Raw genomic sequence first — 523,176 nt, 5'->3', positions numbered from 1 at the left:
AAAGAATTTCATATGGCACTGATGTTTTAACTTTGAGATTACTTGTGATTAGGTGTTTGTGAATTCTTTCTAACTGTCTCCATCCACATTTTGACATGCTGCCTCCCCAAACTTCACAACCATACAGAACAACCTATGTGACTAGCAAACCAAAAAGAGTTTTTTGGGTTTTCCAATCTCATAATTCAGCATTCATGCACCTATTTTGAAGTAGATGCGACGCTCTCCATCCTCCCTGGATCTTTTTTGCTCTGCAAGTCTCCCAACTAAGCTTATAGTGGAAGTCAATCCCCGGGTACTTGTATTCTTTCACAATTTTCAATGGATTGCCTTCAAAAAGAAAGGTAATTTATTTTTCTTTCCTCTTTAAAGAGAAAATCATGATCTTGGTTTTGGAAATGCTCACCTGCATCCCAACTTTCATGCAAAAATGCTCTAGAGCTATTAAGTGATCCATCAAACCATGAGTCGTCTTAGAAATTAGGATAAAATCATCAACATATAAAAGTAATTTCACCACATACCCTGCAAGATGAACCCCATCACCATCTGAATTGTTTAACCATGTTTCAAGTTTATCAATGTATAAACCAAATAAAGTGGGGGATAGAGGGCACCCTTGCTTGACACCAATGTCACTACCAAAGCACTCGGACATTCCCACCTTAGTTCTGATTTTTGCTCTGACTTTCTCATATAATCTATGGGCAACCGCTCTATATATGTAAGGTACACCCAAGTCTTCCATTCTATTCCATAACTTATCTCTAGGCACCGTGTCAAAGGCTTTTTTAAAGTCAACAAAACAACAATATGCCTCTTGCCCTTGATTGTCCCATATTTTCTCTATCAAATCTCGGAGAGTGGTGCAGTGATCGATGGTGGAATGTCTAGGCCTAAAACCAGTCTGACCTTTGGTCCTTATACCTTCACTTTCTACCCAACTGTTGATTCTACACTCTACCATGCTCCCAAAAAACTTGTTGAGAAGAGGATTGACCATAATAGTGCGATAATTAGATGGATTGTTGGTATCCCCACTCTTAAAGAGAGGGATAACCACACTAGTTGTCCAATCTGATGGGAAACCATCTTGAATGACATTATTGAATATACCCTTTATGTGAGGAGCGAGAAGCTCAGCTCCCCACTTTAGAAATTCAGCTTGAATCCCGTCAATATCACTTGCCTTACCATTTGCTAGACTCTTTATTCTCTTTTTGATATCTTCTACCGTGAATAGCTCCACTAAGGTGTTCACTATGGGAGGAGAGTGCTTCTCGTGAATCCGCTCGTAAAGAAGCTTTGCATAATCAAGCCATTGAGTATCAGTGATTCCGTTTTTAGTTTGTTTACTCCGCTACTGTAATTCCTTCCAAAAATCTTTGGGGTTGTTTCTACCAAGAGAGATTAACTCCTTCCTTCTCGCACATATTCTTCTTTTTTTGCTTGAATCAACTTTGTGTATTTCTTCTTGTTGTCTTTGCTTGGATCTTTCCCTTTCAAAAGTCTCTTAGTTGCCTCGCATTCTTCATCATAGCACAGGTTTACCGGGAAAGTATTCACAAGCCTCTTTCTACTGCAAGTCCTTTTGCAAGCACTCAAAGCTTTGTGTATAATAGGTATCAGTTGGTTGCTATGAACATGATCATCTTCTTTATTGATTCTTTCCCCTTTCATCATATTATTTAGTTCACAGAATTGTTGCTTAAGGATAGCCTTGAAGATGCCCCTATTTTCTTGATTTATGAGGACTTTCCCTTTAACACCTATTTTCTTTTGCATGTTAAGATCTTGATTAAATTGCGGGTTGCATGTAGCACAGTCCAATTTGACAAAAAGAGGCATATGGTCGAATTTCAATTCTATAGGGCAGTCACCAATGTCAAACTCCAACACTCTAGCTATAAGATTTTGACAGAAAATCAAGTAATCAACCACACTCTGACCATTGTACATTTTGCAAGTGATATTCCCTGAAGTCGGCCAACCCCTCATTCCGTTGCAGATAACCATACCAAACAAACTACACATCCCCAATAATTATGCCCTAAAGTGTGAGATATCCTCATTGTAATCTTGTGAAGTTCTTCCCCAAGATTGACCTTCACTTTCTTCCAGCCAAAGAGGATTATTTTCTCCTTTTTTACCACTACTCAGTTGAAAAAATTGGTTATTGGTTGTCCTTGCTTTAAAGTCACATATTAGCATTATTTCTCCTAAGGTGTTGAATAAGGAGATGTCTTTTTTTAATGACGTGTAAGGATCTTCATTGTATAAATTCCCTTTCTTGTAGAACTTAGAGTTTTTAGGAGCGAAATAACAAGCAACCAACCTGAAAATTGTCTCATTTACTGTTATTTGCAGCCAAATGTATTGTTTATTTGGGTCATCTTTCTCAACTTTAACAGTTCCATATTGTAAACGTATAAATCTGACCACTTTCTTAAATAAATATTTAATATTTATTTTAACCCCATCCCCCTATTAATTAAATTATATTTAATTAATTTCTTCATTTTCATTTATTTGATTAAATGAATTACTCAATTTATCTAATTAAAATCACCTAAACCTTTTCTAGCCTTTAATTAAATAAATCACTTTATTTAATTAATTCCCCTTTCTCCTTTTTTAATTAAATGTACATTTAATTAAATTGATCCTTGCAAATAAATAAACCTAATTTATTTATTAAATCCCCCCACTTGTATTTATGCAAGTTGCATCTATTTTGGTTGAAATAAAGTAATTTTATTTTAATTAAAATCATTTTTCTCCATCCACTTGCATTTTCCTACATCCTCCACTTGCCTCCTAAACCCCTTCTAGATTCTTCTAAACCCTTTCAATCAGCCTAATCAACTCCTAATCATGTCATTTCCCTGAATTTGAGGAGGTCACTTCTCAAATTTGGAAGAAAGTATTTTAAATGCATTAAAGGTTTTATGTCTTCAACAAGTTAACCCTCAAAGTCTTCCTAACCATTAATGGATAACTCAACCTTCTTGCATGGTTAGAGACTTTCTCTCTAACTTAACCCTCATTTAACCCAAGGCTCTCATCAAGCATTCATGGCTTTAACCTTGGTTATCCTATTAACCCTTTCACAAGAGTTTACCCCTTGGGTAAAAGCTTTATCCATTGGATAACCCTAACCTAACCTTAACCCTTGCCTCCTAGGGTAACCTTCATGTCTTCTCAAACATTTAATGCTTCTTGCATCTCCTCTCAAGCAACCCTTTGTTGACAATTGTCACCATTTCATTGGTGAGAATTGTAAACATGGATTGATTAACTTTCAATCCTAGCCCTTGTTAAGATTATTCAATCTTAACCATCCATTGCCCTATTTTCCCTATAAATAGAGCTCTCATTCCTCATTTTCATAATCAACAATCTTTTATGCATCTATATTATAGTCTAATTTACTAAGCATTTTAGCCTCTCTTTGTTAAATCATCATAATAACATTTAGAAGTATTTTTAATATCATAGAATATTCATGCTAGGATAGTATATCATGTTAGGACAATATGTTTATCTTTTATCATATAATCATCTTCATGCTAGCTTAATCATCATAGTTTCAATATCATGTATCTTAGAATGTATTCATGCATATAAATCAAACATCACCCATTCTTGGAGTTGTCATTCCTAAGTCACTTGCTCAATGATTTGAGAGCAAAACATTGACTTTAGGGATCCTGTGAGATAGAGAACAATGGGACACCCCTTGGGAAGTTGAACTAATTGGATCAATTCATATACTTGCACCAAGAGTCTCATTGGTGTGTGGGTCTTTAAGATTTGAGTTATTCATTTTCGTCACCGCATTTTTTCGCATACATTTTTGGTGCCCACCGTGGGGCACATCCCCATAAATAACATCATTTTTTGTGCAGGACAAGGATTACAAGCACGCTGGAATACCCTTTTAGCGCATCTAGAGTATACTTTAGCGCATCTATGGCAAACAGTGGCACATTAATCGCATTGTTTGGCGCATAGGACCCATCTTCTAGCGCTTTGGAGCTTATTTTTAGCACATAACATTTTATGTTTCTTTCTTGTGCATAGAAGTATCGATGTAGTGCATTCGAAAATCAGAGTAGCGCGTAGGAGTCATTCTTTAGCGCTTTTATACCTTTTTGTAGCACATCTGTGCAAAAGTTCAGCGCATAACTTTGATAGAGAAAAGGGGTAGTTTGTAATAGAGTCAAAAAATTAGGCTTGTGTAAGCCCGCCTAAGGTTTTAAATTTTTTCACTAACTTTCTTTTATTACAGGTTACTAATCATTTCTTGCAGATTGGAGGAGTTAGATTTAGGAATGTGATTGTTTTTTTTTTCCTCTAACTTTTCAAGTTGGTTTAAAAAGAATTAATTTCTCATTGGCTAAAAAGAACCTGATCATTTCTTTGGTGTTTAAAACAAGACCTTACTTTCTATTTTGCAAAAGGTTAAAAAGAACTACAAACAAACCTTTATTTTTGCAAAGTTAAAAAAAAAAATCTCACTTTCATTTTGGTGCAAACTAAAAAGAGTCTCATTAACGATTGGTTACATGATTTTCATTTTGTTGACCAACACACGATTTTATTTTGTTGACCAGGTTTATTTTCCGAAGTTTTGAAACACACAAATTGCTATGAAGGGCTAAAAAGAACCCCATGTTTGTTGGAGAAACATCTCCAAATAGATCTTAGCAAATCATTACCTTGAAAGTTAAAAAGAATATTGTTTGCCTTGTCTCTAAAGTGGAAGGTGTATGCGGGAAAAGTGGGTTGATAAAACTCAATATGTGAAAAATGTTCCAAAAGACTTGTCCACACACACACACAGGACTTCTTGGTGCAAGCTATGGAGTAATGAAGTGTTACTCAGCTTCAGAAGGTATATGCTCTCCCCTTAATTGGGTGACCAAAAAGTCAAACCACTCTTATGCTTTCTTTTACTTCAAGCAATTAAATCCTTTAGAAGGTCTGCCCTCCCAAGTTGCCCTTAGGGTGCCATTAATGGTCGGTGAGAGGGGAACGACCCAAGTGGGAAATGACTTTATCGCCAAGTGTTCCAACCCACTATAATCAAATGTGGAAGTTGACGAAAGTCCCCTTCAACGGTTTTGCTCAGTGATTAGTCTTCCCCCAGTATCCTTAAGATACGTAAAGCTTTTGTTATAAAGGTTGGGAAGCCTCCCGATGGAGTTTATCATTGAAGACCAAACGAAACCTGATTACGAACCTTAGCATTAGAAACTTTGAACCGATTCAGCCGCCAAATATTGGCAATATCATAGTGCAAGGGTGGGGAAGAATCTGCCCTCAAGATCACTCACCATATATCTTACAATATAACTACTCAATTGTGAAGCAATCCACTTTGGGTTAATTTCTGGCAAAAGGCAAAAAAATGGGCGCCCCTTAGGGGGTGACAAGGTTTTTTGAGCTGACGGAGTATCGATACTAGTGGGCTATGATATTGTTGATGACCTTTGAATAAAGAGTCTTCTTGATATGTCTTCTTTATAATCCAAATCAGTGAAAACATCGAGGATTTGAAAACATCCTCAAAAGAACATACACTATTTGTTTAGCATAGACAAATTGTTATCTCTTCTATATGTCGTGTTTTCAAACCATTTCAGAAAATCATCCATCAAATCACAAGTTTTATTTTTTAACATCACAGCAGAAACATCAAACAAAGAAATCAAGACAGTTAGCGCATAGGAGCAACAACCTAGCGCATCTCGAACATTGAGTAGCGCATTTGCACCAAAACTAAGCGTTTTTATCACTCAACTTACCGCATGACCAATATCATACTGGTAAAATTTCAAGTAGCGCTTATCAACCTCATTGTAGCGCATTCAAGCATCAACTTAGCGCGTTCAAGACATATTATAGCGCTTTCATATAAAAAATTAGCACGTAACATAGACATATTAGCGCATAACCTATCTAGCAAATTTATTATCAAACAGTCTGAAATAGTACCTGGGAAAGGCAACATAGCACATAATGAACATTCTGTAGCACTTTGAGAACTTTCTTTAGCGCATCAAGTCTTTGTCTTAATGCATGATCAATATTAGTGAAAACTAAGAGCAGATCAGTCACTTTGGAAATTTTTTATCAACAGTCTCAAATACCCTTTCATGTCCTTTAGCAAATCCAACAACAAAACTTCGAAAAAGATCATTAGTGAGAAAATTTCCAAATCCAACAAGGCACTCTTAGAATGAGTTTTTAAATCATTAACTAGCTTGAGATCAAACTTCATCCAACAAAATTAAGGAGTATCAAAATAGTGATCAAAGTTCCACCATCCAATGGATCCTATCAATACCTAGTTGGGTCCTCAAGTTGTCAAATCAAGTTTCCATATCGAGAGACTTTATCCATATCAATTGACACACTTTGTCGTGGAGGTGAATCAAACTAAACCTCTACTTGATAAAGTAAAACTTGAGTATTCAAACAAAGTATCTGAATCCAATATCAACATCAACGTCAAAATTTGATCATTTGTATATGACCACTCCTCATATTTTGAGAAGAACAAGTCTTCATCAAAAGACTAAGTTGAAGAAGAGACAACCTAGTTCTAAGACACTCGTTAAAAGGAATAAATTTCTCTATATCAATCGTCAACTCTTTGCATCCGTCATATGTGATTTTATATCTAAGGAAAAACAAACGAATTTGAAAAAGAGCCTTTGGGAAGTAGGGTTTACATTCAGAAAGCGGCATTCAACCAACACCTAAATAGTGGAGGAAGGATTAACCTCACTTTGTTCCCAAAGTTCCTTATCACTTATAACGAAGCTCGGCCTGAGCCACCAACTCCACCAAGAACCCAAATAGAAGAAGAAGAATTCATCACATTAGAGATATATTAATGTCCGTTGTCACTCGATCTCAGAGAAACAAAAAGACGGAATCACAACTAGAATCAAGTATGGGTCATAGATTGTCCAATCCTTTTGATGAGTATGCAAACATGGGAGAAACAAAGATCGTCGAAGAACTTCTCCAAGAATGTCAAGAAAACGCAGCTTTCCAAAAACTTGTAGAAAGATTTATAGAAGTAGATAAGGAAAAGTATCTACTCATGTTAACTAGCAAGGGAGTCAACATTCTTGAAGATTTTGATGCATAAAAGTTAAGGAATATAGAGGAGAGAATTTCAAGAACAAGGTCAAGAAACTATGCCTATCAAGAACAACGAAGAGAAGAAGAGACACATGATCCAGAAAACATACGCAACCAAGATCGCACCCATGAACAAGACAACACCCACAAACAAGACCATGCACGCAATCAGGACAATCTTAATGAATGAGGGGAAACTCCCCATCGAAGGGCAAATGCACCCATGGCTGCTCTTGAACAACAACTCCAAACACTACAAAGACAAATGCAGGACATGCAACAATGAACTACAGTATGATACTCCTTAATGGACGAAATTTGTCATTATCCTTTTGATAGGAGATTGAATATGGTACCTTTTCCCCGAATTCAGATATACCAAAGTATGACAAATATGATGGTAAAAGTGATCCCCATGATCATGTTCGAGAATTTTATACCATGAGCTTAGAGTTTGCTCATGATGACACTTAATGAGATTGTTCCCAAGAAGTTTGGGAGGACAAACAATGGAGTGGTTGTCTAAACTTACACCTCCCATCAAATCATTTGATGAATCGGTAAACAAATTCATAACACAATGCTCCCATAACATTCAACACGTAATCACCATGTTGGATGTGTGTAACACAAAACAAAAGAGAGATGAAACATTCATGGTGTTTCTACAATGGTGGAGGTACATGGTTTTGAGATATCCCTGAGATGTGCCTGAAAAGGAAAAGATGGAAATCTTCATCAACAATCTGAATAGTGAGATCAATTATCAACTCAAACTCCAATGCATACCATCTTTTGCAAAATTGATAGAAAACAATATCCAAGTAGAGGAAGCTTGCATCAAGAAAGGAACATTGAAGTTCTTTAAGGAAGGTGTTAATTCATCAAATACTAACACCTTTAACAATCAAAACAATAACAACACTTTGGATAAGGAGCACAAACATAGTTAATGATGTGGTAATTGATGCCAACAATGTGAAGTCTAAACAACCAGTGTTGACTTTATCGGGCAACCCACCATCCAATAAAGATAAAAAAAAGTGCCAATCAAGGCACTAACGCTTATCAATGAAATACCAATCAAGGAGCTTCAACATCAAACACCAACAAAAATCATCAAGGCAACAACAAGACTAACCAAGGAAACAACACTGACCAAGGAAACAACACAAACCAAAGAGGCAACACCAATACTTTTCCATATCGACGCATATACACGCCATTAGGACAAACCTTAGAATCAACGTTTTGGGAACTCTTGGCGAATAAGATCACCACATTGCCAGCCACAAGCAACTTTGAACCCCAGGTCAAACCACCTTGGTGGAATGACACATTATTGTAATTTTCATCAAAACAAAGGACATAACACAAATGATTGCATGAGGCTAAAGAACATAGTTCAGGACATGATAGATGGGAGCGATTTAACAATTGATGGTCACAAAACTAATGGTGACCATGAAGCCTTCAAAAATCCTCTTCAAAATTACGACAAGAGAGGAGCATCAACATCAAACAACACCAAAGGAGCTCGTATTAATCACCTATACGAGAACACCATCAATCACATATCGACATATGATAATCAAGTAAATGTCATAAAAATCAAGGACAAACAAGAACATGCGTCGATAAATGTGACAACCAAAGCGCAAAAATATGTCTTGAAAGGGAACACATCAACATCAACAACTCTCCCCAAGACTCAATATAACTTGGTTGACCAACTACGGAGAACTCCCGCTGAAATATCTATACTTGAGTTACTCAAACTCTCGCCAAAACACAAGGATATCTTGGAACAAGCAATTATTGTAACAAACGATCCAAATGATCTGGACATTGATCGATTCCAAGCCATGGTGGCCCATATGACGGGGCCGCATAACATATCTTTTTTCGAACATGATGATGTCTCCTTGAATCATCCACATAACATATATTTTTCCAAACACGATGATGTCTCCTTGAATCATCCACATAACACCTCGCTCCATATCGAAGTCTTAGTATATAAACATCGAGTAAAAAGAGTGTTAATAGATGGAGGAGCTGATCTTAATAGATGGAGGAGCTGATCTTAATATCTGTACTTTAAAGCTTATCCGTGCATTGGGATTCTCTAAGCAGTCTATTGATCTGAAAAATAAAATCACCATCAAAGCCTATGATGATGAAGAGAGGTCATCTGAAGGAACTGTAATACTACCCATTCAGGTAGGTCCTATACAAAAAGACACCATGTGCCAAGTCTTGGACATAGACTTGACATACAATATACTATTGGGTCATCCATGGATCCATGAAATCCGAGCGGTGCCTTCCACATACCATCAATGTATCAAGTTCCCTTACAATGGACAGGAAATTTCAATATCTGCAGATAATAACCCTTTTTAGTATTGCAACGCTATGGGGGCATCTCAAGATAGCTTGGTTCCACATAATAGGGAGGCCCAAGCCTCCTCAACATCCAATCATCAAGAAGAACTCAAGTCTCTATCCATAGACTTCAAGCAAAAGATGAAAATCAAGGACCAAGGCATGGGGGAGTACTCTTTTGAACCCTTATGTCTATCTAAATTACCAATGTCACCAAAATGTTATGGACAACCTTCTACATCAAGACATCAGGCAACACAACCCATCACCAAGTTTGATGGTAAATTTATCCAACTAGGCACACTGGTCGATGAATCAAAAGATAAAGACATCCTTAGTTGGCTATACAAGGATGAAGAAGTCAGAGCTGCTACCATAGAAGTGGTCGTACCAACAAAATAGTATGGAAACGGGTTTCAAATCATGCAACAAATGAGATACAATGGCAAAGGACATATTAGCAAGCGCCAAGAAGGCATTATAGAACCTCTGCAACTTCCTTCACAATTTGCAAGAGACAAAAGAGGACTTTGGTATGGACAACATGTACCGCCTATGCATAAGCAAAATAACCATCAAAAACCTCAGTGGAGAGCAAAGAAAAAATATAATGAAGACTCATGTCAAGAAGCACTACACCAAGCAGCAGAAACGACAAGGAAAGAGCAAAAGCATCAAGAAAATGAGAAACGACAAGAAGAACTAGCCATTCAAAAGGAAGAATCTTCTTATAAGAAAGTGCATCATGTGAAAGAACCTGATCAAACCAAGGTAAAACCACCTGAAGAAATTGCTACTCATAGAAGGGAAACAATGTATGAATAAATGCAAAGAGTATAAGCAAGCACCGACCCTGAATCAGAACAAGCTACTAAAATGGTGTCAATCATCAGTGATCTTTTCTTCCCATACAACATACCTATCAGGTACAACGAGGTAACCTGGTACAATGTTTCTGAAACCGATTCCAATGAATATGAGTGGGATAGTTTTTCTGATATCACTGAAGATATTGAGGTGGATATCATCCACGCCTACACACCCCTTTCTCCGAAGGGACGAGGCTCAGAATCTCGACGGCTTGAATTCAGACCATGACATATCTATGAGGCTAGTGAGAATGAGCAGTGACAATACGAACAAGGCAACATCGAAGATAATACCATCGAAGACCTCAAAAATATCATAGACCTCACCAGTGTCCCAAAAAACTATAACGATGACTCCATCATGACACTTACATCGGCTGATCTTAATGCACCAAATGACTCCTTACCACTCATATATCCTGATCTCATAGATTGGGAAGAACCCGAACATCATGATATGCCAATATTCCCAAATGATGAATCCATTGTCCAATACCTATGTTCAGTCAATCAGAAATGTGCTCTACAAGTGAACAAAATAATGATATCTGCAATCAGGAGAGTGCCAAGTCTCTCAGTCGCAAAAATAAAATAAACAAAGGATCTAATGGTGAAAACCAGTCAATGGCAGTATTCGATCACAAAAAAAGTAAAAATAAAGGATGCATTTGAGGGTGAAAACCTTTTTGAGGCACCTAAAGATGGGAGACTTGACACTCTTCCTGAACATTATCAAGAGAGGTCACCAATATTGATTGACCCAACTCAATCAATAAACATCGGTACTAAAGCAGCAGTGAAAACAATACATCTGGCAGAATCACTCACAGAAGAAGAACAACTAGATTTTATCAAATTCTTCAAAGAAAAGCAAATCAATTTTGCTTGGTCTTATGCTGACATTCGAGAAATAGACCTGAATCTAATCATGCATCATTTATCCATCACTCCAAGAGATAAACCTGTCAAGCAGAAATTAAGAAAGATGAATCCACATGTGGCGTTATTGGTAAAAGCAAAATTAAAAAAGTTATTAGACGTCGGATTCATCCGACCTATAGACTATGTTGAATGGATCTCAAATATTGTACCAGTTTCAAAACCCGACAAAAGTATTAGAATATGCACAGATTTTGGAGATGTCAAAAAAGTATGTTCGAAGGATGACTTTTCTTTGCCAAGCATTGACATAATTGTGGATCTAACAATAGGTCACGCAATGTTATCATTAATGGATGGCTTCTCTAGCTATAATCAAATCTGGATAGCCCTAAAGGATCAAGATAAAACTGCGTTCACCTATCCATGGGGAACGTATTATTGGAACGTCATGCCTTTCGGCTTGAAAAATGTTGGGGCAACTTATCAAAGAGCCATGACAACAATCTTCCACGATATGATGCATACCTTAATGGAGGACTATGTGGACGATTTACTGGCTAAATCATTCACCCGAGCAGAACACCTGGGCATACTAGATAAAATCTTTCAACGATTGGAGCAATTCAAGTTCAGACTAAACTCTAAGAAGTGTGTCTTTGGGGTCACTTTGGACAAACCGTTAGGCTACATTATATCAGAAAAGGGCATCAAAGTAGATCCAGCAAAGGTACAAGCTATCATGGAAATGCCACCTCCCAAGAACATTAGCCAACTCAGATCTCTTCAAGGACGATTGCAATCTATCAGATGATTTATAGCTTAGCTAGCAGACAAATGTCTCCCATTCAATCATTTGCTTCATAAGAATATACCTTTCAGATGGGAAGACAAGTGTGCGGAATCATTTCACCAACTCAAACAATATATGAGGAATCCGCCAGTTTTGGTATCTCCGATAGCGGGCAAGCCGCTCATTCTCTATATATCAACAACATAAGTATCATTGCGAGCACTGTTAGCACAAGAAGATCCAGTAGGCAAAGAACGGGCTATTTATTACATCAGCAGGACTTTAAACTGATATGAGCTAAATTATACATTCATTGAGAAGACTTGCTTAGCAGTGGCGTTTGCTTCTCAAAAGTTCTGCCACTATATGTTAGCCCACACAATCAAGCTGGTAGCAAAATTCAATCCTCTCAAGTATCTACTCAGCAAGGCAACTCTCACAAGATGATTAGCTAAATGGATCATGATTCTGAGTGAGTTTGATATCCAATACATAGAACGTCGGGCTATCAAAGGATAGGTAATTGCAGATCAACTGGAAAAAGCACCACTACCAGACCAACAACCACTACAGGTGGAGTTTCTAGACATGGATGTACTCACTATCACACACAAGTAATGGATCCTGTACTTTGATGGGTCCTATACACAACATGGATTGGGTGTTGGCATCTTTTTCGTTACTCCAGAGGGGCACACAATTCCAAGATCTTATTGACTGATGTTTCCATGCACCAACAACATTGTTGAATATGAAGTCCTGGTAATAGGAATCAAAATGGTTGTGGAATGGAGAATCACAAAATTAAGAGTCTATGGGGATTATCAATTAGTTATCAATCAGATCAATGATGACTATTTAGATAAAGGATGGTAAGTTAATGCCTTACAAGAGAATGGTGGATGATTTCAAATAGTACTTTGTGCACATCACCTTTGAGCAAATCCCAAGATTGGACAATAGAGTTGCTGATGCAATGGCCACTATCGCTTCACTATTGCAAATTCCAGATAAACAGAGTCATTACGAGTTCCTGGTAGAGCAATTTTTTTCCCCAACTTATGACAATTCTGCATCCCAAGTCATCTATGTCCTAACCAGTTTGGATTCACCTCTATATGGGACAATCTATGATTATCTCAAAAACAATACTCTCCCACCTGACCTATCTCGCAACCAAAAACACAGCTTTATCCGACAATTCGCCCGCTATACCTTAACCGCTGACACACTTTATCGTCGAGGTCTAGAAGGTACTATTCTTCAATGTCTTGGCCTTTCTGTCAATGGGGGCTTGATTTGATAGGGAAAATCCATCCTTCCTCTTCAAATGGGAATAAGGTCATTATCACCATAATGAAGTATTTCACCAAGTGGATTGAAGCAGTCCCAATGACCACTGTAATTGGAAAATAGATCTCATCATTCATCCTCAACTATCTCATTTGCAGATATGGCATTCCCAGTTCCATTGTCACAAATAATGGGCATCATTTCAAGAATCAAGATATGCAAGAGCTATGTGAACGATTCAAAATCCAACATCGCTTCTCCACACCATACTACCTGCAGGGGAATGGTCAAGTGGAAGCATCAAATAAAACAATCCTGAAAATCCTCAAGAAAACAGTAAATGATGCTAGTAAGGATTGGCATGTACAACTCAATCCGACACTTTGGGCCTACAGAACAAGAATCCGCACACCTACAGAGGCTACACCATATTCATTGGTGTATGGTTTAGAGGCAATTCTACCTCTTGAAGTACAAATCCCATCTCTTTGAGTATCTTTGAAAGGCCTCATACCAGATGAGGAATATCGAGTAAACAGGTTGCATGAATTGGAGCTTCTTGATGAAAAATGACAACATGCTTATGACCATCTCAAGGCATATCAACAACAAATGTGCAGAAGCTATAATCACAAATTCATCCCAAGATATTTCAAAGTCAGTGATCTCGTTGTTGGCATTTGGCATTATAACAGACAATGGGAGATTGTTGGCATTTCAATAAGGATATTGAGAAGGTTGTTGATGATTATGGATATAACTGATTAAGGATGTTTACTGTCTTGATATTATTATTTTGTCATTGATGTCAAGAAATTGATTTTCTAATTCAGTATGATGTTGCCATATCTTGAGAAGTATGATTTGAAGAGTATAAAGATGTCGGTAAAAGACACAGAAAGACTATGATGTATAAGGGGATGAATAAGATATTCAATGGGCAACTATTACCGAGCCAGACAATGATGAGATCATGATGTTTAGATTGTTTTAACATCATACATATGCTGTAATTGTAAGGTTAATACTATACTATGTTACCGAGTAAAGAACCTAGTCGGTAAACCCTGAGGTTATCGCTATCGGTTAATGAAGGCAGAATGTCTACCGAGTGAAGTTTAGTTGTTACTGAGTTGTTACCGAGTTGTAACCGAGCTATAATAGAATACATTAAATGGTTACATGCGTTATTTAATGAAGGAAGCTGATGAGCTGGAACTGATTAAATGATTGGTATGTCGTGCATGAAGTTTGTTAATGAATCTATGGCAAAGGAAAATCGGCATGAAGATCTAGAGCTCAGATTGAACCCCAATACCCTAGCACAAGTTCCAAGAAATGTATGCAAGTTCCAAGGCAGGGTAAAACGTTTCAGATCGAAGGATACATTGAACCTGGTCAAAGTTTGAAGATCTGATGGCTATGATTGATCATGGGAAATGTGATCAAGGAGATTAAGCGGTTAGCTAATTGTTTATAATTAGGGAACTATTGATAAACAATGGATGCGGGCAAATGTATGCACAGGGATTCTACATAGTGATTACCGAGCATAGAAGCTTGAAGACCTGTTTGAATAATAGAGTATAGAAGCCCAACAGATGGACAAGATTAGTTCTATGTCTAGATTGTATTGAGCAAATAAGAATCTGCTTTAGCATTTTAGATGTGAAGTTGCAGATAGATTTTTATTACTGTTATTTTGTGAAAGTGACAAAAAATCTCTTAACTGAGTGGACTTAACAGTCTTATTTGTAAAACCCTCTAGCAAGGTGACATTTTGATTGAGTGTTTGAAATCCTTTAACAAGGTCACTTCTAACAAGGTGAAGATCCTAACAAATCTGAGGGAAATCCCTTAATCGGGTCACATCTAGCAATGTGTTTGTAATCTTTAACAGGATTTGCTTTTAACCGAGCATACTCTAGAAGAGTATATTTCTTAGTGGGTCCGAAATCCCACAGTGGTTTTTCCCTATTTGGGTTTCCATATTAAATCTGGTGTTATGAGGTTTATGATGTTTATATGCTTTTGAGTTTGCATGTTTAGCAGTTTTGGTTATATTACTGAAGTATATGTTACCGAGGTTGAATCTGATGTTTTTATGGTAGATTAAGTTTGTATGATTCACCCCCCCTCTCATCTTGTTGGCTATTGGATCTGTACTTACATTAAGTATCAGAACTATCAATTGGTATCAGAGCTTTGGACTCCGAAAGAAAAGTTTAAAGCTACTTGAGGCAAAGATCCAAATATGTATAAGAGGGATGCACCGAAGCTGAACAAGTCAAGTTTCTCTACATGGCAGAAAAGGATGAAGCTGCACCTATCAGGAGTTGGAGAATATGTTGTATATTATCTAGAGAATGATTTCATCACACCGAGCACCTATCCATTGACAATGGAAGAGATAAAGGCAAAGCAAGAACATATCCAAGCAATGATTGAAATAACATCTGCATTGACTGACCCAGAGTTTAATGATCTAGAAGGCTGCAATGATGCAAAGGCTATGTGGGATAAGCTCATATCAGTATATGGAGGAGATGAACATGTTCAAAGAGCAAAAGTAGATAGTCTAAGAGGACAACTTGAATCTATGAGGATGAATGAAGGTGAGAACATAACCCAGTACAGTACAAGACTAAAGGAGATTGTCAATCAAATCAAAGGAGCAGGTGGAACTATTGAAGAAAAGGATATAACAAGTAAGTTGTTAAGAACCCTTCTACCGGCTTATGCAATCAGAGTCTCTGCAATCAATGAATTGAGGTCTGTACCTAATATGTCAGTTTCTTTAGATGCTACTATTGGTAAGCTACATGCATTTGAGTTAAGTAACTTTGATAATAGTGGATCTTCGATAAATAAAGTTGAATGTGCATTTAGTTCTTTTCATCTTGATGAATCTAATGATTACAATGAAAGAAAGTATAAGTACTCTGAAGGAGATCACAGTGAAGCAAGTGAAAGATTTCGTAAGAAGATGGAAGAAGTACACAAACTATATGAGGAAATCAGAAAGCAGGAAGAGTTTGAAGCACTATTAGCCAGAAGGTTACCGAGAGGCAAAGGTAAGTATAAAGGAAAACTACCTTTGAAATGTTTCAATTGTGATAAGATAGGACATATGGCTTCTAACTGTCCTGACAAAGATTCCACTTGATAAGAGAGATTACCGAGATGACAAAAAGAAAGACAATCATTACAGAGGACAGTGAGACTTCAGAAGAAGAGATGGAAAGACATGCTTAATAGTTGATGAGGAATTCAATGATGATAAATCAGATGAAACTGATACAAAGGAAGTAGTTTATGTGGCTATCAAAGATGGATCAGATGAAGAAAGGTATGAAGAAAAAGCCCTAATATCTCATGTAAATACTAATGATTCTTGGATCATAGATAGTGGATGCTCACATCATATGACAGTAGATAAACACAAGTTTGTTATGTTAGAAGATTATGATGGAGGTTGTGTAAGATTTGGTCATGATGCACTATGTCCAGTGAGAGGTAAAGGATCTATAACACTTCTTGACAATGCAAGATGCAATGATGTTTATTGGGTTGAAGGTTTGAAATACAATTTGTTGAGTGTAGCACAACTAAACAATACAGGTTACCGAATAGAATTTCAGAAGGGAATTGTCAAAGTTCATGACAAGATTGGAAAGCTAGCTGCTACCGGGACACAAACAAAAGGTAACACATTTCACCTTGACTCAACTCGGAACAAGTGTTTTTATGCAAAGATAAATGATACCTAGTTATGGCATAAAAGGTTTTGTCATGTAAATTTTGATAATCTGATCAAAATAAGTAAGAAGCACCGAGTAAGAGGTCTACCGAGTCTTGAAAAGCCTGAAAATGCTATGTGTCGAGGATGCCAGATGGGTAAGATGACAAGATCAAGCTTTACAAGTAAGTCTTACACTTCTAAGGGAATTTTAGATCTTGTGCACACTGATCTTTGTGGTCCTATGAAAGTTCAAAATTATTATGGTGATAAATATTTCATATTATTTGTGGATGACTATTCAAGGATGATGTCAGTAATGTTTTTAAAAGAAAAATCAGAAGATTTTCAAATGTTTAAATGGTACAAGGCAAGAGTTGAAAATGAAATAAGAAGACAACTGAAATGTCTTAGATTAGATAGAGGAGGAGAGTTCACATCTGATGAGTTCAACTTATTCTACACTGATCATGGTATTAAAAGACAAGTCTCTGCACTGAGAACTCCACAGCAGAATGGAATAGCTGAGAGAAGAAACAGATCTATTGTGGATTGTGCCAGAACACTGATGATTGAAAAGAAAGTGCCACAAACATTTTGGAGAGAAGCAATAAGCACAATAGTTTAAACCCTGAACCGAGTACAACTGAAGAAAGGTACTTTGAAGACACCATATGAAATCTGGTATGACAAGAAACCTAATGTAAGTTATTTTAAAATCTTTCGAAGTAAATGCTATGTACACAAAGATGATAGAAATGGCAAGTTTGATCTAAAAAGTGAAGAAGGAACATTTCTAGGTTATTCTTCTAGAAGCAAAGCATTTAAATGTCTAATCAAATCATCTAACAAAATAGTAGAAAGTGCAAATGTGAAAATTGATGAATTTGCAGAAAGAAATGATGAAGGAAATTCCAAAGAACCAGAAGATTATGATGAATTTGTCTATGTTCAACCGACAAGTTTTACCGAGAAAACTGTTGAAGAAAATATCCAGTTACCGAGTGCTGAAGAAGATCATACATAGCCTACTGAGCTTGTATTAGCCAAGTATGTCAAAAGACATCATGCACCAAGTCAGATTATAGGAGATGAGGATGATCCAGTGATGACAAGGAACAAACTGAGACAGAACACATGTCTAATATCTGAATTTGAACCGAGAATAGTGAAAGAGGCATTTAACAGTGAAGATTGGATAAATGCTATGACAAAAGAGATTGATCAAATCAAGAAGAATGACACATGGACACTAATCCCAAGACCAAAGGACAAAAATGTAATTGGTACAAAGTGGATTTTCATAAACAAGCTAAATGAAAAAGGAGAGGTCATTTGAAATAAAGCAAGACTAGTTTGCAAAGGTTATGCTCAAGAAGAAGGAATTGATTATGATGAAACTTTTGCACCTGTGGCTAGACTTGAAGGAGTAAGAACATTGTTGGCATATGCTACTTTCAAAAACTTCAAGGTATATCAAATGGATTTCAAATCTGTATTTCTGAATGGAATATTAGAAGAAGTTTTTATTGAACAACCTGAAGGATTTGTTGAAGACAATAATAAAGATCAGGTATGTAAATTGAACAAAGCATTATATGGTCTGAAACAAGCACCTAGAGCATGGTATGAAAGATTGCACTCTTATTTGATTAAGATTCGTTTTATAAGGACAAGTGAGAATAGCAATATGTACATGAAGAATGATGAAAATGGAATATTGATCTTAGCCATATTTGTTGATGATATTATATTTTGTGGAAATGACTCTCTTTGTAAGAACTTTGGAAATGAAATGAGAAAAGAATTTGAGATGTCATTAATTGGTGAGATAAAGTATTTTATAGGTTTACAAATACTGCAAATGAAAAATGAGATTTTCATTACTCAATCCAAGTACATAAAGGAAATCTTGAAGAAATTTGGAATGGAGGATTCAAAACCAGTAAGTAGTCCTATGACTACCAACTGTAAACTATCAAAGAATGATGAATCTGCATCTGTTGATGAGACACTTTACCGATCCATGATTGGAAAGCTACAATATGTTGTTCACAGCAGACCAGACATAGCACATGCAGTAGGTATAGTTGCAAGATTCTCTGCAGATCCTAAGGAAACACACATGACAACAATCAAAAGAATTTTTAGATACTTGAAAGGCACAGAGGATTATGGCTTAGTATATCAGAAAGGAAATGATTTTGATTTAAAAGTTTATACTGATGCTGATTGGGCAGACAACATTGATGACAGTAAAAGCACAAGTGGAGGAGCTTTATTTTTAGGAGAAAGACTAGTGAGTTGGCTTAGCAAGAAACAAGGATGTGTTTCCCAGTCAACAGCAGAAGCTGAATACGTTGCTGCAGCATTGAATTGTACCAACATTGCATGGATCAAACAACTGTTGGAAGGTATAAATGAGAAAGTTACCGAGCTAGTAACTATATTCTGTGACAATACTAGTACCATTAACATTTCAAAGAATCCTATTATGCACTCTAAGACAAAGCACATCTTTATCAAATATCATTATCTTAGAGAAGAAGCTCAAGAGAAGAAAGTGGTGTTGGAATATGTTAGCACAAAGGAACAAATAGCAAATATCTTCACCAAGCCACTACCAAGGGACACTTTTGAATATCTCAGAAGTAAGTTAGGGGTCCTACCCCTATCTTCTACTCATTGACCGAGTTTGGTGAAAGCATCAATTCAATGACTCTATCGAATATCTTTTTAGAGTTGATGTTGATTTACATACTTTAGGATGTTTTCTAAAGGTGTGCAGGAAACAATACAGGAAACAATACAAGAAACAATCCAAGAAACAATACAAGAAACAATATAGGATACAATACAGGGAACAAGAATTGAAGACAAAATGCTCTGACCGAGACTCAGTTGATACACATTACAGCAGGAATTCACTTCATACAGGAAGAAATTATGTTTTAGTTCTTTACTTTTTGGCATTGTTGTCAAAGGGGGAGAAGACTGATTGAAAAGACTGAAACTAAAGATTGATAAAAAAAGGGGAGAAGACTAGAGAAAAAAGGAGAAGTCTAATGTATGGGGGAGAATTCTGATGATAGGAAGAGAGCATTTTAGCATTTTAGAATCACAACAATCCGAATCTTTTTAAGGTCAAATCAATTGGTTTTGCCATCAATGCCAAAGGGGGAGATTGTTGGCATTTGGCATTATAACAGACAATGGGAGATTTTTGGCATTTCAATAAGGATATTGAGAAGGTTGTTGATGATTATGGATATAACTGATTAAGGATGTTTACTGTCTTGATATTATTATTTTGTCATTGATGTCAAGAAATTGATTTTCTAATTCAGTATGATGTTGCCATATCTTGAGAAGTATGATTTGAATAGTATAAAGATGTCGGTAAAAGACACAGAAAGAATATGATGAATAAGGGGATGAATAAGATATTCAATGAGCAACTATTACCAAGTTAGACAATGATGAGATCATGATGTTTAGATTGTTTTAACATCATACATATGTTGTAAATTGTAAGGTTAATACTATACTATGTTACCGAGTAAAGAACCTAGTCGGTAAACCCTAAGGTTATCGCTATCGGTTAATGAAGGCGGAATGTCTACTGAGTGAAGTTTAGTATTTATCGAGTTGTTACCGAATTGTAACCGAGCTATAACAGAATACATTAAATGGTTACATGCGTTATTTAACGAAGGAAGCTGATGAGCTGGAACTGATTAAATGATTGGTATGTTGTGCATGAAGTTTGTTAATGAGTCTATGGCAAAAGAAAATCGACATGAAGATCTACAACTTAGATTGAACCGCAATACCCTAGCACAAGTTCCAAGAAATGTATGCAAGTTCTAAGGTAGGGTAAAATGTTTTCAGATCAAAGGATACATTGAACCTGGTCAAAGTTTGAAGATCTGATGGCTATGATTGATCATGGGAAATGTGATCAAGGAGATTAAGTGGTTAGCTAATTGTTTATAAATAGGGAACTATTGATAAACAATGGATGCGGGCAAATATATGCACAGGGATGCTACATAGTGATTACCGAGCACAGAAGCTTGAAGACCTGTTTGAATAACAGAGTATAGAAGCCCAGCAGATGGACAAGATTAGTTCTATGTCTAGATTGTATTGAGCAAATAAGAATCTGCTTTAGCATTTTAGATGTGAAGTTGCAGATAGATTTTTATTATTGTTATTTTGTGAAAGTGACAAAAAATCTCTTAACCGAGTGGACTTAACAGTCTTATTTGTAAAACCCTCTAGCAAGGTGACATTCTGATTGAGTGTTTGAAATCCTTTAACAAGGTCACTTCTAACAAGGTGAAGATCCTAACAGATCTGAGGGAAATCCCTTAACCAGGTCACATCTAGCAATGTGTTTGTAATCTTTAACAGGATTTGCTTTTAATCGAGCATACTCTAGAAGAGTATATTTCTTAGTGGTTCTGAAATCCCACAATGGTTTTTCCCTATTTGGGTTTCCACGTTAAATCTGGTGTTATGAGGTTTATGATGTTTATATGCTTTTGAGTTTGCATGTTTAACAGTTTTGGTTATATTACTGAAGTATATGTTACCGAGTTTGAATCTGATGTTTTTATGGTAGATTAAGTTTGTATGATTCACCCCTCCCCCCCTCTCATCTTGTTGGCTATTAGATCTGTACTTACATTAAGTATCAAAACTATCACTCGTCCTAAAGGAAAATCCCAGAAATCAGCAAGATCAAGAAAAGAAGGGGAAGTTTGAACCTAACTGGTTGGGACCCTTTGTTATCATATCAACCTATGGATCAGGAGCATATCAGTTGTTGACTTTAGAAGGGGACATGATCGAAAAACCAACCAATAACATGCATCTGAAGAAGTTCTACACTTGAGTCGTCCAATGCATGGATCAAGCAAAAAGGCAAAAAGGCAAAAAAAAAATTAGAAAAATACAAAAACAAATTAAAAAAAATTCAAAAAGTGCAATAAAAACAAGTGGTGAAAACCTGGCAACAGGTGCTATTTATGAGAGAAAAAATCCTCTATCTATCAGTACTCATATCTTTGATCCATCTAGTCTCAACTAATGGCCATCGTTGAACACTTATACACACAACATTATCCCAGACACACTTAGCGTAGTCACTATCCTTGATTCTCTAAAAACTGTTATCCATACCATATCCCACCATGGCTTGGTAATCAACACATATATCCACATCGACAAATATCCATAAATGGGGGCAACATTCCTCTCATTCAGATAACAAACAAGGATAGCAACATACTAGGGAACCATTGTCCAAATTGCTCATCAAGCTAGAAAACAAGATCATTATCCAAATGCAACTTTAACACACACACGATGGATGATTTTCTGAATTATGATTTGTTTACATTTTAGCATGAATTTTTGACTATTTGTATCTTAATTTCTGAATCATTAGATCTTCTGAGCTACTCAAGGATGCACTGAGCTAGAGAGGCGACGAAGGAATCTGACATTTTCTTAGGTTTTCTATCTGTGTGATGATCATTCGTATGGTGCAAATTTGTCTTGAGACATGATTGGAAACATATCATTGAAGACATTTTCCTGTTAACTCTTGTTTGTTTTACACAAGCAACACTTAGGTCGTCTTGGTTCAATTATACCTCGATACTTGTGCCACCTTGCAATATCAAAAATCCATGTAAGTTATACTCTTGTCATTATGGTTCAACTATACCATGATGCTTGTATTAAACTTTCAACATATCAAAAGCTCAATGATGACAAAAAGAGCACAAACAAGTGACTAAATGAGAATGACAACAACATAATTAAAGTGATCATACAATTGCATTTAGTTGCATATCATCTTAATCTTGCATTTAGATGCATATCATTTTAAAATTGCATTTTAATCATTTGGTTGCATATCATTTTAAACTCGCATTTAGTTGCATATCATTTTAAAATTGCATATCCTTTTAATCTTGCATTAGATACATCTCACATTATTATCGTTATCATACATCTCATTTGCAAGATACATCTCATCATCATCATCTAGTCACATTCATCATTGGATCCATCACATGCATATCTATCGCATCATCATGGAATCTTTCTTCACTTTCATATCTTCATCATTCATCCAACTCTCATCTATCATGTCTTATACAAGATGTATCTTTCTTGAAACCAGACTTTCTCTCATCTATCATGTCTTATATAGGCTATATCTTTCCTGAAACCAGACGTCTTGATCATGTCTTATATAGGATATATCGTTCTTGAAACTAGACGCTTTGATCATATTTTTCTTATACAGGAGGTGTCATTCCTGAAACCAGACTTGATCCCAATCTTATCAATTCTATCTATCCTTTTCATCTGATTCATTCTATCATGTCTTATACAAGATGTATCTTTCCTAAAACCAGACATTTTTATCAGCTCTTATACATGATATATCACTCCTGAAACTAGACGTTTCGATCATATTTGTCTTATACAAGAGTTGTCATTCCTAAAACTAGATTTGACCTCAATCTTATCAATTCCAATCAATCATTCCAAGTTCCATATCGAAATCAATCAATCCAAGTTCCATATCTAAATCTATGAACCAAGTTCTATATAGAATCAGGACCCATATCGAAATCTATGAACCAAGTTCCATATCGAATCAAGACCCATATCGAATCAAGACCCATATCAAATCAGGACCCATATCGAATCAGGATTCATATCGACAATCATGATTCATACCACCGCGACCTCGGTGGACGTGCGGGGCATGTACGCGCTATACCCATATTAGTCTTCCTCATTTTACCTCAGTGGACGTGTGGGGCATGTATGCACTATGCCCACATTAGTCTTCCTCATTTCTTCAATATTCTTTTTAAAAATTTATCTACAGATAAATATCAAAAAAATAATTCAAATCATCCAACTTTTGAAAAATCGTCCTACATTGCGACACTTCCCTGGAAATAATAATTTTATCAATTTATCTCCCGAGGGGGCATATCGACATCAATTTCATATCAATCTCATATTGAATTTTCATATCATATCAATTCTTCACATCTGTAGCATCATATCGACAACTTTGGCACACAATATCATATCGATCAAACTTTGACAACATATCCGACAATTTTTTTTTGAATCAACATGTGCACACACTTCACTTCAAAGAGGGGCAAATTGTAGACGTATAAATCTGACCACTTTCTTAAATAAATATTTAATATTTATTTTAACTCCATTCCCCCTATTAATTAAATTCTATTTAATTAATTTCTTCATTTTCATCTATTTGATTAAATGAATTACTCAATTTATCTAATTATATTCAACTAAACCTTTTCTAGCCTTTAATTAAATAAATCACTTTATTTACTTAATTCCCCTTTCTCCCTTTTTAATTAAATTGATCCTTGCAAATAAATAAATCTAATTTATTTATTAAATCCCCTCACTTGTATTTATGCAAGTTGCATCTATTTTGGTTGAAATAAAGTAATTTTATTTTAATTAAAATCATTTTCCTCCATCCACTTGCATTTTCCTACATCCTCCACTTGCCTCTTAAACCCCTTCTAGATTCTTATAAACCCTTTCAATTACCCTAATCAACTCCTAATCATGTCCTTTCCCTAAATTTGAGGAGGTCACTTCTCAAATTTGGAAGAAAGTATTCTAAATGCATTAAAGGCATTATGTCTTCAACAAGTTAACCCTCAAAGTCTTCCTAACCATTAATGGTTAACTCAACCTTCTTGCATGGTTAGAGACTTTCTCTCTAACTTAACCCTCATCTAACCCAAGGGTCTCATCAAGCATTCATGGCTTTAACCTTGGTTATCCTATTAACCCTTTCACAAGAGTTTACCCCTTGGGTAAAAGCTTTATCCATTGGATAGCCCCAACCTAACCTTAACCCTTGCCTCCTAGGGTAACCTTCATGTCTTCCCAAGCATTTGGGTAAGTGCACAAAGATGGTGGTCAAAAAGGGGGGTATAAGTGGACACTCTTTTTTTTCTGAAATCAGGTGAACCTGAACTTAGAGGCAAAATTTGAAAGTCATCCACTCAAAATATGAAGATAATCAAATACCAAAAATTGTAGTACTCTGAATCTAGTTGCCGAACTACTAAACTTTTTCAAAATTGGATAAGATTAAGGGGGTCAAATCCTTCGCGCACGAAAAACTGACCCTGTTTTTTTTGTTTTTTTTCTCTGAAAAACATAACATAGTGTCTGACGTGCGCATCAAAAATGTCATAGTTAGATTTAGTATTTTGACAAATCCTTTTGCATAAAGATAGTTAAGAGTGAGCACTAGAAGATGTGTATTTTTTTGTAATTTTTTGTTGAGTATTTTTTTTTAATGATTTTTCCAATCGAGCACATCCTGAAAATTCGGTATCTGTTCGTGCGCGAAGCATAAGTTGCACTAAACAAATCGAAAATACAATTTTATTTTTTTTAAATTGTAAAGAATCAAGTGCACTACAATAATATTTTTTTTTTTTAAATTTCGATATGTATATCAAAATTTATTCAAAAAATAGTGCACCTATGTCGATGAGAACTATGGAGACACTAGTAAAAGAAATTCAATAACAATATGTTATTGTTGTTCAAATTGAAAAAAAATTATATGGTTAGAAAGCTTAGAAGATGGGTGAAAATATGGTGGCAATTTTAGAAATACCCACTTTATGAAGTGTAAACCTGATGATGACAAAGTCAATAAACCAAGTTGATAAAATAAAACACGTCAAAAATGAGAGAAATGGAGGGAAATCAAACTTCCAATCCGTAGCTTTGTCATCCAGGCCTATTTCCAAGCCTAAAAAGTCAAAAGTGCATACGGGGTACTTATGGTTTAAAAAGCGTACAGGGTATTTATAGTGTAAGAAGCGCGTACACGCGTGTTTCCCATTAAACAGCGCGTACGCGCTATTGTATAATATTATATTCTATGTATAATATGTGTATATTCATATAATATATGTAATATATAATATGTTTATATTCATATAATATATGTAATATGTAATATGTGTATAATATGACATTGTATATATAATATATTAAACAAATATATACACATGTAAGTATATCGTCTCAAATGCATACAAGGTCTCTCTCTCTCTCTCTCTCTCTCTCTCTCTCCATACCCCATCCCTCTTTCTCTTCTTCTCTCCCTCCATACCCCACTGCAACTGTGTCTGCACTTCTATAGAAGTAAGTGAATTTATTTCTTATCTGCAACTTCCTCTTTGATTTTTATCATGTATTCTCTCCCTCTCTCTACCTCTCCCTTCCCCCATGTTCTCCCTCTCTCTCCCTCTCTCTCCCTCTCCCTCTCTCCCTCTCTCCCTCTCTCTCTCTCTCTCTCTACCTTCCCTCCCCCTCTTCTCTCTACCTTCCCTCCCCTCCCTCTCTCCCTCTCTCTACCTTCCCTCCCTCCTCTCTCCTCCCTCTACCTCTCCCTTCCCCAAGTTCTCTCCCTCTCTCCCTCTCTCTCCCTCTTTCCCTCTCCTCTCCCTCTCTCTCCCTCTCCCTCTCTCTCCCTCTCCCTCTCCCCTCTCATCTCCTTCACCCTCTCTCTCCTCTCTCTCCTCTCCTCTCTCTCCTCTCTCTCTCTCTCTCTCTCTCTCGTCTCTCTCTCTCTCTCTCTCTACCTTCCCTCCCCCCTCTTCTCTCCCTCTCTCCCCTCCCTCTACCTCTCCCTTCCCCCCATGTTCTCTCCCTCTCTCGTCTCTCTCTCTCTCTCTCTCTCTCTCTCTCTCTCTCCTCTCTCTCCCCCTCTCTCTCTCTCTCTCTCCTCTCTCTCTCTCTCTCTCTCTCTCTCCTCTCCTCTCCTCTCTCCCCCTCTCTCTCTCTCTCTCTCTCTCTCTCTCTCTCTCTCTCTCTCTCTCTCTCTCTCTCTCTCTCTCTCTCCTCTCTCTCTCTCTCTCCCTCTCCCTCTCCCCTCTCCTCTCCCTCTCCCCTCTCTTCTCCCTCTCCCCTCTCCTCTCCCTCTCTCTCCCTCTCCCCTACCCCCTCTTCTCTCTCTCTCTCTCTCTCTCTCTCTCTCTCTCTCTCTCTCTCCTCTCTCTCTCTCTCTCTCTCTCTCTCTCTCTCTCTCTCTCTCCTCTCCCTCTCTCCCTCCCTCTACCTCTCCCTTCCCCCATGTTATCTCCTCCTCTCCCTCTCTCTCCCTCTCCCCCCTCTCCCTCTCTCTCTCCCTCTCCCCTCTCCCTCTCCCTCTCTCCTCTCTCTCCCTCTCCCTCTCCCACCCCCCTCTTCTCTCTCTCCCTCTCCCCACCCCCCTCTTCTTCCTCTCTCTCTCTCTCTCTCTCTCTCTCTCTCTCTCCTCTCCCTCTCTCCCTCTCTCTCTCTCTCTCTCCCCTCTCCTCTCCCTCTCTCCCTTCCCCCCCTCTTCTCTCCCTCTCTCCCTCTCCCTTCCTCCATACCCCTTCCATAACTTTTTTAAGGCTTACTAGTGCATACACGGTACTTATTACTCATAAGCGACACTATTCCCATTAGTAGCGTGTACGCGCTTACTTATCAGCCGAGAATACCGTTGGGCTTACCAACATTTTATGGCCTAGTAGTGCGTACGCAGTTTAGAGACATAGTTTTAGTTGCCCAAGAGCCTCAACAACCTCAAAAGAAGTTTTTGAGGTCGTTGAAGGCCCCACTTGAACTGTGTCTGCACTTCTATCACTGTTGTATACATAAAAGTAAGTGAATTTTTGTTTTTTTGCATGATTTTCAAATGATTGAATTGTTGTTTTTATTAGTTTTTTTGTTTTTGCATGGTTTCAAATGACTAAATTGTGATTGTTTAATAGTTTGATTCCAAAAAAATAGTGATAAGATGCATACTTATGGTTATTTTATTTATTTTTGAACTTTTCTTTACATATATATGTAATATGATTCTATTTAGGTCAACCGATCTCAACCATGGGAAAGAACAAGCGAGGAACAATGGAACAACGAGAGGCTCAAAAGGAAAGACAAAGGCAGCTTATGAAGAAAATTGTGTGACATAAGAACAATGGGAGAAGAATGTATGTCAACCTCAACATCTCAATTCGATTTACCAAACAAATATAATGCACCTAATGCAATTGAAGAAGAAACAATTGATAATTCACTGTTTGAACCTAATTCAATTGAAGAAGAAAAATTTGATAATTTACCATTTGAACCTAATGCAATTGAAGAAGATGCCGCATTGAATAATCAATTAAATGATGAACATATTATACCTTCTCTACTTGATGAATTGAATGTACATAATGCACCGATGTTAACACCTCCTAGAATCATTCATAGGAAACCAAAGTATCTAATTGACATTCATGAAAATATATTGAAGTCAATGCCCAATAAAATGAATGAACGAACTTGTAGGAGAATGGTTAAAAGAATATGGCAAAACTATTTTAAAAACTTAAATCAAACCGCAAGATGTCAATTAATTGTTCAAATGATTAAAAATTTGAATTTTAGAGAGACAGTGAAAATTTTAGGCCTAAGATCGTCCGAAAGTAATAGTGAAAGAACTATTGTCAGAAATCTATTTGATGCATATCAATCTATTGGTTCAAAATCACGTAGTAAAGATTCTAATGCTACTCGACCTGTCATTACATCAACCATAATGAGCAAGAAAATAAAAAAAGATCGTTTGATAAGCAAAATAAGTAAGTCATTGAACGTTAGTAGAACAACATTAAGTAAAGCATTAAAGAGGCGAGAACAAATAGAGGAACCTAACAATAATTCTCTTTGGGCATTCTCGGGTAGACTACCATGCAAAGACAAGGTTGTTGTAGATGCACTAAAAACATTCATTGAAACTTTTTGGCATGACAACACAAGAGTATCGCCCAACCAAAGAGATGTTGTTAGCAGGTGAATTGGGTCTAAAAATCGTGAGCCACATGCGAAACACTATTTGGATATGACTCAAACTAAATTTTATGAAAGATTCCTTCAAAAGTTTCCTTAAATAAAAATTTCTCAAAGATTTTTTGAAATGGAAAAACTTTTTTATATTAAGATTAATCATGTATGCACCACGTGTTGTTGTAGGATGCATACTGAATTTTCCATGCATTATGATATTTTTCATCATATTTGTTCTACTTTGCACACTAACGATGTTTTGTAGGAATGTAATATACAAGCACCTCTTAAGTCGGCAAGAGAATTTATTTCAAGTGTGTTATGTAATAGACATGATGGTTGCATTTATTATAAGATGCCTCGTTTGGAAGGTTCTTGTGCTATATGTGGTGGTTTGCAACGTTTACCAAGATGCATACATTTGGAGAGCACACATGAAATTGGTACGAAACTAGTTTCTTTTGGAAAATACAAGACAATCACATATGGAGTTAAAGATGGAAAAGATTTGAAGAGATGTGAGCTAGTGAAAAATGATATATGTGTAGCTCAATTTATGAAAATGTTTCAAGAGAAACTAGTTTATGAGTACATAATGCATACACATAGAGCTCGATAGTTAGATGAGAAATTCAAGTTGTGTAAGGACACATTTCCTCTTGGCACCATTGTCTCTATCATTCATTTCGCTGAAAATTATACACTACAACCTCAAAATGAAGTGCAATCCATGTATTATCACTCTACACAAGTTTCTATTTTTGTACACATAGCATTCATGCATGCAGATGATAACACAGAGGAGGATAGAAAGGTTGTAAGAGAGTATCACTTCTACATAAGTGATGATCGTACTCATTCATCAGAGTTTGTACAAGGATGCTTTAAATTTTTCTATGATAGTTTAAGGGAAAGGAACATACGATACAATTGACACTTAATATGGTCAAATAATTGCACCGCACAATTCAAGAATGCAAGGATGTTTTATTGGCTGACAAGGATGCATGTGACAAGCGGTGTACAACATTTTTGGAATTTCACTAAGGCTGGACATGGTAAGGGAGAGCACGATGGTGCAGGAGCGTGTGAAAAGAGCCCTAGCCAGGGAAGAATTGAAGTACGAAGGTGGTGCTGAGTTGGTAGATGCAGAACAAATTGTGCGATGGTGTAAGTCTACGATGGGTCCAGGTAATCCAGGTATGTCATTGGTTTGTAGATATTTTTGGTTGATTACTAAATCTAACATTGAAAACTATCTAGATTATTGTACAGTTGCAGGATCGAGTGACATGCACTCATTTATGAGTTCAAATTCAAGTTCACTGGTAATTTTTATGAGATAGATGGTATGTTTTTGCTCTTCATGCATGCATTGTTTGTGGGAAGAATGTGAATCAGAAGAGTGGGTTGACAAATGGTCTTGTAGACTGTTGGTTCCCATTGATTCATATCAAATTCCCAAAGCACTACAATTGAGCCAGATGGAGACATCGGTGGATTTTGACCATGTATCCGACCTAGTGGATTCAGGTGATTTTTTGAGTTAATTTTTTTGCTAGTATTCTTTTTGGTTCATTTTGTTGTACATCATACTTTATTTTTGGTATTAATTAACACTTTATAAAATGTAGGTCATGTGTATGCAGTTGTTGCAGAAGAGAACAATGAAGAAGGAACATATTACTATTTGTGTCGTTGTGTTGAGCCTAAAAGAAAATTGACAACCACAATCATTGACGGAGAGGGTATTGAGTACCCAATAGGGTCTGTTGTCGTGACAGGAACATGGCTTCGGAGATACCCTATCAAGAATTCTGATGTTTGGTTGGTCAAGGACTTTGAAACACACAGACATATTCTTCATTTCTCTAACCTTGTTGTTGCAACAAATATTCATTTGATGAAGTATCGTGGTAGACCTCATAACAAGATTTTATGGAAAGTTCGTGAATCTGACCATGAGGTAATACTTGACACAATACGGGTTAGAGCTGATCCTGAAGGCTCACTTGATAGGCCATTGTATAGGAGCTTCACGCGACCCCACGGGATCAAACAGATCGACCGTTTGTATCGTGGATTGGAAGAAACAGTCCGTCAAATTTTGACAATTTTTTGGACTTAGGGTACTTGAGAGATCTCACCGGTAGGGTATGACTCTCGATGGTCTGGTGCTTTGGGATGCATGATAGGGGCATGCCTAGCTTAAACATGCCCACCCGGACGCGCTCGTGACGTCAGTTTGTGCACATGAGAAACATAATCAATTCTAGCCAATGTTGCAACTTTTCCCTGCAAGCAACTGACGGTTTTTTGAGCAGGCAAAAAAATGCTACTAATTGAAAATGGCTTCAAGTCATCGAAAATAGAGATAGGCCATTGTAGAGGACCCTCACGCGACCCCACGAGATCAAACAGATCGACCTTATGTGTCGTGGATTGGAAGAAACAGTTCGTCAAATTTTGACAATTTTTTGGACTCAGGGCACTTGAGAGATCTCACCGGTAGGGTATGACTCTCGACGTTTTGGTGCTTTGGGATGCACAACAGGGGCATGCCTAGCGTAAACATGCCCACCTGAATACACTCGCGATGTCGGTTTGTGCACACAAGGAACAGAATCAATTCTAGCCAATCTTGCAACTTTTCCTTGCAAGCAACTGACGATTTTTTGAGCAGGCAAAAAAATGCTACTAATTGAAAATGGATTCGAGCCGTCAAAAACCGAGATAGGCCATTGTAGAGGACCCTCACGCGACCCCACGGGACAAATAGATCGACCGTATGTGTCATGGATTGGAATAAATAGTCTGTCAAATTTTTACAATTTTTTGGACTCAGGGCACTTGAGAGATCTCACCGGTAGGGTATGACTCTCGTTCTGGTGCTTTGGGATGCATGACAGGGGCATGCCTAGCGTAAACCTTCCCACCTGGACGTGCTCGCGATGTCGGTTTGTGCACATGAGGAACATAATTTGACCATTGCGAGCGTGAGGGTGCTCTCGCACCAAACACATTGTTGTTTAAATTCATATTGTCGATTTTTGTTGTTTATATTCATATTGTTAATTACATATGCAAATATTCATTTAAATTTATAAAAGGGAAGCCACCAAATACAAAAAATACACAATAATGAACTGAATAGAAGGAGTTTTGTAGGGTTAATTCAACATTTTAGAAATTTTATGTAATCATATTCCACGTTTGCAATGCTTTATATCATATATTTTTGTTGTTTATATTCATATTATTGATTACATATGCAAATATTCATTTAAATTTATAAAAGGACAACCACAAAATACGACGAATACAAAATAATGAACTCATTACACGTTTATTGGATCGAATATCGATATTTATATATATAAAAAAAGGCATGTCTGCCAAGTCAATACAAGTATTACAAAAATGTGGCATATGCCATGTCCAAATCGATATACAATAAAAATGTAGAATATATCTACATGTATTGGTCATTCTATGACCAAAACTAACACTATATGATCCTAAACTTTTGGTGGATCATCAAAATCAAACCTCTTTGGTGTAGTACGCGGCTCTGTAGATGGCTACAAAACCATAATTCAAAAGCCAAGTTAGAATTCTTTTGTAGAAAATAGTTCACAATTAACATCATAACTATGCATTTAACTTTAATTCCTTTGCAATTGAAATGTAGATTACCACATTGGCTAATCCAGAAGCTAATGTCTTCGCTCTCCTCTCCTTGTCACTCTTAGGAGTTTTCTTGAAGACATACTTAAATGGATCCACGTTATGACCATACCGCGAACGAGTCTATTGTAGATTAAATGTACAATTAATACAATGTACTAACATAAATATATCAAAAACACTTAAAAGCTATAATATATAGAACAATGATGTACCTATGCCTCAGATGCTTCTCCAATGGACTGAGGATGGCTCACCATCGATGTAGAAATAGTCGCTATTACCTATACAAAAAATGTACAAAGATTAAATACAATTAATATAATGATAAGTATTGAAGGTTGAAAACAATTAATTTTACATATCAAACAAAAGTGTACCGGATCCTGATATGCTTCTCCAGTGCAAGGAGGAGGGTTCGCCATTGACGAAATAAGTATGGATATTTCCTGTGTGAAAAAAATATAAGATTATAATATATCACAAGTTCACATGTACGCGTGCATATAATCATGAAATCAAGAAAATAAAGTAGAGATACATACCTCCGCCCTCTCTTGATCTGTGGGTGAATCAGGTGCATTCAACATATCCACAAAGCTCAATGGTTGTTGTACATGTAAAATAGACAAAAAACACTAATCAATCTACAAACCCCAACTAATACTTGATTTCAACATTTTCAAACAATTGTACAACTAAAAATGTGTTCAATTACCTTCTTCACACGTTTTGGCATCTTCGAGATATTCTTTTTCTTCGGACGAGCCCTAGACATGGAGGGGGTGCCCTAAAAATAGAAAATTAACATGAGATATTAGTACAAATAATAAATTAAACATAATTTTAAAAATCTAAAATGAAATGACTTGCATATTCCATCAAAACAATACATAAAAATAATTGTACAAAATATGATACCGTATCACCTTGTAGGCCAAAATCGATCGCCGATAGCGTGATGTCATCAATCTGGGACATTTCGTCCCCTGTCAACACCTACAAACCAAAAATTGTACCAAGCATTAAAGATAGTTAGTATATCTTGTATTTTTTTGAATTCAAAGTGTACTATTCTATTTTAACATGTTACAAAATTTATACCTCAGGCGTCGAAGTTGCAGCTGTGGTAACTGAGGGAGGTGTATGGGATACCGCTGCTGCATCCTAAAATGAATATTATTTGTCTCAATTTAAATCGATGTATAAATGAAAATTCATTTATGTAATTACAAAATTAAAGTGACTGATAAATAAAATGTTATGAATTCAAATCAACACACCTGTGTCTATGGCTCATGGGCAAACACCATGTCCATCAACTCATCTATCAACGCGACATCCTCAACTGTGTGAGCCTGACATCTACAACCGCAAATCATGCATAGATGATATGAGTATCCATCTGCACCGGCTGCATCATCTATCCCCGAGAAACTAACACACATATGCTTGATGGGCTCTCTGTCGCCCTCTAACGACTCATCATCCAATACAATAGGGTGTGATAATGATGTCCCATGTTGGATGATGGCACTAGTCAATGTTGTGGCCGCCTGAAGAGTCTATAGCTCCATCGACTCTTTCAGCTCTAATGGGACAACCTGATGCACCTTGGGTTTGGGTGCTAGGGGGCGACAACTCTCCGCGGCTAATCACCTACGGGCTCTAGGTCTATCTTGGGCAGAGCCACCACCTCTACCATGAAACTCTCTCATGTCAAAATAATTTGGGCGCACATTGAGCACAAACTCACAATATATTTTTCTCAAAAAATATAATGGCACCTCATAATTATTACAAGGTGGATCGTCAAAGACCATCAACCACCTCTGCCAAAAAAGATTCTTCATCTGCACATTGGTACACCAATGTATGGGAAACCTCTTTGCATTAGGAGGTAATGACTAACCACTTTTGGGGTCAACAAAAAGGGCACATATTTGTTGTTTAGAAATATTTTTGTTTTTAACTCCATCGTATGATAGCCCATTAGCATAGAATTGACGACACCTATCCCTAAAGCTTCCCCATTTGGTAATTTATGTGGAAACAACTATGGCACCACTAGCTAATGTTTCTAGGCTAGTGGCGAGGGATTGATGATGGTCAAGCTCAGAATTTTTCAATTTTACAATTAGTCTATTGATTTTGGATGTATTTTGCCCTAACTGATTAATTAATTCTTCCTGTGTTTCGGCTATGCGGTCAAAAGGAGGAATTGGGGGTTGTTCTTGTGCGTTTTCAGGAGGTGCATTTGGTTGTCCTTGTTCTGGATTATAAGAATCTGGTTTTTGAAACAAAAAATGAAAAAACCTAATCAAAATTAATGAAATTAAATTCAAAATGTAAAACAAATTGCATAAACCAGAAAGAAAGAGAAAAATAAACAAAAACTAACCTTCATCCATAGCTTGGAGGACAAATTTAGCACCTCGTTCGCGGTTTAGGTTAGAAAATGGGAAAAAAACAAACTAAAAAATGTGTTTTTCGGGTAAATGAGGACCCAGTTTTTTTTTTAAAACTTTTTTTATCAGGCACTGCGTACATGGTTTTACTAGGATTATTAGGGCGTACGCACTCATTTTCCTATAAGCAGCGCGTACGCACTAATTTTCCTAGCTGTAGCGTGTACGTGCTCAGTTTGCTAAACTCAGCGCGTACGCACTACCTTTTCTAGGCTTAGGAAGAACAAACCTAAGCACGTACGCGGGAATTTGAAATTTTAAAACCGCGTACGCGCTGCCTATTTTTCCAAGTTTTTTTTGGGTGGTGTCCACTTTTCTGATCACCATCTTTGTGCACACGCCCATTTAATGCTTCTTGCATCTCCTCTCAAGCAACCCTTTGTTGACAATTGTCACCATTTCATTGGTGAGAATTGTAAACATGGATTGATTAACTTTCAATCCTGGCCCTTGTTAAGATTATTCAATCTTAACCATCCATTGCCCTATTTTCCCTATAAATAGAGCTTCCTCATTTTCATAATCAACAACCTTTCATGCATCTATATTATAGTCTAATTTACTAAGAATTTTAGCCTCTCTTTGTTAAATCATCATAATAGCATTTAGAAGTATTTTTAATATCATAGAACATTCATGCTAGGATAGTATATCATGTTAGGATAATTTGTTTATCTTTTATCATATCATCATCTTCATGCTAGCTTAATCATCATAGTTTCAATATCATATATCTTAGAATGTATTCATGTATATAAATCAAACATCACTCGTTCTTGGAGTTGTCATTCCTAAGTCACTTGCTCAATGATCTGAGAGCAAAACATTGACTTTAGGGATCCTGTGAGACAGAGAACAATGGGACACCCCTTGGGAAGTTGAACTAATTGGATCAGTTCATATACTTGCACCAAGAGTCTCATTGGTGTGTGGGTCTTTTAGATTCGAGTTATTCATTTTCGTCACCACATTTTCCCGCATACCCATACCATTTCTCATTTATAAGCACCGTGACTCCCCCATGTCCTTTACCTATCCCATTCCCTTTGTTCCAAACTGAATTTTTTTTGTAGCCATCAAAATCCGGAACCTTACAACTATCATGCTCATGTGTTTCAACAAAGATGATAATATCCTCCCCTTCTGCTATGGACCCCACCTCGGGACCTCTTCTCCAAGGATAACCTCTGCAGTTCCAACTTACTACACTTAAGAAGTCTTGTGGGGCCCCTAATTCCTATTTCTTATTCGAGAAGCACTCCCTAATTTGCGCTTTCCCATTCTTCAGCCATGCCAACTTTCCTTCATTTCTTGTTGTCTTAACTTTATTCCACTCCTTCCTTTGTTCTTCCTGTTGCGCAAAAGTCAAATCTTCATCTAGATAGAATTGTGAACCTCTAAGTAGCCTTCTATTTCTGAGGATCGTGATTTTATCCTCTATGCTTCTCAAAGTAACTCTTATATGTCTATCTTGCTTCCTACCCTATTTGCTTGTTGAATACCCCTATCCATTCCAACTTATCTCTCAGAAAGTCTCTAACTAGAATGTCGGTTCTCTCCTTTTCTCTGAAGTCTTTGATTCCTTTGATAATGATATTTGTAGCCTTACCACGTTTGTCTTTTTCTTCCTTTATTTGTATTTTGATTTGTTGCTCAATGGTACCTTTTTGTTTGTTTGTTGATCCATTTACCACTTGTGACCAAGATTTAGCCTCTTCTATCTGCTCCTTTAATTTAGACTCTTTAGTTTCCAAGTCAACTAATGTTAACTGAATTTATTTCACTTGTGTCTTGTCCTCTCCCTCTACCATTTCAGATCCCCTATCCTTAATTAATTTTAATTATTCTAGTTCCCATTTTTTGGTTTCCAACTCTTGCTATCCAGTTTCCATTTTGGTCTACATGTTTGAGATTTGTTCTTTAAGGTTTTTGTTCTCTCTCTATTTTGCTTGTATACTCTATTACTTCGTATACTTTGTTCTCCTCTTCCTAATTCCTTGCTTCTAGAACCTCGAGCCTCTTTTTTACTTACATAAGCTCCTCCACATATAACTCAGATGATTATAATAATGGTGTTGAAGTTGGGCTATAAAAATTCTTTTTGCCTTGCCTATCTTCTATGTTGTCCTCTTTATTTGTTGTGTATATTTCTGCCTGAACCAAATTAGATTTGGAAATCTCATTAGCATCTGCTTGTTTTTTTAATCTTATCCTATTGTTTGCATTCCCTTCCTGCCCCTCATGTTCCATACTGGTTTGAAGAGTCTTGTCAGAAAAAATGTTCACCCTCAACCAAATCATTGCAAATCATTTCTTATGTGTTTTCTCTAACCTTCGAATTTGTCTACGTCTTAGTATACCTTTATATTGTTTTGCATTCACTAGTATCAATCTTTCATTTGTGTTGTATGCCTGTCCCTGGAGAAAATCTGCCATGCCAGACCCTCAGGATCTTGTTAAACCATCGAAATTAGCCATAGGTTGAGGAACCTCAGGTAGGGTTGTAGGAGGTTTCCAATGCTAGTCCCAACCGGTGCTGAGAGGGGAGGGGTGAATCAACACTTAATCAAAATTTCACAATTTAACTTTTATCTTAAATCTTCATTCATCTAAGATCCAACAATATACTTAATCACTGAAGTAAAATATGCAAGCATGAAAAGTTGACAATGACACTAAGGAGTTATCTCATGGAAACCCAATAGGGAGAAAACCACGGTGTGAGTAAGAACTCACAAAATTTGCATTCTTTTGGAGTACGCCCGGTTAAGAACCATCCTGTTAGGAGATTACAAAGACACTGTTAGGTGTCACTCGGTTAAGGGATTTAGATCAAGGTTAGTTAGTGCCTTTACCCTATTAAAGGTAGCTTGGTTAGAGGACTTAGAACATTAGCTAAGATGTTACTCGGTTAAGTGATTTTACAATAGGGACTTGTTAAAGTCACCCAGTTAAGGGATTTATGTTGCAATTGTTAGAAAGCAACATATGGATGATCTGTTGAATTAGCTACTGATAGATTGATCAGATCTCAATATGCATTCCACTCAATACACACTGATTGTGTTTGCACAACATCAGTTTCCTTCTTACACCTTCGTCTATTCACTTAGTCGATCACCTCTCCTTCTGCACTGCACTCTGTCAGTCCTCTGACCTTTGGTTCTACACTCTATCGGTCCATTATCGTTCGGCTTTGCCCTCACCTGACTCTTTGTCAATTGAATTTGCACTCAATCAGTTCTTTGTTCTTCATCTCTGCACTTAGCCGATTCTCTGTTCTTTGGCTCTGCACTTAGCCGGTCTACCTCACACACACACTCAAGTGTTCTAACACCTCTTAGCACTTCCTCTCACTTTGCTCTTCACCTTGGACCGCCTTCAACAAGATTTCCTTGTTCCAAATTTCACAATCAAACTTTCAGAAAGAGCCTTAAAACTCTTTATACATTTTCTGTCGACACCTACAGGCATATCCTCAATCAGATCAATCAAGGATTCCAGAAGATTTCAAATTCAAACTCTCTCGCTCTTTCTCTGCGCACCTTTCAGCAATTCTGCCAGGTGTTCAACCAATTCTGCCACCGCATCTCTCAAGGATAGAAACCTCCAAGTCATGTTCAGTCAAATAAATGTGAACCAAAGAATCTGCATGTAATCATGCTTGATTGCATGATAACTGAAAGTTAACTTTACCAACAAATGATTTGTTGTAAACACAAGCTTGCCAACTCATTCTTTGCCACTGCAACTAAATGGCCGATCACTGTTCTGAGATTTATGGTGATGCTTGTCTTCGTTCTGTCATACCGGTGTACTGGTATGTAACTGTACTTCTTACTTACCGGTTCATTCTTTGGCTGTCAGTTTGTTGTGCTAGCATCATGTCTCCCCTGTTTTCCAGTGAGTTACCGGTTGGTTGGAGCAAACAAGTTTCCTTGCCTAAGTCACCTTTTGTTCTTTCACCACCACTAGAGTGACCGATCTTCCTGAGTGATAGATCATTTAACTTACTTTATCTTTCCTTGAGATGAAGTAACCTTTGGTCATTCAATACTAATGTTGTTTCCATTCACTATTGCTTACTGAACAACAACACCACTCTACCTATACCACTTCACCGGTAAGTGTTGGACATCAATGACAAATCTTAGTACATATACCGGTTTTCTTGATTGACTAGTTTTGTCAATGCCAACAATCCAATAATCTCCCCCTTTGGCATTGATGGCAAACACTTCAAACTTTGGCTAATTAGATGCATGCTTATTCATCTTTGTAACAGTCCTGTCATTATGTCCTAAGTGAAGAATATCTCCCCTTGTCATTGATATCTGTCACTCTAAACATATCTCCCCCTTTGACAACAATGCCAAAGAGCCCATTTTGAACACTTACAAGACTTCTCCCCCTAACCGGAGTAGTCCACACTCACCAATCTAGTTGTTTGTAAAAAGAGAAAACTTTGAAAATCATACTAGATTGATGTATAACCCTATTTGCTTACTTTACTGAATGGCAGGGCATAGCCCCCAACTTACCTCTGAGATAGTCAAAGTTATCTTTCTCTAGTGGCTTGGTGAATATATCAGCCACCTGCTTTTTTGTTGGTATGTACTCCAACATCACTTCCTTTTCTTGAACTTGTTCCCTAAGATAGTGATATTTGATGGCTATATGCTTCGTTTTGGAGTGCATCACCGGGTTCTTAGATATGTCAATGGCACTGGTGTTATCACAATGAATCACTACCGGTCCAACCACCTTTTCTTTAATTCCTTCTTGCAGTTGCTTGATCCAAACTATCTGAGTGCAGTTAATTGTAGCAGCTACATACTCATCCTCAGCTATAGATTGAGATATGTAGTTTTGTTTCTTACTTGTCCAAGATACAATCCTTTCACCGAGAAAAAATGTTGCTCCACTGGTGCTCTTCCTGTCATCAATGTTTCCAGCCCAATCTGAATTAGTGAAGACACTTAAAATAAAGTCTCCTTTGTGTGTATACCAAAGACCATACTCATTAGTCCCCTTTAGGTATCTGAATATTCTTTTGACTGCCATCATGCGAGTTTCTTTCGGATTTGCAGAAAATCTGGCAACCAAGCCATCAACTTGTGCTATGTCCGGTCTGCTATGTACTGCATACTATAATTTACCAATCATGGACCGGTAAAGTATTTCATTCACTTCTTCAGCCTCATCATATTTAGATAACATGCAACCTGTAACCATTAGAGTTCCAATAGGTTTGCAATCTTCCATTCTGAAAGTCTTTAAGAATTTCTCTTATATATTTATTCTGACTGATAAAGATGCCTTTCTTTAATTGAGAGACTTGTAGGCCAATAAAGAACTTAATCTCACCAATCATGGACATCTCAAATTCTTGTTGCATTTGTCCTGCAAATCTTCTGCTCATCTCACCATCTCCCCCAAAGATGATGTCATCTACAAAGATCTCAGTAATTAGGTGTTTTCCTTAAGCTCCACTCTTCAGATATAGGTTACTATTATTACTGGTTCTTTTGAACCCAATGCTTAGCAAATATGAGTGTAACCTCTCATACCATGCTCTTGGTGCTTGTTTCAACTCATACAGAGAATTCTGCAACCTGCATACCATATTTCTCCCATCCTCATATGCAAACCCTTTTGGTTGCTCTATGTATACCTCTTCCTCTAAGACACCATTTAAGAATGCCCATTTGACATCCATTTGGTATAATTTAAACCTTTTATAAGCAGCATAGGCTAGCAAAATTATGACTCCTTCTAGTCTAGCTATCGGTACAAAGGTTTCCCCATAGTCCAAGCCCTCTTCTTGAGCATAGCCCTTACGGACCAATCTTGTCTTGTTTCTTATTACCTTGTCGGTTTCATCCATCTGATTTCTGAACACCCACTTGGTCCCTATTATATTTTTATTTTTTGATCTGGGTACCAGGGTCCATGTATCATTTTTCTCTATTTGTTCTGGTTCTTCTTCCATTGTTCTGACCCAGTCATCATCTTTCAGAGCCTCTTTTGCTGTTTTGGGCTTAAAAATGGAGAGAATACACTCATTCTCTCTTGCTCTTCTTTTGGTTAGAACTCTTGCATCCTTTTCACCGATGATGTCTTCTGCAGAGTGATTCTTTCTGACATACTTGGCCAATATTGGTTCATTCCTTGGAGCTTCTTCTACCGGTTGTGCAGGTTCTATTCCACCGGCTTCTTCATTGCCGCTTCAATAGGATCTTCTTATGTAGGTTCCACTGGTACATTGTACTTGAACCCTTTATAGTCTTCCGGTTCACTTTTACTGTCCTGTTCATTTTTCTTAGAGTACTCATCCACTCTGAAATTTGCACTTTCCACAATCTTATCGGTTATGTTGTTTAGACACCGGTATGCCTTGCTCTTTGTTGAGTAACCTAGGAAGATTCCCTCATCGCTCTTGGGTTCAAATTTTCCAGTGTACTCATCCCTTTTATATAGCACCTGCTTCCAAATACTTTAATAACAAACATTTGGTGAATAACCACTTCATAACTCATAAGGAGTTTTGTTTGTCCCCTTCTTTACCTGTATCTGGTTCAGAGTGTACACAGTTGTGCTTATGGCTTCTCTCCAGAAGGTATGTGGGATATCCTTCTGTATCATTAGAGTTCTAGCACAATCAATAAGAGTTATGTTTCTTCTTTCAACAACTCCATTCTGCTGAGGTGTTCTGGGTGCTAACATTTGTCTCATGATTCCTCGTTCCTCGCAATAGTTCATAAACTCTTGAGAAGTAAACTCTCCTCCCTTGTCTGATCTTAGGCACTTCAGATTTTTACCAATTCCTCTTTCTACTCTAACCTTAAACACCTTAAACATGTGAAAGGCTTCTGATTTTTCCTTTAAGAATACAACCCACATCATGCTTGAGAAGTCATCCACAAATAACATAAAATACTGGTCTCCATAAAAACTCTTGGTTCTCATGAGACCACACAGATCTGTGTGAACTAAGTCCAACAAACTTTCAGATGAGAAAGTTTTATTGTTGAAACTGGACCTGGTCAACTTTCCTAGTTGACACTCTTTGCACATAGCATTTTCAGGTTTTACAATGTCAGGCATACCTCTGATAGATTTTGCCTTACTGACTTTAGCTATGCTATCGAAATTAACATGACACAATATTTTGTGCCACAACCAGCTATCTTCTACCTTAGCCACTAGACAATTACCTATGGTGGTGTCTAGATGAAACAAATTGCATCTTGACTGTTTACCAGTGGCAATTAGACTTCCAGATTTGTCATTTATCTTACATATCCCTTCATTGAACTCTAACCGGTATCCTTTATTGTTAAGTTGTGCAACACTTAACAAGCTATACTTTAATCCTTCTATCCAAAAGACATCATCACAATTTGTCTTATCATTCAAGGCTATAGACCCCTTACCTCTTACTGCACATGGGGCATCATTTTCGAACCTCACTGTTCCTCCATTGCAATCCTCCATGCTGAGGAATTTGCTTCTATCACCGATCATATGATGAGTGCTGCCACTGTCAATCACCCATTCTCCACACCTATTTGTGCTAGAAATCAATGCCATATCTCCTTCCTCCATGTTGTCCTCTTTGACTACCACAAAAGCAATGCCATCTTCATCAGATTTCTCTGATTCTTCATCAGTGACTCCTTCTGCAAGATAACATTCCTTCTTGCTCTTGTCCCTGTAACTTCTGAAATTGTCCTTCCTGTCTCTGTCATTGTCAGGGCATCTTGAAGAAATATGACCTATGTTATTACAGGAGAAGCACTTTAAGGGTAATTTACCTTTGTACTTACCTTTACCTCTTGGTAATCTTCTTGCCAATAGAGCTTCAATTTCATCTTGCTCCTGCTCCTCAGAGAGAAGATTGTCACTCTCATGGGAATGACCGGTTCTAGTAGTAGAGCTACTACCGGTTTCTTTCCTTCTCCTTGTGGGTGCATGCGTCATGGATGCTTTGAAGGCAACATCAATCTTTGGTATGTTGTTATCATAATTGCTTAACCTAAAAGCGGTCAACTTACCAATCAGCGAGTCAAGAGTTACACTGACTATTCCCAAGGATCTAAGCTCCTAGATAGCAGAGACCCTTATGGCATATTGTGGTAGCAGAGTTCTCAGGATTTTACTAACCACATCATCCTCCTTGAGTTTTCCTCCTGCACTTTTAATGGAGTTTACTACATCCTTTATCCTCTTACTATACTGCTCTATGTTTTCACTTTCTTGCATTCTCATCTCATCATATTTTCCTCTCAAGCTGTCTACTTTGGCTTTTTGAACATGGGGATCTCCCCCATAGACATTCTTCAGCTTATTCCATATCTGGAAAGCTATTTTCAAATCTTGTACTTCAGCAAATTCATTATCTGAAAGAGTGCTAACAATCAGATCCATAGCAGCAGTATTATCTTGCCTTTCCTTTGTTTGGTCCAGAGTAAGAGTCCCTGAAGGTTCATTGTATTCTGTGATCACATGGTTCCAATAGTGTTCACCTAGGGATCTTAGATATAGTTTCATTCTTCCACACCATAAGGTATAGTTCTCCTTTGAGAACTTGGGGCCCTCCTTATGCATCATCTTGGATCTCTCCATGAGCTGGTTAAGCTTCTTCTGATTCTAGGGACCTGATGCTCTGATACCAATTTTTAGTCCCAACTGATGCTGAGAGGGGAGGGGTGAATCAACACTTAATCAAAATTTCAGAATTTAACTTTTATCTTAAATCTTCATTAATCTAAGATCCAACAATATACTTAATCACTAAAGTAAAATATGCAAGCATGAAAAGTTGACAGTGATGCCAAGGAGTTATCTCGTGGAAACCCAATAGGGAGAAAACCACAGTGTGAGTAGGAACTCACCAAGTTTGCAATCTTCTGGAGTACGCCCGGTTAAGAGCCATCCCTATTAGGAGATTACAATGACACTGTTAGGTGCCACCCGATTAAGGGATTTTGATCAAGGTCAGTTAGTGCCTTTACCTTGTTAAAGGTAGCCTGGTTAAAGGACTTAGGACATTAGCTAAGATTTTACCCAGTTAAGGGATTTTATAATAGGTACCTGTTAAAGTCCACCCAGTTAAGGGATTTATGTTGCAGTTGTTAGAAAGCAACAAATGGATGATCTGCTGAATTAGCTACTGATAACTTGATCAGATCTTATTATGCATTCCACTCAATACACACCAGTTGTGTCTTCTCTACACAACACCATTTTCCTTTTTACACCTTCGGTTATTCACTCAATCGGTCACCTCTCCTTCGACACTGCACTCTGTCGGTCCTCTAACCTTTGGTTCTGCACTCTACCGGTCCACTGTCCTTCAGCTATGCCCTCAACCGACTCTCTGTCCTTTAGCTTTGCACTCTTTCGATTCTCTGCTCTTTGACTGTGCACTTAGCCAATTCCCTGTTCTTTGGCTCTACACTTAGTCGGTCTACCTCACACACACACACACACACACACTCAACTGTGCTAACACCTCTTAGCACTTCCTCTCACTCTGCTCTTCACCTTGGGCCGCCTTCAACAAGATTTCTTTGTTCCAAATTTCATGATCAAAACTTTTAGAAAGAGCCTTATAACTCTTTATACATTTTCCGTCGACACCTACAAGCATATCCTCAATCAGATCAATCAAGGATTCCGGAAGATTTCAAATTCAAACTCTCCCGTGCTTTCTCTGCGTGCCTTTCAGCAATTCTGTTAGGTGTTCAACCAGTTCTACCACCTCATCTCTCAAGGATAGAAACCTCTGAGTCATGTTTAGTCAAATAAATGTGAACCAGATAATCCTCATGTAATCATGCTTGACTTCATGATAACTGAAAGTTAACTTTACCAACAAATGATTTATCGTAGACACAAGCTTGCCAACTCATTCTTTGCCACCACAATTAAATGGCCAATCACTGCTCTAAGATTTATGGTGATCGCCTATCTTCCTTCTGTCATACCGGTGTATAACTGCACTTCTTACTTTACCGGTTCATTCTTTGGCTACCGGTTTGTTGTGCTAGCATCATGTCTCTCCCCTGTTTGCCAGTGAGTTACCGGTTGGTTGGAGCAAACAAGTTTCCTTGCCTAAGTCACTTTTTGTTCTTTCACCACCACCAGAGTGACCGATCTTCTTGAGTGATAGATCGGTTAACTTAATTAATCTTTCCTTGAGCTGAAGTAACCTTTGGTCATTCAATACCAAGTTGTTTCCATTCACTATTGCTTACTGAACAACAACACCACTCTACCTACACCAATTCACCAGTTAGTGTCTTCACCGGTAAATGTTGGACATCAATGACAAACCTTAGCACATAAACTGGTTTTCTAGATTGACCAATTTTGTCAATGCCAACAATCCAACATCCAGTCCTCATGATAAAAATAGTTTAACATGAAGCTCATAATCTAAGCCTGTAGGTTACTATCTGCCCCCACCACAAACCCCGAATGATGCAAAAAATTATTTCCCACTGAAAAGTGGGACCCCTTCAAATTATCTTGCTGATAAACCACTATTAAATTTCCCTCTATTTCACCACGAAGGGGCCCCATGATGGTTAGATGTTTTATTGATTAAACCAAGTGAAGTTCGTGTATAGTTGTGTTATTGAAAACTAGTTTTGTTTTACTCCAAACAAAAGCAAAATGGAAAAGCCTATGGGACAATCAACCTTGCCATCATTGTCTTTTGCAATTCCTTTATTTCCTCTACAATCTGATAATGAGCTCCCCCAATTTCTCAACGGACCCTACATTAACTGAACCAAGAACCGACAATCAAAATATTTTCATAGTTTTTCCTAATGTCTAGGCATCACATTCCAAAATGAAGTGTCTTTTAGATTCAAACAAAAGATGCAGACCCTTTCTTCCCAAATTTCTTTTAGCTTCTTCCACCATCTTGTTTCACATTGAAGTTTATAAGAGTTGGTTCTCAATTGAACAATAAGGATTTTGGTCCTCCAAGGGATACAAGACTGTATGTATGCTTTCTGAGAAGGATCATATGTGGGATTGAACTCTTCAATATAATAGCTCTTTTTCTCCCTAACTCTTTACCACAAATATGCTTGTTAAACTTGTCTAGAACAAAAGCCTTAATCTCTTTTTTGCCTATGGGACACACATTTAAATAAAAATTCCATTTACTTAACCATTTGTTGTTTTGTCTCATCTATGTTTTTTTTCTTTTGCTCAAGTTGTCTCCCAAAACCATCTTCGGCCATCTACTTGCCTCCATTTTTTCGATTCTCTTTAAATATCCTATGAGATGCATCATAGCTATTGCTTCAATATGGATTGCCCCAACTTCAATTAACAAGATATCATAGTTAATTGAACTTTTAATTTAAAACTTTCTTGTGATCATGCACTTTTGAATTTTCTCAATTTGTTTCCACTTTGAAATAGATGTGTTGCTAGTCGATAACTCACACCCATATAACACAATTGGGATCACAAGAAGACCAAAAGACTTGAGTAGTTTTCCAATCCCAAAGTTCTGCCTCTCTACATCTATTTTGGGGAGCATATAATGCTTTCCAACCTCCTAAAGTTCTCTTATTTCTGCAACCTTCCCAAATTAGCTTGTTAAAGTCAAATCCAAGATATTTGTACTCCTTGACTTCTTCAAGAGTATTGCCTCCGAAGTAGAACTTATGCTGATTTGGCTTTCTTTTGTTAGATAAAATCATGATCTTAGTCTTGCTAATATTAACTTGCATCCCCACAACAATACAAAAGCGTTCAAGTGCAAATAAGTGTTCTTGCAACCCTTGAGCAGAATTTGTAATCAAAATAAGGTAATCAACATAAAGAAGAAGCCTTATCACAAACTCTCCTAAATGAACCCCATCGCCATCTTGAGAATTTAACCATTCCTCAAGCTTGTCAATATAGAGACCAAAAGGAGTAGGGGATAAGGGGTACCCTTGTTTAACACCTATGTCACTCTAAAAACTTTTTGAGATGCCAGTTGAAGTTCTGATTTTAACTTTAACCTCATCATAAAGCCTGTGGACTGCCCCCCTAAGATGCAAAGGAATTTTGAGTTCTTCCATTCCCTACCATAGTTTATCCCTAGGGACCATGTCAAATGACCTCTTGAAGTCCACAAAACAACAAAGGGCCTCTTCCTCATTCTCCCAAACCTTTTCAATTAAATGCCTCAAAGTGATGCCATGGTGCTTAGGCCTAAAGCCTGCTTGTCCTTTTGCCCGCTTATCATTTTCTTTAGCCCATGTGCATATTATTTTTTTCTATTATACTACCAAATAGTTTTACAAACAATGGGTTTATCATGATGGTTCAATGATTGGAAGGATTATTGATGTCTCCGCTCTTAAAAAGAGGTATTACTAAACTGGTTAACCATTCCTTAGGAAACCCATGTTGCATGATGTTGTTGAATATTCTCATTATGTAAGGTGCAAGACATCTCATCTCGATAATTATTGAGATTCTACCCGTGTCATATGGCACTGGCTATGCAAAATGGAGGATACCCCTAGCCTAAACCTCATCCCTACTGTACTGCATCTCAAGATTTGTGTGTGTGTCTTTATGTTGCCTTTATTGTGCATGGATAATGGTGCCGCCAGTTTTCAAAGGGGATTGTTGTCGATAATAGGGTGTTAGCGGGAGAAAGGAGGAGGGGGAGCCCCCTGCAGCCCCGCAGGCCGGGCCCTCCTCCCCAAATTCTTTGCGGGATAAAAACTTACCTGCAGGGAATTTGGGGAGGGGGGCCCTCCCCTTTTTTAAATAATTTATAAAAAATCAAAAGCCCTTTAATATAAAAATTAAAATAATATAATATAATAATTATAATTAATAAATAAAATGAAAATAATATAATATTATAATTAATAAAAATAAATAATATAATTATTCATTTTTAAATCATTTAAAATATTTATAAAACATGAATAAAATTAATAAAATAATATTAAATAATAAGATTAATATAATATTAATAACTCTAACAGATAAATATTAATTAAAAATTAGCTAGGAATATTTAATAATTTTAATTGTAAGATATTTATTTGATAAGTATCAAAAGTATACTAAAAGTAGTTTCATGGTATAAAGAGATTTTTTGAGTTTATATTGAAAAATAAAGATGTTTATGTTTAGATACATCTATAGTATATAATTTTTTTATTCAATTGTTTTTGTGATGAATAATATCCTATTCAATTATTTTTGTAAAAAATAATAATTAATAAAAATTTATATACATTTTATAGTTTTAATTTTAATAGTTATGTTTATGATAATATATTATGTTATATGTTTAGAGACATCTATTGTATATAAACAAAATATTTAGTTGTTTTTGTGATAAATAATTCTAGGCAATGGGCCTTTGGTCTACTGGTGAAGTTGAATGGCTCAAAATGAGCCCACCAGGGATCAAGTCTTGCTGAGTGCAAGGCTTTGACATCATAAGGGATGAGGTCGGGATCGTGCCCCAGGCGAATTTGGCGGAATGGATACCCCTCAGTCCTTGGCTCTTAGCCGAAGAGGTTCAGCCTATTGGCTCGTGCCCCCTATCAAGTGGCAAAAATACTTTGTGAAGGCCCTCGCTGGGCTGGCAGCTCGCGGGCTTCATGCCCTTAATGGGTTGTCGTGCTCGCAGATTTGAACCTCCATAATATATATTAATATATATATATATATATATATATATATATATATATATATATATATATATATATATATATAATTAGTTATATATTTTATAATTTAAATTGTAATACTTATCTTTTATTATATTATATTATAATTTTAATATCAAAAATTGTTTTGTGGATAATTAAATATACTTTATAAAATCTTAAGGATTGTGCTCTTACATAATGGTTATTTGATTTACTAAAATCTAGAATAATTATATTCATAGTCATATTAGAAATGGATGGGCTATTGTAAATGTTAGAATTTAATTAAGGTTAGATATAGAGGTCAATCAAGGTAGGGTTAGGATTATGATATTATTAGTGTAAGGTTTGAATTGGTATTATGATTTAATGAGAGTTAAGATTAGCATTTGAGCTTTAGGGTTAAAATTATTATTTTTTCAATATTAAGTTTAAGGTTTATAGTTACTATTTGTTTAAGGTTGATCTTCATTTAGGGTTAGGGTTACAATTAAATTAGGGATGATTTTGAGTTAGGGTTAAAGATAGATTAGATTAACATGACTAAGAATATCCTATAGAGAATATTTTTTCACACTCCCAATTTAACCATAAACATTATTAATGTATGGTTATTTATTTACAAAGAACAATATTTAATAGATAAGATTTGACACATATAAACTTGGCCTACACTTTTATGATAAAATAATGTAATAATAATATTAAACTGTAATAGAATCTTAATATAAAAATAATAATATAAGATAATAGAATAAATATGATTAAATAATTTAATAATAATAATAAAATATAATAAAAACATAACATAACTGAAGAAGTTGAGATCTACAACTTTAGAGATCCCAAGAACACCTGCAAGCAAAATACCCGTCACAAGAGAAGAATGGAGACAAAAAATCAATAATGGCTTTGAAGAAAAAGATCATTCAGAGAGGGAATTAAAAAGAAATACAATACAATCATTATAAAAGAAGCTTATGCAACCCTAAAGTTGTGCAACCCTAAATAAATTCTAAAGGGATAATGTGTATTTAATAATTAGAATAATTATTAAATACCTACAATGTTATTAAATGCCTAAGTTTAGCTTAAGTGTAGAGGATAATAGACTAATAATTAAATAAATAATTATTAGCTAATACATGATAACTTTAACACCCCCCCTTAAGATGAACTTAGGGAGTAGCTAAAAACATCTAAGGACTAAAAAAAATGCATGTAAACAAAATGCATGAAAGTAACAATGGGTCCTAGCAACTAGGCCTGATGAGGTACCCAAGTACAAAAGATCTCTCACAACTGGAGAAAAGGAGAAAACCTCATGGGAAAAACTCCCCTCCTAAAGAGAGAAATACAAATGAAGGACTAAAGAAGCCTCCAAACAAGAGAATGTCCCAGAAAAAAGGAACAAAGGATGAACATGAAGAACACCACTGAAGCATGAAGTTGTAAACATTGTCGAAGAATAGCTGTCGATCTGAAGAACCTCCACTGAAATAGAAGATGATCAAGTAGAGAAGAGTGTAATTTGCATGAGTGCTCAAATAAAACTACTCAAATCAGATGGCAAAGAAAGGCAAACAACTGAATTCGAAGATACAGATGGCAAAAACCACCAAAATCTGAAGAGTTGATCAATCGAAGATGGAAGGTTGCCTCAAAAAAAAGGAATGAAAGAGTGTCCATATGGTAAATGATCAATCTCACCGAAATGCATAGGTAACTAGCCACTGCATTCGCCTAGTACATAGGAATAAATATCGAATACATAGCTCACTCCAACGAACCAAAGAAGCATTAGAACCAACACCCAAAAGGATAAACCCCCCCATAATGCTGACAAGGGAGAGGTGACAGGTACACTAAAATTGAATGCCAAGAAAAACTACATGACGAAGAACTAGGAACATCGAGAGTGCAACAGAAAGTACAAACACATATAAAGGCTGGTGTCATGGAAGGAACACTCACTTGACACAGATCATGAGGCTAATGCCATGGAAGGAACACTCACATGACAAAGGTAGATGGTAAACAAAGGCAAACATCAAAACCCCCATGGCACTTTATGATGGGGTGTGAGTACAATAAGGCACAAGATGTGCAAGATCCCAAGCATGCAAAGCATAGTGGCAATTTATCTTAGTGCATTTACAAAAAAGAAAATGCTTACAAAATGATGTATACAATGCTCAAAGAAGACAAAAGGCTGGAAATACAGAAATAATAGCCAAAGATGAGTCATCCCACACAAACTAGTAGTTTCCACGAGCTCATATGTACAAGTAATTCACCAGAGTGTGAAAACATAAAAAAAATGAATAAAATGTACTTAGAGTAAAATCTGGAAAAAATGCATGGATGGTTGTGAAAAGCTCTAAAACATTGTGCCAACGCCGCTGGAATCGCGAAAAACGGAGAAACTGGCGAAAAGATATGAGCTCGAGATTGAAAACAACACCTATGAATTCAAATGTCTCTAGAATGTACCAGCAACAAAACCAGATGATGAAACCCACAAATCTGGAAAGTAGACGAAACCATCTTTCCAACGATATCTCGTTTGCCAAAAAATAATATCGTATGCCCAAGTTATGGCCAAAAGAAAAAACCCTCTTTTAAGGCACAAAGAGGGTCTAATGGGGCCATTGTGCAGTCTGTACTGCTGACATCATGCTCACGTCAGCAAAATATTCTTGGAATATTCCTTGTTTATTGGAAAAAAAAATCCATCGCCTGAAAATATAGCTGGAAAAAAAGTTGCTGGCTGGAAAAATTCCTCGGCATCGAAAAATTGGTTGGCTATCTGGTGGTGGGATGCTCGAAGCGATGGAGAGGGGATGCCGGTGAAAACGGACCGGTGGTGGAGAAAAAGCACAGGGGGCCGTCGAAAAATGGCACACTGCATGGGGGAAGGACAAGGTGGGTTGCAGGCGGGGGTGTTGCCACTGATGGCCGGGAGGCATCGAGGGTCGGTGGTGGTGGGGCGAAAGCCTATGGAGCCAACCTACTGCAGTCCAGATTGCAACAGGAGTACGTGCCCCTCCACCCCCCCCATTCACCAGAGTGTGAAAACATAAAAAAAATGAATAAAATGTACCTGGAGTAAAATCTGGAAAAAATGCATGGATGGTTGTGAATAGCTCTAAAACATTGTCCCAACGCCGCTGGAATCGCGAAAAACGGAGAAACTGGCGAAAAGATATGAGCTCGGGATTGAAAATAGCACCTATGACTTCAAATGGCTTAGAATGTACCAGCAACAAAAACAGGTGATGAAACCCACAAATATGGAAAGTAGACTAAACCATCTTTCCAACGATATTTGATTTGCCAAAAAACAACATCGTATGCCCAAGTTATGGCCAAAAGAAAAAAAACCCTCTTTAAGGGCACAAAGAGGGTCTAATGGGGCCATTGTGCAGTTTGTACTGCTGACATCATGCTCACGTCAGCAAAATATTCTTGAAATATTCCCTATCTATTGGAAAAAAAATTGTCGCCTGAAAATATAGCTGGAAAAAAAGTTGTTGGCTAGAAAAATTCCTCGGCGTCAAAAATTGGTTGGCTGTCTGGTGGAGGGATGCTCGAAGCGGTGGAGAGGGGATGCCGGTGAAAACGGATCGGCGGTGGAGAAAAAATACGGGGGGCCGTTGAAAAACGACGCAGTGCATGGGGAAGGACAAGGTGGGGCTGCAAGCGGGGGTGTTACCGCTAGTGGCCGGGAGGTGTCGGGGGTCAGTGGTGGTGGGGCAGAAGCCTGTGGAGCCAGCCTATTGCGGTCCGGATTGCAGCAGGAGTATGCCACCCCCCCCCCCCCCCCCCCCTTCTTTTTTGTTCATTTGTTTTAAAAATTTTTGAACATCATAGCGTTTGCTGGGACCGCATCGGCCTGGGCATGCCGTTAAACTGCCCAAAAAGAAATTGGTTTTTTTTTTTTGAAATTTCTCGAAATTCATGCCCAAAAAGGGCAAAAAAACCCCCCCAAAATTCTAGAGGCCAAAGTTGTCCAAATTGGACAAATTTTATATGAAAATGGAGGTTTTTTGGTGTTATGAGCTCAACGGTGAGGTCCGTTTGAGCCCAAAATGCCCAAAAACAAAAAAGCACCCCAGATCCAAATAAAAGGCTTTAAAAAACTTGAGACCCTCAAAGCTTCAGAAAATCTTCAAAAAAACAAGAACATGCAACAGGAAATTTGAGCTCTGATACCATGAAGAAGTTGAGAAATACAACTTCAGAGATCCCAAGAACACTTGCAAGCAAAATACCTGTCACAAGAGAAGAATGGAGACAAAAAAACAATAATGGCTCTAAAGAAAAAGATTATCATTCAGAAAGGGAATTAAAAAGAAATACAATACAATCCTTATAAAAAGAGATTATGCAACCCTAAAGAAACCCTAAAGGGATAATGTGTATTTAATAATTAGAATAATTATTAAATACCTACAATGTTATTAAATGCCTAAGTTTAGCTTAAGTGTAGAGGATAATATACTAATAATTAAATAAATAATTATTAGCTAATACATGATAACTCTAACAATAACAATAAGCTGATAGAATAACAATATGATGATAGAATAACAATATTGACTTCTATTTTATTGAAATTTATAGAAAGAATATTAATTATACATTTTTTCTTAATTTTAAAATTTTAGTAAATTAAAAGAAAACAAAAATATTTATTAGTTGAAAATTTATTCTATTTAAGATTGCAATTAAATTAAGGATGATTTTTAGTTTGGATTAAATATTGATTAGGCTAAGGAAATATATTAAAGAGAGCTATAACTTAAAGAATTCAAATGTTAATATGATAAAAGAATTATAAAAATAAATAAAGATCCCAAATCAAAAAACTTGAATTAAATTCACCTAAAGAAAATTTTTAAATTACTTTTCCTAACAATATGCTTGTGCAATTTTCATTCTAAAAGTTAAAAGCAAATGATGGTTCTTAACATCCATATTTTGATGTCATTATCCATCTACAGACCATTTCCCGAAAAAGAATCTTTAATGGAATCAAAAAAGTATTTAATGGAATATTATTATTTAATATTATTTTATTAATTTTATTCACGTTTTATAAATATTTTTATTGATTTAAAAATTTATTATATATTTAGTTTTATTAATTATAATATTATATTATTTCATTTTATTTATTAATTATAATTATTATATTTATTATTTTTATTTTAAAGTTTTGTTTTTTTTTTCGGTAAAAAGGCCTAAGTCATATTTTATTGATAGAAAATGTTACAATCTCTGCTCAGTGCGGGTGCCGGTAGGAAAGAGCGGAGAGGAGAAAACCTTTGGCCTTGCCCGGTACCATCGGTCCAGTTAAACTAACAACCTTTAAATTACAAATGACCTTTTATAGGTTCTACAATCAGGCTTGTAAAAAAGGCCTTCATATGGAGAAACTGTGCTTGGCATGGGATGGTGCGTTTCTGTCCAGCTTTCCCAATTCCCTTTTGTCATCATAGTCCCCTCTACTTCTCCTGCAAAACAAATTTTAAAACCTTCTCCTGCAAAACAAATGTTCAATACTTTCTTCTGCAAAACCACTATATTAACTGTTAGTTTCAAAAGAAGAATAAACCCAATACTATTTCAGTACCCTCTCCCCTGTTGTTATTCTAGACTAGGTTTCTTTCGAAATAGGTCAACAACAGAGATTGTTGTTCCTACTTTCAAAGATTACCTAGTTTACAATACTTCTTAGAAATGAAAGCACTGGACAACAAAGGATTGATACTACCACAACCTCACTAGTCTGAACTTTAGTAACTTATTATGGTAATCATGATTTCTGTCTCGTCTAAGTATAGTTTAACTAGCATTTGATATTGTCATACAATGAATACCTTACCCTTCGCTATGCATATTATGTCATGTAAATAAACAATGCACTATGTGTCTTGATATAACTATCGCTCCTATCTGTCTATGCTTAAGATTCATTAAAATAATAATATAAAAAAAAACTATGTAACTGGAACTTAATCCTCTTCCCTGTCATTTGTGGTTTTCATACCAGAGGCCTGTGCTTCAGTGGAGTTCTCTGCCTGGAACGGTGTCCATCCTTCTTCGACCATGTAACTCACCCACCATTCTCCTTTCGGTTCTTTGACCACTCCCAGCCATTGCTTAAGGAATGCAATGCTTCTGGTGATCTCTGTTTGTCTTTGGTTGCAAAGACTCTGGTCCTTATTACTGAGGATGGGCCTTTTGAATTCTACATTTAGCACCTCCCCCTTATCAATGGCTTTTGCCACTTTGGAGTAATCTTCCGGGTATGGTGTTAGCAAATTCTCATCCATGCATTTTATCGCCAATTCCAGGTTATTTAAGTATTCCTCTTTGAAAATCAACTTGCATAATGTAACTATTACTGCTTTTCCTTCACCCATTGTAAGTAAAATTGCTGCAAACCCTGATGGGATGCTACTATTGACTCTTTGTCTATGCTCTGAAAGGATTATCTCATCGCCCATAATCCTTTTGGTCGCATGTTTAACCAAATCATCCTCCGTTTTCAGGATGACCAACCATCTCTTATTAGATATTTCTCCTTTGAAGGACATTTCCCGCTTCTCAGAGCAGAGACAAATACCATAACCCATTTTTGGCAGAGTTTAGTGTTGAGTGCTTATTTGGATATATACTAGTTATGGCAACCGGTGCTATAATTAGTGACCCCGGTTGTATCAAGCAAGTCACATGAAGTTAACCTCTCTGTCATTCACTATGTTGTATGATTGCTTGTAGATAAATATGACATATTCCCTTCCCCAAATGTTTTGCTGAATGACTGCGGGAGTGATGATTATTGATTCATTTTACGCCTGACCTTGCTAGTGTATGATTGCTCTGATAATCGAGCAGTATATTATGATGACTTTTGGTTGTGTTTCATCATTTTTATATACTACATCGAGACATAGATATATGTCCACACACACACACACACACACACACACACACACACACAAGTGTGTGTGTGTGTGTGTGTGTACACATATATATACATATATCTATATATATACATACAGATATATACATCTATCTATATATATATATATATATATATATATATATATATATATATATATATATATATATATATATATATATATATATATATATATATATATAACAATTATATACTTACTTGCATATATATGCACAGATATACAGATAGTCAAGTATATATATAAAAATAGATGCGAACATGCATATATGTATATGTGCATATAAATGCATATACGTAAGCATAGCAACATAAATATAAATACATTAAGACATATAAATCATGCATACTCGAGCATGGACAAATTGGGAACAAACACATATATACATATATAGGAATATAGATATACTTGCCCATATATATATATATATATATATATATATATATACACACACATATATATATATATATATATGTATATATATGTATATGTATATATATGTACATATATAAACATATACATATATATACACACACACATATATATATATGTATATATATGTATATGTTTATATATGTATATATATATATATATATATATATATATATATATATATATATATATATATATATATATATATATATATATATATATATATATATATGGGCAAGTATATCTATATTCCTATGTATGTATATATGTGTTTGTTCCCAATTTGTCCATGCTCGAGTATGCATGATGTATATGTCTTAATGTATTTATATTTATGTTGCTATGCTTACGTATATGCATTTATATGCACATATACATATATGCATGTTCGCATCTATTTTTATATATATACTTGACTATCTGTATATCTGTGCATATATATGCAAGTAAGTATATAATTGTCCTGCTATATGTATGCAGGTTGTTGTATTTGTGTCCGTCAAATCTGTGATGGTGCCATCTCTGTCCTGTCGTGTTGAAACATTTTAGAACTTGGTGTTATGATCTAGTGTCATCATTTTGCTAAGGACTCAGGCCGCATATTGCATTTTGGCTCTGAGTATAAATAAGTATATTTATGAATATCTCTGTATGAGTGTGAGATTGTTTCTATGTGTGTGTGTGTTGTGTTCCAATTTGACATATTCTTGTCTGCCTTAAACTCTTGGTGCCTAGCACCATACCTAGATTATGTTTGTGCCTATAGAAGGGAATGGTCTTTGTTCTCAGGATACTTTGATGAGTATATATGTGCTTGCATGCACTTATAACTATACCTATGTCCGCATATACCTGTATATATATCTATATACGCATATGTGCATCTATATATGTCTTTGTTCATATATATGCACATGTACATATATAGTTGTATAGATACACCTGTATACGTACATATATATCTTTATTTGCGCATGAGCCTATGTATACCTTCCATTCTGCATAAATGTGTTGTGAATGTTTCTATGGTTCTGTCTCAATTTCTTTTTAAGTGTGGGTATCCAAATCTGACTGTCTGTATGTGGTTTTGTTAATTCCATCTGCCCCTATATTGGCTAAATTATCTGCCAATGTGTTTGCTTCTCTGCATATGTGATTGATTGTGTAGTTTGAGAAGCTTCCTAATAACAATAGGGCTCTGTCTAATAAGCTTCTGAGCTCCCAATTTGTCATTGTCCTGGTCCTTATTGCATTAACAATGATAGCCGACCCCCCCTCTGACCCTCCCCCCGAGGGTTTGTAAGGTTTCATGGAAACTATGGAGTGGCTCATCAATGGTTACACGAAAGCTATGGATGAAAATAAAAAACTCTGTAACAAAATCTTGATCCTGGAAACCATCAATACAGGGGAAGGGAAAACCATGGCCAACTTCATAGAGGACTTGAAAAGTACCATCGCCAAAGCTGAAGACATAAGAGATGCTTTCAACCCTAGGTTCGAAAAAATTGAGAAGGATTTGCTGGAAAGAAAGAATCTTGCTGACACTAACGACCACACCCTCACGGAAACTGTTGGCAAAATTGGTAAAATTGAGGAGTGCCTAAAGAACATTGTTGAACAAAGCCTTAGCATCTTGAAGATTTCAGCCAACAACACCAACACTCTCATCAGTAAGCTGGATGATGAAAAGGAAATCCTGGACATTGACCCGGAAACGGAAGGAACAGGGGAAGTTCAAGGCCCCAGAACCCGCACCAGAGGCAAAAAGAAGGATAAAAAACCCAATAAGGATCTGAAAGACCTTAAAGCTGTCGAGGATTCTTACGACGAGCTGGTGACAAAGGCGGAGGAGTTGTTGAAGAAAATTTCTCTGTAGCGCCTTCTCAGTTTATTAGTTGTTGTTAGTTTTGCTGTCCTTTCTATTCACTGGTTTTTTTTTTACCAGTATTTTTGTATGCGACTCTTAAGCTCTAATCCTTTTGGTGTCCTTTCTTAAAACTTATGTTAAAGTTTCGGGTCCTGAAAACCTATTTTTTTAATCAATCAGAACAATGATAGCCGAATCCCCTTCTATTTGTATTTTGGTTATATTTAAATATTTGCATAAAATTAGACCTTCTATTAGGCTCAACATTTCTGCCTTATTGTTTGTACCATGTCCTAAATATCGGGAGCTCGATCCAATACATATCCCTTCATGTGAGTTAATTATGCATCTTGGCCCTGCCTCCCCTGGGTTGCCTCTAGATGCTCCATCAAAATTGAGTTTACACCATCCAATCTTTGGGGGCACCCATTTGCATGCTTTTCTATCCTCATATTTATCTCTGTTCCCTTTCCCAACAAATGGGGGAATTTTGATCCCCTTCCACTGCTTCCTAATATAGTTATCCCACTTTGTAAACATCTTATCATATTGTGGTATGGTCATATTCCTATTATTGGAGGTTTCTGTGATGGAGGCCTCTATTTTTGCTATCAGTATTTCTTTCTTCATTTCTTTATCCTGAAAGATTCTCCTGTTTCTCTCCTTCCAAACCTCCTAGATTACTATTGTTGGACTGCAAATCCATAGGTTATGGAAGATGCTATTCTTTTTTATTAATGGTCAATTTCTAATCCAGTCCTTTAGGTTAGGGATGATGGATCCTAACCAGCCTAATTGTGCCATCAACCAATACCAGCATCTTTGTGTGCAGTTACAGGTTGTGAATAAGTGGTCATTTGTTTCCTCATCTTTCCTGCATAAGACACACATTGAGGGCCCTTCATAACCTCTGAGTTTAAATTGTTCCACAGTAAGAACTTTCCCCTGAAATGCTGCCAAAAAGCCAACTTTTGGGAGTCCAAATTTATTCCAACAAATTGTGTTAGGGGAGTAGTCTTTGATTATGTTTGCCTCCTCATAAATGGTTCTAAAGCCATCTTTGCAGTTGTATTTTCCATTCTTTGATTTTGACCATATAAGCTCATCCGACCCAGGTCTGAGAATTATTGTTCTGCCTTCTAGAATTTCCAGCAATACTTGGTCTTTGTTGTCCACTAATAACTAGGACATGTTCTTCCATGTCCATCCTGTTATTGATTCAGGTGCCAGTATCATGTAATCCCTTACATGGCTCCCCCATAAATATTTTATTTGATCTTTAATGTTATTTGTATCCATTAGACTGTTAATTGAGGGGTAACCACCCCAGGAATCCTCCCAGAACAAAGTTGTTCTGACATCATGAATATCCCAGGATAGGTGGTTCATAATGGGTGTCCGACTTTCTCTTATAAAGTTCCAGATTCTAGATCCCTTGGGAGGATGTACTTCCCTAAAAATAGCCTCTCTAATTTTGTGACATATATTTGCTCCTAAGGATTCTAGCCCATTTCGCTTCTGAGGATGCATATAATTTCCATGTTAATTTTGCCCCTAAAGCCATAATTTGCCATAGTAATTTTCTTATTCTCGTTCCTCCATCTCTCTTTTCTCAACATATCTTTTCCCATGAAATTAGTTTCATTTTTTTTTTTATCTTTTGCACCATTCCAGTAGAAATCTCTCATTATTTGAGTTAGTTTTTTATATGTCCCTGTTGGAAGAGGTATACAGGATAGAAGGTAGATATGCATTGCTGTTAATTAATTGAGGGGTAACCACCCCAGGAATCCTCCCAGAACAAAGTTGTTCTGACATCATGAATATCCCAGGATAGGTGGTTCATAATGGGTGTCCGACTTTCTCTTATAAAGTTCCAGATTCTAGATCCCTTGGGAGGATGTACTTCCCTAAAAATAGCCTCTCTAATTTTGTGACATATATTTGCTCCTAAGGATTCTAGCCCATTTCGCTTCTGAGGATGCATATAATTTCCATGTTAATTTTGCCCCTAAAGCCATAATTTGCCATAGTAATTTTCTTATTCTCGTTCCTCCATCTCTCTTTTCTCAACATATCTTTTCCCATGAAATTAGTTTCATTTTTTTTTTATCTTCTGCACCATTCCAGTAGAAATCTCTCATTATTTGAGTTAGTTTTTTATATGTCCCTGTTGGAAGAGGTATACAGGATAGAAGGTAGATATGCATTGCTGTTAATACTGTTTTTATGAGGGTTAATCTACCTGCCCCTGTCAGCCATAAGGCTTTCCATGATGCTAGCTTCTTCCTTACTTTTTCAATCAAGGAATCCCAAAGTTTATTTGATCTGATGCCTTTGTCTAGGGGCATCCCTAAATATGTTAGTGGTAGATGTCCTTTTTTGTATCCTAGATATGAGGCTATCCTGTGTTCCTCCTATGGATCCATTTTGAAGAAGAATATTTCAGACTTCTCTTTGTTTACCATCTCTCCTGAGGCCAGCCCATAGGACTGTAATATGTTTTAAATTTCCTTAGCTTCCTTTAGTTGTCCTTTTCCCAAAATTATTGTATCATCAGCAAACTGTTGATGGGTGCACAGGTCAACTCCACTCGTGATCTGAATTCCTGACAGTTTGTTGGACCTCTGTGCTCCCTCCAAATTCCTTCCCAGGGCTTTAGACATAATTATAAATAAGAATGGGGATAAAGGATCCCCTTGTCTGAGTCCTCTAGAGGTTTCAAAGAAGCCTTTCAGTTTCCCGTTTAGTAAGATAGAGAACCTAGGGTTTGATATACAAAAGTGAATCCAATTTATCCATTGCTTGTTAAATCCAAAGGCCTTCATGTAGCTGCATAAGAAGTACCAATCCACTTTGTCATAAGCCTTTTTAATGTCTAATTTTAGCAGCATATTGGGCCGCTCCTGGATTTGGTAGGAGTGGATGGCTTCCTAGACAATAATAATCCATCTAAAATAGATCTATTGGGTACAAATCCTATTTGTTCTTCTGATATTATGATAGGCATTAATTTTTTTAATCTATTGGCCATGACTTTAGCTAGTAACTTGTAGATCATGTTGCATAGAGAAATGGATCTAAACTCATCCCATTTTGAGGGGTTCTCCTTCTTTGGGATTAAGGCTGAAAAAGTGTTGTTAATTTCTTTTAGGAATCTTCCTGCATTGCAGGCGGATTCCAATGCATTAGTTACCTCCTCCCCTAAGATGTGCCAGCATTTCTGGAAGAAGCAAGCAGGGAAGCCATCCAGACTAGGGGCTTTGTCTCCATGAAATTGATCCAAAGTTGTTTTCACTTCTTCGTGTGTGATTTTGGAGTTTAACATTTTGTTGTCATCCTCTGTTATTAGTTTGGGTATGTTGTTTGTTAAAATTCTATTGTTGGTGAGTTTTGAGTGTTCTCAATTGTTGAAGATGTTTTTAAAATACATGATTGCATCTTTTGCAATCTGATCTTGATCCATTATGATCTGATCGTTGTTATTGGTGATTTGGGTAATTTTGTTTGCCGCTCTTTTAATTTTAACACTGTTGTGAATGAATTTGATGTTTCGATCTCCATTTTCTAACTAGGATTCTTGAGATTTCTGTTTCCAGTATATCTCTTCTCTTGCCAAGATGCTTTCATATTCACATAGGAGCCTCTTCTTAGCTTCATATGTCTCAGAAATCATCCCATTTTGCATCACATCAGTGTTTATTGTCTCCATTTCTTTCTCGATTCTTGCCTTTTCCTCAAAGATGTTTTTAAATTTCTCTTTGTTCTAGTCTAATAGCTTGTGCTTAATCTCTTTCATCTTAGATACCAGACAAAACAATTTTGATCGTACAACGGTGCTTTCCTTCCACCAATTTTGTATGTTGGGAAGGAAGTTTTCATGTGTAAGCCTCATTCTCTCAAACTTAAAGGGATATACCATCTTCTTTGTTTCCCCCATAAGTTCTAAGCATACTGGGAAGTGATCAGAGCCTGACAGAGGTAACACCGTAGTTTTTAGTTCTGTGTGGAACTCAGTTAGATCTCCCTTAAAGAAGAATCTGTCAAGTGTTTCTGCGATGTTAGTGAAATATTTTCTCCTATTATTCCATGTGTGGAAACCATTCTCTGTTACGATTTCGAATAAGTTATTGTTGTTTATCCAGTTAACGAAGTCTCTTTGTGATTTTTTCATGTTTGTTTTACCACCGCTTTTATCCGATGAGTATAAGATAGTATTGAAGTCACCATCTATGATGATGTGTTTTCCATCCTGCATCTTTAAGAATTGTTCAATTTCCTGCCACACTAATCTCTTCTTTTCTATTGGGATTGGGCCATAAACATTAATAATTATAAACTCAAGGTTAAAACTAAGGGTTCTAACTCTGCCAGCCATCCAATTTTGCATTTTAGATTGGCATGTGAATGCAACCGTACTTTTTTTCATTATACCTAGTCCTCTCGATGCCCCTGTAGATTCCACAACTTCCATTTGCCATTGGTTAAATTTTCTACTAAAATTATTTATATCAGTCTTACTTAGTTTTGTTTCTTGTATCAAAACTAGATCCATGGTAGATTTCAATATACTTCTCTTAATCAGTCTCTATTTGTTAGGGGCTTCCAAGCCCCTAACATTCCAGGTAAGTATGTTTATACCTTTGTTAAGGGGTGGGGAGATTTTCCTGGCCCCAACAATGTTGTTATTTTGGCCTGCCCCTCTGCATCCCCATCCATCTTTCTTTTGTCTAAAAAAGACTTCCTACCTCTTTTGTTGCTCATGCTTTTTCCACAGTCAAGAGTTGTTCTCTCACTTTCTGTCTGGAGAACACCTCTATTTGGTGGATTGGTTAGGCTACTATCTACTATTTTTTTATTGTCTGCTACCTGCATATTGATTAATTCCTTGATAATGAAATCTCTTTCCTCATTTGCATTCAACCCTTCCACAATAGGGGATTCCTCCAGATTGGTGTAGTTTGTAGTTATATCTTCTTGAGCCTCTTCATTAGGGTTGCCGATAGGTAAGGGTGTTCTATGGGTGGATTGAGCCTATTCTATACTGGAGATATTATCATTTTCTGCCAATTTTGCTGGGGTATCGATGAGTATTTCATCTACATATTCCTCAGCTAGTTTCCCCCATTAGGTTTTCTATAACCTCATTCAATTCATCTTGGATTTGCTCTTCATTATTATGGGCTTGAATTTCTAGGGTTTTGTTTTTACTGTTTCCCAAGACCGAGGAAGGAGGCAGATTTGGGGTAGTCTCAATCCTTTGTTGTCCAGTGTTTATAATAAAGCCACCCTTGTTCACATTATAGTGTATGTCTAATTTCCCATTTGATGCTACAATTTTATCCAAAAATGGCGCTTGCGACTTTTGAAAATTATGGTTTGACCTCTTACAGAAGGCTAAATCTTCTGCTACTGGCCCATTAAACCAAACCGGCTTTAGAGTATATATGCCATCGGTAGTTTCTAAAATTATATTTTTTAGATTTCCCCTAGCTTTGTTGAATTCTATTAGGATTTTTATGTCTGAGGTATCCGACCAATTTTTTTCGACCGCTATGAATTTGCCTAGGCTTTCCCCTATTTCTATAAGGATTTTAGCATGCATTAATTCTACAGGAACATTGTGGATTTTTATCCATTTTGGTTCCATTTCAAATTCAAAGCTTTTGACATCAAAATTCGGCTGCCAATCAATGAAATTAAAATTTATCCCTTTGTAAAAAACATAATCTTCATGCAGAAGCTTGGCCTTCATAGATTTAACATTGCATTCTATATATACATAGTTGTTTACTAGGGTTGTTATACTTACCTGGTCATGGAATTTTGTTTTCCACCATTCCACAATTTCTTTGATTGGTAGGTTGTTCCCTCCCCATCTTGCGAAGAGACCGTGCCCTCCGCATTACTCGCTTAGAGCTTTTGCTTCTATAGGGAAATTTATTTTGAATGGCTCTAGAACGAGATTTGATGTTGCTAGGGCATCCTTCTTTCTTACATCCTTGTGTGGCAAATTGTCCCGCTTCATGTCTAGGACCGTTTTGGCAAATTTAGGGCCATGTGATGGTATTGCCCTTCCTCCATTTTTCACGAGTCTAACATAACCCTCCATTCTACTGGTAAGTGGGCACGTTATTTGTTGCGGTTTACAAATGGAGCTTCCAGGGCTCGAGTTTGTTCTAGCACCCAATGGTATCCTATTTGCCTTGGTGGCGCAATTAGGAATTTGTGATGTGATTGGGATCACCCATATTTGTGGTTGATCTGTTGCCCTGAATTTCTTCCTCTCTACCCTAGCTTCTCTCCTTCCCACTACCACGGTCCTTGGTTGGATATGAGCTGAAACTTCCCTCGCATGTGAATGATTTCCAGCCAACTCCCGGATCCTGCCCTGGTTTTGACGTTTTTCGCTATGGTGTCAAAATGCATAGTCTTCGACTGCCCTCACAGCCCATCTCCTTTCTGCCCTGATGGTCTTCTTGCTTTTCACTGTTTCCTAGTGTTGTTCCTGCCAGAAGGGAACCCTACTAGATGTTGTGGCGACCCCATCGTGTATTATCCTCTCATTGACTGCTCTATTTTCCACGTATCTGCCAAGTTGTAGAGCCATATTTTTTTTATTTTTTATTTTTGTTAAAGGGCTTTTGATATTTAAAAATTTATTAAAAAGGGGGAGGTCCCTCACAGTCCCCTCCTCCTTTTTCCCATCGGTGTCCCATTATCCACGACAGACCCCTCTAAAACCGGTGGCACCATTATCCATGCACGACAAAGGCAACAAAAAGACACACACATAGGGGCACTTGGATGCTGAGGTGTCGTACAACAGGGTTGAGGTCTAGGTTAGGGGCATCCTCCATGCTGCATAGCCAGTGCCTTATCCACGACAGTCCCCTCTCAAACCGATGACACCATTATCCATGCATGATAGAGGCAACAAAAAGACACACATGTAGGGGGCACACAGATCCTAAAGTGTCGTACAATATGGGTAAGGTCTAGGCTAGGGGCATTCTCCATGCTGCATAGCCAGTGCCACGTCATATGAGCAAAAAATTGTAAGAATCATCTTTTTACTTTCTTCTCGACACTTCATCGTGGAGTGCATTTATAGGTTTTCGTCAATAGAATTATACACAAGAGTTGTTTTTAATTAATAATAGCAAATAATTTTTTTTAATTAACAAATATTTATTTTTTATAAAAAATTAGTTGTAAATTTAATAATAAATATATTTGAAAAATAATTACTATCTAAAATTTTAAGTAAGTTGGATTTTTCAAAATGATGGACATAAACATTATTGTTAATGATGAACATAAATATAATTGTTTAATATATTTTTTAGATATATTATTATTTTAACAACAATAGAGATTCTTTATTTTAATAATATATTTAATAACTAATATTCAAACAATATCATTTATTGTATTATATATATTTAATAACTTTAATTTGATATTAGATAATATAAATCTTATCAAAAGATCATCTAAAACTGAATTTTGATGGTGCTTCCAAGGGAAACCTAGACCGTCTAGAGCTGGTTTCATTGTGAGAAGCGACATTGGTGATCTAATAAAGGGAGGATTTGTTAAGCTTCCTGACAGCACCGACGATGATGTGGAATATGCAACCCTCTTTGGTGGACTAAGAATGTGCAAGGAGGGTGTTTCCTTAAATGCAATTTTAACTATAAGTTCCGGAGATGCTCCTAGTTGGAAATCTAGAATGTGGGTTAATAGTATACAAGCAATCGTGGAAGGAATGTATTTCTTGATAAAACATATATTTTGCGAAACAAACTAGGAATCAAATTTTCTTTCCAATTATGTCATCGATCAAGAAAACGATGCAATCATTTCAGATAACATAAACGATGCAATCATTTCAGATAACATAATGGCCCAGACTGGCCTTAGTCTCAGTGACGACATCCTTTCTGACATTGACTACAGAAGGTAACTCTACAAATACCTTCATTGGGATATGCAACTCGCATAGGTGGAACATGTAGAGATGTTCAAGGGATCCATCCATATCACCAAGCTGATTTGTTTGGGATTATCAGACGAAAATGACCTCCCGCATGGAAATTTTCAACTTCTCTCTCAGCTATAAAGCCGAGTATGCAAATGGATAACACAACAAAGAAAAGAGGTATGGAGGGGTTGAGACCGGAGAACTTTGACCCAATACCGATTCCCAAGTGCAAGTGTGATTACAAGCAGGCGTCGATGAATGTGTAACTGAGGGAAATATTTGCACTGGACGAGGATGAGGCGGAGGAAGCGGTGAAGAAGATCTTTGGAGACGCACACCTGGCCCATGGTTATGTTCATAGTACTGAGCTCCTTGAGAGCTTTGTCTATATTCTGGCTTGGACTACTAGGGACCATGAGGCAGTGGATAAGGCTATCAAATGCATGTTTGTCCCCCATCTTTAGGGCTCAATTATGAGGGCCCAAAAGAGGCTTAAGTCTGAAGCTTTTAGTGGTCTAATTATTGATGCTTTTGACATAGAAATAGTTTTGGAAAATAAGGATATGCATGATACTAATGTCTTTGAGAGATATCTTGAGTAGAAATAATCTTAAGACATATGAGTATATGATGAGTGTAAATGGGGATTTGTTCTCTTCTGAGTAGTTGAGAAGATATATATCAAAGGGTACATGAACGTTTAGTTTCAATGGCAAGGCACAAGAATAGAAAACCAAAGCAGGGTACAAATTATGTAAGAAAAGTTATCAATAGTGTGATTCACTCAATCGATACAAAGTACCTTTTAAGGGTTCCAATCGAAATACAACTCATTTACCAAATGAAGCGGTTTCTAATTTCACTTGTTCACCCCATGTTTCAGTCAGTGAGCCATTCACAGTCGAGTAAGTCAACCAGATACAACTCGTTATGGTTTCAATGGGTCCTATTCATTTTATTTTCCCAGGTTATTTTCCAGATGGAATGGGATCAATTCTTCTAGCCAATTGCTGGATGATAGGTAGGGAGGCCAAAATTACGACAATGTAGATCGATAGTGATAGAATTACGACACTCTAGGGACAATTTGGTATGGATCAAAAATACCTTCCAAGACCAAGACCTTACCTTCCAAGACCATATCTTCCCAAACTCTATGAGCTCTTTAAGGGAAAAATATGAGTAAATTCCTTACGCAAAAAACCTAATTTCAGACAGTTCAACGAGTGTGTTTTTCACATGATTTATCATTACTCATGTCAACATTCTCACTTCTGATATCTCCAGGTGTTGTCCCTTCTCCAATTTATAGAACGTCCTGCTACTGACACTTGGCATTCCTTCGTATATTTTAGGATTTGATCCCTCCACACTGGGAAATTAAGCCACTCTCCCCTATCTCACTCAAGTGAAATGGTCAAGAAAGCACCCCACCTGTGAGTGCTTTGGTGACTTTTATTTTCCACCCTTTTCAACTTTACCTCATAGTACTTGTACACTATCGGTCATTGAGGAAGGAGAGCTCACTAACCACTAGCAGCTTCCACTTTACTTCAATCAAATGAGCTAATTCTCTACCCCTCAACTTCTACATTTTGGTGCTTAGTAGATGGGAGCGATCAAAAAAGATATCTAAGATATTGGTATTTTGACCTGGATTGGGAATGAATAGAAGCATTCTCCTCTATCGGAGTTTTAACCATTTGACGAAAAATTATCTTAATCCACTTTTCCCACTTTTACCAGGACCTAGCTCTCATGTCATAGCATTAATGGTCATAGCATTAGTCATAGCACTGAGTTAAGACCTAGCTAGAGATTAGAACATTAATCCACCGACTTTAATCGATCGTTAGCGTGGATCTCAATATGATCATCATTTTAGTAGTTCAAGTAGAATTCGCCCTGTTATTCCATGCAATAAAACCTTTTTCAATCGCAACCAGTAGTCGGATTGATCATCTATCATAAACATGGCATGGGTCGGAACTCTTTCACATCACATTGATCATATATATAACAATAAGAGGGTAAATCTCTATTACCATATCCCATACTTTTTTCTTCAAAATTCGAGAGGATAATGTGGCGCTCTTTTCTAATTCAAATCTCGATCTTTGCCAAAATATAACAAATTTAAGTCGGCCTAATGATGATTTTAATTATGAAATCCTATATAAGGCATCCCTCTCAATTCATTTTCATCATGACATCTTATGCTTACATTATCATTAATTCCAGAGCAATTATTTTTCCTCAAGAGCATATCTGATTCAAAGAGTAGCAAGCTCCATCAAGGTATCTTAAGTTTATGTTTCATCTATGGTTTCATGATGGATTTCTTGTGATTTATCATGTTATTGCATCAACACATGGAGGACTTATCCTAAGAGCATTACATCACCTATTGAAGGTATAATCATCTACATTCAAGCATTTCAATTCCAAGTCTCGCCTTTGTCCTCAAATGGAATGCTTTCAATTCTATTTCTATTTCAATTAGGGTTAATTCCTAACCCTATTCGCAACCCCCTTTCTTTGCTCTTGTGTGCAACTACAGGTATCTGATAGAGCTGGAAGACTTTGGGAAACCTCAAGAAGCAGGCATAGGTCGTATGTAAAAAATTTAGCCTAGTTCTCAAGGACCAAGGTGCCTAGTGCCCTAGTCCTCTCACTTCAGCTTCAAATTTTAAGGTTGCTTTCCAGATTGTCTGTAGATCCAAATTCCCAAATTACAGCTTAGAAGACTAGGGTATCTAGAGCCCTAGTCCTATCAATTCAACTTCAGATTTCATCTACAGGTGCATAGTCAGACTCTCTATCCATTTTCGTACCTGTTGTGAAGTTTTTGTTTCATTAACGGTTAGCTTAATCAGTCCAAGTTGTTAGTCCATGCATGCACCTTCTTACCTTAGATTTGGCATTCAATTTACATCTTTTTCAAATACATTTTTAACTGAAAAAAAACTTAAATAGGACTCCAATCAGCATTCAACCATCTTCTTAATATAATTGAGGTTGGATCTATTCAGTTCATCCTCCTTTTTAATGCAATGCATGTAAATTTTAGGTCATTTCTTAGTTTATAAAGCATAACTTGTGAAACCCTAATTTTCTATCTAATACATTTTGGTGAACCCGAATCTTCTTACACTTGCATATTTCTGATTTTGAGTTTTAAATCTAATTTTCAGATTTAGATACATTCATTTCATAGCTTTATTTAAAAGAAAAATAGAAAAGAAAATAATGTTTTATGCACTTTGTGTGTTTGCATGCTTTATTACATTCGATCATTTGATTACAATAGTTATCATTTATTTTCAAAAATGACAAATTACTCTTTACAAGACTTTCATGCTTTTGATAATCCATTTGCTTATGATGACTATCCTTACAAAGAAGTTTATAGTGGAGAGGAACTTGAGGAGGCTCTTGATGGTTTCCTCTATCCTAAGTCCTCATCTTCTAAACCATCCTTTTGCCAAAGGTTAATTAACATAATGTGCATGCCATTTAGAAGTGATGACCTTGAGATGTTGGATGAAACTCTTAATGACATCACTATTACCTCAAAATAATCCTATAAATATCAAATAACTCACAAGGATATAATCATGTATGACAATTTTCTTTATGAACCTTTACCTTTTATCAATCCTATTTTGAAGCATCTTTTGTGATAAAAGAAGTTTATGTGGTTGACAATCTTCTTTATCAAGATTTACCTTCTAGAGATGAGGCCCTAATGAATCATGTTAATTCCTCTCATAAATCTTCTCTTGTTCATGAGGATAATTTGGTGCAAGAAGAGATTATTAACACTTCTTTTACAACTCTTCCTCTTAAGGATGAAATTTTGAAAATTGATGTTAATCTTTCCCCTAAAAATGGACTCTCACATGATAGTATGTTAGAGCAAGAGGATGATATCATAAACACCTTCCTTGATGTCACTTTACCTTTCATAAATGGTACCTCTCTGAGAGATGAAACATTGATGGGTAGTGTTAACCCTTCTCCCCAAATTTGTCCTACCCATAAAGATGTTCATGATGTTCCCTATTATGCATATGATGACAATTTAGCTAGCTATGATTTACCCTCTCCCCAATTTGGAGAAACCAATGAAGGCACATTGGCTCCATAAGAGGTTATGAGCACTTCTTTCAAATATATCCCTCCTAAGGAGGAATCTTTGAAGGATGATGTTCATCTTTCTCCTAAAATGTACCTCCCCATGAGGATCATTTAGGGAAATCAAATGATATTGTAGCTACCTTTACTAGTGATACCATACCCTCTTTTCATTTAAATTAATTTCCCATTAGAGATGAAGCATTAATGAGTTATGTTTCTCCTTCTCCTAAAGCTCAGCTTATCCATAAAGATAACTTGGAGGAAGAAGATGAAATCATTAGAAATTTTCTTGATGATTTCCCTTCTAAAGATGTATCCTTGGAGAACATCTGGAGATTAATCAAATCAATGTCATTCCTGTTTCTAATTATGAGAAGCCTAACCCAAATAAACCTTCCAATATCCTTAAAGTTACAAAACACACATGTGAAAGAGGTGACATGGAAAGACAACCGGAACAAAAATATGGTTCCAAAATATATCACATATTTAATGCTTGTGTTAGAAAGGAAGATCCCAATGTTATTCTCACATCCCTTCCTCACCCTCCTCATCCTAAGAAACATGTTGATAAGGAACCTAATCTTATTGAGAAAATCCATGATATCTTAGCTAAGATCTCCCTTTCTGATTTGATTCAAACTTCACCTTCATACCATAAGTTGATCCAAGAAACTTTGCATAAGGTGGTTCCTCATACTTCTTCTAAAATAAATGATATTATATTCTCACAAGATGAATCGCCTTCTATAGAGGTTAAAAATAGAGATGATCCCCTTATGATTACTCCTTGCATTTATGAACAAAACATAAGAGGAACTTTAATTGACAATGGGTCAACACTTAACATTTGTTGTGTTGACTTATTAGATAAGATAAATCGGGATCATTCTTCTATTCAATCCAACCCTTTTTGTGTTCATGGCTTTGATAATATTCCTAGAGAGTCACTTGTTATAGTCATATTACCTATCAAAGTAGGCCCCATGACTTTATCTACTCTTATTCATGTCATTCCCAACCATCTTAATTATAATCTACTTCTAGCTAGACCATGGATTAATTCTATCAAAGATGTTCCTTCTACTCTTCATCGTATAATAAAATTCATATACAATAATGAACTCCACACAATAAAGGTTGATCCTAACATGATGAAGTAGGATGCATTTCTCCCTTTAATACTATGATTCCTTTAACAACACAATATCCTATCAATAGTGTTCCCTTAGTAATTAATTGGGGTGCATTACACTTTACACCCTCCTTCAATTGGTATAAGATCCCTCAATCTAAGAATGAAGCTTTGAGGGAGCCTTCTATGTCATTTATCCAAACTTATTCTAAATCCATTTCCACTTCTCCTTCGAACACATGTCTTGATGATGATGGGGGCTCTTTAGACTTTGACACTATGAATGAACCCTTTCCTCTAGACATTTCAATACACATATCTGATTCTACACATGGATACAATGGACATGGTTTAGGATGCATACAAGAAAGTTTTGATGGCCAAGTGACGTCTACATCACACTTCCAAAGAAGGTCTAGGTTTCCAAAGTCCTCCTTTGTCAGCATCCTCTCCCCCATTGTATAATACATCTATGTCTTCTTACAACTTCTCATCACAACAAGAGAGTATTTTGCGTGAGATTCTTAAAGCCAACTTGATTACTCTCTCTTTAAAAAATCAAAGAAAGAATCCTAGGAAAAATTAACATAATCCTTTTTTTTGCAAGTATCATCAAATCCATGGGCATTCCACTAATGAATGTCATGATTTAATGGATAAAATTCAGCAACTTATTGTAACTGGTATCATTCAAATACTTGATGACAATAAGTTGGACTCTCATCATATTCCTTCTACATAACTTTTCAGTTCCTATTATGTTGTTCCTCACTATGTGACATTACTAGCTTAATCATTAAGGGGTCATTGTCATTCATGGTGGTACAATTTCAAGTGCAAACATACTTAGGTAGCAACATAATAGCATTTCTATTATTGTCTCCATACTTGGGGGCCAAGAATAGATTTTCAATCCTTCTCTTTCTTAAGGAGCTACTTTCCATTTATCGAGTAATATCTTTTATGATGATTTCTTCTATATTATGGACGTGCATGTCCCTAATGAGGATCTCATCCCTCTTGTAAGGAAAATGAATCCCTAATGAGAATATTTTTCTTTATTTTAAATGAGTGTTTCTTTTATAAGTTATATCTCTTTGGTGACCTTGTCTCTGTGCTTTGGGGGCAATAAGAGTATTTCAATTCTCTCTCTTTTTCCAAAGATTTAGTTTTCCTTTGTTGAGTTGAATATTTCATAATTTGATGTCATTTCTTAGAATTATCCTTCATGCAACTACGCCCGTGTTTCTTTTTTTAGGACCTATTCTTCCTTGAAATGATTTATCTTTTATGAACATTCTCTCCTTTGTGAAAGTGTGCAATAATTCACTAAGAATCCACTTTTTCCTAAATGTTGGAAAAGGTGTGTATTCTTAGTCCCTTTCTCATTTCCAAGATGTACCACATTTATTAAGGATCTCCTCTACTCTTAGAGGTAGGTATATTTATGCAAAGATATATTCCTTCTTTGTCAATCATGCATCGCTCAAAAGGATCCCTTTACATTTGTTGCAAGATATGTCTCTTACAATTATCTCTTCCTTGCTTAAAGAAATGAAGCCTATACATGCATCTTTCTTCCTAGCTTGGAATCCATGCATTGTTGCTTACAGGGTATCTCCTTGGTGTTGAAGGAGGGTACCCTTGTTTCTATCTACCTTAAGATATCAACATAGGACTATGTTGACATATTAAGGGGGGGCATATATTCGGTCTCCTAGTTACATTACAACTATTGATTATCAATTTGGGATTATTACATCCTCATGCTTAGTTCTCATCTTATCTATCATTTTTCAGACTGTTGGATCTTCACACCTCATCCTCATTTTATGCATCAATCGTCTTATATAGGGTGTACATTCTTGAAACCATACCTAACTCTTATATGAGATGTTTTCATTCTTGAAAATAGACACCTTTTTTTTCAATAGCATGTCTTATACAGGTTGTTGCATGCTCAAAACTAGACCTAAAGTCTTAGACAAGATTCTTAACTCTTGAAACCAAACAACTTTTTAGCAAGATGATTGGAACTAGCATAACACAAATTTCTATACTATTCTGAGTTTTCCTTTCTACATGGATCACACAACATAACACAACTTGCTAGCCTGTCGAATCCATGTTCCTTCTTTCTCTCCCTTGAATCCATAACATAACACTCTTTGATAGTGTTGGATCATGATTTATTATGCTTTCAATTGGTTTAATGTAGATATTTTTAATTACAATTGAGGTTGGAATACTAGCTCACAACTTAGGGATTTTCATCCACATTGAGCAACCCTTCATGGATTAGAAGCCATATTTAATTATCAACCTAGGGACGTGAACTTGAAATGGGTCCACCATGGGATTCTCCAAGCTATTATATTGATGTGTAGAATTAAAAAGATAACATTGCTGGAAATAAATATCATTTACATAGCAGTGGTTGCAAGTAAACTGGTTATTTGCAACAATAGTGGTTGCAGATAGACTGTTCTAAAACTAATGGAATCAAATATGCTAAAACAAAACCTATCTTAAATATACTCACTACCAATAGTAAATAATAATGAATAACAATATGACCTGCTACAAATCTAAACTACCATGGAGTCATAGTTCCTCAAGTAGCCCTTGCTTGAGTGGCTTCAATATTAGTCATTAGCATTCGACATCCAATCTACCATCAATCTGCAAGTTTCATTGCTCAAATCATCTTCTTATTGAAAATCAAAGATTAAATGGACATATATCAAACTTGTTGATTGAACATAGTGTGGTGGCGGGAAAAGCGAGACTAGGTGACTAGGACCTAATCCCACTTTTGCCAACAAATTGGGAATACAAATGAGCCTAGGGAGATAGATCACTTTGGATACTTCTTGTGGGAAAGAGAGAGCCAAGGCTTATCTCTTAGGGTTTATATTCCTCTTGTTGCAATTGATGAGAAAAACTAGGGTTTGAATGATCAACTAGATTAGGAGATAAAGAATGAAGCATAAATGAACTCAGAATTACACAAACTTGCAGATATGAAACTAAGATATTGAAAGCATGAAAGGGAGAGGATTCTAGATGTGTACCTGATGTTTCAAATTGACCAAAACTGACCTAGACCAGGGTGCCACGGCACTGACCTGTTTCTACAGATAGGAGGCTGCAATTGAGACACTACAAACTGGAGGTCCAGAGTCTACAACCTGTCAAAATTCACCTGAAAGAGGAGGGACCATGGCACCATGCCACTATCCTGGGCAGGACTAGGGCACCACGCCCTTGTCCTTGACAATTTTATGCACTTTGGAGACTTCTGAGTGGTTTTGATGCCTTTTCCTAATATGAAACTGCATCTGGGTACCTATTTCTGCACCTGCAACTGAAAAGGGAAGGTTTGGGTGGATATATAGGGTTTTGACTTAGTCAAACCCCTGTGTTGGTGATTTCCACCTCCACAAATAGCTGATAATGTACTAAAAATGTGTGTGCTAGAACCTTGTGTGTATGCAAGATCCTAAATGATAAGAAACTAGAGCTACCCTATGCATGAGAGTAAACCCTAAATGTAAATGTGAATGTAAATAACAATGCTTCAAACCAAATATGCTAAATGATCTAAAGGATGAATGTAAATATGCAAATTGATGTAAAGAAGATCATACAAAGACATGAAATCATACTAACCCCCAAGGGAGAGATATTGCCACTAGATATCCTATTATTCTTCACTGTCTTCAAGGCTCCTAATTGATGATGAATGCTTGCAAAATGCTTGATGAATGTTGTTGAATGTTGTTGAAGACTCCACATAGGCTTGTATTTCACTACTAGAAGGATCCTTATGCTCCAAAAACCTACTCTTAGATTCTTAGGAAGACCCATCCATCCCTTCAAATGAAGAAAGAGAGCTCTTATGTATGAAACCCTAGAACTTAATTTCAACTTAATTATGCCTTTAGGCTGACCTAGGAATTGAATTTCCCGCCAATCTTTTGGGGTAAGCATTATAATATCATAGAATTGTGCTCCCAAAATTTTAGGAAAAAAGTCAAGGACCATGTGCGCACCTGCCACTGTCCGATCAAATTTTCACCAAAATTTCAGGACCGTTAGATATGATGATATTAGAGCAAATCCCAAAGTTACAGCTGATTTCAAGGTGTTTTGATATGCAAAATCAGGCCTTAAAGGTAGAAATAAGACATAATTAGGGTTTATGATTAAATGATTTATTGGAGGAATAAAAAGGGGTACATTTAGGGTAAAGGGTCCAATTTTATGATGTGGGGAGTGATGAAATAGGACTTTAGATTTAATTAAATTAATTAATTAAATGCTTAAAGGGAAATAATAATGCAAGATGCAAACACACTAAGGCGGGTGCTAACACAAGTGAGAAATTTTACCACCCTAGAAAGGGTGTACAATTTACGACACTACACATAGACACCATGAACGATACTCAACACTATCTGGATACTCTCTCTACACAAATTCTCACAACTCAACAAGATCACATATTTATGCATGAGGCTTGAGAGTTGAATTAATTACAAACTCAAAAACTTATTATAAATGCCATTTATACCATAAAAAATAAGGATATGACTCATTCCATTCATGACTGATAATAAAGATCTAACTAAAATGAGTTGAGAGAGTTTTAATCCTCGTCAAACTCTTATAACATAACTGTGGCTGAAAATATGGAGAAACATTTTAAAATGTGAAGAAATGTTTTATGATTCATAATTTATTGTTTCCACATGTTTATCCATGATTTGTTTTCTTCAGTAACTCCCAAATACACAAGATAATCAAGAGGGAGAAGAGTCCAAGTTGAACTAGAACTCATTCCTTAACCGTTGCTTGAAAATTTGGTAGTTTGTCTCAATCAACTTCTGGTGAATGTTGCTCATTAAATATTTTGAATCCACTCAAACAATTTAATTTTTTTTATATATTCTTTTAATATTTTTCAAATAATTTTCAATATCTGAATTTTGTTACGAAACTAGTGAGATATACTCGTTTTACCTGAAACTAGTTTTTTGACTTTTTCAACACTTCTAGTCAACAACTACATTTGTCAATTACCAACGTGTTCCTTCTTCTTTCTAATTGCATGGATGACTTAAATAAATCACAAACAACATGTTAATCCTTCCAAAATACTTTAAATTCAACAATAACCATTTATTATAATATTTTACCATTATTTAGGATCAACTAGCCAGACATTCATATGCATATCAAACACCATTAATCCTAGTTAATGTTTCATGAAACCAAGGTAATATTTGAAAATATATTAGATTAGTTTGTAAAAATGAGATAAAATGCCATAAGTCATGGAATAATATGGACAATTTATAGGCTTATCATGTGCTTCTTCTTTCTATAAGTCCACTTGTGCTCTTCCAATAACATGCCAAGAACGATATTAACGATTGAGACATTTTGATTATCAAGATCTCTTCAACTAGTTGACTTGGAACTTCGTGTTTTAGTACTAATATTTTTTTCTTTTGTTTATACTTTAAGGTTATTTGCATGGATTGATAAGATTCTATGCTTGGTGCTTGGGCATCCCTCAACATTATCCTATCCCTAGTTTGTCTTGCTCTCAGATGCTCTACCTCTTCATTTCTACTTACCGAGAGTATGAGCATAAAATCATACTCTCCTAAAGTGGGGGATAAATGTAGCATCATAAATTATAAAATCATCTTCTTATTGAAAATCAAAGATAGCATGGACATATATCCGACATGAACGAGACTCAACACTAACTGGATACTCTTTCTACACAACTTCTCGCAACTCAACAAGATCATAGATTTATGCATGAGGGTTGAGAGTTGGATTAATTACAAACTCAAAAACTTATTATAAATGTCATTTATGCCATAAAAACAAGGATATGACTTATTCTATTCATGATTGATAATAAAGATCTAACGAAAATGAGTTGAGAGAGTTTTAATCCTCTTCAAACTCTTACAACATAATTGTGGCTAAAAATGTGGAGACACATTTTAAAATATGGAGAAACATTTAAAAATGTGGAGAAATGTGTCACAATGATTTATGATTCATAATTTATTGTTTCCACATGTTTATTCATGATTCCTTTTCTTCAGTAACTCCCAAATACACAAGATAATCAAGAGGTAGAAGAGTCCAAGTTGAACTAGAACTCATTCCTTAACTGTTTCCTGAAAATTTGGTAGTTTGTCTCAATCAACTTCTGGTGAATGTTGCTCATTAAATATTTTGAATCCACTCAAACAGTTTAATTTTTTTAGATATTATTTTAATATTTTCAAATAATTTTCAGTATCTGAATTTTGTTAAGAAACGAGTGAGATATGCTCGTTTGACTGAAACTAGTTTTTTGAGTTTTTCAACACTTCTAGTCAACAACTACATCTGTCAATTACCAACATGTTCCTTCTTCTTTCAAACTGCATGAATGAATCAAAGAACTCACAAACAACATGTTAATCCTTCCAAAATACTTTACATTCAACAATAACCATTTATTATAATATTTTACCATTGTTTAGGATCAACTAGCCAGACATTCATATGCATATCAAACACCATTAATCCTAGTTAATGTTTCATGAAATCAAGGTAATATTTGAAAATGTATTAGATTAGTATTGTAAACATGAGATAAAATACTATAAATCATAGAATAATATGGACAATTTATAAGCTTATCATGTCCTTGTTCTTTCTATAAGTCCACTTGTGCTCTTACAATAACATGCCAAGAATGATATTAACAATTGAGACATTTTGATTATCAAGGTCTCTTCAACTAGTTGACTTGGAACTTTGTGTTTTAGTACTAACATTGTTTTCTTTTGTTTATACTTGAAGTTTACTTGCATGGATTGATAAGATTCTATGCTTGGGGCTTGGGCATCCCTCAACGTTATCCTATCCCTAGTTTGTCTTGCTCTATCTCTTCATTTCTACTTACCGAGAGTATGGCCATAAAATCATATTCCCCTAAAGTAGGGGCTAAATGTAGCATCGTAAATTGTATAATAATCTTCTTATTAAAAATAAAAGATTACATGGACATATATCTGACTTGTTGATTGAACATAGACACCATGAACGTGACTCAACATTAACTTGATACTCTCTCTACACAACTTCTCACAACTCAACAAGATCACATATTTATGCATGAGGCTTGAGAGTTGGATTAATTACAAACTCAAAAACTTATTATAAATGTCATTTATGCCATAAAAAAAAGGATATAACTTATTCCATTCATGACTGACAATAAAGATCTAACTAAAATGAGTTGAGAGAGTTTTAATCCTCTTCAAACTCTTACAACATAACTGTGGCTAAAAATGTGGAGAAACATTTTAAAATATGGAGAAACATTTAAAAATGTGGAGAAATGTGTCACAATGATTAATGATTCATAATTTATTGTTTCCACATATTTATCCATGATTCCTTTTCTTCAGTAACTCCCAAATACACAAGATAACCAAGAGGTAGAAGAGTCCAAGTTGAACTAGAACTCATTCCTTAACCGTTGCCTGAAAATTTGGTAGTTTGTCTCAATCAACTTCTGGTGAATGTTGCTCATTAAATATTTTGAATCCACTCAAACAATTTAATTTTTTTTATATATTCTTTTAATATTTTCAAATAATTTTCAATATCTGAATTTTGTTAAGAAACGAGTGAGATATACTCGTTTTACCTGAAACTAGTTTTTTGACTTTTTCAGCACTTCTAGTCAACAACTACATCTGTCAATTACCAACGGGTTCCTTCTTCTTTCTAATTGCATGGATGACTTAAATAAATCACAAACATGTTAATCCTTCCAAAATACTTTACATTCAACAATAACCATTTATTATAATATTTTACCATTATTTAGGATCAACTAGCCAGACATTCATATGAATATCAAACATCATTAATCCTAGTTAATGTTTCATGAAACCAAGGTAATATTTGAAAATGTATTAGATTATTATTGTAAACATGAGATAAAATTCCATAAATCATGGAATAATATGGACAATTTATAGGCTTATCATGTCCTTGTTCTTTCTAGAAGTCCACTTGTGCTTTTACAATAACATGCCAAGAATGCTATTAACAGTTGAGGCATTTTGATTATCAAGGTCTCTTCAACTAGTTGACTTAGAACTTTGTGTTTTAGTACTAACATTGTTTTCTTTTGTTTATACTTGAAGGTTACTTGCATGGATTGATAGGATCCTATGCTTAGGGCTTGGACATCCCTCAATATTATCCTATCCCTAGTTTGTCTTGCTCTCAAATGCTTTATCTCTTCAATTCTACTTACCGAGAGTATGACCATTAAATCATACTCCCCTAAAGTGGGGGCTAAATGTAGCATCGTAAATTGTACACCTTTATTAGTGTGTCCAATTTCACACTCTCCTAGCAGCTATTTTAGTATTTCTCTTTCTTCTAGATGCATTATGAGACCTTTATTGATTTAAATTAATATCATGGTTCTTATTCCACTTCATTACATCATCACATTCATATTTGGGCCCTTAATTCTAGGTGTGTCCTTTATCATTTTACCTTGATTTATTCTTAATCCTACCCTAATTCCAACTCTCAAAGCATAATTTGCATACTTATGCATTATGGTTTGAGCCACCAAGATGGATTTAGCATTAGATCCATGTTATCTCGCATGCTTAGAAATTCAAAAAAAAGTTGATAGGACCTTGGTGAATCTCTGCTACCCGGTCCCACACTTTTTACCTCGAATTTCAGGAGGATAATTTAGCAGTCTTTTCTAATTCAAATCTCTCTTCATGTCAAAATATATCAAAACTAATTTGGCCTAATTGTGATTTTAATTATGAAATCCCTATCTAAGTCATCCCTCTCAATTCATTTTCATCATGACATCTTATGCTAACATTATCATTAATCCAAAAGCAATTCTTCTTCCTCAAGAGCAGATATGATTCAAACAGTAGTAAGCTACATCAATGCATATTCAATTTATGCTTTATCTATGATTTCATGATTGATTTTACGTGATTCATCATGTTATTGCATCAACACATAGATGAATTTTCCTAAGATCATTTCATCACCTATTGAAGATATAATCATCTACATTCAATCATTTTAATTCCAAGTCCCGCCTTTACCCTCAAAAGGCATGCTTTAAATTACATTTCTATTTAAATTAGGGTTAATTCCAAACTCAGGGTTTGACCTAACACAACCCCTATCAACAACCCCCTTTATTTCCTCTTGTGTGCAGTTACAGGTATCTGAAAGAACTAGAAGACTTCTAAAAACCTCAAGAAGTAGGCACAAGCCCTCTATCAAAAATTTAGCTTGGTTCTAAGGGACCAGGGTGCCTAGTGCCCCTATCCCAAGACTAGGACACCCAATGCCCTAATCCTCTCAATTCAACTCCAAATTTTAAGGTTGCCTTTTAGACTATCTCAAGATCTAGATTCCTAGATTATATATTAGAAGACCAAGGCGTCCAATGCCCCAGTCCTGTTAGTTTAGCTTAAAATTATATCTACAGGTGCACAATTGGATTTTCTATCCATTTTTGTACCTTTTGTGAAGTTTTTTATTTTATTATTAGTTATCTTAATTTTTCCAAGTTGTTAGTTCATACATGTACCTTCTTACCTTATATTTGACATTCAATTTACATCTTTTAAATTACATTTTCAACTCAAACAAAAAGTAAGTAGGACTCCAATCAATATTCAAACCTCTTATTAATAGAATCGAGGTTGGATCTATTGAGTTCATCCTCCTTTTTAATGTAATGCATGTGAAAGTTAGGTCATTCCCTAGTTTATAAATCACAACTTGTGAAACCCTAATTTTTTATTTAATACACATATTATATATACCAGTCAAACCTATAACCTATAGTATACAAACCACACAAGGCCATATACCATATAGCTACATAAAAACCACACAAGGTCTTTGTCAAAATGAAACTAGGGCAAAATTATACCAACATTATACCATTTTATATATACAAGATATCAACACTTTTATGGTAAAAATTTTAAACCCTACATTTTTTATGCCACATAGGATGTGTAAGGATCAATTGTTGTCATAAAAGACCAAAAAAAGGTACAAAATCTTGATTTTACCTATTTACAAAATAACATGTTTCCAACAATAAGTCGTAAGTTCTTGCTTTCATTGTATTGTTCATTGTTATTCGATGGAGGGTCAATTTTTGGTTGGTATTCATTGGATCTCACCACTTAAATTGTGAGATCCTCCCCATGATTAACATAAAATATCAACCCTTTCTAGAAGTCAAAGTCTCTTTCCAATGTTTTAGGTGGACACCTTTTATTATGTTTCTTTTGGAAATGCCAAATAAATTCTCATGAATGGTACATTATATGTGCAAGGAAAGAAGAGTGCAAAAATAGCCTTCCTAATGTATAATCTTATAGGAGAGTGAATTCAAAAAAAAATCTTTCAAACCAATAAATAGTTACAAATTTGGATGCTCAATGGAAGAGTAGTTTCAAAGCACATAAACACATAAAATCATTAACACACAAATTTACAACAAAAGAATAAATGAATTGTATTAAAACAATATAATGATTTTAAAATATAATAACAAAGTTGTGCTCTTGCAAGTGTAGTTACAACAAAAGAGATTCATGGAGAAATTTTAGTAGAATTTCAACATCACAATAAATAAATAATGTATCTAATTAAATACTCTAAGGAATTAAAATATTTGTAGAGCCTAATGCATGAAAGGTAGGTGCTCGTGGTTTTCAAAACCATCTCCCAAGACTAGGTAGACAACTGGTGTCCAAAAAAATTCTTATCACACGAGCTTGCAACCTTGTTGAGCTCTTAACCTAGCAACCTTGTGACACATGGGTTTCCCTCTCAGAATATGGGCTTTAATAGTAGAGGTTAACCTCCAAAGAAGGTTGGTTCCTTTCAATACTTCACCTAAACTACTCTTTACTAGGAAAAAGGAGAGACTTGTTGTTTTGATAATAATAACTACAACTAACAGGGATGCACCAAATAAATTTCCAGGACCTATATTGTTGTTTTTAACACATAACTAGCCAAATATACCATTGTCCTATGCATAACTTAGAAATTTACATGTCCATGCATTAGTAATTCACAAAGAGGTTGTGATATTCACTATCTTGGAAGGAGAATGCAACATTTATTTACAACTTTTGTTTGTAGATATCATTCACATAGACTATGACCTACACAAATCATTTATTCCCTCCCTAAAGGTGTTGATAATGAGACATATTTCTAAATATTTTCATATAAATCACAAATAAAATGCATTAATCATCTAATAACACATAATAAAATAGCTTCTTTGAAGGCCAAATATCTTATCTTTTATTTATTTGAGAAAGTGTACAAGAATATACAAATCTGAAATTTGAGTTACAATACATAGTCAAGTCATAAGAACCTTGTTTTAGGTTACAATGTATGGCCTAGACAACAAGAGCTAATTTAAAATTGAGCCTAAATATTCTCCTTCTAGTTATGCAACAACTTGTTACATTGTATAATATGTGGAGAAAAGGAACACAAATGTCTTGCCTTGTTGTTGGGTTAAAACTTCTTGGGCGTCTAAATAATTTGCTGCTACTTTTGAGGCCCTTAAATTGCTCCAAAATGATGGAAAGTGGATAAAATTCTCCTACTTTGACACATCCATTGATGATGTTCCTCAATCAACTCCTAGATTCTTGGTATTTCCTTGAATAAGGTGTCAAAACTACCCACTAAATCCATTCAACCACTTGGACAAGTCACTAAACTACCCTATATGATCTCCATGATGTCTCCACTGCATCCAACTTCTCAACCAACATACTAAACTTATAGGACATGTGGTTTTTATGCCCCATTTTTTGTTGTGAATGCCTTGGGTTAGATGAAAACAAAAAATGCCATTAAAGACCCTTTAAATTGCTTCAAATCTTGTCTTAAAGGGTTGAAACTACCCTTTGAATGTCTTCATACCCCTGGAGGTTCTTTACATAGGTCAAAATATCAATAAGGCAACCAAAATTTCAAGTCAGATCCTCTACAAGTTACTATCTTGGTTGCAATACTTCATAAGACTGCCTTATAGTTGTTCTGGTATCCCACTGGAACTCACATATTGTTATTTTGATGGTTTGTTCTTTAATGATTATCTTTTCTTGTCTCTTACCATATCATGCCGCATGACTACCATTAAAATCTTCATGATGTTTGTCTCTGTTTCCCCTAGTAATTATGGAGGATTGCAATTCATGGTCACCTTCATCAACAATTTAAAGCGTTACAATGTTTTCTTACGTTTCTTGTGAAATTCTCTTTATGTATTCCTAGCTGAATTGTTATGAAAGATTGTTATCTCTCATTGTGACTATTGTTTGCGGGATTGTGTATTATCAAATGAATTTTTTTGGGGACTATCAAAATAATTTCTATTATTTATTTTCTTTTTTTATTAATCTCAATATGATCTATAAATAGCTCTACCCTTTCTAATAATTTAGAGTCACTCTTTGAGTATAACGACACATATGTAGGTTAACTGGAAGACATTGTTGTTCATAATCCAAAGTTCTCCAGTATGTCTTGGTCATAAAGTGTACCCTTACTATAATTTTAATCTTTGTGTAACACTATAATGACTATAAACACATTGTTCAAAGTTCTCACTGCTTTGGATCCATTGGCAATGCTTGCTAACACTTAACTATGCATTTGTGAACAAGGTTTGCTATGGTTGGATGCAAAACATACCTTATTGACCTTGGAAAGCTTTAATAGCGCAACCACATCCTTTATTTATCTCTCACTATTTTATTCTCCTTACTAACTTTCCATTTGAGGATTGTCAAAGAAATTTTTTCTTGTGTAGCATTATTGAAGAATCCATTGTGCGAGATCATGTTTCATTTACTCTTCATAATATTCTCATGGTATCTCAAGATTTTGTGACATTGATATTTTCTTATAACTTATTCAATCCATCCATTTCCTCATAAGATTTTGACTAACATGGATTGTTATTTCTTTGTATGGGTTTGGTAGGGTAGCATGAGGATTGACTTTACGTGTCTAGGGCCTTCTTCATACCTTCATTTTATTGATGCATGCCTTGGATATTTGTCATGAACACACTATATTAGATATTTATCAATATGAATTTTCTTCTCTTCTATGATCACCCATCACTTGATCTTGGTCGCTATTCACTTGCATTTGTACCATAGAGATGCATTTTCTCCTTCTCTAATCATTATGTTTGTCAATGATCTAAACTTTATCTCCTTGAATACATGGCATGGTCCCAAAAGTTTTAATCATATCTTTTATTGATATTATTTAGTTGTTTCTTATCCATTTTAGAGATATTGTCCCCTTTTGATAGTGTTTTTCCCATTATGACTATTATTATTGTGCATAGGTTGGAACCCTATCTTGAAAAATATTGATACATGCCTCTTTCATATCCTTCTACAAATCATTTTCCTTCTTACCTACCTATTTTCCTCTACATATAAACATTTTCATATCAATATTAATTATTATAAGCCTTAATTATTGTCCACTAATGATACCTACATTTTAAAACATGATATCTAATCTTTCATACTTCAAGACTATTTTCCTTACAACCTTTGTTTCATCCCCTTCTTTGCTTACATTATAGTGCATGAAGAAATCTGTAGAAATAGTGAAAATGAAATCTTTTCTCCTATAGTATCTCAATAAGATATCCACCATAATGAAGTATTGAAGTTGTCTATTTTTTATATTACATGTTCTAGCAGCAATGAAGACATAATTTTTTATATATTGGCAATTCTATGAACACTAACAATAGGACAAGTATGGCAAATGAAACCTTTTGTATTGCATTGCATAATGTCTATTTTATTTTTTTTCCCAACATAAGCATATGACATTTACCTCTACTTCCATCATGAAGCTCTATCTTACTTCCACTTGATTGTAAATTATCATTTATTCCTATCATTGTTGGCTAACTTGTCCTTTAACGACAACCTTCTTCTTTTTAATTGACTATTTTCTTTGTTGTCCATTCTACTCTACCCTTCCTCTTGTCACTTTAAACTTATGAACTTCATTATTATTCTCTATATTATTCAGTTTTCATAAGTTTAGTTTTATACGTAGATGGTTGATAGCTATTGGACTATGAAAAGTTTCCCTCTCTTTTGATTGTACCCATTTTATATTATGCAATCCTCATATTATCTACCTTAAGACTAGTCTATCATGAACCTTCCATGATTTTCAACAAATAGGCTTCTCTTCTATTCACAGATGCATGCATCTCATAGGTATTTAAGTGTATGTGGATTGAGGAAAATTGATGTATCCTCAACAAAATAAACTTGTCCTCAATCTTCAAAAACTTAAACAACTACTCTTCCATCCTTTCTGTCTTTTTGTTTCTAATAATTTTTTTCTATATGACTATCACACTCCATTGTCATACATCTACATGGGGAATTTTGTCCTTTCATTATGAACTATTGTTAAAGATATGATTATCATACCTGTATTCTTCCTCTTTTATTAATTGTTCCCTTCACTTTTCTAGATTGTCTCAATCACACATTATTCTAAAAATATTATCATGAAATCTTGAAAATTGCCACATGTTCATACTATCACAATCTTTCGGACTCTCTTCTCTTGTCCACTTTGACACGTAACATGAGAAAGAAGAATGTATTCAAATATAACAAACTCATTTCTCATAATGCCCATTATAGTGCATAAATGTGCCTTTATGATAGGGAACAGTTCAACAAAGAAAACCACTTTGTAAATAATCATGCAAGAACCATTGATGATAGTGAACAAATACCCTATCAACAAATGATAACATTCTTATAAAATACTCTTCACAAATCCAAGAGTCTCTCTATAGTTAGCCAATTGAAACCTGATGCTTTAAATCTAATGGTTTCATGCCAAAAACCCTCTTAACAAAATGCAACAACACTTAAAGCTCCGACATTGTAGAACATACCTTGGATAAAAAGAGAGGAAAAAACATAGGAACATACCATTTTGCAAGAACCATTGAAGACATGAGTCACCATGAATAGATATATATTTAAAAATGGCCCATTATCAACTCATGAAACCTCTCTAACTTCAGTGCAATATGCTAGGCCATTATTCTCACTCTACAACATGGATAAGATTCATGAAACCTAAAATTTCTCCAAAGTTGCTACAAAGTGGATAGATATCTTCCCATACCTCTACAATGTGGTGGATTCATACCATAAATATGAAAAATGACAAGCAAGAGAAATGCAGGTCTTACACCATGAATGAAGGCTCTTTCATTATGCCACAAAACATAAAACCCTACTTCTCTTATGCTACATGGGAGAGCTTTTGGAGGATTAAAAAATAAAATTATCTCTTCCCCAATTCTTGACACCTAAGACTCAAAAATCCTATTAACTTATTAAGTAATATGACTTACAATAATTTTATCAAACCTCTTTAAAGTGTGTCCAAATTGCACATCTTGGCAAAAACTAGTTAAAAAAAAAAATGTTAACAACTTTCCATATTCCTGACATGCTGCAAATATAAATTTCTCAACCACTAGCACCTATCCTTCCAAAATGGTAACTTTCCTTATACAACAACACCCACATCACATAAACATGACAAATACATAACTGGGCATCCAAAATGCATAAAGCTACCTGCTATAAAGAACTCACCATAAACATAGAATGTTGCACATTAACTCCTCTTTACTTGCAAGTCTTGACTTAGCAGTTTCCATATCCTGCTAGAAGTTAACTCCTCACTAACATGCCACATGGTATCTAGGTGCTTCTCCTAAGGATTTTTCAAATCCCTTTGCCTATGATGAGTGTCATCTTGCCAAGTGTCTTAATTTTGTGCTCTCCACTTTACATGTGAGAAGGTATCTCTCCACCAAGTCCCACAATGTGATATGCAACATTAGAAACTTAACTCTTAGGAAATATTATATAAAATATGCACAATACAATTAAATAATTAAATAATTAATTCATGCTATGAATCTCAAAGGTTGAGACATCTTAATCCCAACATTCTCCCAATTGTTGAAGACCTGCAAAGAGTCACACTACATCTCTATGCAGGCCCTAATGGCCATTGAACCAATATACCATGTGAACTTCTCAATGCTCATTGGCTTCACCAATGCATCATCAACATTCACCAAAGTGTCAAACTTATCGAAATTCACTTTTTCATCATCCACCACATTAGGAACAAAATGAAATTGTATATCAATGTCTATTTTTCTACCATGGAAAGTAGGGTTCTTTGCCAAGCAAATGGCACTCTGGTTGTCACAACATATAGTAATCTATCCTACATCAAAACCAATATTCAGGAACAATCTCATAAGCCAAATGGCTTCTTTATAAGAATGAGTAGCTTCCATGTACTTTGCTTCTATAAGGGACAAAGCAACTACAACTTGGCACTTACTCAACTAGCTAATATCACCATTAGACATCATGAACACATCCACTAGTAGATCTTTTGTTGTCAATGTCACTTGCCCAATCCAATCCACATATCCACATATACTTGTCGAATGTCAAGGTCTAGTAGGATTACCATGAAAACATAAGAAATACTCAAAAGTACATCATAAATACTTAAACATCCTCTTCATTGCAACCCAATGCACACCCTTCCAAGATTAGCCATAAACTAATTAAGGAATCCCACTACATGGGCAATGTCTAGCCTCGTATAGACCATAACATATATCAAGCTTTTGATAATACTTGCATAAGAAACTATAGTCATGTCCTCTATCTTAGTAGGACATTTTGGAGAATCCTCCATAGAAAGTTGTGTCCCCTATAACACAAAAATAACTAATTGTATGCAAGTGGTCATCTTGAATATCTCCAACACAGTATTCAAATACTTACTTTGGTTGATCCAAATTCTATTAGCTCTATCTCTTCGGGTATCCATCCCTATAATATACATCATTGCACCTACATCCTTTATCTTGAACTGTGTTGACAACTGAGACTTCAAATATGAAATTATTATTTTACAATTCCCAATAAACAACATATTATCCACATATACGACTATGATGAAAATGTAACCATTTTCAGATTTATAAAAACCACAATGGTCAAATTTAGATCTCAAAAATCCCAAAGACAACATATAGGTGTCAAAATTTTGGTACCATATTCTAGGAGACTTCTATAAACTATATAGAGATTTCTTCAACTTACAAACAAGTTTTTCTTTACCTTTTTCAATGATATTATCCAATTATGACATATAGATCTCCTCCTCCAAATCACCATGAAAGAATGTTGTCTTCACATCCATTTGCTCGACTTCCAATTGATAGGATGATGCAAGTGATAGTGGAAAGAAAATGGATGTCAGCTTCACAACAAGAGAGAATATCTCCCTATAATCTATTCCATCCACCTAAGAATACCCCTTAACAACCAATCATGCATTGTGCTTCTCAACATTGCCATTTGGACCTATTTTCTTCTTGAACACCCATTTACAACCAATGGGTCTCCATCCTTCAAGCAAGGGTACCATATCCCATGTAGCATTCTTATTCAATGCAATCATCTCTTCATTCATGACTTCCATCTAGGAATCTACATAATGCATACTCATAGTCTGTCTAATAATCCTAGGGTAATCAATGTTAGTAATCAAAGAAAAAATGCAACTGGAATCCAACAACGAATAACCAAACCTTTCTGCCTATCATCTAACAGATGCAGATCTCCTCAAAGGTTGAGGTTGAGGATCTTATTCCTCTTCAAAACTCTTAGAGATGCTAGATCTATCCTCATTGTTTGGTTCAATAGGAGTATGTTGCTCATCTTTCCCTGGTGTGGGTAGAACTTGTTCTATCTCCTTTTTTGTTTCTCTTCCTTCTCTACCTACAGCTAAAAAATAGAACGTTTCATTTGAAGGAAGATCACGCTTCTACTATAGAGCACCTTCTCAACAACTAGATCCCAAAGCTTATAACCCTTCACACCGACACCATAGCCGATGAAGTTACACTTAACTACCTTGTTCTCCAATTTTGATCATTCTTCACTAAGCACATGCAAATATGCCTCACAACCAAAGGCTCTGAGATGTCTCCTTGAGGTCTTCTTACAAAACCAGACTTCCATGGGTGTCTTTTCAACAAGCGTCAAAGTAAGATATATTAATTAAATAACATATATTAGCTACAATTTCAACCTGAAACTTTTGTTCAAGACCAACACCACTCATCATACTCCTAGTGCTCCCCAACAACATTTTGTTCATCCTCTCTGCAACTCCATTTTATTGTGGGGTGTATTTATTTTTCTTGTATCTCTCAATCTCATGGTCATTATAGAACCTATCAATATCTTCAGAACAAAACTCAATGTTGTTATCCATCCTCAAACACTTAATTTTCCTACCAATGCTGTTTTAAACTAAGGATTTGAATTCCTTAAACCAAACTTTAGATTTACTTATGATAAAATACACAAATTTCCTTCTAGTATAATCATCTATGAAAGTTATAAAGTACATAGATCTAGATATTGAAGGAACATTAACAAGACCAAACACATAAGAATGAATATAGTCCAAAACCCCAAAAGACTTATGGGAACTAGAGTTAAAAGAAACACAACTTTGTTTTCCATATATACAACGTTCACAAAAGTCAAACTCAATATTACAACTATCAAGGCCTTCAACAAGGCTCTTATTTTTTAGGGCTCTAAGACCATTTTCACCAATGTGACCAAGTATTTAGTGTCACAACATTGTCTTCTCAACTAATAGCTTCATCTGCAAAGCATTAGCACCCTTAGGTACTTGGAAAGTACGACCATTAGATGTAGATACCACAATCTTCTTTTTTACATGATCTAATGGCGAGGATGAAGTTTCCAAAGCTTTTTTATTGAACTTCACATAAGTAATATTGCATTGAACTATGCATGCATCCATATTATACAAGTTTCCAATATGAACACCCTTAGTAAGCAGCATAGAAGCTCTAGTCATTTTGCATCCACCACTCAAGAAAACAACTGTAAGGAAACATGCAACCAACTTTATGATAATTTCCACATAACCCAATTTAGATTTCAACAAAATAATCACATAGAATCCACATGCAAAGAATAGACAACATACCCATCAAAGATAACACAAGATATACCCTAGGAAAACCCTCATGAGGGAAAAAATTAGCCTCCAAAAGAATCCATCACCATATATTATTCAGCAATGCAACATTACAATACAACTGTGAAAGCCTTCAAAACCCCAACCATCAACAAGCCATCAACAAACACTCCATGTGAAAAAGCACGTAACCACACATCCCATGCCATGCTTCCAACCTCCACAAATGCTAAACCTGGCTAACCTGGCTCTAACCCAAACAACTAGCCTTGTGGTTGCTTTTATAGACACAAGCTCCCACAAAACCACCATGTGGCATTACATCAAAACCATGTGCTACAAAACCATGCGCAAATACCATGGACTAACTATCCCATTGACCCAACATCTAATGTTGGGTACTATATTAAATTAATTTCCCCAATATTAAATAAATATGATATAATAATCTCAATGTTACAATACAAATCATCAAGTGGCCTCGAGAATATTCCCAAGGAATCTCTACATGCTACACATCCATGTGCAACATCAAATAAATAAATATTACACTACATGTCCATGTGAAACTCACATAATAAATAAGTATTACAATTAGAAACATTATTATGCAAGGTGTACACCCACTTCTTGTATACATTGCATAAGGGGCAATAAGTAACCACAAAATGAACAAGTTAACAATCCCTCTAGCATATATATCATCATGGAATCAAAGTGCTCCATGTGCTCCATCAAGATACCATCAACAAGAAACAAAGTGACCACCATCTCATACATGAATGCTCTTACCCTCCACCATGCCATTGCCACTAGACATGAAAAGGCCATCCAAAGAGAAATCCACACAACTTGTCCCAATGAGATATAAGCCCTGCCTCAACTGATATCCAAACACAAACACTCAATCCAAAGGTAACCAATGCAAAAGTATTTGTCAATAACCAATAACCATAGTTGAAATAATACCCACAACTAGTGATAATACATCCAAATATCCATACCTCCAAGGTATACATATCAAGTGAATCTCATATCATCAACATATACAACATGTAACATGCATTCATAAGCTCCAAGTGTAATACTTGTCACATATGTACACCTAGAAACTCCCACTACATAGGTAATGTCAAATCTGAAATGAATCCACTAACATCATCTCATGGAAAGTGTGACCATAACCATGTAGTATCAAGGAACATCCACATCAATAAGTATAACCTGTAAACCAATAACCTGCAAGTACAACTCTCACCACAAGTCTCCATAACTCTCCCATGTAATCCACACCCAACAAAATAAAGAGATAAAGGAACCTCCATGGCATCTCCCACATGACAACACATGAACACAAACTAGTAATCCAATGTAATGTGAAACCAAACATCCAAGAAGATAACCAAGACGAAAGAGAGAAACAATGCAAATAAAAACCTATAGCATATCCTTCTGCATACACCTCTAAATGCCAACTGTGCCAAGTATGATCTCCTCCATAAAACCCCAAATGAAAAGCCATAACAACACCCAAACCCGTACAGTCCCTTGGACCAAATAAATATATATATCATGTAATCAACATGGATGTAAGCCTCTCATAACCAAGAAGATCAAAATAATCTATCTCTCAAACTCAATATCAATGAATTCTAACATAATAATAACTCAAATGCACAAGGAGATAAAAAATGCCAAACATCTCTCAAACTTAATCCTCCAAAACTAACCATCTATCCATAGTTCAAGATCCATATCTATGAAAGATAAGCATAAACTTAATGCACCTAAAAGGAACAATGGGCAATACCTATCAAGTAGTAAAATCACCGAGTAGACCAAGAGTGGGGAATGAGAATGCTCATCAAGCTATCCAAGTCATCGTGACTAATCTAAGAACAATCTCCTCTCAAGTCTATACTAGGTGAATGCTCCTCGGACTTCCTGTTGAAACCATCAACCATCTCAGTACATATCTCTAGTCACACAAGATTATCAACATCACCTATGTTTTCATGTATCCATGAGTACTTGTAACCAATCAATCCATGCCTAACTCCAAATGCAACACATCACCATCATGCACTAATCAAGCAAATGATCGTGTACCCAATACAAAGAGAAGTACCAAGATGAATGTAAAATCTCTAACCATATAATTAGGAACATAAACATGACAACATGATCTAACCATCCCCATTGAGGAGATAACATGCTCCATATGAACATATCAAATAACCATATCATGCCATTTAACTCTAAGCTAGCCTTCAAGAGTATACCATGACATAATATCAACCATCCTATCAAACAAGGATAACATGTCACATGAAAGCATTAAACCACACCTCAACTAAGAACTCCATGAGTCCTCCAAGATGTCAACATCCTCAAATATCATGAAGATCACCATCTCCTACAAGTGTACCAGCAAATGTGAAAGACCCTTATGCAACAACATGATCTAAGGCATCTTCCAAACGTCTGCACACTAAGAAGATCATCCACCGTCCAATGGTGAATACACATCACTGCTAGAAGCTACCATTGAACCGTGATACCGAGCTCTCCATAGCATCATGATAACCATCTCGTAAATAAAGATAATCCAGTTCTACACACATATAACTAAAATGTGAATAACATTAAGTAAACCATGAACTCCAAGCCAAGAAGATACAAAACCACCAACAAACAATCAAGAACCAATCCTACACCACCACATCATCACTGTCAAAAGCACCCATTGAAAGTGTAACCAAGCTATCCATGGCATCATGATAAAACCATCATCTAACATGAGAATCAATCAAAGCCATGTAACAATCAAAGAACTCAAAGTGCACATCATGAGCTCCCCAAAGCTAAAGTAACCATGATCCTCAACCAAGAAGATACACTGCCATAGCCAATCAAAAATCAAATCAAATCACCATCAATAAGTGCACCTGCAAATCCAATCATTTCATGCCAAAGTCCCTAAACATAAGGAACACATATGACATCATGATCACCTCCACGAAACAAGCATCTAACTCTCAATGTGTCCAACATGTCAGCATCACATTGTCAACACCATAGGTCCTCCACCATGACTATACCTGGTAACAACATCTCTCCTCCTCAACATGACAACAAAATAAAAAAACCATGTAACTAAACCAAGGCACCAAGCTAAATATGCATCAACAATGAAATTTATATGGGCATAGACCACCCATATCCAAGCCATAAATGCAATCTTGTAAGTATAGACCACCTACAACACTGCACAACTTGTAGACCTAACAATACAACATACATACTCAAACCAAATACTAATAACCATGCCAACATGAGAGCAATTGAGTGTTGGCACTATACACTCAGATGAGAAGGGTGGATATTGTCATTGATGGCAACAAGGTTCCATGGGATCAACCGGCCATAGCCTTCACCTACTGGCACCGACAGATACAACAAGGCTTATTCACACCGGCATCTAGTTTACACCAGCAAAAGATTATACTGGCATTCCAAGCTGACTTCACAATTAATATTATTTATGCGAAATAAATTATAATGAAAATTATAATTGTATGGCCGACATGTTGTATTGTAAAGACTCATATATTTATGAGCTCTTGTATGTCAATTAAATAGAAGGAAGCAATGATATGAGATAAGATAGAGATATATATAGGATATGATAGTGAATAGTTGTATATGTATTTTGATGTGTATATTTTGGAGTGAATAAGAAGCAGAGTAGAGCGAAGACTATTCTGTATAAGCAGAATCATTTGACAACATACCAGCAAGGGTTTTTGGCAAAGGCAAAATCGGTATCAAACAGAGCACAACAGCGAATTCATCCAGCATTTTGATACAAGTTGTAAGAGTTCATTTTATGTTTACATCAATATGATGTTGTAGTCAGTGAGACTCCACTTTTGTTGTTGAGCAGTGAGCTCTAGGAAGTTGGCCTTCCTGCATGTGCAGGCCCCTTATGTACTAGTAATATTTATTCATATGGCTAGTGAGTAAATATTGTGGGTCACAAATCCCACCGAGGTTTTTCCCCTACTGGGTTTCCTCCCCAAAATATTTGTATTATGGTGTGCATTGATGCTAATTCCTTTATTTCTCTTTACTGCATTATTGTTTGCTTACCGACATATTAATCTCAGTTACATAATTGTAAATAAGTTTAAATCTTTCATTTATCGGTTATACACTGATTCACCCCCCCCCCCCCCCCCCTCAGTGTCTTTGGGATTAATCAATTATCTAACAATTGGTATCAGATCCTGGTCCTCTATTTGCATAAGCCTAATAGCTTGAGGAAGATTCTGAAACTGGTACCCATGGAAAAATTGAGACAACAATTGGAAGTGGCTCTTGAAGATTTTGATTCAGAAAAATTAAAAATATCAAAGTGGAAGAAGAACTTAGATTTGCTCAAGGATTCATCAAAGCACAAAATAAGAGAAAAAAATTGTGTGAGCAACTGCAAAAACAAGATGATGAAGAAAAATAAACTCTCAGAGATATTGTAGAGAAATTGAGAGAAGAGAATAGTAACATGAAGAATGAGATGCAAGATTTAGCCATGAGACTATCTAAGGATATTGAAGATAGCAAGAAGAATGAGGAAGATTTGGTTAGACAACTTAATGAAAGATCAGATGAATCTATAAGGCTTAGTCATGAAAATGATATGCTTAAAATAGATTTGATTCAGATGCAACATGACAAAGAGGAACTTATGAGACAAGTTGGCACTCTAGAAAGTGAGTTGGTCACTGTAAATGAACACAAAGACAAATTCAAAAAGAGCTTAACCAAGCTTGATGATATGTTGAAAAATCAAAGACCTGATGGAGATACAGTTGGACTTGGATTTGAACATGGAGAAAGTTATGGAACTACAAATAATCATGATCACAACAAACCAGTAAGGCAACCTAATGCTTGCAAATTCAATGGAAAATGTTTTAATTGCAACAAATTTGGTCATGGAGCAAATCAATGCAGATATAGGAATAATCAGAATACAAACTCATTTACCGGTCAATGTTTCAAATGCAATAAATATGATCATAAGTCAAATAATTGTAGAATGAATGTAAAAGGCCATGCTTGTGGTAGATTTGGACATCTATCTAATCAAAGCAGAACTCAAACCGGGCAAGGTTAAGGAAAAGCTATTCAAAGAAACAATGTAACTTGTTATGCATGCAACGAAATTTGGCATATTGCAAGATTTTGCAGAAGAAAGAATGTATCGGCAAACAACAGAGGATCTAATGACAAAGGCAAGGAAAAGGTGAGTGAAATCAAGCAAGAATTCTCTAAACAATGGGTCAAGAAGACTGATCAGAGAAATAATGAATCTGGCTCTGCACCGGCAAAACAAAGCAAACTTGCACTGGCAAGAAATTATTCATCTAACTAAGGAATAATCCTCAGGGGTAAGGCAAATAATTGAAGATCATGCATTTTTCCCCTCAGATGATGGTAAGAAAGTCACAATCCTTCTTTACCGGCACATATGTTGAGTTACAATGGAAATTCAGTAAACCGGCGAAGCATTTAATGCAGTTGTTAATTAACTTTTTGGCTATAAATCATTGAAATTTCTCATTTTGACTCACCAAGCATTCAATTATTTGAAGAGCACAAAAGTAGAGCACCAACATTCAAGAAGCGAAGTAGCAAAGATTTTCTAGGGCATCCAAGGTTTTCACTTGCATTCGACAAAAAAAATATTTATTTTGCGTCATGGCTTCTTCATCTTTCGTTTCTGAATTCATAGCAAACCCTACTATTGTGGAGAATATCAAACGTCCTAGGCCATTCTTTAAGATAATTCCTAAGATAGCTAAGGTGGACGACTCTGTTGGAGCATTTTCAAAAATTCTGAAGGGAGTCGCATTCGCAGAAGACCCTAGGGCATACATTCATTGTAATATTGAAGATTTAGGGTTTGAGGAGATGAAGAACATGTTTATGAAAGTCATCACAAACAACCAAGGTATAATAAAACCTAAACATAAGATTGTGGAAGATTTAGGGTTCGTAGACATCCTTTATGTGTCTGAATTTGAAGATGAAATTATCCGATATGTTCTAAGTAGAGTTCACGGTGAATTCTTATGGCTTGACTCTATCTTCAAAATCACAAGGGAAGCCATTCAAGCTATTACAGGTTTACCCTCTACCAGCACAAGGCTTGAGAAGAAGAAGAAAATTCCAAACAAAGATGTTATGGATCTAACCGACGCTACATATGATAAAAGATCACTTAGGGTAAGTGACATAAATGATGATAATGTTAAATATGGTACCATGGTTATTGGTTACAAGGTTGCACATACAAATAGGTTGAATTCTATTTCTAGTCTATGCATTCACGATGCTTATGAAATGGTAAAGAATAATGCAAAAAATGATCTTTGTGAATGGTTAAAAGATGAATTGATAGATAAATTGGACAAAATCAAGGGTGATAAAAAGTGAACATTCAAATTTGGGAATTTAATTGTCTGTTTGATGCTATACTTCTTGAAGGAGATTCCTAGCATAGGCCATAGAGACTTTGCCTTTGATATTTTTGTTGGAAAAGAGATTAAGGAGACAATTACCAGCATGGGTTCATAAATAAACAAGCAGGTATGGGGATACTTCAAAAACTTTCAAGCAAAAATGAAGCTAAGGGAAAGAATCCCTCAGAGTATTGTTGATAAGTATGACAAATTGATATGCTTTGTTATAAAGAGAGATAAAACATGGATGGAGGTTGTCACACCTAGAACTGTTTGGGTAACAGAAATGGGATATGAAGTGGACACCGACATTCTAGAAACTTACGCCAAGAGACTTCTAGATGCCCCACCGGAACCTACTGAGAGGTTCTTTGGCACTATTGAAACCATAGAGAAAGATGTTGCTATTCAGAAGCAAAGAAAGAAAAGGGATAAAAGATTGAAAGATGCTTCAAAATTTGTCGAAAATGTTACCAAGGGAATATTAAAACTTGAACAATTGAGTAATGTTGCTGCAAGCTTAAAAGAAAGAAAATCTTACTAGCAACCGGTAACACATGTTTCCCCTGTTGTTACCTCATCCAAGACTGATAGTGACAAAGCTGCGGAGTTTAAAACGGTGGATAGGAAGAAGAGAAAATATCCACCGACACCTGCTCCTACTCTGTCACCTAAGAAGACAAGGACACTTAGGAAGAAAGAATAGGTTGTGAAATAGCCTAGTGGTCCAAAGAAGAAGATTTCACATAAGGAACCAACACCAAAGATATCTAATACACTTTTCCCGGTAGAGCTCGTTAACGAAATAACTCAGGATGGTAATCTCAACAATGTTAGTAAGTTTTATCATTTTTTTGATGATTTGGATAAGAACACTATTGAAGAAAGCATAATCTTGTATTTAGATATATTTAAGAAAGTTCTTATTGAAGTCATTTATGTTCTCCCCAATGACTTATATCTAAGACTTGAGGCAAAAAGAATGTCCATCATGGAACTGGACAAGAAATTGAAGGTTGAAGCACTGTTGGTTGTTCATCCAGCTAAGTTTAGACAAGAAATAGATGAATTGATATCAGAGGCTAACAAAACTATTTTTGTAAGTGGTCACCGACAAGTAAGCCTCATGGTTGGCAGGAAAAAGGAAATCACAGATAAGACAACAGACAAATGGGATATTTTCTTTGTGGAGAAAGAGAAAAGAGAAGAAAAACAAAAACAAAAAGTTGATAAATATTTTTTTAAGGTATACCAAAAAGGTAATAAGGGGAAGAATAAAGTTGCTAGTGTCCCTAACTTAACGATAAAGGATAACTTACCACCATCAGCTTAGGACACCCTACCGACAGTAGTAGAGGCACAAGAAAAAGTGCAGAATTAGCCCATAGAAAAGACATCAGAGGAAGAAAAAGCAATAGATGTGGTTGACCCCGAGTCAAACGTTTTATTCACAATGAAGGTTGATACTCAGGACATCAACATTATAGTGGATGATACCTCTATTCCAGAAATTGGTAAGGACCAACCCACTGACACTCCTGTAAATATTAATATTGATAATATTGAAGAGGGGAAAACAGATTTGAAGGTCAAATGATCAAAACATAATGAAATAAACATGCATAATGCTAAAATATCATTAAAAGACCATTTCACCTTGCTATTTTACCTTCTCCTTCAGATTGAGATTGATGAAGTGAAGGCGCCCCTTGATAATGCTCCACTTGATGTGATCCTTTGATTGCTGGATGTGGATGGCTCTCCAATGTTGTGCACAAATGGAATGGATTTGAAAAATGATAAGGATGAGATGATCAAGTTGGCAAGATGATTTCCTAGGCTCAAAAGGGCAGCATAAGCTTACTGGATTTCAAGATGTGTAGAATGAAGGGATGGAGACCTATTTTATAGGAAGAGGAGAGGAAAATGAATGGCTAGGATGAATTCGAGATGAAGGGCTAAGATTTACTTGTGAGCTCACACAAGGTCCAAGAGAGGGTGTGGAGACCAAGAAATATGCCTTAAAGGCATTTTGTATCTCCACACTCCACAAGATGCATTGGAGGAATTAAAAATTCTCCAAAAAAGGATATCATGGGGATTGGAGGAATAAAAAGGAATTAAAAATTCCTTGGGAGAGGGGATGCCTAGAGTAATGTGTGATTTCAAAAATCTTACATTCACCTAGGAAAAGAGCATTTAAAGCTAGTGGCTGGATGAAAAGGACAAAGAGTTGACTTCGTGACTAATCATGATGATTAACCATTAACGAGTCATTAGGAGGGAGATTAGAGGAAATGTTAGGTGGGATTAATATTTGTGGGAGAATTTGACTAGGAGAGAGAATGAGTGGAGGAAATAAAAAATTAGAAGAATAATGTTAAGTGAGTTTAGGGAGTTTCTAGAAGAATGAATTAAGAAGATGATTTGTAGGAATCATGTAGGTTAACTAATTAATTGAAATTAATTAGCTAAGAGGAATATTTGTGAGGATTTGATTTTTTTAGAAGAATAAAGAAAGGGATTGATTTATTAAATAAATCAATCATATGCTATAGTGACAATATTAATTATATTTAATTAATATTGAGAGGAATTTGAATTAACATAATTAATTAATTAATTATGCGAGGAATTAAAAATAATTAAAATAATTATTTTTAAGTGTCTACAAATATAATTGTTGATGATACAAATAAAGCTGTAGCTAAAGAAAGTTTTGAGGATAAGAAATCAGAATCCGTAAATATTGAGATCTCTGACTCACCAGTCAAGGTAGTTGACACTCAGCAGGATAAGAATGAGAGTAAGGAAGAGGAAGAGATTAAGTTATCTGAATAGAAAATAGAGGAAGGGACAAAGATATCAGGATAAGAGAAGAAAGATAATGCATAACCTAGCACCTCTCCCAGTACTTCAATTTTGGATTTCAGACCAACATCTGTCACAAAAGTACTACTGGATTCTATAAAGAAACTAACGGAGTGTAATGCCTTAGCATTTAAGACTATCGATTATTCTCTTCCAATTTTGCAAATGATTGCACCAGAGTGTAAGGTAGATCATATTATTGGCTCGATAGGTAAATTGGACACATTATCCAAATTCATTTCTGCTAACATTCAGTCATTAGACAAAATAAATGAGAAGACTATTCAAGAAAAAGTTGATAAAGAAAAGGAGGTATTCTTTAGAAAAACAATAAAGGACTGTACACAATAGATTGATACACTGCTACCGGCATTGAACTCTACCATTTTGGAGTATAAGGAATTATACCAGGAAGCTTGTAAACCACATCAACTAACAGAAGATATTGATGATCAGATCAGAAAAACTCAAAAGAAAATTGATGATATTGTGGATAATATAATTGGTTCTTCTGAACTAACATCAGTCATAGAACAAGAGATGGCTACACATGAGGAAAAGATTAAAAATCTTGAAAAAGAAAAGGCAAGACTGAAAATGAAAGCTAAGGAGTTGAAGAATAAGCTTGGTCCAAGATTGGACAATCTAATCACTCACCAGAATGCACTATCATAGGCTACAATTCAAGGAGCTAGAACACCGGAACAAAAAATGTACTATCTTACCGGAATGATCAAGCAAACAGAAACAATTATTACTGACAGTACGAAGTTCATGCAGGGTTTGAACTTAGTTCTTGCGGATATTTTTCAAATTGTACACAATAGACTTCAGGGATCTAAGTAAACTTTTGAATTTTTGAAATTTTTTGACATCCTTTGTCATTGATGTCAAAGGGGGAGTGTATAGTGAGAAAAATTGTACTGAGAAAGGCATGGAGAAAAGTGTACAAAAGAAGATGAACAGATCATTTTCTCACGGGGAGAACTCACAGTTTTTTATTTTTCTCATGAGTGTTGCCATCAATGCCAAAGGGGGAGATTGTTGGCATTATACACTCAGATGAGAAGGGTGGATGCTGTCATTAATGGAAACAAGGTTCCATAGGATGAACCGACCATAGACTTCACCTACTGGCACCGATAGATACAACAAGGCTTATTCACACCGACATCCAGTTTACATTGGCAGAAGATTATACTGGCATTCCAGGCTGACTTGACAATAAATATTGTTTATGCGAAATAAATTGTAATGAAAATTATAATTGTATGGTCGACATGTTGTATTGTAAAGACTCATATATTTATGAGCTCTTGTAGGTCATTTAAATAGAAGGAAGCAATGCTATGAGTAAGATAGAGATATATATAGGATATGATAGCAAATAGTTGTATATGTATTTTGATGTGTAAATTTTGGAGAGAATAAGAAGTAGAGAATAGCGAAGTCTATTCTATATAAGCAAAATAATTTCACAACATTCCGGCTAGGGTTTTTGGCAGAGGCAGAATCGGTATCAGACAGAGCACAACAACAAACTCATCCAACATTTTGATGCAAGTTGTAAGAGTTCATTTTATGTTTACATCAGTATGATGTTGTAGTTAGTGAGACTCCACTTTTGTTGTTGAGTAGTGAGCTCTAGGCAGTTGGCCTTCCTGCATGTGCAGGCCCCTTATGTACTAGTAATATTTATTCATATGGCCAGTGAGTAAATATTGTGGGTCACAAATCCCACTGAGGTTTTTCCCTTATCGGGTTTTCTCGCCAAAATATTAATGTTATGGTGTGCATTGATGCTAATTCCTTTATTTCTCTTTATTTCTCTTTATTGCATTATTGTCTACTTACCGGCATATTAATCTCAGTTACAGAATTGTAAATAAGTTTAAATCTTTCATTTACCGGTCAGACACTGATTCCCCCCCCCCCTCTCAGTGTCTTTGGGATTAATCAATTATCTAGCATCAAGATACAACACTGAGTGTACAATGACATAAACTCCAAATCTCCAATATGTAACATGCCATAAACTCATAATGTTACCATAGTTAAATGAACCTATAAACATATTAGATAAATATATTAGCAAATAAATCATGTAAAATATGCTCCAAATTTGAACCAATGTGTAGTGGTTTCCAAGAGGTTTTCGTTGACTATTTAAAGTCCAAAATCCAACTATGTATGCTCAAGTTATGACCTCTCAAAGTCATAAAGGTAATTGTCACTCCCAACTAACATTTCACTGCCCAAATATAAAAATATGGAAAAATTGATCATATAAACATTAATTGCACTAAATCACCTTTCCAACAACTATAAGAAATCGAAAAACCGACACCATACACCCAAGTTATGCTCCGTGGAAGAAAACAACAAATTAGGCTACAAATGCAAGCATAGACTCCATTAAATTAATTTTCTCAATATTCCATAAAAATGATTCCAATTTTCTCCAATAATGACAATAAATAATTTCATTTTTAATCTCTAGGTGGGACCCACTAGCTGTGCCCACCCACATATAACACTGGCATATAAAATAATCATTGGCAAAATTATTTTTCAATTTCCAAAGTTTTATTTCAAGAAAATAAAATCATTTCAAAATTTTTATTTAAAAAGACTTTATAAAAAAAAACACTAGTGAAATTTTTATTTATTTTATGTTTGATTGTTCCATTGGCAGGGGTTCACCCCGCCGTCGACGTGTGGGGCCACGACGGTGGCACCCACATCGCTAATGGCGTGGCGACCATTCACTGCAAGCAGTACCTTGTGTTACCACTACGGCGGTACCACAATGTACCGCTTACAAATTGTGTCTACAGTACGGGGGCCTCGGGGGGTGGTGGCCCTGTCCCCTGTCAAAATATATATTTAAAAAAAAAAAATTAACCTTTTCAAATCGCCTCCTCTACCAAATATTTTATTTTTTATTTTCAAATTTTCTACAGGTTTTTTCAAAAAATTATTCTGACTGGATTATTTTATTTTATTTTTCTACGAGCTGTGACATGAAATTTGATGACCGTCGGGGCCTTAAAACAAAAAAGTTTTTGCCTTTTTCAACTGTCACCAAAATAGGTTGAATTATATATTAATTTTTGTCTCCCAACCAACTTGAATCCATCCATGAGGTCCATTTTGTCCCACGGGGTCATTTGTGAAAGCTCACCCCCAAAACCCTCATATAAAATCACAACCAAACCCATTTGATCCAACATTTTTTTAACCCCAAATCTGCCAACAACCCATCATAACAATAAACCCAAAATCCATAAATCTATAATAAAAAAGCTACAAAACCCTCATATCTTGTCTTGTATTTCATTCTAACATGCATTCGTGGATTCAACACTTAGGGTTACAACACCATAAAACCATAGCTCAGATACCACTTGTAAGGAAACTTGCAGCCAAGTTTATGACAATTTCCACATAACCCAATTTAGATTTCAACAAAATAATCACATAGAATCCACATGCAAAGAATAGACAACATACCCACCAAAGATGACACAAGATATACCTTGGGAAGACCCTCATGAGGAGAAAACCCAACCTCCAAAACCATCAATCACCATGTATTATTCAATAATGCAACATTACAATATAAATATGAAAGCCTTCAAAACCCCAACCATCAACAAGCCATCACCAAGAACTCCATGTGAAAAAGCACGTAACCACACATCCCATGCCATGCTTCCAACCTCCACAAATGCTAAACTTGGCTAACTTGGCTCTAACCCAAACAACTACTCTTGTGATTGCATTTATAGATACAAGCTCCCACAAAACCACCAAGTGGTATTACATCAAAAACATGTGCAAATACCATGGACTAACTATCCCATTGATCCCACATATAATATTGGGTACTTTATTATATTAATTTCCCCAATATTAAATAAATGCAATATAATAATCTCAATGTTACAATACAACTCATCAAGTGGCCCTGAGAATATTCCCAAGGAATCTCTACATCCATGTGCAATATGAAATAAATAAATATTACATTCCATGTCCATGGGAAACTCAAATAATAAATAAAGATTACAATAACAAACATTATTATGCAAGGTGTACAACACCTATTTCCCCAACAACAACCTGCACTCCCTCATCACTAAATTCTCATTGAAAGTAGGTTTTGTGCCAAACCAAGGATATGCAGGACACCATCAATCCCCTTCACTCTACCATTAAGGAATCAGATCTTGATTATTCTACAACTAACAATATTTAGATGAGAGTCGTCACCCAGATACACCTTCCGACCATCATACTCTTCATACTCCTATAACCAACCTCTATGAGAAACTATATGGAAAGAGGTACGTGAGCTAGTCAACCAAATATTTTGGTGTATGTGTTACCAAGCATGTGACAAAATCATCATAGTAATCTCGAGAGGATATTTCAAATTTCAAATTAGAAGCTTTCTTATTTTTCTTTTGCTTCTCCTCTTTACATTCTTTCCAAAAATGATTGGATTTGTTGCAATTCCAACACTTTTGCGTCGTAATTTTTACCAGGAGGCTTAGATCTCCCTAGAGACTTAGATTTACCTTTTACATCCTTCTTATTGATTTTCTCCATTGTTATACCATGAGAAACTAGGGCCTCCTTAGCCATCTCCAAATATTTCCTCTACATCTCTTCAGATAATAGTGAAGCAACCACATCCTCCATGTTGAAAGTGGTTGTTGTGCTTCAAGTGGCTATCACAAGGTGATCCCATGAGTTTAAAAAAGAGCATAACATAAGCATGCACTTCTATTGTTTATCAATTCTTAAACCAACAAAGCTCCATTGAGCAACCAACACACTAAATGCATTCATATGATGCACAACAAAGCCTCCTTCCTCCATCTTCAGAGAATACAACTTTTTTCTCAAGAAAAAAATATTTATGAAGGATTTCCTCTGATAAATATCACTAAGATTCTTCCAAGATCAGTTGTAATATTCTCTTCATGAACATTAAGGAGCACTAAATCAACTAGACAAAGTCTTATCAGACCCTTAGATTTTCGATCCATTGTATCACATACATCTTGAGATATTATGCTATTGGAGGTGCAATGATTGTATCCCCTAAGGGTGAAATTATATTCCTTGTTTAGATTCACTTTTAGCTATAGAAACAATTCAACAAAGTATGAAGCTTTAATTAATGGCCTACAAGGGGCGAAGAAGAGAAAGATTGGTTGTATTCAGGTATTGGGTGACAATGAGCACATTGTAAATTAGGTAAGGGGCCTTCGTGTGACATAAAAAAGAATAAACATGTTGATAGAGTAGTTGAAGTAGGGGTTCAATATGACATACCAAATGATATCAACAATGGTAGAAAATAGCAACATGTCAAGTTTGTAGTTAGACCTTCTATACTTGATAATAATGTTCATTAGCAAGTGTTTGATAATGTTCAACATATAGTGAGTTTTTTGAGGAAAGAAGCAGAGTTCTTTGTTGAAAATTAGGAAAGTTTAAAACAACAATATGAGGATCATATTATACAGCTGAAAATAAATAAATTGACTAAGGGACTAGTGACTTTGGAGTCCATCTTCAATTTAGATGATCGAGTAAGAAAGGAAAAATCTTGTATGCGAATAAGAAAGGAGCACTTTGAAGAGGTGGAAATATTCATAATCAAACTCCTCAAGCTTGGAAAGGTATGTGCTCATGAAGAAAAGGACTCTTGTGTAAAACTTTGTCAATAATTTAATGATATGGTTTGGAGTATTCCGATTTAAAGGTTTTGAATCCTAAGATTGACCAACACATTATTAAACTTGAACCTAATTATAAACCAACGAGACAAAAGAAAAGACTTCTCAATCCCAAGCTTGAAACTCTCATGATCAAAAAGATGAAAAAATTAATTGAGAGTAGCATATTTTTTCCCATTAAACATACAACATGGATTGAATGCAAGCAAATTTAATAAGTGGAATATGCAAATAAACTTAGCCTATTCAAACAAGCACATTCAAATATCAGAATGATAAGTATGTTGACATGTTGGTTGATTGGATGTGGTTGCTTATTGATCTATCAACATTATGATGTGATAAGAGTGATTGTGTGATAAAATGGATAGCATAATGATAGCATATAAATAGATGATGAAAATGAGAGAAGAGACCTCAATTTATAAATTTTTGATGGGAATAATCAATGACTATGATTAAATGATTAATGGATGGCTATAATTTATTGAGGTGGATACAATTAATTGAAGGCTTATCCTTGTGACAAGTGGCACAAGGAGGGTGGAGGTGTAAGAGCTAGGTGAATGTGTGAGAAAACATTGGGAAGAAAATGAAAGAGACATGTCTATGACATGTGTAAGAGATAGAATGACTTGTGAAAGTGACATGTCTATAGCATGTGTAAGAGATAGGTTGAATTGGAAAGTGACATGTCTAAGGGTTAGAGGGATTGAGAAAATGACATGGGTTAGAGGTAGGGTGGCTATAATGTGACTTTTCATGCTCACATATGTGTGAGAAAGAGAGGGTAGGGACACTTGCTACATGATGACAAGTTTATATCTTGATCCATGTAGATGGATTCAAGGGATAGGATGGGTGGTCAAGGATTGAGGTGAGGTGGAATTTAATAATAGGGAAATGGTAAAGAGGGTTAATTATCTTAAATCAATTAATTAAATAGGTATTAATTAATTGATTTAGTAGGAGGATATGTAGGATAAGTTTACACATAATTAAATAAATATAAATTTATTTTATTAACCGTGAAGGATAAAGGGGAAGGTTAAATTTAATTAAATAATTTAAGGGTGAGGGGTAAATATAAAGGATTAATTAAATAAATAATAAATATTTATTTAATTGTTTAGAATGGGATAAGGTTAATTGTAATAAATTATGGATGAATCTATGTGTCTACATTTTGCCCCTCTTTGATATAGCATCACGAAGTGATGTTATATCAAAGAAGAATAAAACATAGTGGAGAGAAAAGGATAAGGACTAGTATCATGATGCCCCAGTCACTGGTAGGATGAGGAAGGATGACAAGGAGGTAGTGGTATGCCCCCTCAAGAAAAAATGTGGGTTCCAAGAACATGGGTGTGCTCTCAAAATGGATATGCCTATAGAATGAAAGATGGAAGGGAAAATGATGTGGATGATGAAGGGATGTATAAGAGGAAGAATGAAAGAAAATCACACTACCATGGTATGAGAAACCTAGATTTGATATTTTACTTGATGTTATGCACCAAGGTATAAGGAACCAATATGACAATGTTCCAAGTACGTGATCGAAAAGGTCAAGTGCAAACATATGCCTTATGACACCATGATATAGAAGACCTAGATGCCCTTATGGCAATAGGATGCAAAGACCATGATAAATGCAAGAGATGATAGCACAAACAAGCAAAAAACAAGCATTCACAACAAACCAAAAACAAACCAAAATTTTGCCCCTAGTCAATTTAAAAACCATTGATTCGATTGATTGATGATGAAGAGGATATAAATGTTAAAAATAAGAACAATGCATACACCAAGGATTGGGAAGGATACATTATGTGATTATGATTGAATTAAAGATGATCAATTGATGTATTTCTTAAGGATGATGTGCTAGATTGCAAGATTGGATTGCATGGATTAGGATTGATTGCACTTGGTTTATATCTCGATCCATGTAGATGAATTCTACTTGGAACATGTCTTTTTGATGGGACATGTTGATCCTTGGATTTTTGTGGATTTCTAGCTTTATGCAATATAGATTGACATCCAAATTTCTTCCAATAGAAATGGCATGGGTGCATGAGGATGGATTACTCAAAGGTTTTATGGATGGGGTGATGAAAGGAGAGTGTGAGAAGGGATTCAAAGATGTGTGCCTTTTTTTTTATCTTGCTTGGGGATTTGACGTGATGGAGTGGTAAAATTTGAGATAAAGTTGATGAATGTGGTGGATGTAGGTATGTAAGGACCTAGCATGGATGGAAGGGATGAAGGGTTTAATTTTTAAACATAAGGACCCAAAATGGATGTGGATGAGGAAGTAATGAACTTTTGAATGTAAGGGTCCAAAATAAACTTGGAAGATAGGGGATGGTGAGATTTTAATTTAGATGGATGGATTTTAAAATTTGGAAGCTTTAGAAGGGGTACCAACATCTTGTGTATGATCTTGTTAACCAAGGTCAAATGAACTTCTATTTTATTTCACTTGAAGGGGTTCCAATATGCCTTGTTCATGGAAGCCTAATCCCTTGCCTTGATAATGCATTTATTTGATAAATTCTTTTTTCAATAGGATACTTATTATCTTGGAAACAAGATGTAAGCCAATTTTGAGGGAGATATGAGGTGGAGGGAATTGTAATCTCTCGAAGGAAACCATAGTGGATGAAGGTGGAAGAGCCAAGTTGATAGGTATGGTATTCATGGATAACTGGGAGATGGGATATTGAGGAGGATTAGAATCATATGGGAAATTAGGAGGAATATTTGGATCATGAGATGGATTGAGATCATGACATGGAGATGAAGGAATATTCTAATCATGACTTGGGATGGGATCATGAACGGGAGGAGGGGTGAAATATTGAGCTTGATTAGGGAGGGGATCAAGAGGGGAATTAAGAGGAATAATTGAATCTTGAGATGGAAGGGGATCATTGGATAGAGTGAAGGGTAGACTTGGATTTTTATATGGAGAGGTATCATGAGATAGATGAATTATTTGATCTTGAGATGGAGAAAAATATATGCTAGTATGCTTTGGAACAAGGTCTGGAAATGTTTGGGGTTGGGGGGATTGTTTGATGGAGGAGGATATGGAATGTTCAACTTGGGTGGGTGGAGGGATGGGGAATTCATGAAGCTTAGGTGATTGAGGTTTGTGATGTTTTTAGAGGGCATGTAGGTGGATGCATGATATGGGAGGATTGTGTATCTTTGTATGGAGGTGGGGATTTTGTTTCCTTTACTAATAATTCTTGCATATTTTTTTGAAACATAGCCTTGAAGGATGGGGATAATGTGGATTTTGTCTCCTTTTCTAGTAATTATTGCATATTTGTTTGAAACATAACCTCGAAGGATACGGATAATGAGGATTTTGATGGAGTGATTTAGGATTTATGGGGATTAGGACTATATGGAGGATTAATATTAGATGAGAGATTAGGATTATAAATTAAATGATTAGGATTAAGGCTTGGGGGATTAAGTGAAGGATTAGGACTATGAGGAATATCTTAATTAGGTGGAGGATTAGGATATGATGGAAGAATAGGATTGTGGTTTGGAGGATTCTACTATAAATAATTTAAATTATGGGTAGAGGTGATGGAGGGGTTATACTAATATGGGGATTGGGATGCAGATAAAGGAGAAGATGTAGGTATAGATGTTGGAGGGGAGGGATATGTGGTTAATATGGAAACATGGATGAGGAATAAGATGAATCTATATTCTCATAGGTACAAGAAGGATAAGCGATGGGAGATGGATTGGGATTGGATATAGTTTATCGAGGTGGAATGTATGGAGATGCATTAGATAGATGTGAGATTATGGGATTGAATTGGTAAGTGGGTTGGGATGAAATATATGAATAGGAGGAGGTTGGATAACTTTGAGACATGGATGAGTTGGATTAGTGTGATTGATAGGTTAGTTGGGTTGGAGGTATGGATTGGGGAATGGTGTTGACATAGATCCTTGAACTTCCATAACCATTTTTTGAAACCAACCCATGATGTTTGGATGTGGGTTTTGGATTTGGATTAGATGAGGTCTTGGATGAGGATTGAAAATTGGAAATGGATAAGATTTGGAAGATGGATGATATATATATTTGGGGACCAATAGTGAAAATCTTAAATTTTTTATTTTCAAATGTTGATTTCGTTTAAGGATTTCAGATTAGAGACTTGATTGAGATGAGAGAATGGCTAATGGGTGATTAATTTTGGATGAAGGGGGATATGGATTGGAACAAGATTTGGTTGGAATGGTATTAGGTTGGCAAGGGGATTGGATTAAGATGATGATGAAGAATGGGGATTAAGTATGATAATGGATAGACGATGATTAGGAAAAATATGAATGATGATGTTAGATTAAGAAGTGGATTGTGATGTGGATTATGGTGAATGACTCAGATAAGAATTAGAACCTTAATCGGATGAAGAAATTTGATAATTATTAGGTTGCTAAATGATGGATTATGGATGGACTAGGGATGATTAAGATAAGAGAAACAATTAGGATGATTAGGAGATGAAGATTAAGATTAAAGGGAATGATTGGGATGATTAGGGGGATAGTTGAAATGATTAGGGATTATTAGGATTTGATGGGTGATAAGGATGATGAGGAAGATGATTAGGAGATGAGAGAATTAAGATAGGTGACATTATGATGAGAGGTATCATTAGGAGGAAGTTTATAAATATAATATTTGAATTGGAGATGATGTGGAAATATTGTCTTGGAGGACACCTAGACTTAAACAAAGGATTTGTTTAATTTTTGAAATGTTTTAATTTTTTATATTTTTTTTGTTTTTTTGGATTTTTGAGTTTTATAGTTTTTTTTTTTTTAATTTATTGATTTAATATGAAGACACACAATGAAATTATGAAAAATACAAAAATCCCATGGCTCAATTTGGATCATGTGTCACATTTTGGTTTCAGGTGGGGAAGGTGATATAAATATTCAAACCCATAAGACACACTAGCAAGCCTACTCAAATGGTGTTATCAATCCTTGTATGCACAAGGCACCACAAGAAAAGATGGCTAGAAATTCTTAACTATGACTCACAAACTCAACTAGGGGGTGTCCTCTAAATATGCAAGGTACATGAGGCCCAAATCCATAGATGAAAGAGAATAATGCCAAATAGTTGGGAGGAGATGGTAACCCAATCTCCACCTTCATTTTCCAAAGTATAAAGTTCATTCTAGGGCTTAGCCAAGATTGGCGGGATTCTACTTCCAAGATGGGTGTCTTTCAATTCACCCCCCGCTCTTTTTACTGCATCGAAACACAAGAGTAGAGGTCATCCCTTAAGGTGACCAAATCCCCAAGAAGCCCTCCTAAAAAAGGAAAACAAGACAACTTATTTTTGGTGCACTCAAGGTCACCCTGAGGCATGAGAGGAGAGCATACATAAGTGAGTCTTGGGTTTAAAATATACGTGTTCATTTTAAATCCAAATCCAAGTGTGCGGAATTAATTTTCTAACCTATTTTTAGATGTGAGGAAAAAACACAAAAAATATTTATATAAAGCAAAAAATAATTGCAAAAATTGATTCGTTATGATTTTTTAATAAGTTTTTAAAACATTTGTTTAAAAACAATGTCGTATGCAAAAGTTATGAGCATTTTAAGATTGAAAAAATAAAGGGTTGACTTTGAATGGATGGACTTGATTTTTGAAGAAAGATATGGAAGAACAGTTTAAGACCCATTTTAGATCTTTGATTTTGCTTTCCAATTTGATTTTAATTTTGAAAATCTGATAGTCGAGTAAAATATTATTCCCATTTTCATAGAATTGTTTTTTAGGTAAGCATAGATACCAATTCATAGGTGCAGACGCTGATCTAAGTGGAGACGCCGATCTAGAGTCAATTGCCAAAATCTGAAAGATAACTTGTTATTTTGATCAAATATCAAGTTAGAGGGACAAAAATTAGGCAAATAGTGAACATGGTTACCCCTACAAGTTTCTTAGATACCAAACTATCAAGAAAAACTATGCAACCAAAAATGTTGAAATTCAACTAAAGTGCAAACACCTATCCAAGTAGAGATGCTAAAAAGCAGATATGCTAATCCAAGCGAAGATGTTGAAAAACGTAGACATTGATTTGTAACAAAATACACTAATTAGCTTCTTGGAACATGAAATCTTCACAAAAACTCAAATTCAATGTTAGATTCAAAGGGATGTGGGTCTCACTAAGCATGCCAAAATGAAGATGATGAAAATATAAACCTAATTAATGCATAAAATATAAAATCAAAACACAAATTCATAGGTTTATACCTTCACATCTCTAAGATGAGCTAAAGTGAAGGCACCCAACTTCACTTGATTCACTCTTTTGATGTTCTTGTTGGGTGGAATGTGGTTGCTCAAACCGATAGCATGATGTTTGGATTACGAAAGATTGATAGAAGAAAATAGTGTAACATAAGGGTAGGATAGATGAAGAATGATTAAAATGAGAGAAGTGGACTCAATTTGTAGTTTTTTAATGTGGAGAATCAATGGCTATGATTTCGTGATTAATGGATGGCTAGTATTAGTTGAGGGGGATGGCATGGATTGAAGGCTTGGCCTTGTGGCAAGTGGCACATGGAAGATGGAGGTGTAAGAGATAGGTGTGCTCACACATGTGAGCACACATTGGGAATACGATGAAAGAGATATGTCTATGACATGTGTAAGAGATAGGGTGACTTGTGAAAGTGACATACCTATGGCATGTGTAACAAATAGGTTTCAACTTGGAAAGTGACATGTCTAAGGGTTAGAGGACATATTTATATCTGATCCATGTAGATGGATTCAAGGTCTAGGATTGAGTGGTCAAGGATTGGGGTGAGGTGGAATCTAATAATAAGGAAAATGGTAATGAGGGTTAATTAGCTTAAATCAATTAATTAAATAGGTATTAGTTTATTGATTTAGTAGGAGAATTTGTAGGATAAGGTTAGGCATAATTAAATAAATGTACATTTATTTAATTAATGGTGAAGGATAAAGGTGAAAGTTAAACTTAATTAAACTTAATTTATTTAATTGGCTAGAATGGGATAAGGTCAAGTGTGTCCAGGTATGGACAAATTTAGGTGTCTACATGGGTATCTAATCTAGTGGTAAATAAAAATAATGGGGAAATTACGCTATGTGTAGACTTTAGGGACCTCAATTGAGCTTCCCTATAGGATCACTACCTAATGCGCTCTATAGAGAAAATTTTACATGTTTTTTCAAGATCAAAAATATTTTCTTTGTTAGATGGTTTTTTCAAGTTATAACTAGGTTTTGGTGAAAGAAGAAGACCAATTTAAAACAACCTTTACCACCAAATGGGGCACCATGGCTTACAATAAAATGCCTTTTGGTTTGTGAAATGCTAGGGAAACCTTTCAAAGTGCCATGGACACGGATTTTCAAGGTTTGATGTTTAAAATAGTGCTAGTTTATTTGGATGATATCAATGTTTTATAAAAGGATTCAAAGGGACAACTAGTTCACCTTGGGCATATTTGTTGTGCATGAAGATAATTTGATGGGATATATGGTGTCAAAAAATGGTATTACTATTGACCCTGAAAGAGTATGTGCCATTTTAGCTCTTCCTTTACGAGTACAAAAAAAATGATTACAATTTTTTTTAAGAAGGATTAATTTTTTAGGAGGTTTGTTCTAGATATTGTTGATTTATTGAAGCCTCTAATATCTATTTTGAAAAAGAATATGCTTTTCAGCTAGAACAAAAAATGAAAGAGAAGTTTTGAACTTGAATAAAGGAAGCACTAGCAACAACACCTACTATTACATCCCTCCTTATGACACTATTAATGCCTTTTACTTGCATAGTAATTTTGAGGTGAGTTTACATTTGATATGGTTTGCATTAGTTGGATGAGTTTTAATGAGCTTTCATGAATGGAATGGTTAACTTTATTGATCAATAAAATGCTTATCTTTAATGATTAAGGACATGTGATTAAAGTTTTGGTTTCAATGTATTGAAGATGATTACATATTTTATGAGCTAACAACAATCATGGTTCTAAGATGGTTGTAGGACAAACAACCCTACCCTTCGAGAAGAGGGGGAGAGCATCACTTGAGAGAGCAGCATAGACATGAGTACAAGTGAGTGTTGCTATTTGAGTCTTCCAGAGTCTTCACACACACTCTTGCAGGTATAATTTGTCCTTCAAGTCAAACTTTTAATGGATTCCCTCGTGTCTCGTCGAGTATGTGTCAGTTGAATCTATGTTGACCATAGATGTCAAACCTACACCTAAGAAATGGTTCGATTAATCTTTGTCTTTAACGTATCATCACAATCCATTAAAATTAGAATTGTGTTATCATTTGTCAATATTATTATTATTATCTCTATTATTTGAATTAGTTAATTGTGTTTTCTAAACCATACCATACTCCTAATCGAGCCATAACATTTCAATGATGGTATTTACCAGTGCATCATCTTAATCTGGATTCGAAGTTGTTCTTTTGACAGACGTGTGCATGATTATAACTGCCTTAATGGCATGATGCAGAAGAGACATTAAACTCTAGAAAATCATTATTTTTCTTTGGGGAAATCAGTATTCGAAAGATAGGATGGATGCATTGAATTCGGTTTTAGGAACTCTTTCTTGGTTCTTCTGGATTGACCAATAATTTGAAATCTGATAGTGGTGAAATATAGTTTTTGGGCTTTTGTAAACGGGGGATATTTATTATTATTATTCTTAGGCTTAGCAGAGAAGAAGGTAGAGACTTATCTTTATCATTTTCAATTGTCTAAAGAAGGTGGTGAGATTCGTTTTGGGAGAGAAAATTCATATTGATAGGCTTGCTTTGGAAGAGCTTGCAACTCAATTCCCAACTAGCACAGAGTTACTATCTTTTTGTCCATTTTCAAAGAGAAAGAGAGAAAAGAGCTCAACGGAAGTTTTTTAATTCTGTTAAAGAGCTCAAAAGAGAAAAAGAATACACTATTGGAAGTTTTGATGAGTTCCTCGGCTATAGAAGAGCATTTTTGCTTGCGTTTAAAAGGAGACAAACACAGCTACAAATTTCAATAGCTTCACACCTTATTATGTAGGCATGCATTCTTATTAATAATAGGCTTTCATTAAGCAGATCATAAGTTCGAGAGAAAGTATTATCACTATCGGCAGAATAATTAGAAAAGAGAAATAATTTGGTTGTTTTATTAAATTCCATATTATGGAACTTAGTTGAATGTCATGCATATATTGAGCGAAGTATCGGTTAAACATTCTGGTATATATAAGAATATTCTTTAATACAAGGAAATTATAGTCTCGTATTTTCAGAAGTTCTAGTTAAGTGTAAGGACTCTTGACCATAATTTTTATGAGACAAAAATTCTTACAAATTATATAGTTTGTAAGAGCTGAAGTTCTGTTCGTATTGCCTCTAGATTGTGTCATATTGAAGATGAGAAGAGAATATATTTAATATTAAGTTGATCAAGAAAACTTTTAGATATTTCATAAGTCAAATGTATACATATAAGACAAAGAGTTGTATTTTATGTATACATTTGGAAGTATGAGAATTCTATAAAATCTTATTAATACATTGTGAGTGAAAATATCAAGAGGAAAATTGATATTTCAAGATTCTAAAAGTCAACAAAAGAGTTGCATCTAATTATTGTCTTTCCTTAATGAAGAATCATGTTCATGGTAACGTGTGTGGTTTATAATTGTTCTTAAATCTTGACGCGAGTTTAAAGACTAAAAATTGAAACTAATATTGGACTAGCGATTATCCAAACATTGATAACATAGAAGTAGAGGTTGGGTCAACATAGGTGTTCTTAGACCCCAATGGCTTATAACTCACCAAGTCCCAATAATTGAGAAGGGTGATATTATTACACAGTTCTCAACTTGAATACCATGTTTTTTTGTAGAAATTCAATTACACCTCCCTTATGGTTTTACTTGTCATGAGAACTAGAGGCAGTTGCCAGGGTCAGAAAATGCGAGCACGTGTGATGGGAAGTTCCATGTCAACCTTATATGTTTAAATCAATGAGTTTGAAACCTTGGGACTTTGAAGCACCCAAGTTGAGTAAGGTGGGTGAACATATGACTACACTCCTGAGTGTTAATGTATAGAAATTTTGACCAAAGTGGTGCATGGGTCTTCTTGTGTCCAAATGGATAGTCTAGTTAGTTGGTTGTGTATAGTTAGCAGGCATCTATAGTTGTATGGCTGACTAGATCTATGTAGGATATAACACCAGAATCAAATGCAAACCATGACTGATTCTCATGTTTGTACTTTTGTGAAGGTTAGGGTCACTTCTAGTAGGAGGATGTGCGAAGAATTGCCAAGTCCATGGTTAGACGTAAAGCGCCCGAGTGATGCTCTCCCTAAAGTAGACTCACACCAAGACTTGTGATACAACTTAGTCAGTTCATATTATAGTTGACTCTAAACACACACTCTCTCTCTACATGCTATGCTATTTTCAATACTTAATTTGAATGTAAGCTACTATTCAGAGAAATGAATTTGTTAGATACGTGATGAATTAATATATGGTATTTTCTTATGATATGCATTATATATTATCATTACATGTTTGAAAAGTTATTTAAATAATAAACAAAAATTCACATGCAAATTTACTTGCAACTTTTACTTTGTCTTGTGGGTAAAAAAAATATTATTTTTCATGTTAGAAGAAAAGAGCTTGTTACATTTACACTCTTGAATCTTGACTTTTCCAAACATTTCATATTGTATGCCCATAGAAACATCGACAATATTTATGCTATGTTGATATAGCAAAATGAGAATGGTTTGCAGTAGCCTTTAGCCTTCTTTAGTCAAGGTCTTAAGGATTATGAAGAAAGGTATACATTTGTTGAGAAACATGTGCTTGTTGTTTTAAGAAGTTTAATGAAATTTAGGCATATGCTCTAAATTAACAAGGCTAAGTTGATAGTTTCTCACTCGTGTAAAATAATTCTTGTTGAGTAAAGATTTAAGTGACAAAAGAGATGATTGAGTCACCCAAGTAATGAAATATGATGTGGAGATAAATATCACTAAGTTGGTAATAGGCAAATATATTTTGAACAACTAGCTAATGGGTCAAATAATAGTGAAAATAATATGGAAGAGGTTGTCCTATCCCTCCAAGATAAAACACACACATCTACACCTACTCCTACAAGTTGGCTGCATGACATGATTCATTTTTTGCAAATCAGAGTGTCCTCTTGGAATAGATAGAGAAAAGAGAAGGTACTATAGACTAAAATCCATTCCATGTGTTCTTTTGAATGATATTATTTTCAAAAAGGGTTTTCACGGTGTTTTACTTAGATGCAAATAAGCTGATCAAATTGACAAGGTTTTGCATGAGTTTCATGAAGGAGAAGCTGGTAGACATTTTTCATAAAGGGAAACAACACTTAAGATTACAAGGGTAGGCTATTATTGACCTAGTTTATTCAAATATGTATGCTCATGGCTAGAAAAATGCGAAGAGCGTGTCACATTTGCAAGAAAAGAAAGGTGCGTAGCCCTCCATTTGCAACCCATACAAGTTGAACAATATTTTATGAAGTGGGGTTTAGACTTCATTGGAGTTATCAACCCACCTTAAAGTATTGGAAAAAAGTGGGTGCTCACAGCTACTGATTATTTCACCAAGTGGTCTGAGGCTATTGTACTAAAAGAGGAAAATGAAACTGATGTCCTAGACTTTTCAAGGTTTGGTGTACCTAAATATATTGATTCAAGTAATTCTTTAGACTTTGTATGAACAAGAATAATTGATTGGCCTATTAGTAATTATATTTATTTGAATACTTCTTCTAACTATTACCCTTAAGGCAATGGACAAGTAGAGTCTATAAACAATAACCTTCTTAGGATCATCAAGAGGGCTACAAAAGTTAACCAAAGAGAATATCACACAAAGCTAAAATAAACCTTATGGGTTGATAGCATAACTCCCAAAAGGTCTATAGGTTATTCACCTTATATGCTAGTTTATGGAAATGAGGCAAGGTTGCCTATTTCACTTGAACTTCCAACCCTTGACATACTCAATCAACTTGATATAATATAAGAAAAACCAATGGTAGCAAGGTTGGAACAACTTGTTGAGTTAGAGGAAATAATAAATGGGGCTATGAAGATGATGGAGTTGAATCAAACATGAGTCAAAAGATCTTTGACTGGTCTCTACTAAGTATAAAATATTACTCTAAACAACTCAATACACTCTCTTGAATGGGAAACTAATACTACATGGAGTAACCTAGTCCCCTAGATTAGAAGCTCATTTAATTATTGACTAGGGACATATATTATTGGATGATGTTGAGACTGTATGTGCAACAAAAGACTTGTTGGGAAAATGGTTTCTCAACCTTACATTTACATGAGGTTACTATTTATAATAAGTTTCTGTTTGAGCATGAAATGGTGTGAAATTTTCCCCAAAGCTTTGGATTAGATAGATAAGCATGTCGGTAAACTATTGTCGTGAGATCATAATAAATTTTGAAGATATTCAAGTTTTTGTTTTGAAGGCTGCAATGAAAGTTTTAAATTTAATTTTGAGGACTTTAGACCCTCCAAAATGCCCTGGAAAGTGTGTGTAGCCATCATATCAGGTAACAAGATGATAGAACACTTCACTAGCTTTTTGGCTCTTCAAACGGCTCATCTATCGAACATCCGGTTCACAAGTTATGGCCTTCGAAAGTTTGGACTCCTGAAATAGGAAATATAAAATGCATCGAACACATAAATGAGATATAAAATGGAGGAACGCGTGTTGATGTGTGTTTTGACACATTATAGGGCATCTCGATTGGAGATAAGGTCGGCTCCACTTTATTGGGTGATTTCAACCCATGGTTTTGTAATAGTGTTTGATGGTTTCTTGTATTGTATCCCCTATATATGAGGTGCGTGAGATAGAGGTTATGTGTAAGAGTCTTATGGCTATTGAGTTACCTTTGAATCTCTGATTAGTGATACTCTTATGAAGAGCTTGCTCTGCAAGTATATTGTAATTTGTTATTGATTGTTGAATAATATATTGAGCTACTTCTCAAGTGTGGGGTTTTTCTCTCGAAAGGGTTTTCTCCATGTAAATCACTATGTTGTGGTTTGAATTTTATTGATGCATGGGATGTTGTTGATGTTGTTGATGTCGAGATCTGCGGGATGTTGTTGATGTGAATGTCTCAAGACCCTTAAATCCTACTATGGCTGCTCAATATGATGTTATGGACAATAAAGACAAAGGTCTAATAAGATTGTGCTTGGTAGACTCTGTTCTAATCAATTTCCTTGAAGAAAACTCTACAAAGAAGTTATATATGGACTAAGCTTGGTGAGATATATCAAGCCAAATCTTTATTAAATAATATTTTCTTCAATAAGAAATTGTATTCCTTGAGAACAGAAGAGGTTGGACGAATTATAGACCACTTGGAAGCATTTAATATGTTGGTGGTTCAATTGGTATCTATTGGTGTTAAGATGGACGAGGAGGAGAAATGTCAGATCTTGCTTTGTTCTTTGCCTGATTCGTGGGATTCTCATGTTATGGCTATTGGTAGTACTTCTATTTTTTGAAGTCTGGAGATATGGTGGGTGCCCTGCTTGGTGAAGAGATGCTGAGGAAGGTATCCATCAATTCGAAGGAAGCCCTAACTGTCCACAGAAGACCTAAGGATAAAATCAAGAATAATGAGAAGCATAATAAATATAAGTCCAGAGGGAGATCGAAATCTCCTAGAAAGTCCAAATTCATCTACTGGAATTACGATAAATCATAACACATCCGTAAGGACTGCAAAGAAGAAAAAGAAGAAGTTCGATTCTTATTCTGAGTGCGAGAAGGAAGATGGCGATGCATTCATTGCAGCTTTGGCTACTCATGCAGGTAATGATGCATGGCTAATTGACTTAGGTACATCTTTTCATATGACTTCCAATAGAGATTGGTTTTGTAAATATGAAGAATTTAATGGAGGTAAGTTGTACTTGGGTGATGATTCACATTTAGATATTGTTGGTCGTGGTAAAGATAGAATCAAATTTCCTGCTGGTAGAATAAAAAAGATTAGTGGTGTGTTGCATATCCCTAGGTTAAAACAAAATTTATTATCTGTGAGAAAACTACTAGATGCGGGTGTGCAGGTAGTATTTTTTTATGAAGGATGTAAGATAATTAAGGGTGCTATGGTGATTGCTAGAGGTGTGAGGTTTGACACTCTGTATAAGGTAGAGGCATACACTGTTGAGTGTAATAGCACTTCTGTAAAAAGTAAATATGTGGATAGTTCATCAAAAGATTTGAGGGTTTCACCTTCAGTGAATGGACATGGCTTTTGGGTACCTAAGCGTGATCTTTCTTCTAAAGCAAAGTTACCTACAAAGAAGACTATGTTATGGCACCAGAGGCTTGGCCACATTGGAGAAAAGGGTCTAAGGACCTTGAAAATGAAAAACCTTGTTGAAGGTTTGAATGATTGTAATCTTGACTTTGATTTCTATGAGCATTGCATTTATGCAAACAAAAATTGGGTTCATTTTTACTCAAGTTCTCATAAATCTTGTGGTGTTTTAAATCTTATTCATTCTAAGGTATTTGCTCCTATAGATGTTCCTTCCATTGGAAAATCCACATATTATGTTTCATTTATTGATGATTTTAATAGAAGGACATTGGTATACTTTCTAAAGAGTAGATATGAAGTGTTCAGTCATTTAAAGAATTTGAAGAAATTGCTGAGTTGCAAACTGGAAAGAAAATTAAATGTTTGAGGGTTGATAATGGCGGTGAATTTTGCTCTAATAGTTTTGATAGATTCTGTAAAGACAGTGGCATTAATAGATAGAAGACAACTCTATATTCTCCACAACACAATGGAGTTTTAGAAAGAATGAATAGGACATTGATGGAGAAGGCTAGGAGTATGCCGAGTGGTGTTGGTCTACAACAAAAGGTTTGGGCTGAAGTTGTTGCCACTACTTCATACCTGATTAATAGGTCTCCTACATCAACTCTTGTTGATAAAATACCTATGGAAGCATGGTTGGGTCATAAGCCTTCATTGAGACATCTTAGAGTTTTTGGTTGTGAGGCATATGTACATGTGCCAAAGGAGAAGAAAACAAAGTTGGAGAACAAGGTTGTTAAATGTATCTTAATTAGTTATAGTTATGGTGTAAAAGGATACAAGCTTTGGGACCTTGTTGCACAAAAGGTAACTCATAGCAGAAGCATTATTTTTAGAGAAATAAAGTCTCCTTATGTTATATAGTAGCCATAACAGACTAAACAAGAAGATTTGATTCAATTCCATTATACACCTAAAAGAGTTGAATATAGACCACTTGATAGGCAAGAAGTTGAGGAGAGCTCATCTAGATCCGAATCTTCAGAAGAGGAGGAAGAACCTCCAACTCAAATTGTTCAAAGGTCTACAAGACATAAACAATCACCTGAAAGGTATTCATCTGATGATTGGAGATGTATTTTTTCTTTTAATACTAATGTGGATGAACCTAGATCTGTAGAAGAGGCATTATGTATGAATGATGCAGAATCTTGGAAGATTGGTATGGAAGAAGAAATGGTTGCTTTGAAAAAGAATGATACATGGTATCTTGTTGTTATGATAACCGGTGAACAACTGAGAGGGGGGTTGAATCAGTTGTTAATAAATTATGAAACTATAAGCACACAAAATATTTTACCGAAATGCATTAACAAAATACCATAATAGTAGATATATCAATTAAGTACAAACATAAATCATAAACCAATTACCATGCATCCACAAAACATAACACCAAGATTTATATGTGGAAAACTCGGTAAAGGGAAAAACCATGGTGGGAAGCCTACCCATAGTCAAATGATACTTCCATAGTAATTATGTGATTACAATAAGGGGCCTGCACATGCAGGAAGGCCAACAACCTAGAGCGTATTACTCATCACAAAAGGAGCCTCACTAACTAAAAAAGAAATCCAAACTACAATCCGGAAATAAGAATGAACTGCAAGAATAACATCTCCTATGCTTGAGTACAATTCTAGTTAAGCTCAATGTCGGAGGTCTTAAGCCTCTTACGCAAACATAATTCGATCACCTATGATCGACCAAAACCTCTACATATGATTACAACTTTATTCGTACACAGATAATCCCATAACCATAAGCCCATTCCATGATCTACAAAGAGATCTTACATCATATTTATACCAACCCGAGACCTAAACAATTAGGTTGGCCACCTAGAAGATAATACAATAAATCCATTATGTAAACCTGCAAACCAATGATAATCCAAGTCTTCCTAAGACCGAAACAACATTAGCCAAACAATAAATCCAACCGGTAACGCATTGGGAGCATCCACCAACACGTTACATAAACCGGTCCAAAACCTAGCAGAATAAGACCGGACCTAAAATAGGTCGCTATAAGACAAATGAGATACCACCAATCAACTCGAACATGAACATGATAACCATCAGCATCCTGAAAACCTTCTAGAATCCGCACCAACACCACTTATCGAATCCATCAAAAGATCGTCAACGAAGCTCTACCGGTAGAACCCTTACCGGTAACCAAAAGGCTTACTAGAACATATGATAGCTTCCGGATCACCAAATCCTGAACCAATTGAATGTGACACGCATCTGAATAACATGAATGACCAAACCAAACCAATTCCACCAATCAAAATATACCAGAGACAAATATCCTGATCATCATTAAAGTTGTGAGATTTTGCCAAGATCAAAAGCTCAATGAAAAGTACAAAATAGAGAGACAAAATATAGGACAAGAATAAACTGTATTCTCATCAATAGATAAATGATCAATTGTTACATACAATGAATATGAGCCTACTTATATAGGCAAGGCTATATGAATATGTGAGCACATAAACATGACATGTGGCTCAATAAGAAACAAGGGTAGGTAGGGATAAGTAGGGGTAGGTAGGAGAAACAATATAATACTCCACATGAGGTGGATCACCCATCGAATGTGGAATGTAACAACAAGATAAGACCACAAAAGGTGGAACTTCTCCTACACACACTATCCCAATGTGGCACAAACACCCAAGTGTCTCATACCCAAACTACTATGAAATGCATTGTCCTAAGTAAACTTAAGGTGTAATAATATCCAACATGAATAATTAATTACACCAACACCCCCCTTAAGTGCAACTTAGGGGAATGCACTTAATTCTACAATGCAACAAAGCAATGCAAGATGGGTCCCGACTACATGGCCATGTTGGGTACCCATGTACAAATGCATGCAAACCAATGCAATCTCTCATAAAGCAGGGAAAGAGAGAAAAAACCAATGGGAAAAACCCTCCCCCAAAAGAGAGATGAAACCTATACAAGACGAACTCTCATAGAAGTGTGAGAGGAACAAAACCCCATGTGAGGAAAAAGTCCCCCCCCATATGAAAGAAGAAGAGAACCTAGGTATCCCCCCTCAATGTAGAATCTACACCAATGGTAGAAGCTCAAGAATGAATGAAGAAACTGCTCCACAAATGTCAAAAAATGTTCCTCCCCTTGGGAAGAAACAAAACCAAAGGTGTATCCATGAAGTCTTCCCAATCATGAAGGGAAGATGTAGGAAAAAAACTCATGATGAATGAAGTCTCTGAAAACTGCTCAAGTGTCCCCAAGTCGATGCTGAAAGATACCCCCTCCAAAGGTGATGAACTACTCCACACTGCTGAAAAAGGCACTCCAAGATCTAGTGGAGATGAATGTAAAACAATAGCCAAAGACTCACATGTCTCCTCAAAAGATAAAGAGACCTCCTCCAATTGTTGTACATAAGAATACACAATCATATCAACCTCAAAAGAATGATCATGTAGAGAATGAACAAGAGGGTCAGAGTGTGCCCTCACAACAATCAAAGGATCTTCTTCATCAAAGAGAAGATGAATGTCATCAATGATGTCTCCCAAATCTGCAATGTAGGACTCCACAAACAAACCTGCAATGTCTGTCAAGTAATCATCCCATTCAATTAAAGCTGGAAGACAATATATATCCTACTGCACTGAATCACAAGAAGGAAAAACTATCACACTATCTGCATCATCAAGTGCAATAGGTGATGTGATATGAATAGGAGGAGATGAAATACAAGGCTCAAGAACGGGGTCACATGTAAGAATCCCCAAGTTCAAGTACCCATAGTTCTCCTTAAAATCTGAATCATCATGTGAAGAATCATCATATATGAAATCATCCTCATCAATAAAATCTGAAAAAAGGAGTATGACCGACATGCATGATCCACCACCCTAGTCGTAATGATAGCTCTAGTCTCTAAGTCTCTAATGAAAATTGACTCATGTGTGAACTCCACAATTCTCTTAGTTTCCCCATGTGTGATTTGATAAATGGAAAGGAGATTGTTTGTCAAATGTGGTACACACAACACATCATTGAAGGAGTTATCCCCAATGTCAATAGATCCTTTCCCAATCACATCCATGTATGTACGATTGCCCATCAAAATCTGCAGCATGGTGCAAGGCTCAAATGTAGAAAACATAGACTGTGAAGATGCCATATGATGAGAAGCCCCCGAATCTAGAAGCCATCTCCCTGAATAATGACTTGTAGTAGCACAAAGAGTTTTTCCTTTTCTTGTCCCAAAAGAGTGAGTCTTCCCACTTGTTGAAGCCATGAATGCTTTCCCTTTCCCTTTTGAATGTGAGGAAGTGGAAGTTGATGAATCCTCCTTCTTGTAGGAATTAGGAAAATAATGTTGTGTTTTTTGAGGATGTGTGTGAGCTCATCAATCTTCTTAGAATGGCAATGACGCTCCTCATGACCAACCTTTTTACAATAGGCACAAGTAGGTCTCTCCCTCTTTGGTGAATTGTCCTTCTTGGAAGAGGGTGAATCTCCTTGTTGTGGAGAAGGTGGTGCTTTGTCCTTAGGCTTTTATTGTAATTTCTTCTTGTTTGAGTTGCCCTTTCCTTGATTTCCTTTGTTCCCTTGATTTTCCACTAATGCTTGAGACTTAGAAGTCTTAAGAATGCCCATGCTTATCAACTTAGTTTGTTCCATCATCAACATTTCAGCGAAAGCATCAAATATAGGCATTGTGTAGCTTGAACCCATTGTCATCTTGTGGGTTTGTAAACTAGAAACAAATGTTGCATATTCTTGTGGAAGCTTGCCCATCAAATTGAAGATCAATTGAGTATCCTTCTTATCAATGCCACAATCCTTGAGTTGTGCCCTCAAATCTTTTGCCTTAGTGACATAATCTTGTATAGTATCAAATTTCTTGGGATCTAAGATGGTGAGATCACTATCGATCTGATATCCCCTAATCTCATCAACTTGAACATACAAGTCTTGAAACTTTTGCCAAGCATCCTTAATTAAGGTAATTTTTTCAATATGAAAGATGAGATCCTTTGATACATACTTTCTTAAGGTACCAATTGCCATGATATTTTTAGCGAGCCAATCCAAGTGAGCAACAAGATCAGCCTTAGGATCAGTGGGAGCAACAATAGTTCCATCAATGTAACGAGTTAGTCATTTATCCATAAGTGTACTCCATGCATCAATTTTCCATGTAGCATAATTGTGAGGAGTTAAGAGAGGAAAATTAGGAACCCATAGCAACAAAATGAAAGAACACAAGAGAACAAGAGCAGAAGACACCCTCCCCCCCCCCCCCAAATTCACTCAATCAAAGTAGCCCCCCCCTCCTCGCCCCCAAATGATGATTTTGGCACTTTATATGTAGTGTGTCTACAATAGGCCACTTGCAAACAATGGCAAGGTGGACTTCTAATTTTGTTTTAAAACTGCCCCAATAGGCTAAGAACTACAATGCAAAAGACCAGAAAGATAGATCTATGCAATACAAGTGCCAATTTGGTCAAAAAAGACCATATGCTAAAAGTATAATTTCTACTCAAAATCTCTTTAAAATTATAGCAGATTATGAAAGTAGAGGAAAAATCATGCATTTAAAAAAAAAATGCCACCTGAAAAGGAGTTTGTATGAGCCCAAATGGAGTCCTGGAAGTTGCGGAAACGGGGATTGGACGGGTACAATAATAAAAAATTGATGTTTCTGAAATATATGTCCATAAAAATCAGAAAATAATTCCACCATGAGAAAGAACACGAAAATTTAGCCCATTTCAAAAAAAATTGCACCAAAAAAGGAGCAAAAATGAGCAAGATATGGCTATTAGAAGTTGAACTGCAAAATAAAAAAGCTCAATGGGAGGGGCCTTCCAAAATTTCCAAAAATGATGATGTCATCAATATGAGAGGTTAAATTTGATAGTCGTATGGACATCGAGAAAACTTTGCCTCCCTGCCTGGTTGGCGTTTGTACAGTATGGACTTCTGACATGTCAAAAATGTGGTTGCCCAAAAAAGATGATGTGGCAGTATGGTAAATTTGATGTGGCTGCCAAGTTGACTATTCATACAGTGTATGTGTCAGCCATTTGGAATGACAGGGGGTTGACTATGTTTTCTCGCGTTTGCCAATGGATGAACATGAGAAGAGTGTCGTGTCGTGCAGTCAGGTTGCTCGCGTGGTCGGAGTGGAAGTTGACGTCAGGGTCACGGGTGGTTCACGGAACTCGGATGTCGATGGGAAGACGTCGGACTGAGGATGCCATGAGAGCCAGAGAAGCAGTGGGTTCCAGAAAGGAATTCCAACAAGGAGCACGGGAGGTGGCGCCGGACGGGAGCAAGGTCGTCGGGGGGAGCTCCAAGGTCACCGGAATCCAGAGCAGTGGTCGACAGTGAAATGCTGACCGTCGAGAGCAACAACAAGAGGCCAACGGTCGGCAGTGGGGGCAGACGAAGTGATGACTGTCAGAAGGACGGGGTCGAAGCTGGCTGGAGGGAGTATGACTGGCAAGGTAGTACTGCGCGTGCCGACAAGATGACGAAGGTTGGTGGGAAAACAATGTGGTAGCAGGTGCTACGAAGTGCCTGTAGGTATGGGCCTAGAAGTTTTGAGGCAGGAGTAGTACGGGGGGTGGGGTCAACGTACCCCCCCTGTAATTTATATATTTTGATTTTTTTTAATAAATTTTCAATAAAAACTTTTACATTTTTTTTTTTTAAATGAAAAAATTGTGAATTAAAATATGAATTTTTTAATTAAAATTTTTTTTTGCAAAATTTGTACTGTATAGCCTAATAGGCTGATTTTTTTCTATGAAGTCCCAAATTTGATTTTCACCCAATATAGGCGAATTTATAGTCAAACTTCATGGAAACGGCCACTTAGACGTGATGGTGAGGTCAGATCTGGTCTAGGACGCCTCTAGAAGATGTTGCTCCTCAGATCTACCTCTTGACGTCCTTCAAAATCTCTCCAAAGACAAATCAATGATGCTCTAATGGCTCTGATACCATGTGAGATTTTGCCAAGATCAAGAGCTCAATGAAAAGTAAAAAATAGAGAGACAAAAATAAATTGTATTCTCATCAATAGATAAATGATCAATTGTTACATACAATGAATATGAACCTGCTTATATAGGCAAGGCTATATGGATATGTGAGCACACAAACATGATATGTGGTTCAATAAGAAACAAGGGTAGGTAGGAGAAATAATATAATATTCCACATGAGGTGGATCACCCACCGAATGTGGAATGTAACAACAAGATAAGACCACAAAAGGTGGAAATTCTCCTACACACACTATCCCAACGTGGCACAAACACCTAAGTGTCTCATACCCAAACCACTATGAAATGTATTATCCTAAGTAAACTTAAGTAAGGTGTAATAATATCCAACATGAATAATTAATTACACCAACAAAATTCCAACCACTCTTCCGGAATCCGGTAGATAACCAAAGAAGCTAGTGTTGACATCAATGACAAACGTCAATGCAACAAATAACCAATTCCTCCAAAATGCCATCAATCTCCCCCTTTGGCATTGATGGCAACACTAGATGTGAAAAATATCCAAGTGCCAAGAAGTGCCAAACAAGTCTCTCGTAATGGAAGACATCCAACAAATGATATAACAATGAAGTTCTAAACAAAATAACCAAACCATAGACCAAACTCCCCTTGTAACTGATATCTCTGTTAAGCTCTATTTTTCACATGTATATCTCTCTCCCTTTGACATCAATGCCAGAAATCTGATATAAACATCAAATAAAAATCATAAAACCTCTAAACCACACAAATGACTACTCCCCCTGAGTAGTAGCACCAACTCATCAATCTGGAATAAATGATATTTCTTTTAATGCATACCAGACTAATGCTAATCCACATCACTCAAGTCTCAACCGGAGGGGCAGAGACCCCCAATCTATCTCTAAAGTACTCGAATGATTCCTTGGGAAAAGGTTTAGTGAAGATATCTGTAATATGCTCTTTAGTGTTCACATAAACCAATCTAACTTCATTTGCTTCCACCTTTTCCTTCAAAAAGTTATACTTGATTGATATGTGTTTTGTCTTGGAATAAACTACCGTATTCTTTGATATGTCAATAACAACAGAGTTATTAGAGTGAATAACTACCGGTTCATTGCAATCTACACGTATATCCTTAAGCATTTGCTTCATCCATAGAACTTATGTACAACTAGTAGCAGCAACAACATACTCAGCTTCAGCAGTAGATAAAAAGGTACATGATTATTTCTTGCTGATCCATGAAACAAGTTTCTTTCCAAGAAAGAAAGCTCCACCAGAGGTTTTTTTTCGATCATCTATATCTCCTGCCCAATCAACATCTGTATATGCACATAATGTAAAGTCATCATTTTTAGGATACCACAAACCATATTCAATTGTTCCTTGTAAATATATGAAAATCCTTTTCGCTGCACTCTCATGATTCTCTCTAGGATCGCTCTGATATCTTGATACAATACAAACATCATTCATTATATCCACTCTAGTCTAAGTCAAATATAACAGACCTCCAATCATAGATTTATACCTTGTAGGATTTATCGGAGCTGATACTTCTTTCTTTGTCAATTTCTCACTTGTAACCAGAGGAGTACCAACTGGTTTAGAATTTTCCATACCAAATTTCTTCAACAACTCTCTAGCATACTTAGTTTGACAGATGAAAATACCTTTATCAGTCTGATTAATCTGCAAACTTAAGAAAAATCTCATTTCTACAATCATAGACATCTCAAATTCATTCTTCATATTATCAAAGAATTCCATACATAACTTTTCCTCACCTCCAAAAATGATATCATCCACAAAGATCTCAATAATCAATATGTCATCATCAGTGATCTTATAATATAAGCTACTGTCAGCATTACCTTTAGTGAAACCAAGCTTCAAAAGATATTTGTCCAATCTAGCATACCGAGCTCTAGGTGCTTGCTTCAATCCATATAAAGCTTTCCTTAATCTGCAAACCATGTTATTGTCATCTAAAAGTGAAAACCCATCAGGTTGCTCAATGTAAACTTCCTCTTCAAGTTCTCCATTTAAAAATGCACACTTAACATCCATCTGATAAACCTTGTATTTATTATGGGCAGCATAAGCAAGAAATAATCTCACAGCTTCAATCCTAGCTACTAGAGCAAAAGTTTCATCATAATCAATTCCTTCTTTTTGAGAATATCCTTTACATACCAATCTAGCCTTGTTCCTCACAACTTGTCCATCTTTATTCAATTTATTCCTAAAAACCCATTTAGTTCCAATAACATTCTTATTTTTAGGTAAGGGAACTAAAGTCCATGTGTTGTTCTTTTCTATTTGATCCAATTCCTCTTCCATAGCTTTCATCGAACATTCATCCTTACATGCTTCATCCACTGATGTCGGTTCAATTTGAGAAATTAAACATACCTCTTCAACTGTAGACCTTCTCCTTGTCATCACTCCTTTGCTCTTGTCTCCAATGATCTTTTTCTGAATGATTCAACCTTATATACCGAGGAGTCTTCTGACTTTCTATTTCTCTGCTCTGATCTTTAGTTACTGTTGACTTTTCTGATATTTCTTGAGTAACTGGTTCAAAATTCTATTCTGATACAGGTGTCACCGGTTTAGTTGTGATCATCTCCACTTCTGGTTCTCTCTCATAAGTTCTAATTTGACCTCTGTACTGCTCATCCACCTTGACATTAGCTCTTTCCACAATTCTCTATAATCTTTTGTTATAACATCTATATACTTTCCTTTCATTTGAATAACCAAGAAATATTCCTTCATCACATCTAGAATAAAACTTTCCAATGGAAATATCTCTTTTGATATAGCATTTACTACGAAAGATTCTAAAATAATTAACATTAGGTGTATGACCAAACCATAACTCATAAGGTGTCTTACCGGTGTCTCCTTTGATATAAACTCTATTGAATGTGTACACCGTCGTGCTCAAAGCTTCTCTCCAATAGATATGTGGCAAATTAGCTTCCATCATCATAGATCTAGCTGCATCTAGGATAGTTTTGTTCTTTCTTTCCACAACACCATTTTGTTGAGGTGTCCAAGGTGCAGACAACTATCTCCTTATCCCATGTTTCTCACAATAACTGTTAAATTCATCGTATGTGAATTCACCACGCTGATCGGATCTTAAGCATTTGATCTTCAATCTTGTCTCTGTCTCAACCAAAGCTTTAAAGTTCTTGAATTTTCCAAAGGCTTCTGATTTTTCTCTTAGGAAAGTAACCCACATCATTCTAGAATAGTCATCAACGATTAACATGAAATATCTATCACCCTGAAAACTTCTTATTTTAGCAGGACCACATAAATCAGTATGAATAAGATCAAGAACATCATTAGACTTATCTTGAATACTCTTCAAAGAAGTTCTGACTTGCTTTCCCATTTGACATTCCTTACATACCGGATTTTGAGGCTTCACAATCTTAGGTATATCTCTAACTGCCTTAGTTGAACTGATCTTTACAATGCATTCAAAATTCATATAACACAACCTCTTATAACATAGACAAATCTCATCAATATTTGCAATCAAACATGTCTTCTCATCAGAGTTCAAATGAAAGATGTTACCTCTAGTCTGAGTACCGGTTGCAATCTCCAATCCAGATCTATTGATGATTTTGCATTTTCCATCCTTGAACTGTAATTGAAATCCCTTATCCACCGAATTTCCTACACTCAAAAGATTATGCCTTAAACATAATAAACATTATCAATGTTATGCTTACCATCCAATGATATAGTTCCTCTTCCTCTGATCATGCATGCTTTGTCATCTCCAAATCTGACCAGACTACCATCAAATTCTTGCAAAGGCAAAAATTTCCTTTTATCTCCATTCATATGATGTGAACATCCACTGTCTCTCACCCATTCATCCTTGTCTTCAACTTTAGCAGCAAGGTCCTTCTCTTTATTATGAATGCTAGGTTTTGGAATATCTTCCTTGATAGCCAAGAATACCCATTCCTTTCCATTGTTAGATCCACTAGCTGAATCTTTTGCCGGTTCATCATCAGAATCATCAGTTACACCTTCCTCATCAACATAGTAGCATGATTTGCCTTTGTTCCTCCTCTAATTATTCTTGTTTTGATATTCATGGTAAGGCTTAAAAGATCTTCTAGCTTTCTCCTCAAATATTGAATTCCTCTCAGGACATCTAGATGCAAATAACCTATCTTATTACATGCAAAACATTTGAAAGGTGATTTTCCTTCTTACTTACTTCTTGTTGGATCATTAGGTACTCTTCTAGAAAATAGGGCTTCAAGTTCTTCAAGCTCTTCATCTTGTTTCCTTATACCCTCTAGTTCCTTCGCATATAATGCTTCCCAATCACTCTTGTCGGATGATGATGTAGATGTCTTGAATGCAAAATCTATCTTTGCAACTCCTTGAGGACCAGATTCTTCAACTTCAAAAGCAGATAACTTTCCAACCAAAATATCCCTATTAATAGAAGTGTTAGACATTGTTCTCAATGCATTAATTGTAGTAGCCTTCATCTTGTAAGCATATGGTAAAGCTCTCAATGCTTTAGAAATAATCTCATCTTCACTCAGAGATCCGCCACAACATTGAGTGTTGGCATTGTGTTGTCATTGATGTCAACCGGTATAGCATGGCAACTAGTATGAGAGATTGTAGATATTGTCATTGGTGTATACCGATAATGGTGGCATTGATGTAAACTAGTATAGCAGGTTACCGATATAGCTTGTCATTAGTAAGGAAGAGAATGTCAACCTGCATTGTGATCATTGGAGTTACCGGTACACAAGTTAGTGTTGGCTTGTGTTGAAGACAAGTAGTGGAGACCGGTATGGTATGACAACCGGTAAGTGATATGTTGGCAAGTGCATTGTAGCCAACCCACAAGTGTATGACCAATAAGCAAATAGGGTGAGCTAATGAAGAAGTGCAGAACCAGTATGCAGTTGGGTGTCAATCAGCAGGACTCCCACCAGATGAAGATTATATTACAGGTTGATGATATCACTGACAGTGAGTGTGCCCAACCAAATCATATGTGCCTGATTGAAGATGTATCTACTCAATGTCAGCTAAGGCATATTGGTGCAATGTTGGAAGCAAATGACAAGGATCTTGTCCCACTGGTAATTGATAATTCTTTGGGATAAGTCTGAGATATTAAAGGTAGATGATTCAAGGCTCACACCAGATCAACCGGTGAAACATAAGGATGCCTCAGGTATGTGAAATTAGAGATGTGCATCTGATCAGCTAGAGTTGGCATGTTGTACCGCCGGGACAAAGAAGGAAGAGTAAATAAAAGATGGGTTTGTCACTTTGACAAACCGGTTTTCGATGATGTCTAGGCTGATGAAGAAGACAAGGTTGAACAGTTGTAGATAGATAGTGCATCCAGAATATAGATGGAGATAGTTGAATATTGATGACATGGTGCAATCAAGGTGGTTACTAGTAAGTATGTCAACTCGTAAGCTGACAAAGTGCAGAAGTGAAAGCCTCATATTTGATGAAAATGAGAATGTGGTGGATTGATATGTTTGGTGACTAGTTAAGGTGTTCCACTGGCAGAACAACAAAATGCAGGCTTGAAGATTGATCGGTTAGGGTATAACGGGCAGAGCTAGAGAGTCGGTAGGCAAAGATGGACCAGTAGCATAAAGCATACACCTATTGTGAGTTATTGGTCGGTGATCAAGTCTAACCGACATAGTGAGCTAAGGTGCATGCCGATAGAGATGCCATGTGGAGTCCAGGTGTCAAACAAATGGACCGTGCATTGTTGGTGAGGTAGTTGGTGACTGGTCGACATTAATGTCAATAGCAGATATCACGGGTCGAGATCAAAAGGATGCAACTCGAGAGTGATCAAAGGACAAAGATCTGATTTGTTGGTATCATGATCGATGCAGTGTATCTAGGTGCTAATTAGGGTAGGTGAAGCTGATTTCACGATCGCTTCATCGTGGTTGACAAGTACAGACTAACAAAGAGGTTGCGTTTGCTAAATATGACAGAATGTGTTTTGGAAGCTGTGTGATTGGCGAAGTTGATTAATCTATTACAGGAGGTAAATATCTTAGACAAGATCTGATTGGATCCGATATGCTTCGTGGTCAATGAAGATACCCTAGACATGTGAAGTTTGAATGTCATTCATGGCAGGAAAACTCAGGTATAAATATGGTGACTAAAGATCAAAGATGATTGATGCTTCCAAATGATTAAGGTGTCAGATGTTGAAGATTGAAGTGTGAAAGTGCAGGAGAGAGACAACCAGTCAAAGACTCCATCAAAGATCATAGAGACTAAGTGTTGGAGCTAATTGACAGAAAGGTTGAACCGGTAGAAGGTTTATTAGAGGTTTTACCGGTAAGGTTAGAGCAATTGACAAGCTGCCAAATAGGATAACTATTGTGTGAACCGACAAGAGAGATTCAGGAAGAAAGCTAATGAAGGTGAAGGAGAAAAGAGAGTTTACCAGTGGAGTGTATGCAAGACAGAATCATGACAGAAAAGGTATAAACAAAGGATAGTGAACCGACAAAGATTTGAGCAAGGGAGAATTGGTAGAGAAGAGTTAAATCGGTGAAGTATTTTGATTGCAAGAGTTACAAAACTCATTTATAACAAGTCTACAACTATTATATTAATTTAATCTATTGTATATCACTAAGTTGGAGCTCGGTACAGGGGTTGGATCTCCTTGGGTTGGTGCCCTAAACTTTGTAATTTGTGTTTATTGTGAGACTCGATTGGAGTAGTAGTCTCCAACAACATTTCTCACTGAGGTTTTTCCCATGTTGGGTTTTCCTCGTAGATCTGGTGTTATGTGATATTCCTTTTGTGTGTGGTTGCATTTGAGTCATCTTCCTATCTCATCGGTAGAGCCACCTAGTGTTAGATCTGTTAACTGGTACACACCTTGTAGAAATTAAAAGGGTTAAGTTTGGATACCACTGATTCATCCCCCCTCTCAATGGAATCTTGTGTTCAACATTGATTTCCCAAGACAATTTCATTGACTCTTTCCATAAAAGCAGTAATTATTTCATCTTCCTCCATTCTCAGGTTTTCATACCTTACCCGATAACAATCAATTTTAGCAATTTTAACAGTAGGGTCACCTTCATTTAGAGTCTCCAACTTATCCCATATAGCTTTTATAGATGATTTATTTGTTAATCCCATTACTTGTTGATCTGAAAGGGTGCTCAAGAGAGCTTATGTAGCTCTATAGTCATTTTCAATGTTCTTATCCATGTCTGTCAAAGGAGGGTTGCCAAATGCCGGATCATAAGGAATATATCCCTTCTCAGTGATCTCCCAAATCTCCTTGCTAAGACATCTCAAATGAATCTCCATCCGAACCTTCCATACCCTGTAATTTGTTCCTTCAAGCCTAGGATTGTCCTTGCAGTAAGCAATTAAAGTTGAATGATTACTCACCATAGGATCTTCCTCAAACGGTTAAGCTTTTGTAGAGAGGACCAAGCTTTGATACCAATTGCTACGATAACCGGTGAACAACTGAGAGGGGGGGTGAATCAGTTGTTAACAACTTATGAAAGTTTAAGCACATAATTTTTTTAATCAGAAAGCATTAAACCAAATACCAGAATAGAAGATATATCAATTAAGTATAAACATAAATCATAAACCAATTACCATGCATCCACAACACATAACACCAAGATTTGTACGTGGAAAACCCGGTAAAGGGAAAAACCATGGTGGGAAGCCTACCCATAGTCAGATGATACTTCTGTAGTAAGTATGTGATTACAATAAGGGGCCTGCACATGCAAGAAGTCCAAAATCCTAGAGTGCACTTCTCATCACAAAAGGAGCCTCACCGACTACAACAGAAATCCAGACTACAATCCAGAAATAAGAATTAACTGCAAGAATAACATCTCCTATGCTTGAGTAAAGTTCCAGTTAAGATCAATGCCGGAGATCTTAAACCTCTTACACAAACCTAATTCAATCACCTATGATCGATTAAAACCTCTACATATGATTACAACTTTATTCTCACACAGATAATCCCATAACCATAATCCCCTTCCTCGATCTAAAAAGAGATCTTACATCATATTTATACCAACCCGGGACCTAAACAATTAGGTCGGCCACCTAAAAGATAATACAATAAATCCATTACATAAACCTGCAAACTAATGATAATCCAAGTCTTCCTAAGACCAAAATAACATTAACCAAACAATAAATCCAACCAGTAATGCATCAAGAGAATCCACCAACATGCTACATAAATCGTTCCATAACCTAGCAGAATAAGACCAGACCTAAAATAGGTCACTATAAGCCAAATGAGATACCATGCCAATCAACTAGAACATGAACATGATAACCATCAACATCCTGAAAACCTTCTAGAAGTCACACCAACACCACTTATCGAATCCATCAAAAGATCTTCAATGAAGGCCAGCTTGTAGAACCCTTACCGAAAGGCTTAATAGAACATATGATAGCTTCCGGATCACCAAATCCCAAACCAACTGAATTTGACAAGCATCTTAATAACATTAATGATCGAACCAAATCAATTCCACCAATCAGAATATACTTGACACAAATCTCTTGCTCATCATTAAAGTCCAACCACTTTATCGGAAGCCGGTAGATAACCAAAGAAGCTAGTGTTGACATCAATGCAACATCTAATAAATTCCTCCAAAATTCCAACACTTGTACCATTGCCTGAAAGATGAAAACCTATTGGTTGTAAATGGGTGTTCAAGAAAAAGATTGGTTCAGATGGAGGCATTGAGAAGTATAAAGGAAGGATGCTTGCAAAAAGCTACTCTCAGGTTGAGGGTGTTGATTATGGTGAGATATTTTCTCTTGTTGGAAAAATGACATCCATTAGATTTTTTATTTCTATTGTTGTTGCTTATGATTTTTAGGTTGAGCAAATGGATGTGAAAACTAATTTTCTTCATGGTGATTTGGAGGAGGGTTTTTATATGACACAACCAAAGCACTATGTGGTAAAAGGTAAAACTAATTTGGTCTGTAAATTGAAGAAATATTTGTATGGCCTGAAACAGAGTCTTAGGATGTGACACTAGAAATTTGATACATATCCATTGAGTTTGGGATTTGAACGTTCTAAATCAGATCACTATGTCTATTATAAATCTGATGCCTGTCATTTCCTGTACATTGCATTATATATTGATGATATGCTATTGATTGGTAAAGGGGAAGGCATGATTTCAGAAATAAAGTCTCAACTCACTACAAAATTTGAAATAAAATACCTTGGTGCAACAAAAAAAATTCTTGGGAAGGAAATTAGAAGAGATAGAGTGAACATAAATCTATGGATAGGAAAGAGTATGTATGTGAATTCAATTTTATCGAGGTTCAATGTGTAGGATTGTAGACCATTGTGTGTTCCTTTTACAATTGGAAAGAAACTATCTATTTCAAATTATCCTACATCTTAATCAAAGATGGAAGACATGAGCATATTACCTTACTAGAGGGCAGTTGGAAGTTTCATGTATGTTATGGTCTATACTAGACTAGACATTGCCCAAGCAGTGGGAGTTCTTTCCAGATATATGTCTAATCCTAGTAGAGTTCATTGGGATGCAGTCAAAAGAGTCTTCAAATATTTGAAGGGTACCTCAGAGTATTCTTTGTGTTATCATGGTAATTTGATAGGAGATGTGATTTCCTTTGATATTCATGGTTATGTGGATTTAGACTGGGCAGGTGATATTAATAGCAGAAGATCCACCAATGCTTATGTGTTTACTTTATTTGGTGGTGCAATTAGTTGGATGGGTAAGCGACAAGTTGTGGTTGCTTTGGTCACTACGGAAGCATAGTATATGACAACTACCCATGCTTGTAAAGAAGCCATTTCTCTTAAAATACTGTGTTCATATATTGGAATAAAACAAGGTGTAGTGACAGTTTATTGTGACAGTCAGAGTAAGATATGTCTAGCTAAAAACCTGACATTTCATGCCTAGAGCAAGCACACTGATGTTCGGTATCATTTTGTCAAAGATATGGTCGAAGATGGTAGGGTGAATTTTCTTAAGGTAGAAACTTTGATGAATGTTTTAGATTCTTTAATTAAGGTTGCGAGCAAAGAGAAGTTCAGATGGCATTCAGAGTTAATGGGCCTCATGGCCCCTAGCAATTAATTTATTGTGTAGATACTCCCTTTGCTCTTGCAAGGTGTTCAACAAATGGAAGAATGTTGGGGAAATGGTGTCTCAACCTTGCATTTGTAGGAGGTCAATAATTATAGTAAGTTTTCATTTGAGAACGAAATGATGCAAAATTTTCCCCAAAGCTTTGGATTGGCTAGATAAGCATGCCGATAGATTTTCATCGAGAGATCATAACTAGTTTTGATTATATTAAAGTTTTCAATTTTGAAGAGTGTGATGAAAGGTTTAAATTTAATTCTGAGTAATTTAGACCCTCTAAACACCATAAAAAGGGCATGATCTATGTAGCGTGTTACGAGGTGATAGAGAACTTCATGAGCTTTCTAACGCTTCAAATGATTCGTCAATCAAAAGCCCGGTTCACAAGCTATGGCCTTTAGAAGTTTGGACTCCTGAAACAAGAAATATAAAAAGCATCAGACACATAAATGAGTTGTAAAAGGAAGAAATGCGTGTTTATGTGTTTTTTGACATACCATAGGGCATCTAGATTGGATATAAGGTTGGATCCACTTTATTGGGTGGTTTTAGCCCATGGTTTTGTAATATTGTTTGACGGTTTCTTGTATTGTATCTCCTATATATGAGGTGTGTGAGATAGAGGTCATGTGTAAGAGTCTTATGGCTATTGAGTTACCTCTGAATCTTTGATTAGTGGCACTCCTATGAAGAGCTTGCTTTGCAAATATATTGTAATCTATTATTAATTGCTAAATAATATATTGAGCTACTTTTGGAGTGTGGGGTTTTTCTCCGGAAAGGGTTTTCCCCACGTAAATCATTGTGTTGTGGTATGCATTTTATTATTGTTTATGGTGAAAATGGATGATGAAAATAATAATATTGGAAGACTAACAAAGATCCAACCACAAAAACCCTAGCCAAACAATGAAAATCATCCACCATACACAAATGAAGATACCTAAGATCATGCAAATAAACAATAACAAAACAAGATATACCATTCACATGTCAAGTAGGGTTTCAATCTCCATTGATCTTGTTTGATACTATTTCTCTCAAATTTTATGTGTGCACAAAAGCTCAATAAAGAATAGATTGTGGTTGATAGCTTGATTGCAAGAAGGATTGATTACATAAGATTGATTAGGTCATTAGGGTTGATAATGAAGGAAGCATCCTCTTATATAGAAGACACTTTAAGAAATAGAGGGATAATACTAAGAGGTGTAAAGGTAAATGATCGGCTAGGATTAAAGGGTAGGTAGAAGAAATTGGAAAATAATGAAAAGGTAGGTGGTGTAGGAATTAAGAGATAAATGACAAGTGTCATGGATTAGAAAAGGATAATGAATTAATTACATAAATAAAGATTCACTTAATTAATAGAAGAAGTGAGATAATTAAATAAATATTTGTATTTATTTAATTAGGAATGGATAATTCAAATAAATAATAATATTCATTGAAATGAGAAAAGGATAGAAAGGGCTAAAGTGAATTAATTAAATAAATAAAGATTTATTTAATTAATAAAAGAATTAGGATCAAATAATTAAATAAATAAAAATATTTATTTAATTAAATAGGACAATTTTAGGTGTCTACAATTATGTCTATTTTTGTTAAGTTTCCATAATTATTGTAACGATTTGTAAAAGTTTTGCATTACCCTCCTCTCAAGGTTAGTGTAGGAAGTTATTTTGATACTTAACTTCCTTACAAGACTCTCTAAACCACCTATCGGTTGCATATAGGAAAACTACAATTAACTAAAGCATAAATAATACTAAAATGGAAAATCCATCTCTTTAGCAGTTGCTACAGGAATGCGAGAAGTTGACTCAACAGTGGTTGCGAGTAAACAATGTTGTGACTAGGATACAACCCTGACAATCAATTCTAACTAGAAACTTCAATAATAGAGTGCATGAACTAATTAATAATAATAAACTTTAATCTATGAAAGTAATAAAGAATCTATCTAATTTTTAAACAAATTAAACTAACTATGAGAGGATTACACTACCTCAATTGGCTCTTGCTTGAGGGGGGTGTAACCTCGAATCACAAGATAATTATCAACACAACACATTGTCAATCATTTACTTTATTCATACTAATCAATGCATATCAATAGTAACAACACTTTTCTAATTACTTAAAAATTGAGGTGCAATCCAGTTTTTATTACATGTGTGTGTAGAAGATCTCCCAACTTAGGTAAAATTAATAAAGACTTTTATACATGGTCCACATGAGTGGAATAATTATTTATTTTAACCTATTGACAACACGTGTAATTTTTTCCTAACACTGAGGATGACTTATTCCAATAAGAAACTTAAAAAAAACTTAACTAAATAGGAGTTCTAATCCAAGTTGGACTCTTATTAAAAATGGTAATCAACAAGATAGGAATATGTAAGAAGTCATGCATGTGTGGATTAATGAAACATAAATTCATCGCCCCACAAGCTTCTACAATCCCATCATACATTTATTCTGCAAGACAAAGTCAACTCATCTTCATTATACATTTTGGTTGACATCCTTTTGACTACTTCCTTGTGGGTAGCAGGGAACTATCTTCTTTGGTTGTGGGCTAATTGACAATCCTTAATTTGTAGGTTAGTTTATCAAACCAAGAAATTATCCACATTAACATAATTTACAACACATTGACATCATATAAACCATGGAAATACACATAGTATATTCATCCATCACATGTCATATATATCATTAAATAGGTAAAAGTATGGTTTAGGATATACTTTTAACCATATAAAAGTCTGATAAGAGAAAATATAAGAGAGATAAAATAGTGTTGATTGCAGGAGTCATCACCCCCCAGCTATACCTTTTCTTATCCTCAAGAAAACTAGGCCTAAGTTTGCACCCCACGACATCAATCCTATAATCTATGGACTCATAAACATAGACACCATGTTACATGTAAAAACCCTTTTCTTATATGATTTGCTCCCACCATTCTATTTCTTTAACCAATTCCACCACCTTTCTCCTTGACTAGTGTGGCAATGGATATAGGAGGAGTGGAGGATGGAACCTAAGTGGAAACCATGACTCTTCAATATCTGTTGAGGCCTTTATGTACCAACTTTCTCTCAATTCTAGAGCAATGAAGTTGTAAAAGGAGTGGGGTTCTTTTCTTTTAAGCTCATGCGTCAGTTTACTCCACTTGTTTTGACTGTACTCCACTGTTGTTCCCGTACCTTTTTTGGCGATTAAATTTTTGAATCTATTATAGTTCTTTTCTTCACACCAATTAATCTTTGTAGCCACCTTTGGTTTGTTGATAAGATCTACCCATTCATCCACAATTTTGTCTGGCTCACTTAACCCAACTGTAATTGTGTCTTTCTCTCTCTTGGTATGCTTGGAATAGTTCCCCTTTTTCCTTCTCACTCTTTATCTAAGATGTTAGTTCTTTCAATTGAACATATCCCACATATATCAAAGGGTCTCAATTTGTATTGTAGGGTACAAATAGGTTATGGAGATAGAATTTACACATTTGATCTTGTGTATTAGGTGTGCCCCTTAGATAGGAAATAAAGAATGATCAAGGTGCGAATTAAAATTAGTGCATTACTAAGGATTTGACTTATCTAAAAATATAGAAACATTGCCTATAGATACACTCAGGTAGGAGACCAAAAACTTTTGAGCTGCTTTGCCAAATCAACTATCTTCTCTAGATTGAGTGTATTTTTTTTTAGGTTTGTATCTTTTTCTTCCATCTCTACTTCATAATTTTTCATGATTGTTTCCTTCTCTGTTTTCCAATATTTCTTATGTCATTCAAAATATAAATGTCCATACCACAAAGCAAACCCAAGGTTAAGTGTTGTCAATGGTGCAAGAACATCCTTTTGTTTAGTAGGAAGGGGTTCTTTCTTTTGCAACACAACTATAGCTAGGTTAGATTTATTTTTTAATCCTTCCCATTCATGTTGGTAGAGTGTTAAATATGTTTCTATCTCCTTTACCTTTCCTTGTAACCCAACTTCTCTTTCTTTGGAGCCGACTAGCTATATTTATTTCAAGTCCTTGATTTTATTAAGAGTTGTGTGAAACTCACATATTTTTCTTTCCCATTAAGGACATGTTCTAGCCCAATGAAAATTTCAGCTCTAGTTTCCATCTCAACATCATCATTAGAAGTCTCCAATGGAGGGAATATCTCCTATAATTCTAAGCTCCATGTTTCATTATCCCTTTTCTTAGTTGTAAAAGGGTCATAATTGTCCATGTCCTACTCTCAGATGTATTGTTTATGACCCCTTTATGTGTCCTCTCCAATGGTTTATTCCTCTGGTATCTTCTCACCCTTAGTTTTACTTCTCATTTTCCTAAATAGATACTCCCTCAAAATCAATATCAACATCAAAAATATTATCCTACTTAGGATCCTTTTGTTTTCTTTCAACACCCTTCCCTTAGAGGAAATGATAATGTCTCTCTAGCTTCTGATGCTTTTTAAGCTTTTCTTTCTCATGCTTCTACCTCTGGGATTTGTCTCCAACCTAACGTTTTTCAAAATTTTCTTTAAGTTTTTACTTTTTTGACTCCTCTCTAGGTGTTTTCCTAGACTCCTCAATAGACTTATGCTTCTGCTTTAATTCCTTCCTAGCTACATGTTTCTCAGTCCTCTCCCTAGTTTTGTATTTCTTCTGTTTCTTTTCTCCTAAAGAGGAAGAAGAAAAATATTTTCTTTTTCTTATTTTTGGTGGAGATGGAGGAATAGGGCTTTTAGGTGGAGATGATACAAGAGTTTTTCCAAATATTACGAGTGATTTATTTTGATCCTACGGGTGAAATTGGAGGCAAGTTTTAATTGTTATTTTCTTGTTCTAATTCTTCATTTTCATGCTCTATAGGGATTAGGGTAGATAATGTGGGTGGAAACAAGTTATTCTAATTATTTTTTGGCACATTTTGTCAAAGGGTTTCAACTTCTAATACATCCCTATTTTGTTTAATTTCTTCTAAAACCCTATCATTAACATTTTCTAGAATGTGTTGTACTAGCATATTCTAAATATTGACCTAATTCTTAAATTATTCTCATGTGACATTTGGGATTTAGGTAAATAAGATTATCTTTATCAAAAAATAAATAGACAATTATGTGGTGAAGAGGAAGATTGCCTCTCTATTTTTAACTACACAACCATTCTTGTAAGCATATGATAAAAATAATTTGGAACATTCACTAGCGTATTACGACGAAGATGGCTTAAAAAATCTAAATGAACAATATAGAGAAGTGAATGGAATCCTTCATAGGTAAAAGACCTTACTATGTGGGTTCCTACTTCCCTCCATAGCAGAGGTAGAAAGGGACAACTAGTACCCTAAGCTAAAGATTCAAGTCTTTCTCAAGACCTATCAAATTTTACTCTTGTAGAGACCACATCTAGGGACGTTGGATATTCTTCTTCGGTACATGGAAATCAAAAACTTCTAAAATAGTTGCTTTTGATGCCTTTACTCTTAACCCCTTAATGACTGCTTCATTATTCTAGATGGTCTTCACAAACTACTTTATCATTTCATCATCAAACTTGATTAACCTTAGATAGTATTGTACCCACCCAAACCTTTCAAATAATGCCAAACATTTTACATTTGAATGTAGTAAGGTATGTTTTGTAGGCTCTCTTCTAATAGGGTTGCCACCCATTTTATTTGTTCTTAATTCTCTTGTGATTATAATTCAACTACTTTCCACAAATTTTACTCTGCCACTACTTCACTCTAATTTTCTCTTAGCTCAATTTTGTAAATTTCCAAAATTTGCAACTAGATGTTAATCAACTTCCTCACCATTCCTAGTTCTTCTCTAATTGCACACCACGAGGTAATCAAATGGTTATAATGCATACTAATAGTTTATTCATGTTATGAAACTTAGCCAAGGTTCTAGACTTACAAACTTATCAAATAACTATGAAAATAAGTTTGGTAATAAAAAAGACAAAATTAATCATGACTACCCCTCGCCCCAAACTTAAAGCCTTAATTTGTCCTCAAATTAATAATAGTTGATGAAAGATTTGAACTTGGGATTTTGTAATGATATTTGACAAGTAAATAAATAAATGCATATGTGAATTGTAAATAATACAATATCAATTATGCAATAAATGAGTTAATTCTTAAAATACCTGCTTAAGGTATGCAATTTGATATTTGGCACACTGATAATTTGTGAAAACTGGAGTAGACAATACTTGGAGTGAAGCTGTCATGATTTATGTGATAAAAGTCATGGAATAGAATGGTCTTCTTAGCTTATGATTGTACTAAGTGGAAGAAATTTAAAAGTGGAAATGAAAAGATTGTTTCATGTATATGATTCAAAAGGTGCCACATTGGGTGTATAGATGTGAATGGTTGCACGTAAAGTTGTATTTATATTGGTCAAATGTGACATGAGAAAAATTTGAAGATTACATGGAGAGCTATAGTGGCTATGTGTGTGTAAAGTTAGGTTGCAATTGTGGTGTGATGTTGCAAGTCTAGATTGATGTGTATGGTTGCATGCTCCTCAATGCCGCAAAAAATATAAAGAAAAATTGAATGATAATTCATGAACTGCGTGCATGTGATCTATAGGGTAATTTATTGGAATCGAGTGATTGTAGGTGAACCATATGGCATATGAGGTGAATGAACAAGAGATGGTGGTCATGTGAGAATAGCATCATTAGATGAAGTGGATGGTAATGGTGATTTGGGTGGTGGGATGAAATACTACTACAGGTGGAGTAAAAACTTGTCCTTATTTTTTAGGTTTCTTGTACAACTTGAGTCTATTCTCATTCACCATTAATGAGAAGCAAACTAGATCTATGGTGGTGAGTTGAACACTTCATTTGGAAGCACTTTTTGAATTTCATAGGGCTCTTACCATTGTATCTGTAGTTTTCCCTTATGGTTCTTGTACCCTGAATCAAATATTAATAATATTCAATATCCTTCATTAAATTCCTTTTTCCTAATGTATAGATCATGTCATTTAATTTTTTGTTTTTGAATAGTCTCTATGTGTTGAATTACTTCCATCCACAATTCATCAAGTGCCTTCAATGATGTAAACAATCCTTTTGTGCTTGAATGAGATCCATTTCTAGTTAAAATATTATTATTAATGTTTTATTTTCAAATTCAATAGGTAGGATTGCCTTTTTACCATAGACAACCTCAGAGGGTGTAAACCTTATTGTTGTCTTCTATTTTTTCCTATATGCCTGGACTACTTCAGGCAATGTGGTAGTCTAATATCTTCTATGCAACCGAACTATTTTAGTCAATATGGCTCTAAGATCTATATTAGTTACCTCAACCTATCCATTAGATTGTGGATGGTAAGGTGTTGATCTCTTATGTTTGATCTCAAACTCTTTCACTGGTTGTGCAATTAAACTAGAAGTAATTGTTGACCTTGGTCTATTACTATCTTGCTAAGGATGCCATATCTTGTAAATATTTTATCATACAATATTCAAGCAACTTTAGTGTCTCTTCTAGTCCCCAAAGCCTTCACTTCCACCCATTTAGTGATATAGTCAGTACATACCAATATGTAGGATTTGTTGTCAGATATAGGTTCTATCGGTCCAATAAAATCAATCCCCCATTTGTCAAATGGTGTAATTTCTAGCTAGGGTTGCAGAGGGATTTCATCACTCCTTATAATCTTGTCCATCCTCTAACATCTATCACAACTTCTTTTGTAATGGAAAACATCTCATTATATGGTAGGCCAATAATAACTTGCATTGAGTATCTTGATTGTCCTCTTGACTACAAAGTCTGCTCCATATGGTTCAACATGACATGATTTGAGTATGTAAAATGTTTCATATTCCAAGAGGCATTCGTGCATGACATTGTTAGGCCCTTTCTAACATAGGCGAACAACTATCCATGAGTAGGAAGAGCTATGATGAACCAAATGCTTCTTTTCTGTGTGACAAGTGTGGACATGTCTGCCACGCAACCAAGTAATTAGCAACATCTGCATACCATGGGGCATAAACTTGTACTTCAGGCAGTAAATAGGCATAAATTGCATAAATCAAATTATCAAAGAGTGAATCACAACTCTAAATCTAATTATTACTCCTAAATAACAATAGAATAAAGCTAATATCAATTGAATTGAATTGATCTATCTAAGACTCCCTCAATTGACATAGAAAGGCTTCCATTGCTCTTCTCCATTGTTGTTGATGTAGGTGGCTCTTAGGTATTGCACTTGAAATTCAGAATGTAGGTATTGCACCTGAAATTCAGAATGTCACCTTTCCTGCCATTGGATTACATACATTTTATATGCAGAAATCAATTTTTTCAGAATTTAATAAAATTTCAGGGTTAGATGTGCAAGACAAAATAATGCAAAAATGACACAATTTTTTTTGAATTTGCAATCCTTAAGAACAATTGCGATCTCTTTAAGCAATTGCGATATCCTATCTACTAAATTGTGATATGATATCAAAGCAATTACGATATGATATCAGTAATTGTGAATTTCTGTGTATGCAATTGCAATATCTAGTTTCCTGTGCATGTAAGAATCTGCAAATTTTGTCAAAAAAAAAATGAAGGTTAGAGTGATTTCACGTCGAGTTCACCAAATGTACTTCAGGTAGTAAATAGGCATAAATTGCATAAATAAAATTATCAAAGAGTGAATCACAACTCTAAATCTAATTATTACTCCTAAATAACAATAGAATAAAGCTAATATCAATTGAATTGAAATGATCTATCTAAGACTCCCTCAATTGACATAGCAAGGCTTCCATTGCTCTTCTCCATTATTGTTGATATAGGTGGCTCTGAGGTATTGCACTCGATTTCCTGCATGAGATAAGAAACAATTTTGAAGACTGTGATTCTAGACTGAATTGAGAAGAGAGGTTGAATTTATAGATTTTCAACACAAAGGGGGTGAGAAATAGAACTCAAGTGTTGATTGATAGATAACTGAAATTGATTGATTAGTGAACTTAATTGATTGATTTGTTAATTGAATTGATTGAGGAGTGAACTAGATTGATTGAAGAGTGATCTGAATAGATGGATTAGTCAACTCACTTGATTGATTAGTGAACTGAATAGATTGATTAGAAGACTGAATTGATTTTGAGTTAAAAAGGATGATTGATGAGTTAGCTGAGTTAATTGATTTGATCAATCAGTTCTGATTTTAGCATGTATTTTAGGAATTTGAAATTGAATTTGATTTTCATTTTCAATTTGGATTTGAATTTGGTCATTCGAATGCTGAAATGCACATGAAATTAATTGAAATTCAGATTTGGGGAAATGTGAATTTGATGATTTGAAATTAGATGAAATGAAGTGAAATTCAAATTTGGGGAAATATGAATTTGAGAGAAATGAAATTAGATGGAATTATTTGAAATTTGAATTTGGGGATTTGGAAGAATAATTTAATTAATTTAAATAATTTAAATGAAATTATTTAAACTTAGGAGATTGAATTAATTAAATAATAAAGATTATTTAACTAAGGAGTTTTGATGACGTAGTTGACTCATTTTTATATTTTCCAAATGCATGCGCATTATCCAATACTTCTTGCTAGGCAAACATGGCCAGATGGTCTTGATCGACGTCATGAGTTGGATGCAGAGGATACCGCTTTGTTACGATAGGTTGGATTATATTATATTGCATATTTGCCTGAGGTTACGACCAACAGGGCTATGATTACTACTTTGGTTGAGTGGTGGAATTCAGAGACATGTTCTTTTCATCTACCAACTGGTGAGGCATCTGTCACACTTGAGGATGTGTGGCATATTTTACACATTCTGAAATCTGGTAGGCAAGTTAATTTTGATCGTGATGATGGTATTTCAACTTTGTGTACATTCTTCGAGTGTGAGGAGCAGGATCTACCTATCCGTGGTCGTTATGATATTCGTTGGGATGATTTTGATTATGATGATCTCACCCTTGTGCTTGCTTGTACTGTTGCTGGATTGTTGATTCCTAATTGACGTGCCCATGGTTTTCTTGTTGGATGGGGACGTGCTATACATGATATGATTATTGACAGATGTGTGTTTTCTTGGGGTCCTTGTCTTCTTGCCACTTTGTATCATCAGATGCATGGGGTTGTTTACTTGCAGCAGAAATCAGTTGGATGTGGTATTACTTAGCTTCAGACACTGGCTTGGGAGCACATAGCTATCTTCCATCCTGTGTTACATATAAATTTAGAGCCAGAGTAGCCATATGCTTATGGATATATTGTTGGTGTGAGGCATGGGGCATCAGGTAACATCTTGTATTGGTGTCATCATATTGATATCTTATAGTACTTCTCATGGAGACGGTATCTTACTTGTCCTGGTTGGACTGATGATGCTCAACATCTTCCTTTTTGTCGATAGTAGAGATATCTTATTGGTCGAGATGTGGGTAGTCACAAGGTTATTGATATGCATCTTCCTGGTCATGTTCTCAGACAGTTCAGGGAAGTACAGGGTATTCCAGATGTGACAACTTATTTTGCTTGCACTACTCGAGAGGTTAGTGATTGGGATGCTTGTATACAGCCTCATGTTGCTATTGTTGATTTTGATGCTCTTGCTCCTATTTTATGGGGATGGTGTCTTGGTGTAGTGGATCTAGGGTCCACAATGTAGTATAGTGTATGGTGGATACAACATAGGCCTATACCTTTGACAGATTCGACAGTTTCGATTGGTTATCAACAGATTAGATATGACAGGGGTCCCAGAGGGAGAGGTGGAGAGGATAGGGGTGGAGGAGGTAGAGGTGGAGGAGGTAGAGATGGAGGAGGTAGAGGTGGAGGAGGTAGGGATGGAGGAGGTAGGGATGGAGGAGGTATAGATCTGATAGCAGCGATTGTAGGGTAGGTGGATAGTGATAGGGAGGATGTGGATATTGGTGGAGAGATGACATCCATGAACAGTTCCGATGATAGTGACGAGTCAGGATCAGGGTCATCGAGTAGTGATGGGGATGAGGACGGGGATGATGGTTATGATGTGGAGATGCCCCAGGCTGCAAAGTTTGTAGGTGTTGATAGAGGAGATGAGGAGGGATTGAGAGATTAGGTTAGGCATTTAGAGGACTTGGTCACTACTTTGCGGCTGCGGCAGATGGAGGATAGGGTTTAGTATCGGCATGCGATGGAGGATTTGACTGCAGAGAGGGATCAGATAGATGTTGATAGATATCGATTACAGCAGGAGAGGGATGAGGCGGTTAGAAGGACTCAGATCACCATGGATGCATAATACCAGTTATTTGGGCCAGTGACAGAGGCACATAGCCAGGCAGATAGATATTTTGTTGCAGCATAGGAGGCTATTTATTATCAGAATGTTTATGAGAGAGCTATCCCTGAGGGTCAGAGGGAACCTAGTTTTAGTTCTTTCATGGGGAGAAGATTGAGTCGATCTACCTCTCGACAAACTAGTAGTGGGGGAGTGATGGTCCACCTAGAGCGTCATCGGGATAGGCTGGAGCTAGTCGAGATGCACCTACTGATAGAGGCAGTATGGGTTAAGAAATTGGATATTGATTTTGATGTTGTAGATACGATGTATTTTGACACATTTTTATATGATATATATGATATGCGTTCTTGATGTGCTTTTTTATGGTGAACGTTGTAACGCATGCTAGAATTCATTCTTCAAATAAACAAAGCTATCAATTAGAAGCATAAGGGAAATCATGAATCCCTATCTAATCAACAAATCTAACAAACTAGACAATGAAAATATACAATATCAAGAAATAGGAATTAAGAATGAAATCAATTAAAGCTCCCTATCCCAAGATTGCATATTGCTTCCATTGCTCTTCTCCTCTTTGTGGTATGATGGCTCTCAGATATTGCGCTGGTAACCTGCAAGTGACACAAAGATTCAAAGTTTGTGATTCTGAAAATGGAGATTGGATGCTCAATTTATAGAAAATTGGAGAAGATTGATTGAAAGGTGGAACAAAATGATCAAGAGGTGTGAACTCAGGTGAGCTCAAATGCAAGTTGATAGTTGAATTGCTGATTGTAGGAGTGAAACTCAATAAATTGAATAGATTAATTGAGTCAACTGATTGAGAAAAAGCTAACTGAGGGAAGAAAAAGAATGATTGGTGGAAATAAAGAGGATGACACAGAGAGCTAAATTTAGAAAAAGCTAACTGAAAGATGGAAATAGAAGTTGAAGAGATAAATGATTTAATTAATTAATTGATTGAATTAATTAATTTAGCATGTGCTTGCATTTAGATTTAGATTATTAATTTAATCTTTGCATGAGATATTATTCAAATAATTGAATTTATTAATTCAATTTAGCATTTGAATATATTTAGGACTTGACTTTGATTTTCAATTTGGTTTTTGAAATCATGCACATGTAATTGAATTTGGAAGAAATTAGAAGAATATGAAATTAAATGAAATTAGAATTTGGGGATTTGGAATTGAAGAATTAATTAGTTAATTAAATAATTTAAAGAAACTATTTAATTATGTTAGAAATGGACTTTAATTAAATAATATAAATTATTTAATTTAAAGGATTAAAATCACAATTAATTAAATAATAAATATTTAATTAATATTTAGAAGAGGGTTGAATGATTAGATGATTGGAGATATAAGTTGAATAATTAGTAATTTATTTAAATAATAAAGATTATTTAAATTGGGAAATTAATCATAATTAATTAAATAATAAATATTTAAATAATATTTAGAAAATGATTAAATTGATTAAATGATGAAAGAATAGGAAATAGAATAGTTAGTAAGATAATGAGGAAATATGAAATTAGAAGAAATAGATTAATTAAGTTTAATTGACTTAATTAAATAATAAAGATTATTTAATCAATTAGAGGAATAATTAGTACATGATCAATGAGACATTTTTAGGTGTCTACATTTGCCCCTCTTTGAGACGATGTTGGAACAACATTGTTTCAAAGAAAATAAAAAATTATGACACCTGTGGTTACTGCATATTTTGCTCGTGTTTCGTGAGAGGTATCTGATTGGGGTGTGTGCATTCAGCCACATGTTGCTTCTGCGGAGTTTGATTCTTTGCAGCCATTACTTTGGGGTTGGGGTAGAGGTGGAGCAGATCTGAGGACGACAACAGAGTACAATACGTGGTTTGCTAGGCACGGGCCAATGCCTTTGACTGATCCTGCTATTCCGATTACAGGACAACAGATTCACCATCCTAGATAGCAGTTGAGGATAGATGCAGGGGAGAGAGTTGGTGGACATGGTGGAGATGGGGGGGAAGGTGGTGGAGATGGGGGAGGTGGTGAGGGAGGAGAGGGAGATGAGGACATAGACATTGGTGGAGACACCGAGTCTATTAGCAGTGAGGACAGTGATGATTCTTTAGAGTCATCGAGCAGCGATGGTGGGGATGATGATGAGTATATGCCAGAGTTAGAGGATGTGCCTGCCACAGAGGGTGGGATAGGACAGGTTGCTGATGAGCTGGAGACTCTTAGAGCATGGGTATGGAGTTTGGAGGACGAGGTCGCCAGATGAGATATCGAGCGAGATCGTCTCCAAAGGGAGAGAGATGAGGCAGTGCGGAGATCTCAGATTACTATGGATGCCTTCGATCATCTTTTTAGAGCAGGTACAGATGCGCGCGACCGGGCAGATAGGTATTTTACTGCTGCGTAGGAGTCTATTTATTATCGGCAGGCATATGAGAGAGTTGTCCTTGAGGGTCAGAGAGAGCCTAGCTTTAGTGCATACATGGGGAGGAGATCAAGTAGATCTACTTCACGAAGGACTAGCAGTGGTGGTGTTATGGGACCACCTCGACATCCTGGGGTAGGATCTAGTGGATAGGATCCACCTGCTGACAGAGGCAGTGTTGGATGATCATGTTATCTGAGCCTTCAGGCTTATTTATTGTATTCACACACATTATCACTTTTGAGTTATATATATAGCATGCGGGTTTTGGTAATGATCTATGTATTGTTTTGCTTTCCATGTATGCTTATGAGTTTTATGATGCATATCTATTTGAATTTTATATGATTCTAAGTGTAATGATAACACATGTATGAAAGATGAATGCAAATGCATCTATAATGAAATGCAATTGAATCTATTATGAAATGCAAATGAATCTATTATGAATGCAAATGAATCTTATTATAAATGCAAATGAATCTATAATGCAATGCAAATGAATCTTTTTTTGTATGATAATGGTTGAACCAATTTTAACTCAGATAAACTTTGAAGAAATGTTAGTCATATGATAGAGAGAAAAAATGATGATAGAAAGAATGTTAGAAAGAATGCGATTTAGATAGAAGATGAGAAGCCAACAAACTATCAATAAGCAAATGAGATGAAAATAAGAATGAAATTGAATGAATCACGAACCTGTGTCACATATTTTATTGCATCAATATATATTCATCACTGAGCCTTATTATTGAACAATAAAGCTTAGCACATCAGGGTATAAGGAACCAAGATGTAAAGATATCTCATTGAAGAAACAAACACGTAGCAGACAAGGAGTGAACCCTCCATTCTGGGAATTGCATTACGGGTCGAGGTATGTGTGGTGACTTCACCTTGATGTGAAGGCTCTTATCATAGACACTCACTAGAGCAATTTCCCTAGAATTTCATTGGTTCACACCACAAACAACAAACAAAGAAAAAGATAATGCCCATCATAGCTCCTCTAGTCACTTGTGGATATCCTTGAGTAGCATAGGAACAATATCTATCGCCAAATGATAAAAGGATAAACACTGACCCAGACAAAATTCAGCAGCTATACTGACCTTGTGCCTTCGTTCTCAGTTGTTTGATGTGATGGTTGATAATGTCTGATCTCTTAAAGTTGCGGACCCCGTTTAAGACTGACCTGTCTGATTTTGAGTGTATCCTCCTCTATTTAAGACAAGATAATGATCACGTTGATATGGATATGATACGATTGATAAGACAGTTTGATCAATTGATTGTAGATGTTTGACTGGATAGTCATATCCTTTGTTAACTTTGTGCGAAGTGTTTGCTGGATATCTGCTAGGGTATTTGTTTCTCAGAAGACATGTTATTGCAAGCTTTTTGATTGATTGATTTTCGATTTTTAGTTCTTTTCCAAGAGCTTTTTTGATGTTTTTGGATTATGTAGATCGATATTTGAATGTTTTGTTTGATTTTCTCAGGATCGTATATGGATGTTTTTGGATGATTTTTTCAGGACATTATATGGATGTTTTTGGATGATTTTTTCAGGACATTATATGGATGTTTTTGGATTTTAAGTTTTTTAATGTTTTTGGATTTTGAATTTTTCAATGTTTTCAAATTTTGAGTTTTTCATTGTTTTTGAATTTTTTCAAGACTTTATCTGATTTTTTTTTTAAAAAAATTTAGGACTTTATCTGATTTTTAGGATTTTTTTCAAGACTTTATCTGATTTTTAGGATTTTTTCAAGACTTTACCTAATTTTTAGGATTTTTTCAAGACTTTATCTGATTTTTAGGATTTTTTCAGGTATGCCCCCCAGTGTGCAGACCTGTATGACATGATGATCTGTAGAATGTATATGGAGACAAATGAATTTTTGACATGACCTATGTGAATGCAACGTGCAGGATGAAGATGCATTTCTATTTGAACAAGGTTGACTGTGTTTGTTTTTGCATTTGAATACACCAATTGAAATAGAGGTGCAAAACATTTCATAGATAAGCGGTCAATCGATCTCTAAGGCCCATTCGAAACATTCATCTCAACACACTTAGTGACTAGGATTTACAAATGAAGACGCGGAAAACTTCCCCATTGGTTCTTGAAACTTTGATCTTCTTTTGCACGTGTGTGTGCAGATGAGTTAATTCCCGCTCTTGTGTTCACTAAAGATCCTTAGCATCCTATACGACTAGATACATGGATTATTCTAACTTCAAAAGCATCCCGTATAGAGCCTCGCTGCCAGCAAGCCTTGAAAGCTCCGACAAGGTTATAGACTGTAATTTCTCAAATATTGCTCCATTGTCGGTAGGCGTTCATAGCTCTGATGGAGTTACTTGCATGTTCCCATAGTCCAGCTTTTTATCGCATTTGTATACATGATGTTTCAGTTATATATCATTGCTCTTTTTGCCTTTAGATGGATATTTGGCATAGCTCTTTTTATTTTTACTTTCTTGCCTTGACTGGTAAGTAATGAAACCTACTTGGGTGTGAGAATTACAGTGGCGCTGAAGTAGAATTTTATATTTTTGACTAGTCATATGATCAACTAGGTGTCTAGAATGAATTAGAGATTTATTGTGTTTGAGGTATAGCAATTGATAGATTGTAGGTTAACAAGTCTCAAATAGTGAAACCACTACCCAACCATAAGTAAAGCGTCATCACAGGGTAATGTTGAGAATGAATGACTTTAGAACCTCAAAGACTTCATGTCTGAATATCTAAGAAAGGCGACGACCCTTGTTTTCTTTAGATGTCAACGAATGATAAACTCGAACAGTTGCCTTGTTTTATTTGATGCTTCTATATAAGAATGCAGAACTTTTAAAAATGCAATGCGTCTAAAAAAGAAACTACATGTTATGCAATGTTTTAAATGATATGATATGCAATGCGGAAAGCAAAACCTAAACTACACAGCCCTTAGGTATAATATCGCTTAAGGTGCATGTTGTTCATAGGGTCAGAGATTGGATCTCCCTCCATGGTAGCCAAATGATAGGCACCATTGCCTATGACCCTTGTTATAATGAAAGGACCTAGCCAATTAGGTTCGAATTTCCCTGGCCTTTCTCGTTCTGCTAAGTTCCTTTGATTCTCTTTAAGTACTAGATCTCCCACTTGAAAGGTTCGTGGGTGGACCCTTTTATTATAACTTTGTCTCAGTCTATTTTAATATCCTTGTAAATGATTGAATGTTGTTTGTCATTTTTCATCAAGGGTCTAGTTCTTGCAACCTTGCTACCCTGTAGTCTTCTTCTGATATAATGTTCTGTAAGGATACTCTTAGAGATGGTATTTCTATTTGAATGGGGAGTATCGCTTCTGTACCATAGACCAAAGAATATGGTGTTGCTCCTGTAGGTGTGCGTACTCCTGTTCTGTAGGCCCAAAGAGCGGGATTCAACTGGAGATGCCAGTCCCGTCCTTTGTTAGTGACTACTTTCTTAAGAATTTTCAATATTGTTTTATTTGTAGCCTCTGCTTGCCCATTACTTTGTGGATAATATGGCATGGAAAATCTCTGTTGTATGTGGAATTTGTCACACAACTCTTTCACTTCCTGATTTTTAAATGAACGCCCGTTATCTATAACAAAGCACATTGGAATTTTGTATCTACATATAATGTAGTTAAGCATGAATTTTTCTATCTGCTTTCCAGTGGTGTATGTTAAAGGAATCACCTCAACCCATTTTGTAAAGTATTCAGTGGCTGTCAAGATAAACTTGTGCTCATTGGACGAAGTAGGGTTGATTTTACCTACTAGATCAATCCCCATTGTGAAAATGGCCATGGTGATGTGATGGGTTGAAGATCTTGTGCTGGTGCATGAATAAGGTCTCCATGCATTTGGCATTGTTTACACTTCTGTACATATTTGTAAGCATCTTTTTCCATGGTTGGCCAGTAATAGCATGTTCTCAGCAGTTTCTTTGATAATGGTGGACCGCTTTGGTGAGCCCCACAGATTCCATCATGGACTTCTTTTAAAGCAAGGTGTGCTTCATTCTCATCAAAACATCGAAGAAGAGTACCATCGAAACCCTTTCTATACAGAGTATCAGCTATAATGGTGTATCTAGATGCCTGGCGAATAAAGGTCTTCTTTTGATTTCTGGACAGATCTGGTGACATGTATTGGGTATGCAAATATTTATATATTTCATTGTACCAAGGTGATTCAGGACCCACAATTGCACATACATAGTCTAATAAGGGAGTCTCATATGCAGGTAGCATTAACTGTTCTATGATAAACTCAAATTGAGTTTCATTAGCAGGCATATTCAGAAGAGACACTATGGTTGCCATTGCATCTGCTGCCTTGTTTTATATTGTGGGGATTTGTTCGAAGGTAATTTTGCTAAAGTGCTCCTTGTAATCTTCAACCAACTTTTTATAAGGCATGAGTTTGTCATCCTTCATATTGTAATAATCATTGACCTAGTTTACAATTAACTGTGAATCACCATAGACCTGTAACTCTTGTATTTTCCATTGCACCGCTGTACGAAGCCCTATGAGGAGAGCTTCATATTCTGCCATATTATTGGTGCATGGGAAATTGATCCTAAATGACTTGGGTATAACATCCCCTTGAGGAGTAATGAAGAGAATACCTGCTCCAAATCTGTGATTTGTATATGACCCATCAAAGTATAACTTCCACATTACTGAGGCAGTTAGTGTAAACACAGATTCATCTGGAAAGTCTATCAACAATGGGTGACTGTCTTGTATAGGAGCCTCTGCTAATTGATCTGCTATGATTTGTCCTTTGATATCTTTTTTGTCTATGTATTCTATATCAAACTCACTCAAGATCATAACCCACTTAGCCAATCGCCCGGTCAATGTCGCTCTGCTCAATAGGTATTTGAGTGGGTCAAACCGTGCAATGAGTTGTACCTTATGACTCAACATGTAGTGTCTGAGCTTTTGGGATGCAAAGATTACTGTTAACCATGCTCTTTGTATGGGGGTGTAATTAAGCTCATAGTCGATTAGATTCCTACATATATAATAAATGGCTCTTTCTTTTCCATTTTTGTCATGTTGTGCCAATAGAGCTCCCAGAGCCGAGTTTGTTGCTGATATGTATAACAATAGAGGTTGTCCTGGAGTAGGAGATATTAACACTAGTGTGTTCAAAAGATAATCTTTTAGAGCTTGGAAAGCTTCCTGGCATTGTTCTATCCATTTAAAAGTAACTCCTTTCCTGAGTAAATGTTGGAATGGGTGACACTTATCTGCTAATTGTGCTATGAATCTCCTTATGGATTGCAATCTTCCTTGTAACCCTATGAGTTGTTTAAGTGTTGATGGAGGTTGCATATCAATGATTGCCTTGACCTTGGCAGGGTCTATTTCAATTCCTCTGTTTGATACTATAAACCCTAATAGTTTACCTGATGTTACACCAAACACACATTTCTTTGGATTTAATCTGACATTATACTGTTCCAATTGATCAAATATCTATGTAAGAACTGCAAGGTGACTTTCTCTAGTTTGTGATTTAGCCAATATGTCATCCATGTAATCTTCCATTATGTTATGGATCATGTCATGAAATAATGTTGTCATGGCTCTTTGGTATGTTGCCCCGGCATTTTTAAGACCAAATGGCATCACATTCCAGCAGTACGTTCCCCATGGGCATGTAAAGGTCATTTTATGTTGATCTTCTGGTGCAATTTTAATTTGGTTGTATCTTGAAAAACCATCCATCAAGGATAGCATCTCATTTCTAGCTGTGAGGTCAACTATCATGTTGATATTGGGTAGCGGGAAGTCATCCTTAGGGAAAGCTTTATTTAGATCTGGAAAATCCGTACAGATTCTGATGCCTCCCGTGGGCTTAGTCACAGGTACCAGGTTGGATATCCATTCCGCATAGTCAATAGGTCTGATAAAACCTACATCCAGCAACATTTGTAATTCTATTTTAACCAGTAATGCAATACTTGGATGCATCTTTCTCAATTTTTTCTTGTAAGGTTTAACTCTTGGTATCAATGGTAAGTGATGCAACACTAATTCAGAATCTAAGCCCGACATGTCTGAGTAGGACCAAGCAAAGTTGATAGGTCGTTGCTTGAAAAAATGAATGAATCTGTCTTTTTCTTCTTTGCTCAATGATTTTGCCAGATGGATGTTATGTACCACTTCCCCTTCTGCTATATTTACTTCTTCTCTTTCCTCCATAAGTAATGTTGAACTTTCTCTTTCCATAGGAAGATTCCCCAAGTCATTAGGGGTAGTTTGATCCTTATCTTCTATTTGAGAAGTACTTTCTTCTCCAAAGTATGTCGTTCTATTTAGGTCTTTAGCGAACCCTGCTTTATGACCACCTTACGGAAATCCCTTTCTGACTCCTAGAAATTCTGAAATTGCTTCGTCGTTTTCAAGCCAATCTAGCGTTGGTTTTCCTTCTTGCCCCCAATCAATCAAGTGTGAATGTAGTAGGGGTAAATCATTACTCCCTTCTTTAGTAGACTCGGATAACATGAAGACTTGATTGTTTGACTGGCTTTGTGTATCTTCATCTTGTATAAGCCTTATTTGATTCCTTAATATTACACTTTCTAGTGGGCTAGAATCATGGAGTGATAAGAATTCGTAATCATGAGAATCTGTCACACTTTCAATATATGTTTCATCATATGGTCTATCATCACTTATTTCTTCTTGTTCCTGTCCCTGATTCCGTTGTAGATTGACTGGTCTTCTTTGTACATTAGTGACTCTTCTTAAGCCAGGTATAAGTCTTTGTAATCTTTCTTCATCTATTTCGTAAGGTTGAGCCTGAGTCACCTCTCGTGGTAGAAGTAGTGACAATAACCATGGGTCGGATTCAGGTGGTGGGGGTAATCCTGCATCTGTTACCACATTAGCCTATACTGTTGTGTCAATAACTGCATCATTTTGTAACTCCGCAATGGGTTCTTGCAAGAGTTGTCTCATGTCTTCCCCATCTGATTCTGTGCTTGGTGATGTAGGTACCTGATTGCTTGTTTGAGATGAAGATGGAAGAGGGTATGTGGACCAATTCCTTTGTGATATGTAATTTGATGGTTTGCTTGGTCGATTTAGTATATCAAGGGTACATTGTTTGGCTTGTGTGATATGTTGTACATGTTTGTATCCCAATCCTTGATTTCCTGGATTACCATTAGGAACAATAGGTTCTAGTCTTCCTTGCTTTTGTAATCCTAGGCTTGTGGTACCATCATATCCATGTCTTTGGAGTATTTTGAATCCATTGCCATACTAATCTGTGTGTATTTTGGGTGTTCTCATATGATATTCTTCTCTATATATCCAATGGTTAACATCTTTGTTCAAGGATTCTTCCTCTAAGTCTCCCCATCTAATGAAAGAGCATGAGTCAGAGTATCTGACAATTTCTTTTCCTTTCTCTTTCTTTTGTACTATAGTGTGAGGTTTCCCAAAGGACTTAGGAGAAAGAGACAATTGTTTCCCATTTAAAGTATTTGCAATAGAGTACTCTCCACAACCCATATCCTTTATTTGTAAGGAGGATGTCGTACGCATATATTTTTGTGTTTTTGTGATCTTTAATGCTTCCAACTGTGTAGTGAGAGGTGCAGCCTAATTGATAGGTACCTGATTATTGACACTGTCTTTTAGATAATTACAATGTTGAAATGGATTTGGATCCCTCTTTATGGTGATTTCAATACCATTGTATGGGAATTTGACACACTAATGAAATGTAGATGGTACTGCTTGCATAGTGTGGATCCATGGGCGGCCCAATAACATGTTATATCCCAGCTCTCTATCCAGGACTTGAAAAGCGACCTCTGTCGTTATTGGTCCTATTTGTACAGGTAATGTTATAATGCCTTTAGATGGATGTTCTTCATCATCATAAGCCTTGATGTTTATCCTTTTGGAAGAATTAATGTGAAGTTCAGAATATCCCAGTGCTTTGACTAGCTTTAAGGTACAAATGTTCAGACCAACTCCCCCATCTATAAGTACTCTTTTGATTCTTTTCTTGTGAATGTAAGCTTCCAAATGTAGTGGGTCATTATGAAGAAATTTATCACTAGGAATATCTTGTTTTGTAAATGCAATATGACACACTTATGAAATATGTGTACCTTGTGTCAGAATTCCTACCATAGACTGGAAGGCACGTTCATCTATATCTTTGTCCACTACTTAATCTTGAAGTGCTTTGTCCAGTATAGCTCTATGATTGGGTGAAATACGCAGTAGTTCGAATAAGGATATCTGTGTCAAAGTTTTCTTAAGTTGCTCAACTACATTGTAAGTCCCTACTGTTGGTGGTTGATTTTGGGGTATCCCTCGCAAGGTTACCTTTGACCTGCGAGTAGCCACTACACAGTCTCTGTCACTGGGAGTAATTGTGATTGTAGCAATTGTATCATTTGTATCATAGGCTGTCTTATCTAGATTTATATTAAATCCTTCTTCATAGTCCCAATATGTATGTTTGACATTCATAATATGTTCAATGACTTCATCCTCAAACCAATCTGAGTGAGATGGTTGATCCTACCCCCAGTCTTGGAGACAAAGATTTGTATCATCATCGTACTTTGGTCCTTCAGATATCATGCAAATTTCATTGTCATCTTTATGAGTGTCTTGATATTGGTCCTCCTGATTAGGTGTTTCTTGTGAATCATTGTTTGTTGTATCTCCTAAACTAATGGCATGAATAGTGTAGTCGTATGAGACTTTCGTGTAGTTAGCCATGTTGTCTTGGGTACCTGATGTGGTAGCTTTTCCCTTGTCATGCTTAACAAATGGATCTTTAAAAATCGTATGATTTGTGTTTGTTGAGGTCTTATCCGTATCAATTGTGATATCCCCTTGGTCTATCATATCTTGGACCAAGTTTTTCAACTTGTAGCAACTTGTCATTTTGTGACCTTTAGTCCTATGATAATCATAGAAATCATTGTCATTCCACCATGTGGGTTTGAAAGGACCTGGTTCATATACTCTTACTTCAAGTAGAGTGATCATGTTTGTTTGTATTAACTTTTTGAGCACTGACTCAATAGGTTCTACTAAAGGTTACTAATTTCTTCTTGGAGCGTTTACCCTGGGGTATCTTGTGTTTGTATTTTATGTAGCATTTACATTGGTTGAGGTTGTGTTATTCCCGGTATGTGGATTTGTTGACTGACTCGTTCCAAGTGATAAAATGGGTTGAGTTTTGTTTATTGTTCTGGCATCTACATTACCATCATTGGTCACAGTTTTGTTTTTTGACCAAAACTTAGATTTGTCATTGTTATTGGTATTGCCATACTTAATAAGACCTTGTTCTACCAAGCCCTTCTCACATTTGAGAGCCTTTTCTGTGATTTGTTTGAATGTGGTAAGACACTGCATTTGTATGGGATATTTTATCTTAGGAATCAAATTTTCTGTAAACATCCACTTGCTCTGTTTCTGGGATAACTGTCTTGCATCTCCTGTAGAGAGCCCTCCATCATTGTATGAAGGATGCAAATGTTTCATTCTCATATTGCTTAGCGGCACATAAATCCATCAAAGTAACTGGGGTGTCAATATTATGCGAGAAGTTCGCAATAAATTGTTCAGCTAATTCTCCCCATGATGTGATGGTTGGTGGTAGATGTGAAAACCACTCTAAAGCCGGACCTCCCAAACTTTTAGGGAGTAGTCTCATTAGGTAAGTATCTTCCGAGGCAACTTCTATACATGCCATAAAAAATTCTCTGATATGATCTCTAGGATCACCCTTCCCGTGATATCTATCAAATTTGGGTGTTTCAAAATGTTGTGGGAAAGGTGGCATGTATAATGTGTGATCAAATGGATAAGGACGTAAGTATTGCATTGTGTAGCTCTTTTTATCATTACCAGTTTGCATGGTCGTCATCTGTTGTTGCAAACTTTGTACTTGCTGTGTCAGAATATCTGTTGATGTCAAAGGTATACCTTGTGTGTGTGTGTCCCACAAAAGGATTCGTGGTTGCATAACTAGGAGGTTGTTGAAAGGTACCAAGATTATAACCTTGTGTGTTGTGTGTTCTAGTAGGTACTGTGAAATAGGCGATATGTGAACCCATGTTTGGTTGAGGTGTACCTATTGTATTGGTAATACCTAGATTTCCATTTTGACAAGCATATGTGGATCCCATAGAATAGGAAACTGGAGGTTGGGTGACACTCGTTGATTGCATTTGAATAGGTGCTGAGACACTTGACATTATCGGTATTCTCTGTGATGGTATACTAGCATTGGTCGTTGAAGATGACATGCTTGTTTGAAAGTTTGCATTTGTATTGACATTTGTTGGGAGAGGTATGTTTTGAGGAAGACTAGAGGTCGTTGCTTGTATTTGCGTCAAGGGTGGTGTTTGACTATTATCTTGACCTAAAGTTTTTCCTGGTGGTAAAATCTTTGTGACATCAAAATCCTCAGGTAATTTTGCCCCATTTTGTATTAACAACGAAAGATATTTGTCCCTATCGCTATGTATAAGTGCATCTAGGATCATGAGGACATGCGGGTCTTGTTGTGCAGACTCAATTCCTTTGTTAGATGTTGTTGTAATTCATTTATGGTGGACATTGTCTGTGTACCTGAGTGTTGACCTATTGACATGTCCATGTTCCAAGTAGGGTTTATAGACTGTGTGTTGTTCGGGTCCATTATTCCTTTTGATTTCTGGGAACTTGTGACGGGCATCTAAAATTGCCTATATCATGACGATTCTATGCAAGACGATGACCTAACACTAGACAATAGATCTAAATATGAGGCATGCAATACTATACTAGACACTCTATTGAGGATTTTGATGTGAGACCTTTTTAGCTTTTCTAGCTTTCTCTAATGCAAGTCTTTCCATTTGTTGACGAAGTTGTTTGGCCTCAATCTCTTTGTCAATCGTACTGGCAATCCTAGACTCAATATCTATCTCATATATAACTCCCATTAATTGGGGTGCGCTTCTTCTTAAATCCCAAGCTAAGTTAGCTAGACCATCAATGATTTCTCGTTGACCGCCGTTTGGAACTAGATTAGGTTGCTCGAAGGGGAGCAAACCATCACTTGGGAGACCCATGAAGGCACATACTATGAACCTATAACTGATAATGGACTTAGACATATATGAGGTCTAGGTGAAGATGTATATGATAAATGGTGGAATATGCAACTAATATAAATGAGGACGTAAATGGGACTATGCAAAAGACTATGGACGATAATGAGGACGTAAATGGGACTATGCAAAAGACTATGGATGATAATGAGGACATAAATGGGACTATGTAAAAGACTATGGACAATAATGAGGACGTATATGGAACTATGCAAAAGACTATGGACGATAATGAGGACGTAAATGGGACTATGTAAAAGACTATGGATGATAATGAGGACGTAAATGGGACTACCTATAGTCACAAGTATGTAAGGATGTTTTGAGAATCAGTTTCAAAATGGACTTTGTTTTTGGTAACTTCGCGTGTAGGACAATGTTTTGCAGTTTTCCAAATCTGAGAACAATGGTTGGTAGGTATGTATAGCTGACTGACTCAAATTTCATACAATCTCAGAAAATTCGGAGATACGTGGTATAGGGCTTGAAATAGCCCAAAGGACTAACTCAATGCTGGTCTATCACAACGATACATAAAAAAGCACGGAATACAATCTTAGGTTGGATAGTGGACACCATTCAGTGAGGCCCCCACAACAAAATACTGAAACAAGTTGGACAGATAGAGAGTCTGGCAGCACTGGCTCCACTCCACGGTACACACTTCTTAGGCATGCCAGTCTCTCTTACCCCAAAGATCCGAAGATCTTATCATCGAGGGATTTCTATCTCATAATGTAAGGTACATGAGGGGTATGTATGGGGTATGATCCGCACTCCCGGAACCACTGAATGTAGGATTTTTGGTAGCTAGATTGGTTCTTACTATTAGGTTTCGAGGGATCCCGATCCAATGACGGATTCTCAGAGCAAGCCACTTAAGGCTTTAGTTGAGCTTATCGGTGCAGGGAAGGCCCCCACATACGTTGAATTCACTCAAAACTCTAGCCGCTTAACCAGTATATTTATATAGTGGCTCGAAAAACCCACTCAAGAGTACGCTAGGAGAGATGATATCCCCAATGCATCCCAATTTGAAGTACCTCTACGGGGTGATGAAATCCCCAGTCAAAGATACCCCTCACTACATAGAATAAAAAGAAAATCTGGATGTCGTTGTCACCTTCCTTCTTTCTCCCAAAAAGCCCGATGGCAGGTAGAAAGTCAGTTAGTGCAACTATAGGTCCACCCCAGACACAATGAAAAGTTTTTTTCCCTTAAGAAAATGAAAAATGATTTACTCTAATGCAGCCTGATTCATGTTCGTTTTATAGCCCAAATTTAGGTGTTAGATCTGCATGTGCATGTCAATTTTAAACACCAAATCCAAGAATGAAGGCATACATGTCAATTTTAACCATTTGTTGATTTTTTAAGCACCAAAAACCAAGTGTGAGATACACGCATGTCAATTTTAGCCCATGTTCATTTTAAGCACCAACAACGAAGTGTGAGATTATCCATGCATATCAATTTTAACTGTTGTTGATTTTAAGCACTAAAATTGAAGTGTGAGATGTGTATGCATGTCAATTTTAACTGTTGTTGATTTTAAGCACTAAAAATTGAAGTGTGAGATGTGCATGCAAAATTACTAATCTAATCCTCTCTATGAATCCGCCATAGGATGTAAACAGAAGATTAGTAGCCAAAATAAACCAATAGAAAATAGAAACTGAGAACTTGACAGAGGTGATTGCGTAATACTACCTGAGCGATTGTGTGATACTTACTGAGCGAATGCATGAATCTGATAGAGTGAATGTGTAAATCTGACAGAGCGAATGCATGACTTTATCTGCTCGATTGCGTAGCACTAATAGGTCGATTGCGTGACAGAATGCAGACAACAACAAAAAATTAGAAAAATACAAGAAAACTAAACCCGATCAAGAACCTGCGAAACCAATTGTGAAGCCCTAGCCAAATCCCTCATCATCCATTCAATATTGATTAGATCATATTTAACTATATAAGAAAGAACTAGGCTATTATATCTGTCTAGGGCCAGTTGTTCTTCTGAATCCTGTATCAATTTTTATGCTTGTAGAAATTTTTGATATCATTTAGTTTCCCTCCTTTGTTGTTTTCTCCTTCTCGCACCTGAAATTTTGAACTGAACTTTTCTTGCCATAAACTTTGTTAATCAAATCCTGAAGTAAAAAGAAATTTTGATCCTAGATTAACCAAATTTAGGATAGAATTATACAGAACTAATAACAGACAGAAGAAAAATAAAACAACAATTAACCCTGCGGATGCATGACTCAGAAAGGGCGATTGCGTGATCCAGACAGGGCGAGTGCGTGACCTTGTCTGGATGAATGCGTAATTCTATCTATGCGATTACGTGATGATGTAAGCTCGATTGTGTGACGGAAAATCTTTTTCTCGAAATTCATGCAACCTGCAAAAAAAAAAAATCTGCACAATCTGCAAAAATCACACAGAACACAAAAAAAGGTTAAATTGTTGTTAGTTCACGTCGGGTTCACCAAAATGTAACGCATGCTAGAATTCATTCTTCAAATAAACAAAGCTATCAATTAGGAGCACAAGGGAAATCACGAATCCCTATCTAATCAACAAATCTAACAAACTAGACAATGAAAAGATATAATACCAAGAAATAGGAATTAAGAATGAAATCAATTAAAGCTCCCTATCCCAAGATTGCATATTGCTTCCATTGCTCTTCTCCTCTTCATGGTATGATGACTCTCAGATATTGCGCTGGTAACCTGCAAGTGACACAAAGACTCAAAGTTCGTGATTCTGAAAATGGAGATTGGATGCTCAATTTATAGAAAATTGGAGAAGATTGATTGAAAGGTGGAACAGAATGATCAAGAGGTGTGAACTCAGGTGAGCTCAAATGCAAGTTGATAGTTGAACTGCTGATTGTAGGAGTGAAACTCAATAAATTGAATAGATTAATTGAGTCAACTGATTGAGAAAAAGCTGACTGAGGGAAGAAAAAGAATGATTGGTGGAAATAAAGAGGATGACACAGAGAGCTAAATTTAGAAAAAGCTAACTGAAAGATGGAAATAGAAGTTGAAGAGATAAATGATTTAATTAATTAATTGATTGAATTAATTAATTTAGCATGTGCTTGCATTTAGATTTAGATTATTAATTTAATCTTTGCATGAGATATTATTCAAATAATTGAATTTATTAATTCAATTTAGCATTTGAATATATTTAGGACTTGACTTGAATTTTCAATTTGGTTTTTGAAATCATGCACATGTAATTGAATTTGGAAGAAATTAGAAGAATATGAAATTAGAATTTGGGGATTTGGAATTGAAGAATTAATTAGTTAATTAAATAATTTAAAGAAACTATTTAATTATGCTAGAAATGGACTTTAATTAAATAATAAAGATTATTTAATTTAAAGGATTAAAATCACAATTAATTAAATAATTAATATTTAGAAGAGGGTTGAATGATTAGATGATTGGAGATAGAAGTTGAATAATTAGTAATTTATTTAAATAATAAAGATTATTTAAATTGGGAAATTAATCAGAATTAATTAAATAATAAATATTTAATTAATATTTAGAAAATGATTAAAATGATTAAATGATGAAAGAATAGGAAATAGAATAGTTAGTAAGATAATGAGGAAATATGAAATTAGAAGAAATAGATTAATTAAGTTTAATTGACTTAATTAAATAATAAAGATTATTTAATCAATTAGAGGAATAATTAGTACATGATCAATGAGACAATTTTAGGTGTCTACAAACTTCATGGTCTAATGTTTCCTTATTGTGATGATGAATGCAATATGAATGTGATATCATATAGTGATTTGATGTTGTGATGCATAATGGTTGATGAAAACTTTATCATGATTATGAACATGTGATGTGATTATTTTGTGTGTCAAAATACATGTTGAAGATCTTAGAAGAATTGTTAATTGTTAGACGTAGAAAATGATCAATCAACTTAATCAATCTTTGTAAGCCATATTTTGATGTGATAATGGGTGATATGATAAAATTTTTGATGAGAAAGTCTTCATTGCTTTATTCGTAGTGCAATACATTATCATCATTGAGCCTTATTATATAACAATGGAGCTTATTACACTAGGGTATAAGGAACCAAGATGTATATATTTCTCATTGCAAAGAAACAAACACGTAACAGACAAGGAATGAACCCTCCATTCTGGGAATTGCACTAGGGATCAAGGTAAGTGTGGCATTCACAAGCTGAATGCTCCTATCACAGACACCCACTAGAGAAATTTCCCCAGAACTTCATCGGTTCAAACCACAAACAACAAACAAAGAAAAGGATCGTGCACATCATGGCGTCAGGCCCAATATGGAAAGCTAATGTACTGAGAGGGGAGGGGTGAATCAGTACTCCAAAACTTTTCTTGAATAATGACTTTACTGTTATGCATAAACCAAATAGTACAATAACATAAAATAAAGTTAAAACAAATAGATAACAATCATACATGATTCACTCCATAACACATATATTTTGGTTACGCAGAAACTCTTGGTTAGAGAGAAAAACTACGGTGGGGATGGCACCCACAACTTCACTACTGCAATAATAAAGAGTGCTCAGTTAGAGCTACATGTTTAGCTATTTCTGATAGCTTACCCTGTTAGGAGTATCAAGATCTATTAGATCTACCTTTCTAAAGGATTTTACAACACTTAATCTAAATGTTGCACCTGGTTAGACGCTTTAGAATTTATAGACTTGATTAGAGTCTTTTACCCTGTTAAAGGTTTCTCTTACAACTTCAAAATGTTCAATAAAATCTTTACAACTATCTGCAACTTTACATCAGTAATGCTGAAGCAGATTCTATGTGCTCAAAATAAGATTACCTTGCCTATAGCATACCTTGGTAACCTAAACAGTAACTCGGTAAACCCTTCTGTTTACTCTGTTCTTTAATTATTTTCTGAAAACTTTCTCGGTGACCTTTGTGTCTCTGTAACAGTCATAACACTTAGTTCTTTTCTTATACATTGCACATGTGTTCCTTTCTACACTTGTGTATATCCTTGTCTCTCTTATACACTTTTTTTATATCTAACCCTGAATTCATGTTGTATAAATAGATCTCTTATATCGGTGATCCTATTCATTGCTTCGATCTTTCAAAAATGATTCCTCAAATGAATAACTATACAAAATACTTCATTGGTTAGATGATCTCAAAATCATACACAATCTTTAAGTGCAATTTCCAATGTGATAATGGTTAGATGTGCCTCGATCTTGTAACACGTTTTCATATGTGTGTCCAGGTTCAATGAATCTGGTAACACGTTTCACTCGGTGTATGTCATCTCGGTGTATTATCTTTGCTTCTCGGTAGACATAAAACGATGCTCGGTAGACAGCTCGGTGCATACTGGGCTCTGTGACTACTTTCTCCTATAATCGATTAGACTGTGCATACCGACTTCTCTATGTATACCGACTGCATGATTTGGTAGTGTTAACCGACTAGAGTATATAGTATGACTTTGGATATAAAAACTAATGGCAACTTGATAAGTAGTAACAATCTCACCTTTTGAGATTAGTTGAGATGTTTGACAAAACTACTTTCAAAGTCATAACACAAAAATCTATAAACTTTACAAAATTTGACTAAACTGCCAGTATATACATTAGTCAATGAAATAGTATATTCAGATATACTCCCCTTATCATTATACTATACAAAACTCTGAAAACTCTGATTTTGAATGCTTGATTTTGTTCATTGCTCTATTCACTGCACTTCGATACTCTGCATACTCTGCTCGGTATACTGCCCCTATATACAATACTCCTATTGTTTGATACTTTGAAATACTATACACTCCCCCTTTTTGACAAACAACAAAATTTAGTTACCATTTGGAGGTGGCAACTGATCAAAAATGGATTTATACTTTGTCTTGGCTTCGATGAGTGCGACAGAGAGTGCATCTTTGACACTGTCCATTAAAGAATTATGTGCTTGAATATCAGCCAATAATGAGATTAAGCCATCTAAAGTGCTTCCCTCTTGTGTAGTAGATAGACATGTGGCTCGGTTAATCTGTTCTTGGATGGATGAAAGATGAGGAAGGAATAATGTCTGGAGTGTCATTATATCCATCCTGATCTTGTGTTCTTCATTTCTTATTTCCAATTGTTGAGCCATGAGTTGTTGAAGCTTGGTATAAAAATTCTGAACTGAATTGGGCTCTAGGGTCAACTTATTTGAGAGATCGGTGATCTCTTTCTCAATTGCATCAATTTTATTCTTAATGTCCTTAGTGAATATAGAAAATGTACAGAGTTTCTGAAATAAATAAAGAATGTGCTTGAGTTGAGGGGACAACTCAACAATGAATTTGACAAGTTTGACTTTGCCAATAGCTAGAGCTTTCTGTACCTCTTCTATCATTTTTGCAGTAAGCTCCTTGTCTTTTAGCTTGCTCAAATACTTAGATGCATCAACTCTGGATGTTTCTATTTGATTAAGGAGTTCATCCAGTTGAATGTGGATGGCTGCATCGGTTGACACTATAGCTGTAGGTAGCATATCTTATAGCAGTGTCTTCACCTTGTAAAGTACTTTATTCTTCTTTTGTATGGCCATCTATTTTTCTTGTTCAGCCTTTGCTTTGCATAGTTCACCGAAATCAATGAGCGCTTGCCCCTTTAATTTTGATATATCCACATTGGGCAACACTATCAGTTTAGATAAATCAACTTTGAAACTATGCTTTTTCACCTTCTTCTCTTTACCTTTGGCCGGTTGGACCAAGACAATAGCTTGGGAGGCTTGCTGACCCTCGGTAGGTTTCTTGGTAGAGGCAACACTTTGGTCAGTTCCTGTAGCCTCTGTGGTGTCTTTTGTTGTCTCGGTACTGGGTGTCTCAGCTGCAACATTTTCAGTGCTCGAAGGTGCTTGTGAGGGCTGTTCTAGAGTAGTATCTTCTCCTGCTGTAGACTTGTGACCTTCGGTGCCTTGTGCTATATATTGAGGAGCTTCAGTTGAGATAGATTGATTGACCGGGGGATAAGGCTGAACTTGTTCTAAAATAGATTCACTAGATACAAGTTTTGCATATGCATTTCCTTCTATCATCTCCTGTTTCGGTGCCTCTGCATCCATGACATCTTCATCCATTTGAATAGTGTCACCAGGGTCTTGTTTGGTAGCATCAGGACCGTGCTCGGTGACATCAACAATTTCAACTTCAGCTTGCTCACCAACATCCCTTCTCCGAAAGATTTCCTGCCATTGCTCTTTTGTTTCCTTCTCCACTTCAATATATAGGCCATTCATCAATTTCAAGGCCTTTTGTTTGACTTTAAATTATGTCTGGCAGTTTTTTAGATGATCCTTGATCTCATCTACCGACATGTCAGGAAAGAGATGTAAAAGACTTCTTTCTCTGATCTGTTTTTCCGAGTCCAGGGCATATTGCCACCTGTTATCAATATGTGCATATAATTCTTTAGAAATTGAATTAGCAATTTCTAATGGGACCACTCAGAATTTTAGAAGTGTACAAATGACAGCTTCTTCTATTTGTCTCTTTTCATCAGCAGATCTGGATTCGTATTTGACATATATGAATCCACCAAATCCACCATATTCCTTTAGATTAGTACAAAAAATTTCAACACTATGTACATCTACCTTCTTGCTTTTGACAATCTAAAATTTGCTTGTATCTTCAGATTCAGTGTCACTAGACTCTTTTGACAAAATGAGTCTCTGAGTAGATTTCTTGTAGGTCTTGGTTACCTTTAGAATACTAACATTCTTTTGTTTCTTACTCGGTGATGCTGCAGATGCTCTTGTGTTAGGTCTCTTTGTTGGAGGAGTCGGTAGGGCCTTTGAAGTGTCCTGTTTCTTTCTTTTTAACACTTTACCCTTAGGCAATTCGGTGCTCAGTGCTATAGCTGCCTCTTGAGCTTTTGATTCCTCTTTGGTGATGGCAAGAGTGCCTTTGACAGGTGTGGAGGAAGAATCTTCTCCGAATTTCTCCATCAAAACCTTTATCATCTTTGTTGCCTTTCTTGTAGCTTTGGGTACTACGATGCTCATTTTTACCTTTCCTTTCACTTCTTCATAGGTTCCATACCTCAGCTCGGTAGCATGCCTTGGTAATGTAAGAAATGCATCAATTTGTTGTTGTGTGATGTCAAAGTCAATCTTGTAACCCATAGGTGGCAAAGATTGAGTTCTTGGTTCCACAACATTCACATAACAGTAATCAATGTCTATCTCAAAGCATATGTCATCTTTATATTTCTCCACTAGCTGGGGTGGAATTCGGTACCTGTTGTGCATCTTATCCTGAAACTTGTTGAAATAGTCATCCATTATATCATTGAAATTATCACCTAGCTTCTTGATTAGGTCATTGATCTGATGGGTGATTGGTCGATGTAGTTCCCAAACAACTTTACCGACTGATGGAAAGAATTTTTCAAAGTAGAAAAACATGCATACAAGAAGTGAACCAAACTTTAGTGAATTTGTCGAGTTGTTCTTCTTCGGTTTCCTTATTGTGTTCAAATTCTCAAACATGTTTTTCAGTAACACCTCACATAAGTCAATTTTCATTCCCTTTTTCACAATTTTATAAGCTAAGTCAACTGCTGCACAGGGTACACTGTTTTCCCTTGCTGATTGGAAGAAATAGTAACCAATTACTCTAATACCAAACTTAAGTTCTGGATCAGTGACATTGTTCAATTTCAGTCCTCTGTAATCTGATTCCACTCTGGTTAAACTGATCAATTCCTTTTGTGATATCATCTTTTGAGCTCGGGCATGATCATAAATAGGATAATCGGTGATCACATGAATGATTTCCTTGGTGATTTTAAATGGTTGCTCTTCTAGCCACATGAAATCATCATGAACTCTGCTCAGAACAAACTTGACCCACTGGGGTTTGAACACACGGGGATAGGTTAGGGCTTCAGTTAATCCCTTGATCTTAATATGCTCATACTTGCTATCCATTTTACCATTAGTGCACAATTCATCATATGTGTCTTTGATTTCAACATGACCAAGTTCTTCAACACGACATTTGATGAAGAATCTCACGTCCTCGACTAACAAGACTCAATCCAGGATGAGTGAAAAGGCAGTTGTGTCATCCGGTTCAGAAGCGACTTTGGGAGTCAAAGAGTATTTCAGTGAAGGCTTCTCTAAGTTCTTAACAACAATGGGATCTTGGATCTTGGGCGCCATTGAATATTTCAAGTAAAAACTAGTAAAGAGTCCTTAGGGTTTCAGGATTTCAAATGATAGACGCTTCACACTCAGCAGATAATAACAATTTGATAAGATTGGTAAACTAGCTTAACAGTGCGATGAGATTGATGTAAATACCTTGAATTTTTCTTTGTAGGAGGTTTGATCGCCTTGATTCACTCTGCTCTTCTCTCTTGAAAACTTGGTGAATGAAAATGACCGCGAAAATGCTTTTAAGTACACAATATACCTTATCGGGCTCCGTGTAGGTTAGGTCAAAACATTAAATGCACTTGGTTCCTCTTAAACTTTCTTTCCTTTTTGTATTTTAACTAAGTAACCAGATTTCCTTCATTTACCGACTTGACAGGTTTCCTGTATTCACTGAATTGACAAGTTTCCTGTATAGTGCTCCAAAAACTTTGATAGAATTTCAAACTTACTACTACATCTTAACTATGCATATTTTAAATTAAGTACATAATAAAGTAGGAACTGTTAAGATTTAATTTTGAGAGAATGTAGTCCCTTCATACCTTTACCAATTAATTTGGAGTAGGTGCACCTAACTTGGTAGGTAAGGTGCTTTCTTCATTTGACACAACTTCCTTCTTTTTCCAAATCATCTGTAATTTTCCTTTTATTTATTCGGTGTCTCCTCTAGGTTGATCTCTGTAATCTCCAGCTAAGTGTCCAACTTTGTGACAATGAAAACATGTCATACCAGGATTTCTCCATGATCTTCGGTTGTTCATTCCAAACCTTATAAAATAGTTAGCACTAATATGTCCATATCTTCCACAACATTCACACCATATCCTTGTATTGTAATCCTATGGTACTATTGCATATTGTTGGTAAGGATCTGTGTAAGTTTGGTAACCTCTAGTGTTTGCTCGGTGTGTGGACCACATGTAGTTCTTTTGCTTAAACCAACACTTCTCGGTACTATGTCCATATCTATTGCAGTTTCTACAAAACCCTTTGAATTTTGCCTTCTGATAATTGTTAACACACTTTGTCCTACATTGGTTAAATGTGTGACCATATTTATTGCAATTGTAACAATAACCATTGGACTTAGTGACATTTGGTTGCTTACCTTTTCTGATTTGGCACATGTTGGCAGTATGACCTTGATTTCCATAGTAGTTGCAAATAAGCTTCTTTCTTTTGATGTTCTTCTTGATTCCAGCTTGCTTTGATGATTCTCCTCTCTTGGTAGTATAGATTCCCTTCTCGGTAGAGTCTTTTCCTTTGTAACCGAGTCCTGCATCTTTCTTGGGTCTTCTTGTATTCAGTTGCTCATCCAACATCTTTGATGCTTCATAGCTCTTCTTCAGTGTTTCTTTGGATTTCTTCTCTGTGTCAAGTTCATTGGTCAACCTTGATACTTCAAGTTTCAATGCTTGATTTTCATCATCTTTCAGATTTGCTTCATGATGTGCATAACCTAGTTGATCTGTCATATTTTGTTGAATCCTAGTCAACCTTATGATTTCATCACTCTTATCAGATACTAAAGCTTCAAATTGTTGATTCTTTCTTTCTAGATCTCTTACTTTATCCTTGATTGTCCTCAATGCATCAAGATTTTCAGTCATCTATGTGCTGAAATGTTCATGTTCTCTTTTCATTGCTTTTAGTTGATCAGCTAGTGCATTGTTCTTTTCTTTCAATACTTCAATCATTTCTTCAATCTCTTCAGATATACTGTTCTCAGATGATGTCTCAATTAGTTCCACTAACTCTTGAGAATCCTGCAAATCATCAGACAGTCTTCTTCTCACTTTCAGAGATTTTTGCATCTGTTTTTGCATGTCTACAATCACTTGATTAGCATGATCCAACTCTTCTTGCAGATACAAAATCTTCTAATATTGTTTGTAGCCTTCCATTGATAAGATCTTTCTCTTTAGGTAGTTAAACCCTTTTCCAAGATTCGAGCTCTAATACCAATTGTTAGGCCCAATATGGAAAGCTAATGTACTGAGAGGGGAGGGGTGAATCAGTACTCCAAAACTTTTCTTGAATAATGACTTTACTGTTATGCATAAACCAAATAGTGCAATAACATAAAATAAAGTTAAAACAAATAGATAACAATCATACATGATTCACTCCATAACACATATATTTTGGTTACGCAGAAACTCTTGGTTAGAGAGAAAAATTGCGGTGGAGATGGCACCCACAACTTCACTACTGCAATAATAAAGAGTGCTCAGTTAGAGCTACATGTTTAACTATTTCTGATAGCTTACCCTATTAGGAGTATCAAGATCTACTAGATCTACCTTTCTAAAGGATTTTATAACACTTAATCTAAATGCTGCACCTGGTTAGAGGCTTTAGAATTTATAGACTTGATTAGAGTCTTTTACCCTGTTAAAGGTTTCTCTTACAACTTCAAAATGTTCAATAAAATCTTTACAACTATCTGCAACTTTACATCAGTAATGTTGAAGCAGATTCTATGTGCTCAAAATAAGATTACCTTGCCTATAGCATACCTTGGTAACCTAAACAGTAACTCGGTAAACCCTTCTATTTACTCTGTTCTTTAACTGTTTTCTGAAAACTTTCTCGGTGACCTCTGTGTTTTTGTAACAGTCATAACACTTAGTGATTTTCTTATACATTGCACGTGTTCCTTTCTACACTTGTGTATATCCTTGTCTCTCTTATACACTTTTTTTATATCTAACCCTGAATTCATGTTGTATAAATAGATCTCTTATGTCGGTGATCCTATTCATTGCTTCGATCTTTCAAACATAATTCCTTGAATAAATAACTATACAAAATACTTCATTGGTTAGATGATCTCAAAATCATACACAATCTTTAAGTGCAATTTCCAATGTGATAATGGTTAGATGTGCCTCGATCTTGTAACACGTTTTCATATGTGTGTCCAGGTTCAATGAATCTGGTAACACGTTTCACTCAGTGTATGTCATCTCGGTGTATTATCTTTGTTGCTTGGTAGACATAAAACGATGCTCGGTAGACAGCTCGGTGCATACTGGGCTCTGTGACTACTTTCTCCTATAATCGATTAGACTGTGCATACCGACTTCTCTGTGTATACCAACTGCATGATTTGGTAGTGTTAACCGTCTAGAGTATATAGTATGACTTTGGATATAAAAACTAATGGCAACTTGATAAGTAGTAACACATGGCTCCTCTAGTCACTTTTTGGACATCCTTGATTAGCTAAAAGCAATGATCTTCGCCAATTTGATAAAAGGAGTCAACCAAAATAGACAAAACTCAGAAGTTAGACTAACTGTGCCTTTGCTTTGATATGTTTGGTGTGATTTTGATAATGTCTGGTTTTAGAAGTTTTGGACCCCGTATAAGACCGCTCTGTTTGGTTTCGAGTGTACCGATTATGTTTAAGACAAGATGTTGATCACGTTGATAGTTTGATAAATCAATATATTAGACATTTGATCAGTGTGATTGCAGACGTTTTGACAAGATATTTGTATCCTTTATTTAACTTCATGTGAAGTGTTTGCTGGACATCTGTTGGGGTGTTTGATTCCTGCGAGACAATTTATTGCAAGTTTTTAAATTGGTATTTGAATGTTTTTGGATTTTGTGTATCAATAATGATTGTTTTGGGTATTTTTCAGGATCATTTTTTGATTGTTTAGGATTTTCTGTATGATATTGATTGTTTTTGGTTGATTTTTTTCAGGATCATTTTTCGAGTGTTTTTGATTGATTTTTTTAGGATCATTTTTTTGAATTTTTTTTAGTTTTTTCAGAATCATTTTTAAAATGTTTTTTGAGTTTTTACATAATCATTTTTCGAATATTTTTTGAGTTTTTTAGAATCGTTTTTTGAATGTTTAGTATTTTTGATTGATTTTTTAAATGTTTAGGATTTTTTGATTGATTTTTCGAATGTTTAGGATTTTTCAATTGATTTTTCGAATGTTTAGGATTTTTTTGATTGATTTTTTGAATGTTTATGATTTTTTTAGATATGCCCCCAAGTATGCAAACCTTACATGATGATGCATAATGTGATGGAGACAATGAATTTTTGAAATGAGTTATGCTAATGCAAGATGCATGACAAAAAATGTAGCTCCTATTCGAATAAGGATGAGTGTGTGTGTCTTTCATTCTGAAATGCACTAATTAGATTAAAGGTGTGAAACGTTTCAGAGATAAGAGTTCAATCCATTCTCAAAATACTTAGACCATCCAACCTACCACACTATGTAACCAAGATTTGTGAATGGAGGCGCGAAAAACTTCTCCATCAATTCTTGAAATTTTGATCTTCTTTTGCCCATGTGTGTGCAATTGAGTTTATTCTGACTCTTATAACCATCAAAGACCCTTGGAATCCTATGTGGCTAGCTACATGAGTTATTCTGACTTCAAAAGCAACCTGGATAGAACCTCACTGCCAGCAAGCTTTTAGGGCTCCGACGAGGTTATGCACTATAATCTCTCAAATATTTCTCCATTGCCAGTAGGTGTCCATAGCCCTGATGGAGTTAATTGCATGTTCCCATAGTCAAGCTTTTTCTTTTTTGTTGCATTTGTATGCATGATATTTCAATAATATATCATTTTTTATTTTTTTTGTTTTGCCTTGAGATTGACATAACACTTTTTTGTTTTCTTTTCTTGCCTTGACTTGTAAGTAATGAAACCTAGTTGGGTATGACAATTACAACGGCGCTGAAGCAAAATATTGGATTTTTCACTAGCCATCTAACCAACTAGATATTTGTAATGACTTAGAGCTTTTGATTAATGTGTGAGATATAGCAATTGATAGATTTTGGCAACACGGCTTGATAGTGAAACTTCTATTCAACCAAGAATAAAGCATAATCACAATGTGACGTTGAAGATGAATGACTAGAGACCTCCAAAAGACTTCATGAATAGGTATCTAAGAAATGGGACAACCTTCATTCCTTTCAATGCAGACAGGTGAATGACTCGGACAATCACCCTGTTTTATTGATGCAACTATATGAGAAAGGGATAATGCTATGTGGTAAAGAAATATGCAAATGTAGTACCAAAAATGAACCCACCCTTAGATGAAATATCTTTTTAGGTGCATAGTATTGATGGGATCAGGGAGTGAATCTCCCTCTATTGTTTGCAAATGATAAGCGCCATTTCCAATTACTTTCGTTATGACAAACAAACCTAACCAGCTAGGTTCAAACTTTCATGGTTTTTCACATTCAACAAGGTTTCTTTAATTTTCTTTAAGAACGATATCTCCTATTTCAAAGCAACGTGGGTTGACTTGTTTGTTGTAGCTTCTTCTAATTTTTTTTTGGTAGCCTTGTAAATGGTTTAGAGTGATTTGTCATTTTTCATCTAGGAATTTTAATTCTTGCAAACATGCGACTCTATGGTTTTCTTCTGAGATAATGTTTTTTAGAGAGACTCTTAGGGATGACAATTCTACTTCGATAGGTAAAATGGCTTTTGCACCATAAACCAAAGAGAATGGTGTTGTACCAGTTGTCATATGTATACTAGTTCAATAAGCCCATAGAGATGGATTTAGTTGGAGATGCCAATCTCGTCCACTATCATTGACAACTTTCTTTAAGATTTTCAAAATAGTTTTGTTTGTTGCCTCAGCTTGACCATTGCTTTGGGGATAGTAAGGTGTTGCAAAATGTTGTTGGATTTTAAATTGTTCACAAAGCTCACTCACTTCTTGAATTTTAAAGGGTCATCCATTATCAGTCATGATGCACATGGGTACCCCATACCTTCAAATGATATAATTCAAGATGAATTTCACTATTTGTTTTCCTGTTGTGAAAATCATCGGGATTACTTCAACCCATTTTGTGAAATATTTTGTAGCTGTGAGAATAAACTTATGTCCGTTGGAAGAGGTGGGATTTATTTTCCCTACAAGATCTAATCCCCATTGTGAAAATGGCCATGGTGATATTATTGGCCGAAGATCTTGAGCAGGTGCATGAATGAGATTCCCATGTATTTGGCATTGCTTGCATCTTTGGACATACTTGTAAGAATCTTTTTCCATCGTTGGCCAATAATAACATGTTCGTAATAGTGTTTTTGCTAGAGAAGGTCTAGAAGAATGTGCACCACACGTTCCATCATGAACTTCTTTTAAGGCAATTTGTGTTTCCTCTATATCAAGGCATCTGAGTAAGGTGTTGTCTATATTTTTCCTATAGAAAGTATCAACAATGATTGCATGTTTTGATGATTGTCATATGAGTGCCTTTCTTTGATTCCTTGAAAGATTTGGAGGTATATATAGATCATGCAGGTATGCATATATATCTCTGTACCATGGAGACTCGGGTTCTACTATCATACAGACATATTCAGTGGATGGTATTTCATAAGCTAGGACAATGAGTTGTTCCACTTGAAATTCAAAGTGAGTTCCATCATTTGGCATATCCAAGAGAGATCCTATTGTTGCCATTGCATCTGCTGCCCTGTTTTGCACTCTCAAAATCTGTTCAAATGTGACCTTGGTGAAGTGAAGTGTTGCTTGTATTCTTCTACCAACTATTTGTATGGTTGTAACTTATCATCTTTTGTAATGTAATCATCATTTACTTGATTAATGATGAGTTGTGAGTCTCCAAAGACCTGTAGATCTTTGATGTTCCATTGTAGTGCAGTGTGTAGTCCTACCATCAGGGCTTCATATTCAGCAATGTTATTGGTACAAGGGAAGCTAATATTGAATGATTTGGGAATTGAATCTCCTTAAGGATTTATGAACATAATTCATGCTCCTACTCCATGATTTGTATGTGAACCATCAAAGAATAATTTCCATTGTGTCTGTGTTGATAGTGTAAATACTGATTCATCTGGAAAATCTATCACCATTGGATGGTTGTCTTGTAATGGTGCTTCTGCAAGTTGGTCTGCTATGATTTGTCCCTTTATAGCCTTTTTAGACATATTCAATGTTGAATTCACTGAGTATCATGACCCATTTCGCAAGTCTTCTAGTTAGTGCTGCTCTATTTATCAGGTATTTGAGTGGATCAAATTGTGCAACCAACTGTATTTTATGACTCGACATATAATGTCTCAGTTTGGTGATGCAAAGACTACTGCAAGACATGCTCTTTCTATCTCTATTTAATAGAGTTCATACCCAATGAGTGTTCTACTAATGTAGTACACAGCTCTCTCTTTTCCTTGTTCATCATGTTGCACTAGGAGAGAGCCTAAGGAAGAATATGTTGCAGCTATATATAGTAGTAATGGTTTCCCATGTACTGGTGGAACCAATATTGGAGTGGAAAATAGATATTCTTTTAGTTTTTCGAATGCCTCCTAACATTATTGTGTCCATTTAAATGTAACACCTTTCTTTAGAAGATGTTGAAATGATTGGCACTTTTCTACCAATTGGGCTATGAAGCACCTTATGGATTGTAATCTCTCTTGTAGACTACTGAGTTGTTTGAGTGTAACAGGTGATGGCATGTCTAAAATAGCTTTCACTTTCTTTGGATCTATCTCAATTTCATGATTGGATACAATGAAGCCCAAGAGTTTACCAGAGGTTACCCCGAAGACACATTTTTTTGGATTTAGTCTTACATTGTATTGCTCAAGTCTATCAAAGATCTTAGCCAATATGTTTAGGTGACTATCTCTTGTTTTGGATTTTGCTAGCAAGTCATCTACATAATCTTCCATGATTGTGTGTATCATATCATGAAATAGGGTTGTCATTGCTCTTTGATAAGTGGCACCTGCATTCTTAAGGTCGAATGACATCACATTCCAGCAATAGGTTCCCCATGGACAAGTAAATGTTGTCTTCGGTTGATCTTCTGGCGCAATTTTGATTTGATTAAAACTGGAAAAACCGTCCATGAGTGATAGCATTTTATTTCCAGTTGTTAAATCTACTATGATGTCTATATTAGGGAGCATAAAGTCATCTTTGGGACAAGCCTTGCTAAGATATTTGAAGTCGGTGCAAATCCTGATACCTCCAGTATGCTTGGATACCGGGACTAGATTTGAAATCCATTTAGCATAGTCTATATGTCTGATGAAACCCACATCTAACAATTTTTGTAACTCAATTTTGACTAACAAGGATATGTGAGGGTGCATTTTCCTGAGCTTTTGTTTGTATGGATTTACCCCTGGAAGTAAAGGCAAGTAATGTAAGACTAATTCTGGGTCTAATTCGGGCATATCTGCATAAGACCATGAAAAATTGATGGGTCGTTGCTTAAAGAATTTGATAAATTTCTCTTTTTCCACTAGATCGAGGGATTTTGCCAGGTGAATTTTATGAACCTTCTCCGCATCGTTGATGATGATTTCCTTAGTTTCTTTTATTAATAATGTTGACCATTCTTTACCAATAGGTAGGGCAGCTATTATGTGTTCGACTTTATCATAATTGTTGTGATTAAGAGAAGATCTTGCTTCTCCAAAATATGCAGTTTTGTCTAGATCTACTACATAGCCAACTTTGTGATCATTATAAGGGAATCCATCCCTTGCACCCAAGAATTCTGCTATAGCGTCATCGTTTTGGAACCAATCTAATTGTGGCTTTCCTTCTTGCCCCCAGTCAATCAAACATGGATGTATGAGGGGAAAGTCTCTGTCTCTTGTCATTTTAGAGGATCCAGATATCATGCATACTTGATTATGATTTGTTGTTTCTTCATCATATATTAGTGATGAGTTCTCTTCATTGTCAGATGGAAATTCATAGTCATGAGAATCTGTGACACTTTCTATGTATGTTTCACCTTATGATTCTATATCACTTATCTGTTCTTATTCTGGTAATTGATTTTGTTGTAAATGAGAGGGCTTCCTTTGTATTATGGATACCATTCTTAAGCCTGGTATTAGTCTTTGCAGTCTTTCTTCATCTAATTCAAATGGAGGTACTAAAGTTGTTTCTCTTGGAAAAAGTATTGATAATAACCAAGGATTTGGTTCATCTATTGGTGCTAAGCCTGTATTTGTTGCTATATTTGCTTGGGTAGATGATTCAGGTACTATATTGTTGGTTGTCTATGTGGTAGGTTCTTGCATGAGTTGTCCCATGTCTTCACCATCTGATTTTGTGATAGGAAATGTTGGTAGTTTCTTCCTTTTTTGAGGTGGAAAGAAATCCATCTGGCTTATAGGTATGAAATCTAAGGGTACCTTTGGCCTATTCAATATATCCAATGTTCATTGTCTAGCTTCTGTTATTGGTGGCACATATTAGGCAAAATAGGTTCTAATATTCCTTGCTTTTGTAGCCCTAATCCTATGGTGCCATCATATCCATGTTTTTATATTATCTTGAAGTCATTTCCATATTGATGTAGATGTATCCTGGGTACTACCATGTCATCCTCCTCTTTATATATCCAGTGATTAATATCTTCATTTATAGATTCTTCTTGTATATCTCCCCATCTAATGAAGGAACAAGAATCTGAATATTTTATTATTTCTTTGCCTTTATCTTGCTTCATTGTTGTGGTCTGAGGCTTCCTAAAGGACCTGGGAGAAAATGATGATTGTTTGTCATCTGATGTGCTTTAAATGGAATATTCTCCACAACCAACTTCTTTAATATGCAAAGAAGATCTGGTTGGTGTATTTTTCTCTGTTTCTTTAATTGATAATGATTCCATTTGTAAGTGAATAGGAGCTTCCTGATTGTTTGGTACCTGATTGTCTAAGCTTGCCCTTAAATGATTACAATGTTGGAAAGGGTTTGGGTCACCATGGACAATGATCTCTATACCATTGTATGGTAACTTTAAACATTGGTGAAAAGTTGATGGTACTGCTTGCATTGTAAGTATCCATGGGTGACCTAACAACATATTCTTACCTAGTTCTCTGTCTAGTACTTGGAAGGCGATATTTGTTGTAGTCGGTCCCACTTGTACTCGTAAATTCACCATACCTTTGGAAGGGCGTTCCTCATCGTCATAGGCTTTTATATTGATTCTCTTAGTAGAGTCAATATAATGTTCAGAATATCCAAGAGCTTTGATCAAATGCAAAGTGCATATGTTGAGGCTCGTGTCACCATCTATTAGTACTCTTCAAACCTTTTTTTGGTCAATGAAAGCTTTTAAGTGCAACGGATCATTATGCATGAGTCGGTTTGCAGGAACATCCTATTCAGTGACTGTGACCTTTGAGGCTGACAAGTTTCCCACCATTGATTGAAATGTGTTCTCATCAATGTCCCTAGAAACAACTGAATCTTGTAAGGCTTTATCTAGGACTGTTGCATGGGTTGGTGATATGCGCAACAAGTCAAATAATGAAATTTGGGCTAGAGTTCTCTTCAATTGATCCACCATATTATAGTTGCTAGTTATTGAACGTTGGTTTGAATGTACTCCTTGTAATGTGACATTGGATCTTATTGTAATGACATCACAATCTCTGCTTTTAGGATTCACTGTGATTGTAGCTACCATTTCATGTCCTTCACTTAGTGTGTTAATGGCATAGTCAAATGCTACATTGGTATAATTGGCAGTATTGGCTTGTGTATTAGAACTGGAAGCCTTTCCCTTGTCATGTTTGAAAAAAGGATCTTTAAAAATGGTATGATTTATATTTGGTGCTTTATTATCCACTGTAATGTCACCTTGATCTATGAGATCTTGGATGAGGTTCTTCAATTTGTAGCAGGTTGTTGTCTTGTGACCCTTACTACAGTGATATTCACATAAGTCATTGTCATTCCACCAAGCAGGATTAAATGGACCTGGTTCATATGGCCTAGCTTCTGGTAAGGTTATAGCATTTCTTTATATCAACTTCTTAAGTGTTGATTCAATAGGTTCTCCAAGGGGTGTGAAGTTCCTTGTAGGTGCGCCTATACTTGGAGGCCTTGGATTATTTGACTGTAGCACATTGGTGTCATTTGCTTGAGACTGGTTCTTATTAGCTGGTCCTTGTAAAGATATTTCTGGTTGAGCTTTGTTCACAATACGTGTGCTAACAACTCTGTCATTTGTGACATTTTTTTTTCTAGACCAAAATTTTGATCTTTCATTGCTTGTGCTGGTGGTTGGTCCACTATCCTTTTGGTTTTTCAATATCCCTTGTTCTAATAGGCCTTTCTCACATTTGATGTCTTTTTTTGTTATGTCTTTGAAATTATTTAGGCATTGCATTTGTAATGGATATTTGATCGGAGGCACAAGATTTTCATTAAAGATGTCTACTTGTTCTGCTTCAGGGATGTGACTGAGGCATCTACGATATAGGCCTCTCCATCTTTGTAAGAATGTAGAGAAAGTCTCACCTTATTTTTATTTTGTTGCACACAAATCCATTAATGTGATTGGATTATCTATGTTGAAGGCAAAGTTGGATATAAATAACTTGGCTAATTCTCCCCATGAAGTAATTTTTGGTTGAAGGTGCGAAAACTATTCTAGTGTTGTCCCTCCTAGGCTTTTTGAAAATAATCTCATCAATTATGTATTATTGTGAGCTACTTCAAAGCATGTTGTGAAGAATTCTCTTATATGATCTCGAGGATCTCCTTTCCCTCTATATTTGTCAAATTTTGGTGTTTCAAAATGTGGGGGAAAAGGTGGTATGTATAATTTTATGTCAAAAGGATACGAACATAGATCTTCCATGGTGTAGCTCTTTTTATCATTCCCCACTTGTATACTGGCCATTTGCTTTTGTAGGTTCTCCATTTGTTGAGCCAGAAGTTCTGTTTGGGTTATTGGTGTGTTGACCTGATGAATGTTCCGTATAAAAGGAATAGTATTTGAGTTCCTTTGAGCTTGTTGAAATGTAGATAAACCAGGTAACTGTGTGCCATAAGTCCCAGCAGGTGGTGTGAAGTATGTAAATTATGGAGTAGCGTTTGGCTGAGCCAAGTTTGTTATCCCTGGATTCACATTCTGACTATTGTAGGAGAAACCAACCAAAATTGTTGAATGATTTATATTTGCCAAGGTAATGGTGTGAGATATTAGAGCTTGCATTGTCATATTTGGCGTTGTCCATGTTGTAAGATTGGTACTTGGAGGTGTCACTATTGATTGTATTGAGGTTGTATCCATATATTCATTTTGAGATATGGCTTGTGTTGTTGTAGCAATTCTTGCTTGTGTATGTGTTGTAACGAGTATTTGAGGTATATTTTGGCTTAATGTCATACCTTATGGCAGTATTGTTGAAATATCTACCACTGGTGGTAGTTTGGCCCCATTTTGTACTAAGAGAGCGAGATACCTATCTCTGTCACTATTAATGAGAGCGTTGAGGATCATTAATGTTGCTAGATCTTGTTGGGCTGCTTTGAGCTCTTCCTTTGTCAAATTATGTTGTATTTCATCAAGGGAAGGCATCTTGTTTAGGTTTGTTGACATTGTTGTGGGTGTGTAACCCTATGTTTGTTGTTGTGTGGATAGATCCATATTCCATGTTGGGTTGACCAAGGCGTCCTTGTTAGGATCCATTTGATTTTTTGCCTTTTGAGCATGCGTTAATGGCATGAATATTGCTTCGAAGTGATCTTGACTCTCCAAGATGTGTATGCAAGACTTGGTTAAATGCAACTAAATATACTTATATGACACCCTAAAATGTAGACAATGTGATTTATGAATAATGACTTTCTATCTAGGATTTTGAAATTCGAACACAAGATTTTTAGCGTATTGCTTGAAAGCTTCAAATTCTACCTCATCTTTAATTCGGTTTTCTAGGTCTATGTCTATCTGTATTGATTTTTGAACTTGTTCATCTATGACAACCTGGACTATGTTGTATTGGTTTTGATCAATTATCAATTCTTCAGCAAGGGTATTTAAGTCGTCAATTATTTCTAATTGAGTGTTGTTTGCCCCAAGATTTGGTTGTTCAAATGGGAATTGACCATTTCCTTTTAGACCCATGCGTTGAATATTACTATACAGGCAATGCAGACTCTAAGAATGAATGAGTGATACCTAAAATTATGGATACTTTTTCTTTTTCTAACACGGTTTGAAGAATGTTGCTATGGTCTTCTCTGCCAATTGTCTAATGGCTTCTTTTTGAGCTTCTCTTTGTATCTTTTTCCTTAATTTCTCATCAAGGTGAACAAACTTTCGGATTTCATCATCTTTGACGGCCTCAACTGTATTATATTGGGAACGATTGACTCTTAATTCCCAAGTGAGGTTATCTAAACCATCAATTATTTGTAATTGGTCAGTGTTTGGTCCAAGATTTAGTTGTTCGAATGGGAATTCTCCATCTCCTCTAATACCCATGGACTTAGGTATGATTCCTATAATTTGATGCAACACTAATTTTAAGGTGCTTTGGTGAAATGACTTGTGTGAGGACTTTGTGTGATGATTCTAATGGAACTTCTACATGAATTGAGTACCAAGGACCTATGATCACTTGAAAGTAATAATTTCATCAATTTTGAATTTGTCCAAAAAGGTTTGGTTTTGACGTTGGTTTTGTTGTTTGCACTTGTTTTTCTTGTTGAAGTTTTGATCTTGTTGAACAATGAAACTTTTGACTTTGTTTTGATTTGAATCTTTCAATGTTTTGAATTTTTTGAAGTATAGCAAAGGACACATCAGTCACATCAAAAAGAATAAAACCATGAATATAGCAATTGTTTAGGAAAGTTTTTCAGATTTCAATGTGTTAGGATTAATGATAGTCCTAAAGATACTGAGAGGGGGGGTGAATTAGTATCTAACCGGTTAATAAATTCTTTAACCTTATTAAGTATTTTGCATTTCAAAATAGTGTATCGGTAAATAAGAATTAATGCAATAAACAGGAACAATAATGACATCATAGAAAACACACCACAACACAAGATTTTTAACGAGGAAATCCGGTGTGGGAAAAACCTCGGTGGGATTTGTGACCCACAATATTCACTCACTGGCCAATGAAAAAATCTTACTCACAAGAGGGGCCTGCACATGCAGGAAGGCCAACTGCCTAAAGCTCACTACTCAATCACAAGATAGAAGTCTCACTGACTTACAAAATGGATTATGAAAATCCAATACAATATACTGCTTCAAATCAACATCAACTATGCCAAGTTCAGTACCGGTTTAAGCTCATACTATAACTATAAATCTTATACAAAATCTGCCCTTATTATTCTCTCATTCTTATCCTCTATCATCTATCATTTGTCTCTATCATATCAAAATGATTTACAAGATCTCATACATATATGAGTCTATTACAATATGCCATGTTGGCTTTACGAAAAGATATTTACAATTAAATACAATAAACAAAAGTTTATTCCTATCGACTGGAGTGTTGGTATGTATTGCTGTCATTGCCGGTGAAGTGTCTGTCGGTGTCGATGCCTGTCAGTGTCTTTACCAAATGAATGTCGGGTGGTTGCCTGAAGGTTACTGGTAGGTTTCCATCAATGAAAACACCATCATTTCTCACTAGAGTGTAGAATGCCATCAATCTCCCCCTTTGGCATTGATGGCAACACTCATGAGAAAAATCCAAAAACTGTTTCCAAAAAAGAAGTCCAAAAAGTTACCAAAAAATATGTGCCCCCCCCTGAGCAGATGATCTCCTTTGAATAGCCATTTTTCTCTGTCCACTACTCCCCCTTTGACATCAATGACAAAGGTTGTCAAAAATTATCAAATGAGTGCAAAATTTTACCTTAAGGTTTGTAACTGGTTGGTTACAATCTGAAATATATCAACCAAAACCAAGTTTAAACTCTACATGAATCTGTTGCTATCATTCATGGTTGCCTCATGGGTCACAAATCCCACAGTATTCACTCACTGGTCAGTGAATAAATATTACTTACAAGAGGGGCTTGCACATGCAGGAAGGCCAACTGCCTAAAGATCACTGCTCAATCACAAGATAGAAGTCTCATTGACTTACAAAATGGATTATGAAAATCCAATACAATGTACTGCTTCAAATCAGCATCAACTATGCTAGGTTCAGTACCGGTTTAAGCTCATACTATAACCATAAACCTTATACAAAATCTGCCCTTATTATTCGCTCATTCTTATCTTGTATCATCTATCATCTGTCTCTATCATATCAAAATGATTTACATAATCTCATACATATATGAGTCTATTACAATATGTCATGTCAGCTTTACAAAAAGATATTTACAATTAAATGCAATAAACAAAAGTTTATTCCTATCGGCTGGAGTGTCGGTATGTATTGTTGCCACTGCCGGTGAAGTGTCTGCAGATGTCGGTGCCTGCTAGTGTCTTTACCAAATGAATGTCGAGTGGTTGCCTGAAGGTTGCCATCAATGACAACACCATCATTTCTCACTAGAGTGTAGAATGCCAACACCATGAATGTTGGAATCTTTCACAAGACCCATTTTGTTTTCGTTGTATTTGGGCAATTCAATATCAGACAAACTCTCCTAATGCCAAAAGGTCACAAGTATTATCACAGCCCACATCTTGATACTCTGATAGCTCAAATAGTCGTGTCACACCCTAGGGTGCGCCCATTTTTTTGCCTTTTTTCAGAAATTAGATCAAAGAAGGTTGCTCCTCAATTGGTCTGTTATCTTAGGAGATTTATGGTGAGTGTCTTGGGGGAAAATTCTTCCCCACCCTTGAACTGTGATAAAACAAGTGTCTGGTGACTAACTCAGCTTGGCTTCTAATTTCTATGTTGTTTAGATAGGGTTACGTTCGAGTGGTCACAATCAGCAGCGTTTTACACTTCGTTGAGGGAGGTCTCCCAGTCTGTAGAGGTTACGCTCTACAGATTTTCACATACCGTATAGGCACTGAGGGAGGCATAATGTTGTTATGAAAACATGTAACACTTGTCGTACATGATTTTCATCACATATGCATTTGATTATAGTGGCCTGGATTACTTGGCTTTAGTCATTGGCCACTTAGGTCATTCCCCTCTCACCGACCTTAATGGTGCCCTAAGGGCAACTCAGGAGGGCAGACCTTCTAAAGGATTTAATTGCAAAAATAAAGGAAAGCATGAAGGAAGAAAGTCTGGTTTTCTAATCACCCATTGAAGGGGAGAGCATAGTACCTATCTCCTCAAAGACACAAAAAACAAAGTTCTTTTTTAACCTTCCATTGAAATGATTTTCTATTCTAAGTGGAGATGTTGCTCCACACAGACATGATGTTCATTTTAACAAGCATAGCAATGATGAAAGTTATTTTGTTCTTTATTAAAACATCAAAAAGAAGTGTTTCTAAGCTACCCCTACAGAAAAAGAATAACGTTATTCAACACATGGTGGGCTATCTAGCCTAATTTTTCAGGTTACAGAGTTCTGTCTTTTCATAGACAGAAAGGTATTCTGGTAAAAACCAGAACTGTAATAAAATAGAAAATGAAAAACTAAATCTATCAAATGCGACTAAACTACTAATCAAATGGGAATTGATATCATATCAAATGTGACACGATGACTGATCAATTGCGATATGATGTGATAGCAATTGCGACTTCTGTTTTTTATTTTATTTTATTTTTTGAACTTTTAACAGAAAAAAAGAAGATAGAAGAGTTATTCTGCAATGATATTGTTCCACACTACGCTAGATAACACATCGATTTCATCAAAGAATTTGTATTTGGTTAAAAAGAGATGGATGGTTATGTGATACTGAGTGATCTCCTCTCTTTCTTCGATCTCACGGAGCTCCCTTTCAGCCTTTAGAAGTCTTTGATAAGCCTTTTATTGTCTCCTATTTTGCTTTGCCTTTCTTGCACCTGAAATTCAAAATGTCACTTTTGCTACCATTGGATTACATACATTTTATATGCAGAAATCTTTTTTTTCGGAATTTAATAAAATTTCAAGGTTAGATGCGCAAGACAAAATAACGCAAAAACGACACATTTTTTTTTTGAATTTGCAATCCTTAAGAACAATTGCGATCTGTTTAAGCAATTGTGATATCCTATCTAATCAATTGCGATATGATATTAGAGCAATTGCGATATGATATCAACAATTGCGAATTTTTGCGTATGCAATTGCGATATCTAGTTTCTTGTGCACGTACAGATCTGCAAATTTTGTCAAAATAAAAAATGAAGGTTAGAGTGATTTCATGTCGGGTTTACCAAATGTACTTCAGGTAGTAAATAGGCATAAATTGCATAAATCAGATTATCAAAGAGTAAATCACAACTTTAAATCTAATTATTACTCCTAAATAACAATAGAATAAAGCTAATATCAATTGAATTGAAATGATCTATCTAAGACTTCCTCAATTGACATAGCAAGGCTTCCATTGCTCTTCTCCATTGTTGTTGTTGTAGGTGGCTCTCAGGTATTGCACTCGATTTCCCGCATAAGATAACAACAATTTTGAAGACTATGATTCTAGACTGAATTGAGAAGAGATGTTGAATTTATAGATTTTCAACACAAAGGGGGTGAGAAATAGAACTCAAGTGTTGATTGATAGACAACTGAAATTGATTGATTTGTTAACTGAATTGATTGAGGAGTGAACTAGATTGATTGGAGAGTGAACTGAATAGATGGATTAGTCAACTCACTTGATTGATTAGTGAACTGAATAGATTGATTGGAAGACTGAATTGATTTATTAGAAGACTGAATTGATTTTGAGTTAAAAAGGATGATTGATGAGTTAACTAATTTGATCAATCAGTTCCGATTTTAGCACAGGTTGTAGGAATTTGAAATTGAATTTGATTTTCATTTTCAATTTGGATTTGAATTTGGTCATTTGAATGTCGAAATGCACATGAAATTAATTGAAATTAAGATTTGGGGAAATTTGAATTCGATGATTTGAAATTAGATGAAATGAAGTGAAATTTGAATTTGGGGAAATATGAATTTGAGAGAAATGAAATTAAATGGAATTATTTGAAATTTCAATTTGGGGATTAGGAAGAATAATTTAATTAATTTAAATGAAATTATTTAAACTTAGGAGATTGAATTAATTAAATAATAAAGATTATTTAACTAAGGAAAAGGTTGTAATTAATTAAATAATTGATATTTAATTAATAATTGAGATAGGGTTAACTGATTAAAATGATTTGAGAATAGAAATAGAATAATTAGAAGTGTTGAAGGGCGATGATAAAAAGAAATAGTTAATTTAATCATTAAAGAATTACTTAATTAAATAGATGGATAATTAGTGTAGAATTAATGAGACATTTTTAGGTGTCTACAAAACTAATAATGAAAAGTGTTGGTAATAGATTTGTCATCTAAATCTATATTCTCTCACCCACAAAGATGACAAATAAAATTAACAATTGAGCCAAGTTTAATGATATTTTACACCTACTCTCTAGTTGTTTTACAAGGTGCAACTATCTTCTAATAATATACAAAGAATAAACTCTACATATTCTTTTAACCAAAAACAAAATAAGGTAGAGATTTTCACTAGAAAGATTTAAAAGGTAAAAATCACATCAAAATTTAAATTTAATAGAATACAAAGATTCTACCCCAAATACTAAGATTTATAACATCCAAAACATCACCGTTCCATTTGTCCAAGTCTAAAATATTCATAGTACTGTACATATAAATTTTTCATAAATCACCCAATAGATACCAATAAATAGATAATCCAAATAGTAGAGTATTCAACATAGGAAAAAAAAACAATCCATGAACCATAACTCAAAGTTTATGATCCATGAAATTGCATTCCAATTTTTTTCATTAATATCTATTCTGAACATTCAACTACCCTAAAACCAACACACACCCCCTGCCCCGCCCCCCACCATAAAAAGATCCTATTCATTGACATCCATCTAACACATATAGATGCCTATCCATAACTGTCTTGAAACTAGCCGCCCCTTAAAGATGAACATTTTTAGAGCAACTTAAAATTCATAACATAATATAAAATAAGATAACAACCCTCCAAATCCAATAGTTTTTGGTTCCCAATCAAGAAAGTAATATAGCAATATAAATAAAACAAGAGTTAAATAATGATGATGACCTTTCCGTCTCCAGCTCCTTCTTCTCCACATGGTGCCTCCTCTGCAACATCGTTCATACATGCTTCTTGCACTGCTCATGCCAACATATTTTCTCTATATGCCTTGTACTTGGAGATAGTCGGTGTTACTAATCTAGCATTGGGGTTTCCTACGATATTAACCCTTAGCTTGTATTTACTTAACTTTCGATCTGCTTCTATATTTTTTGGGCGTATATCATCAACTTCATTTTTAAAGGTTGGGAGATAAGATGTCAGGTTATTTAGGGTCTCCATTGTATTTTCATTCACCCTTTTGGTAGATAGTCCTCATTCATTCTTGTCTTAAAACTCTGGGCTACATCTATGCTCTTACGTAGCTTATCTTCATCTTCTTCAAATATGTTTATCTTTAGAGTAGACAAGTGACACTTTAAATCCTTGACATCCTACCGATACTATGCTAGGGTTGAACTTATTTGAATGTCCAACTCATCAATAATGGAGAGTTTCTATTCCAACATATCTATCCACATGGTAGATTATTCTTATTCTGATTGCTGAATATTCATACATTAATTAAAATGGATAGGGGCAACTTTGAAACTTCTTGTAATTCATGAAGGATCATTGACAAATTGTTGGCAAAGACACTATTTTGGTGATGTTCTGATGGAGATTGATGGAGTTAGATGCATGGAGTTTACTTAGGGGTTTTCATTGATGGTAACTCAGCCTAGAAATCCTATACAATATATGGAGATTGAGATTATCAGAAGTCTTGAGTAAGTTTGGTCATTCATGAGCATAAGTCTAGTTAGTGGAACACAGTGTATGAATCCGGTGAGCATTATTCATTTCCGGTGATGCAGTTTTGGTTGCGATGATTGGAATAGTTGATTATATGTGTGAGGTATCCTATCAAGCAATTTCCACCATCGGTGTTGATTCTAGAATAAGTTTATTGGTCTGGTATTCAGTATTGCTGGAAGAACAGAGTTATTCTCAAGTTTAATAGTGTAGTGTGTGGTCCAGATTATTGAGGTGATTTCGGTAGACGTTTCTGAGTTCGTGGTGATTGGACCAACATTTGGGAAGCATTTGATTACATGTTTTAGGTCCAATATAAGGATTTGAAAAGAATTGAGCCTACATGAGTCTACACATTTCACATTTTACTGTTTTGAGAAGCCAACTAGTTGGAGATCTATTTTGGTGGTGTGGATATATAAAATCCATTCGGATGATCATTTTTGGTTGTGGTATGTATGCGAGATAGGGTTGGGAAGTTATTGGGCACAGTTTCACATGCGTAGCTTGTGTTTTCATGATCCAGTACATGTAGCAAAGCAGAATAGAGCAGTTTTTCAGAGTAGTGACATCGGATCAGTCAGAGCCTAACTGAAACTATATTTTGGCATAGTTAGATGTTATTATTTAGTTCACTTATCATTGTAATCATTTTGTAATATCCTGTAAGGCAGTGAGCCTTCCTCTGGGGTTGCAACCCTGTTTTGTAATTGAGTAGTGAGCTCTAGGCAGTGTGCCTGAATGCAAGTGCATTCCAACTTTTATAATATCATTTTACTACTAGCCATAGTATAATAATATTGTGGGTACTCAATCCCACTGTGGTTTTTCCCTTTCCGGGTTTCCATGTAAAAATCTTGGTGTTATGTTTGTGTGGTCGTTCATTTTATGTTTCTACACTTTGATTACTTTCTCATGCATTTGATAGTTTAAGAATCCACTTGATAAGTTTATGAATTATAAAACACTGATTCACGCTCGCCCTCAGTGTTCATTGATTTCAACACAAATTATTTTTCTCCCTTTTCACATTTTGCAAATCATTGTTCTAGGTTTTCATCTTTACTAATATTAGAGCGCACACTCTCATAGATTCCTTAATTCATATTATTCCATCCAATATAATTTTATTGGCCCATTTATCCACTGGCAAGGTGACATATTGACTCCTTTTGATTGGTTTAAATTTAATGGGATCCAACCCTTCAATAGGAATACTTACAGTTTGATTTGTGGATTGGTCATTCATTTGCCAAAAATGATTGAATAAAGGAAGTTAAAGTGCTCACCTATTTTTGTAGCATTAAATTCTTTTGCACCTCGAGTTTGACTCTTTTTGACAATGTACCCACAAATAATTTCAGGTGTTAGATGTCCCCTTCAACAGTAGTCAGACCCATATCCACTCTAATTAAGCTCAAATCCAACTTTGTGACCTCTTGTTCATTCTTATCTCCAATACAGCTTGCAAATTTCAAGATTTTGTGACCTAAGATAGGGTCGACAATCATTCTAGACAATATTGAGGCCTTCTTAGGCTTGAGACTATCCTATAACAACTTAGCCAATGTTTCCACTTATATATCTAGTATGAAAGTATATCTCTTCTTATTCTTCCTTACAATCTTCTTTATCCATGGGGGAGAGGTAACAATGGATGAACTAGGAACATTGGCTATTGCATTAGTGGGTGGTGGAGAAGTAGAATTAGTGGGAGTAGAATCACCAAGCATGGAGAAATATGAGCTATCAAAGAACGTGTTTGAAATATTATCTCCACCAATTTTATCAAAGATAAAAGAATCATTTTCTTGGATAGTACCCACAATAGTTGACAAATTGTCAAGCATGGGAGAAACAAGAACAAAAGCTTATTTGTTTGCTTTTCCTTTGGAGGATGTCAGTGCATCTCCCTCACATATGGATTTTAGTTTCACACTATCCTGTGGTTTCTCTCCATCTCCTCTAGACTAGGAATTACTTCTTTTGGGAATGGGAGTTGAGATGGTTGGAACCTTAGAGGTGGTGGGGTTTTGAGATGTACTATGTTTTGGGCTTGGTGTCCCCTTTTATGTAGAGGAACTAGAGAATTTATTTGTTTTCTTCTCAACCCACCTCCATATTATTTTCACCACATGTGAGGTTTTTTCCTCTATATCCAAAGTATCCTTATCTAATGAAGAGAGTTTTGGGAGGGTCCAAAAAGCAATATTATGATAGATTTCATCAACTCTTTCTGAACCATCATCAACCAAATTTTCAGGAATAGAAGAGATAATTTAAAGGCTCTAACTTGATCTAGCTAGCTAAATGTTCATGCAAATGTTGACTTATTATCCTCACCTAGTTAATGAATTTATCATCACCATAGGTAACTATCATGAATTGGCACATACAAAAAGGAAAGTTTGCTGATTTAGCACTTCCCACAACATGATGCAAAAGGGTAATTGCATCAAAATTTTCATCTTTTAAATGGTCCCTTTTGATAAGTGAAGGGATTCTATACTTGCCCTTCCTCTTAACTTTCAGCTAGCCAGTTGCAATTCAACTTAGGCACCATTCTTTTTTGTTAGAGAAATAATCCCACTCAGACTCTATGGATATATTAACAAATTGCTCCCATTCAAGAAGCTTCAAATTTCATGGGACTTAGGGTAGTAATGGTTAGCACAAGAAAAAAAAATTCATGATAGAGATCGACATGTGGAAAACCACCAACTTTAAGGTGGCAATTCTCTACAACTTTCTTTGTAATGGGAGAGGTAGATTCTTGTCTCATTCTTCTAAGAATACCATGAATACTCACATCACCTAAATTTGTGTCTGACACATCGTATAGACCATTATCTATACTAGATGAGATTGAGGATGCTAGGGTATGAAATTGGTGATATTAAAAGCAATTTATTAAGGATTGTATAACTTAGGGAGAATATGATTATGCAATATGAGCAATATGGGTCTCAACAACTAGGCCAATTGATGTACAATGCAAATGCAAAGAAATGAATCTCTCACAAAGAGGATAAAAGGAGAAAACCACATGAAAAAAACCTCCTCTCCAAAAGAGATAAAATAAACAAGAAAATCATGATGCATGAGGGACTCAAGGATCCCCAAGGACTACATACATCATGTATATACAATCAAGTATCCTCCCATAGGAAGGAAGAAGAGAGACAAAATATACCCCCCATAATGAAGAAGATCCAATATCGATGAAGTATGCTTGGAAAGAAAAGATGACCCAATGTCTATAAGCAATACATCTTCCGTTAGGAAGAAATGAGCCCATCGAATGATGAAGAAGCCATTCCATGTCCAACTGAAAGGAGGAGGAAGGAAGTCTCCAAGTGTGGATTTCTAAAAACTGAATTGGAGCCCCCAAGCTCAAACAACCCATCACAAAAGCATGATCAAACTGAACCATGAAATATGACAAATCAAGTGAAGGAGGAGACTCATGAATGCCAATATCCAAATAAGGTGAGGAGGAATCTTCAACTATGATGAGACTATCATCAAAGAGAAGAGAAACCCCGTCAAGTATGTCTCCCAAATCTGTAACACAAGACACAAACAAGTCTAAAAGAACATCCAAGTACTCATCCCACACTGTAGGGTCTGAAATACTATGATCATCCTGCTAAATAGTAGAAATCAATTCCAAAGAATAAGGAGATGGAGGAATAGGAAGCTCAACACTCATCTCAAGAACACAATGATTCAAGTGTACAAACTTCTCCTCAAATACATGATTCACCCTTGATGGAAGGGTATGAACATTAGTCAAAGGAATGTCATCATCATCAACAAAATGAGAAAATGAATATAATGTAGAAGCATGATCCACAACTCTTGTAGCTATGACATCTCTAGTCTCCATGTCCCTAATGTAGACTAAATCAGGAGTGAACTCCACTATCTTACCTTGTACCCCATGAGTAGTTTGATAAATTGAAAGGAGGTTAGTGGTCAAGGATGGTACACAAAGAACATCATTAAATGTCCCCTCTCCAACATTAATGAAATCCTTTCCCACAAACTTTCATGTATGTGTTGTTACCCATCAATATGTTAGGATACTTAGAAGGCTCAAAAGAAGAGAACATACCCATAGAAGATGCCATATGATGAGAGGCAGCCTAATCAAGAAGCTATTTCTCATTTTTAGGATGTGTAGAAGCCATGATTTCTTTACCTTCCATAAACTTATCAATGCCACATGAAAGCCTTGCAGTTCCTAGTCCTGTGTAGGTGAAGAAGCTGTCAATTGTGATGATAAAGAAGGAGGAGGAGACATTGATGAGGGCAACTTGGTGTTGTTATTTTGAAGGATGTATGTAGGCTCATCAATCTTCTTAGTATAAAACTTATGCTCATCATGTCCTTGTCTTTTGCAATAAGCACATTTTATCTTCTTCTTGTTTGGTGATTCATCTTTAGAAGAGGTCTTGGACTCATGGTATGCTTGGAAGGAGAATCATCTTCTTTCTCATTAGACTTAGAATCCTTATGTTGCTTCTTTCCTTTTCCACTTGAAGCCTTTGGAGTGGAGTCATTTTCAAGAAGTTCTTGATGCTTTGAAGGCTTCAATGTACCCATGTGTACCAAAAAAAATTGTTCCCTTGTGAGTTGAGCTAAAAATCCATCAAGAGAAGGCATATTGTATGCACTACCAAGAGCATCCATAGTATCATAGAATGTAGAAACAAAAACTAAATAATAAGGTCCAAGCTTAGAAAGAATAGTGAGAATCAATTGTTCATCCTCTTTTGTCACCCCATAACTAGATAACTCCAATCTAAGAGAATTGAGATTAGAGAAAAAGAATTGGATATTGTCAAAATCACTAGGATTTAGACTCAGTTCGTTCTCCAATTTGGATTTCCTCATTTTTTCTGGGTTACCAAGGAGACCCTTTAAGATAGTCCTAATAGAATTAGGACTTTTACAAGATACAATATTATATCTCAAATATAGAGAGATAGACATAATGAGTATGCCCTTTGTCCCTTTGATGAAACCATTTTCTCTTTTCTATAGCACCTACAGGTTCTAGATCATTGCCAAATAATGATTGTATGCAATTTTTTTGTTAGCAACAAAATCTCTATTTATTTTTCCACTCATGATAGTTATATGGAATTAGGCCACCCCCCCCCCCAACAATACAAGCAATTAAACCCCTTTGTACAAGAGAAATTGAAACAATTTTTCAAATTTACAACAATGTATCCAAATGTACCAAATCAGCAACCAACTAAAATTAATAAATTTTAGAACCAAATCTGCAAACTATGCATGAAGTTCTCCTCAATACCTTCTTGATGCAACTTTTAATCGCAAAAATTGTAGTTAGGAGTCAAAATATAGCATCAAATGAAAAAATAATTGAAAGATACATGACTTTGGGTTGAGTGGAGGCTAAAAAGGGGCACCAAATGAAATGGTGCCAACAAACATTTAAAGACAGACTGGGTGCTTTTCTGACCATTCACACTACATGTTATGCATAAGCTTCAAGGCCAACAACTCATGCAGGCCCCACCCTAACATCCGACCTCACAGTCACTTTACCACATCAAGCAAGCAAACAAGCTATGAGTAAACACCAAATCCACCACCCTATGGGTGCCAAGGTAGATTCAAACAAATCATACCTTTGCTAGATAATGATAAGCTTGGTAGAGTAATAAACAACATCCAAAGTGAACCCGATCAATCAATCATGTGCAATCCAAAATGAAAGAGCCAACAATCAAGAAATCATGAGCCTCTACTAATAACCATAGAAGCCAAGGTAAAGGCATATACATAGGGACAACAATGCATGAAATGGTCAAATTCCACATAGACTGATGATGAATGAGAAGTGTGCCTATCAAAGAGAATTTAACATACGATCGGGCAAAAAGAAATAACTTCACCAAGATCAAAATGGTAATGCACTAGTACAAGGAGTCTCCTAGAGACCAACACAACAAAGTGCCAACCAAATAGATTAGAGAATGAGAACTCAATAATAGATCATAGAGAAATAAAATTGCCAGTCAATGAAATGACCCTGCCAAAACACCAATTTTCCTAGTTGCTTAACAACACCTGATCTTTGGAAAGAAATGAAAACTCCCAAACAATAATATTAGGTTGGTCCAAGAACCAAGATCTTCAAGATGCACTGCGAAAAGATGTTCCAAGCACAAAAATTTGCCATGCCAAAACTATGCCTCTAATAATGATAGAAGTGTCCGTCAACCAAAATCACAACAAATAGAAATCCACCTACCAATAAATCCAATCCAATATGTCAATAAGGAACAACATGTTGCCATGACCCAATTGCAAATAAATATTTGCTCAATATTATAGCCTGAGTGAGATCCTTTGCAGTCAAAGAAGCCCTAAACTACCAAATAGCAGGCTCCACAAGCATAAAACATAGTAGGCTATATGGACTCCCATCAACATGTGGAAACTATAGACTATTCACTACCATCCAAGCCAACCGATCTTGAATAGATTTTGCCAATAAATGAGACTGCCCAGTCATAGTACAAGGTGCGTCAACCTAACAGAGGAAACTCACATTGGTTGACCAATATTGATCATACACACACATGTTGGTCAGAAAGTGCAATTCGAATCTCCCAAATAGTGAGTCTGTAGTGAATTGATACCAATCAGATTAAAATAGAAGCTCCATCACCACAATAGAAGTCATGCAAGCTGATTAACATAGCATTGGTCTATGGATGGGTTGATCAACAATGTACCAAGAAAAGCATTGGATTCCCAATCAATAATGCAAGGCCACAGTAAATGAACAAAGTCAAACAATCCATAAGATGAGAAGTGTAAGGAAGTCAAGTAGCAGAACAACTACCTACACTAACCTTGAGAGGAGGGTAATGCAAAAACTTTTACAGATCGTCACAATAGTTACAAAAAATAGAAATAGATAACATTCAAACTATAACACATTGATTTACGTGGGGAAAACCTGTTCGGGAGAAAAACCCCACACAAGCCACCCAATATATTATTCCACAATCAAAACAGATTACATATACTTGCAGAGTAACCTCTTCATAGGAGTACCACTAATCAGAGATTCAGAGGTAACTCAATAGCTATAAGACTCTTACACACAACCTCTATCTCACGCACCTCATATACAGGAGATACAATACAAGAAACCGTCAAACGGTATTACAAAACCATGGGCTAAAACCACCCAATAAGGTGTAGCCGACCTTATCTCCCTTATAGATGCCCTATGACATGTCTCTCCCTTTTTACATCTCATTTATGTGTCCAATGTATTTTATATTTCTTATTTCAGGAGTACAAACTTCTAGAGGCCATAACTTGAGAACCATGTGTTCTATTGACGAACTGTTTGAAGCGCCAAAAAGCTCGCGAAGTGCTCTATTGCCTCGTAAACCGCTACATCATTTACACCCACTTTTTAGGGCATTTTAGGGCCTCTAAAGTCCTCAAAATCAAATTTAAACCTTTCATTGGACCCCTCCTTGTGATCTAGCGACACAACTTTAGCGGAATGCTTATCTAGCCAACCAAAAGCTTCAGGGAGAATTTCACACCATTTCATGCTCAAATGAAAACTTATTATAAATAGTAACCACATGTAAATGCAAGGTTGAGACACCATTTTCCCAACAAATCTCCCACTTGTTGAACACCTTGCAAGAGCAAAGGGAGTATAAACACAATGAATCGATTGCTAGGAGCCATGAGGCCCATAGACTTCGAGCACCATCTGAACTTCTCTATGTTCACAACCTTAGTTAAAGAATTTGCATCATTCATCAAAGTTTCTACCTTAACCCGCTTCACCCTGCCATCTTCGACCATATCTCTGACAAAATGATATTGAACATCAATGTGTTTGGTGCGAGCATGAAATGTCGGGTTCTTAGCTAGGCATATCGCACTTTGACTGTCATGGCTCCTTGTCTTATTCCAATGTTTGAACATGGTCTTTTAAGTCAAATGGCCTCTTTACAAGCATGAGTAGCTGCCATATACTCTACTTTAGTAGTGCACAAAGAAACCACAACCTGTCGCTTACTCATCCAACTAATTGCACCACCAAATAAAGTAAACACGTAAGTACTGGTGGATCATCTACTATCAATATCACCTGCCCAATTTGAATCCACATAACCATGAATATCAAGGGAAGTCACGTCTCCAACTGAATTACTATGATAACACAAAGAATACTTTGAGGTACCCTTCAAATATCTGAAGACTCTTTTGACTGCATCCTAATGAACTCTACCAGTATTAGACATATATCTCGACAAAACCCCCACTTCTTGGGAAATATCTAGTCTAGTACAGACCATAGCATACATCAAACTTCTAACTTCACTTTGGTAAGGAACTCTGCTCATGTCTTCCATCTCTGATGGGGATGTAGGACAATCTGCAACAGATAATTTCGTTCCAACTGTAAAAGGAACACATAGTGGTCTACAATCCTACATGTTGAACCTCTGTAACATTGAATTCACATACTTACTTTGGCCTAGCCACAACTTTTTGTTCACTCTATCTCTTCTAATTTTCATCCCAAGAATGTGTTTTGCTACTCCAAGATCTTTCATTTCAAATTTAGCAGTGAGTTGAGACTTTAGTTATGAAATCATACCTTTCCCTTTACCAATGAATAACATATCATCAACATACAATGCAATGTACAAGAAATGATCACCATCAGATTTATAATAAATACAGTGATCGGATTTAGAACGCTCAAATCGCAACTCAACACATATGTATCAAATTTTTGGTACCTTATCACAGGACTCTATTTGAGGCCATACAGGGATTTTTTTAATTTACAAACCAAATTACTTTTACCTTTCACCACACAGTGCTCCAGCTATGTCATATAAATATCCTCCTCTAAATCACCATGAAGGAAAGCAATTTTCACATCCATTTGCTCAACCTCTAAATCATAATCAACAACAATAGAAAGCAAAAATCTAATGGATGTCATTTTGGCACCAAGAGAAAATATCTCACCATAATCAACACCTCAACCTAAGAGTAGCCTTTTGCAACCAACCTTTCTTTATACTTCTCAATGCTTCCATTTGAACCAATCTTTTTCTTGAACACCCATTTGCAACCAATAGGCTTTTGTCCTTCAGGCAATGGTACAAGATCCCATGTATCATTCTTTTTCAAAGCTGCCATTTCTTCTTCCATAGCAATCTTCCAGGTTTCTGCATCAGTCATACCTAATGCCTCTTCTACAGATTTTGGTTCATCCACAATAGTATTCAAAGCAAAAATACATCTCCAATCATCAGGTGAATACCTTTAGGTGGTTGTCTATGTCTTGTAGACCTTTGAACAAGTTGATTTGGAGGTTCTTCCTCCTCTTCTGAAGATTCAGAGCTAGACGAGCTCTCCTCAACTTCTTGCCTATCTGGGGGTCTCGATTCAACTCTTTTAGGTGAAGGAAATTGAATCACATCTTACTTTTTAGTCTATTCTGGCTGCAATGTAACAAAAGGAGACTTAATTTATCTAAAAATAACACTTCTACTATGAATTACCTTTTTTGCAGCAGGGTTTGAAAGCTTGTATCCTTTCACACCATAACTATACCTGATGAAGATACATTTCACAACCTCGTTCTCCAACTTTGCTTGCTTCTCCTTTGGCACATGTGCATATTTCTCACAACCAAAAACTCTAAGATGTCTAAATGAAGGCTTGTGACCCGACCATGCTTCCATAGGTGTTCTATCAACAAGGGCTGATGTAGGAGACCTGTTAATCAGGTAGTAAGCAGTGGCAACAACTTTAGCCCAAAACTTTTGTTCTAGACCAGCACCACTCAACATACTTCTAGCCTTCTCCATTAGTGTCTTGTTCATTCTTTCTGCAACTCCATTATGCTATGGAGATGTCTTCTATCTGTTAATGCCACAGTCTTTACAGAATCTATCAAAATCACTAGAGAAAAAATCACCACCATTATCAGTGCTCAAACTTTTAAATTTCTTTCCAGTCTATAACTCAACCATCGCTTCAAATTCTTTAAATCAACTAAAAACTTCAGATTTACTCTTTAGAAAAAATACCCATGTCCTACTAAAATCATCAATAAATGAAACATAATATATGGATTTTCCAATCGAAGGAACATCTACAAGACCAAACACATAAGAATGAATAAGATCCAAAACACCACAAGTTTTATGAGAACTCGAGTAAAACTAAATGCAGTTTTGTTTTCCATAAATGCAATGCTCACAAAATCAAAGTCAAGATTACAATCATTCAAACCTTCAACAAGGTTTTTATTTTTCAAGGTCCTTAGACCCTTTTCTCCAATGTGGCCAAGCCTTTGGTGACATAACATAGTCTTCTTTGTAGGTAAATTTACTTAAGAAGAAAGAGCACCCTTAAGTACCCAAAAACCATTTCCATCTGCTGAAGGTGAAACCCTCAAATCTTCCACATATTTACTTTTTACAGAAGTGTTATTACACTCAACAATGTATGCGTCTAGTTTATACAAAGTTTCTAACCTTTCACCTCTAGTAGTATTAATCATCTTACATACTGGTTCAGAAAAGACTACCTGCACACTCGCATCTATTAGTTTTCTCATAGATAACGAATTTCATTTTAAACTAGGGATATGCAACACACCATTAATCATTTTTATTCCATCAGAAAACCTAATTCTAAATTTACCTAGACCAATAATTTCTAAATGTGAACCATCACCCAAGTACACCTTACCTCCATTAAATTCTTCATATTCAGAAAACCACTCTCTATTGGTAGTCATATCAAAAGTTGCACCCGAGTCAATTAATTAGGCATCATTACCTACATGAGTCGCCAAAGCTAAAATAAATGCATCACCATCTTCCTTCTCGGAATCTAAATCAAAATCAATCTTCTTATTTTTTTCTTTGCAGTCCTTACGGATGTGACCTGGTTTACCACAATTCCAGCAAATAACTTTGGACTTTCCAGGAGATTTCGATCTCCCTCTCGATTTGGACTTATTGTGCTTCTCATTCTTCTTGCCTTTCTCCTTAGGTCTTCCATGAACAATTAGGGCTTCCTTCAAACTATGGGATATCTTCCTTCGCATCTATTCACCATCACCAAGTAGGGCACCCACCACATCTTCATACTTCAAACAACATAAGTACTACTAATAGCCATAACAAGAGAATCCTATGAATCAGACAAAGAACAAAGCAAGATCTGGCATTTCTCCTCTTCGTTCATCTTAACACCAACATATACTAATTGAGCCACCAACATATTGAATGCTTCAAGGTGATCTGCAACTCATCCACCCTCTTCCATCTTCAAGGAATACAATTTCTTCCTTAAGAAAATCTGATTTAATAAAGATTTCGCTTGATACATTTCACCAAGCTTAGTCCATAGCTTCTTTGCAGTGTTTTCTTCGTGGACATTGATCAGAACAAAGTCAGCCAAGCACAGTCTGATTAGACCCTTGGCTTTTCGGTCCATAACATCATACTGAGCTATCACAATACAATCTGAGGGCCTTTGGACATTCACATCAACAACATCCCACATATCTCGATCAATTAACAGATCTTCCATCTTCAGCTTCCACATCTCAAAATTTGTTCCATTAAATTTATCCACCTCTATTTTCCCTGACGAACTTGCCATCTGAAAATTCCTACAACAAGATCAAAAAGTGTCTTATGCAAAATCTCCCACTCAAATCTGGATTAGTTCAAAAAACCCAACAACCCACAACTGAAACCAAAGGTGATTAAGCTCTGATACCACTTGTAACGAAGTCAAGTAGCAAAACAACTTCCTGCACTAACCTTGAGAGGAGGGTAATGCAATTTTTTTTTACAGATCATCACAATAGTTACATAAAATAGAAATAGATATAATAGCATTCAAACCATGACACATTGATTTACGTGGGGAAAACCCTTTCGGGAGAAAAACCCCACACTCCAAAAGACGCCCAATATATTATTCTGCAATCAAAACATATTACAATATACTTGCAGAGCAAGCTCTTCATAGCAGTACCACTAATTAGAGATTCAGAGGTAACTCAATAGCTATAAGACTCCTACACACAACCTCTATCTCACGCACCTCATATATAGGAGATACAATACAAAAAACCGTCAAACGGTATTACAAAACAATGGGCCAAAACCACCTAATAAGTTGTAGCCAACCTTATCTCCCTTCTGGATGTTGTATGATGTGCCCCTCCCTTTTTACAGCTCATTTATGTGTCTGATGTATTTTATATTCCCTATTTCAAGAGTACAAACTTTCGGAGGCCATAACTTGAGAATCGTGTGTCCTATTGATGAACTGTTTGAAGTGCTAGAGAGCTCATGAAGTTATCTATTTCCTCGTAAACCTCTATGCCATTAATGCCCACTTTTCAGGATATTGAAGGGCCTCTAAAGTCCTCAAATTCAAATTTAAACCTTTCATTGGACCCCTCCAAAATGGAAAATTTAATATCTTCAAAACTAGTTGTGATCTAGCGACGTAACTTTACCAGAATGCTTATCTAGCCAACAAAAAGATTTGGGGAGAATTTCACACCATTTCGTGCTCAAATGAAAACTTATTATAAATAGTAACCACATGTAAATGCAAGGTTGAAACACCATTTTCCCAACAAGAAGAGACTTGGGACCACTGACCTGACCTTAAACTAAGAGGAGATCACTTTAATATAGGCAGATGCTGGAAATCCTCACCAATGAGTAAGGAATGTTAATACACAATGGCATCCAAATATTGGCACAAAGACAAATCACAGTCACAGACAAAGATTTGCCAGTATATAAAAAATTGATCAACAAACCACAAAGCAAATCAATTTTACCAAATTCTAATGGCAAATTAATCGATAAACAAATGCCTTATGGTGGAAACAATTTGACGTCATTACAACACTGATGAAGGCCTCTCAAATATGGAAGGATTTGCAAGAATGTCACTCTGATACCATGTTGGAATATTCATTCCACTCCAAGACATAGCACAAATCCACATTACACGCCTCGAACATGAAACACCTCCAAGAATTATGCATCAAACATCCACAACATGCTACAAGCATCTGGTCGCCCAAAACAATGATGAACACTATCACACCAGAGAAAATCATCAATTACGTGCACAATGATCAATGCGGACCACCAAAACAAAAGGTACACGATCCAGAAATATCCACAAACAACATGAATTACCACCGCAACATCCGCAATAACTCAAATTACTAAAATCATATCATCATTATACCGAACTTCAAGAACACTAACAACAACAATTGTAAACCTTGAAAAATAAATTGCGGAGCTTCAAACGACAAACCAAATGAATTGAAGATACACATAAACATCCCAAACACTTCTCTAGATCCACAAATCAAGATATTACAATGCAGAACAATGCAGATCAAAATGTTGAACACTCTAGCAACACTGAACAATAGAAAAACCAACGACAACACAGATATCCATAACTCACTCAAATATTCAATCGGGCCTCTGAAAATTATACTGAATCATCTATACATAATCCTCTACAAACCCTTTAATCCGAAACTTTGATCATCACCATACAAAACAAACCAACTCACTGAGCTAACTGCATCACTGCCACAAACAAAGAAATATGTTGACATCAATGACAACGCATCTCTCAAACATCCTCAAATATCTCTCAAGCACATATTTGCAGCATACTATCAACAATCTCCGATAGATGGGTTTGTTTATTATGATATAGGTTTCATCCATTGTTCTAAGAAAAGTTTTCCACTATTTTTGAATAGCTATGGGCTTGGCTTTCTTCTCTGTAGGTTTTAGGGTTTCAAAATTTGTCTAAGTGTTGAAGTTGCCCATGTACTCCTTTGGTCTAGTCTCCTTTGTGTTAATTCTTTGTTGACCTATTTGGCCTGTCATTATTACCGTTCGGTAACTGACCCCCTCTCGTTAGAAATGTTGGACTAATCGACACAAGTATTTTCTTAAAAGAGGGTCTAAAGTTTATGTCCTAAAATTTCACCTCGTAAGTTTCCTAGCCAATGACCCGTTGGACCCTTTGCTTAGTAAGTCATTTTTGCACATGTTTTTCGTATCGCCTAAGTGATTCCTTATCTTCGTAGTTCCATGGGTTATTTTTCAATGTTAAATTATCATTTGCGGACTTGCGGAGTGTGTGTTGAAAGTTTTTTATCTTTTCCCACAAGTTTGTAGGTGTTTTGTTTGCCTTAAATCTTTTCTTGCAGAGTTATGGGATAAGAGAACTTGAAAGCGCTAAAGGACAATTATAGCCCGCAGGTCCACAAGGAGACAAATGGTATGATAAAGTCATTTGCAGAGTTGTGGGGAGGGGTAACCAAAGCACTAAGTGTCCCCGTAGATCCACAGGTGGTGTTGCGAAAGGATATGTTAGATCACGAAGCTGTAAACAACAAGGAATAAGAAAATACTTGATTCCGTAGATCTACAGATATCACAAAGTAATACAAAGGTAATATTGTGGAGTTTTGGATGGACATAAAATGATGAAAGTGGGCCTGGGATTGTTGAGAAGGCGATGCCATGAAAGAAAAAGCATGGGTTGGAATGAGGAGTGACATGTATGGACATGATGGGCACTGCCTCAAAGAAGACAACCATGTCCAAAGACTACGAATAATACCACTGTCCAAGACTTGTGATAGTTATCTTTGTCATTTGGTTAAGATTGGAGCAAAAATATTATCCATAGTTAAGCATGCATCATGAGGTCAACATTAGCAGCCCTATAAGAGTATCAGTGACAGATTGAAGATCCAGAGCAGGATTAGCTTTAATGCTAGATGCATTCAGGAGTAGGCATAACTTTAGTGTTAAATTTTATTCATTCTATGTTCCTCATGATTTTTCAGACCCTTTGAATATGGTTGTCCTTTAGCATCATTGACATCTCTGTGAACATGGTTATTGTTGCTCATGTTTTTTTTTTTACAACAACAAAACCCTTCTTTGGTTTTGATTGTCCTCATCTTCAATGAATGCAACTATATGATAGTCGAAAGAGTTGAAGTAAAAGTGAATGATCCTATGGAAATAGTGAATGCATAATTGAAACAAAGGATCAATCTTAGAAACAATAGATGGATATGATAGTTCATTGAATTAATCCTATAAAATATGTCATTAAATTTGATGTACCAACCATAGATATCTTTGTAACAGCCCTAAGAGTTGAGACAATAGATATTAAATCTTTGAAAAATCTTGAATTCCCTACACAAAACTTTTGTTGGCTTATCAAAAAATCAAGGGCAATGCATACCACATAAAGAACATTGAGTATGCTCTTTGTAATAGTGAATGAAATGCAACTCATGGGTGATGCATATGTCCCCAATACAATAAAAATCCCTTCAATAATGTGTTAATAACAAAGTAACACTTTGATGTATTAGGTATATGGGTTTGGAATGGAAACCCCACCTCTTCTTAGGATCTTTGTATAAAATTATTGTCCAAGCATAAATATGATGTTTCCTTGGACGAATCCACTGCTCCCTTTGTCAAAAACACACTGTTTCTCATTTCCACTATTATTCCCAAGGAAATATCTGCTATAATGTCCCATGTTTAGCTATTTCTCCATGTGTTCACATTGTTCCCTCCCTGAAAATGGTGTTGTTTCTCAATAAAGTTGTTGTTCTAGTAGACATTTGGCATTTTTTCCCTTGCAAATGCACGGGCAAGCTACTTGGGTTTGATTGGTCAAACTCTACTCATGTTTGAGCTAACCCATGATGAGTTAGAGCCCGATTGGGCATGAAAATCAAAAGAAAACTTAAATATTTTTCCCTTCATCTCTTTGGAGATATCCGATGAAATTGGAAATCTTTTTCCCTCCAACATGTTAAGATAAAATTATTGACTCTGTCAATGTGAGGAATGTGCTCATTTTAAACCTTTTTAAATTTTTTTAATGTGTTATTTATAAATTTTAACGAAAATTATTAGACAATTAAGTCAATTAGATCTCCAAAAGTATTGATAGGAATTGTCTTATAAATATTTGTGATTTTGAAAGAGGTTTTATTGTCATAACATTGTCTTATAAATATTTGCACCATCAAATGGATCCAACACCTTAACTTTATCCCCTTCTTGGAGTTTATCATTCCATTTCTACCAAAAAAAATACATATTATATTGAGATATAAAACATTCGATAATGCACAAATAAACATTTGATAAATATTTATCAAAAACCAAAAAATGACGATATAAGTAATAGTCATTTATTTAGTAATTTTTATTTTTGCCGCTAATAGTATAGAGGAGTAATAGTCATTTATTTAGTAATTTTTATTTTTGCGACTAATAGTATAGAGGAGTAATAGTCATTTATTTAGTCATTTTTAGTTTTGTGACTAATAGTATAGAGGAGTAATAGTCATTTATTTAGTCATTTTTATTTGTGTGACTAACTCTTTAGTTGTATTTTTACCCGATGATCAAATTGGTCATTTATTTAGCCATTTATAGTCGTGTTGAAAAAAAATAGTAGAATTTAGTCATTTTTAGTTGTCGTGACTAAAAGTTTTAGTAACGTAGTCATTTATTTGCCAGATTCTACTAGTGTCATGAGGGTTGTGTTGACGTGTATGTTATTCACACCTCAAACACAGATATAATTGTGATAATAAACTGTAGAATTTGACAACATAAACTATCTCTCTTACAAGGCTCAAGAATGTCAGGTCTTGACTCACTATTGTCACTCAAGGTTTGTTGTTTGTATAATGTTCTCTTAAGGGACACATTTTCTCTTCTCAAGTTTTATCAACTTTCAAAGTTTCAGATTCAATATGCTTTTACAAATAATACTTTCTGATCTAATTGGAGTAAAGATAGGACATTCTAATTTCAAATGTACTAAAAAAATACACAAAAGATATCAAGAAAATAGAAATATTGAAACTAAATTTTATAGTTTTAGATATTTACACATGCATATCCTGACAATATAATGAACCAAAAAGAAATAAATTTATATTTCACTAGAATTGACTCACAACTATGTTTAAATTGTATAATCTTCAAAAAGAATACATTGAATTGAAGAAGTTCAAAAATACAACAAAAGAGACACGCAAAATCTTGTAGAAAATCAACAAATTTACAATGTTTGATAAAGATATTGTGATGAACTTATGTTTTCAAGTCAAAATATTATGCAATGGAAAAATAAATGAAACACTAATAGTAAAAACAAATGAAACACTAATAGAGAAAATAAATTAAGAAAATGACTTAGGAGTTTGACAAGCAATCCTAGTTCGCATTAGTCTACAATTTCTAATACCCCAAAATGATAAGCCCTTGACCTGATAGAGATTTTAGACCTTTCAAATGGTTACAAAATCCAATCACAAATTGACAAAATACAACCTGACAAATGAAATATTCCAGATTTGATATAGAAAGTTGACTAGGTCAACATGGCTTGCATTTCTTGACACATCTCCTTTATCTAATAACTGCTTATATCTCCATAGCAATGTTCCTCTAAAGGGACTAGTCATTTGCATCCAATAGTGGTACAAACCTTTGCTACAATTTACCTTCTATATCATGAAGCATCTTCAATCTAGTAATAGCATAACCTTTTGTTGCAACTTAATTGACTCTAGAGGCTCCAACGTCATTCTAAGCTTTTATCTCTTGGTTATGTCCTTCTATTGTATTCATCAAATGTCTTCAACGTTGTGTTCATGTCCTCTTTCTTGAGTCTCTTGGACAATGTCTAGTTGAGAAAGTGTGTCTTGCATTGATACTCTAAGTCTAAATTTCATGCATGTCTCTTTGCTATTTTAGACCAATAATCAACAACTATATTCCTGATTATCATGATACCTTCCATCAATTCTTTATTTACACCAACCACTAGATTTGACTTTTTGTCAATGAGGTACTTCTTGAATTTCTCTACTTCTTGTCCATCCTTTCTCATCTTCTCAATAACCTCTTTATCATGTATTCTCATCTTCTCCATAACCATGAGGATATCTTCTACTCCTTTAAGACACTCAATCAGTCAGGATCATTCCCAATCTAATTTCATTTTCCATCTGATTATGTCAGCATAATCCCCTTCCGAGACTATCTTTTCTTTTACCACTTCCTAGTATTCCAAATTCTGAAGATGTGTTATCTTTTCAATTTCTTCTTTGTTTTGTTTCCAAGTCATTTTACAAGACTCTCTCAACTTCTTCACTTTATCCTACATTCACACAGTTGATGCATGTCTATCCAGTGCAACTTGAATAAATTTAAACCTTTTTGTTTTTCTTCAACCCATTCTTCAAGCATAGTTGCTTCATGTCTAATGATATTGATAGTGTCAATTTCCTCCTTTGACATAGTCATAGGTTGCTTCAGGAGTTCTGTCATAGCTTTCCCAAGTTGAGTCATTAACCTAATGAACTCTTTCAGTTGACCAATTTAAATTTTCAACTCTTGTACGTTTATTTTATCTTTCCTTATTTGTGTAGCGGTAACCTCTTCAACTTCCTATAGAATATGAATCCCTTGTTCTCTTGATGGATGTATGATATTTACTGTGGTGATTTCATAGTCTTCTGGAGTAATGTCTTGTTTATATTTGTCCCCCGTAGGAACTACAAGTTGCAATTCTCTCTCACTTGAATCATTTTTCTTTGTGAAAAATCTTTTTTTTGTCCTTCCTTTCTTCTTGGGATACTCAAGCATGCACATTAGACTATTAAAATCAAGAGGAACTATTTGTATTTATACCCCAGGTTTCAACTATTTCAACAACCATTTTGACAACTATTTTCTAGAAGGTGGTCCTTGCTATCCATCTAGTTCTACATCTTTCAAAGGTGGCATATAGGGATACCTTTCTAGTAGACTATCTTGTTCCTTTTTTTTTTCATTATCTTTATCTATTGCAGCTTGCATTGATGCTCCTTCTATGATCACCCACTGTCAACTAATGGTTTGTTCCTAAATCCTCTATTCCTATATTACTACTTTTGTGTTAGAGACAATACTATCCCTTTGTCTCATACTTTCAATTTTTGTCTAATTCTATACCTCAAAGTGTTGTTTATCCTTCCTGATTTCATGCTTTATTATCTTGCTAGTGTGTTCAATTTTCAACCTTTGGTTCTGAAGTTTGATTTATTCTATATTCTTTTCACCTCTTACCTCTTTGTCAAATTTAGTTTTGTGTTCTTTAAACGTGAGGGCAATTTTCTTTCCAATCACGCTATTGATTAGAAGGAATATTCAATCATTTCTTGCGATTTGTGGGCTTGGAATGGACTAAGATTAGATAATCTGTAAGAGATTCTTCGATATTCTAAGCATTCTTTTTGGTTGAAAATATGAGAGACAATGGGGTTGGGTTAGAAACAAAGTGATTTGATAAGACTTATTATTGGCAAGAGCCTCATGCCTTGATTATAAATGAGGTCTTGCATTAAGCTTGAAGGCTTCATTGTGTTGATAGGAAGAAATGGCTAGCTCTTATGATCTAAATTTGGGGGATTTGGAGTTCATCTCCATTCTCAAATGCAAGTGCAATTGCAAACAGGGGTTCGTGGTGGTGCAACTGAAAGAGGTTTTTTTTTTTTTTTTTGATGAGTGGAGATGTGGAGGATGATGTTGTTCAAAAGATCATTGGGGGTAAGGTGCTAGATGGTCCCTACTCACATAATTTGTACTCATCAAGTGCTTTGTATACAACATTACGCGAACCACTGGTGACCACAAGGTTATTGAGAATGCCATCAATTGTCTTGTGACTCCAAGTAGAAAGAAATAAATTATTTTAACGTCTTCAAGGCTAAATATAGCCTATGGGACGGACCCCTTCACAAACCAACTTCTACATTTCAACTCTTTTCTTGTGTAGCACGATGATGAGTGCCCCTAACTTCTCCACAAACCCCTTGTTGAATAAATTATCCCACGAGCTGGCTGCCAGGAAGTTTTCATAGTTGTCCCTATTGGCTTTGAAAGTGTCACATTAAAAAATGAAGTGTTTTTTAGTTTCAACTTTACCTGAAGTGCAAAAATGCACACCCTTTCCTCCCAAGACTCTTTTGGTCTTTTCCAACGTCCGGTTTTGTAAGGGAGTTAATGGGAATTAGTTCTTAATTGAGCAATGAGGATTTTGACTTTCCAAGTTATATTGGCCTCTATGTATGCTTTTTGATGATGGTTGGAAGAGGGGTTAAACTCTTCAATATAGTATTTCTTCTTTCTGCCTAGCTCTTTATCCCAAGTATGCTTTTTGAATTTATCCATAACATATGCTTTGATCCCCTCATTATCTATGGGGTACGTTTTCAAGTATATATCCCATTTTCTAAACCATTTGCTATTTTGCCACGTCCAAGACTTATTTCTTAGCATAATGTGTCATTTAAGATAACCTTAGGCCATCGACCCTCTTCCATTTGCCCAATTCTTTTACAATAACTTATGAGTCTCGCCAAAGCAATTGCTTCTATAGGAATAGTCCCCACTTCACTCAACATGATATCATAGGGGACTAAACTTTTGAGTTTGAACTTGTTTGAAATCAAATGTTTTTAAAATTGATCAATTCGTTTCCACTATATGTCAGAGGTGCTGCTAGCCCACACTTTGCAACCATAAAGAACAACTGGAAGCACTAAAAGCTCAAAGAGAGTTTGAGTAGTCTTCTAGTCCCATAATTCTGCCTCTCTACACCTATTTTGAAAAGCATAAAATGCTTTCCAACCACCCAACATTCTCTTGTTTTTGCAGCCTTCCCAACTTAGTTTTCTATTGATGTCAATACCGAGGTACTTGTAATCTACCACTTCTTCAATAACACTACCTTTGAAAAAGAACTTATGCTAGTTATGCTTTCTTTTGATGGAAAAAAACATCACTTTCATCTTTCTAATGTTGACTTGCATCCTCACTATTATACAAAATTGCTCAAGAGAGTGTAAGTGCTCTTGTAAGCGAAGAGAAGACCTAGCAATCAAAATAAGGTCATCCGCATACAAAAGGAGCCTTATAACAAACTCACCCAAATGAACACCGTCACCTTCTTGTATATTTAACCATTCTTCAAATTTGTCAATGTATAAACCAAAGAGTGTAGGGGATAAAGGGCACCCTTGCTTGACCTCAATATCACTCCTAAAACTTTTGGAGATGCTAGCCGAAGTTCTAATTTTGACTTTGACCTCCTCATACAACCTATGAACAAGTGTTCTGAGATGTAGAGGAACCCCTTTTTCCTCCATTCTTTGCCAATCTTATCTTTAGGGACTATGTCAAAAGCCTTTTTGAAATCCCAAAAACAACCAAAAACTTCTTTTTGTTTGCAAACTTTTTCAATAATGTGCATTAGAGTAATACCATGATCAACTGTGGAATTTTCTTAGGTTTGAAACCTGCCCGCCCTTTAGCACACTTACCACTTTCTTTAGCCCACTTGTTGATTCTGTTTTCTATCATATTGCCAAATAAATTTTCAAACAAAGGATTTATCATAATGGTTCTATAATTGGAGGGATTATACACATCCCCTCTCTTGAAAAAAGGTATTGCCAGGCTAGTTGTCCAATCAGTAGGGAACCCTTATTGATTAATGTTATTGAAAATTCTTGTGATGTGTGGTGCATGAATTTTCGTGCCCCACTTTAAATACTTTGCTTGAAGCTCAACTAAGTCTTTTTCTTTACCAGAAGCCAACTTCTTAATACCCATCTTGACCTCTTCAATGGTGAAAAGCTTAGTGGTAGTATTGACCAAAGAGGGGGAGACAACTTGAGAATCCTACTCATAAAGTTGCTTTGCATAATCGAACCATTTAGATGTTGTAATAGTGTTTTCAGTTTGCTTCTTTCTTGACTGAGGTTCCCTCCAAAATAGCTTTGGGTTCTTTTTTCCAAGGAAGATTATTTATTCCCTCCTTATGACCATGAAGTCAGTTTTTTTCTTTCTTAAAATCTGCTTGTAAACTTTGAGATTAATTTTTTATTATTTTTCTCTTTAAAAGTTCTCCTTGCCTTTTTGCATTCTTCATCAAACCAAGCATTGATCGGAAAAGAATTGGTTTCATCTTTTCTATTTTTGGCTCTTTTATATTCAGTAAGTGCCCTATGAATTATATTAATAAGCTCAATACTACAAAGCCCATGGATAGGAATTCTCTCCTTAAAAAGCCTTTCAAGTGCTATTTGAAATGTATTACAATTTTTTGAGTTAACAAAATTCTGCCCTTTGAAATAGATTGTGGAATACCCATGGATTTCCTTTCAAGTTGTTCCTTTTCAGTCCAAGAAAAACTAAAATAAATTGGTTTATGATCAGAATTTAGATCCCAAAGTTTCTCACTAATCAAGACTTGCTCCATTTTTTGACACAAACCATATGAGCATATGACATAATCCACTACACTTGCACCATTATAAGTATTACAAGTAAAATTGCCAGACCTCAACCATCTAGCCAAACCATTGCAGATTACTAAGTTTAAAGACCCACATAAAGTAAGCATATGCTCCCCAAAAGCATTCCAACCTTTGTCTTCTGAGACCCTAGCCCATTGATGAATACTTTCTAATGTAAGGCAAATAGGATTGTGATCTTCTTTACAACACAAAATGCTGACTTGTTCACTTGCCGTCCTAGCATTATAATCCCCCACCAAAATTACTTCACCGAGTTGAGAAAACATCGCAGTATCCTTTTTTAAAGCTGCAAAAGGATCTTTTTGGTCAAGGCCTTTATTCTTGTAAGTTTTTGAAACTTGCAGAGCAAAGTAACATGCTGCAATTCAAATGAGATTACCATTTTCTGTGCTTTTAAACCAAATGAATTATTTATTCGAGTCTTCTCTTTCTAGTTGAATCGAACGCCCTTCTTTTTCCTTCCCTAAGATCATAATACCCTCATGACCTTTGCCATTCCCTCTCCACACTGCCGACTTCAAATAACCTTCAAACAAAGGTGTCTTGCACCCTTCATGCTCATGAGTTTCAATGAGACAAAAAATGTCTCTATCCTCTACAATAGGCCCTAACCCAGTACCACGCCTCCATGGGTAACCTCTACAATTCCAACAAACTAGACTTAGAGAGACCTGGGTAGGTCTTGATTGCTATTTGTGTTGGCATGTAAGACTCAAAGTTGAGTCTACCACTCCATTAGCCCATACTGACTTTGCTAGTATACTTTCTACTAAAGAATTTGCTGCCACTTCTTTGCTACAAACTTGTTGTTATGTTTTGTAATGAGGCCCCTCAATGTCGCTGCATGCCCTTCAATAAACGCATGTATGAAAAAGGTAGCAAGTGAATACGAAAGAGGATTGTGACTTTTGTTTTCATGAAGTTTTTGTTTTATGAAAACTAAGCATTCCAGTATCATCGCCTGCGATAAACTCATCAATGTTTTTTAACTTACGTACATGTGAGAATCAACAGTAAGAGCATTGAAGAAGCTAAGGACCAATTCTTTCAAGTGGTAGATGCTTTCAAAATTGAGGTCATCAAGAATAAGGATATGGTCGATACTATTGCAATCACGAGGAAAGGTTTGAGGAACAACAATATGGAAATATATGAATATATGATGAGTGCAAATGATAATTTGTTCTCTTCTAAGCAACTGAGAAGATCCTAGGAGGTCATTGAGGCCATTAGAACCCTGGTCTTCTCTCTTTGCTAAAACATAGGGGAAGAGCACTAGTAGCCGTCATAGCTAACTTCACGCACCCATAGATCCTAAATGGTATATCGGATTTTGATTTTTTTTTTAGTTATCTTCGTATGCGACTCAACTGCTTATAGCTATTGATCTGGCTTCTGGGTAGTAACGATGCACGCTGTGGAATCAGTTATGTGCACAAAGGTCAAAAAGTACACATTTCAAAGTGTCGCCTGATACCTAACTAAAGATGTTCCAGTAACCGTCAACTCAAAATCGCTAGTACTTGTTGACAAATGTCCCAATAGTGGTGCACAAATGTTCCAATAGTGGTACACAAATGGGACAAATGTTCCAATAGTTGTGCACAAATGGGTCAATTAATTACAAAAAATGATCGGCTATTGGTACAAAACAAATTTATTAATGGTGTTTTCACTATGACGGCTATTGGGGGGTCAACATGACAATAAGGTGATGGTTATTGGAACTATGTTATCTATTGGTGCTCTTCCCCTATATACTTTTTTGTTTTGTTTAATGCAATGGGTTCTACCCCCTTGGTAGCAATTTGTCAAAAAAGAGTTAAATAATTCAAAAAAAATATCATGCAATGTAAATTTGATTTTGTTGATCCATTGAATTTTAATATTGTATTTATATTTTATTATAGTTATTATGCATATAATTTAATTGGCATATTGAATTACATTTTATATAATGTTAAAATTATTGTATTCAAAAGCTTCTAAATTTGACTACATGAAATCCATAATGCTCTATGATCTATCATACTCTATCAAACTTAAAATCAACTAATTAATCAAACTATCAAACTTAAAATTAACTAATTAATCAAACTATCAACCTTAAAATCAACTAATTAGTCAAACAATGAAACTTAAAATCAATGATAAACTCCACTATAACTACACTTCTAAAAATTTTATTATAAAACTTAAAATCAAATACACCTAATATGAATCAAATTTAAAGTCAAGATAAAATACTAACAACTATAATATTCATCTGATAATTTTTAAATTGACAACAAATACTTTTATTACAATATTACCATAAATATAATACCATCTCATAGCATAACCTTGTCGTAGATTTCGCCACTCTACATTATGAGACATATTTTTTTTTTTGCAAAGATTCATCAACTCAATTTACATTATCAAACAGTATTTGCAACCACGACGATTGAAAGGTTTCAAGGAGGTCGTTAAGGGCCGTTAGAAGGTGTTCGTCTCCCCCTCGAGAGGGAAGCAGAAAGATGGTTGAATTGTTTTTCTGTTCATAGAAATGGAGGGAGGGGAGGAACACAGGAGCATCGTAATGAACCGCGGGAAAACAAGAAGAAAGCCTCCGAAAATTAAATGGCCCAATGCCCTACTGCTGGTTATTATGGCGATGGTCTTCAATTGGTGCTCCTGCATGACTGTGCTTTCTAAATCCAAATTGACGAAATGTGAAAGGACATCAGACGCTGACTTGTCATGTCAACAGAAGCTCATACTCAACATAGCAGTCCCATCTGGATCGGTTCGTTTTTTAATCTAACAAAACTTTTATGTAAAATGTATTTTTCTTGCAGTCCTACTAACTTAGCTTAGGTACTAAGGAACAATGATATATAAATTTCAATTTTCTAATCTTTATCTTCCAATTTTATGAAAATATAAGGCTCTTCATACATTAATGTTTATAATTTGTAAGGCTTTCCACTATGCTTCTGGGATAATTATTAAATTCTAATGGCAAACAGCCATTCATCCTTAGCATTTGCATCCTCCTACTATCCTTGATAGTTGGCTTCCTTGAACTAAGTTATTTCGGTTTATTCTCGAGCTTTGGTGACGAGGCCAAAAACAAGGGGTACAACATTTCAACTATGTATAAAGTGAATGGGAAGAAATCATTTTCAATGCTTCCACAAGGAGAGTCTCATATGACAAATCAGTGTTCACAACAAACTTTTCCGTTGACCTATATTAGGGTTTTGAGTCTAGGGTAGGTGTAAGTCCTTTATTGGCTATATTACTAGCATATATAAGGGGAATGGAAATAAATTCCTTTAAAGGTTTCTTTAAGGAGGTCTTATATAGTAAATTGGTGTTTGGCTTGGTTGTGACTAAGAATACCAACTTTACCTTTGACCTTTATCCAGTATTCATATCGTTGAAGTTGCAATATTTGTACTTTGTTGTTGATGCCATGTTTGTGCCTAACATTAACTTCAAAATCGTACATCTTGTGTCCATTGTGATTTACTCTTTAAGGTGAGTGATGGAAGGAATACTAGTGGGAATTGAATACCTAACAGGTTTTGTATTTTTGAGTTGGTATGTGAACTTTGATTGATGGATGCTTAGCATGACAATTTACATGATGGGCACTCACATGGATTTCAAGCTTGATTCTTCATCCCATTATCATCCATCTCAAAAGATTGATGTGCTCTATACTGTCTCAAATAGGTGTTTTGGAATTTTAGAAACAAATCAAGTCGAAAAAGAAAATTGCTTTGGAAATAGTCTTCATAATGAACATATATGGAATGGAGCAAACTTCAAGGGTATTCAATAATGGGGAGAAGAAGATTTATCACACATCTAGCATGGAGTTAAAGCCGGATAATCTTCCTTTACTCTTTATCCTTTTCAATAATGGAGTATATTTAAAGAGAGACATAATCTTGAGGAAATACATCACAAAGTTCATTTTCATTCCCAAAATAAGAATGGAAGCATGGTAAAATCAACCACAAAGCCCCTTGAACCAAAGCTGAGTTGTGGTAGTATTTTTCTTCAGCTGTCTGTGGGGTCAGCCTTACATTGGAGAAAGTGGATGTTACTTTTATTAGAGGTTTAAATAGCACGGTTTTGATATCATGACTTCATCTAGATCTTGCCTCTAGTAGACCATGTGCATATGACATCTTGTGGCATTTGTACACTAAAGCTAAAATTGGTCAAGGTGGAATATAATTTGAAAAACAAACTAAGGGGGCTATTGAGATTGTTAAACATTGTAATGTCCCCACTTTGAAATAAAATTTAATGGTAAACAATAATAATAATATTAAAATGCAAAAGAACAAAAATTAAATAGAAATAAAAATATAAAAGAATATAATTAAAATTTAATTAAGTTAATGAATGGTCAAAAGACATGGAATGAAAAGTTGTGACTCCCTCAAACATGAGATATAAAAGGGAGGAGAGAACCTCATTTGAGAGGGGGGATAATATGGGAAGGAGAACTGCAGATCAGATTTAAATAAGAAGTGCAGATCTGATTGTGAAACGTTGTGTCCCTTTCAAAGGGCAGAAATAATGAAGAGTTGCACTCTTTCAAAGGGTGCTAATGGTGAAATGGTGTGTCTCTTGCCAAAGGGCATACATGATGAAGAGATATGACCTCTCTCTCACATTGAGAAATATAAAGGAAAGGAATCAAAAGCCTCCAGTGACATCACCATCAATCAGATCAGATCAAAACTGTTATTAAGTTACAGGCAGTAACATCCTTGTTCTTGGTGGTATGCATGGGGATGTGTTTGTATATGTATGCTTAATATATGAAGCTTGATAATGTTCTTATGCAGAATTTAATAGTAATATTAATATAAACTGCAATATGTATGACAGTCATACTTTATCTTTATACATCTTTATATAAAATACACGAGAAGTTAGTATACTCATAGTATAGTCCTTAGTCTTCTGCTAATGCCTATGTAAGGATTGGTATGATTGTGTGGGGAAAGGTGATCTAAATCCTCACAAGTGAGGCAATTTCAAGATGAGTAAGGACATGTATTTCCAATGCCTTGAGGGAGTCTTGTTGTGGCCTAATCACACATCACCCCATCCCAGATGGGGAACCCCCTACTTTTTAGGCCCTCTTGATCGTTTGGTTTTGGTTTTTGGTGGCAATCTCGTCAGTCTCTTTTCTTTGCGAGTGTTTGGGGGTCATTTGGTTAGGTCTTCTTTTCGTTTGAGTGAATTTGGTGAGGTCTAGGGCTCGTTTTGTCAGTTTTAGGGTTTTTGCCTTTGGTCCTATATTTTAGGGGTTTCTGTTAGGGTTTTCGAAAAACTGAGTGTAGAACTGGAATTAGGACCCTTTGAGGAACCTCCCAATAAAATTTGAGCGAAATTAGAGCAACTTTCTATTTTTTAGAAAGTTCCATATTTTAAGGGATTTTACTGCATCCTGGAATGTCTTCATTTGGCCGAAAATCAAACTTACTATTTTTAGTATTTTCTATTTTTAGTAAGTTTCTATTTATAGTAAGTCATCCGATGTCCTGTTTTGGGGTTTAACACTGACATTTTGAAAAGTTTCTTTTTTTGGAAAGTGTGTTTTTGACAGGACCATTCAGGCAGGCAATGAAGATTGAACATTCACGACTATTTCTAAATCCGGAAGGTTTGAAAGGCAGTTAGAGTGAGCAAAAATGTGGCTAAGTGTTGGCATCCAGTCTTGAAGTGGAAAGCTCAAAAAAAAAAATTCACCTAAGTCTGGAAGGAGCAAGATGAAATTCCATCTCTAGGTCAAAATTGTAGTGGTCATGGAATTCAAGGAAAATGATGAAATCCTCCTCCAAGTCGAAATAGTGCCCAAGCCACAGCTCTGGCACCAAAACAAGAGGTGCATGAAAATATGTTGAAGTGAAGAAATCCTTGCCAGGTGAAGATTAGCACCCCAGACTGAGGATAGGCGCCAAAATGAGGATGCCTTGGAAAATTGAAAAAGGTGTAATTTCCTTGCCTATGTGGAATTAGCACCCAAGATGGGCCAAGGGCGCTAAAGAAGACTTGCCATGGAGAATTTGGAAAGTGTAGAATTCCATGACCAATGGAGAAATGCGCCTAGGGGAAAGAGTTGGGCGCCGAAGTTAAAGGTCCATGGAAACTCCAACGAAGACAAACTTCCCTCACCAATGCAAAATTCCGCCCTAGAAAGGAATAGGGCGCCAAAACCACTACACTATGGAAACTCCTCAAAAAAGTGAATTCCTTGCCTTAGATAAAAACGTGCCCATGATGGTGGAAAGGCGCTAGGAGGGAGGAGTCATAGAGAAGACAAATATTAATGAATTCCTTGCTTCAGGCAAATTTGTGCCCTAGCACTATGGAGGGCGCCAATTGAAGGGAGCTAGGGAAAGTTTGGAAAGATCAAAATTCCATGCCTTGTGAAGTATAGCCCCCAAGAAAAAGAACAAGGGCGCCAAACATGATGTGCCATGGATAAGTCCAAAATGCCAAGTTCCTTGATAAAGTGTATCTAGCGCCTAGGTGACAGAGGTAGCCGCTAAAGTTGAATCTCCATGGAAATGAAGAAAGTTCAAATTTCCTTGTTTAATGGAGAATAGCGCCTAGGATTGATGTAAGGCGTCAAAATGGTGAAGGTAAGGAAAATCAAAGAAATGAAGAAATTCCTTTACAAAGTGAATTCCATGCCTAGGATTGAAAATTCAGAAAATCTTCTAAGGTATGGAAATTTGAGGGGTCAAGGATGGAGGAAAAGCAGAAATCCCCTCGGGATAAATTTTAAAATTCCCATTTTAAGGCACCGAATCTTATTAGAATTTGAAAATTTCTGTAGATTTGGAATTGTGAGAGATTTCTCTCTCCATTGGACCTGGGTCCTAAATTTTAGGAAGATCCCTAAAAAATAGGAGATGGTGGAAAAGCGTGGAGAATCTTGAAGAATAGTCAAGCCAAGGAGATGAATTAGGCGAATCTTGAAGAATATTCCAATTTCCCTCCAAAATTTGAAAAAATGGAAAGTAAGGAGTTGGCGAAAGAATATTCTAAGAAAGACATGCAACTCAATGCCATAAAGGAAGGTTCCATTTGTATGGCGCAGTGATTGGGAAATTATGATGCACAATTAATGAAACTACCAAATTGGAGACCTCCCAACTTAGCAGCACGATTGGAGAAATTCTATATAAGCGTGAAGATGCATTTCATTTCTCACGTGCAGGATTTAAGAAAGAAGAGTTGGAGAAGTGAAGAAAGTCATACTTAAAGAGTTTTTCATCATTTTCAAGGAGCTTTTCCAGGATGACAGAATCAAGCAAGGCGGCTACTATCACCAGGCAAGCACAAATAAAAGCAGAAATGAAGGGCTTTCTTCCAGATTCCAAGATTGCTTCCAGGTAGAAGGAGATCAACGATACAAATCGAGGAACATTCAACTTGGCTGCATTCAAGATCAAGATGTTTGGGATAGTAGGGCATAATCCCTCTCCTATAGTTGTCAAGTTTGTCAAGAGCGGAATCGTTGCGGCAGCTGGTTTTCCTCCTGTAATCCAGTGTCCGAACTTGATTCTTGAATGTGCAAAGCATTACAATCCAGAGTGGAAGACAATTTCAACGTCAGATGGCAGGCTGCTGGCAACATTGACTCCAGAATCAATCGGTGAAGCCTTTAGAATTCCTTCAAACCGTTCCATGACATACAGGACCATAAATGGAGCTAAGGCAGTTTATGAAGCGGGTCCTTGCAGATGTGCAGATATGATCAATAAACAGTGGTTGCTTGGCTGCATATCTCCAAAATGCCTAAGGTTCTCATCATCTTTGAATTCAAACAGGAATATGTGGACCTGATAAAGATGATAAGTAGGATAGTGGGATGTTAACATACTGTGAATTTTGAACCATGGATGTTCTTTTACATCGGCGAAATCATGAATGCTAATGGGTTAGTGGATTGGGCCAGGTTGATCAGCCACTACTTGCACGAACAACCGAGAGATTTGAAAGAAAGGAAATCCCAATCCTTCTTCATGAGCTCCTACGTGATTTATATGCTTGCAAGAAGGGGAGGCTTCAATGGTTTGTCGGCAAAAGGAATCATGGGTTGTGGACCGACACATCTGAAAGTGCATGAGTGTTATCCTCAGTTGCATCTTCATAATACTAATTCTTACAAGCTAGTGAATGCCCTCACTATGTACTTGACAAGACTTATGCAGAATGAATTGCACACAAGGTTGTCACCATAGGCTAGGGCCATGGTTCAGAAATATGGTGCCACGTTTTTGCAATTTTTGAAATTCACCTATATCAGGACGCAGGGATTCTTATTCCAGTCATACAAATTGCCAAGGTATCCATCCGACAAGTTGGTACTGCTTGAACTCATGAGACAATTAACAACCTATGATCAACTACAAAAGAAGTAGAAGCAGTCCATTGAATTCCCGGTTGTCCTAGGTGATTACGTGGAGGTGTGCCTGAGTTTGGAGGCAGCTAAGAAAGCAGCAGAGGAGTTGGCATTCTATCGCATGGCATTTTACACATCTAGAGCTCAATATGATCCTTTTCACCAAATCAGAAAGGCTGCTGGAGTGAAATTTAATGCATAAGTTTCACCTAGAAGACTACTGGGCAAGTGCCAAGGATGATCTTGAAGTCCAGAAGAAAATGTATTCCAGACTGCCCCTTGACACCATCAGGATAGGTGAGAAAATGCAAGTGCCGGATCAAGTGAAGGAAGATTCGGACTTGCTGCAACCAGAATTTGAAAGGGTGAAAGATCAACCCATTAAAATGCCAGACTGGTTGGAACCTGAAATTGACGATCTCGACATCTTGGCCAGACTTGTTTTAAAGTTTACCAGACAGTGGGTTGAAAGGCATATCAAAAGGTCGAAGGAAGGAAATGTCCACTCGAATTTTCAGTTGATGGGAAGTCTAGATTCTCATAGCGAAGCAACTGAAGGATCTTCACAAGCTCAGGAAGAAGGAGAAGTTCGACTTGATAGAGGGAAAAGTGCTCCAAAAAGGCCGAGGATGGCAAGGAAGAAGGATGTCCAACAGGAAGCCCAACAAAAAGCCCAACAGGAAGTCCATCAAGAAATTCATCAAGAAGTTCAGCAGGAAATGCAACAAGAAGAATCACTGCAAAAGAGAGCAAGGCTAGAAGGGATGCAATCACCGACTAGTTATTCCAGTGTGCAGGAGGTAAAAATGTTTTCACAAGAAAATCCAATAAATCCACCTCCAGGCAATATCCTTGACAATGCTCTAGCACAAGATATTCTTAGCGTCAGTGCTTCAAATAGACCACATCAGTCAGGAAGTCAGAGACAGGTAATTCCTCTTCATCAAGAAGAAACTCGTCAGGATAGTTTCGTGGAAGCCATCCTTGGCGAGATGGAGGAAATATCATGGGAGCAAGAGCAGATGGAAATTCACAATCACTCCATTCTCGCCCCTGATTGGTTGATGGACAGATTAGGAAGGGAGCCGAAAAAAGAAACTGATCTGGTGCAGGAGTTAGAAGAGTTGTTGAAAAGAATGGATCAGCTAGCAGAGAAGAAGGCTCCCCCAGAAATTCTCCAAGGTTGTGAGGGATGAATTTGGATCCCGAACCTTGCATATAGCTGAGCCTGCAGCAGATAAAGACAGGAATAAAATTAGGCCGGAAGATTATGTAATCAGACAAGTTGACCTTGGGTACGCTTCCATCGGACAGGGAATTGAAGACTTCAAAGGATCTTCCTTGGCCATGAGGGAAAAGATGCAGAACACAAAAGCAAAATGTAAAAGGTTGAAGGAAGAAAATAGGGCATTATGTGAATATATCATAAGTCTCAAGCGGCCACTCAGGGAAGCAAATGCATCTTTCGTTTCTCCTTCCTCCCTCCCTAAGGAAGTCGTTGATGACATCGAGGTAATCAAAGTAATGGCACGGAGTTCTAGGGAATTGGTGGAAGATGTCTTTACTGTAGTTAGAAAGTTCATTGAAGATTTGACTCAACTTCATACCAAATTTGTGGCCCTTCTAAACAGATTGGAGATAGCGGAAGGTTTGTGGGAAGATGTCCACATTTATCAGGACTTATCCATTCCGCGACTTAGGGCTCTAATGAAGATTCCGAAGCAAACATTGATTGATGGAAAAGTAGTCCAAGAGAATGAAATTTATGACTTTTCCCGATTGTTCTGCGCCGTTTGCTCAGGAAAGAATACCTTTGAAAAGTTCAGCATGGAGTCTTTAACTTTGAAAGACTCAATTAGAAGGGTGTAGGAGGAAGTGATCAATGTGATCGAAGCACTGTTCACAAAGAGGTTCAATGAGGATGGAGTAACAGTAAACTCCTTGAAATCCTAGTTACATGAGTTCTTCTTCGTGGGTTCCTTTTCTAAGGAACATTTTCAGAATGTTCCTCATTTTCCAACACCATGAAGAAGGTGCAGGAAATGATTGTGGAATGGGAAAACTTCTTCTCCAGGTGCGAGGAAGAAATCACCTTGATGGAGTTTGACATTGAAAGTGTGCCAAGTGTCTCCGTAGGAGAGCTGGAAGCCGTCATCGGTAAAACTTTGCGCATGCAATTAATGAACAGGGTAATGGTCGTCCATTCTTGGACGAGAATCTTTTGACTGAGTAGTGGCGACACATTTACTGCTGGGATATTTTGACTTAGTGGCGACCCTGTCAATGCATCTTGAATGCATGAGGAATCTTTTTGCATGCAGCCGTCATCTTAATGATTTTATGACAGATTCCTTTTGCATGTAGCTGTCGCATGAAGAATGATGGGCATTTATGTTTGCATGGGGAATATTTATGGTATTTTGGGTAAATTTGATGTAATGGGGTGCATTTAATGCACAAATGGATGCCATTTTTGGGCTTATTGAATTAATTATATGGGCATGATGGGTTTTAATTGCTGATTCCCACCTTGTTGCATCTTGAGTGGAGAATCTCTTGTTAATGATTTGTAGCTTTGGTCGGACTACTCCTATCGATGAAATCAAGTGCATAAGTGGCTTATCGGCCTTGAGCATTTGATTACTATCTTTTCTTTGTATTTCACTATGATTATTGATTATCATAATACATGATTAATAATAGTAAGATAACTATCATGTATATATATATTTAATATTGTACATGTATATTATATATACATATATACATGATTGAAATATAACCATTGTTAATCTTGCTAATGATGTAAATCTGTTATTCATACTATTTAATAATAATAATCACGCTGACAATACTTATCGCATTGTTGATAATAATTCATACATCGATATTGAGTATCGATATCCATACTAATGATATCGATATCATACTATTCTATCAATGATAGCATACTATGATACCGATATCATTAGTAATGCCTTGATGTAACTACGGTTCGATAATGTGTATCGAACTCAATTATATTGCAATGTGTATCGAACTTAATTATATCACAATGTGTATCGATGTTAGTCATCGATAATAAACAGCTGATAACAATTCGTGGACATGTCTACGTAGAGGCATGTCTCTACGCGGACTATGTTCGTGTAGAGACATGTCCCTACGGAGACATGTCTCCACGCTGTTGTATATATAAAACCGATTCAATATGACTTGGGAGGTACCGTAATCAATAAGTGCCGAACAAGTTACAGCAAAATATATATTTTGGAATCGTTGGATTAAGCATACATCAGCAACATTATATATACCATTCTGATCTGCATTACAATCTCTTTATATTGTTTACTTCTCCATATCATCAATATTGATATTATAATTTCTGCAAATTGACATATATATATATATATATATATATGTTAATATTCAAGAAGAAATTATAAAGACTTTGTGATCAATATCTTATATAGAAAAATTAAAATACCATAACTTCTAAATCTGATCAAACCTTAACATCTTTTACGGTGAAACCCTAATTAGGGTTTGCATGTTTTCATGGCCCAAGGCCTATATAAAGGGGTGACCCCCCCTCATTTGCAAGGGAGGAGAGGTTGTTGCTAAGAGTTTTTGAAGAAAATACTTAATACATTGTTCTATTGTTGGTGTGTTCTTGTGTCGTTTTGAAGCTCGCATGATCTCACTCTCTTCGTATAGATTAGATTTGCTTTCATGTTGTTAGATGAACTGGATTTGATAGGGTTGCCTGTTGCAAAGTCCGTGCTCATACTTTCCGTGTGCAGCTGATTGTTGCATACTGTGCAAAGTTAGCCTGAGCCTCCGTTATATGTGTATGCTTAACTTCGATTATTAGTGGAGATTGTTTGATTTGATGGTTTCCATTAGTCATTTGAAAATCCTTAACACATCCTCTGAAGATTGCACCGCCTTCGTGTAGTTGTGCTTTGCTGGCGAAGCGAAGCGTGGTTGGATTTCACATAAGTAATCCCATCTCCTTGTTCGTAGGATTAGATTAGTCTTAGCCTAGTTTTCTAAACCCTTCACTCATTTATTTTCCGTATATTTCAAACCCCAAAAATTCAAAAAATAGAGCTTTCATTGCAAATCATTCGCGTAGAAATCCTTGAACCCACAAGTTTGTTAAGATCTTCTGTGAGCATACGTAAGGCCCCTTGGGTTAACAACAAACCCATCAACTGAGTCACATCCACGCGCAAAAGGAACCTTGCAATTAGCCATTTGATCTTTCTTTGCAATCTAAGCATACGGTCTAATTATAAACAAGAGAGAGTGAAGTGACAATTGGAAACTTTATTCTGTGTTCGGCGTAGTCCTTAAAAACACGTCAACAAGTCCCAAGATGGGTACGAACATGCATTCCCAATGCCTTGAGCAAGCCTGCTTGTAGATGGTCTCTAAGCGCCCTAGCACAATAATTTTCCCTCCTCAGTTTGGGTTAGAGAAGTAACAGGGATAAGACCTTGATATATAGGATTTTCAAATTGTATTATTAAAAAGTAAATGCCTGCTAATCTAAACATTTAAATTGAGATGTTATAATATTTAATGATGCATTCAATAATATAGATTAATTGTTAATAAACAGCCTACCTCCAAGTACAAGCTTAGTGACTTGTAGAAGTCTATCATTCACATGCTTAAGCTTCATAATGAAATTAATTAACTAGAACTAAAAAATAATTAATATTTGTAGAGATTTGTTCAATCATGTTGACTGAAATTATGTGATTGTCTACTATGTATTGATCTCTTCTTCACTTTGTACCTCATGCTATTTAAGGATCCATTATTTGCATTCTTATCATTCATTCTAATGATGGATCACAAAGTGTGACTTCAAATGTTGATTCTCTAATTTCCTATCACGATTTCTAAGAATCCTGATCTTTAATATTATGGGTTGTGGAAGTTTGAAGTTTTCAGAAATTAGAAGTTTTTGGTTGATATCTGCTCAATTTCTTTTATTACATTAAATACCTAGATTGAAACCATAACTATTGGTTTGTGGTTCAACTCAAGTTAATTTACTGATTTTTCCATTTAGACTTTTCTCTATCTTCATATTACATCTAAATTCTGTGGTAATAGTGATAATACAGATGAGAATTCATTCTTGGCATCTTCTTTTAATTTTTTCAATGTAAAAAAGAAGGGAATTTTCGTATGGAAAAAGGCAACATCATTTTCATTCTACAAAGTCCTTTGTTCTCTTGATATGTAGCTTACACATAAGATTGATTGGATAGATAACTTGTGAATCACTCTTTTCCCAACATACCAGATTGCCACTTAGTTGGCTTGGGCATTAGTTTTGAGTTGTTTTTCTAATCCACAAGGTTCAATGATTCCTACATGCATAGCAACCACTTAGTGTATACTGCATACTTATGTATTTTGACCCAAGAAAAAATTCATTCATTTGGTAATATCCTCTTCTTTTCCCACTTTTACATTTATATTTGTTAGAAATGGGGATTACATTTCAATGGAGGATAGTATGTTATGAATCGCATTGTAAGTAGCACTGATAATTGCTGATAGTGATAAATTGATGCATGTACTCATTTCATTCTCCATTGCACAGTGTGCTATTGAACCATCTAATGTTGTCCAATTCTGACAGAGAGGTGATGCAGATTCTGTTGATGTGCTACTTGAGAAGGCAGAAGATACTTTGACTGGTAAAGTAAGAGTTTTTGATGAGCCGCCCAAAATAAGAGTGTCTAAATCCCCAGCATTTGCACTCTATGCACTACATTATCTAAAGGTAAAGAAAATTATCTTTAAAGATGCTATGTGGAATGCTGGTTCCTCTTCATTCAAAATCTATACTTTTTCCATAATAGCAGTTAAATATGAAATTGATGATCTGTTCATTAAAATAGTTTGGCATGCATCATGTTTTGATGAAGTCTTAGTTAGAAAAGTTACACCTGTTTGACATCCAATAACAGAGGAACAGTTGTGAGAATCCTAAGGAAAATGACAGTCTTCTTTTGGCGAAGAGTGCCAGTTATTTGCTACAAGAACACATTTAATTATTTGTAAATGTACAGTCAATATTTATTAGAAGTACACATTGATCCATTGTAACTTATAGTAGGAAAGATAGTTCATTCTAAGGACTACATACTTTCAAAATAAGTGCAAGGATTGGATTCAAAAATTAAAAACAATATTGAAGATAGAACATTGGACATGGCTATGAAATCTCTATATATTTTATTAGCATCAAGTCTAAATGGTCTCTAACAAGATATGCACGACATTCAAATATTAAAAACACTATTGTAGGAATGGACACGGGAAAGATTATTTCCTATAGGTGAACGAGATTTGTTAGAGATAAAGTGAACCATGAAAATTTTGTACCTTGTGGTTATTCAATCTTAAGTTACCTTGCCAAAAGAAAATATTAAGATGTTAGATGAATAATTAGAAATTTCATCAATTTTATGTCAACTTAACATTTGGGATTTAAATTTAATTTGTTCTTCAGTAGCTCTTTTGCCACATTTACTGACTCAGTCTTTTTTAATCTGATTATAATTGTAATATGTTCTGCCAACTAGTTACATTCAATTTCTAGGTTGCTGACAATCTTTTCCAAGTTTCTATCACTCCCCTAAGATTAGCAGTTGTTGCTTGCTTGTTGAAATTCAAACAAGATGACAATTTCATCTAAAAGATAAGAAAAGAGAGAAGGGACTGCTGAAAATATAAATCTTGTGATAATTGCTTGTTTAATTGAATCCAGTTAGACCATAAGTACTCTAGACTCTGTTTTAGCCTGAAATTAGGATAGGACCAAAGCCCTGTTGTGATCAAGTTGGTGTGTTAGACTTTGTTTTTAAGTATTAAGTCTGCAATCGAAATCATATTTATCTCCTCTTCCTGATTCCTGATGATGAATCACTGAGTGTGATACAAAATGTCGATGCAAAAAATATACACAACTGAAGCAAAAAGTACTTACAATCAAGTTGTTATATTTTTGGATTAGCTCTGCGATCCAAGAGCAGTTCCTTTGCAGCTTTAGGGGATAGATCAATTCACTTTCTAAAGTAAATCAGAAAACAAAAAAGTCGTATTATATTATGGTATATTCCCAAGATGAACTTGAAGGGAAGACTGGTAAGAGTGTGTTGGTAGTTGATCAATTTCTGCATCATTTGAAAATTAATCTACTTTAAAATGCAACATTCCATTGTTTAAGATCATGCTAGTAGTCGCCACATATTTTAGAAGTTTTATTTCAAATTTCAGGACTACTAAATATTTTCATTCCAGTTATCACATCATGTGAAAGTTGTTAAGTTCTTTCAAAATTCTGTGATCAAAATAGAAGAGATGGAGATATGATCTGAAAGTTGTATTTTATCTGCTATAGCGTGTTTTAAAGATGCACCACACTTATCAATTTCTGTGTGTGCATCCTCCTCAATGTAAGCATGCTATATAAGTGGATGAGGGGTTACGTAGTGAAGAGATATGTCTTCCCACGTGGGAAGACACATCTCTTCCCTACGTACCTCTCACCACAGTATATAAACTAGTCACCGTTTACTTACCGGATCGGAAGGAGTGCGACTTGTTTGAGAATCGCTTTACCACCCGATACCATGAACGGTGTAACCGTTGGTCAAATGCGATAAGTTAACTTTGGTTTTATTTATCATTAGTTAACGTTAACATATTAGTATATGTAATCAAATATATATATATATATATATCGGAAGCATGAAATAGTACGACCGACGTTACAAAATTAACACTCCCTCTTAACTAGGGAGGACACATTTCATGTTAGAGAAAACATCACAATTCATCCATTGATTGTGAAGAGAGGAGATATCACCCCAGTGATATTCAAAGATATGGTTCAACAATGAATATCAAGTCTCATGATACTCACCGTAACTCATAGTTATCAAGTAAGGTATGTTCACTGGCATCAAGTCACATGATGCCTACCATACTAATAATGATTTCATGGCATATCCACGAATATTATGTTCATAATATTCACCATGAAGATCTCTCATAATTATGGTTTATTTAATGATATCAACCAACATATACCTACCATAATGTCTCAGAGATATATATACTATCATGACATGTCCACAGATATCAAGTCACATGATATCCATCAAGATAGTTAAATTGATAATTGTAAAATCGTCACCTTACAATATCAATTTGAAACAAGTGTTCATTATTGAAAAGTTGTCACCCTTCAATAATGTTCATAGAAGGCCCATGCAGTCATGGAGTCACACACATGACAAATAAAAGAGTTTACACACTAAACATCTTTAAATATATTAGTATATCAGAATAAATGAGACTCTATCTCAAAATTAAATAACATTTTCAACCATACCAAGTTTATCTCTAAAGTGTTCAATCTTCATCCTGGAGAGAGGCTTGGTAAGAATGTCTGCAATCTGATCACCTATACTAATCAGTCGGATCACATTCCTTTCCACCATATCTCGAACATAGTGATAAGGAATCTCAATGTGTTTAGACCTGTCATGAAATACTGGATTCATTGAAAGCTTGATGCAACTTTGATTGTCACAGCAGATGACAGTAGGATTTAAGGGCTGACCAAACTTTCCTAAAAGCAATTTCCGGAGCCATACAACTTCTCTTGCTCCCATGGAGGCTGCAATGTATTCAGCTTTTGTAGAACTCTGAGCAACTGAAGACTGTTTTCTACATATCCATGAGATCATTCTTGATCCTAAACTGAAGCAACATCCTGATGTGCTTTTCCTGTCAACTATGCTTCCAGCCCAATCAGAATCAGTGAATCCATGTAGGTCAAGTTCTACATGTTTATATTTCAATCCAAAACCAATAGTTCCTCGAAGATATCTCAGAATATGCTTTGCAGCAACAAGATGTATTTCTCTGGGTTCACACTAGAACTGACTTAGTGCATTTACAACATCACATATATTAGGTCTTGTGTTTACCAAATACATCAGAGATCCAATAATCTGTCTGTAGAGTGTAGGATCTGCAAACTCAGATCCTGCAGCTGTTTCCTTTAGCTTGTGCAGACTTGTCTCCATAGGTGTGGTCATGGATCTACAATCCAACATTCTAAATCTCTTGAGTATATCAATGGTGTATTTTCCTTGATTAAGGATTATACCATCTACCTGTTGCCAAACTTCCAATCCAAGGAAGTAGTGAAGAATTCCTAAATCTTTCATATCAAACTCAGAGGCTAATTCTTTCTTACATCGAGAAATACAATTATCCTCTCCTGTGATTAGTAGATCATCAACATAAAGAATAAAAATTAATAATTCACCATTGATTACCTTGTAGTAGAGATTTGGATCTGCTTCATTCTTGAAAAAACCTAATTCCAAGAGATAGTGATCAATTCTTTGATACCATGCTCTGGGGGCCTGTTCCAGTCCATAAAGAGCTTTCTTTAATCTGCAGACATGTGATTCAGCCTTATGAATCACAAAACCTTTAGGTTGCTCCAAATAAACTTCTTCTTCAATCTTACCATTTAGAAAAGCAGTCTTGACATCCATTTGATGGACTTTCCATCCTTTAGATGCTGCAATAGCCAAAACTGCTCGGACAGAAGTGTATCTGGCAACAGGAGCAAATGTCTCTTCATAGTCAATACCTTCTTTCTGTGAGAAACCTCTGGCAACAAACCTTGCTTTGTGCTTCTCAATGCTGCCATCTGCTGCATGTTTGATTTTGAAGAGCCATTTAGAAGATACCACAAATTTGCTTTTAGGTCTAGGCACAATATCCCAGACATCATTTTTCAGAATTGACTGATACTCTTCTGACATAGCATCTTTCCAAACTTGATGCTTGAGCGCATCTCCAACACAGGAAGGTTCTGCATCAATGATCTCACTCATCAAGGCAGTATAACTGGAAAATAGGTTAGGTCTCTTACTTTCTCTGAAGGTCCCCTTTGGAGCAGCATAATTTTTCAGCTTCTTGAAGCATCTTTTTAGCCCAAAGTGGTCTCTTCCTAGTTTCGGGATAATTTTCTTCTAAAGGTAAGCCTTGAACTTCATGCTCAGCATCTTCAGGGGTCTCCCTCTGAATCTCAGGGGTGGAATCCTCATCCAAGCTTGTAGGAGGATCTTGGTGTTCTAATTCATTGGAGCTTTTGGACCTCCTGAATGCTATGTCTTCCTCAAAGATGACATCTCTGCTTAGTTCAATTTGTCTTTGACTAGGTATGTATATTCTGTAAGCTTTAGAGGTTTCACTGTACCCAACAAATACTCCTTTCTTTCCAGAAGGTTCTAACTTTGACCTCTTTTCTTTGGGGACATGAATATAGACTGGACACCCAAAGATCCGGAAATGACTTATGTCAGGTTTGTTGCCAGTAAAGGCTTCTTCAGGGGATTTATTGTCAAGAAGAGAATGAGGACATCTATTTTGAATGTAGATAGCTGTCCTAGATGCTTCAGCCCAAAATGAGGTTTCTATATTTTGGTCAAATAACATAGCCCTAGCAGCTTCTACTATAGCCCTATTCTTTCTTTCAGCTACCCCATTTTGTTGTGGGTTATAAGGTACAGTTAACTCCCTCTTAATCTCAACATTTATACAATAATCTTTAAACATATCAGAAGTGTATTCCCCCCCCATTGTCTGTTCTTAAGGTTATGATTTTCTTACCTGTCATATTTTCTGCAAGAGCTTTGAATTCCTTAAATTTAGAAAGGATTTCTTCAGACTCTTTGTACCTCAAAAAATATATCCAGGTCTTCCTAGAATAATTATCTAAAAATATTACATAATATAAAAATCTCCCTAATGAGGGTACAGACATGGGTCCACATAAATCAGGATGAACTAATTCTAATACATTTTTGGATTTACTGTTGCTATAATTAAAAGACCCTTTAGTATTCTTTCCCAAGGCACACCCTTTGCAAGGTCCTTCAGATTTTTGACGTAGCTTGGTTAAGCCGATCACCATCTTCTCTATCTTAGGTAGGGCATGGAAATGAAGGTGCCCTAATCTTCTGTGCCAAAGTTCATTCAAATCTGGAGTCTCATGAATCAAGGCTAGAGGTGGAGTGGTGCAAAGTCTGTAGAGGCTCCCTTGTCTTACTCCAATGGTGTGGGATTTCTTGATGGTGGAGTTCTTTGGCCAAGCAAGTACCTTTCCTTCCATAAAGGTTAATTTGTAACCCTTATCTTCAAGTGCAAAAATTGAGACAAGGTTTCTCTTTATACCAGGTACAAATAGAACTCCTGTCAGCTGTAGGGATGTGCCTGACTTTAGGTTGATATTGCAGGTTCCTATTCCCATAACTGGATAATTTGAGTCATCACCAATTGTCACTTCTTCATTTGAACTTTCCACAAGTGTATCTAGGTGCTCACGAAATCCAGTGATGTGTCGAGATGCTCCGTTGTCAATCACCCATGTGTTGAAACTGGAGGTGACTTGACTAGAGAGGGCTGAGTAGAAGATTAGCTTCTCAGAATTACTCCCTTTCTTGATTTCTGCCATTGAAGCTTGTTGTTTGATCCTATCTGCATACTTCATTGCATAGTGCTCATATTGGTCACATCTGAAACATTGTACTTCAGAAATGTCTCTCTTCTTCTTTGAAGACCTCTTCCCATTTGAGCTATTGTCCCTCTTTCTCTTAAAGTTCTTCTTCTTTCCTTTCTTGTGGGAATTAGAGTTTAGAACTTGAATGTCTTCATTACCATTGTTTTGTTTTATTCCTCTTGTGACAAGCCGAGATTCCTCTTGAATGCAATCGGTTTTCAATCTATCAAACTTAGGAAATTTAGAACGAGCACTGATTCCTTTAATGAACGATTCCCATGAGGTAGGAAGTCCATTTAGGGCCATCATAGCAAGTTCTTTGTTGTCTACTAGATGTCCAATAGTGGATAGTTGATCCCTAAGCTCAGTGATCCTCAAGAAATAGGATGTAACTGTTTCTCCTTTATTCATCTTTATATGGTGTAGTTGATTCTTTAGGGTGAGAACCATGCTAGTGTTGTTGATTTCATAAATGTCAGCTAGTGCTTTGAACATCTAAAAGGCCGTCTCATATTTAGAAATGACTGGTACAATGTGGTCTCTTATTGAATCCACAATTATCTTAAGGGCCTTCTCATTGTCCTTGCTCCATTGAATTTTCTCTGTATCATCAGAGGGTTCAGGAATTTCACTTTTGACATGGGAGTCAATTTTATTTTCTTTCAAACAAGCATGATCCTGAATTTCCAAGATACAAAATTTGATGCTCCATCTAATCTATCTTCAAATCTAACTCCGGTTACCATTAGGATTATGGGAATGTGATCTTAGCAAGAGCCTGGTGAAAGTTTATGAGATCGTTACAGAATTTTAATATGATCTTCCTTAACTTCGCTCTGATACCATGTTAAGTTCTTTCAAAATTCTGTGATCAAAATAGAAGAGATGGAGATATGATCTGAAAGTTGTATTTTATCTGCTATAGCGTGTTTTAAAGATGCACCACACTTATCAATTTCGGTGTGTGCATCCTCCTCAATGTAAGCATGCTATATAAGTGGATGAGGGGTTATGTAGTGAAGAGATATGTCTTCCCACGTGGGAAGACACATCTCTTCCTTACCTACCTCTCACCACAGTACATAAACTAGTCACCGTTTACTTACCCGATCGGAAGGAGTGCGACTTGTTTGAGAATCGCTTTACCACCCGATACCATGAACGGTGTAACCGTTGGTCAAACACGATAAGTTAACTTTGGTTTTATTTATCATTAGTTAACGTTAACATATTAGTATATGTAATCAAATATATATATATGGGAAGCATGAAATAGTACGACCGACGTTACAAAATTAACAAAAGTCATGGAACTTTAAGAGTTTTCCACAAGAAAATATGGTCACGAGATTCTACTTTCATCATACAGTTTAGAATTGTAGAATTCACTCTAAACCTTGGATTCTTTTCAGTCAGGTTATACTATTTGTATTATTTGTTTCTATAATTCTCTATGAATTTTTGGTAAATGGCAAGTCTATGTATAAAAGAGCGGAGAAAAAATATTCTAATGGCTTAGTTCTTTGTACAAAAAAGGCTTGACATTTACAAAGTAAACCAAAAGAAACCATTTACATCTTTATCCTTTGACAAAAAAGTAAACATTAGACTATTTACTGGCTAAAAACTGAAAAATGGAATAGTATAGAAGCATAAGCACAAGATTTTCCATTGGAACAAAATTAGCCCTATCCAATTGTTTTTTAATTAGATGCAACACTAAGAGTCTAGTATTTTTTCCTAGGAGACAAGCTCACCACCACCACAGTCTCCTTATCTATAACGGATGACATCATGGATTCCCAAGGCAAAACAATGATTATCTCCTTTGGTATTCTTGATCTCTTGATCTACTTTCATGTATATATTGGATTGCTTCACCTAAAAGAGGGGCAAAGTAGTTTTGTAGAAAATCATATCTTTGCACATAATACTAATTGTAGAGGTGTGATTTGGAACTAGTGTTTCACCAAGTAGGATAAGACCACTAATTAACCAAATTAGCCAATACATTGAAAGAGGGGTGAACCTAATAGATCTAGCCTCAATCCAAATAAGGAAAGGGCTGAAATTCTGATTAGATTCACTGGTTAGGGTTTGGTTCCCTCTTTCTAAATTAAAATGGTTTTTAAATTGTGAAATTAGGATAAAATTAGGGATTATTGATGTAATTTGACAGAAACAACAAGCTACAAATGTCCCATGGAGCCACCAACTGAGATCTAGGAAAAATAAGATGTTTAGAACCTATTTCCAAAAGTTTGGCTTGATTTTTCGGGACTAGGTAGCAAAAGATCTGCCCTGGTCCTCCAAATTTTGCTCTGTCGAAAGCTGACTTGTTTGTCACAGTTGACTCAACTGAAATCCCCAAGTACAACTCTTGAACTTGTTTCCTTCACACAGAAAGAGAAGGAGAGACGTGTTGTGACGTTTTCACACATCGCTCCATTGCAAATGGGGACCCCCACTTTTTCGCTTTCTAGGTTAGTTGTCTTAAGCTTGGTTGTTGGTAGTTTTAGTCTTTTGCTATTAGCCTTTTCCGTGAGGAAGTGTAGTTTCTTAGGTGGCCAGGAAGTGATCAGGTTCTCTCTCTTTAGGGTGTGGTTGAGTCAATTAGCTCTCAAAACTTAGGCAATGAATGATTTGTGATGATCATTCCATTTGATTGTCATCATTTGCCTGCAAAATCAGAGATCAAGTGCTGAGTTTGAATATGGAGAATTGTCAAAGGAGAATGGAATTCTTGAAAGGAAGATTGGTTAAGGCCTAAACAATTATGGAATGGCTTAAAACAAGGTAATTGGATGAGCGAAATTAAACATTTGATGTCACTCCCTTTGACCCCTTGAAAGTCCGACCAGCTCTCACTCACTTCCTTTTCCCTATGAAATCCACGAACTTCCTTTGCCTACAAAAAAACCGACCTGCTCATAGGCACTTCCTTTGACCCCCTAAAAGCTTGATCAACGTGATGAGATCTTTATACTCAGCAAGATGAACTTTGAGCGAGGAGATAGTGATGATTGGGATAAGGCAAATCTTTTTGCAATTAATGGGAATGCCTTGAACCAACTAATTGATTTAGAGAAACTGACATCTTATGAGCATTTCCTTTGCCCTCCTAAATCCCTGACCTACCTCATGAGCATTTCCTTTGCCCTCCTAAATACTAGACCTACCTCATGAGCACTTCCTTTGCCTAATGAAAACCCCAAACTTCTTTGGAGACTTCCAGTGAACACTTAAATGCTCTTTCATGCTGTTAGGAAATGAATGATTTTATAGATCAGGCATATCATGCAAGTGATCAAATGATGAAAAGGGTGCAAGGGAGAAAGGAAGAAAGAGGTCACTTCCTTTGCCCTATGAAATCCATGAACTTCCCTTGCCACTTGAAAAGTCCGACTTGCTCATGTTGATTGTCAATGGGTGTAGAAAAACCCGAACTTCCTGAGAGGTTACTTCCCAAATCCATGGTAGTAGTAGGTCTTAGACCTGAAACCAATGCAAATCAGGCATGTCTCAGACCTGAAACTTGTCAAATCAGACACGAAAGTAGCAAAATCAGATGTGGATCAAAACTAAGAATATCATTTCCCCAGTAAAATCAGACATTTCTTGATCTAAGTAATGGTTTGAAGGCTAGATTTAGGATAGTGAGAAGTATTTTATCTGTATTGTTCTTGACTTGTATCCATACTCTTTTCAAGTTGAAGCTGGCAGAGCATATGAAAAGGAAAGATGAAGGCTCATCGACTCGCCTACAACATCAAGATCACACCATTCGAGACTTCAGCATGTGAAGGAGGGTCAAAGACATTGCAACACTCTAAGTCTCAAAGCTCATGCAAGACAGCGGATAGGATAACTTCCATCACAAAGAAAGACATTGTAAAGCAAGTATAGGGCGTAACATCAAAGGAAGTCAACACATATACTTCATTTTTTTAACATTACACTTCAAGCTAAGGAGGTATATGCAACATGAGGATGTCAGCTTGCTTCATGAAGAGAGAGATTTCATCACATAGAAGTGTTCCAAGTTCCAGGAAGCACAAGATTCACAAGAGAAAGCATGAGAGTGCATGTGCTAGAGGAAGAGAATCTTAAATTATCTTGAATTTCCTCCGGAAATCCAAGAATCATTGCCAGTATAGCAAGAGTAATCTAAGATGGAAGCTCCAGGGCGAAGGTGATCCAGTTAGGAAGATGATGCAATTTGGGAGTATCTCCCACCATCATACCATTCTTCACTGTAGGCGCTTGGATAATGTTGAGTATTAAGAGATATGCCTGATTCATTTACAACTTGTAATGAGTTACAATGGGTTAGCTAATGTGGTGCCTAGTCATCACTTATTTAATCAAATCATTCTAAGTTGAGGCGTCCAGGTTCAATGCACCTGACTCATTCGACGAGGCGTATAACAACCACATGTGGGCACAAAGTTCGATGTACCTACCCTCATCATCTGCTGGTGAATAATTCAATGAAGGACATGTGTCCTATTCAATGTAATTTTGTCATTGGTCAAGCATTAAATGCTTTGTAATGGGTGTAACAAACCCTAATTAGGGTTTTCTATCTTGCAATCTTGGCCATTTATGTGGATTCAATTTGAAATTTTGAGCCACTCAATTGTAATGAGAGCACTATATAAGGCTCTACTTCTTCATTTGTAAGGGTTAATAGTTAATAGTTCAAGAGTATTTCAATAGTAGATAGTTAGAGTAGACTAGGAGGAGAAGGCAAAAATTGTTGCCAAGTTTGTAAATAAACATCCTTTTCATTGAAGATATGGTGCAATGTGTTGTTTCTTGTACATAATTGCATGGTTTCTTGTTGGATCCTCATGTTAGATGGATGAAAAAACTTTGTGCATGATCAATGGTGAAATTCGTACATCCATACTACTAACACTTTGCTGATTGTAAAGTATCTTGCGTAGTCAACTGGATCCATCTTAGCCAAGCTTAACCTCAATTGCTACTTATTCATTGATATGCATTGTTTTGATGGTGTCTATGCTCATGGTAGTGATTTGAACATCATACGCTTACCTTAGGAGATTGCACTAAACTGTGTGAAGTTGTTGCTTTGCATGGAAAAGCAAAGTCTAGTTGAGTTTCATCAAAGATTGTCTATCGCTTTTACATTCTTAGGATTAGATTAGCTCTCTCAACCCTTTATTCTCTTGCTATTTTCCAAGTCAAGTAATTTTCCACATTCCAGCAATATACAAGCATTCAAGATTCAATGTAAGTCCCCTCGTGATTCCAACAATTTGACATCAAACACATCGAGTCTATCCAAGAGCATGTCAAGACCTGACATTTGGAACCTTGGAGTCACGTCATATGATCACGAAGATTAGCATAAGAAGATTTTATTCAAGAGAGGATAGAATACATAGTATTTTATTCTATGTTGCATAGTGCATAAAAAACACATCAAGAAGATGTTATGGATAGGGCTTTGCCTAAGGCAAACCCCGGTTAGAAATTAACCTTAATTGAAATAGAAATTGAACTTGAATTCGTGATGAACCCCTGCTGGTTCAACTCTTCAACCTGCTGTAATTTGTAGATCTTTGTAATTTTTAATTATTAAGATGGTCTTTCAGAAATAGACAGAAGTTGCAGAAGAGGGTTTCTTTAATTTGCAACACATATTGAATAATACATGAATTTCATCAACTGGAACAATGAATTGGAGAATTTAGAAGCATACCCGTAGGTCCTTAGCCAATTTATTGAAAAGAAAGAATAGATCAGCAACTTACAAAGTTTTGATTTTTATTTTGGAACAGTTCAGATCTGCTCTTATTTAAATACTAAGACACCCAAACAGTGGAAGATGGTGCCAATAAATGAGCAAGCTGTGTGTTTGGGAAAAGAAGCCTCCAAACCACAGAAGAATCATCAACAAAACAGTAAATAGGAAAACCCCACAACAAATCTGCCTTGTAAGAAGCCAAATCTGCCCCAATTCAATTCAATTCAATCTGACTTTTGAATGAAGCCAACCAAGCTGCAACAATTCGATTGCTCTTTCACAATCTCAAAGCTACTGAATTCCGAAGAATGCACGCTCTCCAAACAGGTCCAAACCCTAGCCGCCATAGCCAAGTGCACACAAGAAAATGTCAAATGCTCAATATCAAGAATGAGGTTTAATTTCCATCTTGGCTGCCTAAATACCCAAAAAGTACGATGTTTGGCAATTAGGGTTTTAAAAATCATAACTTGCTTTTAGGGTTCCCAACTTAACCCTAAAAGCAACGTCTAACTTAGGAGATTAATTTCTCACTTAAATAAATTTAAGTGATGCACTTTGTGATTTTATATTAATATTTCATTAAAATATTAATTGCCTGTGGGACCACTTAAAAATTCATATCTCCCTCATTATTGCTCGGAAATTGAATCTGTCAGAAGTTGGGGCCATAGTTCGCCACACCAATGAAAATAGGACCATGTCTATTTTTAGCAGTTTTTCCCTAAAAATTAGGAAATCCTCATATAATGTCAGAAACTGATGAAACGAAGACCAGAATTGAACTCAACACTAAACTAGAACAAATAGACAAGCCACTCCTCAAGATACCGCATTACTGACCCCCTTATCCATACCCTGTTAGCCTACAAGGGTCCAAAAATAGTCTAACTCCTCGAACTCTGATGCTCACGAAAATGGGGACATTACAGAATTGAATTGTAAAAGCTTGCCTTTTGAGGGCAAGACTAAAATGCTTAAATGTTGATGATTACATCTTCAGTAGGTGATGCATTGTTCTTAAGATAAGTCCTCCACGTGTTGATGCAATATCATGATAAATAACATAAAATCCATCATGAAATCATAGATAAAACATAATGTGAAGATGTCTTGATGTAGTTTGCTTCTCCTTGAATCAGATCTGCTCTTGATGAAGATGCATTGCTCTTGAATTGATGATATTGTTAGCATAAGATTAGATAATTGAATTGAATTGAGAAGGATGCCCTATATAGGAATTTCATAATTAAAATTACCATTAGGCTGACTTCGATTTGATATATTTTCGCACGGAGAGGGGTTTGAATTAAATAGGACCACCAAATTATCCTCTCGAAATTTGAGGAAAAAAGTGCGGGACCATAGCGAATCCCAGCACCTTGGTCCTATCAACTTTTCTTCTAAATTTCTAGGGATGCAAGATAACGAGGATCTAATGCCAAATCCAACTCGGGGGCTCAAACCATAATGCATAGGTATGCAAAATATGCTTTGAGAGTTGAAATTAGGGCAAGATTAAGGATAAATCATGATGAAATGATAAAGGGCACACCTAGAATTAAGGGCCCAAATAAGAGTGTGATGATGTAATAAAGTGGAATAAGACCCATAATATTGAATTAAATATTAATTAATTACAAGAAAGGTTATATAATGCATAGAGGAAAGATAAATACTAAAATAGGCGCTAGGAGAGTGTGAAACTGGATCCACTAATAAATGTGTACAATTTATGACACTACATTTAGCCCCCACTTTAGTGGAATATGGTCTTATGGTCATACTCTTAGTAAAATAGAAATGAAGAGAGAGAATTTGAGAGCAAGACAAACTAGGGATAGGATAATATTGAGGGATGGCTAAGCCCCCAAGCATAGGATCCTATCAATCCATGCAAGTAACCTTCAAATATAAACCAAAGCAAACAATGTTAGCACTAAAATGCAAAGTTACAAGTCAACTAGTTCAAGAGACCTTGATAACAAAAATGTCTCAATCGCTAATATCATTCTTGGCATGCTATTGCAAGAGCACAAGTGGACTTATAGAAAGAACAAGGATGTACATGTAATGGACACCCCCTGTTCGGTACTAAATTTATGTCCTTTTTACTTAGTGTAATTTTGTCAAACAGTTGGCTTGCAAGCTGACTACTGGATTTTTTGGTTCTTGATTTGCAATAGGATAAATTGGATAAACTGATATATTATTGTAAAGCTTTCAAAGTTTATTCAATATAAAAACAACCGGACATATCAAATACCAAAAACAAGAAGATTAACGCTGATGGTATTTATTTAATTCCAACTTCAAGCATACAAATCAGATCTGAAGAACATTACAGACCATATGATAATAAACAAATTCAAACCTGGACTCCACAAGTATAGAACCTGCTGAAACACTGTTCACACATTGTAGCTGCACTATTCACGGCACTGTAGCATTTTTACTATTCACGTGGCACTGTAGCAAAACGCTATTCACGCGGCACTGTAGCAAATCACTATTCACGCGTTACTGTAGCAAAACACTATTCACGCGGTATTGTAGCAAAAACACTATTCACGCGGTACTGTAGCAAAATCACTATCTTCAAATCTGCACTTTCAAACCCTTGTAAAAACTTCATGCGAGAGCACCAGATGAAGCCCAATGTGTTTCCTGAATGAAAACATCATTAATCCTCCTGACTGTGTCTTTCAACAGCCAAGAGAATGCTAGCAAAGAGGGATTCCGTCCTCCAAGCCCAATAATCAGATCTCTACGAAATCCAACAGCATAACATTAATCTCATCCCAGCATGCCCCAAAAGAGAGCTCTCAACCTCCATTTATATCTTCTTCCTGGATGCAAAACACTTCATTTCCTAAATGTGGGATAATACATTTTAGAATAAAATATCATTTCCCACAATGTACACATTAAAGGGAACTTTTAATATTTTAAACATTACTTTATATTCCCAACCTTATAATATAACGATAAAGTTAAATATTTAATTTAACTTTACACTTTATCGTTAAATATTAAAACATTGTTGATAATCCCTTTAAATCATTGTCACCTTCAAACATTTTTACTGATAATTATGGCAACCAGGGAAACACTAAAAATTTCAAGTCACTGCTTGGGGACTAACTTACTATAAATAGTAAGTGTCTAGAAACCCTGTCAGAGCAGCACCGATTGGCCTGAAACTGAAAACACCTAGGCCAAAACACCTCAGGATCCCACCAATGTCCTTGTTAGCCTTCGGGACCATGTCAGAATAGGCTAACGACACCCCATATCATGTTGTGCTAAAAAGGGGACATTACAGTCCGCCCCCCTTGAAATTGCTTGTCCTCAAGCAAATTCGGTCCTGAATGTTGCAATACCTGCTCATTCTCCCATGTAGCATCCTCATCTGGTAGGTCTCTCCATTTCACCAAGTATTCCTTAACGATTCTGTTCCTGAGTGTCCTTTCCTTGACATCCAGAATAGCTTCGGGTACTAACACAAGCTTCCCCTCCTCATCCAAAGGGGGTAAATCTGCAGAAGGCACTACACTCTGACCAATGGCTTTCTTAAGCCTAGACACATGAAACACATTGTGCACCCGACTGCCCTCTGGAAGCTCAAGCTCATAGGCGACTTCACCCACTCTGCGAATCACCCTGTAGGGACCATAAAATCTAGGCTTCAACTTTTCAGCTCCGCTCTTCTTGAGTGATGACTGTCTATATGGTTGTAGCCTCAAATACACCATGTCACCAACCTCAAAACTACGCTCCACCCTATGTTGATCGGCATACAACTTTTGCTGATTCTGTGCCTGCTGTATATTCTCCTTGAGTGCCCTCAAGATGTCCTGACTATCCTGCAATGAGTCTCGGGCTTTGGGTACTCTGCTATCCCCCAAGACTATGTCAACAAAGCTCGGCGCCTCATAGCCATAAAGTGCCATGAAGGGTGTCATCCTGATAGACATATGATATGTCGTGTTGTAACAATATTCCCCCATGTGTAACCATCTCACCCAGGCCCTCTGTTGTGCAGTCACATAATTTCGCAGATAACCCTCAACCCACTTATTCACAATCTCTGTTTGACCATCCGTCTGTGGATGATAACTAGTGTTGGGTGTGAGCTCCGTACCACACAACTGAAAGAGCTCCTGCCAAAAAGCACTCAAAAATCTGCTATCCCGATCACTCACTATAAACCTGGGCAACCCATGCAATCTGAATATCTCCTTGTAAAAGAGGTCTCCCACCTGCGCTGCTGTGTAAGTAGATGGTATAGCGAAGAAATGGGCAAACTTTGTCAAGCGGTCTACCACAACATATATACAATCTCGCCCTTGCACTTTAGGTAGTCCGGTGATGAAGTCCATGGATATGCTTTCCCACTTCCTATCTGGAATGGGCAAAGGCTGAAGCAACCCTGCAGGAAAAGTGTGCTCTCCCTTATTCTGCTGACATACTGCACACTCCTTCACATATCTCTGCACATCATCCTTAAGTCCCCTCCAAGTAAACCTTTCACGGATCTGCCTGTAAGTTTTGAAGATCCCAGGATGTCCAGCTGTAGGCGCGTCATGGAACGCCCTCCCTTGAACAGTGATGTAGGAATCAAATAAATACTATCCTGAAATCTGATCAACCCATCCAACACCATATACCTATCATCATGTATGGTACCTGCAACTATCCTAGAAGCCCAAGTATCCCCTGCATACTCTGCTATAATCCGATCTCTCCAATCCCCTGAAATCTCAACTAGAGCACAAACATGTGGTCTCCTGGATAAAGCATCGGCCACCACATTCTTCTTCCCTTTGACAAACTCTATGTCAAAATCATAAGCCTGCAATTTAGTGATCCATTTTTGCTGCCTGTCATTAAGATCACGCTGGCTCATGAAATATTTTATACTATTGTGATCAGTTTTGATCACAAACCGTCCACCTACTAAGTATGATCGGAATTTGGCCAATGCATGCATTATGGCCAACATCTCCCTGTCATAGATAGAATAGCTCCTCTCAACACCTCGGAGCTTCCTACTCTCGAATGCAATGGGATGTTTCTCCTGCATCAATACTGCCCCTATCCCATCACCTGAAGCATCACACTGAAGTTCAAATGGCTTCGTGAAATCTGGTAGAGCTAAAACCGGACAAGATGACATCACTTGTTTGAAGTGGTCAAAACATCGCTGCGCTGCTTCTGTCCATACGAAGGCTCCCCTTTTAGTGAGGTCTGTCAAAGGTGCTGCAGTCTGTGAAAACCCCTTAACAAACCTCCTGTAAAACCCGCATAAACCAAAGAACCCCTTAAGCTGTGTGAGGTTCATGGGAGTAGGCCAATCTACTATAGCTCTAATCTTTTCAGGGTCTACTCGAACTCCATCTGCACTAATAATATGCCCAAGGTATAGTAATTCTGTCATACCAAACTCACACTTAGACTCCTTGGCATATAAAGACTCTCTCTCTAGGATAGATAATACCTCCTCCAAATGTTGTGAATGTTCCTCCCAGGTCTTACTGAAGACCAAGATGTCATCAAAGAAGATCAAGACAAATCTCCTCAACTGCTCCCTGAATACCTGGTTCATACAACTCTGAAATGTAGCAGGTGCATTGGTTAGTCCAAATGGCATAACCATAAACTCAAAGTGGCCATAGTGACATCGGAAGGCTGTTTTCTCAATGTCCTCTGCTCTCATCCTGATCTGATGGTATCCGGATCGCAAATCAATTTTGGTGAAGAAGCATGCCCCATGCAACTCATCAATCAGCTCATCAATCCTAGGAATGGGATACCTGTTTTTAATTGTTTTCTTATTCAGTGCCCTGTAATCGATGCACATGCGCATTGTCCCATCCTTCTTCTTTACCAGAACTGCAGTTGAAGCAAAGGGGCTTTTGCTAGGCCTGATGTGCCCCATTTCCAACAACTCCTTAATTGCCTTCTCTATCTCATCTTTATGTTTCTTAGGATGACGATAGGGAGTGATCATCACTGGTTTGGCTCCCTCCTCGAGCTCAATAACATGCTCTGCACCCCTGTCAGGAGGAACCCCGTGAGGAATATCACTGAATACCTTGGCATGCCTGTCAAGAATCTCCTGTATATCTGGTGGATGACTCTTCACCCGAGGCTCCGGTGAAGTTGGCATAACTAAGCACTTTGTTGCCCACTCTATGTCATTATGTCGAAAAAGTCTCTCCATTCTCTTCAAAGAGACTACCCTGCAACTCCCATCTGAAAGTCCCCTGAGAACAACAGTCCTACCCTCATGCTGAAACCTCATTTCCAACTTCGCTAGGTTGAAAGTGAACTTAACCAGCGATGCCATCCATGTCATACCGAGGATGACGTCATAATCTCCCATGTCCACAACGTAGAAATCATCCTCCAACTCATAGCCATCTCCAAATCTAATGTGAAGATTTGAAACCTTCTGAGTACATAATAGCTTTTGGCCATTAGCCACCATGACCCTAAAACCATCATGCTCCTCTGTCTGTAAACCTCTCCTGGCTACCAATTGTGTATCTATAAAGTTATGTGTAGCCCCAGTGTCAATGAGAGATATCACTTTCTGCCCCTGGATAGTACCCCTGACCTTAAATGTGATTGCCTTTTGGGCCCCTGTCAAGCGTGCCAACGATCTATCATCCTTAGGAATGTTGCTCTCCTCTATCATGTTACCCTCATCTGAATCGGAGTGTTGATCCTCCCCCTCTGACTCTGACTCCTCTGCTGAAAAATACTCCATTTGATTTGCCTTAGCCTTGAGAGGGCATTTATGAGATAAGTCCCAAGGCTCTCTACACTGGAAGCACAGTTTCTTCTTTCGAAGTTCATTCAAGGTTTCACTGTCTAGTCCTTTTGATCCTTCTTTGGGTTTGTTATACTCTTTCTGAAATGTTTTTTTCTTTGTCCTTGCGGTAGGAAGAATCTGTTGAGTGGTATTTTCCTTTGTATACTGAAGGGGCTAAATCTCGTGCCTTTTTAGTTGCTTCTACTAAGGTGAGTGGATCATGTCCCTTCACCCAACCACGTAATGGATCAGCAAGCCCATCACAAAATAACACCACCAATCTCCTAGGATAGATATCAGTAACAAGTACAGACAAACGCTGAAACTCGGCGATGTAAGCATCCACTGAACTTGACTGTTTTAACTGTGCTAGCTCCTTGAAATGTAACTCGGGATCCCTAGTGTCAAATCTCTCAATCAATCTTTCTGTGAATTCCTCATAGGATGTAATCTGATTATGCCCCAGAGTCACCATACCATGATGCCACCATTCATGCGCAACGCCGTCCAAATGCATAGCCGCATACTTGATAGCCTCCTCCTCAGGCATAGGATTAAGCTGCAAGTATGTATCTACCTTCTGCACCCAAGCTCGTGCGGTCATCTTCCCTGAAGCATCATAATAAGGCAAGGAAAGTTTTCCAACTTTCTTTCTCAGCTCAAAAATTCTGATTCCTCCCTCCTACTCTAGGCATATGTCTCATCCTCAAGTCCATATAATCTCTGAGGGAAATATCTGCCTGAAACTCGGGTCCACTGGCCTCCCAGTCCCTCTTGAACTGACCCTGTAACTCAGTAATCTACGGTTCGTTCACTGGTTGAACCGGATCCCTAGGTGGGAAGGTGGGTAGAAGAGGTCTCGAGCTCGCTGTTCGAGCTGGGCGTGCAACATGTCTAAAGTTATCCGCCTCATTCCCATTGTTGCCATGTCCATTATTACCATTAATGTTATTCTCAGGGCCATTGTTGTTGCCTCGGCCTCCATTATTATCATTGCCCCTATTGTTATCGTTTCCCCCATTGTTATTGTTTCCATTGTTGGCATCACCTGGATTAATATTGACGCCCATCTGTCTAGCCATAAGCTGCAACATCATGTCCATTCGCCTATTCTGCTCCTGCTGCATACGCTGCCCTTGCTCTAACGTACCCAGTAACTGTCTGAACATTACCTCCCCTTGATCTGGAACGGTATTCCTATCATCTCGGTCACCCATACTGCTGTCCTGATCAAAGAATATTTCCTCTATCTCTGTATGACTGGATTCTATGTCCACCTGCACAGATGAACTAGACTGCTCGCTCTGTGAGTTCAAATTTCTGTTTTGTCTTGCTTTGGTATGGCGGAAGTTATAAGGCCCCTGTTGCATGCTTAAACATACATGCTTAGCATGTTTTTTAATTCATTAATTTCTGATTTTAGTGTTTTGATATTTCGTCCAACACTTTTCCCTCTATCCAGCTGTTCCAAAGTCTCTGTAAGACCTCCACAGGATGGCAGGACTTATAGCTCTGATACCACTGTAATGGACACCCCCTGTTCGGTACTAAATTTATGTCCTTTTTACTTAGTGTAATTTTGTCAAACAGTTGGCTTGCAAGCTGACTACTGGATTTTTTGGTTCTTGATTTGCAATAGGATAAATTGGATAAACTGATATATTATTGTAAAGCTTTCAAAGTTTATTCAATATAAAAACAACCAGACATATCAAATACCAAAAACAAGAAGATTAATGCTGATGGTATTTATTTAATTCCAACTTCAAGCATACAAATCAGATCTGAAGAACATTACAGACCATATGATAATAAACAAATTCAAACCTGGACTCCACAAGTATAGAACCTGCTGAAACACTGTTCACACATTGTAGCTGCACTATTCACGACACTGTAGCATTTTTACTATTCACGTGGCATTGTAGCATTTTTACTATTCACGTGGCACTGTAGCAAAATGCTATTCACGCGGCACTGTAGCAAATCACTATTCACGCGTTACTGTAGCAAAACACTATTCACGCGGTACTGTAGCAAAAACACTATTCATGCGGTACTGTAGCAAAATCACTATCTTCAAATCTGCACTTTCAAACCCCTGTAAAAACTTCATGCGAGAGCACCAGATGAAGCCCAATGTGTTTCCTGAATGAAAACATCATTAATCCTCCTGACTGTGTCTTTCAACAGCGAAGAGAATGCTAGCAAAGAGGGATTCCGTCCTCCAAGCCCAATAATCAGATCTCTACGAAATCCAACAGCATAACATTAATCTCATCCCAGGATGCCCCAAAAGAGAGCTCTCAACCTCCATTTATATCTTCTTCCTGGATGCAAAACACTTCATTTCCTAAATGTGGGATAATACATTTTAGAATAAAATATCATTTCCCACAATGTACACATTAAAGGGAACTTTTAATATTTTAAACATTACTTTATATTCCCAACCTTATAATATAACGATAAAGTTAAATATTTAATTTAACTTTACACTTTATCGTTAAATATTAAAACATTGTTGATAATCCCTTTAAATCATTGTCGCCTTCAAACATTTTTACTGATAATTATGGCAACCAGGGAAACACTAAAAATTTCAAGTCACTGCTTGGGGACTAACTTACTATAAATAGTAAGTGTCTAGAAACCCTGTCAGAGCAGCACCGATTGGCCTGAAACTGAAAACACCTAGGCCAAAACACCTCAGGATCCCACCAATGTCCTTGTTAGCCTTCGGGACCATGTCAGAATAGGCTAACGACACCCCATATCATGTTGCGCTAAAAAGGGGACATTACAGTACACCAATCGAAAGCACAATAAACCATGATCCAACACTAGCAAAGTGTTTTATGCTATGGGTTCATGGGAGAGAAAGAGAGAATCATGGATTCCACAGGCTAGCAAGATGTGTTATGCTAGGTGATCCATGTAGGAGGGAAGAGTTGGAATAGGCTAGCAAATTGTGTTATGTTAGTTCCACTCATCTTGCTAAAATGCCACTGTCTGGTTTTAAGAGTTAAGCATCTCGTATAAGACTTTGTTTTGTTTGGTTTCAAGCATGCAACAACTTGTCTAAGACAAATGATGTATAAAATGAGGATGAAGCATGAGGATGTAACAATCCCATGTATGATAGATAAAATGAGGATGCAATAGTCCCAAATAAAATGAGGATTAAGCATGAGGATGCAAAAATCCCAAATTGATAATCGATGGTGTAAATGCAACTAGGAGGCCGCATATATTGCCCCCCTAAAGATGTCAACCTAGTCCTATGTTGATGTCTTAAGGTAGATAGAAACAAGGATACTCACCTTCAATACTAGGGAGATATCCACTAATCAACAATGCACGCATTCCAAGCTAGGAATAAAGATGCCTGAATAGGCTTTGTTTCTTTAAGCAACAAAGAGATAATTGTAAAAGAGATATCTTGAAACAAATGTAACGAGATCCTTTTGAGGGATGCATAATTGACAAACGAGAAAGAGATCTTTGCATAAAGATACCTACCTCCAAGAGTAGAGGAGATCCTTAATAAAGATGACATCTTTGAAAGGAGAAGAGGACTAAGAATACACACCTCCAATGTTTAGGAAAAAGTGGATTCTTAGTGAAAGATTGCACACTTTCACTAAGAATAGATTATTTCTTGCATGAAGGATAATTCTATGCTAGAAATGACATCAAATGAAAGATGCAACTCAACAAAGGAAAGGTGAATACTTGAAAGAGAGAAGGAGAATTGAAATATTATTCTTGCCCCCCAAGCATGGAGACAAGGACATCAAAGAGAGATCATTTATAAAAGACACACTCTTCTAAGATAAGGAAAAGATCCTTTTTAGGGATGCATTTTACTACAAGAGGGATGAGATCCACAATAGGGATATGCACACCCACAATATAGAAGGGTTTTTTATAAAAGATACCACTCAATAAATGGAAATTGGGTCCTTAAAAAAGGGAAGGATTGAAAGGCGATTCTTGCCCCCAAGGATGGAGACAAGAATAAAAATGCTATTATGTTGCTACCTAAGTATGACTACACTTGAAATGGTACCACCATTAATGATAATGAGCCCCCAATAGGTAAGCTACTAATGTCACATAGTGAGGAGCAACATAATAGGAACTTAAGTGTTATGTAAAAGGAAAATGCTGAGAGTTGAACTTATTGTCATCAAGTATTTGAATGATACCAGTTACAATAAGTTGCTGAATTTTATCTGCTAAATCATGACATTCATTAGTGGAATGGGCATGGATTTGATGATACTTACAAAAAGAAGGATTGTGATGATTTTTCTTATGATTCTTTCTTTGATTTTTTAGAGGGAGAGTAATCAAGTTGGCTTTAAGAAGCTCATACAAGATACTCTCTTGTTGTGATGAGAAGTTGTAAGAAGACAGATGTATTAGACAATGGAGGAGGGGATGCTGACAAAGGACTTTGGAAACCTAGACCTTCTTTGGGAAAGTGTGGTGTAAATTTCTCATGACCATCAAAACTTTGGTGCACACATTCTAACCATGTCCATTGCATCCATGTGTAGAATCAGATATATGTGTTGAAATGTCTAGAGGAGAGGATTCATTCTTAGTGTTAAAGTCTAAAGAGACGCCATCATCATCAAGACATGTGTTGGAAGGAGAGGTGGGAATTGATTTAGAAGAAGTTTGGATAAATGACACACAAGGCTTCCTTCTTAGATTGAGGGATCTTATACCCATTGAAAGAGGGTGTAAAGTCTAATGTGCTCCAATTCCTTGCTAAGGAAGCATCATTCATAGGAGATTGTGTTGTTCAAGGAATCATATTATTAAAGTGATAAATGCATCCTACTTCATCATGAACAAAATCATAAGGATTAGCATCAGCCTTGATTGTGTGAAGTTCACTGTTATATATGAATTTGATTGTGCGATGAAGGGTAGAAGGAATTGATTTCATAGCATGAATCCATGGTCTACCTAAAAGAAGGTTATAATTAAGATGGTTGGGTATGACATGAAATAGGAGTAGGTAAAGTCATGGGTCCTACTTTGATAGGTTATATGACTATACTAAGTGATTCTTTGGGAACATTATCAAAGCCACAAACACAAAGAGGATTGGATTGAATAGAAGAATAATCCCAATTTATCTTATCTAATAAATCAACACAACAAATGTTAAGTGCTGACCATTATCCATTAAAGTACCTCTTATGTTTTGTTCATAAATGCGAGGAGTAATCATAAGGGGATCATCTTTATTTTTAACGTCTATAGAAGGCAATTTATTTTGTGAGAATGTAATATTATTTGGTTTCGAAATAGGATAAGGAACCACCCTTTGCAAAGCTTCTTGAATCAACTTATGGTATGAAAGTGAAGTTTGAATCAAGTATGAAAGAGAAGAACATTGGGATCTTTCTTTTTTACACAAGCAATAAATTTTGTGATGTATTTCAGAACCATATTTTTGTTTTAGTTGTCTTTCCATATCACCTCTTTCACATATGTATTTTGCAACTTTTAGGATATTGGGAGGTTTCTTAGGCTTAGGCTTCGCATAACTAGAAACATGAATGGTATTGACTTGATTAGGTGGTTTGTTATGCAATGATACATCTTGAGAAGGGATAGCATCAAGGAAAATGCTAATGATTTCATCTTCTTCCTCCATGCTATCTTTATGGGTAAGACAAGCTTCAGGAGGACAACAATAACTCATTAATGCTTCACTCTATTGGAAAATTCATTGAAATGAAAAGAGGGTATGGTATCACTAGGAAAGGTAGTGACAATATCATCCGCTTTCACCAAATGATCCTCGTGGGGGAGGTATATTTTAGGAGAAAGATGAACATCAAACTTCAAAGCTGCATCCTTAGAAGGGAAAATTTTGAAAGAAGTGTTCATAACCTCTTCTTGCACCAATGTGCCCTCATTGGTAGGACCAAATTTGGGAGAGGGTGAACCAATATCCATCAACAATTCTTCTCTAGGAGAGATATCATGTATGGAAGGTAAATGATATTAAGGAAGGTGTTTATGATATCTATCCTCTTGCTCTAAGATACTCTTTAAGGGAGAGGCCATTTTTAGGAGAAAGATCAACATCAATTTTTAAATTTCATCCTTAAGATGAAGAGTTGTAAAAGAAGTGTTAATAAGCTCTTCTTGCACCAAATTATCCTCATGAACAAGAGAAGATTTAGGAGAAAAAATCATCATGGTTCATTAGGGCCTCATCTCTAGAAGGTAAAGCTTGATAAAGGGGATTGTCAACCACATCAACTTCATTTATCACAAAAGCTTCTTCATAAATAGGATTGATAGAAGGTAAAGGTCCATAAAGTGGATTGTCATGCATGATAATATCCCTATGAGTTTTTGGAGATTTAGAGGCAATGGTGAAGTCATCAAGAGTTTCATCCAACATCTCAAGGTTATCACTATTAAATGGATTATGCATCATGTTGATTAATCTTTGGCAAAAGGATGGCTTAGAATATCATGGCTTAGGATAAAGGAAACCATCAAGAGCCTCCTCAAGTTCTTCTCTACTATATACTTCCTCAAAAGGATAGTCATTATAAGAAAATGGATTATCAAAGGCACGATAGTCTTGTAAAGAGTAATCTAACATTTTTGAAAAGAAATGCTAACTATTGCAATGAAAGGATTTAATGTAATAAAGTATGTAAACACACAAAATGCATAAAACAAGATTTTTTTGTATTTTTCTTTTAAACAAAACTATGAAATGAATGTATCTAAATTTGAAAATACCATGTGATAACCATTAGATCTCAAAATGTAATTGAAAAATTATGCAAACCGTAAGTCAAGTTTAGAGAAATAAATTAGGGTTTTTGTAAATTTAACCTCTAAATTTATGTAATTCAATTGAAAATAAAAACTAAGAGTGCAAATTTGAATTTTAAAATGCATAGAAAATCAGATCTGAGACAAGAAATCAGAATTAAGAATGAAAGCTATTGGGTTCACCAAAATGTAGAGGTGTAATTTGGAACCAGTGTTTCACCAATTAGGATAAGACCACTAATTAACCAAATTAGCCAATACATTGAAAGGGGGGTGAACCTAATAGATCTAGTCTCAATCCAAATAAGGAAAGGGCTACAATTTTAATTAGATTCACTGGTTAGGGTTTGGTTCCCTCTTTCTAAATTGAAATGGATTGTCAACTGTGAAATTAGGGTAAAATGAGGGATTATTGAAATAATTTGACATAAACAGTAAGCTACAGATGTCCCACAGAGCCACCAATTGAGATCTGGGCAAAATAAGATGTTTATAACCTGTTCCCAGAAGTTTGGCCTGATTTTTTGGGACCAGGTAGCATAGATCCGTTTGGTCCTCCGAATTTTTCTCCATTGAAAGATGACTTGTTTGTCATCGTTGACTTTGTCTAAATCCTTGAGTACAACTCTTGAACTTATTTCCTGCACACCAAAAGAGGAGAGATGTTGTCGACAGGGGTTTGCATAAGTCAAATCCTGGTTTAGGAATTAACTCTAATTGAAATAGAAATTGAACTTGAACTGAATTGGAAACACTTGCCTTTTGAGGGCAAGGTTAAAATGCTTAAATGTCGATGATTATACCTTCAATAGGTGATGCAATGTTCTTAAGATAAGTCCTCCATGTGTTGATGCAATAACATGATAAATCACATAAAATTAGTGTTCCACAGGCGTTGGGGATGGGGGGACGGGGGGACCAAGGGTCTAAATTTGGGGATGGCAGGGGGACGACGGCGGGTGGGTGGCGGGGTGGGGGTGCTCATATACTTATACATATACATATAGTACTTGAAAAACTAGTTTTGAAAAGATGTATAATAGTATAACAGTATAAGAATTAGATTTCAAATTTTCAAATGAAACTATAGGAAATACCAAGATTACTTGGATTAGTAATACGTAACTAATTGCTAAAAGTAAATAAAATTTGACAAATGAAATTGTCAAATTGGAGATTTCTCATTTCTATCATATGAATATCGAAAAAGGAAAATGAAAATATGAATATCTGATGCCATTGCAAAGTCTATAATAATAAAGATGATTACCTGATTCATCATTACAATGAGTAGCCAAATACAAATACGTGTAGCAATAGCATTACAAAAGAGACTAGAGTCAAATACAAAATGACAAAACTGAAAACTCAAAATGTAGCCAATGGAGGCCTCTAATCATCTGCGAACTCCTCCTCACTGGAACTGCTGGACTCTTGAGGATCAAGGTCCCTCAAGCTCACACCAACTAGCCCTGCATCTGAAGTGGTAGGATCATCCTCATCAATTTGTGAAGGCTCCTCTGGCTCTACATCCCATCGTGCCGCTGGACTCTCCTTGTACACAAGTGTCTTGCGGTCCATGAGATGCAAAGCACCGTGTACAGCCACAAGCTTCTCTGCTCTCTTAGAGGTAAGTCTGTTCCTCTTAAGAGAGTGGATGAAGCTATTAGATCAGTTCCTTTCAGCAACTGAAGAATTGGAAACCTGGGATAGCAGACGGATGGCTAGAGTGGTGGTCAAAGATTTCGGCCCATGACAATTCCACCATAAAAGTGGGTCGTCCTGTGCCATGTTGTCTATATCCATCTTTGCCGAATCTGAATAACCTCTAAGAGTAGCAAATCTTCCCCACTCAGTGCGCATTGTGTTGACATCTCTGGAATCAAACATCTTCTCTATGCACCTAAAGAAACCCGCCTTCACCTCATCATCCTAAATCGGTGTCAATCTACCCGGTCTAGCCTTGTACCACTTAGGATTCAAGGCAAAGGCAACCATATGCAAAGGAGTGTTCAACTTGTCCCATCTACGTTGAATGATAGGCTGGATTTGCTCATTGTAGAATGCTAAAGAGGGGTCCTTTACTCGCACAACAACCCTCATCTGGTCAAGCATAGAGTCAATGCACTCATACACCTCTCCAAGGTTAGGTGCATCCCCATCCCCATATCTGATCATCTGGAATACTGGAGAAATGATAAAGACAATGTATTTCGCATCAGTCCAAAACACATCACTCTTCACTATCTCCTTCACCCTTCTCCCCTGCTCTGTCTTGGCCTCAGCCCACCTATTCCACTCATTAGTCATAACCATGAGTTGCAATGCCTCTTGCAACTCAATCATTCTCTCCAAGAGAATGAAATAGGATGCATATCTAGTCTCAACTAGTTTCAAGAACTCCTTCTTCGCAAAGGTCCTGAAGAGTGCATGTGAAGTGTGGTGGTTGCAGATAAACATCTGCACATCTCTCGCATCAGTGACCACTCCTCTAATCCAGTCTATCTTCCCCATGTCCTTTAGTGCATTGTTCATGGCATGCACACAACATGGGGTCCACCAAATGTGTCTATAGGCTGCCTCAATGAGTCTCCCTGCTGCTCTACACACATGGGCTGCATCTGTCACTACTTGGACCACATTTTGTGGCCCAACCTCCCCAATAGCCTCCCTGAGGACCTGAAACTGGAAGTCAGCATCTTTACGATGCCCTGTACAATCAACTGCTCTAAGGAAGTATGGGCCCTCTGCACATGTGACCATGACGTTGATGAGTGGACGTTGGCTGATGTTTGTCTACCCATCCATAACTATGCTGCACCCCGATGCCACCCAACATGCCTTCATCTTCTCCATCAAAATATTGATCTTGGAATAGCATTTATCCAAGATCGAGGTCCTCATTTTCGTCTCCCCTGGTGGCACATAAGATGGTCCTCCCTTGGCCACCATAGCCATCATCTCCCTATAATAAGGAGACCGTGTAACATGAAATGGAATGCCATTGGAAAAGAAGAACTTGCCAATGGATTCATCTATCTCATCTCTCAGCTACACATTAAACATATCAGCAATGGGGTTGCTCTGTGGTGTCTGCAACTTACGTTTCCCAACCCTGGCGGTAGTAGAAGTGGAAGTGGATGGAGATCCAAACATCATTCCTTCCGTCTGTGAAGCATCAGAAGTATGTGGCACATTTTGGTTGCCCTGAAGTGCTGCCCTAGTAGACAAAGTAGTAGGCATTGAAATATTTGTGTCATCTGGAACCCCCCAAAGCCTGTTAAACTCTATTCTGTACTGTATATTTTTGGCTTCCTCCAAAAACTTACAATGTTTCACGCCTTTTCCTCTCCAAAACAGAAAGTGTGCATTCACCCTACTAATGCTACCGAACCATTCTGTGTCACAAATATTGCACTTCCACTTCCTTGTTCCCCCACTTGAATGTGATGTGCCTTGTACTGATATTCGTGAAGCAAACTGTTTTAGAGGAGACTTAGGATCAAAATGACCCCTAGCATATGGTGCCAACAACTCTGAAGGGCAACCTATACTAGCTGGTGCACTTGCCATAGAACTAGATTGGGCTCTAAGATCAGCCCCATGGTCACCCCCCTCATTTTCAGGTTCATATTTTGAATCATTCTCATTATGAGAATGGATTTCCATATCATCTTCACTCATGCCTTGGGAGCTCATTGTGAAATTGACACTGCATTTCACAAAATAAAAATAAAAATAAAATCAGCCTAGTTTAACAATATATTTTAAAAATTTTTTCCTATTCATCTCAAAATGAGATTTGATGTTGAATCTTGAGGGCATCATTTTGCCCTCAAGATTCAATATCAAATCTCATTTTGAGTCTTGAGATGAATAGGGAAAAAAAATCCAAAAATGACATAGAACAATGAAAATCAGAAAAAAAAAAAAAAAAAAAAAAGTTGAAAAACCCTACCTTATGCTTGAAAAATCTCTCCAAAATGTAGAAGAATCTTCTTCTTCCTCTTCTTCTTGCTTCTTCTAGCTCCTATCATGCTTGCAATCAGCTTTTCTCACCCCTTCAATCAGTCTTCTTCAAGTTTTTCCTCCTCTCCAGCTTGCTGGAAAAAAAATCAGTTTTCCAAAATGAGAGTTAAATCTAAAAGAAACATGCTTTTGTGTTGTTTTGGAGGGTTGGGTGGGGCCCACGTCCAATTAGGGTTACCCCTTAACCCCCCCAAAAGGCACATGTTTTTTAAAAAATGGCTTTTTTGGTTTGTTTAGGCGTGGGAACGCGGGAGACGCTTGGGGTGGTGGTGGCGGGACGGCGGGGGATGTCGCGTCCCTGTCCCCTCGTCCCCGAGACGTCCCTGACGGGGGGACACGCCCAAAAAGGGGGGGGGGGGGACGTGTCCCCGTGGAACACTGCATAAAATCCATCATGAAATCATAGATAAAACATAATGTGAAGATGCCTTGATGTATTTTTCTGCTCCTTGAATCAGATCTGCTCTTGAGGAAGATGACTTGCTCTTGAATTGATGATAATGTTAGCATAAGATTAGATAATTGAAATGAATTGAGAAGGATGCCTTGTATAGGGATTTCATAATTAAAATCACCATTAGGCTGACTTCGATTTGATATATTTTTGCATAGAGCGGGATTTGAATTAGATAGGACCATCAAATTATCCTCCCAAAAATCGGGGAAAAAGTACGGGACCATGGGGAATTCCATTGTCTTGGTCCTATCAACTTTTTTTTGAATTTCTAGGGATTTGAGATAATGGAGATCTAACGCCAAATCCAACTCGGTGGCTCAAACCATAATGCATAGGTATGTAAAATATGCTTTGAGAGTTGAAATTGGGGCAAGATTAAGGATAAATTAGGATGAAATGATAAAGGGAATACCTAGAATTAAGGGCCATATAAGAGTGTGATGATGTAATAAAGTGGAATAAGACCCATAATATTGAATTAAATATTAATTAATTACAATAAAGGTTCTATAATGCATAGGGGAAAGGGACATACTAAAATAGGTGCTTGGAGAGTGAAATTTGACACTAATAAAGGTGTACAATTAATGACACTTCACTAATTTTCATTAATTAACTTTCTTTTTCATTAAAGCTTTCATTTGTTTCTATTTTGATTCTTTGCTTTGCTTGCACATAATTTTTGGCAATTAAGTTTGTTTTGCACTGGATTGATAATCAATTCTCAATTATTCCCTATAAATCCCTTTGTAACTGGCATTTTGATAATGTCTCCTTTAGAGTATTAAATGTACAAAATTGAGAAAAAATTCTGAAGGTTTGTTCAGTTGTCTTTGATGTATTGGTTGTTATTTTTTGTGTAGAAAATCCTTGATGTAGATTTTCTTTTACTATTTTACTTTCACATAGTTTTTACATCTCTAAAGTTAACAATTCCATTTCTTCTCATTTTCTAAATATTGGTCGTTATTTTGCTCCAAATTTATAGTTTCCAATGCACTTCAAAAAATCTTAACTATCAATTCCTTGAGAGTTTCTAGTACATGGCATCTTTCCTTTTTAGCGATCGCTTTCTCAAAAATTTGATTGATGCACCCAAGTGTCATTCATCTCCACTAACCTGTTTGAACACACTTGCTGCATCAAAATGCCCCCTTCACCATGTTGGCACTAACCTGGAGACTAGCACTAGTTGTACTACAAGAGGGCCAAAAAATGGGGACATTACAGTATCCAATTAACTTTTTTTTAATTTTTGAGAAGGGAACATGACAAATTAACTCAAAATTTTAATCACAATTCATCTTTTATACAATATACAAGTGATAACCCTGATCAAACTCATACAAATCATATAATGGCATCTTATAGATCAAATGCGACTCTAAACCATACATTAATGCATGGATATATTCATAAACAACCCATCAATACCAAGTACTTGTTGACACATATGATAAACATAGAATCTCATGTCAATATCCAATGCATATAGCATCATCCATCTACCCAATAACTCCTGGAAACATCCAAGATACTAGCATCAAGAGAGAATCAAGATATGGCAAGGATCACATAAGGATGGGCCTTATAGTTTATCGCTATTTCATAAAGGCATTGGGGGAGCTTTGATTTCCAAGGTTTAATGCTTCTTTTTAAACCATCATAATATAATTTAGTACTAATTTCCTACCTTTTTATATATGATTGATGATTGATGATTGAGTTCTTGAAAGGATACTTGTGATGAGAATGAAAAAGTGTGTAATTTACTGTAACTTACTAGTATGTAAATATCTTTGTTTCAAAGTTCAAGGAACTATTTATTTCTGTGTAATAGCTGAAATATTCTAATCAAATGATAGAATGATTCTTTAAAACCTAGATAAATAATCATGGGAATGTTGATTGTATTATACTAAATTCTAATCTAGAAGAGATTATAATTATTATTGCAGGATGTCAACTCAGAACCGAAAGAAATTATTGTAGAGACGCGTAAATGTGAAGAAGATAGTGATAAAACTGTGGGTACATGTAAAAGGTGAGATTATATCTTTATTTTGCTTTACCTTGTCGACTTTGAACTTGTGATTGGAAACTATCTTCATTGTAGGGGAGACAATGGTTGATCCTTTCTCATAATATATTACATTAATAATGTTTGTGGTAGATGAAGTATTAAACATGATAATGATTGGATTGTAAATATAACTAATCTGTAAATTTTTTCGGTCTCACTTGAGAATTCATTTTCAAACATTTACCTACAGTTGGCTTCTCCTAAACATTTGAAGGTATCATTGGCTAATATGATTACATAGAATTTCTTTTGATGTGTTGAATTGTGTGGTATAATACCATAAAGTATAAAATCATTATCTTCTTGGGAAGTAACCATATGTTTGTTCATCTCTCCTCGTTCTTGTGAGAGTTCTATTTGCAAAAGGGAAAACCAATTCAATTCTCTATGGTGCATGGAAGCCCCATGCAACCCCTGTTATCACAAAAGCTTGCACTCTTGCTAAGCTATCAACTTAGCAACCTTGTGAAACATGGAAACAACCCCGAAGTGTGGGACCTTGCACGAGGGGGTTGAATCTCTGAAGAAGGCCAGCTTCCTTCTCAGTCCAAGTGTAGGTGTTGAACCAAATCAACACTTCAAAACTTACTCCTAAGCCTATCTTGCAGAGGTAACGGGAAGAGAGAAATGCTTAAAACCAAAGGAGGTGATGCACCAAGATAAGAGATTGTTCCTCTCCCCACCCGAAATGGCACAAGGAATCAACTGAAAAGCCCAAGATATGCACAAACTTCAATTGCATGAGTGACCCAAACGCATGTGTGGAGGTTAGGATTTTCTAAGTGTCAAGAGGGGAGAAGGATTCCCACAAAGTCACACTCAGAAAACAAGTTAACACAGCATACATGTGAAAGGAAACCACAAACATACACTTATAATGGAGGTAAGAACACATACACATCATACATAAGTTGAAGGAAGGCAAGAATGGAGATTTTCAATTAATCATAAGGCCAAAAGCCAATCTTACAGTTGCAGAAATGCAAAAATAACTACAAGTCTTCAAGAGAAGAGAAGAGCATAAGAAAGCTCAAGCTAGCAGGGAGAGAACCTTTTACAATGAGGCTTAACAACTTTTATATAGAAAAAGGTTACAAGAGTGATCATGACCCCTGTATGTCAGTCTGGAAGTGCAGGGCAGTACATGCACTTGACTTGTACATGCAAACAACCTAGCCATACCTCAAAAGGCAATTCTAAGGAAGGTGGATTGACTAACCTTCCAAAGTCAGTCATGACATAAGTCACCAAGCATGGCCCCGTACCTTCCTTGATGGAAATCCTGCCAAAAACACTTAATGCACCCTTGTGGCTCCACCAAAGCAAGTGTACAAGTCACCAAGCTGTCGGAGCATTAAAAGCCTTGAGTGTCGATCACGCCATCTAGAAGTGTCGCCAGTCGGAAGGAAGCCCGGAGACTTTGGAAGCTCGGACTCCCGAAGTGAGGAAGACAAGGGAAGAACTTCAAAACCTCGGTGTTCCGGAGTTCTGGGATAGAGAGAAGAAGAGAAGGAAAAGGCCTTCGGAACCTCGGGGTTCCAGAGGAACTAGAGAGAGAAGGCAAAAGGGGAAGGAACTTCGGAACTTCGGGGTTTCGGAGTTTCGGGGAGAAGAAGGAAGAGGGGGGAGGAGGGAACCTCGGAACCGGGGTCCGGGAAAGGCAAAGGAAGGGAACTTCAGAAACTCGGGGTTCCGAAGTTCCAGGGAACTGCGCAAAGGAATTGCGGAACCTCGGGGTTCCGGAGTTCCGAAGAAGAAAGGAAAAGGCTAAAGAGAGGAGGGGAACTTCGGAACCTGGGGGTTCTAGAGTTTCGGGTAAAGGAGATGCTTAAGAGAAGAGGTGAAGGAAAGGAAGGCTAGGAACTTCGGAACCTCGGGGTTCTGGAGTTTCTAAGAGGGAAGGAGAAAAGGGACAAGGAACTTTGGAACCTCATGTTTCCGGAGTTCTGGAGAGATTGGAGAAAAGCTAAGGAGAGGAGGGGCTAAGCTAGGGAAGGAACTTCAGACCCTCGAGGTTCCGAAATTCCGGAGAAACCGGAGAAAAGATGAGGGAAGGAAGGGAACTCCGGAACCTCGGGGTTCTGGAGTTCCGGAGAAGGAAAGAAAGCGGCTAAGGCAAAGAACTTCGGAACCTCGGGGTTTCGGAGTTCCGGGGAAGAAGACAAGGCCAAGGGAGGAACTTCCTCCAGACAAGGCAACACTTCACACTTCATGCTTCTTCTCTCCTTGATCAACTGGGGTCGTGCTGGTCCATGGAACATATCTCTGATCGGTTCTCGCTGATGGACCAAGGGTGTCATAAAATGACAACAACCCCTAATATATATTTTTTTAATATCCAATCAAGACAGCATCCTAAAGTCTCTAGAGATCTTGAAAATTTGGAGACACCTCAATATATTGCTAATGTATACTAATTAAATTTTGATTGTTAGAGTTTTTGGGATATGCAGGAATAATTAGATGATTGAAAAATTAACATATAACAATGAAGTCTTCATCAAACAACCTAGAAAAGAAGATAAAGATAAATTTGTCTTGATCATATGTTAGTTTGGCTTGCACATTGTTAATATAAATTTTCTTTCTTTTTCACCTATCTACATAGGGGACCAACAACTCATGTATAATTCCTATATTGTAAAGTTGCATTTATGTTACATCTTGAAACACAAATCTTGTGTAGTAGTGTTTTCTTTATAACTGTGAGGAGCCATTCAATGTGTTTCTCCACTAATCAAAATGATGGGAATGTTCTACCCCCCTAGAGTGCAATATCAAGAAGATAGACTATTATTACACATGTTTGTAAACATGAAAGCGTCAACTATGCTAAAAAAATACCATCATCTCCTTGGATTTCAAATTGCCAGCAAATTTTACATCCTTTTATGTAGGTAATAGAACACATTCTCGACAATACAATATTAATATAAACTATTTTTTTTTTAATTTTACTTTTATTTTGCATTCAAAAGTAAATATGATTGAGTTTGTTTACTATAGATTCACATGTTTTATTATTTTTTCAACATCAATGACCTATAAGATTCAGTAATAGAGAGCTTTTCCAAGTGTAGGTTACGAGATAAGAATGGCAAGCCAATAGATATTACGCAGGTGAGTTGGTAATTTACTTGCAACTTGCAAAATTTTTAGGGAGTTTAGAGGTTACATTTCAAATATAAAATTTCTTTAAAAAAGAAGCAATAATTTCCTTATATCTAAAATAATTTTTGAATATTTTTAATGGGTTTATTAATACTACTGTCATACAATGCAACTAATTAAAGATTTGTATGACAAGATTCAATTGCAATTCTATTTGTCCGTCATAAGCTATTTCTATTTCTTCATGAAATAATTTTTCTCTATGTTGATTTAATCTCTCCTTGAGGTACAAGTAACTTTGCTGATTTCCAAAGATGGTTGTGCCTCCCACGTAGACTTACAATTCTTAAAAAAGTTGCAGAGATGATTATTAATTCATTAGTGTAAGCATGTATACTTTTCCCTTGAATTTATAATTGATCTAGACCGTCATATCAATAGAATCCTAAGAACTTTGAATTTACATCTGTACCTTATTTTAGCATTTTAGGAAAATAATGAACAATGAATTTGAGGTGGCACAGGCAAAATTTGTCACCCTTGCTATGTTTGGAAGGTTATTTTGATGTCATCTAAAAGAAAAAAATTGACAATTGGAGCTAGGATGACTAAGATATCAAAATCTAAATTTACAAAAACGACCAAATTTGGAAAACTAGAGAAATGTGGAGGTACGGGGACACTTTGGGTGGCCTAAATACCAAGTTACAATTTCTCAAATAGATTCATATTTAAAATTAAAAGAATTAATAAATATATTATGATATCAAAAAGACTATTAAGAATTTCTCTCAAATGGATTCCCAATACATTGGTAATTCATTTTAGTCACTTGGGTGAGATGCCAACCTTTCAATAAATATTGAAAGAGCTGTAATGCATCCTTTTTGAAATGGGATTTAATAATAAATTAATTTAAAAAATAAAAACAAAATATAATATGATTAAAATTTAACTAAGTTTATTGAATGGTCAAAAGGCATGAAATGAAGGGTTGTGACTCCCTCAAACATGATATATAAAAGGGAGACATTTCATTTTAGAAGGAAGAAATACATATAGTAATCATCAGTTAGGAATGAAGGAATTGATTTGGAAATAAATTATTATTCTCAAAGGCAGCAATGAAAGGTGGTGACTCATTTCTTGTGAAGGGTAGTGACTCGTTACTTGTGAAAGGTGGTGAATCTTTCAAAAAATGGATGTAATCGGAAAATCATTTCATTGGGAGAATGTTTGAATAAGGCATCTATTCATTAAAGCAACAAACCAGCAAGCAACAACAGATCAATCCATTTGTAAAATCCCTGGATAATTTTTTTTTGCGAAGTTTGAACTCCTTTTTGATGTCAATGAATGTTTGTTCATTCATTCAACAGTGCATATTCATATCTGTTTAATAACCACTGTAGTTTTTCTGTGGTACTTGTTTACTGGTTTGCTATAGTTAACTGTCCTTATAATATATATCAACTACAATAAACTTCTCCATAATAAACTGATATAAATGGACAGTGAACAGATATAACTACTTTGAATATCAAGGAAGTTTGTTTACTGTATTAGTTTAATAAATAATCATTTTCTGTGCAATACATCGCTGAGGACAGAATACAGAAAGAGTACAAATCTGACCTTTATATTGCATCAACATACAATGACTAACAATGAATCTTCAATGGTTCAGTTCCAGTTTATTCTGAAGTTAACAAATGCATGAAACTCTTACCAACAACCTCAGAATACTTTCTACGTACCTCCAAGAGAAACAGCCACATGCCAATCTGCTGCAGTGAATATGTCAAGTACGTAATAGCAATGTTTGCACCCTTTATGGAGTTGATAAGCCTCCATGTAAACTCAACATTAGAAGTGATCTGATCAAGACCCATAGTGATCATCCCATGATGCCACCACTCATGAGTAACACCATCTAAGCGAATAGTAACATATTTGATAGCTTTGTCTTCAGGCATGAGATTATGCTGAAAATAAGTGTCCACCTTTTCGTAATGTCCCCACTTTGAAATATAATTTAATAATAAATAATAATAATAAAATTAAAATACAAAAGAATAAAAATAAAAAAGTTAAATTAAAATATGATTAAATATAATAAAATTTGATTAAAGTTAATGAATGGTCAAAAGTCATGAAATGCTAAGTTGTGACTCCCTAAATATGAGGTATAAAAGGGAGAAAAGAACTCATTTGAAGGGGGATAATTTGGGAATGAGAAGTGCAGATCTGATTTAAATAAGAAGTGCAGATCTGATTGTGAAAGGTTGTGTCCCTTTCAAAGGGCAGAAATAATGAAGAGTTGCACTCTTTTAAAGGGTGCTAAAAGGTGCAGGGATGTGTCTCCAGCCAAAGAGCATACATGATGAAGAGGTGTGACCTCTCCCTCACATTGAGAGATATAAAGGAAAGGAATAAAAAACACCCATTGAAATCACCATCGATCAGATCAGATCAGAACTGTTATTAAGTTACAGGCAGTAACATACTTGGTCTTGGTGGTATGCATAAGGGATGTGCTTAACATGCATGCTTAATATATGACGCCTGATAATGTTCTTATGCAGAATTTAATAATAATATTAATATAGACTGCAATATGTATGATAGTGTAGTAATGCCTTCTATCATTAATTGTTCATATGACGATTAAGTAAATTATATGATGGAGTCTATAATACCTTTTAATCTCACTATCCAATTATGGAGGGAGAATACAAGGAAGCAAGAGCACTAGGCTCCAACAGGTATGCCAACCCCGAGTGTAGACCAAGAGGCCAAGTTGACAAGGTCCTTGGTGCTCTTGGGCTTGTTGGAGAGGGATAGACTTGAGGTGCCTTGTGTGATTCTCCTTGAGCTCCATAATGGGGGTAGGTGTAGGGAGAGGAAGGGTTGTCCTTCATATAAACTAGGCAATATATAAAGAATGTTGAATATATGATCTATCATAGTGTTGTGACGTATTCACACATCGCCCCATTGCAAATGGGGACCCCTACTTTCTGCTTTCTAGGGTTTTCTTTTTAGGTCTTTTAGGTTCTTGTCTATTGACCTTTTGCATTTGAAGGGTAGCTAGGGGGCTCATTAGGGTAGCAGGCTCTGCTTGAGTCAGGTGGATCTCCTCAAGAGGTCAGGTCAATTGAGTGATTAGGGGTAATTTAGATTCATTCCTAGGGTGTTTTTTGTGTACTATCTGGTCGCACTTCAAGTTGCTAAGTCAAACCTTGGTTGAATGCATAATGTCCTCCTAGGTCCCATCCCTTACATCAAGGGTAGAGCGAATTCGCCTTGAGAAGTCTGGAGTGTCATCCTGATCCTCAAATGTCCTGAAATTTGACTGTCTGGAAAATTGAAGAATCCTCCAAAAACTAGATTTTGCTTTATAACTCTTGGAGGTCCGAAACCACTCTCAAACATCCTAACAGTATATATGGAATATATCTTTCTTCTTTCTTATACTTAAATGTTATATTCCATAAATGAATCCTGATGGAGAGGCTAAAATGTCAAATTTCGTTCCTGACCCTTCCAAAGGGTCTAGAGCGAAAATTCACCAAGGACTCAAGATCTCACCTAAGTCAAAGAGTGGTTGAGTGAATGGGCAAGGATATGGAAAGATATGCATCAAGGCGTGAGTCTAGGCCAAAGTCAAGTCAATTCCAAAGTGAATCAAGCCTAGAATAGGATTTTCGCTCCTGACCCTTCCAAAGGGTCCAGAGCGAATTCCTTTATAAGACACTCTACATTGCCCAAAGTCATGAACTAGCTCATTCCCAGGCTTGAGTGAAGGCAAAACACTTATTTGGAATGAAGAAATGTGAAAGATGAAGTCAGGATTATAGCCTAAGGTGAATTTCGCTCCTGACCCTTCCAAAGGGTCCAGAGCGAAATTCTTAGAAGACACCTTTTTTCTTCCTTGTTTGCACTGAAAACCTTGTTCCTTGGACATGGTGGGGGTAGATTGATATGTTCTTGCCTTAGGAAGTGATTGAAAGCATTGAAAAGTGAGGATTCTCTCCAAGATTGTGAATTTCGCTCCTGACCTGACCCTTCCAAAGGGTCCAGAGCGAAATTCTTCATAAGCCTCATTTGCTCCCTTGTTAGACTACCAACCTTGTTCCTTGGGTGTATTTGGAAGGAAAATGATGTGTCTTTGCATTTTGTAGTAATGGAATGTGAAAGAATGGAGGATTTTTGACCAAGACAAGAATTTCGCTCTTGATCCTTCCAAAGGGTCTAGAGCGAAATTCATATGAGACCCTTTTTTCTTCACAAAACCTTGAAGTGAATGCTAACTTGGACTAGAGGATGATCAGGAGAGGCCTAATAAGTTATATCCAAGGCAAAGAAGGGAGGAAAAGGGTTAAAATGAGCCTAAAATGAGAATTTCGCTCTTGACCCTTCCAAAGGGTCCAGGGCGAAATTCACTTTTCCTCTATTTTGCTCTTTGATATGGCCAAGTTTTGGATTTTTGAGGCATGGTTGAGGAGGCTTTGATGCATATTTGCCTTTGAGAAGAGGTTTGAGGCGATGAAGTGGTAGAAATCAACCCAAAAGGAGAATTTCGCTCCTGACCCTTCCAAAGGGTCCAGAGCGAAATCCTCAGTTTGACCCCCTATCTTGCCTAAATGATGAAAACGACCTTGTTTTGAGCTAAAAGGATGGCAAATGGATTTGATTATTGTAAGGAGAAGTGAGTTTATCAAGCTTGAAGGCAAAGAAAAGCAATGGAGTGTGAAATCAACCCTTAGTCAAGAAGTACGCTCCTGACCCTTCCAAAGGGTCCAGAGCGAAATCCTTAAAAACTCTATTTTGCTCCAATTTTGCATCAAACCTAGTGTTGATTGAGATTAAGGGCATCCTTAGGCATGCATTTGAGCAAGTATGGTCACAAAATGAGAAGAATTTGAGCCAAGAATGCAAATTTCGCTCTTGACCCTTCCAAAGGGTCATGAGTGAAATTCCTTATAGGTCTTGTCCTTGGCCTAGGTCCAAGGCGAAATCCTTTTTTTTGGTCTTTTTGGGAGTCGTATCAATGATGTCTTCAAGAGAAAGTGATTCAAAGGTCAAGAGAAGTTCAAGGCAAAGAGATGATGAAATTTGAGCTGAAATGCAAATTTCGCTCCTAACCCTTCCAAAGGGTCCAGAGCGAAATTCTTATAGGGCCTGTCCCTGGGAAGGATTTTGAGCAAATCTCATTTTGATGTCTTCTTGTTGATGTTTTAAGGTAGAAAGTGCTATGTTGAATGAAGTTATTATGTGTCCTTAATCACCTCTTGGTTTGTTTTACAGGTGAAAGATGACCAGGCCAGGGCAAGGACGACCTCTTCAAGTCTTATCAAGAATGTTTCAAAGGCATGGAGGAGGACTCAAGGTGCTTCTAAAGCGTTGGAAGACTTCAAGTATTTGAGCAGTTGCGAGCTAGCCTAAAGACTCCATTCTACCACACAAAAGACCCACATAATGACAGAGAAGAATGACCTTACCAACACTTCAATGCGAGGTATGCTACTGGAGAAAGAAGAACTTGACAGTAAGGAAGCCTCATCAAGCACATAGAGAATCAAGGAGTGCATCATTGATCGCTTCAAGGACAAAAGAGATCAACCAAGACACAAACGTTAGACAAGGTGGCATCCCAGTCACTCCAGATTCAATGCACCTGGCTCATCAGAGGCGGCACAAACTTCGGTGTACCTACCCCCGCTTCCTATTGGTCCACACTCCTAGAATGTAATTTTCTCATTGGCTAAGGAAGTTTGTTATGACAAACCCTAGTTAGGGTTTCTATTTTGTAATCCTAGCCATCGATTCTAAGTCAATTAGAGCTATCATTTTGTAAAGGGCTCTCTATATAAAGCCCTGGGTCCTCATTTGTAAAGGTTAATAGTTAATAGTCAGAGAATAGGAAATAGTTAGAGAGAATAGTCAATAATTAGTAGCATTTTAGAGTAGAGTAGAAAGAGAAGGCAAAGATTGTTGCGAAGACATTGTTGCAAAAGACTTGTAAACTTCAATGAAGAAATGGTGAATTCTATGTGTCGATTCAACAATTTGCATGGTCTCTATACTTCTCAAATTTGATTTCATGTTATTAGATGAGTGGAAGAAATTTGTATGATCAACGATGAAATTTGTATATCCATACTACTAGCGGTTTGTTGATCGAAAACTTGGCTTTCATAGTCAACTGGAATCATTCAACTTAAGCTTACCTTCAATTATCGCTTCTTCATTGATATGCATCAACCTGACGGTGTCTATGCTTGTAGCGGTGATCTGAACATCATAAAGCTTTCCTTAGAAGATCGCACTAACCTTGTGGAGATGATCCTAGCATGTCAAAGCAAGACTTAGTTAAAGTTTCATCAAAGGTCATCCATTGCTCCTACATTCTTAGTGTTAGAATTAGATCCTTCTCCAACCCTTATCCTTTTCCCTTTTTTAAAAATCAAGGATCAGTAAAGACCCACGTTCCAATGATATCCAAAGCAAATCAAACGCTCAGGTCATCGAATGTAAGTCCCTTTGTGATTCCAGCAAAATCACATCATACTGCAAGAGCTTATCCACATGTAGAGAACCTACAATCAGAACCTTGGAGCTACTCCGATTGATCCTTCTGCGAGATCTTCAGCATTCGGGGAAGTTTTATTCAAGAGAGGATAAGGTACCTTTAAGTATTTTATTCTGTGTTTGGTCGTTTACAAAAGACACATCAACACATAGCATAATGAAAATATTGACTAACCTGTTGTGCACGTTCCAAACCAAGCTTTAGTTGACAATAGTGTCCCTCTATTGTATTTACTATGCACTAAAATTGTGGTTCTAGGTCAGAAGATAAGAGGTTCCCATTAGGGGACATTACACTTTTGTACCCAAGCTCTAACTAAATTCTTCCCAGATTCGTCATAGTAAGGAAGGGTTACTTTTCCAACCTTTTTCTATAAATCATAATTATTTGATCTTCCACCAACATGAGGTCTATGCTTCATTCTAAAGTCAATGTAATCCCCAAGAGATTTAGCACCTTGGAAATCTAGGCCTCCATTTGTCCAATCCTGCATGAACTAATTTTATAAATTAGTAACTTGGGGATCATTTTCAACCTGGGTTGGACCTTGGGTGGGAAAAACGACATAAGAGGTCTAGAATTATGTGTTCTCACCTGCTAATATGAATTTCTGTGGTTAACTAAATTATCCCCTTGACCATTGTTACCATTATTACCACCCTGTTACCTACATTGTTTGCATTTACATTATTGTTATTGTTGTTGTTATTAACCCCCATCACAACTCCAGTTATCACAACTCCTTATAGACACCCTAAAACATTCAGGGATGAAATAGAAAAGACAATTAAAGAATTATTGGATATGGGGCATATCCGACCTAGTTCTAGTCCTTTTGCATCATTAGTAGTGTTGGTTAAAAAGAAGGATGGAACTCTTCGTATGTGTATTGATTACAGAGCACTTAACAAGAAGACAATGAAAAACAGGTATCCAATTCCTCGAATTGATGAATTGTTAGATGAATTGCATGGTGCTGTTTATTTTTCTAAAATTGATTTGTGATCAGGATATCATCAAATTAAATTAAGAGATCAAGGTATTCATAAAACTGCTTTTTGCTGTCATTATGGTCATTATAAATTCTTGGTTATGCCGTTTGGTCTAACAAATGCCTCGGCAACATTTCAATCCTGTATGAATCATATCTTTAACAAACAGTTACGGAAATTTTTGCTAGTTTTCTTTGATGATATATTGATTTATAGCAAAACTTGGGAAGAGCATTTGAAACATATTGATATAGTTCTTGGCATTATGGAATCTCAATCACTGTATGCAAAGGCGCGTTTAAATGTGAATTTGGAATGATTGAAATTTTGTATTTAGGGCATATGATCAGTGCAGCAGGGGTACAGGTTCATCAAGAAAAGATAAGAGCCATTTTGGATTGGCCACCACCATAGAATCTTACAGAATTAAGGGGATTCTTTGGTTTATGTTGTTATTACAGGAGGTTTGTCAGAGGTTTTTCACAGCTTGGGGCACCCTTGACAGATCTTACCAAAAAAGGGGCATTCCGATGGACTGAGGAAGCTCAACAGGTATTTGAGAAACTTAAAAAGGTAATGAGTTCTTGTCCAGTACTTGTACTTGCTCTTCCAGACTTTAATCAGCCTTTTGTGTTGGAATGTGATGCTTCTGGTGATGGAATAGGGGCAGTTTTTAATGCAAAACAAACATCCTATAGTTTATGAAAGCAGGAAACTTAATAACCTTGAGAAATTGTATTCTATCTATGATAAAGAAATGTTGGCAATCATGCACGCATTGACAAAATTTAGACAATATTTGGTTGGTAGCAGATTTGTAGGGAAAACTGACCATAACAGTCTGAGATATTTCTTGGGACAAAAAGATTTAAATGATAGGCAATAGAAATGGGTCAGTAAGATCTAAGCTTATGATTTCGAAATTGAATATGTAAAAGGTAAAAACAATGTTGTTGTAGATGCACTATCTAGAAGGCCTCAAATAAATGCATTATCTGTAGTAACATCTGATTGGAAATCTTTATTGTTGGTTGAATATTCAAAGGATTCTTTTGCATGTGATTTGCTAGATGGTAATATACAAGATGATAAATATAAAGTTGTTAATGATGTTATCTATTACAAGGACATGATTTATTTAATTCCAGAATCAAAATTGAAAGAAAAAATCCTCCAATCTGTGCATGATATTCCTCTAGCAGGGCATCCTGGATACTTCAAAACGTATCGACAGATAAGAGAAAGGTTCACTTGGAAAGGATTAAAAAACGATGTCCTACGTTATGTCAAGGAATGCACCACTTGCCAGCAAAATAAAGCAGAGCACACCTATCCTGCAGGTTTATTACAACCACTACCTATACCAAATCAGAAATGGGAAAGTATATCAATGGATTTCATCATAGGTTTACCGAGATCCCAAGGTAAAGATTGTATTTTTGTTGTAGTTGATAGATTTACTAAATTCGCACACTTCTTTTCTATCACTTCAGAATTTACAGCAGTTCAGATTGCAGAGTTATTCTTCAGGGAGGTTTTCCGTTTACATGGTTTACCAAAGACTATAATCAGTGATAGAGATAGCAGATTTTTGAGTATATTTTGGGGGGAGCTTTTCAGATTGATAGGTACAGAGTTGAATCATAGTACCGTTATCATCCACAACAAGTCCTAACCTCCATACGTGCGTTAAGGTCATTCATGCAACTGAAGTTTGTGCATCTCCTGCGTATTTCAGTTGATTCTTTGTGCCATTTCGGGTGGGGAGAGAAACATCTCTTATCTTGGTGCATCACCTCCTTTCACTTTTAGCATTTCTCTTTTCCCTTTTCCTCTGCAAGCTGTTAGGACAGGTTTAGAAGTAAGATTTGAAGTGTTGAGTTGGTTCAACACCTGCACTTGGATTGAGAAGGAAGCCGGCCTTCTTCGGAGATTCAACCCCCTTGCGCAAGGTCCCACACTTCGGGGTTTTTTCCATGTTTCACAAGGTTGCTGAGTTGATAGCTCAGTAAGGGTGGAAGTTTTTGTGATAACAGTCCCCTTTTAGGATATCTTAGAATTACGGGACAATCACTTGAAACTGCTTATACTTATTATGAATCATAAAATCTGATCTTGCTTGTGACTTATCTAATTAATAATATGATGACAGATATATTCTAAATGACACTTATTAATGCCACTTGCTGATATTCTGATCTGTAATAGGAGGTATAGTTATATGTGCCCTCTTTGATATGTCCATGTGGCTTACGCAATGATCCTCCTTGGCTCTACTGAAAACATATGCAGGTTATAGGTATTGTATCATTTTATGGTGATTCTTTGCTGCTCTTTTTGTAGACTTACGTACTTGCAGCTTAAGATGGTGTTGTCTCTGTTTTACAGCTGTGTTCCTTATGCAATTCAAGGCCAAAGGCCACTGTCCTTAGAAGAGTGAATCCTCAATGGATAGAAGAGTAAAAGATCTCCTGAATCGATGGCAGATTGAATGTGTTTGAATTTGTCTTTATATCTCCTAAACCAAAAGGATGGCATCCTTGGGAATCTGATGTGACACCTCTCTTCTAATCGGATTTCTTCATGACCATTGGTTTGGCATAATGCTGCTATCCTAAGACATAATAATGGTTCTTGTAATTGCCGCCTTTGTTACCATACTTCGTCCCTTTTAATAATCCAATTGATAACATTATAATCTCTGTCCCTAATATCGATTATTCTCATGTCCTCTCTAATCATCGATTGGGTATACTTGATTATGATTGACGTCATGATTAAGGATTGTTAATCATTGGTTATATGTCTGTTATCATTCTCAATGGTTTAATCAATCATCATCTACTACTTCAACTCGATATTGCTTAATATTATGCAAGTCTTGTTCTACTCAATATTCCTGAATCTGCATATGTGATTGATCTTCCTCAGTGATAATATGATTGACTAAGTCTCCCATCCTACTTATATCGTCTCCTATCATAATTAATATAATAGATGCTAAGTGAATAATACGTCTTTAAGTAAGATTGTTATCAGATGCATGAGGCTGCCCTACGTATTCCAGAATGGCATATCATTTGACTATGATTATCTTTATGAGACCGTGAATTGCTGCTTGCAATCATCTTTTGTCTTGTACAGGTGGTTGATCTTCTTGATATGGATGTCCTCTTCGTCTCTCTTTTTTTGTTAATGATGACCTTCACACATGATTTGATCTTTACAATCGATGCAGTGAATCTTACTTATAAATTCGTCTCCATGGGAGACTTCACAAATTTGAACAATCTTAGGGCATAATGCTCTTGGGAACTAATCTTGGTCTGGGAATGGGACATTACAGTTTGAAAGGACCATAGAATTGGGGCTTAAGTTTCTCTAACCCACTCTTCTTGAGAGTGGACTATCTATATGGCTAGCGAATCAAGTAAACCATGTCACCCACCTCGAAACTGTGCTCTTCATGATGCTTATCAGTATACAACTTTTTCTGATTTCATGCCTATTGCAAGTTTTCCTTCAATGATTTTATAATATTCTGACTCTCTTGTAGCAATTTTATTGCCTTAGGCACTATACTATCCCAAAGAGAAAATTGACAAAGCTAGGTGCTTTGTACCCATTCAAGGCCATGAATGGTGACGTCTGGATTGGCATATGACATGTAGAATTATAACTATACTCTTCGAGGTGCAGCCCACTTTACCCATGCTCTTTGCTGTCCTGAAATGTAATTCCTCAGATACCCTTCGACCCCTTCTCACCGTGGTTTTTCCATCTCGGCTTTCCACGTATGCTCGTGTTTTGTCTTCATTGTGTGGTGTTTCTTTTCAGTTTTCAGTTTGGTGCTTACATCTCAACATTCAATTTAAAAGAAATCTTTAAGAAGTTTTAATTGAATAAGGTTTCAATATCTATTTACTACTGATTCACCTCCCCCCCCTCTCAGTAGTAAACCTATGTTCTACAAAATCACCACTGAATCATTCAAATTAGATCTTTCACTAATGTAGAGGATGTTCCTTGCAAGGGTTTTTGTCATCACAAAGCCACATGATGAACGAGTTCAACTAGCTGAATTCATTTTCAAAATATCAATGCAAGCATAAAGCAAATGAGCTCCAAAATTAACTTATAGAAGCCTCCAAAAGACCATGCACAACTAAGAGGTTTGCACAATTAAATTAAGTTTATTATTGCCTTATGTTTCCAACATAGGCACCCACTTCAAGAGAACACTTTATTTAATATTTTTGTCTCCTTTATCACATTGGGTGCCCAATAGATAAAATAATAAATTAAATAGGGACAAAGTTAAATTTTTAATATAACTTTAATATTTTAACATTATTTAAATTAAATTCTTTTGACTACATTAACTGTTAAGATATCAACATCCAGTGCTTCCATCGACATTCCCAAAATAGAAACACTGTCAACTAACCAAATCGGTGTCCAACTTGGTAGTTACTAAAACTAGTAAGAACAAATTTTCCAAATCCACTCCAGAAAAGGGTGTTATGCGAATTTAAATTGACTGAGCTTAATACGACACCTATCATTGCCAAATGATTTGGATCACACTGTCATCATGAATCCCCCAATCCTAACTTATTACTTATTAGCCTACATGAACACATTGAATAGGCTAACAATAACCATGCTGAAGTGCTTAGGAAGGGGACATTATAATTCCCTTGCCACATCCCAGTTAGCCTTCAAATATTAAAATAGGCTAAGGTTCTCCACCAATTGTCCACGCCTATAAAGGGGACATTACAAAAATACCTAATTTTTATGCTGCTATATAATAATCAGAGGAAAAAAATTAAACTTTACCATTGTTTACTAGTACAACTGGTAAATTAAATATAGAAAATAACAATGTACATGACAATGCATACCAGACACGACAGTAAAATATATCTTTATTCGCACATGCAATCATTACAAAGAAAAAGACCAGAGATGGTCGGCCAAGGATTACAACAGATCTGACAATACCCTCCCCCTTCCTTGGCAGTACACGACATATTTAAAGGACCCGACGGTTGCCAAGAGGTACACAACCGTCAACCAACCGACACATAACTACTCGAGACTGACAACCCACTCAATACAATTAATTAATACATTGTCGGATAAAAAATATTATCAAATATAACAACAGACAATTTATGTCGACAACATCATCCCCCCCAAAAGAAAAGTCATCTTCCAGACGACAAGCAAACATCAAGTGATATTTGGGAAGACTAATGACAGACAGTGACTTCGACTGGACACCCCCAACTTGTAGTGTACCTGCCAAATCAAATGGGGGTTTGGGGGCAACGCCCCCAATGGGGTCAAGGGGCAGCGCCCCTTGCAGGGGTCTGGGGGCAACACCCCCAGTGGGGTCAAGGGGGAGAGCCCCTTGTGGGGTCGAGGGGCAGCGCCCCTTGCAGGGTCCAAATTACAACCTTCAAACCCACACGAAAACTCCATGGCGTGCATCAATTTTTTGCTTTTTTAAGACATCAGGAACGAGGCCAATGAAGTCAAAATTCTGATCAAGGCGTAATCTCCCGTACAGGTATTGTGTTTTCTGACTTGTTCTCCTTCCATATGGGCTTATCCTCCTTGCTTACAGACTTGTTCTTTCGTACAGGCTTGTCCTTCTCTCTTGGCTGTACGATGCATAGGTGTGTGGCTTGAGACTCCCTTCATCCAACTCAACACTTCCACCGTACGGTATGATACTTCCGTTGTACGGCTCAAGAATTATCTCGTACGGTGCAACTCTTCCTTTGTACGACCTAGCAATCCTTGCATACGGTTCAACTTCTCTCTCCCACGGTGCAACTCTTCCTCCTTACAACCTAGCAATCCTTGCATACGGTATTTACTTTTCCTCCGTACGACATGTTTATGGTTTTTCTGTACGGCCTTCTGCACACTCGCTCGCCGTATGTCATGTTTATTGTTTTTCTGTACGACCTTCTCCACACTCGCCTGTACAATGTACTCACGTACGACCTTCTCTTCTTCACGTACAATATACTTATGGGTTCTCTATACGGCCGCCTCCACACTTGCTCGTACGACCACACAACTTTTTGAGCGTAACACCTACTCATTTGTACGGATTGGCCTATGGGTACCAACCGTATGAGGTACGGTATCAATGCTTTGCAATTTGGCTTACTTGATCGTATGGATCTCCAGCACTCCGCTTCTCTAGTTTATACGATGTAGTTGGGGCTGTTAGCTTCATGTGGTAACCTCATCACGTCGGTACAACCTGGACTCTCAAGAGCCAACTTTCTCTTGTTTGCTCTGAACCGTACGACGTATAGTATGGAATTAGTCAATTGTTCGGCAACTTTATTCTCTGCGTACGGTGACAATTCTTCAAAAACTTTACTCTTGGCGTACAGTGACAATCCTTCGACAACTTCACTCTTGGTTCTTGTGGACGGTACACTTCGTGTACTCTCAGCTCTTATGGGTTGTATGGTCAACTTACTCTTGGCTGATTTGAACCATACGGCTGAATTACTTTCGGCTGATGTGAACCGTTTAGCGTATACGGGACATCTCCACCAGGCTCTATAGAATCCAATTTCTGATCCTTGCCCTGTGAATCTTGTTGTGCGTATTGCACACACACCCCGTCATTGACAGGGACCCCCCGTGTTGTGTCTGTATGCCCGATAGGAGAGAGGAAGGCCTGTGGTGATGCAAAGTTCGGCCAAACTAGTTCTTCTATAATGTCTTCAAAGTTGCCCTCACAAGCCGAAATGAAGGAAAATTGTGCAATATGCCCAAAATCACGATTTTGGCTCATTAGCCGAAAATGATGGTAAACTCTCAAAACACCTTAATAGGCCGAGTTTGCAAAGCATTCAAGGAGCCCGAAAATTGCAAAGGGAGGATGTCTAAATTTGAAATCTTGCATTTTTAGGTCTATACCCGAACTTCATCCAGGCCGAAAATAAATGAAAACTTTAAAATCGTGCCTTTTAATTATTCAGGCCGAAAAAAGGAGGCAAAGAACCAAATTGCGTCATAGTTTGCAAAATGGCCCTATTAGCCGAAAATAGAACTTAACTCCCAAGGTTGGCTTACAAGTCGGAAATAAATCGCAGAAGCAAAGGGAGAAATCGCGCATTCTGGCCCTCCAGGCCGAAAACCATTTTCTAATTCAAAAACAAAAGTCTAAATCGCGCATTTCAGGTTTTACCCGAAAATGGCATCAATCAGAATCACGAAAGTGTCATCTAAGCCGGAAAGAAGAAGTGAATCTCGCAAATGGTCTGTCCAGGCCAAAAACCTAGAAACGTCAAACTCTCAAAGCTCTTCAGTAAGCCGAAATGCAAAGGTTTGAAAATCGGCCCCCTATGCCGAAATACTAAACGCCCAAGTTCACATTTCGATTCAATGAGCCGAAAATCATTAAGCCGAAATTAGAGGTCAAAACTCCTAAAGTCCAAAATCATTCAAAATCCTCGTACAACCCGAAAATCGTCAGGTTTGTAAAATCGCGTGAGGATGCCGAAAAGAGATGAAGTCATTCAAAAACTCACAAATCGGCTAAGTTTCCCGAAATGGAGTCGATAAAGAAAATTCGTGAGAAAGAGGTCTCATAAGCCACAAATGTGAAGGAAAACTTGAAATTCGCCTAACAGGTTAGTATCCCGAAATGCAAGAGCTTGCAAATTCACCTAGTAGGCCAAAAACCTTCCAAATCTTGGAATTCGCAAATTTCACAAAAGCTTAACTTCCCCGAAAAAGCGTCAAAGCTCTCAAAAAACCTTGATAGGCCGAAAATGGCATCAATAAAAGATCGGCCCAAAACTTCATCATGCCGAAACAAATGAGATCGAGTTCAAGCCGTACGATTCGCCTTCAAAAGGCCAAAACTTAGGAAAACCAAAATTGCGAATTTTGTTTCAAAAGGCTGAAAATCTTCAAAGTCGCAAAATAATGTTCCAAGTTGACAAACTTAGGGCAGAAGGTTTGGATCGTGGAAAAGGGGAAAGTGCCCGAAGTTTGTAAATAAGGGGGTGATATCACACAAGTATTAAATCGCGCAAGTAACGCGAAGGCCCGCATTTCACGAGAAACATTCAAAAAGATACATCTCACAAAGAGCTTCTTGAGCCCGACGTCGTAAATAAAATTTAATATTTGTCAAATTAATTTAGTTAATTTTTCAAATGATTAATGTGGGTTAAAATTGATTGTTTGCAGGACGTCATCACAGAGAACCAAGAGAAACCCCGAAAAGCAAATCGAAGAAGGATCGCAATCAAGGCCACGCGTTGGAAGTTGGAGGAGAAAAAGATGCAATGCAGGATCAAAGCGATGAAGCATTGGGAAGCATGTCCCTGTGCCACCAGACCACAAAGCTGAAGTCCACCACCAGGACCAAAGACCGAAGAACACTCCAAATGCGGCAAGTCTATGCATTCTCGAGAAATACACAACTGGATTTAATTCTAGAAGTTTAGTTTTTGAAAACTGAAACTATTTTATTGTAAAACTGCCTATGGGCCCCACTCAAGATATTTTGAAACAAAGGGGAAACATGTCAGTTGTGGACAGTTATGTCCAACTACCGGATAGACTCAAATTGAATCCAAACAGTTGCAGGTAGTTGAGATAGTGGTTGGATAGATGACTGAGAGTTTAATGGGCATGTGTTAGGGCTGCTAGCTTCTGGATGGCAGGCTGCAGCCCTTGGATGCAGTCAATCCCACCCTCTATAAAAGGCAGAGGCCTATCTTTTGTAAAGGGTTAGAATTTTGTTGGTTAGAATTTTCTAGTTAGATTTTAGATTTAGAATAGGTTAGATTTTAGGCATAGCATAGAGATGCTACAAAAATTGTTGTAATGGCAGCTGAAGCAAATATATGAACATCGAAATATGGTGTTTGTTGTCTTTGTTTTAGTCTGTTTGCATGGTTTCTTTCAGCTGGTTAATTTTAGAGTGCAGGGATTTTAATGGTGAAGTGTGGAGGGGTATTTGATGCATTTCTGGTTCATACCATTGGGGGTCTGCTGATTGTAGGTCACCGTGCATGGTTAGTCTGAACCCAAACTGTTCTTAGTTCAACTGCAGGTGTTCGTCTTAGGCTGCGCCAAAATTGGGTGCCTAAAATGAGTGTCTCCGGTTTGAAAATTCTTCATCCCTTGGAGCTTGCACCGTTTTTGTCTAGTTGTGAGGGTATCTTTGACGAAACAAGAACTGGTTTATCGAATATCACTTTGTTGCTTTTGGATTTGATTGTGCATCAACTTTAGTGTCAATGTTTCGGATCACACTCCGTGATCCATCATCAGGATGTCAGAGAGTGCAAGGAGATTTGCACTCTCTAACATCTTAATGATGGATCACAGAGTGTGATCCAAAAAATTGATGCTAAATCCGAAAAATTGATGCTAAATTTGACACACAATTAAATCCAGAAGCAACTAAGAGACATTCTGAAGTTCCCTTGTTTGTTGACACGAGACACATTATTTAGGAGAAAATTAAAATTAGTGAGAATCAAGTTTCCATACTTTTCTATCATATAATTAAACATTCAAATTATTATATTGGGAGAAACTTTATAGATGCCCATCAACAATTATTGCATCGCACCATATGCATGTTTCAGATCATCGTATGAGTAGTGTATTGTGTTATATGTCGTTGCAAACCATCATGTGAGATTTGTATTTTTTTGTAAACAACTTGTTAAGAAAATTTGTCTTATGTTAAGCTAAAGAGTTCATATTTATGGTTTGTGTTTTTCATAACTAATGGTTATGTATTTTGCTCAGGCTATACAAAATGTTGAATCATCATTTTCTAACATACACTCCTCATTAGTTTTGTCTTCTATCATATAAACTACACAAGCTTCTATCGTATAGCCTTTTGTTTATTCTTTTATTTCATGATCCTCTAGCACTCATTCAATTGTTGTCTTGTATCATATAAACTACACAAGCTTCTATCGTATAGCCTTTTATTTATTCTTTTATTTCATGATCCTCTAGCACTCATTCAACTGTTGTATAGTCTGATCAATCATATGCAACTGTAGTATGGTTTGGTACTTCACTTTTTGTTGCTGAAACAATAGGTAAATCTTTCTGTTGCAGTTGTCCAACCTTCTACAATATGCTCATCATCAAATTCATAATTTGTTAGAGAAAGGGAATCATTACTATAGGGTAGTGAGTCGAGAGAAGGCACATTAATGACATATGGAAGTACGGAACAAGATTTTCCTAGTGAGGATATATTTGAAATGCTATAAGTATTGTCCAAATATAGTAATCAGCTTGTCAAAGCCTTTTCACAGTTAGTTAATCATTCAAACTTGGCTAGTTGTTTGCATGGTCATCCACCGTAGTTCGTTTAGTTGTATGATCATTGCATGTACATTATCCGTAAAATGCTTTACCTTAAAGATCTTTTGATGATTAAGGTGTGCTTCGTAATTTTTCTTTTCTGCTTCCATTTGATGATATCTATGCAGATTTAAAATTAGCAATTTTGGATGCTCAAAATGTCTAGGATCTTCATCTATATTTGTTGTAAAATGTGCATTTGTTGTGATACATTTAGGTTATGATCAAGTTGTTCTGGCTATAGAAGGCAAGTGTGAGCATAAACACCTTTCTTCCTTTGCAATACCATCACAAGTTTGGAAAACTGTACCTAATTATGTGACCTATGGTTGTATTCTCCCCTTGTTGGTTGGGAATATGACTTTTTATTTGAGGGGGATGATGTGGTTAGCATAAAATGACTTTGCAATGTTTCATTAAGTTGTTTGTACCTGATTACGTATTATTTACTTGTTAGCTTGTGGGTAGTTATTAGAATGCAGTTATTAGTAGTTGATTATGGTTGTTGTTCTACTTAAGAATCTTTGGGTTCCTTTAAATAGGTTTCTTGTAGTTAAGGAAAAGTGATAAAATCCTTGGTTGATCATCCCTAGTCTACTATAAAATATTCTATGTAGTATGCATTGTTATTTGTATTCATCTATGTAAGTACTAGTTCAATCAAATAAAAGAGTAAACATGCCTTTCCCTTTTTCACAAATTCACAAGACAAGCATCTTATTATGTGTTGTATGAGTCATACTTTAATGTGTTGCTAGATAAATTAATCACCATTAGCATAAAAAATCACAATTTGTATGATCCAGTCTAATCTTATTTTCCTTTAAAAATATTGCATTCTTACGAACTATTGAAACGTATGCTAATCTTGTTGTACAAAGCGTTGATGATACATAGTAGAGGAAGAAATCAATCGGGTGCTGAATAACCATTCTAGTGGGATGACAAGAATAATGTTGAAACTTTTTATTTTTCACATGTTTGGATGCTTTCATTCTTATTCCTGTATTTGAGCTACTGTAAATGAGGTTTAACATTGGTATATTAAGTCTTTCAGAATTATCTATGTAACTATAATTAAGTCTAGTATTTCATTGTTCACAGCCTAAATGTTGCCCCTGTGGTTCTAAGTCAAGATGGCCATATCATAAATGTGGTTCCAGAATGGGTAAGCATGCAAACTTGGGATTTGGTTTTATGAAAATGATCATTTATTTTTCCACCTATTGTACCATTACTGATAATCTTTTAGACTTCAAATATTTGAACAGGTATTATTGAGAGAATTAAAGGAAAGAGAAATACTGCACATTGCTTGCGATTTGTTGGTAGTTGGTATAACCTTTGACTTAACCTTTGACTCTTAGTTTCCACTTTACAAATACTATGTATTTATTTGAGGAAGAGATCAATAAAATCACCATGAGGTGCTGTAAGTTTCTAGTTGAAATGAAATTTCACCACTAAATTGAATGGTAATAAATACAAAGTTTAAAAGTATCTATAGTATTGAAGTGAATTAATGATGAGAAGATAGGTAGGAAAATATTAGTTTTACTTTGAAATTGGAATTGCAATTTTTTAATGCGCAATATCTTATTGTTTGTATTCATAGAAGTTTCTTATAGATATCTTAATTTTAAGCTCTCATCATAGGAAATAAATGATGAAAACTAATTTTAGGTAATTACACAATGAGCGTGTTCAGTAGCCTCAACATCTTAGTTATCTATCACTTGGAGGAAGTTGAATTTTTCTTCATCTCTCCAGCAAATAATTTTTGACCTGCGTACCATTAGGCTATTATTGTGGTTTTTTAAGGATGGAACTTCCTGTAGGTTTGTATTGAACGTATGGAACCAGCTTCTAGATGTTTCTGAATGCATGAATTTTCATTATATCTCTTCTTGTTATAGCTTGTGATTCAGGTTCATTACTCAATTAAATACAATTGGTCAATTAGCTTTTTGATAGATTGTTGTTTGTACCTCATAACAAATATAAAGTGATTTTTTAAATTTTAGGGAAGTTGCTAGATTTTTTTCATTCACAGCTTGTCAACCTAGTAAAATTGTCAATCAGTTCTAATTGTGGATATGGTTCAATTCTAATTGTGGATATGGTTCAATTCTCAATCAGCTATTGGGATATTTTTTAATAAAATAAAGATAATTATTAAGAGTTTAAAAGTTCTATAGATGATAAACAAAAGAAGGCCAAATTCAAGTTTACAAAGATCTATCAGTGACTTGAGATTGACAAGAAATAAATTACTCTATAAGACTATGAAATTGAAGAACATTAAGAAACCAGTAAGCAAAGAGATATGAGACAATGCTGGAATTTTTGCAAACAGTTTCAATAAGATTAAAGCAAAGAACTAGAAAGCTAATAGCTTCTCATATGATTCCTACCAATATGATGATTTTTTATTATTTTTTGATTCTAAATGGGATTCAATTATAGGGATTCAATGATACCCATGAGGACATTGAAGGTGACTTTTCTGGATTGAGTGTTATGTTTTCTTTTGGATGCATTATATTGTTCTACTAGTTTGCTCTTGTTATAGTTTGGAACTGGTAGAACTTTTTCTTCTTATGACTTGGCATTTTGAAGGATAGAGCGCAGTTTGTTCTTGTATCATCTCCATAATCACGCACCTTGTTTTTTCTAATAATAAGAAACTACATTAATCCAGGACGTGTCCCCATACTAGGGACGTTTTGTGGACTTGGGGACAGCCAAGGGACGTCCCCAAGCCGTCCCCAAAATTGCAAAATTTGTGGGAAATATCTTGGAAACTTGGGGATGACAATGATTCTCAAGGGGGACATCCCCCCGTCCCTTGGACGATTGGGGACGCCTGTGATGTCCCCTAACCGTTCCGGGGACGGCCAATCATCCCCCTTTTCCTAGCACATTTGAAAATAAAAATAGGCTAAAATGCTAAAAAAAACATTTTTTTATTTCTTTTTGTGGTTCCTACACCTCAGCAATAGTATATTTTCGGGATGGGGGATAAACTGTATTTTGATAGTGAAATATTGATGGTTGCCATTTTTGTCCAGTTTGTTTCAGTAATTAAGTTAAAACATATTTGAATCTATTGGTTGCCCACATCTTGGAAGGCATGTTGCATTATATTTACAGATCAGACATTTAATAAACTTGTGGGAGGTAATTTTGATTAGGTATATTGCTCCTTAAACAATAAATATTGTTGACACAGGAAATGCTTACAGTCAAAAGTGTTTATTTAGATTTTAAGTTGAAGTACTACAACCTATAATCTTTGCGAACACTAATATTTTGTACTCCTTTACAACCCTTACGTCCTGAATGTTAAAGTGGAAACTTCATGGCAGCCTTGCAAGGCCATGATGTTGGAGACTGATTTTGTTGGAATCCTTACATTTGCCATGATTTTAAAATCTTATGTTTATACTTTTTATTTTGGTATTTTGAAAATGAAAATATATGGCAGCAGTGTAACCTTCGGGCATTTTGTATGTTAGTTTTTTAATATCACATGCATATTGACAATGGACTCTAATTTCTGAATAATGAATGCATATTGTATTATTGAGTATTGACAAACAACCTAAGGTTCTCTAATGTTTTCATATAAACTTTTAAAATTTCCCTATATATTTAAAACTTTTCCTATATTTTATATAGCTGTCCCCTTTGCTGTCCCCAAAATTGGCAAAAAAAAATGTCATCTCGGAACCTCATTGAAATGTCCCCCTTAACGTTTTTCAATTTTTAAACACAATAATTTCACCCATTAGTGTTAGCAAGATGAAATATTGAGAGCAATACATGTTGGCGGTTAGACCAGCCACTTCCACTTTTCAGCGGGAAAATGAAATACTGAAAATTAACAACTACTTGGTGGTATAACCAGCGAATTACAAATCCAAGAAGACTGAAATTAAACAAGACAATCACTCAACCACTTATTCAGCTGGAGGACTAGAAATAACAAACTCTCACTCAACCACTTCTCTAGCGGGAGGACTAGAAATAACAAACTATCACTCAACCACTTATTCAGCTGGAGGATAGTAGTACAAAATAGAATAGAGATAGGCGGCAAGCCAGTATCTTCCACTTGTGCAGTGAGTGATACAAGAAGTATAGTGCAAAAATAAAATGGATTGTTTCAGTACTACTAAATACAGCGTTACAAGGGCAACTCTGCAAAATACTTGTCAGTTCATCACACTCCAATCTCTAAGAGATACAAGAAGATACTCCAAGAAGCTACAAACATGAATACTGAAAAATACAAGCTAAAAAGAACACTTTACCTAATTTGAAATAACACACCAACAACACCAAAGACTAAGACACCTCCGAATAGCTCCAAATTAGAGGCAAATGAGAGCTAGGAAAGGGAAGCCCAAGTCTCAACCAACAAACTAATCCAAACAGCCTTCAAACTTTAATGCACACATCCCAAGGTCACTTCCAGCATGTTACAACTTGCTTGGAGAGGGGTGATCTGCCTTAAAAATCCAGCTCTTCACTATAATTCATGAAACTTAACAAACAGGGATGCCTAGCAGAGAGGAATCCAACAAGCCAATACCCAGAATGATCAGACAATCAGGCATGGAGATATGATCGAATAACTGCTTCAGCCATGGACAAACCAACAACATACAAAATCACACCAACACTCAGAAAACTGAAAATACAATAACAAAATCCATCTCAATGTAGCTCATTCTATTCCTCTGGATGAGAAATAGGCTCTCCAACAGCTAGGTGCTATCTCTCAAGCACAAAATTGGCACAACCTAGGAAGCTCTTAACTTCGAAGCACAAGTCTGGCACAAATTCGACAACACTTTGTTACAAATATTCATGGATACCAAAACAAGAGCCCAACACTAGTATTTATAACCTTGGTGTCTCCAAAATTCAAATTCACATTCCTTCCAAATGGACGCCAAACCCAAATGCACACTAATTTCACCTTAATTTGAAATTTGCATTTCATTTCCCCTCCTTTCCAAGTCGACCTTCACATAGAAGCAAATATACTTTATAAAATGACAATAAAATAATAATGTAGCATCCAAGGTAGATAAGTGAAATATATTATAAAATTAACTTATTTCCCATAAGGCGTCCATCTTGCCTTATTAATATTTCACTTTATAAAATATTTTTTCGTCAACAATAAATCGCCCAATCTTATGACATAAAATAATACTTTATCACCTCAAGTCGACTCCTTAAGTCATAACCAAAAATACATAAGTCATACGCCTAGGCCAAGGGGGCATTAAAAAATACTTTTCCCATGTGTTGAACAACTGCCATAGTGAACTGAAGGCCAAAAGTACTGAAAACTGCATTGCTAGAAATAGCCTCTGAACTGGAGCACTAAAACCTGCCAAATATAGTACTGCCAAAAATAACACTTACTAAAAATAGCATACTGTTAAAAATTGTGTGCCCAAATGCATTTTAACCACATTCTGAGCAGGCATCGCAACTTACTAAAAATAGTAAGTTCGGAAAAGTCCTCAGATTCAATTGCATGTCACACCATCACGTAGCTCTCTGAAAACCCTGGAAAACTCACAAAAATAAGGTGTCCTCGCCCCCACTTACTAAAAATAGTAAGTATACCAAACTCCATTGATTGCTACACATGTACCATCATTGCGAAGCTTTCTGAAAAGCCAGAAGGAGGAATCAAAACTGTAAAACTCCAACATGCAAGCCACCAAAATTGCCAAAACATCCTCCTATAAAACTAGGAAACCCTAATTCTGCCTCTGACTGACCAACGGGTCTCGGGATTGGCCAACAGTTCCCAAAGCAAACTAGAGCAGAAAAGGGAACATTACACTCATCCCCTTGTCCCCGTCTTGGAAACTCAAGGTAACATAGATAAAAAGCAATTGATATCTTGCAGGTTTTGTTCATGTTGCTCAATGATTGCACTATATTTTACAATGGTTTTATTTACTAAAATAAGGATTTTAAAGACTTATTTTTGTCTATAAGAGCAATGTCTTGCATCATACAACTCTCCAATGCTCATTCACACTCCCTAAAAATCTGCTACATGCTCAAATACTCAAAGGCTGCCATTAATTGTCCTTTAAAAGTATTATTCTAAAACAACAGAAAGGAATCCCCATCTATAGTGACCTCTCTTGGAAGTTTTATAATAAGAAGAGTTATAAATGAGTTGAAGAAGGTTGTTCAGTCATTATAGAAACTAAATGAAATCTTTTTGACATATTTTGGAACTCTCATATTGTGCAGAATCTGCCTTTTACATTTCTCCAATGTTTTCAACCACAGTCAAACTGCTCTGCTTGTCTAGTTTTTGATAGGGACAATTTTGACTATTGTTTAGTCAAACATGCTCTGCTTGTCTAGTTTATGATAGGGACAGTTTTAACTATTGTCAAACTAGTAAGACATGCTCAATCATAGGAGAATCTATCAATTTTTCTTTTTGATGTGGGAAATGTTGTCATTGATGTCAAAGGTACAATGATGAAGTTGTCATTGATGTTAAAGTCATGCCAAGAAGGGTTTTGTTGTCTAAGCATATTATCATTGATGTATGGACAAGATTGTTAGAAGGTTGCCATTGATGTATTGAAGATTGTTGCTGATCTTATTGTGATTAGCTAACAAAGGATGTTTCCCTTGAAGACACCTTTGTACATGAATGAGATTCCTCTCTTCATAAGATCATGCAATGGTATAAATAGAAGATGAATGGGAAATAAAATAAGTTTTGCAATGAAGATTTTTCAAATTTTAGAAGACAAAATCAGATTGATTCGAAGATAAATAAAAGTATTTTAAAAGGCAATTGACATAAAGATTTGTTCACAAAAGGTGATGTCGTTTGAAAAGGTCACCTCTATTCAAAGAGATGTCTCCTTTCATGAAAAAGTGTAAGGATGTTATGTAATGTCCCCTTCCTAACATGTTTAGTAGGTGGACCATTAGCCTATTTAGTTGGGTTCCCATAGGCTAATAAGTTAGGGTTAGGGGACTTTGGAGGCAGTTGATCCAACGAGATGGCAATATCAAATAATTATTTGGGCTTCGACAGTTAAGATGAGCGTAGTGCCCCTTTTAGGAGTAATTTCAGACAAGTTTCCCCATATTATATTAAGTCAGTTTCTGGCATCGACTGAGCCAGTTGGTGGGAGTAGTGAATATCATTGGCCCAATATTTGGTATAGTTTGGTTATTTTATTTTAAATAACAATAAGTTAATATTTTATAAAGTTAAATTAAATATTCAACTTTCTCATTATTAATATATATATATTATAATAAAGACTATTTGGGTATCAAGATTAAAGTGCAATGCAAATATTTAATAGAGGGGGCCTTTTGGTGACTTAAATGCACTTTATGAAGTCTTTGATTTTATTTTAATATTTTAAAGACTATTTGGGAGAGGCTGACCTCTTTTGGGGAAAATATAAAAGAGGAAGTTGGAACTCATTTCTCTTATGTTGATGTTGGATATTTGATGTTGCTTGTACTTCTGGAGGAGATTGTTTTTACTCAGGGTTGTGAGGACGAAAATCCATGGAGGCAACATTCTCTGCATTGTTGAAAGACACAATCTAGAGGATTATTTGGTGTTTTCATTCAAGAAACACTCTAGAGATTTTGTGGTAATTCATTATGTACATCTCAATTTATAGTTGCAGATTTTCGGAGGCTTATTTTCAATTTGCAGATTGAGGAGTGTGAAAAGGGTTGGAGATGTTATTATCTTGCTTTATTTTGGTAGTACCATTGCCATTATTGGTTGTACATGTGTAGAGGGACGTTGGGTTTCTGGTTACTTCATCAACTAGGGTTTGGAGAGTTTATCTTGCTATTTTGGGTTGTTGAAGTCTAGAGAACACAAAGATAACTTCAATTTAGCCAAAGAAGGTGAACATAGGGTGTGGCGTCCATTTTCAGTGAGGCAGATTGCATATTTTATGAACACCATCTTATTGTTGCATTTTATGGGTATTTGGAATTAGATATGTAATGTTATTTTATGATCTAGGTTACTCATAGTTTTGAGAAATTTTGTATATTCAACTGAAAATCTAAATCTAGAATTTTTAGCTCTTTGTATTTTTGAATATTGTCACATTTCTTTGCAAATTTTCTTTGTCTGCACTTTATTTGTCATCTCAAAACTATTGGGAAAAACAATCAAACACATTCCAAAACACAAAAAATTCAAAGTGCAAATAGGGCTGTATATTACAGTGGTATCAGAGCAATGTATCCTGCCATCCTGGATGGTACATTATGACAACAGTGATATGTTGAGTTTAGACTAGCAACCTTTCACACACCATTATAATACTCACAAAAACATGTATGCTACAAATTTAGCTACACAGGAACAGAGGGTAGTAAAGGGTAAAATATTGCAGAAGATCAGAGGGTTGTAGTGGTACAAAATACAAAAAACATGGGTGACAGGAATGCAAGAGATTTGAGAGAAGAGAGATTTCTTAATTTGTTGGATGCTTTGGTTAGAGTGTAACACGCTTTAGAACAAAGAGCACAACAACATAATTAATGCTTGGATCTATTATAAAATGATGGCTGGACAAATGGGTATAAATATTGGTGCAAACAATAATGGAGGTAATAATTATTGAGGTGTTTTTTAGGACATCTCGAACATAGAATAAAAAACTAAGCATTCTATCCTCTTTCTCACAAAGGGTATCTTCCCCTTAAATAGGCGATAAATCTTTATTTGTATCTTCATCAAAGACTGCTTCCTCTTTCACTTTGTTCTCCTTCTCAATTCCTTGACATTCTTCACGTGAGTTCATGCGTGCGGGGTATGCAAAGCCATACCTGACTGTGATGCATTGATCATTAGGCTCAATTGTGCTATGTTCTTGCAACTGACTTCCTTCACTATCAGTTGATGTTGTATGTGGCTCTTCCTTTGTTCTTCTATATTCATCAGCTGCAAGATACACACTCCAAATTTTGTTGGTGATGTACTCATTTGATGATTCTGGTAGTCCATACTGACATCTAACTTGGTTGATTGCCTCTTGACACAATGAACAAAGTAAATTTGGAATGAGGTTTTTTATGAATCCTACACCACAAGGGTAGCAATATACTTTCTAAGCACAATTCTTCATCAAGACTCAACTAATTCTCAATCAACCCTCTGAATCTAGTAAATTTGTCATTGCATTGAGGAGTATATAGTACCTTGAATTATAAGAACATTCTATTGTCAATTTGGATATGGTGTCTATTGTGTATGTTAATATCACAATTTGGTACTAATACATATGTAAGTATTATTGTGGTCCATTGTGTTGGGGAGTGATTTTATTTGTTAGTCGATAGTAGCTGAGCAATGGGAAGGATGCCTCTAATATATAATTGCTGCCATGCTAGTTCCATTCTTATAAATCTTAAAAATATCATGTAATCCTACCCTAAAGTTTAAAGTGACTCATAACCTCACAATATTTACCAGGCAAGAGATAGAAATCATTTATAAATGGTATACTTTACATTAGTTTACATGTTTTCTAGTTGTATTTTCTTCCAAGGCTTACGAGTTTATCATAGAAATTATTCTTTTTTTTTTTCATTTGATAAATAAATGGATCCATTATATATGTGAAAAATGGACATGATTATTTGGGAAATGTAGAGGATAAATCTTAGTTTAAAAATTATTAAAAGAAGGCATAGACAAAGCAAAAAATTGTTTGATGTTTCTATTTGTATGTGGCCTAGAAACAAATATAGCCATTAGATTTTTTTGATAGTGATAAAACAAAATATTTTTCATATTTGAATGATTTCCAATGTAATTATTTTAGAATGGGTTATTTGTAAACATACCACATTTTTGCTCAAATATTTTTTTTTTTCATTTGATAAATAAATGGATCCATTATATATGTGAAAAATGGACATGATTATTTGGGAAATGTAGAGGATAAAATCTTAGTTTAAAAATTATTAAAAGATGGCATAGACAAAGCAAAAACTTGTTTGATGTTTCTATTTGTATGTGGCCTAGAAACAAATATAGCCATTAGATTTTTTTGATAGTGATAAAACAAAATATTCTTCATATTTGAATGATTTCCAATGTAATTATTTTAGAATGGGTTATTTGTAAACATACCAAATTTTTGCTTAAATATTTTCATGATTTATTTGTTTATATATTTAAAAGTTAAAGGTGAATAACTTTTCCTTGAAGGTTTCATGTTTTTGAAGTTGGAAGACGACAAATTGGATTTAATGTAAAAATTGAAGTATCACAAGGCGATGAAAAATTGGTACTTATTTCCAAGAACTCTTAGACTTATGTGTTGTTTTCAATAATATTTTTTCTCAGCATATTTTAGAGTTAACAGTAAGATTCATTTTGTTGGATATTATTGATCTTTAACCCATGTTTTAGGCTTTAAGATTGTCTTTGGTCATTAATAATATATAAGTAAAGACAATTTTGGAGTAATCATAATCTCTTTCTTCCCACCATTGTGGCCCAACTTCCTCTCATTGGCATAGATCTACTTTTCTTTGTCTACCTCTCTAATCATAGAGATAGATGCATATTATGAGCTTTTCACTTGGGGTTACTTTGACCTTGAATGTTGTTGTTGGGAATAATCATTATGTTATGTTGTCGTCGGTAATTGTGGGTTACGGTAGTCAATTAGTCTTCCCGAAGGGCAGTTGGACGTGACGGTTGGTCACACCCCTTCGGGTATTATATATTGCATACCTTTCCTTTGAAGTAGGATCATGATAGTCGTATCTGGGTGTGATGTTATAAGCACTTGATGTACATGGATTGTTGAATTAATACAGGGACTGGTTCTTTAATATATTCTCATTATGTGCTGTGCATTTACTTTCTGCATTTAATCATTTACCCGTATGTGGCAAACAAATGTTAGGTGTGATCCTAGTTGAAGTACCTCTCTAGGCACTCGACACTCTCCAATGAGCATTATCAGGTCTTGTATCGGCCCCTTCATAGTGATTGATTACAACACAAGCGATTTCACCAATTCTAGTCCAAATAGTGTTACATGATGTTCTTCAATTTTCCTTTTGTTGTTCTTGTTCCCTTTTCTTTGCTATTTGTACCTATTTCTTGACCACTTGGTCCCCTATTGTTTTGTATCTTTTATTATTGTTCTTTCCCTTGTTGTGACCTTTAACTCTCTATTGTATATTACTATTCTCTTGAGTCCCATTGAACACTTTTGGTCATCCATTGACATTAATATAATTTCTTTCTTTCTTTTTATGTAATTATGATGAGCAATGTGTTCGTGTTACAACTTATATGTAACTAGACGGAGCTAATTGTATTCTTTTGTGTATGGATGGTTTCTATCATCATGACTGCTCTTATTTATACTCATCATAGGCTCTCTCTATATTTTAGTTTTTTCATTGGTATTTGTCATCACGTCATTGCTTCATCATAAACAAATGGATCATACATCAACAAAGGAGATATGAGTGTCCAAGTTTGCTTATGAATTTTGATATTGTCTTGATGACTGGTTCGGCCAAAAGATTAAGTATTATGCTATTGTAGCAATCTAGAAGTAGAAATCAACTTGTTATAATTGTTTCCAATTGACATAATCTTCCAAAGCTAATATTTTAACTTGTTATTGCTATTTCTTTGTTGGCATGTTTGTTGATACAATAATTTGAGGTTTTTTGCTGTTATATTTAAAGATATAAGAGAAATTTCAGTTTCAAAGCTTTTAATTGCTTATTTGTATAAAATTGGAAGGCAAGATTAGTATAAATTGATTTATGAATGGAAGGCTATGCCACCATGGCTTTAGAAAATCACTTTCATCCCCCAAAATTATAATTCTAACATTTATGTGTAATTCTTTGCCAAATTTAGATTTTGTAATTATTTTTAAGTCTTGTTGCTAGAAAGTTCTAGTTTTAATTATTTCAATTTTAGTTTATTTAATTTGGAAAACTTGCCACTAAAATTTAAGCGTTTCATTACTTCCAAATTTTGTAACAGTTGAACTTGAAAGCTTTCCACCAAGAAGCATTTCATTATAATTTTAGTCTAACCACATCGATTGTATGCAAAACCTTTTGCCACATTGGGATCTTGTTGATCATAAGGTGTTTAGATGTTAAGGTTTCAGTCTGATCCCTTTCACTATATGCTCTCACCTTGCCCACAAAGTTGAAGAATAAAAGGAAAAAATTACAAAACTATGACAAACCACCAACATATGTGGTTAAAAACTAGAATGAATAGTGAAGAAGGAAAAACAAGAACCCCAAAGAGCAAAGAGAAACCATATAGAACTAGAGATCATCAAGTATTATTTTCTGGACTAGAAATTGTGAAGTCATTAATGTTAGCCAAGGTTTGCCGTTGTGCCAAAAGATTGATTTGTTAATGCTTGATACAAACACCAAAGATAAACAAACCACGAGAGGCGGTTGAGCCATGTTGCGAATCCTCGAGGGCGGCGTTGAACAATCAAGGGGATGAAGGACACAGACCTTGCAACAAATATTTTGTAAACTCTATCAAGCTCTTTGAAGACACGCTAAACTTATACACAATAGCGACCAAAGATTATTATTATTTTTTAAATTTAATTTCAACCCATATACCCAATATGTGACAAAATGTTGCCCAATATCATTCAAATAAAACTCTTCAGATTACAATATAATTAGTCGTCCAACTTTATTTTCCCAAGACTTGAATTGTTCAATACTTTTATATTTACACACCAACTTATGGAAATGAAATCATCCTTATACTAATAAGTCAAATCAATAGCATAAGATTAATTCACAATGATATCCAATATAAGATTTCAAAGAATATCAAAAATATCATTAAACCTCCTTATTCTGCAAATTTATTTCAAAATGAGGCTTTACAAATTTGATAAATGAACCGTTTGAAGGTGCAATGCAAGAAACTTGTATGATTTCCCTTGCCCTCGAAACTGATCTTCTCAAGAGGGTTTGTGTCCTCAAGAGTGTAATGTGCCCTTTAATTGGATCTTGGAATATAATTAAATAATTAAAATTATGTTGTGGTAAACAATTCAATTATATGACAACTAATTTTATTATTTAATAAGGCCATAAAGAGTTTAATTCCTGTCTTTAAGTGACCTTTTTATTGTGAATGAAAAATTATAAGAAGGGCACTTTATTGTTTCCCACGAAAAATCTTAAAATTCACAAGAAAGGGAAGTGTGAAAAGAGAGGGACGTTGGAAAGGAGAATTTGTAGAGTTTCTTAGAAGGTTATAAAAGAACGATGAGGGGCTCATTTGAGAATGTTGAGTTTATTGATTTTCTTTGATTATAACACTAGTGGTTCTAGAGTTTGGATTTGATCCAACTCAACCTCTTGAGGAGACAAACCCTCTTGAGAAGTTCGGTTTCAGGGGTGAATAATTTATCCCTAGCTGATATTTGGTGGAGTTAATCAAATTTGCAATTGGAGTTCAATGAGTGGGATTTGGAAATTTTATGGAGTCTATTTGAAAAAAGTTTGTAGAAGGGAAATTATTGATATTTGGTATCCCTAGTCAATTCCAATATATTGAATTCCTTTGCTAAATAGAAATGTATGTGCTCGAATGAATTTATTGTGAAGGGCTGTTTAAATAATGTTAAGAGCACACATATATATGTTGGGTGCTATCTTTTTGATATTTTTTTAAGTTGGCTAGCTATTTCTTGTTTAGCTGCTACTGTTGTTAGAGTTCATTTCTGTCATAGAAGTTTATTTTGGCGATAAAAGACAAAGTTGGGACAATTTTGTTTTATATTGCTAAAGCAATTTCATATTGGCATTGTGGAACTTTATTTTTATGGGAGGAGCTTAATGCTTGGCATGGTTTTTTTGGCGCAAATATTTACCTTACGTTGACTTCTTTTCTAATGTTTGGTCTGACTTAATCATTCAAAGGTGCGAATAGCTATTTGGGCAAGGAGTGAAAGTGGAGATCCAGCAATAGTTACCTTGAATTGATTGATAAGCGCTGGGAAAGAAAGATAGTTAATGCATTATTGGTGTAGGAAAGAGACTCTAAATAGAAGGGCGATTAAGTGTAAGTGCAATTGGATTCTTCTTGGAATTGAAGGCCTGCCTTGGGTTTGAGTTCAAATATTTCCAGTGATTATGGTCTAGATAGATACAAGCTGGATAATCATACACAACCTTTGGAGAGGAGTGTTTATGAAGACATCACTGCTAGTGAGTTTGGGAGTGACTCTCATAGAGGCAACCACTCATGAGGAGGACAACAAGCACTTCATTTCCAAACAAAGCAATTAGCCCTTTGACACACCAAATTTGGGTGTGTTGGCACCTAAGTATGATGAAGACCCTACACAAGATTAATTTTCTTTTAATTATGATGATGTTTCAATTTTTGAGCACAATGCATGCATGGAGGATGCCATTGATGAATTTAATGATGATATTGAAGCAAAATCTGATTTATCATTGCTTGGGGCTGATTTTGAGCAAAGGCTTTGTGAGATTGCTGATCCACATCATATTGTTGAGCATCTTCATAATATAGAGGCACAGGTGATTTGGGATAACTATGGAGTTATTGCTAATAGGCATGAAAGTTCTAATTTTAGCATTCATCATAGCAACAATTCACATTTTTTGCACGATCATGATTGGAAGGATCAATTTGTGGTGGTTGCTAATAGCCCATTGTTTGAGATGGGTGATGATATGACATATGACAATCCACTTTTGGTGATCCCACAATAGTGGGTTACACTTTTTAGCCAAATTTGACATCGAAATCAACATTTTGCACTAGATCTTCACTTTCTAACATTTATAGGAGCTAAACCATTAAGAATTTGAAGATGAAGTAAACTATTGATTTGTGAGAATTTTTGTGTAGATTCTAAATATATTTTTTTACGTAAGTTATAATAATTTTATTTTTACAGGAATCAACATTTTTCAGAAGTGACATTTATTTTGTAATGCATAACATTTTTTATTGGAAGAATAAAATTTTAGTTTTTAAAATATACATGTCACACTCATATCTAGTGTATGGATATTTTTAATTTTTTTTTTTGCGTATGCATTTTTTAGCTAATTTTTGAAGTCAGAGAGTAATTGTAATTTGGACAAAGGTGTATTTCGTAATGCATAACTTTTTTGGATGCGTTTGATTTAACTTCATTTTGTTTTGAAATGAGGATATTAGTACCTAGGAAAAATACATTTTCTACATTTTTTTTCTATATTATTTTAATTTTTTCACGTGTGAAACAAAGACCTTAATGTTTGATGCATACAAAGCAAAAAATAAATATATTAATGAAATTAAATATATTCGAAATTATACTTTTTCGAAAGCTTATAATAAGTACATACTTACAAAACAAAAATTCTAAATGAATTTATTTGACACCCCAAAAGCTAATGTAAAAGTGGTTTTTTGTTAGCATTTTGATAGGTGTGAAGGAGACTCGATTGCAAGTATGATTTAAAAGTAGAGAGGTTCTATCCAAGGGAGTTTGATCTAACCCTCTTCAATTAATTATGTCAAATGGGACTTCTCAAGGCTTAAATCATTATATTTTCTTAAAAAATATGTGATTTTAACAAAAATTAGGATGTGCCAAAAATTGTAACTCGGTATTGTGGGTTTACCACTTTTTGAGTTGGATGATGGAGAAAATCTTGGTTGAAGTGCTGCAATTGGTGAAAATAGTAAGGAATGGGATTTGGGAGAAGATTTTGAACTTGAGTTGGAGTATGGTTTTTAACTTTCTAATGATATGAGCTCACTTTATGAGATGATTGGTTACCCTTCTCGGAGACCACTAGATATGAAATATGCAAATGAGGAGCTAGATGAAGATTGCATTAGGAGTGATATGACACTAGGAGGCTTCATCATTTCTTCCTACATAAGGAATTGGAAGGGAAATTGGGTATGCAATTTGATGATTTGAGACTTTCAGTTGAAGTTCTTTCTTTGTTGGTCCTTGCTTTGAGTTGCATCATTCTTGTATGATGTTTGGTTTTGAGTTTTGGAGTGGGCCAATAAGTGGGATTTCTTACAAATTATTTGAGTGATGAGTTGTAATGAATGCACTTCAACTGTATTTGGTGATCTATCCTCTTCATGCGATGAACTTATTTATGGAGACTTCTACATTTCAAATTTTGAAAAGTTTCCAAACAATGTTACTAAGCTTGCTAGCATTGTCAGAACAACTACAAGGAAAGGAGATTTCAATTTTGTTACTTGTGTCGCTTAGGAGGAATAAGGACCTAAACATGACATCCACATGATTGACAATCCATCCTTCAGATTGAGTTATCTTTTATTTAATACTAATCTTTCTTTGGGGTTGGTTTTGAAGACAACAATTGTTTCTTGCACCCTAGTTGTTGATACTTTGATGGATGTGTTACAAGAGATTACCAAAAGGGTCACAAACTTCCTTGATGTGCTTGATGTTATGGATGGCACCTGGAGTTGTGATGTGCATCTTTCTAGACATTTTGGAGGTCAATCTTGGGTGGGTATCGATGCTTGGGATCTTCAACAAGGTTTGATGGATCTTATTAGGAATGGTTTATCTTGTGGAAAACGCTTTCGGTTAAAAAACCACGACATCAAAATACTTTCATTAAATCAAATGGGCACCATCCCAATGAGCACCAACTCAGAATTACAAATGAGGGAACCAACCCCCTCAAAGCACTAATTTTGAGAAATTGAAGATTCAACTTCTATATTCTGAGGCACCAACCTTAGTTACAACGCAAAATCACAAGTATTGAAGCACTATATATACTACTTAGGATACACACAACACTCATAAATTTAGCACAAAACTCTCCTAACATATTTCAAAAAACACCTCAATGTTCTGCAACACACTTCAAATCTGCTGAAAATGAAATATACACCTTATCTAGATTGGATGACATTAGAAGCCTAGTTGAAAAATTCATCTTCATGACACCAAGGGAGCAATGTGAACAAAATGTTCCCCTTGCTGATTTGCACATGATCAAGAACACAATGGAAGGAATAAAATTGGTTTTTTTACACATGATGCATGATAGAGATGTTGCCACCAAGTTTGCAGATGAGACTTTGTCTTTGAATAAGCAATTGAGGGGAGAGGTTAGTAAGCTCACCATTGAGCTTGATTCCACTAGGCCTGCTTTCAAAAGTGTCCAGGAGACACTTCATGAAGCAAATGATCAACTCTATGAGGCCAAACATTTAAGAGAGCAAGAGAATAGAGAAATGGCCAAGGAGATCAATCAGGTAATGGAGGAGCTTGATTGCATTCAGGAGGAGTACGATCTTGCTCTTTATCCCCTAAGATTAGAAAAAGTGATTTTGGAGCAGTAGAATGTTTGGGTGGAGCATGACTATGATAGTAATTAACAACTTGATAACCCGCTGTTTGATACAGATGTTGATTGGACATTTGTTAATCCACTTTTCAAGTTGGATGTGGGAATTCTTTTTGACTTTAGTAATGAGGGTGGATCACACTGCAGAGTTTGGGACCTAGGTGCAATTTGCAGGCATGAGATATTATTTCAAAATTGGAGCATTGATCAAATGCATACTCTTGTGCATCTTCTTTGGAAAATAATGGATTAGATTTTTAGATTTGGGCTTGCTGATTGGATGTAGATTAGTCACTTCATTTTATGGTTTGCTCTCATTCAATGGAGTTGGTTCAATTTCTTTGGTCATGCAAGTAATAGTTTTGAATTGGAGATTGCTTGGAGGTGTTTTCCAGCCACTTTTGATTTATTTTTGAGCATTGGAATGCTCAACTTTCATGCTTATACTTGGAAAATTCATTGGTAGTACTGTTGTCCTCTATGTAGAGCACTTAAATCAGATGGCACTTCATTGATTTCAATTATTTATAGCAGTAGTTATTGTTTATTTTAGATCTTCCAGACTCAAGGAGTTCTCTTTATGAAGGTTTGTGTTGTAAACTTTAATAGTTTACCTCCAAAGTTGGTCCAAGACAGTGAACTTGTTTATGCTATGGCTCATATTTCAAAGAGCCTTGGAGTTGTGACATTGAGCGTTAGCACTACTGTCCACAATCTGATTAGCTTACACGTGTTCAGATTCTGATCAGCAGATGTGTTTGATGGTTCCTTTTGCTCATCAGCTAGTGGATTGGGAAGATATTTTGAGCAAATGATGGTTCTATGTGAAGTTCGAGTCACTAGAGAGGATATTTCCAGCCTTTGATGTAAGCAGATGTGTTGTTTTGGATGACGATTTCCTGTGTTGCAGCAACTGTTTATCTTCTTTGAAGCAGTCACCGGCTAGGAGGGACCTCAAAGAGATCAGTCCAGACCGGTCAGCAAGAGTAAACACAATGAAAACACAAGGACATGATGGAGGCAATGCAAAACGGATTGAATTATATCATGAAAACTGATTACAACCAACTGGTAACAACTGGGTTACAGAAACCGGCTCGCAAGCCTGCCAAAACATGCTCAAAATACAGAACAGGTCACAACCAGGACCTCAAATTTTAAGATCTAACTCCGTCCAACTTCTTGATTACATTCTAATGCTCTATTACAATGATTTATATGATCCAAGAGGATCCGGTCAGCTCAAAAAGGGATCAAAACCCGAAGAACAAGACCTAACGTGTAAAACCAACAAGGTCGGCCTCCGCCAAAGAAATTCCTTAGTAAAATCCAAAGGATGAAGGAACATTGGGGAAAGGTCGGCCACATGCTAAGGAACATCGGAATCAACGCTCAAGGCTATGCAAGCTACGAAAGGTGATTCGGTAGATCACCAATGCAAAGAGGTCCAGGCAACAGGTAACTAAAAATTGTCTCGGAAACCGGTAGCGATAACTTGCTGGAAAACGATCCAAATGCTCCATGGTTGGGAATAAAGAAGATGATCAAGTTTTCAAGTAAAATCCAACTCCACAGGTTCCGGTGAGCCAAATCCGGGACACACAGAAAGAAATGCTGAAACTGCAAACATAAAGGAAATATTTTTGGTTGATGCAAGGTTGCTATGAACCGGGGATGCTCTTGCATCTTTCTTGGATGCTGATTTTCCTAAGATTAGATCTCAAGTCAATCATTTCAGACTTGGTGGGCTGCTGGTGGACTCTTTTTCGGACTTCACAGTCTCCTAGCAGGATGGGTTTATGGTCTCAGATGAGAGGTATGGCGAGTTGGGGCAATCAGTATCCGTGTATAGGAAGTGTTCAAGCTCTAACTAGTGGTTATCCTTATGCCCTCTCTTCTTCTTATGGTTGGGACAACAAACCTTTGCTTTCTTTGGTTCACCATTCTGAGGTGCTTGGAGGGAATTGTAGAGTTTTGAGAAGTCTCCATGGTTGTATCAGAATAATTCAATTGAGGCCTAGTAGATTCATGCCGAGTTATGAGAATGAGTTTGTTGAGCTCTTGCAAAGGATTGTTTTCCTCCTTGCAGGGAGATTTGGAGAAGTCACATTTACAGTCATGGCTCTGCTTGACACCTTCGGGAGATATGTTGTGGAGTTTGATTGTGAGTTGAGTAGACTTTATTTCTTATTGCCTAGGCTTGTGATGGACAGTGGCATTGTTGATATTGATTATTTAGAGCTTTATGGGCATGAGATGTTGCATGATATTGATTTCAGTCCTTTAAGATTTTTCAGTTTGAGTATCATGGACGGTAACATTTTGGAGTCACAAGGGAGGATAGTGGAGTTTTGGCGTGATCTTTTCACTGATGTGATTAGAGTGGCGTAGCATCGGCATGGTGGGTTGTTCCTAAGATGGTCATGGGATCCTGAGATTGAACTTGCTTTGGTGTGGGTCAGTTTAAATTTTCTGGAGTTGTGGTGGCATTGCTTAAGGACAAGCAATTTTGGGAAGAGTGGACTGTAATGTCCCCTTTTCCTCTCTAGTTTGTTTTGGGGATTGTTGGCCAATTCATAGACCCGTTGGTCAGTCAGAGAAAGAATTGGGGTTTCCTATTTTCTAGGATGATGTTTTGGCATTTTTGGCGGCTTGCATGTTGGAGTTTTAGAGTTTTGATTTTGGTTTCCTTTTGGGTTTAGAAAGTTTCGCAATGATGGTACACACGTAGCAATTAGTGGAGTTTGGTAAAATTACTATTTTTAGTAAGTGGGGGTGAGGACAACTCATTTTTTTGGGTTTTCAAAGAGCTTTGCGATGGTGTGACATGCAAATGAATCTGAAGACTTTTCCGGACTTACTACTTTTAGTAAGTTGCGATGATTGCTTAAAATGTGGTTAAAATGCATTTGGACACACTTACATTTAGTAGTATGCTATTTTTTAGTAAGTACTATTTTTAGCAGTGCAATTTTTACTAGGGTTTCAGCAGGTCTGTTCAGATGGCTATTTCCGGTAGGTTAGTTTGAGTAGTTGGTCTTCCAACACTTTTTTGAGCTATTTTGGCAAGTCTTAGCTTATTTTTGGCAAATTCATGGTTGAGGAAAAATATTTAATAAGTGAATTATTAATAAGGCAAGATGGACACCTTAGGAAGAAAATGTTAATTTTATGAAATAATACAGTTATTTACTTTGGACACCATAATGCACTGTATTGATATTTTTTATAAAGTATCATTTTCAAGACATAAGGTGGGCATCCATTTTGGAGATATTTCTTTTAAAGATTATAACCTTTAAAGTGTCCAAGCAATAGTTGATTGTGGTGTCCCTTTTGGAGGAATATATGATTTAAAATAAAGGCAAATATTATATTGCTTTGGGCGTCCAAGTTGGCATTTGATTTCATTTGATTTCATGTCAATTTGGAGGGAGCTGAATTTGAATTTGGAGCTTCAAAGGCTACAAATAAGAGTATTGGCTCTTGTTTTCGGTATCCATTGCTATTATAATGAAGTGCTATCGAAATTGTTCCAAACTCTTGTTTTGAGGGATGCATACCTCCTAGTACCTTCAGTTTCGAGCTTGAAAGACAACCCCTAGCTGAATATTGTGACTGTTTCTCATTTAGAGGAGCAGATTGAGCTCAACGAAGATGAAGATATTTGTTGATTTCTGATTTTAGAGTGTTGTTTTCAGTTTTGGAGTTTGCTGGTTGCATAGAGCTGAAAGTGAAATTCGTTCATAAGTCTCTGGGAGTCCAGTCGCCGCTTCTAGGTATTTTTCCTATGTCTTCCTCTGTGTTAGGCGATTCATTTTGCTAAGTTGCGTGGGTTTTGGAGTTGATTTGGATTTTCTAGAGAAAATCTCCCTACTCCCCAGGCCGTACTATGTTGGAGAGTGTATTAGAAAGCATGCGGTGATGATTTAATCTGAGTTGCAGCGGCCTGTTGGTTTGGGAGTGGATGCCTTGTCTCCTGGGCCCTTTTGCATTTGATTTCACGTCATTCGGAGCTGCGTGTGTTAATTCTTGTAATGTCGGTTGTACAATTTCATAATTCCGATGCATGGATTAATTACATGTTAACATATATGTTAATAGATAAACTATTAGTATATACGGTAACAATAATTAATAAATAAAATCTAAATTGAATTATGGTGTTTGCCATCGGTCACACCCTTTCATGTTAACAGGCTATGATTAAGCGATTCATAATCGTGTTCCTCGCGATCAATGATGATCTTAATGGTGTTAACGTGCTGGGTTATCATGAGTGGTACGTAGGGGAGAGATGTGTCTTCCCACGTGGGAAGACACATCTCTTCACTACGTACCCCCTCATTCATATATATATAACACACATACAGAGTTGCCGGAAATTCCTTTGTCCCTCCCCGGGAATGCGTTTCCCCGTATCCGTTCCCGTTTTTGAAATGGATACGTATCCGATACAGTCCAGATACACGTCGAATATTGTACCCACGCATGCCCAAAAATCCTAGATTTCGAACCATGCTAAATACTAATGTGATTTGATTTTAAAAAAAAATTGACGTAAATCTTCCTAAATTTAATTTTAAAACCTCCATTAATGCATTTTAAAAAAAAAAATTGGTATTAATAAAACCTACACCAAATGAGAAAGACAAATGAAATGTTTTTTTATTTCAATGACCCATTTTTTTAGTTATCTTCCAATGCAACTCTTCTATTTTTGCATATTGTAAAATGATAAATCAACTTTTATTATTTATTTAGAAATTATGTGTCTATATTGCTTTTGAAGTAATGAAAATCTCCTCAAATAACTTAGAAAATTGTGTTAAATATATGTGTATGTGTTTTTTATGAATGACGTGTCCAGCCGTATCCATATTGGGGGTCTTAAAAAATAGCCGTATCCGTATCCGTGTCCATGCAACTTTGCACGCATACAATGAGGATGAACACAATACCGAAATCGATAAGTGTTGTGCATCCTTCTAGTTACACTACAATAGTTCAAGTTTGATTTTAGATCATATATTCATCCCTTCTATCCTCTTGATCACAGAATTTGAATAAACTTAACATGGTATCAGAGCTAAGTTAAGGAAGATCAAATTAAATTTTGTAACGATCATATAGACTTTCACCCGGCTCTTAGTAGATCACATTCCTATAATCCTAATGGCATCTGGAATTAGGTTTGAAGATCGACTAGATGGAGTATCAAATTTTGTATCTTGGAAATTCAGGATCATGCTTGTTTTGAAGAAAAATAAAATTGACTCCCATGTCAAAAGTGAAATTCCTGAACCCTCGGATGATACGGAGAAAATTCAGTGGAGCAAGGATAGTGAGAAGGCTCTTAAGATAATTGTGGATTTAGTGAGAGACCACATTGTGCCAGTTATTTCTAAATATGAGACAGCTTTTTAGATGTTCAAAGCCTTAGCTGACATTTATGAAATCAACAACACTAGCAGGGCTCTCACCTTGAAGAATCAACTACACCATATAAAGATGAATAAAGGAGAGATAGTTACATCCTATTTCTTGAGGATCACTGAGCTTAGGGATCAACTATCCACTATTGGACATCTAGTAGACAACAAAGAACCTGCTATGATGGCCCTAAATGGACTTCCTACCTCATCGGAATCGTTCATTCAAGGAATCAGTGCTCGTTCTAAATTTCCTAAGTTTGATAGATTGAAAACCGATTGCATTCAAGAGGAATCTTGGCTTGTCACAAGAATAAAACAAAACAATGGTAATGAGGACATTCAAGTTCTAAACTCTAATTCTCACAAGAAAGGAAAGAAGAAGAACTTTAAGAGAAAGAGGGACAACGACTCAAATGGAAAGGGGTCTTCAAAGAAAAAGAGAGACATTTCTGAAGTACAATTTTTCAGATGTGACCAATATGGGCACTATGCAATGAAGTGTCCAGACAGGATCAAGCAACAGGCTTCAATGGTAGAAGTTAAGAAAGGGAGTGATTCCGAGAAACTAGTGTTCTACTCAACCCTCTCTAGTCAAGTCACCTCCAGTTCCAACACATGGGTGATTGACAGCAGAGCATATCGACACATCACTGGATTTCATGAGCACCTAGATACACTTGTGGAAAATTCAAATGAAGAAGTGACAATTGGTGATGACTCAAATTATCCAGTTATGGGAATAGGAACCTGCAATATCAACCTAAAGTCAGGCATATCCCTATAGCTGACTGGAGTTCTATTTGTACCTGGTCTAAAGATAAACCTTGTCTCAGTTTCTGCACTTGAAGATAAGGGTTACAGATTAACCTTTATGGAAGGAAAGGTACTTGCTTGGCCAAAGAACTCCACCATCAAGAAATCCCACACCATTGGAGTAAGACAAGGGAGCCTCTACAAACTTTGCACCACTCCACCTCAAGCCTTGATTCATGAGACTCCAGATTCGAATGAACTTTGGCACAGAAGATTAGGGCACCTTCATTTCCTTGCCCTACCTAAGATAGAGAAGATGGTGATTGGCTTACCCAAGCTAAGTCTCAGTTCTGAAGGAGCCTGCAAGGGGTGTGCCTTGGGAAAGAATACTAAAGGGTCTTTCAATTCTAGCAACACTAAATCCAAAAATGTATTAGAATTAGTTCATTCTGATTTATGTGGACCCATGTTTGTACCCTCCTTAGGGGGATTTTTATATTATGTAATATTTGTAGATGATTATTCTAGGAAGACTTGGATATATTTTCTAAGGTACAAAGAGTCTGAAGAAATCCTTTCTAAATTTAAGGAATTCAAAGCTCTTGCAGAAAACATGACAGGTAAGAAAATCATAACCTTAAGAACAGACAATGGGGGGGATTACACTTCTGATATGTTTAAAGATTATTGTATAAATACTAGGATTAAGAGGGAGTTAACTGTACCTTATAGCCCACAACAAAATGGGGTAGGTGAAAGAAAGAATAGGACTATAGTAGAAGCTGCTAGGGCTATGTTGTTTGACCAAAATATAGAAACCTCATTTTGGGTTGAAGCATCTAGGACTGCTGTGTACATTCAAAATAGATGTCCACATTCTCTTCTTGATAATAAAACCCCGAAAGAAGCCTTTACTGGTAACAAACCTGACATAAGTCATCTTCGGATCTTTGGGTGTCTAGTCTATGTTCATGTTCCCAAAGAAAAGAGATCAAAGTTAGAACCTTCTGGAAAGAAAGGGGTATTTGTTGGGTACAGTGAAACCTCTAAGGCTCACAGAGTATACATACCTGGACAAAGACAAATTGAACTAAGAAGAGATGTCATCTTTGAAGAAGACATAGCATTCAGGAGGTCCAAAAGCTCTAATGAATTAGAACACCAAGATCCACCTACAAGAATGAATGAGGATCCCACCCCTGAGATTCAGAGGGAGACCCCTGAAAATTATCAGCATGAAGTTCAAGACTTACCTTTAGAAGAACATTGTCCCGAAACTAGGAAGAGACCACTTTGGGCTAAAAAGATGCTTCAAGAAGCTGAAAATTATGTTGCTCCAAAGGGGACCTTCAGAGAAAGTAAGAGACCTAACCTATTTTCCAGTTATATTGCCTCGATGAGTGAGACCATTGATGCAGAACCTTCCTGTGTTGGAGATGCTCTCAAGCATCAAGTTTTGAAAGATGCTATGTCAAAAGAGTATTAGTCAATTCTGAAAAATGATGTCTGGGATATTATGCCTAGGCCTAAAGGCAAATCTGTGGTATCTTCTAAATGGCTCTTCAAAATCAAACATGCAGCAAATGGCAGCATTGAGAAGCACAAAGCAAGGTTTGTTGCCAGTGGTTTCTCACAGAAAGAAGGTATTGACTATGAAGAGACATTTGCTCGTGTTGCCAGATACACTATTGTCCGAGCAATTTTGGCTATTGCAGCATCTAAAGGATGGAAAGCCCATCAAATGGATGTCAAGACTGCTTTTCTGAATGGTAAGATTGAAGAAGAAGTTTATTTGGAGCAAGCTGAAGGTTTTGTGATTCATAAGGCTGAATCACATGTCTGGAGATTAAAGAAGCCCTATATGGACTGAAACAGGCCCCCAGAGCATGGTATGAAAGAATTGATCACTGTCTCTTGGAATTAGGATTTTCCAAGAATGAAGTAGATCCAAATCTCTACTACAAGGTAATCCATGATGAATTATTAATTCTTACTCTTTATGTTGATGATCTACTAATCATAGGAGAGGATAATCGTATTTCTCGGTGTATGAAAGAATTAGCCTCTGAGTTTGATATTAAGGATTTAGGAATTCTTCACTACTTCCTTGGATTGGAAGTTTGGCAGCAGGCATATGGTATAATCCTTAATCAAGGAAAATACACGATTGATATATTCAAGAGATTTGGAATGATGGATTGTAGATGCATGACCACACCTATGGAGACAAATCTGCACAAGCTAAAGGAAGCAGTTGCAGAATCAGAGTTTGGAGATCCTACCCTCTATAGACAGATTATTGGATCTCTAATTTATTTGGTAAACACAAGACCCGATATATGTTTTGCTGTTAATACACTAAGTCAATTCCTTTTTTGAACCTAGGGAAATACATCTTGTTGCTGCAAAGCATATTCTGAGATATCTTCGAGGAACTATTTGTTTTGGTCTGAAATATAAACATGTAGACCTCGACCTACATGGATTGGCTGATTCTGATTGGGCTGGAAGTGTAGTTGACAGGAAAAGCACATCAGGATGTTGCTTCAGTTTAGGATCAGGAATGATCTCATGGATATGTAGAAAACAGTCTTCAGTTGCTCAGAGTTCTATAGAAGCTGAATACATTGCAGTCTCCATGGAAGCAAGAGAAGTAGTATGGCTCCGGAAATTGCTTGTAGGACTGTTTGGTCAGCCCTTAAATCCTACTGTCATCTATTGTGACAATCAGAGTTGCATCAAGCTCTCAATGAATCCAGTATTTCATGACAGGTCTAAACACATTGAGATTCCTTATCACTATGTTCGAGATATGGTGGAAAGGAATGTGATCCAACTGAATTATATTAGTACAGGTGATCAGATTGCAGACATTCTTACCAAGTCTCTCTCTAGGATCAAGATTGAACACTCTAGAGATAAACTTGGTATGGTTGAAAATATTATTTAATTTTGAGATAGTCTCATTTATTATTTATTCTGATATACTAATATATTTAAGATGTTTAATGTGTAAACTCTTTTGTCATGTGTGTGACTCAATGACTTCATGGGCCCCCTGTGAATATTATTGAAGGGTGACGACTTTTCAATAATTAACACTTGTTTCAAATTGATATTGTAAGGGGACGATTTTACAATTATCAATTTATCTATCTTGATGGATATTATGTGACTTGATATCTGTGGACATGTCATGATAGTATATATCTCTGAGACATTATGGTAGATATAAGTTGGTTGGTATCATTAAATAAACCATAATTATGATAGAGATCTTCATGGTGAATATTATGGACATAATATTCGTGGACATGCCATGAATCATTATCAGTATGGTAGGCATCATGTGACTTGATGCCAGTGCACATACCTTACTTGATAACTATGAGTTATGGTGAGTATCATGAGACTTGATATTCATTGTTGAACCATATCTCTGAATATCACTATGGTGTGATATCTTTTCTCTTCACAATCAATGGATGAATTGTGATGTTTTCTTTAACATGAAATGTGTCCTCCTTAGCTAAGAGGGAGTGTTAATTTTTGTAACGTCAGTCGTACAATTTCATAATTCCGATGCATGGATTAATTACATGTTAACATATATGTTAATAGATAAACTATTAGTATATACGCTAACAATAAATAATAAATAAAATCTAAATCGAATTATGGTTTTTGCCACCGGTCACACCCTTTCATGTTAACAGGCTATGATTAAGCGATTCATAATCGCGTTGCTCATGATCAGCGATGATCTTAATGGTGTTAACGTGCTGGGTTATCATGAGTGGTACGTAGGGGAGAGATGTGTCTTCCCACGTGGGAAGACATATCTCTTCACTACGTACCCCCTCCTTCACATATATATAACACACATACAATGAGGAGGAACACAATACCGAAATCGATAAGTGTTGTGCATCCTTCCAGTTACACTACAGCAGTTCAAGTGTGATTTCAGACCATTTATTCATCCCTTCTATCCTCTTGATCACATAATTTGAATAAACTTAACAGCGTGGACGAAGTTATGAGCATTTAGGTGAATTCTAGTCTTGCTGATCTGTATTTTCAGATTGTTGTTTTTCATATCAGACCTGGGTTATTTACTTGTTTAAGTACTTTTCATATGCTGGATAGTTCTTATTTGCTAGAGGATTGATTCCTAACATTTTGGTGTGTTTGGATATCATTTTTCTATTGTAATGTGCAAGCTAATGCTCCCATTGTAACGCTGAATTCGGTAGTACTGATCAGCCTTTATTTAGTTGCATTTGACATTTTGTATTCCCATTGAAAAGTTGAAGAGGATGGCCTAGTCGCCTATTTGTTACTTCAGATGTTTTCATAGTCCTCCTGCTGAATAAGTGGTTGAGTGATCTATTTCTGTGTTTGTAATAACTGTCCTCCCGCAGGAAAGTCGTATAGTGATCTATCTTTCAGAATTGTAGTGATTGTCCTCCTGTTGAAAAGTGGTTGAGTGATTCTACTTTAAATTGCTCTTGCCCGCTGGACAAGCGGAAGGGGCTGGGTTGCTGCCCAACATTGTATTTTCAGTTGATTATTGGAGCTAGCGATCCCCTATTCACTGTATGCTCTCACCTTTTCACATTGGGCTCTTGGTGATCAGAAAGTGGAAGGGTTATCTTTCAGCAGTGTTTGAAAATTTAAAAAAAAGGGGGAAAAAGTAACGGGGTCATTTCATAATGCCCTTGAAGCACTTTTTCTTGCTCACACAAAACAATCTGCCCCTCACTTTTTTGCGCTTGAGATTTTGATTCCAAACTTATTTTTGAGCTTAGCTTTCGATATTTCTCACGACATTGGGAGAGCTTGAACTTTACCATTTCTTTGGTGTATTTCTCGACTTTTTCAGGAGCAAAAACATATGATTTTGCCGAACCTAGACTCTTTGATCTTTATGCCATTCAAAACATCCTTCGGGAATTTCATGGGGTTCAGAAAGGGCAAAGATATCTTTTCGATCCATTTGGCTGAATTCTGTTTTTTATGTTAAAACTTTGACCCTTTTGTTTAATGCGTTTTCTCTTTAAATGAAATGCGAATTCAGGGGTTTCATCGACTTTAGCAAGTAATTAGAAGGCAACAAAATGTTCGATTTTGCCCATAGAGCATTCCCTCTCTCTCTTATGCGGAGCGAGCTAGAGGAAGGGAGGCCCCTGTGAAAGACGTGGAAGGGTTTGTTAGCCCGACAAACGGCGACTCCGTTGGGAAATGTTCTAGAACATTTCAAGGATGACTATCCGGATCGAACCCAAAATCTCTAGTTAACACTCCGTAGACTAGACCATATGACAAAAGACAGATTCAAGGTAAAAATGAGGGTGCCAACTGAGTCAAGTCACCGATCTTGGGAATCAAGTGTGTGTAGTGAAGTTCATTCCAGCTTAAAGAAAGTTGAGACAATAAAATATAAGATGCAAAAAAATAGTTTAAAAAGGAAATCTTCTAGAAGGGAGGCTGATCCATGTGCGAAAAAGAATAAGTAAAGGGTGAGGATCATTATTTTGGCTTCGAATGTTTTGACATCTTCTTTGCTTGTGGAGCCTAGGGTTTCTGCAGTTCATTTTCAATCATTGAGAACGATAACTCTCTTTGATTGGCATAACTGAGGTGGTGAAAGATCCTCTGAAGGGTTGCATTTGTGAGTGAGGGACACTTCAGTTCTTCATACCCGAGCTTATTGTGTTTTGCATCAGCTTTCATGAAAGTCGATTTGGGATAATACTTCAGCTATATGGTCAATTGACATCCATGTTTTTAATCTGCACTTTGAGGAGAAGATAGGCGATTTCTTTAGGAGCTATTGGAGGTAATTTTTTGAGAGATTGGAGGAGTTTTCAGTCATATACCAGCTCTGCCATGGGGGTCGGCTAGACCTACTAAACCTCACATTTTTGTTCATATTGTGTGATTGAAGAGGCAGAATTTTGTGGGTATTGGTACATTTGTCTCGTAATCCGGAGACAATCATTTTCATCATACATTTGGCGTTGAAGGCTGCTGAGATCATTTTATTTTACATCTGCAACTTCAAAGGCAGGGCAGCCAGCTACCAAGGGGGCGATTTTGCATCTAGAGGGCTCAGAAAATTCAAATAAAATTCTCTCTTCATTGGGACGACCTCTACAATTCGGCATACCTAAATCAGGTTTTTGAGCTTCCATTGTTGTTGAAACCTTTATTTTCTGAGGTACTTGTATTCAGAAATTTAGGGCAGCCATTTGGTTTCAGTTATATCTTGCTCTTGCATCAAAATAATGTCATTGTTATCTTAAGAGGTCTGAAATAGAAATCAAAGGATTAGTTACAGCAGTATGTACTTCAGACTTCATTATTTTATTAAATATGTATGACAACCATTTGACAAAATGTCAATCTCAGAATTGATGCAAATTTGATTTATTTCCTTGTTGGTTGGCTTGTTATATGATTCTTAAAATCTGCAATCATGTTATGATAAGTTTCAGATTGTATGCGATTTGTTTGACAATATTCCTTTTATCATAAACCTACATTTCATACATATTTTAGCAAGGTACATTACAAAGTCAATCAATCAGAAGGTGGAATTTTTATTTCTCAGAGCAAGTATGTGAAAGAAATTTTGAAGAAGTTTAGTTTTGATGATTGCAAACCGGTTACTACCCCTCTAACCATTGAATGCAAGTTGAGCAAAGATGATGAGTCTTTGGAAGTTTAATAGAAGAAGTACAGGTTGATGATTGGTGGATTGTTATATTTGACTGCATCTAGACTAGATATCATGCAAGCTGTTTGTTTGGTAGCTAGATTTCAGACGAATTTGAAAGTGACACACGAGTAGCAAGCAGTGAAAAGATTGTTCAGACCTTTGAAAGGTACTGTAGATTTTGGACTTTGGTACAAAAAGGGTAGAGATTTCATGTTGAAAGCTTATACTGATGCAGATTGGGCTGGAAGTATTGATGACCGGAAGAGTACTAGTAGTGGTGCATTATGAGACATACTGGTTTCCTCGTTTAGTAAGTGTTGATGTGTCTAAAGTCGCGGAACTACGACTCTCTCCAATCAACGCAGAATAGAATGCTAAGTATCCTATCCTCTCTTGAGATAAGGAAATCCCTAATGCTGTTTTAATTGATCAATGGGGACGACCTCAAGGTTTCGATTGTCAGGTCTTGACTGCAGGATAGCTCAACGGTCGATTTGTTTTGCTGGGAGCACAAGGGGTCTTATGTTTTGCAACAACCTGGTCTGCTGCGATTTTTGGACTACGAAATAAAATCAAAAGGGAAGGTTCAGGAAGCCTAAGGACAAGGATGATAATAGTTGATGCAGCGGGTAGACAAATTTCGATAAACCGGTTCTTGTTTTGCCAGAGAAAGCCTCACAACTAGACAAGAACGGTGCAAGCTCCAAGGGATGAAGAATTTTCATATGGAGACACATGTTTTAGGCACCCAATTCTGGCGCAGCCTAAGACGAACACTTGCAGTTGAACTAAGCACAGTTTGGGTTCAGACTAACCATGCACGGTGACCTACAATCAACAGATCCCCAATGGTATGAACCAAAAATGCATCAAATACCTCTCTACACTTCACCATTAAAATCCCTGCACTCTAAAATTACCTAGATGAAAGAAACCATGCAAACAGATTAAAACAAAGACAACAAACACCATATTTCAATGTTCATATATTTGCTTCAGCTGCCATTACAACATTTTTTGCAACATTTCTATGCCACTTCTAAAATCTAACCTATTCTAACTCTAAAATCTAACTACAAAACTCTAACCCTTTACGAAAGAAAGGCCTCCGCCTTTTATAGATTTTACATGTCGAACCGATGGCCAGGATTGACTGCATCCAAGGGCTGCAACCTGCCTTCCAGAAGCTGGCAGCTTTAACCCATGCCCACTCATTTTTCAGTTATCCTCTCAACCACTATCTCAACTACTGACAATTGTTTGGCTTCAATTTGGGTCTATCCGGTAGTTGGACATAACTGTCCACAACTGACCTGTTTCCCCTCTATTTCAAAATATCTTAAATGGGGCCCACAGGCAGTTTTACAATAAACAGTTTCAGTTTTCAGAAACTAAACTTTTGGAATTAAATCCGGCTGCGTATTTTTCGAGAATGCATAGAGGTGCAGCATTTAGAGTACTCTTGCATGTTCTTTGGTCTTCGGTCTTGGTGGTGGACTTCAACTTTGTGGTTCAGGTGATGATGCACTTCCCAATGCCTGGTTCCAATCTCGCACTCCTGCATCTTGTTCTTGAGCTTCCAGTGCCTGGCCTTGATCGTGATCCTTCTTCGATTTGTGTTTTAGGCTTTCTCCTGGTTCCTCCTGACGATGCCTTTGACCTGCAAACAATTGATTTCATCTTTAATCAATCAATTTTGAAAAATTAATTAAATTAATTTGACAAACATTAAATTTAACTTTAAACGATGTCGGACTCCTTCGGTGGAGTTTGGGCTGGAGAAGCTCTTTGTGAAATGTATCTTTTAAATGTTTTCGCTTCGAACGTGAAATCCGATCCTTTAGCTTGATTGACGCTCCAACTTAGACGAAATTCAGGCCTAAGAGGTGAACTGTGAGATGTTAAATTTAAATGTTTTCGCCTTCTCTTTTACGATTTTCTTGTTCTATGTCTTTTCGGTCCACATGGTCATTTTGTGTGAATTCATCTCTTTTTTGGCTCTTTAAGAATCAATTGGCGCGAAAATGCCTTATCGGCTTAGATGAGGTTTAATGGTGCGATTTTAACGTTATCAAAATAAAGTGCCTTTTATATGAATTTCGGGTTATAAAGCTGAAATATGCGATTTTAAATTTCGGGCTTTAGGAGACTCTTGTAACATCTTATTTGAGTGATCCTTTTCGGCTATTTGGAGCCTTGTGCACGTTTTAACGCTTCTTGGTCTTTGCTTATGAAATTTGGGCTAATAAAAGGACTCAAGCGATTTTAATTTTAAAGTTAAAATGCCCTTTGTATGAATTTCGGTTATTTAGCAAGTTTTAGATGTTCTCCAATTGTGAACTTGACGTTTTAATCGTTCAACGTAAAAGTTCGGCTATATTGGTCACTCTACTAGCTCTATTTCATTTTCGGGCAACAAGAGGGTTTTGCGAGTTTGAAAATGATTTTGGCTCCTCTCATCCTCTTCGTGCGAATGTTGTCCTTCTGTCATTTTCGGCTCATTTTGGTCTTTTGCAAGGTTATGAATCTTCTGAATTTTTTGGCTTGTTAGATGACTTAGCGAATTTCGGCCCTCTGAAGCCTTTTGCGAGCTTCGCGATTTTCTTCTTTTCGGTCTTAGAGGATGAATTTTATGACTTGGGCGCTTTTGTTATGGTTTTCGGCTCATAGAGACTGTTTGTGCGATTATTGAAGCTTTTGTTCATTTTCACCTTGGATGAAGTTCGGGTTATGATTGGAAAATGCGAGATTTGGTCCTCTTTTGATTTTCAGCCTAATGAAGAGTTTTGTGAATTTCGGCCTTCGGATCATTTGCGCGATTTTAATTTGGTCTTCTCTCCTCACTTTTCGGCATATTGAGCCTTTCTGCACGATTAACTATTTTCGGCCTTTTGCAAGTTTGAAAAGTCGTCTGTCATTTTCGGCAATATGGGGGAATAACGCGATTTTTGGGAGCCTCTGTGTTTTCGGCCCTAGAGGCCGATTTGAGAGTTTTAAGTGGGTTTCGGTGTTTTTTGATAGTTTGCGAACTTAGCTCTCTTTCGGGCTTCATGGAGGATTTGCGCGATTTCTATTGTGACCTGCATAAATTGTTTAAACATAGGCCGAATTTATTTGAACGCCCTTCGAATCTCTCCTTTCTTCCATGCCAGAGCTACAGGAAAGGTGGGTCCCCTGTCATAAGTCGGGGAGGGTTTGCGATGCGCACAACTGTAAGAAACAAGACTCAATTTCACTATCTATTGCTGAAGTAGAGTATATTGCAGCTGCATCTTGTTGTACAAGGATATTAAAGTAACATATGATGAAACAATTCTTATTTTGTGTGACAATACAAGTGCAATAAACATTTCGAAGAATCCTTTTATACATTTAAGAACAAAGGTATTTCAATCACATATCATTATTTAAGGGAGAAAGTTGCTGAGAAGGAAGTTTGGTTGGAATACATTTCTACAAAGGAACAAGTTGCAGATATTTTCACTACGGCATTGGCAAAGGATACATTTGAGTTTCTTTGGGTGAAGCTTGGGGTCATTGCCCCTCCTTCTAGCTAGGTGCATTATGGGGATGCATCTTTCTAGGGGAAGCATACAAGAGGAAAGATGGGGTTAGGCCTACTTTATGGCTAAAAAAAAAGGATCTAACAACATGTGTATTTGCTTGAATACTTTGTGACTGCAGTGCATATATTCATGTGTATGCTCTGTGTTTACGTATATTTGTGTGTATACTTTGTGTTTGTATGTGCATGCTCCGTGTTTGGTTCATACTTGATATGTATTAGATATGTGAATAACTAGAAAGATATAAGTTGCATTTGAGGTCATAGATGCATGTCATGCTTCAAATCCTCATCTCAATACATGTTAAGATAACCCATGCTTTAACACAAAGAGATATCCATAGTATGGTGCAAGCACTGGGTCAACCAAATAAAAGAAGAAATACAAATCTCCAAGGGTTGATTTATTCAATTCTTAGAAACGTACATTGCTTGAGGACAAGCAATTTTGGGAAGGGCAGACTGTAATGTCCCTGTGTTGAAATATGATTTATTAATAAATAATAATAATAAAAATAAAAAATTAATAATTAAAATTTAGTTAAGTTTAATGAATGGTCAGAAGGCATGAAATTAAAAGTTGTGACTCCCTCAAACATGAGATATAAAAGGGAGAGAAGAAAACTGCATTTAGGGAGAAAAGGGATGAAGGAATAAGGAAGGGAGCAAAGGAATTAAGGAAGCATAAAATGGGAAGAAGACAAGGAAGTGACTTTCAAATGGGCAGCAATGATGAAAGGTTGTGACCCTTTCGCAGGGTGGTAATTGTGAAATGTTGTGACCATTAAGAAGAGGTGTTACTCTCCCTCACATTGGAGGATATAAAGTGGACAACTTTTCATTTGAGAAGGAAGGATCCATGGAATAGAACAAAATATTTGAAGCAAATATAAAAATATAAAGGAATAAAAATAAAAATTAATATAATTAAAATTTAGTTAAATTTAATGAACGGTCAAAAGGCATGAAATGAAAAGTTGTGACTCCCTCAAACATGAGATATAAAAGGGAGAGAAAAGAACTTCATTTGGAAAAAAAAAAGGAAAAAAGGAAGAAAGAAGGGAGCAAAGGAATTAAGGAAGCATTAATGGGAAGAAGATAAGGAAATGACTCTTTCAATGGGCTAGAAATGATGAAAGGCTATGAAATGAAGTCGCCCAATTTGCCCTAAATTCTCAAACTTGCCAAAGCAGAGGCGTATTAATGTAAAGTTCGACATTTTTTAAAAAATTGCAGAAGCCAAAAAGTCGTGTATTTTGGCTTAATGAGCTGATTTTATCATAGCCAAAGGGTTCGAATTTCATGCAAAGAGGTGTTTTAAAAACAAACTCGGCCTCCATGTTAATTTTGCAAGGTACACCAAGTCGTGTATTTCGAACAAAATAGCCGAATTTCATAAAGTTCGAAGGCTAAACTAAAATCACACAAATTTGACTAACAACCTAAGGTTCGCTTAGCAAGGAAAAAAACATTAAATCAAAGTTCGGTAATCTTTGCCGAAATTGCAAGCTAAAGGGCCGAAGTTGCAAGAAATTAAACCAAAATCGCATGTCAAAACAAAGAGGTTCGCTCAATTTGCAAAAAGGCCTCGAATTTCATAAAGTGAAAGGGTGTTTAAAGAAAGCCTCGCATTTTCATGATTGAGCCCGAATTTCATCTATTTTGGGGGCGTTTAAAACCAAGAAAGCTTTATTGCTCATTCCCCTCAAAATATCCAAATTTCTCTCTTCTGAAGCAATGGTTAAGAAAGTAAACAAAGAACAAGCGAGAGTAACGTGCTTTTAGAAAATTTGAGTTTTAAAATATTCCCACTTTCTCATTAAAAAAAGGCGAAAATGAGGCAAATGGGCATTTAAACAAAATCACACAAAACGTTATAAAGAGCCGAATTTCATAAAGAGGAGAAATCGCAAAGTTACATTCAGTATCAAGGGGCATTTAAAGTTAAATTTATTTAAATCATTTGATTTTTCGAAATTGATTGTTTGTAGAATCGATGATGTTGCTAGAAAGAGCTGGGAGAAAACCAGAACATAAATTGAAGACCTGATCGCAATCAACGCCAGGAAGCGCTGCCAATGAAGAACGCGGCAGAGAGCGTAAAACGAAGCATGAAGAAGTGCGCCACCACCAGACGACAAGTTGAAGTCCACCCTCAAGACTGAAGACAAAGAACACTCAGAATGCTACAAAATATGCATTCATAGAAATACACAAATGGAATTAATTCCAGAAAGTCAGTTTGCAAAACTGAATTGTTTAATGTAAAGGACTGCCTATGGGACCCACCTAATGTATTTAAAATGAAGGGACATAGGTCAGTTATGCTTTAGCTACATGATTGACCAAACTGATAACAAGTAGTGGTCGGTAGCTGGGAAAGTGGTTGAAGAGGGTAGTTGGTAGTTATGGTAGTTATTAGGCATGGGTTAAAGCTGCCAAGTTTCTAGAAGGCAGATTGGGACTGTTGGATGCAGTCAATCCAGACCTTTGATTCAAATTGTAAAATCTATAAAAGGCAGGATGCCTCTCATTGTAAAGGGTTAGACTTTTAGAGGTTAGATAGTTAGGTGGTAGAAAGTTATATTTTAGTAGTTAGCTTTTTAGGAGTAGAATAATACTGTTGCAGAAATTGTTGTAATAGCAACTAAAATCAATATATGAACATTGATTTGGTGTTTGTTATTTTGGTTTTATTCTGTTTGCATGGTTTTTTTCCATCTTGTTAGAAGTAGAGTTCAATGATTTCAATGGCAAAATGTGGGGGGTATTTGATGCATTTCAGGTTCATACCATTGGGGGCCTGCAAATTGTAGCTCACCATGTATGGTTACTTTGAACCCAAAACTGTGCTTAGTTCAATTGTATGTATTTGTTCTAGGTTGCGCCAGAGTTGGGTGCCTAGATGAGTATCTCCGGTTTGAAATTCCTTCATCCCCTTGGAGATTGCATTGTTCTTGTCGAGTTGTGAGGGTGTCTCTGGTGAAACAAGAATCGGTTTATGGAAATCTATCTATCTGCAACACTAGTCATTCCTATCATTGAACTTAGGATTCCTAAACCCTTCCCTTTTGATTTTATTTCCTAGTCTGAGAATCGCAGCATCGTTAGATGCAGACCATCTTGTTGCAAACGTAAGGCCCCTTGTGTTTCCAGCAAAACACATCAAACCGCTGAGTTATCTCGCAGTCATGACCTGACATTTGAAACCTTGAGGTTGTCTCCTGTGATCATATAAAATAGCATTAGGGATTCCTTACGCAAGAGAGGATAGGAGACTTAACAACATTCTATTCTGCGTTGGTCGAAGAGAGTTGGTTATTTGACTTTAGCCACGTCAACAGTTAGGAAAGATGAACAATTGCTCAATCTCCAAATCTGAGGCTTGAAAGTAAAATGCGAAGAATGGTTTTTCTTTTGTAATCTCTTATTTTTATGCCGTTTTTATAAACATATGAAATATTATATTTCATTCCCCTCTAAAAGTGACTTAATTTTTCTTTTTAATTTTACATTTGAGCCTCCAAAAAGTCATATATTTTTGATAAGCTCTCCATATTAAAAAAGAATAATTAAATATAAGTTGCTTATAAAATGAGCGACTTTAGACAATTTAATTTAAGTAATTATTTCCTTACAACACACCAATTGCCTATGGAAATTAAGATAGGCTAAAGATTTTTGCCAATTGGTCACATCTGCAAAGAGGACATTATAGGGAGGATTATTCTTTCTCTTCCTCACTAGCTCTAGAGCATGTCAACGTGCCCTCCTGATTTAACAATCATAGCCCTATTAATAAAAATAGTGGATGAATGTTTAAAATGGACCCACCTAACTTACAAAATTTAGTTAGCTTAAAGAGATAGTGGTAGGAAACTTTATTTAGATTTTGTCCTAGTATTGTAGTTATAGAAAAAACTTTCAAAAGTGGAACCATTTAACTTCAAATCTTGGATATCAAAATTTTTGATTGCTAAATTAATGTTTTTATGCCTTTAGATTTGAGGACACCAAAGGTAGAAATTTATGATAATTAAAACCATGTGGCCCATTAACTTGGATCAATATTAGTTATAGAACCCCATCACCTGTAAGGATAGAATAATAATAAGGTGGATTACAATCATTTTATTATGATCGCAACTTCATAGACATTACAATTTAATGAGTAACAATCCAAAAATGAAGGGAGGAAATATTCCTGCCAAAATGATGAATGAGAAGTAGGATTTTGATTGATAAATGGATCTATAAAATCAACCACTAAAAACAGTGTATTCAATCCTCTCCACTAGCTCATCATTTATGAAAAACTACAACTCTAGAAGGGATTTACATGAGAATTGTAGATAGTTTCAAAGAACAATTCTTATAACTAAATTTTGACTTGTACCTATATATCCTTAATGCACGTAGGATTGCTAGCTCTTATTTTGGGAGTAAAGAGATTTATATGTTTCTTCGACTAGGATTTTTTATATAGAGATAAATACAGTCAAGATAATGCTAGAGCTAAGGAAATTGTACACCTTTTTTCTTTAAACAGTAACTTCTGCCAAAGGATAATACATGAAAAAGGGGAGGAGAATGCTAGAAATTTCTTAATCTGACGGTTTATATGTATATGCATTGTGCCTATATTGACACAAGGATAAATTAGTTCTATGTGAATCATTGATCTATCATTGAACGCTCTAACAAAATAAATCTTAAATTTCTCTATATATTTAGGTGTTTTCCATATCCTTTTTAAACTCTTACATTATGTACATCTAGATTTTCTAGAATTGATATTCAATAATTGCAGCTAGATCAAATTATTACCATCTATTATGTTGGAAACTGTTTATTCAAATGAATATGACAATTCGAATGGCAGCAATATAAACTTAATTGATGACGAGAATGTCTGATTTTAATTATAAATGAATCACTTTGAAGTCAATCATATACCAAGATTTCATTTTGGCTTGCAGATTATAATTAATGTGAACCCACAAAATAAGAGGGCAGTGTCAAATGACAACTTTCTAAAGGCAAACTTAATTGGTGACTTCAGTGGTTATCGTAGTGTACCATCGTTTGACAACATGTATCTCTCCATTCCAGCTCAGGTATATAACACTGTGCATAGTTTTTTTTTTTAAGAATATGTTGTAAGGCAAGTTTTATTGAAATCATATAATAATATATAAACTTATGTGCAGTTCAAATTTTACAAAACATATAATAATTACAATCTGCATTTGACTAAGTGGTTGGCTAATTTCTCTTGCCACATAACATGGCACTAGTACACTAGTATATGTTGTTTTTTTTAGTCTTTTGATGTCCATACACATGCAATATGGGATTTTTCATTTTCATTTTTTGATTTACTTATTACTTTACCTGATCAGGATATAATAGCACGTATGATTTCAAAAAGCTAGATTTTATCTATAGAATTATGAGTGTACTACTAACATACTTGCGAACCACCATAGCATATGCAATTTGTTAGAGAATATGATAGATTAACATTTGTTTCAGAGTTATCTTATTAATTTCTGGTAATAATAAAATATTTGTTGGTAGTTTAGATTTGAGTCTAACTGCACCTATGGAAGAGGACTTAGTAGTTGTGCATCTTCACATCCCTCAAGCTCCTAAAATGTAGGTTAAGTTTTTGTGAAAATTCCAACATACCGTCATAGGTGAGTTAAGAGCTTAAAGTTATTGTTTGGGGTTTTGGATATCAACAATGTTGCCATATCGTCTATGGCTTCATTGGTTTGTCCTAAAAAAGCCTCAAGAAAGCAAGAAAGAAAACTTTCCAAAAGGAAGAATCACATGCACAACCTCAGAAGAGTGTACCACCAATAATAGGAAGTGGGACCAAGAATGAGCTTACAAGGAAGAAGATGTGTTAAAGAACCTTGGTAACTTGGTCATAGTTTTCTTGGCAAGGAGAAAATTCACTATATTGAGGTAGTTTTTGACAGGGAGGAAGAAAAAGAGGAACTTGAGCTAAAGTTACATTCAAATTTTGAAATGAAGACACCAATGGAGGAACACTTGCTTCCCCTTCTAGGAATGGCAAGATATTTTCCTTTAAGATTTAAGGGAGTTCCATGTGGATGTAATAGTGCTTTTTGATATGTAACCACTCAACTTTATTGAAGGCTTGGTTTATAAGAGAGGACTTCAAATTGAAGAATTTCAAGGATTTTACATCATTGTGGCTAGCAGATGCATAATCCCTTGCAAAAATAAAATTAGTTAGCGTAACATACTCATTCGCTGACATAAGATGTTTGATGATTTTTATATTGTTGCTTTGGGAGAAATTGATTTAGTTTTGGGTGTCCAGTGATTATGTTGTCTTGGTGAAATTATTCAAAACTATCAAATTTTAGAGTTAGATTTTCTTTCTGAAGGAAGAAAGATGAAACTTAAGATACTTCCAAATAAGCAACCTAGTATAGTCATAGCAAAAAGAATGGAATTTTCCACCACAAAATGTCTAGTGATATCCATGGAGATTCTTCGCACAAGTTTTTTAAATCACTTTATAGTGGCACAATGAAAAAAAGATAGGGCAAAGCAAATCTTTAGAAAGTTTGCAGATGATTGTTGACAACCACTAAGGCAAATTGAGGAGGTTATATTTGAAATTGTCTTTCAACATTGTAAACTGAGCCATTTGGATACACAAACTTCCACGGTTGATTGGGGATCCTCGAATTATAGTGATTTTCATGCAAGATTAATAAGAAGGGTTTAGTCTACATTGCTCGAGGATGAGCAATTTTCAGAAGGGCGGACTATCATGTACCCGTTTTGGACCGCAAATGTTCAAGTGCACCTAAGCCTATCCTTTTATCTTTTGTTTAAGCTTGGGTAAGATGACGGATAATAATTTTTTAAGTAATAATATAAGTTTCTCATAAGTCACTTTATGTTATAATATTTTAAAAGGGGGACAACTTATATTTTTTTAAAAGAGGGCCAATGTTATGTCATTAGGGAAGTGAGCTTGAGAGGTATTCTCATTCTTTAAGTTTGTCCTAATTAGAGAAACGGGAATCGCCCAAAGTCACCGAGTTTGGGCGATTCCCGAGTCAAGTGAGGGTCTTCGAGTCTATTGGGCTTGAACAAGTTTGGCCCCCAAAATCGCTCAAAATCACCATCTTCCAAACTCGCCTAAAATCGCCGAGTTTGGGAGTCAGGACTCGTCAAACTCGGCCGACATAAGGCAACTTAAAGGCAAAAAAAAACATGTTTTAAAATGTTTTTAACTTATTTTTTTTGTTTATATTTTGCTTTGCCCCTAAAAGTGAACTTCATTTCATTCATTTGGCAAAATAGGAGGAGAAAAGTGAGTTGTGAGGAGAAACAATAGAAAAATAACACTCGACGCCTTTATCAAATAATAAGTCTTTTGGCGTTGCCCCTTGACCCCAACTTGAGGGCACTGCCTCCAAACCCCCGTCATAAAATTAGGGGGGAAACTGCACTGATAAAAGTAGGAAAATTTTAACCTCCGAGTCTAATTAGGCTCCATATAACAACATATACTTTCATTTAGTGCATCAAGAGTTGGAAAGGAAGAGTTTGCATCTCATTTGATCATATGATGACATGGATTTTTTATTCCATGAGTTTTGTAATATTGTATACATTTGACAATATTTATATATCTATGTTTGTTATTTCCTTCAGCTAGATTTGCATTTATGCTTATGTGATTTATGTATACTTGTGTATGTAATCAAACTGGCTTCTATTTGATGATGTTATTGTGTCATTAAGATGTATCTAATAAAGGGTGCATGAAACAAGTTTTAAATCCTTAAAAATCTCTAAATTTCTTGAGTTTTTCACTTTGCCGAGTCCAGCCGAGTTTTGACTCCGAGTCCCGAGTCCCGAGATGAGTAGGCCTTGCTGAGTCGGGTCCGAGTCCCGAGTCCCGTTTCTTTGGTCATAATATTATTTAAAAATTGTTGTAAAGGCTAACCTAATGTTTTATTATTGTGGACTACCTAATAGGGCACAATAAAGCCTTTTGTAACTCCTAGGAATATTTTATTAACTCTTGGCATGGGATTTATATTCTAAAATTAGGAGGGGAGTTAGAAAATCTAAAAAAAATATTGGAGGCAAATTGGAAAATAAAGAATTAATTTTTTAGTATTTCTCTCAATATATCTATAAAGGGAAAAATATCAAAGGAGATATCTAGTTTTATATTGTTAACTTCTGTCATTTCAAAACATTTGTGTTTGAAAACGAATTCAAGGACAAAAAACCTTGAGGTCTTAGTGGAGTTTGGGATGATTTAGCTCTTGGATTCTCAATGGTTGATTCAAATTTAGGGATGAAATTGGGAGGGAATCTTAGTTCATTGAGCTAGCAATCATCTATAATGATGCAACAGGATGGTTTTTGATCTAGATTTTAGTTGATTTTGGGTTGTATGAAGATTTCAAGTTTTGTTGTGGAGTTTGAATATTGAAATAAGTTAGTTTTGGCAGATTGATATCAATAAATTTTCAGTGTTCTATGGTAGGGTGTCCATATTTTATCTACTTATTTGGTTGTTTGGGATTTTCAGAATGCATTCCAGTTCGGTATTTTCAAAGTTTATAATTTTCATTTTCTTGTGGTGGTTGGTGTTGACGTGTCTAAAATCACGGAACTACGACTTCATCCGGCCAACGTAGAATAGAAATGCTAAGAATCCTTTCCTCTCTTGAGATAAGGAAATCCCTAATGCTGTGTTAAATTGATCAATGGGGATGACCTCAATGTTTTGGTTGTCAGGTCTTGATTGCAAGATAGCTTAGGAGTTGATGTGTTTTGCTGGAAACACAAAGGGGACTTATGGTTAGACGGAATTGGTTTCGTACAGGTTCCCTAAAATCTTACAGTCCTATTTCATCTGATTTGCTTCTAATTGATGCTACTTCAGCTCAACTTGCGGGCTTCTTTGATAAAAAAGGAAAAAAGGGGAGATAAGGATAAAAAGTAAATAAGAACAACTAGCTAATTTAACTTAAGACAACATATTTGAACACATAGACGGAAGTCTTAAAGTACCTAGAAATTACTTTGCCAGCTAATTAGCACAACCAGGTAAAAACCAGTGCAATCATCTAAGGATTTTGAATTTTCAAGTTGCTAAACACAAATGATGGACTCTTACACCCACTGATTCAAATCTAATAACCGAACTTAGCACAAAAAGGCTCAGACTAACCATGCAGAGGAAATAATAATCCACTATTTCCTAATGCTATGAACCAAGATTTCCATCAAATACGTGCATAAATAAACTGTCTGAAAATAAATACAGTTGCAGAAATATAAAATAGATGGAGAAGAGGACCATGCACTCACAGTAAAAAAGACACAGCTTTAACATCCATTAAATTCTGTATAAATTTTGCCAAAGTTTTGCAACAATCTTTTTTTCTGCCTGAAATAAAGGAGAAACTAACTCCTTTATATAGAGTTCCCAAAAATGGATGAATGGCCAAGATTAAACTTAGATAAGTGAGCCAAATTCATCCTCTATCAAAACTGCTCATACCCATAAATGGGAGGCAAAATATCAACAACAACAAAAGGGGGAACAATAACTACCAAAAAGGTAATCAATAACTGCCCAAAAAGCTGCTCCAAAAAGTGCACATGCACGGAGCTCAAGATTTACAACAGTTTTGGTAGTTAGGAATGAACTTTATGTCTGAAAAAGTGCTTTTTAAGATTTAAAAAGAAACTTATATTTTAGGAAAGCACTTTTCCTTTCCTGCTGTGGACTCCTTTTCAATAAATTCGACCTCGTTGCACAAGTACTCTCCCTAGATATCTCGATCGACTGCACGCTCTACCCGAATGTAGTCCTGGAATCTTAGGCACAACTTGAACAGTTGGGTTGTTGGAGGCATAGGAGGATTAAACATTTTATAATGAATACCCTCTAGGAGGCTATCTACATTCTCCAACTCTTCTCTCCAGCATGATCTATGATTCTCAAAGCACGATATATTTGCCTGTAGCCCACTAGCAAAATCCAGGTCCTCCATGGAGTAGGTGACCTTGGTTTGCAGCTTGTCCTCCCACTGTGGTTGCGCCTCATTGTCTATCATACTACTTTTCCAACCAGGAACCATTGATTTGAGGATCTTTTCACCAAGATCCTTCACGTTTGACAAAGCGTCATCGCACTTATCTTGCATTTTGTTGATATTATCCTTCATGTCGTTCTTCATGCTGAGAATCCGATACCATTCCTTGAAGGTATTGACATCATAGGGATCTAGGATAATATCAAGTGTGGGGATTTGAGAGCAGGTCCAAAATAGAGCCCTTATGAGGGGCAATGCCTTGGCAATCGCCTCATGAGCGTTATAACTTTCTTTCCTAAGCTTACACATTTTGATAAGAGTGGATTCCCTATGGAGAGCCATTTCTCGCAGATCTTTGAAGATTTGCTCTCCCTTTTCCTTAGTGCCTTGAATCCATTCCCTGACGGCCTTGCGATATCACGCACTCCGTCAAATTCAGCTGTGGTCCTTTGTGTTAATGCCAATGGGGGAACATGGGATTCAGTGGCATGTTGCAGCGGCCTCAACAGATGATCAATGTACCCCTCAGCTTGCTCAGCAGGAGCACGGTACATGTCTCTCTCAGTGGTCATTTCGTCGAGCTGTCTGAGAATATTCTGCACAGAATCCTTGAACTCTTCCCTTTCCTGCTCTTTGGTGGTTCGCCCTATTGGGATGGTCGCAATACTATAATCGGCCAATGCAATCTGATCCGCTAGCTTATCTACAGGCGGGGTAGCGATATGAATGGTGCGGTTCCTCTGCTCATCCTTAGTGATCCTGGATCAGGTCTTGGGCTTTTTCTTACGTTTGGATTTTATTTCTCCTATGCGAGAGAAGATATTCTCTAGTTTGATAGGTGGCTTGACCGACTGCCTTTCGCTGTGCACGAGCAATTAGCCAGTCTTGAGGAATGGTCTGTCCAGATGTAATTGCCAAATTCCCAGTCTGTTCCTTGGAGGCCTCAACTGGCTCACTGCCTACCTGCAATTGATCGGGCATAGAAGGAACGGATGCAGTATCCAATCCCTTACTCATGGCTGAGTTCTCCCCTACCTCGTTGAACAACTATTGGGTATCCCCTTGTGATGGTTGCTCTTCGGTTTTGTCGGGTTCCTGAGTCTCATCCTCCTTTTGTTCTCCCTCAACGGTGGTGTCATCCTTGCCACCGCTATTCAATTGCAATTCATGCCTACTTCCCTGTGTGATCTCATGCTAAGTGCAACCAACTAGGGTTTTCGATAGTGAGTATTTTGCTTCTTCAGCTTCAGCTAATAGTGCGATTGGGTGAAGTTATTTCTTATCATTTTAATTTTTTTCCTAGATATTAATCTGTCAAAATTTCTATTCTAGATTTCATGCTTAATATTGCATTATAATAATTGGATGTTGTTTTGCAAATTCTAAATAAATTATTAACTCTTGATGGCCATGTTGTATAATGTCCCCTTATGGTCAAACTTAGGAAGTTGGGACAATTATCTATCACTGATCAATTGCAAGAGATCTCTTTCCTCAAAACTTATAAGAATCAATTGCAAGAGACTTCTTTCCTCAATAAGCTTAAATAATACTTAAGTTAATAATAATAGAAGTTGATACCACTTCACAAGTGAACATACCAATCATCAACTGGTTAAACAAAATGCACTCTTGTATGTAGAGCCTGCATATAAAGCATAAGAACAAATACAAATATGTAATATCCCCACTTTGAAATACAATTTAATGATAAATAATAATAAAATTAAAATTAAAATATAAAAGAATATAATTAAATTTTAATTAAATTAATAAATGGTCAAAGACATTAAATGAAAAGTTGTGACTCTCTTAAACATGAGGTATAAAGGGAGAAGAGAACCTCATTTGAGGGGGATAATTTTTGGGGAATCAAAAGTGTAGATCTGATTTAAATAAGAAGTGCACATCTGATTGTGAAAGGTTGTGTCCCTATGCAAAAGGCAGAAATAATGAAGAGTTGCACTCTTTCAAAGGGTGCTAATTATGAAAACGTGAGTCTTTTGCCAAAGGGCATACATGATGAAGATATATAAGAAAGGAATCCAAAACATCTAGTGGGATGACCATCGATCAGATCAGATCAGAACTGTTACTAAGTTACAGGCAGTAACATCTTTGTTCTTGGTTGTATGCATGGGGATGTGCTTAATATATGAAGCCTGATTATATTCTTATGCAGAATTTAATAGTAATATTAATATAGACTGCAATATGGTTGCTTATAACAACATCTGGGTATGATTACCAGTGAATTCCTTATACAGATAGAAAACACATACAAATAGATTAATATGCAGATAAATACAGAAGTTCGATCTACACTCTGATTGGAATGAAAAGAGAATCAAAAGGGAGAATACCTTAGCAGAATGGAAAACAATAAAGGGACAACTGTTTTCTCTTTAAGAAGATAAAGGCACCCTCTCTCTAACCCTCCCTTATCAATTGAGAATAGTTATCTAGGGCAAGATTTAGGGCAATTCCAAAAGGGGACATTACAAGTGTTATCAGAGCATGTTCCTGCCAGCCTAGGAGAACAGAGAACATATTTGCTTGATTGTTTGTAGCGAAGAAGATAAGCATGATTACTTCATTAAGTTTGGTTGACCCTCTTAGTATAGACACAACAATTATCAAGCACAATGAAAAGAACAGGCAGTGATCAGTTTATGAGAAGATAAATAATAACAAGGCCTGTGGTTTTATTAGACCTTAAGTCAATCAAACAAAAGAATCGATTGGGATTTATTAGAAGACAACACATTTGTTAGTGATAAACAATAAAACAGTGACAATTATCTTTTAAAAGATGGCGAGTTCTTTTATAATAAATAGAAAGGTAGCAGTGATTACTAGAGAAAATCAAATTGAATGAAGACATCAAGTTTATTAAGATAGCGAGAGTAGTAATTAGTAAAGGATGTGGTCTGTTCTTAATAAAGAATTATGATTATCTCAAAAGACATAACCTTTGAAAGATTGTCTCTTCATCAAGTTGCCTGTTTTGATGAGTCTATAAAAAGGATTGCGAATTGTGGTGGAGGAAAGAGTGTGAAGAATAAAACAATATATCAAAACACCAGAAAGAAAAGAGAGATTTATAAGGAGCTATCTTATGCAGATTTGTGTAAAGAGATTGATTACTTATCTTGTGGATAAAGTGAATGGGCCCAAGAGATGGTTTTAGTTCTGGTTGGATGCTCCCGCGTCTTGTGGATAAAGTGAATTGGCCCAAAAGATGGTTCTGGTCCTAGTTGGACTCTTTTGCCTCTTGTGGATAAAGTGAATTGGCCCAAGAGATGGTTCTGGTCCTGGTTGGACGCTCTGGTGCAGGAGCACCGAGTGAACCAAGTGCACCTCCTGATTCCAATGACCTATATGGGGTCAAATATGAACATTTTGAGTTCTAGATGATTTCATGTGTCAAATAAGGTCAAATGAGACCAATAGCATTGAAATAAGGTCATTTGACCATTCATGTAATCAAGTTGTCTAGATGGTTCTAGGAAGGTCCTAATTTGGCCAATATTGTGCAAATGAGTCAAAATGGATCAAATTGATGTAATAATGTAAAAGTTGGTTCCAACGGTCCTTTCATGTCTATTTGGACCTATTTCAATGTGTTTAAGGTCATGGTTTAGCAAAATGTTGAAAGTAACCCAATCATTTTGGGGGACTATGATAGTCTGGAGTCTAAGTTGGTTGAGTAATGCAAAATTGTCATATTGTCAATTTATTGCCATGACAATTTTGCACTTTTTCTAAGTTGTGATTCTCCAACAGTCAGTTCAGTTTGAAAAACGGTTGGAGGAGGTTGTGTTCGTTTGGGGTGACTTTTAAGGACCCCAAACCTCGAAAGATGTGTGTGTTGATTTGATTGTTTTGAGAAGGAAATTGAAGCATCAAAACTGTTGGAAATGCAAGAAATCATCTAATTTCTGTTGATTGCATAGTGAAGGTGGATTGGCAAGAATGATCATCACATAGATCCCAAAACTAGATTGTTTTACCCTTGTTTTGCATTTTGTGTGAAGCCTTGAAGTTATCGCTGCCCCATTCTACAAGCAAATCTCTACCGGGTAGCCTAAAACCCTCAAACCCCTAGGGTTTGATTGTAATAATGGGTTTTGGCCTATCAATCCTTAACTGAACACTCTGTCGTTATAGGAGATGATAGGCCACTGTATCATATGTCAATTCCAAGAGCCATTTAGAGCACACAACAGGGCGAAGAGGATGGAGAACTAACCCTAGGTCTGACATCTCTATGTGACAGACCGGTTTTTTGAGTGCAGTGCGAGAGAATTGAGTGGTAGAGCACTAGAAAGGGGTTTGAATGTGATAGAGGAATATTTTGGAGGTTGACACAACATTTCATGGTCAAGGATAGTCATCTTTTAGGAGAACCAAGCAAGTTTGTGACAGGTGTTCAGTCAAATAGGCCTAATAGCCCTATTAGGTTTGTTAGTGCAGTATTGGTTGGGATATCTGCAAGTTGGTCTGGTACCATAAACTGAGATATTGTTGAGAACTCTCGAAAGGGTATCTGAAAATATAATTTGTTTGCCTAGATCCTCAGGGTGTCAAAAGTTATCACCTGATTCCTTGAAATGGAGGCCTAATTGCGACCAGTTCTGTTTGTGGGCAAGAGAGTCAAAATCGATGTTCCGGTGGGTCTAAACCATGAAATCCTGTTTCCTTTGTGTTAAGGTGTTGTGAGAACACTCCTCCAAGGGTTGTTGTATTGAACTGGTCAAGTGGGCCATTCAAACCCCTAAAGCCTAGTAGTAGCCCACTCATGTATGCAAGGGTGTGTGAAGTGGACATATTGGAGCCCTTGAGTCTCCCAAGGCATTGTTTAGTGTCATTGAACCATTGCTTGACTTGGTGTTGTGTAAGGACCCTTTGGTAGTAGGGTTTTGGTTGAGTTTGCAAGCCTTAGAGGTTGGTTGGTTCAAGGTTATCCTTCCAATCTGTTGCCTCCTCATCACGCTCCTGCCTCTTGTGGATAAAATGAATTGGTCCAAGAGATGGTTCTAGTCTTGGTTGGATGCTCTTGCCTGATGCAAGAATTGTCATTGATGTCAAATTAATTGAAAGCAGGAAGCATCTAAAATGACATCACAGAAAGAATGAAAGTATCTAAAATATATCCTAGAGTCGGGTGTTGGTTTGGAAGTTTTCTAGCAAATCAGCACGGTGAAGCAGAAGATTACAGTGAGCATGGTTCATATCTATATCATTATTTGAAGGAAAAAATAGAAATCAAATGAAAACTATTAATGGAAAGACTTTATAAATAATCCGATATATTTATTACCCGATATATAATATGGAAAGACTTTATAATTATCGGCAAATATATTAATATAGCGGCAAGTTTATTAAAGCGAAAAAATGTTTTGATGGCGGATGTATTAACCAAGTATTTTTTACGGCACCTCATGAGCGTTAATATATTGAACAATATTATCGGCGACACACTTTAAATTAATTAAAGCGGAGATAGATATGGAGCGGCAAAATTAAAAGTGAAAAATAAATCTCGACAACAAAAATTATTAAACTTTGTGTTTTGCGGAACGAACTTAATACCGACTGGGAGAAAATAATATCGTAAATAAATTACATACCTTATTTTTACAATACATATTATCGGGCTTCATTAAGTTCGGTGGTTTGTTTATTATGAAAAGTATTGTCTAAGGTATAGTGGCATAAGAGTTTATTAATATAAACAAAAGTGTTTGGCAAACAAATACTCCCGTAAAAAGTTTATTAATAGAATTTAACAAAAAGAAGTTATTGAAATATTGAAGGATATGACTTTTCAAACTAAAAGTCATGTTGGTTTGCAACCTGTGGAACTAGCACATATATATATGAGTTTTTAAAAATGCTTTGAGAAGGATGTTGATATGCTGGATATATATACTTTGTATAAAACTGTGGATTTTTGAAAGTATACCTCACGTAGGTGAAGTAAGAAGTGTGCAAAGAGAAACATGAACAATCAGTCCTAAAAGAGCATAAGTTTAGAATATAATAGCAGATATATAAACTTAGCACATGCAGATTTGAAATGAAGAGTAAGGTAGATTTATGATCAGCTTACAGCAGATTTAAGAAAGAAATTGTGACATATTTGTATGAAGATGTGTATGCAGATTTAAAGAGTGTTACCATTGTCCATCATCCATTGTTACAACAACATGTTCAAGATGGAAAATTAGATTTGTGAAGAGTGAGTTGGTGCTCACAATTTCAGCAGAGAGAGTTGGTGCTCACAAAACAGAGTTCGGGGGTTGGTGCTTCCAGTGGGTTGGTGCTCACAAAATAGAGTTCGGGGGTTGGTGCTTCCAGTGGGTTGGTGCTCACAAAATTGTAAAAGAACATAAATATATAGCATCCATTTTCAGTGGTTTTCTCCCGCATTGGGTTTCCACTTAAATCTTTGTGTTATTGTGTTCATATGCAAAATTATTTTTAGTGATTGATTCTATCATATAAAATGTTGAATTGAAAAGTTTCATTATACTGATTCACCCCCCCTCTTAGTATAATTGTCTGCTCTTCATTGCCTCCCTTGGATTGGTTACTCCGAGAGATGGTTTTAGTCCTGGTTGGATGCTCCCGCATCTCGTGGGTAAATGATAGATTGATTAGCCCAAGGGACAGATCTGGTCTTGGTTGGACGTTCCTCCTTCTTGTGGACTAAGTAAAGTATATCTTCATGTGTATGCTTGTATCTATCCATGTGTCTACTTCGTGTTTTCATGTGTATGCTCCGTGTTTTATGTGTATACTCCGTGTTGGGCATATGTACTACATAATATTTATGATTACTGATCTCTATTATTGTGAATTGTATTTTTTGCTGACCTAGAAAGATGAGTTTATTTAGGAAAGAATATTGCAATGAAGGTCTTACATGTGTGTCATGATTCTAATCCCCTTCTCAATGAATAAGGATTTCACCTTTATTTCTCTCAAGGAAACAACCAAACACAGTTCTTACGATTACAATTGATGAGAGAGAACTTGTCTTAAGATTACAAATCTTTAGGGGTTAGTTAGGAATCCTTGCATTGGGAAAATTTAGTTAAATTGAGAATTGCTTGACGACAAACAATCTTCAGTGGGGCGGGCTGTAATGTCCCCACTTTGAACTACAATTTAATAATAAATAATAATAATAAAAATAAAATTAAAATATAAAAGATTATAATTAAATATAATTAAATTTTAATTAAATTAATGATTGGTCAAAGACATGAAATGAAAAGTTGTGACTCCCTCAAACATGAGATATAAAGGGAGAAGAGAAACTCATTTGAGGGGGATAATTTTTGGGGAATCAGAAGTGCAGATCTGATTTAAATAAGAAGTGCAGATCTGATTGTGAAAGGTTGTGTCCCTATCCAAAAGGCAGAAATAATGAAGAGTTGCACTCTTTCAAAGGGTGCTAACTATGAAAAGGTGTGTCTCTTGCCAAATGGCATACATGATGAAGAGGTGTGACCTCTCCCTTACCTTGAGAGATATAATAGAAAGGAATCCAAAACATCTAGTGGGATGACCATCAATCAGATCAAATCAGAACTGTTACTAAGTTATAGGCAGTAACATCCTTGTTTTTGGTTGTATGCATGGGGATGCGCTTAATATATGAAGCCTGATAATATTCTTGTGCAGAATTTAATAGTAGTATTAATATAGACTGCAATATGATTGCTTATAGCACCATTTGGGTATGATTACCAGTGAATTCTTTATGTAGATAGAAAACACATACAAATAGATTAATATGCAGATATATACAGAAGTTCGATATACACTTTGATCGGAATGAAAAGAGAATCAAAAGGGAGAGTACCTTAGCAGAACGGAGAACAATAAAGGGACCAGCAAACTATTTACTCTTTAAGAAGATAAAGGCACCCTCTCTTTAACCCTCCCTTATCAATTGAGAATAGTAATCTAGGGCAAGATTTTGGGCAATTCCAAAAGGGGACATTACAAAATACATATTTATCTTATTGTTAGGGTTAGATCAAGTATTGAATTTATAATGCATAAGAGTTGGAGAGAAAGATACATGAAGGTTTGCTTGGAGCCATTTCTACACCAAGCCCAAGAAAGGTTGCCTTCTACAATCTTCTTGCTTCACTTGGCAGCTCGCACTTGCTTGCCTATCAAGTCCCCTTCTCCCATATTATCATTTCTTGTGGGGGAATGGGTAGAGAATGCAACTGGGTTCCTTGACTCCTCCGTGTAAGGGCCATCCAAGCTTCGATGCCCTCTTTGGTCATCCAAGGATGGCTTACTTACGAGCCCCTCGTCACCCCTGCATCGCATCCATACCCTTTCTCCACAAGGGTACACTTATGATGCAAACATATATAAACATTATCTAGAGAAACATTTTTCTTATTATAATGCATGTGGCATAGCTAGGATGAATTAATGTAAGAACCCAACTTGGCTCTCCTCTGCTGACTGTTTCTTTTGAATGCAATAGATTTGAATTTGTTTTGGTTTTTGAATGTTTATAGATTTTTTTGTGTTTTTTTGGTAATAATGAGCAATGAAACAATACTGGAATAAACTCCTATGCTTAAAATAATACTGGAACAATAATATTACTGCTGGAATTAATTTACGAAACTATCAAGGGAATGTTTGTTCTGTTTTATGGCCAATATGCCTGGAAAACAAATTCATTACAATGTAAGATAAAAACCTGATTTTTGCTGTCCCAGTAGTTGAAAAAAATCTGCCAACTACAAATTTTAATTTTTTTGAAAAAATTACTGTTCACGCGGTACTGTAGCAATCCGTACGGCGGCACTATTCACGCGGTACTGTTCACGCGGTACTGTTCACGCGGTACTGTAGCAGTCCGTACGGCGGTACTGTAGCGTTTACTGTAGCGCGGGTACTGTAGCAGCAATTGTATTTTGAAATGATTGCCTCGATTCTGATTTTTAATGGCTGCCAAATGAAACTGTAGGTCTGCAATTAATATATATTCGAAAATCTGCATACCCTAGATGTCTTCCCTTCTTTTTAAAGCCCAAATAGAATTCCAGAATGAAGCTCTCCTGAAATGCCAAATTTAGTGGATATTTCACCACCTCAAATGGTTGCAACACTGAAGAATTGTGGCTCTCCAATGGCTGACTGAATCAGAAACCCTTGGCTTCTTCTCCCAAGTTCATAACAAACAAATATCAATTCTCTGGATGGATGATATAAAATGAGCTCTTAAGTCCCTTCTTATTCTTTCTTATGAGAGCTCGAACACTTTCTTGGCCAATGTGGGATTAAAGACATATTCACACATTATAATATTAAAGTGACTTTATTATTATAAAGTTACTTTATAACTTTATAATAACATTAAAATATTTAAATAAATCACTTAAGTCACTTTTAATTAAATTAATTAAATATAAAGTCACCTTTTTTAATTTTATTTTATTTAATGACTTAATAAGAAATTAATTTAATCAATTTCTCCTTATTTCTCCACTTAGCCTTCGGAGAATGTAAAGGCTAAGAACTCCAATGAGATGCTAAAAAGGTGGGGACATTACAGTCCGCCCTTCCTGAAATTGCTTGTCCTCAAGCAACTTCAACTCCGGATGCTGCAAAATCTCCTCATTCTCCCAAGTGGCATCCTCTACTGGCAAATCCTTCCACTTCACCAAATATTCCCGGATGTTAGGTCTCCTCAAGTTCCTTTCTCTGAAATCAATGATAGCCTCCGGTATCAAAACAAGTTTTCCCTCATCATCCAGGGGTGGTAGTACTGTAGAAGGCACAATATGATGTCCTAGCGCCTTCTTGAGGCGTGACACATGAAAAACGTTGTGCACCTTGCTCTCTGCCGGTAAATCTAACTCATAAGCCACCTCTCCCACTTTCCTGATAATCCTAAATGGACCATAGTATAGTGGCTTAAGTTTCTCGGCACCACTCTTCTTGAGAGTGGATTGACGGTAAGGCTGCAACATAAGATACACCATATCTCCAACCTCAAAAGTCCGCTCAGTCCTCTTCTGATCTGCATACTGCTTCTGCTGATTCTGTGCCTTAGTTATATTATCCTTGAGAGTCTTAACAATGTCTTGACTCTCCTGTAACAAATCACCTGCACTGGGCACTCTATTGTCACTCAAAAGCAGATCCATAAAATTGGGTGCCTCATACCCATACAGGGCCATAAAGGGTGACATCTGAATAGACATGTGATAAGTGGTATTGTAGCAATACTCACAGAGATAAATCCACTTTACCCATGCCTTCTGTTGCCCTGCTATATAATTTCTGAGATATTCCTCCACCCATTTGTTCACTATCTCTGTTTGACCATCTGTCTGAGGGTGGTAGCTAGTACTCGGAGTGAGCTCTGTCGCACACAACCTGAATAGCTCCTGCCAAAAGTGACTCATAAACCTGCTGTCCCTGTCACTCACAATGCTTCGAGGTAAGCCATGTAATCTGAATATCTCCTTGAAGAACAACTCTGCCACCTGTGTAGCAGTGTATGTAGCAGTGATTGGAAAGATGTGTGCAAACTTCGTAAGGCGATCCACAACCACATATATGCAGTCCCTGCCTTGGGACCTAGGCAGTCCTGTGATGAAGTCCATAGACAAACACTCCCACTTCCTATCAGGAATCGGAAGTGGCTGAAGTAAACCGGCTGGATAGGAGTGTTCTTGCTTATTCTGTTGGCAGGTGGGACACTCCCTAACATATTGAAGTACCTCTGCTTTGAGCCCTTTCCATGTGAAGCGCTCTCTAATCTGCCGGTATGTCTTTTAGTAACCAGGATGTCCTGCCATAGGTGAATCATGAAAAGATTTTAGAACCATCCTCCTCACTGCTGATCCTGGAACCAAAAATATTCGCCCTTTGTAAATGATGAGCTCATTCACAAGGGTGTATCTGCTGTCCTGAATATTCCCATCTATGAATCCAGCTGCCCAAGTATCCTTTGCATACTCTGCAAGGATCAAGTGTCTCCAATCCTCCGATATGTCTGTCAATAAGCTCAAATGGGGCCGACGTGATAAGGCATCAGCAACTACATTCTGTGTCCCCTTAAAATATGTAATGTCAAAGTCATAGGACTGTAACTTGCTCACCCACTTCTGCTGGCTATCATTGAGATCTCGCTGCCCCAAAAAGTATTTTAGGCTATTATGGTCGGTTTTGATACAAAATTTGCTACCTACCAAATATTGCCTGAATTTAGCCAAAGCATGCATAATAGCTAACATCTCCTTATCATATATGCTGAAGCTCCGCTCTGGCCCTCTCAATTTCCTGCTCTCATAAGCAATAGGGTGCTTCTCCTGCATAAGCACCGCTCCAATGCCCTCCCCGGAAGCATCACAGTGTAGCTCAAAAGGTTTGCTGAAATCTGGTAATGCTAACACTGGACAAGAAGTCATCAACTCCTTAAATTTCTCAAAACACTCCTGTGCCTCAGGAGTCCACAAGAAAGCTCCCTTTCTCATCAAATCTGTCAAGGGTGCTGCATGCCTAGAATATCCATCCACAAACCTCCTGTAGAAACCACATAATCCCAAAAAGCCCCTCAACTGTGTAAGGTTCACCGGTGAAGGCCACTCCACAATGGCACGAATCTTTTCAGGATCCATGCGTACGCCCTCTGCACTGATGATGTGACCCAAGTACAACAACTCTGTCATGCCCAAATCACACTTTGACTCCTTTGCATACAAGGACTCTCTGCCCAATATATCCAACACCGGGTCAAGGTGAACCAAGTGCTCCTCCCAAGATCTACTGTACACCAAGATATCATCGAAGAAGACAAGTACAAATTTCCTCAACTGAGGATGGAAAACCCGATTCATTGTTGCCTGAAAAGTAGCAGGTGTGTTAGTTAGCCCAAATGGCATAACTACAAACTCAAAATGGCCACAATGACATCTAAAGGCTGTCTTCTCAATGTCCTGCTCTCTAACTCTGATCTGGTGATAACCTGATCTCAAATCTATCTTTGAAAAGAAGCAAGCTCCATGAAGCTCATCTATCAACTCATCGATCCTAGGAATGGGGTACCTGTTTTTAATTGTCTTCCTATTAAGCACCCTGTAATCAATGCACATCCTCAATGGCCCATCCTTCTTCTTCACTAAGACCACTGAAGAAGCGAAAGGAGACTTACTTGGTCTAATGTGGCCCATAGCAACTCCTTTACGGTTTTCTCAATTTCATCCTTCAACCTCTTCGGATGCCTGTAAGGTGTAATCATGATGGGTTTAGCCCCCTTCTCTAACTCAATGATGTGCTCAATACCCCTGTCTGGTGGTCTACCTGGTGGAATGTCACTGAAAACCTTAGAGTGTTTAACTCTAAGCTCCTGAATATCAGGAGGATATTCAATCTTCTGCTGTCCCTCCTGTGATGGCATCAACATGCACTCTGCTGCCCACTCTACCTGATCATGTCGAATCAATCTAGCCATCCTCCGGAAAGAAACCATCCTGAGATCACTGTCCCTGATTGCCTTAAGAATATGTGTCTTCCCATTCACTTTAAACCTCATCTCCATCTCCTTGAGGTTAAGAGTGAACTCCCCAATATCATGCAACCAACTCATCCCAAGGACTATATCTGTATCTCCCATAGGCACAACATAGAAATCTGCCTTAAAGTCATAATTATTAACTTTCAATGGGAGTCCAGTGATCTTACGATCACATTTGAGGACATAGCCATCAGCTACCCTCACTCTAATTCCCCCAAACTCCTCTGTTTGTATGCCACGCTTCTCCACCATCCTAGCATCAATGAAATTATGAGTGGCACCTGTATCAACCAAAATTATGACTCGCTGTCCAGCAAGCACTCCTCTCATCCGGAATGACCCTTCCTGCCTAATACTAGTGAGAGAGCTTCCCTAAGTTGCCCATCTCCTTCCCCATCCTTGGACTCCATTTTAGACAAGTTTTCAGCCTTGTCTTCCTCTTTTTCAGCATCTATTTCCTCTATATCAGACTGCTGATCTGAATTATCTGATTCTGATTCCTCATAGTATGCCCACATAACTCTGTTAGCTTTGCCCTTTGGTCTAAGAGGACAATCATGGTTTGCATCATAGGGTCCCTTACAGTAGAAACATAATTTTTTCTTCCTCAAATCATTTAATGTTTCCCTGTCAAAAGGTGCTGGAGTTTTATCTTTAGAATCATTTTTAAAATCAGTCCCCTCTGGTTTTTTATAAAATGGTTTGTTATCCTTACTAGAAGATGCTCCTTTGGACTGAAATTTGTTTGTTGGGACTGCATGTTCCATACTTCTTGCCTTTTTCATAGCTTCCTGTAAAGAAATAGGATCAAATGCCTTTATCCAACCTCTCAGTGGTTCGGATAGGCCCTCAATGAAAAGAACTATCAATCTACGCTCTGAAATGTTTGGCACCATGACTGCCAACCGCTGAAATTCACCAATGAAATACTCCAAGTTGCCTGTTTGTTTTAGCTGTGCTAAGTCCCGGAAGTAAACCTCTGGATCTTTCTTGTCAAATCTTTCAACCAACCTATCCACGAAGTCCTGGTACTCTGTCACCTGATTATGCTGAAGTGTTACCATACCATGGTACCACCAGTCATGTGCTACTCCCTCCAAATGCAAAGTGGTGTATTTGATAGCTTCAATCTCTGTCATTGGCCTCAGTGCCAAAAATGTGTCAAGCTTATGAATCCAAGCTTGAGCTGTCATCTTACCACTCCCATCAAATGTAGGCATAGTAAGCTTGCCTGTAACCCTATTTAGCTCACTATTTTGACCTCTAGGCCTCCTATCTTGTCTGAGTGACCTGTAATGCTCTCTCCTCTGATTAACAAACCTCTCGAATGTCATCCTCTCTCGCACCTGTGGAGTTAATAAATCCCATTCGTCATTCGCAGCCATGAGGATATCTGCGAACATCTCCTCTCCTGGTTCTCCTGTAGGTGCTACCTCAGGCTCATCTCTAATGAAGGTAGGACGTGTAGGCCTGTCTGCTGTCTTGGAATGAGTCCTCTGAGCTCTAGGTGACCCCACTGCACTCCTGTTATCCCCTTGCTCCTGATTCTGTCTGTCTTGTGGGTTCATGCGCTCAATCATGGTGGTGAGTGCCTGCAAGGCCTGAGCCATCTGCTGCTGTCCTGTAGCCATTACTCTGAAAAATTCCCTTGTTTCTTGCTCCTCATTCCTATCGCCTCTGGGTGGGCTACCCCCTTGCCTGTCACCCATGGTGCCCGGTTGCCTGTCAAATTCTTGTTCCTTGTCAAACAAAGCTCGCCTGCGAGTGTAATATCTGTGAGAGCCAACCTCAGGCGGCTGCATGTAATTGCTAAACCCTCAGGGTGGCAGGATTTAGCTCTGATACCAATGTAAGAACCCAACTTGGCTCTCCTCTGCTGACTGTTTCTTTTGAATGCAATAGATTTGAATTTGTTTTGGTTTTTGAATGTTTATAGATTTTTTTGTGTTTTTTTGGTAATAATGAGCAATGAAACAATACTGGAATAAACTCCTATGCTTAAAATAATACTGGAACAATAATATTACTGCTGGAATTAATTTACGAAACTATCAAGGGAATGTTTGTTCTGTTTTATGGCCAATATGCCTGGAAAACAAATTCATTACAATGTAAGATAAAAACCTGATTTTTGCTGTCCCAGTAGTTGAAAAAAATCTGCCAACTACAAATTTTAATTTTTTTGAAAAAATTACTGTTCACGCGGTACTGTAGCAATCCGTACGGCGGCACTATTCACGCAGTACTGTTCACGCGGTACTGTAGCAGTCCGTACGGCGGTACTGTAGCGTTTACTGTAGCGCGGGTACTGTAGCAGCAATTGTATTTTGAAATGATTGCCTCAATTCTGATTTTTAATGGCTGCCAAATGAAACTGTAGGTCTGCAATTAATATATATTCGAAAATCTGCATACCCTAGATGTCTTCCCTTCTTTTTAAAGCCCAAATAGAATTCCAGAATGAAGCTCTCCTGAAATGCCAAATTTAGTGGATATTTCACCACCTCAAATGGTTGCAACACTGAAGAATTGTGGCTCTCCAATGGCTGACTGAATCAGAAACCCTTGGCTTCTTCTCCCAAGTTCATAACAAACAAATATCAATTCTTTGGATGGATGATATAAAATGAGCTCTTAAGTCCCTTCTTATTCTTTCTTATGAGAGCTCGAACACTTTCTTGGCCAATGTGGGATTAAAGACATATTCACACATTATAATATTAAAGTGACTTTATTATTATAAAGTTACTTTATAACTTTATAATAACATTAAAATATTTAAATAAATCACTTAAGTCACTTTTAATTAAATTAATTAAATATAAAGTCACCTTTTTTAATTTTATTTTATTTAATGACTTAATAAGAAATTAATTTAATCAATTTCTCCTTATTTCTCCACTTAGCCTTCGGAGAATGTAAAGGCTAAGAACTCCAATGAGATGCTAAAAAGGTGGGGACATTACAATTAATCACGACTTATTATAATATGACGAATACAATTTCTTCTAAGTACATCATAACTATTAAGCAGCCATGGTAAGGCTAGAATAGAGTGCTACAACTAAATAATTCATCTCCAATAGCAGAATATCTCTAAGATATTGCATTCAATTCATTAAGATTTTTATAAGGACTAGGATAACATGCATATATGTCTGATAAACAGTACGGAAAATTCTCCATATGATTCAGTAGTAATTTCAATAGATTATTACTTGTAAACAGTAGAGAGGTAAGTTTGATACAGCATACCAGGGAATAGTTGTGTTTGCAAACTTCCTATTCTCCCTCTACTGATTCTTCTGTTTCTTTTCAATAGTTCGATGTACAGGCCTAGAGCAGACTCAGTTTCTTTTATTATTTTCTCCTTCCTCGATTGATGTCCTGAATGAATGAAGGGCTGGTCTTCTTATATCTGCGTGCTTGAATGAGGGTTGCATTGGATAAGACATGTCTCATGTCTTTGGTAATCACACCATTCGTAGTTCTATTCGTACCTCATGGAAGATAACTAATTCATGATTAGTTAATATTCCTTCTCCAACCATTGCTAACTAACTGTCTGTTTATGAATGTATGTCTTATGTGAACCGGGTATTAAGCTTCTTCAATCGCCGCATTAACAACCATAATTGTTGCTTCCATAGATTACACTCCCTATATTGTTGATTCACTGCACATAATGAATTGCTACAATGTTTCCATCGCATCTTTTTGTTGAGACATGGACCAGCTAGGACTCGAACCTAGGACCTTCCATACGCTGCTGGAGTGCTCTACCACTGAGCTACTGGCCCCTCTTGGACCAGTCCATCGTCAGTCCAGGTGTGGCTTATTTCCAACACCAACACCCCCCCTTAAGCCACACCTCTCGTGTGCTTGGGGTTCCTAGCCTGGACCTGACTTTGATACCATGTTGAGACATGGACCAGCTAGGACTCGAACCTAGGACCTTCCATATGCTGCTGGAGTGCTCTACCACTGAGCTACTGGCCCCTCTTGGACCAGTCCATCGTCGGTCCGGGTGTGGCTTATTTCCAACACAACACTTTTCATGATGATCTCTTATAACATTAATTACTAGTTTTTTTTCTTAGAGACATGTTAATCACCCGTAATACTTTTTGAATGCTGCCTTAGAGATATGATAATCTCTTAATACTTGATTGCTGAATTGTCATTATTGCTGAGATCGCTGCATATGGATGTGTTTTCTGCATCTTAATCTGTTTTAAATATGATCAGCCTGTCTTAGTCTTTGGCTGGCTACTGTGACTTCTTCTGATTATGTAATTAAGTATGACTGTCATACATATTGCAGTCTATGTTAATACTACTATTAAATCCTGCATGAGAAAATTATTCGGCTTCATATATTAAGCATACATATTAAGCACATCCCCCATGCATACCACTGAGAACAAAGATGTTACTGCCTGTAACTTAATAACAGATTTGATCTGATCTGATCGATCCTTCCCTCCCTGGATGCTTTAATTCTTTTTCTTTATATCTCTCAATGTAAGGGAGAGGTCACACCTCTTTATCATGTATGCCTTTGGCAAGTGACACACCCTTTCACCATTAGCACCCTTTGAAAGGGTGCAACTTTTCATTATTTCTGCCCTTTGAAAGGGACACAACCTTTCACAATCAGATCTATACTTCTTATTTAAATCAGATCTGCTCTTCTCCTTTCCAATTTATCCCCCTCAAATGAGGTTCTTTTCTCCCTTTTATATCACATGTTTGAGGGAGTCACAACTTTTCATTTTATGTCTTTTGACCATTCATTAACTTAATTAAAGTTTAATTATATTCTTTTATATTTTAATTTAATTTTTATATTTTATTCATTTATATTCTAATTTTATTATCATTATTTATTATTAAATTTATTTCAAAGTGGGGACATTACATGCTGCCAAGACAATAGCTATTTCATATCTAGCTTTGCATGTAGTAGATCAATGTCCCAACCACTATATGTGTTAATGCATGATAGCTTCGGTAAGATAAATGATTGAATGAGAGATAAATGAAGTCTCTCATTCAATCATTTATCCTATCGATAATTATGATGAATAACTTCAAGCTATTAATCCTTCATCTGATAAACCATTCTTCATTTGTATATGATCAATCTAATTAGTTCGATCAAATGCTTAACTGTCGATTATCATTCTATAGCATAGAATCCCGATTTAATATCGGTTACATTATTTAATAATAAACAAATGATTATCGGGTCAACCAAACACCGATTAGTATTGATGTTAATATAAGTTTGCACCGATTGATATCGGGTGATACACCGATTAATATCGAGTGGCAAAATAAACATACACCGATTGTTATCGGGTGTTAAGACAAGCATACACCGATTGTTATCGGGTGTTAATGTAAGCATACACCGATTGGTATTGGTTGTTAAATGAACACCGTGTATTATTATTGTGATTAGCAAAGGGGCACGATCAAGTAATGTCTTGATCGGCCATGTCTAAAAGACATGACCGGTCAAGGCATTGCTTGATCGTACCCAGCTTGCTATATATATCAAATGGCATTTGTGAGAAAGGACATCGAAATTAATAAATGCTCCTCTCACCTGTCATACAAAAGAAGATAGTCAGATTTATATTTTAAATCAGTAATACATTGAACAAGATATTATATACTAGAATATAACTTGCATATTGAATGTAAGTTGAACATCATTTACAATATGCTCTCACCTTGCGAACAATGGGATCTCGATGATTAGAAAGTGTAAATTTTTTATTTTGATTACAATAACATTGTTTACACTGAATTTGTTTGTGGGTGGAGTGGTGAGTAGAGAATGTAGACAAGGATTTTGGTGGAGAAGGTGGTTTCATCTTTGGTCATGTTTTGTTGGGTCAGTCCATTCAATCTTGCTGAGGCATTTCATTATTGAGGTTGCATGGCTTTTCTTCTATGTTTTCTTTTGGTTGATCATTGATTCTAGATCGATTTTTTTTTACCACCCTTGGTTCCATGTCATTTCTCTAATTAGTTGGCGACCTGAATGTATAACTATTTCTTGGTTGGGATAGTATCTATCTCTTTTTATTCTATGAGGATCAACCTTTGTTGGTGAATGGAGGTAGGAAACAAAAGTCTATTTAGTAGAGTGAAGAAAATATTCTAGACCCCTAGACTTTGACTAGGGGTTTGTAATGAGAGCAAAGCTATGAAAGCCTTAGGAGACAAGTTGCGAAAACTATTGTTGTTCCCTATAGCATAATGCATTTTTGTAATGCAAGTTATAATGATACTTTAGAGTATAAAGTCTAGACAATTAAATAAAATTATTGTAGCTTTCAGTTATTTCTTCCATTGTGCATATATGTGTGTGAGATTGTGTGGGCTGCTAGATTGGCTAGTCTTCTCTAGGCTCCCCAGTATAGATTGCATCATTTTCCTACAAAAAGGTGACGGTTTCTACCTAAAACTGAATGCATTATCAAAAAATTCCTTCATGATTGAGAAAATTTAGAATAGGTTGTGGATATTGAAGGACAAATCTCTAACTTGCATGTCTATGGGAGCCTACCTAGAGGTCCATGCACCCTATAGAAATGGATAAAAAATTAATTGGGATCCTTCTAATTTTGTTGATATATTCGTGGTGTCCAAAGATTACTCCATGCCTCTATTTATCTTTGAATCCTTTCGTTTTTGTTGATATGCTCATGGTGTCCAAAGATTATTATCATATTGTTGTATTAAGCTTTAAACTATGAAATAGCCTTTCAAGGTGGATCCTACATAATTAGTAGGAGTTTGGGTCTTCATCATGGTAATCACTTCTTCCTTTTTCTTAAAAACAAAACCATGGACTGTTTAATTGAATTAAACAACGCTTCTTTGCCTTTTTGTATTAAATGAAATTATATTGTTTATGTGAGGTAATCTTTATTATTTCATTTATATTTTTGAGTTTTTGTAATAAGAGAGATTAGTGTGGTGGATATCTTTCTTCTTGCAAATCGGTGTATAGCTTTGAAATAGTCATGTACCTCATCTAATTATTTTTCTTCCTTTTATATTTAACAGAATCTTGGTAAACCAAAAAAACTTGGAAATGATTTCATGAAGTGGATGTTGATAGAAAGGACACGCTATACACTGGATGGAACTGAATGTGACAAAATTGGAGTAGATTTTGTAGGGTTTTCCAATCAGCCATCATTTTGCTCAGCTCCTCTTGGTACTTGTATACAACAACAATTGATTAATTATCTACAGGTTTTTACCATTACTTTTGCAAGATACAATATTTTAATATGCATAAGAAAATATTTTTACATTTTATGCATCTTTAATTCAGTATCTTACTTTTTGTAAATAAAAAGAATAGGTTTATGAAATATAAAAGAATCCATATGCCTCTCACAATTAGAGTATGCAAATTTGAAGTATTTTTTAACAAGTGGTATAAATGAGGTATGTGCGTTTAATGATCTCCCTCAATATTTGTACAAATAGCAAGCAATAGCATAAAAGGATAATAAACAATAGATTTCAGTGTATTGAATCCACACCAGACAATAACTTAAAGTAGTACAATTTGTAGGAGAGGTACAACCAACAGACCACATAGTACACCCCCCTCACAGCTCTTTCAAACACTTCCCAAAGGCTGAATAACTCACAATCAACATCAATAACGCTTTGCTAACTAAACTCATCTAAAAAATCAAATACCTCCATCTTAAACAACAATTGAAAATAAATCTATACATGCAGCTATAGTTGTGACTTTTGTATAAAACCACCCAAACCAGCTAAGGGGGTTTCATCCCCAAAACCACTATTTTCAAGAGGTTTTTTGTCCTCAAAAAAATTCGAGACGAACATAGGTTCTCCTTGAAATAGAGGCAGATATCATAACATAGCTAACCTCAACGATGAACTTTGAACCTCCTTTTATAACATTTTGGATGGAAAGTAATAATAATAAAATTATAATTTCCTTTTTTCCTCCACAAAATCTTTTTTTCAATCAAATAATGCATTATGTGCAAAAGTTTCCCTTGTGTCTATTTTCGAACCTCTTCTACATCAGACGCAAATGGTGGTAGGGACGACTGAGAACCTAGCCGTGGGATGCTGATTCCATATTAGCCATTATACTGTGTTCACCTTGTCAATGTATGCTTAATCCGCTTGGTGCAGTGGGAGTCTACAACACAGAATTCGTGCATGTTAACTCTCTAATTTGCTACCAAGAGTTCGTATGTGAACATTACTGTTTAATATGGATATTGCCTAGAATTCTATTGGGTATTTTGATATTTAAGGAAATATGAAGGCCAATATATATTGTACATGAATTTTTGTCTATCAGTGCAGTTGTGGAATCGTGCTTGCTAAATATTGGTGTGGGTCTTTCAGAATTGTGTAAATTGTTCTAAAAATAGGAATGTGGTAGGTCTTATTTTGTTAATTCTTAGTTCCAATATTTTATATTGTGTTATGTAAAATTCATCATCAACAATTAAATCAAACCCTCAGACATCGGAAATTCAGAAATCAGACCTTATATGCAAAGTGAATGACAAAATGCCAAACAGCCAAAACTGTAAAATTCAGGTTAGAATTTGTAAGGGTCATAACAGTGGTATCAGAGCTAGTGATCTTGCCAGCCTGTTGGGGTTTCAGGCGAGAGACTAATCACTTACAAATTTGCAAACTAAATCACATTTCCAAAACATATGCGAACTGTTTGACGAAATTCCAATTGACTGTAAGGGAAAAGTGGAGTTTCTTTAGTGCAAATCAGGGATAAGACACTGCAGTGAGTGGATTCTATGAAGCAGGGATAAGACACTGCAGTGATTTTAATTTTGAGGTTCTTTTGAAGCAAGTGTTGTAGGTGGAGGGGTAATTTAAATCTGTCATTCCTACAATTTCTTTGAGGATGTGCTTGTTAGTGCTAAGTAGAACATTTTGTTGAAATTGTCTCCTCATGTCTGTTACATCAGTCACCACCCTTTGCAATAAGGAATCCACCAAACGTTAAAGCATGGGTCTGACATAGTCTTTTATGATCTCTCTAGTAACAATCATGTCATACTCAAGCTTAACCACTTGCTCCCAAGCTTGTTTTAGTTCAGCAGGCTCACAACATTTGATCATGAAATCAATTTTCAATGGAAATTGTTGATAAAACAACTCAAGAGGATCTCAAGAGATGGATTCAAAGTACCATTGATTCTTGTGACAAAGTAGTTGAATTGTGCGACAAAATCTCTCATGATCTTATTTTTTTCATTTTTTGTGCTTAATAGCTGCGTAAATATTGATTATTCTTTCTTTCGGTGTAGTGCGAAATATAAATGTGAAGTCTTGTCCTGGTTCTTCTATAATTAATGGAAATAATTTTTTTTTGTTACAGTTTGATACAGCACGTGTTGATAGAAATCAAATTCCTGAGTATTTGGTGGGTAGAAGGTTTTCAAGGATTAATCAGCATCCGGTCATACTCTCTACTCCTAATTTTCATTTTTTTAAACATTATTTTTCTCATTTTTTAAACATTATTTTTCTCTTATGTATATAATTTATAATATTTTCTTGGTGAATATGTTTTGTAGGGAGCTGGGCCAAATTCTTTTTCTATTGGCATTCTAGAACCACTAAATTCAAGAATTATATTGGAAATAAAAGCAGATGATATCAGATTCACTGTGAACAAGTAAGAAATCCAATTGGAGACTTTGTGTTAAAATAATTTTTGTATAATACTATATTGCCATTTCTTTTGTACCTTTTAGAAATGATCTTACAAGGAATGTATCCATAGAAGCCTGTTTATCTCAATCATTTAAAGTAAAAATTGTTATAGGAAGACCCCTGATAAAAGAGAATCTACTAGCAGGGTTTCTAATTCCTTGGTAGATTTGTTACATCCCCTTTTGTTCTCCTTTTCTTTCGACTTCCTACTCCCCAACCCTGTTCACTTCGCCCCCCCACCCCCCCCCGCCTCCAAAAAAATACCTAACCCATCTTTTATAAATTTATAATCAAAGGAGAATCCATTTTCAGTAAGGATGGCAGGAATTATAATGGATAATGTAGGTAGTCCAAAGGCATTTTTGAAATTATCAAGCCCAACAATAAAGTTGTGGAAGTTGATGTCCCTATTGAAGTTTAGAAATTATAACTGACCAATGATTTATAAATTTAGGTACATACACTTTAAAAAAACATTTTGTTGAGTTTAGGATTATGGTGGATCGGCTACAATAATCTTGTTGTTAGAAGTGCCAAGGCCCTTAAATTCCTTTCTTACTATTCCTACCCTTTACTCTTTGATTGTCTTGTCCCATTAGGTATCCTTGGGATGTTTCTAAATCCTAACCATGGACAGTTGTGGCTAATAATTCTAGCCGTAAATGGTTGTGTGGCATTTCAGTTGCTTTTTCCACCCAGTTAATTCCAAGCTTCCCACCATGTCATATAGTGTTGGCGTAACAAGATATACATTTAAGGTTCAATGCCCTTACACTAAGCTGATTTCCAGATGCCAACAAAAATTTTCTTTGCTTGCATTTGCATTTAGCACAAATTCCTTTATGGACTCTTAAAGGGAGCTAGGGTAAATGAATTTTACCAAAGAAATATTGTTTGTAGAGGCATGGTCCGAAGATCCAAAATAGAACAAATACCAACAATATATACTAGATCTTAAGCAACCTCTAGCATCATCTATATCAGAAATTCTCTATCTGATGCATTCATGGATAGGGACCAAATTAATGAAAACTTTATTCTATCAGACAAGTTTGTCATGCCCCCTGCATCAAACTCATATCTATCTTCCTTCACCGTAATAACTTGAATATAGAATAGAGGAACATCGAGTGCAAACAATTGATTAAGTGGATTAGTTACCATGTGTTAAGCTGAAGCATGAAGCAACAAGTACGATCATGTGAGAAATGATTTGTTAAGACAAACAAATTATGGAAGGGCAGAGATTAAGGTATAAGGAAGAGATGCCACCTTTCTAAGGAAAGTCCACCTCAAATGACACAACCATTCCACAATAGGAGAGGGGTATTGTTGTGGCCTATTTCACACATCGCCCCATTGCGAATGGGGATCCCCTTTTGGTTTGCTTTTTAGGGTTTTTGTCTTAGCATTGCAATTTCATAAGTCTTTGTTTTCGAGAGTTTAGAGTTAGGGTTTTTCAAGAGTCATCCGAGCTAAATGGAGAAATCATGCCCTGATCAGTGTGTAGACATCACCAAAGCACTCAAAAGGCACAAAGGATGAAGATTGCAATTACTTTGAGTCAATTCTGACACCTTCCTATTTTTAAGGAATTCTGTTTTTTTTTTTTTTCTTTTTTGTTGCTTTTTTAATATTTGGCACTTTGGGACCAATCCAAGAAGCATCTTTTTTGACTTGGTTTTTTCTTTTTTTCTGCTTTTTTGAAAGTAGGTTTAGGGTTTGGTCTGTTAGGTCGTGGCATCAGTGCCCATGTCTTCAAAATAAAAAAACTATTTCTCTATGTAAAAAGCAAGGAAAAAGCAAGGACCTAGGGTTTTGTTCCAGAAGATCCAAACATGGCAGATCAAAACTTGAATACGGCAGTGGAAGTGAGTTTGGAAGGTAGCACTCAGGCAAGATATGTCAAATTTGCTTTGAAGTCCACCTTGGGAGGGATGTCCAATGGGCTGCAAACTTCGACTAGCTCAAAGGAAGGCCGTCCAAACATCCATGAAGCCCGCCCTATGTAGAGATGGCCAATCAAACTTGAAGTTCGCTCAAGGAGAAAGTAAGAATGATCAAAGATGGCAAAATAACTTCCAACTCCGACTTGTAGTTAGAAAGGATGGCACATGAACCTTGAACTCTGCCCTAGCACTTGGCTTATCAGCCTCAAAGTACGCCATGTCCAAGAAGAAGATTGTCCAATGAAGGTTGAGATCCGCCACATGAAAGAAAGCATGTCCAAAGCACAGCCTAAGTCTGCCCTATGAAGGATAGTTCAAGATCAAAGTCCGCCAAGGTAGGGAAGGGTTGAACATAATCCAAGTCCGCCCAACCAAAGAGGAAATTGGCAGATAGAAGTTGAAGTCTGCCCTCCTAAAGAAGTTCCAAGCAACCTTGAACTCTGCCTTACCAATGAAAACTCAAGTCCACCATGCCTAAGTATAGGTAAAGTCTACCCAAGTGAAAGTTGGATGTGTCCAACATGATGTAAGGACAACACCTATGAGAATTTGGATGTGGACAAGATCAAAATGAGAATTTCCGCACCTTGTCTGTTCTAAGGACAATACTTATTTGAAGTTCGCTGACCGACCTCTTGAAAAGGGTGCATTCTTATCAACTTGTTTGGGGGGTCAAGACAAGGGGTTCGCTCTACGCCCTCTCTAAGGACAAGCCCTATAATAAATGAATTCGCTCCATGACCGGGCCTTGGATAAAACATATCACATACTTCGCTCGGTGTCCTTCCGAAGGACAAGACCTAAATGACATATTTCACTCTCCGACCTGTTGTGACGTTTTCACACATCGCCCCATTGCAAATGGGGACCCATGTTTTTTTGCTCGTTTTGTTCGTTTTCGCTTTGCTTTTTCTAGGGTTTTGTTAGTTTGTTAGTTGTCTGGATTTAGGGTCAAGCCTTAGGGTTCTAATTACCGTCTTTTCGGACCAAAATCCAGTCGTTTTTGAGGGCTTTTGAGTTTCCTTTTCTAGAATGCAAATTTTGAATGAAATGAATTCGCCAGAATGGTCTAATTTTCAATTGGAATGTTGATGCAGAGCTTAAATTTGTCTAAGTGTTGAAGATGAAATGTGATTTTTTGTCCAATTGAATATTTTTGACCAAATTTTGACTTTTTTGAATTTTGATCCTAGGCATTTCAAATGATTTGTTTTCGCCTTGTGAAGTGATAAAATGTGTAAAATCATGATATTTTGGCCTGTAGGAGCAAAATCGCTCCTGTCCCTCAGTGAAGGACGGGAGCTCGTTTTCAAATATTTTACTATTCCTGCAGGGTCAAGATGAATTACGAATTGGAAGTGATGGAGAAAGGCGAGATCTTTCCATTGAATATAAATTGAAGATTTTCATGAGCACAGAAATGCCTCCAAGGGAAAAATCGCTCCTGTCCCTCAGTGGAGGACTGGAGCTACAAATCCAATTTTGCTTTGTCCTTGCAGGATTTTAAACGTCTTGACGATGTGAAAAGGTCCAGAGAGGTGCATTTTATCAAATGAATATAACTTGAAGCGTCGCCCAGGGGATCACATAGGATAGCAAGTCCGGCCTGAGTGAGGTCCTGATCCTGAAATTTGGCTAAGTCTGGAATGCCCTGATCCTGAATTTGACTAAGTCTGGAAACTGAAAAAACCTCCAAAAACTAGATTTTGCAATATAACTCCTGGAGGTCTGAAACCACTCTCAAACATCCTGAAAGTATATATGGAATATAACTTAAAGTATAAGAAAGAAGAAACATTGAAGGAAATGTCACTTATACTTAAATGTTATATTCCAATAAAATTGTCCTGATTGAGAGTGCGAAAAGTCAAATTTCGCTCGTGTCCTTCTCCAAGGGTCCAGAGCGAAAAGCGCTCCTGTCCCTCTCCAAGGGACCAAGGCGAATCGCTCGTGTCCCTCACCAAGGGACCAGAGCGAAAATGATTAGTTGAGCCATTCCTGACCTTGTTCGGACGAATTGAGACATCAAAGGCATGGTGAAGGACGAAATGAACATGATAGAGCATCCAGACTTGATCAAAACAATAAAATGCTTAAGTTCGCTCCTGTCCCTCAGGAAGGGACCAGAGCGATTTTTGTTATAGATGATTTTCTCGCCAAGTTACGACCGATTCCAAGGCATGGATGAATGGAAGGACGCATTATGAACCCGTTGAATGTAAATCTGGAAGCTAGCAAAGTGAAGTGAAGCATACAAAGCCAAGATCGCTCCTGTCCCTCTCCAAGGGACCAGGGCGATATGATGATTATATTGCCGTCCCTCCAAGATCAGGACACTCCAAGGCGAAGAACAAGGTACCAAGGACGTTTCGAAGCATCTCCATCAAGCACAAAGTTACAAGGATCGCCACATTGAGGGATTTGCTCTAAAATATCCTAATTCGCTCCTGTCCCTCAGGAAGGGACCAGAGCGAAATTTCCATAAAGACCAAGATTTTGAAAGTTTAACAAGTATCAAGCCACCAAGAGGAATCAAGGGACGTCATTTCACGCATTGAAGGTAATGGCAAGTTGAAGAACGCAAGGACAAGCTTAAAAACTTGAAGTTCGCTCCTGTCCCTCAGGAAGGGACCAGAGCGATATTGATTATATTGGCCAAGTCTCTCAAAATTTACGTCAAGCCAAGGTTTTGCAAGATGGTAAAAGGTCTAAGGCATCTTTTGAAGGTGATATACCAAAGTGTTGAACGTTAAAATGCTACCAATTTGCACAAAGAGCCTATATCGCTCCTGTCCTTTGGACAAGGACCAAAGCGATTTTTACTAAAACACTCATGTTCCGTCAAAACCAAGACAAGGCAAAGATAGGCATGGTCAAGGACGTCCTTTGGAAGACAATGAATGAAGAACAAAGATCAAAAGTTTGCAAATTTGAGCCAGGACACTAGGATCGCTCCTGTCCCTCAGGAAGGGACCAGGGCGATATTACATCCAAAAGCACTCATTCACACATGCAAGTCAATCTAACTCAAAGGACCCAGCTAAAATGGCGATTTGGACGTAAGGATGAAGACCTTGGACGTAAAAATTGCAAGAATCATGACCAAATTGATGGATCGCTCCTGTCCCTCAGTCAGGGACCAGGGCGATGAGGTACGTATCTTCTCACTTTTTCATTTTGGCGCTTAAAACACATTTTTTAAATTTATTTAAATGCTAGAAAAAAATCGATATTTAATTAAAAGCATTTAAATAGCGCATGGTATGTATTTATTAATTATTTTTTGCCTTTGTAAAAAATCGAAATTTATTAATTAAAAATAAAGGCATTTAATAATTAATTATTAATTTAATAAAAATCAAAAGGGAGCGCTTGGGTTTATTTTGTCAAGGTCGGCCTTTATTATTTATTTAAAAATCGTTTTAATTGCTATATTTTGCAAAAAGTCGGCCTAAGGTCAATATGAAGGTGAGCGCCTATAAAGGAAGGTGTTTATTTCATTTTCACATCATTATTTATCATCTCTCATATGCAACTTGGAGAAGGCAAAAGAGGAGCGAATTTCATACAAAGGAAGGGCGAAATTATCATTCAAGAAGAGGAGCGAATTCAATCAAAGGTGGTGCGAAACTACTATCCAAAGGAGAGGCGAACTTGAAGTTTCCATTTGAGCGAAGTTGCCTAGGACGTCAAAGACATATCAAAGATGGCGAAATTGCTAACTTGAAGAGGAAATCACATCCAAGACTTGAAGGGTGGCGAAGTTGATAAGAGGAACGTTCTTTTGAAGATCACATCAAGACTATCGAATTTCAAATTTTGCCTAGGCGAATTCCTTTATTTTGCATTTTAGAGTTAAGCTCTCAAAGAGGTATGACGATATGGATTTATTGTTTTGATTTTGAACGTTGATCGTCATTTCCTTAATTTTGGATTTTGAAATTTTGTTTTGCCTTAGCTCAGTTGTTTTTAGGAAATGATTAATAAAGGACTTATCATTAAGTTTCCTAAAATTTGCTCTCTAATTTATGTTATGTATTGCAAAATCATGTTACTAATTTTGAAATGTTGTGTAGGCGTCAAATGGAGGTCTCTTCAAGGAAAATCAAGCCGGATCAAGGACGGTCTTCGCTAGGACGGTCTTCGCCAGGACGATCAAGCCAAGACAAGGGCGACCTCTTCCAATCCAGCGTTCCAAGGCGAGGTACATCATCCTGCACATCAAGGACAAAAGGAGTTAGAACAAGAGTTAATTAAAGATAGCCTCTCAACGACATCAAATTGAATATCTAGCAAGCTTCAAGTGTCAGATGAGGTGGCATCCCAGTCATCACTCCTCCAGTCAGTGAAGTCCACCTCAGCATGTCCAGATTCAATGTACTTAACTCATGGAAGGTGGCACAAACTTCGATGTACCTACCCTGGCTATCCATTGGTCGATTTTTCTAGAAGGGACATGTGTCCAAGCAATACAATTTTATCATTGGTCAAGCATTAAATGTTATGTAATGGTTGTAACAAACCCTAATTAGGGTTTTCATTGTAAAATCTTGGCCATTGATCTTGAATTGATCTAAGCCATCAAATTGTATTGTGGGCACTATATAAGCCCAGGCATTTCATTTTGTAAAGGCTAATAATTTTAGATAGAATTAGAGAGAGTTGTAAATAATTGATAGAATAGCAATTAGAGTAGAATAGGAGGACAAGGCAAGAAATTGTTGCCATTGATTGTAAACAAACTCCATTTTCATTGAAGTAATGGTGAAATATGTCGTTTTTCTTGCAATTTGCATGGTTTCTTGTTGAGTCTTCAATCTTAGATGGTAGATGATTAGATGAATGGAGGAAATGTGATTGATTGATGGTGGAATTCGTACATCCATACTACTAGCAGTTTGTTGATTGCAGACTTGCCTTGCGTAGTCAACTGGAATCATTCAGCCTAAGCTCAGTTTCAATTTGTTGCCTCTTCATTGATATGCATCAACTTGGATGGTATCTATGCCTGCGGTGATAATTTGAACATCATAAAGCTCCCCTTAGAAGATTGCACTAGTCTTGTGTAGATGTTCCATTGATGTCAAAACAAGATCTAGTTAGAGTTTCATCAAAAGGTCAAGTCATTGCTCCTACATTCTTAGTATTAGGATTAGATCCTCTTTTCGCCCTTATCCTTTTTTCCTTTTTTTTAATCTAAGTTAGTAAGAGCCTGTGTCCAGCAAAGCAGATCGGAAGTTCAATGTAAGTCCCCTTGTGATTCCAGCAAATCACATCATACCACTGGAGCTTGTCCACACGTAGAGACCCTACATCAAAGAACCTTGGAGTCTACCTAACTGATCCTTTATGCGAATCTTCAGCAGTTAGAGACTATTTTCTCAAGAGAGGATAAGATACCCTTAGGTATTTTATTCTGTGTTAGGCTGTGTACAAAATACACGTCAACACGACCTTAATGAGGACAAGACCTGAATAACATATTTCGCTCAATCTCCTTTGCAAGAAACACTTTTTGTTAAATTGCTTCATTATTTGAGCGATCAAGGTCTAAACAGGGAGTTCGCTCTATGACCGTCCTAAGGACAAGCCCTAAAATGAATATCGCTTTGTGTCCTCTCTGAGGACAAGATCTATAGTATGGGTTTCTCTCTCAGACCTTGCTAAGGACAAATTCAAATCGTTCAAAAACTGAGGCAAGGCAAGACAAATTCGCTTCATGACCTTGAAGAGGACAAGACCTATAATCAAATTCGCTCTTGGTGACAGTCCTAAGGATAGGTTCAAAATATAAACATTTTCGCTCTACGTCCTTTCTAAGGACAAGACTTATAACTTGAAAATTCGCTCCTTGACCTTAAGGGGGATAGGTCTTAAAACTTAGTTCGCTCCAAGATCTCTCTAAGAACAAAACTTGTAGATGAATCCGATTCATGTTGATGCAAGATTTAATGAAGAAGGTCGCTTACCCTCCCTAAGGAGAATTTCACTCTATGACTGCTCTAAGGACAAAACTTGTAACAAACTTCGCTCCTTGACCAAGGTAAGGACAAGAATCAAAATTGCTCTAAGACCAAAGTAAGGACATAAATCAAGATCTCTCTAAGACCAAGGTAAGGACAAGGCACAAATAAGGTTTTCGCTCTCTGTTCCTAAGTGAGGACAAGGCTTGATCCAAGACACATACTCAAGCTCGCTCTATGATCAGCAAGAAAATATCAAACAGATCGGAGATTGCTCCATGATTATTATGAGGATTTTGCTCTAAGACTGACCTAAGGACAAGACCTATAACAAGCTTTGCTCACCAACCCTCCTCCTAAGGACAAGGCTTCAAAGTGCAGCTCGCTCACTGTCCCTTCAAAGGACAGGGACAAGATAGGTTAATTTCGCTCTTGACCCTTTGCAAGGTATGGGACCTAGGAGGACACTATGCTTTCAACCAAGGTTTGATTTAGCAACTTCAAGCGTGACCGAATAGTACACAAAAACCCTAGGAATGATCTAAATAACCCCTAATCACTCAATTGACTTGATCTCCACTCCACCTTGAGGAGATCCACCTGACTTGATGACATTTGAGAAACTCAATCCCTTTAAAGCAAAGGCTAAGACACCAAAAGGACCAACAACAAGACTAAAGAGCTAGCCCTAGAAAGCACAAAGTGGGGGTCCCCATTTGCAATGGGGCGATGTGTGAATATCTCACAACACTTCCTATCATCACCACATTGAGCAAGTGAATAATGTTGAGTATCAAGAGATATTGCTCAAACACTTTGTATTGATCTACCAAGTACAAGCGAACTGAGGTGTCATCCTAGTCACCACTCACCAAATCGAGGAGTTCCACATCAATGTGTTCAGATGCAATGTACTTGACTCATCCTATGGAGGCACAAACTTTGAGCTACCTACCCTCATATTTCATTGGTTCACATTCAATATGGAACCTAAATGTAAATTTCTCATTGGCCAAAGGGAGTTGTTTTAACAATCCCGAATTAGGGTTTCCATTATGTAATCTCGGCCATTGATTGTGAATCAATCTGAGCCACTCATTGTAAAGAGCTATCTATAAAAGGCTCAAATCTCTCATTTGTAAAGATTAATAGTGAATAGTAGGTTAATAGTTTAGAAATAGTTAATAGGTCAACAATAGTGAATAGTTGATATATGCTAAATAGCAAGCAGTTAGAATAGAGTAGGAGAAGGAGAAAATGTTACTAAGGCTTGTAAATGGATATACTCTTTTCATTGAAGATATGGTGAAATGTGTTATTTCAACAATCTACATGGTTTATACTTCTCATATGCTTTCATGTTGATGAGTTGAATGATAGAGCGTTGTGCATGATTCATGGTGAAACTCCTAATCCATACCACTAACAGTTTGTTGATTGCAAATTCGCCTTGTGTGGTCAACTGGAATACTTGAATGTGATTAACCCTTGCTGGTTCAACTCTTCAACCTGCTGTAATTTGTAGATCTTCTTTGTTATTTTTTAATTATTAAGATGGTCTTTCAGAAATAGATAGAAGTTGCAGAAGAGGGTTTCTTTAATTTGCAACACATATTGAATAATACATGAATTTAATCAACTGAAACAATGAATTGGAGAATTTAGAAGCATACCCGTAGGTCCTTAGCCAATTTATTGAAAAGAAAGAATAAATCAGCAACTTACAAAGTTCTGATTTTTATTCTGGAACAATTTAGATCTGCTCTTATTTAAATACTAAGACACCCAAACAGTGAAAGATGGTGCCAATAAATGAGCAAGTTGTGTGTTTGGGAAAAGAAGCCTCCAAACCACAGAAGAATCAACAACAAAACAGTAAATAGGAAAACCCTACAACAAATCTGCCTTGTAAGAAGCCAAATCTGCCCCAATTCAATTCAGTTTGACTTCTGAATGAAGCCAACCAAGCTGCAACAATTCGATTGATCTTTCACAATCTCAAAGCTATTGAATTTTGTAGAATGCACGCTCTCCAAAACATGTCCAACCCCTAGCCGCCATAGCCAAGTGCTCAGAAGAAAATGTCAAATGCTCAATATCAAGAATGAGGTTTAATTTCCATCTTGGCTGCCTAAATACCCAAAAGGTGCGATTTTTGGCAATTAGGGATTAAAAAATAATAACTTGCTTTTAGGGTTCCCAACTAAACCCTAAAAGCAACGCCTAGCTTAGGAGATAATAAATTTTCACTTAAATAAATTTAAGTGATGCACTTCATGATTTTATATTAATATTTCATTAAAATATTAATTACCTGTGGAACCACTTAAAAATTCATATCTCTCTCATTAATGCTCTGAAACTGAATCTGTCAGAAGCTAGGGCCGCAGTTCACCATGCCAATGAAAATAGGACCATGTCTATTTTTAGCAATTTTTCCCTAAAAAATAGGAAATCCTCATAAAGTGTCAGAAACTGATGAAACAAAGACCAGAACTGAACTCAACACTGAACTAGAACAAATAGACATACCACTCCTCAAGATACTGCATTACTGACCCCTTTATCCATACTTTGTTAGCCTACAAGGTTCCAAAAATAGGCTAACTCCTCAATCCCAAGTCCCTGACTAGGATGGGGACATTACATTGAATGAGCTTAAGGTCAATTGCTATTCAATCATTGATATGCATTCAATTAATGGTGTCTATGCTTGATAATGATTTGAAAATCATCTAATTTCTTTAGAAGATCACACCAAGCTTTGTGGAGTTGTTGCTTTGCATGTCAAAGCAAGGCTTAGTGGAGTCTCACTAATGATTATCCATTGTCTCTTACATTCTTAGGAGTAGTTTATTCTTCCTAAATCCATTTCTTTTGCTCTTTTATTTTCCAAGCAAGTAGTTAGAATCTAAGTTCCAACAATGTCCAAACGTTCAACATTCAAGCATTCAATGTAAGTCCCCTTGGATTACCAACAATCACATCAACTATTGAGCTTATCCACAAGTCGAGACCCGACAATAGAAACCTTGGATCTCCGAATTGATCACATAGTTTAGCATTTGGGAAGATTTTGCTCAAGAGAGGATAATATACTATTTGGTATTCTATTCTGTGTTTGATTGTGCCTAAAAAAACACATCAACATAACCCTTCCTATCTTTTGATTGATGGGGAAAATTTACAGCCCACTCACAAGTCTAAAAGTTGGACTCTTAGCTTTCAATAAGCCCCATGATTGAGGAAAATGCTATCAAATTTGTAGTGCTTCATTTGAGGGGAACAACCCATGAAATGTGCCACCATGGCCTCATTACCTAGTGACATCAACAGATAATCATTTATGACGAATTTACATAGAAGCTCATCAAAAGATTCGATCAAAGGCATCCACAATGGTATTTCAAAGAACTAACTCAACTAAAGTAACAAGGAACAGTGGAAGAGCTCACCACTGAATTCCAAAAGTTGGCTATCATGCTACCAAAAACCTCTCAAGATAGACTCACCTACCTATTTGTGGAGGGATTGAAGGAATCAATTAGAAGCATAGTAAGTGCCTTGGATTCAACAAACCTGGAAGAAGCAATTCAAAAGGCAACGAAATTTGAAACTAACCCATCAAAAGATAAGTCCAAAAGCTTTACCTCCAACTCACATTCTAAGTATCCTCGTAAAGATGAGAACCATAGGTGGGAATGCCGAGGTCGTACATGCCTCCATTGTAATGAGGATTGGGAACTTAGACATGTATGCCAAGATAGAAATGCCCTCAAGCGACGAGATGAACTTAAAAGGAAGAATTTGTGCTTCAAATGTAAAGAACCATGGGAACGTGGACACATGTGGAAAGGAAGGTCGAGCCCATAAAATGGAAGCAAGCATTGATGAGGAGAACAACAAAGAAAACCATAGCAAGAAGATGAGGTATGAAGAGGAAGAGTATGGAACTTTGGCCACGATCTCTCATGCCTCCAAACACTGTCCATTCAAAATTAGGAGTACCCTCAAAGGACATAGGGTTATCACCCTAGTGTATAGTGGGGCATCCCACAATTTCATTAATGAGAAATTAGTTACAAGAATGAAGTTGAAACTCAATAGTTTTAAGGGATCTACAACATCCAATACTACGGGAGCTATGGTGAGATGCACTAAAATAATTCCTCAACTAGAAATTACCTTGGGGAAGGACCCCATTGAAGAAGATTTCTATATAGTACCATTGCATGCCGATAAAATATTAGGCACCCCTTAGATATACAACCTAGAATGCTTCGTGTTTGATCTCCCAAACTTAAAAAATTGTTTCCAACATGAGGGACAAGAAGTCACTTTGGAGGAGTTACCCAACAAATCCCCGAAGGTAGTCTCTTGGAAAAGAATGGAAAGGATCCTTAGAGATGGGTAGGAAGAGTGGATTGCACAATGCATGATCCTTGACAATGTTGGTGTTGGAAATAAGCCACACCCGGACCGACGATGGACTGGTCCAAGAGGGGCTAGTAGCTTAGTGATAGAGCACTCCAGCAGCGTATGGAAGGTCCTAGGTTCGAGTCCTAGCTGGTCCATGTCTCAACATGGTATCAGAGCCAGGTCTAGGCTAGGAGCCCCAAGCACACGAGAGGTGTGGCTTAAGGAGGTGTGTTGGTGTTGGAAATAAGCCACACCTGGACCGATAATGGACTGGTCCAAGAGGGGCCAGTAGCTCAGTGGTAGAGCACTCCAACAGCATATGGAAGGTCCTAGATTCGAGTGCTAGCTGGTCCATGTTTCAATAGACAAAACCTCCACCCAGGGAAAAACAATTCACATTGACACTCAACCTATCTTGAGAAAATATAAGAAAGTATTTGATGATATTTACCAGGGTACTACCAAAAAGAGGATTCGAGCATACAATAGAACTGGAAGAGTGGGTAAATTTTTTATCACCATACCCTACTGACGCCCCTACAAATTCATGGAAGAGATTGAAAAAACCATTAAGGAACTACTAGAAATGGGATATATTCAACCTAGTTCTAGTCCCTTCGCATCATTAGTAGTTCTAGTCAAGGAAAAAGACGACACCATGAGGATGTGTATGGACTATAGGTCTCTAAACAAGAAAACAATAAAAAATTGTTACCCTATACCAATAATTGATAAGTTGATCAACGAACTCCATGGAGCTAGATACTTCTCCAAAATTGATTTGCAATCAGGGTATCATCAAATAAGGATGAGAAAAGAAGACATTCCAAAAACTGCTTTGCGGTGTCACTATGGGCACTTTTAGTTCGTGGTCCTACCATTTGGCCTAACAAATGCCCCAGCAGCGTTTCAATCATGCATGAATTCTATATTCCAGAAATAGCTAAAGAAATTTCTTCTCATATTTTTTGATGACATCCTCATCTACAACAGGACATGGGAAGAAAATTTTAATGTCCTCTTATATTATTGCAAGGGACTTCTTTCTATAAAAAATCAATTGCAAGAGACTTCTTTCCAATCAGAATTCTAAAACACATAGATTGATAATACTTGATAGTTGATACTACTCAATGCAAGAATGATAGATTATGATTCACAATTGTTATCACTTATAATATGATGATATAAGAACAAATATCACTGCTATATCTGATTCAATGATTAGATGTATGCAAAGATGATCTTGATCTATATATCTGATCTTGCACTTTTGCTATAGAATATGTTGAGCGCAATCTGAATTGTGCAATATTAAAGTATGGATAGAGTATCTCTGCTGTTACTGATATGGTTGATGATAATTGTGCAAGGATGATCTTTGTTCTGCAATGGTGGAGTTTACTCTGCTATTCCTGATATAACAATAGAGATTATGCTGCAAGTTATCTCTCAATTGCTGGTAGCCTTCCTTGATATATCAATGTGAATCTGTTGTATGTCTCTTCTCAATCACCTATGATGATGTAGATTTTCTGTTTCTGATTAAGACTTCTGAAAGTATGCTTGTAATGCCTCGCCAGGAACCCCAAAGGAAAACCCACAACAAGGGTGAAACAAATTTTTTTTTTTAAAAGAATAAACATACTAGGTGCATAAAACACAACATGCACGATAACACAGGCGGAAGACTTACACCAGAATTCTTTAAGGGTTACCAACGAAGAATTAAAACCGAAAGATAAAATTCCACAATTAAGGTTAATCTAATAATCCATCATTATCTCAATGATCACAAGAAGCCATATGCAATAATAGATTACACCATTGAAAGACTGAAAGGATACAATATAATTTCTCTTCAATAAGCATGTACACATAACATAAAGGAAATTGATAAATATCATCCCAATCTTAGGATTACATTGTTCTTCCAATACATGGCTTCTCAATATACATATAAAGATACAACTTAACCAATTACAAGGTTACAAAAGATCATGATACAATGAACACATAGGTCTCCAAATAACAATAATCTCCAAAATATGAGATAAGCATGAGCCACGATCCACAGAAACACTTGCGAAGCCAATTCTCGCATGAAGGTACGAACAAGAACATCCGATGGGAAGTGGCACTACCACCCGACCATGTAATTCCCAAAATGGAATCACCCCACCGTGCTAGGAGATAGCTGAGGACCCTCAAGCAAGCAAAAGCATGACATGGTCGACAAAACAATACGACACCATGACAACACAAAGAGACTCCACAATAATCCAGGTGACTCAACATCACGAATACACAAGTGACTCAATATCACAAAACACAAGTGAACCTAAAGAGAGAGTGTCATCACATAGCTTACGATGGTTACCATGGTCGGTCTCCATAGGTCCCGGCTCACTGTCCTGGTAACCTTTCCTGAACCTCCGGCTCCAACTAAGTCTCATGCGGACCCTACCAACCTTTCGTGAAGACAAGGCAGTCGGTTTGCCATTCCAGGCCTTCTCACTACATTATGAGCCTCAATACAAGCACTCACCTATGCGTGAGGTACAATATCTTTATTAATGTTTGAGACTACCCACCTAATCAATTAATTAGATTATCACTTATTATCTTACTTTCGAAGGGTCATCCTGCCAACCTCTTTGGGTGCAACCCCCATTCGAAAGCCACTCTCTCAAAGGACACTAAACAAGCATGGTCACTCCACAAGGACCCTATGGCAAAGCAGACAACCATAACACCACTATTCAAAAACAAGTGGTCAAAACAATGACATACCAACTCTTGGTTAACCAGAAGGCAAAGACAGTACATGGTTAAGACAACAAAGTCATCATATATCACTTGGTCAAAGGTACCAAATATGCCACCACAGGATGATTGAACCACAGACCAGAAACAACACAATATAACTCTTGCAAGGAAAGCTAATTCCACTAAGTCTGCACTTAGACAATCTTTGAGAAAATCAGCATCAGAAGCATTTGCAACATCATTGATTGAAAATTAAATAGAACACTCTTTACGACATTCACATCTATCCAATTTCCAAATCAATATTCCATCAAGGATAAAATTCACATTAAATGCTCAAGCGAATAAAACATGAACTCCTAATAGGCATTTAATTCATTTCCAGAACATATCCAAATTAACCAATTTGATTCACTAATTCATGCCTTGATTTCCATTGATAAATTTATTAAATCACATAATAAAAATCATTGAAAATCACTATTTTATTTAACATAAAAACCACTTTAAAATATTTCATTTAATAAAAATTAAATTCATAGCACATAGGAATTTGTACTGCTAAGGGTACAAGGTCATGCAGGGGTCGAGGCCAACCCGCAGTAGTGCTGCTACCGAGGCCGTAGACACTACCTGCCAGTAGTACTGCTGCCGACTGGTAGCAGGCCTACCGACCGGTAGTAGACGCTACTGACCGGTAGCATTGCTACCAACCGGTAGTGTCCTACCGACCGGTAGTGCTGCTACCAATCGGTAGCAGCCCTATTGATGCTACTGATCGGTAACAGTCCTACCAACCCGCGTAGCAGTACTGCCGACCGGTAGTACTACTACTTGCGGGCAGCAGACACTACCGACCCACGTGGTGGGACTAGCCTGCCATAGGGTAAGGTAAAGTCCACGTTAATAAAAATAAATACATGCCTTCCAAAGCATTAAAATCAATACGCCCAAAATCGTTTAAACATGAAAACGATTCATTCTCTGGTCATTTCATGGGCACACACACACAATGCCAAGATCCAAATTCCAATGGATATTTACCAATACGGTAAATGGTGAAATACAATCACACAAGAACCCCAAATCTTGGGCAATAAGATAATAGGAAGCACACAACAAACTAAATCCAATTCATTCTATTCCAAATAGAAGAGGCAATCCAAGAAGTTGATTTCCAAGAACACAAACATACAACAAATAGAGAAATGATCCATTTCTTTCCTTTAAGCAATCATACGATATAAGCTTCACAAAATCAACAATAACAGGCATTTCTTCTTCCATTCCAATCATTCCACAAGATTCTACAAGAAGATTTGCATTTTCTTTCATACACAGGAAGCAACTAAAAAATCAAATTTAAATTTTCAAAACAAGAAGAGATTATCCAACCTTGAAGCAAACTAGAAGCAAAATGGTGGAAGAATCCAAGTCCTTGCAAACCAAATCAAATTCCAGCGCCTCTTCCAGAATGTTTTTCCAAATTTCTCTTCCCAATTTTCTGCCTCCTCTTCTTGTGAATTTCTAGGAATATATGGGAAAATAATCTCAACCTAAACTTTCTAGGTTGAAAGTTTTCTCCACCAATCAGATTAAATTATTTAAAAAGTAAATAGCAATCAGATATTCTTCTTTTCTAAAAACAATTCTTTTCCAACAATTAAAATGAAAAAGTCAAATGGAAAGGTAAAAAGAAAAGCTTTTTATTTTATTTTCTATTTTCCAAAATAGTTTCTTTCAACATAAGCATTTATCGTTTAAATGGCTAGGCAATTATTTATTTCCTTCCAGAATATATATTAATGCACTTTACACAATGAAATAAGCCATTTAACCATTTAATCTAGAAAATCATTAATTTAATTAAATCAATAATCTCAGAGCATAATAATTAACTAATTGCGCCAACATAAAATAGCATCATCCATTTAATTAAATAACTAGTCTGATGAACGAAAGCACGCAAAGCGAAGAATGATCAAATGATGACTCACAAATGACCAAACCAAGCACTATGACTCGCATACTAGCCAGACGAAAAAGACAACCGACTGACAACACTCACACGGGTGTAACTGCGGGTCAAGTTAGGGTCCAACAACTATCTCCTCCACTCCCATCGGACATATAAGGCACGCTCAGACATGTGAAACTAGGTGGAGTCGATACCCCGTACCTACCCGGTATTTGTACATGCAATGTCCTGCACCAAAGAACCACACGTGCATATAGACAAATATATATATATACAGACACGACACGCACATCGATGAAAGAGAATCATGACGTTCCCTGTCTCAACGGAGTAAGCGAAGGAAAATCATCTCCTCGCATCCCATACACATACAAACACGCAACACATAAATAACGCATCGCACATATAAGGTAAGAGTGTCAGTCCATGATAATGATCCATAAAATAACATTAATCATAAGCACTAAGATACTGCATAAAATCATACACCATAAATCCAGATAAAGCATGAAATAATATTGCATAAAATCTGAATCAATATACAATAATGTTCCGTTGAAGTCAATCAAAAACATACAAAATGAGTTTGATCAAGGAGGGGTACTACAATGCTTATAACGATATAGTAATTGCTATGTCTGATTTGGCTCTATTGATGTGCAATATACTTTGTATTGGTCTAACAAGACCTTCAATCTATATATGAATGCTTGTTTGATATGCATTGTGTTGTCATTGATGTCAACCGGTATAGAAAGACAACTGGTATGGGAATATAGTTGATGAGTAGTTATTGATGTCAACTAGTCTAGCAGGTTACTGGTATAGGCTATCACTAGTAAGGAGATGATGTTAACTGGTAAGTGATGTGTTGACAGTGTAGGGTTGCTAACCGGTGAGCATGTGTTGACATGGAGAAGATAAGTCAACAAAATGAGTGGTTGCCAACCAGCAAGCTTATGACCAGTGTACCGGCAGGGTGAGCAAGATGCTTGGATGTTGATTGTGATGAAGAGGCGGAATGTTATCAAGAATCACATCAACACCGGAGGAGAAGTATGCACAGGTCATCGCTATGCTGTGTGGATGTCCAACAACAGGACTCCCACCAGATGAAGAGAAGACTGACAGTGAATGTGCCCTAACCGGATCACATGTGCCTGCTTGAAGATATGCTGCTTAAACAGGGAAGTCACATTGGTGTAATTCAGGATGTAGATGACAAGGACCCACTACCATTGGTAAGTGGAGCTTATCTCCTATTATAAAAAGTGTGCATCATAGTTCTCTGAGATAAGACAAAAGGATAAAGGCAGGTGATTGAAGGCTCACACCGGATGAACAGGTGAAACACTAAGTTGCCTTATGTGCATGAGATCAGGGATGTGTACTGGATCAGCATGTGAAGACATGATGTGCTACCGCGACAGTTGAAGTGTGATGGGTTTGTCACCTTGACAAACCGGTTGAGATGATGTTCGGTTTGATGATGAAGAAGGCAAAGTTGAGCAACTGCAGATAGAAAGTACAATCGGTATGTAGATGCCTTAGATGGAAACAGTTGAAGGTTGATGACATAGGTGTCATCAAGGATGCCTACCGGTAAGCAGGAGAACCGGTAAGAGAGCAAAAAGGGTAAGTGATGTGCTCCTTCCTATTGAAGATGAGCATATGGTGGATTGATATGTTTGGAAACCGACAAAGGTGCTCCACCGGAAGAGAAGCCAAGTGCAAGGTGATGGCAGACCGGTTAGGGTATAACCGACAGGGTTAGTGAACCGGTAGATGAACCCGGTGATGGAGTTGGTCGGTGATCTTGTCCAGACTGACATAGATGACCCAGCAAAGGTGGATGCCGACAAAGTGGCGACGTGGAGATGAAGTGGCAAGCATGCATGCATAGGTTGGCATGTTGAGTTGGTAAAGTATCTAGCGGCGAGGTAGATGGTGATAGGTCGACATTTATGTTGATTGCGTGATTCATGGGATGCGTAGCAGAGGTTTGCGGCTTGAGATCAGACGGACAACAGAGATCCAGCACAGACTGTTTGACCAGATCGAGGCAGGTGAAGGAAACCGCGAAACCATTCTTGGTGATCGACCAAGAGATCCACCGACAGGTTAAATGTAGGTTGCTAAATATAGAAGGCATGATCTGGAAGGCACGACAATGGCAGGATTGATTGGTGTGTTGTTGTTCATCAATCAAGGCGATCAGATTGGATGAGATTTGATTGGATTTGGTTTGCTTTGAGGTCGATGAGGAAACCCTAACCACTTGAAGTTTGAATTGGTTTTTGGTAGGAAAACCAGTTTATAAATATGCAAGCCAAAATCATGAAGGTTGCTGCTGAATGAGAGTGTGCTGCTGCATGTGAGAGGAGAAATCAGTCAAGTGCGAAAAAGACAATCTGAGAAGAGACTGAGTGTGAGAAAGAGAGAATCGGGTTGAAGGGTTCAACCGGCATCAGCGAGGCTAGCAATAGTCAGCCATTGAGTCTGACAGAGGAGTAAACCGGTGGTGACCATACTGGTAGAGAAGAGTTGTAGAAGACTGCATAGAAGGCAAGCGAAGAACCGGCAGAGTGTAGTACCAGTAGACCGCAAAACCGGTAGAGAGTAGAACCAACAAAGAGCAGAACCGACAGAGAGAGAACCGGCAAAGAAGAAGAAGAGACTGAACCGGTGAAGGTGCAACAGAGAGTAAGTTGCATCAGGAGACAAAGGTGCAACTGAGAGGTAAGCAAAGAACCGACATAGAGTTGGAGTGAAGAGAACCGGTAGAGGGATTTGCAGAAGTGTTACAAAATTCATTTGTAACAAGACTATTACTTTTGTAACTGAATATGTTCATTGAAGATCACTGAGCTGGAGCTCGGTGCCCTAAACATTGTAATCAGAGTTTCATTGTGAGGTTGGATTGGAGCAGTAGACTCCAACAAGATTTCTCACCGAGGTTTTTCCCATCTTGGGTTTTCCTCGTATATACTGGTGTTATGTGATGTGCCCTTGTGTATGCTTGCATTGTATTGTCTTGGTTTATCTTATCAGCAGGCCTACTAAGTATTATGATGTTAACCAGTACACATACTTAGGAGTTTAAGGGAAAAGAAATTGGAAACCACTGATTCACTCCCCTCTCAGTGGCACATTGTGTCTAACAACGTGCTTAAGTAGTCTTTCTATATGATCTTCAAATATGGATTCTTGCCTGATATAACTTATGAATTATAGCAATTCCAAATGGTGTTGTGTCTGTATTGTATCATTGGTAAATGTGCACCCAAAGCCAAGGGCTTCTTGCTTAAGATAACAAAATCCACAAACGATGAATAAGAAATAAAAAGATGTCCGATGATGTTTGGGAGAATGGGATCAATCTTCATTATGTATCTTGCAAACTTGAAAGGTTACATTCTTTGGATGTGAAGAAATGTCTCCCTTGCTTAATCACCTCTTTTCATAAAAAAGGATTAATGCCTTAGTCATATCTTTCCATTATTATGTGCTAAGTGATGAATCGCTGCTATCATAATTACTGTTTGTAATTACCCTCTTAAATCGTATCACTCCTAGATTTATACCGATTGGTTTATGTTGCAAATCGCATCTCTCCCAATTAATGGTTATTTGTTATCTCTTTGACTAATCGCTGTTCATTACTTGTTATTAACTCATCCATCCCTGATTGGCCCTCCTTATACAATGATAATATGTTTTCTCCTAGATACTAAATAGGAAAATCATCTTATTGATAAGACTTGATGCTTATTGCCTTTTATGGAAGGAATATACAAACTACCTACTTGAACTTTTGCTTGCTATGTACAATTTGCCAACTAACTTGAGGTGCTCAAGGTCTGCCACCCCTTGACCACATGTGTTTTATTGCTATTGTATTATTAGGTTAAAGATGGGGACATCACAAACATCTCAAACACATTGAGGAAGTCCTAAGCATCCTAGAAGAAGAATCCTTGTATGCTCAAGCTTCGAAATGCGAGTTTGGCCTAGAAGAGATTCCTTACTTGGGTCACAAGATCAATGCGCAAGGGGTAAGTGTAGACAAAGAAAAGATCAAAGCCATTAAGGATTGGCCAAAACCCAGGACCCTAAAACAACTAAGAGGCTTTGTGGGACTATGCAGTTACTATAGGTGCTTTGTAAAAGGATTCTCCAAAATAGATGCCCCACTCACAGATTTGTTGAAGAAGGGGGCCTTTGTGTGGAGTGAAGAACCACAACAGGCTTTCGAAAGACTAAAGGAAGCAATGAGTTTATGCTCTGTTCTAGCTATCCTTGATCTCACATTACCCTTCGAACTATAGTGTGATGCTTCTTGGGAAGGAATTAGAGTGGTCCTTTTGCAAAACAAGCATTCCATTTCATTCAAAAGTTGCAAGCTCACCGAGATGAAAAGAAACTTCTCAATCTATGATAAGGAGATGCTAGCTATCATGCACATCTTGACCAAGTTTCGACAATACTTGGTTTATGGAAAATTCAATGTCAAGATTGATCACAATAGTTTGAGGTTCTTTATGACTTAGGACTTAAATGATAAACAACAAAAGTGGGTGTATTGGTCAAAAATTAGGGTTAGAGTTAAATTAAGATAATAAAACCACTAAATGACCTAATTAACCAACACATTGAGGAGAGGAATCTAATAGATCTAGCCTTGAAAGACCAAGATTCTGATCAAATTCTAGGCTCCTTTGATAGGGCTCTATCCTTCTTGAGTTGAATTGATTTGAATTGTTGAAGAATAGGGCAAGATAGTGAACAATTGAAGCAATTTGTTAGAAACAGTGAGCTACAAATGTCATACGAAGCCATCAACCTAGATTTGAGCAAAAGAAGATGTTTTAGATCTGCTCCCAGAAGTTCGACCTGATTTTTCAGGACTAGGTAGTATCAATTTGCCATGGTCCTTCGAATTTCTCGCGGTCGAAAGCTGAACCTATTCGTCTCTGTGAATCCTATTGATCCTCCTGAACGCAACTTTGTAATTGTTCCTGCACAGTGAAAAGGGGAAATATGTTGGGAATAGGGGTTTGCCTTAGCTCAAACCTTGGTTTTGGAATTAACCATGAAATTGAATTGAAAGATGTAAATGAAATACTGCAATAAAATACTTTCCTTTTGAGGGAAAGGTTGAGAATGAATGAAACACTAATGATATACCTTTAATGAAGTTTTGTTTGTCTCCACAAAAGAATTAGGGTTTCATGTAGTCTGTCTTCAAAAAACATAGAACATGAATGTCATCTCCAATGCTTGAATTTTGACCTCACTTTTTCTCCAATGCTTGAAAGAAGATCGACTGCTTGATCACTTGAATTTGCTAGAGTGTAATTGAGATATTGAATTCGTTAGATTTAAAATTAGAGAGTGTAATATTCCCCTTAATTTTTTTTGTTTTTCATAAAGTTACATTCAACAAACACTTGTTAATGTTAGGAAATGAAAACCAAATGCTGCTGAAAGTAACCCTCCACTTTTTGATCATCGAGAGCCCAACCTGGGAGGGTGAGAGCATACGGTGCTGAGGGGATTGTTAGGAGCTTGAAAAACTGAAATTGATTACAATTTGGGCGGCAAGCCAGCCCTTTCCACTTTTCAGCAGGATAGAAAACCAGAAGACTTGGCGGTAAACCAGCCAAGGAGAAACACTAACACACAAAACAAATCAACTCTACCGCAGCATTTCAGCGGCAGAACTTATTACAAACAAAATCAACTCAACCGCAGTATTTCAGCGGGAGGATTTAATACAACAAAATCAACTCAACCATAGTAGTCAAGCAGGATGACTTACATTATTTCCTGATTACAAACATAGAAAGCGGCCAAGCCATCCTCTTCCACTTGCACAGTGGGAATTACAAATATGATGCAACAAGAATGATTGATCAGTACTACTAAAACAATCTTACAAAATAGAGATATGAAATTAGATAAGAAGCTTAATGCTGATCTCAAGCAATCCACTATCAAAATCACACAACACTACTGTTGTTCTAATTTTGCAAGTTAGAAACACATTGTCCAACATTGCCCAAAACAACAAAACATTCACAACTCTCTCAAAACTAGCTAGAATCACACCAAATCAAATGCAAATGAAATATATAACATAGGTGACCAATCCCTAACCTCAAACTTGCAACTTGGAAGCTTCAAATGTGATGCACGCAAACCGAGACACCTCCCAAATGGTACGGCCCTGCTGTAAATTTCAATTTGCAACTAAAAATCAGAATCTCCAATCTGAATTTGCAATTTGGTGAACCTTATCGCCCATGGAGTATGGATGGATAGAGACGATACGCAAAATGATGCTCTCCACACACAAGTAGCTTCAAATAAAACTCACTTCCAGCCAAAATGCACCAGCAACACCAAAAACACAGCAGCAACCATCTCACCCATGCTTTCTGGTGCTCTGAAACATATTTTTTGAGATAGCCTTCTAGCCATTGTTTACTATCTCCGTTTGCCCATCAGTCCGAGGGTGATAACTCGTGCTTGGGGTAAGCACAGTACCACACAATTGGAAAATCTCTTGCCATAAATTGCTTAGGAACTTGGTGTCCCTATCACTTACAATGTTTTTAGGCAACCCCTGTAGCCTAAACACCTCATGGAAGAACACATCAGCACCCTGTGCTACTGTAAACGAGCTGGTGATAACAACAAAATGAGCAAATTTTGTTAATCTGTCTACCACCACATAGATACAGCCCTTCCCACTAGCCCTGGGTAACCCAGTGATGAAATCCATAGAGATACTTTCCCATTTTTGATTGGGAATTGACAATGGTTGCAACAAACCGGCAGGTGCAGTGTGCTTGTCTTTGTTCTTCTGACAAGTATGGCATTCCCTGATATACTTCAAGACATTTTTTTTCAACTCTTTCCAAGAGAATCTCTCTCGGAACTTCCTGTATGTGTTGAGAAACCCTTGATGACCAGCAAGGGGTATGTCATGAAAAGTTTGTAATACCTTCTCCTTCAACTTAGATTCAGGTGGAAGAAAGATTCTACCCTTATACATTATCAAACCATCCACCAAATTGTATTTTTCATCATGAAAAGTACTGCAAACTGATTTTTGGCATAATCAGCCAGCAACAAATCTCTCCAATCAGTAGTGAGCTCACATATAGAGTTCAGATGTGGTCTCCGTGAAAGTGCATCTGCCACCATGTTATTTTTCCCTTTGACATACTCAATGTCAAAGTCATAAGCCTGAAGCTTACTAACCCACTTCTGCTGCCTTTAATTCAAATCTTTCTGGTGCATGAAGTGTCTAAGACTGTTATGATCATTCTTAACAACAAACTTACTCCTCACAAGATACTACCTGAACTTTTCAAGAGCATGCATTATGGCAAACATCTCTTTATCATAAATTGAATACAATCTCTGAGGTCCTCTCAACTTCCTACTTTCAAAGACAATAGGATGCTTGTCTTGCATAAGGACCGCACCAACACCTTCTCCCGATGCATCACACTGTAGTTTGAAAGGCTTGGTGAAATCTGGTAAGGCCAAAACAAGGCATGAGCTCATAATCTCTTTGAACTGATCAAACACTGTTTGTGCCTTGTCTGATCACTCAAAAAGCTCCTTAGTGAGATCTGTGAGGGGGGCAGCCAACTGAGAATATCCCTTCACAAACCTTCTGTAAAAACCACATAGACCCAAGAATCCCTTCAAGTGTGTTATGTTCTTAGGTGGTGGCCAATCAATGATAGCTCTAATCTTTTCAGGATCCACCTTCACGCCTTCAACACTGATGATGTGACCAAGATAGAGCAGCTATCTCATTCCAAATTCACATTTGGACTCCTTAGCAAATAGGGATTTAGACTCCAGTATGTTGAGCACTTCATCCAAGTGCTGCAAGTGCTCCTTCCAAGACTTGCTGAAAATGAGGATGTCATCAAAGAATATGAGCCCAAACTTCCTCAACTGCTTCTAAAAGATCTTGTTTATGCAAGACTGGAATGTGGCAGGAGCGTTAGTCAAGCCAAAAGGCATGACTAGAAATTCGAAATGCCCAAAGTGGCATCTAAAAGCAGTCTTCTCAATATCAGATGCCCTCATTCTGATTTGATGGTAGCTTGATCTGAGATCTATCTTTGAGAAGTACACAACACCATGTAGCTCATCAACGAGCTCATCAATCCTCGGAATAGGGTACCGATTCTTGATGGTTTTCTGATTTAGTGCTCAATAATCCACGCACATACGCATGGTCCCATCCTTCTTTTTCACCAATACAACAGCTGAAGCAAAAGGGCTCTTGCTTGGCCTAATGTAACCCATGTCTAGCTGCTCCTTAATGGCTTTCTCAATCTCGTCCTTCTACTTCTTTGGGTATCGATAAGGAGTAGTCATAATGGGCTTAGTGCCTTCTTCCAACTCAATGATGTGTTCAGTACCATGCTTAGATGGTTTACCAGGAGGTGGATTCTCAAACACCTGACTCCTTTTTGTAAGCAAAGCTTAAATGTCATCAGGATAACTTCTCTTCTCTTCAAGTGGATTAGTTGGCATGATCATACACTCAGAAGATCTACCAAGAGGTGGTTTCCCAAAGACCTTACTCTTATCTATGATTAATGCTTGAATGTCTGCAAAGTAGCTGCCCTTGTCTTCTAGTGAATTTGACGGCATTATCAAACACTCTGCTGCCCACTCCACTTGGTTATGGCAGATCAGCCTCTCCATCCTCTTCAATGAAACAACTCTAAGACCACCATTTGACATTCCTCTCAATACCACCTTCCCATTAGACATGAATTTCAGCTCCATGGTTTGCAGATTTAAAGTGATCTCACCAAGAGATCTTAGCCACTGAATCCCGAGGATTGCATCATTAGTCCCTCCAATGCTAACCACAAAGAAGTCATCTCTAATTTCATGATTTCCCAACTTCAGAGACATGTTGGAAATCATTCGGTTGCAGGATATAGTGGAGCCATCAGCTACCATGACTTTGAAGCCTTCTACTTCCTCGGCCACTAACCCCCTCTTCGCAACAATTCTCTCATCAATGAAATTCTGAGTCGCTCCTGTGTCAATGAGAGCAATGACACGATGTTCTCCTATCACTCCCCGAACTCTAAAAGACTCATTCTTGTGAATGCTTGAGAGTTGAGCAACCACTCCTCTATCTTCTAGTTCACTATCAGGCCCTTTTGGAGGCTCTTCATACTCGCTGTCCTCAATTTCAGTTTGCTATTCTAAAATTTTAGAATCTGATCCATCAGCTGAAAAGGACTCCATTTGGTGTAAATTGCTCTTCCCATGACATTTATGTCCTGGGGCCCAAGGTTCTCTACAAGAGTAGCAAAGATTCTTCCTCCGAAGCTCTTGATAGAGCTCATCATCCATCCGAGAAGGGACCTTCTTGTTCTGATTTAAAAACTTCTTATCATTCCGGAAAGGAAAAGGCTTGGACTGAAATTTACTCTTTGGGGCAGCCAACTCCATACTCTTAGATTTCTTGATGGCCTCCACCAAGGTAGGTGGATCGAAAGCTTTGACCCATCCTTTCAAAGGCTCTTCAAGACCACCTGTAAAAAGAACAACTAGCCTCTTCTCTGAGATGTTGCTGACCATAACTAAGAGGTTTTGGAACTAAGTTATGTAATTATCCAAGGAGCCTTGCTGTTTGAGTTGTGCAAGCTCTCTAAACTTCACCTCCGAATCCTTAGAATCAAACCTATCAATCAGCTTGTTGGTGAATTCGGTATAGGTGGTTATCAAGTTATGTCCAAGGATGACCAACCCATGGTACCACCATTCGTGAGCAACTCCATCCAAGTGCAAGGTGGCAAACTTAATGACTTCTTCTTCGGGCATAGGCCTCAAGGACAAATAATTGTCCAACTTTTGCACCCACGCTCTAGCTGTATGCTTACTACTTCCATCAAAATGCGCTAGAGTAACCTTCCCAAGAGCTTGTTGATAATCTCTTGGAGTGGAGTAGCGATTATCATATCTTCCTTCCCTCGTCTTCTGATTCATGTATTGGTCAATAGACAAGACATTACGGATTTCTTGGGGAAGTGATGCATACTCCACAAAACTAGCCCGGATCTCATCAGCCATAGGGATTTCAAATTCGAGAAGCAGTGTTTCCCTTGGAAGGAAAACTGGTTGCAACGGCCTTGTCACCGATCCAACAGGCATTCCAATACTGTTGCTACTATTGTTTCCGCCATTCCCATTACCATCGGAGTTGTTGGAAGTGCTGGCATTATTTCCACTCATATTTTGATTTTGATCTTGGCTATGCCCTCCTCCAACACTCTGTCTAAAGGTGGCTATCATCTGGGACATCATGTCCATCATAGTACTAATTTTTTTCTCCATTTTCTCCACAGCCACAACTGCATCATTCTGACAAAACATTCTCTCTCCCATTGAATCTGCTGAATCAACTGAATCAATTTCCTTATCTCTGTTTCTCATAACCTTTGAAAAAGTCTCTTCAACTAGCACTCCAGGAATCTGATACTGCTGTCATCTTTGTTCTCTATTGTAGTATGGATGTCTCTGTCAGTCATGGAGAACTTTGATCACTTTGAATTCACAGGATGGCAAGAAAACCAGCTCTGATACCATTGTAATATTCCCCTTGATTATTTTTGTTTTTCACAAAGTTACATTCAACAAACACTTGTTAATGTTAGGAAATGAAAACCAGATGCTGTTGAAAGTAACCCTCCACTTTTTGATCACCGAGAGCCCAACCTGGGAGGGTGAGAGCATACGGTGCTGAGGGGATCGTTAGGAGCTTGAAAAACTGAAATTGATTACAATTTGGGCGGCAAGCCAGCCCCTTCCACTTTTCAGCGGGATAGAAAACCAGAAGACTTGGTGGTAAACCAACAAAGGAGAAACACTAACAAATAAAACAAATCAACTCTACCGCAGCATTTCAGCGGGAGAACTTATTACAAACAAAATCAACTCAACCGCAGTATTTCAGCGGGAGGATTTAATACAACAAAATCAACTCAACCGTAGTATTTCAGCGGGAGGACTTACATTATTTCATGATTACAAACATAGAAGGCGGCCAAGCCATTCTCTTCCACTTGCACAGTGGGAATTACAAATAAGATGCAACAAGAATGATTGATTAGTACTACTGAAACAATCTTACAAAATAGAGATATGAAATTAGATAAGAAGCTTAATGTTGATCTCAAGCAATCCACTATCAAAATCACACAACACTAAAACAGTACTGTTGTTTTAATTCTACAAGTTAGAAACACACTGTCCAGCATTGCCGGAAACAACAAAATATTCACATTTCTCTCAAAACTAATTGGAATCACACGAAATCAAATGCAAATGAAATATATAACGTAGGCGACCAATCCCAAACCTCAAACCTACAACTTGGAAGCTTCAAATGTGATGCACGCAAACCGAGACACCTCCCAAATGGTACGACCCTGCTGTAAATTTCAATTTGCAACTAAAAATCAGAATCTCCAAATCCCAATCTGTAGTTTGGTGAACCTTATCGCCCATGGAGTATGGATGGATAGAGCCAATACCCAGAATGATGCTCTCAACACATAGGCAGCTACGAGTAAAACTCACTTCCAGCCAAAATGCACCAGCAACACCAAAAACACAACAGCAACAAGAAACTCCAAAAATCACACTAAAAACTGAATCAAACACTCCAAAAAAACGACTATCCAGCTAGGTACTGTGTCTCAAGTACGAAATTGAAGCAACTAGGAAGCTTTTCCAACTTCGAAGTTTAGTCACTAACCATTCCGGCAGCATAACGGTGTAAATTCTCAAGAAGCCTCAAAATGAGAGCACAAGGCTCTTATTTATAACATTTGCTCCACCAAAATCAAATTCAACTTCTCCCAAATTCGCCCAAATCAAATTACATTTCATCTTATTTCAAAATGGCGTTGTATTTCCATTTTATTTCACCACATGGGCGCCCAAGGAGAAGTTCGTACCATCTAGACAAGTTCGCCAAATTTGCAAGGTCCACACTTGACAACTTAAAGCATTATTTCATTAAGGTGCCCAACTTAGGAGAGCAATAAAAATCATTTAAATAAAACATGCTTTATATCTCCAAAGTCGTCCAAATAACCATTAAATATTAACTTTCCAAAGTCATCCAAATAATTAAATATTAAGTTTAGAATGCTGTGTTAATATTTAATAAATCATTCTGCAAGCCAAAAACTGATCAATACCAACTGGATTGAGGATTGAAGTGCTGAACCAATAGCTGGACTAAACTGGAGTTCTGAACTGCCTTGCTGAAAATAGAACTGCTTGAAATGGCACTTATTAAAAATTGTAAGTCCCGAAAACAACTCCAAACAACCTGATTTTTGAACCGTGAGAGGAAGCTCAGAGAACTTAGAATAATCACAAAACCCTAACAACTACCACCAACCTACTAAAAATAGTAATTTTTGCAAATTCCCCTGAATAGATTGCATGTCATACCACTGCAAAGTTCTCGAAAAACCCAAAAGTAGTCCACGAACATAAATGTATAATTCCCACTGGACAATCCTCAAATGGCTCGTGCAAAACTCCACAAAAATAGGAAACCCTAATTCTCCATCCCAATCAGCCTACGGGTCTCCGAAATAGGCCAATAGACCACTACTTACTCCTCACTGAGGGGGGACATTACAAAGGGGTAGACCTCCGTTTATACTTGTCAAAAATCCGATTGAATTTTCGCAATAGGCTGACACAAGGCTAGATTCCCCTCAGATCAAAGGTGATCGTTAAGAGGGGCCAATTTGGGGCATGATTAGGAGGCTAGTGGCTTATACGCCTTGGTCTTGATTTAGGACCAGGGCATGGTATGCCCTAGTCCTACAAATCAGGACTCCAAATAGGGGGTGAAGCTAGAAATGTGATGAGAATGTGAGGTAAATGAGTGGTGTGAGTAGAACTAGTGCTGCAATTAGGCCTTGGAGGACGGAATGCCAAAGTGAGGCCTAAGTGAGGACAAAATTGTAGGCGAGTACAATTTAGGATGCTATAGTGGGTAAGCAAAATACAAGCCTATGATTTTGCTATTGACTAGGTAAAAGGGACAAATAATGTTGTAGCAGATGCTTTATCACAATGACCCTATTTGAACACCTTAACAGGTATTGCCGTTGATTGGCAGAATAATATCATTGCAGAATATGCCAAAGAACCACAGGCCAACCATATCCTAGAAGGGAATTTACCCAATAAAGACTTCAAAGTAATGAACAAACTTATCCTATATAAAAATAGGATATTCGTTGTGCCCAACTCAAAAATCAAGGATAAAATCGTTAAGGAATATCATGATAATCCCTTAGCGGGCCACCAAGGGTATTATAAGACTTACAAACAAATACAGGAAATATACTTTTGGAAAGGAATCAAGGAAGATGCCTTGAAGCATGTACAAGAATGCATGGTTCGCCAAAGAAACAAAATTGAGCAAAACCACCTAGGAGGTCTTTTGCAACCTTTACCTACTGTTGTGACGTACTCACACATCGCCCCATTGCAAATGGGGACCCCTACTTTTTGCTTTCTATGGTTAGTTTTCTTGGCTTAGTCTTTTGGGTTCTTGGCTATTGATCTTTGCAGTGGAGAGTTGCCAGAGAGATCATGCTTGAATTGAAGTGGGTGAGTAAGTGGTCCAGGTCAGGGTCTCTTTGAAAGCCTCCCCTTGGTTAGGCCTGGGTCTTGGGTCGAGTCTTGATTGAGTTTAAGGAAGTCTTTGTGTCATGCTAGGAGTCTTGCCTTTTGAGACCTATGTCATTGAGTTAAGGAAGTGAATGGAGCTCTGTGGGTATGTGTTCTCAAGGATTCTTCCCTTTGAGGGTTTGAGATTTGTCCAGTTAATGATGAAGTTCTTTTAATTTTGGGCATTGACTGATGTGAAACTGACCTATTTATCCTTAGAAAACGCCTAATGACCAAGCCTAGACTTGAAACTTGAGAGTTGAATGAAGAATTTGAGCATAAATGCAAAATTCACTCCTGGCCCTTCCAAAGGGACAGGAGCGAAATCTTCCTTGGCACGCTTTTGACTCCTATTTTGGACAAAACCTTCACTTTAAGGCATGGATGGGGAGGAAATTAGCTTGAATTAACCTTTTGGATGCATTTGATCAAACTTAGACTTGGAAATTTGGAGAAAAGGTCAAGAATTTGAGCATTATTGCAAAATTCGGTCCCGACCCTTCCAAGGGGTGCAGAGCGAATTTCCTTAGACTCTTCTCTTGCCCCCAGTTAAGACCTCAAAGCTTGCTCCTACGCCTTGACTGAGTGAGGAATGACCCATCTATGCCTTGTGAGCAAGTCAGAATGAGATGGGATGAGGAAATTGAGCCTAAAACATGAATTTCGCTCTTGAACCTTCCAAATGGTCCAGAGCGAAATCCTTCAAGGGACCTCTTATCTCACTTAAACAGTTGAATGAATCCTATTTCAAGTAGATTTGAGGGCGAATAGACTTGATAGAGATGGAGGGAGGACCCAGAAGCCAAGTCTAAGAGCAAAGCTGATGGGAAAATTTGGAGAATTTGTGCTAATTGCAAATTTCGCTCTGGACCCTTCCAAAGGGTCCAGAGAAAAAATCCTCTTTATATCCTGTCCTTCCAAACGTACCTAAGCGAAATTGTCAGGATGTGCTTGTGATTCAACATTTTGAACTAGGCACCTCCTTTAGGTGATTTGTTAGCATGTTCTAAGGTCAGGACAATGTGAATGAGGGTGAAGTTTGGATGTTTGAATGATATATAAGAGTAATTCCTGAAATTCGCTCCTGACCCTTCCAAAGGGTCCAGAGTGAATTTCCTTGGATCTCCCTTCTTGGTCCTAATTGGCATCATAAACCTTGTCCCTATGGCGTTATTGAGAGAGAATTGATGTGTGCAACAAAGTGAAGTGATGAAAAGTGAGGGATTTGAGCATAATTGCAAATTTCGCTCTTGACCCTTCCAAAGGGTCCAGAGTGAATTTCTTCTAAGCTCCTGACCCTTCCAAAGGGTCCAAAGTGAAATTCCCCAAATGACCTAGTTCCTCACTAGAAGCATTGAGTGGTGGTCATGCATGGCAAAGAAAGGATTCAAAAGTCAAGTGAAAAGGGATTTGAATTAAGCCTAAAATGCAAAATTCGCTCCTAACCCTCTCAAAGGGTCCAAAGCGAATTCCTTCTAAGCTCCTGACCCTTCCAAAGGGTCCAAAGCGAAATCCTTACAATGACCTAAATTGTCACCAAAGCATTGAGTGGACATCACTTTGAGAGTAAATTGGCTTGAGTATGATAAGGTAAGGGTGGAAAAGGCAAACCCAAGGCAAATTGAATGTGAATTGAGCCTAAAAATGCCAATTTCACTCCATTCCAAAGGGTCCAGAGCGAAATTCCTAGAAGGACTCCTTATTTCGCCTAATGCACTAAAAAACCTTGTTTTAAGCTAAATTGATGGCGAATTGACTTTATCATGATAGGAGGAGGTTTGATAAGTTAAGTTCAAGGCAAAGTGATGATGAATGGAAGATGAATGGTGTCAAAAGACAAATTTTGCTCCTAACCCTTAGGAAGGGTCCAGAGCGAAATTTCCTAAAACCTCTATTTGCTCCTTGTTTGGGGTCGAAATCTTGGTTCCTAAGGCATGGTTGAGAAAAGATTGATGTATACTTGCCTTGAGAAGTGATTTGAGGCAAAGAGATGATGAATTTGAGGCTAAAAGACAAATTTCGCTCTTGACCCTTCCAAAGGGTCCAGAGTTAAATTCACCTAAGCTCCTGACGCTTCCGAAGGGTCCAGAGCGAATTTATTTAGGAAGTTTTGTACCTTGCCTAAGCCTTTGAACTAACCTATTCCTAGGCATTTTCGAGGGCAAAAGACTTGTTTTTAATGAGAAAAGGATGAGAAATGAAGTTTTATGAAGGAAAATCAAGCAAAATGTCAATTTCGCTCCTGAACCTTCCAGAGGGTCCAGAGCGAAATTCCTAGGAGGTCTAATGTTTTGCCTAGGCCCTTGAGCGAAACCTCTTCCTAAGCAATTTTGGAGGCGAATGATTTGATCTTGGTAAGGTAAGGTTGAAAATGAAGTCTATGTAGGGTAAATTGAGCAACTTTGTCAATTTTCGCTCCTGACCCTTCCAAAGGGTCCAAAGCAAATTTCCTTATAGGGCCTATCCTTCTAGGGAGTCCAGAGCGAATTTCATTATAGGTCATGTCCTTGGGGAGGATCCAGAGCAAATTTCATTATAGGTCCTGTCCTTGGAGAGGATCCAGAGCAAATTTCATTATAGGGCCTGTCCTTGGAGAGGATCCAGAGCGAATTTCATTATAGGGCCTATCATTCCAGAGGGTTTAAAGAGAAATTGATCTTAATGCCTTTTTGTTGATGGTTTGAAGTGAGAAATACAATGTTAGGATCGATATATCATAAGTGCTTGACACCATTTTTGTTTGTTTTGCAAATCAACAAAATCGAGATGGAGGAAGATCAGGCCAGGAGAAGGGCGACCTCTTCAAGTTTCATCATCATCAAGGACACTTCAAGTGCGTGAGAGAGGACTCAAGGTGCTACTAAGTTGAAGGACTTCAAATGTTCGAGGAATTGCAAGCAATGGGGCTGACCATCCTCAAGGACCTCATTCTACCACATGGAGAAACCACAGGATGTCAAAAAGAAGGATCTTACAAACACTTCAAGGCGAAGTGAGCTACTAGAAGAGGTGTGACTCGACCGTGAAGAGGCTTCATCAAGCACAAAAGAGTCAAGGAGAGGTACATCATTCATCGAGTACATCGAGGACGAAGGAAGATCAATCAAGGTCAGTGCAAGGGTACGTTGAAGAAGCTGATAGTTTCAGAAGAGTTAATCAAAGTTAGCTTCTCATCATCATCACATTGAATATCAAGAAATACAAAGTTCCCTAACCAAGCACAAATGCAAGACATGGTGGCATCCCAGCCACTATTCCTCCAGTCAAATAGGTCCACATTAGCATGTCCAGATTCAATGTACCTGACTCACCAGTGATGGCACAAAATTCGAGGCACCTACCCCGGTTTCCTATTGGTTCACAAGCATTGAATGCAATTTTTCCATTGGCTAAAGGAGTTTGTTGTAACAAACCCTAATTAGGGTTTTCTGTCTTGTAATCCTAGCCATTGATTGTAAATCAATCAGAGCCATTGAATTGTAAAGAGCTCTCTGTATAAAGCTCTGGCTCTTCATTTGTAAAGGATAATAGTGAGTTAATAAGGGTTAGAATAGTGAATAGTTTGTGAGTAGAAGCTTAGATAGCAATTAGAGTAGATTAGGAAGAGAAGGCAAGAAATTGTTGCCTTGATTGTAAATGAACATTTTCATTGAAGTTATGGTGAAGTGTGTTGTTTCTTTGCAATATGCATGGTTTCTTGTTGAATCTTCATTTTAGATGGTAAACGATTAGATTGAATGAAATAAGTTACTGAATACACTCGTGTGGAATCCGCCTAGTCCAAACCACTAGCCTCTTACTGACTGTAAATGTGCCCTGCGTGGTCAACTGGCATTGAATGAGCTTAATCTTGAATTGTTATGCGTCTATTGTTCATGCATTAACTTGAATGGTGATCAGTGTCTAATGGTGTAACGATTTGAACATATTTGAAGCATCCCTTAGAAGATTGCACTGAGTTGGTGTCGGATTGTTCAACCTGATGGTGAAGCCCAACCCATTAGGACTCCACCTAGTTGTTCATCTACTTTCTTACATTCTAGGATTGAGAGTAGACTTTCTAAACCCTACACCTTTTGCTATTTCTTTATTCTTCTCGGTGAGTAGTTAGGACTCAAGTTCCAGCAAATCAAACGCTCAGGCATTCAAACGTAAGTCCCCTTGTGATTCCAGCATAATCACATCGAACCAACTATGCTTATCCACACGTAGAGACCCTACATACTAGAATCTTGGAGTCTTCTCGAATGATCCTTAAGCAAATCTTCAGCATTTGAATAACTTTGTTCAAGAGAGGATAAGATACCTTGGTATTTTATTCTGTGTTCACATGTGCATAAAAAACACATCAACACCTACCCCAAACCAAAAATGGGAAAGCATCTCAGTTGACTTCATAACAGGGTCACCTACGGTTCAAGGGAAGGATTACTTATATGTGGTAGTGGATTGGCTCACCAAATATGCACATTTCATAGTCATCTCTACAGAATATTGAGCTCTGCAAATAGCGGAAGTATTCTTCAAAGAAATCTTCAAGTTACATGGTCTCCCAAGGAACATATTCAGTGACTGAGATAGTCGATTCCTTAGCCTATTTTAGCAAGAGCTCCTTTAGGAATTGAAATTACGCCTAGCACAAGTTATCACCCTCAAACAGATGGGCAAATTGAAATAGTTTATTAAGTGGATAGATGGATATTTGAGGAATTATGTTACCAACCAACATAACACATGGCTAAAATGGTTGCATCTTGGTGAATATTGCGACAACACTACTCATCACATGTCAATCATGATGAGTCCTTTTGAGGGAAAGGCTAGATCTGAAATTGAATGCTTGTACTTGGAATGTATACCTTGATGAAGCTTGCTTGAATCCTCACACAAGGGTTTTAAGATGTCATGTAGAATGTCTTCAAAGAAGTTTGATCATGGATGGCATCTTGAATGCTTGAACTTGATTGAACTTCTCCTTCAATGCTTGATGGATGCTTGATTGCTTGCTCACTTGAATGAAATTCGCTAGAGTGTAACTGAGAGAGATCCAACTTAGACTTAGACCTCAAATGAGAGGGGTAGGCCTCCTTTTATACTTAACTATCGAAAAACTAATTAAATTTTTGGAGCAGGCCGACACAAGACCTGAATTCCCACCCACTTGAAGTGACCAGTGTGAGGACCAAATTTGGTTCCTGATTGAGAGGACCAGGGCGCTTTGGCGCCATGGTCCTGAGCTAGGACTAGTGTGCTCTAGCTCCCTAGTCTTGAGAATCAGGACTTAGCTTTGGGGAAAAGATAGGAGAGAAAGTGAAAATACAGGTTTGTGGGAGGTGTGAGCAGAATAAAACCAATCATTGGGCATCGAAAGACAAAACGCCAAGGTGAGGTCTAGGCTAGGTGCGTGCGGATACAATTTATGACGCTACACAAACCAACCTCCTTTGGAAGTTTGATTTGATAAGAAAGCCAAGGACTAGGAGAAAAAGATTTTGTACAACAGAGTATGGACATTATGAATACTCTCAAAGACAATTTACTTCAAGCACAAAATCAACAGAGGATCTATGCTGATTGGAATCACATTGAGTGAATGTTTGAAATGGGAGACTTTGTATTATTATGACTACAACCATATAAGTAGTCTTCATTCAAGACAATTGAAGTTGGAAAGTTGAAACCCTAGTTTTATGGGCCATATAAGATCATAAGGAAGATTGGCGAGGTATCTTACGAATTGGAGTTGGTCGAGAACAACCATATTCACAACACATTCCACGTGTCCCGACTCAAGAAAGTGTTAGGGCAACAAGTTACCTTGTGTGTAGAGTTAACCCCACTTCACGACGAGGGTAAACTATTCCTGGAACTAGAAGCAGTTCTTAATATGAGGGAGAAGCAATTGAGGACTAAGAGTATCCCTGAATTTTTGATCAAATGGAAGGGCATACCTAAGGAGGATGCTACGTGGGAAGGAGAGATCTTCAACCATCCAAATCTGAAGTTGCTTGAGGACAAGCAAATTCAGAGAGTGTGGATTGTCATGTGCCCTGCATCAAACCCATATCTATCTTCCTTCACTGTAATAACTTGAATATAGAATAGAGGAATAGTGAGTGCAAATAAGTGATTGTTTTGTTCCTTTGAAGATAGTACCTTCTCTTGCCTTAGTTGTGCAATAGTAGATAGAGTGGATATTGGTTGATTACAAGTTTGTTCATCCTACAACACAACTTTATTGCTTGAGACAACATAGGATTATCTCCTCTTTCTATTTGTACTTTTGTATTTTATTTTCAATCATATTGATTACGTTTCAATTTATTGCAATTTAATCTTTAGCTCTTATATAGAATCTATGTTTTGTTTGTAAATCCGATCACAAATTTGTGCAGTTTTGTTTTCATTAGAGGGATCATTTTGAAAGAATGATAAACATGAATCTCCCTTTTTCTTTCATTAACACATTGTAAATAGATTAAATCTTGTGAATACCATCTCTCTTTTTGTCCCCTAAGGATTAAGGCTTGTAAACCTAAGTTTAAGCTTGACCACTAAGGAATCTCACAAGAATTCTAAACGAGCCCCTTGTTTGAACACCATTTCATTTGCCTTTGAGTTATTTGGTAACACCAAAACCCAACATTGTAGAGACTTGGGGAGATCATTTAATCTCATTTTAAGAGAGTAGTGAACCCTATGGCTCCAGAGAGTTGGCTTTGTGCAGTTTCCCACACCAACAAAACCTACACTTATTATTCAAAAACAATTAGTCTCCATATCATATTTAAGCTGCATATATATGCTTTTTCTCAAGCTTGAGATATCTTAGGAAAAATAAATCCAAATGATTATAGATAGCTTTCAATTCAGTATCCACTTCATATTCTAGACACAAATACCTCTTATTCAATTTTAAGATTCAAAAAATATATTTTTATTTAATTCAGTTGGATCACTTATAATTTTTATTGATTTCCTGGTTATTAATGGAAAACATGGAGAAAATGATTCAATAGTAAAGATTTTTGTGAAATGGGTGTGGCTCTAATCAGCCTTTTGACTTTGAATAAGGCATTGTGTAGGCATCTAGTGCATATAGCTGTTTTAATTTATAGTATGCAAATGTTCATCACTAGTGCTCTCTGATACAGGAGTCCTGGAAAGATTACAGCCATTTTCATTCCCCATTTTGAAGCTCTTTCTCAATTTGGAAATGCATCAATATTTACCATCAATACTGGAGAGTTGGAAGCATCATATTCTCTACATGTATGTTACTTATAAAGCTTACTAATTTATCTTGTGTACATTGACTTCTTTTTAATTTGAGAATATTTTTCGTTATATTTTGTATTATAACCTTTTTTATTTGTGTCAATAAAATGAATTTAATTTATTACCTAGCTAGATCTAACCTACTTGATGATGAATGAAAAAATCAAATTAATCGTCATAAATCTTGTGGCAATATCTACATTTTTGTATTTACTCTTGAGAAGGCAATATAATGTAAAGAAATTTGGTGTAAGGTAGCACAACTTAACATGTATACACTTTTGTACAGCAAAAACTGACCATAAACACGAAGATTTATATGAACATACAAAACTCCCTTTCACTACAAACAATTGTCATTTCCTGCATGAAACTAGGGGTTAACCACAAATCACAGTTAAATAGAAAACCCTAGGCAATGGAATAAAGAGGGCTGACTCAGAATTTAATACATTAAACACATTAAATATATTTCCAACTAGAATTTAATACATTAAATATATAGGCAGCTAACCAAAGTAGGGTTCAATAAATAGACAGCCGACCTTGATGCAAAGGTAGTTGTCCATGGAGAAGGAAATAAATCAAATAGAAATAAACTATTGCTATTTTAGGGCCGACCTCTTGCGAAGAGACACGTTCCTTGGTAAAGGGATATGCTAGATTAGCTATAAATAAGGTAAGACAAGATGTGAATGGAGGGGGGAAAAAACAATACTCTTCCGCTTTTTGCAGACTAATAAGCAGACTCAAAATTATGGAAATCAGAACAAATGAACAGCAACTGAATTAACATTGGACAGTGATGTAATTGGATTAACAAGATCTTTACCAATGCCTGTAGCAGCAGATTGATCATCAGCAGAGATACTCACCCACATCAGATCTGATTAAATACTCATATATCAAGTTCATGTGGTATGCAGGATTAACTTCTTAACACATCTCTGTGTGATGTTAATTATATGGGAAATAGTTAGATTACTTATGCCTACGAATGTGAGTATATATGCTTGCATGTAGAATTAGTTTATCAATATAATTATTTGCCTATAGTAATTATATGTGATTGAAAATATATATATTTTGATAAATGCATAAATTATTGATAAGATATGACTTCTAGATATACCTATATTAATTGGCCATGTTAGAGTAGGAAAGAAGTGCAAGGAGGGGGATAAAGTCCTGACCTTGGGCCTAGGGTCGAGTCAAGGGCACCCTATTGCAATCTTCCCTCCAAGCCTTATATGGGGTAGTTATTGAAGTAGACAGGAAAGAGGTCCTCAATAATAAGGGGAGAGAAGAATAGCATGATGGAGGGAAACGGTGTATAGGCTTTGCTAGGTACGCCACCTCATGAGCATGGTTAAGGACCATATGAGGCCGTGAGGGACAGTGTTTCCGTTCTTGGGCCTAGGGCCGGAGATATTTAGGGCACCTCATCATGGTCACCTCATCTCCATCCTCGTTATGGTTGAGCTTATGAGATCATTTGGATTTATGTGCTATAAGTGTGTTTCTCCTTTAACCCTAGAGATAGATATATTATATGCTTTGTGTCTACATTATTATCTAACATGGTTGCAGGTTTCCAAGACAGACTTATCGCATTCTATTCTTAGGTAAGAATTATCTCTCTAAATAGGTTATGTTCCTTGTTTCATTTGGATTTTGTGAATTCAGGGCAAATTACAAGGTAATCCAAGAAAGGGACATTACAACAACTTAAAAAAAAAATTGTTTGTTCCTTGTTCAATGTGAAATAGATAAATGACCAATGTAGAAAAGGTAATTGTATCTACCAATACCATGATAGGCTATCATACACTAAAGAATTTTGTGTTTGAGGTGGATTGTCTAGCTATTGGTGCATTGATGTAAGATAAATTGTCATCATAAATCTGACCATGATGATGAAACAAAAGGTTACAAAATTGTGCAAAGTGTAAGAAGGCCTATATTTCCTTGGTATATATACATATACTATGCCACTAGGTCCTCTTACATGGGTTAATTTATTGGAAAAATTTGGTCTAGGTCCTGATTTGGGGTTGAGATGGCCTAGGGTTTACCTATGGTTTTTCCCAAAATTCTAGGTGCCTTGTGGGTCCTTCATAGAAGTTTGGGTGAACCCAAGCCAAACCCAAGTGGATCCATAGGTTGCGGATCATAAAATCACAATTAAATTTAAAAACAAAAATAGGACATTTAAGTGATCTAATTTTTCGTCCAGTGTTGTCTTTAACTAGTTTTGCTTAAAGTTAGTCATTTCTACCCTCATTTCACAAATATATATATATATATATATATATATATATATATATATATATATATATATATATATATATATATATCCCTTACATGCTTCAATTTAGAGTATATCGATTATCATTATTATAATACACTCAATAATTGGTAAAAATTAGGTTGATTATTTCCAAAAGAGATTGAGTCTCTTATAGAATACAAAATTTACAAAGAATGGAAAGTTTCTAAAAAGAAACTACAGAGAATCATCTATCGACTATATTACAAGAATATTAAGCATTAAACTTATATTATAAAATATTATTTTAATACCCTTCCCTTAATGCTCAATCGGTCAACTACACCAAGATGCCCTCTGAATTTTGCAAACTTATCTGGGTTGAGAGACTTGGTGAGGATGTTGGCAGTCTAATCCGCAGTTGGAACATATTGCAATTGAACTAAGCCGTCTTCTACAAGCTTTCTGATGAAGTGATAATGAGTTTCCACATGCTTGGTTCTTTCATGGAAGACGAGATTTTGGCAAGTTTGAGCACTCCTTGATCATCACAGAACAAGGGAGTCGGACCTACTTGAGATATTTGCATATCTGCAAGCATCCGACGAAGCCAAACTACCTCACAAGCTGCCTTAACTGCTCCTTGATACTTTGCTTCTGTCGAGGAGAGAGCCACTGCCTGCTGCTTTTTACTAGTCCATGTGACTGCATTGGATCCCAAACTGAACACATATCCAGAGGTTGATTTCCTGTCATCAACCGAACCTGCCCAATCTGAATTTGTGAACCCACTGAGTCTAGGATCATGACTCCGAGTGTAAAGAAGTCCATAATCAGAGGTGCCCTTCACATAACGCAGCATATGCTTCGTTGCTACCCAATGATCAGCCTTGGGAGCTGTCATGAAGCGTGAAATGTAGCTCACTGCAAAACTGAGATCAGGTCTAGTAGCAGTAAGATAGATGAGATTGCCCACTAGTTGCCTGAATTGTGTTTCATCTACAGGAGGAGAATTAGACTTGGCTGACAACTTCAGTCTTGTCTCCATAGGTGTGGAAGCAGGCTTACAATCCTGCATTCGAAAACTATCAAGCAAGTTCCTGGCATACTTAGACTAAGAAATAAAAATGCTACCATCAGTCTGCCAAACCTCAACAACTAAACAATAATGTAGAAGCCCCAAATCTGTCATATCAAAATCCTTGCACAGGTCTTGTTTGATTCTTGCAATCAAATGTGCTGAATTGCCAATAATGATCAAGTCATCCACATAGACAACAAGAAAGAAAATATCTATATTATCACTAGAGTGTTTGATATACAGATTACTATCAGAGGGATTACGTTGAAAACCATGAGCAACCAAGTACTAATCAATCTTGATGTACCACGCTCGAGGAGTGTGTTCCATAAAGTGCTTTCTTGAGTCTACATACTTGATGTTCTTTGCTAGCAACCTTGAAACCAAGAGGCTGTGTCTTGTAGACTTCTTCCTACAACTGCCCATTGAGGAAGGCACTCTTAACATCCATCTGATGGACTTTCCATCCAAACTGAGCTGCAAGAGCGAGAAGAAGGCGAATGGTACTCATCTTGGCAGTAGGAGAAAATGTCTCCTCATAATCAATGCCCTCTTGCTGTGTGAATCCTCGAGCAACTAATCTGGCCTTATATTTGTCTAAAGTACCATCTGCATGATACTTGACCTTATACACCCATTTACAGCTAATGGGCTTCTTCCTTGGAGGAAGATCAGAGAGAAACCAGGTGTTGTTCTTCAGAAGGCTCTTGTATTCTTCATCCATTGCTTGTTCCCACTCTGGAATCCCTTTGGCCTCTTCAAATGTTTGAGGCTCATAAATACTATGAATGTTAGCCATGAGAGCAAAGTTAACTGTATTTTGTTGCTTGCCCTTATTTTTGGAAGATCTACCATCAATGAGCTTATCAGGACGAAGATCACTGATTGTCTTAGGCCACCACTTAGGCCGGAGAGTAGATGTGCCAACATCAGATGGAGGAGGAATAACTGGAACTGGAGGTGGAAGAGGATCTGGTACAGTTGGAAGATTAGCATCATCTAGAGGAAATTCAGGTAGTGCATCATCAAATAGAGAATCTGTATCATCCCTCCCATCAGGTGAACCAAATGGAAGATAGACACCCAAATCAGAAGCCTTCAAAGGCTGATCCTCAGAATTCTGCTCAGACGAGGAAAGCTGAAATGGTCCTCGATCTTCATCAAAGACAACGCCGCGAGTGAAGATGAGACAATTAGTGTCTATATCAATCAGCCGGTAAGCCTCATGGTTGTCACTGTACCTTGTAAACATAAGCTTCTGACTCTTGGAATCCAACTTAGAGCGCTTGGCATCTGGAATCCAAACATATGCAAGAGAGCCAAAAAATTTTAGATGACTGATCCTAGGTTTGCGATCAGTCCAGGGTTCCTCAGGAGTCTTCCCCTTGACAGTATGAGTGGGAGACCTATTAAGGAGATAGACTGCAGTAAACACTGCTTCAGCCCAATACTTCTTAGGAACTTTCTGTGTTCCAGCATAGACCTAGCCATTTCTTTAATGGTGCGGTTGCGACGTTCTACAATGCCGTTTTGCTGAGGGGTGTAGGGTGTGGTTAACTGACGTTTTATGCCATGTGTATCACAGAAAGTGGAGAAAGCAGTAGAAAAAAACTCCCCCCCGTAATCAGACCTAAGAGTAATAATAGAACAACTAGACTCTTTTTCTACTAAGGCCTTAAATTTCTGAAATACCGGAAACACATTTGATTTCTGTTTAAGAAAATACACCCACATCTTACAACTGAAATCATCAACAAAAGGTAAGAAATACCTGCACCCAGTAACAGGAGTATTCATTGGACCACATACATCAGCGTGGACTAACTGTAGTACCTTAGATGCTTGCCATGTGTCACCATCCTTGAACGGTGTCCCGTGCTGCTTCCTAGCCTGACAAGCATGACAAACTTGCTGATTTCGAGTTTGAATTTCAGGTAGGTCATGTCCTAAATCTTCCTAAACAAGATGAGCAAGGTAATGAATGTTCAGGTGATCATATCGCTGATGCCATAGATGGGTGATAGAGGATTTTGCTGTGAAGGCATGCTCAAGAGAATCACCTGTATCCACAAGTTTGTAAAGACCATGGTCCGCAATACCAACAACAACAGTAGTGTGTGTCACACGATCAACAATCGAATAGTTATGGGCACTGAAGATGACATCAAGTTGAGGAGAATGCCGCATAATCCGACTCACAGAGAAGGTTGAGTTCCATGCCAGGAACGTAGTATACATTGAGGAATATGAGATTCCTCCCACCAGACTGTATCTGAACGTTGCCCTTGTCGACAACGGTATACTCTTCACCTCCTCCAAATATGATTGAATCAGTATAGGGAGAGAATTTTGTAAACCAATCACGCTTGTGACTCAAATGCCGAGAAGCACCAGAATTTATATACCAAGGAGAAGATTTCACATGGTCTGCAGGTCTTTTAGCCATAAACGCGTAATAGGCAGACTCTTTCTGCTCTGTGTGCTCAGCAACATTGGCTTTAGGCTGAGACCCTCCCTGCTTCCGCTGTTCGGAAGCTATCCGATTGCAACAATCTTCGATTATATGGCCATATTTGTGATAGTAGTTGCACTGAGCCTTTTTCTTCTTCGAACCTTCCTGTGACTGACTGGAGGCCTTCTGCTGAGATGATTGAGAGGACTAAGCTTTGCCTTTATCCTTGTGAAAGAATTTAGCTGCAAATGCTTTCTCTGAGGAGGAAGAAGTGGCACCGCTACCAAATTGTTGTTTCCAGCGATCCTGCTGCAGAAGTTTGGTGCACAACTCTGGAAATTTCAAATCAACATTCGTAGACGTAATGTTGAGAGTTTCTATGAAGTGCTCGTAGGATTTTGGTAGACTTTTCAAGGTTATGACTACCATATCCCCTTACTCCATTTTTCGACCAATAGCTTTGTAATATCCCCTGTCTAAAGATGACTGAAAACAAGGGGATATCTGCTGATACACTGGGTGCAATGCTGTTAACTGCTGCTGTCTCAGTAGTTTTCAGGTTGATAAAGGACTCAACAATCTTACATTTGACATGAAGGAATAACCACTATTGATTCTTAACGAAGTATGACAGCCAAGCAAACTTATATAACCATAATATGTCATTCTATCACTCTAATCAAATGTCTATCAGCTAGTAGACATTATGTTAAACAGTTGGCTGTCGTCCTCATATCAATATGAAGATAGCATAATGAGATGCAATTCTTATTGCATATGATAGACTAATTACATTGACAGTTCCCGAAAACATTTCATGAACATAATGGACTACCATTAAAGATTATTTCTCAGTTATTCTGAGGTCATTCAGACTGCAACCAAACTCATGCATCACATTGGGAAATCAACTAGCAAATGAACCTGGTATCAAGTGATGTGCAGAAGCAATTAGTATCCCAAGTTGATAATCCTCCAACGAGCCTCCAATCTGAATCACTTCTGAATCCGTCTTGCTGCTGTAATATTCAGACTGACAACTCAAGTGACAGTGGCCGAATCTTCCTCAAATATGCCCCCAAAAATAGTTGCCAACGGTGTAGAAGTGTATCGCCTTTCTTTATGTGAAATTTAGAGAACAAATGCCAAGTCTATGAGCCAAATCGAACCAACTAATGTTCCGCCCCTGCTGCTGCAAATACGGACTGAGAACTTAATGAAATCTGCAGATAGGAGTCCAGATGTCGCCCAAACTGATCAATCTCCACTAAGCATGACAGCGCCTATCTCCTTAAACAAACTTGAGCAATCATAAACTTTAAATGGTGAGAATCGAAGGACGCAAAGGGGGAGCGACCTGTCATAGTTCTGCCTCTTCAAGAAATAAAATGGACACTTAAACACCCCATAAATTATCTCCAAAATTATCACCTTAACCTCTTATGAATTTAGGAACCAATAGAAATCAAAATCGATGCATGTGTGGCAAGATATGAATCAAATCTTTGAAACCATGGTCTGCAACTGAGTTAATGATCAGCCCTTATGTCTTCGATCTGCCTCTACAAGCCATTAATAAATATCGCCTAGGTGCCAAAGGGATATCGCCATCTTGTCTTGCCCAAAAGTATGCATCAATAAAGTGATCTTTCAAAGTCTGAAAATCTGAAGCACAACCACAATCTGATGCAAATCCTCTTTACGTTCAATATGAGAAGCTGAAAGTACTCCTCACTCTCTCTAAGCAAATTTGTCTTCAAGAGAAGACTTCACAAATTAGGCACCAATGTAGATTCCGTCACAAACCTACTCCAAATGAAGAACTAGGGTTTCGTCCAGCCTTTCTATCCAATCTGCTGAAGGTTTGCGTCCTCAGAGATTCCACCAATGCAACACATCAGTCATTTCATCAAATCAATCTCCAAATCTAAGTCTCTTTCCTTCTCTTACCCTCCTCTATTTATCTTTTTCCATAACCCATCATGAGAGGCTTCTAGAAGAGGGTAGGTACACTTTATTTATTTTATTAAGTGACTATTTAATTAATTATTTTATTTTTATACTTAGTCACTTTTTAATTAAATTAATTAAATATAAAGTCACTTTTTAATAATTAATTTATTTTAATGACTTTATAAGAAATTAATTTAATTAATTTCTCCTTATTACTCCTATTAGCCAGAAGGCTAAAATTGGGGACATTACAAGCTTCGAGTTGATCTCGAATGTCTTTAATCTTCATGAGATGCTCCTATAAGGACATGTGTTCATCCATCATGATGGAGAACAACTGGTTCTTCAAGAAGAATGCTCGGCTTCTGTCGGATGTCTCATGCAACTCCTTCAGATGCTTCCAGATTTTTGAGGCTGATTTGCCAGAAGGGATCTGAGGTAACTGGTCATTTGTGACAGTGGTGCAGGGCACCCAAGGCATATCTCAGACTCTTGAAGATCACGAGGTTGTAGTAAGTGGTTAAAAGGATGTAATCATGGTGTTGATCCTTTGGATCCACCTAATAATGTTTTTGGTTCAACTTGTAAGGCTGAGACTCTCAAAGGTACCTTAAGACAACCTTGGGACTCATTACACCAATAGGACCTTAGAATAGGATGTCATAAGTGTTTTTGATATTGTTTTAGCAAATAAATGACTTTAGAATAGATCCTAAACATGTTTGAAGCTTGGAGGATGCAAATTGCCAAAAGTTGCAAAATTGTCAAAAATGTCATCAACAACTTTTGCAATATTGCTTAGAGAAGTTGTATTTTGGTTCTAACGGTCATAACCATTCAAAAGGTGGTTAGAGTCGTTGGAAAGGGTCTATGTAAGCATGTGAAACCTTCCAGGAGAAGGTGGGAAGTGATTGGATGTTATTTTGGTAGAGAATTAAATGAGAAGCACTGAATTTCCTGAGCAATTTTGTTTTTTCCGAGATAGTACGGTATAGTATGGATTGCCAGACCAAAAATCTAGGCATGGAATGATGGTAAATTGAATCATCTCTTGTTTTCCTGTGTTTGGAGTTCACTTGGTGACCGGAGCATTGGTTTTGTCTTCTTTCTGTTCTGACTGGTCTAGAAACCCTTAATTTCAAGGTTAGTGCAGAGATGGAACCCTAACTTGTCTTTTCTGTAGTGGAATCTCACGGCCACTTGGAAAATGCAAGTTAGGGGAGTGTATTGTAAGACCCTAAAGGCTTAGGACTGGAGGAGTTTGTCTGTTGCTTCAACCACCAAGTCCTAGGCTAAATATCTCTGTGTATTTAGCCTAAGCGATGAGTCCATTGTGTGGACAGTCAACCAAACAAGCAAGGTGACCAGTTTGATAGTGAATCTTGTTCATTTGGAGGTAGGAGAACCTAACCAAAGTGCTGCATTGGTCCTATGCACCCATTCCTTGATACTTGCTTTGTTAACCAAGCCTAAATAGACCTATTAGGTCTGTGAACATGGTAAGGGTTAGGGCATGTTGGAGTAGGCTCAATTCCTGCAACTTTGGGATCTTTTGTAAGTCCGAAAAGGGTATCCAAAACAGTGATTTTTTTGTCTAGTCCTTTGGAAGTTTTACAAGTTGTTGCCCATAAACCGGCTAAAGAGACCTACTAGGATCTTCTAGCCCTATAAGGGTTCTTAGCCTTGTGGAAGTCCCAGAACCCAATTTGTGGTTGATTGTCCTTATATTAGCCATAAGTAAACTATCCCAATCATTAGATTGAGAATTTGTAGACCGGAGACCAGATTTCCATATTTTGGTCAAATTTAAGGAAAGTGTCCCTAAAGCCCAATCTTGGTTGGAGTTGTGTAATGTCCCTAGAACCTATGGAAGAAGTGTGGGGTGTGAAACACAATTAGGAGATCAGTCCTTCCATCTAGGAAGCCATTGGACCTCTTAGGAGTGAGAAAATCAATCTTTAGGTGTATAAACCAAGAAGTAGGCTCATTAGTACATTTCTTGCTATGTACTCTGCATCAAACAGAGAGCTTAAGAAACATGACAGCTTCTCGATTGCGATCATCAAATTTGTCCTGATCTGATTCTGTTGCAGTAGGACGAGATTCTTTGTCCAAAACAAGATCATCAAGGCGGTGATATTCAAAGATTGTCAGCATGCGCTCCTTCCAGGTGTTATAATTTTTGCCATAGAATCTCTGACTGCCTTCCAACATCAAGTTGGTCAATGACGCCATCTTGCACGTTTCAAAATGCACGAAAAACGAGAGAATCTAAAAGGGCATATGTAATGTCCCTTTCTGCCTAGCTCAATAATATATACCATTGCCAGTCTATTTTATTCCCATAGGCTAAGGCATAGAATAATAAAGGGAATAAATTAATAATTAATAAAGGGTGGTCTTCAAATTTTAAGTTTATAGGATATTCCTAATTAATTATAACTAGGGGACCACTTCATTAATAAGCCAGGTGGCTAAGCTTTTTGGGTGATTTAATTATTATATGCCTAAGTCAAGACTTTAATGAAAAGGGCGACTTATTTATTTTGAGCAGCTTATTATCATCTCTTTGTATTTAATTACCCATCAACAAATTGGAGCGCCTACTATAAGATATGGTGAGAAATATCAAATATTAAAATGGTTTAAATCGCCTTGATGTGAGAAAGACTTTATAAGGGAAATCAATATTGGAGGCTCAATTATTCACGACTTCATTTTATTATTTCTCTTTCTACTCTGAGCATCAATCCTTGAAGAAAATCAACCGGACGAAACCCCTAGAGGTTGGATGTTTTGGACGACACCTAAGGACACTTGTTGATGGATTCATTGCTGGTTGGGTGAAATCGCAGCACTCTTATTGCAGCCTCAGATACACCAGAACTCGCAGACGATTTGTCATTTAGTTGGGTGATCATTTGGACATCTGAATTTGTAATGTCCCTTTTATCGACTAGAATGGGTATGTAGGGAATATCACTCGAATCTCTCTTCCGAAAATATGAGCTCTATCACCCACAGGGCTGGATCAATAATGCTATCTCTGATTTATAATGGAAACCTGCAGGCAATGTTATGATATCTGATTTATTAATGATATGATGCACCGGCAGAGTATTCTCTTAGAAGTTACTAGTGCTTTGACTAGTTATCAATGAACACTTGCGTTTTAATGGGTGATGTATCTACTTTACAATCTGGACTGAGTGATTCCTTGGATGCCGTCACTGATATATGTTGTCCTGCATCAGTAAAGCTGATTAGGCGTGGGTTATAATCCGACTAATTCCCCCGGTGGATAAGAAGGAGAGAGGTGGTACCTATTCCCTCTACGATTTGCCTAGTTATATCTTGCTTGGTGAAAGGTTTGCAACCTTTGGATACAGAAAAGACATATCTCTTCCAACCATTCCTCTTCCTAACAAAGATCTAACTTAATTGCATCTTTTTTTTGGTTAATCGATTATATCGATAGAAAGATAATTTGTTTACATCATTCTTTCATAATTATTCCTTAGTGTTGGGTTTGATTGCAAAATCCATTTATAATCGATAGGTGTGTGTTTGCTTATAACCATAAAGAGTTGCATCCTCAGCGGCGCTGCATATTAGTCCCTTATCGCCATAGCGGAGGTCTATGTGCCCTTCAACGGAAAGGATGAATTTTCCACGATACTTTGAATAATATTTATCTGTATTGTATTAACATCGACCTGGGCCAGATATTTCCCAAATTCCTTCTATCTCCTTGTCTAGCTGATATCGATAATCACTGTTCTGAGTATCATCAATACTTAGGCTATTTGACATCAATTTGGCATATTGTCCATGTATCATAGTTATCTATACTCATATGCACTCACCGGATATTTATTTTATTATTATTATTTATTTATATTACTTATATTATTATTATTTGATAAATATGAATTTAATATTTAGAAATATAAATTTTATATTAAATCTTATTTGTTATTAATAAATAATAATCATATATAACAATAATAATAAATAATAAATAATAATCATAACAAATAATAATAAACATTAATAATTATATATTAGAGGAAAATCGTGAAGTCTCATAAATGAGACGATTTTCCAATATTATTAAATGTTAATTAATAAATGTTTTAATTATCCTATTTATTTAATCACAATAATCCAATGTCCAAAGAGGGGTTATGACAGCATAAATCTGAAACAAAGGCAAAGGTAGGTACAAATTTCAAAAACTGTATGGCTGGCTCAAATTTAGAGTTAAATCTGTGGGCACAAAAACCAAGGCACAAAAAACGATGCACCTAGAAAAATTTGACAACCCAAAAAAGATCTCGAAAAACCCACAGGGAATTTGTAATTGAGTTTTTTTCCCGACTTGAAACAAAGGGTTTAAACCCTAGTCGAAAAAAACAGAGACCCTAGGCCAGTAAAAATCAAATGCCCAACTGAGTTCTTCGAACCAGGAAGCCAAAATCCAAAAAAAAAGGTGAAAGGCGCAGAAATGCTTCGTCATAAATAGCAGAGACCGTTGCGAAAAAGGCAAATCGGGGCACAGTAAATCTGGAAAAACACAGGCCAAAGTTGAGGGTTTTTTATGGAGCCGCTTTCGAAAAACAAACCTTGATCGCGAGCAAACAGAGTTGGCACCAAGGGGAAAAAATCATGTGAAGGAGTGTCGTGCAGGCCTCATAGAGCAAAAAAGAGATGGAAAGTTTATAAAAAGAATACAAAATTTATAAAAGGAGTCTCTTATAGAATACAAAATTTACAAAGGATGGAAAGTTTCTAAAAAGAAACTGCAGAGAATCATCTATTGACTATATTACAAGAATATTGAGCATTAAACTTATATTATAAAATATTATTTTAATATATTACATAAGTGGTATCATCAATATAAGTCTTATAAGGTATCAAGATACTATATATTGTGTTAGAAGTAAAGTATTAGATTAGAAAGAAGTCTCTTGCAATTGAATGATGATTGAATTGTCTCATTATTTTTTCAATTTACCTAAGGGGACATGACAAGTGGTATTGGAGCTAATGAACCTACTAGGCTGTGGGAAAACATTTCAAATCAGCAGAAAATGAGGACAATTGTAAGGTTGGTACAAACTCAATGATAAAATGAATCCATCCATGGAACAACATAAAGACAGTCAAGAAAGACTGTCTCATTTGTTGGACATGCTAACACAAGTAAACAATAATGGCAACAAAGGAGGCAATAAAAATCAATCTGTCAACAATCAAATTCCAAATAAACGTATGGCTACAACAAGCTCGAAGCCAATGATATCAACATTTCTACTTAAAGCAGAATATCAAGAAGACAAAAAACCCACATTGATTGATCTACAAAATCAGTTTCAACAAGATTGGATAAATGGAGGTTTACAACATGATATGGCTCTAAGAGATTACATAGACTTAAGAATGAAGTACTTGCCTAAAGGATGTAGAAATCATCACCTTGACCCAAGGAGAAAAGGTGAAAAGCATCAAGAGTTTCATACATACGCTCCTCACAACAAATGTCATTAGAAGCCTTCAAGGTTGTTACACCTAAGGAAGAAAATGGAAAGTGTTTGACAACTGCAAATCATGAAACCTTAGAAAAGATTAATTCGATAAAAAATCATCAAGCACTACAAGAAAATCAGAATATAGTCATCGAACATTTCAAGGAGCCAAAGTTACAAGGAGAGGAATTAATTTTATACACTTCTAAGGAAATAGAAGTAGTTGATTCTTCATGTGTTTCTTCTATCACAACTGAACAAGTAGATGGATTCATAAGGACCGTGAGTTTAATCTTACACCATCTGAAGGATCATGCATTGAAGATACCATGGTAGTAATTGAATCTAAGGATAACAATTCAGACCTTGTGGAGCTTCTTGGTGATAAAGATGTCGACCAAAATTCTCTTTCACCTCTCAAAGAGTACTTAGTATCCACTAACAAATCAATGGTTAGTAACATTTCTAATGACAGTGATTCAAAAGTTACATTGTGTGTCCAATCTAATTACCTTGAGAAAGATGAACAAAGAAATGTGACATTGAAGGTATTGAGAGATGATATACCAAGGGTAGCGAGGATAGATCAGCTGCTAAATGTCATGAGACCCTAGATCAATATAAGAAAGAAAAGGATAAGTTAAAAGATGTTCATGAAACCTTATGAACAAGAAATCAAGATGAAGTAACTAAACACTTCAGAAGTCTAGAAGGAAAAGGAAGAATTGATGAATTAGAAAACGTAAATGAGACCTATGACTTGAGACATTGTTTGGAGAAATCAGATAATGAAAGTTTGGAAGAAGATAGGTATGGAATCAAGGATAACATTCGTCTTGTTAATAACCCCAAGTTCAAAGTGGAAGCAAATAAGACCTATGACAACCCACTCTTTGAATTAAATAAAGAAGTCCATGTATATTTTGACGAGACTGAATACAATCATAGAATTTGGGATACCGGTGAATCTTTTATCAATGAAGTATTGACACAAGCTTGGAATAAAGGGACAAACCCTAGCAATGCTATCTCTAAACACTCTCCAATTAAATTACTAGAGAGTACATTTCAGGTCAGATTAATGAAGAGGATTCCTTCCTTTCATCAAAGATTAAATGATGATTGTTTGAGTTTGGTAGAATGAAACAATACTTCCTGTAGATGTCTTACACAAAATAGTTATTACTACCATTGTTTTCTGATAGAGATGACATCAATTGGTGGTTGAAAGGCTATTGAACCATCTCTAATATCATGGAGGTTAATGACAAAGGATCGTACAAGTACAATTCAAATTTTCACCTCCGTCATAGTGAACGACGATTCTTACCAACACTATAGGTCAGTTGTAATTACAATAAGTTGGAGCGATTGGGAATTTCCTTTTGACTTATTAAGGAAATGTATCAAGATTTTGAATCTATGGTTGAACCAAGTGTTTTCATTAGTCAAGAATAAGACTAATCATGATATCTATTTTGTTTGGAAGTTAGACAATGAACACTTCTTAAGATTACAAAAGAGGCAATTACAGAATCAGATAATTGAATTCAGAGTATGCAGCATCAGCGTGACGATTTTGTTCCAAGACTGATTTGGAAACTCGGTTTCATGTGGGATTCTATCATTATTGAGAATGAGATGAAATATGATGGTTTTGATAAGCTTATGGTATTAAGATTTGATATTCTCAAAGGACATTATTTGGAAAGGTGGTGTAACCAACCTTAGGACCCCAAAATTTATAGGATGGACATATTACTTCATAATGTAATCAAGTTTAATAGACTTTGTGAGTTCAAGCAAGGAGAATGCATTGAGGCTTTCTATCGACTTAATTGGGATCCTGGCATCAACTTGACAACTTAAGAATGCTTGTGGGCAAGTATTTTCAAGGAGGGGAGACTGTAATGTCTATTGTGACGTATTCACACATCGCCCCATTGCAAATGGGGACCCCTACTTTTTTTGCTTTCTGGGGTTTGCTTTCTAGGTTTTTAGGGTTTTGTCTGTTAGCCTTTGCATTTTGAGTGTCGCCAGGGGGATCACTAGGATGGCAAGCTCTGCTTGAGCCAGGGGGAGTCAACAAGTGCTCCAGGTTAGGGTTTCTTTGAAAGTCTCCCTTAGGCCTAGTTTTGCTCTTGTTGCTAATAGTGTCTTGTTAGAGTTTCAGGAGGTCAATGCAGCTTGGTGAGTGAATATCATCTTTGAAGGTCTGAGTTAAGTCAAATTGGTGAGTTGTAAGAACCCTTACTAACTTTGCCCTTAAATCATTGATTTCTACCCTTGGGAATTTTGTCAAACACTTGTCTTGCAAAGTCTGTACTTGCTGTTATGAGTTTTCTGTTTGTATTGTTTGGGTCTTGTACACTGCAATTAATGTTTTGAATGCCTCTAACCATGAAAGATTGACTAACAATGTCATAGAAATGATATGCCAATTGATTTTGATGCATATAAGTAACTAAATAACAACTACAGCTGCTTGACAAATCATCAAACACTTGGCATGCAAACTAGAAATTATGTGGCAGCAGCATAATGAAGTTTTTATTAGTTATTCTCACACCAAATAGTTACAAAGGTATAACATGTAATTTCCAAAACTTATGACAGCAAAATTAGAGAACCTGATATGTAAAATGATTGCTGCAAATGATGGTCTCCACTCTTCAATGGACTGCCAATTAAACACGTTCCTGCTGTAGCTACGAATAATTTGCCAATTAAATGCCTGATTTCTTAGTACTGTAGCACGTCACTATTCACGCCACTGTAGCGTTTCACTATTCACGGATTACTGTAGCGCGAGTACTGGAGCGTCTACTGTAGTGCAAGTACTGTAGCGTCTACTGTAGCGCGGTTACTGTAGCGTCTACTGTAGCGCGGGTACTGTAGCAGCAATTGTATCTTGAAATGATTGCTTCAATTCTGATTTTTAATGGCTGCCAAATGAAACTGTAGGTCTACAATTGATATATATTCGAAAATCTGCATACCCTAGATGTCTTCCCTTCTTTTTAAAGCCCAAATAGAACTCCAGAATGAAGCTCTCTTGAAATGCCAAATTCAGTGGATATTTCACCACCTCAAATGGTTGCAACACTGAAGAATTGTCGCTCTCCAATGGCTGACTGAATCAGAAACCCTTGGCTTCTTCTCCCAAGTTCATAACAAACGAATATCAATTCTCTGGATGGATGATATAAAATGAGCTCTTAAGTCCCTTTTTATTCTTTCTTATGAGAGCTCGAACACTTTCTTGGCCAATGTGGGATTAAAGACATATTCACACATTATAATATTAAAGTGACTTTATTATTATAAAGTTACTTTATAACTTTATAATAACATTAAAATATTTAAATAAATCACTTAAGTCACTTTTAATTAAATTAATTAAATATAAAGTCACCTTTTTTTATTTTATTTTATTTAATGACTTAATAAGAAATTAATTTAATCAATTTCTCCTTATTTCTCCACTTAGCCTTCGGAGAATGTAAAGGCTAAGAACTCCACTGAGATGCTAAAAAGGTGGGGACATTACAGTCCACCCTTCCTGAAATTGCTTGTCCTCAAGCAACTTCAACTCCGGATGCTGCAAAATCTCCTCATTCTCCCAAGTAGCATCCTCTACTGGCAAATCCTTCCACTTCACCAAATATTCCCGGATGGTACGTCTCCTCAAGTTCCTTTCTCTGAAATCAATGATAGCCTCTGGTATCAAAACAAGTTTTCCCTCATCATCCAGGGGTGGTAGTACTGTAGAAGGCACAATATGATGTCCTAGCGCCTTCTTGAGGCGTGACACATGAAAAACGTTGTGTACCTTGCTCTCTGCTGGTAAATCTACCTCATAAGCCACCTCTCCCACTTTCCTGATAATCCTAAATGGACCATAGTATCGTGGCTTAAGTTTCTCGGCACCACTCTTCTTGAGAGTGGATTGACGGTAAGGCTGCAACATAAGATACACCATATCTCCAACCTCAAAAGTCCGCTCAGTCCTCTTCTGATCTGCATACTGCTTCTGCTGATTCTGTGCCTTAGTTATATTATCCTTGAGAGTCTTAACAATGTCTTGACTCTCCTGTAACAAATCACCTGCATTGGGCACTCTACTGTCACTCAAAAGCAGATCCATAAAATTGGGTGCCTCATACCCATACAGGGCCATAAAGGGTGACATCTGAATAGACATGTGATAAGTGGTATTGTAGCAATACTCACAGAGATAAATCCACTTTACCCATGCCTTTTGTTGCCCTGCTATATAATTTCTGAGATATCCCTCCACCCATTTGTTCACTATCTCCGTCGGACCATCTGTCTGAGGGTGGTAGCTAGTACTCGGAGTGAGCTCTTTCGCACACAACCTGAATAGCTCCTGCCAAAAGTGACTCATAAACCTGCTGTCCCTGTCACTCACAATGCTCCGAGGTAAGCCATGTAATCTGAATATCTCCTTGAAGAACAACTCTGCCACCTGCGTAGCAGTGATTGGAAAAAAGTGTGCAAACTTCGTAAGGCGATCCACAACCACATATATGCAGTCCCTGCCTTGGGCTCTAGGCAGTCCTGTGATGAAGTCCATAGACAAACACTCCCACTTCCTATCAGGAATCGGAAGTGGCTGAAGTAAACCGGCTGGATAGGAGTGTTCTTGCTTATTCTGTTGGCAGGTGGGACACTCCCTAACATACTGAAGTACATCTGCTTTGAGCCCTTTCCATGTGAAGCGCTCTCTAATCTGCCGGTATGTCTTGTAGAAACCAGGATGTCCTGCCATAGGTGAATCATGAAAAGATTTCAGAACCATCCTCCTCACTACTGATCCTGGAACCAAAAATATTCGCCCTTTGTAAATGATGAGCTCATTCACAAGGGTGTATCTGCTGTCCTGAATAGTCCCATCTATGAATCCAGCTGCCCAAGTATCCTTTGCATACTCTGCAAGGATCAAGTGTCTCCAATCCTCCGATATGTCTGTCAATAAGCTCAAATGGGGCCGACGTGATAAGGCATCAGCAACTACATTCTGTGTCCCCTTAAAATATGTAATGTCAAAGTCATAGGACTGTAACTTGCTCACCTACTTCTCCTGCCTATCATTGAGATCTCGCTGCCCCAAAAAGTATTTTAGGCTATTATGGTCGGTTTTGATAGAAAATTTGCTACCTACCAAATATTGCCTCAATTTAGCCAAAGCATGCATAATAGCTAACATCTCCTTATCATAAATGCTGAAGCTCCACTCTGGCCCTCTCAATTTCCTGCTCTCATAAGCAATAGGGTGCTTCTCCTGCATAAGCACCGCTCCAATGCCCTCCCCGGAAGCATCACAGTGTAGCTCAAAAGGTTTGCTGAAATCTGGTAATGCTAACACTGGACAAGAAGTCATCAACTCCTTAAATTTCTCAAAACACTCCTGTGCCTCAGGAGTCCACAAGAAAGTTCCCTTTCTCATCAAATCTGTCAAGGGTGCTGCATGCCTAGAATATCCATCTACAAACCTCCTGTAGAAACCACATAATCCCAGAAAGCCCCTCAACTGTGTAAGGTTCACCGGTGAAGGCCACTCCACAATGGCACGAATCTTTTCAGGATCCATGCGTATGCCCTCTGCACTGATGATGTGACCCAAGTCCAACAACTATGTCATGCCCAAATCACACTTCGACTCCTTTGCATACAAGGACTCTCTGCCCAATATATCCAACACCGTGTCAAGGTGAACCAAGTGCTCCTCCCAAGATCTACTGTACACCAATATATCATCGAAGAAGACAAGAACAAATTTCCTCAACTGAGGATGGAAAACCCGATTCATTGTTGCCTGAAAAGTAGCAGGTGCGTTAGTTAGCCCAAATGGCATAACTACAAACTCAAAATGGCCACAATGACATCTAAAGGCTGTCTTCTCAATGTCCTGCTCTCTAACTCTAATCTGGTGATAACCTGATCTCAAATCGATCTTCGAGAAGAAGCAAGCTCCATGAAGCTCATCTATCAACTCATCGATCCTAGGAATGGGGTACTTGTTTTTACATGTCTTCCTATTAAGCACCCTGTAATCAATGCACATCCTCAATGTCCCATCCTTCTTCTTCACTAAGACCATTGAAGAAGCGAAAGGAGACTTACTTGGTCTAATGTGGCCCATAGCAAGTAACTCCTTTACGGTTTTCTCAATTTCATCCTTCAACCTCTTCGGATGCCTGTAAGGTGTAATCATGATGGGTTTAGCCCCCTCCTCTAACTCAATGATGTGCTCAATACCCCTGTCTGGTGGTCTACCTGGTGGAATGTCACTGAACACCTTAGAGTGTTTAACTCTAAGCTCTTGAATATCAGGAGGATATTCAATCTTCTGCTGTCCCTCCTGTGATGGCATCAACATGCACTCTGCTGCCCACTCTACTTGATCATGTCGAATCAATCTAGCCATCCTCCGGAAAGTAACCATCCTGAGATCACTGTCCCTGATTGCCTTAAGAATATGTGTCTTCCCATTCACTTTAAACCTCATCTCCATCTCCTTGAGGTTAAGAGTGAACTCCCCAATATCATGCAACCAACTCATGCCAAGGACTATATCTGTATCTCCCATAGGCACAACATAGAAATCTGCCTTAAAGTCATAATTATTAACTTTCAATGGGAGTCCAGTGATCTTACGATCACATTTGAAGACATAGCCATCAGCTACCCTCACTCTAATTCCCCCAAACTCCTTTGTTTGTATGCCACGCTTCTCCACCATCCTAGCATCAATGAAATTATGAGTGGCACCTGTATCAACCAAAGTTATGACTCACTGTCCAGCAAGCACTCCTCTCATCCGGAATGACCCTTCCTGCCTAATACTTGTGAGACGAGCTTCCCTAAGTTGCCCATCTCCTTCCCCATCCTTGGACTCCATTTTAGACAAGTTTTCAGCTTTGTCTTTCTCTTTTTCACCATCTATTTCCTCTATATCAGACTGCTGGTCTGAATTATCTGATTCTGATTCCTCATAGTATGCCCACATAACTCTGTTAGCTTTGCTCTTTGGTCTAAGAGGACAATCATGGTTTGCATCATAGGGTCCTTTATTGTAGAAACATAATTTTTTCTTCCTCAAATCATTTAATGTTTCCCTGTCAAAAGGTGCTGGAGTTTTATCTTTAGAATCATTTTTAAAATCAGTCCTCTCTGGTTTTTTATAAAATGGTTTGTTATCCTTACTAGAAGATGCTCCTTTGGACTGAAATTTGTTTGTTGGGACTGCATGTTCCATACTTCTTGCCTTTTTCATAGCTTCCTGTAAAGAAATAGGATCAAATGCCTTTATCCAACCTCTCAGTGGTTTAGATAGGCCCTCAATGAAAAGAACTATCAATCTACGCTCTGAAATGTTTGGTACCATGACTGCCAACCGCTGAAATTCACCAATGAAATACTCCAAGTTGCCTGTTTGTTTCAGTTGTGCTAAGTCCCGGAAGTAAACCTCTGGATCTTTCTTGTCAAATCTTTCAACCAACCTTTCCACGAAGTCTGGGTACTCTGTCACCTGATTATGCTGAAGTGTTACCATACCATGGTACCACCAATCATGTGCTACTCCCTCCAAATGCAAAGTGGCGTATTTGATAGCTTCAATCTCTGTCATTGGCCTCAGTGCCAAAAATGTGTCAAGCTTATGAATCCAAGCTTGAGCTGTTATCTTACCACTCCCATCAAATGTAGGCATAGTAAGCTTGCCTGTAACTCTATTTAGCTCACTATTTTGACCTCTAGGCCTCCTATCCTGTTTGAGTGACCTGTAATGCTCTCTCCTCTGATTAACAAATCTCTTGAATGTCATCCTCTCTCACACCTGTGGAGTTAATAAATCCCATTCGTCATTCGCAGCCATGAGGATATCTGCGAACATCTCCTCTCCTGGTTCTCCTGTAGGTGCTACCTCAGGCTCATCTCTAATGAAGGTAGGACGTGTAGGCCTGTCTGCTGTCCTGGAATGAGTCCTATGAGCTCTAGGTGACCCCACTGCACTCCTGTTATCCCCTTGCTCCTGATTCTGTCTGTCTTGTGGGTTCATGCGCTCAATCATGGTGGTGAGTGCCTGCAAGGCCTGAGCCATCTGCTGCTGTCCTGTAGCCATTACTCTGAAAAATTCCCTTGTTTCTTGCTCCTCATTCCTATCGCCTCTGGGTGGGCTACCCCCTTGCCTGTCACCCATGGGGCTCGGCTGCCTGTCAAATTCTTGTTCCCTGTCAAACAAAGCTCGCCTGCGAGTGTAATATCTGTGAGAACCAACCTCAGGCGGCTGCATGTGATTGCTAAACCCTCAGGATGGCAAGATTTAGCTCTGATACCAATGTAAGAACCCTTACTAACTTTGCCCTTAAATCATTGATTTCTACCCTTGGGAATTTTGTCAAACACTTGTCTTGCAAAGTCTGTACTTGCTGTTATGAGTTTTCTGTTTGTATTGTTTGGGTTTTGTACACTGCAATTAATGTTTTGAATGCCTCTAACCATGAAAGATTGACTAACAATGTCATAGAAATGATATGCCAATTGATTTTGATGCATATAAGTAACTAAATAACAACTACAGCTGCTTGAGAAATCATCAAACACTTGGCATGCAAACTAGAAATTATGTGGCAGCAGCATAATGAAGTTTTTATTAGTTATTCTCACACCAAATAATTACAAAGGTATAACATGTAATTTCCAAAACTTATGACAGCAAAATTAGAGAACCTGATATGTAAAATGCTTGCTGCAAATGATGGTCTCCACTCTTCAATGGACTGCCAATTAAACACGTTCCTACTGTAGCTACGAATAATTTGCCAATTAAATGCCCGATTTCTTAGTATTGTAGCACGTCACTATTCACGCCACTGTAGCGTTTCACTATTCACGGATTACTGTAGCCCGAGTACTGTAGCGCGGTTACTGTAGCGTCTACTGTAGCGCGGGTACTGTAGCAGCAATTGTATCTTGAAATGATTGCTTCAATTCTGATTTCTAATGGCTGCCAAATGAAACTGTAGGTCTGCAATTGATATATATTCGAAAATCTGCATACCCTAGATGTCTTCCCTTCTTTTTAAAGCCCAAATAGAACTCCAGAATGAAGCTCTCCTGAAATGCCAAATTCAGTGGATATTTCACCACCTCAAATGGTTGCAACACTGAAGAATTGTCGCTCTCCAATGGTTGACTGAATCAGAAACCCTTGGCTTCTTCTCCCAAGTTCATAACAAACAAATATCAATTCGCTGGATGGATGATATAAAATGAGCTCTTAAGTCCCTTTTTATTCTTTCTTATGAGAGCTCGAACACTTTCTTGGCCAATGTGGGATTAAAGACATATTCACACATTATAATATTAAAGTGACTTTATTATTATAAAGTTACTTTATAACTTTATAATAACATTAAAATATTTAAATAAATCACTTAAGTCACTTTTAATTAAATTAATTAAATATAAAGTCACCTTTTTTTATTTTATTTTATTTAATGACTTAATAAGAAATTAATTTAATCAATTTCTCCTTATTTCTCCACTTAGCCTTCGGAGAATGTAAAGGCTAAGAACTCCACTGAGATGCTAAAAAGGTGGGGACATTACATGAGTGATGAAGTTTGGAATGTCATCCTGATCTTCAAATGTCCTGAAATTTGGCTATTTGGAATGTCATCCTGATCTTGAAATTTGATTGTCTGGAAAATTGAAGAATCCTCCAAAAACTAGATTTTGCATTATAACTCCTGGAGGTCCGAAACCACTCTCAAACATCCTGACAGTATATATGGAATATAACTTAAAGTATAAGAATACTTAAATGTTATATTCCATATATGAATCTTGACGGAGAGACCAAATGTCAAATTTCGCTCCTGACCCTTCCAAAGGGTCCAGAGCGAATTCCTCTATAGGACATTCTACTTTGATCCAAACTTAGAACTAACTCATTCCCAGACATTATTGAGGGCAAAACACTTATTTGGAGTGAAGAAATATGAAAATGAAGTCAGGATTTGAGCATAAGGAGGAATTTCGCTCCTGACCCTTCCAAAGGTTCCAGAGCGAAATTCATATAAAACCCTATTTTTCACAAAATCTTGAGCCATGTGTCAACTTAAAGAGTAAATCTGCATGGTCATGATGGAAGGAAGCCTAACAAAGTGTGTCCAAGGCATGAAAAGGAGAAAGGAAGTAAGAAATTAGCTCAAAGTGAGCATTTCGCTCCTGACCCTTCCAAAGGGTCTTGAGCGAAATCCTCATTTGACCATCAATTTTGGCCTAAGGCATTGAAAATGAAGATTTTTGAGCCAAGTGGATGGCAAGTGGACTTGAATATGGCAAGAGGAGGGTGAGTTTGATCAATTTTGAAGATGGATTGGATGAAAGAGGTGAGAAATCAATCAAGAATGTGAATTTCGCTCCTGACCCTTCCGAAGGGTCCAGAGCAAAATTCTTAGAAGACACCTTTTTCTTCCTTGTTTGCACTGAAAGTCTTGTTCTTTGGGCATGGTGGGGATAGGTTGATATGTTCTTGCCTTAGGAAGTGATTGAAAGTGTTGAAAAGTGAGGATCTTGTCCAAGATTGTGAATTTTGCTCCTGACCCTTCCAAAGGGTCCTAAGCCAAATTCTTCATAAGCCTCATTTGCTTCCTTGTTTAGACTACCAACCTTGTTCCTTGGGCATATCTGGAAGGGAAATGACATGTCTTTTCCTTTTGAAGTGATAGAATGTGAAGAAGTGAAGGATTTTGGCCTAAAACTAGAATTTCGCTCCTGACCCTTCCAAAGGGTCCAGAGCAAAATTCCTAAAATCTATCTTTTCCTCTGAATTTTGTGTCTAGCCAAGTGTGGATCAAGATTGAAGAGGTCCTTAGGCATGGTTTTGAGTTGCTTATGATCACCAAACGTGAAGGAATTGAGCTAAAACTAGAATTTCACTCCTGACCCTTCCAAAGGGTCCAGAGCGAAATTCTTGAAGGACACCTATTTTCCCTTGGAGATGGTCAAATCCTTGGTTTTTATGGCATAGATAGGTGTGTAGTAACGTGTCCTTTCCTTTTGAGGTGGTTTGGAGTTGAAAGAATGAAGAAATGTGCTCAAAACTAGAATTTCGCTCCTGACCCTTCCAAAGGGTCCAGAGCGAAATTCCCAAAATCCCTCTTTTCCTTCCATTTTTTGTGTCAAGCTAATTGTGGATCAAGGTAGATTGAGCTTGGAAGGACCCCTAGGCATACCTTTGAATTGATTGTAGCCACCAGTGATCAAGATTTTGAGCTTAAACTAGGATTTCGCTCCTGACCCTTCCAAAGGGTCCAAAGCGAAATCCTAAATAGGTCCTGTCCCTGGCCATGATTTTTATTGAAATTCTCCTTTCTGGCCATTTTGACGGTCAAGCAAGTGTTGCATGCATGGGAGAAGGATCCGAATAGAGAGTCAAGGCAGATCAAAGTGAGAAGAATGGAGCTAAGTAAGAGAAATCAACCTAAAAGGAGAATTTCGCTCCTGACCCTTCCAAAGGGTTCAGAGTGAAATTCTTCAAACCACCTATTTTCTCCTTGTGTGAAGCCAAAACATTGATTCCAATGGCATGGTTGAAGGTGGAGTGAGGTATTCTTGCCTTGTAAGGTGAATTGAAGTGAAGGAAGTAAAGAAATAAGTCTAAAACTTGAATTTCGCTCCTGACCCTTCCAAAGTGTCCAGAGCGAAATTCTCATTTTCACCTAATTTGCTCATGATGAAGGTCAAGGTATGGATTCCTAAGCTTAGGTAGAAAGAAGACTAGAGTATGCTTGCCTTGGGAGGCATTTTGGAGTGGAGAAATGATAGAACTTGAGCCTAATCAGGAATTTTGCTCCTGACCCTTCCAAAGGGTCCAGAGCGAAATCCTTAAAAACTCCATTTTGCTCCAATTTTGCATCAAACTTGGTGTTGGTTGAGATTAAGGGGATCCTTAGACATGCATTTGAAAAATTGTGGTCACAAAATGTGAAGATTTTGTCTTAGTATGCAAATTTCGCTCTTGATCCTTCCAGAGGGTCTAAAGCGAAATTTTCTATAGGTCCTGTCCTTGGCCTAGGTCCAAAGCGAAATCCTTTTTTTTGGTCTTTTTGGAGGTCAAATCAATGATGTCCTCAGGAGAAAGCGATTCAAAGGTCAGGAGAAGTTCAAGGCAAAGAGATGATGAAATTTGAGCTAAATTGCAAATTTCGCTCCTGGCAGCGAAATCCTGTTTTTTGGTCTTTTTGGAGGTCAAATCAATGATGTCTTCAGGAGAAAGTGATTCAAAGGTCAAGAGAAGTTCAAGGCAAAGAGATGATGAAATTTGAGCTAAATTGCAAATTTCGCTCCTGACCCTTCCAAAGGGTCCAGAGTGAAATTCTAATAGGGCCTGTCCCTGGAGAGGATATTGAGCAAACTTCACTCTAATGCCTTCTTGTTGATGATTTAAGATAGAGAATGCTATGTTGAATGAATTTATTATGTGTTAATCACCTTTTGGTTTGTTTTGCAGATGGAAGAAGATCAGGACAAGGACGACCTATTCCAGTCCATCATCATCAAGGACATTCCAAAGGCATAAAGGTGGACTCAAGGTGTTTTGAAGCCTTGGAAAACTACATGTGTCCAAGGAGTTGCCAGCTATCTCCGAAACCTTCACTTCGCCACACAAAGGAACAACAAGATGACAAAGAAAGGCTTTGCAAGCACTTCAAAACAATATGAATTATCAGAGAAGAAGGAAAGACTTGACAGTAAGGAGGCCTCATCAAGCACATGGGAGTCAAGGAGGTATATCATTCATCACATCAAGGACAAAGGAGGATCAACCAAGACACAGGCGTCAGACAAGGTGGCATCCCAGTCACAGCTCCTCCAGTCGGATTGGTCCACCTCAGCATGTTCAGATTCAATGTACCTCATTTATCGGGGATGACACAAACTTCGAGGCACCTACCCCTGTTTCCTATTGGTTCTAAAATATTGAATGTAATTTTCTCATTGGCTAGGGAAGTTTGTTATAACAAACCCTAATTAGGGTTTCTATCTTGTAATCCTAGCCATTGATTCTAAGTCAATCAGAGCCGTCTGTTTATAAAGGGTTCTCTATATAAAGCCCTGACTCCTCATTTGTAAAGGTTAATGGTTAATAGTTAGAGAATAGAAAATAGTTAGAGAGATAGTCAATAATTAGTAGCTTAATAGTAGATAGCATTTTAGAGTAGAGTAGAAAGAGAAGGCAAAGATTGTTGCCAAGACATTGTTGCAAAAGACATGTAAACTTCATTGAAGGAATGGTGAATTCTATGTGTTGATTCTACAATTTGCATGGTCTCTATACTTCTCAAATTTAATTTCATGTTATTAGATGAATGGAAGAAATTTGTATGATCAACTGTGAAATTCGTATATCCATACTACTAGCGGTTTGTTGATTGCAGACTTGCCTTGCGTAGTCAATTGGAATCATTCAGCTTAAGCTTAACTTCAATTATCGCTTCTTCATTGATATGCATCAACCTGACGGTGTCTATGCTTGTAGCGGTGATCTGAACATCATAAAGTCATCCTTAGAAGATTGCACTAACCTTGTGGAGATGATCCTAGCATGTCAAAGAAAGACTTAGTTAGAGTTTCATCAAAGGTCATCCATTGCTCCTACATTCTTAGTGTTAGAATTAGATCCCTCTCCAACCCTTATCCTTTTTTCCTTTTTAAAAAATCAAGAACCAATAAAATCTCACGTTCCAGTGATATCCAAAGCAAATCAGACGCTCAGGCAGTCGAATCCCCTTGTGATTCCAGCAAAATCACATCATACCGCAAGAAGCTTATCTACAAGTAGAGACCCTACATATCAGAACCTTGGAGTTGCTCCGATTGATCCTTCGGCGAGATCTTCAGCAGTCGGGAAACTTTGTTCAAGAGAGGATAAGGTACCTTTAGGTATTTTATTCTGTGTTCGCATGTGCATGAAAAACACATCAACAATGCCCCCATCTAAACAAACATTATAGTCATTTCTCAAAGCATCTTCATAAAGCATCAAGTGAAGGATAGACAATAAGATTGATTGTTGGGATCGTTTATCATAATAATATGGACCAAGCATGACACCATTGACAAATCCGTACATACAACCAAATACTCAAGTATGCCCAAGGACTGCTCATCCTTTCATATGATCAGGGTCTTGAGTTAAGCTGACTAAGTTGACTAAGTCATAACATAAATCGATATTCCCCAAAGGCAAATAATTGTATCAGACTATAAAGATAATCAATTTTGTTGACAGTTTTCCATAATTGCTGATCAAGGAGAATTGAAGACTGCATCGGACAATTCCATATATCGTCGTTACCTTAGGAGCAGTTGATTACATTAGGCAAGCATAAACTGCTATCATCATCATATCGAATATAATGTAACAAGCACTTAAATGTCGAATTGAGTAATCCACGAAATTGATGTTGACATCGAGCAAACAAATAGCTTGTTAAGGTAGACCAATTATTATCGTTGTTGTAATATCCTTGTTATTGTCTTAGAAAAGAAAGACTAAATAATATTAGTAAACTAAGTGATAATGAGGGAATAATTATTCATGAACCAAAGGGTGTGATTTTTGCTTGAAATAATGAGTTGCAACCCAAACTCACATCCTTTCATGGCATACTATAGGGAGATTGATGATCATTTTTGAGGCATCACTGAAAATTTCTATTTCTTATTTTCATCCATATTTGGATCGCTCTTGTTGAGTAGAAGCCTTTTAAAGGCAATTGGTTGCATATATATTAAAAGATATAGTCAAGAACAACACCAAGAGACATTGCCATTATAATCAGTTGATTAGACAAGCGATCACTGAGATGTGGGAGGTCTTATTAGATGAAACCACAACATCATTGCATACTTCTAAACTACTATCAGGATCAGCAATTATAGTCCCATGATATCATCGCTATAAGTGATAAGGAGAATATCTATAGCATAATTTACACTGCTAAATCTAAGACAGCAGGGATAACTCCATAGCATCATGGTGACCAAGTTATCACAATTGTTGTTCGGAGTATAGCATCCCATATCAAAGATCCTCTTTGCATAGTTCACATAGTTATATTGGAGACAGCAAGAGATACTTGATCACATCAAAAATATATATATTGCTTGCACTCTTCAAGTTAGAGTATATCGATTATCATTATTACATAAGTGGTATCATCAATATAAGTCTTGTAAGGTATCAAGATGCTATATTTTGTGTTATAAGTAAAGTATTAGATTCAAAAGAAGTTTGTTGCAACTGAATGATAATTGAATAGTCCCATTATCTTAAGAATTTACCTAAGGGGACATTACGCCCCTTGCCTGCAAAACTCATCGGAATATTTTTTGGCCGACTGGAATATTTTGTTCGCTAAAAGTAGTGAAATCGCTAAAATTAACGAACTTCCAAGTTTGTTAAAAAATGCCAAAAAAGTTACTAAAAAAGGTTGTCTGAGATGACGCCAACAAAGGTACATCTTGTAGTAGAAAGGTACAAAGTCCTACAAAATTGATTTGACCCCCCCCCAAAAAAAGCAAACCACCTTTTTGGATATTTTTTTTTAACAAAATAGTAATGAACTTCTGCCAAATTTTTTTTGTAAAACTTGCGATGGATATACTTTTTTGCTTATGTGGAAATTAATGGCCACTGTGGGTACAGGGTCCATAAGGCCATATGAATTTGTATGATATAGTACAGATTCCTATGCCCCAATTTTTATTTGCCTCAAATTCACTTGATCTTTGATTTTGACGAATTGACAGTTGTTTTTTGGGTTCTTGGATCTCTTGAGCTTGATAGTGATCTTCGTTTTGGACCGAAGTGCCCAAATTTTTCAGCTACCCAAAGATTTTTCCTCGATTTTCATACCCCTAGCCAAATTGTCCCAAAACTTCTACTGCTCAAATTTTGATGAAATGACAGTCGATCCTAAGGTTTTGGGACATTGCAAATGTGATGGCAACTTGCGTTTGAGACCAATGTGCACAAAAAAATCACTCAAGCTTGGATCCGTCAAACATGTGGATAGGAACTTTAACAAATTATAAGCTTTGATACCATGTAGAAGTTGATACAACAATTGGAGCCAAGATTCATTTGCAAGCAAAATACCAATCACATAAAATAGATGAAGCAAAGATAATATTCTCTATAACAACTTGGGAATTCTGTATTATTTCACACACAATTGGTTCAATAACAATGAATGAATGACTTGCTTTTATAGAAAGCAAGAGATGCCCTAATCCTAAAATTAGAACTAAAGAAAAATAACAAAGAGCTAAATTAAGCTCGCTTGAATAAAACCTAGAAAAGAAAACTTTAGATGAAAAGGCACCTAAGTTTAGCTAAAATGAAAAAGTAATTAAAGGACCTAATTAACAAATAATTAGATAAGGTGTCCTAATTACTCCAACATTTATCAGGCATTAGATGCACTAGCGCAATCACAACAACATTACTCGTAAGCATGAACCAGAGGCATCGTTTATATCGAACACTGCTAGGTTTCTCTCAGTTTATGCCTCTTTATTTAGGTTTACTAACAATATGAAAGACAAATACTTTCATTGAAATTATCATGCAACACTAAAGCTTTACTGTAAATAATAGAAGATTCGAAAAGAAAATGATGATATCAATTATTTCAATAACAATGTACATTCTCATACAAAAGGGATTATTCTAATCAATTTTCATTTTACCGAAAGATAAACTATAAATGCTATAAAGAAATGAAATTCATTAATCACTAATTTATACATAATTAAAACAAGAAAAAGTAAATGACATACTAACTAATACTAATCTTGCATATTGGTAATTTTATCTACTATAGTCACTAAGGAAAGATTGAAATTTTAATAGAAAACAATAACATCTCAAAATAAAATAAATGACTACAAATTACGTTTAAAAACCTTCATAAAATGAATATAAATATTTAAGAATTAAATTTAAATTATACACTTAAGATGAGACATATAAGAAACTTATTTATTCATTTTGCAATTTTGAGTATCAAGATATGACTTTTAGGTTATCATGCAACCATTATTATGAAAGGTAAAAAGGGTGATCATAATTAAGTAAGTTTCCAATTAATCTATCAATTATAGTCTAGTACATTAATTTCTTAACCAATAACTTATGTCAATCATTAATAAATTCCTAATCATTCATTTCAACATTACTAACTAGCTACTTCTACTTTGATTAAATCTTCTTTTCACACTTTGAATGATGATTTGAGGAGGCAATAGAAGATGATTCAATTTCTTGTATAATGTGAATTTAAAATCATTTAAATAGTGTCCCTATTTTTGCACATAAGTCTAGAGACATCAATCTTAATTTAACTTTATTTAGATGTATAAGGTATCACATTGAATCATCAAATCCAAACATAATGTTTAGGTGTTTAAGAGATAAGTTTGTATGGTCTTTTCTAAAATATAATGTTTGAGATTTGATATAATTTCCTATTTTCCTTCCTAAGGTTATATAGATGATTGTATATGCACAAGGGTTTAGTAGGAATTAATTTAAGGCTCACTAGGACTTAGAATTCAACCTTCTATTGGTTCAAATAGGCATACTACACTCAATACCATTCGTAGTTTTAGGAAGAACAATGAGTAATTAAGAGGAGCATAACTATGCTAGTGGTAAGAGACTCTCTTGAAGGACTAAGATGTTAGTTAAACCTCTTTTCTCTATTTGTGAAGATAAGGCATATCATGAAATTTGTATTGAACAATCTTAAAGGAGAGAAAGACAGTTGGCTACAATTTCAATCAAACCTAGGATTTTGGTCTAATGACTTAAAGGAAAAATTTTCAATTGCAAATTGATCCTAAGATGCAAGAGGATTAAATCATTGTAACTTGTGAGAGAGTATAAGAAGTAATTTCGAGTCGCAAAACAAATCCTACAATGGAAATTAGGAGGATTTTTACCCATTGGATCTCCTACAGCAAGGGTTTTCATCCTTGAATGCTATATCTTTGAAAATGGAGTTGAAAATAGTGACAATGGGTAATTTTTTTAGGTGCCTTGTGGGCGCTCAAGTTGAATTTTCTTTACCCTCCAAGTGTTTAAAACCATTTCTTTTGATATAATATTACATAGGCCTTATAATGTCTCATTTAGATAGCCACTTTTTTTAAATTAATAATAATATTTAAGTTTCCCTTATGACATAAAGTAACTGGACCCAACTTAAAATATTCTTATAAAATTATTTTGTTTATTTTATCGCTTAGCCTATGAGAGATAAGGAATAGGCCACAGATCCTCAATTATAATATTTGGATTCTAATAAAGAAACATGATAAACAATTGCATGATTTTTGAAACGTTGTATAATAATATTTTAGTAGTTATATATGTTATTTCATTGTGATGCTTATATGCTATTTATGAAGATATGTTTATGTTCTTATATATTCAAGGATAACGATATTTTTTAATAATAGTGTTTATACATGATTTATAGACATTCTTTAATTTTGGATCTATATATTTATTTGAAATTTAATATATTGTTTAGTAAAAAATCATTACAACTCTCTCATGGTTATTATTTTTTTGTTGCAGTTTAGCTGCCAAGAGGGTGTTAATCCTATGCTGGTATGGTCTTTTGCAATATATCATAACAAATCTATACAATATCATCATATTTTTTTTAATCAATACTATAAATATTTATAAAGAAATTATGCAATTATTTCCTTGAGGCGTGACTATTTTGTGTTACATCTACTAGTGTAAAAGTGAAAGATTAAAGGAGTTGGTATTTAATGTTTTTTTAATAATCAATTACAAGTCAAATTTAACTATATCTTGCATTGTGAATTAAAGATAACAAAACTAATCTTTGATCATTGACCCATTATATAGACATGTCAAAGTGAAAGTAAAGGAATTAGTGTAATAGTTTTCTAAAATAGTAAAATTAACTGTTGATCATTGGTCTAATATGCATATAGAAAGTGATACATGAAACATACTAATGACAAGTGATAAATGAAACATTAATGACAAGTGATAAATGAAACATTCTAACGAGATTAAGAAAAATCTATAATTATATTTTGAAGTAAACTTATAACATAGGGAATCCTTTTCAATAAATAATCATGGTATGAGATGATAGTTTTGTTAAGGACTACATTGAAAGAGTATATAATGTTCTAGAGTCACTAAAGTGATCTATGGGTCATAGAAATAAATTCATACCAATCACCTAGGCTTAGTCAACACAAATTATTTGATCTTGGTTTATTATATGTGTTCATTTTTTCCGAAGGCAAGGCTGTTTAGCTTTTTAAATGTCTTAAATCATCTTTTGTATGTTTTGTAAGAATTTAGAAAACACACACAAATTTATAAAGAATCAAAGTGAACGATGAATTTATCTTGTGTTTAACAATTTTTATTGCACATTATTTGGAAGTTAGAAAATATTTTGCCTGTTGTGCTTTTTTCACATGGAATATCTAATGTTTTTCCTTTTTAATATGTCGTTTATATTAGAAAGGGTTAGATGCATGTCAAAAATGATACTTATATTTGTAGTATTTTCCAAACGTAAACCTATGATAGACCAAGAGGAATGCAACAACCAAGTTCTATGTTGAAAGATCCTTATAAGAATACTAAGGAATAGTTCATTATGGCATTACTTAAACTTTCCGATACAAATCTCTATGAAGATAGGTATGTACTCACTACATTCTATAAAACTGTCATTGAACAATCAACTCTTCAATGGTACTTATCTGGTGTCTCCATAATCTTATCATATCAGAAAAGGAAATACGTAAGCCTCTAAGGGCTTTTAACTAAGGGTAGATATCTATTTGACACCTAATAGTTTTAAGGTTTTAACCATTGCTGAAACTTCAAGTGGGGTTTTCTTTGTTTCTTCAAAGCCTTCACTACCATTTACAAATATTATATATCTGATAAAGAGGGCTATTATTTCAGTACAAACTATCATAGAACTCTTCCCTTCCAATTATCTAACTATTATTTCAATACCGAGTATAAGGAACACTTCCCTTGCAACATCATATATTTAATTCAGAAAAATTAATTAATTTATTTTCAAAATATACAAGTTAATGAATTTTAATGAATTCAATATGTTGCTCAAGGTAGAAACCCATTTTTATGGACAATCTCCTTATGGGAAGTTATAGAAGGAAGATTAATATAAGCAATATTTTGCCTTAATTTTCCCCTACAAGGGTTTCCATGTGAATTGTGTTGTTTTTGTGTTGCTCATCATTTGTTTTTACATATGTGCAAATTTTGATTAAATCTTGAATTGATTAGATTAAGTTTTAAAAGTAGAAGAATATTGTTATACGGATTCAACCTCCCCTCCTCTTAGTATAAGCGTGTGCTCATCATCAACCACATATGACAATAACTTAGTCTTTGGAAGATTGATGGGTAGTTCTTGGATTGTAACATCTTTTTCCATCATGAGCTCTCTGTTGTGCTTTGCACACACTCCTCGTCGCCGACAGGGTCCCCCTTTTGATTTTCGTCTCGCCCCCGCTAGGGCCCCCGATGTGGGAAATTTTGATTTTGTTCGCAGAGGAGATGCGGCAGTTAGGAATGTGGGGAGATGATCCTGCAGGAGAGTAAGCCCTCCCGCTTCCTTGGTCCTGAGGAGTTCGCATCAAAAGTTGAGCGTGATCCTGTTCGTGAAGGGAAAGATGAATTAGGAACCGTGTGAAGCAATCGCAATTGTTGTCGAATTGACAAACCTCATTAGCAAGATTGAGGGTCTGACATCATGATTTGCCTTTGGACAAAATGGCAAGGTTTCATAATTTAATATTCAAAATTCTCACAAAGGAGACTAATTTTGGCACAAGTCTGAATTTCGGCTAAGCAGGCCGAATTGCAAAAAGGAGATGTAAATTCGAAAATCGCCTAAGTACCCCGACTTACAAAAAAGGCGCATAAGTTTGAAAAAATCGGCTAAGAAGGCGAAAATGTCAATTATTCATAAGTTTTGCAAACAGGCCTTTTAGGCCGAAAATCACTTAAATTTGCAAAAAGGGCATTCAACCCGAAAATCGTGATAAGTCTCCTTTTTGGCATTATAACTTAAAACTTTGCAAAATGGCCTTTTAGGCCGAAATATCATAAGTCCCCTTTTGTCGAAATTCACTTCAAAACATTGCATAATGGCCTCTTGTGCCGAAAACCCGAAATCGTGTGAAAAGGCGTTTTAATAAACTTTGAAAAAGGCCTTTTAGGCCGAAAATACTGAAATCGCGTGAGTGAGAAAAATGGCGTTTTAATAGAGTTTGCAAAAAAGGCCTTTTAGGCCGAAATCGTGAATGATAAAGAGAGGCGTTATTTCATAAACTTTGCAAAATGGCCTTAAAGGCCGAAAACTTGAAATCGAAAATGCGAGAAGGCATTCAACTATAAAATTTGCAAAAGGGCACGTGAAAATGCAAGAGAGGGTGTTTTAATTTAAAATTGCAAAAAGGCCTCTTGGGCTGAAAACGTAAAAATGCAAGAGAGGCGTTATTCTTAAAAGTTTGCAAATTAACCTTTCAAGCCGAAATCGCCAAAGTCATGCGAGTTCTCCAGAAAACCCTCTTTATGCCCAAGATTTGCAGTAGGGGCATTTATGCCGAAAAGAGGGAAGGCATTCGCGCAGAGAAGGAGAAATCCCCAGTTTGCAAAGCTCGCGGTGCGTTCATTCTTGCAATTTGATTAAACAAGCCGAAGTTGGAAGAATCGTCAAAATCGCAGAAGCCGTGTTATTTCTGACCTAAATTCCAACAAGACATCCAAACCCGAATCCTCGAGGCTGCCGAAATAGCATTCAAGCCGAAGTAAAGAGGATCAAGGTCACGCAAATCCTTCATTGACCCAGAAATAGGTTAGGTTTGGCAGTTCACAAATTTTGTGAGGAGTTTAAGTCCAAAAGAAACTCTCAAATTCCTCTGTTTATGCCGAAAACCCTCTTTGTGCCGAAACAAATTCTTCTCTTGTGTCGAAAACGAAAGGGGAGAGGTCTTCAAAAAATGCGGTGCATATTCTTCCATTTACCTTGGGATCAAAAGATCAAAGTCGTGTCCGAAATTCAAAGCAGCCGATCAAACTATTCATTGCACTTCTAGGTAAATTCGAATTTTCCCCTTTGAATGTTTGAATTGTTTCATTTTGTTAGTGACCGTGTTTCTTTTTACCTAGGGTGAAAATGTAAATCAAACCAAGTGTATTTTGAAGGTTCACCCTTGTAAAGCGTTAGTGACCCGCCAAATTAACCATTCAGCCAAACTTAAAACTTAGGCAAAATTTAGAAATCCTGGTCCAAATTTATAAAACGCATAGCATCATCTTTTTGGTAATTTGCGTGCAAAATCATTTTCAAACAATCAGCTTTCTATTATTAGAACATTCAAATGCTGAACCGCAAGCCAGAACGTTCATAAGTTTCCGCCATTATCGATCAGGAGTAACATTTTGAAACCCGTTCCAAGTAGCAATAGTTAAACAAAACCAACCTGACTTTCAGCTTCAAATTGTATCTAGTTTCCAGATGACCAGGCTTTATTTATTGAAATGTCATGTTTTAGCAATATGTTCAAATTTCGATTTCCTCGTTGCTCGTCAATTTTAACGCTAACATCGTCCTCTGTTTTGGCTAACCCATTTTCGTTGCTTTATCTCGTCTCGTAATCCATGTCCGATTGTGCAGGATAGATGCCTAAATTGGCGGCTGAGTCCTCAAAGGCACTTGGCGCAATTGGAACGTCCCGGATTTCCAAAGCTGACATTCCCCGCAAGGTCGAAAAAATGAAGTACCAGTACCAAGGGGGAGGAGTTAGGGAGTCGAAGGTCCAGAGTGTGTGGGAGAACATAGGAGACACAGGCCTGGGCCATATTGATATCCAGGATTTTAGGAACAGAGTGTACTCTCCAAATGCCTATGGCAAGCCCAAATGGATGATGGAGAGTGATATTGCTCAGGCAGCTGGTTTCCCTCTGGCTGTGCAAAATTATGAATTAGTGGTTGAGGCTGCTAAACATTATCAGCCATAAACCAGATTAGTGGTGCTAGAGGGGATGGTACTAGCTGACTTCACGCTTGAAGCCCTTGGGGAAGCATTTGATATCCCATTTCCAATAATCCCATTGCCACGACTATTGATGAGGCTCAGGTTGTTTATGACATCAATCCTGCTAAGTGCAAAACATTGATAAATGAAGAATGGTTTAAAGAGAGAAGACCCCCAAGCATTAGAATCAGTAAAAAGACCCCCAGAAGCGATTTTCACGACGAGTATGGTGATATGGCTACCTTACTCAGTCGGGTCATGGGACTTCCTCAATCCAATCTTTTTGAGGAATGGATGTTCTACTTCACTTGTAAATGTTATTGCAATTTCCAATTTAATGAACAAGTTATATGCTAGATAGTGTATTTTCGATTTTTGTATTATTACTATGACAATAAGAATATTGTCTTTCTTTTCTGCAGGTCTGAAGGATGAACATGTATCGATTTCAATGTCATTCCTTTTCTTTTGAATGATGTATATATAGCAAGGCAATCACGATCAAGTGGCACCTTGATCGGACATGTCTTATAGACATGTCCGACCAAGATGTCACTTGGTCGTGACTGTCTACCGATTCACTTTGGTGTTTATGATAACTAATCGGTGCCATTTGTATATGTTAACAGATTGATATAAACATACCCGATAATGAATTGGTGTTAAAGCAGATTATAATGGATCGATATAAACAATAACAATAACTAATAGCATTATATGCTATTGGGTTAATACCCCGATAGTATATTAATGCCGATTAATAAATGAATCGACATTAATATGCTATCGAGTTACTAGCCCGATAGCATTTAGATCGACGCTTAACTATGTTAAGCAGGTCGTCGATCTAATCCATCTTTATCCAATATCAATATCATAATCAAGATCAAAGTTACAGTCTAATAAACATATTCAGTTTGGAAAGCATAAATCAGATAATCTAATAGCATAGATGAGTAAACCAAAACAGAATAGAGGAGATTAACGAGTTAGGAAAATCTTATCTTGCAGAAGCTACTAATGCATTAACACTCCCTCTTAGCTTTGGAAGATAGATAAAGTAACTTGCATCACCTTTCTTTTTCCATAATGTCAGTCTCCAAGAATATATATCATCTATACATATGATATGAAGTAGCATCAAGATATAGTATACAAATATAAAGTATCACTCTAAGCATGTGACATAGAGTATCACCTAACCATGTGATATAAAAGATTCATCATTTCATTATGACAAGATATCACCTAAACACGTGATATCAGTATTGCCTAAACACACAATACTAAGGATAAACATATGAGGATGGTTAGATTCTCATCTTATCCAGGTTGTGATATGTGCACAAACATTTCATACAAATATTTTATCACAACACCATCATGGCACATCCATGACATACCAGAGATCCAACATGATAACTGGTTTAGAGAATCATAAGATCGTCACCTTATGATGTCTACGTACAAGTGTTCATAATCTGAGAGATCGTCACCTCTTAGATATGAACACAGGGGGTGAAACCCAGAATGTCGCAACATGACAAAAGAAGTTTACACATTAAACATCTTATTTACAAAGCAGATTACCTTTCTATCATACCTAAACCTTTTCTGAAGTGATCAACCTTCACTCTGGAAAGTGGTTTGGTCAGAATATCTGTAGTCTGATCTCTTGTGCTAACATATTCCAATTTGATCACATTTTTGTCTACCATGTCTCACACATAATGGTATGGAATCTCAATATGCTTGGATCTGTCATGAAATACTGGATTTATAGAAAGCTTTATGCAGCTCTGGTTGTCACAATGGATGACAGTGGGTTTCATAGGTTCACCAAATAGTCCCACAAGCAACTTCCTAAACCATACTGCTTCTTGAGAAGCCATGGAAGCTGCAATGTACTCGGCCTCGGTGGAACTCTGAGCTACAGAAGACTGTTTTCTGCTGATCCAAGATATCATGGCTGATCCTAAACTGAAGCAACACCCTGAAGTGCTTTTTCCTGTCAGTCACACTCCCAGCCCAATCTGAGTCTGTAAATCGGTGTAGGTCTAGATTGACTTTCTCATATTTGAGACCAAGGTTTAGAGTACCTTGTAAGTATCTCATAATGTGTTTCACTGCAATCAAGTGAATTTCCTTGGGCTCACACATAAACTGACTTAAGGCATTGACAGCATAACATATATCTGGCCTTGTATTCACCAAATACATCAGGGACCCAATCATCTGTCTGTAGAGTGTAGGATTAGTGGATTGTGACTCTGCTAGTGCTTCCCTAAGTTTATGTAAATTTGTTTCCATGGGAGATGTCATAGGTTTGTAGTTATGCATTCCGAATCTCTTCAAAATGTCCAAGGTATACTTTCCTTGGTTTAGTATAATATTGTCAGAATTCTGCCATACTTCCAATCCTAGGAAGTAATGAAGGAGTCCTAAGTCCTTCATATCAAATTCTTTGGATAGATCATTCTTGCATTGATCTATAAGATGATCATTTCCTGTGATTAATAAGCCATCAACATATAAAATCAACATTAGCATATCATCTTTATTTCTTTTGTAGTAGAGATTAGGATCTGCATCATTTTTATAAAAGCCTAGTCCTAAGAGATAGGTGTCAATTCTTTCATACCAGGCCCTGGGGGCCTGTTTAAGCCCATAGAGAGCTTTCTTGAGTCTGCACACATGAGACTCTACATCATAAATTTCAAACCCTTCAGGTTGCTCTAGGTAGACTTCTTCTGAGATCTCACCATTTAGAAATGTTGTTTTAACATCCATTTGGTGTACCTTCCATCCTTTTGTTGCTGCAATGGCTAATACAGCTGGCTAATACAGCTCTCACTGATGTATACCTGACAATGGGTGCAAAGGTTTCTTCATAGTCTATTCCCTCCCTTTGTGAGAATCCTCTGGCTACAAATCTGGCCTTGTGTTTCTCAATACTGCTGTCTGCAACATGTTTGATTTTGAATAACCATTTAGATGAAACCACAAATTTCTTGGTTGGCCTAGGAACAATCTCCCAAACATCATTTTTCATAATGGATTGATACTCTTCAAACATGGCATCCTTCCATACTTGATGTTTAAGTGCATCTGATACATTGTTTGGTTCAGTTTTAGAGAGATCATTCATAAGAGCAACATAGCTAGTGAATTTATTAGGTCTTTTGCTTTCTCTGAAGGTTCCTGAAGGAGCAGCAAACTTCCGAGCTTCTGCTATAGTCTTCGTGGCCCATAGAGGTCTTTTCTTGAGGTTTTCTCTAGGTCTGTTTGAAGTTTCGCCTATGGTTTCCTCAAGATTCTCCCTCTGAAACTCAGGAGTGGGGTCTTCTTCTATGTTAGGAGTGGGGATATAGATTTCAGGCTCTATTGTACTTAGGGCTCTTTTGAAGGCTAAGTCTTCTTCAAAGATTACATCCCTACTAAGTTCAATATTTCTTTGACCATGTATATATATTCTATAGGCTTTGGATGTTTCGCTATATCCTACAAGTATTCCCCTTTTTCCAGAAGGTTCTAGTTTGAGTCTTTTCTTTTTAGGTACATGTATATAGACAGGACACCCAAATATCCTAAGGTGGCTCATATCTGGCTTTAGTTTGTTAAATACTTCCTCAGGAGTTTTATCTTCAAGATGTGAGTGAGGACATCTGTTTTGGATATACACAACAGTGTTAGTTGCTTCTGCCCAAAGATTGATATTTAGATTCTGATCAAGAATCATGGCTTTGGCAGGTTCTACAATTGTCCTATTTTTCTTCTCAGCTACCCCATTTTGTTGAGGATTATAAGGTATTGTTAGCTCCCTCTTAATCCCTGAGTTTTTACAAAAATCTCTAAATAATTCTGATGTGTATTCCCCCCCATTATCAGTCCTTAGGGTTTTGATTTTATTACCTGAGTAGTTCTTTGTCAGTGATTTAAACTCTTTAAACCTACTAAGGATCTCTTCTGATTCTTTACACCTCAGAAAGTAGATCCAAGTTTTCCTAGAGTAGTCATCAACAAATATTACATAATAAAAACATCCTCCTAGAGAGGGAGCAGACATAGGTCCACATACATCAGAATGAACTAACTCTAATACTTTGCTCGTTTTCCTAGTACTATTATGGAAGGCACCCTTGATATTTTTACCTAGGGCACATCCCTTGCATGCCTCTGAATGATATTGCTGCAACTTAGGTAAACCTGTGACAAGGTTTCCCATAGATGACAAAGCTCTATAATTCAGGTGGCCTAGTCTTCTATGCTAGACCTCATTTGCATTTGTTGCTTCGTGAATCAGGGCTAGGTTGGGCTCTGTGCACAACTCATACAAATAGCCTCGTCTTTGATCAATGACTTTAGCTTTCTTGATGGAAGAATTTTTCGGCCAAGCCAACACCTTGTTCTCCTTGAAGGTTACTCTGTATCCGTTATCTTCTAGGGCTGATATGGAGACTAGATTTCTCTTGATGCCGGGGACATACAGTACTCCTTCGAGTTGCAATGATATGCCTGTCTTCAGTTTGATGGTGCAGGAACCAATTCCTCTAACTGGATGTGAGGAATCATCTCCGATGGTTACTTCTTCTTCATTATCCTCTGTCATGGAGTCTAGCACTTCTCCAAACCCTGTAATGTGTCTGGATGAACCGCTGTCGATCACCCAGGAGTTAGACTTATTTGATGCATGGCTTGTAAGTGCTGAGTAGAGGACATAGTTCTGGGAGTTATCTTCTCTTTTAGATTTTCCTGCTTTGGCAAATGTGGCTTGTTTGGCTCTCTCTGGACATTTTGCAACAAAGTGCTCGAACTTATCGCACCTATAGCATTGAATATGTGATAGGTCTCTCTTTGAAGTGTTCTTGCCTTGATGACCCTTCCTCTTCCTAAATTGCTTCTTCTTGGTTGTCTTATTTGTGTTAGTATTTAGGACTTGAAGGTCTTCATCTATGTTCCTTTGTTTTATTCCCATCTTGTTTAATCTTGATTCTTCTTGGAGACAATCGTCCCTTAATCTTTCAAACTTAGGATATTTGGACCTTGCACTGATGCCTTGGACGAATGTACTCCATCCACTAGGCAACCCATCTAGAGCAATGAGTGTTAACTCTTTGCTTTGGATCTCGCAATCCAGAGTTGCTAGTTCATCTCTTAGAGTTGATATCCGCATAAAGTAGGCGTTGATTGTCTCCCCCTTGTTCATGGTGATATGATTTATTTCTCGTTATAATGCCAGAGTTTGACTTGCATTCGATATCTCAAATGTGCTTTCAAGTGCTTTGAACATTTTATAGGCTGTCTGATGTTTTCTTATGATGGGCATTATGTTGTTTCTCACCCCATCAACTATTATTTTGATGGCTTTTTCATTTCCTTCAATCCATGCGGTTTTGTCAGGTTCATTTTCAGGTTGATCATTTTTAGTTTGAACAAATGAATCCACTTTGTTCTCCTTTAAGATCATCTGGATTCTAAACTTCCAGGCTGAAAAATCATCGCCACCTCCGAGTCCGTCTTCGAATCTGATAGCACTGGCCATTGGAGAAATGTGATGTAGTATATAACCTTGTTCTTAAATTATTCACAAAATTGAATAGCCTCAAGTTCAATCAACTTGGCTCTGATACCATGTAAATGTTATTGCAATTTCCAATTTAATGAACAAGTTATGTGCTAGATAGTGTATTTTCGATTTTTGTATTATTACTATGACAATAATAATATCCTTTTTCTTTTCTGCAGGTCTGAAGGATGAACATGTATCGATTTCAATGTCATTCCTTTTCTTTTGAATGATGTATATATAGCAAGGCAGTCACGTTCAAGTGGCACCTTGATCGGACATGTCTTTTAGACATGTCCGACCAAGATGTCACTTGGTTGTGACTGTCTACCGATTCACTTTGGTGTTTATGATAACTAATCGGTGCCATTTGTATATGTTAACAGATCGATATAAACATACCCGATAATGAATCGGTGTTAAAGGAGATTATAATGGATCGATATAAACAATAACAATAACTAATAGCATTATATGCTATTGGGTTAATGCCCTGATAGCATATTAATGTCGATTCATTTTAGTATATTAATGCCGATTCATAAATGAACTGACATTAATATGCTATCGGGTTACTAGCCTGATAGCATTTAGATCGATGCTTAACTATGTTAAGCAGGTCGTCGATCTAATCCATCTTTATCCAATATCAATATCATAATAAAGATCAAAGTTACAGTCTGATAAACATATTCAGTTTGGAAAGCATAAATCAGATAATCTAATAGCATAGATGAGTAAACCAAAATAGAATAGAGGAGATTAACGAGTTAGGAAAATCTTATCTTGCAGAAGCTACTAATGCATTAACATCATTGAGCAGGTCTTCGCTGGGAAGTCTAAGTTCGACTGGGCTCAAATCATCAGCGACAATATCCATACACAGCTGGTTGAACTTGAAGAAAAAAGGTACTTTGCCATGACTTCCTACTTGGGCTACATGTTTGCCCGACACCAGCCGCAAACGGGGTTAATTAAGAAAGGTGAGATTGGGAATGGGCCGAATTAGGTGAAGGTGTACGACTGCTACCCTCAACTACATTATTATGACATTGCCCAAAGAGAAAAGAATAACATCACATATGCAATTGGTCAGTATGAGCGTGTTAATGATGCCTTTACAATGCGCCTGGTTAGATTAATGCAAGGAGAATTGCCTATAAGGCTCTTAGAGCAGGTTATCACTCTGATCTGGAAATACGGTGCATGGTTCATCCAGTTCCCCAGGTTCACCTACATCAAAATAGCAGGCTTTGAGGGAACACCATTCCGGCTTCCGTGCTATCCATTAGACAGAACAATCCTCATGGAGTTAGCAAGATAGGCAAACCCAACAAGTAGCCTGCTTATAGATAAAAAGCAATCCGGGTTCACCTTCCCCATGATTTTGGGTACTCTTGATGCGCACTTGAAAAATTCGGTACAAGCTGAAGAGTCATTTGCTGAATTGGCATCCTATTGCTTACAGGAACATTTCCCTAGGAAATGCTTTGATCACGATAATTTGGCAAAAAGGGCCTATGACAAGCATTACAGGGCCAAGGCGTCGATAGAGGACTATTGGAGCAACTGTTTTGATGACTTTGAGGTCCGTCGGTGTGAATATTCTAGGTTGAGTGTTCAACAAATGTGGCTTTATGAGTATCGCCATGTCCCAGATCAGGTGAGGGACTATGGAAATTGCTTGCAAGTCCCAGAATTTGAAGCAGTCAAGGACCTCTTGCCAGGCATTGATTGGACTCGGGACCCAATCACAGATTTTGAGGCAGTTATGGAAGCTCCAAGAAGGTACACTGATAACTGGTTATCCCAACAAATTGAGAGACTGACCCATGAAGGGACCCAATTCACATACAATCTAATGGGTAGTCTCAATTCCCAGTCTTCAGAGGACGAAGGAACCTCAAGCGCGCCAAAGGAAGAGGTCGAGAAACCTGAAAAGAAGAGAAAGAAAGCAAGGGCCAATAGAGGAACTCAAACATCAAAAAGAACAAGGAGAGAAAAGATCCCATTCAGGAGGCCAGAGGTTACTTCATCATCCAGGGACCCCAGTTCAGAGGATGGTGTGGTTGAACTTGATTACATACCCGCTCCACCTTCACAGAGTGATCCTGCTGCATTCGAGACAAATAATCCTCAAACACAAAATGAGCAAGAAGCAGAGGTAGGGATCGTTGGCTTGGATGAACCTGGAAATCAGGTTGAGGAGGGGGAGATTGCACCTGATCAAGGGACTGGTAAGCATGAGCTCACACATGAGAGCAGGCATGAGTTGCAACTGAATAGTGGCAACAACGATGACACCACTATTTAGGGAGAACAGAAGGGGGATGAGACTCAAGAACCCAACAGAAATGAAGAGCAACCATTACAAGAGGATACCCAGCAGTTGTTCAGTGAGGTAGGAGAGAACTCAGCCATGAGTAAGGGATTGGATATTGCACCCATTCCTCCTATGCCCGATCAATCACAGATAGGCAGTGACTCAACTGAGGCCTCCAAAGAGCAGAGTGGGAATCTAGCAATTACATCTGGACAGACCATCCCTCAGGACTGGCTAATTGCTTGTGCGCAGCAGAAAGCAGTTGTCAAACAACCAATTAACCTGGAGGATATCTTCTCTCGAATAGGAGAAATAAAATCCAAAGGCAAGAAAAAGCCGAAGACTTACTTCAGTATCACTAAAGATGAGCAAAGGAACCGCACGATTCATATTGCCACCCCACCTGCAGACAAACCTGTAGATCAAATTGCTTTGGCTGATTACAACGTCATGACCATCCCGATAGGGCAGGCCAGCAAAGAGCAGGAGAGGGAAGAATTCAGAGATTCCGTGCAAAATATGCCTAGACAACTCGACGAAATGACCTCGGAGAGAGATATGTACCAAGCTCGTGCTGAGCAAGCCGAGGGGTACATTGATCACTTGTTGAAACCATTCCAACATGCCTGTGTATCTGTTGTGACGTTTTCACACATCGCCCCATTGCAAATGGGGACCCATGTTTTTTGCTTGTTTTGCTCGTTTTCGCTTTTTTTTTTTTTTTTAGGGTTTTGTTAGTTTGTCAGTCGTCTGGATTTAGGGTCAAGCCTTAGGGTTCTAATTATCGTCTTTTCGGACCAAAATCCAGTCGGTTTTGAGAGCTTTTTGAATTTCCTTTTCTAGAATGCAAATTTTGAATGCAATGAATTTGCCAGAATGGTCTAATTTTCAATTGGAATGTTGATGCAGAGCTTAAATTTGTCTAAGTGTTGAAGATGAAATGTGAATTTTTGTCCAATTGAATATTTTTGACCAAATTTTGACTTTTTTGAATTTTGATCCTAGGCATTTCAAATGATTTGTTTTCGCCTTGTGAAGTGATAAAATGTGTAAAATCATGATATTTTGGCCTGTAGGAGCAAAATCGCTCCTGTCCCTCAGTGAAGGACAGGAGCTCAATCTCAAATATCTCATCATTCTTGCAGAGTCCAGACAAATTTTACGTTTGAAGTGATGGAGAACGGCGAGATCTTTCCATTGAATATAAATTGAAGATTTTCATGAGCACAGAAATGCCTCCAGGAGGAAAATCGCTCCTGTCCCTCAGTGAAGGACCGGAGCTACAATTCAAATTTCGTCTTGTCCTTGCAAGATTTTGAAAGTTTAATGATTTGAGGACGTCCGAAGGAAGATACTTTGCCAAATGAATATAATTTGAGGTGCAAAAACGAAGGAGAATGACCTATATTGACCAAATCGCTCCTGTCCCTCTCCAAGGGACCAGGGCGAGGTACCTTGTAGCTCTCGTCCCCCTCCCAGGGACCAGAGCGATTTCCTTCATTATGCAAAATCCAGACAAAGGTCAAGGCAAGTTTACGTTCAAAAACAAGGAAAAACATGAGATAAATGCGTTGAATATAAATTGAAGATTTTTGGGACGTCCATAACAGTGCTAATTGCCTAAATCGCTCCTGTCCCTCAGTGAAGGACCGGAGCTACAAATCCAATTTTGCTTTGTCCTTGCAAGATTTTAACGTCTTGACGATGTGAAAAGGTCCAAAGAGGTACATTTTATCAAATGAATATAACTTGAAGTGCTGTCGGGGAAATCACATGGATAACCAAGTCCGGCTTGAGTGAGGTCCTGATCCTGAAATTTGGCTAAGTCTGGAATGTCCTGACCCTGAAATTTGACTAAGTCTGGAAACTGAAAAAACCTCCAAAAACTAGATTTTGCAATATAACTCCTGGAGGTCTGAAACCACTCTCAAACATCCTGAAAGTATATATGGAATATAACTTAAAGTATAAGAAAGAAGAAACATAGAAGGAAATGTCACTTATACTTAAATGTTATATTCCATTAAAATTGTCCTGATCGAGAGTGCGAAAAGTCAAATTTCGCTCGTGTCCTTCTCCAAGGGTCCAGAGCGAAATGCGCTCGTGTCCCTCTCCAAGGGACCAAGGCGAATCGCTCGTGTCCCTCACCAAGGGTCCAGAGCGAAAATGCTTAGTTGAGCCATTCCTGACCTTGTTTGGACGAATCGAGACATCAAAGGCATGGTGAAGGACGAAATGAGCATGATAGAACATCCAGACTTGATCAAAAACAATGAAATGATGAAGTTTTGCCTAGAGGGTCAAATTCGCTCCTGTCCCTCACTGAAGGACCAGAGCGAAGTTCTTCATAAGGTACGATCTGGGCAAAGATCAAGCAAATTTTATGTTCGAAGGCAAGAAAGGAGGTCAATCGAACCCGTTGAAGACAAATTGAAGATTATCAAACGTCAACAAAGGACCAAAATGCTTAAGTTCGCTCCTGTCCCTCAGGAAGGGACCAGAGCGATTTTTGTTGTAGATGATTTTCTCGCCAAATTTCAACCGATCTCAAGGCATGAATGAATGAAAGGAGGCATTGCGAATCCGTTGAATATAATTTTCGAAGGTGATGAAGTAAAATGAGGCCCACAAGAGCAAAATCGCTCCTGTCCCTCAGTCAGGGACCAAGGCGATGAGGTACGTATCTTCCCACTTTTTCATTTTTGGGCGCTAAACAAATATTTTTGAATTTATTTTAAATGCTAAAAATCGATAATCTTTGAAAATTCAATTAAAATGGCATTTAAAATTTGCGCAAAACATTAATTAATTATTTTTGCCTTGTAAAAAAAAAAAAAATCGAATTTATTAATTAATAAACAAGGAAATTTAATTAATTAATTATTGTTTGCAATAAAAATGGAGCGCTTGAGTTTATTTTATGAAGGTCGGCCTTTGTTATTTATTAAAAATCATTTATAATTGCTTTATTATTACCAAGTCGGCCTTAAGGTAAGTATGAGGTGAGCGCTATAAAGGGAGGGTGAAAATCTTCATTTTCACATCATCATTTTCATCTCTTACATGCGATTTGAGGAAGACAAAGGAGAAATGCGATTTGGAGTATGCAAAGGAAGGCGCCAAGATCATTCAAGGGGAAGAGCGAATTTCAAAGGGAGAAGTGCTAAGTTGTGTTCAAGGAGGTGCGAATTTATATCCAAAGGAAGGCGTTAGTACTATCCAAGGAAGTGCGAACTTGTCCAAGGCATTGGAGATCACGTCAATGACATATCAAAGATGGCGAAATTGCTAACTTGAAGAAAAGATCACGTCCAAGGCTTGAAGGGTGGCGAAGTTGATAAGAGGAACGTTCTTTTGAAGATCACATCAAGACTATCGAATTTCAAATTTTGCCTAGGCGAATTCCTTTATTTTGCATTTTAGAGTTAAGCTCTCAAGTAAGGTATGGCAAGATCTCTTGTTTTAATTTTGAATTTTGATTGTCATTGCCTTAATTTTGGAATTTTGTTTTGCCTTAGCTCAGTTGTTTTTAGGAAATGATTAATAAAGGACTTATCATTAAGTTTCCTAAAATTTGCTCTCTAATTTATGTTATGTATTGCAAAATCATGGTACTAATTTTGAAATGTTGTGTAGGCATCAAATGGAGGTCTCTTCAAGGAAAATCAAGCCGGATCAAGGACGGTCTTCGCCAGGACGATCAAGCCAAGACATGGGCGACCTCTTTCAATCCAGCGTTCCAAGGCGAGGTACATCGTCATCCTGCACATCAAGGACAAAAGGAGTTAGAACAAGAGTTAATTAAAGATAGCCTCTCAACGACATCAAATTGAATATCTAGCAAGCTTCAAGTGTCAGATGAGGTGGCGTCCTAGTCATCATTTCTCCAATCAGTGAAGTCCATCTCAGCATGTCCAGATTCAATGTACTTAACTCATGGAAGGTGGCACAAACTCCGATGTACCTACCCCGGCTATCCATTGGTCGATTTTTCTAAAAGGGACATGTGTCCAAGCAATACAATTTTATCATTGGTCAAGCATTAAATGTTATGTAATGGTTGTAACAAACCCTAATTAGGGTTTTCATTGTAAAATCTTGGCCATTGATCTTGAATTGATCTAAGCCATCAAATTGTATTGTGGGCACTATATAAGCCCAGGCATTTCATTTTGTAAAGGGGGATTTTTTTTAGATGATTAGAGAGAGTTGTAAATAGTTGAAAGTAGTTAGAGAGTAGAATAGGAGGACAAGGCAAGAAATTGTTGCCATTGATTGTAAACAAACTCCATTTTCATTGAAGTAATGGTGAAATATGTCGTTTTTCTTGCAATTTGCATGGTTTCTTGTTGAGTCTTCAATCTTAGATGGTAGATAATTAGATGAATGGAGGAAATGTGATTGATTGATGGTGGAATTCGTACATCCATACTACTAGCAGTTTGTTGATTGCAGACTTGCCTTGCGTAGTCAACTGGAATCATTCAGCCTAAGCTCAATTTCAATTTGTTGCCTCTTCATTGATATGCATCAACTTGGATGGTATCTATGCCTGCGGTGATAACTTGAACATCATAAAGCTCCCCTTAGAAGATTGCACTAGTCTTGTGTAGATGTTCCATTGATGTCAAAACAAGACCTAGTTAGAGTTTCATCAAAAGGTCAAGTCATTGCTCCTACATTCTTAGTATTAGGATTAGATCCTCTCTTCGCCCTTATCCTTTTTCTATTTTTTTTAATCTAAGTTAGTAAGAGCCTGTGTCCAGCAAAGCAGATCGGAAGTTCAATGTAAGTCCCCTTGTGATTCCAGCAAATCACATCATACCACTGGAGCTTGTCCACACGTGGAGACCCCACTAAAAGAACCTTGGAGTCTACCTAACTGATCCTTTACGCGAATCTTCAGCAGTTAGAGACTATTTTCTCAAGAGAGGATAAGATGCCTTTAGGTATTTTATTCTGTGTATGATTGTGTACAAAATACACGTCAACAGAATTGGCGCTAGAAGGAGGGCTTGTACTATCATGCCTCGATCATTATCAAGCTGTTCATAGATAATCACATTCGCAAGGAGTTGTGTAGAGCTTTTGTCCCTCCTCCCGCGTCAACAGAATTGGCGCTAGAAGGAGGGCTTGTACGTGAACTCCAAATTCTATCACTTCAAATTTACGGAGGTTATCTCAAGAGCTTTTGTCCCTCCTCCCGCGCACAACAGAATTGGCGCTAGAAGGAGGGCTGAGCATTTGAAAGATCGATCTTGTCAAGTCACATTTGAAGAAATTTTCAAGACAGAATTGAATTAGGAGCGCTTGACAGTGAACACGAACTCTTGAATCCAAGGAAGATCAGTGGAAAGCTTTTTCTCAAACAAAGAAGGAAGGTGACTGCTGGATCGTTAGTTGGACTTACGCAAGAAGGAATCAAGCTGGAACTAGTTGAACGTTCAAGTTGAATCCGAGATATTCAAGATCTCTCTTATTCCAAAAAATCCAAAAAAAAGCGAAAAATAGAAAATCCAAAAAAAAAGTGAAAAATAGAAAATCCAAAAAAATCAAAAAATCAAAAAATCAAAAAAGAAAAGAATTCTCATGGAGCGGCAACAGTTTCACGAGGAGCAACAAGTTGATTTTCCTGAACTTTGGTGGAGATTAGATACACAACTTTATCCACGCAGATTGTCCGAGTTTGCAAGACCAGGGCAGTGTCGAGTCCACGAGACAGAGGAACATGATGAGATGCATTGCTTGAAGTACTTATCAAGGATGGAATCGGCAGCACAGGGAAAAATCTTCTTTTGGGATGTCCCCAAGCCAGAAAGAGAGGAAGGCAATTTCAGTGTCCCAGAAACTAAGGATCCTCTTCTAAGCTTCATGTGGATGATCGAGAGTCAACTCATTTTAGATGGCGAAATGCGTCTTGAAAACATATTGCTACCATTGTGGTGTAGAATTCACAACTCACCTCACTCGGAATTTACTTGCTCAGTATGTGAAATGGCTATCAATCAAGTCAGAAACCAGTTTGGAATGCCAACTTTGTCCGAGGAAGAATGCATCATGAACAGATCTTGGGGTGCACATCTCGCAGCCGAATTCAGGAGAACCTATGAACAGGACATTGCTCCAACATCTGAATGTGAGAAGGATCAAGTGTACGTTGACGATACCAATGCACCTGATGATCAATGTATTACAATGGATAGCCTGCCATGCCTTGCACCTGAAAAGGAATACTATGAAACAAAAGTTGAAGAATCAGTTGAGAATATTCAAGCAATAATAAAGGAAGATCCAGGAGTTGAACAAGCAACTAAAGGAAAGGACGACTCATTCCTTGAAGAATTCTCACTTATGCTACAAAAGGAGATCCTTGAAATTGAATTGCAAGAGTTTTCGAATGGCCTCATTGAAGAAGACAATCAAGTTGACATATTGAACAAAGAGATACAAATCATCATAAGTGAGCCCAGATATGAAGAACAATTCAAAGGGGCGCTTGAAGATTTCATCACCATTATGCTATTTGAGGGAGCATTGAAGGATCTTGTAGAAGAAACACAAATGGAATTACTACCAAATTTTTTTCTAGATAAGCAAGTTACTGGGAGTGATATGATCCACCATCAGCTCCGACCTCCCGAGACTATACTTGAAGAAGAAAGGCCACTTGAGATTATCTTTGATCCACTAGAGGAGATGTTTGAAGCTCAATCCATCAAGGAGACTCTCATTTTTGAAGATATGCTAACAATATTTCATGAAGATGCCTGGTTTATGCAAGATATCTCAGTGAAAACAGAGAATCTTGAGCTATTCGAAGGGGCGCTGAGCTTGTTTCAAGAGGAATTTCCTAATCAAGATCAACATGTTGTGGACGCTCGTGGAATGATTCATCATCAATGGCGACCTCCTGAAGCGGCTGGTGACCTCGCTTTCAACAATACAGTTCCGTCTGAGCCTGAAATACGCCAGGTTGTTTCTTTCCTTAATCCTAGCTTTGAAAGTTATTATGATTTTGATTATGGGGATTTTGGGAAAACAACTTGCATCTGGATTGATCATGGTCCTAACGAATTACCTCAGTTGATCATTTTGAGTGAAAATTTGCTTGAGTATGAGATGTGCATGGTGAGAGTTTGCTTTTCTATATTTAAGGATGAATTTGCCCGATTAAGGACCATCACGTTTGCCATGCTCCTGTTGCACAACCTGAGAAATCATGTAAAGTTATGTATATATTTTGCTTCTTTGAGTCGTGTCGAGTCTAGGACTCTTGTATATAGGTTTAGAGTAGGTTTTCTTTTTTTAGGTTAGAGGTCTTTGAGCCTTGTTCTTAATTTGCCTTGAGTCATTTGACTCATGATCTAGTGTGGCTCAGGTAGTTTAGTTGTTTGCTTTTGGTGTGCGTTTTAGTTTAGTTTGCTTTGAGTCGGTTTGTCGGTCGGTTTGCTTTAGTTTAGGTGTCTTGAGTGGGAGTCTCCATCTTGTAAGGGGGTGTTTGTGTTGTTGCCCGCACGCTGGCAATATCCTGGATCTTATGTTAGACTCATTTCTTAGATATCTATTCATGAAGTGCTCGGAATCCAAGGTTGTTCCTCTCCAGTTTTATCATCTGATTAGGACCTGTATTTGACTTGGAAGGGAATCATTTTCTGTGTCTTGATGCGGACATCTGTTGATTACTATATCTTCACACATTAATAGACTCCGAGTCATTATGGTTTTCAGGCAAAGCTGTGATTGGTGAAAAATCTAAAATCTGGCTTCAGCGCCACCGCAATCCTCAAACCCTAGTAAGCTTCACTGCTTACGAGCCAAAGGAATTGACGAAGAGAAAAAGCAATATCAAAAGGAAAAAATGAGAAAAAAGAGAAAATGAAAAAGAAAAATTAGGAGAAAAATGAAATGAAATGAAATATCAAAATTGGCTAAAGGGAATATGCGAGTAACTCCATCGGGGCTATAGACGCCTGGCTGGCAATGGAGCAATGTTCGTGAGCTTGCGGCGATAACCTCGTCGGGACTATGGACGTCTGGCTGGCAGCGAGGCTCTATCCAGGATGCTTTTGAAGTTCAGATAAACTACGTAGCTAATCACAGGGGAACCTGAAAGTTATAGTTGTCTTGTCGAGAGGAATAAATACACTTGCACACACCTGGGTAATCAAAGACTAAGTGTCTAGATTTGGTTAAAGATTCTCCTTCTACTTTGAGTGCATTTTCTAATCTCTTGATGAGCTCGGTTGAATTTTCCAGAGGTTCTAGGTGTCGATTGAGTCTTTATCTCTGAAATGTTTTTCAACATTTATTCAAGGTGGCGCTAGATGTTGTGACGTTTTCACACATCGCCCCATTGCAAATGGGGACCCATGTTTTTTGCTTGTTTTGCTCGTTTTCGCTTTTTTTTTTTTTTTTTAGGGTTTTGTTAGTTTGTCAGTCGTCTGGATTTAGGGTCAAGCCTTAGGGTTCTAATTATCGTCTTTTCGGACCAAAATCCAGTCGGTTTTGAGAGCTTTTTGAATTTCCTTTTCTAGAATGCAAATTTTGAATGCAATGAATTTGCCAGAATGGTCTAATTTTCAATTGGAATGTTGATGCAGAGCTTAAATTTGTCTAAGTGTTGAAGATGAAATGTGAATTTTTGTCCAATTGAATATTTTTGACCAAATTTTGACTTTTTTGAATTTTGATCCTAGGCATTTCAAATGATTTGTTTTCGCCTTGTGAAGTGATAAAATGTGTAAAATCATGATATTTTGGCCTGTAGGAGCAAAATCGCTCCTGTCCCTCAGTGAAGGACAGGAGCTCAATCTCAAATATCTCATCATTCTTGCAGAGTCCAGACAAATTTTACGTTTGAAGTGATGGAGAACGGCGAGATCTTTCCATTGAATATAAATTGAAGATTTTCATGAGCACAGAAATGCCTCCAGGAGGAAAATCGCTCCTGTCCCTCAGTGAAGGACCGGAGCTACAATTCAAATTTCGTCTTGTCCTTGCAAGATTTTGAAAGTTTAATGATTTGAGGACGTCCGAAGGAAGATACTTTGCCAAATGAATATAATTTGAGGTGCAAAAACGAAGGAGAATGACCTATATTGACCAAATCGCTCCTGTCCCTCTCCAAGGGACCAGGGCGAGGTACCTTGTAGCTCTCGTCCCCCTCCCAGGGACCAGAGCGATTTCCTTCATTATGCAAAATCCAGACAAAGGTCAAGGCAAGTTTACGTTCAAAAACAAGGAAAAACATGAGATAAATGCGTTGAATATAAATTGAAGATTTTTGGGACGTCCATAACAGTGCTAATTGCCTAAATCGCTCCTGTCCCTCAGTGAAGGACCGGAGCTACAAATCCAATTTTGCTTTGTCCTTGCAAGATTTTAACGTCTTGACGATGTGAAAAGGTCCAAAGAGGTACATTTTATCAAATGAATATAACTTGAAGTGCTGTCGGGGAAATCACATGGATAACCAAGTCCGGCTTGAGTGAGGTCCTGATCCTGAAATTTGGCTAAGTCTGGAATGTCCTGACCCTGAAATTTGACTAAGTCTGGAAACTGAAAAAACCTCCAAAAACTAGATTTTGCAATATAACTCCTGGAGGTCTGAAACCACTCTCAAACATCCTGAAAGTATATATGGAATATAACTTAAAGTATAAGAAAGAAGAAACATAGAAGGAAATGTCACTTATACTTAAATGTTATATTCCATTAAAATTGTCCTGATCGAGAGTGCGAAAAGTCAAATTTCGCTCGTGTCCTTCTCCAAGGGTCCAGAGCGAAATGCGCTCGTGTCCCTCTCCAAGGGACCAAGGCGAATCGCTCGTGTCCCTCACCAAGGGTCCAGAGCGAAAATGCTTAGTTGAGCCATTCCTGACCTTGTTTGGACGAATCGAGACATCAAAGGCATGGTGAAGGACGAAATGAGCATGATAGAACATCCAGACTTGATCAAAAACAATGAAATGATGAAGTTTTGCCTAGAGGGTCAAATTCGCTCCTGTCCCTCACTGAAGGACCAGAGCGAAGTTCTTCATAAGGTACGATCTGGGCAAAGATCAAGCAAATTTTATGTTCGAAGGCAAGAAAGGAGGTCAATCGAACCCGTTGAAGACAAATTGAAGATTATCAAACGTCAACAAAGGACCAAAATGCTTAAGTTCGCTCCTGTCCCTCAGGAAGGGACCAGAGCGATTTTTGTTGTAGATGATTTTCTCGCCAAATTTCAACCGATCTCAAGGCATGAATGAATGAAAGGAGGCATTGCGAATCCGTTGAATATAATTTTCGAAGGTGATGAAGTAAAATGAGGCCCACAAGAGCAAAATCGCTCCTGTCCCTCAGTCAGGGACCAAGGCGATGAGGTACGTATCTTCCCACTTTTTCATTTTTGGGCGCTAAACAAATATTTTTGAATTTATTTTAAATGCTAAAAATCGATAATCTTTGAAAATTCAATTAAAATGGCATTTAAAATTTGCGCAAAACATTAATTAATTATTTTTGCCTTGTAAAAAAAAAAAAAATCGAATTTATTAATTAATAAACAAGGAAATTTAATTAATTAATTATTGTTTGCAATAAAAATGGAGCGCTTGAGTTTATTTTATGAAGGTCGGCCTTTGTTATTTATTAAAAATCATTTATAATTGCTTTATTATTACCAAGTCGGCCTTAAGGTAAGTATGAGGTGAGCGCTATAAAGGGAGGGTGAAAATCTTCATTTTCACATCATCATTTTCATCTCTTACATGCGATTTGAGGAAGACAAAGGAGAAATGCGATTTGGAGTATGCAAAGGAAGGCGCCAAGATCATTCAAGGGGAAGAGCGAATTTCAAAGGGAGAAGTGCTAAGTTGTGTTCAAGGAGGTGCGAATTTATATCCAAAGGAAGGCGTTAGTACTATCCAAGGAAGTGCGAACTTGTCCAAGGCATTGGAGATCACGTCAATGACATATCAAAGATGGCGAAATTGCTAACTTGAAGAAAAGATCACGTCCAAGGCTTGAAGGGTGGCGAAGTTGATAAGAGGAACGTTCTTTTGAAGATCACATCAAGACTATCGAATTTCAAATTTTGCCTAGGCGAATTCCTTTATTTTGCATTTTAGAGTTAAGCTCTCAAGTAAGGTATGGCAAGATCTCTTGTTTTAATTTTGAATTTTGATTGTCATTGCCTTAATTTTGGAATTTTGTTTTGCCTTAGCTCAGTTGTTTTTAGGAAATGATTAATAAAGGACTTATCATTAAGTTTCCTAAAATTTGCTCTCTAATTTATGTTATGTATTGCAAAATCATGGTACTAATTTTGAAATGTTGTGTAGGCATCAAATGGAGGTCTCTTCAAGGAAAATCAAGCCGGATCAAGGACGGTCTTCGCCAGGACGATCAAGCCAAGACATGGGCGACCTCTTTCAATCCAGCGTTCCAAGGCGAGGTACATCGTCATCCTGCACATCAAGGACAAAAGGAGTTAGAACAAGAGTTAATTAAAGATAGCCTCTCAACGACATCAAATTGAATATCTAGCAAGCTTCAAGTGTCAGATGAGGTGGCGTCCTAGTCATCATTTCTCCAATCAGTGAAGTCCATCTCAGCATGTCCAGATTCAATGTACTTAACTCATGGAAGGTGGCACAAACTCCGATGTACCTACCCCGGCTATCCATTGGTCGATTTTTCTAAAAGGGACATGTGTCCAAGCAATACAATTTTATCATTGGTCAAGCATTAAATGTTATGTAATGGTTGTAACAAACCCTAATTAGGGTTTTCATTGTAAAATCTTGGCCATTGATCTTGAATTGATCTAAGCCATCAAATTGTATTGTGGGCACTATATAAGCCCAGGCATTTCATTTTGTAAAGGGGGATTTTTTTTAGATGATTAGAGAGAGTTGTAAATAGTTGAAAGTAGTTAGAGAGTAGAATAGGAGGACAAGGCAAGAAATTGTTGCCATTGATTGTAAACAAACTCCATTTTCATTGAAGTAATGGTGAAATATGTCGTTTTTCTTGCAATTTGCATGGTTTCTTGTTGAGTCTTCAATCTTAGATGGTAGATAATTAGATGAATGGAGGAAATGTGATTGATTGATGGTGGAATTCGTACATCCATACTACTAGCAGTTTGTTGATTGCAGACTTGCCTTGCGTAGTCAACTGGAATCATTCAGCCTAAGCTCAATTTCAATTTGTTGCCTCTTCATTGATATGCATCAACTTGGATGGTATCTATGCCTGCGGTGATAACTTGAACATCATAAAGCTCCCCTTAGAAGATTGCACTAGTCTTGTGTAGATGTTCCATTGATGTCAAAACAAGACCTAGTTAGAGTTTCATCAAAAGGTCAAGTCATTGCTCCTACATTCTTAGTATTAGGATTAGATCCTCTCTTCGCCCTTATCCTTTTTCTATTTTTTTTAATCTAAGTTAGTAAGAGCCTGTGTCCAGCAAAGCAGATCGGAAGTTCAATGTAAGTCCCCTTGTGATTCCAGCAAATCACATCATACCACTGGAGCTTGTCCACACGTGGAGACCCCACTAAAAGAACCTTGGAGTCTACCTAACTGATCCTTTACGCGAATCTTCAGCAGTTAGAGACTATTTTCTCAAGAGAGGATAAGATGCCTTTAGGTATTTTATTCTGTGTATGATTGTGTACAAAATACACGTCAACAGTATCCCATGTTCCCCCATTGGCACTGGCACAAAAGACTACAACTGAATTTGAAGGAGTATGTGATACTGCCAAGGCCGTCAAGGAATGGATTCAGGGCATTAAGGAAAAGGGAGAGCAAATCTTCAAAGATGTGCGAGAAATGGCTCTCCATAGGGAATCCACTCTTATCAAAATGTGTGAGCTGAGGAAAGAATGTTATAACGCTCATGAGGCGATTGCCAAAGCATTACCCCTCATAAGGGCTCTATTTGGACCTGCACTCAAATCCCCACACTTAATATTATCCTAGATCCCTATGATGTCAATACCTTCAAAGAATGATATTGAATTGTCAGCATGAAGAACGACATGAAGGATAATATCAACAAAATGCAAGATAAGTGCGATGACGCTTTGTCAAACGTGAAGGATCTTGGTGAAAAGATCCTTAGATCAATGGTCCCTGGCTGGAAGAGTAGTATGATAGATAATGAGGTACAACCACAATGGGAGGACAGGTTGAAAACCAAAGTCACCTACTCCATGGAGGACGTGGAATTTGCTAGTGGGCTACAGGCATATATAATGTGTTTTGAGGATCATAAATTATATTGGAGAGAAGAGCTAGAGAATCTAAGTAGTCTCCTAGAGGGTATTTAGTATAAAATGTTTAATCCTCCTATGCTTCCAGCAACCGAACTGTTTGAGTTGTGCCTAAGATTCTAGGACTACGTTCGGGTAGAATGTGCAGCAGATCGGGATATTTGGGGAGAATACTTGCATGAAGAGGTCGAATTTGTAGAAAAAGAGTCTACCTCGGGGAAGGGAAAAGTGCTTTCCTGAAAATATGTGTTTCTTTTAAATCTTAAGTGCACTTTTTCAAACATAAAGTTTCTTTCCCAACTGCCAAAGTTATTGTAAATTTCGAGCTCTGTGCAAATGCACTTTTTGGAGCAGCTTTATGTTTGGTAGTTATTAGTTACTTTATGGTTTGTGTTGATATTTTGTTTCCTATTTATGGGTATGGGCAGCCTTGTTTTAAGGGATGAATCTGGCTCCCTTATTTAAGTTTAATCTTGGCCATCCATGCATTTTGAAAACTCTATATAAAGGAGTTAGTTTCTCCTTTATTTTAGGGAGAAAGTTAAAGATTGTTGCAAAACTCTGGCAAAATATATACAGATTTTAATGGATGTTAAAGTTGTGTCATTTTTACTGTGAGTGCATGGTCCTCTTCTCCACCTCTTTTAAATTTCTGCAACTGTATTTAATTTTCAGACAGTTTGTTTGTACATATATTTGATGGAAATCTTGTTTCATCCCATTAGGAAATAATTGATTATTATTCCCTCTGCATGGTTAGTCTGAGCCCAATTTTATGGTAAGTTCGGTTGTTAAATTTGAATGAATGGGTGTAAAAGTCCAGCATTTGTATTCAACAACTTGAAAATTTTAAGTTCCTAAATGATTGCACTGGTTTTTACCTAGTTGTGCTAGTTTGCTGGCAAAGTAATTTCTGGTTATTTTAAGATTTCCATCTATGTGTCTCAATATGCTGTCTTAGTTAAGTTAGCTAGCTATTCTTATTACTCTCTATCCTTATCCGCCTTTTTTCCTTTAAAAAACAAACAAAAAAACCCGCAAGTCAAGCTGAAGTAGCATCATGTTAAAAGCAAATAAGATGAAATAAGACTGTAAGATTTTAGGGAACCTGTGTGAAATCAATTCCATCTAACTGTAAGTCCCCTTTGTGTTTCCAACAAAACACATCAACTGATGAGCTATCTTGCAGTCAAGACCTGACAACCAAAACCTTGAGGTCATCCCCCATTGATCAATTTAAAATAGCATTAGGGATTTCCTTATCTCAATAGAGGATAAGATACTTAGCATTCTATTCTGCGTTGGCCGGATGAAGTCATAATTCCGCGATTTTAGCCACGTCAACACTCTCTACATTTAACAAGTAATGCTTCTTTGAACTGGAGTTTATCAATATTTTGCTAGCATAAACATGCGTTAGAAGTGAATAAAACATCTTCTAACAAAGGATCCTTACCTTCAACTTGCATGGCAATTTTTTTGTCCCTTCTCAATGGTTTTTTTTGTAGCAATGTCTTGTGGTTCTAGGTTTGATTGTTCTTCTTGCTTCTTGATTTCCTTCATAGCAGCTTCTTGAAGTTTGTCCCACCATATTTTCATTTGTGTCTCGTAATCTTTCAAACACTATTCCAATCCCTTTTTCATTTGATCTACAAAGGAGTGAAGGATACCCTCAAGTGGATCTATAAAAATCGAAATGGATATGGATATGGATTCTTTTATAGTCTACAATACTAGGCGATCTATTTTTTGGTCTATAATTTCCTTATAGTATGCGGGACTACCCCATACTCCATGGAGGAGGCGTTCTCCACCATTAGGCCAAATCAGGTGTAGATATTCCTCTAATTTTCCATCATGATTTATGAGCTGCATTAAAAAGAAATTTAGCCTTGTAGGCTGGCAAAATCAAAGATTTGATACCATTGTAATAAACTATTTATTGGAAAACATTAGGAAATAGACAATTTTCTTAAGTTGTGCAATCTGGAATGTTGAAAAATATCAAAGTAGATGCTGAACCCCATTGAAATAAATGTTGATTAGCAATACAATTAGCAGAAACAAACTTAGAAAACCCTTATCAATCAAAATATTAATTATGAATAGTAGATCCAACAAACAATAATGTTGATATGATTTTAAAAAACCCTCAAATGACAAATCAACCAATTGTAATAATAGATATGAATTATTTATTGGATAATATAAATTTTGAAACCCTCATATACACCTCATCATTTAATTATAAATGGAAAATCTGATCACTAATGATAATAACTAGAAAACATAGCCAAAATAATCAAAAATATGTTTCTTTTAGTAGTATTAAACCTTAGATAAGCACTTGCATAGGCCTACAACTAATAATGAATTTTTTTTATTCATTTTAGCTTATGAACAATCAACAATTTATGTATAATAGACCATACAACTATATGCAAGGAAAAATCCCTCATAAAATGGTGCAAATTCAACTATATGGAGGCTGGAATGAAATTGTAAATCATTTGAAATGATATGACCAGTGTTACTGGACTTGCCTAGACTCGCCCAGACTTGGTGAGTCTAGAGGTGAGTCGACCTTGTTGAGTTCAAGAGACTCTAGAAGACTCTTTGAGTCTTTGCAGACTTGCCGAATTTGCAAGATTTGCCACGCTCGGCAAGTCTCAAGCCCTAGACTTTGCCGCAAGGGTAGAGAAAAAGTTAAGTCAAAAATTAAATAAAACTTTTTCCACTCAAAAAGAAAAACATTTATGTTTGTTTTCTCTCTTAAAAATTCATTCTTATTGTTTTCAAGCACAAGGAGGAGAGAAAATCAACCCTTCGAACAAAAATAGTGCCATTAAAGAGAAAACCGACAAACTGATTGAAAACAAAATAGTGGTAGGAGATCATTTGGGTAGGTTAGTAGCTTGCATTGACATTTTAGAGGAGACTAGGAAGGATTTGGGGGAGGCCACCACTAATTTGGAGCTGCATTTCTTCATTTCTGGAGCAAATTTAAAGAGGTAAGTTAGTATTTTTTTTTTTAATTTCAAATATTGATTTTGTTTTATTTTATTTCATTTTAGCTAATGGAAAAAAAAAGAAACCCTAGATATAAAAAATAAACCTTAGCCTTTTTTCAGTTTTTTTCCTTAATTCTTTAGCTGCAAACCCTAATTGTTCTTAATTTTTTCTTATTTTCTTATTTTAATTCAATTAGAAAGTGTTAATGCTAAGTTTTTCATTTATAATTTATTGCACCTTACCATTCATTTATAAATTGATCTAGAATTTCAAGTATAATGTCTACCTGTTGACGTGTATTTTGTACACAATCATACACAGAATAAAATACCCAAGGGTACCTTATCCTCTCTTGAATAAAATCTCTAACTGCTGAAGATATCGCAAGAAGGATCAGTTAGGGTGACTTCAATGTTCTTTTAAGTAGGGTCTCTACGTGTGGATAAGCACCAGTGGCTGTTGTGATTGCTGTTTCATCAAGGGGTCTTACGCCAAATCCGAACTGCAGGAACAGGGTTTCCTAATACTAACAAGCTCTCAAAAAAGATCAAAAGAGTAGGGCTTGCAAGAGATAAAGTCTAATCTAATCCTAAGAATGACTTAATGTGGACGAGACTTGGTAAGATTCTACCAACTTCAATATTGCCATAAAGTAACAACTCAATTGAAATTGATGCGATCTTCTGAGGTAACAAATGATTTTTCAATTCATCAAGGATCATAGACACTACCACGAAGGCACATGTCCAAGATACAACAATGATTGAAAGTTTAAGTGTTTCAAGTTGATCCAGTTGACCACGCAAGGCGTTCCTACAATCAGCAAGAAGCTAGTGGTTTGGAAAGTGAACCTCACCGACGATCAAGTCCAACACTTTGTCCTTCAAATTAAAACACTATTTTGATTGAGAATGATTCAAAAAAACGAACAACCATGAAGATAACCACAAGAATTGCAATAAAACACCATAACTTCAATATTTTATTGATCTCAAAGCCATCATGAACAACAATTGTTTGAAATTCCTTCTTCAAAGCTCAATCTTGCTACAAAATACTTGCTTCTATCAAATGGCTAATCTCTAATCACTAATGCTGACATCTAATCTCTAGTTTCTAGTTACAAAATGAAAAGAAATGAGGGTATATATAGCATCCTCAATTACAATGAACGGTCCAGATCAAAATAAGATCAATGGCCAAGATTATGACACCTAAACCCTAATTAGGGTTTATTACAAATAGCCCCCTTTTTACTGAACAATATTAAATGCATAGCCAAATATTAAATTTGGCACGAAAATCTAGGAGACATAGACCAATGACAATTAAGGTGCCACATCATCTATAACAACCTCTCATCTAGAATCTTATTCCCTTTCCAATGCTCTTTTTTAGCATATGCAATGAATCTAGACACGATTCCTTCGATCTCAACAATTGGAATCTCGGGAAGATTCTTCATTCGTTCTTCTAAGTGGATGACCTGATCGAAAGCCCTGAGAAGAGCAGCGTCCCATTCAGGTTCAAGTTCCTTGGTCTTCTCAATCAGGAGCATGGTAGCAAACATCTGGTCCCGTTGCTCATCTGTAATAATATTCTCATCTTTGCAAAAGATGACCTTGACTCTATCTTCTAATTCTTGCAAATCCACATCTGTCTCAACTTCGATCCTCCTACCAAGAATAGTACGTAGTACCTCAAACACTCTGTCCTGGATCGGGTGGATAACCTCCTCAACATGATTGCATCTAGTACTGATGTCCTCGAAGAGAACTTCCTTCATCTGGAGTAAAGTCGACCACTGAAGTAAACCATGAGGTCCTCCATCCATTATCTTTTGTTGCACTAGGACCTTCCTTGATGTTTGTTTGATTACTTGCAGGACAGGAATGATAACATCTTTAGTATGAGCAAATGTAGCTACCGTTATCATCAAGTTGTGGATGACCTCAAGAACTTGAATAGCTCGATGAATGGTCTGCATCATCCTTGTTGCAAATTCAATAGCAACTGTATGGGATTTGTCAATCCATGAGCTCATAAGTTGAACCAAACTCCTGACTCTCTCTGCCTCGCCAACTGATTCGAGGGGAAGTGCCTGCGCAGGAGATACTGCTGGATCCTGACGCCTCAAAGGCTGATTGAGATGGCTAAAGTAGCCTCTCCAAGCACTGACCTCTCGCTCAAGCTTCCTATTCTTTTCCATTTCTTCTCTAAGCTTGTCCTTAAGTGCCTCAAATGAATCAGTGGCATCATCCAACGTCTGCTCGGCTGTGAGTGGACCAAGCTCAAATGTCTCTACATCAAATTCCTCTGCGAGGATCTCACCTTCATACTTGTCCACTGCTGGTGTAGCTATCTGTAATTTCCTAGATCCTGTCTCATCTCTGATCATCTTGGACATCTTAGTGGCTTTCCTCTTTTCTGTCACTCCCTGAGAATTTCCAACAAGGCTCTCTAAATCAATCACATTATCTTCGTCCTCGATCACAATCACCCTTGTTAGTCTCTCCTTTAACCAATCTGGAATGGCAGATCTTGTTTCTCTAACCTGTATCTCATTAGGCAATGTTTCTTCTTCTCTGAGAGGAGATGTTTCTTCGTTTTCTTCCTTATCTTCATGTAGCTCATTAGCTTGGAGAGACCCACTTGGTGACCTTCGAGGTGCCTGTCCTTCTTTATCATTCTGTACCATTGATTCCATAGACTCCTCTATCTCAAGTGTCCTCTTCTCAGGCCGAGAAGATGTGCCGGATGAACGATCTCGATTGGCCTCTAGCTTCTTCTTGGAAGATTCTCTTTTCTCAGGTCTCTCTTTCCTCTTCGAGCCTCTTGAATGGGGATTGCCCTCACTTACACTTCGAAGGTTGCCTTCACTTGCATTTCTGGGATTAGGGTTACCCTCACTTACACTTGCTGCTCCTTCAACTGGTCTCTCTTCCAAAGTGAAAGTCATAGATATGCCTTGCTCTCTCAACTTCTGATGCTGCACATCAACCCATCTGCGAGTACAAGACAAGACTGGAGCCATCAACGCATCTAGATCCACAACCTCGGGTTCATTCCAATCTAGCCTCACTGATTTGCTTTCTCGATCATAAGATGATTGGAGATGTCTGCCACTGTCCTGAGCTTGGTCGGCCACTCTGTAAATTTTGCATTTTCTGATAAAGTCTAAAGGCAATCTAGAATGCATCTTTCTTTTCACTTCAAGGTCATCCAAGAGATTCATCACAAAGTCCTCTATCTGAAACTCATGCTTATATTTTCTTCCGACTGTCTCCTCTATATACCCATATGGATTAAAGCTCTCTCTCAAGGCAAAGAATGAAAATGAATATAAAGCTAACTCTTTCTCTGCATCATCCATGGCTAGAGCATTAGGACATACCTCAACTGAATTCCCCAATATGATAGGCACAGGAACTCCATTTCCATGTCTGTGTCTGAATGCTTTCACATAAGCGGCCAACTGTCTTGTTACCTCAAGTAACACAATTCTGTCTGTCGGATATCTCGGCAACATATAGGGAGGTGAAGGACATCCATGAACTCTAATATATGTAAACTTTTGAAATTGGATGAACCAAGCACCGTACCTCTTTACAAGCTCTTGTGCATCCTGAGATAGCCGATTGTGAATCTCGCCTTGCAATATCCTGGTGATGTTCATCGTGAATGTATCATTGACTAACTTGTAGTTACTTCCTGGCGGATGATGCAAGTGAACATAGGAATCACAAACTCTGACTTCCCCGGGCCCTCTTCCAATCACTCCCCTGTGAGGTAGTCCTGCATACTCAAAGCTCCTGATCAAGGCATATATGATGTATGAACTCATGTGGAAAGACTTGGTAGCCTTCAATCTCCTTAATTGTACGTCCAAGCAATGGCTAATCATTCTAGCCCAATGGATTGTTCCTTTTCCCTGAACTATCACTTGGATGAAGTAGAACATCCACTTCTCAAAATAGAAGGCTTGAGGAGCCCCTGTAACTCGGTTGAGTAATGTTATCAAATCTCTGTACTCCTCCTGGAAGTCGATCCTATGTGGTGTGTTCGAAATCTTGCTCAGGCGGGGACGACTCTTGAGTAACCAGTTCTTATTGATGATGCTTAGGCAAGTGTCTGGATCATCTTCGTACATGGACCTGGCTCCTTCTAAGCTTTTATAAACCATATCTTTATGTTCTGGCAAGTGAAGAGCTTCACTGATAGCTTCCTCTGAAAGATAAGCAAAAGTGTCTCCTTCCTTGGACACTATCGATCTGGACTGTGGATCATAATGGCGAGCACACTCGATCATCAACTCATGGCACTGGATTGTTGGAGGGAAGACGGCCGCCTTAATGATACCACTTTCAATTATTCTCCTTGCGACAGGTGACGGCTTGCCAATGTAAGGGACCTCTCGAAACTTCTTCGTACTGAAGTTCCCCAAGTTGGTATCTCCAATGTTGCTCCACTTCGACACGATCTTGGTCTCCAATTCTTCGTTCTTCTGATCTTCCTTCATGAGAGCTGGACGACTGGTGGATGCTCCCGCCTTCGGGGTCGCCATCGTAAGACCTACACAACATTTCATAATAAGAAATAGATTTTGCAATGTATAAACACAGATTAGATTAGAGATTGAATTTAGGAAACTTCATGATAAGTCTTTGAGTTATCATTTCCTAAATTCGATTGAGCTACAGGAAATTCAAAATTTCAAAATTCAAAATTTAAGATCAATATTCAAAATTCGAGACAAGGGAAGACTTCGCCATACCTTACTTGAGAGCTAACTCTAAAAAATGCAAAATAAGGAAATCGCCTAGGCAAAAATCGAAATTTGAAGTATCAATGTGATCCTCCTCTAGCAAAGGCGCCTTCCTTGTTAACTTCGCCAACTTGTGGGGTCTTCAACGTCTTGATGGCAAATTCGCTCCACTTGAACACAAACCAAGTTCGCACTCCCCTTTGAATGGAAATTTCGCACCTCTCCTTGATGAAATTCGCACCTTGTAATTGTCTTCTCCAAATCGCATGCAAAGGATGATTGAATGATGTTTTAAAATGCCATATCACACCCCCTTTATATAAGCGCTTACCCCCTCAATTACCTCTAGGCCGACTTTTGGAAATGAGGCAAAATAAAAACAAATTTTAAATAAAAATCAAGGCCGACCTTTTTTAAATATGGAAAATAAAACCCAAGCGCCCCAATTTATTTATTTAAAATAATAATTAATTAATTTAATGCCTTCGTATTTAATAGTTTCGATTTTTAAAGGCAAAATTAATTAATTAAATGTCTTGTGCGCATATATTAAATGCCCATTTTATCGAAATTTAGCATTTGAAATAATTTGAAAACGATGTTAGCGCCAAAACATGGGAGATGTAAGGGGTATAAACCACATCGCTCTGGTCCCTGGGAGAGGGACAGGAGCGATCTAGCATTTTGCTCTTGAATTTCTCGCCTTTTACGTTCAAAATCACTTCCTCCACGTTGAAACTGGCATTTACATTGGGAATCTCGAGCTTGATCGATTCGATGTTGTAGATGAATGCCTCTTAAGATCATTATCGCCCTGGTCCCTGACTGAGGGACAGGAGCGATCTTGCATTTACTCCTTGGTCTTCGCTTCTTTAATCACCACTTTGCATCACAAGGCAAGTAACTATTTTATCCTTTCATTCCACGCGTACTTTACTTGTCCTTTACAAGGTAAATTTGATATTCAAGTGAATATCGCCCTGGTCCCTTGGTGAGGGACAGGAGCGATCTTTGAATTCTAGCTCAAATTTGTCATCTTTTAACCTTAACTCTTTGTTCATCACCATTCAAATGACATTTCGGATCTTGTGTAACCTTGCTTTGACGTGGTCTTTGGAAGAAAATGATTGGTTTTATGAATATCGCCCTGGTCCTTGACTAAAGGACAGGAGCGAACTTGCCTCTATGGTGCAAATCCTTCATCATATTGATATCAAATTGTCTTCAAGGCGTAAAATGATGTCCTTTATTCCTTCTTGAACGTATGAAATGGGAGTGACATTCAACATTTGAGCACATTTGACTATTTCGCTCTGGTCCCTTAGTGAGGGACAGGAGCGAACTTTCACTTGTAGGCTTGTTCGTGCTTTGCCAACCTTCAAACTTGTTTTCAACGGACTCATTATGCTCCCCTCCATTCATCTTCGACATGAAACTCACTTTAACTTCGTGGGAAATTTGCATAAGGAAGAAATCGCTCTGGTCCCTTGGAGAGGGACAGGAGCGAACTTGGGCGTTTCTATCACTTTTGCGGTCTTTGACACTTTACTTTCTCCTCAAGGCGTTCCAAACATCATTGCTCCCTTGTACCTTGGTCTGGATTCATCAAAAATCGGAAGGGAAGGCAAAATAACTAAGATTTCGCCCTGGTCCTTGACTGAAGGACAGGAGCGAACTTGCATTTGTAGGCTCAATCATTCTTTGCCAATACTTAAAACTATCTTCAACGGATCTGCCATGCTCCCCTTCGTTCACCTTTGACATGAAACTCACTTCATCTTGGCGAGAAACTTGTCTAAGGAAGAAATCGCTCTGGTCCCTTGGAGAGGGATGGGAGCTATCACTAAAATTCGCCCTGGTCCTTGGCAGAGGGACAGGAGCGATTTTGCTTCTAGGGCCAATTTTCCTCATTATGGTACTTTCAAGTTATATTCAACTGATAAGATGTACTTCCTTTGTTCTTCTCAAATTGCGAAATCATTCAAATCTTTCAAGGACAAGGCAATTTTGGATTTCAAGCTCCGGTCCTTCAGTGAGGGACAGGAGCGATTTTTGTCCCTGGCACATTTCCTTGTTTGCAAATTTCTTCAAATTATATTCAATGGACAGAACATGCCCTCCTTTATATCTTCCAATCCAAAAATCGTCTTGATCCTGCAAGGACAGTTGAATTTTGAGAAACAAGCTCCGGTCCTTCAGTGAGGGACAGGAGCGATTTTTGTCCTTGAGGGCAAAAGTTCAACTTTTCATTGCAAACGGCTAAATCCTGGCGCTCTATCATGTTGATTTCACCTTCCATTGCATCCTTGACATTTCAATTTGATCAAAATGAGGTCAAAATGGTCTAAGTGAGTCATTTCGCCCTGGTCCCTGACTGAGGGACAGGAGCGATTTGGCCTTAAACTTCAAAAATTTGCCATTTTCGAATCTCAAAATCCTCAAAGCTTTCCATTTACGTTCGACCGCATCTCCTGGCGACCCTTACTTCAAAATTGCATCTTACGAGAGGAAGCTCAACAATCTTCAAAATAGGCTGGACTCTGGCTTAAAATCATCGAAACGGAAACCCAAAGGCTTAACCCTGGTCCAGACGACTGACTCACCTACTCAAAACCCTAAAAGCAGAGAGAGAAACAGGCAAAACCGAGCAAAAAGAGGGGGTCCCCATTTTAATGGGGCGATGTGTGAAATGGTCATAACACTACCCTAGTTAGAAAGAATTCTTGTTGGAAACATACCATCCTTAGGATAAAAAAAAGGTGAAATAACATGTCTTCATTGCAAAACGAAATACAATGGGGGAGGCATTAATTGTTTGAAGTATCACTTTGCACACATAACATGCCATGATGCTAGACCATGCAAATTAGTACCCTTCATGTTGCATGTGAAGTCCAATGTCAACTAGAGGCTTTTGAAGAGAAAAAAGAATTAAAAAGGAAGCAAAGGGAAGAAATGGCAGACATTGGTGAAGAGGGTTCTTCAATTCCTCCATTTCTTGGATCTATGAGTAGTGGTAGTGGTAGTGCGAGTGTGAGCATTGGACTGAAATTATAAAGAATGGAAATTTGAATAATCTTGCTATATACTATGAGAATGTTGATGACAAGGAGCAGAGGGAAATTGAAGAAGCAGTTGTTCAGTACATGAATAACTTCACTAGAGCTATGATTGAACTATCATTTGAGATTCCTAAAGAGATATGATATTTTGGATATCTGGAGAAATGCTGCTTGCAGGAAAGATGAAGAAATGCAAGAGTATGTTAGTAAACACTTGTTCAGTCATATCAAGGGATGAAGTTGAAAGATTATTGAAGTTGGCAAAAGAAAAATTCAGAAGCAAGAGGAGAATCAACATGATTATGCTTGGTAAAATTGATGAAGTTGCAAAAGAGACAGAGCAAACAATAAAAGACTTTCTGTTAGAGATGAGATATGAGGTGAATCAGGCAGAGGTTGCCACCCACCCGGTAGAGCACATTCCTGAAAATACTTCCATTCTAGAAGTAACTGCAGAAGTCTCTGGTTGTCTGAAGGATCAACCATTTGTTGATTCGGTTGAGCAAGATGTTGCACAAGATGCACCTATTGAGAATCTAGCTGCAGATATCTCCGGTGAAGCTACTTAGGACCCTCCCGAGATAGAAGTAATTGCAGAGATGATAGTTGAGGAGATAGCAAAAGGTGAAAAGTGTGTGTGTGCAGAGGTTGAAGAGGAAAAGGGTGATGAGCCAACAGAGAAACCTCCGGTAACCATGATTGCGGCCAATATCATTGACAAAGGTAAGGAGATTGACGTAGAGGATGATTTTTCTCATGGTCGGATGGATTTGAGCACCTTATCCCCTCTTCAAGATTTGAAACTTGCCACTCAAGCTCAGATCAAGGCAAGTGAAGACTTGTTGAAATCTCAGTCTAAAGATAAAGAGGTCATTTCTCTTGCAATTGAGGTTTTGGAAAAGCTTTTGCCTAGTTTCAGTCAAGATTTCGGTGCCTCTCCCTTCGGAAAGCTTAAGAACATGTTAAGTGCTGTTAACACTCATTTTGTATCATTAGAGAAGGTTGCAGATGAATCTGTACAGAAAAGATTTAATGAGATGAGATTGCAGAATAAGTTGAAAGAAGTTGAGAGAGACAGAGCGAGCCTAAAGTTTGCTATGAAGAGTGTAGAGGAAGCATTGAATGAAGGCGGTAAAATTTTCAAATCATGTCTATTTTTGCCTAAATTTACTGTAGACATTGATCGGCAAATAAGAGATCTTGAGGGTAAGTTAGCTGGTATCGGTCATTCTTTTCCACCCCAATCAGTTCTTCCGAGTTCCCTTGAAGCACAAATTTTGGATTATACCGATAAAATAAAGAGTTTGAATAAAGACAAGGAGAAAATTTTGAGTAGAGTGGGAGAACTGAGAAGTCTCATAACTCCCCGGATGGACACCTTACTTGGAGCACAACAGGATGCAATCAATGCCTTAGGTAAACCGGTGCCATCTGATCTTCAGAGTCTTGAGATTCATGCATTCATGTACAACGCCCTAATAAATGTTTTGGAGTGTTTCTTGAGAGGATGGAACCAATATTTGGAATCATTGAAGGCGACCTACTCAGACATCTTTAAGTTCATGTAATCAATTGCATTCACTCATTCTTTTGTACATAAGTTTTGGTGGATTCCCACCCTTTGCCATTGATGTCAAAGAGGGAGAGAGAGAGCAGTGAAAAATAGAGAAAGTCGTGTAGATTGATGCACATCTTTAGGGGGAGTTAGCCAGTTAGTTAGTGTACAAATTTTCAGATCGTCGGACTGCTTGCAGTGATTGGAGCACTTATCATTTTCCACCAGTGTTGCCATCAATGCCAAAGGGGGAGATTGTTTGCATTTGATGATCTAGTGTTGCTCTGGTGAAGATTGGTGTTTCCTGATACTTATAGATTCTTAGGAGTTGTTGTTGATGGCAACTCAGCCTACTAATCTGATCCAGTATGGAGTTTTGGCTAACCGGATGTCTTGGATAAAGTATTTCTGGATAAAGACTGTTGATGCAGTTAAGTATACAGTTTTGCGATTACTCTCATTTCCAGTGAAGCAAGTTTTGGTTTCGGTGATCAGTGATTAGTTGGTTGGGTATATGAAGCAGATTATCATGACAATCCACCCTTCGGTGTTAATTCCTATGCTTGATTGTAGGTCCGGTATCCGATAGAGCAACAAACAGAGTATTCATCATGTTTGGTGGTATAACGTGTGACCGGATTCTTAGAGTTGATTCTGGTGATTGGTGATGTGTTCAAGATGGTTGATGAGACCTAAAGGAAGTGTTTAATCATGTATTTTGGGTTCGGAATATGGTTCGGTTAAAGATCTAATCCGGCTCGCAGCTACACATTTCATTTTTGATATTTGGTGAAGCCGACTTGTGGAAGATCATTTTGTTGGTGTGGATATATAAGATTGACTTGGTTAGTATCTTTGTGTGTGGTAATGGTGTATGTAATGGTTTTAGGAGCGATTGAGTGCAGTTTCATGTGCGCTTCCTTATTATTGATGATCCGGTGAGCAGTTGCAGAGAAGAACAGAGCAGATCATTACATCAGTCACAACGGATCACTTTGTGCCTGACTGGAACTGATTTGTGGCATAGTTAGATGCTATTTTCCAGTTCATCACTCAGTGTAATCCTTTTGTAATTACCTGTAAGGTAGTGAGCCTTCCTTCAGGGTTGTAGCCCTGTTTTTGTAATTGAGCACTGAGCTCTAGGCAGTGTGCCTGAATGCAAGTGAATTCCCCTTTTGTAATATTGTTTTGCTATTGGCCATAGTGGAATAATATTGTGGGTTCAAATCCCACCGTGGTTTTTCCCTATTGGGTTTCCTCGTAAAAAATATTGGTGTTATGGTTATGTGCTTGATTGCTTTGTGTTTCTGCATTTCAGTTTCTTATGTGTGCATCTGGTTGATTAAGAATTAGATTAATAAATTTATGAATATCGGAACACTGATTCACCCCCCCTCTCAGTGTTCATTAATTCCAACAGAATCAATATGGTTGAATGTTCAATATTCATGGGATGTTGTATAATGTTTCCAATAGAGAGTAGTAGGAGCCTAAAAGACTTCAACTAGTGTTTGAAAACTCCCTCAAACAAGTGTAAATGACTAACAACAACAAACTATAGTTCGAAACCTTGAAAATCAACAATTGCAAGATGTGAGATGTGACCCCCAAATAGAATCACCTCTAATAGACAAAGGGGTTTTTGTCCTCAAATCCAAATCTAGAAACCAAGAGGGTTTGCATCTTTGTAATGTCCCCTTCCTAATTTGCCCTAGAATTGTAATTGCAACAAATCAGGGTTAGGGTTACATCTTACCAAGTAAAATATCTCTTTAAATAATGTGGTTTTGAATTAGAATTCTGCAATCATAACATAGACAACATATGCAAATATATATATGGGATTAGGTATACCACATCATATTCATAGATTACAATAACACTACACAAGAACATTAGGGTTTGGAGGAAGAGACATGATGGGTCCGCCCGAAGCCATTTCTACACCAAGCTCAAGAGTGGATGCCTACCACAACCCTCTTGCTTGGCAGCGATGTCTCATCCCCCTAAATATGCTTGCCATCTTGTGGAGTTGGGTGGGGGTCATAAGTGGGTTACTTGGCTCTCTACGTAAGTGCCCTCGGGTCCTAGGAGCCATTACGGTCAACTCTAGAATATGATACTTACTTAGCCTTGTATACCCCTTTTTCTTACACCCCAAGCCCTTCCTACAAGATAGATTTAGACAATCAGGCATATCTTATATTCTATCATATAATTATACACTTAAGTATTATCTATTATACATAAGCAATATTATATATATATATATATATATATATACCACTAGTAGTTGTGAGAGTATAGAGTGCTGAGAATGGCAGATCTGCAAATAATATCAAATTGCTATTTTAAGCCTGATTTGAAGATTAATTCCTTCGATGTATTTGCTATTGGATGACTAGAGGTTTAATCTGAAATTCCTTTATTTCCTTTATCATATTTTTTTTCTATTTGATTTACTAAATGTCTTCTTTGGTGTGATTCTGCTCCTCCCTTCATTCGATATCCTTTTATACTATCCTATTTTATTGAGGAGACACATCTCTTGGAAAAGAGACATCCATTTAAAGGGTCACACCTCCTCATTATTGTCTTGTCAGATCTGTACTTATTTAAATCAAATCTGCACTTATTAAAATCAGATCTGCACTTCTAATTCCTTTAAGTATTCCCCCCCTCAAATGAGGTTCTCTTTTCCCTTTTATATCTCATGTTTGAGGGAGTCACAACTTCTCATTTCATGTCTTTTGACCATTCATTAACTTAATTAAATTTTAATTATATTGAATTATATTCTTTTATATTTTTATTTTTTATTCTTTTGTATTTTAATTTTTTTATTAAATTCTATTTCAAAGGGAGAACATTACAGTTTGCTCCACCTAAGATTGCTTGTCCTCAAGCAATGATAATGGGGTGTTCAAAATGACTTCAAATATGAAATAGCTTTGGAAATACACATGGAATAAATATGCTGGAAACACATCAGGTATGAACCAAATATGGAGCTTACACATAAAAACACGACACATGCACATGGATATATGCAAACACGGAGCATACACGTGAATACATGTATTATTAGATTCCTTCTTATTGACTATAATGATTCATTGATTCATCTTTACCCTACAAGATGGCAGGATCATGCTCTAATACCATTTGTAATGTCTCCTTCCTAATTTGCCCTAGAATCGCAATCGCAACAAATTAGGGTTCAAGTTACATTTTACCAAGTAATATACACACACACACACACCACATCATATTCATAGATTATCAATAATACTACACAAGTACGCTAGGGTTTGGAGGAAGAGACATGATGGGTGCCATTCCTACACCAAGCCCAAGAGTGGATGTCTACCATGACCCTCTTGCTTGGCGTATTGTATTTGCTTTCCTCATTAATGTCTCATCCCCCTAAAGACACTTGCCATCTTGTGGAGTTGGGTGGCGATCGTAAATGGGTTACTTTGCTGTCTATGCAAGTGCCCTCTAGTCCTAGGAACCATTACAGTCAACACTAAAATGGCTTACTTAGCCTTGTATACCCCTTTTTCTTACACCCCAGGCCCTTCCTACAACATGGATTTCAGATTTTGTAACCCGAAGACACATCTCCACCCCCCTAAGACATGTCTCTGAGACTTTTTGCGCTTCCGGAGTCTTCATTTTTGTTTGGAGACTTCACTTCTAGTTCTCTTGCCATCTACCCGTCTCTCACCAAATTTCTAGCCATCTCCCACTCATCTCCTCTAACCAAAGGCACATGAAAAGGTCAAAAACAAAATGAAAATGCTGTTTACCATCATTTAGTAGCCATGGTGAATGAAATGGTTGAACCATATGGCCCTAATGAATTACTCCCTACTATGATAAGAGTAACTTGAGTTTGAGAGTGATGATTATCTAGAGAGCGTCATAGCTGAGGACCTTGATATGGATGATCAAAATGTTGAAGAGTAGATGATAGATTTCTGATTTTTGTTTTTTTTTGTGTATCAACATGAAACTATCAATATTTTTGAATTTCAATATGTAATGATAATCTAATATGAAATATGTAGTGTGAGTTTTGAACTTTTTGACACAATGACATTTGACATTTTGATTTGTGTACTTAAATTTTAAAGTTAATGTTAAATATTACCACTACTCTTTTTTTAAAGTTCTATGCCATGATATTTTTTGGAAATTATTAAATTATATTAAAAAAAATGGCTTCTCCAAGTACCCCCATCTCTTATTTTTGAAAACTAGCCGTACTGGTACTGGTAACAGTCTCTTGAGTCTCCAAGTACCCCCTTCTCTTGGTGACCTTGATTTTAGATAGTCATGCATATCTTATATTCTATCATATAATTTTTACACTTAAGCATTATCTATTAGGCATAAGAAACATGTGTATATATATATATATATATATATATATATATATATATATACCACTAATGGTTGTAGAGTATAAAGTGCTGAGAAGGGCAGATTTGAAAATAATATCAAACTATTTTTTATTAGATAAGTAGGGATTATGGACCCTGAACCCTTGTACAAAGACGAAGCATATGCTCTGCAGAACTTTCTTTAAAAAGTAGGTTTTGAGGGGACCAGAAACCCCAAACAACAGGTAATGAAAGAACCCGAAAACACCAAAAAGCCAAACAACAGTAGCCAGCAATAAGGATCTGGCTGATACAACCACAAGGTCTAAGACTTTAAGCAAAATACCTCAAAAGAGACCAAGATAATGGGTTTTGCCAAGCTCCCATAACCCATGACAAACAAGAAAAGCAACAAGAGGACTCTCCACTTTCCTTCGACTAAGAAGTACAAACCCACTAGTAATCCTAGTCTCCTTTAAGAGAACAACGGGAACAAAATTTATGGCATTGTTATGAAAAGGGGCAATAGTAGCCTCCTTTCCATGAATCAAAGAATTTGACAAGCAACCCTAAAATTGAAAACAACAAAGAACGTTTCTCAAATGAGGACCACCTCTATAGGTTCTTGTTGTGTGTTGCACACGCTCCCTGTCGCCGATAGGGTCCCCCTTCCTGTTTTTGAGCCTTTCGTTCTCGCCTTGTTGAGTTTCGCGCAAAGTGTCTCGCGTCCTTTTGAGCGAGTCCGCAACTGGTCTGTAAAGTGATGATGTCAAAGAAAAGAGTCGATGAATCCATCAAGCTAGTCTAGCCCTCGGGCACGAATGCCAAGAGTTTGTTCGAAATTTTGAAAATCGCCTTTTATAGGCGTAAGGTGATAAAAATTGGCGAAGCCCGCCAAGCAAGAGCAGTGCATCTAAAGGTCGCACGAGGACCCAAAGTCATCATTTTTTGCACAAGAGCTACGAGGTAGATTGCATAAGGTTTGTCTTCGCGATGTTTGTGATGATTTTCGCCTGCTGGTGAAGGAGGGAATTTCCTGGCCAAAATGCCGAGGTTGCGAAGCTTGCCCAAATGCCTTAGAATTCCGAAGCCTCCAAAATCCAAAATTTGTAGAATCTGGCGAAATTGGTCTAAAGTCCGAAATTTTGTTTAAGTTCCCAAAATTGCCTTATGGGCTGAATTTCGGCCCTAGAGGCCAAAATGTTAAAGCTTCACAAGGTTGAAAGATTTCTAAAATCACCCAGGGGGCCGAATTTCGGACCCTGGGGCGAAATTTCAAAATTCAAAGTTTCCCAAATGGTCCGAAAATGCTTTTTAATTTTGTAGAAGACCCTTAATGGTCCGAATTTCGCCTAAAACCTCAATTTCGGACCCTAGGGCTAAATTTGAAAATGTGAAATGTTGCAAAAAGCCCCTTACGGTCCGAATTTCACTTAAGTCCCCAATTTCGGACCCTGGAGCCGAAATTCAAAGTTTTTTTTTAAATTTGCAAAAAGGTGGTTTGGGTCCGAAAATGCCTCCAGTTCGCTAAAAACGCTTAAAACCCCGAAATTTGCAAAATATGTTGAAAGGTCCGAAGTTTTTTTAAGTTCGCGAAATATGTTAAATGGCCTGAAATTCACTTAAGTCCCCCCAATTTCGGACCCTAGAGCCGAAATTCGAAAATATTATAAAGTTGCAAAAACATCTAAAAACTCCGAAATTTGCGAAAAAGGGCAAGAGGTCCGAAATTTACCTTGAGTTTGCAAAATCATAGAAAAGGTCCGAAGTTTTTTTTGAAAGGCGTTAAGCTCCGAAAATCTTCAAAATCACAAAACGCCTTGAAGCTCTGAAATTTGAGAATATGAAAGTTTGCGAAAATGGGCCTAGGGTCCGAAGTTTTTAAAAGTTGCGAAACATGTTAAATAGTCCAAAATTCTTTCAACTCGCCAAAAGCCTGAAACCGCAAAATCCCAAAAGCAATGAATTCTCCGAAGTTTGCATAACTTGTAAAAGGCGTCTAGGTCCGAAACTCCGAAGTTCTTGTAAAATCTCTGAAATTGCATAGGCGTTAAAATTAGTGAATACTTCCGAAAATCGCAAAGAAGCGTTAAAAATCGCAGAATTCCAAGGGGAGTAAATGGTCTGAAGTTATTTAAAAATCACAAAAAGAGGCGTCTATATGGTCCGAAGTCCGCCCTTAGGGTTAGAAAACGCAGTTTAAAGTTTGTAGAACTTCTCAATGCTTCGAAATTCGCCACAAGGCCAAAACCGCAAGCTGAGGGAAGAACACGAAGAAGCAATACAAGGAATTCGAATTTCAAACCCCTCCATTCCTCCGAAGATAAAACGCCATTCAAATTTGTAAAACCCCCTCCATGCTGCCGCATTTCATGTAAAGAAAGATCACGTCCGATTTTAGAAAGGGAAAGAGAGCCAATTTCGCATGATTTGCATTCAAGGTAAAATGCTGCAAACCATTAATCATTCAAGTTTAGATTACCAATCGCCCAAGGTAAAAGCGTTTAAAAATGATAAATTCCTTTCAAATAGCAACCATGAAAATTTGAATCAAGGAGATAACCGTTGGAATTCAAAACTTTGCAGAATTGTCCATTTGTCTTCACGCAGCAAGGTCGGGCAATTCCTCGCCATCCGTTTTCGTCAGGTAAGTGCACTTTGTCTCTCTTAATCATCTGAAATGCTTATTAATCAAATGGACGCCTATGCAAAACTGATTAGAATGCTTGAATTTTCGAAATCTGCATCTTTTTCACTTGAAAACGTTGTGCAAAGCAATCAAAACTAGAATTTGCTCCTAAGATTTAACCAGAAATTGCATTTTTCAAACTTAGAAATTTTTTTCAAGCTTTGTCCTTGTTGAGAATTAATCCAGAAAGTGTTAAGTATAAATTCGCGATCAAAATCTTCATGAATACTTTGGTTTAAAATCAATCAAGCTTTTAGCTAGAAATGTCGCTCCATGCCCAATCTCAATTTTGAATTAATCCTTGAATGCTGGAGTATTCTCTATCTAACCTGCCTTACTTCTTTGTGTATCGCCTCGTAATCCGCATCCGCTGTGCAGGATAAATGCCTAAATCGGCGGTAGAATCATCAAAGACGCCCGCTGCATCCGAGACATCACGAGCACCCAAATCAGATATCCCACGCAAAGTTGAAAGGATGAAATACCAGTATCAAAGAGGAGGATTGAGGGAGTTGAAAGTTCAGAGCGTCTGGGACAATATCGGTGGTACCGACCTAGGCCATATTGACATCCAGGATTTCAGGAATCAGGTCTTCTCACCTAACGCATATGGCAAGCCTAGACAGATGGTGGAAAGTGGCATCGCCCAAGCAGCGGGATTTCCTCCAGCAGTACAGAACTATGAGTTAGTGGTAGAGGCCGCCCGACACTATCAGCCAAATTCCAGATTGGTGCTCCTTGAGAACATGACCATTGCCAACTTCACTCCTGAGGCCATTGGCGACGCATTCGACATTCCCTTCCCAAACAATCCCACAGCCACAACCATAGATGAAGCACAAGGGGCATATGATATGAATTCGGCCCGATGCAAAGCACTGATCAACGAAGAGTGGTACAAGGAGAGAAGGCTTCCAAGCGCCAGAATTGTGAAAAAGACCCCAAGAAGTGATTTTCATAATGAACATGGGGATATGGTCACATTACTCAGCCGAGTTATGGGACCTCCTAAATCCAACTACTTTGAAGAGTGGATGTTCTATTTCACAGAGAAAGTCTTCGCTGGGAAGTCTAAGTTTGATTGGGCCCAGATCATAAGCGACAACATCCACACCCAGCTGATAGAGCTTGAAACAAAGAAATACTTCACTATGACCTCTTATTTGGTCTACATGTTTGCCAAGAACCAGCCGCTGCCAGGTTTGATAATGAAAGGTGAAATCGGGAATGGGCCTGGTCAGGTAAAGGTTTATGATTGTTACCTGCAGCTGCACTACCAAGATATTGCTCAGAGGGAAAAGAGCAGCCCAGCTTATGTAGTTGGCCAATATGAGCGCGTCAATGACGCCTTTACAATGTGCCTGGTCAGGCTAATGCAAGGACGATTACACATAAGGCTCTCAGAGCAAGCTACTATTCTAGTACAGAGGTATGGAGCCTGGTTCATTCAGTTCCCAAGGTTCTCCTATATCCGAATAGCAGGCTTTGATGGTGCCCCTCTCCGACTTCCACGGTACCCAACCGACAAAATAATTCTTATGGAGGTCGCAAGGCAGTCACGTCCGGCTGACATCTTACTCAGAGAAAGCAAGCAGGTTGGATTCGCGTTCCCCATGATCATAGGCAACCATGATGTCCACCTGAAGACCCCTACCCTAGTAGAGGAATCCCTCGCAGAGCTGGCCTCTTATGGTCTACAGGACCATTTTCTGAGAAAATATTTCGATCACGATAATCTGGCAAAGAGAGCCTATGGCAGGCGGTACAGAGCAAAGGAATCAGTTGAAGACTATTGGAAGAATTGCTCTGATGACTACGAGGTCCGGAGGCGGGAATATTCTAGACTGAGTGTCCAGCAAATGCGATTCTTTGAATACCGTCGGGTCCCAGATCAACTCACAGATTCAGGGAACTGCCTCCAGGTCCGAGAATTTGAGGCGGTAAGGCACCTTTTGCCAGGCGTTGATTGGTCCCAGGACCCAATCACTGATTTCGAGGCAGTCATGGCAGCCCCAACAAGGTACACAGATCAATGGTTACATCAGCAGATTGAGAGGCTAATTCACGAAGGAGTCCAATTCACCTACCACCTAATGGGTAGCCTTGATTCTCAGTCCTCCGAAGATGAGGGAACGTCTAGTGCACCTTGGGAAGAAATTGAGAAACCAGAGAAAAGAAAGAAGGCTAAGGCTTGCAGAGGGACTCGGACGTCCAAGAGAACAAGAAGGGAGAAGATTCCTATAAGGAATAAGGAGACCAGAGGTCACGTCATCATCAAAGGACCCCAGTTCGTCTGACAATGTAGTAGAATTGGATTATATACCTGCTCCGCCTTCCCAGAGTGACGTCGACACGTTTGAAGCTAATGATCGACATGCTAGAAGCTGAGCTAAGAGCCATTGAATCAACCGAACTGGGCAACCAAATAGAGGAAGGAGAGATTCCATCCATCTAGGGGGTCAAAGTGCATGAACCCACTCAACAGAGCCGCCACGAGTTGCTGCTCCACAATACAGCCAAAGATGACTCTACCGTCGAAGGAGAGAAAAGGATAGATGAGACTCATGAGCTTGAAAGGACTGAAGAACAACCATCACATGAAGATACTAGAGAGTTGTTCAGTGAAGTAGGAGAATATTCAGCTGGAAGCAAAGAACTTCGCACCTCTTCCACCCCTCCGGTAGCAGGGGTGGAAACCCTGATGAGAAAAACCACGACAATTTAATGCTTTTATATATTTCTTCTTTTACAATGTTTGTAGGCACCAATCCCTAACTTAATTTGTGAGCACCAACTCCCAATTCTGAATTTGTACGCACCAACCCACTGGAAGCACCAACTCCCACAACTAAACACCAACTCAGCAAGAGACACCAATCTCTTTTCTAGGAGGCACCAACTTCCAAATCAGAACTCGATTCCACCTTGACAATGCTGTTATCTCAATGGATGACGGACAACTGCAAACTCCTCCACAAATTATGTCTTCTTCAATGCATGACAAAAACTCTCTCTATGTCTTCATTTAAATTTCCTTCTCGTTCTCTTTTTTAATCTACCCAAACTCTTCTCAACCTTGTATAAAACTTTTAATAACACTGATTACAATAATCCTATAAGTCTGCTCATAACCATTGCAAATAATCTATTCATAAGCTTCTTATATTGACTGCAGTACCTTATGCATATCTGCGCATGTTCTTCTAACTGGATCTGCTGTAATTTTGATTCAGATCTGCATATTATATATTCTCCTTATGCCTTGATTTATTCCAGCATTACACACAACTCCCACTCGCCTTATAGTTTTTCATGCACCTTTCATCATTCATCACAAATGATATCTTATACTCAATCGAACAGCAGCAATCCTCTTGAATAAAATACATCTCTTCACTACAAATGCACCTCTCCATTATATCTTTACAAATTGCACCTCTTCATTTATTCTTAATCATACCATATTATTTTTTATGAACGAGATAATTTATTAATAGTATTTATTTTGGATCAAACCTCCTCAAAACCTTAATTCAGATCACACCCTTTGCATTTTGTTTATAATTAATATAAACACTTTCTTTGTTTTGACAAGTCACTGAATTAAAACATATCGCAATTCTTTTGAGAGCTTTCATATCAAAATGTGGGTTTACACAAGATCACACCCTTTCATATTTAATTGCACCTCCTTGGAATCAAACAAAATAATTCTGAACAAGTCGGATTAGATTGCATACTAATTATGTATTTGTTGAAGCAGAGCACTGTGTTATCTTTTAAGTCACTGTGCATTATGTATGACCAATCTCTGTTCTATACTTTGTTTCTCATAATACATAGCCGGCATACATATTGCTTCATCTAAGACATCAATGATAGATTTCTTAATGTTAATCGTTGCCTTCTTCATTCAAACTGATTTTATTTTATGTTGAATCGCTGACTTGTATACTTTGTCTAACTAATTGTTGTCTCCCATATTTTAATGGCTTCAATTTCTCTTTGTTGATCTCCAAATTTTGCTTGGCCAAGTCAAACTCCTACACTGCTATGACACAAGAAATGCCACGCTTCCTCCTTAGACACCAGCCACGGTATTTCTAGGAAACTCCACACAATGCTCCTCATGCTGTTGTAAACTGATATTTAACGTGGTGACATTTATTACGTACCAAATGATGTTGATAGACAACGTGCCTCAGAATTAGCCCAATAGCTATTCTTTGTATCTCATAATGCATGACTGGCATACATATCGCTGCCTTCATGGATCAATTTTAACTGGGATGTCTAATAAACTCTTTTCATAAGGATTGCTGTTGTCTGCATAATATGTGTACATTCTCTTTCTGCAAACTTTTTGGTATCCTCAAATTATGATGGTGGTTGTCCATTAATATATGAAGCTAATTATTCAGTAAGGAATTGAGCACTTTTACTGTATTCTTATTATCATAATCTGAATAGTCGCTGCTTATGCAAATCATTAAGCATCTCTTTTGTAAATCGCTGCATTGTCTTCTCTACTACTACGATCGCTAGCATTGAAGTCGGCACATGACATGCCCATGTATCTGTCTTTGTGCTATTGTAACCTTTATTGAAAGACATTGTTGGAGCAACGTAGGAAAGAGTTCCACACATTGTCTTCTATAATAAATTTCTCTTCATTCGCTGCTTCCTTTAGAATTATACAAATCGCATGTAACACAATGTGATTCTTGTATTCCACACAGACTTTCAGATTCTTCTATTGTTGATGCTTCAAAGTTGTTTACATAGTGATCCATGTCAGCCATTCAATCAACCATTGTAATCTGACTGCTGTCTTCAACATGAAATAAGAGCAATCGATGTGTAACATACTTGCTGTGAGTGCTTGTTTAGTAATGGCCCCTGCTATCTTTCAAACATAGTCGACAATATTAGTCAATGTTCTTTTATGTCTTTTCCACTTATATTAAACAAGGTAATCATTGCTGTTTACTTTTAGTGTCTTGTATGCATCTTAGGTTAATGTGAAGTCTTTGTCTTGAAGTTTTTGTCTTTCTTTATGAACTTGTCTAGTCACCATTCTTTAATAAATTTGCTGCCTTATAATGTATGCCATAGTCATAGCTTGTTTTCTCACCTTTGACATTGATGATAGTCTTGTATATAACATTGTCTTCTTACCTTTCAATAGCAGAACTTCACTCCTTTGACATCAATGGCAATAATTCCAACATATCCAATGTTTTACAAGGCAACGTTTAATTAAAAACAATGCAAAATGATCATTTACTGGGAAAGACTTGAAAACTCCTTGGAAAAAAGAATATTCTCTTTCACCCTATACTTAACATCTAGATTTAATCCAACTTGACATTTTGTCTATTGAAAGCCAGTTCCCCTTAAACTCTCATATGATTGCTCTCTAAGAGAAAACAACAACAACCTCAAGGTAGCCTTATTCTAGAAGAACAATGGGATCTTCCTTGGAGATGGATTAAACACTAGAGAAATCCAACAGGTTTGGGATAGGCTTAGGTCCAGAACTAAAGACCCCACCATTGCGTTCCGATAAGATCAAGGCTTGGACTTTGCTAAAATATACAACACCAATTATACACAAAAACAGCTTCTAATGGATAAAGAAGAGTTGAAAATTTGATTATTATTTGTACATGGAGAGTGATGCACATGTATTACCATATAATTAGAGTGAATTCGCCCCACTTTGTGCATTACAAATAATTTCCTAGCTTGAATATTATTCATGAAACTTTCTATGTTAGCAATGGTCCAGTCTTGAAGAATCATAAATCTGAAGTGATTAGAATATACATGGTTAGCAATTTAGTTGCTATTAGATCTAAGATTTGAATATGGTATGATTGTATTATAGTTTTTCTCAAACTAAACGAACATGAATTTTACGTAATTTGATTATGATTATTTTTAGTTTACAGATGCTACGGTACTTGGACTAGACAAAATACAATGGATTCATGAAATTACAAAATGAGGGTGCATCAATATGATTCAATCAAAATATTGATTTATTTATGTTTAAAATGTTATTGTTGAAATATTGCCATTGTAAGAACAGCATTTCCAAAAATAAAATCTAACCAACTTTTGACTGCAGGATCAACAATACTCTATGAAGCCAACAGAAGTAGTTGCTTGTATGTTTGAAGTAATTATAAATAAGGCTAATACAAGTACATTCAACTGCACAGGTAATATTCATCAGAATATCGTTACTTCCTTGCTAAAGGTGTAATTTTCCTAGTTCTTCTTCATCTTCAATTACTGAATATGTAATCACAGTAAAAAAGTATATCTTGCAGCCATTCTAAAGAACTCTGGATTTGAGGAAGTTGACAGACAAGACACATGGTTCACAATAGATAATGTTGCTTACAATACTGGAAATCAGGTATATTTTCTTCTATAACGCATTTCTTTACCAGGTTTACAAATTCAATATGAAATTCTAAAAAGCAATTAGTTCAGTATTCAGAATTTGCATGTGGTGGAAAGTTCTTATAAGGCTTCAATAATGACATATCCCTTGCAGATAAATAATAAAGAATCAATTAGTGATTGCAAAGAATCTGTCGAACACTTTGTGCAAGCACACAATTGAACTATAACTAAATAGCATGTAGGAGTAACCAAATATGGATAACTTTGTACACATAAAATTTTGATAACCTTTATAAGGCTGATATTTTGAGGATGATAAACTATTTTTAGATATAATCTTGAATGTATGCTTGCTTTAAATTATATGACAATTTTATATGTTTTCTTGTGGATGAGAAATATCAAAATCAAACATTAGAATTATAACCATATCTCTTTGCCAAAAATAAATATTGTCAACTAGATGTAAGCATAATGCCGGTCAACCATAGCACCATCATGTATAGTGGGAAGCCCTTGCTTGATGATATTTATTCCCATCCATTTCCATTATGTTTGATATTGCTCGCACATTGATCCCAGATAAGAGGTTAATCTCACTTACTAATATGATCCCTTACCTTTGATCAAAGAGGATCTACCTATCATGTTTATGTACTTTAAAAATGGGACTTAGGTGTATCACACATTCTTTATATTTGTCCACTAGAGAGAGTGCATTCCAACTATCCATGTCGAATCAACCCACTCCAATTCATCCACTTGGAAAATAACACATGGGATTTGAATAATATGGTTTCTTCTCAATTGGCTCGAAGCTTGGTTTCAATCTAATTTATATCTTCCCAAGAGAAGTGTGTTGTCCTACCATATCCTAATAACTTCTAGGAAACAAATCTTTGTATTTGCACAATAGATCAGCTACGTGCACCACTTGCTTCTCTCCCTAGTAATCCCCTATAATAGCCATATATGGTTCCCTCTCGAAAGCAATATTGACTTGTAACTTATTTTAATTTAGTGTAGTGAGTTTTTGTCTTTAGAGTTGGCAATAGGAAATTCTCCTTCACAATTCTCTACCTCTAGGTTGTATAGTAAATTTCATATATCATCAAGTTTTTTTATATGGTCTTCTTACTTTTTGTTTGTCTTTGGCATGCCCGATGTTCATGTATCCTTCCATCCATTTATCAATGCATAGATCCTCTTTGCTAAACATTATGTTCATTGCCATTACCATTACCATTCTAAATGTTTTAACAAAATTGGATGGAGCAGGCATAGACCATGCAACTATAGGAGAGGAAGTAGACGGGTGAGAAAATTCTATTAGTGGCTAGATATATTTCTCCTTTGTGGGTGATGGGGAAGAGGAGGAAGCAAAAGAAGACGATGATGATGGAAACATTTTTCTTTTGTGGGAAAAGGCGACTATTCCTTTGCAAAGGACAGCTAGGGTTTCGTCCCTAGTGGTGATTGGTGTTGGCAATAGAGAGGTTGCCAACCCTACTAGTTTTTATGGAGATATTTGGGTATAGGATTGGGTGGTGGATGACGAATATTCCTCTAGTCAATAGCAGGTAATGCAAAGGAAGGTAATTTTGTTGGTGCTTTGATGAAGAGGATGGCGACTTTGATCCTATGAATGATTGGATTGAAGAGGAGGACGAGCTATTGATGGACATCTTGTGGGAGGTTTGTTTGAAGGATCAAGGGTTAGAGTTTGCAAGGTTGGCAATTACGGCTATTTTTTAGGGTGATCTTGGTTTGGGCTTGATAAAAAGATTTCTTCTCCCCAAAAGATTGATAAACACCAAATGGAACTTGTTGCTTTTATTCAAGAAGTTTCAGAGGTTAAAGTTCAATATAAGGTAGTTCTTGAAGGTTGTGGGGTGGTGGCGGCATCCCCTCCTGTTGTTCTTGTCCCTTCCCTCAGGGTTTCAGAGGAACTCAGTGAGATGGAGCTTGTGGCTATTATTTCTTCATTGGACTTTGTTGGGATGGTTGAGAGTATTGTTTATTCTCCTCTAGTCAGTGTCCTTGCTTTGCCCCCTAGGGTTTTCGTGGATTAGGCTGGGAGTTCTAGTAATAGTGGGTTTGCTAAGGTTATGGAGGGTGGGTAGGTCCATATTGATATTCTTGATTCTCTTCTTTTTGAGTTGTTGTCTTGGCTTAAGAGCTCGTTTGGCAGATTTTTTGACGATCATCCCGGTTTTGATACTATTAGAAGATGGGTTCTTTCATTTTGGAAACTTAGAGGCAGATTGAAGTAACTGCTACATTGAATGGTTTTTTCCTTTTTCCTTTTTCTTGTCTGGAGGATTGTTGTAGGATCCTTCTAGATGGCCTTTGGTTTCTTGGCATGAATGACCTTTGTCTTCAAAATCGGTCTCTTAGTTTCAACCTAATGATAGATATATTCAAGTTTCCTATTTGGGTTCTGTTGATGTGTCTTTTGTACACGACCAAACACAGAATAAAATACCTAAAGGTACCTTATCCTCTCTTGAATAAAGCTTCTCCGAATGCTGAAGATCTCGCAGAAGGATCAATCGAAGTAGCTCCAAGGTTCTTATTGTAGGTTCTCTACGCGTGGATAGGCTCTTGCAGTATGATGTGATTTTGCTAGAATCACAAGGGGACTTACATTCGATGACCTGAGCGTTTGATTTGCTTTGGATATCATTGGAACGTGGGTCTTTATTGATCCTTGATTTTAAAAAAGGGAAAAGGATAAGGTTTGGAGAAGGATCTAATTCTAACACTAAGAATGTAGGAGCAATGGATGACCTTTGATGAAACTTTAACTAAGTCTTGCTTTGACATGCTAGGATCAGCTCCACAAGGTTAGTGCGATCTTCTAAGGAAAGCGTTATGATATTCAGATCACCGCTACAAGCATGGACACCGTCAGGTTGATGCATATCAATGAAGAAGCGATAATTGAAGTTAAGCTTAAGCTGAATGATTCCAGTTGACTACGCAAGGCAAGTTTGCAATCAACAAACCGCTAGTAGTATGGATATACAAATTTCACCATTGATCATACAAATTTCTTCCATTCATCTAATAACATGAAATTAAATTTGAGAAGTATAGAGACCATGTAAATTGTAGAATCGACACATAGAATTCACCATTCCTTCAATGAAGTTTACATGTCTTTTGCAACAATGTCTTGGCAACAATCTTTGCCTTCTCTTTCAACTCTACCCTAAAATGCTATCTCTATCTCTTTTTGCTAATTCCTAACTATTAACTAATCTCTGACTATTAACTACTAACCCTTACAAATGAGGAGCCAGGGCTTTATATAGAGAACCCTTTACAAACAGATGGCTCTGATTGACTTAGAATCGATGGCTAGGATTACAAGATAGAAACCCTAATTAGGGTTTTCTATAACAAACTTCCTTAGCCAATGAGAAAATTACATTCCAGGAGTGAGGACCAATAGGAGGCAGGGGTAGGTACACCGAAGTTTGTGTCGTCCTCGATGAGTCAGGCACATTGAATCTGGACATGCTGAGGTGGACCAATCTTACTGGAGGAGCAATGACTAGGTTGCCACCTTGTCTGACGTCTATGTTTGGGTTAATCTCTTTTTTGTCTTTTAACGCGATGAATGATGTACCTCCTTGACTCCCATATGCTTGATGAGGCTTTCTTATTGTCAAGTCTTCCTTCTCTGGTAGCATACCTTGCCTTGAAGTGCTAGCAACAATCTTGTCATCTTGCGGTTTCTTCATGTGGTAGAGTGAGGTCTTGAGGCTAACTTGCAACACTTGAGTTCTTCCAATTCTCTAGAAGCACCTTGAGTCCTCCTCCATGCCCTCGGAATGTCCTTGATGATGATGGACTGGAATAGGTCGTCCTTGTCTTGATCTTCTTCCATCTGCAAAACAAACCAAAAGGTGACTAAGGACACATAATAAACTCATTCCAACATAGCATTTCCTACCTTAAGTCATCAACAAGAAGGCATTAGAGTGAAATTCATTCAAGATCCTCTCCAGGGACAGGCCCTATAATAATTTCGCTATGGACCCTTTGGAAGGTTCAGGAGCGAACTTTGCAATTTAGCTCAAATTTCATCATTTCTTTGCCTTGAACTTCTCTTGACCTTTGAATTACTTTCTCCTGAAGATATCATTGATTTGACCACAAAAAAAGACCAAAAAGAGGATTTCGCTTTGGACCTTGGCCATGGACAGGACCTATTTAGAATTTTGCTTTGGACCCTTTGGAAGGGTCAGGAGCGAAATTTGCATTTTAGGACAAATTCTATCATGTCTCTACTCCAAAATGCCTTCCGAGGCAAGAATATGCTATCCTTCTCTTCACCAAAGCCTAGGAATCCACAACTTGACCTTCATCATGAGCAAATTAGGTGAAATTGAGAATTTCGCTCTGGACCCTTTGGAAGGGTCAGGAGCCAAATTCTTGACTTGCTTGTTTTCCTTCACCAAGGTCTATCCGTTTCACTCTCTATACTTGGACTCTCATCTTTGGATCCTTCTCCATGTATGCAACACTTGTTTGACCCTCAAAACGGCTTGATAGGATAAATTCGCTCAAAACCATGGCCAGAGACAAGACCTATTTAGGATTTCGCTCTGGACCCTTTGGAAGGGTCAGGAGCGAAATCCTTGTCCTAGCTCAAAATATTGATCTTTGTTGGCCAAAATCCATTCAAGGGCAATCCTAGGGGCATCTCCCAACCTATCTCATCTTGATCAAGACTTGTTTCGACAGAAATTTTGGAAGATAGAATAGGTTTTAGGATTTTTGCTCTGGACCCTTTGGAAGGGTCAGGAGCGAAATCCTTGTTCTTGAGCTCATTCCTTCATTCTTCCACTTCAATTCACCTCAAAGGTCAAGGAAACGTTACTCCATTCCTCTCTAGGCCATAAAAACCAAAAGTTTGACTTGCTTTGAAGGGGAAATAGGTGATCTTAGGAAATTTGCTCTGGACCCTTTGGAAGGGTTAGGAGTGAAATCCTAGTTTTTGCTCAATTCCTTCACATTTGTTGATTACTAGCAACTCAAAGTCGTGCCCAAGGACATCTCCAATCCTAGTTCACCCTAACCCACACTTGTCTTGGCATAAATTTGAGAGAAAAGAGAGGTTTTGGGGAATTTCGCTCTGGACCCTTTGGAAGGGTCAAGAGCAAAATTCACACTCTAGGCTTGATATTTCATCTTTTCAACTCCAATCTTCTTTGTAAGGAAAAAATACATCATTCTACGCCCAAGGAACAAGGTTGGTAGCCTAAGCAACGAAGCAAATGAGGTTAATGAAGAGTTGCGCTCTGGACCCTTTGGAAGGGTTAGGAGCAAAATTCATCCCCTAGGCAAAATCTTCATCTTTCAATGCTTTCAATCACTTCCCAAGGCAAGAACATATCAATCCACCTTCCAACATGCCTTTGAAACTAAGAACTTGGCCAAAACAAGGAAGAAAATGAGGTCTATGGGGATTTTCGCTTTGGACCCTTTGGAAGGGTCAGGAGTGAAATCCTCATTCTTGGTTGATTTCCACTTCATTCATCTAATTCTCCCTCAAACTTGATCAATTTCAAGCTCCTTTCACCCCAACCAAAGCAATCCACCATCAAACTAGCTCAAGACAAGGTCAACCTAGGGCTTAAGGCAAAAAAGAAGGTCAAATTGAGGATTTCGCTTTGGACCCTTTGGAAGGGTCAGGAGCAAAATTCTCCTTCCAGGTTGATTTCCATCATTTCATCGCCTCAAACCTCCTCTCCAAGGCAAATATGGATACAAGTCTTCCAAACCATGCCTAAGAAGTTCCAAACTTGGTCAAGTTAAAGAGCAAAATAGAGGAAATATGAATTTCACTCTGGACCCTTTGGAAGGGTCAGGAGCGAAATTTTCCTTCTAGGCTCATTTTCACTTTTTTCCTCCCTTCTTTGGCTAGGATATAACTCATTAGGCTTCTCCTGATCATCCTCTAGTCCAAGTTAGCATTCACTTCAAGGTTTTGTGAAGAAAAAAGGGTCTTGTATGAATTTCGCTTTGGACCCTTTGGAAGGGTCAGGAGCGAAATTCCTCCTTATGCTCAAATCCGGACTTCATTTTCATATTTCTTCACTCCAAATAAGTGTTTTGCCCTCAATAATGCCTAGGAATGAGTTAGTTCAAAGTTTGGACCAAAGTAGAATGTCCTATAGAGGAATTCGCTCTGGACCCTTTGGAAGGGTCAGGAGCGAAATTTGACATTTCAGACTCTCCGTCAGGATTCATATATGGAATATAACATTTAAGTATAAGACTTATACTTTAAGTTATATTCCATATATACTGTCAGGATGTTTGAGAGTGGTTTCGGACCTCTAGGAGTTATAATGCCAAATCTAGTTTTTGGAGGATTCTTCAATTTTCCAGACTTAGTCAAATTTCAGGATCAGGATGACACTCCAGACAGCCAAATTTTAGGACATTTGAAGATCAGGATGACATTCCAAACTTCATCACTCACCAATTTGACCTAACTCAGATCTTCAAAGATGATATTCACTCACCAAGCTTCATTGACCTCCTGAAACTCAAACAAGACACTATTAGCAACAAGAGAAAAACTCGGCCTAAAAGAGACTTTCAAAGAAACCCTAACCTGGAGCACCTGCTGACTCCCCCTGGCTCAAGCAGAGCTTGCCATCCTAGTGATCCCCCTGGCGACACTCAAAACGCAAAGGCTCATAGACAAAACCCTAAAAGACCTAGAAACAAACCCCAGAAAGAAAAAAAGTAGGGGTCCCCATTTGCAATGGGGTGATGTGTGAATACGTCACAACAGGTTCATCTGCTAGGGCTGGTCTTAGAGTATTGGAATGAATTTTTTTTAAAGATCAATTTCTTTTGAGCAATATTGTGCTACTAGTAAGATCATTAAATCTTGAAGCATTTGTTATTTGCTAGATTTTGTGTATTATGGAAAACACTAGATGCTACCCACTCAAATTTTCTTGTCTTCAAAATTTAGAGTTTGGATGCAACAAATTGAGTATAAATACTCCAGTTATTTTCTATTGTTATTGTAAAGTGTGCCATTCCTCCATGACTTGCTTGAGAAAAAGAAACAAATACCAGCTTCTATTTAGGATTCCATTACCTCCTATGAGGAGGTTTAGAAAGAGGAGTATAAAAGGAAATATCCTATAGCCATTATGGACATGTCTTTTAAAGCTTTGGGATTGGAAGAAGGATCTTCCAACCTTGACTTAGGATTGGTTGATTTTGTAAGGTTTAGTTATGCTTTGCCTTTTGTAGCCTCTTAGTTGTTCCTCTTGGTTGTTCTTTGGTGTCTGGTTGTGCTTCTTGCATTCTTTCTCTTTGTACAAGGTTTTGGTCCCTTTCAAAACCTTGTTTACCTAATAAAATACATTGTAGGTGTTTTTAAAATAGCAATGTTCCATAGGGACATGTCCCCCCCCCCCCCAAAAGAAAACTTGTGTCCCTTGTAGGGGGACATTTTTGAGACATGGGGAGTTGGGGAAAATGCCCCCCCACAACACCACCACTTCCATCAGCTCTGCAATCTCTACTAAGGATGCCATTAGGTCGCTTACTATATGGCAGGCACATGCCTTTACATACTAATTGCAACCTTTAACTTCATGAAAACTAGTTGACCTTTCATGAGGCACTCACAAAGATGTTACATTGCATATTTTGCCTTGAAGATTTCAATTCATTTCAATTGACCTCTATTTTTATATCAGCACTGCCCCCCCCCTGTCCGCTCCACTGCCATTCCGCCATCTTCCCCTCACCATTTCCAAATTTGGTCCCTTAGTCCTCAGGTCTTTGAAACTCTTCCCTGTATCCCCCCATTAGGAAAGTTTGTGGAACTATGAAGAATACTGCAATGCGGATATTAAGGTCCCACCTTACTCTAGCTTTCAAAGCATGAAAATTCAAGTGCCACTCTTTCTTTACGTACCAGACAAGCACAAGCTTTGAAAGAGTTTTTATGAACCTATGTACCTGTTGTTGTCTATCACAATTCTCCACCAACGGACCCCAAACACATTCACATGTGAAAATAGGCTTAATGCTAATAGGCTTAGGTTATTTCAATCTTCTTCATCTTATTATGCCAAGCATGGAAGATTTTGCACCCAAATCATGGAAAATGGTATTGCCCTTGATAAGAAGGTAAGACAAACTTGACAAGATTAACATGAAGTGTGGTTGATAGGAAGAAATTATCCACATTTAATTAGTCCCTAAGCTTTTGGGGACTAAAAGCCTCCTAGTGAGCGAGCTATGATCCGAAAATGGGATCAATTGAAGGTCACTTCTTAGGACTTGTCTTAGTGAGAAAATTTCCTCATTAAAAAAAATGATAAGTGATGCAATGGATTAGAAGGTACCGAGGGTTTTTTGGAACAGCTCCATTGTTTTTGATTCTATTTGTTGATGTCCGTCCTGACTAGAAAATTGAATTTGGCAAGTTCACCCCTTACATAGGTTTGAACATGCCAAACACTGTAGCAAACAGCATATTTGCCCCAGCGAACACACAAACCTTAGTGGCAAACAGTTGTTCACCCAAGTGAACTTGTCATGAAGTGGCAAACGAAATACTGGTAAACCAACAAACATGTTCTGTCACGAGTAATAAGTGGCAGATGAAAGGTTTTGTATGTTGAAGCAATTCAATTAACATCCTTTCTGCCTCCCAAGAAACAAGGTAGGTTTCAAGTCTATATCTTGTCAAATCTCATGATTACACGAGTTGGCTCTCTTGAGAAACACCTTTTACGTGCTCCTTTAATGGATTGCATTGGAGAATCAGACTTTTCACTGTTGTAGGAGGTAGAGCATGTGTGAAGAGACTTGTATTTGATGTTGTAAATCCCAATATACAATTTTGGTGAGGTAATTACCTATAATAAACTACTGAGATAGTGGAATGGGGTGTTTTTAAAGTCTTACTAGATTTTTTCACTCATCATAGGTTTGCTTCATCTGTGCCTTGGTGTTTTCTTCCATTTTGATGTGTGTATGATCTTTGTTTTTGCTGTTTCCATGTTCTTCAGTTCTAAGTATGTGAAAGCTGTAATGGTAATTTTACTTGGTATTGCAGTGGAGTTAAAAAGTTTGCGTTAGGAGAGCTAGCAGAAGATTAGAGGCATAACTTCAGTCTTTTATAGATCATTGCACCAGTTTAATTCTACAAGCCTAGAGATTAATTCTACATGTATGGATCTAAATCAAACCAAAGACTTACATAGAAAGATTTTCCCTTAGCCTGGTATCGTTCTATGTAAGTCTTAATGGACGTTTCAATTTTCTGTATCAAACTACAGCATATTGTTATGTATTGTTTGAAGATCTTATCATATGGTGAGCTCTTCAATGATTCAGTTGCACTTGTTTGTTCCACTCAACTATATATAGACATTATTAAATTTAAAATTTAAATCAGCATAAGTTTTGAAAACGTACTAAGGGTATATGGACTGCATATTTTCATGACGTTTCAACATGCAATATCAAATTCTGTTAGAATCTTGTGTGTTACTTGCACAACATTTGTATACGTTGATCTCTTCAACTTTTTATTAGTATTTGTCTACAACACTTAACTTAATAAACAATATTCATTTCCAAAGTAATGTATAAGCTTTAAAGAGTTCTAAGGGCATATAGACTTCATGATTATCAATTCTGCTTTAGAAATAATTTAATACTAATATTTGGATCCTGTAGATTTATGGTGTGCCATCTGCGAATACAGTAGAAGAAAATGAAGGTTTCTTGGGACTTGGGATAGAGAAAAGCTGGCAGTGGTTTAAAGAAAAGATTACAGATTTCTTCACTGGAAGGAAATGCATGTAAGCATACATTTTATATCTTCTCATACAAATAAGATATAGACTCTTTAGGTTCTCTTGTAAGAATTTACATATTTGTTTAAGTTCGTGTTTGTTTTTGTTTAGTTAGTCAGTGTGTATATAAATATATTTATTTCCCATGGTAATAAAGATTACAAATATCACATAAAAATCTCAATTGTGAATAAATAAAGCAATGAAACTTCATGGTCAATTAGTGCACTTTTTACAAATTGCCTTCTCTAATTATGTCTTTATAGAGAAGAAATAAATATATTAGCATATAGGAAAATGGTACTGATTGTACGATCTTCAGATTATGGGTGCTAACTGCTAAGTAGTGTACCATGGGGACACACCACTCTCTCCCAAAAACCCCAGATTTTCGAGATGTAAGGAATTGGAAGGGACGTCCCCTACTATCCCACCACCTGCACTGTCATCTTGGGTACATTTCCAAGACGTCTTCCTATGAGCGGGGACGTTTCCAGGATGTCCCTTTTTCGGGGACTTTCAGGAGGACACTTGAACATCCCTAAGACATCCTAGGGACTTACACGAGTACCCAAATGTATGAAGGGTGTCTGAACTGTTGGAAATAGTCATTGATGTCAAAGGGGTTTGGATAAATTTATTATTGATTTCATGTTGTTGTTTAAGGAGGGTTTTATGCACAGCAGGATTGAATATAAATGGAAATATTGTCTTTCAAGTTAGAACTTTATCCTTTGTGTGGGCCAACCTTACATTGTGTAGTAAAAATTAAATAAATTTATTTAATTTAGCATGGTTCAACCCTCGGCTTTTGGCACCGTTCCTTGATGGAGTGTATTAAAATAAAAAAAATCATATTGGGCCGGCCTCCTTTAAGCTAGCACCCACCTTGGGCAAAGAAATAAAACCAATAAAAAATATGTACATGCTTGCTTGGTTGACCTGGTTTAGAGGAGTGTATCCTTTGGTAAAGGGTGCATATTGAAGGGTAAATATAGAAGGACTTTGAGGGTTATTTGATCATGCAATTCATTGAAGATCATTTCTATTTTCATAGCAGACCTAGAGAAGAAGAGTGCAGATTTAATTCATATTTGTGAGCGAACCCGAAGGAGAATTATTTCAAGACTATGAGCAGATATTATTGAACATTATTGCAGACATTTGAGCAGACTTTGAGGGTGAATTGTTGCAGACCTAAGAGCAGATTTTGAAGGTGAACTAATGTTGGCATTGTGTTGTCATTGATGTCAATCGGTATAGGAGTAACTACCGGTATGAGAGATGTATGTGCAACACTATCAAGGAGGAGTACATGTTGAGATATCTTGGATATCACCTTGTGTTGCAAAACACTGAAAAGGTAAGTAAGATGACCTCAGGAGTCACCGGTACACGAGTTTGTGCCTGACTTGTGTGGATGAGACGATAAGGTGATCAATACCGGTACACTATATCACTGGTAAGGAAAGGATGTCAACTAGTAAGTGATGTGTTGACATGGGGAGTCAGATCAACCAAGTGAGTGGTTGTCAGCCTGCAAAGGTCAGGATCAGTGTACAAGCAGGATGGGCAAGGTGTTTGAACAGTTGTTTGTGATGAATGTTATCTAAATCACATCAACATTGGAAGAGAAGAATGAACAGGTCATCGGTATGCTGCGAGGTTGCAAAACAATAGGACTCCCATCGGATGAAGATGCAGTCATCATGAGAAGCAATGACTGATAGTGAAAGTGCCATCACCGGATCACATGTTCCTGTTTGAAGAAATGCTGCACAAACAGGGAAGTCACATGAGTACACTGCAAGATGCAGAAGACAAGGTGCCACTCCACCGGTAAATGGAACTTGTCTCTAGGTATGCATAGTGTGCATCATGATTCTTTGAGATGAGAGAGAAGAGGTAAAGGCATGTTGAAATGACGGTACAGAAGGAGTGTGGTGTGTTTGTCATCTTGACAAACCAGTTGTGATATGGTCCGAGCTGATCAGGGAGAAGGCAAGGCTGATCAGATGCAATCAGAGGAGAATGGTCGGACTGAAGATGAAGTCCGCTGATAGTTGATGACAGAGTGTCATCAAGCAGGTTTACTAGTATGTAAGACCACCGGTAATATGAGCAAGGTGCAGATGCAGATGTCTTCCCACCTTGTGGGAATGAGCATGCTCATGATAGACATGTCTGACGATCGGTCAAGGTGTTCCACCAATAGTTCAACAGAGAGCAGACATGATGAGTTAACCGATAGAGTGTGAGTTGTCGACAGGGTTTGTATACCGGCAGAAAAGAGGAACCGGTAGAAGTGTTTGGTTGGTGATCCTATCTGGATCGACATGAAGAACCAAGTTGGCAGATGGTCGACATGGATGTCACTTGGAGTCAAGGTGGCGAACCTGCATTTGGATAAGGATGGAACGTACACCGACGAGGTAGTTGCAGGGTTGGTCGACATTGATGGAAGATCCCACAAATCACGGGACGTGCTGCGGAGTTGTTGTAGAGGTTTGCAGCTCGAGGTCTAGAGGATAACTACGAGCCAGCTAAGAGTGATTGAGGAGATCGAGGCGGATGAAGGAAACAACAGAACCAAATCTTGGTGTTTGACCAAGAGACCAGCCGATAGGGTAAAAAGAAGATTGCCAGAGATGGAAGGCGTGATCTAGGAGGCGCATAAATGGCGGAGTTGTGCAGACTGGCAGTCTGGAAGATTAGATCGAACAGGATCTGATTGGATTTGGTTTGCCTTGAGGAGGTGAAGAAACCCTAACCGCCTAGAATTTGAATTGGCTTTCGGCGGGAAAACCAGTCTATAAATATGAAGGCAAAAGACATTGTTTGTTGCCGCTGAAGAGAAGAAAGATATGGTGCTATTGCGAAGTGATTAAGTGTTGCTTCTGCATGTGAGAGAAAATCAGCCATGTGCTTAGAGAGTATCTGAGACAAGAGGGAGAGTGAAGAGCATAACTGGTAGTGGTTATACCGACAGAGCAAAAGTGAAGAGAGCTGCAGAGAAGGCAAACAGTGGACCGGTAGAGTTTAGCACTAGTAAAGTGCAGAGCAGTGAAGAGGAGATCCTACAGAGAAGAAGAGTAGAAGAGGTGTACCGGTAAGGCTTATCGGTAGCGAAGCAGCAGGTGAAGAGCAGCAAGAGAAGTGAGTCGGTGTTGCAGAGAAGGTATCTCACCGGTAGAGTAAGGTATATGAAATGGTTGCAAGATTTACTTGTAACAAGATAACTACTTTTGTATTTGAAGTTTACTTTAAGAACACTGAGTTGTAGCTCGGTGTAGGGGTTGTAGCCCATAAAGTCAGGGGTTGGTGCTCCTTGGGTTGTACCCTAAACTTTGTAACAATGTTTTCATTGTGAGGCTGGATTAGAGCAGTAGTCTCTAGCAGCATTGCTCACCGAGGTTTTTCCCATCTTGGGTTTTCCTCGTATATATTGGTGTTATGTGATGTCCCTTGTGTGATTGCTCTTGTTTAGGTCTCCCTACTAACTGACAAGTCTGCATAGAGTTAGATCTATTAACCGGTATTCTTACAGAGGACAGCAAAAGAGAAAAGTTTGAGAACCACTGATTCACCCCCTCTCAGTGGTGCAATGTGTCTAACAATTGGTATCAGAGCGTAGGTTCCCAGTTAGAAGAGTGTTCTCCAACTTGGGTAGATTCCGGTCAAATTATACAATGGTTTGTCTAGTGTCAATCTTTGCTCCTATATTTGATGGTTCAAACTTTTTTATTTGGAGTTGCAAAATGGAAGTTTTCCTATCCTCTTTAGGGTTTGATATATGGATGTCAGTAGTTGATGGTCTCCCCAGAAAGGTCAGTCTTCCTACTAGATCTGTAGCAGAAAGAAGAAACCAATGCAATGAAGAAGCCATGAAGGCTATATTCAGTGGACTCACCAGTGATGTCTCCTCATAGGTGGACAGATGCACAACAACAAAGAGCTTATGAGAAAGATTGAAGAGGCTTTATGGGAATGAGCCCACTACTGCAGAACCAAGATGTGAAGGAAATGTGAGAAATACATCTCATGTTTGTAAGGATGATGAAGATGGATCTGCTAGCAGCAGTAGAAGTAGTGAAGAAGGAACCTGCCTCTTCATGGCTCAAGAATCTAAAGAAGAGGTGCACACATCTAAAAGTGCCAGGGTAAATAGATCCCACCGACAAGATGTGTTTGGAAGTGATGAGGAAGGGGAAGAAGAGGATGAAGCAGAAGTTGATCTTGAAGGAGAGCTTGTGAATGCACTTGAAGAACTCAACAGAGTTAGAAGGGAATACAAGCTATTCAAGAATGTTGCTATAGTAGAGTAGAATCAACTGACAAAATGCCTTGAAGATACTAAGAAATGCTTCTCAGAGTTGAAGTCTCAGGCAGAGAACACAAAGGTGTGCCAGTGTGAAGATCTAGCCTCTCAGCTAGAGATAAAAGATAAAGAACATCAGAAGCTGCTCGGAGAAATAAAGGTCCTCTAAAATGACCTTGAGAAATGTAAAGATGAGCTCAAGGTGAGAATCCGGGCTGATGGCAACAGTGATGCCTTGGACAAAATGTTGAAGAAGCAAAGGCATGTCAAGAACACTAAGGACCAGAAAGTGGTGCCAATGAATGCTCCACCGACTAGAATGTCCTCCACAATGACATTCTGTTTATCTCCTCAAATGGAGGAAACAATCGCCAGACCTTCCCAGTTAGAAATGCTCCTCGAATGAAGGTTGACCTAACCACAACTGGTGAGGACTTGATCCCAAAGGTAAAGGGAAAATGGGAGAAGACAACTTCACCGAAAGCAGGAAGATAAGGAAGCAGCAAAGAAGACCCTCTACTGGCAGAGGACAAAGAAATGCTACCACCCACAAGGGGAAGCAATTGTGGGAGAAGAAGAGATCAGATGGAAGAACTGCACAGAATGGAAAACCAAGGATTCATTCTCAAAGAAGAAGAAATGGAGATGCAAAACTAGTAAGATCTCCTCGTGCATGGCAAAATAAATTTGTAAGTCATATGCCATCATTTATCGGTTACTACTTTGCATGTAATGCTTATGGTCATAGGGCAGAAGAATGTAGAAAGAGATCTAGAAGGAATGATCTGGGATCTCATAGAAATCATGCTTATGAGCAAAATGCATCCAGGAGTAGATACATGCATGTCCCCTCTCCCGGTTATGGAAATGTTGTTTGTCATAAGTGCAATGCTTTTGGCCATAGAGAGCTTGAGTGTAGGAAAAGGAACCCGTAGTCACAGGGGGCCATTACAACAACCATGCCCTGCAGAAAAGCGGATACAAAGCATATGGAAGTCAGAGACCTGCATTGAACCAAAGGAGAAATGTCCCTGGAGGAGCAAGAGGTCCATCGGTTCCGATAGCTAGTCATAGCAACATGATCAGGAGGAGATGGTCAAACCGGTATGTCAAGAGATTCCCCAATCATGAAGTTGGGATGGATGTTGTGTGCTACTATAGCACTACTTCTGGCAATAATGGAGAATCAGGAAATGGAAGGACCCATTAGTAGAAGAAGGAAAGACCTGCTCCCAAGCCTGAAAATGAGAGGAAGAATGAGACCAAGCAGGTATGGAGGAAGAAGACCATGGACCGACACTATGCACTCATTGCACAAGTAATGTCTCCTAAGGCCTAAAGGAGATGTAGGACCTTAGGGGGAGTAGTACATTGAACTTATCATATACCCCCTTAGTGATGAAGGCAACATGGAAGGACATGTTGTTGCCGCTATGAAAAGATAGGTTTGTGAAGAGGCTTCCTTGACTACACACCTACAGATGAATGTTGGATCACTACTGATGTGTCTGTGCATGACAAGATAACAACTGGAATCAAATACATGGTGACACAAGATGTCAAGAGTCACATGAAGGTGCTCCGGTAGTGATAATGGACCAGTACAAGAAACTGGTATGTGTAGATTGTTACCGATATGACTACTAACAGGTACTTGCAGGTTATGTAAGACAATGAGGTTGAAGATCATTGCAATAGCCCCGATAGCATGAAGTGAAGCTATATCTCATGTGGTGTTGATGAGGTCCTGAGCGACATGAGTGGGCCCGGTTGCTAATCATGCAGGCTTGCATATATTTGGGCTAACCGGTTTATTGTATGGCATGATGATGCCATTGTATGGCATTGTGTGAATCCAGGATCATGTCATAAGCTGTGGTGGATACAATGGAACCGAAGGATCATCAGATGATCATATATGCACAACTCAACTGGTATATGGTGAAGATTGGAGTCTTGGTATTGGACCTGACCGATGATGAGAACCTGAGATGTGTAACTCAAGGGGAGTTCAAGTGCTCATGATGCAGAGCCGACATGCTTGAATTGATAAGGATACTGACTAACCAAACTGTAGATGATGAAAATTGCAGTAGGAATACCCAGGAGAATTTCCTTGTAAGAGGTATCTACTTGTCCTCTAGTTGGTTGTATTGGTAGTACAATCACATTTGATTCCTAAAGAAATTTGGATCAAATAGGAGGTGATGCAGGTTGACTGGCAGGTGAGTAGTGTTCACTGACACATCCCTCTGAAATTGAGTGTTTTAACAAATGGTACAGATTTTACATACTCAATTGGTGTCAGTTGATGGTTGAATCCTCCATCTCAAGTGTTGTGACTTGAGAAAATGTAACAGAATGTAACAATTGGTATCAAAGGAAGATGAACAACTGGTAAAGAAAAAGGGGAGAAAGAATTTTGTTAGTGACTGGTAAATAAAGGGAGGAATGATCTCCTGGCAGTGCCTTTTGTCATTGTTGTCAAAGAGGGAGAAGAATGACTATAGTATACTGCATACTACATGTGTGAGAATCCATGGATCACAATAAGGGGGAGAAGGATTATGTAGTATGTCAGATACTACAAGAGTTGACATCAATGCCAAAGGGGGAGATTGTTGGCATTGTGTTGTCATTGATGTCAACCGGTATAGGAGTAACTACCAATATGAGAGATGTATGTGCAACACTGTGAAGGAGGAGTACAGGTTGAGATATCTTGGATATCACCTTGTGTTGCAAAACATCGAAAAAGGTAAGTAAGATGACCTCGGGAGTCACCGGTACCCGAGTTTGTGCTTGACTTGTGTGGATGAGACGGTAAGGTGATCAATACCGGTACACTATATCATTGATAAGGAAAGGATGTCAACTGGTAAGTGATGTGTTGACATGGGGAGTCAGATCAACCAAGTGAGTGGTTATTAGCCTGCAAAGGTCAGGATCAGTGTACAAGCAGGATAGGCAAGGTGTTTGAGTGGTTGTTTGTGATGAAGAGGCAGAATGTTATCTAAATCACATGAACACTAGAGTAGAAGAATGAACAGGTCACTGATATGCTATGAGGTTGCAAAACAACAGGACTCCCACTAGATGAAGATGCAGTCATCATGAGAAGCAATGACTGACAGTGAAAGTGCCATCACCGGATCACATGTGCCTGTTTGAAGAAATGCTGCACAAACAGGGAAGTCACACGAGTACACTGCAGGATGCAGAAGACAAGGTGCCACTCCACCGGTAAATGGAACTTATCTCAAGGTATGCATAGTGTGCATCATGATTCTTTGAGATGAGAAAGAAGAGGTAAAGGCATGTTGAAATGTCGGTACAGAAGGAGTGTGGTGTGTCTGTCATCTTGACAAACCGGTTGTGATATGGTCCGAGTTGATCAGGGAGAAGGCAAGGTTGATCAGATGCAGTCAAAGGAGAATGGCCAGACTAAAGATGAAGTCCGTTGATAGTTGATGACAGAGTGTCATCAAGAAGGTTTACTGGTATGTAAGTCCACTAGTAATATGAGCAAGGTGCAGATGCAAATGTTTTCCCACCTTGTGGGAATGAGCATGTTGAAGATAGACATGTCTGACGACTGGTCAAGGTGTTCCATCGACAGTTCAGGAGAGAGAAGACATGATGAGTTAACTGGTAGAGTGTGAGGTGTCGACAGGATTTGTATACCGACAGAGAAGAGGAACCAGTAGAAGTGTTTGGTCGGTGATGCTATCTGCACCGACATGAAGAACGAAGTTGGCAAATGGTCGACATGGATGCCACTTGGAGTCAAGGTGGTGAACCTGCATTTGGATAAGGATGGAACGTACATCGACGGGGTAGTTGCAGGGTTGGTCGACATTAATGGAAGATCCCACAAATCACAGGACGTGTTGTAGAGCTGTTGGAGAGGTTTGCAACTCGAGGTCTAGAGGACAACTACGAGCCAACTAAGAGTGATTGAGGAGATGGAGGCGGATGAAGGAAACAACAGAACCAAATCTTGGTGTTTGACCAAGAGACTAGTCGATAGGGTAAAAAGAAGATCGCCAGAGATGGAAGGCGTGATCTAGGAGGCACATAAATGGCGGAGTTGTGCAGACTGGCAGTCTGGAAGATCAGATCAGATAAAATCTAATTGGATTTGGTTTGCCTCGAGGATGGTGAATAAACCCTAACCGTCTATAATTTGAATTGGTTGTTGGCGGGAAAACCAGGCTATAAATATGAAGGCAAAATACATTGTTTGGTGCTGCTGAAGAGAAGAAAGATATGGTGCTATTGCGAAGTGATCAAGTGTTTCTTTTGCATGTGAGAGAAAATCAGCCAAGTGCTCAGAGAGTATCTGAGACAAGAGGGAGAGTGAAGAGAAGAAATCGGTAGTGGTTATACTGACAAAGCAAAAGTGAAGAGAGCTGCAGAGAAGGTAGCTAGTGGATCAGTAGAGTTTAGCATTGGTAAAGTGCAGAGCAGTAAAGAGGAGATCCTATAGAGAAGAAGAGTAGAAGAGGTATACTGGTAGGGCTTACTGACAAAGAAGCAGCAAGAGAAGTGAGTCGGTGTTGCAGAGAAGGTATCTCACCAGCAGAGTAAGGTATATGAAATGGTTGCAAGATTTACTTGTAGCAAGATAACTACTTTTGTATTTGAAGTTTACTTTAAGAACACTGAGTTGTAGCTCGTTGCAGGGGTTGTAGCCCATAAAGTCAGGGGTTGTTGCTCCTTGGGTAGGTTCCCTAAAGTCAAGGGTTGTAGCTCCTTTGGGTTGTAGCCCATAAAGTCAGGGGTTGGTGCTCCTTGGGTTGGTGCCCTAAACTTTGTAACAGTGTTTTCATTGTGAGGCTGGATTGGAACAGTAGTCTCCAGCAGCATTGCTCACCGAGGTTTTTCCCATCTTGGGTTTTCCTCGTATATATTGGTGTTATGTGATGTCCCTTGTGTGATTGCTCTTGTGTAGGTCTCCCTACTAACTGATAAGTCTGCATAGAGTTAGATCTATTAACTGGTATGCTTACAGAGGACAACAAAAGAGAAAAGTTTGAGAACCATTGATTCACCCCCCTCTCAGTGGCGCATTGTGTCTAACAACTATTGCAAGATCTTGAGTAGAAATATTGCAGATTTGTTAATATGTTTTTTGCAGACTTTTGAGAGTATGTTAAGGCAGATCTTGAAGATATTAGGAGCAGCCATTTGAGGTAGATGTGTAGTAGATTTAAGAAGACCTAATTCTTGTTATTAGAGGTTGGTGCCTCTTATTAAGAGAGATTAGTGTCTCTTGGTTAGTTGGTTCTCAGTTGTGGGGATTGGTGTCTCTTGTAGGTTGATGCCTACAAAGATTGTAAGGAGTTTTTAATATAAGCAATAATTTGTTGTGGTTTTCTCCCACAAGGGTTTCCACGTATATCGCGTGTTCTTGTTTTCTTAATTGCTTGATCTTGCATTTATGTTACTGTTGTGGATGATTAAGTTTTGAAGTATTGCATTTGTGACTAATCAAGTTTTGAAAAGTAAAAGGTTCTTGTTATACTAATTCACCTCCCTCTTAGTATAATTGAGTGTTGCACAATTGACATCAGAGGTGGTTCCTTTAGATATAGCCTAACCACTTGAAGGTAGATCTATAATTACACTTGTGGCCAAGAAAGAATGATATGGATGCTCATCAAACAAGATGCCACTCTTTGATGGGACAAACTGTTCCTTTTGGAGCATAAGGATGGAAACCTACTTGAATACCTTAAGATATGACATTTGGTAATTTGTGGTGAATAGCTGCACACCACCATCAACTCCCCCAAAGGATCAAGCGAGGAAGAAAGCAAGTGAGAACAATGTGAAAGCCAAGCATGTGATTATCCTACTCCGAGATCGTAAAGGCTAGGGATTGCAAATCAGCTAAGGGCATGTGGGATAAGTTGAAGAATATCTATGAAGGAGATGATAAAGTGAAGAAGGCAAAGCTTCAAACCCATCAAAGACATTTCAAAAGCCTTAAGATAAAATAAGAAGAGAACATAGCCTCTTATTTGCTTCATGTTGAAGACATTGTGAACACAACCAAAGGACTTGGTGGAGAAATTGATGAAGCCATAATTGTTCAAAAGGTATTAAGGGCATTGCCTTTAAGATTTGATTCCAATTTTTCAACAATTGAAGGAATTATTTACATTGACAAAGGATGAATTGCTTGAGATTTTTACTGCCCATGAAATGAGGAATAAAGACAAGCCATCAAAAAGGGAGGCAACCTTCAAAGTGCCAAGGAAGGAAACGAATAAAGCATATGAATCAAGTGATAGCTCAAGCAATGAAACAAATGAAGAAGAAGATCACTTCATGAGAAAGCTAAAGGAAGGATCTAGGAAGTATCGAGGTCAATCACCATTCAAATGTTTTGATTGTGGTAGAACTGGTCATTTTACTTCTAAGCGTTTGTAGAGTAAGAGTTAAAGCAGTGAGGACGAAGAGGATCACTACACAAAGAAAGGGAAAAGAAATCAACAAAAGAAGGGCTACAAGCAAGGCCATTATGGAAACAAAAAGAAGGATTTGTGTAAGTACAAAAATAGTTTTTATTCAAGGGAAGATAATAGCTCATCCTCAGAAAGCAATGAAGAAAATTCAAGTAGTGATGGAGAAGAAATACTTTTCATGGGAATGAAAGTAAAGGATGATAAAGATGAAGGGAAAGAAGAAAAGTAGGCATGCAATGAAGATGGACAAGAAGTAGACCTTGAGGAAGAACTCCATTATGTCTACAGAGATCGAGAAACTTGAGAAAAGAAATTTGAGACAAGGATATGAATTCAAGAGGACGATGAAGCCAAAGAAAGATTAACACCAATTCTTGAAGAGTTAAAAAAAAATTGATTGTAGATTTGAAATTTCAAGTAGAAGAAGCAAAAAGGTTTGAAGAGGAGATGAGAAATCAACAAAAGACAAAAGAGGAAATCTGCGAAAAGATGAAATTTGAGGTTGTTTCCCTAAGAAAGAAATTGGAGAAGATGATGGCTCAGTTAAATAAAAACTTGAAGAACGAGACGAGTTTAGAAATTTTGAACAACATCATCAAATGTCAAAAGGCCATATTTGATAAGAGTGGTATTGGATATGAAGGACAGAGTTATAAATCATTGAAGAAATGAAATGAAGAGAAGTACGCTCATGTCCTTAAAAGTCCCATCAAAGATGAAATCGGCGAAAAGGAGAATCAGAAGCCAAGCATACCTTCATAAGCTAAAGATAACATGGTTAGGAAGTACTTCTCACCAAGAAAAACTGATACGCCTAGATTTTATCATTCCTTCTTTGGCTATTGTTTTTCAATCAATTAGTTTTGTCACAAGTCAAGAGATTGTAGAGTACATGTGAGATATAATTTTGGTTGGAACAAAAATAGAAGTTCTTATGTGTTTTCAAGAAGGAATGATATATCCTTTTCCCCCTTAATGTATTATGATGTCGTATGTTATAAATGCAACAATCATGGATGTATAGCCCATTATTTTAGAAATGGTTTTGTGAAACCATCTAGACAAAACATGGAAGAGAATGCCATGGCCAAAGAAAAAGGGCAATCTACAAGAATTTGGAAAATAAAGGAAGAGTAGATAGAGGAAAGAAGGATAAATCTATGCTTGTGGAAACCACACTTCATGCACAAATTTGAGGAGAAGCACAAATTCATGGAGAGTTGTTATTGTGTTATTTTTCAACTCCGCGGAGAAAACATTTCAAAGATATATCAATCAATTTGTTGCCATTGATTCCAATATGAGGGAGAGTTATTGGAAAAGGGAAAATAACGCCACTAATGTCAAAGAGGAAGCATTACAGAAAGGGGGAGTCGTCTTTGTAAAAATATTAGACATCCCTTTGCCATTGATGTCAAAGTGGGAGAGGTATAGATAGGGGGAGCATTATGTTCATGCTTCATTCATAGATGGTTTGTTTGCAAGGTTGACATCAATGAAAAGGGGGGAGATTGTTCGAAATATTGTCATTAATATCAAAGGGGCTTGGACAAATTTATCATTGGTGTCACATTGCTTCTTAAGCAGGGTTTTATGCAAAAGTTTTATACACAACAACGTTAAATATAAGTATGAACAAAGCTAATGTCATAGTATGTCTATATACCTCCTTTTGTGCATGCTCTATTTTTCAAATATTTGTACTTTTTTAAGGGTTTGTTCGATGGGCCTATCCCATCGAAATATGTTGTTCCCGGCGGGGAAGCTTGTGGTGTGGGTTCTTTTGTCGGAGGAGCCTTAGGCAATGGTGAGGTGTTTGCTCCTATTTCATTGCCTTATGGCCCCAATTCTTTCTTTTCAGAAGAAGACCCAATCTTGTTTGTGGACAAATTTGTGGGAGGCAAATCGTCGAGGATGGCTAAATTGAAGGTTGTTGATTTGTTGAAAACCCCCTACATAGTGGAAGGGTTAGAAGTGATTATGCCAAATGATCTTATGAGTGAAGCTATTTCCAATCTCAAACTTCCACTAGTGGATAAGTTTATTGCTTTTTGCCCTATTATTGATCAAGTTAGGAGATGGGCAGATTCAATCTAGAAGCTTAAAAGAAATGTTGTTATTAGTGCAATGGCCAATGGTCTCTTCCTTTTTAGCTTTGTTGTTCATGAAGATTTGATCAAAGTTTTGAGTGGGAGACCTTGGGCCTTTGATAGTATTTTCAAAAACTTTCTTTCCCTTTGCAAATGAAACCAAGTTTTGATCCCTTTGTATACTTAAGGTTTGTTGCCCCTACTTCGATTTGGCTTCCTAGCGTTCCCTTAGAATTCTAGAATTATGACATCTTCCAAGGAATAGCTAACTCTTTTGGAACATTATTAGCAGTGGATAAAGTTACTCAACAAAATTCAAGGCTGGTCTTTACTTGAATTTGTGTCAATGTGGTTGTCAACTCTATTTTACCAACTAATATAGCTCTAAAGTCCAAATTTGGATGGTGGATCCAACCAATAGAGTATGAGAATGCAAATGCACAACCATTTTTGGCATCTCAATGATACTTGTAAAAAACAACTCTCTGGGACTAATAGAGTTTTTTTGGGGAAACAAAAAAAGGTCTTGGCAATTGAGACAAGCAAGGAAAACACAAACTATAACATCAATAGTAAAGAGCAAAATAATCAAAAGGAGAGGCAAGAGGAGAAGATGGAAACTCTTAAGGAACGTAAGGAGGGGAGGCAATGACTTCTACTATTGAGACAAGTAAAATGCAAACCCTAACATCAATACTAAAAAGAAAAAGAATCAAAAAGAGGGACAAGAAGAGAAGATGGATTTTGTTAAGGAACAGAAGAAAGGGGAGACAGTGGCTTCTACTACTAACACAAGGTAAACACAAACCCTAACAACAATAATAAAAAGAAAAAGAATCAAAAAGAGGGGCAAGAGGAGAAGATGGAATCTGTTAAGGAACAAAAGAAAAGAGAGATAGTGGATCCGCTCTAGGTTTTAGAAAAAGTTATCCATTGTGAGAAATAAGGAAGTCTAGATCAGATGGTTAAGGGATTTCTCAAAGAAGTTATGGCGGTTAAAGGAGTCAAGGATATTAATAGTGAAAACATAGGCAAGGATATACCAAAACAATCTAGTGAAAGAAGAAACATGAAAGATAAGGAAAAAGGATAATTGACCTTCTCCCCTAGGGAGGCAAAGATTTTTACCTCCAATCTTCGATTAATTAGGGACTCTTGTTCCCAAATTCTTTTTGGGAAAGAGAGTAAAGAATTGCAAGATTCTATGGCTTTGTTAGGTTTTGGATCTATTGCTTTTGAAACCCTAATAAAAAAGACTAAGGATGATGCTTAATAGGAGGATTGGACCCAAGTGGGTGGTAAACAAAAGAAGAAGAAGAAAGTAGATGTGGGAGTAGAAACTAAACAAGTGTGATTGTCGCAAAGGGATGCCAAAGCCAAATATACATCAAGAGACTTTGCTATTGGAAAACAAAGAACCCTTGATAATTTATTAGGGGTAAAAAGTAAAAAGAAGTATTTCCTCGAGGATATTTCTTCTCTATTAGTATCAAGGTGATATTGATCGCTCTTATGTTTCTATGAAGATTTTGTCCTAGAATGTTAGGGGTTTGAACACCCCTTTAAACAACATTTGTTGAAAAGATGTCTTATGGATTTGAAAGTGGTTATTCTATTAATTCAAGAAACAAAGATGAAAGAGCCAACATTTGTAAAATCTAATATGCTGAACATAAATTACAAGAGCAAGCTATATTTTTTCAATGTTGAGCAGATAATTCAAGGCTATGTCAAGGGGATTTTTGGATGTCAATCTATTGCTCTCCCAACCTCTTATCTTGGCCTTCCCTAATTTCAAAAAAGCCAACCAACGACTATTGGAACCATATTATTGAAAAATTTCAAAAGAAAATGGTAGGCTAGAAAGGGAAACTTTTGAGCTAGGTAGGAAAACTTCAGCTTCTTAAGGCTTCTTTGCAAAATATTCCTATCTATTATCTATCTCTCTTTAAAATCTCCACTTTTATAGTTGATAAAATTGAGCAAATCTGAGGAAAGTTTTTATGGACAAGGATAGAGGAATGCTCAAGAATTTCCCTTGTTAGCTAGGAAAAGGCATGTCCCCAAACAACATGTTTGCCTAGGAATAAGGAGACTACAATTGTTCAATAAGGCTCTCTTAACAAAAATTAGTTGGCAGTTTCTAGAAGAAACAAAAGATTGGGCTAAAATCTTAAAAGCCAAATATTTGAATGATGATGATCAAAGCAATTTTATTCATGCCAATCATCTCTCTTATGGCTGGGTAATTTGGAATAATATGCTAAAAATTAGATACATAATAAAGTTGGGTGTTAGAAGGAGAATAGGGAATGGTATGAAAACTCTTTTTAGAAGGATGTCTGGAGAAATGCTCCTCCCCTTGCCTCAATTTATAATCTAAATGGTATAAAAGCTAAGATGTTAAGATCTCTTGGCAAAAGATTGCATGATTACAAACAATGGGAAGGAGAAGAACCTTAGAAGAAAGATTTCAAAAAATAGCTCTAGGAGGGGAGATAGTTAAGAAGAGAAAGACAACAAAACTAGGATTCTACTATTCAAACTCTCAATCAACAAATTGGTGATTGTTTATTTTATGCTAGGGACATGGCAGATGAATGGGTCTGGTCATTGCTTCGTCTAGGAAATCTCTCGATTAAATATGTTTTCTCCATGTTGGAGAAGCCATTGATAAGATAAAATGATTTTGATTGGAAAAAGGTATGGAATTCTAAACTAACCCCTAAAATAAATTGTTTTTGGTGGACTATGGCTCACAACATCCTCACTATCGATAATCTTAATATAAGATGTTTCTAATTTTTAAATTGATGCTCTTTGTTCTATGAGAATTTGGAGGATATAGATCATCTATTTTTTCATTGGGTGTTCTCCTAGGAAGTCTAGACTCAAATTCTCTCTTTACTCCTGATTGAGTGTTTTTTCCTAAATCTATTAAGTAGTTTATAGAAAGTTGGCATAGTTGTCATTATAATCATAAAATCATTATTGATTTGTGGAGACAAATTTATCCTTTTGTTGCTTGGGGTCTTTGGAAGGAGAGAAACCATAGAATTTTCAAAGATAAAAAAAGAAGCAATAAGGATGTCTTTATGTCTATAAAACAATAGATTCAAGAGAATATTGATGCTACTAGCTATAGCTACTCAAAATGGATGCCTACTTATCAAGAGATAAGAATAAAACAATTGTGGGGGCTAAAAAAGGATTTAACAAGAGTTAATTGGGTAAAGTAGTTTTTGAGAAATAGTACTGTTTGGTCCCCTCTTGAATTGGGTTGGATCAAATGTGATTTTGATGGGTGCTCCAAAGGCAACTCTGGTTTGGCTGGTATTGGAGGAATAATAAGAGATCATCAATGAAATCTTATAGAAGGATATGCTAAAAATTAGGTCATGCTACCAATAACAAAGTTGAAGCTATGGGCGCTTGGTGGGGGATAAAAAGAATGAAAGAAATGGGATTCTCCAAAGTTACAATAGAAGGTGAGTCAAAACTAGTTATAGATATCCTTAAAGGAACGATGAATGGCAGTTGGGAAATCAGAGATATAATGGAACACAACATAACAAAGAGATGATTCAGAGCTTTCTTTAATCCAAAATTCAACACACTATAAGAAGGAAATTGTGTGGCGGATATGGCTGCCAACAAAGCTTTGAATTTTCAAAATTGGACCCGTTGGAAAAGTAATAATGTCCTACCAAATATTAAAAATGTTATTTCCAATGAAAAATGTGGATTGCATCAATATCTTTTAAAAAGTGGGTAAATAGGATGGTCATCATTCTTGCCAAGTTGAAAGTGGTGGTTTGTTAATGATTAACTTCTTAACACGTCAGAAATAAATGCATAAAAGGTACTAAGCTCATTAAGGCGATTTTAAGTATTATTGCAATTGTGTATGTTACCAATATGCCCAATAATGCTAAAATCTATGGCACTACTATTGATGGGCAACTCTTCCTCTCTCACATGTGGTGTGATGATGATTTATGATGAATTTAATGTAATTCTTATGATATAATTGATGAAAAAGGAAATGTCAATGTGACAAATCTCAAAATTCGAGGGAATTGCAATAAGTATATTATTGCTATCAATAGTAGTTGTGATAGAAGCTGGTTATGGATTTTAAAAATTTGTTTTTTAAATGTGCTTTGTGTTTGATAATGAAGAACAAAAAAAGGGCTTCTAGTAATAAATTTGAGTTAAGCTCTACAAATTGTGGTGTTGAGATAATGAATGGTCCTAGGAAGCGCTTTGAGTTGGTTAATTATGATTCTCTACAAAAATGTTGATTTGTGGGACCTATTCGTGAGAGTCGGGTTTACTCTTTTCTTCCAACTCATGCAAGGATACGATGATTCTTTAAGTTCTAAATTTTTTAACTCTTAGATGAAAGGCAAGGTTACTATCAATAGCCTAAGTTTTATGGTGACCCTCCAGCTAGTTGTGGATCATGCGACTAGTTTAGAAAAAGATGGTTTGCAGATTGTGAAGAAAAGCACTGGTAAATTCCAGACATTAATCGACAAATTCTTGGAAGAAGGGGAATAGCTCTAGAGGTTTCAAAAGGGGTATGATAGGCTAATCTCCACTTTTTAGATTTAGGTAGTTGTGTAGAAGATTTAAGAAGACCCAATTCTTGTTATTAGAGGTTAGTGCCTCATCAAAACAAATAGGTGTCTTTTGCTAAGTTGGTGCTTAGTTGTGGAGATTGGTTTCTCTAATGGGTTGGTACCTACAAATCATCTAAAGAGGCTTGGTGTCTCTAGTAGGTTGGTGCCTAGAAGATTGTAAAAAGTTTCTAATATAAGCAATATTTTGTCATGGTTTTCTCCCGCAAGGGTTTCTATATAAATCATGTGTTCTTAATTGCTTTATCTTACATTTATGTTACTATTGTGCATTATTAAGTTTTGAAGTATCGCATTTGTGACTAATCAAGTTTTGAAAAGTAAAAGGTTGTTTTTAGAATGATTTACCCTACCCCCCTCCCCCACACCCACCCAAATATTACTGAGTGCTCTCCATTAAACATTTTCCATAACATTAGAAAAGAAAAGTGCATTTAAAAAAAAAAACAATTTTTTTCTTGAAATTCATGCCCAAGCTCAAACCCTTATGGCCTATGGGCCCCACCCAAACCCTTGCCCAAAAAACTCTATAAATTTTCCTTCCAACTTCATTTCAAATCATAACAAGAAATTAATCTAGAAGCTAATATCTCATAGCAGCTAGTGTCAAAATGAATCTTGAGAGCAATAAGCCTATAAGTGCAAGGTGAAAGAGTGAGTGAATGTAATGTCCCCACTTAGCTCGTTCTTGTTTTGATGGTTTAGTCTATTATTTTGGCCCTCGTAGGCTAAAGCAAATGGTTAGAGGGTCTTGGTGGGCAGTTGGCAGAGCATTCTCTTCTGTGGAACTCAGTTTGGTTTAGAGTTGGCCTTCGTTTGACTCAATTTCACACATTTACTATTTATAGTAAGTTAGTGGTTGATCGAGAGGGACCCTTACTATTTTTATTAAGGCAGATGGATGCACAGTGGATGCAATGGTTGACTCCCTGGTTCAAACAAAATCAAGAAATAACGAGTATTCATGGATTTATGTTATTCTAATTATTAATAAAGTAATACTTCATTAATAATTAATCATTAAAGGCATATTATAAAATAATGTAAGAATTGCACATTAAGTGAAGATGTCAAGTCATCGTTAAAAGGGGGCCATAATATTAATTGTTTAAAAAACCTGGGCCAAGAAGATTAATATTAAATATTAAATTGCAAGCTCATGTTATAATAAATGCAAATTAAATGCTTTTTAGAGGGATCGATTTCATGGAGGAAATATATAAGGCAACTAAAGGAAATTGACTTTATCTTTTGGAGCATTTTTTAACTTGTCCTTTCGTGGGAAAATTGGGATTTGTGAGAGACCAAGGGTCTTTGCAGATTTTCAATCATTTTCAGACTTTGGAGAACGTTCACTCTTCATTGTTAGCATACCGAGGTTGTGAAATATCAACTGAAGATTGCTTTAAGGGTTGCCTACACATAATGGTCATATTTGAGTATATTGGTGAAGAAATATAAAGATTATTCAAGGGTTTCAAGATTATAAGTTTGCAGATCTGAAGATTGTGGAAGATTAAGAGTTAATCATTTGCAAATCTAAATTTATGTTAGCTTCTATAGTGGGGTGAACAGTAAATGCTATAGTAAAACGCTATAGTACTTTAGCAATATGGTGAAATTTACACAAGGGTTTCACACTTGATTGAAGGGAAGTTCAATTTGGCTAGGAGAAGGCACCATTTGTCAAGTAAAGAGTTGCCACCTCTTCATCGGATAAGGGCACTTATTTACACCAGGTTCTTCATGATTTTAAGATGTAGTTTGCATTGTCATATCAGTCATATTAGCTTGTTGTTGTAGGTGTGCTTTCATCAGATTTACATGTCATTGTGAAGCCAAGAGTCTTGACTAATCAAATCAGCTTATACTCATCCTATGCTTCATATTAATACAAGGAAGGAGTTGCACATAATTATTTGTCTTTGGGTATTTGGTTGTAGATGCACATTAGTTTACATGCCAAGTGTTTGTGAAAATGTTACTTGGCTTTAGGTATACATTTTACCTTAGGAACTCATGTATTTGCATTTGAAAAGAGTAAAAACAAGTGCATTTCATTCTCAGCTTATTGTTAGATCTTTTGACATTCATTTCAAAGCATTTGCATCATTTCTATATGATTTTAAGAGCATACACAACAAGCTGAAATTCATATAAGTAAGCTACAACGTCGCATACAAAGTGTTTGACGATATTCCTTTAGCCTCCAATCAGCAAATTTGGATCAGAATTAGCAAGGGATACCACAGTGAAGAGAAAGAGGATTGAGAAAGAGAACCAATAGGAGCCAAGTGATGCTAACTCAAAGGATTGAAAACATTTTTCAAGCAAAGAGGTAGGTTTCCATCACCGGTTTTTCCGTGAATCTTGTAATATTTTTGAATTAGTTTCTTTCATTACAATTTTAATTTTAATTTTTATTTTTTGGTAAGTTCTACCTTTATGAGGGTAGAGCCCTCTATTGATAGAAAAAAAGTTACATCCATGTAAACAAACCTTACAAGAGATTTCTATAGAAAAAACCAATTCCCCGACTTAGATTCAAGATTTTACAAGATGATCTATTTGAGACCAGAGAGACCAGAGATTTGTTGGAGAACACCATTTGACGAAGTTTGGGAAACCCATTCCTTCTAGCCCCCCTCTTAAATTCTCTCCACACGAACTGCACTAGGATACTTCCATTTTTAGGTAACTCCAAAGGGATGTCTTCAGTGTTGCCCGCTTCCTCGATTATACTGCCAAAAAACCTCGATAGGGGTGGCTCCAAATTCCCCAGACCGATCTCAAATATCTAGTTTGCCTTTCATTACAATTTATATTTTGAAATACCAACTTAAATTGTTGATTGTAATTTGATGCAAATTTAATTTCAATAGTGTTATTAGTTTTTTTGTTTTTTTCCTTGAATGATTTAATGAATAATGTTAATGAATCATGATCAAATTTTAATTTTTTAATTCTATAATAAACTATAATATTTTATTTTTTAAGTTATAGATGTTCAATTTTTTTTATTTTGTGAAATCAGTATTATAACTTTTGTATATCCTTTGTTTTTGTGCTTTCTCTGACTTGAATTAATAAAAACAAAAGTGAGATCCTTGTTTGACAAAGGTTAAGAATATAGATATTTATTTATGTACCTTTGCTTCTGCACTTCGTGCGACCTAAAGTAAGAAAATAAAGAAAAAATATGTGCCTTAATCCCTTACATTATGCACATTTTGAAATTTAATTTTTAAATCATAACTTATAAAATTTATATCATTTATTGCAATGTCACTATGAGTGCTCACAAAAGTGAAGATGAGGTTGAGCCTCAACAAGTTGATGTTAAAAGTAAAATTGAATCAAATTATGCAACTGATGAAACTGTAGAGGTAGAGAGGAATGACTATGAAACTCAAACCACTAGTTCAATTGTGGGTGCAAATATTAGTTGCCCTTCCATAGTAGTGACAAAATTTGTTAAGGGCTCCTTTGATCCTAAGTCCCTCTAAGACAATTTGCAACAAAATTACAAATCAAGCATAGGTCATTTGGGGCATTAGGTTGTGGAAGTGCCACTTTTGTAAGCTTGATATTTAGGGTAATATTACTAGAGTCAATGCCCACCTCCTTCATATCAAAGAAAAAGGTGCAAATGTATGTGAGAAGTTGGAAGAAAAAATGAACTATATGGTTGAGATATTTAAGTTATGGGGTACTCTAGGTAGTGAAGACAATATATCTACATTAACTTTTTTGTCTTTGAAGTTGAGGGGTCATTAGAGACAAGACTCTATTTCTACTACTTTGTAGAGGTGAATTGTACTTACTCCAATTTCTTCTACTTTAGGACAACAAAGGCTAGGGAGAAACATAAGATGATAATTGATGCTCCTAATCCACTAGTAGAATTATTCAATGTGCAATTGAAGGACAAGGAAAATGATGTCATTGGCAAATCCTTCTTTTCCATTGGCATTCCATTTCATGTGGTTCACTCTCCTTATTATAAGAAGGCAGTGGCAAAGATAGCAAGGGCGAGAACATCATATGTACCACTAGGGGAGACAAAATTGAGGACCACACTCTTGGACAAGAACTATTCCAAGGTAAATATTTTAACAGATAAAATAAAGGAATCATGGGCCAATGAAAGGATGTAGCATAGTCATGGATGGGTGGACAAATATGAGGCATTGTCCACTCACTAATATCATGGTTACATGTATAGAGGGCTCTTATTTAATAGGATTGCTGATTGTTGAAGACATCATAATGAATCCAATTTTTAGTTTAAGACACTCAAAAATGATATAGAGAAGGCTGGGCAACAAACTAAGGTTCATGTAGTGACAATTGCAAGCCATACGTGCAAAGATGTAAGAAAGTTAATTTAGACAACTTATAGACATATTTGGTGGGCTCCTTTTGTGCATGTGATGAATAATGCACTCAAGAAGATGAAAAAAATGACTAGATTGAAGTAGGTATCAGTGATGTTAAAGATGTTTAAATGTTTATCTACAACCACCACACTTTGCATGCACTCTTGTGGACCTTATTTAATAAAGAATTCTTGAATCCAATAGAGACTCTAGATATGCATCACATTTCATTTTCTTGGAGAGAATGCTTGAGTTCCAAGAGGTATTGTCACTAATTGTTATGGAAAGAGAATGAAATTGGTTGCCTGAGTTCAAGATAGAGCATGGGAAGAGACCGAAGGATGTGGCGAAGAGTGATGTTTTTGGGGTAATGTAAAATATATTATCTTCATCATTAGTTCAGTCTTCCAAGTGATTAGATATGGGGATGCCAATGCACTTGGCCTTGGAGAGGTGTATGAGTGCATTAATTCTATGCTTGACCAAATGAAGGTTATCGTGCAAGACAAGGACCCCACATTGCAATTCTATAATGAGCATATTTAACCTATCATTTATTAGAGATGAGAGAAACTCAATACTCCCTTGTGCATGGTTGTGTATTCATTGAAATTGAAGTGGTGTATGTGAAGGCTTGATAGAATTACACCCATATAAGTTGTTAATATGAAGGTAGGGCTCATAAAGCCCATCTAAAAGTTGTATGATTCTCTATAGACTAGTGTCATTTGTATTGAATGGTAAAAAATCGCCACTGTTAAGGGTTGTTTTGAGCATGCCAAAATGGATATGGACACGATGGAAGAGGACCCAATTTTGTGGTGGATTATGCATGAGTTGACTTCTTTACTTTGGCATTCAAGCTCGAAATAATGTAAACAAGATATCATTTGAAAGATGGTTCTAGTGCCGATCTTGTGGTGCTAGCAATTTTTTTAGATTTTGCTTCAATTTCCAGTATCATGCCTATGAAGTTAGGTCTTTAATTTTGTACTTTTGGGGCCATATCTTGCACATCTAGACTCCATTTTTGCAAATGAGTAGGTGTTGGAAAGCTGGTGGAGTCCTCTACGTAGATATCAGGTCCATTTTTTTGTAATATTTACCAAGTACGTAGAGATCTCAGACTTGTCCTTTTGGGTTGCTTTCTTGGAAAATGTGCAAATTAGTTGATTTTTTTGAGATTCAAATGAATTTTTTTGCATTGAGAGGATCTATATGGTTATATTAGTTTACTTTTTTGTACTTTTTCATAATTTATCATGGATCCAAATCATATTACTCCCCTCACTCCATTCAACTACTATAGTTGGAAAAAACAAGTGGAGATTAATTTGAAGAAACATGGGCTATATCGAGTGACCATGCGTACATAACTTAAGCCTACAGAATGTGGTGAGAAACGAAAGTGGTTCAATAGTGTGATGAGGCTTTTGGGACATTATACATGTCTATGACTCGAAATCTTCTCTTTCATGTTGAGTCTTGCACCAAACCCAATCAGATCTTGAATACATTAGAGTCATTGTTTGCGAAGCAAGACGTGTTGAGAGTATCTCAGTTGGATAATGAGCTAATTGGCTTGAATCCTATAGATTTTGATAGCATCCAGGAATCCTTCACCAAACTCGAGTCTCTCATATTATAGTTGCAACAATGTGGTATTCAAAAGGATGACTCTTAGTTGATTCTCTCTAATCTTGCCAAGCTTGGTCCTAATTATTTAGTTTTCGTTTCTACCTTTTATGCTAGTAAAGATGTACTTGGTGCCTATTACACCGGGCCTTCACTTCATGAGTTTTCTTCTCAATTCACTCAAGAGAAAACCAAGTTGGTTCAAATGGGTTGATTGAAGTCTTCCTAATCATAGGCTCTTCTTGCATCCCAAGGCACCACAAATAAAAAGGCTTCACATGGCAAAGGCAAGAAGTAGAAACACAAAGATTCCAAGTCACATGAGTAGCCCAAGGATATCTAATCACATGATTCTTCAGATTCTTCTTCCTCTTCTAAGGGGTCATCATCAAAGAAAGATAAGTCAAAGTGCGCATATTGCACTAAGATAGGGCATGATGACAATTAGTGTTATGCAAAGAAGATTGATGAGCTGACACATCTTCCCTAGAAACACAATATTCAACCATTTCATCTAGTACATCTTCTTCCACCATTTTAGGACTTGCACATGTTAGGTCATCCTCTATGGCATGTGGCAAAGACAAGATGAAGGGTCATGCTCTCTTGCATCCACACATCAATCTAGCAGTTGGCTTCTTGATTCAAGAGCCTCTTATCATATGGCTTCATCTATGGGTATGTTCTCTTCATATAAGCCTTGCAATTTACTACACTTAATGATGGGTAATGACACTTATATGACTGTTACTAGGAGGGGTTCTATTGAGGTTGATGATGGAATGTTTAATGATGTACTATGTGTCCCTTTATTATCATCCAATCTCCTTTCCATTTATCAAATTACTCATAGTGGGTAGGGTAAGACAATAGAGTTCACACCTGATTCGATGCTTATTAGTTAATTGTAGTTGGGATTGTTGATCATGCTTCTCAATTGTATGAGTTGTCTCATTTTGCTCCCATTGAGCATGCAATTCAATTGATTGGTCCTAACTCTCATGCATCTAGAGTGGATCGGGTATTTGATGAGAGGTTTGGTCACCTGAACCTATGTGTGCTTTAGTCATCCATCGCAGAGTTTTTTTGTGCCTCCTCTTGCACCTCCTGCTTCTTAAGAGATAAGTTTAGTTCAACAGGTTGATTGTTCATTTCTAGTTTCAACAATGTGGGATGTGTACTTGCCAAATATTGTAGCGTTGTTTGATACATCACACACTCCACACATTGGGGACACTATTAAGGGTATTCCATTCCTCCTTGATAATAGGTTGAGCATTCTTGCCATCCCATCTATAGTTCCTTTAGAGGTTGTTCATCAAGTATCTTCACATTTGTTTGGATTTGCTTTAGTTGTTTTGACATATTTTGATTCAAACATGTGGACAGTTGAGTAGTCTTCCATGGCAGTCATCACGAGACTATTCCTTCCATATCCTTTCATGGAGTTTCTTTCCCCTTGGCCATTTGATTTGTTTCCTCCCAAGGTGAGGAACATGGTTTTTTGGCTCTTCGATCTTCATCAATATTCATCCTCAAGCCTTCATCTTCAACATTTGAGCTTCTTCATTATGGGGGGATATATCCTCTCTTCCTTTCTCTCCTATGCGGGGATATTATTTGTATTTTTGTGACCAATTCGATACTTGGGGGGACATTTAGAGTCCTTCATGCTTAGTCGCATGTACTCATTTTCATTTATTTTCTCTTTTGGAGAGGAGTTTTGTCCCGCAGAGTTTTTCTCCTTTTCTCCATTTGTGAGAGATTTGCATTGGTTTGTACATAGGTACCTAATTAGGCCTTTGTTGTCGAAACCCATTCATGCTTGCATCTTTGCATTCGTCATTGGCTCTTTATCTTATCCCTAAGTTAATCTTAAGGTGGGGCATTGGGGTAATTAGGACAATTATTTATTTAATTATGTCCTTTAATTACTTTATTCACTTAAGATAAACTTAGGTGCTTTTTCCTTTTATTTAATTAGGCTAATAATAGCTTAAGTTGTCTCATTCATTATTATTATGACACTTGGAACTAGCTAATTTAATCTAGCATTAGGCTTTCATTCATCATTTTATAAGGATTCATTCATTCATTGTAATCATAATCTTTTGTGCAATCAAATATAGGATTCTCAAGTTTTATTGAGCAAATTATTTTGTTTTCATCTTTCTTTGTGGTAGGTAGTGTGCTTGCAAAGGTTTCTTGGTTTGTAAGGTTGAATCATCAACTTCTATTCATTGAATTTGTGAAGTTGCATGTGTTAAATTTTGGTTTTGCAATCTCTATGCGGGTTGCCTCCCATATTGGAGTTGTTGAAAATCTTATGTGCATATCTTTATAGGTGTTCATTTTAAGGACAATGAGACCATTTATTTGACCTCCTATCCTTGACTACATTGATGTCTAAATTATATCCAATCCTTAATGCAAGTATCCTTTATTGTGCACCTAACTCTATATCTCCTCACTAATGCATCCAAAATTCACAACATAGATTTTATTTGTATTATTGAAAACAAAACATAGAAAAACTCAGAGAACTTAATGTAAAGATTTTTACAGTAGGCAGTCTTCCGACCTTGTTTTGTTCCAAATACTTATCCCTTATCTCATAATGGGTCTTGTGGGAGGTTATTGGGTGTATTTCTACCAAGGAAATTTTATCTTCCGGTTTTTCTCCGATGGCTCTTCACGTGTCAACATGGCGGAGAAGGAAGATCATATGATACAATGGGGTCTCCCAACTCTCTAATGATGTGCCACGTTTGATGAGAGCCAAGTTCCGATTCCGACAGTTCTTGTGGGATGTTTTTGGTCCTGAGAAAGGACTATGCAGAATAATAAGATGCCACAACCAGGTACAAAAAACATGACACAAGTCACGCATCCAACATGCTAGCAATTTAGATAAGATCAGTAAACTCACAAGCTTTCAAACACACAGCTGGACGAGTGTTGTCATCCAAATCAGAGCTTTTTGAATGGCAGTGGAACAAGAACCTTATCCTCTTCACAAAAGGCTATAAACCAGAGGTCAAGGAGAAAGAGGGAGGATTTCTTTGGAAGAAGATATAGGATCCAATCAGACCCCTTATTCATTCTGAAAAAATTCTATGTATCAATTTTGGATCTTTGTATAAGTGATCGGAGTTTTTCAAAACATCTTGTAAAAAGATATAAATTGCGCGAGATGATCCAATTTGGTTTTGTAAGCCCCCTTGAATAGGCAGTTGAGCCTTAATATTATGTCGGATAGCAAAATTGTGCAATGTTGCCTTTCTTGATGTTCTTAATAATGTTTTGTGCTAAAGTTTAACTCGTCGAATTCTACTTTATGTTTTTTTGGATTCTTCTTATGAAACTGTGAATCTTGTGCATGTATCACTCCTTCATGTTCATAGGGAGAGCCTCAGATTATACCATTCTTACATAATTAAATAAGGATCTTATTATGAATTGCAAGATTGTCTATTAAAGCTTTGCCTCTACAAGAACTCTTCCTTGATTAGATTAGAATGTTGCGTCTTATGTCAGAGTTACTTTGAATGCCTCATTCTTCTCAACATTAAGGGATTGTGATGTATTGTGCCCCTTGGCTTGATAGTCAAATGTTTTTGAGAATTTCCCTTCTTTTTCCAAGTTCCCTTTCTATTTTCCAATTGGGTTAGGCTTAGAATATTTTCTTTTTCCTTTTAGAAACCCCCCTTTCCAAAACAACAAAGAGTTGGCTTCTAAAATCCCAAAGATCGTTCTATAGGATGCAATCAATCCCACCCCTATGGAACTTCCCGACTGCCCCACTTCAGGTCTTCGGACCCAATTGGGGATCAACACTTAATTTATTCTATTTTGTTCCTCATTCCATTCTACTTTGAAAATTGAAAGCAAACTTATTTTTAATTACAAATCTAAAAGTTACCCTTTTTGGCCATTTTTACCATTTCCTTAACTTGTCTTTTTCGTTTGGTAATTTTGTATGCTTATCGACATGGCCTATAAAAGTTGCCAAGTATTTGAAACTAACTAAAGAAACACTATTTTTTAACTTAGTAATCTAATTACATGAAAGAGTTTGAAATTACTATAAAAACCTGATTTAATAAAATCCCAAGATTGCTCCAATCAATCTCCTAGGTCAAAATTTATGGCCTCCAAAAGTGTTTACATCATTCTCCTCTAATTGAAAGATTGTTGGTCTTGAAAGGGAAAACAAGGGGATGGACAACAAGAAAATAATAAGGAAGCAAATGTAGCAAGTGATGTGTTACAAGATGCTTCAATTCTTTCTTTAGATAATATTACTGATTCTTGGGTGTTAGATTTAGGGGCTTCATTTCATGCCACAACCCATAAGAAATATTTTCTAGATTAAGTTCAAGGTGATTTTGGACAGGTTTATCTAGGTGATGATGAACCATGCAAAATTGTTGGAAAGGGCAAAATACAATTAAAATTACCAAATGGAAATCAATGGTTGCTAAAAGAGATGAAACATGTTTATGGTTTGAGAATAAATCTGATTTTAGCAAGATAACTAGGAAGTGAAGGTAGTACACTCACATTTACAGACAACTCGTGGAAGGTTACTAAAGGCTCAATTGATAATAGAAAAAGGGAAAAAGGTAGGTACATTGTATTTATGTGTTGGTTATTTTGATTATTCTATTTACATAGCTTCCATAAGAATTGATGCAACATTATGGCACAATAGGCTTGAGTACATGGGTGCGAAGGGGATGAAGATTCTCCATTTGAAAAAATTATTACCAAGTTTGAAACAAGTTGATTAGGATTTCTATGAAAATTGTGTTTATGGAAAACAAAAGAGTCAAATTTCTTAGGGTTGGAAGGAAAATAAGAGCACGAAAAGTTAGATCTTGTGCATTCAAATGTATGGGGGCTAGCTTAAGTATCATCTCTTGGTGGCTCTTATTATTATGTGGCTTTTATTGATGATGCAACTAGAAAAACTTGGGTTTATTTCATTCCCAAAAAAATTGATGTGCTTATACTTTTAAGAAATGGAAAACTTTGGTTGAGAATGAGATAGGAAATAAGTTTAAGTGTCTTAGATCAAATAATGGAGGTGAATATTGTAGCAAAGAGTTTGATAGTTATTGTTCATACAATGGGATTCGTAGACAGAAGACGATTCTAGGAACACCACAAGAAAATGTTGTGTATGAAAGAATGAACAAAACAATCATGGAGTGTGCAGGAAGTATGAGATTACATGCAAGATTGCCATTATAGTTTTGGGTAGATGTTGTGGATACCATTGTTTACTTAATAAATAGAGGTCCTTCAAGTTCCTTAGATGGTGGTATTCCAAAGGAGGCATGGACAGGTAAAAAGGTAAACTACTCATTTTTGAAAACTTTTGTTTGTGAAGCATTTGTCCATATTGACATAGAAAATAGAACAAAGCTTGAGGCAAAATTCAAGAAGTGTAGTTTTATTGGATATGGAGTTAATGATTTTGGTTATCATTTATGGACTATGAAAATCACAAAATCATTAGGAGTAGAGAGATGTATATGAAGATTAGTTGCAAGGAAAGAAATAGGAAAAGGAAAACATAGAATACACGGTGCTTGATGAGATACCAAAAATATACTACCATCGATGCCAAATAATATTGAGCAACCAAAACAACAACAGGTACCTCAAAATCCTGCAAGAATATTTACTAGGATAAGTAGACCCCTTGAACAATACTCTCCCTCATTGTATTATGTATTATTGACTGATTCTGGTGAACCAGAAAGTTATGCAGAAGCAATGCAAGTTGAAACTAGAAAGAAGTGGGAGCAAAGAATGAAAGAAGAGATGGACTCTTTGATACAAAACCAAACTTGGGGCTTGGTTGAATTGCTTGAAGGTAAAAGAGCATTTCCAAACAAATGGGTTTATAGGCTAAAGGAAGAACATGGGGGCAAGAAAAGATACGAGGCCAAACTCGTGGTAAAACATTTTGCACAGAAAAAAGGTATTGATTTTGATGAAATATTTTCTCCTGTTGTTAAGATGACTTCAATTATAACTATTTTAAGTCTTGTGGCTACAAAAGATTTGCATCTTGAACAATTAGATGCAAAGAACCACAAGGATATGCAACAACCACAAGGATATGAGGTCAAAGGTAAGGAGGACCTAGTGTGCAAGTTAAAGAAAAACTTGCATGGCTTAAAGAAAGCACCTTGACAATGGTATTTGAAATTTGATAGTTTTATGGTTGAACAAGGTTACAATAGATGTCCTTCTGATTCATTGTATTTATTTTAAGAGATTGGATAATTGTAGCTATACCATCTTGTTAATACTTGTTGATGACATGCTTGTTGTCGAATCAAATATGCAACATATAAATGAGCTTAAGCATAAATTAGCCAAGTCATTTGCCATGAACAATTTGGGTTCAACAAAACAAATCCGTGGTATGAGAATAACTAGGCAAAACCAGTTAGTACACCTTTGCCCAATCATTTTAAAATGACTAAGGAGATGTGTTCTAAGATACAAGAACGTATGGACTAAATGTCCAAGGTTTCATACTCTTCAACATCTGGCAACTTATTGTATGACATGGTGTGTACAAGGCCAGATATTGCACGTGCAATAGGAGTTGTGAGCAGGTATATGAACAATCCTGGAAAAGAGCATTGGAATGCAGTAAAGTGGATTCTCCAGTATTTGAGAGGTACTACTACACGTCATTATGTTTTAGAATTCTACTCTTCAAGGATATGTTGACTCAGATCTAGCAGGAGATGTTGATAGTAGGAGGAGCACAACAGGGTATATGTTTATTGTAGGTGGAACAACAATTAGTTGGATTTCACGGTTGCAAAAGATTATTGCACTCTCCACCACAAAAGCAGAATATGTTGCTGCTACAAAGGCTAGTAAGGAGATGATATGGTTACAACGGTTTATGGAGGAATTCGGCAAGCAATGCGAGAATAATAGCTTATGCAGTGATAGTTACACGGTAATTCATCTTGCAAAGAGCTCAGCCCTTCACTCTAAGACAAAACATATATAGCTCAAGTACCATATCATAGGCTCAATGTTAGAGGATGGACAGTTGAAGTTGGAGAAGATACACACTAGCAAGAATCCTGCAGATATGTTGACCAAGGCGAGAACTTGAGAGAAGCTAACTTCCTACTTAGTTTCTATTGGCTTTTAAGCATGATACTAGTGGAGATGAAAAACAAACCAAGTCCAGGCGCATCAATCTAGTGGGAGCTATAGATGCAATGGTGTTAATCATGGACCAGTCTCCAAGTGGGAGATTGTTGGTATGTAGCGATTGATCATGTTGTTGGGCTTAAATTTTGGTAACTTTGTTAGCCACATTTTTCCCTTTGATTATTTAATAGGGGATTGTAGGGGGGAAAGCCCCTCTTATGGAGCTGGGGGGGATTTTCCCCTCGGTGGGGGTGCTAAGGGCAATGCCCCTAGTCGGGGGTTTCGAAGGTAGCGACCCCAAAGCGAAAAACTGCCCATTATTTCATAAAGGAGTCGGTTAGGGTTTTGGTATGTAAAACGACCTTTGTAAACTGCAAAAAGGGCTTATAAATAAGTGGCTATGTAATGTAAAAGAGATCATATTGTAATTTTCTCTTTGCTAGATAATAGAAAAGAAGTAGACGATTGTTTCTCTGGTGGATGCAGCCCACTTTGGGTGAACCACGTTAAATTGTTGTGTTGTGTTTTGTTATTTTGCCTTTCTTATTTTGCATTATATTTAATATTGTTCATTGATCTAGTCTACCTTAAAAACCCTAACATTAGGTGCTTTAATTGTTTGTACTCTTCATGCTTTGCATGTTGATCTTCACCTCCTTGTCTTATTTATTCGTTGGAATTACTTCCCCTTAGTCTTTGTTTACTATCATACTAGCTCTGCTACTTGTCTCTATAGATTTTGTATATGTATGCATCTAAGAAAGACCTCTTCCTCTTTCTCTCTAAACCATCTCTTGCTCTAATATCAAATGATTTAGACAAAATTCACAACATAAATTTTATTTATATTATTGAAAACAAAACACACATTTTTTTAGAGAACTTCATTAATTTGGTTTCATTTGTGATTTCATTCTACTCCCAAAACTGAAAGAGAACTTTCTTTTAAGTACAAATCTGAAAATTACCTTTGTTGGCATTTTTCACAAATGAAAATTTATCTTTTTGATAGTTTTTAACAAAATCCCAAAATTACCATTTTTGACAATTTTCAATAGCTTTCTCAACTTACCTTTTTTTGGTAATTTTGTGTGCTTATCTACATGACCTATAAAAGTTGCCAATTATTTGAAACTAAAGAAATATTAATTTTCAATTTACTAATCGAATTACATGTAAGAGTTTGAAATTTGTTTGAAATTTATTTGAGAACTCAATTTGGAAAAATCTCAAGATTGCTTTAACCAAACTCTAGGATAAAAAAAATATGATATTTGAAAGTCTGCATCACCCACTTTTCAATCTTTTAACTTCATTAATTTAAAATCATATGTTAAACTCTTTTTGGTCTTATAAAATAGGAAGTACAACTTATTAATAAATTGACTAAATTTTGATTATTTTATTGAAACCATTTTCAATTAGTTTCACTATTTTTTTTTAAAATAGCATATAATAATTGACAAATATCTAATGCATTCTTTAAAAAAAAAAAATTATAGCTTTTATTAATGATTAAATTCTCATAGAAGGGAGGTAGTCCTTAGAGTCTCTTTTTGGTATTTGGGTCGCTTGAATTAAAGGTTGGTCACATGATTGCTCTAAAAGCATTGATACTGATTGATTCTCAATAGAAAGAAGATTCAGGTTGTTCTAAGTAATTGTTCAAATAAAGAAACAATCAAGAAGGTTCTATTCCACTACCACCCATAATATCATTATTCCTTCAATTTATTTTCCCTACTTCAGAAGGATAGTTCTTTAGTTTATTAGGTGAATGGTTCACTATCTCTCACCATTCAAGACACTGAAACTTCTTAGCCTTGTGAATCATATTGATCAATGAATCAATTAATCAACTAATGGTAATATGGAATGGAATGGAACATGTCACTAACTATAATAAAGTATCTAAGATAGACTATCACTAATTATAGTGCATAATGAATATATGATGTCAATGTCACCATATAAATAATAATAATACTAGGAGTTTTTTTTTTTTTTTAAATATATTATTATTAAATAATTAAGTATTATACTTAAAAAAAATCAGATTAATATTTAATTCATGTTCATGAATTGTATGTATTTTAATTTGTGTAGGATGAATTGTCGACAAATTTTTGACTTCAAATGTCATTTTAAATATCTTTGCATCATATGGATCTTCAAGTTCATCTTACTTATCATCCTTATTCTTGTAGGTAAGATGTAATTTTAATTTTCACGTTAGTGCTTTTTTGGATAGAAAATGTTTTTGTAAGAATGTTGTTGTTGATGTACTAACATATTCTATTTCTTTTGAATGGACAGTTATTTACCTATTATGGCTTCTATACCAAAATAAGTGTATTGTTTACATCTTTCATCTATGCAGAAGACATAAAAATCAAAATGCGCATAGTATTACTAATGGAGATCCATCCAAGAAAAATCCTTTAATCGCTAAAAAATTAAATTTGAGTAACAAACAGAACCATGGACATAGTAAACATTACCATAAAAATAGAAATGGTAGATTTAATAAAGCATTGAATATTGAGATCACTAGGGATCCAAAAGAGGTGAAAAAACACCAAACGCATAGTAAGCATAAGCATACAAATAATCTTGAGCATAAGAAAAACAAAAAAGAGAGAAACACTAAAAAGGATTCTAGGGAGTTGCATGTAAGAAAGAGGAGGAAAATAATGAATTGACAATTTTAAATTTGTTCCAACAATAAATAAGTGAAACCATTTTATGTAAATATGTATGAAAATATCAAACAATTTATTATTTTAAATTTATTTAAGTAAATGACTGTCTATGTGACACTTTTTGATGCAGTAAACATATATATAATTATATTCTTTGAAATAGTGAATTTAACGTATTATTGTAATATATAATTATATTTTCAAAATTGAAATAATGAAGATAATAGTGAATTTTATTTTTATCTTGCAATCAAGCAAATATTTTTTTTTATTGAAGCGAAATAACATTTATTATTTTTTCAAGTGTATCAAAATTAGTCTTGAAATGAATCTAAATTTAATCAATACACATAAATATTAAGAATTCTTAAAAAAGAAACATAAAAAAATGGACTAGTATTAATTCAAAATTTGTTCTTCTAATTTATAATATGTAACATTATATTGTAAATAATATTAATAAGTTTATGATTGATATGAAATGTAAGAAATATAAATTGAAATAGTTATATTGTAATTGTATTTATTATATATTCTTGTAAAAAATACATTTCAAATAAGTAGTTTTTAAATGATTTTTCAGTTTCTATAATTTATTTACATAACTATCTCTTCAATCTAATTCATTATTTAAATAGTTGAAATGATTTCAATAATGAATTGAATTCATCTATATAAAATAACAATGCGTTTAAAATTTAATATAGTAAATTGCACTTGAGAAAATAATTGTATAAATATTCAGATTTGGAAGCATTTATTTTAATTTTAGATTAATCATCCCAATTCCCTTAGAATTTGAAATGAATAGTCAAAAAATATTTTAAAAATCTAGAATAAAGTTGAACAATTATAAAATCAAAATCAAGAATTGAATTGAATTGATGTATCTAAATAGCAATGCATTTAAATTTTTATCTAGTAGCTTGTAGTTGAGAAAATAATTGTATGAATATTCAAATTTGGAAGCATTTTTATGTATTTTAGATTAATCATGTCAATTCTCTTACAATTTGAATTTGAAGTGAAGAGTCAATCAATATGCTGATTTCAATACTCAATTGAATTGATCTATCTAAATAACAACGCATTTAAATTTTTATATATAGATTGAAGTTGAGAAAATAATTGTGCGAGTATTCATATTTGGAAGCATTTTTTTTTTAATTTTAGATTAATCTTGCTTATTCCCTTAGAATTTGAAGTGAAGAGTTTACCAATATTCTAAAAATATGAAGTGAAGTTGAAAAACTATTAAATCAAATTAATAAATTTTTTAAAATAATATTTTGTACTATAATTTCATCACTAGTATGAATATACTAATAATTAAAAATGAAGTGAAAAATTCAACTATATATATATATATAGCCAACTAAGAACAAGAAGATATATTTTTTTTAAAGATCATCTAATGTAGCACATAGCCATCTACTCACATGCATTAAAAATCCATTAACAAAATACATTTAAGAAAAATCTCATGAACTATTGACACAAGTGGAAATAAACACAATACCACATCTATCTTCCCTAGGGTATCTCAATGTCATAATTTACACTACTAACATAAACAATAACATCATGACCACTACCACAATTAGATGCATTCTATCTCTATTATGATTTGTTATTTCCATGCAACATATGCAAGATCATTTCTAATCCATCTATCATGAAAGCATACATTAACAATGCAATACCAATCAATTCCATTAGATTCATTTTAAGATCACCAAATCCACATGTTCCTAATCTCTTTTATTCATTCTTCCAAACATCATTAGACTATTCCCAAATGATCCTAATCGCATTCTAATCCTTTCTTAACATCATAACATACACGTAATGCTATATACATAACAATTAATCCAATACTATTATTTCGATTAATGAAACAATCACAAGATAAAATATGATACATCATATGATCTCTTATAAGAGACAAACCATGTCCTAAGGCATCATCTAATCATTACACATCTATTACTCAATTATATCAAGGAGAATAGCTCTCAAGGACATTTACAAATACACTAATCTCATGGAATTAACAATTACATAAGTCAGGATCAAATACATCCATCTACTACATTATCCATCCATAAGCTAAAGATACAAGAATCCACACCCACGCATGAAACAACCAATGAAGAACATCCCACTGGAAGAAGGCATCAAACTACTTTACCATGTGGAACCAAAGGAACCACCCCCCATGCTAAGAGATGACACAAGGTCCCACACACACTCTAGACCTAGGTTAACACCTAACAACCAAAGGATTCAACAACTCCAAAACCACAACAAGAAGCATTACATAAGCTTAAGCCAAATCATACCACAAGGCTAATCACAAAATATAGAAACTCCTAGAGGCATACCAACAATCATGGCATAAGGAACAAAGACCATAGACACATGTAGGAGTGGAGTGTCATCACATGCTATCCTCACATAGAAGGAACCATCTTGATAGACATGTTTTTGCATGCTTTCCTCAAATAGAAGGCATCATATCGATAGACATGTGGAGTCATCTCAACCTATGAGAGAACAAGAGAGTTTGGTTTGCCATCACTATGGCCTTCCCAAGCTTATCCTAAAACATCCTCTCTAGGACTAAGTCTTGGGGTTCGCATCCATTATTATCTTGATTAGATGAATCCTAATTACCCAACCCATCTAATTAATTATTAATGTTATCACTTATTTAAAACAAGGAAAACTTTCAATGTGCATTTGGTGGTCTAGACTTTAAGCATCCTTATTAGAAACCTCTTAACAGTGTATATCTCATTACCTTGGTCTTCACATGAAATCCCACTCCCCCTAACCATGTTCCAAGACCTTAAGGATATACAACATCAATATCAAGGAGGCTCGTATGCAACATCAATAAACAATCCTCATAGCATACACAATAAGCATAGCAAACTAGTTGTCAAAATGCCAACAATGCCAACATATATAATCAAGAGTCTCAATAAGATCACATATCACAAATAGCCAATATAGTGCATAAAACCATTTAAATCAGCCATACACATAAAGAAATCTTCAACAACGAGGCTCATCAACTTGCTAGAGCTTTCCGTGCAAATAATCTCCAAAACAAGGCATATCAACTTGTTGTAGCCAAAATATAATAAAATAATCTAATCTAAGACTAAGGCCATATTGCAAAACTTAGAAACATCGAAATAAGCCTCTGGTACAAGTCATATAACTAAGAAAATCGTCCCAGAAGATCAAAATCATCAAAAAAAAAGTAACATAATAGAATCGCATATACACGGGACAATGCAATGCCTTTACAAGATAGATTAGCGCTTATACATAATAATATAGCACATTCATAACATGAAACAACGCTTTTGCCACAAGTTTTAGTGCATGCATAATATACTAGTGCATTCGTTATATATAATATAGCATTCAATAAAAGGTTTAGCGCATTCCTGAAATTATATAGCGCTTCCATTAAAAACATTAGCGCATTTGCTCAGACTTGTAGAAATGGAAGGCGTAAAATACGACAGGTAAAAGATAAATCACAAGGCTATATAGAAAGCCGAAAATTCATCCAATATGGACACCAAGGCAAATAAGACTAAGGGAAACAAAAACTAACTCGGGTTGAGACCAAAGTAAGGAAATAAATTGAAATTTATTAAAGAGAGCTTTTGGCAAAGGAAAGCAACTAATCAAATACACAGAGAACACTAATGAGCTCTTTCCCTACATATAGACAAAGGAATTGCCACAAATCAAGCATTCAAAATCTATCTCTCACACAACAACGATCCAGACACCAAAAATGCTCTTGCCGAAACACACCTGAGAATACACAACCATATGAATATATATATATAAATATATTTTACCCCAACACTATACAATAAAACTATAACATATCACTCTTTTATCAATAATTTTCCAATTGCATTTACCCAAACTTCTCGAAAACAATCTTTATTCAGACACTGGGAAGACAATCTTTCTTGAAGCAAAATATACAGAGAAAGAAAAACACAACCAACCTGGACTTAGAAGTAATGGAAAAATGAAGTTGTAGAAACACAAATCCAATTCCAAATTCCAACCAAAAGCCAAGTCCAATCCAAGCAATCCAAAAATCCTCAGCAAAAAACTCTTATATGCAAAAAATAATCTAGAATAGCTAACTCGACCAAATGCACAGGTAGCCGAACAAATAAAAATTGCATTCAAACAATAGCCAAAATCCAACCAATAGAAATATTCCAAAATACTATATAATGTACCTACCATGCTCGAATATGATATTTTATTTTTCCAAGGCTTTTTAACCAATAACCATAAAGGGTAGGTAAGTTATATAATATTTATTTACCCACAAGTTGTAACAAGAGATACAATATTATAATAATGCAAAATCATATAAATAGATAGATAAGCAAATAAATAATAAATTAAACCCAATAATAAATAGGCCAAGGACAATTAAATAAGTAAAAGCCTCAAATAAAATATAAAGCTATAATAAAATAAAAGCCTTAAATAAATATAAAGTCATAATTAAATATAAACCATTAATTAAACAATAAATAACAAATAATATAATAAATAGTAAATTCATAAATCAAATAAATAAATACAATCCTTAAGATATTAATCAAATAATAATAATAAATCACTCAACAATATTTAATTAATTAAACTATAATAATTCAAATTTAACAGTAATAAACTATATTAACTAGACATTATTTAAATAAATAATCAAATACCCACAATGCCACAAGATGACCACAACTTGACACACTAGCATGATGATTCGTGCCAAGACAACCGACTATCAAATAAGACAACCTAAACCTAGAGTGTGTAGAGGGAACTCGTGCCATCTCCAACAACTTGCCATTGGGAATGAGACACGCTCAAACCTGTGAAACCAGGTGGAGTCGATGTCGAGTACCCGCAATCCTGCAACCACCGATACAACATATACAATAATATATCATAATTAAACAAGCAAGTGATAGAGAATCGCAACGCCATATCCTGCTCACAATGAGTGATATGACATCGTCGCCATCACGAAGACACTAGAAGACATTCACAATCACTTAGCATCAACTAATTATCATGATCATAAAATAGGGTTAGCATACCCACAATTTCATTGAAATCCCATGAGCAATATAATCCATCTAAATAACAAGTGTATATAAAGATCATCAAATATGAATCCATCATCATAATAATCAAGGATAGATATCATCGTCTACATAAGTCATCATATAGCATATGTCCATGTAAATTGTCTAGCACCATCATAAACATTTGAAATATAGATAGAGTCATAATCATAAATCAAAACATCATATAAGAGTCTAGATAAGTCTATTGGTGCATAAATCAAAATATAAGTCGAGGAGGGACACTACATCCTCTCCCCCTTTGGCTAGGCTTACACCTGGAAGCTTGTGAACAAATTGGGGTAAATCTCTCTCATCCATGTAGCATCCTCCCAAGTCACAAAAGAATCATCACTCGGATCCCACTGGACCCTTACCTGCTCTATGTCCAGACCCTTGAGGGTCAACTCTCGAAGTTGAAGAATGCGCACGGGCTCCAAAGAAAGTTGCATGTCCTCTACCTGCGATGCATTCCAATCTAAAACATATGATACATTGGGATGATAAGGCCTCAAAACAAACACATGAAACACATCACGGATACGAGACAAGCTGGGTGACAAGGCAAGGCAATACGCTACATGACCAATCCTCTACAAAATCTCAAAAGGTCCAACAAAACTAGGTGCCAGCTTAGAGCCTTTTCCAAAATGGATCAGACGAACAAACCCTCAAAAACACCTTGTCTCCCACCAAAAAATGCCTATCCACACAATGAGCATCTACATATTCCTTTTGTTTATCATGTGCTGCTATCAAATTCTCTCTAATACGTGTCACCTGCTACTCCATATCTTGCAACATCACTGAACCAATAAGGACTTTGTCCTCCAAACGATCCCAACTCAAGGGTGTTTGACACAGTCGGCCATACAATGCCTGAAAAGGGGACATGCCATTCGAACTATGATAACCATTATTATAGGAAAACTCCACCAAATGAATGTAATCCTCCCATTTGGACTGTTGATCCATGACATACATCCGCAACATATCCTCCAAAATTTGATTAACCCTCTCAGTCTGACCATCTATCTCAAGATGATATGTTGAACGGAAGTTCAACTATGGTCCTAAACCATGCTAAAGGGAAGTCCATAATGCTGAAGTGAACATTTGATCACGATCTGTTATAATTCGTCGAGGAATACCATGCAATCTTGCTATCTCTTCCATGAAAATACGAGCTACTATCGTTGTTTGTATGATGACCTGATCAGAGAGAAGTGTGCCACCTTGGTCAATCTATCAACGGTGACCATGATAACTGTTAGGATAACTGGTGAACAACTGAGAGCGGGGGAGGGGGGGGGGTGAATCAGTTGTTAACAGATTATATCAATTAATCCACTTAATAACCTTTAACCAAATTAAGTATCGGTAAAGCAGAAACAGGTGTCGGTAGGAACAAATATATCTAAACAATACAACTTAACAATTAAACAGATAATCAATACAAAGCAACCAAACCACATAACACCATGATGTGTACGTGGAAAACCTGGAAAGGGAAAAACTGCGATGGGAAGCCTACCCACAGTCAGATGATACTTCTGCAAAAAGTATGTGATACAATGAGGGGCTTGCACATGTAGGAAGACACACTGCCTAGAGCACAGTGCTCATTACAAAAGAGTCAGTGACTACAAAGAGGTTATAACCACCTCAAGATAAATGGATAACAATCCAGAGTAATGACCTGTCAGAGATAGCATCTACCATGCTTGATTACAGCCTCAGTTAAGCTCAATACCGAAGGCCTTTAACCTCTTCCTTAATCCCAATTCGATCACCTATGATCGACCAAATCCCCTTCGCATATGATATTGCATTCCAAGACCACGACACATATTCCCCATAATCCACAATGAGATCTTACATCATTTTATACCAACCCTAAGGCTTAAACCAATTAGGTCGGCCACCTAAAAGATATTACAATAAGATCATTACATAAATCTATATTACAATGATATCCCATGTCGGCTTTAGAACAAAACAACATTAACCAATCCATAAATCATCCCGATAATGTGTAGAGAACACGTTAACATGATACCAGTCCATAACCTAGATAGGCATCGGACCTATTTTGGGTCCACCACGCCAAAGTGATGTCTCCACCTGGTTGAAGCACAATTAGAGAACATCTTCAGCATCCTGAAAGCTGCACCAACACTACTTATGCATCCTATCAAGATTCCTTAGTGAAAGCTCTACTGGTAAAACCTTAAACCTATGTCGGTAAGGGTTTACAAGAGTGTATGATAGCATTCGATCACCAAGACAATACCAAATGACCAAGACATGCTTCAGAAACATGTAACACATAAAATCAAACATACTCCATTGACTCAAACATGTCGGAAGTGTCCAACAGATAGTCCTTTATGTCGATAACATTAGATCTTCTATCGGTAGTCAAAACCTGTCTGTCAGTAGCCAACCATAATAGCTAGTGTTGACATCAATGACAAAACATCAATACAACACATAATTAATTCCTCCACAATGCCAACAATAGCATCATGTCGACATGAAGACAGGCAATCCAACTATAAAATCCATAGATATGATATCCTATTTCCAATCTGGAACCAAGTTCAATTGCAACAAACCTGTTGGATGTTGATGCTTTGCCTTCACACGTTGACACTCCAAGCAACAAGACACAAAAACCACAATATCTCTCCTCATGCCTATCCAATGAGACAACTGTCGCAAATCTGCATGCATCCTCTTGACACCTAGATGTGTTGAGTAAGGTGCACAATGGGCCTCTAATAAGATCAATGCTCGAAGGCCATCTGAAGGTGGAAATTAGATACATCCCAAATGTCGAACAAGACCATCGAACTCCATAGAATAACCTTCATATCTTCCATCCAAATCTTTCCCTGTTGCAATCTTTGCAATGACCTCCTAGTACCAAACCTCTGAAGGAAGGGCACTAAGAATCTTGCTTCTCGAATCCACACAGAGAGTCATCACTGAAATCCCATGCCTCTTGCATCTTGAAGCATTTGCTACCACATTCTCCTTATCCTGTATGTATCTCACCTTAAAATCATATTCACACAAAAACTCCATCCAACGCCATTGTCCAACATTTAGGTTCAGCTATGTGAAAATGTATTGCAAACTACAGTGATCACTATGCAGCTCAAATTGATGCCCAAGAAGAAAATGTTGGCATTATGCTGAAATTGCTTATGTGTTGTCATTGATGTCAACACCATGCTTCGATTGGATATGGTTCTTTCCCAGTTGGTTACTGCTATCCTGGTTGGACTTGGTTATTAGTGATTCTAATCTAGTATTATCAGATTGGTTGTTTCAGTTTTGGATGGTTATTCAAGTTGGTTATATGCTTGTCACATTCATTTGGTTCATGATTTGGTGCTCCGAAGGCTATCGCTTATGTTCTGGATTACCGGTTGGTGATATTCGATTATTTGGTTAACTGATTTTGGTCCGGCTTATAGAAATGGTTCCTAATGTGCTGAAGATGTTCTTGATTATGTCCTAATTGTTTGGTGGCTTCGCATTGGCTAGCATGATGATTTGGTGGTCCTATTTGGATCCGGTTGGTTATTCTGTGTTATTGCACTGAGGGTTTCTACCAATTGGTGAAACGTGTTGGAGATAGGTCTTGGCGGAATTTTTGGCAGATATAATTGTTTCAAAATTTGAATTAGGTCCATGCTATGTAATGTAAATCATAATATTGGCCTGGTGGTATCGTGTGATGTAATTTTTGTAATTATGGTTTATGGGTTTAGGGTTTAGCTGACCTTGTTTTTCAAGGTTGATGATTTGTATTTATAGGTGATATATTCATGTAATTTGGATATCGATGGTTATGTTTGCATTATCAGAGAAAGGTGTATGTGCGAACAAGGTTAGATCATTCAACGAAGGTTGTGAAGGATTTGGTGTTGCAGGGTAGACATTTGTGCTTAACTGGAACTGTATCAAGCATTAGTAGATGCTACTTTCACAGTTCATTTTCTCTGGATTATAGTCTGATGTTTATGTAAGTCAGCAAGACTTCTTTTTGTGATGAGCAGTGAGCTCTAGGCAGTTGGCTTGATTGCGAGTGCAATCCCCATTGTAATTATTTCACATACTGCTACAAAAGTATTATCTAACTATGGGTAGGGTTTACCACTATGGGTTTTCCCTTTACCAGGTTTTCCACGTCAAAAATATTGGTGTTGTGTGTTCTATGCTTTCATGCTTTATCGTTCACTGTGTTGTTTATATTGTGCTCTGGTAAATGGTTTATAATCTATATTAATTTCTTATACTTGTGGAAAATTGATTCACGCCCCCCCCCTCCCCCGCCCCTAGTTTTCTCCCGGTATCAGAGATTCTAACAATTGGTATCAGAGCGAGGTCCTCTCTGTAGAAGATTAACCACTTCAAGAGATCTGATGGCATCAACTTCTACATTTAATCCCTACCGGAAGGAGAGTCCCAGATTTGATGGTACAAATTACCATATATGGAAGGAGCGAATGAAGATTCATCTAAGATGTCTTGGAGTTTAAGTTTTGGAAATAATAGACTAAGGATATACACCTCATGATCCTAATTTTGGAACTCTGATACCTTTTGATGAGCAGAAAAAAGCTGATAATGATGTTAAAGAGAAAGAAACATTGTTAAGTGCCTTATCAGATGAGAAGTTGTTGAATGTCATAGAACTGGAAAATGCAAAGCAGATTTGGTTGAATCTTGAAACTCTCTATGAAGGTGACCAAGCAATAAAGATTGCAAAACTTGAAGGTTACCGGGTGAGATATGAAACTTTGAAGATGGAAGAAGATGAGAAAATAAATTCTTTCATGGATAGAGTGAATGAGATTGTCATGGGAATTAAATGTTGTGGTGGAAATGTTAATGAGGATGAGGTTGTGTCAAAGATTCTGAGAGTTCTACCTCTGGCTTATAAAATGAAGGTTATTGCAATAAATGAACTTTGGACAATGTCAAATACCCCTGTTACCAAAGATACATTACTTGGGAAATTGATTGCTTTTGAATTTGAGGAACTTGGAGATCAGAGTGCTACTAAAACTGAGACTGCATTTAGAGCATCTACCTTCGATAAGAAGAAGATATACTGGAAGAAATTATATGCTAAAGAATTGGATGACATTGAGAGAGAAGATAGAGAACTTGAAGAGTTGGAAGCCCTAATTGCCAGATTAATCCCTAAAGGACCGGTTGGAAGTAAGTATGAAGGAAAAGTTCCTTTTAAATGTTTT

At 36.8% G+C, this 523,176-nt stretch overlaps 1 protein-coding gene across 6 annotated transcripts; it reads left to right on the top strand.

The window, feature by feature from the left end:
- The first annotated feature begins 216,626 nt into the window (after nucleotides 1-216,626).
- Nucleotides 216,627-512,820, top strand: LOC131065140 (protein HAPLESS 2). Of its 6 annotated transcripts, none has more exons than XM_057999569.2 (18): nucleotides 216,629-217,051; nucleotides 228,357-228,500; nucleotides 260,177-260,262; nucleotides 271,461-271,572; nucleotides 282,496-282,559; nucleotides 282,663-282,726; nucleotides 291,659-291,737; nucleotides 320,314-320,451; nucleotides 345,110-345,301; nucleotides 347,454-347,534; nucleotides 347,653-347,753; nucleotides 385,785-385,902; nucleotides 417,880-417,912; nucleotides 469,143-469,236; nucleotides 469,348-469,436; nucleotides 479,165-479,289; nucleotides 512,125-512,225; nucleotides 512,335-512,820. In XM_057999569.2, the coding sequence occupies exons 1-18, from the start codon at nucleotides 216,812-216,814 to the stop codon at nucleotides 512,718-512,720; spliced, it is 2,247 nt and encodes a 748-aa protein (XP_057855552.2). In that variant the 5' UTR covers nucleotides 216,629-216,811; the 3' UTR covers nucleotides 512,721-512,820. The 6 variants fall into 6 exon arrangements, 4 of the variants coding, with proteins under 4 accessions (XP_057855554.2, XP_057855552.2, XP_057855553.2 ...); XM_057999570.2 differs by lacking the exon at nucleotides 271,461-271,572 and adding an exon at nucleotides 263,382-263,421 and having other exon boundaries at nucleotides 216,630-217,051; XR_009111380.2 differs by lacking the exon at nucleotides 512,125-512,225 and adding an exon at nucleotides 499,014-499,145 and having other exon boundaries at nucleotides 216,631-217,051; nucleotides 512,335-512,423.
- Nucleotides 512,821-523,176: the final 10,356 nt, after the last annotated feature.

This window comes from Cryptomeria japonica, chromosome 5 (genome assembly GCF_030272615.1).
Source record: "Cryptomeria japonica chromosome 5, Sugi_1.0, whole genome shotgun sequence".
Lineage (NCBI taxonomy): Eukaryota > Viridiplantae > Streptophyta > Pinopsida > Cupressales > Cupressaceae > Cryptomeria > Cryptomeria japonica.
Note: the sequence above shows the minus strand (reverse complement) of the source record. Positions and strands in the feature narration are given on the sequence as shown.

Excerpts from the sequence above, each read along its gene's own strand:
- LOC131065140 (XM_057999569.2), top strand. The coding sequence starts at position 216,812 with ATGGAGGGAGGGGAGGAACACAGGAGCATCGTAATGAACCGCGGGAAA. Across the intron at positions 282,560-282,662 it reads TAAATGTGGTTCCAGAATGG|GTATTATTGAGAGAATTAAA; the intron begins GTAAGCATGCAA and ends ATATTTGAACAG. Across the intron at positions 347,535-347,652 it reads CAAGGATTAATCAGCATCCG|GGAGCTGGGCCAAATTCTTT; the intron begins GTCATACTCTCT and ends TATGTTTTGTAG.